The following is a 500,247-nucleotide window of genomic DNA, read 5'->3' on the forward strand; positions in this document are numbered from 1 at the left end:
TAAGAATGCACGTTCCAGTTTTTTCTGTGTTTTTTGTTTTAAAAAAAAGCTAAGATTTTTTATTAAAAAAATGCAATCCAAAAGCGCTATTTAAAAAAAAAAGCAACGGCGCTGAATGCATCAAGGCGAGCGGGCGGCAAGAAAAAGAGGATCGCCGGCGCTTTTATTCACAGACACCAGATTTTTTTTTTTATTTTTTTTCTTCTTCTTCCCCGGATCATAAAATGTCCATCCCTCCCTCCAAAAGGGAGGGAATCGAAATGCAAAAGGAACCCACCCCCGCAGCAAAGCCCTCCGGCGTGCTGATTCCACAACTAGCAACCCTTCCTTCCTTCCTTCCTTCCCTCCCTCCCTTCCTCCTCCTCCTCCTCCTGCCTCACGCCCCCCCCTCCACAACTCCCCGCCAGCCCGTCTCCCCTCTTCCACCGAGGCGCGACCGACCGCACGCAAGCGCGATCTGGAGCAGCTCCGCCGGCTTCACAGATTCCCCGGGAAGATACGTCACGGACGCCAATGTCCGGGCCGCGGCTTCTGATTGGTGCGAAAAGGCTGGGAGAGGCGGGCTGAAGTCGTTGGCTCTTTGCTAGCTCCACCGGAGTTGTTCCTTTGATGCTTTAAGACAGGGGTCTTCAAACTTGGCCCTTTTATGACTTGTGGACTTCAACTCCCAGAATTCCTCAGCCAGCGTATGCTGGCTGAGGAATTCTGGGAGTTGAAGTCCACAAGTCATAAAAGGGCCAAGTTTTGAAGACCCCTGCTTTAAGAGGTTTTGGCTCTTGGCTTGAAGGTGTAGGTTGGAGCTCCCTCCGTTCCTTCTGCGGTGACCAAGGCTTCTTTGTATTCACACCAGAACCTCACCCTGGTTTGCTGACTAAGCCACACTTGGCGGACATAATAATAATAATAATAATAATAATAATAATAATAATAATAATAATAATAATAATAATAATAATAAAAAAGTTGGAAGGGACCTTGGAGGTCATCTAGTCCAACCCCCTGCTCAGGCAGGAAACCCTATACCATTTCAGGCAAATGGCTGTCCAGTCTCTTCTTAAAAACCTCCAGTGTTGGAGCATTCACCACCTCTGGAGGCAGGTTGTTCCACTGGTTAATTGTTCTCACTGTCAGGAAGTTTCTCCTTAGTTCTAGGTTGCTTCTCTCCTTGACTAGTTTCCATCCGTTGCTTCTTGTCCTGCTTTCAGGTGCTTTGGAGAATAGCTTGACTCCCTCTTCTTTGGGGCAGCCCCTGAGATATTGGAACACTGCTATCATGTCACCCCTCACCCTTCTCTTCATTAAACTACACATACCCAATTCCAGCAACCGTTCCCTATATGTTTTAGCCTCCAGCCCCCTAATCATCTTGGTTGCTCTTCTCTGTACCCTTTCTAGAGTCTCGACATCTTTTTTACATCGTGGTGACCAAAACTGGATGCAGTATTCCAAGTGTGGCCTAAACCAAAGCATTGTAAAGTGGTATTAGTACTTCACTTGATCTTGATTCTATCCCTCTGTTAATGCAGCCTAGCACTGTGTTGGCTTTTTTGGCAGCTGCAGCACACTGCTGGCTCATATTGAAGTGATTGTCTACTAAGACTCCGAGATCCCTCTCACAGTTACTACTATTGAGCAAGGTACCACCTATACTATACCTATGCATTTGATTTTTCCTGCCTAAATGTAGAGCCTTACTTTTTTCACCATTGAATTTCATTTTGTTAGATAGTGCCCAGTGTTCGAGTCTGTCCAGATCCTTCTTTATCTTAAGCCTATCTTCTGGAGTATTGGCTTCTCCCAATACAGATAGTCCTCAACTTACTGCCGTTTGTTTAGTGACCGAGCAAGCTTACAATGGCACTGAGAAATGTGGCTTACGACCGTTTTTCACAGTTATGACTTTTTCAGCATCCCTTGGATCATGTGATCAAAATTCAGATATTTATAACCGTTGCTGTGTCCCAAAGTCATGTGATCACCTTTTGCAACCTCCTAATAAGCAAAGTCAATGGGGAAGCCAGATTCACTTAGCCACCGGGTTATTAATTTATAAACTGCAGTGATTCACTTAACAACCGTGGCAAGAAAGGTCATAACATGGGCCAAAACTCACTTAACAAATTTCACATTTAATAACAGAAGTTTCAGGCTTCATTGTGGTCTTAAGTCGAGGTCTACCTGTATATTCTCCCAAAATATCTCCCTAAAGATATATATCCATGTAGTAGGGCTGTATTAATATTATTATTCTCATATTTCTCATATTCTCATATTCTTACTATCTTCTCCTATTTGGATCTATGATTTATCACTTGTATATTATGTTTAATGTGTGTAACTATGGACTTTTCAACCAGTGGTACGGGTTCCACCTGTGGTACATTGGCACCTGGCAGGTGATACGCAACCATCCTAGAAAAGTGGTAGTGGGGGAGGGGAATGAGCTGAACCGGTGGCAGCACTGCACAAGCCTGAGCAAGAGACGGCTGGAGCTGCAGGGCTGTCAGGGCTCAGTGGAAACGCCAGGATCAGCGCCAGGCTCCAGCTGGAGCTCAGTGCTGATCCTGGTGCTTCTGCTGAGCCCAGAAGAAACGCTGATCAGCTGGAATGTTGCAGCATCTCCAGGGCCTTGTGATTTACATTCAGATGCTTGGCAACTGATTCATATTTATGACAGTCACAGTGTCCCAGGGTCATGGGAAGTGACCAAAACCTGCTGCAACCACCCAGCAGATGGGGAGGGGGGGAATAAAAACCAAACACCCCCCCACCCCACCCCCACTGCCAATCTCAACAGAAATGCTCACAATAATGAAAACCTCGGACAGGAGGAAGAGCGCCGGCGGGCGAGCAGGCAGTTTTCTTGCTCGGCTGTGGCTTGGACGGGCACTTTTTTCAGTGCCATTGTAACTTCGAACAGTCACTAAGCAAACTGTTGTAAGTTGAGGACTACCTGTACTTCATCACTTTTTTCCCTTTTTTTTGGGTCATCAAGTTTTTGACACCTTGCTAGGCAACTGGTGGTACTCGGATGTTGCCATATCCTAAAAGTGGTACAATGGGTGAAAATGTTGAAAAGCCCTGATATATGATATGTATATGACCTATCACTTTGCTGTTTGTATGTACAGAGAGCTTATGCAATAGAGATAAATTCCTTGGCCAATGAAGAATTCCATTCCATTCCATTCCATTCCATTCTATTCTTATTCTATTCTATGCTTATAACATGCCTGTGAACAACAGTTTGCAAGCAGCAAGGGCTGGGTCGCTGCAACACGTTAAGAAAAAATGAACTTGTGAGAATCAACCAATTGTAATAGACAACTGTCAAAAATATATGTATTTATTTATTTATTTATTTATTTAGTTACATTTATATACCGCCCTATTCCCTGAGGACTCAGGGCGGTTTACAGGGAATTAAAAAATCCACCATACAAAAGTTAAAAAACCAAATTAAAAAATATTAAATTAACCCTGTATACTTAAAACCCCAATTAAAAATTTCTCCTCAGCCTGGGCCTGAGAGCTCAAAGAGCCAGGTCTTCAGGCCCCGGCGGAAAGATCGGAGGTCGGGGGCAGTCCTCAGCTCCACCGGCAGCTGGTTCCAGAGGGCAGGCGCTCCCACTGAGAAGGCCCTATCCCTGGGTGTCACCCGCCGGCAATCTCTCACCGGCGGCACCCTGAGCAGACCCTCCCTGTGGGAGCGCACTGGGCGAAGGGCGTTTGATGCCGGCAGCAGGTGTTCCCTCAAATAGCCCGGACCCAGGCCATGTAGGGCTTTATAGGTAATAACCAGCACCTTGAATTTCACCCGGAGGGCAACCGGAAGCCAATGCAGCTCGCGGAGTAGAGGTGTTACATGGGAGTATCGGGAGACCCCCATTACAACTCGCGTGGCCGCATTCTGCACCAGTTGAAGCCTCCGAGTGGTCTTCAAGGGCAGCCCCATGTAGAGAGCATTACAGTAGTCTAAAAGGGAGGTAACAAGCGCATGAGTAATTGTGCGTAGGGCGTCTCGGTCCAGATAGGGACGCAACTGGCGCACCAGGCGAACCTGTGCAAAAGCCCCCCTGGTCACGGCTCCTATGTGATCTTCAAAATTGAGCCGTGAGTCCAGGAGGACGCCCAGGTTGCGAGCCCTATCAACGGGGGGTAACACCTCACCCCCCATCGTTAGAGGTGGAATAAGTTGGTTAACCCGAGATGCCGATATGCACAGCTACTCAGTCTTGGCGGGATTGAGACGAAGCCTGTTTCTCCCCATCCAGACCTGAACCACCTGCTGTGGGGTCCACATGTGCAGTTGTGTAACTGTTAGCCACAATCCTCACAATATGAAGCCAGAAAATACTATTTACAAATCACATGTACATGCTAAAGAGGTCCCAAGCCATGAAGAGCTTTAAAGGGGGCAACCAGTGCCTTGAAATCTGCCCAGAAACACACTGGCAACCAAGACAGCCCCTGAAGCAGTGGTGTTACATATGCCAAATAACCAACACCATTTGCAATCCCTGCAGCTGCATTCTGCATCAGCTAAAGCTTTCGAGTGCTCCTCAAGGGCAGCCCCATGTAAAATCCATCACAGTAGTCTACTTATGCTCTTTTAGAGCGCCATTCCTGAATCATTTGTTATCTAAAGATGCTTCGTTATATAGCTCCAAAAGGTGGTGCTTGATTGGAGTTGGTAGGAATTATATTTCAGGACTTCGGGAGAATGTCAGATAGGATTTAACAGTAGGGTAGAGTAGGGTAGGGTAGAACAGAACAGAACAGAACAGAATAGAACTTTATTGGCCAAGTGTAATTAGACATACAAGAAATTTGTATCTGGTGCAGAAGCTCTCAGTGTACGTACAAAGAGCAAAGTAATAAAAGATACCAATAGGAGAAGGTAGTAGAAAATATGAGAACAATAATAGTAATGCAGCTCTACTAGATGGGTAAATATCCTAAGGCAGGCATGTCAAACTGCCGGCCCGTGGGCTGGATGCATCAAATTGAAACCGCGCCCACCCCATTGCCGGCAATGGGGAAAAAGTCACGATACGTCGCGGGACGTCACTTGATGTCACGAGTTTGACATGCCTGTCCTAAGACATAAGACAGTACTGTGAGAATTAGGAATAATAATAAATAATAATAATAATAATAATAAGAAGAAGAAGAAGAAGAAGAAGAAGAAGAAGAAGAAGAAGAAGAAGAAGAAGAAGAAGAAGAAGAAGAAGAAGAAGAAGAAGAAGTTGGAAGGGACCTTGGAGGTCATCTAGTCCAACCCCCTGCTCAGGCAGGAAACCCTATACCATTTCAGGCAAATGGCTGTCCAGTCTCTTCTTAAAAACCTCCAGTGTTGGAGCATTCACCACCTCTGGAGGCAGGTTGTTCCACTGGTTAATTGTTCTCACTGACAGGAAGTTTCTCCTTAGTTCTAGGTTGCTTCTCTCCTTGATTAGTTTCCATCCGTTGCTTCTTGTCCTGCCATCAGGCGCTTCGGAGAATAGCTTGACTCCCTCTTCTTTGGGGCAGCCCCTGAGATATTGGAACACTGCTATCATGTCACCCCTCACCCTGCTCTGTTCAGCAGAGTAATAGCATGACAGAAAAGTGTCTAGTTGTTTTGGCATGCAATGCCCTTTAGCAGCATCCTGAGAGGAGGAGCTGAAACAGCTTATGTCCAGGAAGTGAGTCCCTGTATATGCAAAACTTGAGGCCAAAGAAATGACAAAAGCCCGTATCTCCTCATATGAATGGGACCACTTCTTTCCACCTCAGTTATCTTTGTGTTGCTTGGAATTATCTGTTACAGGAGGACACCTCAGAAACTATCCGATCTTGGGAAAGCTATGCAGGATTACGCTCAGTTAGTGTTTGGGTGAGAGACTACACTACAGGTAGTCCTTGACTTAATGACAATTGGGACTGGAACTTCTGTCACTAAGTGTTGCGTTTGTTAATTGAGCTACGTCCAATTTTACAACCTTTTTGCTGTGGTTGTTAAACAAATCACATGATCATTAAGAGATTCTGGCTTCTCCCATTGCTCATCAGAAACCAGCTAGGAAGATCACAAATGGCAGTCACGTGAACCTGGGACGATGCAACCATCATAAATACATACAGGTTTCCAACTGCCCAATTTTTGATCACATGACTGTTGTGGGAAGCCAGCCCCGCCCCCCAGAGAAGGAAATATTAAAAGGGCAGAATATGATATTTCCTCAAAGGTTCTTAAAGAGGCAGAAAAGCATGCCCAGTTTTTCTTAATAGCCCTAAGTCTCCCTCCCCCAAGCAGAAACCAGTTCTGTAGAAATGCAGATGTAATAATCCATTCAGGAAGGTTGGTGCCCTTCAGCTAGAAGCTTAGGAAGACAAAGTCACCTAAAATCTACATACCCCACCCAAACTCTTAAGACAGGACATAATAGGATTGACCCACAGATGCCAAAGGGGCACACACAGAGTCAGATCAAAGTACATGACACAGGAAATACAAAGCCTCAAACAGGAACAGGAAACAACCTCAAGAGCCCCAGAGGGTATAAAACCCCACTCCCTACATGTGCTCTCTCTTTTTTTCTTCCAGAACCATCTTTCTGTCTGGCTCTCCTCTTCAATAAACTGCAACCTTCTTTCTAAAGCAATCGCCATGTTGTTTGTTCCCGGCTTGGACTGGATCCTGATGAAGACTTTTCCTTCAACACTGTGGATATGCTGCAACAGTCATAAGTGCGAGGACCAGTCATATGTCAGTTTTTTCCAGTGTCAATGTAACTTCAAATACCAGCAGTCGTTAAACAATTAGTTGTAAGTTGAGGACTATCTGTATGGGAAAAAAAATCCTATGTTCTCCACACAGAAACAGGATATATCAAAAGTCAGGCCCCATGGGCCAATCTTATCTTTTAATTTTCATTTCAAATAAAATGTTACTGGGATGTTACTTATGAATGTTCAAAGGTCATGGATCACAGAAATAAGGAAGTGTTTAGAATAAAATAGCGAGCATTTTAAGTATTACATGTAATTTAAATGATAAATTGTCTGTTACACCCTGCATGTAGAAATATGTCCAGATTTTGTTTGAAATAAAGACAGAATGGCTTCTGCATGTATCTCTTTCCCGTCAATTCTTTTTTCTCAGCCATCTGCTAAGCAGGAGTGGTAAAACCAGACAGACAAATCCAAACCAAAAGGTAAACAAGTGAGAGAAAGCCTTGTTCCTTATTTGATCAAGAAATATATGTGTGTATTATAATTGAAGAATTGAAATTAAAGTTGAAGTCCGCCCATCTTAACGTGGCCATGGTTGAGAAACATGGCTCTAAGAACTGGTTTTATCTTAAGTTTCAGCTTCATTGGCTGAATTTGCATTTACATTTGCATTTACATAACAAAGCAAATTAAACAAATTCCAGTTTAGCCTGGTTACTTCTGCAAACCAAAAAAATGGGTTTGATAGAGCAAACCATGGCTTCAGCATAGCTAATGCTAGCTGTAATGCAACATAATATCTCTGTAGCCCATCATTTATTCGATAAATTTTATCTTCTGGATTTATACACCATACTGATCTACAAATTAATCAGATTTGTTTTCACATAGTATACCGGGCTGAAATGCAATTGGCTGTTTTATCGTTCCATGGTTGATTCAAACAGTCACTACTTAACTTACATCACACAGTTTCTTAAGATCAAATGAGAGGAGAATCCAGGTATGGTGCTTTAAACTTGCATGGAAAAAGTGAGCTAGAAATATTAATTAATTAAGAGATGACACTAGGTTTCCAGCAATTTTTCTTTGAATAAAAATACAGGGTCCTCTGGAAACTCTTGATCTTATGGTATTCTTTGAATAGTCATAAAATGAAGACTTTCCATAGGACTTTACATCTTTTTTTTTTCATTTTAAAGTAACAAAGGATTGAAATTCTATTAATCCCATTGCTGGTATATGTCCCAATTGTATGTGGAATAAATCAGAGATTTTTTTTAAAAAGCATATTATTAAAGACTACAAGTAATCCTCAACTTATGACCACAATTGAACCCCAAATTTCTATTGCTAAGCGACAGAGGTGTTAAGTGAATCTTTGCAGTTCTTAAGTTAGTAATACAGTTGTTAAGTGAATCTGGCTTCTCCATAGACTTTGCTTATCAGAAGGTCCCAAAAGGGGATCACATGACCCTGGGACAATGCAACCATCATAACTATGAGTCAGTTGCCAAGCTTCTGAATTTTGATCATGTGACCCTGGGGATGCTGCAATGGTAAGTATGATAAGCGGTCATAATAGGTCACTTTTTCAGTGCCGTAACTTTGAACAGTCACTACATGAAGTGTCGTACGTTGAGGCCTACCTGTCCTTTACTAAGGCTACTTGAACACAGTTCAAGTTCTATGTTTGCCTCCCATCGTTATGCCTTCCACCTGAAGAAATGTTTCCATAAGCAGATTTCCTGATCCAGAATTTATACTCCTGGGGGGGAAAAATCCCATTAAGAAAAAATTGCCTGATGATGCGAAAGGAAACTGAGGAGTAGCTGAAAGAAATAATTCATGGCAATTAATTAGCCCAGTACAGTACATTTTCCTACTGGAAAATCACCTCCTGCATGGTGTATTTACCTGGGCAAAAATCCCAGTGATATTAACTGAACTTCCTCTTGACTAAACGTGTATGACATCAGGCTAATAATCCTCAGTAACCTCCATGTAGCATAGGTTTCTTTCTTCCCTTTTGAAATAGGTTTACAACCCTTTCATTTTAAATTCTGGATGCTTTATTTATTCATGAAATTTATAGGGCCACCCATACTGGTTCTGGGCAGAATATAAAAATCCAATAAAACAAAATATATATTGAATCGTTACCTAAAACCATTATATAATTATGATTTTTTTAAAAAAAACATCAAACTGTAAAAGCAGAACTAAGCAAGGAAAGACAATAATAGATGGAGAAATGTTAATTATAATGGAGCCACTGCACAAGTTCACCCATTCCCTGGAATCTCCAGACCTCCTCGCGTAATCAAGCCTTAAGGGACCTTCGAAAGCTCAGCATTGATGGCACCACTTGCATCTCTGGGCTTTAATATATTATTAACAATATGTACAAATATTATTTTAATATTAATGTTTTAATATGCAGGCACAGGTAGTCCTCAAACTTTGACCACAACTGAGCCCAAAATTTCCCTTGCTAAGCAAGGCAGTTGCTAAGTGAGGTTTGCTCCATTTTAGGACCTTTTCTGCCACTGTTTTTAAGCAAATCACTGCAGTTATTAAGTGAATCATTCATGTGGTTGTTAAGTCAATCTGGCTTCCTCCATTGACTTGCTTGTCAAAAGCTGTTGGGAAGATTACAAATGGCGATCACATGATCTGGGGACAGTGAAACTATCATAAATACTTGCCAGTTGCCAAGAGCCCAAATTCTGATCACGTGACCTGCAATGGTTGTAAGTGTGAAAACCGGTCATAAGTCACTATTGTTAGTACCATTGTAACTCTGAACAGTCAATAAACAAATGGTTGTAAATTGAGGATTACCTCTAGTCCCTGACTTATGACTGTAATAGAGCATCTGCCCACTACGGTCTTAAGTCTGGATGGTCACAAAGCCATCACCAGCACGGCCAATCCAGTTTTACTAACATTTTTGCAGCTATTGTTAAGCAAATGAGATTGTCTGAAAATGAATGCCATGGTTGTTAAATGAATACTGCAGTTGTTAAATGAACCAATTGTTGGTTAGGGGCTGCTATGCTAGTTTTTGGCAAAACGTCATAAAACGTGGTTACATGATGAAGAGATGCTGCAGATGGCTGTATATGTGAGTTGGTTACTGAGTGTCCAAAATACAGTCATGTTACCGTGGGGCGTGGCTGTCAGAACTTCAGAACTGGATCTGGACAGTTCTGGGAAGGTCCAGTGTAACTTTGAGGTTACAAGGTTGAAAAACACTGTCTTAGGAGTTTTTAGCCTTTGTCCATTAATGGGTGTCACTGTTAGTGAGCTATGTGCTCTGAGTTTGCACGATCCACTTGGCAGCAGTGAAGAAATGCCGTGCAAAGATAAAACTCCAACATTATGTTTATGTGTATACTTTACCTGTTCTTTGCTGTAGGCTCTTAGATGGCACTGATAGCTTCCTAATTCCCACACCTGGACTTGAGCGACATTAGGCAATGAATAAACGAGAAGGCTGATCTCGCTCTGATATGGCTAATCAGAAGCAACAACTCGCTAAATAAATGTGAGCTTCCCTGTCTAACTTATATATGTGCACCCTGGGCTGCACTGATAACATTTTCCACTACTGTAAGACCATTAGTAGCATGCAGCTGTTTATTCTGCATCCCACTGTGCGTTCTCGACCTATAATTGAACTGGATTTCCAACTGAGATTTCTATGCTACTTCGATACACTGGTTTTTCCCAGGAATGACTCCATCTGGACATGTTAGGACGGCCCCTCCCGAAACTTCTCACCCAGCAGGTTTCAAATGGCAACTCACATGGTTGACCAGATTCAATACTTTTGCGAGATGCCATGTTGGGGAAAGTAGACACAGGATTATGACTTCGATCACCACCCAACTGTGGTCTTGGAAGCCCCATGCAAAGATAGAATGACTGTGGGTAAGGGAAGCAAACATGCAGGTGAATAGGAATAGGAAGGGTTCCATGACAAACAGCTAAACACACTGATGGTTTGTTGAAATCCACACCCTTTTCTGAATTCATCTCTGCCCAAGAACAAATTTCTCTCATATCACACCCTTCCGTTATATAACAACCGTTGCGTAATTTAGGAGACTTCTTAAGGAGTGTTTTGCATCTTTCTGGGTTGGCTTTAAACCTGATTTTGATGTGGTTTTCAGGACAGAATCCTATTTCTCTTTCACTTTGCTCCCATTTACAGGTACTCCTTGACTTACAACTACAACGCAACCCGAAATTTCTGCTGCTAAGCAAGACAGTCGGTAGTTTGTTAAGCAAATTTAATAAATAAATAAAAAGACTACCTAAGTGAGTTTTCCCAGATTTTATGACCTTTTTTTGCCACAATTGTTAAATGAATCCCTGCAGTTGTTAAGTGAATCATGCAGCCATTAAGTGAATCTGACTTCCCCATAGACCTTGCTTGTCAGAAGCTGGCTGGGAAAGTTACAAATGGTGATCACATGACTCTGTTATGCTGCAACCATCCTAAACACATGTCGGTTGCCAAGCACCTGAATTTTGATCATGTGGCCATGAGGATGCTGCAACGACATTAAGTGTGAAAACCGGTCTTAAGTCACTTTTTCCAGTGCCGTTGTAACTTTGAATGGTCACTAAACGAATGGTTGTAAATTGAGGACTACCTGTACTGGAGGCTGCAGCAAGACTAGGTTTTCCTTCTTTGAATCACTGGGGATCTGCAGACAACAATATCTGTTTCCTCATCTAAGTCCTGGCTCCTAGGTTCATTCTGTTGTTCCTGTCCTAACTTCAACAGAGTAGAGCAGGGGTCTTCAAACTTGGACCTTTTATGACTGATGGACTTCAACTCCCAGAATTCCTCAGCCAGCGTGCCTGGCTGAGGAATTCTGGGAGTTGAAGTCCATCAGTCATAAAAGGGCCAGGTTTGAAGACCCCTGGAGTAGAAGTTCATCACTCTATTTCTGTTATGTACCAGCCTGCTACCGGCCCTGCAGAAAAGGCAGGGACAACCCCTTTACATACGGCAAGAGGCTGGAACTAAGCCTGCCAAATTTATTAACATAAAACAGAGCAAAACAAGACACGAACCATGAAACAGGAGCTATTCAAGCGGTTGCCTTCAGCAAACCAGCCCTCCCACGCATTCCCCTTTTATACAGTTCAGGGCGTGGCTTCTCTCTGCCTCCTTCCAAGGTGCCCCATTACCTTCCTCTGTTTACTCCTGATTGACTGCCTCCTGCATTGGGCGTCCTTGAACAGGGCCAGCTGTGGGTCATCTTCATCCACGCTGTCAGGCTCACACAGCTGGGTCTCCGTCGTGACCAGGTGGGAGGGGCCTGGCTGAGGGCTCTCATCAGCAAGCTCTCCAACCCCCTCAGCAAGCTCTCCAACCCCCTCAGCAAGCTCTTCAACACCCCCCTCCTCCTCTGAGTCGTCCGACCCAACTGCCGAACCCAGGCTGACCCTGAATCACAACAATTTCTAAAGCTTGTTTTTTTTCTTGAAAACATCAGTCAGAACTGTAACAACTTCCTCATAATCAGCCTCAGTATGTTGCTAAACATACAGTCATTACAGGAAGCATTCAGTTCTCAAATTGCAAACATGGCGGCTTTTATCTTCATAGCTTACAGGGTTTTTAAAAGTAACAGAGGAATAGCAGCCATGCAGCCAGGAAACTTTTGGCGGATTTCAATGCGTTTGTTGACATTTTTACAATTGACCTTCCTTGGTCCAGTTTCCTCTCTTAGAAACTGTTCACGTTCTTTTGGAAACCAGCAAAGAAATGCACACAACCAGGTGTACTGAAAAGTGGTTTGAAGGGAATAGTAGCCATTTATTATATATTCTTTTTATACAGAGGGAGAGTGAGGAGAGTACTGGACTGGTGAGAGCTAAGTGGGTAGGATATGGACACTGGCTTTGCTCTGTGATCAGCTGGAGTGTGGCTTATTGTGTCTTCTATCTGTGTATTTGAGGCTGGAAGAAATCAGAGCAATTACAGATCAGATTTAAACTGCTTTGGAAGGGATTAGTGGGAGGAAACTGAAGGTGCAGAAGTAGCCTTCAACTGCCAACAAAACAATTTTGTATGCCTAAACGAGGAATCAGAGGAAACATTTCAAATTCTTGTAGGTTCTGTGTAATTCGCATATATTTATGGTTGGCCCTTGGCATGCGATATTAAAGTTCCTGATTGACAGAAACCTCTGGCTGCTGTGTTACCTTCTGTTCCGCTGAGATGTTGCAAAGAACACCAAACCTCTGAATGAATTTTGATTTGATTCAATTAAAAATTGTCATATACCCTTAAATAACCTTCCCCATCCTGGTGCTCTTCAAATTTGTAGGTTTCAGCTCTTATAACCAACGCTGAGTTGTCTATAGGGATAATAGGACTCAATCTAATGAATCAGGAAGAGAGCTGATTGGAGAAAACTGTTGTTAAGCAAGACTGCAGATTTGAGATTATCTGTGAGACGTCATTATACTTTCAGTTTTAAGCAGCCTGTCCAATAAGGGTATTCAGGCATATGTTTAGCATACAATTGTATCCTATAATATCTAGATAAAAAAGAAGGGTGTAGTAGATGAAGCAATATTGAAGTCTTCCCACCAATAGACAAGAAGATAGACCCATCCTATACTTTCCTAAAGCTTTCTGGTTTTAGTCTATAATGCTGTAAACCTCCACCACATGAAAATGTCAACCAGATCACAGAGAAGCCTTCTGATGATCGGTCATCTGAAGATCACGTTGCTACAGGCAAGTAGCTTCCTGCAAACATTACTTGTACAACATTCTCAAACCCTCAAGACAGTTTCAGAAGTTATTATCATCAAATTATGACTAGCTCACAGATGCACGCACAAAGCAACTCTGCCTTATAAGAGGAGGGGTATTTGAATAAAACCGTCAGATTCCATGGCAACATCATCTTGCTCTATCTCATAATATCTAAGAGCAGCTTTGTTTGCACAACACATGTTCTCCATGACTGATGTGGTTTCTTAATTAGCCCAGTTGCTTGGATGTGTGCAACATACTGAATCTAGGCAATAGGTAGACTGCGGTGTGTTAAGATATTTAAAAATTTAATAGCTGGAGCAGTGAAGGGTTGGACAATGAATAAGAACACACAGTTATGACTAATTGGTTAAAGTAGGGGTCCTGGAACTGTCCCACAGACTTATCGCCACTAGGTTGCATGAGTGGCCGTCTGGTGCATGAGTCCGCGCACGTGAATGGCCCCATTTCCACACGCGGCCCCACTTGCATGAGCAGTGTCACGAGCATCAGGGGCGTTCACAGCCCCACTCGTATGAGCGTCATCAAGGGAGGCCATGGCCCCACTCGTGCAAGCATTGAGGGCGGTTGCAGCCCTACTCGTGCAAGCATCGTCACGGGTGCTCATGCGTGCACACACACACACACACACACACATGCATCTGCCCTACCCACAATATCATCCCCTCTTTCCCTCCTCCCCCCTGCTCCAGCCCACCAATCTGGAAAGGTTGGGGAACTCTGGGTTAAAGATAGTTGGCCACTGCATGTGGGAATCTGATCTGTAATTAGTTGCTGTGAGAGTAAAGGGGGAGTTTCCTTGTTTCCTGCTTTTTTTCCTGTTTGCTTTGTATGCTCTCTGTAATTTTACCTCATGATGTTCCTCATGTGTTGATTTACTTGACAATGCTCCCATTTGCCAAATATATACATATACATATATACATAAATACATGTGTATGTGTATATGTTTGTGTGTGTGTGTGTGTGTGTGTGTGCATCTGATTTAGATAAAGGCACTTTATAGTAGTGTTTTCTGAATAACATCACCTTGTGGTATGCAACTGGAAATGTTTAGCGACTCACCTGGCAGATGAACAAAATATCATACCAGGGGAAAAATGTAGTGTATAATAAACCAGGTTGCTTAGAGCTGATGAAACATTGAACATCATAAATCATGATCAGGTGACCTCAGGACACCCATAAAATGCAGGCCAGTGATCAAGCACCCAAATTGTGATCACATGACCATGGGAGAGAAGAGGGCTGTCAGAATTTCAAAACCAGGTCGTAAATAGTTCTGGAGATATCTGACCTATCTTTGAATGATCACTGAGTGTCCCGTCATAAATCAAGGAGTACCTGTATTGCCAGTGATGAAGAATGCTGGGAGCTTAACAATTCCTGGAGAGGTATAGGGAAATATCTTAGTATTTCAGGTTGACAAAACTCTTTGTCACTTTGCTGCTACAAACTAAAATTACTAATGTACTGCTGTGGAAATGGACGATTTATCATTCTACCATCATCCTTCTCTCTATTTCCAGCATTCAGTTTCTGAGTGTTGCTGCATTTGTGGCCTAAATATGTCACTCAAATATGAGAGGGAAGTTAGGGGCACAAGGTTTTGCTGAAGTGTATACTCCACTGCCAGAAATTGTTAGGAAAAAGGAAACACGTTGAGAGAGGGACTTGTCAGAAAACATTTAGATGAGAATCAAGTACGCTCAGTGGAAGGTGAAAATGTTGGAAAGAGGGAATGAAATAGCTGGAATCTGGGACAGCTGTAAAGTCATATCCTTCTGTTTTGGGAAACTTCCATGAAAAAGTAGGCACGTAACCCCTCGCTTCATCCACAAAATGTTACAGGGGTTCTGATTTTTTATTTATAAATCTTTTCCTCTTGCTGCTATTCCTTCAATTGGTCATGTGATCAAAATTTGGAAGCTTGGCAACTGGCCTGTATTTATGACGGTTGCAGTGTCCCAGGGTCATGTGATTATTTTTAGCAATCTTTTGACATGCAAAGTCAATGGGGAAGTCGGATTCATTTAACAACTGTGTCCCTAACTGAATAACTGCAGTGATTCACATAACAATTGCAGCAAGAAAGGTCGTAAAATGGGTGCAACTCACTTAACTGTCCTGCTTAGCAACAGAAATGTTGGGCTCAGTTGTGGTCGTAAGTTGAGGACTACCTGTTGTTGTTGTTGTTGATTGTGAAGTCATGTCCGACCCATCGCAACCCTATGAACAACGTTCCTCCAGGCCTTCCTGTCCTCTACCATCTTCTGGAGTCCATTTAAGCTCACGCCTACTGCTTCAGTGATTCCATCCAGCCACCTCATTCTCTGTCGTCCCTTTCTTCTCTTGCCCTCAATCTTTCCCAGCATTAGGCTCTTCTCCAGTGAGTCCTTCCTTCTCATTAGCTGGCCAAAGTATTTCAGTTTCAACTTCAGGATCTGGCCTTCTAAAGAGCAGTCAGGGTTGATCTCCTCTAGGACTGACCGGTTTGATCGCCTTGCAGTCCAAGGGACTCGCAGGAGTCTTCTCCAGCACCATAGTTCAAAGGCCTCAATTCTTTGGCGCTCAGCCTTTCTTATGGTCCAGCTTTCACTGCCATACATTGCAACTGGGAAGACCATAGCCTTGACTATACGCACTTTTGTTGGCAGGGTGATGTCTCTGCTTTTTAGTGTGCTGTCTAGATTTGCCATGGCTTTCCTCCCCAGGAGTAAGCGTCTTTTAATTTCTTGGCTGCAGTCCCCATCTGCGGTAATCTTGGAGCACAGGAAAATAAAATCTGTCACTACCTCCATTTCTTCCCCATCTATTTGCCAGGAATTGAGAGGGCTGGATGCCATGATCTTGGTTTTTTGAATGTTAAGTTTCAACCCAACTTTTGCACTCTCCTTCTTCACCCGCAACAAGAAGCTCTTTAGTTCCTCTTCACTTTCTGCCATTAGAGTGGTATCATCTGCGTATCTTAGGTTGTTGATATTTCTCCCGGCAATCTTAATTCCAACTTTTGATTCATCTAGCCCTGCCTTTCTCATGATGTGCTCTGCATATAAGTTAAATAGGCAGGGCGACAGTATACAGCTTTGCCGGACTCCTTTCCCAATTTTGAACCAATCAGTGGTTCCGTGTTGTGGAATTCCTTTTGTTGGATGGTTCTAGACCATATACAAACTTCTGGATTTCTTATTTCCTTTGGTTATTTGATCTGTTGCAAAATTAAGTACAACAAATAAACAGATGAACAATAAAGAAATTAAAGTAGTATTTTCTTGCTGGCTGAGAAGGATGCAGATAGGGATATAATGGTGATAAGCGCAAGGACCGGTCATAAGTCACTTTTTTCAGTGCTGTTGTAACTTTGAACGGTCACTAAACAAAGGGTCATAAGTCAAGGATTACCTGTATAACCTGTAGCCATGAAATCCATTTTTAAATATGCACTGTGTGAAGAGTTCTTTCTTTTGTCAAAATTCTCTTTCTACTCAGTTTTATTAGGTGATCTACCTAAAGTGATCTTCTAATTTTGTAAAGGCCAAAATCCTCTTTGCCCTGCCTGCTCTGTCCTCAGTGTGTGTGTGTGTGTTTGTGTGTGTTTGTGTGCGTGTGCACGTGTGTGTGTTTGTGTATGTGTGTTATGTTTCTAAACTACAAAGCCTCAAACATTGCAACTCGGAAAGATTCGCTAACTCTTGTGGGAACTTTTTGAAGTTTACAATACTTACATTCCACCTTTTGAGATATAAAACCCTCTCCCAGAGCAAAGTCAAATTAAACTGTGAAATTGCAATAAGCAAAGTACCCGCATTGATGACTTTAGTCTCTTCTGTTTGTTCATTGCTGGACCCAACGCTTCCCAACGCTCCCACTGAAACCAAAGGCAGTCTCCTGATATCTGACTTCTAAGAAAGCATCAAGTAGGCTGTTAAGATTTACAGTCCGTTTGGACAGTTAAGAAGCCAAATGCTGCTTTAGCATAAAACAACACTTCTGTATTTTGCTACTTCCATTATCTGTAAATAAACAATGTTAGAGGAACACAGTAAGTCTCCAGTGCTATCTGTTCTTCAATAAACAAACCCCCCCCCCCAAACAGAAGCAACAATCCTAGAAATGTCAGGGGCCATCCTGCAGTCTACTGATCTTCTGCAAGGCTGCAGAAGACCCTCTGGTGAGATTTTCCCTGGCACAGGTGGGACTCATATATTTCAACAGGTTTTGTTTTGCTTTTATTTCCTTTTGGAGTGAGGTTCCTGGGTGGAGACAGGAACAGGAAGACTCTCAGAGACCTTCATTCCCACTTTTAAAATCACCCCAAGCAGAAATCAGAAGAAGAGAGTTGGAAGGGATCTTTGAAGTCTTTTATAGTCCAAATCCCTAGTATAGCAAGAAAAACCTCCAGCGATGGAGTATCCAGAACTTCTGAAGGCAGGCTGGTTAATTGTTCTCACAGCTAGGAAGTTTCTCCTTAGTTCTAGGTTGCTTCTCTCCTGGATTAGTTTCCATCCATTGCTTCATGTCTTGCCTTCTGGTGCTTTGGAAAATAATTTGACCCCCCCTCCTCCTTGTGGAAGCCTCTCAAATACTGGAATACTGGTGTCATGTGCCCCCCTAGTCCTTCTTTTCTCTAGACTGGCCATTCCCAAATCCTGCAGCCATTTTTCATATGTTTTAGCCTCCAGCCCCCTAATCATCTTTGCGGCTCTTTTCTGCAGTCTTTCCAGAGTCTCAACATCTTTTTTATAATAAGGTGACCAAAACTGGATGCAATTTTCTAAGTGTGTTCTTACTAAAGTTTAATAGAGCGGTACTAATACTTCACATGATCTTGATTTATCCCTCTGTGAGTGCAACCTTGCATTTGATTTTTTTTTTTTGGCTGCTGCTGCACACAAAAATTCCAATTGTCCCCATGTAGTCCTCAACTATGGCAGTGAAAGTTGGACCGTAAAAAAGGCTGAGCGCCAAAGAATTGAGGCCTTTGAACTCTGGTGCTGGAGAAGACTCCTGCGAGTCCCTTGGACTGCAAGGTGATCAAACCGGTCAGTCCTAGAGGAGATCAACCCTGACTGCTCTTTAGAAGGCCAGATCCTAAAGCTAAAACTCAAATACTTTGGCCACCTAATGAGAAGGAAGGACGCACTGGAGAAGAGCCTAATGCTGGGAAAGGTTGAGGGCAAGAGAAGAAGGGGATGACGGAGAATGAGGTGGCTGGATGGAGTCACTGAAGCAGTAGGCGTGAGCTTAAATGGACTCCAGAAGATGGTAGAGGACAGGAAGGCCTGGAGGAATGTTGTCCATAGGGTCGCGATGGGTCGGACATGATTTTGCAACCCAACAACAACAAGTCCTCAGCTCTTGGTGGTGCCATCTCAGTTTGTTCTCCTGACTGTAAATCTGAGAACAGCACCAAATATCTTGACTTTGTACAGCTGCTGAGCTGAAGGTAAGTCTTCTGTAAATGACATTCAGCTGAGGTTCCACTTGGTATTTCATCCTTTCTACTGCTCGTAAATGCGAAAACCTAAAAATTGCTTAAGTTTCTGAATAGGCAGCAGCATCTAATATAGCTGAATAAACTAATTTTTTTTCGAGGGAGGAAAAAAAACACCAGTTCCAGTAACATTATATAGATGAATGCATCACTTCCACCATTTTTGACTCTGAAGCTGGGGGTTGGGATTATCCTGGACTTGAGAATTCAAGTTGTTTCCTTTTGTCCATGAGTAACCTTTTTCAGATATGGCCTGAGTGACTTCAGTCATGTGAAACAAAAGTATTTCTCAAGGTTAGGAGCTGCATGTGCAACGTCTTGTGTTTTTGTGCAGTGACAACTTGTGTTTCAATTTTGCAGAGTATTGTATACTATTGTAGATCATTGAGAATGGTAGGATACGAAGGTAGCAAATTGAGCAGGTTTCAAATAAATTTAATTTTGAATGAATCGTGACTTAGCAATGATTCAAGATTCAATTTTGGGGGAATTTTTCAATTGTTCAGCAATGTTTTTAAAGAATTCTACTAGGGAAAAACCTGTACAAAATTACAGGTAGTCGTTGACTTACAACTTTTTCTTTAGTTACCGCTTGAAGTTACAACAGCACTGAAAAAAGTGACTGATGACCATTTTTCATACTTAACGACCATTGCAGCATAATAATCAATAATCACATAATCAAAATTCAGATAGTTGGCAACTGACTCATATTTATGACGCTTGCAGTGTCCTGGGATCATGTGATCACCTTTCGTGACCTTCTGACAAGCAAAGTCAATGGAGAAGCCCGATTCACTTAACAGCTGTGTTACTAACTTAACAACTGCAGTGATTCACTTAACTACTGTGGCAAGAAAACTCCTAAAATGGGGCAAAACTCACTTAACAACTGTCTTGCTTAGCAACAGAAATATTGGGCTCAATCGTGGTTGTAAGTTAAGGACTACCTGTACATATGTTGAAAGCCAGTGGGATATAGTAGTTAAAGTGTTGAATTAGGGACAAATACACCCTATGTTGGTGTTCACCTTTAGCCACAAATGTTCACTGGGTTATATGGGTCTAATCCAGGGGTCTTCAAACTTGGCCCTTTTATGACTTGTGGACTTCAACTCCCAGAATTCCTCAGCCAGGCATGCTGGCTGAGGAATTCTGGGCGTTGAAGTCCACAAGTCATAAAAGGGCCAAGTTTGAAGACCCCTGGTCTAATCTCTCTCTCTCTCTCTCTCTCTCTCTCTCTCTCTCTCTTTCTCTGTCCCCAGGGTTGTTGTAGAGATAAATTTTAGAGATAATAAATGATATATGCTTTCTTGTTTTCACCTGCAGGAAAAGCAGGTTATAAGCCTAGCAAATAAAAATAAATCTAATTAATATGGTCACCCAAAATAATATACAAGAATGCATTATGTTAGAGGCATTTCTTTGGAAAGCATTATTTCAGGAATACATACATACATATGTTGTTGTTAGCTGCGAAGTCGTGTCCAACCCATCGCAACCCCATGGACAACGTTCCTCCAGGCCTTCCTGTCCTCTACCATCTTCTGGAGTCCATTTAAGCTCACGCCTACTGCTTCAGTGACTCCATCCAGCCACCTCATTCTCTGTCGTCCCCTTCTTCTATTGCCCTCAACCTTTTCCAGCATTAGGCTCTTCTCCAGTGCGTCCTTCCTTCTCATTATAATAATAATAAATTAATTAATTAATTAATTAATAATAATAATAATAATAATAATTTTATTTATATACCGCCCTTCTCCCGAAGGACTCAGGGCGGTGAACAGGGCAGACATATAAAAATACAAAAATACAAAAGTTAAAAAGAATTAAACATATGCCCAAGCTAAAAACAGTAAATACATATATTAAAAATGACAATAAAAACCCAACCCATCCCCCATCAGGCCAAGCCAGCTTGTTCAAATAAATGTGTCTGCAGATCGCGACGGAAGGAACGAAGGTCGGGCGCCATCCGGAGCTCAGCCGGCAACCGATTCCATAGCTCCGGGGCGCCCACAGAGAAGGACCGCCCCCTGGGGGCCACCAATCGACATTCTCTGATCAGTGGCACCCTGAGGAGGCCCTCTCTGTGGGAACGCACAGGGCGGAGGGAAGTTGATGCCCGCAGCAGGTGCTCCCTAAGGTACTCCAGACCCATGTCATGTAGGGCCTTAAACACCATTACCAGTACCTTGAATCTCACCCGGAAGACAACTGGTAACCAATGCAGCTCACGGAGCAGAGGTGTAACATGGGAGTATCGGGAGACTCCCAACACAACTCTCGCGGCTGCATTCTGTACCAGTTGGAGCCTCCGAGTGGTCCTCAAGGGCAGCCCCATGTAGAGAGCGTTGCAGTAGTCCAGGCAAGAGGTCACAAGCGCATGAGTGACCGTACATAGGGCATCCCGGTCTAGATAGGGCCGCAATTGGCGGACCAGGCGAACCTGGGCGAAGGCCCCCCTAGTCACGGCCACCATGTGATCTTCCAAAGTAAGCCGTGAATCTAGGAGGATTCCCAAGTTGCGAGCCCTATCTATGGGGGGTAATAGTTCACCCCCCATGGAAAGAGATGGAATATTCTGAATATCCCAGGATGCCGGTATGCACAGCCACTCAGTCTTGTCGGGGTTGAGTTGAAGTCTGTTCCTCCCCATCCAGACCCGAACCGCCTCCAGGCAACAGGACATCACGTCGAGGGCATCACTGGGGTGGTTTGGGGTCGAAATAAAAAGCTGGGTATCATCGGCATACTGATGATACCCAACTCCAAAACCACGAATGATCTCACCCAGCGGTTTCATGTAGATGTTGAACAGGAGAGGCGAGAGGACCGACCCCTGAGAAACTCCACAAACGAGAGACCTCGAGGTCGACCTCTGCCCCCCTGCCAACACCGACTGCGAACGTCCCAGGAGATAGGAGGAGAACCACTGCAAAACTGTGCCTCCCACTTCCAATCCCCTGAGACGCCGCAGCAGGATACCATGGTCGATGGTATTGAACGCCGCTGAGAGGTCTAATAGGACTAGGACAGAGGAATGTCCCCTGTCCCGAGCCCTCCAGAGATCATTCACCAGAGCGACCAATGCCGTCTCCATGCTGTACCCAGGCCTGAAACCCGATTGGTACAGGTCTAGATAATCCGCTTCATCCAGGACCAGAGGGAGCTGATGCGCCACCACACTCTCAACAACCTTCACAAGAAAGCGAAGGTTGGAGACCGGACGAATGTTATTCAACACAGCTGGGTCCAAGGCAGGCTTCTTGAGGAGAGGTCTCACCACCGCCTCTTTCAAGACGGCGGAGAAACTACCCTCACTCAAAGAGGCAGATATAAGCGCCTGGAACCAGCCTCGTGTCCCCTCCCGAGCTGCATAAACCAGCCAGGAAGGGCACGGGTCCAATAAACATGTGGTGGAGCTCAGCCTCCCCATAATCCTGTCCACTTCCTCTGGAGTCACAGAATCAAACTCCTCCCAGGTAATATCGACAAGACCGCCCGCGTCCTGATCGTCAGACTCTGCCCAGTCAGAGTCCAGACCGGTCCGAATCCGAGCAATTTTGTCCGACAGATGTTGACTAAACTCCTCAGCACTACCCTGCAAGGGCTCCTCCCTCACCTCCTGATTAAGGAGGGAGCGGGTCACCCTAAACAGGGCGGCCGGGCGATTATCTGCGGACGCGATAAGGGTAGCGAAGTGATTAGACCTCGCCGCCCTTATCGCAGCGAGATAAGACCTAATGTAGGTGGCCAAAGTATTTGAGTTTCAACTTCAGGATCTGGCCTTCTAAAGAGCAGTCGGGGTTGATCTCCTCTAGGACTGACCGGTTTGATTGCCTTGCAGTCCAAGGGACTCGCAGGACACATACATATATGCATACCTATATATACTGTATATACATTTATATATATTGAATTGTTTGAAAAAGTGTGCATGAAAACCCATCCGCATTTCTAGCAAATCAAAACTGACCATCCAAACTTGACAAATTCACAGACTTGAAAAAAAGGAGAAGAAAAAAAAGGACATGCATGAGAAGCTGACCCAATCTTTAGTGGGTCAAGACAATTGGAACTGATGGGAACACCCTTAGCAGTCCCGACGGAGACGCCACTGAGGATAGCTGGCAGGTTCTCATGTTTTAGTTTAGAAAACAAAATGTACTTGGGAGGAAGCATAATTGAAGGGCTGAGTTAGACGTGGCTAGGCTTGAGAAATTCTGGGAGAGGTACATGAAGAATGATCCTTGTTTGTTTCAGAGAAGCAAACCAAGGCTAGCAATCTGAAATGATGTTTGTCAACCAGCCATTTGTTTACTGTTCAGTCTTCTTCTTCCTTCTCTTAAGCAACCGATATACTGTAACTAGAGGACCATCCATTGTGAATCTGTGCAGGGGGTATGCAAAGTTATGCAGAGACGAAATATAATTTAATTTAAAGATGGGTCTGGATGGATCAATGGTTATTTTAAAAACACAGTAAAAGAAGTCCCAGTGGATTTCACCGTGTAATTATCTCATGCACAATTTTGTCCCCACCAGTATGCTAACAATTCCACAATTGCTTGATTATGTACCATCAGGCTAACCAATTGCCATCATTATCTGAGCACTCTCTGTATACTGCCTACTATGGGAAGCGGTATATAGCTAGGAAGAAGGAAGGAAGGGTTGAATATTCATAAAGGTGCAAGTCGCACAATAGCCCAGGGCTTTTCAATCTTTTCACACATTGTACCACTTTTAGGATATGGCAATATGCGAGTACCACCAGTCGCCTAGCAAGGTGCCAAAAACTTGATGACACCCCCCCCAAAAAAGGAAAAAAGTGATAAAGTACAGGTAGTCCTCGACTTACAACAGTTCGCTTAGTGACTGTTCGAAGTTACAATGGTACTGAAAAAAGTGCCCCCCAAGCCACAACCGAGCAAGACACCTGCCTGCCTGCCTGGCGGCGCTCTTCCTCCTGTCCGAGGTTTTCATCGTTGTGAGCATTTCTGTTGAGGATTGGCGGCGGGGGTGGGGTGGGGTGTGTTTGGTTTTTATTTCCCCTCCCCCGGGTCTGTTGGGTGGTTGCAGCAGGTTTTGGTCACTTCACATGACCCTGGGACACTGTGACTGTCATAAATATTAATCAGTTGCCAAGCATCTGAATGTAAATCACAAGACCCTGAAGATGCTGCAACATTCCAGCTGATCGGCGCTTCTTCAGGGCTCAGCAGAAGCACCAGGATCAGCGCTGAGATCCTGACACTTCCGCCCTGACAGCCCTGCAGCTCCAGCCATCTCTTGCTCAGGCTTGTGCAGTGCTGCTACTGGTTCAGCTCATTGCCCTCCCCCACTACCACTTTTCTAGGATAGTCACGTACCACCTGCCAGGTGCCAATGTACCACAGGTGGTACCCGTACCACTGGTTGAAAAGCCCTGCAATAGGCTACCTAAGAACACAAAGTAAAATATGGTCAGGTAATTCAGCATGTTATAGAAACCCAGATCATCACATCAGTTCATAATTTCCCTTAATTAGGCAGGGTATTTTCTGTTAACCCAGGTGTTACACGTAGGCCACGACTTACAACCATTTGTTTAGTGAATGGCACTGAAAAAAGTGACTTATGACCATTTTTTACACTGACAATCATCGCAGCATCCAAATGGCCGCATGATCAAAATTAAGAGGCTTGGCAATTGGCTCATATTTATGACGGGTGCTGTGTCCCAAGGCCATCGGATCCCCTTTTGGGGCCTTCTGACAAGTAGAGTCAATGGGGAAGCCAGATTCTCTTTGTAACCCTGTTACTACCTTCACAACTGGAGTGATTCACTTAACAAGTGTGCAAGAAAGGTCATAAAATGGGACAAAACTCATTAACAATTGTCTGGCCTAACAACAGAAATATTGGGCCCAATTGTGGCTATAAGTCAAGGACTACCTGTATATTGTCCCAAAATATCTCCCTAAAGATATTTACCCATGTAGTACAGCTGTATTGATATTTCCTCGACTTATATGACCCCAGTACATTGCAATGGCCATAAATGTGAGCCAGTTCCCAAGCATCTGAATTTTGATCATGTGACCATGGGGATGCTGCAATGGTCGTAAGTGTGAAAAATGGTCATAAGTCACTTTTTTCAGTGCCATTGTAATTTTGAACGGTCAATAAGTGAACTGTTGTACGTCAAAGACTACCTGTATACATTCTTCGCTGGAGAAGAAAACAAGAATACAAAACGATGCTTTGTGAAAATAAATATCCAACATGCATCTGGATCCAGTATTACAATATGCAGTTGGGTTTTGGTAGAAAAAAGGCTTTTATAGTTGGAATAAAATGAAGTGTCTGTTATAAGGCAGAGACTGACAAGCAGCAAATGCAACACACACACACACCCGTCTCCTTTTGTAGTAGAGACAGTGATGTAGACAGCTCTGCATAGAAGGGAATCTGGGCTGTGAACCAAACTGGATGGGCAGGAGGTCAAGCTGCAGCCGAAGACAAATATAGCAGTGACTGGATGCTATTATGTACTCCTTTAATTAGTTTTTTTCTGCAGAAGCCAATGTACTAATTTACCACATTCCACAAATAAACGGGAAAGGAAAAGCTGGTCTTTTAATTTTAGACATGAAGAACAAAGTTGAGTTATAGCCCAGCTGTAAATGTGAGTAGCTATTGCAGTTTGGTGGATAACTTCAGTCCTGGGATTCTGGAATGGATAGGTAGGCATATTTTATGACAGCCTTTGGAAGTCCCTCAAATGGGATCTGAATTTCCATTGCTAAGCAAGGTGGTTGTTAAGTGAGTCACCCCTCATTTTACAATCTTTTCTGGAACAGTCGTTAAGTGAAACACTCAGTTGTTATACAAAACCAGCTTTCCTTGTCAGAAGCCAGAAGGGGAAGGTTGCAAACGGCAACACTTCATAAATACATGCTGGTTGCCGAGAGCCCACTTTTGAGCCCAGGGCTTCAGGAATATTGAGAGGGTTGTGGATGCAAAGACTAGTTGTGAGTCACTTTATTCAGTGCCATTGAAACTTTGAATAGTGGCTAAACCAATGGTTGTATGTTGAGAACTACTGGTGTGTGAAGCTCAAATTTTAAGACAAGGTTGCCAGATTTAGGCTGCAAGACCAGCCACGGCCAATAGATGGCAGTGAAGAGATACTCAAGCACTTTGTTTCCATCTAATGGTCATTTAGACTTTTGCAGGTTAGATCTAACAGAATAACAGAGTAACAAAATAACAGATTGAAGGGACCTTGGAGGTCTTTTAATCCAGCCCCCTGCTCAGGCAGGAAACTATACCATTTCAGACAAATTGTTGTCCAATCTCTTCTTTAAAACCTCTAGTGTTGGAGCACCCACAATTTTTCTACTCTTGACAAACAGCATGCCGTTGACTGGAAATTCAGGTGACTAAACAGGAGGATTGTATTTTTTAAAGAAATGGACCTTTTGTCTTCATGTGACAATCATATTTTCCTCATCCAAAGGTTGGTTTGCACCTGGGATGCATTGACTGGCTGTGTTTCTATTTTAATAAGCATTTAGTTTTGAAACATCCATTATTTCAATTTTAATCCTCACGTTTTAAAATGTCAGAATGTTTTAATTTAAAATACTGTTCCAAATTGTCAAATCAAGTGGGGGTTTTTTGTTAAAAAAAATTGGTTCACATACATGGTAAGAATTCTCCTTGTTTCAGACTAAATTTGTCATTTCAATTAATCTTTCCAATTTGAGTTGTTTTGGAGTTTTGATGGAATCATCCTTAAATGAAATATCTCTGTAATCCTAGGACACACACTGTAGTGACTCTTAATGTGATTTAATGTGTTTTATTTTATTTTTAGTTCTATGAAAGTTAGTTCTCACAAAATCAAAAATAAACATCCCGATATGAGGTCAGTACCAAAATAAGGAAAAGAAGGATGACTTCTCATCCTTTAAGTAGAACCAGCAGAAGAAAAAGGCACAAGATGTTTGATTATATAGTAGACCCACAGTTGCTGTCATTCCTCCCTAGATCATAGCAGTCGTTATGAGGCTCTTTCATAACAGCTTCGTGGGTTTCTTTTTATATAAAAATTATACTTATTTGAGCCTCTAAGTCCTAAGAAATATATTCTTGCAGTTGTTTTGTCTGCCAAATTCAGAACATTTCTGGATCAAATCCACTGGGCTTTGCAAACCTTAATTTGTGGCAGTGATCTTCAAAATCAGTCTGTGGGCCATGAATGATCCATGGAGGTTTATGAGCTAGTCAACCATACTGGTAGTCCTTGACTTACAACCATTTGTTTAGTCACAGTTCAAAGTTACAACAGCACTGGAAAAAGTGACTTATGATTGTTTTCACACTTACAACTGTTGCAGCATCCCATGGTCACGTGATCGAAATTTGGATGCTTGGCAACTGGCATGCATTTAATGCAGTGTCCCAGGGTCGTGTGATCAGCTTTTGTGACCTTCTGACAGGCAAAGTCAATTGGGAAGCCAGATTCACTTAACAACCATGTTACTAACAACCACAATGTTTCACTTAACAACTGGGGCAAGAAAAGTCACCCAAGAGGCAAAATTCACTTAACAACTGTCTTGTGTAACAACAGAAATTTTGGGCTTAAATCAGGCTGAGGAATTCTGGTAGTTGAAGTCCACAAGTCATAAAAGGGCCAGGTTTGAAGACCCCTGGCTTAAATAATCAGATATTTTTCTCAAACAATATTCTCAACCAACAACTATCTTGTAATAATGATCTGTTACAAGCTTTTCTTATTATGCCATAGGTTATGGAAAATATTTGAAGGAGTAACAATAGCACTTACATTTATATACCGCTTCACAGTGCTTTACAGCCCTCTCTAAGCGGTTTACAGATGTCAGCATATTGCCCCCTACAATCTGGGTCCTCATGAAGACTTTATTTTATATTTATTTAGTTATTTTATAAATTTTAGTTTTAAAATGCAGCCCAAGTGCTAACCACTGATAATATTAGCTAGTTGGGTAGATAGTGAAATATTTGCAAGAAAGCAACCAAGCTCAGAGCCCACAGTCTCTTTACATTTAAAAGCACAGTCTAAAATAACAACAGCAAAAATTACATCTAGATATTAACACCCGTGCTGGTGTCTTACTCCGTTTTCCAACAGTGTTAAATGAATAAATAAACAGATTTCCACAAATGTCAACGAGTAAAGAAAACAGATCTTCTACGGGGAATCTCCCTGTTCTACGTTTCAGATATCTTCTCTATGTCCATAGCTCTTGAATAGATTTAGAAACTATTTGGTAAACCTGTCCCCAGACTGTTCCCCCTCCCCACTGCCCCCAATGTGACTGCCAACACAGAAGTCAACAGGACGATGAGCAATTAATTCTTCTGCTTTGGAAAATGTGAATTGGAGCCTTGGCAACCTGCGTGCAGAAATGTCTCATTATTTCTCTGGCAAACCTAGGTATTAGCTGGGGGAATACTGTTTTCATTATGACAAGCATTATTTTTTGTTTTAATAACATTCATCCTCAACCCTGTAAATTAAAAAGCTGCTTCCATGCAATATGTTAAGCATCATTATTTATGAGATCTTTGTGACTGTAAAAGCTGAGCCTGTTTGCTCTATACACTGACCCATTAAAAATGGGCTAACTCAGTAACTTATAAATGCAACTTTGCAGTCTTTATTTTATTTTGCTCTTAATCCAGAATATAATGCTCCCTGGGCCCAAGGCATTCTTCAAAGATTACTACTTTAAAGGCTCAGCTAGCTAGTATTTTGTTTTGCAGCTTGCCACCTTTTATAACATAGATTGTAATTTTTTTATGTGAAAAAAAATTTGTCTAAAAGGTGTGGTTAAAAAAATCAAGATGCATCCACGAAGATGTGTTCAAAGCTCCGCCTCTGCTCATAAGTGGGTGGAGTTTTGATCACACTGTCAGACACCCAGAATGCGGTCAGCTGATGTCGGAAATTCGAATCTAGCTCATAAGTATTTTTGAGGATGTCTGTTACAACTTTGAATGGTCAACAAAGTGACTGGTTGTAAGTCGAGGACTATAGGTAGTCCTCGACTTACAACGGTTCATTTAGTGACCTTTCAAAGTTACAATGACAGTGAAAAAAGTGAGGTTATGACTATTTTTCACACTTAACGATTGTTGCAGCACGCCCCGGGTCACATAATCAAAATTCAGACGCTTGGCAACTGACTCATATTTCCGACAGTTACAGTGTTCCGGGGTCATGTGTTCACCTTTTGTGACCTTCTGACAAGCAAAGTCAACTTTGGATTGAAGCTGGATTCACAACACCAGTGTTACTAACTTAACAACTGCAATGATTCACTATACAACTGTGGCAAAAAAAGTCGTAAAATGGGGCAAAACTCAGTTAATGGTCTTGTTTTTCAACAGAAATGTTGGGCTCAATTTTGGTCGTAACTCAAGGACTATCTATATCTGTATAACAGGGAGAGAGAGAAAGAGAGAGAAGTCAGTAGAAAAGGTGTAGGACAGTGATGGTAAACCTTTTAAAGACCGAGTGCCCAAACTGCAACTCAAAACCCTCTTACGTATCGTCAGGTGCTGGGTGGGTGTGGCCCATTGGATGGGCATGGCCCACTGGGTATGTGTGGCTGCGGTGGTAATGGTAGACTGGGTGGGACTAAAAAGTTCAATCAATCAATTCCAACTTTGCGAGATCTTTTTTTTTCCTGCGAGAAGTTGAAATTGATTGATTGATTGAACCTTTTTTTAAAAAGCGAAAAGGTTTTATGAAACCCAGCTGAAGGCCTAGGACTGGGGTGATGGTGCGCGTGCCCACAGAGAGAGCTCTGTGTGCCAACTCTGGCACACGTGCCATAGGTTCCCCACCACGGGTGTACGAGATGACCAGGCTAAGCCCGAGGAAGAGTTCAAACACATCATCAGTCTCAAATCCCTTCACACCCACGAGAGATAAGTCCAGCCCCTCTTGAATTCCATTGAGTCTTATCTGCCGCCAATTTGCTTTGATTGTTAGTAGTTCAGATTCTTTCTTAAGCTTGCAATAAACCTTTATATTCATTTGAACTGCCTGGATTTCCTGATTTCCCGATCTTGACAATAGGCTTTCTGTTCTTTCATGATTTAAATACATCTAACATGATGGCATTTGGGGGTTTCATTTCTTCCTCCAAGTATGGCGTTTGCTATATAGTCCCATCCATTTTTAACTATTGTATTAAAGCCTCTACTACAGACTGTGATTAAATCGTAAGTCACACATCCATCATCCTGTTAGTGCTTTAGTTATATTTGCAACAGTGGCTGGAAATATAACTAAAATCTTTAGTGCACGTAGGGTTTCACGAAGAAAATTTTCATTTTATTCTTTCCTAGCTTCCTCCAGGATGTTACTTCTTATTGCAGGTCAAAAGTATTCAGGTCAGTGATTTGAACTGAACTGAGTGACACAAAGGTTTGGAATATGATCACTTTTGGCAGAAGAATATCGTAATTAAAATGGCAACTGTGGATGAGGAGCGACCGAGGATTAAAAGTGAATATGGCAGATACTCATGTCATGTATAATTCCATTTGCCAATAGAACAGTGCAAAATCTAAGGCATTTTCACATTGCCCATTTAACTTCTGTAGAAATTTTGCAATATTAAACAGCACAAAAATAACAGAATAACAGAGTTGGAAGGGACCTTAGAGGTCTTCTAGTCTAACCTCCCCCTTGGCCTCCTGCTTGAGCCGCGGATTGGATTAGAAGACTTTCAAGGTCCCTTCCACCCTGCTATTCTATGTACTACACCAGGGCTTTTCAACCGTTTCACCCATTGTACCACTTTTAGAATATGGCAACATCCGAGTACCACCAGTCGCCTAGCAAGGTGTCCAAAACTTGATGACCAAAAAAAAAGAGGAAAAAAGTGATGAAGTACAGGTAGTCCTCGACTTACAACAGTTTGCTTAGTGACTGTTCAAAGTTCCAATGGTTCTGAAAAAATGAATCAGTTGCCAAACATCTGAATGTAAATCACAAGACCCTGGAGATGCTGCAATATTCCAGCTGATTGGCGCTTCTTCTGGGCTCAGAAGCACCAGGATCAGCGCCGAGCTCCAGCTGGAGCCTGGCGCTGATCCTGGCGCTTCCACTGAGCCCTGACAGCCCTGCAGCTCCAGCCATCTCTCGCTCAGGCTTGTGCGGTGCTGCCACTGGTTCAGCTCATTCCCCTCCCCCTCTACCACTTTTCTAGGATGGTCGCATACCACCTGCCAGGTGCCAATGTACCACAGGTGGTACCCGTACCACTGGTTGAAAAGCCCTGTGCTACACCACAGTCCCTTGCTTTGCAAAACATGAAGAAAATTAAGGTGAATTCCTAGGAGATGGGAGAGAGACCAAGGCAGGAGTTTCTGACAATGGGAAGCTGTTCACTGTGGAACTTCAAAAAAATCTTTGCAAGGTTTTAATTGGGAAATCTTATGCAAGATCGACACTGTTATGGGGATGGTTCTGATGTCAGTTCAGTTGTGCTGCCATCTCTGAAGAGGGAAAATATCTTCAATTGCACTAAAACCCTTTTTTTAAAATTCATCTTTCTGTTCTTGAATGTTCCCCTATCTTGCTGCTTTTCCCCCATGTATGAATTACTCAGACTCAACGGATTATGGAGTATTTGATGTATAGCATGTTGGAAATTCAGTATTGGATTGCTCATCCTTTTATACAAGGAGGAATTATTTGGTGATTAATAGCAAGTGCTCAACCAAGATATTTTTAGAAGATGCCTCATGACGATCCTGGTGGGTTCATTCTCAGCTAATGATCATGACTTCACCATCAGAAATAAGGTTTGCTTGAGAAATGAGAACTGGACTAGAGCATCTCTCTGCAGTGGGTGGATAATTCACACATATCTGGATTGGAGTTTTGTAATCAAAAGTCAATATACCAATTGCATTAGTTTGGGTACCCAGCTGCAGAGAGAGCATGCAATAAGCCAAACATTAGAGTTCAAGCAGTTTACTATAAAATAGAATGTGTGCTCCATTTAAATGATGCCAGCAAGTGGTCAATCAGTGGTTCCGTGTCCAGTTCTCACTGTTGCTTCTTGGCCCACATATAGGTTTCTCAAGAGACAAATAAGATGGTCTGGTACGCCCATCTCTTTAAGAACTTGCCACAGTTTGTTATGATCCACACAATCAAAGGCTTTAGCATAGTCAATGAAGCAAAAGTAGCTTTCTCCATGATCCAGCGTATGTTGGCAATTTGATCTCTAGTTCCTCTGCCTCTTCGAAATCCTGCCTGTACTTCTGGTAGTTCTCGATCTACATACTGCTGGAGTCTAGCTTGTAGGATTTTAAACATAACTTTACTAGCATGTGAAATGAGTGCAATGGTGCGATAGTTTGAACATTCTTTGGCACTGCCTTTCTTTGGAATTGGAATGTAAACTGATCTTTTCCAATCCTGTGGCCACTGTTGATTTTTCCAAATTTGCTGGCAAATTGAGTGTAGGACTTTTACTGCTATTCCTATAAATGTTCAACATCTTGAATTCCATTGACCTTTATCTGGTGCCTATTTAATAATGAACTTAAGTCTCTTGTTTTCTATCCTGGTGCCTTAACCACTAGATCAAATTGGCTCTAAATTCCTGAACCATGGGGATGGGATGATAGATAGAAGCTATGTGGATTGAGCCCCATAGGCAACCCATGGGTGTATAGAAGCTTCCAGTAAAGCAGGATAAGAAAGCTCCTCCCCCACTAATTTCAAGATCAAGTTTTGACAGATGACTAAACCTATTGCTCTAGCTATCTGTTGAAACTCGCCTCCTTCTGTAGCCTGTGCCCAGCTCACATTAGGGCAAACAATTGATGGATATTTCTCCCACTGGCAGGGAAATAAACCAGTCCTTGCACCTTAAAGTTACCCTGCAGTAAACTGTAACAACAACACTATTCAGTGACCTTGCCAACAAGATAGGGACCCATTAATTAGACTCACCCATATCTTTTGATCTGTTTTATGCTACCACTCAGGCTGGCTTTATGTCTGTCTGGTTGTGCCCTTAGAAAGATATCCATTGTGCTGTTCCTGCTCTGGTTTTTCCATCTCTTCCTCCCCATAACCTGAGGCTTAAGGGAAAGAGAATGGGAAAGAGAGGCTGTAGTGGTCATCTGAATGGAGCTTGGATTAGTAACTACAACAGCAATAGAGCCATTGAAGTCTTTCTTATTCAACTACGCCTTCTTAAGAAATCAGCCCATTGCCTAGGGGGTTATGTATACTGTAGTCCCATTAAGCACATAGATGCATAGTAGGTCTGCCATAAATAGGTTTGCTTTGTTGTTGTTGAGAAGAAGTCGAGGACACAACCATGATGCTAGATTCTGTGCTTTTGTAAAGCTTGGTGGAGGGATTTTTAAAAGCTCCTCTAATATTACAAGATGTTGTAAAATGGGGTATAATTATAGCTTCCCAGAGTTCTCAACCCTTTGCCTCCGGCCAAGGTAATTAATAGAATACAACATTTCCTTGATAACCCCAACAGGATAATATGAAAGCGTCTCTTTTCAGCTTTTGATTTCTACAAGAGAGGCAGTTTAAACAAGGAAGAAAGATCAATTGTCTTTATATTTTATTAGAGTAAATTAGCAAAAGACCCATTTGTGCTCACAAGGAAGATCTAACTACTTAAAAGTGACATCTGTTACAGTCAAGAGAGATACTACTTATTCATAAGGGGTCTAGGAAGTTACAAAAGAGAACAGATTTTAAAGATTAGGTCAGATCTCTATCCCTCCAATATGACCACTATACATCTCTTAAAATGTATGCATAGCTCTTAATATTGTTTGGAAGGCTACATGTTTATTTTTATCTTCTTTTCCATTGGTATTAACTTTTTCTCTCTCTTCTCTTCCTCTATCATCTATCTATCTATCTATCTATCTATCTATCTATCTATCTATCTATCTATCTATCTATCTATCTATCTATCTTAACTTATCTTTCTGTCTGTCTGTCTATCACCTCTAAAACAGCCATCAATGCAGGTAGTCCTTGATTTATGACTATAATTGAGCCTGGAATTATGTCATAACATGCAAGTCATTCAGCAAGTCATCATGTGATTGTGACCAATTTTACAACTTTTTAGCAGCAATTGTTAAGCAAACGTGGCAGCTGTTAAGTGAACCCATTGTCTGCAATGGGTGTTTTGTTTTGTTTTTTGCCAGGAACCATGTTTATCTCTGGTTCTAAATCCTGTCACATGACGGTGGGACACTGCAAATGGTCATAAATGCAGACCATTTGTCAAGCGCCCAAAATATTAGCATGTGGCTGTGTGGGAGGGACACACATCAGAACTTCTAATCTGGATCATAAGTACCTTTTTTGCATCTACCGTAATTTTGATGAATCGTGATTGTGTTTAAAGACACTGTGTGTACTTCTTAGTTGGCTGGATAGTGTGTTGGTTTGCAAACTCCTCTCTGGATTAGGAATGCTAATTTACATTAACCAATAGGAGCACCCTAGGGTAAAACTTGGAAGGGACCACACTTGGAAGGGACCTTGGAGGTCTTCTAGTCCAGAGGTCCCCAACCTTTTGGGCACCAGGGACTGGTTCCATGGAGAGAGATTTTTCTGCGGACCGGACGGGGCATGGTTTTGTGTGCTGACTGCATCCTGCAGATGGGGCCTTTGCTTGTTTGTGCAGACTGGTTGCTGGCATGCCACGGCCCGGTACTGGTCCACGGCCTGGGGGTTGGGGACCCCTGTTCTAGTCCAACCTCCTGCTTAGACAGGAAACCCTTTAGATCAGACATGTCAAACACAAGGCCCGGGGGCCGGATTCGGCCCGCAAAGTGGTTTCATGTGGCCCGCAAAGCCATCCTGGAAACAGTGAGGGAACGGCCCCCACTGCCTTGGCCCTGGCCCAGAGACCCTCCTTCTGCCAGAGACCCCCAGATCTGTCCCACTCCTGCCCAGGCCCCCATAGGCACCCTTGATGAGAACGATGTAGAGCTGGCCATGCCCACCCAGTAGGCCATACGCACTCTAGCCATGCCCACCCAGTAGGCCACGCCCACCCTGGCCATACCCACCCGGCCCCCTGAGGGCAACCGCAATGCTGATGCGGCCCTCAATGAAATTGAGTTTGACACCCCTGCTTTAGATCGTATTCTAAGTCTATTAATCTAAAGGGTTTCCTGCCTAAGCAGTGGGTTGGACTAGTAGACCTCCAAGGCCCCTTCCAACTCTGTTATTCTATATTCTAACCCATGCTTCTAACTGTGCTTGTGGCATCCTAGCCAAAATGAGCCAAAAATGAGCCACTATATCTTCACTATTAGCAGGGAGAGTTGCATGTGGGGAGGACAGGACTAAGGATCAGAGACTGACTGTAGGTAGTCCTTGAGTTTCAACAGATCATTTCGTGACCGTGCAAAGTTACGACGGCACTGAAAACTGATGACCGTTTTTCACACTTATGACCATTGCAGTGTCCCCATGGTCACATGATCAAAATTTAGATGCTTGGCAACTGATTAATATTAATATTGCCATGCCCCAGGGTCATGTGATCCCCTTTTGTGACCTTCTGACAAGCAAAATCAATGGGGAAGCCAGATTCACTTAACAACTCGGTTACTAATTTAACAATTGCAATTATTCACTTAAGCACTGTGGCATGAAAAGTCATAAAATGGGACAAAACTCACTTAACAAATGCCTCACTTGGCAACAGAAATTTGGGGGTCAATTGCAGTCGTAAGTCAAGGACTACGTCTTCTTTATCTTTCTGAAAAGCATGATGAGAAAGGTTGTTTTGATCCACGCTGTGGGTGGTAAAATTCAGTATCTCTTCACCCACCTGATGACCTGAGGAAGACCATAGCCTAAGTTGCAAGCTAGAGTACAAGGAGAGCCAAAAGTTTAAACCAGCAGTAGGCAACCTTGGCTCAGCCATACTGAGGGGAAAGGGAATGTTTTTAAGCTGAGCCATGCTGGCTCAGGAATTCTGGGAGTTGAAGTCTACAAGTCATAAAAGAGCCAAGGTTGCCTACCCCTGGTTTAAACTATGAATGTCTTCACCATGGCATTCATTTTAATGAATGAACAGAACAAATGGGAGTTGTCAAGATGCAACTTGGGGGGGGAGAAACTACATAACATTCTGGATGTCTGAGAACCAGGGGGGAACCAATGTGCGGATGAGCTGAGAGAAGATAGCAAGAGAGAATGGTTCAGTCAAAGCCAAAACTGACCAGGACTGTCCTTATGTTAACCTCAGGCATGGTGGTTGTGACTGAGAACCTAATCTACTCCTTTCAGATTTTCCTGCAAAACATGATATGAACTCCTCAGTTGGCCAAGGGTATGTTGTGTGGAAACAGAAAAGAATGATAATTCATAGTATTCATACGGGTTTAAAGAAAAGATATTGTTGCACCATCTGTTGGGGCCATATCTAAACAAACCACAATATGATGATACAATATGGAAAGCCAACTAAACGAACTACTAACTGCTGGCAGCCAGAGTACTTTATAGACTTTCCTGGCTCTCAAAATGCATGGCAATGAAAATGAAAACTATAAAATGGACCTTTTCCAACCCGAATGACAAGAGAGATCTTGTGATCCTGATTGCGCTATCCAGGGTGCACTACAAAGAGGCAAATTAGCTGCACACCTTTTGAACGACTGCATTAGCAATGCACAACCCTGAACAGGATTCGCACTTCACATGGGGTCTGCTGGGACTCTCCTAAGAATTTCTTGGCGAGGGGATCTTAAACACAGTGTCTCTTTTCTTGGAAGAAATATGGCCCCCGCTTATCCAGAAACTATTTCTAGAGCAGTGTTTTTCAACCATGGTAACCTTAAGATGTGTGGATTTCAATGCATAGCTCACTAGATCTTTTCCTGCCGAATTGCTAGTTTTCCTGGAATTTGCTCACTGCTTGTGATGTGTGACGGGATCTCGTCTCTGTGTCATCCGTCTCCTTGGTTTTGCCTTTTATACAATTTTTCAAATTTTAATTGGTTTTTATATTTCTCCTATTTCTCTTCGTAAGCTGTCCAGAGTTGCCTTGTGAAAGATGGGTGGCATATAAATTAATAAATGAACGAATAAACACTCCCACAATTTTCCAGCTGACTGGGTTCACACATCTTAAAGTTGTCAAGATTGAGAAACATTTTATTGCTCCTTTAGAGACCCTTCTCCAATTCAGTTTAAACAAATGTAACATATTGGTGTACTTTTAACAAAGCATTTTCCAAAGCTGGGCTCAGGGACAAAACCTGCGATTTAACGCAGGATTGTCTGGGAAGATAGGAACTTGTAAGGAGGAAGTGTTCCTGGAAAAATCAAAGAAGAAATGACTGCATAATTATGCTAACTTCTGACGGCTCCCTCTTCACCTAGTTCTTCATGATCCCCAATCATTTCTGATTCAAAATGAGAAAACCTATTGCGTCATTTCCTGCTGTATCCCTGGCTTTCCTGGAATTTGCTCAGTCAGCATAAGAAATTACACAAGATCAGAAATAGATTGGAAAGAGTCCAGGTGTGCCGTTATAAGGCCTAAGCAGATGATTTGATACAGGCAAAAAAAAAAAAACCAACAACAAGTGAATGAATGCTAAACCACAGGAAATACCAGAGAAAGATTTGCCAGAATGATGGGAAAAGCTGTAACGGCTGATCAAGCATAATTGCATTTTTTTAAAAAAGACTCTCTTGAGTAAGCTGGGATCAAAGCCAATGAACCCTAAGCCTCATCCAGAGATTTATTTAGCTCTCAGTCCAAAGATTATTTCCAGTTTAAGCCTTCCACTGTCAAGGCAGAGCACACAACCTGCCAGGATTTGAAAGATGGAATGGAAAATTGGCATGAGGGGATGCCATAACCAGCTATTCATCCCTCACCTTTTCCATAATAGCAATAGCCCTTAGACTTATATGCCAGTTCATAGTGCTTTATAGGCCCTCTCTAAGTGATTTACAGAGTCAGCACATTGCCCCCAACAATCTGAGTCCTCATTTTACCGACCTCAGAATGATGGAAGGCTGAGTCAACCTTGAGCTGCTCAGGATCGAACCTCTAGCAGTCTGCAGAGTTAGCCTGCCAAGACTGCACTCTAACCACTGTGCCACACAACTCTTATAACATCATTTTGCATGTCTATTGGCCCTTTGAGGTATTCCAGATGAGACAGGCAACCAGCAATATTCAATTTATCTTTATTGTAAGGTTACCTTAATGGAATCTTGCCAGACCGAAAGTATTTCTCTCCTTTCCTTTTATGTCTGGAAAAATAGGGAAGGTCCCTTCCGAAGTGTTTCCCACGCCTTCCCTCCTCCTATGGGCTAAAGGTATCCTTTACATGATGGTTGTCCAGCCTGCAGCTTTTTCACCTGTCTCCCAAAGCTATTCCCACATGCTATTATACTATCAGAAGTGTCTACATTATCAGAAGTGTCTTATCAAAAACCTGCAAAACCAGCAATCAAATCTCCAGATATATTTTTTTTATCTGTATTGATGATCCCGTGGTCTGATCTCTTCAGAACTCTTCTTAGATTCTTAAATCGTACCTGTTCTGCCAAATTGTTTCTTTCATGGCTGCGAATCAAGGAGGGACCACCTGGTGTCTTACTTCCATCTCTGTTTTAATAATAAATAAACTTTTATTGTCAAAGTACAACATGTGTACATTGAGATTAGCTGAGCCTCCCCCCCCCTGCTCTCTCCCCCCAACTCTCTCCCATTATGCACACGAAAGGATTAAATCTGGAAAAAGCAAAGACTTTTTGGAACTGTCTGTGCTAACCTCCCATAATAGTGTTTCTAAGGACCCCAGAAAGCCCTATGCCTTTAATTATAGCGATATCTAGGTATAAATAAATAGTCAAGACTGTTGACGCTAAAGCCTCTGCCCTTTTACCTCTTGCCTGTTACTGATGTCTCTTTTCTTCTCTGCCTGTTTTCAGTCCCATTTTTTTTTTGAAGTTGCCATTGTTTAATATCTAAACATTGAGTTATATTTTTTTGCTGGCTGTAACTGAGCGGTGTGTAGCGTCTTTGACAGTACAGTTTTTAGCTGGCCTTAATTGTGGTGTTCCAGCAAGGTCAGACATGATATGTCTGGATAATGTTTTATCAGCTGAGAAACCTTCAGTTTTTGGCTCCATGGCTTTTGTCTGACAGCCAGCTAGCGTAATTCTTCTCCTGCTTCATTCATGTCTTTCACATGCCTGAGTCTCTACAGCTGAAGACTATCAGACATGTGTCTGCTGTTTTTCTGCAGAAAGATCCAGTGGAATTTGGGGTTTCCAAAGGTGTGTTTACATTCCCTTGGTCACCCTTCCCATTTACAGAAGCAATTAGGTGTGTGCAATTCTGTGTGTGCATATCTATCGTGTTAGAAATACTAGAGAATTTAGTAGGAACAGATAAGAGGAAATGTTTGACATAGAATATCAAAGCCAATATTTTTACCGCCTCACATCTTGCAGAAAAATTTTTGTTTACATGACACCAAACTTCACATGCCCTTATGATGATATTTTCAGGCAAAAATGATGCCCAGGGACATGAAGGAATCCACACAACCAGCTTAATAAACAACTGTGCTTTTAATTTGAATAGCTGTATTCCAGTATTTGAGGGGCTGCCACAAAGAAGAGGGGATCAAATTATTCTCCAAAGCACCAGAAGGCAAGAGAAGAAACAATGGTTGGAAACTGACCAAAGAGAGAAGCAACTTGGAATTAAGGAGAAATTTCCTAACAGTGAGGACAATTAACCAGTGGAACAGCTTGCCTCCAGAAATCGTGGGCACCAGTGGAGGTTTTTAAGAAGAGGCTGTACAGTCACTTGTCTGGAATGGTATAGGTTCTCCTGCCTGAGCAGGGGGCTGGACTAGAAGATCTCCAAGGTCCCTTCCAGCTCTATTCTATTCTATTCTATTCTATTCTATTCTATTCTATTCTATTCTATTCTATTCTATTCTATTCTATTCTATTCTATTCTATTCTATTATTATTTTTTTAAAAAGAAAATACAAATGTCTTTCTGTTTTCTGAAGTGTATTGATAGGATATTAATTTACACAAACAGTTCATTATGCAGCTGTCACATAAACCTGGTACTGTGTTATCCTTTTGTGTTAAAAATCACTATTGTGAGGTAGCTATTTTAGGCAAATTGCTTATAAGATTTATTGTCTGCTGCAGTCCCAGGCCTCTTGGTGATCTATATAATTAAACATAAAAATAAAACACCCCCACAGTAAAAAAAATTAAATGCTAAAATCTAAAGAATCTTGTACTGCTAGTCCTCCACTTACAGCCACTCATTTAATGACCGTTCAAAGTTACGATGGCCCTTGCACTTATCACTGTCACAAGGTCCCCATGGTCATGTGATCAAAATTTGGGTGCCTAGCAACCAGCATGTATTTGTGATGGTTGCAGACTCCTGAAGTCACATGATCATCATTTCAAACCTTCCCAGCCAGTTTCTGACAAGCAAAATCAACAGGGGGTGGGGAGAAAACCAGATTTACTTAACAACCATGTGATTCACTTAGCAACCATGATTCGCTTAACAACTGTGGCAAAATAAATAACTACAATTCACATAAAAACCGTCTTGCTTAGCAATGGATGTTCCAGTACCAAATGTGGTTGTAATTCTGGATGCCCTGCCTTAGTAAAGGACTTATGGAACAACTCTGTTTAAAAGCATTTTTTGAAAGTCCCAAACTGTAAGGGTTTAGCACAGGGGTCCTCAAACCTGGCCACTTTAAGACTTGTGGACTTCAACTCCCAGAATTCCCCAGTCAGCCATGGCTGGCTAGGAATTCTGGGAATTGAAGTCCACAAGTCTTAAAGTGGCCATGTTTGAGCACCCCTGGCTTAGGACTTCTGTTCACATGATGCTCCATCTATACACCACAGCATAGGGGTGTCAAATTCGATCACACCACGTGACGTATCGTGACACAGCGTAAATGTTTTTGGTCTTTGTGGAGCCGGGGTGGGCGTGGCCTGTGCATGACAGATCTGGCCTGCGGGCTGCCAGTTTGACACACACTCCCCTGGCATAGATGGAGCACCAATTTCTTGTGAAAATTGGGGGGTTAGCAGCTGTTTCTCCTGCTGATTTAAATGCAGCTAGTTCATGAGAAAGCGCTTTGGAGCAGGAGTGTCCATCCATGTAGTAAAAACAGTCAGAAACAATAGCTGTGATGATGCAATCAAAGCTCCACCTGCTTTTTACGTGACTCAAAACACACATAAAATTTGTCAGACCTTTGATCACACCATCTGTGCTATCTTGACTTTTCTTTACTGTACCCTGCGGACTTTCCAGTTTGGAGGCTGCAAGGAGGTAGAGGAGAATTCTGCAAGAAATCTAGGCTGTCCTTATCAAACCGAAACTTAGTTTGATCACAGATGGCTTTTCACACATTATACGTAGGCCCATGCCGCAGAGGCTCTTTTAAAATGGCTGTGCTGGGGAGAAGTTCATCCAGATGGATGCAACCATTTATTCAAACAGTATTGCAAAAACCTGGGTCTACATAAAGAGCGTTTGCATATTAAGAACGATACATATTTTAATACTCCTTTATGTGATCTATTTTTGAGTGTCATTAGTGCTTTGGTGCAGTGGTGGGATTCAAATATGTGAACAACCGGTTCTCTGTGTGGATGCTGTTTCCGGAAGTCCATTCTGGGCCTGGGCAACAAAAGAATTAGCTACCGGTTCTGCCGAAGTGGTGCGAACTGGCTGAACCCCACCACTGCTTTGGTGGTTTGGGTGGTTGTTGTACATTTTATGAGATTTTTTTTTAATTGGAGTCTTCAAAACACTGGAATACAAAATAATGAGTGCAACAACAACAACAACAACAACAACAACAACAACAACAACAATAATAATAATAATAATAATAATAATAATGAGAAATTAACAAAATATGAAGACCTGCAAACAGAAATAGAACTACTGCAGCAAGAAATGGTAGTATTAAGCACCTCGGATGCAATCCCAAAATAACTGGAGCATCACTTGAACACCATCAACATTGACAAATTCACCATCGGTCAAATTGCAAAAGATGGTTTTACTCAGAACAGTTTACTTTACATCCTGCAAAGATATCTATAACACCATCAAACATCAACATCTACCTATCACAGGTTCTTGTAAAGGACTGGATAGGTGGATAAAAATGCCAAATCCAGTCTGAATATCTGACTGACGGTGTGACAAACAACAATAATAATAATAATAGGCAAAGCATCCTATTTCTCCCCAAGGAAGATTTCTGTAGGCACGTGAGACATCAGTTTATTCTGGGACTCCACCCATATATATGATAGAATTGCCAGTTGCAAAGTTTCAAAATTTATCCTATTACTTTCCTGATGTGACTTAATGACGCTAGAGATTGTCTCTGCTCCAGTGGTTCGAGTCCTAGCACTGCATGGCGGGGTGAGGTCCCATTAATTGCCTCAGCTTCTGCCCACCTAGCAGTTCAAAAGCATACTACATGCGAGTTGATAAATAGGTACCATTTCGGTGGGAAGGCAAGATGGCGCTTCATGTGGACAGTCAGAATCCTCCCAGCGCTGGACCTTCCCAGTTGTGATTCCTGTTTGTGAAGTACGTTCAATGTAGAGAGAGGATCCCAGATGCTGCTGCAGGATGCCATTCATCTTTCTGGTGCAGTTAGCTTGCCCCCATGGCACACCTTTGAAAGCATACGAGCTTGAACCAAACAGGGAAGCCAAACTACTCCTTACTACCAGTGTAGTCTCCTAGCTAATGTAACATCACTATGGGGATGCTGTGACAACTCCAACTACGACAACCCATGGTAAGTGTCTCTCATTCAGCACCATTGTAACTTCAAACATTTACTGAACAAGTGAGGATATCTGTACTTCTTTATTTATCATGTTTTTCTGCTGTTGCTTGTTTTTTAGAGCAACTTGGAAGCTCTGTTGAAGAGTGACAAATAAACCTTTTCAAGCAATGATCACACATTCCGGGGCAAATACATACCAATAAATGTATTTGATTGACTAATTATGTCCATCGAGTCATTGCTGATGCCTAATGACCACATTGATATATTTTCTCCATGATAATCTGTCTCCATATTGGTCTTTCAGGACTTCCAATGGTGGATCCATTGCCCGTGTGTCTGAGCCTCCATCTATCTTGTTACTGGTTGTTCTCTTCTTCTCTTTCCTGCCACCATTCCCAGCATCAGAGACTTCTCCAGAGAGCTGGATCTTCATATAATGTGTCCGTTATGTTGATTTGAGCCTTGAGTGAGAATTCTGAGTTGATTTGTTCAATGATCCATTAGTTTGTTTTCTTGGCTGTCCATGGTATTCTCAATGAGTCACATTCAGTTTTTTTCAACCAGTCTATGCTATCTTGTGTTGGACTACATCTCCCTTTGTTTCAATACAGCTGTGTTTTGGAATAGTAGGAAATATAGTCCAATGTATCTGGAGGGCGTTAATTTGGAACAGGATGTTTGTCTTTTTAATCAACTCACTGTTGACCTTTAATCACCGAGTAGTCTTTAACTACACATTAGAACAGTAAAACTAGTCCCAATCCATCTAGTTTTAACATGCATATACACAGAATGAGTAATAAAGCTGAACTAGCAATGTCTTGATCAGGAATTCTTCAGACAGTTTTGTTCTTTGACCCAAAGACTAGATAAACAGAGCAGATGAGTAATCTGAAAAACTAGGACACCAGAAATCTCTTTGTTTCACAAAGGTGTTCCCTCAGGTACAGTTTTCATGATAGACAATAGTTTAATTCTAGCCCATCTCTAACTGGCAGACAGAAAGTCTGCTAAAAAAAACCAAAAATAGAAAACACCTATGTCATAGCAAACTGGGGACTAGAAGTAAAAGCAGTGGAACAAAACACTTAGGAAACTATTTATTTATTGCATTTGTATCTTGCCTTTCTGTTTATGCAACACTTATTGTAGTTCCAGATTTTCACCTGGCCTTTGATACTTGGATAAAGAGGGTTTTTCCCCTGCTCACACGTTGAATTCTACAACATCTTTCTGATATTTATGCAGTGCTTTTTTTGTAAAAGAAAAAGGTGCCGGAACTCACACATGTCATACAACCCACCTTGCCTACCCTACAAGGTTCCATCCAAAAAAGGTGCCGGAACTCCGTTCTGAGCGTTCTATGAGAAAAAAAGCCCTGTATATATGGATGTGTTTTCATTTATTGTTTTCACAGTTTTTGTTTTTAAAGACACTTTGTAATTTGCCCAGAGAGTTTTTGGTTATTGTGTGGATTAGAAATGATGATGATGATAATGGTGATGATGATGATGACAGCAATTTCAGCAAGACACTGCTTTTGGGGAAGTTGACCTTCTATTGACTTTGCTGATTGCCCCATGATCATTGCTCCTGATACATATTCAACGAGGTAAAAGAAGAGAACTCGTGCTCTTTATTAACTTATCTTGGTTGTAAGATGTCACATGGATACAGTTATTGCTTCTTAATTTACACTGCCTTTTACCTAGATTGTAGTTTTACAATCTGAGATTCCAGATTGTAGGCATTGCAACAGAACAAAAAAGGCAGGGTCTCCCAATGCTATCTTTTTTGTTTATCACCCATCTCATTATTTCTCTAGCTGTACACTCTGGAGCCCCTCCCCCCAAAAAACCCAAGAACATCTCCTCGAAATCTTGATTTTCCTTGAGTAAAAAAACTCTAGAAGCAAAATGGAGCCATTGCAAGGTAGCAACTCACACTAAAGAATGAACCTTTATTGTCAAAGTACAACCATGTATACATTGAGATTGGCTGAGCCTCCCTTCGTGCCCCCACCCCCAACTCACAGTGACAACAAACCCTCCATCTTATTACACCATGTGAACTAATTGCACAACACACCGGCCTTGCAAGTCAATCATGCATAAAGTTTATAAAATTATTTCCTGTTCAGGAGCCTGACAGCCCATGGATAGAAGCTGTTCTTCAGCCTGTTGGTACGGCTGGCTATACTCCTGTATCTCCTACCCGATGGTAGGAGAGTAAAGAGAAACCGACCAGGGTGTGAGTTGTCCCTGAGAATTTTTCTCACTCTTCCAAGGCAGCGAGCCCTGGCGAGGTCATCCAGTGGTGTCAGGGGACAGCCCACCTAAGAGCAATAGAGGCACATCCAATTGAAGAAATAGCAGAAATCTCTATGCAATAGGACTCTATTTTGCTAGGTTCCCCCCCCTCCCAGTTTTGGCCTTATGGTATTCTAAAATAAAAAAAATGAAAAAATGGGGTTAAGTGAGTGCTTTGTTTACCCACATGCTTGTGGAATTCTGGGATTTGAAGTCCATACAATATCTTAAAGTTGCTTTAGAGTCTAGACAAACAGCGATGCCTGTTTTCCTCAGTCACTCCAAAATAAATGTTCTCTGCTAGGGGAACAAAAATAAATAAAAAATATTAGCATTTTTTTTAAAAAAAAATAAAATCCTTAAGACGCATTCTCTAAATGGCCTTGCACGCTCTGTACTCGTTCTTCTCAACAGCATTCCGAACATTTCAGAGTTTAGTTGGAAACCTTGGTGGGTCTTGCCCTCTTGCAAAATTTGTTTTCAATTAGACTGAATGTCTTCAACTCCAAAGACATCTTTTTACTGCCTGTGTTGCTGTTCAGAGCAGAACAGAATAACGGAGTTGGAAGAGACCTTAAAGGTCTTCTAGTCCAACCCCCTGCTCAAGCAGGACACCTTATACCATTCCAGACAAGTGGCTGTCCAGACTCTTCTTAAAAGCCTCCAGTGAGGGCGCTCCCACAACTTCTGACAGCAAGCCGTTCTACTGGTTCTCACCGTCAAGAAATTTCTCCTTAGCTCTAGGTTGCTTTTCTCCTTGATTAGTTTCCATCATTTTTTGTCTTGCCTCCTGGTGCTTTAAAGGTTAGGTTGATCCCATCTTCTTTGTGGCAGCCCTTCAAATATTGGATCTCTGCTATCACGACTTCCCTAGTCCTTCTTTTCATTAGATTAGACAGAAAGTTGTCTAATCACTAGACCAGGGCTTTTCAACCAGTGGTACGGGTACCACCTGTGGTACACTGGCACCTGGCAGGTGGTATGCGACCATCTTAGAAAAGTGGTAGCGGGGGAGGGGAATGAGCTGAACCGCTGACAGCACCGCACAAGCCTAAGCGAGAGATGGCTGGAGCTGCAAGGCTGTCAGGGCTCAGTGGAAGCACCAGAATCAGCACTTCTTTGGGGCTGTCAGGGCTCAGTGGAAGCACCAAGATCAGCGCCAGGCTCCAGCTGGAGCTCAGCACTGATCCCGGTGCTTTTGCTGAGCCCAGAAGAAGCGCCGATCAGCTGGAATGTTGCAGCATCTCCAGGGTCTTGTGATTTCCATTCAGATGCTTGGCAACTGATTCATATTTATGACGGTCACAGTGTTCCAGAGTCATGTGAAGTGACCAAAACCTGCTGCAACTACTCAGCAGACGGGGGGAATAAAAACCAAACACTCCCCCTCACCCCCGCTGCCAATCCTCAACAGAAATGCTCACAACAATGAAAACCTCGGACAGGAAAAAGAGCGCTGCCGGGCGGGCAGGCAGGTGTCTTGCTCGGCTGTGGCTTGGGGGGCACTTTTTTCTGTGCCATTGTAACTTTGAACAGTCACTAAGTAAACAGTTGTAAGTCAAGGACTACCTGTACTTCATCATTTTTCCCCTTTTTTTGGGGTCATCAAGTTTTTGACACCTTGCTAGGCGACTGGTAGTACTCGGATGTTGCCATATCCTAAAAGTGTCACAATGGGTGAAACGGTTGAAAAGCCCTGCACTAGACATTACAGACATTATAGAAAGAGTTTCATGTGTTACATAAATGACAGCTAAGGGATGTGGAAATGTCTCCAGAAGCACTGGCCATGCAGGAAATAGAAAAGTAGGATAGGTCAACTTCTTAGCTATCATTAATACATTAAAATCTTTTGCTATTTGGATATATATAACTGGGTGTTTCCAATGCTTTTGGATGCTTCTTCTTTAAATCCCGGGATAAAAATCAAATTAAATCTAATTCATGCTTAATTCGTGGGCTTTAAGGAAGTATTTGCACACTTGAATATAGGTCTGAGGCTGTGATGCTGTTGAAAAATGTGGCTTGATTCTGCACCAGTTATCTTCAGCTATGAAAGAGGAAAAAAAATCAAATATCAACTATGAGCTGATGCCGCCCATGTAAGTAGGGCATCAGCTCCAGTAATCCCCAGTTATTAGCCTTGGTTGAGAGTTGGTCTAATGCATCTGAAAGGCACCAGAGAGAGGAAAGCTGAAAACAGTGATTTTATAGCGATTTCTTTTCCTCCCCGTGGCCAAGAATAACTGCATTTACATTAGATGCTTGATTTCTAAATTCCTGCAATGCATTGAACCATTAAGGAACCAAATGGACTTGGTTTGTTTATCACACTGCAGGCAAAACTAAGGGAGGCGGAAAAAAAATCTAGCCTTAGGTTGTGTGAAGGCAGCTACTGGGACTTTTAACTGCTCCTGGTCTATGGGATACGCAAACCCAGCCACCACAGAGTTGCGTACGTGTGAGTTAAATTGAGGAAATTATGTGGCGTTAAGAAAAAGCTTCCCTAGGTTCAATCTCCAGGAGTGATTTTTAAATAAAGAACAGAAGGAATCTAATCTAGGAATTCACAGGCTCTTTGTTTTTTTTAGAATATTGTAAGAAAAGCAATGTGGCCATGTCACAAGGTGCATCGTACCTCCTTGAGGTGTGCATGCAACATCACCATGCACATAGAAAAGAAGGGGGGGCTCAGCCTGTTCCCCTCTGCTCCAACAACCCTGGACAATATGAGTTATCATGTCAGGCATTCATGCAATTATCATTAAATCAGCATATCCTGAGGTCTTCAGTCTGCTGGGCAGGCAAACAAATTAGCAAGGAGAGTGAGAGCATGACCATTAGTTCTTCACATTCACATGATCTTACATGAGCTGGAGACCAGTTGTGCCAAAAGAATGCATCTAAATTTTACCCTGTTGGGCAGAACCATGACTTTTCCAGAATTCGAAATCAAACTAGGAGCCTCTGAAATTTATCCAAGGACTACTCTAAAATTAGGATGCTCAGCTTTGTCCTACGCAGCAGGAAACTTATTTGATTCAGAAGACCGAACATCCAAATAGGAGTTTCATTTGGCTCGGATTAGTTTATTTTGTAAAACAGTGGAAGGGGGGGGGTGTCACCATAACACTGCTCACTAAACCCAAAGGCGCTCTCTCTCTCTCTCTCTCTCTCTCTCTCTCTCTCTCTCTCTCTCTCTCTGTGTGTGTGTGTGTGTGTGTGTGTTATGAGAGGAAGACAGAGGCTAGGAAGGTTGAATCATGAGATTAAATGGTCAAAGCTGCCAGATTTCATTTCTCTGGAAGGAAAAGAAGGAAAGGTGTGTTTGTCATGCTAATCTAATACTTAAAAGAAAAGAGGTGGATGGGCCAACCATTAGAAAGACAATGCAGAGTGTGGTTCCAAATTATTTGTCACAATTTTTGCAAATCTCCAGAAAGATCAGCAGCCTTTGTTGGGTGTTGGTGAGCACAGAAGAGCCCTAAATAACCAATAGAAAAAAGAATGAACTGTCAATCACAACTTCTTCATCTAGAACAGGTTATGCAACGAGATTGTGAGGTCTTCCAGACTAGCAATTTATCAACTAACCATTTCCTTGGTGATTAATCCTTAATGTGGACAGGCTTTATATCACTACAGACAGCTGGGTCACATTATAAATGCTAGTCAAAAAACCTGACTTCCTACTTCTGTAGATGTACCAGGTGACTGCATTTAAAGGGCTACATGCATGGTAGAAGTTCTCATTTAGTCAATTCTCTAAAAAAAACCAGGTAACTTTCTCAACCCTGGTAACTTTAAGCTGTGTGGACTTCAATTCCGAGAACTGTCCAACCTCCATGGCGCCTGGGGGAGTTTGGGAGCTGAAGTCCACACGTCTTAAAGTTGCCAAGATTGAAAAAAAAAGGAACCATATTAATCCCCAACAAAAACAACAGCTGGTAATTATTACAGTCCCCTTTATGTAACATTTATTACTTCAAAAATGTTTGTTTATCCAAGGGAAACAGTTGCGCTGCAAATTTTACATAACCAATTTTTTTTTGCTTTCCTTATTCGGAAGTCACAAGGGGTTGTGGATTCATTAAAAACTACCACAGAAATCCACTTTCCTGCTGAGAAAAGAACAGCAAAAGGGTAGGAGTTCAACTAGTGCTGAAGCCTCACATTTACCCAGTTTTGTCTAGAGGGGGGGGGACTATGGACCTTGCTGGCTCAGGAATTCTGGGAGTTGAAGTCCTCAAGTCAAAAAGGGGTCATATTCCCCCACCTTTGCTCTAGAGCAGGGGTAGGCAACCTCGGCTCTTTTATGACTCATGGACTTCAACTCCCAGAATTGCTGACTCAGGAATTCTGGGAATTGAAGTCCATGAGTCATAAAAGAGCCGTGGTTGCCTATCCCTGCTCTAGACAATGCCAATAATCCTTAACTAGAAGCCATCGTCTCAAAACTAAACCCACATATTTGTGTTCTTCCAAGCTGGCGTTCAATACTTGTGTAACCGTACAGATTAACCATTTCCACATGGACTTATTAACCATTTCCACATGGTAGTCCTTGACTTACAACAGCTCATTTAGTGACTGCTCAAAGTTACAGTGGCACTGGAAAAGAGTGACTTATGACCATCTTTCACACTTACAACCATTGCAGTGTCCCATGGTCCCATGGTCAAAATTTGGATGCTTGCCAACTGACTCATATTTATGACGGTTGCATCCCAGGGCCACGTGATCCCCTTTTGCGACTTTCTGTCAACGGGGAAGCCAGATTCACTTAACAATCACGTTACTAACTTAACAACTGCAGTGATTCACTTAACAAGTGTGGCAAACAAGATGGGCAAAACTCAGATAACTGTCTCGGTTAGTAGCAGAAACTTTGGGCTGAAATGTGGTCGTAAATCAAGGACCATCTGTATACCAGTCTCCTGATTTGGAAAAATATCCTGCAAACATCGGCCTGTAGGAATGAGTGATATATCATCCCATCATATAACCCAATTTCTAGGACAACTGAGAACTTTTCTACCGAGATTAAGTTCTTCTAAAAGTTTGCTGCCACAGGCAATCCTGCCTCTTTTCTCTGATAATCCAGGTGGAGCAGTGGGCTAATGCCTCCTTAAGTAACACCAGCTGCCTGCAATTAGTGCAGGTTCGCATCCCACCAGGCTCAAGGTTGACTCAGCCTTCCATCCTTCCGAGGTAGGTAAAATGAGGACCCAGATTGTTGGGGGCAATTAAGCTGACTTTGTAATAATGCCGCTTGGGGTGTGTGTGAAAGCCCTAATAAGCAGGCATATACATAGAATGAAGGCTACTGCTAAGCTTGTAAGCCGACCTGAGTCTTCGGAGAAGGGCGGGATATAAATGGAATTAAAATAAAAATAAAAATAAAATAATTTAGTGGATTGTCTCACTTTGGGAAGCTCAAACCTTCTGCAATCCTAGATGCCATTGCTAACCGACTGCGTGGTTTCTTTTAAGGTAGCCCAGTTCCCAGGCGAAGAGATGGTTATTTATCTAAAGGCTTCTGGGAATGTATACAAGATAAGGGTTTGATTTAGAGGATGTTTTACATCAAAGCCGCTTCTTTTTAACTGGGAAGGCAAATAGGGGCAGGGAGGAAGTATCTATCGGCAAAGAAAACATATATTCAGGCCAAGGTTCACCCTGGGTCACACCTCATCAAAGGATGTGGTGATTCCAAAGGAAAAGACCTGGGGAGCCCTTTTCAATCCCAGAAGACTATCCTGGGTATTTATTTCTTGATTTAAGCATTTTTCGGCCAGATTATTTTCAGAATGGCAAGTATGATGTAGGGCGGTGAAAGTCCTCGGAAAAAGGCGCTTTGCAAGGCAGTGGAGCATGAACAAAGTGTCTCTCCTCAAATCATTAAAGGGCTGCATTTTTTTTCCTTCCAGGAACTAAAGCCAAAAGTGTGAGTGTGAGTTTATCTGCACGTAGATCTTTTCCAGAGCAACTTTCAAAGCTGAAGAGATCCTGGACTGGGGCTCCTGTGTGGTGGGAAGGGGTTGCTAGCCATGGCTATAAACAGTATAGTATAATAAAAAGGAGTTTAAACTCAGATGAGATCCCAGCCAAAAGACAATTACTTTCTTTTTCCTTACTTTTAATGCAAAAGCAGACGAACTAAGCAGGCTGACAAGCCAGCAGACAGTCATGTATGAAATGACTGGAAGGTTCATCTGTACTACCAAATTTGATTTGATTTGATTCATTTAGTATTTCAGTTTATGTGGCTGCCCACCTCAAAGGCATGACTCTGGATGGATCACAACAATGACAAACTATAAAAAAGAGCTGTCTAAAAAAAAAACCCACATTACAACCATACAAAATATTCAGTAGCTGCAGTATTAGAAATCCACACCAGCAATCATCATAGCCACTCTACGGCCCCATCAAATATCCGGATTCCCAAACCCAGTGGCAGAACTGTGTCTCAAAAGTCGAGTCAGGTTGGGGCCTGTCTTATCTTTGGTGGGATGATCTTAAATGTGCCACAGCTGAGTGGCAGGGCGTGTACTCTGCATCCTGGGATTGGCCCATTCCACTCCACTGGAAGAGACCTATTTAAGATCTCATGTGCCAAAGCATTTCAGCTGGAGGTGTCCAGAAGAAGAGCCTTTTCTGCTGTGGCCCCAGCCCTTTGGAATATTCTTCCGCCAGAGAAGAGGTAGGCCGCCCCTCTTGGCTTTCCAGAAGAGCTTTAAAACCTACCTCTGCCAGCTGACTTGGAGCCCCAATAGGGGCACTCTATGCTGGGGGTGGCTGATCAGGTGGAGAGAAGATCTCTACCACATCGCCTGTCCTCTTGGCTTTTAGTCTTGATGTAGCAGATGACCAGACCGAGCCTGAAGGAGGAGTCAAACGTGTCATTAGTCTCAAGTCCCTTTGTGCTACAATAGATCTAGGTCCAGCCCACTTTGAGTTCTGTTGATTCTTATCTATCACCAATTGGTTTGGACTGTTAATAGTTCAGATTCTTGTAGAGACCATTAGCATACAATAAGCCTATATTCATTAGAATTGCCTGGAGTCTTGATTTCCTGCCCTTGAAACTTTATTTAATCTTTCTCAATTATGATCATTTTGTACTACCATACCTTTTTTTTGGGTCTTTTTATCGTTTTGTAAGCTGCCTCGAGTTGCTGCCAACAGTGAGATGGGTGGCATATACATTTAATAAACAAACAAAATTATTGCTGAGTGTCTGGAAGCTTCAGCTGGTGCAAAATGCAGGAATGTGAGCAATTATGTATGCCACTAGAATGACACACTTTGCACCTCTGTTCCGTGAGCTGTGGTGGTTGCCAGTCTGGTTTCAGGTCCAGTTTCAGGTGCTGTTTTTGATCTTTGAAACCCTTCATGACATGAGACTGGGTTACTTGAGGGACCTCCTCTGCCCGATTATATAAACATGACCCACCAGATCCAGCAGAGAGGACATGCTGTGGCTACTATTTATTAGGGAATTACACCTGGTGGGACCCGGAAGCGGGCCTTCTCTGCCATGGCGATCACCTTGTGGAATCTTCACCTCAGGAAGTGAGGTCATCTCCATCCCTTTTAACATTGTGCAAGTCTCTTAGGCTATGCCATCAGACCTGTTATCCCAGGGAAACAAGGAAATCTTGCTATGGCTATCTTACTACAGCTAACATCATCCTCTCTGGCTCATGTGCTCTTTTATAGGTTTTTTTTTAAAAAATAGGTTTTCATAATGACTGTTTTTATATATTTCTTGGTTTTCTTTTTTTTTATTAACTGTTGCACGCTGCCCAAAATCAAATTCTTGTGAGATGGGTGGCCTTACAAATATGACAGATAAATAAATAAATAAAATAGGTGTGCTGCCACTTTGTAAACAAGGAGCTCTCCAGCCATAGTTGGTGAAGAGCAGTGAAGAAATCTACTTAGTGGTCTAGACAAAAAAACGAAGACATCCTGTTCTTTTTTCCTGGAACAGAAGTTGCTCAAGAGAGACAAGAGTGATTAAGGTCTCCAGATAAGAGTGTGTGATCTCACCCTCTTTCAGGTCTCCCACCCTATCATATCTCCTACAGAGGCTCAAGATATAGCTCTGCCAGCCCATACCTAGTTCCTTTCCCCTTCAGATACAACTGTGATGTGGTCTGCGGATCCTTCCTTATTGCTCCATTTCGTTTCGCCTCATTACTTGAGACAAAACCTGTTGCTCCTGGTTGCAACATGAAATGTTATCAAAACAGCAAGGGTTTCCATAAACGTAAGCCCACTCCAGCTGACCTCATGATCTGAATTGTACAATTTCAACTCTAGGCCCCTCCACACAGAGCAGGAAAAGTTTCTGTGTATAATCCCCGAAACGCCACTAATGCCTCCATGTTTCACATTTCATGCTGAGCCCTGCTTTGTTTGAATATGGCTTGTTAAAAACCCACAGACAGGCAACTGGCTGAATTCAATACTTTGAATAAAGGAACGGATATCTGTTTTCAAGTGCTCTCTAACATATGACAAACTTATTAATGCCTTAAAGCAGGGGTGTTCAACCATGGCAATTATAGGACTTGTGGACTCCAGTTCCCAGAATTCCACAGCCAGGATGGCTGGCTGGAGAATTCTGGGAGTTGAAGGCTTCAGGCTTTGAAGTTGCCGAGATTGGACAACCATGCTTTCAAGCAGACATGTCAAACTCGCGACATCACATGACGTTTTGGAGCTTTTCCCCCCATTGCGGGCAATGGGGTGGGCGCGGTTTCATGATGCGACCGGTCCGCAGACTGGCAGTTTGACACCCCTGCTTTAAAGCATCACTTTTGGTTGTTTTTCAGGCAATACACAACCTGGGTACTCAACTCATTTTCAGGAATTGCATGGTAACTGACCAAAACCATTAAGCCACAAAATAACACACTTATGAAATTTGCACGTTTGCAAGTGCCTTGGCTAGTTCTTTAACTGACATGTTGATCTGATCTGTATTGAGCGAATGCCAAGATGTCCATAGGATATGGTCAAAAAAGTCAAAATGGTAGCCCTACTGATGCAATTAAAGCTCCATCCATTTTGATGAGCACTAGATGGAGTTTCGTCCGCACCATTGTGGCCGCCATTTTGAACACCCCCTGTGGTCATCCCTGAGTGAATTTGTAGCCTTTGAATTATGCCCATTAGTAGCTAATTTTTTTTTTAAAAAAGTCATTTTCTCAAATTTTCCTTTTGACACGAAACTGAAGCACCAGATTGCCTTGGCTGCTAAGATACAGAAAACCAAGTGTAAATAAATAGAAGTTGTGTGGTTTGCGATGTCTCTAAGCTAAAGGCAAGAGTTGTGTTTAAGGCATGACACAACTCATGTTTAAAAGTGAATGCGGTGTTTCCTTCCTCTTAAGATGACTCATAGCGATTGCTTCAAGTATGATGAGTTGATTCTACGTAGGGCATTTTTCACACGAGAGCAGTTACCGATGACATCCTCATTTATATTTTGAAGTGGTCCAGTCTCTTAGGGAGACCTTACCACATTATGTTCCTCTTGGCTCTGTTGCTGCTTTCACTCCAGACAGTTTACCTTAGCGCAGTAGTTTCTGGGTCATTTGAGGAATTGGAGGTGAGGGAAGACTTCATCTGAGGAATAAATGGCTTCACTTTGATGAACTTAGTGACAGAAAACGTCACACTCAGTGATACAAATTGGTTTTCCCCAGCTTGATGTCCCTCAACTGTCTTGTACTTCTATTCCTAACACATCAGGAGGGCCACCAAGCTGGGAAAGTCTGATCATCTAGAAATTTAAATTTGTGTTCCCCAACCTATCTGCTCCTCATAGCTTGAAACAATTTCTAGCCAGTGTATTTGAGATTTCATAGATCAGGACTTCTGGTCTTGGTCAAATCCATTCAAAATTTCCATGAAGATGGCTAGCCTAGTCTGCCATTGGCGTAGCGTGGGGGGTGCAGGGGGGGCCGGCCGCACCGGGCACAACATCTGGGGGGGGCGCTCGCACTGAGCTGCTCAGGGAGCCCCAAGGGCTGCACAGAGTTGGCTTGGCTCCGCTCTCGAGCTGCTCTTTCTTGCAAAGCGAAATGAGTCCGGCAGGTGAGATGGGCGGCCACATAAACTGAATAAAATAAATAGAAGCGGCCAACTCTCCGCCCAGGCTCAGGCCAACCGCAAGCACCCCGCAGGCGCCCTGGCAGGTTTGGCCGAGCGAAGACGGACCCGCTGGCCGGCCGGCCTAGCTTCGTGCGCATGCGTGGCTTTATTTAGCGGGGCTCATGTGCGAGCTTGAATGCAGCGGCTCTTGCAGGTCGGAGCCCCGCCCAGCCACCCTCGAGAGGGACCCGGAAGCATCCCGCATGCGCGCGACTCTTCTTGGAAAGTCTATGCCGCTGCGGGGCGCGTCTTTTCAGCAGTGCCGTGACGTCACCGCCCGCCCCTCTATTTCCGCTTCTGGTTGCCTTGCCCCGGGTGCTGACAACCCACGCTACGCCACTGTAGTCTGCTAAGAAAAGATTCAATTACAGAATGATATTTGTACAGCTTCTGACTGTACAGATTTAATTTATGACTCAGTGTCTAGCGCAAACCTGGAAAATGGGTTATTTCATACCCAACTTAAATATACTAACTTTGACTGATCGCTTAATTGGTTCGAGGAGTTGAGTTTAAAACTGATCAGATCTGTTGATGGATTATCCTACTGTTTCTACACAAAATGCACTCTAAAAAAGGATTGTTAGATACATAAACTTGGGTCAAACATTAGCCAACCTGCATTCACACAACCTATTTAACCTGTTCATTTACCTTTTGGGGGGGGGGATTCACACATTACATTAAATCATAAACTAACTACAGATAATCCTTGACTTACAACCACAACTGAGCCTAGCATTTCTTTTGCTAAGTGAGAGACGTGTTAAGTGAATTTTGCTCCATTTTACAACCTTTCATGCCACAACTGTTAACTGAATCACTGCAGTTATTAAGTTAGTAACACGGTTGTTAAGTGAATCTGGCTTCCCCCATTGACTTTGCTTGTCAGAAGGTCACAGAAGGGAATCAAATGATCTCGAGATACTGCAACGGTCGTAATATGAGTCAGTTGCCAAGCATCTGAATTTTGATCATGTGACCATGGGGATGCTCCCCAACAGTCGTAGGTGAGAAAAAACGGTCATAAGTCACTTTTTTCAGTGATATTATATCTTCAAACGGTCACTAAATGAGCTGTTATATCAAGGAATACCTGTAAATGGTTTGGGTTCACATGAAATGCTAAGGCTTCTTTCTCACAATCTAACTCACATTAAGACTAGCCAAGCTTAATACATTGTTCAAATGTGACAAGACGTTTAACTAACCTGGGTAAATTGGTTAAGTTAACAGAGCTAGAAACATCCTTCAGTTACTTTGGTTTTGGCCTGTGAGTGAAGTTAGTCAGTACGATTAATTGAGGTACTTGCCAAAAAAGCAAACCCTAACTTAAGGCAATCCAGGTGAACCTTTGGATACATTTTCTATATTTTCTATGCCTTTGATGACGGCAAGATGGACTAGGAAGAGCAGATGACATCTCTTCTCATCCAAAAAATCCCAAGGCCGTGAAGATCCATCAAAGTATGGCGAGAAGCAGAACTGGAGCAAGCCTGACTGGCAAAGGGTAATCTTCAATTATGTTCCTTTGTGGTTGCTGCAACATATTCTGTAGAAGGCATATTCAGACACATCCTCACAGTTTACAGCAACAAAATCACATAATAAAAAAGTGTGAAACAGACTGCCTCAACAAAAATATGCAAACAATAGTCTAGACATCAGATTAGGTAATTAGCAGCAGATGTAATCTGTTATATCAGTGACACTGAAGCACAATATGAATAATCCACCAGTAAGTGTACACTTGTAATGGCATGCAGAAGGATCAAGATATACAGAATGTCAAAGCAGCCACATTAGGCCCACTTAGTGCATTCTAGATGATGCATTGCTGAGTGGAAAACTAGTAATAAAAGTTCATTTTAAATCAGGAGGGAAAGTCCAAACTCTGAATATTTAGAAATGGAGCTCTGGTTTTGAGTAAATCTTATTGGCATAAAAGCCAACCTTCCTGCGTTTCTGTTTGTTTTTCCACTATCCCTACTCTGGGGTGACAACTGCAGATCAGGTGAGCTGGATAGGCTTAGGAGCGTAAAGTAGTTTAGACACACATTAATACAATTGTTTTAAAGTGGATATATCTGGGTCAATGTATGGAGGCTGAATTTGAGTTTATAATGAATATGCAGGTTTGTTACAGCTTAAGGAACAAATGTAAATCTTTTTTTTCAATCCAGTGCAGTAGCTTAAATTGTATCCAAAAAGCATGGCACTTGATCCCAGATCATCTTGACCTATAGGTAGAAGCAATGAAATAGAAGAGTGACACCTAGTGACAGAACACAGCATTACAGGACGTGCATTAACGGTCGTAAAATAAAGGTGTTTGATGAGAATTAAAAGAGCCTTCAGAAAAGATATTTAACTTCAGGAGCTACATGTTCTTCCAAAAGGCACTATTGAAAGGCATTTTCTCTTGACTCCAGATTTCTATGAAGGCTGGTTGCAAACTCAACTCTGCCCTTAACCCAACCCATTTTTGTAATATAGATCAACAGAATAGCACTGATGTTGTTACCTAGTTTGGGTAATGAAATGTCTGCAAGAAAACAACCAAGCTCAGAAAACACCAAGGACCCTTCATTCATCCCTGAGCTACAAATATTGGAGAACCTCAACCTCAGCTGACTTTAAGATGTATGGATTTCAATTCCCTGAATTCTCATCAGGAATTGAAGTCCATGCATCTTAAAGTCACTGAGGTTGTGAAATACACACTCTCTGTGATTTTCCTCCTCTGATCTTTTGGCAGAGGACAGAGAGAAAGAAAGGGATCTGTCACTGGTTCTATCTGTCTTTCTTTCTTCTTTAACTCAGAACTTGGTGAGATTTGGAACTCATAAAGGTAAAGGTTCCCCCGCACATGCGTGCTAGGGGCCAGTGCTCATCTCCGTTTCAAAGCCGAAGAGCCAGCGCTCGTCCGAGGACATCTCGATGGTCATGTGGCCAGCATGACTAGACACCAAAGGCGCACGGAACGCTGTTACCTTCCCACCGTAGTGGTCCCTATTTTTCTACTTGCATTTTTACGTGCTTTCGAACTGCTAGGTTGGCAGAAGCTGGGACGAGTAACAGGCGCTCACTCTGCTACATGGCACTCGGGATTCGACCCGCCAAACTGCCGACCTTCTGATCGACAAGCTCAGCGTCCTAACCCACTGAGCCACCGCGCCTTTGGAACTCATACAATCCAGTAATTACTAGGACGTTTGCCTGAGTTAACCTATAGTAGTAGCCTTCTATTTATGACAACAACTAGAATCAGAATTTCCATTGCTAAGCAAAGTGGTTGTTAACTGGATTGTGCCCAATTTTATGATTTTTTTTTTGCCATGGTTGTTAAGCAAAACACTGCATTTGTTAAATGAATCATGGTTATTAAGCAAACTGAGCTTCTCCTGTTAACTTTGCTTGTCGGAAATTGGCTGGGAAGATCGCAAATGGTGTTCACGTGTCCCAGGGCACTACAACTGTTGTAAATACATGCCAGTTGCCAAGTGCCCAAAATTTGATCATGTGACCACAGGATTATTGCAAGAGTTATAAGTGCAAGGACCACTTGTAAGTTACTTTTTCTGATGCGTCATAACTTCAAACAGTCATAAACAAATGATTATAAGTCTCCCTCTGGGCAAAAAGAGTTTGGGCGCCCGTGGGGCGCTTGGGGCAGCTTCACCCCTTCCCCCACCTGCCTCACCTTGTGGTGGCAGCATGGCGGGCTACGTGACCTCCTGTTGCGAGTGCCTGCGAGCAGCCACAGAAGTGGGCCAGCAGTGGCGCGGGCCCCTGCTGGATGGGGCTGTCAGTACCACCGCCACAAGACGAGGCAGTTGTCAGGAAAAAATAAGACATCCCCTGAAAGAAAGACCTATTGCCTCTTTTGGAGGAAAAAAAATAAGATGTCTTCTTTTCAGGGAAACACGGTATCATATCACCCCATATGGAGATATAGGAGTATAGCCAGCTGCACCAACAGGCTGAAAAACAGCTTCTATCGGTGGGCTGTTAGGGTTTTGAATGAGAAATAACTTTTGTGAATTTTATGCAGAATTGACTTGGGAGGCCGGTGTGTGGTGTAGTTGGTTCACATGGTGTAGTAAGATGGAGGGTTTGTTGTCACTGTGTGTTGGGGGGTGGGAGCACAAAGGGAGGCTCAGCTAATCTCAATGTACACATAGTTGTACGTTCATTTCATACAGTATATCTACTAGGCTCTTATCCCAGAGAGGAACCAGGTCTACAAAAGCGAGATCCTTCAGTGAGGTCCAGTATTCCTGTATTTGAGGGTTGTTGTTTTTTTTAATGATAGCAGTATTCCAGTACTTGAGGGGCTGCCACATAGAAGGGGGGGTGTGTGAACCTATTTTGCAAAGCACCAGAAAGCAAGACAAGAAACAATGGATGGAAACCAATCAAAGAGAGAAGCAACCTGGAATTAAGGAGAAACTTCGTAACAGTGAAGACAATTAACCAGTGGAACAGCTTGCCTTCAAACGTTGTGGGTGCTTCACCAATGGGGGTTTTAAAGAAGAGACTGGACAGTCTCTGTCTGTCTGAAATGCTTGGGCAGGGGGTTGGACTAGAAGACCTCCAAGATCCCTTCCAGCTCTATTCTGACTGATTGATTGATTGTCCTCAATAGAACGGGAAACTTCTCCACATTCCTTAGGATTCTAACAGGGTTGATTGCCTTTGGGTATGAATCATTTTAATCCATTTCTTATCCCTGACAAGAGGAATGTGTTTATAAAAAATCTAAGCCTAAACAGGAAGCGTTCTGGCTATGAGAAATGGATAAATTCATACAGAACGTGTAGCCTGTTTGTGACAGAGAAATACAAATCAAGAATGATCTTTTGCTCTGTGTCTAGAATCTGGCTGGTTGTCAAGATGGCCATAATGGGAGGCTTCAGGCCTCTGTAACTGGATTCTGATGCCCGTGACTTTCTGCTGGTAGCTTCCAAGCTATTACAAATAGTCCTTGACTTACAACCAGTCACTTAGCAACAAAAGACCCCCAAAAACGTACTTATGATCCACTGTCAAAGTTCCGATGCACCCTCCCCCTCACGGTCACGGGATTATATTTGGAAACTCAGCAACCACTTCGTATTTATTGCCTTTTGCAGCATCCCAGAGTTACATGAGCACCATTTACAATGTCTTTTGCTAAAAACTGACATTTATTTTCGGTTTCCAGCAAAAAAATGTCCATTGCAGACCATTGGTTCGCTTAAGGACCACAGTGTATGCTTAATGACAGCAGCATTCGCTTTACAACTGCTGGTTTTTCTTAATGATTGCCACAGAAAAGTTCATAAAGTCGGGCACAGTCATGTTATGACCAACTTAACGACCTGCACAACTTACCAGTATAACCAGTATAATTTCAGTCTCAATTATAGTCGTAAGATGAGGACTACCAGTAACAAGAAATAATTTGATGTGGCACCTTGATAGTTCTTCAATGGTGGGCTTGGGTCTATTAGCTGGTCTATCATTTTTTCCTGACTTGGCAATAGTTAAATATGTAGATAGATGTTGTGAGGACCTGCAGAGATAAGAACGTTGGAAATAATGGACAGGCCATCAATATTTCTTTGAAAATAATTCTGTTATAACCATCAACGCCTTTCCTCTTCTCTGTCATAGTTATTCCCCATGGCCATAACATTTTTCTTTTTCATTTCTGCATCACATTTCTTGCCTTTTTCCACATCCAGCTTTTACAGCTATTTTTAGAAGTGGTATTTGAGCAGCTCAAGCAGATGGCTACGGAGCTTGACACCTGAATCCAAACTGAGTATCTGCTTTCCAAGAGGTACACGTGAAATCTATAATCTTTGGACTTTGGGAGCCTAAATGAGCGGCATGATCTCCCTAAAACTTCCCCTCATTTCATCAGTGCCCAAACAGATGGTAGGGAATTGACAGCTAAGATGAATCAGACAATGTTTTTATCATTCCCAGATCATTCTTCTCATACTGGAGCCAGTCCAAGTGTCCTGCCCCACAAGAAGTTGGAATGGATCCCTGCACCATTCTAGAATGTCTACTATCTATTCTACTATCTATCAGGCCTGTCTACTATGTCTACTATCTATCAGGCCAAAATTAGAAATGGGGGTGAAATACACTGAAAGGTCAATAAATCAGGGGCAAAGTAGCTCATTTTCCTCTCTTTGAGTTTTCTTTAGACCAGGGGTGAGGAACCATGGCCCTTTCATGACTTATGGACTTCAACTGCCAAAATTCCTGAGCCCACATGGGTGGCTGAGGAATTCTGGGAGTTGTAGTCCTCAAGTCATAAAAGGGCCATGGTTTCCTATCTCTGGTTTAGACTTAGCAAAAAGGCCCAACAGAGGCAGCTGCAAATTAGAATCCAGTTTTAATTTGTAGCCAGCCAACTCTCTGATTGGCGGTTCACAGAATAAATATCTTCAGTCTCAAATATTTTAGGAAAATCAGCCTCATTTGAAATGTTCCAGAAGGACCTAACACAAAGAAATGCTTGGGCCTAAAGGAAAGGCATTCAAAGCTGTTTATGAAACTGTAGTTATATTTATTTATGATCCCACCTTTATTTTTATATAGCACTCAAGGTGGCATACAGACCTAATACTTCTTCCTCTGCCTATTTTCTCCAGAAGAACCCTGTGAGGTAGGTTGGGCTGAAAGAGATTGACCAGCCCACAGTCAGCCAACCGGCTTTCATGCCTAAGGCAGAACTAGAACTCACAGTCTCCTGGTTTCTAGCTTGATATCTTAACCACTAGACCAAACTGGCCCTAGTTTTATCAGATCTATCCATAATATATAATTTAGATACTTCTAAATGTTTAAGAATTTGGTATTAGAAAATTGGGCTAACATACAAAGACTCCTGCGAGTCCCTTGGACTGCAAGGCGATCAAACCGGTCAGTCACTGAAGCAGTAGATGTGAGCCTAAATGGACTCCAGAAGATGGTAGAGGACAGGAAGGCCTGGAGGAATGTTGTCCATAGGGTCGCAACAACAACAACACAAATTTCCGGTAGTTAGAAAAATCACCATCTCCCTCATCCTCCTCACCACAAAATAGGTTGGCTCATTTACTGAAAAAGCTGTCATTGCTATTCAATTTAATTTCCTTTTTGCGACACAATCACTATACAGTAGACACGGTGGAGCGATAGCATAAAGTCTTCCCATTCCTTTCTGCCTTCTGTGGAGTCAGATTTTGAATCCATTTACTCAATATTTTGTTTGCACTAGCTAGCAGCATTCTCCCCAATGGTTTCTTGCAACCTTATTCAACCTAGGCTTGGTTCATGTTGAATTAGGAATAACGGGAGTTCCTTGAAAACCTATCAATATATTTTTGACTTTAGTAACTTAGCTACAATTGGCTTAACAACTTATTGGTATTTTTCAGTTAAACACCACCAATCTCTTCATCCTGAATTCAACCAAGAACAAACATTTGTTGCAATAAGAATGTCTCGTTTTGTGGGCTTCAGTAGACCTATTCCAACTAGCAAAAATGTTCAGATACTGAATTGTTCAAAGGTAGCCACATTTAGAGGGCAGAGTAAGCAGATGCGAAGAATCTCTCCCTCTCTCTCAAACACACACACACACACACACACACACACACACACACACACACACAATCTCTATAGAAATAGACATTCAAGACAGACATTAAAGGTCCTTCATTTTTTTCTGAAGAATAGCATGTTAGGAATAGCCTGTGGGGCAATTCCATATAATATAACCATTTTTTGGAATGCAATTAAATTCTGGCTCTGTCTTTTTATTGGGGTGTACTTTTACAAATTCAAACCAATAGCTCCTTTTGCTCTATGGGTTCCTTATGTAAGGTCCTTTGCTTTGAGATTTGGGTCAGCAGAAGATGCCTTCCCTTCTATGTACAAACCAAACTGTAAACTCTTTGCTTGCAGCGGCACCACCCGCCATTTTCCCTCCATCTTATGCAGGAATACTAGCACCTCTGCATTTATTTATAATATGCATGAGATGTATTTTCTGCTTGATGCGAACGCTCAGCTTAATGTAGCACGAAGAATTAAGAGCAAGCAATAATGCATTTCTGCAACTTCTTTCCAAAATCCCATAATTAAGCTAGAACATATACTGACATGGATATCCCCTTCATCAGAAAAAGATAAAGCTCACAAAAGTATGCCGTAACACAAACCAGTTATCCATGTTTTAGCCTAGCGCGTGGGTTCCTCAAACTCTTGATGCTATGACATCTTAAAATGCAGAGAGTCTTCGAGCTATGACTGCAAGTGGGATTGGGATTCCTGTCACCAAGCGATGCAGTTATAAAGTGTAGCTTCATGTGGTTGCATTGAATAGTGATGGCAATCTAGCCAGTCCTGGTGGTTGTCGTAACTCCAGATGTGTGGGTCGTTAAATGGGACATGGAAGGAGTCCTAGGTAAAGAGTGTGGGAGTGCCACAAAGGGGTGAGGGAAAACCTAGAAGGAGTTAGGGTTAGGGTGTGGGGTGATGTGAACTCCAGAAGACCAGAGAAAAAGAGTCCAGGGTGTGTGTGTGTGTGTGTGTGTGTGTGTGTGGTGTGTGGCTGTGTGAGCACAGGAGGTCAGGCTAAAGATTTGAGCAGACTTCTCCAGCATTGCATGTCAGGGAACGAATAAATCTGTCATTCTGGGAATGACTGCATAGGTGTTCCATTTATATTTCTGCAGATGTTAATGTTCTGGCTAGGGAACACTCAAACAGTAAAGCACAGAACAGGAAGCTGGATCAACCAAACAGCACACAGGGTGCACACCTCTGCACACCATGCAGTTGGGATTTGGAAGATGTGCACGTCGGCCCATCTGCAGCCATCTGCAACCTACTTACTCATCAACCCCTTTGCAGTGAAGGTATGTACAGTACCAAAGGCTACGGACAGTTGCAGTCAATTCTAAATCAGCATTAAGAGGGCACAGTGTGCATGTGTGCAAGTGCAGGAAGGCCAGGAGAAAGAGTGTAGGTAAGTGCAAGTAAAGTGGGGGAAGAAGCTCATGATGTGTGTTGTGTAGTGAGTTCTTTGGAGGCAGGAAGCAAGACGAGAGGTTTCAAACAGGAACATTTCTTTATCGAGGCAAACAGGAACAGAACTGAATCAGAGGCTTCTGCACAGCTACTTATACAATTGGCCACTAAGCGGCGGCCAATAGGTTTAAAGGAACCCATTCCCGCCCCAAATCATCCAATGATCTTCTTGGAGACTGCATGTCTGGCTAGTCAGCGACTCTTACACAGATACCTCAATTGAGCAACCTTAAGCAGCATTCAAGAGACACGTGAAAACAGTTCAAGTAAAATCCCAATACATTACAGTGTGTGTGTGAGTAAAGAAAGGCTGGGGATGGGGAAAGACTTACTTGAGCAACTTATGACCTTTCCTGCTGGCTTCCCCAATGACATTGCTTGTGGGAAATCGGCAGGGAAGCTCACAAATGGCAATGACATAACCATAAGATGCTGCAACCGGTTGTAAGTGTGAGCTGGTTGCCAAGCTCTGGAATTTTGTGCAGATGACCATGGTGATGCTGTGACAGCCATAACTTTGAGAACCAATTGTAAGTCCCTTCATTCAGGACTGTCATAACTTCAATGGTTGTGGTCTCTGAACTAATAGTTGTAACTTGAGGACTACCATGTCCTGAATTTGAGAGGTTGCTACTGATGATGTCGGCGGTGAAGAGTTGCTGAAAGAATTCAACTTTTTTCCAGTTGTGTGGAATTTTCTGCTCTAGTTAATTCTGCTTTCCAGCCTCTGTGTGGAAGTCGTCAGGCCTGCATGTGCCAAGCTGGAGCCCTGCCAAGATTTGGTCCATGATCTGCTTGGACAAGCCAGCTGCCTCTTCTAAGCTCTTGGCAATCATTTCAATTGTCACTGGAGAAATTTCTGTCCGCTTCTTTTTTTGAGCTCTGCTGATTTTGCTTGCCCTCCTCCCTGCCAAATGCTTTATTTTTTTCTCTTTTATTTTCTCCTTATTTTCTTCTCTTTTATTTTCTTCCCCATACTACTAGAGCAACAACTAAGGGACATAGACTACCAATGATCATAGCTCCTAGTCTTGTGGACAGTCAATAGAGGTAGGCCCAACTTATGACCCTCATAGACAGTGGTGGGATTCAGCCAGTTTGCACCGCTTTGGCAGAACTGGTAGCTAATTTTTTGTTGCCCAGGCCCAGAATGGACTTCCAGAAGTGGCATCCACACAGAGAACCAGTTGTTCACATATTGGAATCCCACCACTGCTCATAGAGCCTGCCTTTTACGGTCATAATTCATGGTGATCATAAAGCAGATCACTCACGGGACCGACCAGGTTTTATGACCTTCTTGCGTGGTGGTCTTTAAGCAATCATTAAGCAAATACCACGGTCGTTAAGTGACCCCATTGTTCACTAGGGGTGTTTTTGCAAAAAAAAAACCCAAAAAAACAAAACAGCAACCAAAAACCTAGAAGTAAATGCCAGTTTTTTGCAAAAATGTTGTAAATTGCAGTCACATGACTGTGGAAATGCTGCAAAAGGCTGTAAATGTGGGCTAAGTGCCAAGTGACCAAAATGTGGTCCTACGACCGTGGGAGATTATGGCCATTGGAACTTTGGAAATAATGGTATCTTCTTTTGTGGGGGGGAGGGGTGTCTGTTGTAACTCTGCATGGTTGCTAAGTGACTGATACAGTGACACTTAAAGTAATGCTTCTCAACCTTGACTACCTGAAGATGGACTTCAACTCCCAGAATTCCTCAGCCAGCTTGCTAAAGCAGTCAATTTGTAGGAGAAGAGCAGGCAGAGCTGGGGTCTGGAGTTAAATGTGTCATCAACTTGGAGTCCTTACGTTGCTACAAACAATTCAAGTCCAACTCCCCTTGAATCCGTTGACTATTACCTAGCACCAGTTTAGTGTTAGTTGGCTAGATTCTTGTCTATAGGCTTGAATAAATCTTCTGATCTTTTGCGCCTGACACTATCAGATTGTATCATTGGCCTTTGCAAAGCGGAACAGGAACATAGTCTGACAGGACTCCAGGTTTACCTGTGCCTGCCCCAAAATATTCGAAAAACCTAACATTTCTTACAACCTCCTGGGTTGCGATCCACAGTTTGAGAACTCCTGCTGTGGAGGAGTTTGAGAACTCCCAGCCTGTGGAGTTAGCTAATGGGTCAGTGAGTTGTGCTCATGCAGGGCTGAGCAACTCAGCAAATGCCTCTTGCAGACCTGTCTGTCAATCATTGATCTGCCACTGAAGCTACTTTTTACGCCCATCAATTACACTTGTTGCTTTCTCCTTGTGAGGATTGGAGTTGGTAGTGTGGGAAATCACGAATCCTCAAGACTGATTGGACAGCCTTTTGTCTGAAATGGTATAGGGCAGGGGTTGGCAACCTTGGCTCTTTTATGACTCGTGGACTTCAACTCCCAGAATTCCTGAGCCAGCTGTCCACGAGTCATAAAAGAGCCAAGGTTGCCTACCTCTGGTATAGGGTCCCCTGCTTCAGCAAGGGATTGGACTAGAACAGCCCCCAAAGTCCCTTCCAACTCTGTTATTCTGTTGAAACAACGGGAATTTGAACATTTGTTCGATGAACCTTGTGGTCTGTGCACAGGCGGACAACCAGATTCTTAGCCCGCCAGAAGATTCTTTGCATTAAATAAGGTCGCTGGTGTTTGCAATAAATGATCTTATCTAGTGTCCAGTGAGAGGGCCAAGTTCCAGAGAAAGAATTATTGCTGACACAAGGATTTTTTCCCCCCAGTAACCTCTAACCTTTGAAACTTCCTCCCCATTAACATGCAGTAAGCAATGTCTTCTGTCCCTTTAGAAACGTCCTTTTGGAATTTTTTTTAAGTGATGGAATTCTAAACACATTTACCAGAGCAATGTTTCTCAGGCTCAGCCATTTGAAGACGTGTGGACTTCAATTCCCAGAATTCCCCGGTTCTGGGCACTGGAGTCCACACGTCTTCAAATGGCTGAGCTTGAAAAACACTGCCCTAGGGAACTGGCCCTATGGAATGCAATGAGGGGATTTATTTTATTTTCTTTTTTCTTTTTCTGATAGTTATATGAGAGTTCTTCGAAGAATGCCAGAGCTCTAGGCAAGATTGGGAAGCCGAAATAAGCATCCTGGAAAAAGAAGGAAACGGTAAATAAGCAAAGATCATGGTTGCGTGCAGGAAGACACCAGAACTCAAGGCTAACCTAAAGGCATTTTTACTTTTTTTTAAAATAGCCATAAGATTACACAATAGACTTGCCGTTGTTTTGCTTATTACACTGTTTGGCTGAATTAGTCTGCTGCTCCTGTTGTTAATTTATCGTCAGCTTTGATTGATTTTAATGTCATGTATGAGCTGCACAGGACTATTTCAAGGTAATTTACAGCATGAGGCAAAAAAGCCATTCAAATTCACCCACATATTGCACACATTCTCCTCTTCAAACAAACGTATGGAACATTCCCTCTCAAATCTATTTTCTGAATCTGCCTTTTGTTTTTAGGAAAGATGTTGACTGCAACATTCTGTGACTTTTATTTACACACAAAAAAATGTTATTATATTAAACTGTTTTAACAAAAGAAAAAGGGTATGTATATGCAACAGTTAACCAAACAATGCATCTCAAAATTAATCAGTGTAATCATCACAAGAAAGTAAAAAGGAAAAAATGCCCTGGGAAATTATAAGCAGAGAAAATTTTATCATATGGCTCAAAGGACTTCTTGACCTCATTTTCTTTTTTTAAAAATTCAATTTGACCAACGATATTTCTCAACACTCCATTGGTATATTTTGCTAGAAGACTTCCGAGGTCCCTTCCAACTCTTTTATTCAGTTATCTGTTAATATTATGGAAGGTTAGTGGCTGGGTGTACCTTTTTCCCCCTACCAATGTAGCATGATAATTCATTTAACCAACCTACGTAGTCCCAAACCTGATATTCTTGAAGTTTTGATAAATTCTGAATACTGGAGACAGAGCCAGGAAGAACATATGCAATACGCAGTGATCGATCCAGTCATATGAACAAACCCCAAATACGACAATAAGATGAGTCAAAATCACATGCGTTAATAAGAGGCAACTACAGTACTACAGCCAAAATTAATTGCTCCCAAAGCTTCAGCCATTTAGAGCTGTTTGCACCATCCTGCGGTCAAACGATTGTGCTTTACGAGTTTACAAGGCTGAATTCCAGCATTTACTTCTGGGTAGTAAAGTAAGTATCCCGCGTAGTAAAATCATTGGTTTGCCTAATGATTGTTGCAAAAAAGGTCATTAAATGGGTCGGTCACGTCCCATGGTCAAGGGATCAAAATTCAGGTGCTTAGTATTTATTTATTTATTTATTTATTTATTTATTTATTTATTTATTCATTTATTTATTTATTTATTTATTTTTGGGACTTATATGCCGCCCTATCTCCCGAAGGACTCAGGGCAGCTAACAACAATAAAACACGATAACACAAATGTTAAAAAAGATTAAACTAACAAGCCCCAATGATAAAATGATAAAAATATTCTACTTAAAAATCCCTATCATCAGTCCAGGTCAGCCTGATGGAAGAGAAATGTTTTAAGGCCGTGACGAAAGGACCGGAGATCCCGGGCCATCTGGAGCTCAAGGGGAAGTTGGTTCCACAGGGCCGGCGCTCCCACAGAGAAGGCCCTTCCCTGGGGGTCGCCAGCCAACATTGTCTAGCCAACGGCACCCTGAGGAGGCCCTCCCTGTGTGAGCGCACCGGGCAATTGGAGGTCGATCCTGGCAGCAGACGGTCCTGCAAATATCCCAGGCCTAAGCCATGTAATTAGTAATTAGCATGTACGTATAATGGTTGCTGGGAGCCATGTGATCCGTCATTTGTGTTGATCTTCCCACTTGACTTCTGATAAACAAAGGAATTGGGGAAGCCTGGCTTCTTAACAACCATGTTATTAACTTAACAACCACAAATGATTTGCTTAACAACCATGGCAAAAAAGAAAAGAAAAGAAAGTTAATGTTTAATGTTACCTGTACATTAAAGTAAATGCCTAGTCATAAACCACACAGTTGAAATAGTCAAGTCTACCTTTGTGTGGATTTTGTGCACATTACACAAATTGCCCTCGCCAACATTTGATAATCAAGGTGTGCTATGTTACAATCACTACATGGTGTCAATTCATGCAGAAGTTCAAAAAAAAAGAAGAAATGTCTATACCCTTCCATGTTTCATCCCATATAGATCTATCTGGACCATACGCTCTTTTAATGGAGCTCAAAGGGGGTGAGGTGGGTCGCTAGAAAGGGGGAAATTTTTTTGTTGAGATGGGGTGGTGCTGGAATGGTTTATCAATTGCAGCTCAAATATCTGGTTATTACAGGTAGTCCTCGACTTACAACAGCCCATTTAGTCACCGTTCAAAGTTACAGTGGCACTGAAAAAGGTGACATGACTATTTTTCATACTTATGACGGCTGTAGCATCCCTACAGTCGCATGATCAAAATTTGGATGCTTGACAGCTGGTTCATATTTATGATGGTTAAAGTGTCCCGGGGTTACGTGATCATCACCTTTTGTGACCTTATAATAAGCAAAGTCAATGGAGAAGCCGGATTCACTTAACAACCGTGTTACTAGTGTGGGAAGTCAGCCCTTCCCAGAGAAGGAAATAAGAAAGAGGCAGAAAAGCGTGCCCAGTTTTTTAAATAACCCCAAGTCTCCCTCCCCCAAGCAGAAACCAGCTCTGTAGAAATGCAGATGTAAATAATCCAGGAAGGTTGGAGGCCCCCAGCTAGAAGCTTAGGAAGACAAAGACACCTAAAATCTACATACCCCACCCAAAGTCTAAGACATAATAGGATTAACCCACAGATGCCAAAGGAAAACAGATCAAAATACATGACACAGGAAATACGAAGCCTCAAACAGGAACAGGAAACAACCTCGAGAGCCCCAGAGGGTATAAAAACCCACTCCCTACATGTGCTCTCTCTCTTTTTCTTCCAGAGCCATCTTTCTGTCTGGCTCTCCTCTTCAATAAACTACAACATTCTTCCTAAAGCAGTCACCATGTTGTTTATTCCCAGCTTGGACTGAACCATGATGAAGACTTTTCCTTCAACACTAGCTTAACTACCGCAATGATTCACTTAACAACTTTGGCAAGAGGGGTCGTAAACTGGAACAAAACGCAACAGAAACAGCAACAGAAATTTAGGCCTCAATTGTGATCATAAGTTGAGGACTATCCATATTATTAAAACTCTGTACAACCTGATTCTTTATAAAAGATAGTTGCCTTCCGCTTTCCATTGGGACTTGAAGAGAAGAAATGCTTCCATTTCAATGGATTTCTGTGCTTGTGTGAACTTTCTAATATCAACAGAAGAGAATTTTTGTAACTCAGAGTTGAACTATGGATTGTTGGCACTCTTTGAGCTTGCTTGTCTTCTTGCAGACATTTCATTACCCAACTAGGTCAGCTCATCAGCACTGTTGATGTTACTGGTTGGGTAATGAAATGTCTGCAGGAAAACAACCAAGTTCAGAGAGATTGAGATTTATTAAATTTATATGCCGCCCTTCTCCCCAAGGACTCAGGGCGGCTCACAACAATTAAAAAATTAAAAAACATAAAGTACAAAATTTAAAAAAGAATTAAACAATGGATATAATAAATAAACGACAATTTAACCCAATAAAAGCCAAATTTAAAACCATAGTCAGTCCAGATCCGCTTGTTGGAACATCCATGTCTTCAGGTCACGGCGGAAGGACCGAAGGTCAGGGGCCATCCACAGCTCTGGAGTCAGTTCATTCCAGAGGGTCGGCGCGCCCACAGAGAAGGCACCAAGGACCTCACATTCTAATATATTTGACACAAAAGAAAAAAAAAGTTCAGTTTTTTAAAATAAGGTTTTAACGGTACATTTTCTTCCCAGATTGCATCACTTCCCAGATTGCATCATTTGTATAATACTTTAGGTATATATTGTGTATTTATCAACAATTATGATAAATACATATTTTCCTCCTTACCCTCCAGATCCTTTTTGTAGCATTTCTTAATATTAAGTCATGTTTTGGTTGTGGGTTTTTATACCATTCTTATGTGACTGTCACTTTCCACTTATTTTGGCTCATTGAGCCTATTCAAGTAACAAACAGCAAAGAGCATTTCCATGTTCCACATTCTGGGTACAAAGAGGAAAGACGCACATACACTTTTATCTCCTGCAACATTTGGCTAAAGAATCGTAACAAATTTTACCTATTAACGCCTGGAAAGGAAAAATGTTGTATTTCAATAGGAACACATGAACACTAGATCTCCATCAGTAAGTAGACCTCAGGTGTACAAGAATCAGAAACTGCTAAGTAATTAGCAAGATCAGTTAAAGAAAAACCCTTCTATAGACTGTTGGAAGCAAGAGAGCTTTGGACAGTAGGAAACGAGGAATGGATTTTGATAGAAAAAATGCTTAGGAGTTCTCTGCTCCTTTATATAAAAGAGGTCTCTTATTTATAATTCATGTCCTCTTTTCATTCACCTACAAGCCTATATTATAGTTTGGGCTGCTGGTTCTCGGAGCTGCAATGAAAAATTAAATGAATCAAGCCCAATTGGTAGACTTCAACAGAGAAGCTCAGAAGGCTTGTGCGATCTTTCAGTGCTTAACAACTGTGAAATAATCTACATAGTTGATATCAAAACCTGTTTGGATTGAAGGATTAATAATGCTTGACAAGCCAGGGTTGAAACTGACTTACTGAGACAGCAAATGAAGACAAATAAAACAGGGCTCGGGATGGATACAGGAAATTAAGCTTCACTGTTCAGGCCTCGTGGCTCGTTAATGCAGGCCGTGGATTCGAGGAATTCCATGTTATTTTAATATTTTATCATGAGCCTGAGGTGTCGGAAAGATAGGCTGGGGAAAAAAGAAGCTGGCACAAAAGCTAGTCAGCCTATGGAAATCACTGCCGCCGGCTACAGTGACGCCTGCACGTTTAAACGGTTGCACAAACGCCTCCCTGTTCGAGCTTCCTTCCCTGCAAGATCTACCTAATTAGTGCAACAAAGCAAGGAGTTTATTTACGGGAGACGCTGGCTTCGATTGAACGAGGTCCTCAGTCTGCAGGTTTGTTATACATTGCCTGCTTTACACAGTTCCAAATACAAGTAGTCCTCAATTTACAACAGTTCATTTAGTGACAATTGGAAGTCACAATGGCACTGAAAAAGTGTGTGGGAAATCAGCCCCCCCAGAGAAAGAAATATTCTTGGAAATATTGAAAGGGCAGAATATATTTCCCTAAAGGATTTTAAAAGCAGAAACCAACCCTGCGTCCAAGTCTCTCTGTCCCAAGCAGAAACCAAGTCTGCAGGAATGCAGACGTGATAATCTTGTCAGGAAACTGGGATTAGGAAGAAAGATCAACAACAGCCACAGCCCCAGGGAAGCAGGATATGACTCTTGGGACATAATAGGATTAAACCACCACCATTGAATACCAGAAAAGCACACCCAGATTCAGGTCAGAATACGTGACACAGGAAATAGAAAGCCTCAAACAGGAAAGGGAACAACCTCAAGAGCCCCAGAGGGTATAAAAACCCACTCCCTACATGTGCTCTCTCTCTCTTTTCTTCCAGAGCCATCTTCCTGTCTGGCTCTCCTCTTCAATAAACTGCAATCTTCTTTCTAAAGCAGTCGCCATGTTGTTTGTTCCCGGCTTGGACCGAACCACAATGAAGACTTTTCCTTCAACAAGTGGCTTATGAACGTTTCTTACAGTTACATTTTTTCACAATTACCGCTGCAGTATCCCCATGGTCGCATGATCAAAATTCACACGCTTGGCAACTGACTCATATTTATGACGCTCGCAGTGTCCGGGAGTCACGCGATCCCTTTGCGACCTTCTGACAAGCGAAGTCAACGGGGAAGCCAGATTCCCTCAACAACGGTGTTACTAACTGAACAACTGCAGTGATTCGCTGAACAGCTGCGGCAAGAAAGGCCCTAAAAATAGGGCAAAACTCTCTTAACGAATGTCTCACTTAGCAACAGAAAGGTTGGGCTCAATTGTGGTTGTGAGTCGAGGACTCCCTGTGTGCAGTCCTTCTGCCAGGCACAATCCGTCTGGGTTACACACTTCAACTGGATCAAACGAGACCACTGAGTTTAGAATGCACGTTGTGTTGCTATGTGCTACCCACTCAGATCTTCAAAGGGGATTGAAAAAAAATAGCCAATTACTCAGCCACCTCAGAAGGTAATTTATATATATAAAAAAATCCTTGCACCAGGGTTGATGAAAAGGTCTTCCTTATCTCCAGAAACCTCTGCTGTTGCTAAAGCAAACCCTCTATGCTTTGTAGAAGCTGGTTCCTATGGTGCAATGTTACTATCTGAGAGGCAGATGGAATTATTTATGCTTAGGGTAATCAAGGCTTTTTAACTGACAGGATGACATTTGTAAAATGTACTTAAGTTAAAATGTGCTTCGTTCCTAACAGGAAAGAGCCTTTCTCAGCTAAATCCGTCCTCACCTATTTTTTTGTGGCTCCTGAGATATGTGCAGTGAACAGACCCACCTTCCCACCGATCCTAATTCTACGGTACATACTGAAATTGGTAAGATGAAAGCACCCCGGGGCTGGCAAAGACCGCTTTTGATTTCCTAAGCTTGATCCAGGGCAGGCAGTGTTATTTTTTTTATTATTATTTTTCGCTGGTGCTACATATTGCACATTATTCTTTATCTCCTCTCCTCTCCTCTCTCCCTCCCCCACCCAACCAAAATTGGTTTGCAATAATCTTAGCAACTTCCTTTGCTGGCTGGCTTGAAGCTTTCTGTTCTTTCCCTTTTTGTAATTCTCAGGAGTTTAGTTAAGAGCATATTATGATATAGTTCAGAGAGATCCAGTTCCTAAGGGATTCTGGGAAAGATAAAAGAAAGTTTGCTTTAAAATTGAGGAAACGATAATTGTTCTTTTTTTTTCCCTAAAAGAAAAACAAGTCTGTACTGTACAGGTAGTCCTTGACTTATGACAACAATTGAACCCAAAGTTACTGTTGCTAAATGACAGTTAATGAATGAATGAATGAACCTTTATTGTCAAAATACAACCATGTATACATTGAGATTGGCTGAGCCTCCCTTCATGCCCCCACCACAATTCACAGTGACAACAAACCCACCATCTTGTTACACCATGTGAGCTAATTGCACACAACACACCGGCCTCGCAAGTCAATCATACATAAAGTTATTTCCCGTTCAAGAGCCTGACAGCCCACGGATAGAAGCTGTTCTTCAGCCTGTTGGTACGGCTGGCTATACTTCTGTATCTCCTACCCAATGGTAGGAGAGTAAAGAGGTACCGACCAGGGTGTGAGTCATTCCTGAGGATTTTCCTCACTCTTCCAAGGCAGTGAGTCCTGGCGAGGTCATCCAGTGGTGTCAGGGGACAGCCCACGATGTTTTGTGCTGTGCTCACCACCCTCTGTAATGCTTTCCTATCCGCGGCTGTCAGACCAGCATACCAAACCACAATACAGTGCGAGAGGACGCTCTCTATAGTAGACCGGTAAAAGAAGGTCATTAGCCATTGTTCTACCCTGTTCTTCCGCAAGACCCTGAAGAAGTGAAGTCTCTGATGGGCCTTTCTGGCCACCTGGGTTGTATTGACTTTCCAGGTAAGATCTTCACAGAGGTAGACTTCCAGAAATTTAAAGGAGGAAACTCTTTCTACACAGCCCCCGCCCCGATGTAAAGTGGGTCAGGTGAAAATGGTTATACATTGCTTTTTTCAGTGCTGTTGTAAATTTCAATGGTCTCTAAAAGAATTGTTGCAATTCGAGGACTAGCTGTAGAAGACTTCACTAGACAATCATATATGGGCTATACAAAAATCTAAAAAGCCACTAGACATCAGCAACAAATTAATTCTTTTTCTCTTGTTTATTTTCTGACTTCTAGAGGTCATCCACATCTCCTGAAAACTATGGATTCTGCTTTTGAGTCTTTCCATTTTGGTATCCATCAAAATCAAGTAAATGAAGAAGTGAATTGAGTAGAGTAGAGTAGAGTAGAGTAGAGTAGAGTAGAGTAGAGTAGAGGAGTAGAGTAGAATAGAATAGAATAGAATAGAATAGAATAGAATCAGAGTTGGAAGGGACCTTGGGGGTCTTCTAATGCAGCCCCCTGCTTGAACAGGAGAACCTATACCATTTCAGACAAGTGGCTGTCTAGTATCTTCTTAAAAACCTCCAGTGATGGAGCGCCCACAATTTCTGTAGGCAAGCTGTCCTACTGGTAAATTGTCCTCACTGTCAGGAAGTTTCTCCTTAATTCCAGGTTGCTTCTCTCTTTGATCAGTTTCCAACCATTGTTTCTTGTCCTGCCCTCTGGTGTTTTGGTGAATAACATGACTCCCTCTTCTTTGTGGCAGCTCCTCAAATACTGGAACACTGCTATCATGTCACCCCTATTTCTTCTTTAGACTAGCCAAACGCAATTCTTCATATGTTTTCATCTTAGTTGATGAGGCAATGAGTGATTTCTCTGCCTGATCAATAGAGGCATCAATTTTCTAGGGTCTAAACATTTTATGCAAAAGTAAGACTCACGGTGTTCCCAAAGTAACCTTTAAAATGGAAAATACTCTTTGAAGGCAGGTTCAGCCCCATTTTGACCTAAAGAAGGATTCTTCCTTTTCAACCCTGCAAAATGTGTAGCGTCTGTATTCTCACATCACACTAATTCTTGCACTTGCCCTAATACTGAAACTCTCTGTGGAATTTAATGGGATGTGGAAAGCCTCTGGGACAACAACAGGTGCAAAAGTAGCTTGGATTTGTCCCACGAGGCTGGAAAGAATTAGAAAATGGTCTAAGGCTACCCTTGGCTTCCTGGGTTCTAAGAAGGAAAGGAAAACACAAGGAGAGTTTCAGTAGTTTTGTTATGCAGTTAGTCCTCAACTTACAACAGTTTGTTCAGTGACTGTTCGAAGTTACAACAGCACTGAACAAAGTGACCTATGACTGTTGGCTTAGCCAAGTTGTACCAACTTTATTCTTGGCAGTGGGCTTGGCCTATACCAGGGGTAGGCAACCTCGACTCTTTTATGACTTGTGGACTTCAACTCCCAGAATTCCTGAGTCCTGACTCAGGAATCCTGGGAGTTGGAGTCCCTGAGTCATAAAAGAGCCAAGGTTGCCTACCCTAGGCCTATACAGACCTAAAAGACCAGCTTCAACTCAAATTAGGAATCACACCAGGGAGACTGCATTATTTGCAATAATCAGTACATTTTTACAACTCCCTCCGCAAAGCCCATTTCGATGTCTTTGCAGAAAAGAACGCTTTCCTTGCTATTTAATACCTTCACTGTGGGATGCTGCACCTTCAAATAAACTGCTACAAGCCAAGAATGCAAGAAAGTTCATGCAAGGGTCAACGCAGCTCATCTCTGCTTGAAAAAACCTGGTTATTTATTAATCATATTTAAAGTTTAATGTCACAGACAGCTTCCCTCCTGGGCAGGCCTTATTACGGCTGGATCCTTGTTTTTAAGGCTTTCTGAGGCAGCTCAGGCTCAGGTCGCTTCTAACAGTTCTTCTTGCTGGTGTGTTTTGCAGAACTTTTACTTGAATCTGGGGCAGGAGATCAGGGGTTGTTCTGGAGAGTCTGTGGTATACCTTTACGGAGTGCTACATTGACTGAGAGCCAGCATCACACAGCAGATACAGCAATGTATCTGCTGGTTCTGTTCATCTGTCAAGGGACAATTGGTCTCACGGTAAATGCCACAGCCCACTTCCCTTGTAGACTTCTGCATCTCGCTCATCAATTTTATGGGGAAAAGAGGCTGGGGCAGCCTATAACCTTGCAAGCCCTTTTTTAATTTATTAGAAGCCTTCGTCAGTCTATACAGTGTTTCTCAAACTAGGCAACTTTAACCTGTGGATTTTCAACTCCCAGAATTCCGTGATGATGTTATCCATTCAGTCGTGTCCGACTCTTGGCGATTCTATGGGCCAGGTCTCTCCACATCTCCTGATCTTGCACGACTTCTTTGAGTTGTTCTGGGCTCTGGCTGGTGTGTGTCCAACCACCATGTTCTCTGATGGCCTGCTTTCCTTTTATTGCTAACTCTTCCAAACGTAATTGCTTTCTCCAGTGAAGAATTCCTAAGTCAGCATGAAATGAAGTCCACAGGTCTTAAAGTTAGGGAGATTGAGAGATGCTGATTAGAGCTGGGGGATGAATTGAAACCACAGTTCCCTGTAGATGACCAAGCTAAGCCCAAGGGAGGGGTCACACATGTCATCAGTCATGAGTCCCTTTGTGCCCACAAGAGATCAAAGTCCAGCCCAAGGTGAATTCCTTCTACTCTTACCTACTGCCAATTTCCTTTGGCTGTTAGTAGTTCAGATTCTTGTAGAGAGCTTAAGCGTGCAATAAATCTTTATACCCATTTGAACAGCTTGGATCTCCTATTTCCCCAGTGCTAGACACTCCCTACTTTTAAGCAAATCTTGCCCCTCAATGCAAGAAATTGGCTGCCGACCTTGCGTAACTTTTCATAGCCTGATTCTCTGCCCTCCAAAAATTAGACAGCAACTCCCATTAGACTGCAATTGCCCTCAACCAATAAAGGTCGTCCTTGACTTACAACCGATTACTTAGCAACTATTCAAAGTTGTGATGAATCCAAAAAAGGTACTTAATGACCCAGCTTTGAAGTTCTGACAGATGGAGGGGGGCCCTGCAGTCACTAGAGTGCATTTTGGGCATTCAGCAGCTGGCCCGCATTTATGGTTGTTTGCAATGTCCAAGTCGCATGACTGCAATTTTCAACTATGAGGGCTTCTTGGAACTGAGCTTGGTTGTTTTCTTGCAGATGTTTCAGTTAGGTAACTTAATCAGTACCGCTTTATAAAACCCTAGTAAGACCATACCTGGAATACTGCAGCCAGTTTTGGTCACCATATCACAAAAAAGATGTTGAGAGTTTGGAAAAAAATCAACTAAGATGATCAAAGGCCTGGAGACTAAAACATACAAAAAATGGCTTTGGGGCTTGGGTTTGGCTAGTCTGAAGAAAAGAAGAAATAGGGGAGACATGATAGCAGTGTTCCAGTATCTGAGGGGCTGTCACAAGGCAGAAGGGGTCAGATTGTTCACCAGAGCACCAGAGGGAAGGATGAGAAACAATGGTTGGAAACTGATCAAAGAGAGAAGCAACCTGGAATTAAGGAGAAACTTCCCGACAGTTAGAACAATTATTAACCAGTGGAACAACCTGCCTCCAGAAATTGTGGGCACTCCATCACTGGAGATTTTTAAAAAGAGGCTAGACAGTCACTTGTCTCAAATTGTATATGCTCTCCTGCTTGAGCAGGGGGCTGGACTAGAAAACCTCCAAGGTCCCCTCCAGCTCTATTCTATTCTAAAGTGCTACCTTTTAAATTGGTGTGGCAATGAATTAATACATTAATTGCTCTAATCAGTGAGGGGATTCAAATATGTGAACCACCGGTTCTCTGTGTGGATGCTGCTTCTGGAAGTCCATTCTGGGCCTGGGCAACAAAAAATTAGCTACCGGTTCTGCCAAAGTGGTGCAAACCAGCTGTATCCCACCACCGGCTCTAATTCATCTTTAGACTTCCAGATGAATGAGACTGAGAATCATTTCAGCTGCATGAATATCAGCTGCCTCTCAGCTTGCACAAAAATCCCTTAGTCAGGAGGTGAGGATGACTATCAAGCTTTCCTTAAATGTTCATCTTCCACCATCTGCTGGTTTATTGGGGTTCTGCAGGCCTTCAAATAAGTATATTCCCTTAGTCCACTGTCATATCTGAATCCTGATCAATTGTACTTTTAAAAATGTATCTGTAACAAATATTTTGTTGTTGTTAGCTGTGAAGTCATGTCCGACCCATCACGACCCCATGGACAATGTTCCTCCAGGCCTTCCTCTCCTCTACCATCTTCTGGAGTCCATCTAAGCTCACGCCTACTGCTTCAGTGACTCCATCCAGCCACCTCATTCTCTGTCGTCCCCTTCTTCTCTTGCCCTCAATCTTTCCCAGCATTAGGCTCTTCTCCAGTGAGTCCTTCCTTCTATTAGGTGGCCAAAGTATTTGAGTTTCAACTTCAGGATCTGGCCTTCTAAAGAGCAGTCAGGGTTGATCTCCTCTAGGACTGACTGATTTGATTGCCTTGCAGTCCAAGGTACTCGCAGGAGTCTTATCCAGCACCATAGTTTGTAACAAATATATAAGCATCTATAATAATCTGCTTAGTTGCAGAAAGACAGCTTAAATCTGATGAGTTGAAGTTGTTTGGACACAATATAATGTAACTTTTCTCCAGATTCAACCAGCAGCCCTTTCATTTTGCAACCGTTGTGTTAAGATTGGAGAACCTGTGGCTTGTCTGATGAATAATAATAATACACAACTGATAATTGAGGGACATCGGAAATCACAGGCTAGCAGCAGTGGCATACAATGCATTGAGGGCAACAGATGCTGTTCTGATCCCATGAGATATATATCTGAAATTCCACTTATTTTATTATTAGGTTTAAGGCATGAAAAAAAAGAATGCAGATCATTAACAACATAAACAGAGCAATCAAAGCTAGACATGGGAGGAGAGATAAAAAAAGGCTAGACTGACATGCAAAATAGCACAAGGCATTTAGACCCGTGTAATTGCAGCCTCTCGGTGATATGCCTGAATTCCCATTCAGCCATGGGTGAGGTAGAGGTGGTAATTAATGACATCACAATGAAACTTCACTTTTTGGGTCTGTCTGGTTGTGACATCATACGTATGTAAGGTGTACAGTTTGCATTACAGCACCTGTTTCACCTGACAAAATCTTCAGATTCTGTGGACATGGGTGCCTTAAGTATTTTTTCAAATTTGACAACTTTAAGACGTGTGGAATTCCAGGGAATCCTCAGAGTTAAAATCCCCACATCTTAAATGAGGGGTCCTTGGTGTTCTCTGAGCTTGCTTGTTTTCTTTGAGATGTCTCATTACCGAACGAGATAAAACATCATCAATGCATTTTCGTTACCTAGTCCGGTAATGAAATGTCTGCAAGAAAACAGCAAAGCTCAGAGAGCACCAAGGACCCCTCATTTTAACTCTGAGCTTATTTCTCCTCTGTCAGTAACGCATCTTAAAAGTTGTCAAGTTTGAAAATAAGGACTGAGTGAGTGGTCATTCTACCTCTAGCAGACATTCTGTGCCTTATCTATCCACAAGCCCACCATGTCACTTTAATATATTTTAAGTTTCACTGCTATACAGGCATTCAACACACAGGTAGCTCTCGACATACGTCCACAACTCAGCCCATTTTTTTTTGTTGCTAAGCAAGGCAGCTGTTACTTGAGTTTTGCCCCCCTTGATGACCTTTTATGCCCCAGTTATAAAGTGAATCATTGCCACTGTTAAGTGAAACAAATGTGGCTTCTCCCCTTGACTGCTTGTTGGAAGCTGGCTGGGAAAGTTATAAATGGTGATCATATGGCCCTGGGAAAGAGCAAGTGTTAAAAGTTGACAACGCCAGTTGTCAAGCACCCAAATTCTGATTACATGCCCAAAGGGATACTGCAACGGCCAAATTACAAAAGTCAAACTTATGCAGCCCTAATCTGTAATGGAAGGTAAGAAAACTCACTTCTGCTATTGGTACAGCATATTTGACTGAAGTAATAAGCCAGGTGCTGAATCATCAGGGGGATTGATCAGCAGTTTAGAAAACAGAGATTACAGATTCCCATTTTGCTCTTTTGATGGGCCTGACAATCTGCCTTTTCTCGGCAGACATCAGTTTCGTTTAATTATACTGAGGGCTACAGAAATTGGCACTTTCCAATAAGGCTTGCAATATTAGTGATCTAAAAATAGCCCTCCAAAAAATATTTTATTACATTTATAAAAAGGATTTCCAAAGAACGTAGCAAAGGTCCAAGTAATGAATTTATATTGACCTATTCATTAAATATGCCGCTTTTCAGCAAAGACTGCAGAGTAGCAGATATAATTAGAGATTAAAATGAAAAATAAATGCAGTCAATCGATTACAGAATTGAATAAGCAGGACCAAAAACAGCAAAAGAGGCAGATCAACTACCAGATTAAAATAAGATAATGGGCAGACTAGAATGACCTCATCACTAAATCAATCAACTAAGTTTGCCTGGTGCTGGAAAGTCAGCAAATTTGGGGTTAGGCAGGGTTACCTCAAAATGATATTTCAGATATGGATTGTCAGCTTTAGAACACCTTAGAAAGAATTTCCAATGGTGAAGAAAAAGGCTCAGTTCATATTTCTTTATCATATACCATGATGATTTGACTTACTGCATTCGTGATGGCTTGGTTTTATGCATGGACTAGGCTCATGTAACTGTATAACCAATATAAATTATAATTTCTGGCTTAGCATTATGTGACTATTACCAACACAGGGACTACTAGACTTATTTAAAGACAGTGTTCTTTCGCAAGCTAGGTTTCACGCTGCTCATAATAAAGAGAAGCAACATGTTGAACGGGCCCTGAAAATGTCAGATGGGAAGTAGCTGTTTAATGTGAAGTAAGATACAATGATTATAGCCAGTCTCAGTTGGCAATTTGTATGCCTATTGACTATGTAAGCATCAGTATAGGGTGTTAACTGAAGATTCTGAAATCTGCTGAGGAAGTATTACTTATATCACAGCAGGATTCAGTTTAGTGTGTTCTAATGACATTGAATTACTGCAGATTCTAACAAAATAACAGACCTTGCAGGTCTTCTAATCTAGTTCAACCTCTGCTCAGGCAGGAAACCCTATACCATTTCAGATAAATGGTGATCCAATCTCTTCTTAAAAACTTCCAGTATTGCAGCAGCCACTGGAGGCAAGTCATTCCATAGTTTAATTGTTCTAATTCCTTAGTTCTAGGTTGCTTCTTTCTTTGATTAGTTTCCATCCATTGCTTCTTCTTTTTTTGTATTTGTCCTTTTTGTTTTCCAGTTTGTCAGAGAGATCTTTATGCAACCATGCTGGTTTCTTCTTCAATATCTTGTTTTTCTTTTTCAGTGGTGTTGTTTTAGTCTGGGCTTTTATGATCATAGTTTTCAGAGTTTCCCATGCTTCTTGAGTTGTTTTCCCCTTTAGGATTTTCATCCATGGGATCTTTCCTAGGTTTTTTTTTAATTCCATTTATATCCCACTGGTTGAATTGTTTTCTGTTGCTAGTGTTTGTGTTATATTAAATTCCAGTATGACGTGGTCACTTTCGCCCAAGGTTCTGGCAACTTCAACTCCCTCTATCACTTCTTCTCTATTAGTTAGAATTAAGTCCAGTATGGCTTTACGTCTAGTTCCCTCTTCCACCTTTTGGGTGACAAAGTTTTCGGCTAGGTTGGTCAGGAATCTATTTGATCTCTCGCTCGCTGCAGAGTTTGTCTCCCAGTTGATATCTGAATAGTTGAAGTCTCCCATTACTGCTATGGTATGCTTCCTACATACATTTGTTAACTGGTTGGCAAAGAGTTCATGTATTGCTTCTGATTGGTTGGGTGGTCTGTAATATACACCTATAGTAATGTCATTTTTTTCTCTTTTATATTCTCTTTTAAATATAAAATTTATATTTTATATACATTCTGGACAGACTTTATCTTGGATCACATGCATTTCTGTAGATATGTAGTGTTCTCTTACATATAGTGCAACAACTCCTCCTCTTTTTATAGACCTGATTCTTTTGAACAATTTGTATCTATCCATCAGTCCATTCCATTCATGGGTTTCGTCCCACCAGGTTTCTGTAATGCCAACTATGTCATACCCTCCCTCGTGTACTATTGCTTCTAGTTTGCCCTGTTTGTTCCCCAAGCTTTGAGCATTTGTATATAAGCATTTAAGACTTTTATACCTGTTCGTGGATGTTTCCTGCATCTCCTGATTGTTGTTTGGTTGTTTTTTTTCTCGTCTCTGCCTACCTCGTTGTTTGTTTTCTTGGGATTTATGATTGGTTTTGGGTTCGAGAGATTCTAAAGATTGGTCACACCCCCCCCCCCCAATTTTAGTTTAAAGCCTTCCTGATAAATTGGGCCAGTCTTTTTCTGAGTACATTTTCTCCTATTTTCGTGACGTGCAGCCCATCCCTTGACAAGAGTCTTTCACATAGGAAATGCAGTCCATGATCCAGGAAGCCAAAGTTTTCTTGGCAACACCAACCCTTTAGCCAATGGTTTATTTCTAGAATACTTTTTTCCCCTCAGTGGGTATTGGCCTTTCGTTGGGAGTACGGATGAGAACACTACTTGTGCTTCTAGTTTCTTAACTTTATTGCCTAGTTGTTTGTAATCTCTCACTATTGTACTCAGGTTTTTTGTTGTGTCATTCATCCCAATGTGGAAAGGGTAGTAATCAGTAGGCCTAATTATTTTGTTTAGGTTCTCAGCCAAATCTTTTTTTTGCTCCAGGGAGACAACATACCACTCTGGATTGTATGTATGTCCGGTCTGCAGATGGATGATTCTGTTCTTTTGAGGATAGAATCTCCTACTACCAACACTCACCTTCCTTTTTGGGGGGCTGCAGTCTGGGGTACTTTTCTGTTTATCTCTGGTTTGTTTGTTGATGTGACTTTTTAAGGGATATTTGAAGTGACTTTTTTAGGGATATTTGAGGTTGTTTCTTTGCTAGGCGTCTGCATGTTTTCTTTCGGGAGGTTGTGGATCTGCGTGTTTCCATCTAAGGGGAGACACTGGAGGTTTTTAAGAAGAGACTGGACAGCCATTTGCCTGAAATGGTATAGGGTTTCCTGCCTGAGCAGGGGGTTGGACTAGATCAGTGTTTTTCAACCTTTTTTGGGCAAAGGCACACTTGTTTCATGAAAAAAATCACGAGGCACTCCACCATTAGAAAATGTTAAAAAAATTAACCGTTAATGGTTCCTGAAAATTTTACCGTTAATGGTTCCTGAAACCATAAAAGAAATTAATTCTTCTCACCAGTAATTTTCGAGCACTTCTGGGAGTTGAAGTCCATGAGTCATAAAAGAGCCAAGGTTGCCTACCCCTGCTTGAAGGCCAAGCAGAGGGAAGTTAAGAGAGGTTCCTTTTCGTTATAAACAGAAATACTGTATCTTCCCAAACAGCCCTGAGAACAAGGAAGCCCTAGTTTGCTAGCTAATCATTTAAAAAAAAACAAAAAAAACTAATGTAATCATTTATCATTATTATGGTGGCCTAAAGCTTTATTAGCGCTTGCGGGCGTTCATGTCATCCCGAAGCCCATCCGCCTTTCTCGGCCAGAAAAAAGTCGGCCTGGGGAAACAGAGACCATCTCCCCCTTTCCCCCCCACCCCTTTCTCCCGCCCTTTTCTTCAGCGCTGAATGGGAAAGGAGGTCGATGACGTCTTCCGCCACCAGGGAAGGATTCGAGCAGAGTTCGGAGAAGCCTCGAACGATCCCACCGCCTCGCCCAATCCGTTGCGGCCGTCCTCCAGGGGGTGTTGTGGTAGTGAGCAACGGCGCCCCCTCCCCTTTTCTCCCCGGGAGCTCGAGAGAGAGTTGGGCAGAGAGGAAGGTGGCTGCAAGGCGAGAGACGCAAACAACTTTTTTTTTTTGCTTCCAGCGAGTTGCGGGCACCCGGCCCCGCCGTCCGCGGGACTTGTAACTTGAGCCTGCAAAACTGACTGGAGCGCGGCGCTGCGAGGCGAGAGGGAGCTGAAAGCCGCCTGGGCAGCGGAGAGACCGAACTGAAAAGCCCGCTCGGGGAGGCAACGGCGGCGGCGGGGAATGGGGTGCTTCCTTTCCCCAGGTCCTAGGCTCACCCCAACGCTGGGCAAGCCGGCAATGGGTAGAAGAGAAAGCTCGTGAACCTCCGGCGAACTTTTCCCCTCCAACGTGCAGGGCAGGCGGAGCGGGGCAGGCGGATGGAGGATGCGCTCTGCCCGGCGAGCTAAGAAGGAGGCGGCGGCGAAGGCGGTGGCGAGGGAAGCACCGGGGAGGACGACAATGAAGCAGCTGCAACTGCAACTGCCGGCTTCGCCGCCTCCGAAGCACTACGGTGTGGGCTGTCCGGAGCCCCAGCCTCATGTGGCCCCGGCTTCTTCGGGCGGACATTTTTTAAAAAAATCTTTTGAATTTTTCCCACGGCACACCAGGCAACATCTCGCGGCACACTAGTGTGCCGCGGAACAGTGGTTGAAAAACACTGGACTAGATGACCTCCAAGGTCCCTTCCAACTTCTTCTTCTTCTTATTATTATTATTATTGATTGCTCAGTTTTAGTGGGGCTGTTTCTGGTTGGGTTGGATTGGGCAGAAGGGGTTTGTTAGTTGTATGCTGCTTCTTTCTTTGAGTATTGTGTTTCCTTCTATGTGTGAAATACCTCCATTTGTCTTCCTCCAAGTGTTTATCAGTAGGGTCAAATCCTCTGGGGGTTATTTGTTCATTAATTGGTTCGGTTTGGGTAGAGCTTTCATTTGTACATTGGGGTTTGGCTAGAGTTGCCTCTAAGTCCCTTACTTTTTCCTCCAGTAGTTTACATAGTTTACATCTGATGCATGCATAGTTTGGGTGTTCTTTGGGCATAAGCACATACATGGAACGTGTATTGCATAGCACAGTAGTATCAGTCACCTGTTCCACGAGTTTGTGGTTTGAAAATCCCTCTTTTTGGTTGGCGGATGTGCTTTGCTGTTAGCCTTGTTTCTTCCTTCTCTGTTCTAGGTAATTGTGCCTATTTTTTTCTATCCTTTTTTTCTGCCTGTTTGAGCTTGTGTTTTTTTTTTTGCCTTGTTATTTAGGCATAGATAAAAGTATATGGCAATATGCACTTTGGTTTTAATAGGAAAAAAATTGCAGTTTATACTGAAGTTAAAAGTTAATGTTAGGATAGGGCTATTTAACGAAGGGAAGGGCTGCTTTCTCAACAAGGGATTTGCTTTCTGTTCTCTGCCTAAAAATTCATCCCTATCTTGCCTTTTCTTAATTTGCTCCTTATTTGTCTCTATCCTCTCTGCCTTGCTTTTTTGACTGCCTTCCTGCTCTCAGCCGGTCTTTCTAATTGCCCCCGGTTGCCTCCAGCCATTGCTCCTCTGAGGTCTCTTCTACGTTCAGCTAGTTTTTCTGTGATGAGCTGGTCTAATAGATGGTCTTTCTAAGCTGGGCAGGTTTGCCAGTTGGTATATCTTGCTGTTTTCTAACAATAAGAACTAATAGTTCTCCCAAAGCTCTTTTGAATAGGAGCAATTTGAATTTAATTTCTGTTTATTAGCTCCTTGGGAAATTCAGGCAGGATTTGGATAAGGAGCCTAAAAGTGTTAAAATCATGGAAACTGATACTGCAGTATTAATGCAAATTATTTTATCTGCCAAACACCTTGCGTCCTCATTCTCATGCTTTGCAGGCCAAAAACTACTAACTTTAATTTTTTGGAGTATCATGTGTATATATGAGAACACTTGGAAGAAACTGTATCTAGGATACCTCAAAAATTCCCCATCAGTAAAGACTGGCACCATAATCCATCCTTAACCTGCACCCTGGATTTTCAGATACTTTAATCTCTAGGGTTAACCATAATAAATGCGAAGATTAAAATTCATTTGTGCTAGAATCTATTTGGTTCTCACTCAGCCTCCCCTTGCATTCTCTTAAATGTTTAGTTTAAATACTTCCTAAACTACCCCACTAAAAGTTATTGCAGTCAGTCAAGTCCTCCTTTATGACAGCCTCAGTGATTGGATTTATACTTGACACAATTGAGGGGGAAAAGGGAAAGAAAATATTCAATGTGGATAGACAGAATTTTAAAAAGTAACATTTTTTTTGGACAAACTATATGTTACTATGGGAAACAGGCCAATTTGTCTATGTGGTCACCTGAAGCCTACCTGAACTTCTCTTTAGAATTTTACAAATGTATGTAAATAGCATGCTCCCTGCCCTGGTGGTTATTACTTTTAAGCAAATTTTCTAAACAAAGTGCTTAAAATTGGGGATAATAGGAGGAAAGAGTATTATATATATTCACTGCCTTGAATTATTTATAAAAATAATAGATAAGATTAAAAATAAATAAATAAATAAACCCTGTAAATCGTGATATGTCAACTTGTATCCAATAGGGGGCATCAGTATCCATCCAATAAGCAGAACCAAAATGTTTGCAAAGAATGCAGATTTCTCATTTAAAAATGTTCTGTGCAACCAGAAAACCAAACTGAATGATGTCCCAATTAGAAAAGCTAGGATGATTTAATCTGTAAAAGCAGCTGCACTCCATAGGTTTATATATATTTTGCAGTCAGGACTCCAGTATAAATAGGTAAAACATTCTCGCATCCAGTTTTCTGTTTCAGACAACTAGCTGAAATGCTAACCCAGTGTTTACAATTTCATTTGCCCTTCATGGAAAAAGGCATTTACTGGTATGTAATACCTAAGTAAGAATAAAATAATTTACCAGTAAACAGTAGAAAACAAGCAACCTTTTATTATTTCAAACATATTTAAATTCAGAAGATATCAAATATTTCATAATTATATACAAATGTCCAGGTGAGAATTTCATCTATCTTTAGATGGTGAATCAGTTTATATCTAAGTATGTACCTAAACCCATACAACCAGGTGAATCATGATTCTGTTACTCATGTTTTAACATGCTCGATGAACACGTTTACAGGGGGCCTTTTGCCCAGGTTCGCCTGGTGCGCCAGTTGCGGCCCTATCTGGACCGAGATGCTCTACGCACAGTCACTCATGCGCTTGTGACCTCCCGGTTAGACTACTGCAACGCTCTCTACATGGGGCTGCCCTTGAAGACCACTCGGAGGCTTCAGCTGGTGCAGAATGCGGTCGTGCGAGTTGTGATGGGAGTCTCCGATACTCCCGTGTAACACCTCTTCTCCGCGAGCTGCATTGGCTTCCAGTTGCCCTCAGGGTGAGATTCAAGGTGCTGGTGATGACCTATAAAGCCCTAAATGGCATGGGCCCGGATTATCTTAGGGAGCACCTGCTGCCAGCATCAACTTCCCATCGTCCTATGCGCTCCCATAGGGCCTCCTTAGGGTGCCGCCGGTCAGGGAATGCCGGCGGGTGATCCCCAGAGGGAGGGCATTCTCTGTGGGTGCGCCTGCCCTTTGGAATGATCCCCCGACCTATGCTCATTTTGCCGGGACCTGAAAACCTGGCTTTTCGATCTATCTGGCCTGGACTGAGGGGGTTTTTAGTTTCAAGTTTTTAACATTGTTTTATTGTTGGGCTATTAATTAATTTAATTCTTTTTAATTCTATTTTTTATTTTAATTTTATATTGTCTTTTAAATATTGTCCTGTAAACCGCCCTGAGTCCTTCGGGAATAGGGCGGTATAGAAAACTAAATAAATAAATAAATAAATAAATAAATACTGTGATTAATCCAATACTGCCAGCACTTTCTCCTTAATTCTGTATTAGATGCAGTCTCGTTTTCCTAATTATTTGCTGGCATTTCATAAATTTTTCATGATGTAGATCTCCTACTAATGAAGAAAAACACAACACCAACCCAATCAGATGAGAGTCAATGGCGGGTAAAAGATGTCCCTACCTTTACACACTGAGAATACATTTGGGGGGAAAAATAATGATCATATTTTCCCTGAAGGACAAATATTTCTAGAAGTGGTTCCTTATTAAGTAACATTTCACAATACTAAATTTTCAGAAAATTATGAAAATCTAGCTTTCCCTGTTTTAAGCTTCCTCAAGGTCAAATAACCACAGAAATCTTGCTTAGGGTTATTGCATTCAGACTAATCAACATTTTCCCAGCAGCGTCATTCCTGTACTTCCGACACTGAATGGCTTTCCCAGTCAAAACAGATTTTGAATAACTTGGGAGTTCCGGTGCTGTGGAAATGGGGAACTTTGATTTCTCTACAGCCAAGAAACAATCTAATATATTTAACCAGGAACTTAGAAGAGCTTGTAATTAAATAAAGCTTAATTAGCTGTGGCTAATCATTGAGTGACTTGCGGCCAGTCACATTCTCTCAGTCAAACCTATCTCATGGAATTTCTTGTTTGAAAAAAATTAGTGTGATATGGACACTACCTCAAGCATCTAGAAGAAAGTTATGACACAGATTTAACACTTATATAAACTGAACAAATGCAGAGCTGATATGCTTGACACCCACCCACTAAGAATAAAGGTTGACTTTATAAGGAACCACTTCTGGAAATGGGTTCACATTGATTCTTCAGGGAAAATATAATAATTACTGCCTCTTAATTTTTCCCCCCAATGCATTCTCTCAGCATGTAAAGGTAAGGACATCTTTTGTCTGTCACTGATACTAGTGTGAGTATCTAATGTCCCTCAGTTCAGATTTGATTTTGATCTATACTGCATGAAATTTGAGGCAATGTAAAGAAATGTGGGTATAATTCTTGCAAAAGCCAAACATTTTGAAGTCCTTATTGGTAATCAGAAATCTGAATAAGGAAGAATAATACGGTTATAGTATTTCTCTTTCCTCTCCTTTGGGGTCCTTTTGCAAAGAATTAAGGGAGAAAAGAAGAAAAGTCATCGGACAAGATGAATGAGATTCCCTCCAGTATATGAGGAGTCTGCTTTTACCCATCAACTTCGGAGTCGCTCTCTTCAGCCTTCCGTGGTAGCCTTTTAATGCTAATGATTAGGTCAACACTAAGCAACTGCGCGGCACACTGAAGCACAGAAGCTACTAAGTGGTACTTGCAAGACACTGATTCTAGAAGCTTTTGATCTGGCAGAAGCTGCTGATTACTTTTGAGGGCATTGGTAACTTGAAGACAGAGCCGAGGAAAGGCATTCCTTTTTTGAGTCATGCAGAGTGTTTTTGGAATACTTAGCAATACATCAGCAATTATGGAACAAATGATGGATGTATTTGATGACTGGCATTGTTTTGCGTAGTTAGATAGATAGTAATGTAACAGAATTTCAAAGAGCCCTCCTACTGGCAAAACTGTTCCCGATTCTATGTAAGAGTCAGAATAACTCTGATTACCCCTTTTATCCTTCTCATCATATTTAAGAAGCCTGGCACGATTGACTGTGCCAGCTTGCAGCTGTACATTTTTATCAACTGTATTATAAGCAGGCTGATTATCTTCGAGACGTTCGGTCTCAGTCATTTGCAACCTTTCTTTTTGAAATGTCGGTTTTAAAGAAGTCGTTTGACAGCCAATTAACTCATCATCCTTTTTCTGGAATAATGAGCTCTTAATACCAGGCATCAAATCAACAGAAGGCACGACTATGGTTGAAGAATTGTAACTGGATGAATGGAGTAACTTTTCATCTGCCACAGAAAAAGATGCAGAGTGTTCCTCCATTTTAAGCCCACAAGGTGTAAGGTGCTTGGTGTTGGTTTGAGGTTTTCTCCAATCATTGCGTTCCTGAAATGACAGCTGATGGGGAGATAAATGTTGCTGAGTTTTATTTAGACTATTCAAAAGACAGTGATTTTCCAATTCCGAGTCACAGTTCTGAGACAGATGAACTGCTGTAAACATTTGTTGTAGCATTTTGAATGCTTCACAAAAAGCAGAAGCGTGTTGCTCCGTAACTCCATGTACTGGTCCACAGAGAATCACACAATGAAGCTGGATGGCAGAGGTTTTGGCAAAGCCAATGTGAACAAACCTTTTGGTCCCAAAATGGAAAGGCTGGCAAAATTTTGCTACAGCTGTTTGAGTGATTTCACTGTTAATATCATCCAAAGATGGTTTGAAAGGTGAAATTCCAGTAATCTTGCAAATAAGAGAGATTTCCTCTATTAACAAGCAATCTACAATAGATATGCCATTATTTTTTGCATAGTGATAAACAATAGCATGCTGTTTTACACCTGATAGTATTACTTTGATGTCATTGTCTTGCAAGTGCTGTAGAAGAGTTTCGGTTCTTTTTGTAATCCAGGTTTCTGATGCCTTGAATTGACCTTCTGCTGTTATGACAACTTCTATACCCAACTCAGATACAGAGGAATGAATAGGTTCTGTTATTATTACAATTCTTTTATCACCATCTGCAGGACAGTATACTGCAAATTCTCTGTGAAGTAGTAAGCCATCTAGGATCCTGGAATCCGAAAAAGGAAGGCCTGCCACAGTGGTATGCAGTTCTGCAAAACGTTCATTCACCAAGTATAATGCCTCATTCTGCTTTTTACCAGCTGTAACTTTGAAGTAGAAATCACATGCCAAAGGAGTTAGGAACTTTTGTCTATTAGTTCCTACTTTCCCACAAAAATAAGGTTCTAACATTAACTCCATACTCCGTCTTACATCTGAATCAGAAGCAGAAAAGATTGACCAAAAATGTTTCTTAAGGTCCCATGTCATTATATGGTCCAGGATGTTTGTTTGAATCTTTGCAAGAAACTGGGAAATGTGTTTCAAATTGCAGTATTTTCCTTGTTCTCTTTTATTAAGTTTTTCAAATTGTTGTAGTAAATCAGAGAGCAGAATGATAAATGTTTTAGCGCCATCTCCAAATAAATTGCAGTGTGTAGAAATACATGCTATCATAATTCTGTTGAAACCAAAGAAGAAACCAGTTGTTAACTTACAAAACTTTATTTCAAACATCTGAAATATCTAAAATTCTCCAATTTCAACCCCAAGAGAGTTTTCGACAAGACCCACATATATCTATAAACGATTGTTAAACACAATTATCTTGTTTACATATGAATCTTCATGCTATGATCTCATGCACAAGCTGAAATTAATCTCTTCTAAGCATATCTGTCTTTGAAAAGATTGATTTGTTTGGAACTAGCAAGAGACTAAGCAGAAAAACAGATCTTGGGGAATTGTTGAATAATTAAATGAGAATTTAAATATGAGATTTCATTCAAGATAGCAGGGAGGGATTGGGAAAGCAGGGAATCAAATATTTGGAAATACTTATTAGCATTCCTTGGAAAGCATGATTTCCTTCATTGCTTTAGTTAAGCAACATACGCAGCCCAAAGGGTTTTACCTCTGTTCTGGTAGGAAGAAATGATAGCATCAGTCCCAATACTGTGAAGTCCTCAATCTAACATATAATGCACAAGAGGGATTTTGTCCAGCTTTAACTCATGTTCCAGTTGCAGGCATTTCCAAGTCTTTGAACAGCTTCAAAAATGCTAATGTGGTAAATTAGTTGTTTTTTTTAATTAAATTTCATTTTTGATGTGCGCCATTGTGCCCACAGTAAAAAAAATGACAATAAAGATTATCTTATCTACTATAATACATTAATTTCTGTTATTAATATTTGCATATTACCCAAAGCCCTATGGAATTAAGTGTGCTATATAATTTATATTAAGAAAATAAATAAATAATACTATATACTGGTAGTATGACATTGTGTTAAGAAAATACTTTCTATATTAGCCCAGTTGCTTGACAGTGAGAAAGCATATAAATTTAATAAATAAATAAATTCATACACACATACATTTGGAGTATTTTGCTTTAGTTAAAAAATGATTAAGAAAAAAATAGCAAGTTTTTATAATTTTTGCCTTACGCAAGCCTGAAATTATAGGTAGTAGTTACAGCTCATATTAAGCTTCCTCCATGAGACAAGGTCAAGTTCTGCCTTGTAAGTAGAGATGGTGAAATGACTTTTCTGTCAGCTCAATCTTTGGAGCTGGGTCTTGTGTGACAACCTTGTCCATTCCTGCTTTTGAGCAGGAAAGATTAGTTTGTGTGAAAGCATGTTAGTGCCTTTTACCATATAGTATCAATTTCCATCTTTCCTTGTCTTTGGAGGCAGAATAATGTATGTTAGATCTAAGTATCTCCACAGGAGGGGTAAATATTAAAATTTAATAAAGAATTGTCAAGTCCTTGATGCTCAGAACTTGTTGATTATTCGCAGACTTTTATTGCCCAACTAGATAACATCATGACTGCTGGTGATTCAGCTTTGAACTACATATATTCTCTTCTATTAATATAAAAACAGAAAGGATTTGTTGAAAATATTCTTTTCTCATCAGTGGAAAGCGTTAACCAGGGCTTTTTTTCTCATAGAACGCTCAGAACGGAGTTCCGGCACCTTTTTTGGATGGAACCTTGTAGGGTAAGCAAGGCGGGTTGTATGACATGTGTGAGTTCTGGCACCTTTTTCTTTTACAAAAAAAAAAGCACTGGCGTTAACAAATATGGAATATAAATTAATAAAAGAAATAAATATATTACTAGGTACATTTATTAATCCTATTTTACTACTGTGATTGTATAAGTTTATGGCTTTGTATATATTTTATGATTGGAGCAGCACAGGACCAGTGTAAAAATGAATGAATGATGCTCAAACAAGACACTAAATGTGAACTCCTAGCTCACACAGCATATTGATCGTGATTCACTTAATCAGTTTACTCAGCCCAAATTTCTAGGTTTGCATGGCATAATCTTATTTGAATCTGCTTCATTAACCAGGTTCAATCACATAAAAATAAGTTTCATAAGGAATATAAATATAGTGTACTTTAATATATGCTTGGGTTGTATAATAAAAATGATCCCTGTGTGACTGAAAATGATCAAAGAAGCAGATTCAATCAATAGGCAAACATTTCATTTGCATGGCATGAGATTTAATCTAATCCCAGGTTTGCATCACAGGAGAGGATAAAATATGGTTGGCTCATGGTCCAGAACTCAGCTGAAACTAAAATAACAATACTGCAAAAAATTATTTATCTGGTTTTGGCTTAACTATAATCATTTATAAATCATGATTTGTGATACGAAGTGTAGGGGAAACAAGGGCTTGGCACCTACATGACCTTCAGGTGCTACACATTTCAAAGCAGGATGAGGGAAGAGCAATTTTCCTGCTCCACTTTCAATGCCACCGGGCTTAGTATCCTTCTGTACAATCTCTGATGGTTCAGAATTGGGGACACTGTCTTACAGTTGCTCTTCTCCTCCTTGAAGGTGCAGTTACACTCAAAGGAGGGACTATCTCCTCCCAAATTCAGCTATTGTTTGCTGAGATGGCAAGTCTTGCAAGGAGGGCTTTTTCAGTTGCATGTAGTATGCCGATGCTGGCCATTTTTGGATCGGAAAGCCTTGCTCACAAACTCTCACACGCTAATCATTTCCCAATTGGATAACAATAGTGCGCTCTATATAGAGGTGCCCATGAAGAACATTTGGAGGTAGTAGTGCAGAATGCAGCAGCCCAAGCAGTGAAGGGAGATACCTGGCATCTTCCACTGGTTGAATCATGGCTTCCAGGACCACTCCGATGGTCCTAGGTAGCTCTGGCCTGATCATTTAACCCACCATGGGTATTCTCTGGATCAACTCTCTCCAGGCCCCATCCTTACTCAACTGCCCTTTGATGGAACCTTTTTCTATATTTTTTTCCCCACACTTTCCAACTCCCTTCCTGAAAAAAATCAGATCTTGGTTGATCTCCGAGCTTGGCGATTAGGCTGCAAACGTTGGCCAGGCTCAGAGATCAAAATCAACAGCCTAAACACCTTCACCAAGCTCAAGAGATCTAACTACCAACCCAAGCTACAGTACTAATTTTCAAACACCTCTCAAAATCAGATCTTTCCTAACCCTCCTGAGCTTTGGGAAATCCTACGAAGCCTTTCTGGAGGTTGACATCCTATGCCTGAAGGTGAGGTTCACCACTGCATGGCTTTTGTACTAAATGGCTTTGATCCCGGTTTCGTACTTGTTGATTTTGATATTTTTATGCACGTTTGGGGTTTTATGTTCCCTGTGGGTGTTACAACATTGTATTCTATTTTCGGATGAGACCGTTAGCTTCAGGATTGGACGATCTATCAATGGAACAGGAAAATCAATAATAATAATAATAATAATAATAATAATAATAATAATAATAATAATAATAATAATAATAATAATAATAAAATTACTGCTAAGCTTGTAAGCTGCCCTGAGTCTTCAGAGAAGGGCGGGATATAAAATGGAATTAAAATAAATAAAAAATAAAATAAAAAGCCTCGCTGTCTCTTGTTGCCCTTATACCAGGGGTCTTCAAACTTGACCCTTTTATGACTCGTGGACTTCAACTCCCAGAATTCCTCAGCCAGGCATGCTGGCTGAGGAATTCTGGGAGTTGAAGTCCATGTGTCATAAAAGGGCCGAGTTTGAAGACCCTTGCCTTATATCAGGGGTCTTCAAACTTGGCCCTTTTATGACTTGTGGACTTCAACTCCCAGAATTCCTCAGCCAGTCTGGCTGAGGAATTCTGGGAGTTGAAGTCCACAAGTCATAAAAGGGCCAAGTTTGAAGACCCCTGCCTTATACGATCAGCCAAGCCCCGGGCCAGCCTTTCCGCTCCCCCGCAGGCCGCAAAGCGACCTAGGCCACAAGTTCGACCCGAAAGCGGCTACCTGGCCGTTGGCGAGTCCACATTCAGGGCCTCCAGCACACGCCGTCCGTCTCGGGAAAGCAGGACCTCTCCCGTGGGGCGGGTGAGCAGCACCTGTCCTCCGTGGGGGCCGAGAGACCCGCGGACCACCGCCGCAAGGGCCGCGGCCTCCTGAACCAAGCGGCCCAGCTCCAAGCGCACCGCGGTCGCCATGGAAACCACGCACGGCCGGAGCTGGCCTAGAAACAGAGAACGGCCGATAGTGGCGTCACCACCGTCCGCGCTCGCGATTGGCGGGACATGGAACCGTTCGGCGGAGTTGATTGGTGGAACTTAAAACTCTCCCCCCCCCCCGTTTAATTCGCCTGAGCGACTCTCCTCGTGCGTGAAGCCAGCGACGGTCCTCTTCCCCTTTCTCTGGAATAACGTTGCGGGGGGGGGAAGGTTTTCCTTTACATATTCACAGGAGCCTAGTTTTCGAGAATGGCTTCAGTACACATCTATCCTTCAGAACACTGGTTCTCTTTTCTCTCCACCCCCCTCAGTTCCTCTACAGCAGGGGTCTTCAAACTTGGCCCTTTTATGACTTGTGGACTTCAACTCCCAGAATTCCTCAGCCAGCTTTGCTGGCTGAGGAATTCTGGGAGTTGAAGTCCACAAGTCATAAAAGGGCCAAGTTTGAAGACCCCTGCTCTACAATGATATTGTGGGAAGACATCTTTTTAAGAAATCCCGAAATATCCTCAGCCGGTTCTCAGAGGAGCGTATTCTCACACACACCCCGCTCCTCCCCTGAAGGTCAAAAAGCTCTTCGAGGGACTTCATTCTCCTCACGAGAGGGGATGCCGACCGCGACGCTCCGTTCCTATGACGACGAGCAAATTCCCCGCTCGCGCGCTCGACGTCACATCGCACTAGGCGCCTGTGGAACGGTTAACCCCGCCTCTCTCCCCTTCCGATTGGCCCGAGCTTCATAAGGCCATCTCGGCCTAGCGCCACCGATTGGCCAGCTGGGGCTGAGCCGCCAGGAGCGCGCTGTGCCGGGGGGGGGGGGCTTGGAAAGACGCGAGTCATTAGCATAAACTCCTCCCCCTTCTCATATGGCCTCCGCGCTGCCCCCCCCTCCCTCCTTTCCCGTCGCCTCAGAGCGCTCCTCGCCGGCTTCTCCTCGAGCATCCTCGGCCGCCCGGCGCACCTTCGGCGCGGTGGGAGCCTGAGCGAGCCCCGCGGCTTCCAGGCAAGCGGCGTCGGGTCCTCCCGGAGGAAGACGAGCCCTGAAGGGGACCCAGAGCTTCTCCTCCCGTTTGGGGACGCGGGGAGGGGGGCAACCTCGAGCAACGAACGGAAAGGAAGACGCGAATCGCCTTTTCTGCTTGTCCCGTTTGGCTTTTGGGGCCGAATCGGAAACGAGGCGGGGTGTGTGTGTGTGTGTGTGTGTGTGTGTGTGTGAGAACCCCCCCCCCTCCCCTCATCCCATCTTCTCCCTCAGTCTTCGGCTACAGATGTAGGTATTTTAAAGCAGCGTTTTCCAACCTTAGGAACTTGAAGATGCGTGGACTTCAACTCCCAGAATTCCCCAGCCAGCTATGCTGGCTGGGGAATTCTGGGAGTTGAAGTCCACGCATCTTCAAGTTCCTAAGGTTGGGAAACGCTGTTTTAAAGCCTCTGCCTGGCTGGGTCAAGTGCGGGCTTTTTTTTTAATTTTTATTTATTTTTATTTTAATCCCATTTATATCCCGCCCTTCTCCGAAGACTCAGGGCGGCTTACAATCTAAGAAGCACAAATCAATGTGCTTAGCAATAGCCTTCATTCTATGTATATGCCTGCTTATTAGGGCTTTCACACACACCCCAAGCGGCATTATTACAAAGTCAGCTTAATTGCCCCCAACAATCTGGGTCCTCATTTTACCTACCTCAGAAGGATGGAAGGCTGAGTCAACCTTGAGCCTGGTGGGATGCGAACTTGCACTTTGCTTCCTATCCATTCCTATAAATGCCGGGCTTGCTCATCCACCCCCCCACCCCCTCACACACACACACACTCCCCCCTTCAGCTTTGGACTACCTTTCCATCATCCCCAGCCCTCGTGGTCAGGAACCTGGATGGGACCAGCCCCGGGAGGGGGGGGGAGACTGATGGAATATAAACTGAGGCTTTCCATCTGGGCTAGAGGGCTGGCCTCACCCGGTTTGAATGACAGCTGTTCTTTTGTTTGTTTGTTTGTTTGTTTGTTTGTTTAAATCGAATCTCTGTTTTTGTTTCAGGATCTTGTGAAGCATTTAGAAAGAAGGAAGGGAGAAAAAACAACAACCCCGTCATGATGGACTGCAACACTTTTCTCAGGCTGGCTTGACTGGATGTTTGACTTTCTTAAAACACCCACAGGGACAGGCAGGTTATTTTAGCTGCCACTCTTGGTGAACGAAGGATCAAGCGCCCGAAAATTTATACATAAAGGTGCATCCATTATTTTGACAGAGTATCTGCACTTAGATATTAGGTTTTTTTCTGACCAAAAAGGAATTTTGAATCAAATGTGTGGTACTTTACTGAAGTTTATGGACATAGGCGAAGGCATTTTGAGAAAACGTGGCAGGAGAAGTTTCCAGCTTATATTTATGCTGTGCAATAAACGCCTACAGTGTTCTTGTTAAGCCAAACTAGTGATCCTTGAAAGCTGTGTTTGCTCAAACTATCCTTTGATTTCTGAAATGGTAGAAGAACCTTCTTTATTCTTAAAGCAAGCATGAAAAACTGTATTTGACAGTATTCTTCATAGCCTCTGCTAAAACAAATGTTGGAAACCTGTGCCCTGAAGGGCATATTGTAGTTTTATACAGTACATACTTACACACATTGTTACATATATTGGTTAGATTGTGGCTAGCAATCCCAAGTGGAGTAGGACAAGCTTTGTGTCACAAAGTGGTTTTTTGGGAAATACAGCTCTCCTACAAACGCCTTGAAGTTTCCAGATTGCTTTGACTCTGTGTAAGCTTTCTTATACATGCCTTTTTTATCTTTATAAAATCTTTAAACAATTTTCTACATCTTTGGACATATAAAAGCAGAGCACTCAAAATGTGGACTTTTCTGGGCATTGCTTCCTTTATCTACGTCTACAAAAAATGTGGAGATTTGCTAAGTTATGCCAACAAGGAGGTGCTCATTTCCACGCTGGTGTTTTTTTCTCTTGGCTTGATGCTCTCTTATTGGTACCGATCGTGGGGACCCCAACCGCAGAATAAGCAGCAATCTCATTGTGGAATGTTTTCCAGTTTTCTTGCTGCCTTGCCATTTGTTGGCTTTTTCTGGACTAAATCCCATGCTGATTCTACGGAGAAACTGCAGCCAAAGACTAAAAGGGTATGTTGTTTTATTTGAACAGTTTAAAAGAGAATAGTCTTACAAATTTGTGTTCGAGAAGGCTTCTCATGAATTTTATTGCAAAATTCAAATTGGAAGAACAGATTTTAGATGATTTTACTACTATAGAAGTATTCACTTATATAAAACTTATAAACTTGAAACTTTATGTTGAATTTATAGAATGTGTCTCAGCTATATGATTAGCATTTCAGATTCCAGCCAATTATTTCAGCTTGCTAGGATGAGGGCTACAGTTATAGAGTAACAGGTACATTCTTTTGAAATTTCAGTTATGTACCCAAAGCTGCTACTAGCTTACCTATTTAAATTCACTTGCAAGTAAGTCCCCTTGGTTGAATTTTACCTTGGTGCAAGGGTCCCCAACCCATGAAACCACACCTGCTCCATTCAGCGCAAACACCTCTCCATGGAACCAGTCCCTGGTGTCCAATAGGTTGGGGGCCACTGCCTTAGTGTGTTTTAAATTATCATTCAATATCATGCATTGTATCAATTCATTAAATTATGGTTACATAAACCATGTATGTCTGTGTGTGAACACAGCCAGTATTTGAAACTAAATCTAGCCAAGATTTTTCCCAATGTGATTTTCTCCGAATCAACTAGGATGACAATTCTAGGGGGAAAAATGTTTCTGGGAACTCTAGAACAGGGCTTTTCAACCTTTTCACCCATTGTACCACTTTTAGGATATGGCAGCATCCGAGTACCACCAGTCGCCTAGCAAGGTGTCAAAAACTTGATGACACCCCCCCAAAAAGGAAAAAAGTGATGAAGTACAGGTAGTCCTCGGCTTACAACAGTTTGCTTAGTGACTGTTCGAAGTTACAATAGCACTGAAAAAAGTGCCCCCCAAGCCACAGCTTAGCAAGACACCTGTCTGCTTGCCCGGCAGCACTCTTCCTCCTGTCCGAGGTTTTAATTGTTGTGAGCATTTCTGTTGAGGATTGGCAGAGGGGGTGGGGTGTGTGTTGGTTTTTATTCCCCCCCATCTGCTGGGTGGTTGCAGCAGGTTTTGGTCACTTCACATGACCCTGGGACACTGTGACCATCATAAATATGAATCAGTTGCCAAGCATCTGAATACAAGACCCTGGAGATGCTGCAACATTTCAGCTGATCGGCGCTTTTTCTGAGCTCAGCAGAAGCACCGGGATCAGCGCCGAGCTCCAGCTGATCCTGGCGCTTCCGCCGAGCCGTCTCTCGCTCAGGCTTGTGCGGTGCTGCCACCGGTTCAGCTCATTCCCCTCCCCCGCTACCACTTTTCTAGGATGGTCACGTACCACCTGCCAGGTGCCAATGTACCACAGGTGGTACCCGTACCACTGGTTGAAAAGCCCTGCTCTAGAAGTTGTCCCAACATATCTGAAGGATGGAAGAGACATGTGATTCCCACATTATTTACTTTAACGTAACCTTTCCTCAGTCTCTTGGCTTCTAATTTTCAGTGTACACTGAAATTTAATTATGGATGATGGGAATTGCAAGCTAGCCCAATTGGTTAGTGCTAGAGAAAGAGAAAGTCCCATGTGCAGGTAGTCCTTGACCTATAACCACTCATTTAGTGATGGTTCATAATTTCACCTATATAACTGATGCGGCAGCCCCATGGTCACATGATCGAAGTTTGGGCACTTGGCAACCAGCATGTATTTACGACTGTTTCAGTGTCCTGGGGGGGGGGCGGTGTCATATGATTCCTATTTGCGACCTTCTCATCTGGCTTTTGACAAAGTTAATGGGGAGAAAACCAGATTCACAAATGCTCAATTCACTTAACAGCTGCAGTGATTTGCTTAACAATTGTGCAAGAGTTGTATAATTAGCCAGGACTTAACTTGCCTACCAGTTACCATCCGATCGTAAATTGAGAACTACTTGTACTTTCACAACAGCTCTTAAGTATACCTTTGACCGAAGAATCGGTACACTCCTTCTATCTGGGATGGTCGTCCTCTTCCACCGAGCGCGCAGCTTCGGGAGGGACGCACATGGAGGGGTGAGGGAGGAAGAGGACACCCGCCTAGCCAGCCAGATCAGCCGAATCAACCCTGGCGATCAAGGGGGTGACAGATGTCGCAGCCAGATCGCCCTCACATCCAACAGCTCTAAGTGAAGAAGTCTTGGATAGCAGAGGAGAAAAAAAATACCCCTTTAAAGGCCCACAGGAGCATAGCTAGTCAGGGCTGTCAACCATGATGAATATTCAACTGGCTGTTCTTGTCTATTAATAATAATAATAATAAATAATAAACCTTTATTGTCAAAGTACAACATGTGTACATTGAGATTAGCTGAGCCTCCCCCCCCCCGTGCTCTCTCCCCCCAACACACAGTGACAACAAACCCTCCATCCCACCACACTATGTGAACCCACTACACCACACACCGGCCTCCCAAGTCAATTCTGCATAAGATTATGTCCCATTTAAAAGCCTAACAGCCCACGGATAAAAGCTATTTTTCAGCCTGTTGGTACGGCTGGCTATATTCCTATATCTCCTACCGGATTGTAGGAGAGTAAAGAGATACCGTCCAGGGTGTGAGTCATCCCTGAGAATCTTCCTCACTCTTCCAAGGCAATGAGCCCTGGCGATGTCATCCAGTCGTGTCAGGGAACAGCCCACAATGTCTTGTGCTGTGCTCACTACCCTCTGTAATACTTTCCTATCCGCAGCTGTCAGACCAGCATACCAAACCACAATACCATACGAGAGGACGCTCTCTATAGTAGACCAGTAAAAGAGGGTCATTGGCTGTTGTTCTACCCTGTTCTTCCGCAAGACCCTGAAGAAGTGAAGCCTCTGTTAGGCCTTTCTGGCCACCTGGGTTGTGTTGACTTTCCAGGTCAGATCTTCACAGAGGTAGACTCCCAGAAATTTAAAGGAGGAAACTCTCTCCACACACATTATATGGGTGTAACAGTTACTGCATTAAGAGCAACAAAACCTGTGTTCCTCATGTTTCAGCACCCTTGTAAGTCCATCTGTAACAAGCACATTTTAAAGTAAATTCAGTCAGTAAATTTGTAATTCGTGCACTCTAGCAAAATAACTTTTTATCTGAAGTGCTGAAAACTAAATACAGTATGGCAGGAAGCCATTCTTCATTGCTTTTGAATTTATGAAAAAAGTTGTATTTTTACATGCAATGTATCTATCTATTCTACCACTGGTTGTCCTTGTTGCAGCCACTTGTATTTTGAGTGTGCCAGTACACTGTACGTAGTTCTAATTGGTGAATGGGCAAAAAAATAAATGTTCGCTTTCTAAGTTGTGTTTGGTGAAAGGTACTGGCTAGATGGAACAGTGTCAATACTTGGGAGTAAATGACTTTGCTTGCATATGTGATACATTAACCAGATGTGTCAAATTGATTGGTGCTGTGCTCTTACCATTAGCAGGGAATGGTGCATTGGTATGTTTAAACCTGGTGATCTAGTTTGCTCTGTCTTAGTAAAAAGTTATACAAGTAGACCTTGACCTACAACCATAAGTTCAGTGACTGTTCCATAATGTTTAAAAGTGGGAAGGTCCTGAGAGTGAAATGTTTAAGAAATACTGATTTAGAAAATGTGGAATAAAGCAAAGAGGCTTGAATTTGATTGCTGAGTGTGATAAGTGTTTATATGATGGAAATAAAGTGTGCTTGAAAATGAAGGAAATGCTTAGCAAATGGTTTGATCCTGAGCAGGCAAAAAACAAAAAACAAGGATGTATGATGGTCCCTTGGGCATTTAATATATTTATCAGTTAAGTTTAAGAAAACCTTATGATGTTAGAACTATCCTGGTTGAGAACATGAGGATACATGAATTTTGCTATGTAAATAATGCCATGTTGTTGACTGAGAAGCTGAATGATTTATAGCCCATTTGAGATAGAGTCGGTGATAGATAAGAAGTACAGATTTGAAAATTAATGGCAGATAATTGTGCTTGACAGCAAAAACAGTGAGTCATTGCAAGCTATACACAAATTATAAACAATAGAACAAAACGAAGATCCGTTAGAGAAGTGAAGTTTAGGGAAAAAAACAGGAGGCAGTGTACAATGTTGCTTATGGCTTTGATGGAAGCAAAGGTGGTTTGCAAGATAAAAAGTAGAGGCTTAGTGAATGGCAATGTAAACCAGTTTTAGCTGGAGGTCCTTTTATTATCTTAAGCCTTTACTTCCTTTGACTTACTGTTGCTTATTCCTTGTTCTGTTCCAGCCTACCACCGGCCCTGTTGGAATGTCAGGGACAACCCCTTTTTATAAACAATAGGCTGGAACTAATCCAACGAAATTTATTTGCAAAAGCTAAACGAAAAAGTTCAAACGAAATTTAAAGAAATACAGACCAAGGCTTTATCAGAAGCTCTTCAAACTGTTGCCTTCAGCAACCAGCACCTCCCACACATTCCCCTTTTAAACAGCAGTCTGAAGGCGTGGCTTCTCATTGCCTTCTCCCGAGTTGCCTCATTGCTTTCCTTTGCTCAGTTCTGCTGGATTGCCTCCTGCTCCTAGCGTCCCTGAACAGAGCCAGCTGTGGATTGTCTTCTTTCAGTCTTTCAGGCTCACACAGCTGGGTCTGAGGAGGAACAAGACGGGAGGGGCCTGGCTGAGAGTTCTGCGGTGCATCAGAACCTTCCTCTGACACCAAAGGCTCTCCAAACCCCTCCTCCTCCTCCTCCTCTTCAGAATTGTCTGACTCAGCTGCCGAAACCACAGGCTGACGCTGAATCACAACACTATCCCGCACTTACTGTTGCTTATTCCTTTTCTTCAGTCTGCCCAACATTGCTTATTTGCATGGGAATAGCCCAAGTACTATTTATGTAACTGCATTGGTTTGAGGAAATAGAGTCTCATAGGAAGAAATATTTGCAAGATACACCCGGTAATATGTTAGAATTCTGATGTAACCAGTTTACCTAGACTTTGAAATAGAAATGTCTGACAAAACAGTATTTGGAATTATCTGAAGCAATCTACTAATCTGATGGCAGATATTCGAAACTTGAAGAGACCAGACTATGCTGTTGTACCGGTGTTCTGAAAAATCTTAATTCCTGACCCTTGAATTGTGAGTGTTCAAAATCAGGGACTTCTGGATTTCTCATATTTCATCCTATTTCTTGGCACTCAAATGCCAGAATGGCCTTACATGTGCAGTGATGTGGTCCTGCAAATGCTGCATTTAGATCAGAGGTCCCGAACTCTTGGGTCACCAGGGACTGGTTCTGTGGAGAGAGGTTTTTCCATAGACTGGAGGGGGCATGGTTTTGTGTGCTGCCTGTATCTTGTGGATGGGGCTTTGCTTGTTTGTGCGGACCGGTTGCTGGCATGCTGCGGCCCGGTACCAGTCCATGGACCGGGGTTTGGGGAACCCTGATTTAGATACTTGCCTCTTTTTATCTGATGCAGGTGCATAAGTCCTTAGGTTGTGGGGTAGATACAATGGTTATCCAAATGTGTTGTGTCCAAAATACCCCTCAAATACAGTTGCTAAGTGTGACATAGAATTTAGATTGCTTTAAACTGACTATTACTACAGTTGTCCTGGAAGCACCAAAGCACTTCTGGATTGTGAAAGGATTGAATGGTTGCCTGGGGGATGCCCAGTTGGGGGTTCCTTTCATGTGGTCGTTAAGTTGTTTCGGCAAAGTGGTATCCATCTGTCTACTCATAGTCACTCACTTTCAAACTGCTGGGTTGGCAGGAGCTGGAGCATGATGTCACCCCGTCTCACGACAGCAACCAAGTCTCAGACCCCAGCCCTGCCAATCGCCAGCCGAGCGTCCTAACCATATGAGCCACTGCGCTCCTACCGAGTGTCGCTAAATCTGCTCCATATTGTATGGCAATTGTACCAGCCTAAGTGCCTTTAATTGGCTCCAGGCGGTGATATCTGCCTCCTTAAGTGAAGGTTGTTTCCCCTCCGCATTGAAAGAAGCGGTGGTGAGACCCCTCCTTAAGTAACCTACCTTGGACCCAGCTATATTAAACAACTTTCGTCCGGTCTCCAACCTTCGCTTCCTTGCCAAGGTTGTTGAGAGTGTGGTGGCGCATCAGCTCCCTTCGGTTCTGGAAGAAACTGACTATCTGGACCCGTACCAATCGGGTTTCAGGCCCGGACACAGCACGGAGACGGCATTGGTCGCTCTGGTAAATGATCTCTGGAGAGCTCGGGACAGAGGTTGTTCCTCTGTCCTAGTCCTACTAGATCTCTCAGCGGCTTTCGATACCATCGACCATGGTATCTTGCTGCATTGTCTCAGAGGATTGGGAGTGGGAGGCACGGTTCTTCAGTGGTTCTCCTCCTATCTCATGGGACGTTCGCAGTCGGTATTGACAGGGGGGCAGAGGTCGAGCTCGAGACCTCTGACTTGTGGAGTTCCTCAGGGTTCGGTCCTCTCGCCTCTCCTGTTCAACATCTACATGAAACCGCTGGGAGAGATCATTTGTGGTTTTGGAGTAGGGTATCATCAATACGCTAATGATACCCAGCTTTTTATTTCGACCCCAAACCACCTCAGTGATGCCCTCGATGTGATGTCCCGTTGCCTGGAAGCAGTTCGGGTCTGGATGGGGAAGAACAGGCTTCAACTCAACCCTGACAAGACTGAGTGGCTGTACGTACCGGCATCTCAGGATACTCAGAACATTCCATCTCTTTCTATAGGGGGTAAGTTATTACCCCCCGTAGATAGGGCCCGTAACTTGGGAGTCCTCCTAGACTCACAGCTTTCTTTGGAAGACCACATAATAGCTGTGACTAGGGGAGCCTTTGCCCAGGTTCGCCTGGTGCGCCAATTACGGCCCTATCTGGACCGGGATGCCCTGCGTACAGTCACTCATGCGCTCGTGACCTCTCGTTTAGATTACTGCAATGCTCTATACATGGGGCTGCCCTTGAGGACCACTCGGAGGCTCCAACTGGTACAGAATGCAGCTGCGAGAGTTGCATTGGGAGCCTCCCGATACTCCCATGTTACACCTCTACTCCGTGAGCTGCATTGGCTCCCAGTTATCCTCCGGGTGAGATTCAAGGTGCTTGTAATGGTTTTCAAAGCCCTACATGGCATGGGTCCGGAGTACCTTGGGAATCATCTGCTGCCGGCATCAACTTCCCTCCGCCCGGTACGCTCCCACAGAGAGGGCCTCCTAAGGGTGCTACCGTTCGGAGAATGTCGCTTGGTGGCTCCCAGGGGGAGAGCGTTTTCTGTGGGCGCGCCTGACCTATGGAACCATTTACCGGTTGAGCTCTGGATGGCTCCCGACCTTCACTCCTTCCGACGCGATCTAAAAACACATCTATTTAAGCAATCCGGTCTGGTCTGACGGGTTTAATTTTAATTGTGGTTTTAATTTATCCTCTACATTTGGGCAATAGGGCTTAATTTATTTTCAATTTTCTGTATTTCTGCATTTTGACATTTATGTCACTGTTCACCGCCCTGAGTCCTTAGGGAGAAGGGCGGTATACAAATCAAATCAATCAATCAATAAATAAATAAATACATTTGTCTTCTTTCTGACTTAGGATATAAGAGGTGTCATTCCTTCACCTGACAATAGAACAGAAACGGATTCAGCTTCAACAGCCACTGTTCAATCTGATCCAGAAGTGATTATTGTGGGAGCTGGTGTCCTTGGCTCTGCTCTGGCAGCGGTGCTGGCCCGGGATGGAAGGAAAGTGACGATCCTTGAGCGAGATCTGAAGGAACCTGATAGGATTGTTGGAGAATTCTTACAGCCAGGAGGTTATAACACTCTAAAAGATCTGGGCCTTCAAGGTACATTACCTTTGCTAAAAAACACTTCTTTCATTCACAGATGTGGGAATAATGCTTTAACTGCAAGTTTTTGAAACTCAACTCGACAGCCTGATTGTCAGCTTTTCTATCTCTGCCTTGTATTCTTCTAATTACAGGTAGTCCTCAACTTAATGACCACAATTAAGCCCAAAATGTCTGTTGCTGAGACCTTTATTAAGTGAGTTTTGCCCCATTTTACAACTTTTCTTGCCCTGCACTTGTTAAGTAACATAATTATTAAGTGAATTTGGCTTCCCTCTTGATTTTGCTTGTCAGAAGGTTGCAAAAGTTGACTACATGACCCTGGCACACTGCAACTGTCATAAAATATGAGTCAGTTGCCAAATGTGTGAATTTTGATCACATGACCACGGGAATGCTGCAGCGGTCATAAGTGTGAAAAATGGTCATAAGTCACTTTTTCAGTGTGTTGCCACACTTTGCAATCACTAAACGAACTCTTGTACGTCAAGGACTACCTGTATTATAAAAGCCAGAAAACAAATAATACCAATAAAACTTCTTCTCTGGGTTCTTTGTCCTGTGAACCAAAAACAATTGTACAGCCTAGCTTGCTTGCCTTAAATCAGACATGTCAAACACAAGGCCCGGGGGCCGAATCCGGCCCGCGAAGTGGTTTTGTGTGGCCCGCAAAGCCATCCTGGAAACAGTGAGGGAACGGCCCCCACTGCCTTGGCCCAGAGACCCCCCTCCTGCCAGAGACCCTCAGATCTGTCCCACTCCTGCCCAGGCCCCCATAGGCACCCTTGATGCGAACGATGTAGAGCTGGCCACGCCCACCCAGTAGGCCATACGCACTCTAGCCACGCCCACCCAGTAGGCCACACCCACCCTGGCCACACCCACCCGGCCCCCTAAGGGCAACCTTAATGCTGATGTGGCCCTCAATGAAATTGAGTTTGACACCCCTGCCTTAAATTCATGGCTCAGAATTAACATTGAAAAAAGAAAAAAAATAATAAGATGAAAACCCAAGATAGAGAAATCTTTTGACAGAGGAAAGTTTTTTTAGCTAGAAGGGAAGAAACATGGTTGAAGTTGTGGTTGACATTGGTTGTCGGATATTGCCCTTAGTGCAGATAAGAAAAATGTGTGATTTTTGTACCTGAACAGAGTGAATAGAGTTTTATTCATGTTTTTCCTGCCTCATTCGGGAACATTTACCTATAAATATTTAGATAAACCTTCCCTGACATCTTTTCTATGCTGTTTCCCCATGATATTGTCTTATTCCCTGGGCACCACTGACATAGTTTAAGTGACCTTTAGCTATACAAGTGTTAGAGGAATTTTCCAAAACTGTCCCAAGAAGAACCTCAAATTTGACTTTTCCACCTATTACCCTGAAGGAAAGTTAAGTGCAGTGACTTGAAATAGAGGCAGTAGAGAGACAATTAGGATCAGCAAAGGAAGTACCCCCATACTCAACCAGGTACAGGTAATCCTCGACTTACAATCGGTTGCTTAGTGACCATTCGAAGTTACAATCCACATTTATGACCATTTGCAATGTCCTGCAGTCGTGTGACTGCAAATTATGACTTTTTTTTTTAAACCCAAACTTGACACTTACTTCTCGTTACCAGCAAAAAAAACCCCTCCCATTGCAAACAGTAGGTTTGCTTAATGGCTATGTTGTTCACTGAATGGCCGCTTCATTTGCTTAACATTTGACCACAAAACAAGGTAATAAAATTGAGTGTGGCTATGTGATGACCAGCGTGGGTTATGACTATAATTCCAGGCTCAATTATGGTTGTAAGTTGAGGACTATCTGTATATGCATAGAAGTCTAAATTATATACATTTGCTGAGCTTCTAGGTAAACTGGACATAAACAAATACAGAGAAGAGTAATTAAAATAAAGCACAGCGTTTGGCTAAAATAAGTTGTTAAGTATATAGTAACCTAAATGCTGAAGGCTGAAGGAAACTGCAAGGAGATCAAACCAGTCAATCCTAAACGAAATCAACCCTGACCGTCCTTTGCAAGGACAGAGACTGAAACTCAAATACTTTGGCCGTCACATGAGGACTCCTTGGAAAAGACCCCGATGTTGGGAAAGAGGGAAGGCAAAAGAAGAAGGGGACAGCAGAGGAAGAGATGGTTAGAGAGTGTCATGGATGCAATGAACATAAATTTGGGCAGACTCCAAGAGACAGTGGAGGACAAGGGGGCTTGGCGTGCTATGTTCCACGGGGCTGCAAAGAGTCGGACATGACTTAGCATCAGAACAACCACCACCACAACACGCTGAAACAAAGTTTCCCATTCTTTTTCCCTGGGTTATTCCTGGAGATGATTCCTGCTGTTTGCCAGAGCTGTTATGGACATGGCAAACCCAAACTCGGGAACAGTAACTCCTTTTTCTAGTTCCCTGGAAATTCCCTATTTCCCCTTTAAAAGAACGATGCTTTTTTCTAACTAGAAGTGGAAAAAATTAAAGCCTATGTGGAAAAAAAAGCATTTGACCTTGAACTTCATTCAGACCAGAATCCAAATTGGATTCAAACTCAGTCCTTGTCTCCATTCAGACTGGCTGAGAGGCTGCTGTATATTGGATCCTGGTTTTATATCCTAGGTTGGGCAACTATGGCTATTTAATAATCTTTGGACTTCAACTCCCAGAATTGCTGAGCCAGCCCTGCTGGGCTCAACAATTTAGGGAGTCCACAGTTTGTAAAGTTGTCACAGTTTCCTGCCCCTGGGCTATCCATACCACCAGTCACTGCAGATGTGTGTTTTTAAGATAGCTAGTTCCTCCTCCTGAATCTTCTTCCTTTCTCTATTCATTTGTTTTGTAGATGCTGTGGAAGGTATAGATGCTCATACAATAAATGGCTACATCATTCATAATCTTGAAAGCAAGGCAGAGGTTGAGATTCCTTACCCTTGCACAACAGCTGGGCAAGTACAGAACGGAAAAACATTTAATCATGGACGTTTCATCATGGGTCTCCGAAGGGTAGCCATGTCAGAACCCAAGTAAGCATAAGGCCACGTGCACAGTTTGCCTTCTGAAGATGCATCCATCTATTTTTCATTTTAAATGTGCTTTTCTTTTATTCATTGCATTTGTGAATCAACTCTACATGGTTTGGGGTTAACCAGAACAAGCACTTTAAACATCAGTTGGTTTGTATACGTTCTATCAATTAAGCTCCTAGAAGTTATTTCATAAACTTTGTTTCGCTGTTTGAGTGACTCGTGTTACAAAACAGGTTATTTCTGTTGAAGCCTAATTTGCTAACCTGATAACAAAGAATAATTTCTCTAAATTGAAAGTAAAATAAACCTTTATATCTTGTTTCCTGTAAGTAAACTGTCAGTCCAGAAAATGGACAGGATTTGAAGAGAGACATAGGATTCAGAGTACAGTTGGATTTGTGCATTGCATCTGTCAGAAGCACCTTAAAGCAGCTGTGTCTTTCCCTGGGTTCGTGTGGTTGCCCTCACACCTGCAGTGCATTCCTGGGAAAGATTTAATTTAACATGTTTCAACAGGTGTTATGTAACTGTTCCAGACACTTAGTTCTCCCTGCAAGTAGCAGTCCTAATATCTAGAAAGGTAACCTTGTTAAATATGGTGGAAAGAAAAAGTGATTTATAGAAAAATCTTTAGAGGATAGGGGCTGACATAGGTTGTCAGACTAGGACAGTATTTCTCAAAGTTGGCCATTTTAGTCCTTCGGGAGAAGGGCGGTATACAAATTAAATTAAACAAATAAATACATAAATTTTAAGAGGTACAGATTTCAGTTCCCAAATTTCCCAGCCATCTGGATAAGGAATTCTGGGAACTGAAGACCACACATCTTAAAATTGCCAAAATTTAGAAACGCGGTCTAGAAGAATGGTATGTTTTGTGCACTATAGGAGGACCTGAATGGGGACACATCATCTTGAAAAAGGTCTATTTAGATCAGACCTGGGCATTTTATGGGCCGCAGGCCACATCTGGCCTGTGGGCAGTCCGTATGGCCTGCAGGGGCAGCGGTTGTGGAGGTTGAGCACCAGGGCAGTATTGGAGCGGGAATTGATGCAGCATGAGGGGCGGGGCATCAGCAATGGGGGTGGGCTGGAGGCAACAGCTGTTCCAATTTCTTATTGGCCCCATGGGAAAATTAATTGCCCCCCTCTGATTTAGGTGATTCCTAGAACATACCAACCTGACAGCACATATTCCCTGTCCCCAGATTTTCTTAAAACTATTTTCTTTCACTGTTGACCATTTTAACATCCTCTTCATTTTTCCCCCTACAGAAGTCCTGTTTTCCTTATAACAGCTGTTTTTGTCTAAGATTGAATATAATTGCATGTGTTTTTAATTATAAAATACTTTGTATGAAAATGAAAATCAAATGTGTAGAAAAAGAGGGGTACAGAGAGAATGAATGGATTTTTGTGGTTCACAGATTTCCCTGTTCCTAACCTAGCAAGTGAAACAGAGATGCCCATTTTAGTTACAACTCAATAAAATGTATACCGTGTATGTATTCTTTCAATGTGTTTTTTTTTCCAGTGCAAAATTTATTGAGGGGACAGTGATACAATTGCTTGAAAAAGATGAATGTGTAACTGGAATTGTATACAAAGATAAAGAAACTGGTGATACAAAGGTGAGATTCTCCAGCAGTTCTGGTTATTCCAGTGTTCTAGGATACTATTGTCAGTTTAAAACAAGTTGCAATTCTTTTCAGATAGCTTATTACAGTGATGGTGAATGTATGACACACATGTCAAAGGTGACATGCCAGTGTTTTGGGTGACACGCCAGCATGCACCAGCAGCCAACAATAACAATTCTGAAAGCACATCCAATTTGAGCATGATTTTTAGGCGGCCATGTGAGAATGGGGCACGGTCTTGTGCAGCTTCTGGACTGTGCGGAAGTCCTGTGAGAGGCCTATGTGCTCAAGGAGCTTTCAGACCCTCTGAAAATTGCAGTTGAATGGACTTTTGTGCAGTTTTTGGACGCTGCAGAGACCGCAAAAGAGCATTCTCTGAAGCCACTTCAAGAACATAAGCCTTGGGCGATCCATTTTGAATGGCAGCCATGGTACTAGAGCTGTTCGAGGCCTCGGACTCTACTTCGGGCCCAGGCTTGGCACTGTCGCTGATTACCGCTGTTCAGAGCAGCCTATAAGGGGAGAAGATAGAGTTGTTCTGTTTTCCTTGTGCGTTTGTATGAGACGTGCCAAGAAAGTCAGATTAAGCATTTTCTGAATTTTTGACATGGTGAGCCCAAAACGTTTACCATTATTGGCTTAGTAAAATAATAGAAATATAAACCATATTTTGAATTAGGCTATGGGGTACATAACCTCCAATGGAATCATTGTTAGGGCACAGAGTGTGGATGTCAAGATGTGTGCAAGGCGTAGATTGAGGAATATAAAGATTTATGAGAAAATCACAGGTGAGAAGAATTCAGTTTAGAATGAAACATTCAAAAATTATTCCTTCGTGTCTGCCTCACATGCTTCTTTGCATTTCAGGTTGGCCTGTTAAAACCAGTAAGGTACAAGCAGTCTTCAACTTACGACCTTGCCCCCCCCTTGCAGTCACATGATTATATTTTGGGCATTCAGCAATTAGCCCACATTTATGGCTGTTTGCAGCATCCTGAAGTCAAATGACTGTGATTTATGATGTTTTTTTGGGCAAAAAGCACCCATTGCAAAAAATGGATTTGCTTAATGACTGCCACAATAGCTTGACAACTGGAGAGAGATATATAATGACTATTGCAAAAAAAGCTCATAAAATCAAGTATGGTCACATGTTGACCCACTTAACACCTACCATGACCTGCGACTGTAATTATGGGCTCAATTTTAGTTAAAGTTAAGGACTACCTGTAACAGGAGCAAAATAGTTAAGCCCTTGCTAATTGGACCGTCATTGCTTTTAAACTGCCAGAGGCTGCTGGGAAAATCTACAATACTGTGAGTTAAGAAGGAGGTGGGTGGAGGAACAAAGTAGATGAGCCCTTGCTGATTGGCCCTTCATTGCTTCATCATATAACTAAAAGTCGAAAACAGCGGTGGTACATTCAGGGCAAGTGCATCTGAGATTCCTTTCATCTCAGCATGTCTGGCTTAGCTCAGTGCAACACTTGTTTTGCAGCTGTCGTTTGCAGTACCCTTTTCAAACTGGGAAACTGTCCTATCTGTACACAAATCACTAGTCTACAAGGACAGATTATTTATCTAGGGTCTGTAATCTCTGCTCTTCAGGTAGAAATTAGGTGTCCAGTTCAGCCCTTCTACTCTATTCAGCCTCCACGCTATCAGCTCCCTCTACCACAAAGATTCTGCAGGAGAAGGGCAATGTGGACAGCCGTGGGATCTGGCAGGGTGAGAGCTGTGAACCATAAACACAAAAGCTTTCGCTGTGTCCCTGCATAACAGATACAGTGCCCTTGCAGACCTTAATAGGGACATTAAAGAAACAGGTCAAGGTAGTTGTGATGATAACTCAAATAAACAGGGGACTAAGGTCCGAGATGAAAAACTTCTTTTTGACAGGGAGAAGTGGGAATCAGGTATTACACACCAGTCATGCAAAAGGAGAAAGGTACCCATAAAGAGAATCCACCTTCTAATTGGTGATTCAGTTATAAGGGATGTAAATTTAGGAAAGGATACAGAGGTTTCAAAAGAGGTCAGGTGTCTTCCAGGTGCTACTGCCAGTAGGGACAAGAATCGTATTTTCAAAGTAGTCAAGAATGCCAGCAATGACTGTGATGTGGATGCCTTGGTGGAGCAGTGGGCTAATGCCTCCTTAAGTAACACCAGCTGCCTGCAATTAGTGCAGGTTCGCATCCCACCAGGCTCAAGGTTGACTCAGCCTTCCATCCTTCCGAGGTAGGTAAAATGAGGACCCAGATTGTTGGGGGCAATAAGCTGACTTTGTAATAATGCCGCTTGGGGGGGTGTATGAAAGCCCTAATAAGCAGGCATATACATAGAATAAAGGCTACTGCTAAGCTTGTAAGCCGCCCTGAGTCTTCGGAGAAGGGCGGGATATAAATGGAATTAAAATAAAAAAATAAAAATTGTACATCTTGGCACTAACGATCTGTCCCAGAAGGATGTACTCTCTGTGCAGAATGATTTCCAGAGCTTGGGGCAGGAACTCAGCAGAATAGGCTGTAGGCTCACGTTTTCAGAGCTTTTACCAGTGTATAAGGAGCAAAATGGAAAAGGCCAGCATATAGCAGAATTCAATATGTGGCTAAAGGAGTGGTGTAAAGAAGAAGACTTTGGTTATATTAGTCACGATGTCTGTAGCTGGTCCAATGAAAAAATGTACAAAAGAGACGGTTTGCATCCATCCAAGAAAGGGACTGAGTTACTTGGCAATAAATTCACAGCTTTTCTGAAGGAATATTTAAACTAAACAACGGGGACAGTGAGTTAATTGATACAGAACATCACTGTCCCCGGCAATCTGAGAAAATAGGGGAACTCAGGCACCACACAAGTTATGTAGCAAGTAAACACAGGGTCAGTCATAAAGGATTCAAATGTCTATATACCAATGCACAGAGTATGAACAGTAAGCAGGGTGAACTATAAATTCAGGTAAATGAGGGCAGATATGATACTGTTGCCATTACGGAAACATGGTGGGACGAAACCCACAAATGAAACACACAGCTAGAGGTATTTAAATTATTTAAAAGAAACAGACCAAACAAAAGAGGAGATGGAGTTGCTCTCTATATAAGAAATAACTTTATCTGTACAGAAATAGAGCACAACAATGATGAAAACTGTAAACTTGAATGCATTTGGGTCAATATAAAAGGGGGGGGGGAAGAAATGACATTGCCATAGGTGTATACTATAGGCCACCCAACCAAACAGAGGAAATAGATGAACTTCTTGCTAGTCAGCTAACTAAGGTATGTAGGAAGCACATCACAATAGTAATGGGGGACTTTAATTACCCTGACATCAACTGGGAGACAAACTCTGCACCAAGTGGAAGATCAAACAGATTCCTGACAAACCTAGCAGACAACTTTGTCTCCCAAAAACTAGAGAAGGGAACTAGGGGATTAGCCATATTGGATTTAATTCTCACTAACAGAGATGAAATGATAGAAGGTGTTGAAGCCACAGGAACCTTGCGGGGAAGTGATCATGCAATATTGGAATTCAACATTCTGGAAGCACAAGCAATAGAACACAGTCAAATTAGAGTCTTGGACTTTAAAAGAGCTAATTTCAATAAACTTAGAGAGGGCTTGGGAAGGATTCCATGGATGAGAATTCTAAAGGGGAAAACAACTCAAGAAGCTTGGGAAATTTTGAAAAGTGAGATAATAAAGGCCCAGTCTAGCACAATACCAACAAAGAAGAAAAATAACAGCTCTCAAAAGAAACCAGCATGGCTGCATAAAGAACTCTGATAAATTGAAAGATAAAAAGGACAAGTATAGAAAGTGGAAAGAGGGGCACATAACAAGAAGGGCACATAACTAAGCCAAAATATCAGCAAATAGCCCGTGCCTGCAAAGATGAAGTGAAGAAAGCTAACGCTCAAAATGAACTAAGGCTTGTGACCAAAGTCAAAAATAATAAAAAAAGCTTCTTTCAACATGTAAAAAACAAGAAAAAAGTTAAGGAAATGATTGGTCCGTTAGTGGGGGAAAGTGGCAAGAAGGTGACAAGCAACAGGGAGAAAGCAGAACTATTTAACTTGTTTTTTGCATCTGTCTTTACACAAAGGGAAAAAACAGTCCAACCTATCAAAAACAGTGCCATAAAAAATAGAATAGAAACACAAGATAGGGAAGAAAATGGTAAGTGAGCACCTGTCCAGCCTAGACAAGTTCAAATCACCAGGACCAGACGGATTACACCCCAAGGTTCTCAAGGAACTGGCAGACGTGATCTCAGAACCACTGAACTATATTTTTCAAAGATCCTGGAGCACTGGGGAACTACCAGAGGACTGGAAGAGAGCTGATGTAGTTCCCATCTTCAAAAAAGGAAAAAAAATGGATCCAGGTAATTATAGACCTATCAGCCTGACCTCAATACCTGGGAAGATTCTGGAAAAGATAAACAATGACTCAGCGAGCACCTAGAGGTAAACAAAGTCATTACTAAAAGCCAACATGGGTTTGTCAAAAACAGATCATGCCAGACAAAGCTTATTGCATTCTTTGATCAGGTGACAAAATTAGTGGACCAGAGGAATGCTGTGGATATAATTTACTTGGACTTCAGTAAGGCATTTGATAGAAAAATGTGGGTTAGACAGCATCACCACCAGATGGATTCGTAGCAGACTGACAGGCCGTACTCAGCGTGTGGTCCTCAATGGAACTGCGTCTACATGGAAGGAAGTGTGTAGTGGGGTGCCCCAGGGCTCTGTTCTGGGCCCAGTGCTCTTCAACATCTTCATCAACAATTTGGATGAGGGGATAGATGGGGAACTGATAAATTTGCAGACGACAATAAGCAGGCAGGAATAGCAAATACTCCAGAAGACAGGCTTAAGATACAGGAGGATCTGGACAGACTTGAACACTGGGCGCTATCTAACAAAATGAAATTCAATGGTGAAAAAAGTAAGGTTCTACATTTAGGCAGGAAAAACCAAATGCACAGGTATAGTATAGGTGGTACCTTGCTCAATAGTAGTTACTGTGGTATGGATCTTGGAGTCCTAGTGGAGAAATACTTAAATATGAGCCAGCAGTGTGCTGCAGCTGCCAAAAAAGCCAACACAGTGCTAGGCTGCATTAACAGAGGGATAGAATCAAGATCACGTGAAGTACTAATACCACTATACAATGCCTTGGTAAGGCCACACCTGGAATACTGCATCCAGTTTTGGTCACCACGATGTAAAAAAGATGTTGAGACTCTAGAAAGAGTACAGAGAAGAGCAACAAAGATGATTGGGGGACTGGAGGCTAAAACATATACATGATAGCAGTGTTCCAATACCTCAGGGGCTGCCCCAAAGAACAGGGAGTCCAGCTATTATCCAAAGCGCCCAAAGGCAGGACAAGAAGCAACGGATGGAAACTAGTCAAGGAGAGAAGCAACCTAGAACTAAGGAGAAACTTCCTGACAGTTAGAATAATTAACCAGTGGAACAACCTGCTTCCAGAAGCGGTGAATGCTCCAACACTGGAAGTTTTTAAGAAGAGACTGGACAGCCATTTGTCTGAAATGGTATAGGGTTTCCTGCCTCAGCAGGGGGTTGGACTAGATGATTTCCAAGGTCCCCTCCAACTACTACTACTAGTAATTATAATTCTTATTCTTCTTATATTGTGATAATCATCGTCATTTGCATATTAAAAAGGTGTGGGGTTGCATTATAAGGTTCTGCAGCCATCTTACCAATTTTGATTTTGTTTTGAATTATATTGTCAAACTTTAAATCAACACAAATAATTTAGTCCCTATTTAGTTCATTTATTTGTTTTCCAGGAACTCCATGCACCCTTAACGGTGGTTGCTGATGGTCTGTTTTCCAAGTTTCGAAAAAATCTTATCCCCAGCAAAGTTAAAGTCCCTTCCCATTTTGTAGGATGCATTTTGAAGGTAAGTGGCTCCATAAAACATGAAGGATAGTATTATCAGATTTGGATGCTTGCGGTTATTACCAAAGAATAGCATTTCAGGTGTTATCTCCACCCAGTCAGGCAAATAATTTCTAATAGCATCATAAGTTACTGTTGTTGCCCCGTTGCTTATGCATTTTCTTTAAAGCAGTTTAATCCTGCTCTTCAACCCCAGAGTTTCCCAAACTGGCCTGCAAAGAACCATCTTCAGGCATTAGTTGGAAGGAAACAAATTACAAAGGGGAGAAAACATACAGCTCAGTGAAATGACTTCAATCTGATGATGGTTGTGGTAGAGCCTGTTGGATTTGAATTTTCAGCCTTGTTGAAAGTCTTTGAGCCTTGGGTTATTTGTCAGCTGAAAATTCCTCATTGCAGTCAAGGCATAGAGCAGGAGGGTGCCGGGAATTCTTCTTTAATAATTTTTTTTTCTTTATCTATAAAGAATTCTCCTCAGTTTAAAGCCAATTACGCCGAGCTTGTTTTGGGAAATCCTAGCCCAGTGCTTATCTACCAGATTTCTTCCACTGAAACTCGAGTTCTTGTTGACATTAGAGGTGAAGTGCCAAAACATCTCAAGGAATACATGGTTGAAAAGATTTATCCACAGCTACCAGGTCAGAACCTGTGCATGGGGGTCTTAATATTTTTACTTATGACCACAGTGGGGCCAGGAACTTCCATTGGTTTCTCAGAGCAGTTGAGTGAGTTGCATCCGATATTACAACTTTTTTTGCTCTGGTTGTTAAAAGAAAATCTCTGTGGTCATTAAGTAAATTGCGTGGTTGTCAAGTGAATCCATTGGTTTTGCATGTTGGAAATCCCCTGGGAAGGTTGCATTGATGATCACAGCGACCGTCATGAGTGTGACAGTCACTTGTAAGTCACTTTTTCATTGCCATCGTAACTGAATGTTTGCTAAATGAATGGTCGTATGTTGAGGACTATTTGTATGTCAGTGACTTGGATAGTAATTTAGGCAGTTGTCTTAAAGCGACCTTGGCTACCTTAAACGAGGAAATTTAAGATGTGTGCACCTCGTAAAACTGTCAAGGTTGAGAAAAGTTGTGTTTCAGCTGAAGCACAAAAGTTGACCGTATCAGGTTCTCGAGAGCGCTTGGTTCTGTTAAGTGTATTTTCTACTGGATCTTGGCCCAAGGGCAAATATTTTGGAACTCATCCTCCACATTTGCTTGTTTTTTTTTTAACAGAACACATTCAAGAGCCTTTCCTAATAGCAGTACAGAATGAACGTCTGAGGGTCATGCCGGCGAGCTTTCTACCACCTTGTCCTGTTAATAAAGGAGGTTTGTAAGCCAAGCAGAGGATGCAGAAAACGTCACTGTCTTAACGCAGGGGTGTTCAACCATGGCAAGATTCAAGGTGCTGGTGATGACCTATAAAGCCCTAAATGGCTTGGGTCCGGGATATTTAAGGGAACACCTGCTGCTGGCATCAAGTTCCCTTCGTCCTGTGCACTCCCACATGGAGGGCCTTCTCAGGGTGCCGCCGGTAAAAGACTGCCGGCAGATAACACCCAGGGGGAGGGCCTTCTCAGTGGGTGCGCCTGCCCTTTGGAACCAGCTGCCCGTGGAGCTTAGGACTGCCCCCGACCTTTGGTCATTCCGCCGGGACCTGAAGACCTGGCTCTTTGAGCTTTCCGGCCCAGGCTGAGAGTTTTTAAATGGGGTTTTATATTTGTTCAGGGATTAAATTTAATTATTTTAACTGTTTTTAACTTTTGTATTGTATGGACGTTTTTAAATACTTTGTAAACCGCCCTGAGTCCTATGGGAAAAGGGCGGTATATAAATTCAATAAACTAACTAACTTAACTTTAAGTCATGTGGACTTCAACTTCCAGAATTCCTCAGCCAGCCATGCTGGGAATTCTGGGAGTTGAAGCCCACAGATCCTAAAGGTGCCAAAGTTGGACACCCTCTGGTCTGATGAAAAGCTTAGGAGCATGGAAGAGATTTGTTTTTCCTCTGGCCAGAACAGAATGCTTCTTATTGGTGCCCTTTCAGCCAAGGGGCTCTTTTTAAAGACTTCTAAAATAAGGTGATTACGTACGTTTGAATCACAAGGTCTGAAACTGGAGCCTACAGAATTATTGGCATGTTTCTTTGCACCTTTTGGCCATTACTAATAAGCTTTCCTTTAGCCTTTAGAGCAATTCTGTTTAGAATTAAGTTGGCATCCTCTCTGTGTGTACCACAGTAAATGTCAGAATATATTTAATAGTAAGCTACAAGTTGGCTTTTCTTGATTAAAGATGCTTTAAAGCAGGGCTTTTCAACCTTTTCACCCACTGTACCACTTTTAGGATATGGCAACATCCGAGTACCACCAGTCACCTAGCAAAGTGTCAAAAACTTGTCAAAAAGGAAAAAAAGTGATGAAGCACAGGTAGTCCTCGACTTACAACAGTTCACCTAGTGACTGTTCGAAGTTACAATGGCACTGAAAAAAGTGCCCCCCAAGCCACAGCCGAGCAAGCCTACCTGCCCGGTGGTGCTTTTCCTCCTGTCAGAGGTTTTCATTGTTGTGAGCATTTCTGTTGAGGATTGGCAGTGGGGGTGGGGTGGGTGTTTGGTTTTTATTCCCCCCCCCTCTGCTGGGTGATTGCATCAGATTTTGGTCCTATCACATGACCCTGGGACACTGTGACTGTCATAAATATGAATCAGTTGCCAAGCATCTGAATGTAAATCACAAGAGCCTGGAGATGCTGCAACATTCCACCTGATTGGTGGTGCTTCTGGGCTCAGCAGAAGTACAAGGATCAGTTGGAGCCTGGCACTGATCCTGGTACTTCCACTGATCCCTGACAGCCCCGAAGAAGCACTGATCCTGGTGCTTTCGCTGAGCCCTGACAGCCCTACAGCTCCATCCATCTCTCGCTCAGGCTTGTGCAGTACTGCCACCAGTTCAGCTCATTCCCCTCCCCCGCTACCGCTTTTGTAGGATGGTCACGTACCACCTGCCGGGTGCCAATGTACCACTGGTTGAAAAGCCCTGCTTTAAAGGTAAAGGTTCCCCCGCACATGCATGCTACTCGTTTCCAACTCTAGGGTCCATCTCCATTTCAAAGCCGAAGAGCCAGCGCTTGTCCGAGGACGTCTCTGTGGTCATGTGGCCAGCATGACTTGACGCCAAAGGCGCATGGAATGCTGTTACCTTCCCACCGGAGTGGTCCCTATTTTTCTACTTGCATTTTTACGTGCTTTCGAACTGCTAGGTTGGCAGAAGCTGGGACGAGTAACAGGCCCTCACTCTGTTACGCGGCACTCGGGATTCGATCTGCCAAACTGCTGACCTTCTGATCGACAAGCTCAGTGTCCTAACCCACTGAGCCACTGCGTCCCTTATGAAGATGCTTTACATATGGTAAAGGCAAAGGAGTTCCTACGGATTAGTAGTCCATTAGTTGTTGCCAACTATTGGGGAGCGGGGTGGGGGGCTCATCTCCGTTTCAAGGCCATTGAGAGAACACTGTCTGAAGATATTTTCATGGTGATTTGGCCAGCAAGACATCACGGAGCAATGTTACTTTCCCATTGAGGTGGTACCTATTTATCTACTCACACTTACCTGCTTTTGAACTGCTAGGTAGGCAGGAGTTGAGGCTAGGATGGGAGCTCACTCCGTCGCGTGGAGCTCAGGTCATGAACCTGGACTGCCAGCTTTCCAGCCAACCAGCCCAACGTCTTAACCGCTGAGCCATCACGCTGCTCTTTTTCAGATTCACAGCCATTTACATGAGTTTGATGCAAACTACCACGAATGAGACAGTGTGCAGTATTTGACAACGCTAAGCAATGACGTACTTCGTCATGAATGACCTTGCAGTTCAATTGACATTTGGAGGGTAGCAGACACCCCCTTCTCCCCATTGAGGATAAAACTGAGGCTTGCTTGTAGTTTTATCCTCCAGTCACTAACAATTTGCACGGAAGGCTTTAAACGAGCCTTGTGACCATTTAAATCGCATCCCCCCAAAAGTTCATCTGTGGAGTTTTGATGTTAGGACTCTTTTCCCTTTTAGGAGTCATCCTCCTAGGAGATGCTTACAACATTAGGCATCCTCTGACAGGCGGAGGAATGAGCGTTGCTCTGAATGATATCAAGATCTGGAGACGTTTGCTACAGACCATTCCGGACCTGAATGAAGACTCTGCTCTACTGCAAGTAAGATGCATATATTTTTCTTTCGGAAAGAATTGATGGTCTCTTAAGTTTCTTTTATACAATTTCAAGTACGCGTGCTATTTTATATTTGAAATCTTTTTTATTATCACCTGATTTAATCTGTTGTAAAAATTTTTTTTTTTTTTTTGCAGGCCAAAAAGACCTTCTACTGGACAAGAAAGAAGTCTCATTCCTTTGTTGTGAATGTTCTTGCTCAGGCGCTTTATGAACTGTTCGCTGCAACGGATGGTACGTGCTTGTTCGGAGATGCATTTTCTTTCCAGTCTGGTTCTTCTCCTTCTCTTTAGCACAATTTCTGCTTCATCCTTGCTTCTCTTCCTGTTGTCTCCTTCGTTCTTGATTGTTTTTAGGTTGACAAGCTTGAGAAATATTGGACTTAATGGTTTAGGTTAACTGACTTTCTGCAGATCAGGCTGCTCCTCCCTAATTCCCATCTGATATATGACCCTTGTGACATTTTTCTCCCAAGCTCCTTCCTCCATAGCCAGTCCTCTTTACAGTTAATCAAATAATTATTCACTTCCTGTACACCTACTCATTTTTATGTTGTAAGAAATCTCACTCTATATATCTGTATATATGTCTGTCTGTGTATGTATGTATGTATGTCTATATGTGTATATATCTATGTGTATATGTATGTGTACACATATATATACATACAAAATATACACATACATGTACACACACACACACACACACACACACACACACACAAAGGTAGTCCTCGACGTACGACCACAATCTAGCCCAAACGTTTATGTTGCTGAGACATTTGTTAAGTGAATTTTGCCCCCATTTTATGACATTTCTTGCCACAGTTGTTAAGCGAATCATATTTATGACAGTCATTAAGTGAATCTTACCGATTGACTTTGCTTATCAGAAGGTCACAAAAGGGATCACATGACTTTGGGTCACTGCAACTGTCATAAATATGGGCCAGTGGCCAAGTATGCTGAATTTTTATCACATGACCATGGGGATGCTGCAAAAGTTGTAACTGTGAAAAACAGTCATACGTTACTTTTTTCAGTGCTGTTGTAACTTTGAACAGTCACTAAATGAACTGTTGTAAATCAAGGACTACCTGTATATATAAATTTGATGAATCTTATTTTCTGGTTGATTACTTATCCTGCCCCATTTCTGGCCACAGAATACTAGGCCTCTAGGCCTGGGGCTCAGAACATGGAGGATGACTGCAAAGGGTGCGGGCGGATCCCTGCAGCTCCTGGAAGTGGGGGGACCCGCCGGCCGGGCTGGACCTTGTGATGAAAAAATAAGACATTCCCCGAAAATAAGCCCTAGTGGGTCTTTTGGACCGAAAATAAATATAAGACCCAGGCTTATTTTCGGGGAAACACGGCAGCCCTGATGATATTACCTAGTTAGGGTAATGAAACGCCTGCAAGAAAACAAGCAAGCAAGCAGTGATCCCACAGTTCAACCCTGAGCTACAAATATTCTCCTTCACATGTTACTGACTGCACACTGCAACGTCTCCCCCAAAAGTTGCTGCTGTTGTCGTGATGTCAATTCCATCTGGTAAATATTTTGTCCCCCTACTTTGAGGGTGTGTGTGTGTGTAAGACTTTAAAGGGAACATTAGAGGCAAATATGTGCTGTCGTGCTGCAACTTTTCATTTTCTGATTTGGCCTGGCCTTTCTGCTAAGGTGATGTCATGTTACATTTCTTTTGACAGATTCTCTGCGCAAGTTAAGGAGAGCCTGCTTTCTTTATTTCAAGCTTGGGGGCAGGTGTCTGTCTGGTCCAGTTGGATTACTTTCCATGTAAGTTGGGGTAGTTTCCCCCCACCCCACCCCCAGTGGTGGTTCAAACTTGTTATTGGCAGCAATTGTAGATAGCATAGCCCATGACTTGCCTTAGGAGCCTTTAGAGAGAGGGACACGTGGAGGGAAATGATGATTTCTCTGGCTAGCCCAGGGGTAGGCAACCTTGCTTCTTTTATGACTCATGGACTTCAACTCCTGGCTCAGGAATTCTGGGAGTTGAAGTCCATGAGTCATCAAAGAGCCAAGGTTGCCTACCCCTGGGCTAGACAATTAGGGTAAACAATCCAAGTCATACACCACATTTTATTTAATCATTATTAAGAGAGCGTACGCCCCAGAGACAAATTCCTTCTGCGTCCAATCACATTTGGCCAATAAAGAATATTCTATTTCATATTCTGCTCTATAAAAGAAAATAGTAAAGCGAGAAAGAAGAACTCAGCAGGAAAAAGTAGGATTTCAGGAAGTTGAAGAATGGAAATGACCAAAGTGAGCTTATTGAACAGTCAGAAACTAGTAACTTGTTACACGACTCCTCTATTGAATTATCCTGTATTTTAAAGAAAGTTTATATGGAAAAGCAGAGAAAACTGACACTGTAAAAAGTTACATGGATTCTCAGCTTTCTGTGGAAAAGTTTAAAGGGAGAAAAAAGCAATATTAGTCTGCTAAATATGTTTAGTAATTTAAATATTCTATTTAATTAATATTTAGCTAAACCGACTATTTAAAGTATTCTAGTATCCTGCCATTTGAGTGGATGGTCTTTTCACAGTTTCTAGTATTTTGCTCACAAAATATATGTTCCTCGTGGTTTATTTCTACCAAATCTTTCTTTTACAGTTTGTCTCCAAAGCCCATTGTCCTGATCGGCCACTTCTTCGCCGTGGCCCTCTACGCCACTTACTTTTGTTTCAAATCCGAGTCGTGGATCACCAAACCACGGGCCATTTTCAGCAGCCTCGCAGTGATGTACCGAGCTTGCTCCGTCATAGTCCCGCTTATCTATTCTGAAATGAAATACCTCACCTACTGAATAGAGAGGGGCAAAGAGGCAGGAAGGAGGTGCCCTGTCTCTTATTAAGTCGAAAAGACAACAGCAGCGACAAAGCTGTTGGCCCGAGATCTTGCGGCTGGCGGCGCTTTGAGGTTTATAAGCACATAGATAATCTTGTCAAACAAGGGTATGTTGGAAAAAAAACAAAACGCCAAAACATTTTAATCCAAGGGAGAAGGGAGGTCACAACAGCTACTTCTGAGAGCAAGTGTCTAGCTAGCATAATTAGGGGATGGGGGGTTATTGGCAGATTCCCTTTCCTTGCCCCCTCGGACTTTTGCACCCAGGACTTACAGAAGAAGTTAATGACATTTCTAGAGCCACTGGTCTGAACTACGAGTGTATGTCCAGAGATCACAGCTTAGAAACCTCCCAGACTGCACTTTTTCCCCCCCTAGTCCTACAGAATTTGCTTTTATTTCCTCCCTCCCTGACCAAGCTGCTCTTCTTCTATTTCCTCCTACTTTGGGGGAGGGGGGGGAAGAAGCAGGAGTTTGTTCATCCAATTAATAGGGACTCACCAACAACAGCAATCATAGTTCTCCTGCCAGGATGTGACAAATCTAAAATGGATGGTGTTGGCTTAGGTTGGCACAGTAAACCAAGCATGGCCACAGGTAAAACCCGGCTTATTTAAATGACCTTCCAAACCAAATTCACTTTGTAGAGACAAACGGGAAAAAGTATTCTCCCTAGCCTTGCTTTTTTTTAAAAAAAAAAATGTAAGATTTTATTGATTGATGGAGGAATGCTTGTTGAGCTTCCGCTGTAGCCTGAAATGATACAGCCCAGGGCGTGCCACTTTCAGGGAAGAACTAAGCCAATACTGAGATTTAATATGTAAGGACTGCAAGGAATTTTAGATGCCTTCAGATTGCCGGCTTCATTAGAACGGAAAGGTTAGAGCTAGGGAACCTATGGTCCTCAAGGGGCTGTACTAGAGCTTTCATAAATAAGCGGTGGCTGGGGCTGATGGAGCTTGGAATCACAGCATCTCATTAAGGCAAGGTGGATTGCAGAGGAGGAATTAGTGCAGAGGGAGTAAGATGTCTGCATGGCACTGTCTCCATTCGTTGGATTTCTAGGAGAGTCAAGTATCACGATGAACGGAAAGATTTAGCTACTGGGTATACTGAGATGAACAGGGTATGTGCCTGTGTTCACATACATAAAACACACGTACACACACACACACGTTTGTCTATGTTGCCTTGTACAAATAAGGTTTCTAAGAGATACTTGCAAGAACCCTTTTCAGCTATTATAACAGAGATAGCTAAAATGGCAGTATAGGTGGCACTGCTTTGTTACACTGATAAATGAAACTAAGGAGGTCAGCTCAATGAGTTTTTTTTTAAAAAAGCATTCGCAGCTCTCATGTATATTTCTTCACTGATATTTTCTGGTGTTGAGCTTTTCTGTCAAGTAACATGTAAACATATATTCCATGAATATGCTGTTTTTTTCTTTATGTTCTGGCACATACTCTAGGGATTGTTTCCATTTTCTTATCCGTTCAGTTGTAGAAGGAAGGGGAACACTCTTCTCACAGGTCCAAAAGCAGATTTTCTTTTTTTTGGGGGGGGGGGGGAGAAACTAAGAATCTTGCTTTGTTTTTAAATGGGGGACAGGAATAGGCAGCACCAAGAGAAAAATTGATTCAATTAGAATAAAACAAACTAGTAGCGCTATGGTGGTTATCCAAGTTCTTAATGTATGTTTTTGCTGTTGCATTAAAGTGCGACTTTTAACAGGACTTTTTTTTGGGGAGGAGGGGGTGTGAACATCTGTATTCTTGCTGTTATTATTATAGCCCAGAACTTATAATAAATTCTTGCTTTTCTGATCATTTTTGTCAACTCTTAATTTACATTCTCACATTTTATAAACAGTTGCAAATTAGATGTCTGGAAATGGATATGAGGCAGAAAAACCCTACCTTGATTTTGTGTAATGTAAGATGGGACAGAAAAAGTTGGACAGACTTTTTAAGAATTTGTTATTATGTCTTAATATAATATTTAAAGTAGCATTCCTGGAATCCTTGCAGTGTGTTTCCTGACTTAGCGTACCTTGAAAGCCTATCCAAGTTTCTCATCCTATGCTAAACAAAATTGAGAAGGAGTTACCGTATTTTGATATTTTCTGTGTTGTCCAAGTTTTGAAGCTGGGTAATTATATGGAAGGGGCTACCTCAAATTGTGGATGAGAGAGACAACAAACAGGAATATGATGTATTAGCTAAATTAGAAATTTAATTAGCTAAAGTAAAACACGAGAATTAGCAAGTAAAAAATTGTTGAAATAAATATGCTGATTTATGGTCCAGCCTTACCGTTAAGACATTATTTGAATAGCATGGTCCATTACAAGCATGGCCGGTTTATTTGGCTAAGGGGACAATGTAAGCTTGCTGAGACTAGCAGAAGTATATGACAAGATTAGCCTTGGTGGAGCAGTGGGCTAATGCCTCCTTTAAGTAACACCGGCTGCCTGCAATTAGTGCAGGTTCACATCCCACCAGGCTCAAGGTTGACTCAGCCTTCCATCCTTCCGAGGTAGGTAAAATGAGGACCCAGATTGTTGGGGGCAATAAGCTGACTTTGTAATAATGCCGCTGGGGGGGGGGGGCGAAAGCCCTAATAAGCAGGCATATACATAGAATGAAGGCTATTGCTAAGCACATTGATTTGTGCTTCTTAGATTGTAAGCCGCCCTGAGTCTTTGGAGAAGGGTGGGATATAAATGGGATTAAAAAAAAATTGCTGTGACTTCTGGCATTTAACCAGGTAACAGGAGAAAGATAGCATCAGTCTTAATATCAAATAATTCAGTAAGTCAACAAACCCCAGATCAAAGATTTAGCATGCAAGCTTCATTAACTGTATATTGTATACAATTGTATATTAACATTGCATATGTTATTAACAGAGGGACTGAAGATCACATGAAATATTAGTACTACTTTATAATGCCTTGGTTAAGACCACACGTGGAACGTTGCTTCCAATTTTGGTCTCCACAATATAAAAAAAGATGTCGGGAATGTAGAAAGAATGCAGAGAAGAGCAGCAAAGATGATCAGGGGACTGCAGGCTAAAACATATAAAAAACAGTCGCAAGAATTGGGTGTATTTAATGAAAAAGAGGTCTAGGGATGACATGACAGCAATGTTCCAATGTCTAATGTACTGCCACCAAAGAAGCGGAGGTCAACCTATTTTCCAAAATACCTGAAGGAAGCACCAGAAGCACCAGATGGAAACTAATCAAGGAGAGAAGCAACTTAGAACTAAGGAGAAATTTTCTGACAGAACAATTAATCAGTGGAACGGCTTGCCTTCAGAAATTGTGAATGCTCCAACACTGGAAGTTTTCAAGAAGAGTTGGACAGCCATTTGTCTGGAATGGTATAAGGCAGGGGTGTCAAACTCAATTTCATTGAGGGCCACATCAGCATTGCGGTTACCCTCGGGGCCGGGTGGGTATGGGCGTGGCCTACTGGGTGGGTGTGGCTAGAGTGCGTGTGGCCTACTGGGTGGGCGTGGCCAGCTCTACATCGTTCTCATCAAGGGTGCCTATGGGGGCCTGGGCAGGAGTGGGACAGATCTGAGGGTCTCTGGCAAAAGGAGGGTCTCTGGGCCAGGGCCAAGGCAATGGGGGCCGTTCCCTCACTGTTTCCAGGATGGCTTCGTGGGCCACATGAAACCACTTCGCGGGCTGGATCCGGCCCCCGGGCCTTGTGTTTGACATGTCTGGTATAGGGTCTCCTGCTTGAGCAGAGAGTTGAACTAGAAGACATCCAAGGTCCTTCTAACTCCGTTATTCTGATTCTGATTAACATAAATAATGGTACTACGTAAATAATGCACTGATGAAAAAAAGTCAACATTTACAATCTACTCGTTTCACTGTTAATGTTTTTTAGTTGTGTTACAAAAAATAATAGTTCCATATTTACATGCTGTTCTCTAGGAACAGAAATGATTTTTGTAAAGGAATTGTGTACGTCATAGATTAAGTACAAAATACTGCTTAAATTTAATAATCCATTGGCTATGATACCATGATTTCAGTTATTTTTATAAGAATATTAATGTTCAGTGATTATGCAAACTCATACATTTTTAGACACTTTTTTTCCTTCCTTATCACTTATTGAGGTTTCTTTCTTGTTTCCATTCAGAACCACCAGTTGATATTTCATAGAACTGTCCGAAATTCGTCAAAAATGAAATTAGGCACGTGGGCCTCGACCACCTAAGGAAAGAAAGGGCTTATTATTCCTGTTAAATATTTGTTTCTTTACTTTTTAAATGTTCTTATTAAAGTTAACCGTAGGGTAAAATGCAAATAAAACCAAAAAACCTGAGAAAGTTAAAGAAAAGTGCAGAAAGAGGCAAAAGGAAGAAGAAAAGTACTGATTTTCAAGTTTTTTCAGTGCAGTAAAATATAAAAAAAAGTTCCAACCTCAACCTTTTCCTTTACATTTCCAAAGGTTTCAAACTATTTCTATATTGGAGACTGGCTTTCCGAAGATAAGCACTTAGGGATGATGTGGGAAACTGCAACTGTACAAGAATCATTAAGGCGTAGCCGTTGGTATTTTTGTTAAATCTATACTTAATTGTTTTAGTTTTGGTTAAGCTCACCATTTGCAGATCAAATTTTATTTTCAGAAAAGATGAGCCTTCTTCCTAATTAATGGTAAACTAAGTTATTCAGAGTGTGATGTCCAAGTTCCAAGCAAGCAAGCTTTGCAAAGGAAACTGCTCAATTATTCCTTTATCTTTCTCAGCTGTGGCTGCCTTTTAAAACCAGAACGATTTTCCCAGGACAGGGGTAGGCAACCTTGGCTCTTTTATGACTCGTGGACTTCAACTCCCAGAATTCCTGAGCCAGCTGGCTCAGGAATTCTGGGAGTTGAAGTCCACGAGTCATAAAAGAGCCAAGGTTGCCCACCCCTGTCCTAGGAGAAATGATCATACTAGCTGGGGAATTCTGGAAGTTGCAGTCTACATATCATGAAAGTTGCCAAGGTTGGGAAACACTGCTCTAAAGCATATCTAAGGGTGACCTGAAAAATACAGGCATAAATGCTGGGTTTTTTTTGGTCTGTTCAGTACATTGGACTCATTCTCAAAAAAAAAACAACCCAAAAAAAAAAACCTCTTGTTACTTACCCTTCTTGGTAATTTTGTGTAACGAACATAATCTTCTAAAAAAAGCAGGGCGCCCACAACATCTGCTGGCATTTCCGGGACCTTCTGGCTGTGAAGCACAAAACCACAACATAAGATGGTTTAATTTTGGTATATCTGATGGGCCAGCTAAAAAACACATCAATGTTGTAGGAAACGGTTCTCACCTCCACCTGTGTTCAACTTAATTTGAGGATAATTTAGAATGGAGCCATTCTATGTCACAGAACAACAGATGCCGAAGCTAGCTGAGACTGGCTGATTTCCTTCCCACCTCATTATTTTAAGAGGGATTAAACCTGGTAATTATTTGACAGAGAGACAAATACCAGGCCTTTAAGCTAGACACGAATTAAAAGAAGAGCCGGTGCTACAAGTTCCACGAAGGACAGGATTTAAACGCTGTCAATTTGTGGTTTGACTAATTTTGGCTTAGCACGTCTTGTGAACTCATGCTGCCTGTGATTTGTTAACTAAACTGTGCCTTGAGAATATGTGAACTTAGCCATTGACAAAAATTCAACCTTACGGGGTGGACTGTTGGTGTACAATTCTGTGCCTCTTTGGCCCGTCACATTTCAAATAGGTGAGTTGGAAACGGTTTAGAAAAGGGACAAGGGAGACACCAGTAAACAAACTTTTAATTTTATTGAGGGTGGGGAAACTATGGCCCTCCGAATATTGGTAAGCTACAACTTTCAGAATCCCTAATCATTAGCCAACCTGCATTGTTGCAAACTGTAACTCAGCAACATCCAAAGGCCAGATGTTCTCCACCCTCTACTGAGCAGCTCATGTCTTCTTAACTATAGAGTGTAACTCTCAGCTCAGAAACTCAAAACTTCTTGGACAATGGCTAGCCAGCTGCGATTTGAAGGGGAATCCAGTCCTAAAACCTTTGATTCAGCTGCTGTGTTGCTAAGGCAAGGCAGCGAGGGCTTTGCGAACGAGAAGTTGATACCTGGTGCACTGTTCCATTGTGGAGCGAACAAACTGACCGATCAGAGCCAGAAATTGTTCAGTGTAGCGAGAATGAAACTGCTTCAGCAAGGTCAGGAGCCCCAGTACCAGAGGTGGCCAGTCGATGGAATCAGCTGGCTTCCGACAAACCATCCCTGAAGGAAAACAAAACCCAACCCAATACATTTCCTCATAGTTTAGGGGGTTGCCACATAAGGCACAGCTGGTGGCAGCAATTCAGAACACTATGGACAATCCGTGTTACATGATGGTCCCCATGGCTTGGGAATACGTGGCGAAATGGATGCCCTCTGTAGTATTTCCCTTGGATTATAGTCCATCTTAATATTTGCAATCTGCATCCAAGGAACAATTCATTACTCAAGGACAACCATCCCACAAAAGGAACTTAAAAAACAGAATTTGTACATGAAAGGTTTTCCTTTTCCAGTTGCATCCAATTCTAGGGGTTGGTGCCCATCTCCATTTCTTAGTAGAGGGAGCCAATTACACACACGCGCACGTGCGCACACACACACAAAATATGTACATATATTTATAGATATACACATACCTATACTGATGGGCAAAACAATATATCCATATAACTATAACTATGTATGTATGTATGTATGTATGTATGTATGTATGTATATGGTAAGTTTTTTCCGATACATTATAATTTTTTTTTTTGCTGACAAAGAGTTAAAGAGTTAAATGGGAGACTAGAATAGCTATTTCAAGCTTCTTAGCTCTCATCAGCTAGCCATACCCTTTGTGGGATTTGAACCTAGGCAGCCTGCATACTCTCTCTCTCTCTCTCTGTGTCTGTATAAGTGTGTGTGTGTGTGTGTGTGTACACACACACACACACACACATATATATACACACACACACACATACATACACACACACACACACACACACACACACACACACACACATATATATATATTTGTTTTCTGAGGTTTTCACCGGTGTTTGTATGTGGATCTTTAGTTCTACGTGGGAAAAAAACCGAATAACCAAAGATCCATATAATATATATAAAAATGTGTGTGTGTGTGTACACTATATTGAAATATAATGCAATAACCCAAGTCATATAGTCATGTAATCATTCAAATTATAGAGTTAAATCTAGTTGTCCTTCTTAGGGTTTTGCCCTAAAATTCCAACTATCTTTGACCACTGGTCATCTCACCAGAACTCCTAAGAATTATAGGACAAATTTAGAGCAATTAAATTGTGTGCAATTCTATCTGCAAGGAAATTTGAATGCTGGTAATTTTGATAAAGTGAAAATACTTTTCTAATCACCTATGCTTATAGTTAAAGGATACAGAAAAATTAATACTGTACCTAAGTTTTTACTGTATTGAAGTTTTGGCAACTGGGAAATCAGAAACAGAAAATTCACAATGGGGAAATAGGGCAATCGTTTTGTCGTAATGTAGATCTGGGAAAGAATATTTTGAAGGAAAGAATGTATTAATTTTTTTTTTAAAAATTCAATTATTTTATAATCACCATTTTAGACAGCAAAGCCATGAAATTCATAGTTTTTTTTCTAAAAACAAATCACGCAAAAGAACTGAAGAAAAAGAGATTATGCTATGCTAAATCAACGAAAAGAAAGAACAGAGGGAGAAAAAATAATCTATTGATCAAAAGAAAATAATGCGATAGTTCTACAGTTGAGAAACTAGACCAGGCATGTCAAACTTGCGACATCATGTGACGTCGCGCGACGTATCGGAACTTTTTCCCATTGCCGAAAATGGGATGGGCGCGGTTTCTCCGTGACGCTCCGGCCCGCGGGCTGGCAGTTTGACACCCCTGAACTAGACAGACCATCAAGTTGAGAATCAGAGAACTTTTTCTGAAGATGCTGTTTAATTAAGACACCATCACTAAAGAAGCCCTTTGTACCCACAACTTCTGAAAGTTTGACGGGGCTTTTGAAATAAAAAGCTTGAAAGGATGACAAATACATGGTCTATTTCTGTTTGCACTGCAGGCCCACGGTTTCTACGCCGTAACAAATGATTTTTTCGCATTTGCCTCCCCCCCCTGCAACCCCCCCTTCCAATCTGAGCTCTGCTGCCTCTTTTCCCAAGGAATGAATTCCTTTTCCTGCCGGATTCAGTTTTCCCACTGTTAAAAACAGAACTGAGACCTCTTAGCAAAGATGGTGTCGCATAGGTTAGAGGGCCATGCTGATTAAACAAGCCAGTGATTGGTGCAACAGATTGGGAGGGCACCAAGCATTGTGTTGTGATTCAGCATCAGCCTGTGGTTTCGGCAGCTGAATCAGACAATTCTGAGGAGGAGGAGGAGGAGGAGGAGGAGGAGGGGTTTGGAGAGCCTTTGGTTGCAGATGCATCGCAGAGCTCCCAGCCAGGCCCCTCCTGTCTTGTTCCTCCTCAGACCCAGCTGTGTGAGCCTGAAAGATTAGACGAAGACGATCCACAGCTGACTTTGTTCAAGGACGCTCGAAGCAGGAGGCAGACAAGCAGAAGTGAACAAAGAAAAGCAATGAGGCACCTTGGGAGGAGGCAAAGAGAAGCCACGCCCTGAGACTGTTGTTTAAAAGGGAAATGTGTGGGAGGTGCTGGTTGCTGAAGGCAACCGTTTGCAGAGCTTCTGATATAGTCTCGGTCTGTATTTGTTTTACTCTGTTTTGAACTGTTTCATTTAGTTTTTGCAAATAAATTTGGTTGGCTTAATTCCAGTCTATTGAATATAACAAAGGGGTTGTCCCTGACATTTCTGCAGGGCCGGTTGTAGGCTGTAACAGAACACATTGACAGCTTAATTAAGAAAATGGCCTCACCTTATTGAGTGGATTATGGATGCCAGCAGCCTCCAGGTAAGCAGTAATTTCATACAGGAGGGTGTTATCTTCTTTGGGGCAAGGCAAAGAAGGGTCCTGATAGTGGGCCTCTATATCAGCCAGGATTGCTCTAGGAGGGCAAAAGAACACCAGAGCAGCTTCAGTGAATCTGGCCAAAGGCCAACGCATTTCTCTGTATTCTATGTCCTACAGTAGTTAGAATGGATTTGAGAAGCTCAAACGTTGAGTGGACAGCAATCCCACCGCCCAGTTGCTCCCACCCTCCTATCCTTCCACAAGAGCCTGAAGTTGTGAGTGTTCCATCACTGGAAGTTTTTAAGAAGAAATTGCACAACTAGTCAAGGAGAGAAGCAACCTAGAACTAAGGAGAAACTTCCTGATGGTTAGAACAATTAACCAGTGGAACAACCTATCTCCAGAAGCTGTGAATGCTCCAACACTGGAAGTTTTTAAGAAGAGACTGGACAACCATTTGTCTGAAATGGTATAGGGTTTCCTGCCTGACTAGAAGACCTCCAAGGTCCCTTTCAACTTTATTATTATAAAACTTTCTTCTTTTTCTTCTTCTTCTTAATTATTATTATTATTATTATTATTATTATTACTATTATTATTATTAAAAACTTTTATTCATTAAACATGAAACTCAGTCAACTGAACACTCGAATTGACTGGTACTAATGGTTGACACGGGTTGCTGCCAGCATCCTAGGTATCAACCAGGTATCTCCTTAAAATGTAAGATGTTCCGAGTAGCGCCGTTTTTTGTAGCTTTGCTGGAGTTATTGCAGAAAGCTGCAATTTCTTGATGTATTTTGCAAAGTTTTTGGACATAGTTCCCAGTGCCCCGATGACAATGGGTATCACTGTTACGCGTTTCATCCATAATCGCGCAGTTTCGATGGCCAGGTCGTGGTATTTCATAATTTTTTTCCAGCGATACAGCAATATCAATCAGCTGTATGCTTCGGTTCTCTACAACTGCGATATCTGGCGTGTTGTGTTCCAAATGGCGATCTGTCTGTATTCGGAAGTCCCACAAGATCTTCACCTTCTCATTCTCGACAACTTTTTCCACCCTATGTTCCCACGACTTTTCGGACACAGGCAAGTCGTATTTTTTTACACAATGCCCATTTATTTTTATTATTATTATTAGTCTGAAACATTACAGGGTCTCCTGCTTGAGCCAGGGGTTGGACTAGAAGACCTCCAAAGTCCCGTCCAACTCTGTGATTTTGACCTGGCTCTGCCAGTTGACCTGGGGACTAGATGGGGAACTTCTGGAGGTGGCTGCTAGATTGACGGCAGATTCCATCTCCCCCCCCACCCACCCCGCACCTTTGCTCTCTACCCATCCGTTTGATTATCATATTGATGTATTATTCTCATTGTGTTCCTTCATCATTGTCTATTTTATTTTATTGTTCTATTATTTTACTTGTTCTGTTTATACACTTTTTCATTTCTCGTCATGTTACTATTGGAAGCCGCCTAGAGTAGCCCCACAGTAAGAGAGGAAATAAAGTTAACAAACAGATAGATAAATTCTCCTATTTTCTCCCAACAGCTGGTATTTAAGGATTTGTAGCTTGTAATTCTGGAGCTCAGAAAGGGTCAATGAGATTCTCACTTGATCCCTCACAAACGGGTCTAATTTCTTTCAAAACTGAACTGATGGCCATGGTTACAATTAAGCACCAAATAAAGGATCGGGACCCCTTAGCTTGGGTGAACATATATCTGGAGCAGATTTCAGGAGGATTCCAAAAACTGGACCGACAATTGCTTCCTGCTACCAAGATCCTTGAATGACTAGAGACTAATTTCCCGTTCTTTGTGGTGCAGCCTATTTGTTTCAACCCATGGCTCTACCCAAATTTGCTTTGCTTTCTGAGATGAGAGGAACACCATCCCAATGATACAGGCTAGTCCTCAAAAAGCTTGCAGTCTTACTTGTTAAGGTTCTCCAGGGCAGCTGCTAAATGCTTGGAGTCAAATCTGCAGGAATAGTTAAGTTCATTGCCTATTTGGCGTCTTAAAATTTGCATCTGGCCAACCTAGGGAAGAGATGGTGAGAATTAAGAGATCCCCCAAAATGAAAATGAATGAATAGTACAATTTATTGCTTCCCTTGAGGACCACCCGGAGGCTCCAACTGGTACAGAATGCAGCCGCGAGAGTTGTGTTGGGAGTCTCCCGATACTCCCATGTGAAACCTCTGCTCCGTGAGCTGCATTGGTTGCCAGTTGTCTTCCGGGTGAGATTCAAGGTGCTAGTAATGGTGTTCAAAGCCCTCCATGGCATGGGGCCGGAGTACCTCAGGGAACATCTGCTGCCGGCATCAAGCTTCCTGCGCCCTGTGCGTTCCCACAGAGAGGGCCTCCTCAGGGTGCCACCGGTCAGAGAATGTCGACTGGTGGCCCCCAGGGGGAGATCCTTCTCTGTGGGCGCCCCGGAGCTATGGAACCAGTTACCGGTTGAGCTCCGGACGGCGCCCGATCTGCGCTCCTTTCGCCGCGATCTGAAAACATACTTGTTCGAGCAAGCCGGCATGGCCTGAGGGGGGATTGGTGGGGTTTTTTATCATTTTTACTGGGGTTTTTACTATGTATCAATTGTATTTTAATCGGGCATGTATTTAATTATCTTTTAGTTTTTGTAAATTTCTGTGTTTTATTCTTGCCCTGTACACTGCCCTGAGTCCTCCGGGAGAAGGGCGGTATAGAAATATTAATAAATTAAATTAAATTAAAACATCCTGGTTTTTTTTAATGGACACTGAGGATTACCAGTTAAAAGTTACTATTATAGCCCTAATGGAGGTTTTCCCAAGACATCCTAGATGTATTGATCCTACAACTTCCAGAATCCCATTTATCCAAAAATGTATAATGTAGGAAGGAGTACCTTAAGGCTCTACTTTACGATTCAGAAGACTTGACTAACTTCTAAGAGGATTGCTCCCAAGAAAATAGGCACCTTATCTACTTAAGGAAAGCGTTTGATTCTGACATTAATGAAGCATCAGCTAACCTAGCTGCTTCTTACAACAATCAAAGCTTCATGTTTTACCCTCCTGTTAAAGAACAACATGGCTGTTGCATTTTATTTACGTACATATGCACATCTTTCCAATTTCCTGATCTCACCAAAAGCCTGGGATTTTCTGAAAACCTCCCATCCCAGATTTAACCAGGTCCAACTCTGTTTAGCTTTCTCAACATCACGGACTGTGAGGACATCCACGTTTTCAGAGACTTTTTAGAACATCCTCAGGGTGAGACCCATGTGGATTCTGCTGTAAGGTGCAGTTCCCAAACGTCTCTCACCTAGAGGGCCATCCAGATGTTCCCTATCCCATGACTGATATAGCCAAAGTACCTTCATAATTGTGTCAAGGTAGGCAGCCCAGATCTTCTGTGTTTTGGTAATTGCTGTAGAATAGACTCTATTACAATTAGCTGCAACAGAACATTGGAGAGAAAAATAAGCTTTAGAAGTGCCTCCCCACTCCTCCCTCTATGATTATTATTCCGTTTCCACCACCCTGTAAAAAAAATACTCTGAAGACAGTATTTCTCAACTTGGAAAAGTTTTCAGTTGTGTGGACGTCAACTTCCAGAATTCTCCAGACGGTATTCCAACACAAGCATTGTAAGAGCCATCCATCACTGCCAGACCCCCAGGCACGGTGCAGAGCCATGTCTTTGGGGATTTCCTAAAGGCTGGGAGGATGGGGACCAATCTAGGTTTCAGGAGTTTGGGGGAAATGATATTCCACAAGGAAGGTGCCACAGCAGAAAAGGCTCCCTTTCTGGGTCTCGCCAGATGACACTCTTTCATAGATGGGACCCATAATGTGCCTCGTCTACTGGTCACTAATCCTCAATTTATGACCATTCATTTCATGACAGTTACAATGGCCTTGGAAAAAGTGACTTGTGACCTGTCCTCGATGTTATGATGGTCACACCACCCCTGCGGTCACATGGATCGCAATTTAGGCCCTTGGCAACTGGCTTCCTTTTACAATGGTCACGGGGTCGCCATATGCCACCTTCCCAGCCCGTCAGGTTCAGCCCTGTGATGACTCGTTTTAATTACTGCATTGCTTAGCAACCAAAATTCTGATCCCAGCTGTGGCCATGAGCCAAGGACCGCTCGTATTATTACAGAGGGACAGAAAGAGAGAGAAGGCAATAGCTGGCAAGGCAGTAGATTATTCCCAGGACTTTCATTTTCCCAATTTTATCTTGTGACTGGAACTGGCTTAATACAACAGGGTTCCTAAAAGCCGTTCAAATCCTGGCCGTTTTCTAGCCCAGGACCCTGCTTTAAGGACCTTACTGTCAGAATCCATTTATATCGCATTTCATAAATGTATGGTTAGAATATTGTGCTTATTCTCGGGATTCTGCCATCTCTCCGAGGGGGGGGGGGAGAGGATGGTTATTCAGATTGCAGTAGGCTGTTCTCAAAGACCAGGAAAGCTTTTGATCTGGGGGGAACAGGGGGAGAGAGAGAGAGGTCTGGGTTGCATCTCCATTTGGAACTGAAGAAAGAAAGCAATAACAATAAACACAAGGAGATTTCCCTTTCCCACGAAAGGGCCTGACACCTAAGTCAATGATGTGAGCCTGACCAAATGGATTTGAGGGGAGGGGGTTAAAACGGGAATGCTTTATATAGTATTGAAATGTAACTCAATGTCAGATCCCGTCTCGTATTGCCACAACCGATCTCATCCTAGTAAACTTTTCCTTTTGGACAAACTTGGATCCAGGAGTTCTTATTTCCTAAGATGTGGATTGGAGTGGGTCCTGACACTTACCCACAAGTCCTTTCAGAGGGCTGACACTCTTCATGAGAGACTTCAATGCTTCATGGACCCCTTTATCATGCAGCACTGTTTTCTGAAACATGATGAGGAAATTCTGGAGAGAAAAGAAAAAGTTTCTTTGGGATATTCTGCAGATATTCTGCCACACCTGGAATACTGCATCCAGTTTTGGTCACCATGATGTAAAAAAGATGTCGAGACTCTAGAAAGGGTACAGAGAAGAGCAACAAAGATGATTAGGGGGCTGGAGGCTAAAACATATAGGGAACGGTTGCTGGAATTGGGTATGTGTAGTTTAACGAAGAGAAGGGTGAGGGGTGACACGATAGCAGTGTTCCAATATCTAAGGGGCTGCCACAAAGAAGAGGGAGTCAAGCTAGTCTTCAAAGCACCTGAAAGCAGGACAAGAAGCAACGGATGGAAACTAGTCAAGGAGAGAAGCAACCTGGAACTAAGGAGAAACTTCCTGACGGAACAATTAATCAGTGAAACAACTTGACTCCAGACATTGTGAATGCTCCAACACTGGAAGTTTTTAAGAAGAGATTGGACAACCATTTGCCTGAAATGGTATAAGGTTTCCTGCCTGAGCAGGGGGTTGGACTAGATGACCTCCAAGGTCCCTTCCAACTTCTTCTTCTTCTTCCTCTTCTTCTTCTTCCTCTTCTTCTTCTTCTTCTTATCATCATCATCATCATCATCATCATTATTATTTTTTATTATTATTATTTATTATTATTATTATTATTATTATTACTATTATTATTATTATTATTATTATTATTATTATTATTATTATTATTATTATTATTATTATTATTAAAGCCCATTGAGGTTGCACATACTGTGTTTTGTGTGGCATGAATAACCTAGATAGAATGGAACCCAAGATCTTGTTTGCAGCTGTGTTTTTCAACTATGGAAATATTAAAATGTATGGACTTCAAAAAGAATGCTGGCCAGGGAACTCTGGGAGTTGAAATCCACAGATCTTAACATTGCCAAGGCTGAAAAGATACTGGTTTTAGTGTGTTCTGTGACCAGGTCCAAAGTTGCCGGCTCTGGAGAAAGAAAATTGAGAATGTTGAAAATTGGAATGGCTTGCCTCCAGAAGTTGTGAGTACTCCAACACTGGAGGTTTTTAAGAAGAGTTTGGACAACCATTTGTCTGAAATGGTACAGGGTTTCCTGCCTGAGCAGGTTGGACTAGAAGACCTCTAAGGTCCCTTCCAACTCTGTTATTCTTCTATTTGTTATTCTATCTTTTTTTCTAAGTTACCCTGAGCTTCTGAGAGAAAAGTAGGACATAAATAAGTCCCAATTTAATCCCACTATTAGCTAAGCTGGTTAGAAATTTGGGGATTGTAGTCCATCGTATCTGGAAGTGTCAGTCCTTTGAGGTAGTCCAGATAAGAAGCACAAACGATAAGTACTAAAATTATCTTCATCATAAGGTTACAGTAATAGAATCTTGCAGGTCTGAAAACCTTTCTTCCCTCTTTTATTTTTATTTTCCAAAAAACTAGGGAGAATCCTTTCTGAGACATCCCCCATGTACTTTTCCTCCTTCTATCTACCTGTCGTGTGACCGTTGTCTAGGCTGCAGCCCATCTCCATCCTTAAGGTTTCAGGTAGTCCTCGCTCAACAAAGGTAATTGGGACCAGAATTTCCGTCTCTAAGTGGTATAATCATAAAGCACAATGTCAAGTGACCGTGCTGCTTAGAAATGGCAGTTGCTGGTTATCACTGATGGACATTAAGCAAGTTCATGGGACTTCATGCCAGCTTCCCCGGTGACTTTGCTTGTGGGAAGCTGGCAGGGAAGTTGCAAACACTATCATGTGACTAGACTATGATTGTCAGAAATAAGGACCAACAAGTGCTCAGATTGTGATCATGTGACTGCAGGGGGTGCTGCCATGGCCTTAAGTACGAGCACCGGTCAATGCCATCGTACGTTTGAATGGACACTGAATGAATGGTTAACTGAGGACCACTTGCATTTTCACAACTGATTATAGGAGGCTAACGGAGAGAAAATGGCACACATTTCTTAGTCCAGGCGGACTTGTTTTGTGATAGTCTGGCTGAACTGGAGCTGGGCTGGGGCCTGGTTACCTGCAACTCTTTGACAATCATGAAGCAGAGAAGACGGTCTAATCCGTTGAGACCAAAGGTACCCAGAGTGTTCTGGATCTCGGCAAACAAGCGACTGTTGGAGACTTCCTGGTGAGTTTTCATATCATACCAGGTGTTAAGCTGATCAATATAGCAGGCAGACCTTTTGGGAAACAGGTAAAAAAGGTAAGTAGCCATCACTGAAGGAAGGATCTTATCTGTGAGCAAGCTGGCAAGGGCGAACAATCTTTAAGCAATCAGATATTGAGTAAAGTTGGCCAAACAAGAAACAGGAAGATCTGCGATAATAAAATGTAGATTCATTAAATTATGCAATTTTTCCATACCGAATCAGTTCTGGGCTAAAACCTCTGCTGTTTGGAATGAGATATAGTTACGAGTTTTTGACTAGTTCAGGCAGAAGGGGGAGGGGGAGGGGAAGAAAGGAGGAAGGAGGAGGAGGAAGGGGGAGGGAAAGGAAAAGGAGAAAAAAGAGAGGGGGAGGAGGAGAAAAAGGAGAGGGAAGGATGAGAAGGCAAAGGAAAAAAGGAGGGGGGGAGAAAGAGAGGAAGGAGGAGGAGGAGGAAAGAAAGACTTTTTCCTCTTAAGATACAGACTCTGTAAGAGATGAAGGGGTACGAGTTTTATGAAACTTGTCTGGTTTAGTCTGCTGATCGTTATGTGAAGATGTCAAGAAACAGCCCATTTTCTGCGGGAATATGCAAATTATGTAGTCTGCTTACTTTGGGTCAGTGATTCTCAGAATTTCTCTGCAGAGGCGACCAATAAAAGTAACAGATTCATCTGTAGGTGCAAATTTGGGTATTGGAATATGGGTGGATTGGTAGATGCTTTGCCAGTCTTGAATCTGAAAGACACGCACAGTGAAATCATTCTGAGCTATCTCTGATTATACGTAATTGCATTCCCCCCCCCCAAAAAAAAAACAACCAGGCTGTTTTTCAAGACTACAGTAGCCTAGTGGTGTAAGGAAAACAGCCTAGTTTTAAATACCGGAAAAAACCAAAGAGATCGTTGTCAATTTCAGAAAAGGCGGGCACGGCCACACTTCTCTGTGCATCAATGATTCACCTGTGGAGATGGTTACCAGCATCAAATTCCTGGGTGTGCAGCTAACAAGTAGGCTGGCTTGGCCGCTCAACAGTGAGACACTGGTGAAGTGGGCACAGCAGCGTCTGCACTTTCTGCGTCGCGTGAGAAAAGCTCATCTTCCTTCCCCTGTCCTGACCACTTTCTACAGGGGGACGATCGAGAGCTTCCTGTCATACAGCATCACAGTCTGGTTTGGAAGCATCCCTGCTCCAGACAGGAAGGCGGTGCAGAGAGTGGTGAGGATGTCAGAAAAGATTATTGGCAGTTCCCTCCCTCCCATCCAGGACATGGCATATGAGCGTTGCTTGAGCAGGATCCGTAAGATTGTCTGGGACACGACTCATCCTCTTCACGACCTGTTTTCCTTGTTACCTTTTGGGAGGAGGGGGCTTCGTGGTATCCGAAGCAGAACATCCAGATTCAGTCAGTTTTGTTCCATACAGTATTAACCTTGTGAATTCTAAAGCTTCCTCCTTCCACTATATATTCAAGGTGGACAGTGACTAATATTTATATGATACTTATATGTAAGGGTGTAGGTCTATACATATGTTGCATATAGTATTTAATTTAATTTTAATCCCATTTATATCCCGCCCTTCTCCGAAGACTCAGGGCGGCTTACAATCTAAAGCACAATGTGCTTAGCAATAGCCTTCATTCTATGTATATGCCTGTTTAAATGTGTGTTATGTATGTGTACACTTTGAGAGCAAGCAACTAAATTTCATTTTTAATGTGTGCCATTGTGCCCACAGTAAAAAAAAAGACAATAAAGGTTATCTATTTAGTGTTGTCTATGAGTGGTGTTGGTTTCAAGGCTCTTGATGGCTGCTCTTGGTCTGTCCACATCATCTACCAGTAGTCCTCGACTTATGACTGGTCACTCAGTGACTGTTTGAAGTTTTGACAGGCACCCCTCCACACCAGGCACTTACAACCTGGTTTCAAAGTTTTGTTCTCCCCCCCTCCCCGCCCATAGCCATGTGTGCCATTTTTGACACATTTTCCAGAAACCAGCATTTGTTTACAAATTTAGGCAAAAATAGCCCATAGCAAAAAATGGTGGCCGTGGTGAGTTGGCCGCAATGAGTTGGCTGCGGTGAGTTGTCCCATTCCGAACAACAGATCTGCTTAACAACAATAGCGTTCACTTAACGATTGCAGTGGCTGCCTTACAACCATTGCGTTTGCATTTGGACCGTGTAACTTTAAAACGTAACCTTTGAAGAAGTGAGTGAAACAATTCTAGTGCAATAAATACCGGGGCTGGATTAACCCACCATGCTAAACTTTAGCTTACTCAATCACGATCTACTGACTAAACCACACTCGGCTGGGTTCACACAACACATTTAAGGCGGACTAAATAAGGAAACAATGTCTTAGTGAAATGTGTGAATTCAGTCCCGATAACGTCTTGTGGCAGAATGGTTTTACTCTCTCCTTCTGTCCAGCTTTCTGTGAAGAGGTTTGGGGAGATGTTTTACAGCTAGCAGAGTATTTCCTCAAGTCATTTTTGGAGTTGAAATGGAGGGGGAATTCAGAGGAAGACACGAGGGCTCTGAACAAGCAGCATTAAGAATAAGATAGAAAGCCAGTAACCCCATGGTGGGCTCCTTGGTGCTCCCTGAGCTTGATAGTTTTTTTGCAGACGCTTCATTCCCCATTACCAATTAGGTAACATCAGTACTAGGAGGGCTTGTGGTTTGTTCTCGGCAAGCTACTTTTCCTTCTAGCAATGAAGCGTCTGCAAGAAAACAACCAAGCTCAGAGAGCACCAAGCACCCTGTAGTTGAACCCTGAGCTACAAACATTCTTTTCTCTTGACATCCATACATTCTACAGCTTTTTAATAAGGATGTTTAATACCTTTGTCCTTAAGAAGTTGTTGCATTCCTGCTCCACGTTGTAATTAATAATACGGGATACTTCTTCCTGCCAGATTTTTAATCCACAGATGTTGACGTAGTCCTGGATGTACTCAAAGGAACGGTGGAACCCATCCATTGTGGCTGCCATATCTTTCAGTCTGGGCATCAGCTCGCTGGACTGTGGAAATAGGGAAAAATCAAAAGGACATTCACCATCTTTGCCTTCTTAAATTTATTATTCCTCCATTCAGGGATGTCTACAGAAGGGCAGGTTTAGGAAACTCATGATGGCAGATGCTAAGAAAGGGTTTGGACTGCAAAGTCACAGCTGCCATTTTGATCACTTTAACCCAGGGGCCTTCAGACTTGGCCCTTTTATGACTTGTGGACTTCAACTCCCAGAATTCCTCAGCCAGGTACGCTGGCTGAGGAATTCTGGGAGTTGAAGTCCACAAGTCATAAAAGGGCTAAGTTTGAAGATGCCTGCTTTAACCCCTTTGTGCACATCCCAATAAAGATAGTCCTCAACTTACAACCATTCATTTAGCGGCTCTTCGAAGTTACAATGGCACTGAAGAAAGTTACTTACAAACAGTTGCCACACTTACAACTGTTGTAGCATTGCCACAGTCATGTTATCAAAATTTGAGTACTTGGGCAGCCTGCACGTATTTACCACGGTTGCAGTGTCCCAGGATCACGTGATCACCATTTGCAATCTTCCCAGCCGGCTTCTGACAAGCAAAGTCAATGTGGAAAGCCAAATTCGTTTAACAAATGCATGATTCGCTCAACAACTGCAGTGATTTGATTAACAACCGTGACAAACCAGGTTGTAAATCGGGCATTACTTGCTTAACAACCGCCATGCCTAGCAACAGAAATTTGGTCTCAATTGCGGTTGTAAATTGAGGACTGCTTGTGGATTCCAGAATTTCCTCTTTCCTGGAAACCTTCTCCCTCCCTACCTAGGAGAAACAATTTCACCATTGCAAGATGGAGAGAAGCAAAAGCTTCTCTGCCTCCAAGTTTTTTTTAATATATATTTGCAAACTGGAACACCCCAGTTCCTCCAGATTTTTCAAGAGTTGCCCATACATCTGAAATAGAATTTGAGACTGTGTAATGTGTGAAACCTCTCTTTTCATGAAGCTGTAGGGAGATGACTTGAAGCATTTAATTTCTAAAAGGGGAACGAGGATGAGAATTTTACTGTAACAGTTGGTACTGTTAAGGAATTTGTTGTGCAGAGATCTCCTTGTGCTACCAAAGAGTTGCATAGACTGTACTGAGAGTTAGTACACACAGTATTCCTAGCTGAGTTTGTGTTAGCTAATTGGTGTAAAATGGCACAAGAACTGTTGTCAGGCATCTCCTGGATAACCCGGTTGGATGGTACAAACTATGTTTCCTGGTCCACAAAATGCTGCTTGCTTTTGTGCAAGGAAGGACTATGGACTGTAGTTAATAACCCACCAGATACTACTGCTTGGGATCCAAATAACGAAGAGGATGCAAAGAAGATAGACGACTTTAAACGAAACAATGAGAAAGCTCTTTGCATTATTGGACTAACACTGAATGACCAGCAGTTTGTCCATATTCGTGGTGAGGAGTCTGCTGCTAGGTGTTGGGACGTTTTGCGAAGGCTTTATGTTCGAGACAGTGTGGGTGCACATATACGCCTTACACGTAAGCTGTTTAGGGCTCGTCTGCAGAAGAATGGAGATATGCTGACCCATTTAAACTACATGAAGACAACTTTTCAAGAGCTTCATGAAAAGGAGCTGATTTTTTCAGAGTACTCTTGTGTGACTCTTACCATCCAACCGGGTTATCCAGGAGATGCCTGACAACAGTTCTTGTGCCATTTTACACCAATTAGCTAACACAAACTCAGCTAGGAATACTGTGTGTACTAACTCTCAGTATAGTCCTGGGCCCATAACCAGTGTTAAGGAATTTGTTGTGCAGAGATCTCCTTGTGCTACCAAAGAGTTGCACAGACAAAGAAGGGTACTGAGAGCAGTAAGAGTCACACAGTAAACAAAAGAGTACACTGAGTTGTAAAAGCAAAAAGTAGTTTACTTTTGAGGTGGTGTAAAAACAAAAATGCACGGTCAAAAATAAACAGTCCAGGTCATACACAATAGTAACAGTCCAAGGAGTAATCCAAAATACAAAGTCTTCCTACCACAGTTCAGGTTTCACAGTAACAGAGCAAAAACAGTAATAGTAGAGAGCAGTGAATTCAGAGAAAGAAGCTATGTTACTAGCTCCCTCTTATGGCCATGAGAACACTTACACACCCATTGGCCAATTAACATCTTAAAGACATAACATCATGGTTAATATATTTTCAACCCAACATTGTAGGCTAACACCATATGCCTAACAGGTACGATGACAAAGAGCTAGGCTAAATGAATGTAGGCAATCAGAAAGAAAGAAAAAAAAGGGGGGGGAGACCACCTGGTACCTTAGCTCTGGGGTTGAAGGTGAGCCCTCGGTGTAGGGCAAAAGCCACACGTTTGACCAGCTCCTTCCTAATTCCATCTTCAAGCAACTGCTTTGGGTCAACCTAGAAAACCCGCAGGAGAGAGAAATGATCATGTGCCCATACTTTCTCTTCATGGGCCTTTCTGTTTGTTGGATACGTGTTTCCTACTCTCTATTAGGCTATGGCTGAACTGAACATTTTTTTATCTCGAGGAAGATCAGACAGTCTCCAGGTTTTCTAACTTTTGCAGAACAGAACAAGCCCAAAGGACATCTAGTGCCAGAATACTGAGTGTGTAGGTGCAGAACATCTACACGCTCAGTATTCTGGCACTAGATGTCCTTTGGGCTTGTTTTTCATCCTACTGTGGTGATCGCGGAGGACTAAGGAGACACCCTTGAAGATGATTATGTAGAAGCTATAACCGCAGGGACTAGTCCAGGCAGTCACCAGGAATCAACACTGATTTGAAGAAACATGTTGTTGTTGTTGTTGTTGTTAGTTGCAAAGTCGTGTCCGACCCATCGTGACCCCATGGACAACGTTCCTCCAGGCCTTCCTGTCCTCTACCATCTTCTGGAGTTCATTTAGGCCAGACATGTCAAACACAAGGCCCGGGGGCTGGATCCGGCCCACGAAGTGGTTTCATGTGGCCCACGAAGCCATCCTGGAAATAGTGAGGGAACGGCCCCCACTGCCTTGGCCCTGGCCCAGAGACCCTCCTTCTGCCAGAGACCCTCAGATCTGTCCCACTCCTGCCTGGGCTCCCATAGGCACCCTTGAAGCGAATGATGTAGAGCTGGCCACGCCCACCCAGTAGGCCATACGCACTCTAGCCACACCCACCCAGTAGGCCATGCCCACCCAGGCCATACCCACCCGGCCCCCTGAGGGCAATCGCAATGCTGATGCAGCCTTCAATGAAATTGAGTTTGACACCCCTGATTTAGGCTCACGCAGAAACATACGTGCACATAAACAGCCCTTGAAGAAATGTTGGAAAATGGCCTTCAAAATGCAATTTTTGTTCCTTTGGGTGAAATTACTGTACCGTTCTCACATACTTTTTGGACCTCACTTATTCCAAGATTCATGAAATCTATCTTTGGGAATCAGCAGGTTTCTAGATTTTTCTGTCCACTGCAATGGAAAATGTTACCTTGATGATGCCAACCAATGTTGTTTTCATCATCAGGATGCCTTCCGTGAAAATGGAGATGGCGTGTGTAAGCTTAGCAACCTTTGAGAAGGAAAAGAGAGGTTGGTAATTAGAAGGCAGCTCCAGAGCATTGGGGAGGTGAAAAGAACATCATTGATAGGAAGCTCTTTTCTTCTTTGACCATATGGGACTTCTTTCTCCTTAATTTCATGTTTTAAATGACATGCCCAACTGTCACTTCCTTATGACAAGAGGAACAGAAATAAGCTACGTCCACTTTTTGTGATAAATATTCATTCCTTGTTACATATGATTTACTATCATATGTCAAGTTTCTGACGGATGAGCTCTTCAAAGAACTCTGAGGCATTGTTTACCTTCAAAGTCTTTTTTTACAGGGCTTTTCAACCAGTGGTACGGGTACCACCTGTGGTACATTGGCACCTGGCAGGTGGTACGTGACCATCCTAGAAAAGTCGTAGCGGGGGAGGGGAATGAGCTGAACCAGTGGCAGCACCGCACAAGCCTGAGCGAGAGACAGCTGGAGCTGCAGGGCTGTCAGGGTTCAACAGAAGCGTCAGGATCAGCACTAGGATCCAGCTGGAGCTCAGCGCTGATCCCGGCGGGTCTGCTGATCCCAGAAGAAGTGCCGATCAGCTGGAATGTTGCAGCATCTCCAGGCTCTTGTGATTTACATTCAGATAATTGGCAACTGATTAATATTTATAACGGTCACAATGTCCCAGGGTCATGTGATGTGACCAAAATCTGATGCAACCACCCAGCAGAGGGGGGGAGAATAAAAACCAAACACCCCCCCACCCCACCCCCATTGCCAATCCTCAACAGAAATGCTCACAACAATGAAAACCTCGGACAGGAGGAAGAGCGCTGCCAGGCGGGCAGGCAGGCAGGTGTCTTGCTTGTCTGTGGCTTGGGGGGGCACTTTTTTCAGTGCCATTGTAACTTCGAACAGTCACTAAGCGAACTGTTGTAAGTCGAGGACTACCTGTACTTCCTTTTTTTGGGGTCATTAAGTTTTTGACACCTTGCTAGGCGACTGGTGGACTCGGATGTTGCCATATCTTAAAAGTGGTACAATGGGTGAAAAGGTTGAAAAGCCCTGTTTTATTAGAGCAATATAACATCGGCAATGCTTGGGAGAAGCTGGAATCTGGATTCCCCTCCCCTAAGCACAATAATATTGAAACCCAATTCCCTCCTTTCGTTGCTGTCATAAATCACATTCTCCAATTAGTTTGAAGGGTAAGTTCTTCCTCCTTAGCTTAACCCCACAGTTCTTTCTTATTGCCTCTTATTACACTCAACCTTGCTACTGTTATTATGTCTAATTCCCATGCATTCTTCCTTCCCCCTCCCTTCTTCATCTAACTTTAACTCTAAAAGTGATACACAAGTAGAAATATGAAATAGCTGCTGCTTCATCTTTGGTCAAAGCAAGAACATCCAATGTTAGCAGCATTGACATCATAATCTATAGTGTCTCTATCACCCAGGAATATGACTTCATACCCAATTCCAGAAGTGCACCTAATCTCTCTTTAACACTGTGAACTTTGATGCACCTCATAGCGGGGTCCAAGTTGAGCGTAATCTCGCAGCTTGTCCTTGTCCAAGCGGGTTGGCACCTCAATGATATCGTGAGTCTGCAGTTTTATAATCTTCAGGAGAGAAGTGAACATGCTTTCTGGAATGATCTGTAAAACCTTTTCTCCCAAAATGGAAAAATACAAAATGCAAAAATATTGATTAGTGAGTGAAAAGTAATAGTACCTTTAAGGGTTACAATACCCCTCTAGTTTTTAGCATGGTAGAACAATACCCCTTGAACTCCAACGAAGGGAGACCTGAATTAGCAAAAGTTATTTTTTGTTATCCCCAAGTAAAGCCCTTTTCAACTATTATTTAGGGGAGGGCAGGTTATAAATCCTTTTGTTCAGTGCTGTTATAATTTCAAACGGTTGCTGAACAAACGGTCATTAAGCAAGAACTATTTGTATACCAAACTGACTTTCTAGCCACATAGATAGGTGTGATCTATCCCAACGGGAATAATATGTTGTTTGGCTCAACTCTGTTATTTACAATGTGGTGAATGTGCTTACCACCTACCCTTTCTTTCTTATATTTCCTTTCTCTGCTAAATTCATTTTTTTATCTAGAGATGAACTTTCATTGATTTAAACAGAGAATGTTCTCATTATAAATGTCCTCATGTTTAAGGCTGCATGATTATACACTTACTATTAATCTAATCTAACAAACTCTTAGGTGGTTGTTCAGTTCTTTATTACTGGATTTAGGTAGGAAGATCCAAATCTTGGGTTGGGCAAAGGAGACTATCTTTGGTTCAAAGATCTAGAAAGTTGTTGGCTACAGTGACCAAGAAGTTCAGCTTGAATTGTGATAGTCCACTGCAGCGTTTCTCAAAATCAGCAATTCTTAAGATGTGTGGGCTTTTAATCTCCAGGCATTATGGGAGCTGAAGTTAACACATCTTCAGTTGGTTGAGAAACACCGGTCTATTGTAAAGCTCTTCCAGAGGGGAACTCTTGAAAAACGGCTTTCCCAGTTTGTAACAAGGGAAAAAATTATCTCCAAAAATGATCTTGCTCACCTTTCTTACATAGGATACCAGTTCTCCAGAATAATACTGTGATACACTGAGAAGATCAGGACTGTTTGCTTGATTGATGCGAAGAAGTGGCATGTCAAGAGCTGAAGCCAGCTGGAAGCAAGTGAATAGACACATCAATAAAGTTCCCAGATATACTTTAGATTATAATATGGTTTCTATTGACAGTGGCTTAATGCAAGGAGTGAATCTGGCTACTGTGGCTTGTAAATCATGGTTTGTGGCTTAAGTCTACTGTACGGACTCAGCCAATTATTTAACAAGCTGTGACTAAGCAAACTTTGTCTTTGGTGTGTAAACTGAGCCTCAGATTTCTGAGCCCGAGATTGAAAGTCATTAGAATTACTATGTAAGTGAAATGTATTCTGAGTAAAGTAAATCCTTAATTATTTTTGAAAGGCCTAATACCATTCTGGAAAGAATCCAGAATAAAATGGATCAGTTTTATGGTCTTGGAAATCCAGTTTGTCAACTTGGGACAAAGGATTTCAAGAGAGGCAACAAATAGGTGCCCCCCCCCAAAAAAAAACACCCATAAAGGATTCCCAGTCCGACTTCCCAAAAGCTGGATTGTTGCTAATGAACTAACCAACTCACCTTTAAAAAGGTGGCCCGGAGTTTGGTTACCATAGATGGGCTGACTCTTATACTTTCCTGCATGATAGAGGTGAAACTGGAAAAAGGGTGGTGGAAGATAAATAAAGCCATGATAGAAATAAAATCTGAAATCAATATTTGGGCTAAAACAGACTTGTTCAAGATTTAAATGTAAACATGTTTTAAGATTTAAATGTAACTAACAACAACTAAAGGGACGCAGTGGCTCAGTGGGTTAGGACGCTGAGCTTGTCGATCAGAAGATCGGAAGTTTGGCGGGTCGAATCCCGAGTGCCGCGTAGCAGAGTGAGCGCCTGTTACTCGTCCCAGCTTCTGCCAACCTAGCAGTTTGAAAGCACGTAAAAAAATGCAAGTAGAAAAATAGGGACCACTACGGTGGGAAGGTAACAGCGTTCCGTGCGCCTTTGGCGTTTAGTCATGCCGGCCACATGACCACGGAGATGTCCTCGTACAAGCGCTGGCTCTTCGGCTTTGAAACGGAGATGGAGCACTGGCCCCTAGAGTTGGAAACGACTAGCACGCATGTGCGGGGGAACCTTTACCTTCACCTTTACCAACAACAAAATAGGACCATTCATATAAATGCAGAAACAAATATGAAAAATTGTAAACTAGACCGGTACATGATATGATTCTGCATATATATTATTATACTTCTTATTGTGGTCTTCACTCCCCTTAAAAGTGGTGGGGCGCCTGGTCTCCTGGAAAGTTCTCTGTCCTTCTTTTAAAGCCTTGTTCGTGTGAAGACTGTCAACCAAACAAGGCAGCTACATTTACACTCAAATAGATCTGAACTTCTCCATAGAAAACAAACACCTTATGCGGCAAGCAGGTTTAGAATCCGCTCCCTAAAGTGATCAGAAAACGAAGAGCTAAGATAGGAATGCTACAATTCCTGTAGAGGAATTGTAGCTCTACAGTAGAACACATGCTGTTCATGTAGAATGCACTGCAGGTAAGTCCTCAATTTACGACCAGTTGCTTACAACCCACTTGGGGGGGGGCTACTTAGGACCCAGATTTAACATTTCAATGGTCACCTCCACCCCTGCAGTCACATGACTAAACCTCAGGCGTTTGGCATCCAAGCTGCATTTATAGCTGCTTGCGGTGTCTCACGGTCATTTGATTGCATTTTGCAAGGGTTTTGCTGAATGTATTTCCTGTTTTCAGCAAAACCATCTCATAAACACTGGTTCGCTTTGCAATTGTGGCAACTGCTTTACTAGGAGTGTCTAGACCAGGGGTAGGCAACTTTGGCTCTTTTATGACTCGTGGACTTCAACTCCCAGAATTCTGGGAGTTGAAGTCCACGAGTCATAAGAGAGCCAATGTTGCCTACCCCTGGTCTAGACTTACAACTGTGATGGGCAGGTTCCATTGTGATCATGAGTGGAGGACCATCTGTACTCTTAATCTACGTAGCAGCGTTTTCCACCCCTTAATTGACAAATTAAAAGAATCAAAAGAGGTTCCAACTCTCAAGGTTCATTATTTAGATATGATTGCTTCTACAATAGGACACTGAACATGCTACTTCATTCGGGGAAGCCAGCCTACTCAGCTAATCAGTCCTGGTAAGAAGAATTCAGAATGTCTTTGGAGTCATACCTGTCAATGAGCTGCCAAGCGTAGGAAAGGTCCCCTACTATCTGCATGGTGATTAAAACCTCTTCTTTAATGTTGATGGTTCGGATCATTTGATGCAGAAACTTACGAGAATCTGCGAGAAACTGGCAAACTTGCAGATTGGACTCCAGTTGGTGAAATTCCTGGACCTGCGTTAAACAGCTGAATGAATGCAGCTCATTCACTGGGGAGATTTTCAATCATATTATTCCACCAAGAAAATGAGAAAATGTTTAGACAAGGACTCCTTACCTCTTCCAAAGCTTGAATTAGCTGCACTGTTTTCCTGCCTGCTGCAGTGGAGTCGTTGTAGTTCAGGGACATGATTTGTTTGGAGATTTCTCTAAACCAGGCTTGCAGATTTTCTGTCCAAGCAGGAAAAGGAATAAAAGAGATCAACTTGTTGTGGCAGATCTGACTGTCAACGCCCCTGAAAGCACTTAAACTCTCTGTCTACAAATGTTGTGTTTCCAAATATTGACTAAAATAGGAAAAATACTTAAGAATTAGATGATTGTTTTCTTTCACTGGCAAAAATGCTAATCTTTATGTGCCACTACAATGCAAGACTTAGAAGCCTAACTTGTGTGGGAGGGAACAAACAGAGCCAGGATACTGGCCACTTTTAGCTTTGAGAAAGAAGATGTTATTTCTGCATGTGACTTTGGATTTCCCCCATTCACTTTGCTTGTGAGGCGCCAGCTGCAAAAGTCACAAAGGACCCCAGGATGCTGAAACTGTCATGTCATGTTTCCATCTTACTGTTGGAAATTCTTAATTTAATTGAATATGCACTTGCAATGAAAGGATTCAACTTGCGATATTTCAACAGAAGTTGTTAGAGAACATAGGTCCTAATAGCATGTTTCACATCTACCAAATCAATAATGAACACAGCCCATCATTTCCCTTTATTGATTCGCTGCAGAAATTCAGCCCTCCATTTTTCCCCTCTTAAAAAGAGCCAACAGCAGGAAGACAATGACCACATCTGCTGAAAACTAAGAACCACACACACACACGCACACACACACAAAAGAAACGTTGGCGAAGCCAGACTGGTGGACCTACGGTAAAATAATATCTTTTAATCTTGGTGATCCTATCCTCAAGCCTAAGGGACAGCTAAAATCAGAAGGACATGTCTGCCGTTGGTTTACATATTTACAATTGGAAGAAAGATTTAAATTAGACAAAGAGTTGCGGGTTTGACTTGGTTAAAAATGAATTGGAAATTCATTACTCTTCATGCTAAAAGTTTTTAACAAGATTCCTACTTGTTTTTCTGTTTCAGCCTACCATTTTTCTCCACTCTGGTTAATGGTTTCACGCCTGAAAAGACATCTGCCAATTCAGCCATTCTTTCTGATCCTTCTGTCTTGTAGCTCTCCCACTTCATTTGCTTTTCTGACAACATCTGTTTGAACATCTAGTAGAAAGACAGACATTTCTCAGATTGATTTACTAAATTTAAATGCCACCCATCTTACTATCCAGAGCTACTCTGGGAGGCTATGATTAAAAGACAAGTGGCCCAAACCCAAAGCTGTTAACGATACACTTAAGGGGTCAGTGAATCGTTGCAAATCCTATTCAGATCACTGACCAAAAAGTCAGCTAGCTGAGTTGAATCTATGACTAAAAATATCTGATTAGGAAGAAGAGCTATATGTCAAAATGTTGATCAAATAAAATTATAAGCACTCTATTCGATTAACCATACATTAAAAATAGACATTTCATAAATAAATATATTTTGTTAACTTTGTTTTTAACTATGTTTGTACAGGTAGACCACAACTAACACCAGAACCTAGGATTGTTAAAAGAGTCATGACTAATTTTGCAACTTTTGGCCACGCCTGTTAGGGAAATTGCCCCAGTTGTTAAGTGAATCACACGGTCACTAATGCTTCCCCCATTCACTTTGCTTGTGAGATGCCAGCTGCAAAAGTCACAAATGACTCCAGGATGCTGAAACTGTTATTAACATATGCTGGTTGCCAAGGACCCAAATTTTGTTTCATGTGACTGTGGGGACATTACAACAGTGGTTGGTGCAAGAACCGGTCATAAGTCACTTTATTCAGTGAGGCAGTAACCTTGAACAGCCGCTAAATGGATGGTTGCAAGATGGGGACTACCTCTATAATGGTTTTATTGTTTTATTTGTAAAATGCCCAGAGTCATGCAAATATAACGGGCAGTTTAGAAATGTGATAGACAGACAGACAGACAGACAGACAGACAGAGCATTAATAATACATTTTTCAAAGATTGTCCGAGAAAATAAGAAAGGACCAGGCCATCTTTAAAAAAATATTTTTTTAAATGAAATTCTCCTTCAAGGATTTTAGAGAAAACAAACTCCTGAAGCTGTTTCTCTGGGTTCTTGCAATGAGACATCTATGAGCCCAGGAGAACAATTAACATGACACTCAAAAAAAATAGCCAAATCTGAGTTTTCAGCTGTTATTTTTTTGGGATGACCCATCGCTTCTTGTGAACTGTGACACACACACTCCCTCCCACCTCAGAAATGAGCCCCCAGTTTTTTATTTACCTCTTTCAAAATGAATTCAAACTGGGCTGTATCCAGGAGGAGCTGGAAAAGAACCTTGGGCTTGAATTTGGAGTCAGTGAGAACTTGGTCTTTTATCTGGCGGAGGCGCTTGTTATTTGGATCATAAGCTAGGGAGGGAAGGAAAAAGAGGGCACTTTTTTATAGAGGTAGCAAATTATTTAAAATCATTGTTATAAATGAACTTGTGTTAAGATATTTAATAGCTGGAACGGTAAAGAGTATAATGGGCCAGAACACACAGTTGTGGTTGATTGGTTGGACACTGTGGGCTCCGGCATGAAGCAATCTATGTTATGATTGGTTCATAAAGGCGGAGTTTGCCTGCCCCCCCCGCTCATGATTTAGCTCATGATATAGTGGCGTGCCTATCTTGTCTGCTCTAAATATAGATGTTAAATATATTTATTTATATAAAACTACAAGTTCGTCTGACTCCGTCTGGACACCAACTGAGCAATTCCCTGGCAACTTGAAGCTAGCACCACATTTTTCAGTAGGAGCACCAGTTTCCATTCCCATGAAAAATTCCAAATGGGGTCTGAAGATGATGGCATACACTGATCCTGAATATGGAGACTGCACATGAATTACAAATGGTCCTCCACTTACGACCGCAGTTGAGTCCAGAATTGAGGGGACTTTCAAGAAGGGTGTGCCTCTAAGCTAAGTCATGAAAAGAAAATGTGTCTTGCAAACTTCCCCTTCTCTAGTTGGATCACCCGTCCTTGTTGTGAAACGTCACTTCTTACCCAAGTCTGCAGTATGAAGCATCAGCCAGCGGATCGCCACGTTACAATCTCTTAAGCAGTTCAGCAGTTTTGGGATGTTGTCAAGCACCATCTCTTCTCTTAAACAACCTTCCTTAAGAAATTGTTGCACTTGGCTGTGAACACGCTCAGTGACAGCAGCAGCTCGGCTGGCCTTCAAAGGCAGAAATCAAAGCATTAGCATAGCAGAGGAAGAGCGAAGCCCTAGGGATGAAATGGCCATTTTAAAATTCGTGGGCCTCTAGCAAAGGCTAAACTACATCTTCCGGCACCTTTCACGCTTGGCTAAATTGTCTTAACACACCTGGGAGTTGTAGTTTGTAATACCCAGAGAGCAACAGGTGCACACTCCTGGTATAAGTGATACTAACAAAAACTTATTAACGTTCTTCAAGTTTTCAAACGTAGGAGTTACATGTTACTGTTGCTCCTAAGCAACTTAAACAACAACCCATACTTTACAAAAAGCAAAAAATAAAAAAAATGCACATGTTCAAGATATTCCAATGAATAAGTCACTTTCCAATTTATGAAAAAAAAAACACAAAAAAACTGTCATTCCCCACCTTCCCTGCCAGGATTTGAGAGCAAATCATTATTTCTCTGTTTAATGTTAGTTCTGGCGAAGTTGCTTTGCAAAGTTTCCTTTCTAATCAGCAATCTATTTGTGGTTGGTCTCAAAAAGTAAAACGGGGTCAGATCTGGTTAGTGCTTAAATGGGATATATTAGTACCTGGCAATCTCAACCACAGATGATTGTTCACAGAAATTTAAGGGATTATATGACCGGAACAAAAGGATTTAATTTAATTAATTTCTCTACTTTCATTCCTGCTCTGCCATGTAACGCCATGGTTACATGCACTCTTCAGTAGGATTAATTAGTTTCATTCAGATTTAGTATTTATTTGCCTGGGGAATTGAAACATATCCTAGGACAGGGGTCAGCAACCTGAAACAGTGAAAGAGCCACTCGGAACCGGTTCCCTCACAAAAGGAAAAACTGGGAGCCGCAAAAAATGTGTGGGCATGCACGTACATGCACACATGCGCAGAACAGGGTTTGACTGAAGAGTGGAGCCAAGGCGAGATATGCACCCACCCTGCATATTTGAATTGATTGGTTGAACTTTTTTAGTCCCACTTTTTTTTTTTTGGACTACACATAGCAGAAGACTGGGAGCCGCGGGTTGCAGACCTGTGTCCTAGGAGAAGGAAGTGTCGAACCACTTTTTATCCTGCTACTAAGTAAGCAACAGATTTTCCATGAAGTCACCCATCGCTGAATTGGACTCAGAGGAGAGATTAGCTACCTCTTGTGAATTCTAAACAAGTACATTTGACTCAAGCTTGCTAATGAGTATGCCACAAGGACACAAATGGTTACGTGGGAGTTTCAGAAGTCCATGAGGTGTGGAAAAGTGGGTCCTGACATTCCAGCCGCAGTCAACTACACTGTAGATCTAGGTGTCTATTATTCTTCCTCAGAGTGGCTGAGACCTTCCTTTCCTTCCTCCCATTTTAAAGTCTTTCTGATGTAATTCTAGTCATGGGAAAAGGCCCCCACTTCCCATTTAAATCTGCTATGCTCTCCTTCCTTCCTTCCTTTCCCCGCTTATAATGTGCAAATTAAGCGGTGGCTCAGTGGGTTAGGACGCTGAGCTTGTCGATCAGAAGGTCGGCAGTTTGGCGGGTTGAATCCCGAGTGCCGTGTAAAAGAGTGAGCACCTGTTACTCGTCCCAGCTTCTGCCAACCTAGCAGTTCGAAAGCACGTAAAAATGCAAGTAGAAAAATACGTTGGGAAGGTAACAGCGTTCCGTGCGCCTTTGGCATCTAGTCATGCCGGCCACATGACCACAGAGACGTCCTCGGACCAGCGCTGGCTCTTCGGCTTTGAAACGGAGATGAGCACAGGCCCCTAGAGTCGGAAATGACTAGCACGCATGTGCGGGGGAACCTTTACCTTTACCTTTAATGTGCAAATTCAGGTTGCCAAGGGTAACAAGAGAATAAGACCTTAAGGTAGGAGACCCTTAAAAAGCTCTAGGTTTGGTGAGATCACAAGTTGTTAAGTTTAATGAAAACACTTAAATCAGATTCTAATAGAACTTCACTCATCCTGCTAAGCTCACATTTCCTTACCTGCTCCTTAACATTGGAAAGATCCAGTGTGTAGTTCAGAGCTGTTTTGGCAGCCTTGTATGGCTCCCAGGCGTCTCCCAGATTGACTGATATTCCCATGTAAATGCTAATAACCTGTGAACAGAAGCCAAAATAAAATCCCTGAAAACTCCAGTTGTCCAGGCATTAACGGAGAAAGGAGGCCATCAGCAGGTCACAAAACAGATTTACGCCTGGTTTGCTATGGAGTTGGCTAACCATGGTTCCAGTGTTAGCTATGGTTATGGCTATACATGGCCTTAGAGACAGTTAACTATGGTTATGCATGTAGTTAGCCATGGTTGAAGGTGTCACTAGCTGTGGTTGTGGATGTGATTAGCCCTGGCTGTGGATGTAGTGAGCCATGGTTGTGGAGGCAGTTTAGTGGCATCATTTTAAAACTAGTGGAAAATCAATGCTGGACATGGTTGCAGGGTTAGTTATGGTTATGGATACAACTAGCCATGATTGTGGAGACAGTTGGCCATGGCTGTGGAGTATGTAACCATGGTTATGTAGATGGCTAGCCATGGTTGTGAAGACAGTTATTTGTGTTTATGTGGTCAGTTAGCCACGGTTGTGGAGACAGCTTAGTGCTCTCTGGCAGGTAACATTTTAAGACTAGTAAAGAACAATGCTGCTCCGTCTAACTATAGTGGGAAAACCTAAGTGTGGCCTTACCAAGGCATTGTAAAGTGGTATTAACACTTCATGTGATCTTGATTCTATCCCTCTGTTAATGCAGCCTAGCACTGTGTTGGCTTTTTTTTGGCAGCTGCAGCACACGGCTGGCTCATATTGAAGTGATTGTCTACTAGGACTCCAAGATCCCTCTCACAGTTACTACTATTGAGCAAGGTATCACCTATACTATACCTGTGCATTTGGTTTTTCCTGCCTAAATGTAGAACCTTACTTTTTTCACCATTGAATTTCATTTTGTTAGATAGTACACAATGTTCAAGTCTGTCACGATCCTTCTGTACAGTATCTTAAGCTTATCTTCTGGAATGTTGCCTATTCCTGCAAATTTGATGAGTTCCCCATCTATCCCCTCATACAAATCGTTGACGAAGATGTTGAAGAGCACTGGGCCCAGAACAGAGCCCTGGGGCACCCCACTACACACTTCCTTCCATGTAGATGCAGTTCCATTGAGTACGCTGAGTACGGCCTGTCAGCCAGCTACGAATCCATCTGGTGGTGATGCTGTCTAACCCACATTTTTCTATCTTATGAAGTAGTAGGTTGTGATCTACTTTATCAAATGCCTTACTGAAGTCCAAGTCAATTATATCCACAGCATTCCTCTGGTCCACTAATTTTGTCACCTGATCAAAGAGGCAAATCATTCATTAATAGCAGCACTAACAATATTATACTTACCCAGTTGTCTGGAAAATATTTATCTACTATTTCTCTCATCTTTGCTTGTTGGGTGTGAAGGATGGAGGGATCGAAGTAAAGCGTCACATACAACATGGCTGCCTGTGTCGCCAGAGCTGTACTGCGATGCTCTGGCAGTGGATATGCAGAAACCTGAAAAGGGAACAGAGTAAAAGGGCACCTTATGAGTCTGCTGGCCATTTTTCCTACTTCTCCCCCACTCCCATAGCCTAGTCCATGTTGGGCTAACCTACCTGGTTATAGATATCATCTGACCTCAAGCGGCCAATCACCATGCTGATGAATATTTTGTTGATGGGCACTCTGCTGAAATAACTCTCGGGATAGTTTGCGGGCCTTTTCGCTCCGGGCTGACTTGAATACCCCGTGCTCCGAAGCAGCTTACATATATCATCCATATTGGAGTCAGCAGAGCGAGCAGCACTGGATGGAGCATGACAAGCAAACGTCACCAACGGAGGAACTTATCAAAGTACAAGTGGTACTTGTACTTGTAGCTACTTAAGATCCGAATTTAGCGTTCTGACATCCATTCCCACCCTGCAGTCACATGATTGCATTTTAAGTGCTTGGCAAGCAGCTTACATTTACAGCCATTTGCTGTGCCCACAATTAAAATATTTTTGAAAGAAACTAGCATTTACTTCCATTGTCCATTAATGGCTATGGCATTTGCTTGATGACCACCACAAAAAAGATAATAAAAAAATTGGTCGCACAGTGGGCTTCCGGTGGCAACACCGCGCTGATGGCAGCTTTTTTTGGCTGCCCGTCCTGAGGTTTCGTCAGAACCGCAGAGACAGTGAAAATCAGCTGTCCCGCGGCTTGTAAACCTCCCCCTCGGGAGAAGAATGGGAGGTGAGCTTTCCTCGGGTAGAGGTATCTGGGGGTCGGAGGGTGAGAGCTCCCTCAGAGCCCGAGGTTTTCTCCGAATCCAGGAGGCCTTTGCTCCGAGCTGATGGGGTGAAGCTAGACGCCGCATCCACATCTGCTGATTATAGTGATCTGTGATTGATTTGAAAGCAGACAGAGCTGATCAGGAGGAGTTAAATTTGCAAGTATTTGGAACTTTAACTCGGGGAGTATTAAGGGAAAAGGGAAAAGATGGTGCCGGAATGTTTTTCTTTTGTTTTTTGAAAGAATAAAGCGTGAAGAAGAAGGAGATATATTTTGTAACAAAGTTTGAATAACATATTGGATTTTTGTGTATTTGAGAGTTTTTAAGGTTTTTAAAGATTTTTCTGGGACTTTATTTATCTTGAAGTGCATAGGGAAAGTGAAAGCGATAAGGGAAAGTGAATTTTAACAAGCGGGGAAATGGCTTCAAGATGGAAGGGAATTCCTGTTGTTCCTAAAAGTTCAATTTCCTCTCCTGTAATACAGCCTGCAGTGCAATCTACATCGAAGCCCAAATCTCCTCCACCTTCTCCCCCACCACCTGCATTTACACTTAAGGATTTGCAGGATGCATTGAAGCTTCAAGCTCAACAAACAGCTCAACAAATAAAGGAGGAGATGGCTGATCTTTTTGAGAGTAAAAATAGAGAGATGAGAGAAGACATATTGCTCGCACTCCAAGGGCTGGCCACACACATTGAACGTTTAGATGATCGTGTGGATGAGGTTGTGGAAAACAGTGCAAAATTAGACAGTAGAATTGCCAGAGTTGAGAATAAAATTGATAGAACAGAGGATGAGGTGACTATCTCACAATATAGACATGGAATTTGCCTTGAGAATAAGAGGATTGAAAGAGAACCCACGTGAAGACTTGAAGGAGGAGGTAGCAAAAGATATAGCTCCCGTTTTGGGATGTGATCCTGAGGAATTATCAAGAGAGGTGGATAAAATATTTAGGGTTAACTCTTGGATTGCGAGGCAGAAAAATTTACCTAGAGATGTGGTGATTTATTTTTCTAAGAGGTCACTCCGAAATGCAATTATCCAGGCCTTTTATCAACAGAGATTTCAAATTGCAGGTCAGGATATTATAATTTTAAAAGAAATACCTCCAAAAATTTTGAGAAAGAGAAAAGTTTTGGTTTCCTGTCTGAGGAGCTTAAAAATCGACAGATTCAGTTCAGATGGGAGATACCTATCGGAATGGTGGTGAATTATGCAGGGACACGATATCGACTCAACACGATTTCAAAGGCAAAAGATTTTTATATTCATGTCCTGAAAGCAGGTTCTCCACCATCTCCACGACTTAAGAGAAAAGAAGAAAAGTTGGAAGATAAACAGCAAACTGAAGGTGCAATGTCATTGGTTGCTGGAGAGGCACAGCAGGCTGAGTCTACTGAACAGTTTTTGGTGTTAAAGGATGATCCAAAGGAACAGAGAATGACACGGGCTGCGCATAAACATAAAGAAAAGGAGCAGCTGAAACAGAAGATAGATACTGGTTCTACAATACAAGGTCCTGTTACTACTGAGGCGGTGGGAAGAGCAAGACCGAAGAGACCAACTGAAGATCTTCAGGCATTGTTCTATAGGCTTCAGGTCGCAAAGAATGGCAACAAAGTTCCTGACTTGGAATGTTAATGGCCTGAATTCACCACAAAAAAGAAAGTATTTCATTACCTGAAGCAACATAAAAATGATATTGTTTGCTTAAAAGAAACTCATATTTGTGCGAACGATCAAAGGTATTTGATTGATTCCCAACTGGGATTACATTTTATTGCATCTGCTCCAGATAAAAAGAGTGGAGTGGTTACCTACTCAAGAAAAGACTTACCAGTTAGATTAATTGAGACTTGATATACAAGGAAGATATGTTATTATTGAACTATTGTTACAAGGCAAGAAAGTTCTTATTATTGGATTATATGCACCTAATCAACAGCAAAGAAACTTCTATAAGCTTTTACATGACAAAATAACTCAATTGGATTATAAATCTGTTATTATGATGGGTGACTGGAATGGTGTTTTGGACTCATGTAAGGATAAGAAGGGATCTTTTAAAAATACCCCTAATCATTCTAAACTGCCTAAAGCCTTTTTTGATTTGAAAGATGATTTGGAATTAAGAGATATTTGGCGGGAGCGAAATTTGGAGGAGAGAGATTTTACCTTCTTTTCAGAGAAGCATCAATCGTTTTCCAGAATTGATTTTTTTTAAAATTACTAATGATCTTTTTTCTAGGGTTAAAAAGGTCAAGATTTTTTCCAGAACACTATCGGATCATAGTCCAGTATGGATGGAGTTGTTTAATGAAGATGGGATTAGAAGATCTTGGAGACTGAATGAAAATTTATTTAGATATGATGAGTTCTCGGAGAAATGTAGGGAACATTTGAAAGAATTTTTTGCTTTGAATATGCATAAAGGTACTTCGATTGAAATGGTTTGGGATGCTAGTAAAGCTTATATGAGAGGGGTTTTGATTTATATGCATAATAGACATAGGCGTAAGCAGATGCAAAAACATAAAGAGTTGGAAGAAGAAATTAAGTTGAAAGAGAAAGCTCTTATTTTGAACCCATTAGATAAGAAAGTAAGGGACTCAATAAATTTGCTGAAAGAGCAATTTAATATGTTAATGGCGGATCAGGTTGCAACTAACTTGGGGTATGCGAAACATAATACTTTTTATAATGCAAATAAACCTGGTAGGTGGTTAGCTTATCAATTAAGGAAAAAACAGAAATTATGTACTATAGAGAAAATAGAATATAAGGGTAAAGAGGTTTATCAACAAAATTTGATTAAAAAGGTTTTTTTTAGATTTTTATGCAAATTTATATGCTAGTGAGAATATACAAGCTTTAGACATAGATAAGTATCTACAGGGAGCACATATTCCTACGCTCTCAAATGAGCAACGGGAGGAGATGAATCGATTAATCACTTCTGAGGAAATTATTTCAGTAATTAAACAGTTAAAAGGCTCCTGGTACAGATGGGTTATCAGCAACTTATTATAAATTATTATTTGCAGAGATGGTAGAACCGTTAAAGGAATTATTTAACAATATCCAGGCTGGAGGGGTGGTGCCTCCGTCCTGGAGAAGGACTTTTATATCGCTGATTCCAAAGGAGGAGCAAGATCCCACCCAACCAAAGAATTATAGACCTATATCGCTTTTAAATATAGATTATAAAATTTTTGCAAAAATATTGGCAAACAGATTAATGCAGGTTTTGAAACAAATGATTCATAGTGATTAGTCTGGATTTATAACTGGAAGACATATGAAATATAATGTATGACAAATTGTAAATTTAATAGAGTATTTGGATAAGAACAACCAAGTCCCTGCGGCACTGATATTTTTAGATGCTGAAAAAGCGTTTGATCAATTGAATTGGCAATTTTTATTGAAAGTTGTTGATAAGATGAATTTTGGGGATAAATTTTTGCAATCTATTAAGGCTATATATCAACAACAATCAGCACAAATTATAATTAATGGGGGATTAACAGATGCATTTAAAATTGACAAAGGTACAAGACAGGGATGCCCCCTTTCACCATTGTTGTTTGTTTTAACATTGGAGATTTTATTGATTAAAATTCGTGTAACAACTAAAATAAGGGGAATAACAATAAAGCAGAATGATTATAGGTTAAGAGCATTTGCGGATGACTTGGTTGTTACACTATCTCAACCGACTCAATCGGTTACAGATTTAATGGAAATTATAACTCAATATGGGAAAGTTTCTGGTTTTAAGATAAATAATTATAAGAGTAAAATAGTATCTAAAAACATGACTATGAATGAAAAAGAAGAGTTAGTAAAACTAACGGGTTTTGAAATAGTGAAAAAGGTTAAATATTTGGGAGTATATATTTCAGCTTCAAATGTGAAATTATATAAGAACAACTATGAGATATTATGGCAAAAAGTACAAAAGGAGTTAGATAGTTGAAAAAAATTACAATTATCTCTGTTGGGGAGAATTGCAGCTGTTAAAGTGAATGTTCTACCAAAGTTTCTTTTTTTGTTTTAAATGATACCTATATTGAAAAAGGATGCCAATTTGGATGAGTGGCAGAAGGGTATTAATAAATTTATTTGGGCAGGGAAAAGACCGAGAGTTAAATTTAAGATCTTACAAGATGTACGGGAAAGAGGAGGACTTAAAGTGCCTAATTTGAAATTATATTATGATGCGGTTGTTTTATCAGCGGTTAGTGACTGGCTTAATTTAACAAATGAAAGATTACTTTACCTTGAAGGATGGGACTTACTATATGGGTGGCATGCATATTTAGTTTATGATAAAAAAGTGGATAAGGCATTTATATCTCACATTTTAAGAAGCGCCTTATTGCGCGTATGGAAAAAATATTATTATAAGTTAAATTATAAAATACCAATTTGGGGGATTCCTAGGCATGCGATAGAGGGTGTATCTGTGGGTGGGAGCTTGGGTATGACTTCATATAAGGAATTACTTAGATGGATAGGAAATGGTTGGCAATTAAAATCATTAGGTGAGTTAAAACAAGAAAATATTATACAGTCTTGGTTTCAATATACTCAATTGCAAACGAGGTGGAAGATAGATCAGAAAATTGGTATTACATTAACTGATGAAAATTTGGTAAAACAAATTAAAGATCAAAACCGAGCGCATATAAAGAGAATATATAATGCTTTATTAGAATTGGATTCTGAAACAGAATTAGTTAAAGATTGTATGATAAAGTGGGATCAAAATATTCAAGAACCAATTTCATTGGATATATGGGAGGTAATTTGGGTTAGAATGTGAAATTTACCCAGGCTCAAAATTTAAGAGAAAACTTTTATAAAATGTTTTATAGATGGCATTTGGATCCCAAAAAATTGTCCTGCATGTATCCTAACTTACAGCCCAAATGTTGGAGATGTGGTAGTTTGGATGCTACCTATTATCATATATGGTGGACTTGTAGAAATGTTAAAGCTTTTTGGATTAAAATTTGGTGGAATATTCAAAAGATTTTTAAGAGAAAGATAAAATTTTCTCCACAATTGTTTTTATTGGGTATTGTTATAGATTGTGATACTAAAGAAACAAATTTGATGTTGAATTTGATAACAGCAGCAAGGCTCTTGGTAGGTCAATATTGGAAGAAAGATAGTTTGCCTACTATAGAAGATTGGTCACTTAAGGTGTCAAATTTGGCAGAAATGGCTAAGATTTCTGCTTATTTGAAGGATCATTCACAAGAAAGATACATTTCGGTCTGGAGAAGATGGATAGATTATATTCAGAACAAATATGTATTGTATTGTAACTTTTATAAAACCTTTTAATAATAAAAAAATATTGGTCACACAGTGAGCCATTTTCTAACCGCCACAACTTAAAACCAAAATTGTGTGGTTCTACAATTGTAAGTTGGAGGTTCTACAATTGTAAGTTCTACAACTTACAGTAAAAGGGTAAATTTGCATTACTTTGATTTCATAGGTACTAATTACTTCGCTAGCAATATGAAAACAGTTTTTCTCCCTCTTTCCAGTATATCTTTTTTTTTTTTTTTCAAATTCTCAGTTTGGCTTTGAGCCCTGGTATTTTCTGAATGTTTGTCATGGAAATACTAGCCAGGCCAGATTCTACTTACCTTCCGAGGCCAGAAAAACTGGTTCAATGTTGCAGTGTAGCTCGAGATCAATGAAAAAGTGCTTCTCCACCTCTGGAACTTTTAAGATGAGTTAATTTCAACTCCAGAATTCACCTGCCAGCCATACTAACTGGGCGATTTTGGGAGTTGAAGTTCACACATTTTAATTTTACAAAGTTGAGAAACAATGAATTGGAGAGAGACGTTCCTTTAAAGGCATTGCAAACTATTCTTATTGATGCAATCAAAACAGTGCCTGAGTTTGCATGAAATAATCAACCACAAAATAGCCAATTGAGCATATCCTAAGTCAGAGTTGTAATACCTGTATCGATAATAGGAAACGAGCATTCTCTCTCGGACTTCACCTTCAATTTTCTGATCAATGACAAGGAGCATGACACCATACAAATAAAGGGCTTCACACTGCAGCAAACAAGACAGACACAGAGAGATTCATAATTAAAACTGCAACGATATTAAGTGTAATTTCCTGTTACATCAAAGTTATTTATTACAGTCTTCTCCATCACAGTGTTATTGTGATGTGTTTAATTACAATTCTCTAATTCTTAGGTGAAAGCAGTTTGAGAAGACATTGGGTCAGAAATCAGGAGATTAAAAAAATTAAAATATATACATACAATAAATAAACAATGCTATATGGTTAGATTAAATTTACCAATAGTTGTTTCCCATCCTCATTCAGCAGCACTGTTTCCAGAGTTTGCTGAATGTAAATCCCTTCATTGAGATCATCCAGGTATCTAGAAACAATAAAAATATAAATTAATCTTTTGCAAAATCTCCTGTTCATCCACAAATTTATTCTCTGCATTAATTTAATCGGACTGCCAAACCTTTTGACATAAAATTCTTTCCAAAGTTCCTTTGCGTACAAAAGAATAAAAAGCTGATGCAGTCGAAGAGAAGGAAGACTTGGTAAATAAACAATTCATTACCTGGATGTCATTTATGGCTTTATACTCAAAGGATCTCAATGGATTTTATTACCTTTTAGTTATGCGGCATGTTAAGAATTATTGATCACTATCAAACCGTCCCTTGGACTGCAAGGCGTTCAAACCGGTCAGTCCTAGAGGAGATCAACCCTGACTGCTCTTTAGAAGGCCAGATCTTGAAGCTAAAACTCAAATACTTCTCAAATACTTGAGAAGGAAGGACTCACTGGAGAAGAACCTAATGCTGGGAAAGATTGAGGGCAAGAGAAGATGGGGACGACAGAGAATGAGGTGGCTGGATGGAGTCACTGAAGCAGTAGGCGTGAGCTTAAAGGGACTCCAGAAGATGGTAGAGGACAGGAAGGCCTGGAGGAACGTTGTCCATAGGGTTGCGATGGGTCGGACACGACTTTGCAACTAACAACAACAAACCGTCTTTGGAGATGTTTCTCTTAATCACACTGTTTTAAATCATTCCTTGATATAGTGTCTTTCTCTTTACAGGTAGTCCTCGCTTAACGACCAGTTGCTTAGTGACCATTTGAAGTTACAACAGACCATCTACAAAACCTACTTAAGATACAATTCTGATTTTTGATGGCTGCACACATCCCATGGTCACATGATTGCATTTTGGCAACCAATTAGCTTTATGGTTGATTGGATTGTTCCACAGTAACATAACGATTTGGTTTTTTGCCAGTTTCTGATCTTTTTGACTGACTTCCAATAAAAAACACCCATAGGAATACACTGATTGCTTAATGACTGTTGCGTTTGCTTAAAGACTGCTCTAAAAAAAGCTATAAAGCTCTAAAAAAATTGGTTTCAGTCATGTGGGTGCCTCAATTTATGACCATCATGATATACAACAGAAATTCCAGGCTCCATTAAATTAAGGATTACCTGTGCTAAAGTATATTACAAGTTTAAAAAGACTAACATGTCAAAATTTAATGTCACATTTTTACATCAGTATCTTATTAGGTCTATCTGAACCACATATAATAGGGACATTGAGGAAAATTTTGAAATAGCTTCTGTATACATTCTCATACTTTTCTCCTAGTCTAATTATTTACTTAATTCATGTTTCATATCTGACAAATATATCATGGCTGGTAATCCTGGAAAAATAATCTGAGATAATGCCATCTTCTTTCCTAAATTTTAAAATCTTCTATGTTAAACATTTTTCTCCAAACAAATAAAGTGAATATGAGTGAATTCATATTTACAGATTCTGAGTTTTGTATGTGTGTGTGTGTGTAAATCTGCTGTGTTTCTGTTCTGCTCTGAAAAGATCTGAAATCTAAGCAAGAATGATTTAATGATATTTCACATAACCACAAGCTATTTCCTTGGCTGTAACACATTCTGTTCCAAATCAGTTATGCTATTTCAATTGCATGAATAATTGCTTACCTGTTTAAATCAACAATATATTTATGAACACTTTGGAAAGCCAAATAAAATCTGGTCAAGATTTCTATGTTGTTTTCACGAAATTCATCATCTAAATCTTGCAGTTCAGGTTTGGCTTCTAGCTTCCCTTCACATAATTCGGGCCCCTAAAATGGGGGGGGGGGGAAATCAGGAACAAAATTAGTATGTTTCAGACAGAACATTAAACATCAAGACTTCGTACATTAGTACCTGGCAGAGCTGAAATTAACTTTAAAGAATGATTCAGTACAGCACAATTCTTACTTTGAAGTAGCTGAAATCAAATATGATATCTCCATATTTTTGCTGATCGGCTTTGTCTTTGAGGCGGAACACAGGCGGGACAAACTCCGACAGTCTCAGCAATTCAGCAATGATAGCATTTCCACAAGACACAATCCGAAGAATGGCTTGTCCACAAAGATTATTTTCCGCTAAGAAGTCCAACATGGCGAAGAGGAAGAAGGCGGTATTTTTTCCGTGCAGATCTATATAGTTGTCAAAATTACCTGAAGAAAAATCCTTTGCAATTCTTCCATTAGCATTCCTGAAAAAGGTCATAAAACCACAGAAAGCACATTTTAATATTGTTGCTTTTCGTGCTACAGTTTTATTTTAAACTGAAGGTTGAATTTAAAGATTTATCCAGATTCCGTTTCTCTGGGGTCTTTTTCTGGCTATAAAATGGCTCCATTCCTATGTTGGGTGATGGTATGACACAGTTGGGCAAATTGTCTGCTTAATACAATCATTAATGAATAGAATTATTAAAATGAGATTACTGATGAAGCCAAATAGAACCTTCATGTGCCGGCCTAATATAGCTTGGAGAAACCAAGTGCTACATATTTTATTTTTTAAAAATCCATTACTTCTCTTGTGTGACTAACTTTCACAAAAACCTCCAGCTTTTATGGAAATGAATCTGAGCAGGAAGCTAGAAACATTTTGGCGATGTGCCAAGTTTTTTAAGAATGAAGAGTAGCCACGTAATTTTGAATTTGAAACCATTCTGATTAAAAAAAAACAATTGGATGTCACGGTGAATTGCAACTGTTTTCAACCGGAGAGGAAAACAAATTCCCAATTTCAGTATAAACATTTTAAAAATGAATCAAAACATTTTCTACAAACATCATGATGATGATGATGATGATGATGATGTTGGAAGGGACCTTGGAGGACATCTAGTCCAACCCACTGCTCAGGCAGGAAACCCATATAGCATTTCAGACAAATGGCTGTCCAGTCTCTTCTTAAAAACTTCCAGTGCTGGAGCATTCACCGCTTCTGGAGGCAGGTTGTTCCACTGGTTAATTTGGAGATCATAACACACTTGCAAGGTAGGCCAGATTGACAATGACAACTGAGAGGTGGGAATCTACCACTGGGCCCCCAAACAACTTTGCCCTCCACATTTAATTAATAATGAATATTATTGATTAGGCCCTTTATTAAAGGCCAGAATTATAAGCACTCACATTCTTGTTATAGTTTTTTAGTTGCTTTCAATTGAATTTTAATGCTTTGAATGTAGCTAAATTCTGCTATATTGTCTATATAAAATCATGCAGACTTTGATGATCCATTGACGACCTCACCACTCAACTGTAATATACTATTATGTCTTGTTCCGTTCGTTCTGTTGCATTTTATTTTAATGTTTAAATTTTTAATTCTGGCTTGCGATTGTAATAAAGAAGTGACTGATTAGCGATTGGGCTTTTCAACTGCGTCGATTGCTTGATTTTTGTTAGCTAAGCCCTGCGCGCTGCCCAAATTCCCATGTGTGAGATGGGCAGCTATATAAATTTAATAAATATGTTTTACAAAAGGCATTGAACTGCGCTTTGATATTATTGCGTTATCAATAATGCTAAGAGCCTTGGTGGAGCAGTGGGCTAATGCCTCCTTAAGTAACACCAGCTGCCTGCAATTAGTGCAGGTTCGCATCCCACCAGGCTCAAGGTTGACTCAGCCTTCCATCCTTCCGAGGTAGGTAAAATGAGGACCCAGATTGTTGGGGGCAATTAAGCTGACTTTGTAATAATGCCATTTGGGGTGTGTGAAAGCCCTAATAAGCAGGCATATACATAGAATGAAGGCTACCGCTAAGTTTGTAAAGCCGCCCTGAGTCTTCGGAGAAGGGCGGGATATAAATGGAATTAAAATAAATAAATAAATAAATAAATAAATACTCAATATTTGATCGTGAATGAACAATTGCTCGAGAGTATTTTCCGTGTCGGACTTACTTTCTCCTCGTCGGCTGTCCTCCTGCTGAGAGGAAGAGAAGAGAGATGGATGGAGCCTTCTTTCTCTTTCGCTCCCTTTTTCAGACCGGAGGTAGACCCGCGGATCAGGTCAGGACTCCCGGGGTGCACGCAGCTCGTCGGAATAGGTGCAAACTTGAGTGCAAGTCGAAAAATAGCCGGCAAAGAGGAAAAAAAAAACAGGGCCGGAAACCGAGGCTAGGCTGCAGACTGCCATCAAGGCGAGGGAGGGTCGGGCGAGCTTCCCTTCATCTTGTGTCACATGAGGGTTTGCCCGGTCATGTGAAGAGGCGCCGGCGTATGAGAAGCCTCGCCGCCCTTCCGACTCGTCCCGCCTTCTCTTGCAAGCATCTGAGCGAAGATTCAAAATAAGAGGAAAAGAGAAAATAAAGAGTTCCCCCCCCCACCCAAGGAAACAAGCCCCAGGTAAGGGGGAAAGGGCTGCTTCAAGTCTAATGCTGGTGAAATAACTGCATCGAGGCCCCGCGCTTGACCCGCTTCCTGGATGAACCCGTTTCTTGCATTCACACGACGGGCTGACTTTGCCCAGGACTCGGCTTCCGTGCAAGCCTCGGGAGCTTCGCTGGCTGTATGGATGTAGTCGTGACTCCTTGGGCGTATTGTGCGAACGGAGCCAAGTTTTCTGTGGAAAGAAAGCGGGGAATTCTGGGAGTTGAGGTCCACACAACTGAAAGTTGCCTCGTTTAAAAAACATTGATTTATATCAGGGGTCTTCAAACTTGGCCCTTTTATGACTTGTGGACTTCAACTCCCAGAATTCCTCAGCCAGCAAAGCTGGCTGAGGAATTCTGGGAGTTGAAGTCCACAAGTCATAAAAGGGCCAAGTTTGAAGACCCCTGATTTATATCTTACTTTTCAACAGGTGATTTATATCTTACTTTTCCCTGATGTGTTCAATTGCACTTCGTTGAGTTCTAGCACACTTCAGGTTTCTAAATCATTTTTTTTAATTTTTCGGCAAGTGGTTGTTTTTTTCTTTAGCCACAATCAAGTGCATTAAAAATGTTTTGTTGTTTGCCAAGCAAAGAAAACATAAGCATACTATTTTCCAGTAAGAATAATTCATCATCGTTCAAGAGCTGTATTGGATCAAGCCAGCATTCTGTGTTAAAAGCGAATGAAATGGGCATATATGAGAAACCACCATCTCAGGTGCTGGAGTCTATATCAACGTATTATAACAGCGGACCCGTGGCTAGATTAACTTCTGGTGCTAAAACATATTTGATTTTGGTTTGGCGTGATTGCCAATTAAATCTGGTTTAGCATGATGTGAAATCATGCATTATTGTACATTATTGTGCTTCATTCAACAGGTGGGAAAGGTGGGAAAGAAAAGGTCTCAATTTCAAGCGATCTTGCATACGCTCTAATGCAGCTTCTCAAGAACAGTGTGAAGTGGCTGGTGGTATTATTATTATTATTATTCAAAATTGAGAAGACAGCAACAGACAGTAAGTGCCGCCTATGCAAAGAAGCTGAAGAAACAGTGGACCACCTGGTAAGCTGCTGCAAGAAGATCGCACAGACTGACTACAAGCAGCGGCATGACAAAGTAGCAACAATGGTGCATTGGAAGATCTGTAAGAAATATCAGTTGCCTGTAAGCAAGTACTGGTGGGATCATAAAATAGTGAAAGTCATAGAAAATGATAAAGTTAAACTGCTCTGGGACTTCAGAATTCAAACAGACAAGCACCTGCAACATAACACTTCGGACTTAACAATTGTCGATAAGAAAGACAAAAAAGTCTGGATAGTGGACGTGGCAGTGCCTGGAGACAGCAGAATAGACGAGAAAGAACTGGAGAAGATAACAAAATACAAAGACCTACAAATAGAAATAGAAATAGACTGTGGCAAAGGCAAGCAAGGGTAGTACCAATAGTAATAGGCGCCTTGGGTGCAATCCCAAAACAACTGGAGCACTACTTGAACACCATTGGCATTGACAAATTTGCCATTAGTCAATTGCAAAAGGCGGCCTTACTAGGAACTGCTTCCATCCTGTGACAATATGTATAATACCATCAAACATCCACATCTGCCTATCCCAGGTCCTTGGTAAGGACTTGATAGGTAGACAAAAATGCCAAATCCAGTCTGAACATCTGGCTGACTGGGATTAATAATAATAATAATAATAATAATAATAATAATAATAATAATAATAATAATAATAATGTTGGAAGGGACCTTGGAGATCTTCTAGACCTGCAGGAAACCCTATACCAGTGATGGCGAACCTTTTAGAGACCGAGTGCCCAAACGGCAACCCCAAACTCACTCGTGTCATCGGGTGCCAGGTGGGCGTGGCCCTTTGGGTGGGTGTGGCTGCAGTGGTAATGGCAGATCAATTCCAACTTTGAGAGATCTTTTTTTCCCCCGTGAGTTGAAATTGATTGATTGAACCTTTTTTTTTCTTTCTTGCATACGGTGGTGGAGGCCTAAAGCGAAAAGGTTTTATAAAACCCAGCTGAAGGCCTAGGACTGGGGCGACAGCACGCGTGCCCACAGAGAGGGCTCTGTGTGCCACCTTTGGCACCCGTGCCATAGGTTCGCCACCACGGCCCTATACCATTTCAGACAAATGGTTGTCTAGTCTCTTCTTAAAAACCTCCAGTGTTGGAGCATTCACCGCTTCTGGAGGCAGATTGTTCCACTGGTTAAGTGTTCTAACTGTAAGGAAGTTTCTCCTTAGTTCTAGGTTGCTTCTCTCCTTGATTAGTTTCCATCCTTTGCTTCTTGTCCTGCCTTCAGGTGCTTTGGAGAATGACTTTACTCTCTCTTCTTTGTAGCAACCCCTGAAGATGGTGCTTGCCATCTTCTGAGAGAATTCTGGAGTCTAGCTTAGGGGAATTTCTTAGTGGTGTCCCTCCCAAATATTAATTGGTAGGTACATGAAAATGACCTTAGGGGACCGATGTTGTCTAAGGAATGGTCAGATAAGAGAGAGCATAGCCCACAGTTATATAGTGGGTGCAGCAAGAGGAAACCCTTTATAGTATTTTAGAATATAAAGTAGATGGTGGGAGATTTTGTATTTTCAGACTTGCAAGATTCTCTTAATGTAGCCTTACAATAACTGAATTAGCTTATCTGGCCATTTTCCTGTCTGGTCTACCTAATAACGCATTCATGTCATATTTTACTGAGATATGTGCGTGCAAGATTAATTGACTGCTGCCATCTTGTGAGATTTATTCAGTAAGCAATGGTTGGACCAGGGCTTAGGGAATCATTGCTTAAATACAGAGGTCCTGCTAAATTGCAGTAACATTTGTTTGACTCATTGTTGCTGTAGAAACTAAGCCCTGACTCTTCGCAAACACAGCGTAGTATCTGGTATGTCAGTATTTCCCATAAACTAATTAATGACGTAACTACAGTCAGAATGAACAAGTAAAAAATTAGCTGCAGTTAAAATTACATGGGAGCAATAACATCACGATATGCTTATAGTGACAGTCAAAATGGCACTTGTACTCCTGTATATCTATGGAGATTTTCAGTCATCCAGCTCATGGTTGTCCCAAAGGTGCTTTTTTAAGAGGCAACTGGACTTTTTTGTTTTTCTTTGAAGACATTTCGCTTCTCATCCTATAAAATCCTAAATCTAGAATTGTCCAAGTTAGGGATGGATGCTATTATTATTAAATGTATTTGCCACCCATCTTGTTTCGAAGTGACTGTTCTTAACCTTGTTAAGTGGAGATGCTAAGGTTTGGACTGCTAATTTGGCACAAGGTTTTCAGAAGTTATTTACCTCAGTAAATGCATCTAACAAAGTCAGGTGTGTATTTTTTAGCTGTTGTTTTCTCTAAGGTTGGAAAAATTCTGTTGTGCTAGGAGAGCTTTACACAGCTTTGCGTTGTGTGCCAGTAACACCTGATACTCATGCCTTAATCTCCCCTCCACTCCGATTGGATTACCACAGTGCGATCTACATGGGGCTACCCTTGAAGAGTATCCGGAACTTCAGCTGGTACAAAACGTGAACAATCATGTGTGCTTCCAAAACATGATGAGTTAATACCTCTGCTTCCCAAAACTGCATTAGTTGTCAGTTTGCTTCTGGGTCTAATTCAGGATGTTAATTTTGACCCTTAAAGCCCTTTACGGCTAGGTTGTTTGAGGGACCACCTTGCTCCAGTTTGATCTGCTCATCCTCTCAGATCTGGCAAGAAAGACGAGGACCATCTCTCTCAGGGAACTACACTTGGTGGGCCTGAGGAGGTGGGCCTTCTCCGCTATGGTGCTTCCCTAAGGCTGTTTATAAAGTTCGGTCTTCTTTATATTTAATTTTGGGCCATTTTTTTCTCTTTGCTCCTTAACTTTAGCACTAGAGCTTGCAGATCCTCCTTGGTGGAATTTAAATTTGAAGGTCTGAGGCAAGATGGGCCATTTCTGCCTAATAGTTACTTGGCCAAACCCTTTTTGTGACTTGGTTTGTTTATAATATTCTAAAACACATAGTACATGAAATGCAATGAAGTAGCAAGTTGGGTTTATTTCTGACCTGTTTTTAATCTAGGTTTTGATTGGGAAAACATCAAGAAATCCTGGGACAGAAAGAAAACTGGAAAGTTAAAAACTTGCTGGAAAAAAAAAGAAACTATTTCCATATTATCGCCAACAAAACTATGCAAAGTTTCCCTTTGGCTGTAGTGGTTCAGTCTGAATTGAAAGATTCTTCAGCTATTATACAAAGAGAACTAAAAGTCTTTAGGCTTTAAAAGCTTAAAAGAACACTACAATTTTTAGAACACCCTGTATATATTTTATTTTGTTGTCTGCAGTATTTGGATTACCGGTAATATACAAAGTTGTTTTCTGTGTATAGCTGAGGAATAATTTTCTCTCTCCTTACCTTGTTTAAAGCAAAAGCATGTACATATCTTTTTTGAGAGAAAATCTAGTTTAAAATTCAGTTTACTTTTCTCTGTTTTGAAAACTGCTCATCAAATATCCTTTAGTGGGTTTAAATTCCCATCTTTCATTCTTTGCAAAATATTGTATTCATTATTTTTATTTATTTTCTTCTGCATATTTTATTATTCTGCTAGTCAATGAAAAGGTTTTCATAGCATCTGTGGTTTAGGAGGAGAAAAACACCCCATATTTATTAAAAGCCTTTACACCAACACCATCCACTTAAAATGAAACAAATCTCCAGATCAAAATGAAATAATAGCAGACGTTTGAACGGTGTAGAGAAAATATGTCAGTGGGTAACTGACTTAAAGCCAATGTGATTTGCTCTATATGCCTGCTATACCCAGCTAATATATTAAGTGACTTCTTCTTCTGGTGCCATATCTGTTATTGGAAGTTGGTGATCATGTTGGCGATCCTTTTTTTATCAGCAGCCACACGAAAAAGTGCTGCTGAGTTGTCCAAACCAGTCCCTTAGATTTTGAAGCCATAATGTTATTCTGCCTCGACCTCATTTGCCTTCAATCTTTCCCTGGAGGATTAAATGGTGTGTGCCGTATTTTTCTGGGATTAAGTGACTGCATGTTCAATAAAGTGTATATATTGTGCATGATCCAACCTCAGGTGGAGAAATGTCATCAGGTGTGATATAACAAATGGTGTTATGTCACCAGGCCTGGGCCTCCTGCAGAACTGGAGAGATGGTTCCATTATTGAAGTGGATATATACTCACTTTCTCCGTGCCTGGAGTTTGGACATAATTTTAACAATATTTAATTCTATTTAAATATTATTTAAATAAATATAAATATTTAAATAATTTTATAACCCTGACTTTTTATATATTTATATAATTGCTTTTATATTTCATTGTTTTATTTGATTATTGTACACAACACAGAGTCACTTTCAGTGAGATGGGCAGCCATATAAATTCATTTTATTTTTTTATTTTAATTCCATTTATATCCCGCCCTTCTCCGAAGACTCAGGGCGGCTTTACAAACTTAGCAGTAGTTTGTATATAAATTCAATAAATTAAAAGACGCTTGCTCCTGGGGAGGAAAGCCATGGCAAATCTAGACAGCACACTAAAAAGCAGAGGCATCACCCTGTCAACAAAAGTGCGTATAGTCAAGGCTATGGTCTTCCCAGTTGCAATGTATGGCAGTGAAAGTTGGACCATAAAAAAGGCTGAACGCCAAAGAATTGAGGCCTTTGAACTATGGTGCTGGAAAAGACTCCTGCGAGTCCCTTGGACTGCAAGGCGATCAAACCGGTCAGTCCTAGAGGAGATCAATCCTGGCTGCTCTTTAGAAGGCCAGATCCTGAAGCTAAAACTCAAATACTTTGGCCACCTAATGAGAAGGAAGGACTCACTGGAGAAGAGCCTAATGCTGGGAAAGATTGAGGGCAATAGAAGAAGGGGACGACAGAGAATGAGGTGGCTGGATGGAGTCACTGAAGCAGTAGGCGTGAACTTAAATGGACTCCAGAAGATGGTAGAGGACAGGAAGGCCTGGAGGAACGTTGTCCATAGGGTCACGATGGGTCGGACATGACTTCGCAGCTAACAACAACAATAAATCCAATAAACAAACAAATTAATGTCACATGTATATGCTGTCCCTCCATCTGCCAGATGAACATGCAAACTTTCATTCGGTAGGAGGACATTGAATGCTTGCTTGTTTTTGTGATTTTTGAGTTGATCTAAGAAAAGTTTTGTCCTAAAGATGGACATTGATTGCAGGTTCTTGTTCCTTCAAAATTAGGTTGAAATAGATAAGCCAGTTCATTCCTTTACAGACTCGGAAAATTTATTGGCTGTTACTGTTTTTGAGCTTGTTTTCTGTTTAAACCACATTAAAAAAACCCAATGGGTTAGCTACAGTATATGTCATAGTATAATACAACATGTTAGCATTAACCATTTTTTTTTAGGGAGCTTGATCAGAATGTCTGGGCGTCCATTGATTTCCTTTAGTGGTGTGGACACATGTCTGACTTCTCTGAAATCCTGCAAGACCTACATAAACACTGGCATGGATATAACCACAAACGTGGCCCTTGACCTTGTGGAAAATCACAGTGAGTTCAATTTTGGAATCTATTCTTGCTTGCTTTTTAAAGCTTGTAAAGTGTCTTGGGATCTTGCCACACAGGCTTCAGCCCTGTCGTTCCATGGTGTGATCCAATATAGATATCCTTTTAGGTATTTTAGCTGATTTTATGTCATCTTGAGTTTGGCTATCCTGCAGCATAATAGGGGAGAAAAAATCTGATTTCCAGTAGGAGTCTTGAGGATGGGCTGTTCTCTCTTGCAGCCTTAACTCTTAAGACCTTCATAAGATCCTTGTTCTTTCAATTTATATCCAGCATCTGGGCTCAGAGGATCAGTACACCCTTTCCAGGTGCTAAACTGCTTTTTATGGGTGTGGTTGCAACTGTTGGGGGAGAGCGGTGAGTTACAAATTGTGCGATGGCATCTCCAGAGTGTTCAGTGGCATTTAAATGAAGGCCAAATGCCATCGTTGATAGCCAGGTGGCTTCTTAGATCAATAGCTCAGTTTTGGGGTGCACGTTGCCCAATGAAAGTTCAGAAAGCTTGGAGGGTGGGAAAAACTAAGACCATTGATCTTCTCCTTTTCTGACTATAACAGAAGCAAAAATATTTGTATTATTCCAGGAGATGGCTAAAATTCAACGCTGAGTGCAATTGTTTGCCTTTGTGGGTATGAAGCATACCGTAGCTGGGGAGCCCTTGGGTTTATTTATTCTAATTTATTTTTACAATATTTGTAAAGCACCTTAATCCAAAAGATGATAGGGTATGTACTAAAAAGAGTAGAAGAACATACTACTTTCTGATGGATACAGCACACAGGCTCACTGAAATAAAAGAAAGTTGCAGCCCTGTGTTTTGGAGGTGGGAAGTATGTTTTGGGGCTGCAGGCAAAATACCCATCATTAAACCCACACTCTTCTTAGATCACATGGAAATAGGACTCTAGTAGACTTCCTCTTGAAGTTTAGACCAGATAGGCAGAATTATACTTTTTTTTAAATCCCATTTATATCCCGCCCTTCTCCGAAGACTCAGGGCAGCTTACAATCTAAAGCACAAATCAATACTTGACCTGAAGAAGGCCATGTTAGGGTAAAAATACGTCTTGTGATTCTGCCCATATGTTCAACATCTTGTTCCAAATTCTGGAGATTCCTCTTAGTTTTCATGCATTGGTTCTAGTCCTCTTTTCTGGGCCAATCTCCACCCCTTCTTTTATGTTACTACACTTCAGATTTGTGAAGACTATTTCCAGATCTCCCCAGTTGTCTCTTTTATTGGCTAAACATACCAAACTTTCACTGATCTAACACCAAGATTTAAGATTAATTGTTGTTATTTATTTTTTATAACGCTTGAGAAAACATCATAACACTAAGATTGGTTTAACAATAAATATTCACTGGACACCACAATCCTGCAATATACGTTGGGCTGACAAGAGAATGATTGGCCCAAAGTCATCCTGCAATTTTTATGGTGAAATAGGAAGCTGAACATGGCTCTCTCTTGTCAAGATTCAAGTCCCTAACCAATGCACTCTACTGCCTCTCAAAGCTTTCTCTCTGTTTGGCATCTCCCAGATAGGATCACAGTTCTTTTATTCCCTAGGTGTTATTTGGATTTGTAGTTTAATATCATGTATGAAGAATTGTCCTTTGAACAACTATGGGAAGAGCATACCATGAGATGGCAGCAGAGACTTCATATTGCATAACTCATGAAGTTATTTGTGGTCATACTTCTGCTAAATCTTCTACAGGTCCCTCGTATTGAAAGGCAAGAGGATTGTCTTTAAGACCATGTCTTAAAGAAGGTCTGAATAAAGAACTCCAATATAAGGGTTAACAGATCAAACCGGTCTTTTAAAATAAGTGTAAATCAAGACTCTAGCATGCCTTTTTGTCCTGGGAATGTCACATCTTCTTGCTTGGCATTACCTACTGATTCTCAACTTGTATGCCAGTGGTGACATGAAATGATCGCATGCCAGTGATGAGGAAACAGTGATTCTCTGGATTAACAACTTTTAAGATGTATGGATTTCAATGACCAGAATTCTCCAGAATTCCCCATACATCTTAAGACTGGGAAACACTGCTCTAAATGTTATTGGACTCAACTTCCAGTCAGCCAGTGTAGTCATGAAAATGGGAATTGCAGGACCACAGTTTTCCTCTCATTTACCTTGTGCTATTAAGTCCTTCTTGATATGACTTTCAGTATATCTTTCAAGGTATAAAAGGTATAAAATGGTATAAAAATGCATAATGATATTTTAATTTTTTTGCAGGTTTGCCTGGCAATTTATTTACTGCACATGCTAACTTTTTACAATTTTGCTCAAAGTCACTCATAAAAACAGTTTAGGGGGTCAAGTAAAATAATTATAAATTGTAAGCCCTGGAAGGTAGGCCAGGTCACAAAACTGATCCTGCAGATATTTTGGGAATTGTCCTTTTCCATATCAATACTAGAGAACTGCAGGACAATTAGCAAAGCCATGGAAGATGAAATAATAATAATAATAATAATAATAATAATAATAATAATAATAATGATGATGATGATGATGATGATGATGATGATGATGAAGAAGTTGTTGGAAGGGACCTTGGAGGTCATCTAGTCCAACCCCCTGCTCAGGCAGGAAACCCTATACCAGGAGTCAGCAACCTGAAACAGTGAAAGAGCCACTCGGAACCGGTTCCCTCACAAAAGGAAAAACTGGGAGCCGCAAAAAATGTGTGTGCATGCGCATACATGCGTGCATGTGCAGAACAGGGTTTGACTGAAGAGTGGAGACAAGGTGAGATATGCACCTACCCTGCATATTTGAATTGATTGGTTGAACTTTTTTAGTCCCACTTTTTTGGGGGGGGACTGCACATGGCAGAGGACTGGGAGCCGCAGGAGACAGCTGAAAGAGCCGCATGCGGCTCTGGAGCCACGGGTTGCAGACCTGTGCCCTATACCATTTCAGGCAAATGGCTGGCCAGTCTCTTCTTAAAAACTTCCAGTGTTGGAGCATTCACTGCTTCTGGAGGCAGGTTGTTCCACTGGTTAATTGTTCTAACTGTCAGGAAGTTTCTCCTTAGTTCTAGGTTGCTTCTCTCCTTGACTAGTTTCCATCCGTTGCTTCTTGTCCTGCCTTCAGGTGCTTTGGAGAATAGCTTGACTCCCTCTTCTTTGGGGCAGCCCCTGAGATATTGGAACATTGCTATCATGTCACCCCTCACCCTTCTCTTTGTTAAAGGGTGAGGGGTGACATAATAGCAGTGTTGCAATATAATATATAATATATAATAATATAATAATAGATTCTATGAAGCCTCTCCAAGTTTCTCTGTGTTACCATTTATACTGAACAAGATCAACATGGGGCTATTTTGAGTTTCTTTCTCATGTTTCTGTCAGTCTCTGGACTGTTCAAATTCTTTTATCTTCTCCAAATTAACTCTAAATTCCTTTGTATAAATAGGCCTTTTGTGATACAGAATTGAAATCTACATCAGCCAAGTAATTTGACCATTAATTAGTCCCTAAGAATATGAAAAACTGTCGCTCTCACACAAACATCTATATTTGATGAAGGAACCCCTTTTTAACAACTTCAAATCACCAAGGCCATTTTGTCTACCTGATGTCCTTGAGAGGTTTTGAGATTTCCAATTTCTGCACTTGGTTAGGAGATACGGAAAATGTAGCTCAGCAGATCTGAAAAGGCTCACTGAGGAAAAGCTGCCCAGTTGTTAGCAAAAAAAGAAGCCTGGTTCGTATCAAAAGCAATTAATAATTTGATATGTTGACTACGGTGGGAAGGTAACAGCGTTCCGTGTGCCTTTGGCGTCTAGTCATGCCGGCCACATGACCACGAAGACGTCCTCGGACAAGCGCTGGCTCTTCGGCTTTGAAACGGAGATGAGCACCGGCCCCTAGAATCGGAAACGACTAGCACGCATGTGCGGGGGAACCTTTACCTTTACTATGTTGATTATTAATATAGCCTCATTGTGACAAGCTAGAAACACCAAGCCCCATCAAGCCTTATAAGATGGATCTATCAGAGTCCTGCTAATAGGAGGCTCTGCCTGGAGTCAGGTCCTATTTTTTCTAAGAGGAAAGGAGATAGGAACCAAACAATGTGAGGGCAGATTTTGAAAGTATTTTGGCTATGAATGATCTTGTGCTTCAAGGACACCAATATCAAACATAAATATGCAAGGACAGTCCTTTACTAAGGCAACCAGCTAATACAGAAAGATACATAGGAGCCAGTGAGAACCCGTGGCATGTAGGAGTTGGAGTGGGAAGAGCCAGAAACATTCTCTAAAATCTTCCCTGCCTGTATTAATTTTTTAAAAAAATTCTACTGTTTAACTCTTGAAAGCTAAGTGTTTCTTGGTTTTGAGACTCTAGAAGCAGTGCAGAGAAGAGCAACAAAGATGATTAGGGGCCTGGAGGCTGAAACATAAAGAATGGCTGCAGGAATTGGGTATGTCTATTTTAATTAACTAAAAAGCAGAGACATCACCCTGCCAACAAAAGTGCGTTTAGTCAAGGCTATGGTCTTCCCAGTTGCAATGTATGGCTGTGAAAGTTGGACCATCAGAAAGGCTGAGCGCCAAAGAATTGAGGCCTTTGAACTATGGTGCTGGAGAAGACTCCTGCGAGTCCCTTGGACTGCAAGGCGATCAAACCGGTCAGTCCTAGAGGAGATCAACCCTGACTGCTCTTTAGAAGGCCAGATCCTGAAGTTGAAACTCAAACACTTTGGCCACCTAATGAGAAGGAAGGACTCACTGGAGAAGAGCCTAATGCTGGGAAAGATTGAGAGCAATAGAAGAAGGGGACGACAGAGAATGAGGTGGCTGGATGGAGTCACTGAAGCAGTAGGCGTGAGCCTAAATGGACTCCAGAAGATGGTAGAGGACAGGAAGGCCTGGAGGAACGTTGTCCATGGGGTCGCGATGGGTTGGACACGACTTCGCAGCTAACGACAACAACAACAATTTTAATTAAAGAAGGACTGGAGTGACAGGATAGCAGTGTTCCAATAGCTAAGTGGCTGCCACAAAGAAGAGGGAGTCAACCTATTCTCCAAAGAATCTGAAGACAGGACAAGAAGCAATGGATGGGAACTAATCAAGGAGAAATTTCCTGACAGTGAGAACAATTAATCAGTGAAATGGCTTGCCTCCAAAAGTTGTAGGTGCTCCAACACTGGAGATTTTTAAGAAGAGATTTGATAGTCATTTGTCTGGAATGCCTGCCTGAGCAAGGGTTGGATTAGAAGACCTCCAAGGTCCCTTCCAACTGTTATTCTGTTATTCCTTGGCCATAATGCATTTCCCACCTCATCTTAATGGAAAGATAATCCAAAATCCCTACTGAGTCCATTCTTTTGTTAATCTGTCTAAAGGTTTTAATATCTTGCTTTTTAAAACAGTGGCAAATATCTGAGGGTCACGGAACTCTGTCCTATTGACTACTTGGAAATGCAAAATTATGCCTATTAGGGATTTTGAACATTTTCCCTAGCGCCCCACATAGTTCCTTTTTAAAAAGTGATTTGTTTTTTTTTAAGAGAAGCAACATTTAAAAAATAATCCCAAGAGCAGAGATTTGTGGGGCCGATCCTTCAAGGATGTCTACAAACCATGAGTCAGCTGAATCAGGTTGACCTAAGGAAGGAGTTAAAAATACCGAAAAAACTGGAAAGTTCTCCCTACACATACCGTTTTTGCGGGGGTGGGGGCACACTTCACCAGTCCAATATTGCAGTAATATCTTTATTCTCTGCTTGCCTTGTCATTATTCCTCAGAGAACTTTTGTTATGTTGTTAACCTGATATTGTCTGGAGAAACTGGACAGACTTTACATATCGGGGTTTCCCCTTCTATCAATTTCCTCGTTTGGAAATGTCTCTTGCAAAGGTCAAAGAAAGGGGTTTTCTTTCTCACAATGTTGGAAGTTGCTTCATTTGACTTGATTGTAATTTTAAAAAAAATCAGTTTCCCAACTAACACTTGGGTGGGAAATTGTTATTTTTTTCCCCAAGCACCACCAGGAGACCCATAACCCATAATTCTCTCTTTTAAAAGATGGATTTGCCTCTAGTGTAGCTCCTTGAAAACCACCTGAATTGAATAAAATTGCCATTTCTAGCAGTGCTTGGGATTTTCCATCCAAGGTTTGGATTGAGGAAGGTGAAGGGTTTCAGCTGATTTCACTGAGCACAGTCAGTTTTAGGAGAAAACTAGACAACTCATGACCCTGTGGCTCACCCTTTCAGAGATATTTTTTACCAGATTCTTCACTTTCTTCAGTAATGACTAAAAGTTCTAATATATTGCCTTCACTTGAAAAGTTGCAATACATTCAGAGATGTATCTGCCGTGAAAGTAGCCCATGTTGAACTGTCTGGCACAGTCAAACACCAGTACAGCAAAAGTTTTGTGATGTTATGTCCCAAGACTGTTTCATGAGAATTATTATGTCATAAAAGTTTATAAAAAATGCCCAATTTCAATTCCACAGGAGAAATGGCTCCTGAATTTTGGACACATTCAGTAAGTTAGCCCATTTGAGATCCCTTGGTTCAAAACGTTTTGCCCCATATGCCACTGTTTTGCTCAGTGAAAGGTTATGGGAACAAGAGTTTTAATACAGGTAATTCTCAAGTTACAACCACAGTTGAGCCTAAAATTTCGGTTGCTGTGCAAGATAAGTGTGTTTTGCCTCATTTCACGACCTTTCCTGCCACAGTTGTTAAGTGAATCACTGCAGTTGTTAAGTAACATGGCTGTTAAGTGAATCTGCCTTCCCCATTGACTTTGCTTGTCAGAAAGTTACAAAAGGTGATCACATGACCCCGAGACACTGCAGCTTACATAAAATGCATGCCAGTTGCCAAGCATCTGAATGTTGATCACATGACCATGGGGATGCTGCAATGGGTCCATGCATTAAAATAAACCATATGATGGTACAACAGTAACTTGTTCAACAAATATTGGCTAAGCATAATGCATGAATCTTGACACGAGCTGGGTTGATACATCATATTATAAGTCATACTATTACTTATTTAAGTTTACTTTAGTGTGATATATGTATCGCGCCAATGGGCTATGCAAACAATATTGAGTGGACTGTTGTAAATTAAGCTAACTTGGCATATTCAACCAATCCTGGCTAGAACAAACTTAGTAGTATGATAGTTGAACATAGCCAGTGGTTGGATCCCTAGATCATGTTAAGCAATAATATTGTTTGTTTAGAAACTCAGCCACTATAGCCTTATTAATCATGGTTATTGCTAGTCCATATGATATGCCATATGCTAAATAAAAAATATGGTTAATGACTTACTGAATGATGCAAGACAAGCCAATTCTAGCTTATTTAACAAACGATAGCTAGTTTGTGCACTCGTATAGAGTGTTTAGGCTCATAGTGCAATTTTTTTTTAAAATGGAGACTCATAATAACATGGAATTATAAAATCAGAACTTTGGAAGCGGCTATTCAGGCCATCAAATCCAGGGCAAAAGTTCAAATTAAAGCATTTCTAATTGTTTAGTTGTCTAGCTTGAACTCAAAAAACTGCCATTCCATACTGTGAATTCTGAAATAATGGAGAATGGGTCTGTTCTATGATACCTTCCCAAATTCTCCTCTTCTGAAAGCTAAATACGGCCATTTTATTTTGTCTTTCTCGTAAGGCTTAGCTTCTTGTCTTCTGAGCATCCTTGTCTTCTGTAACCCTATTTGTAATTTCTCAAAATTCTAATAATAATAGTAATAGTAATAATAATAATGATGATGATGATTTAATTTAATTTAATTTAATTTAATAACACTTATATACCGCCCTTCTCCCTGAGGACTCAGGGCGGTTCACAGGGCAGAATAAAATGATGATGATGATGATGATGATGATAGTAGTTGGAAGGGACCTTGAAGGTCATCTGGTCAAACCCCCTGCTCAGGCAGGAAACCCTATACCATTTCAGACAAGTGACTGTCTTAAAGTGTGATTGGACATAGTGCTTGAAATGAGTTACGAAAACCCTGTTTGTTCTTTAATTCCAGTTGGACAATTCATAGTTTAGACTGGAGAATGGTTGATTTAGTCTGTTTTGAAAGAGAACTGGCAGCAGCTGTTAATTCCCACAACACTTTTGTTGAGATTACAAATAGGAATTGAAGAGCTAGCAAGCACTGCTTACTTATTCACAGCGTAAATACAATGGGTAACCTTTTCTTCCTGGTTAATCAGCATATCCTTTGATTTGTCAAAGCTGGCAAGTGTTTATGATTTTCTGTGTTTGCATCATTGCACACTTTTGAACTTGGAAGAACAGGAGTGGCTTACGTCCATAGAAAGCATAACCAAAGAGTTATTATAATACATGTCCCGGTGTCAATTTAAAGTGATGTCAGTAGAAGCTGTGGTCATTAAGAAATATGTAGAAAATAACTGCAGGACGATACAGTAAACGTGTTTTTAAAAAATCTGACAAAAAGACGATAGTTATTAACAGAGAAAATCTTATTGGGAAATTTCCGGTTTATCTTCTAGTTTAGGGTAGCCTATAGCTTATCTTGGCTGATCTCATAATTTTAACAGGGTCACTCACACCTGATTAGCACCATACGATGTAAAAATGATTGATGAATACCAGAGCCATAAACTATGAAAATACACCCAGGAAGAATGCAATGGGACACCAATGGCTTGCTGTGACCTATGAAGTCAACAGAGTCGAGTTCAGCTCAGAGGAACTTCCATAAACGCAATTTGCTGATGTGACATTCTGCAATATTTCATTTTAAATTCCTTCCAAGGTCTTTTCTTGCAGAAAAAAAGCTTGTAAGTTCAAAATCATGGGCTTCTTTTTCCAATGAACGAGCCTCTTCCAAATACAGAACATCAGTGGGTTTTTTTATGGGGATAGTTTGATGGAGGTAGTAGCCCACAAGCATTCTTCTCTTTCTTGAGACCAAGCATATTGGCTGAGTAATATTGGCCAAGGCCCGGGGTAGGCAACCTTGGCTCTATTATGACTCGTGAACTTCAACAACTGGCTCAGGAATTCTGGGAGTTGAAGTCCACGAGTCATAAAAGAGCCAAGGTTGCCTACCCCTGGCCAAGGCTGTAGGCTGCTGGATGATGATGAAGAGACATCAGATCCTGTCACATATGTAGGAGGGGGACTTAAAATTTCCTATTTTTTTATGGTTTTCTGCAGGTGGTTTCCCAGTTTTAAAAAATAATGTTGCAGCTATTTTCCAATTTACTGTACTTCTGCATTTCAGAATAGTTTTAAGTGTTCAAAGGGGTAGCCTCTATAAAGGAATGTAGATCAGATTTGGGGAAGAGGGAAAGAATGAATGAGGAGTGAAAGGAGAAGGGACTGACTGAAAAGATTGCACCCTCCTGTGAAAAGGAGAAAGAAGCATGTCTGCGATTTTGTTTGGGATAAGGTGGGATGAGGAACATCTCTCAATCATAATCATAATCATAATAGTAAAGTTGGAAGGGACCTTGGAGGTCATCTAGTCCAACCCCCTGCTCAGGCAGGAAACCCTTATACCATTTCAGACAAATGGCTGTCCAGTCTCTTATTTATTTATTTATTTATTTGATTTGTATACCGCCCTTCTCCCTAAGGACTCAGGGCAGTGAACAGTGACATAAATGTCAAAATGTACAAATACAGAAAATTGAAAATAAATTAAGCCCTACTGCCCAAATGTAGAAGATAAGTTAAAACCATAATTAAAAAACATAATTAAAATTAAACCCGTCAGTCCCCCTTCTTAAAAACGTCTAGTGTTGGGGCATTCACAGCTTCTGGAGGCAGGTTGTTCCACTGGTTAATTGTTCTAACTGTCAGGAAGATTCTCCTTAGTTCTAGGTTGCTTCTCTCCTTGACTAGTTTCCATCCGTTGCTTCTTGTCCTGCTTTGAGGTGCTTTGGAGAATAGCTTGACTCCCTCTTCTTTGGGGCAGCCCCTGAGATATTGGAACACTGCTATCATGTCACCCCTCACCCTTCTCTTCGTTAAACTAGACAATACCCAATTCTAGCAGCCGTTCCTTATACGTTTTAACACCTGGAGATGTTTTCAAGATTCTGTTAGTCTACCTTTCTACAAGTTGCCAGCCCTACAAGGTAGACTAGATTGGGAAACCAACACCTTAGAACAGAGGTCCCCAACCTTTGGGGCACCGGGGACCAGTTCTGTGGAGAGAGGTTTTTCTGCGGATGTGGTTTTGTGTGCTGCCTGCATCCCATGGATGGGGTTTTCTTTGTGTGGACCAGTTACTAGCATGCCGCGGCTGGGGACCCCTGCCTTAGAAGCCTCTAGCTCAGGGGTGTCAAACTGGTGGCCCACGGGCAGGATGTGTCAAGTGCAGGCCACACCCACCCAGGATGTGTCAAGTGCAGGCCACACCCACCCTCCGCAAAGGTAAAAAAACATCAAGGTATGTCACGTGATGCAATCGAGTTTGACACCCGTGCTCTAGCTGTACTTCACTGAGTTAGGCTGTAGTAATAGAATCTTGCAAGTCTGATTATGCTTTACCTCCCCTTCTTTTTATATCCCAGTGGATCAGGGTGGTATTTGCTGGAGCTGTTTATGAATGTAGGTAGTTCTTAACTTACGACTGGTCACCTAGCAACCTTTCACAGTTACAATGACACCCCCCCCCCCAAAAAAAGGTACTTTTGACCTGGATTTGATGTTCCAAAGGCCACCCTTTGGGATCACATGATCGCACGTGGGGCACTAGGCAGCCTTATCAATAGTACCACGAAGCACAACTTTGCCCTGGGGTAGCCCTTCCAGATGTGTTGGATCTCTTTCCATAACCACCAGCTGGCAAAAGATTGTAGGAGTTGAGGTCCAGCACATCTGGAGAGCATCCACATAGAAAAAAGCTGACAGACCCTTGTAGGAATAAAGTTTCTCATAACTTTCTTTGGATTTATCTTATAAGACTCTCAAATATTACTTTTATTCCAGCCCAGCCCGGCTTCAGTCAGCTTCCCAAATTCAATACGGGATGACTCCTGATTTTACTTGCCTCGAGACAACTTCGCAACTAACAACAACAACAACAACTGCCTTTTTACTACAGGATGGTGCAGTTTGTGTCTTCCAGGATCCAAAACACGGCATGCCTGTTTACTTGTAGCTGCCATCAGTTCCTTACTATTGAGGTCTTTCTGTTTGTACTAACAGAGAACCGATAGGTGAATTAAATTTGATGCTTAATGCAGACTCAAATTCCAGAATGGAATAGATAGATAGCGCAGAATCATAGAAGTACAATGTTCAAAAGGCTTTACCAGTCCATTTGAGGGTAGGGGATGTAGATCAGAGGAGGCTCATAACTCAATGCTAGGACAAACAGTTTGTCTGCAGAAGGTTGTAAGTTTACACGGTGACATCTCTATATTTAAATAACATTTCCTTCATGTCAAATTTGACGCTTGGTAACCTAATAGGGACACTCATTCTTGATACCAATATAGAAATGCTTTACCCTTGCAACTTTTGGGATGGTTTTTCAACACGTCGGTTTACCTTTCAGCTTTTCCTGGTGGCTTCCCATCCAAGAACTGATCAAGTCTGACCCCTTTAAGGTTTTTGAGCTCAACCAAGGTCAGTTAAATTTACCGCATTGCTTTTCCAAGCAAGTGTCTCCAGAGCAATTCAGCAGATGTTTTGAAGATTACTTTAGCAATTCAAACGAAGAAGAAAGCACCAATAAATAAAGAAATAATAAAGTAAGGCACATCCTAAAAACAGCTGAAAGAGCAATTATGTGATGAATTAAAAGGTCCTCTTGCATGATAATTCACACCAATAGGTTTACCGCTGGTTCTATTTCCTTGCTAGGCCCACATTCCTGGAGGCGATTCTTTGTGGTCATCCTGAGCTATAATAGAAAGTCAAAATGGCTGGTTTCCTTCTAATGTGAGGTTGTATTTATGCAGGTTTTAGTTGCCATTTTCTCCTTTTCTAGTGAAGATGATGGAGACATTTCCTTGAATGCATTTGAATTTGAGGATTCTGTTTTCAGGGACCCATCATTTATTGATTGATTTGCAATAGTTGCAAGATGCCCTAAACCAGGGGTGTCAAACTCAATTTCATTGAGGGCCGCATCAGCATTGCAATTGCCCTCAGGGGGCCGGGTGGGTGTGGCCTGGGTGGGCGTGGCCTACTGGGTGGGCATGGCTAAAGTGCGTATGGCCTACTGGGTGGGCGTGGCTAAAGTGCATATGGCCTACTGGGTGGGCGTGGCCAGCTCTACATCGTTCACATCAAGGGTGCCTATGGGGGTCTGGGCAGGAGTGGGACAGATCTGAGGGTCTCTGGCAGAAGGAGGGTCTCTGGGCCAGGGCCAAGGCAGTGGGGGCCGTTCCCTCACTGTTTCCAGGATGGCTTCGCGGGCCACATGAAACTACTTCGTGGGCCGGATCTGGCCCCCGGGCCTTGTGTTTGACATGTCTGCCCTAAACGATGGCCAGCAAACGACACAGTGGAATCGTACTTCTGGAGCAGACCTTGGCGTTTTATACCGGTGGGCCACATCTGGTCTGGGGCTGCACTGTTTGGCCTGTGATGGTGGTGGCAGGGTGGCATCAGCAGCAGTGGCAGAATGTGGTCAGGGACATAGTATTGGCAGGGGATGGGGTATTGATGGTGAGGGGATGGGGTACCAGAGACCCTCAACAGTCCCAATTTATTATGTGGTTTAGTGGCTTAATGACACTGGAGATAGTCTTTGCTCCAGCGGTTCGAGCCCTAGCACTGCATAGCGGGGTGAGCTCCCATCATTTGCTTCAGCTGCTGTCCACCTAACATTTCAAAAGCATATTGTATGTGAGTAGATAAATAGGTACTTCGGTGGAGAGACGAGCTGGTGCTTCATACAGGCGGGCAGGTTGCTGCTGGCTCTGAACATTCCCAGTTGCAATGTTCATTTACAAGATGGCTCTGGTGAAGAGAGGGAGGCTTTGGATCATGCTGCAGGAAGAGCCTTTCTTTCTTTCTTTCTTTCTTTCTTTCTTTCTTTCTTTCTTTCTTTCTTTCTTTCTTTCTTTCTTTCTTTCTCTCTCTCTCTCTCTCTCTCTCTCTCTCTCTCTCTCTCTCTCTCTCTTTCTTTCTTTTTTCTTTCTTTCTTTATCATAATCATAATAGTAAAGTTGGAAGGGACCTTGGAGGTCATCTAGTCCAACCTCCTGCTCAGGCAGGAAACCCTATACCATTTCAGACAAATGGCTGGCCAGTCTCTTCTTAAAAACTTCCAGTGTTGGAGCATTCACTGCTTCTGGAGGCAGGTTGTTTCCATTGGTTAATTGTTCTAACTGTCAGGAAGTTTCTCCTTAGTTCTAGGTTGCTTCTCTCCTTGATTAGTTTCCATCCGTTGCTTCTTGTCCTGCTTTGAGGTGCTTTGGAGAATAGCTTGACTCCCTCTTCTTTGGGGCAGCCCCTGAGATATTGGAACACTGCTATCATGTCACCCCTCGTCCTTCTGTTAGACATACCCAGTTCCAGCATCCGTTCCTTATATGTTTTAACCTCCAGTCCCCTAATCATCTTTCTTTCTTTCTTTCTTTGTTTCTTTGTTTCTTTCTTTCTTTCTTTCTTTCTTTCTTTCTTTCTTTCTTTCTTTCTTTCTTTCTTTCTTTCTTTCTTTCTTCCTTCCTTCCTTCCTTCCTTCCTTCCTTCCTTCCTTCCTTCCTTCCTTCCTTTCTTTCTTTCTTTCTTTCTTTCTTTCTTTCTTTCTTTCTTTCTTTCTTTCTTTCTTCAAAGCTAGCTTGTCCTCCTATGGCGCACCTTGGGAAGCGCACAAGCTTGTACTACAATAGAGCTAGTAAATTGGCAATCAAACTACTACCCTGCGTTAGCATTGTAGTCTCCTGGCTAATGTAACAACACATATAATAAATAATAATAATAATAATAATAATAATAATAATAATAATAATAATAATAATAATAACAACAACAACAACAAAACAACAACAATAATAATAATAATAATAATAATAATAATAATAATAATAATAATAATAATAATAATAATCTGGCTCCCTGGGAACAACAACAACAACAACAACAACAACAACAACAACAATAATAATAATAATAATAATAATAATAATAATAATAATAATGTGGCTCCCTGGGAAAATTAATTGCCGACCTCTGCTCTGGAGGAAGTGTCTTCCAAAGGGGAGCATGATAGTGAAGATTTGCCACCTATCCCCCACTCCCACCCCCAGCCATGTAGTTCTTCCGGTGGGATATTCTCAACATGGTCTCTTTAGGTCCGTGATGGTGAACCTGTGACGCATGTGTCAAAGGTGACATGTCATAACATTTTAGGTGACATACCAGCATTCAGTAACAACTATTCTCAATAGCACACCCTCTTTTTGAGATATTTTCGGAGGCTGTGCGAGAATGGAGTACGCTTTTGCACAACCTCTGGACCCTCTGAAAATGAGTTTGTTGCTTCTGATAAGGAATTTTTGACATGCCAAGCCCAAAATGGTGTGCCATCACTATCTTAGATGGACAGCAAGGTGGTGCCTGAGGCCATTTCTGGCTAAGTCATAAAAAGCCCTCACTTGGAACCGATTCCCTGAGCCCACTTAGAACTGGTATCCCTCTGCAGTGGCAAGCTTTGTTTGTTTAGTTATCCAATTTATGTTAGCTCTCACCAGAAGTGATTCCTGGTGGTTTTGCCGGCAGTCTGGCTGCTGTGTTGTGGACCGGTTGCAGCTTTTGAGTCATCTCTAAAGCAGGGCTTTTCAACCTTTTCACCCATTGTACCACTTTTAAGATATGGCAACTTCTGAGTCCACCAGTCGCCTAGCAAGGTGTCAAAAACTTAATGACCAAAAAAAAGGAAGTACAGGTAGTCCTCGACTTACAACAGTTCGCTTAGTGACTGTTTGAAGTTACAATGGCACTGAAAAAAGTGCTCCCCCAAGCCACAGACGAGCAAGACACCTGCCTGCCTGCCCGTCTGGCGGCGCTCTTCCTCCTGTCTGAGGTTTTCATTGTTGTGAGCATTTCTGTTGAGGATTGGCAGCGGGGGTGGGGTGGGGGTGTGTTTGGTTTTTATTCTCCCCCCCTCTGCTGGGTGGTTGCATCAGATTTTGGTCACATCACATGACCCTGGGACACTGTGACCGTCATAAATATGAATCAGTTGCCAAGCATCTAAAGATACTGCAATCACAAGAGCCTGCAGATGCTGCAACATTCCAGTTGATCGGCACTTCTTCTGGGATCAGCAGACCCGCCGGGATCAGTGCTGAGCTCCAGCTGGATCCTGGCGCTGATCCTGGCACTTTCGCTGAGCCCTGACAGCCCTGCAGCTCCAGCCGTCTCTCGCTAGGGCTTGTGCGGTGCTGCCACCGGTTCAGCTCATTCCCCTCCCCTGCTACCACTTTTCTAGGATGGTCGCGTACCACCTGCCAGGTGCCAATGTACCACAGGTGGTACCCGTACCACTGGTTGAAAAGCCCTGCTCTAAAGTAGCCCATGTTGAGTCTGCTGGAGGAATCCACCTGAGTGGTGACAGAGGCCTGAGGGGTTAGCTTATGCTGCTTGAAAGGAATGAAAGAATGAAGCTGATGGAAGTCAACAGAGTACTCAGGCACTTAATCCTAACCTCATGCTAAAAGTGCCCTTCTTTTTAATTCTGCAATAAGGCGGGGGTGTGGAGTGAAATAATAAAAGGACGGACTTCACTTACTCCCATCAGTTCCAAGGCTTCTCACGGGGTGCAAATTTGACCTTGTTAATTCTAAAACTATTTGTCTGCGACAGTCTGTGGGAGTTGAGTAATGTATTAAAAGAGTATTAATGTATTAAAAGAGGATACTTTATCCAGTCTCATTAGTTTCAAAGCACCTTGGGAGACTTTAATGAAGGATAAGAGAAGAAGCTTTGGAACTACCTTGGTCTAGAGCAGGGGTAAGCAACTTTGGCTCATTTATGACGCATGGCTGGCTCAGGAATTCTGGGAGTTGAAGTCCACGAGTCATAAAAGAGCCAAGGTTGCCTAACCGTGAGCAATCTAGAGGATTCTGGGAGTTGAAGTCCACACATTTTAAAGTTTCCAAGTTTGAAAAAAAACACCCCACTGTTCTAGAGCAGGGGTAGGCAACCTCAGCTCTTTTATGACTCATGGACTTCAACTCTGGGAGTTGAAGTGCGGGGGAACCTTTTACCTTTACCTATGGGAGTACTCATGGTTTTGGATTCTTGTCTAGACTATCTTAAGGGGCAAAGAAGAGGGGAGGGGTGTCAACCTATTTGTTCTGTACCAGCCTGCTACCGGCCCTGCAGAAAAGGCAGGGACAACCCCTTTTACAAGAAGGCAAGAGGCTGGAACTAAGCCTGCCAAATTTATGGACACAAAAGCAAACAGAACAAGACACGAACCATGAAACAGGAGCTATTCAAGTGGTTGCCTTCAGCAAACCAGCCCTCCTACGCATTCCCCTTTTATACAGTTCAGGGCGTGGCTTCTCTCTGCCTCCTTCCGAGGTGCCCCATTGCCTTCCTCTGTTTACTCCTGATTGACTGCCTCCTGCGTCGGGCGTCCTTGAACAGGGCCAGCTGTGGGTCATCTTCATCCACGCTGTCAGGCTCACACAGCTGGGTCTGTGTCGTGACCTGGTGGGAGGGGCCTGGCTGAGGGCTCTCATCAGCAAGCTCTCCAACCGCCTCAGCAACCTCTCCAACACCTCCCTCCTCCTCCTCTGAATCGTCCGACCCAACTGCCGAACCCACAGGCTGACCCTGAATCACAACACTATTCTCCAAAGCACCTGAAGGTAGGACAAGAAGCAACGGATGGAAACCAATCAAGGAGAAAACCAACCTAGAACTAATGAAGAAGAGAAAGATTTTTTTCTGACATTGAGAACAATTAACCAGTGGAACAGCTTGTCTTCAGAAGTTGTTAGGGCTCCATCACTGGACATTTTTAAAAAGAGACTGGACAGCCACTTCTCTGAAACAGTAGGGTTTCCTGCTTGAGCAGAGGGTTGGGACTAGAAGACATCCAAGCTCCCTTCCAACTCTGTTATTTTGTGATCAGTTGGGTTAACTGAATCTTCTTCAACATGTTGGTTTTGCTGTACCCATTCACTATGTCTCAGCAGGTGGCAGCATCTAACTGTCCTTGGCTACTCTTGAAAAAACTAAGCAGGGTTGGTCTTGATTAGAAGTCTCTGGCTATATTAGTAGAAGACTGGCTACGAAATCCTAGGGATGTAGCTAAATTGGGAAATTCGGGGGAAAAAAGGCAAGGGGAACAGAGAATTGAGCTTGAATTAAGAGAAACTTTCCTTTGACATCACCAGGCAGCTTTTGCTTATTCATTTATTTTCCAAATTTCCTTTTTCCTCTTAGTTGGGAAGTCAACTTGATTTCAGCTTTCTCCAGTTTGTTGTCTTTTGAATATTAACTTCAGCTTCTGACACACTAAATTGTAGACACAATTTTTCTGATTAATTTACTGAGACCGTTTTCTTCTGAACTTCCCACTTGGAATGAATTTTCTGGGTTGGGGACAGAGGTAAGCAGTAAGGTGAAAAACTCTGCAAGAAATATAAATGTTGTCATTAATCAGTTGCTAAAAGACACCAATAATCCATTTGTTCAGAAGGTAGCAAGCAGAACGTGCAAAAATTTAAATTTTAGGTTGCTGGTGATACTTTAAAAGCCCTTGGAAATGATAAGGTCTTTTCATCGTAAGGCAAGGAAAGATGTAAGGAAACTGGTTTGCATTTCTCTGGAACAGTTTCAATGTCCACATGCCTAGCATGTTTTGCTAAAGATGGCCATAGTTTCACACATTATCTTGAGAAGTTAATGTTATAATTGGGGAAGCAGCATTCTTTTCAGATGGAAGGTGTTTAAGGGAAGAGGTTTGTAGGTTAGGAGTTTAGTTTTGCAACAACCTGCAGCTGTGGACAAGTTGTGGCACAGACAGTCAAATAGGTCACAGGCTGGAAAGCAAGCAATGGATGGGCCAGGTGTCCAGCAAGACAAATAAGATGACAGGAACATGATAAAGGCCAGATTGGGCAGAGAAGTTGAAGACAGGAAATCTGTTCAAGTCTGATTATGTCTTCAGTGGTTGGTGAAGTTCACTGACAAATCTCACAAACAAGTGGCTCTGGGAGGCATACTGATGGTCCTCAAGGCAATCTAGATCGGTTAGTAGAGCTCTGAGCAGCAGTGAGGCATCTCTGGCCTTCAGGAATTTGCTCAAGTCTCATGTGTCTCTATTAGTTGGTGAAGTTCACTGATGGTCCTCAAGGTAGTCTAGTCATATCAGTAGAGCAGGGGTCTTCAAACTTGGCCCTTTTATGACTTTTGGACTTCAACTCCCAGAATTCCTCAGGCACGCTGGCTGAAGAATTCTGGGAGTTGAAGTCCACAAGTCATAAAAGGGCCAAGTTTGAAGACCCCTGCAGTAGAGCCTTGAACAAGAGTAAGGAATCTCTGGCCTTCTAGAGGTTGACAAAATATAACTTTCAACATTTTTCAGTATTGGTTGTGTTATTTGGGATAACTGTGAGTTATAATTCAAGCCATCCCGAAAGCGACAAATGTCTTTTCATAAGCTTAGCAGATACCCTACTTATTCTGCCTGCATAAGGAGAACGGATGGTTTGGCTTGATGGGACTTTATAGAACTACAATTCAGTGGGACCTGACAATACAGTAGGAAAAATCATTGTGATAAGGTACGGTGCATACTTTGCACTTCAGAAGATTCTAGCCAATGAACAGGTTAACTTAAAAGATTCTGCTTTGTGTTATATTATAATTGTAAACTTCTGGTATAAAAAGGGCACTTCTGCTCGGGGCATATCATCTGAGAATTATTAGTGAAATGTTAAAAAGAATGATAATACACAGAAGAGATAAGGTAAAGGTAAAGGTTCCCCCACACATGTGTGCTAATCATTTCCGACTCTAGGGGCCGGTGCTCATCTCCGTTTCAAAGCCAAAGAGCCAGCGCTTGTCCAAGGACATCTCCGTGGTCATGTGGCCAGCATGACTAGATGCCAAAGGCTCACGGAACGCTGTTACCTTCCCACCGGAGTGGTCCCTATTTTTCTACTTGCATTTTTACGTGCTTTCGAACTGCTAGGTTGGCAGAAGCTGGGACAAATAACAGGTGCTCACTCTGTTATGTAGCACTCGGGATTCGACCCGCCAAACTGCCGACCTTCTGATCGACAAGCTCAGCGTCCTAACCCACTGAGCCACCGCGCCCCATACACAGAAGAGATAGCAAAGCTGTGTTCCTTCTTAGTATATAGAACAGGACACCCAAAACATTTAATATTCTGCTTGAGTGTAAAGTTCTGTCTTGCAAGCATCCAAGCTGTGATAGGTAGGGGTAATAGGAGTTGTCATCCAAGCACATTTGGAGAGCAGCAGGTTGAGAAATAGTGCTGTACTATGGAAAATGGTGTGCACAAAGTGTACATACACATGCTAAAAAATTAGAGGCCTATTTAGTCTCTGTTGAGCATCATTATTAAATTAGCAACAGAGGCACTGTGGGTGGATTGTTGAGCCCGGAAGAATAAAGTGTAAGAGATAATTAGTTAATATCCGTCTTGTCTCAGTTGGGCTCCACCTGTTTGTTAGCTCCTTTTAAAAAACAAAAAGTCTTGAAGTTTCATAACAATTAAGCCATTCTCAGCAAGTCTGAGGGTTTTCAGCTCTCAAATCACTTTCTCTGATGTGAATGCTATTGTTGCAATTCCTTGCGTTATCAATGTTCTGATGTATAGCTCAGTGGAGATTAGTATTGGTTGGAAGTATGATTCATTGGGAGAGGAGGGTGACATGTGTTCGCCAAACAAACTTATGATTCGTGAAATGTGATCCATATCAGTTCTGAAGGAGAGAAGGTCACTGGTCACCTGGATGGTAGTGGGGTTGCTTCCCAAAGGATCATGGGAAAATAACTTCATGAAAGGTAGGTGAGAACCAGGAGGAGACAGGAGTTTGTTCCGGAGACTGATGTCTACAACTTCATCTGGATGCCAGTGAATGACACTTTTCCCAAGTCTGAGAATTGGATATGCTTTGGAGAAAAAGAGTTCTAGCCTTTCACTTATTACATTCTTGTTCTTTTGGCTGTGTGCACAAATTAGGTTAATCATAGTTTGCTTCAAGTGTTATGTCGCATAATGGGTTTGCATGCCTCATTAATCCATAAAATACAGTTTACAAACCACAAAGTCGAATTTTCTGTAACGAGCTAAAACAGATTGGAGAAACATTGCTGTAAAGCATGCAGCCTTCTTGCCGCAAATTGACAATGCCCATATAAATACAAAACAATACAATTGACCAAGTAGGTTTGACAAAAGAAAACTCTTCACTCGACGCATAATTATGGAATTTATGTTTGTACAGTGTTCTCATAGCAGGTTTGCTGAAGATACTTTGATGTCTGAAGCAAAAGACAAGATGACGTCCCTTCTCCATTTTACATACAGAAATGGACAAAGTTGATGTCTTCAACTCTGCCTGTTTCAATCAACTAAGATTCACAGTCCATTTAAGAAGAGAAAAGAGACTTAGGAATTTTTCCAAGATTTGGTTATGCAGTTGTGAAGCTACCTTGGAGAAGACTCTTCTCTGTAGCAGTAGATGAACTTAAGACTCAGGTGTACACTTTTCATCAATGAATGAAGGCGAATGTACTTGTCCCTGGATAATGTTGCAGGATCCAATCTGGGTCAGTCACTGGGACCAGAAATTTTGTCTTCCAAGTTTTCGGACTCATGCTGGAGCCCGTCCTCAGGGAACTTCTCTCCAGCAGAGTTTGTGTGCTCACACTTGGTCTCCAGCAAGAGTCCGAAAGCTCAGAAGACAAAAACCTCTGGTCCCGGTGACCGACTCAGATTGGAACCTGCAACTTTCTACCAAGTAACATGCTTGCTTTGCCCGACATGCTGAACTGTAAACCAACTCTATGGATTGAATTAGCACGTCCTATGTTTAAAAAGGGATGCGGTGGCTCAGTGGATTAGGACACTAAACTTGTCGATCAGAGGGTCGGGAGTTTGGCAGGTCAAATTCCGAGTGCCGCGTAACAGAGTGAGCACCTGTTACTCGTCCCAGCTTCTGCCAACCTAGCAGTTCGAAAGCACGTAAAAATGCAAGTAGAAAAATAGGGACCACTACGGTGGGAAGGTAACAGCCTTCTGTGCGCCTTTGGCGTCTAGTCATGCCGGCCACATGACCACAGAGACATCCTCGGACAAGTGCTGGCTCTTCGGCTTTGAAACGGAGATGAGCACCGGCCCCTGGAGTTGGAAACAACTAGCACGCATGTGCGGGGGAACCTTTACCTTTATGTTTAAAAAGTGATTGACACCTTTGTGGCCCAGCAGCTTGTGAGGACCTAGCCCATCACTTTAAACTGGGTCCAGAAATGTATGTGCAAACAGTTTAAAAGCAATGAGTCCCACCTTACTGTGCAAAAACCTGAATGTTCGTGCTACGTTTTGCATGATTTGCATGCTTCCAAGTTGTTTCTATTAAGTTAGCCCTAGTTAGAAAGAATTGCTACAATCCTGTTTTAGTAAGTGAAACCAGGCTTGTTTAAGATAACTCATCTGAGAATTTGACCTTCCAGGAGGAACATTAGATGAGCAGGCAGTAAGGTAGATTGCTATATTACAGTGTTTCTCAATCTTGCCTGTGAGATGTGTGGACTTTAACTCCCAGAGTGCTGGCTAGGGAATTCTGGGAGCTGAAATCCACACAATTGAAAGTTGCCAAGGCTGAAAAATATTTCTGTTGTTAATATATGAGGCACTGAATCTATGTTTTGCTTGGGATGCTGTAGCTAGTTAAAGCACTGAAGAGTCCTTTACCATCCTGGCTAGGAAGTGGCTTGTTTGTATGATGCTGTTCATGGACTCTACCGAGAAAAGAAATTGCTCAATGGGAAAGGAAGCTAACTCTGGACTTTTGTACCGTTTACATGCCTTTTCCATGAAAAACAATACCAAATTATATGTTGCAATGGAGAAGGGGTTTATTTGGAGGAAAGGTGAGAAGTCAGCTTAAAAGACATGTATTTGGATTTTTAAATAATAGGTTTCTCCTTTCTTGTGGAAAAGATAAATCTTATGATTTGCTTCAGTTCTGTGGGCAAAGCACAGCTTCTGGTTCGTGCTGTTCCAGTTTGGCTAACCCTTTATTATTTTTGTTGGGTTAGAAAATGCTGACTCAGATTTGATTTTATAAGGGATGACATTTAAAAGCATGGGGGCTAATTATAGTTTCAACCGTAGTTCCGCAGGAGAGGGCATTCATATTTCTGTTAAATATTTCTGGAGCAATATGATGAGTCATTAAATACAACTTCTGCACTAAATACCCTGATTGCCTAACGATTAGGTGTTGGTAACTGAAATCACACGCACTCACACCATTCTTTCTCTCTCAAAATCTTTCTTGCATAAAACCAAGGAAATGTTGTTCTGAGTAATACATTAGCTGGGGTTGCCCAAGAATTGTAAAATGGCCTTTGGTTGCACAACATGTAAAAATGCAGTCTGGAAAATGTCTGTTATGCCTATGACAGAAATGTTACTTCTGTAAATACATAGACAAAAATAATAAAGAAAGAGGATAATATTTTTGATAGTGGTGAACAAAATATATGGACGCTGGCAATGAATCAAAAATATTTCATAGCCAGCTGGGGGAAAGCTTGTGTAGTACAATGGGCATAGATACTGAAAGACTCAAAATTCAGAATTAAGTTAGTTTTCTTCTCTTCAGACCATTGTGGATTTTTAACCCATACTCTCTTGTGGGGTTAATATGAAGATAAAGTGGGAATGGTTTTCAAAAATATAGATGGTTTTCTTCCAAGTAATGGCTTAGATTAGTGTAACCTGTTAGGAAACAGATCTTATGATCACCCCCGTACTTCACATACCTCTACAATTCAAATGCAAAAATGTGACTTAAAATTCTCTTTCTTTCTTTAGTTGAAAAAAAAAATTAGTTCAAATAACCAAGACGTTTACATACTCAGTAAAAAATTGTATGCAAGTAATAGTAATATAGATTGAATTCTGTCCTACCCTTGGCTCATATTCAAATGTTGCTACTTTAAAATTAAGAAATCTAATTTTATTTTATTTTTTATTTATTTTTATTTTAATCCCATTTATATCCTGCCCTTCTCCGAAGACTCAGGGCGGCTTACAATCTAAGCACAAATCAAATGTGCTTAGCAATACAAATGTGCTTTTGCATACAAATTGGAAAGAAAGTCTTCGTTCCATTTCTTTTTTTTCCCAATCAGATCAGGAGAAATAGGGGCTCCTGTAATGGTGCTACTATCAACCTTAGTTTGATATAAGAGGCTAAAAAAGAAATGGGAATATATCAAGCCATAAATAATGTTGAGCAGATGGATAATTCGGAGTCAATCATAGCTACCATAGGAAAATAATAATTAGCCAGCCCATCTGTCCTGCATTCTAGTAAAAAGAGGTTCAAGCAGCTTTGAAAGGTCCTGCTTTAATTGATTTACTAATAAATGAGCTTTAAGAGTTTTGGCTTGTTTAGTTTCCGAGATTCTGTGTATTAACTCCTTAGCTTCTTGACAAAAAGCTGAGCTAGAGAAATTCACAGTAAATCTTTCTGGGTCATACTCTGCTGTTAGAGTTTTGATGGTTCACAGAGAGGAAGAGAAAGATTTTAAATCTATACTCATTTGTGAGTTACAGGCTCATTAACTCTTATTTCCTGGAGAGCAGGTTGAAGATAATTTCTATAGGGGCAGATCTTGTCCTCTGATTAACCAACCGAATTGGGAGCAGTATATCTTGGCGCAATTGGGCATTTCCTATTAGTTGAAAACACACTGTTGTTAAGCCTTCTTCAGGCCTACCACAGGCAAACCTATTGTGGTATAAGAATTTAAGAGGAGGCTTTTTTGTCCCATATTTTGTTCCCATAGGGAACAAGATGTCTGTTAGGAAGTCCACAAGTTGGAAACTCATTTGGGCCCCATAGTTACTGAAATCTACAGACTAGTATTTACTGTTAGTTTAATCCTTCATGAATGGTCTAACCCTCTTCTAAAGTCCTTCAATCAACCTCTGGAGATTACAAGTAAATATCCAAATATATAGGCAGTTCATGACTTAACAACCATTTGTTTAGTAACCTTTCAAAGTTACAGAGATTTTAGACCAAATTATGTTATAAGTCAAAGATTTATACTTGGTATTTGGTAGCAACATGGAGGTAGTTATTGTTGCCATCTTATGGGATATACTTTCAACTTTTCAGTCTCTAGCTCATAACTTTTCTCTGGTGGTCCCCCATCTTAGTACTAAACAGGTCTGACTCTCCTTAACTTCCAAGCCCCAAAAAGATGGTTGGTGATATTCATTGGATCTTGTAGTGGTGAGTTCCACAGTTGAACTGTGCCGTCTTTACGGCAGCACTTTTGAGTGCTGATGCTAATGGTATGGAAAGTTGAATTGCCATATTTACATGTACCTTGAAAGAGACAATTGATTTCCATGAAATGCTTAACCATAGTAGGCCATGAATTGCAGTTGTGATCCTGGCACAGCACTAAGGTGATTTAATTAATTAATTTATTTAGGGCTACTAACTTTAATCTTAATGCAGCGAGCCTTTACTTGATGTCTTAGATTACATGAAATGACTCTAAATACAATTTAAAACACAAATACACATTTTAAATTATAAACAGACATTTAGTAGAAGAATTCAGTAGAGCAAGATGGCTTTTGAAACAGAGAATCCATCAACATACAAGTAGTCCTTGACTTACAACTGTTTATTTAGTGACCGTTCAAAGTTACAACAGCTCTGAAAAAAGTGACATTTTTCCCACTTACGACCATTGCCGCATCCCCATGGTCATGTGATTTACTTTCGGATGCTTGACAACTGATTCATATTTCTGAGGGTTGCAATGTCCTCAGGCCATGTGATCACCTTTTATTTTATTTTATTTATTTATTTATTTAATTGGATTTGTATACCGCCCTTTCCCGAAGGACTCAGGGCGGTTTACAGGGTAATTAAAACAAGAAATACAAAAATTAAAAACAATTAAAAAGATTACAACAGTCCCTGAAAAAGTAAAAAAACCCAATTAAAATTAAAATTAAAATTCTCAGCCTGGGCCAGATTGCTCGAAGAGCCAGGTCTTCAGATCCCGGCGGAATGAACGGAGGTCGGGGGCAGTCCTCAGCTCCACGGGCACCTGGTTCCAGAGGGCAGGCGCACCCAGTGAGAAGGCCCTCCCCCTGGGTGTTACCCGCCGGCAATCTTTTACCGCCGGCACCCTGAGAAGACCCTCCCTGTGGGAGCGCACTGGACGAAGGGAACTTGATGCTGGCAGCAGGTGTTCCCTCAGATATCCCGGAACCAAGCCATTTAGGACTTTATAGGTCATTACCAGCACCTTGAATCTCACCCGGAGGGCAACCGGAAGCCAATGCAGCTCGCGGAGTAGAGGTGTTATTTATTTATTTATTTATTTATTTTTATTCCATTTATATCCCGCCCTTCTCCGAAGACTCAGGGCGGCTTACAAGCTTAGCAGTAGCCTTCATTCTATGTATATGCCTGTTACATGGGAGTATCGGGAAACCCCCATCACAACTCGCACGGCTGCATTCTGCACCAGCTGAAGCCTCCAAGTGGTCCTCAAGGGCAGCCCCATGTAGAGAGCGTTGCAGTAGTCTAAATGGTAGGTCATGAGCACATGAGTGACTGTGCGTTGGGCATCTCGGTCCAGGTAGGGTCGCAACTGGCGCACCAGGCGAACCTGGGCAAAAGCCCCCCTGGTCACGGCTCCTATATGGTCTTCAAAATTGAGCCGGGAGTCAAGGAGGACGCCCAAGTTGCGAGCCCTATCAACAGGGGGTAACACCTCACCCCCCCATCATTAAAGGTGGAATGGTCTGGTTAACCCGACCTTCTGACAAGCAAAGTCAATGGGAAAGCCAGATTCACTTAACAACGATGTTATTTAACAACTGCAGCGATTCACTTAACAAATGTGGTAAGAAAAGTCATAAAATGGAGCAAACCTCACTTAAGAAATTTCTTACGTAGCAACATAAACTGGTGGTTGTTTAAAGTCAAGGGCTACCTGTATTTGAAATTCGTGAGGGAGAGAACATGATAATTTCCCTCAAACCATCACTAAATTGATCGCTATCAATGATGGTTAGATCTGGTCTTTAAAAGAAGCCATTCAGTACAGTTTTCTATCCATGTAGCATTTAGGGAAATAGCTTTTATACATTTAAATCAAACTGTGTTGCCCCCTGCCAATTTCTTGCATAAATTTAGTATGTTTTGGTCTCTTTAGTTCTCTCTGACATCTTCAGATCCTAGTCGTGTGAAAGAGTAAATTCTTTTTTTTTTTAATGAAGTAAACTTTTATTTTGCAGATGACCGGAAAGAAATTGACACAATGGAAGAAGTGATGTTGGAATATGCTGTAATGAACAGAGAACTGAGTCATTATGTGCAAGCTGTTGAAGATACAGTAAATCAGGTAAATGTGGCTGATCCTTAGTCCAGCTTTTATAGCTTTCCCATGTCATGGAAGCAAACCGGAGTTTGAAACACTCTAATGATTAACGAATTGTATGAGATCACTTTTCTTCTCTTGACATGTGACAGATAGTGAATTAGGAACTGAGTCACAGAAGCCAGGACTGTATTCATATGTACCTTTTGTCTCTTAGAAGAGTGGCCAGTATCTGCCCTGCCCATGTGAGAACCATTTGTTTTTCAACTGCTTCTTTCAGGGTTTTCTTGTGCCCTGTTTAATTTTAAAGCCGCTATTAGTAGTGACTAAGGAAGATGTGGGAATGCTCTTATTTTTCCTTCCCTGTAACTTGGAATAAAAGGGACCTCCCTTGGAAGTGTATCTAAAGCACTTTAAGTCCGACTTTTGCAATTTTTTTAAAGTCACAGAACCCATTCATTGAAAAACAAAAGTCCTTGAATTCCAGCTTAAGAGCTAAAGCTGTCGTGATGGTAAATTGGCTGACTTTAAATGAAGGTAGGTGGGGTTTGCTCTTAGTCTCTCACAGGCCCCCATCAAATCCTCTAATCTTAATTGTAGGAGTCGGTGGAACACAATTTGGAAAATCTCCTTTCAGTTACTCAGTATGTTATATGAGCTCAGCATTTGTTTCTGTACCAACCCCCTGGATTTTAACAAGTGACATACTTTTGCAAGCTTCCATAAAATTCTGGAACTGTTTCAGGTATTTCATTGGAATTATGAAGTGTTCGAAATTGTGCAAAAAAAGAAAAAAAAAATCCTTGAGGAGGGGAAGGAGAGGTTATGAAAGCTATATAGCTATATATGGAAGATGAGAATTTAAAGAGAAGGAAAAAAATTCTGTAGAATAAAGGGAAAGGTCAGTGACAGTGCTAAGAAACTTTTAAGACACACCAACTCCATCCATTCCCCAACCAGGACCATACTACTGTGAAGGGACTACAATTCACAGCCAGGAACCTAAGGAATTCTGGGAGTTGTAGTCTCAACACATCTACAGGGAACCAAGTTGAGGATGTCTGAACTGTTTAATGACATGCAATTAAAATATGTGGAAAGGAAGGTTAGAGTTAGGGGGAGGAATATTAACAATTCAGAGACTTTTCTGATGAGTTATAGCACCAAATCTGTTAGGGGCTTGGGTTTGGCCAAGAAGTTTGGGTAACCTGACATATTAGCAACCAGGTGGTATAGAAAAAACTGTAGGATTGATTGAAGCCAGAGATCAGAGAGTTGGGTTGGATAGATCAGAAAGCAGTGAGAGGCATGGAGTTGGGTTTGACATGGTGAAAAGAGCTGTAGCATGAAACATGCCAAAACTGTGTCTTCAGATATACTTCTTCAAAGTTTTACTGGCAACTGGATTAGTCCTTTCTTCCAGAGTGTCTTGAAGATTAAGAGATGAATAAATTAAAAACTGGAAGTTTTTAAGAAGACACTGGACAACCATTTGTCTGAAATGGTATAGGGTTTCCTGCTTGAGCAGGAGGTTGGTCTAGACCTCCAAGGTCCTTTCCAACTATTATTGTTATTGTTATTATTATTATATTCATTCATTCATTCATTCATTCATTCATTCATTCATTCATTCATTCATTCAACATGAACTTCAATCAACTGAGCATTCAAATTGACTGGCGCTGATGGTTGACATGGGTTGCTGCCAGCATCCTAGGTATAAACCAGGTACCTCCTTAAAATGTAAGATGTTCCGAGTAGCACAGTTTTTTGTAGCATTGCTGGAGTTAGTGCAGGAAGCTGCAGTTTCTTGATGTATTTTGCAAAGTTTTGGGACATAGTTCCAAGTGCCCTGATGACAATGGGTATCACTGTTGTTGTAGTTGTTGTTGTTATATAAAGGAGCACATTTGTAGCTCAGCCTTGAAAAGATGGGTCCTTGATACTCTCTGTCAGGGACGCGTTGGCTCAGTGGTTTAGGACGCTGAGCTTGTCGATCAGAAGATCGGCAGTTTGGCGGGTCGAATCCCGAGTGCCGCGTAGCAGAGTGAGCGCCTGTTACTCGTCCCAGCTTCTGCCAACCTAGCAGTTCGAAAGCACGTAAAAAATGAAAGTAGAAAAATAGGGACCACTACAGTGGGAAGGTAACAGCGTTCTGTGCGCCTTTGGCGTCTAGTCATGCCGGCCACATGACCACGGAGACGTCCTCGGACAAGCGCTGGCTCTTCGGCTTTGAAACGGAGATGAGCACCGGTCCCTAGAGTTGGCAATGACTAGCACGCATGTGCGGGGGAACCTTTACCTTTACCTGATACTCTCTGAACTTGGTTATTTTCTTGCAGAAGTTTCATTACCCAACTAGGTAACATGCATCAGTGAACTGTATTGACGATGTTGCCTAGTTTGAGTAATGAAACTTTTGCAAGAAAAGTTACCAAGCGTAGAGAGCATCAAGGACCCCTCATGATTAAGTCACTTAGCCTCTGTTCCATTGCACTGACTGAGAGGAAAGATCATGGCATTCTAGTTAAAGATACAGTTGCCACAGATTGAGAAGGCTTTGCTGTTCGGTCAATTTTGGAAGCAAGGCCTTTGTCCTATAACATAAGGGGGAAGTGAAGGCCAAAGGCCCATGGGCTTGTAGAAAAGCAGAACTGGCATTCCTGCTCTTTCATAGCTTTCGGCAAGGGTGTTGGCAGAAAATGCCCTTTCTCCCTTGGTAATAAAAATCCTAGGCAGAACACTTCAGATTGGTGTATTTTACATGGATGGTGATACCCAGGCTGTTTTGATGAAGAACTGACCTTGGATGACCCCGTCAGCACAATTGCTTTACAGGAATCACATTTAGTGGCATTCATCGTGAGCAGCCGCAGTAGCTGTTTTTGGCAGATTGGTGGGTGTTGTGTAAGTAATCATGAGATCACTTGCTGGTTCCCAGAGCTGTGGATTTCTTTCTTTTTCTTTTTTTTCCCTTCCCTCTACCTCAAATAATCCTTCACCCTTGCTACTTATAAAACAATAAAAGGGTCTGTCGAAAATGAAAGATTGGTAGCAAAATGTATAGGTGCGTAGCTGAGAAAGCCAAGTTTTTGTTGACTTAAGCTGTTGTAAGAGCAAAAGGGCAGGTGAACCACACCGACATCCTCATTTGATTGACTCAGCACTCATTGAATAAGAAACAAGCAATTGACTTTGGGAACCCCTTTGTTTAAGCAGAAATGAAAACTCCCTTCTGTGCACCTTTTAACTTACCTGGCAGGTAACCCTAACCTATTACTTCTCTTTTTCAGTGGGCTTAGGTTATTTTTATTCCTCCCTCCCTTTTTCTTCAGATTAGGTAAAGTAGAGGTAAAGGTTCCCCCATACATGCATGCTAGTCGTTTCCAACTCTAGGGGCCTGTGCTCATCTCCGTTTCAAAGCTGAAGAGCCAGCGCTTGTCCGAGGACGTCTCCGTGGTCATGTGGCCAGCATGAGTAGACGCCAAAGGCACACGGAACGCTGTTACCTTCCCACCGTAGTGGTCCCTATTTTTCTATTTGCATTTTTTTACATGCTTTCGAACTGCTAGGTTGGCAGAAGCTGGGACGAGTAACAGGCGCTCACTCTGTTACGCGGCACTGGGGATTTGACCTGCCAAACTGCTGACCTTCTGATCGACAAGCTCAGCATCCTAACCCACTGAGCCACCGTGTCGCTTTTTCTTCAGATTGATCAACATTAAATTAATAAATTTAAGCAATGGGCTTAAGAATATCTTTATTTAGTTTAATTTTTAAAAAGAAGGAATACCGTAGTTTATATTTTATTTAAAACGTCACAAAGTTCAAACAAGCCAAGATTATACAGTAGTCCATTTTGCAGATGGACTACTCTATAATCCGGACTTCTTCAAGGGCGAGCAGTTGTCCGAATTTTCAACCTATCGTGAGAGCACCAGATTGGGGAAGTGTGGGAAATATACAGAGATTTGGACACAGCTCTTACTATTCCGATAACCAGTAGCAAAAATTATTTTCATTTTTTTCTTTGTCATGAGGCAGCATAAAGAGCAGGAATAAGCTCTGGATAGAGGATAGAAGACGGGTAATCCTCGGCTTGTGACTGCAGCTGGGACCAGAATTTTGGTCCTAAGTCGTAACAGTCATAAGTCGAGGAACCCATGTAAGTAGACTAGATTTTACGCCTGTTTTTACAGGTAAATGATATCGCATATGTGAACCCATTTCCCAGATGGGCATTTTTTGCTGGAAAAATGCTGCAAATCAACAAAAAATGTCATAGATTGTGGCCATGTGGCCACAAGATGCCACAACCAGTTGTAAATGTGAACCAGTTGTCACGTGCCCAAAATCACAGTCCTGTAAACACGGAGGGGGGGGGAAGACGCCACAACATTTTATGAAGGCTAGAAGTACTTTATGGGCTATAAAACAACCTTTCCAAGGCTGCTTTCCCCTATTTGTAACTCCAAACAGTTGTTTAATGATAGGTCGTAAGTCAAGGAGTACCTGTCAAACATATGGATTTTTTATGCAGCTGTTAGTTAATCAGAGATCGCTGAGATCTGTATTAAAGATCAAATACTTGAAGAAATCTGATTGTAGCATTTTTTCAAATTAAGATTTTGTTAAGGAAAATCTACTTTCTCTGATAATGACCAATTGGGTATAAGGGTTATAGTGTTCACTGCCCTCCATACAATGTACAGATAGTCTTCAACTTAAGATCACAGTTGAGTCAAAAATTTCTGTTGCTAGGTGAGACAGTTGTTAAGTGAATTTTGCCCCATTTTATGACCTTTCCTGCCATAGTTGTTAAGTGAATCACTGCAGTTGTTAAATTAGTAACATATTTGTTATGTAAATCTGGCTTCCCCACTGACTTTGCTTGTTAGAAGGTCTCAAAAGGTGGATCACAAGACGCCAGGACACTGCAACCGTCATAAATATGAGCCAATGGCCAAGTGTGTGAATTTTGATCACATGATCATGGGGATGCCGCAACAGTCATAAGTGTGAAAAACAGTCATACGTCACTTTTTCCAGTGTCCTAACTTCGAACAGTTACTAAATGAACTGTTGTAAGTCGAGAACTACTGTATTTGCAAGTATATTTTCATACTGCCAACGGAACTCCGGACTGCCCCCGACCTTCGTTCATTTCGCCGGGACCTAAAAACCTGGCTCTTTGAACTATCTGGTCTGGACTGAGGGGTTTAATGTTTTTAAATTGTGATTTTATTTTTTGCGGTTAGACTTAATTTAATTTTAATTTTATATTGTATTGTTTTTAAATTTTGCCTTGTAAACCGCCCTGAGTCCTTTGGGAGTAGGGCGGTATATAAACCGAATTATTATTATTATTATTATTATTATTATTATTATTATTATTATTATTATTATTATTATTATTATTATTAATAATAATAATAATAATAATAATAATAATAATAATAATAATAATAATAATAAATAATACTGTTTCTTTTATCTGTCATGATATCAACCAGTAGATGTAGCAATAGTGATTTTGCCTGGCAGCATGGCTTCCTCCTATGAGTACTAAAATCAAGGCTTTTATTATTTATTTTTTACCACCCTTGAAATGAATTGTGTGTCTTTACGACAACTTGTACTGAAACATCCTAAAATTATAGTAAAGTTACTAAACTAAAAGAAGTCGGCAATAGTTTCATAATGTAATCGATGGGGTACAAAGAGAATTTAGATATACAGGTAGTCCTTGACTTACAACCGTTCATTCAGTGACCGTTCGAAGTTATAATGGTACTGAAAAAAGTGACATGACCGTTTTTCACTTATAATCACTGAGCATCTTCATGGTCATGTGATCAAAATTTGGATGCCTAGTTCATATTGATGACAGTGGCAGTGTCCCAAGGTCATGTGAACACCTTTTACAACCTTCTGACAAGAAAAGTTAATATGGGAAGTCAGATTCATTTAACAATCTTGTTAGTAACTTAACAACTGCAGTGATTCACTTAACAACTGTTGCAAGAAAGATTGTAAAATGGGGCAAAATTCACTTAACTGTCTCGCTTAGCAACAGAAATTTTGGGCTCAATTGTCGTAAGTTGAGGACTACCTGTATTATTCTACAGATAAGAGCAAATGCTTGACTGTGAGGAAGGATTTATATGCATTTGAGTTGCAATAGTACAATTTTGAATAATGTAATATTCAAATTACTGCAGCCCAAAATTCAGTTAAAAGTGAGGCTAACATACACAGTTGTGGTTTTTGACTCTCTGTGTGCATAATGGAAACATGGAAGGTTCCGTCGAAATATAAATTTTAAAAAGAAGTATATATTTTATAAAGAATATACTCAGTGTATTAACAAACAGTATAATTTGTAAAAAGAAGAGACTTGCTATTTACTTTAGAGCAAAAATGTAATGCAATTGAATAACATGTATGTGGTCATAGCAGCACTAAAAGGACAAGACTTTGGAATGCCTGAATGTATGGCAACTTTTTTTGGTTTTTATTTTGCTTTCTATATTCTGATTTTGTTAACCATAAATTTAAATCATAAGCACACTCTCTTTATCCTTTACTGTATTATTTCATTAATATACCGGTACATATTAATGAAAGGAATTACCAATTAGATGTTTGAATGTGGTTAGGAATAGATTGCTAGAAATAGAAGTATTATAACTAGCCAGATAGGATTTATAATCAGAATATCATATCTTGGTATGAAAAGGGAAATAAGAATATGTTAAGAACTTTGAATAAGGGAAGCTTTTGGTTACCTAAACATAACATGTTCTGAAATTATAAATGTTTGAGATATTTTGAACATGGATGGGGAATTAAAATTAAAAAAAGCGAAAATAGGATATAGACTGAATAAATAGATATTGAGTGCAACTGCAATTAAGATATGCCTTGGTTAGAAAAGATATTCTAAACTGATATTATTGACACTGTTAGAAAAATGTAACAAATGTTGATAGGCAATTGTATATTTATTCACAACAATTAGAATTGTATTTGCTTAGTGTGGAAAAATGTGTGTGTGTGTGTGTGCGCGTGTGTGTGTAAGAATTCTGCTTAAAAATTCTGCTTAAAGCTTTTCATTGCCTATTTCCGTTGAGCTGGAATCAATTTTCCATGGAATTATCACTTCAAATGGAGCAATTTGAATAATGCAACCATTTTGTAGGATCCATTAATCACAGTAATCAGGATCTACCTATAATCTGCAACCAACTTTCCCTCTTTGCACATTGGGAATTGCAATCCAAATACCTCCAACAGTGCCAGAGTTTTAGTGTCTTAAAACTGGACACGTTTGAGGTTTTTAGGAAGTTAGAAGATATCTTATTAAAAGGTGCAACAGTTGACCTTCTCTCTCTCTCATTATTGACTAGTTAATTACAAAGTGTGTCCTATCATTTAATTGGAGACGACAATATTCCATGTCTGGGACATGGAAGGGACAAGAAAAGCATGTTGTTAAGAAGTGCTGATGCCTTTTTGATGCTAGCCACACAATTTGCCACCCTGTGGGTGGGGTGTGTGTGTGTGTGTGTGTGAGAGAGAGAGAATATGTAAAAGTATGAGCAATCAAATGATAGGGTGGTGGTATGATGCAAGAGATTGGTTGGCTGCTGAATGGGCAATAGTTTGCGTGGTGTTAGGATTCTTCATGCAAATGTAACTTCTGGTGGGAAATTTGCTAACACTTCCTCAGTGGTCTTTGTTGTATAACACTTGGAACCTGGAAGTTTTGCACAACGTATCCCGATAGGAATCACTGTTGCACGCGGAGGAAGAAGACCAAAAGGGAAGCAAATGAGTGATACAGAGGAACTCATCTTTGAACAATTGACTGCTCATCTGGAATCCCCCCCCTTTTTTTAAAAAAAAAAGATGTTTGGTCATTTAAATCAGAAGTGGGCAACCTTCAACTCAGAGCCACATCGGATCCCTAAATTTTAATTTTTTAATTTAATTTTAATTCCATTTATATCCCGCCCTTCTCCGAAGACTCAGGGCGGCTTACAACCTTAGCAGTAGCCTTCATTCTATGTATATGCCTGCTTATTAGGGCTTTCACAGACCCCCCCACAAGCGGCATTATTACAAAGTCAGCTTAATTGCCCCCAACAATCTGGGTCCTCATTTTACCTACCTCGGAAGGATGGAAGGCTGAGTTAACCTTGAGCCTGGTGGGATGCGAACCTGCAATAATTGCAGGCAGCTGGTGTTACTTAAGGAGGCATTAGCCCACTGCTCCACCAAGGCTCCTAACTGGAGCCTTGGTGGAGCAGTGGGCTAATGCCTCCTTAAGTAACAGGAGTGGGTTAGCAGTGGGCTAAAATCATTTTCTGTGTTCCTAACTGGTTGCTGTTAATTGACAGTACAATCTATTCCTATTTTAAAGTAAAAAAAAATAGCTGGAAACTAAAGTAGACGTAGCACACTTTAAAAAAAACACAAAACCCCATAAACTCCCAAAATGTTTCCCCAAACCCTAGATTTCTCACTCCTGATTTAAATGCCTCAGTATACACGTGTATAATGATTGCAACCCTTTTGGGTCAGTGGACACGGGCTGATTTGGTTTGTGGACGGCCTCCCCCATTAAAGGAAGGATTGCTTGGGTCTCAAAACATTGGTTTATCACAGTGATTTTCAAACTTGGTTCCTGAAAGATGTGGGGAAATTCTGGGAGTTGCAGTCCAAACATCTTCCAGTTGCCAAGTTTGAACAACACTGGTTTATGAGAAGGCAAGCTGGATAGACTTCATCACGTTTTGTCGCTTCTTTGGAATGCAAGGAAAATCTTGGAAGGAAAATTGTATCAGAAGCTATTGTTTCGCTTGGCAGTGTGCTTGGTTTTTTAAAATTTAGTTTAAAATTATGCAAGCTTAAAAAAGAATGGGAAGGGATAGACAAAGACATAAAGAGAGGGGTTTTTTTTAATGAGCACAGGGGGTTTAGAAATGTGAAAACCAAGAAACAAATTAATACCACCGATACAATGTTGGAGATCTCAGGTTTGCCACTAAGTTAAATAGTAGCAGTAAGTGGAATTATGCAGAAAATATTGAAGATTTTCCTGAGATGTTACTGTCTCAAATTCTGGTCTGGTGCTTTTACGGTTGGTTTAATGGCTGTAATAGCCCATGTGCACACCAGCTTTCCCAGTCCTAAGTAATGTAAAGACTTAGAGATGAATTTATTTTAAGATGCATTTTTTCCAGTTTTTTTTTTTGCTTTAACATTTAGTAACCTTGCTTTGCGTCCTTACTCTCATTTTTGAAAATGGGAGAGGGATACAACTGAACTTTCTATTACCGTTTTCTTTTTTTATGCAGGGGAGCAATACAGCTTTTTTTTTTTAAATAATCCTTCAATTCTTCAGTAAATGTGACATGCTGAAAAATCTTTCCAGCTCTGAGGCACTAAAGCTGCTTTCACAAAAAGTTTGGCTCCTTTTGTAAAGTTAAAGCCCTTGCAAGCTTCATTTTCCCAATCTGGTTTACCTACATTTCTGAATTCCTAAAGCTCTGAAAGAGGTAAAATCCCTTCCTGTCCTTATACAGCCTGAGTAGCTGCTCTTATGTATTTTAAGGTGGATGTTGGTGAGGAAGTTCTGCAAACTGAGACTTGCATTCTGAATGTTTCAGCATTTGCCATCTCCATTTGGAAGATGGGATTTTTGTTGTTGTTGTTGTTAGTTGCAAAGTCATGTCGGACCCATCGCGACCCCGTGGACAACGTTCCTCTAGGCCTTCCTGTCCTCTACCATCTTCTGGAGTCCATTTAGGCTCACGCCTATTGCTTCAGTGACTCCATCCAGCCACCTCACTCTCTGTCTTCCCCTTCTTCTCTTGCCCTCAATCTTTCGAAGATGGAATCAGAAATGGTTTAATGGCAGGAGAAGCTATCCTGAGACAATCCAGCTGATATTAAAGAAGAGGTGGCAACTGAATAACCTACCTTATGTAATTGCAAAGATATTCTTAGGAAATCCATAGAGATGCTATTGGAGATAGCAAAGGCTCTCCGAAGCTTCTTATTGTTCTGTACCAGCCTGCTACCGGCCTTGCAGAAAAGGCAACCCCTTTACAGACGGCAAGAGGCTGGAATACGTCTGCCAAATTTATTACAAAAACAAACAAGACACGAACCAAGATACCGGAGCTTTGAAACACTATCTGAGCGGTTGCTTTCAGCAAACCAGCCCTCCCCACACAAGTCCTTTATAAAGAGTTCAGGGCGTGGCTTCTCTCTCCCTCCTTCCGAGAAGCCCCATTGCCTTCCTCTGTTTACTCCTACTTGACTGCCTCCTGCGTCGGGCGTCCTTGAACAGGGCCAGCTGTGGGTCATCTTCATCCACCTGTCAGGCTCACACAGCTGGGTCTCCACCAGGTGGGAGGGGCCTGGCTGGGGGCTCTGCGGAGCCTCAAAGCCATCATCAGCAAGTTCTTCAACACCCCCCTCCTCCCCCTCATCTGAGTCATCCGACCCAACTGCCGAACCCACAGGCTGACCCTGAATCACAACACTTATCTGCTCCTCCAAGTCCTAATTCCCTCATTAGGAAAAGAAAAATGATTAAGAAAGTAATGTCACAGTAGATTCCAGGTAGTCCTTGACTTACAACCCTTTGTTTCGTGACCATTTGAAGTTACAATGGCACCAAAAAAAAGGTGTCTGTGTCTGTTTTTCACAGTTACTGCTGTTGTAGCGTCCCTGTGGCCATGTGATCAAAATTGGGATGTTTGAAAACTTGACTCATATTTATGACAGTTGCAGTGTCCTGGGATCATGTGATCCATCTTTTGCGATCTTCTGACAAGCAAATTCATCGGGGAAGCCAGGTTCAATTAATATCTGTGCTACTGGCTCAACCACTGCAGTGATTCACTTAACAACTTGGGCAAGAAAGGTCGTAAAATAGGACAAAACCTATTTACTGTCTTGCTTAGCCACAAAAATGTTGGGCTCATTTGTGATTGTAAGTCGAGGACTACCTATATGTTTGACAGGTGAGTTGGGCCAGCCTTGCCAAAACTGACTACCCCTGAATTGCTTCTCAGCAGTGTTAGGAGCATTTTATCATGTATTTATAAAAGTTTGATAAAAAGGGAACAATTCTGATAAATTGAGAAAATAGAACCTTACATTACCTTCTGTACAAACATATTTTCTGCAAACCCTTAGCACACTGTTTTGTTGAATGACTAACACATATTAGTGGATTTGTATTCAGTTGTGAGTCACCACTTTGTTTTATTATGACTGAAATCCCTATAGAAATGAAATATTGCAGAGGACTTTAACCTTTTGTTCCAGGGATGTATTTTGACATAGTGGTTCTGTGTCAACAATGCTTCTGTTGTGGGACAAACATTTTAGCTGGTGAAAAAAAAGAACATTTTTGTAATAGTTTACTTTTACTTTTTAATAGAAAAAGATGACCCAAGCCATATGGAATTGTAGGAGACATATTTGTTTTTATATTAGCACTAGCCCTGGAATACAGCCCACTTCTGATAATTTAGTTTCAGACCAGGATTTAGAAAAACATGTAGCTCATTTAGCACACCTACAGATTGACTTTGTATCTTAGAACCATAGCTTTTCCCAGCCAACAGGTGTCTGCTTTTCTTTGGCTATATTAGGAAAACAGCCTCTTAAAAATACTGTTTAAAGTCTTTAAAAACATAGCAAGCAAGGTCCTGGGCTCCATTAAAAAAGAGTTTCTATCCATGACAAAGTTGGGTAAATATGTGATATGTCAAATGTGTGATATTTCATGATAAAAGGCAAGTTATCCATTGAAAGGTATTGGGTAATTCACAACAATAATGAATGGGGTAAACCTATATATATATATATATATATATATATATATATATATATATATATATATATATATATATATATATATATATATATATATATATATATATATACTAGGTAAATATTAGTCAATTCAGTTCTTTTTCATAGTCATTCATTCATTATTCATTCATTCATTCATTCATTCATTCATTCATTCATTCATTCATTCTCTATAGAGAATGTTGCCCCTTGGAATTATGCATTATAACATTGGTTGTGAGTTATGTTAAAGACGTAGTTTGTACCAGATTTCATAGTCCCATCCATGTAGTTTTCTTGGAAATGACAGAGAAGTGGATTTGTTTGAAATTTTCTGATGGCCTTCAATCTAAGAATTAACCAGATCTGAGCATGCTTCGTCTTTTGAGATCAGACTGAGTGGTTAGGTGCTACCGTCCAGTTGGGCATGACATAGGGTGAGCTAGAGAGACAATTTGCTGATGTGGCCAGGTGAGCCAGAGAGTCAGTTTGATGTGGTGGTTAAGGCATCAGCCTAGAAACTGGGTGACTGTGAGTTCTAGTTGTGCTGTAGGCACAAAGCCAACTGGGTAATTTAGGAGGCCTTCCTGTCCTCTACCATCTGCTGGAGTCCATTTAAGCTTACGCCTACTGCTTCAGTGACTCCATCCAGCCACCTCATTCTCTGTCTTCCCACTCTTCTCTTCCCCTCAATCTTTCTCAGCATTAGGCTCTTCTCCAGTGAGTCCTTCCTTCTCATTAGGTGGCCAAAGTATTTGAGTTTTAGCTTCAGGATCTGGCCTTCTAAAGAGCAGTCACGGTTGATCTCCTCTAGGACTGACTGGTTTGATTGCCTTGCAGTCCAAGGGACTCGCAGGAGTCTTCTCCAGCACCATAGTTCAAAGGCCTCAATTCTTTGGCGCTCAGCCTTTTTTATGGTCCAGCTTTCACTGCCGTACATTGCAACTGGGAAGACCATAGCCTTGACTATACGCACTTTTGTTGACAGGGTGATGTCTCTGCTTTTTAGTGTGCTGTCTAGATTTGCCATTGCTTGCCTCCCCAGGAGCAAGCGTCTTTTAATTTCTTGGCTACAGTCCCTATCTGCAATGATCTTGGAGCCCAGGAAAATAAAATCTGTCACTACCTCTATTTCTTCCCCATCTGTTTGCCAGGAATTGAGAGGGCCGGATGCCATGATCTTGGTTTTCTTAATGTTTAGTTTCAACCCAAGTTTTGCACTCTCCTTCTTCACCCGCAACAAGAGGCTCTTTAGTTCTTCTTCACTCTGTGCCATTAGAGTGGTATCATCTGCATATCTTAGGTTGTTGATATTTCTTCCGGCAATCTTAATTCCAACTTTTGATTCCTCTAACCCTACCTTTCTCATGATGTGCTCTGCATATAAGTTAAATAGGCAGGGCGACAGTATACAGCCTTGCCGAATTCCTTTCCCAATTTTGAACCCATCAGTGGTTCCGTGTCCAGTTCTCACTGTTGCTTCTTGGCCCACATATAGGTTTCTCAAGAGACAAATAAGATGGTCTGGTATGCCCATCTCTTTAAGAACTTGCCACAGTTTGTTGTGATCCACACATGATATTCAATGCTATTCTATCTAAATCCAGACTATTTTTGTATAAATCGATTCCAAATACAGGTAATCCTTGACCTACGACCATAATGGACCTTGCCCATTATAGTCATAAGTTGTGATGGTTGTAAAATGGGTCACCTACACCAGGGGACCTTTCCCCATGAAACCAGTCCCTGGTGCCCAAAAGGTTGGGGGTCGGTGATCTACGTGACCAGCCCAATTTTATGATCTTTTCTGCAGCAGTTGTTAAGCAAATGCTGCAGTCAATAAGTGAACCTATTGTTCGCTGTGGGATGTTTTGCCAAAACCCAGAAATAAATGCCATTTTTTAACCAAAGGTTATAAAATGTCGTCATGTGATTGCAGGATGCTGCAAATAGCCATAAGTGTGGGCTGGTTGCTGAGCACCGAAAATGCAGTCACATGACCATGGATGAGAGCGGCTGTTGGAAGTTCGGAAGTTTGGCTTGTAAGTATCCCAGGAGAGGTCCGTCATAACTTGGAACGGTCTGTAAGTGACCAATTGTAAGTCGAGGACTACCAGCACCATGTTTGTATAAAGTATTCTGGAGGCCTTGAGACTCAGGGGATTCAGAAACCCTCTGCAAAGAGTGCTCAGGTCAAGCAAATACTAATTAAACTGAATTTTAAGCTTGAAATTTAAAATTAAATAGTTTATTTTTAATTCATGTATTGAATTTATTTGCTACCAATCTCATTGTTGAGCACGTCTGGACTCGTCTGATTAAACACATGATTATTCCATAAGGATTTAATGATTTTATGCCATCCTAAAAACTACATTTTGTTGGAAATTTTTCAAGGAATTCTTGGTGTCAGGTCCAAGATTTGGAGGTGGACACATGTATTTCTATCCTACATCTATGTAGACTGATACTGCACATCCAAAATTATAGAAACTAATAGGTCACATTGAAGAAGTTGAGGATGCTCTCTACCATGGATATTGCTCATTTTTCCTTTCTCTTCCCTTATTCCCTGGGAATAATTTTTTAATCTGAATTTTCCCAATGCTGAGTTTACCACACATATTGAGAAATTCAAGGGAAGGCTGATATAATGCTATCTGGAGCCATCATGGATTTCAACTTGCATATGTTTTGCAAGAATTATTGCTTAAAGTGTATCACGGATTATACTTATATGGAGAAGATATTTTCTGGAGAAGAAAATAGATAAGAGGATGAATAATAAAGCAATTGACCAAACAAAAAAAAAAAAGGAAAGGAAAGGAAAGGAAAAGTTGGAGAAACATAGCAGAATGCAGGAAAAGAAGATTCTGTGGAATCCTTGATGCTTCCTGAACTTGCAGACATTTTATAACCCAACTAGACAACATCAGTGATAGAATAGAATAGAATAGAATAGAATAGAATAGAATAGAATAGAATAGAATAGAATAGAATAGAATAGAATAGAATAGAATAGAATAGAATAGAGCTGGAAGGGACTTTGGAGGTCTTCTAGTCCAGCCCCCTGCTCAAGAAGGAGAACATATACTATTTCAGACAAGTAACTGTCTAGTCCAGGGGTAGGCAACCTCGGCTCTTTTATGACTCATGGACTTCAACTCCCAGAATTCCTGAGTCAGCTGACTCAGGAATTCTGGGAGTTGAAGTCCATGAGTCATAAAAGAGCCGAGGTTGCCTACCCCTGGTCTAGTCTCTTCTTAAAAGCCTCCAGTGATGGAGCACCCATGATTTCTGAAGGCAAGCTATTTCACTGGTTAATTGTCCTCACTTTCAGGAAGTTTCTCCTTCATTCCAGGTTGCTTCTCTCTTTGGTCAGTTTCCAACCATTGTTTCTTGTCTTGCCCTCTGGTGCTTTGGAGAATGGTTTGATACCCTTTTCTTTGTGGCAGCCCCTCAAATACTGGAATACTGCCATCATGTTGCCCAAACAAATATACGTATATTGTTACCTAGTTGTCAGATCAGTGCCAGGACATGTATGATGTTACTTAGGTAATGAAATGCCTGCAAGCAAAGAACCAAGAGAGCACCAAGGGTTCCACAGTTCAACCCTGAGCTACAGTTATTCTCTTCAATTGATTTGGGGCCTCCTGCATGTGTGTGTGGTGAGTGTTTGTGTGTGTATGATTGTGGTTTTCTAAAATGAATGTGCATGTTTGTATTGACTGAACACAAGCAGCCAAAAGATGTCTGTTGGAATATAAATACACCTGGACCACAAAGAGATAGATGATTGCAGTGAAGTGTTAGGAAATAGATACGAAGAGAGCATTAGTAAGTCAAGCTGAAGACCTTTCTCGCTCAGCATCCTGTTTTCTGGATGCTTCTGGGAACCAGATGCTTCTATGATTTTTGCAAACAGAGCAGTCTATAATAGACGGTCCCAACATTTTTGGGTTCACAGCACCTTTAGTGGCTCAGTAATTTTTTTCACTGGTTCCTAGATCAATACCTAACCCACAGGTCTGCAACCCGCGGCTCCAGAGCCGCATGTGGCTCTTTCAGCCGTCTCCTACGGCTCCCAGTCCTCTGACATGTGCAGTCCAAAAAAAAAAGGGGAACTAAAAAAGTTCAACCAATCAATTCAAATATGCAGGGTAGGAGCATATCTTGCCTTGGCTCCACTCTTCAGTGAAACCCTGTTCTGCACGTGTGCATGTACATGCATGCACACACATTTTTTGCGGCTCCCAGTTTTTCCTTTTGTGAGGGAACCGGTTCCGAGTGGCTCTTTCACTGTTTCAAGTTGCTGACCCCTGACCTAACCGTTCCATTTGTAAAGGTCCAAATTTACTATGACACACCCCCCCCCAGTGCCCCTGTGAGTTCATGTGAAATACAGGTCCATAAGGTATTTCTCTGCCTCTGAGATTAGGGAGTGCATATTGTTACTGTGCCTTGTACTTGGCTTAATCACTTTAGACCACTTAAGCCAATAATTCTCAATTGCTATCTAGTGCCTTTTTGGCATTTTGAAGAAATGGAAAGTCCTGGAGCTTTGAAAAGAAATTCTTCTCATCTCTCATCTCTCCAGCTGGCACTTTTAATTTAATTTCTTTTTCTTCTCCACTTGAAAATATAAAATATTACAGTATAATACTATAGCACAGGAAAAAAATGAAATACATTTATAGATTGATACTATTCAATGTCATTTTTTATGCAAAAAAGGTATGAGAAAAGAGATATATGCAGAAGGAAGGAAGGAAGGAAGGAAGGAAGGAAGGAAGGAAGGAAGAAGGAAAGGATTATATACAGTAATATGGGGCTTTTATAATATAGAGCTACCTTTTCTGGTTGGAGGCTGAGGGCTACATGGAGAACCACAGTGCAAATTGACTAGAAACTTGTTGTGCATATAGATGGAATGTTCAGATTTTCCATGGGTTGGAATTTCATTTCCCTCCCGTCATTTTCTTTTTAAAAAAGTCTACTTAAGACTTTCTGTCATCGTTTTATCCAGGTGGGGTTGGAAAAGGTTGTGGGAGGTTTGAGGCCTCAGATGCCAGTCTTAAATCTTACAGTCTTTTGCTATACTGTATGTTAATGTCGATATTCCCAGACCAGACAATATATTTTGCCTTTTGGCAACAAGCTACATCTCTTAATTAGTTCTGGCTTTTTTAATCTTGAAGTTTGTCTTGTTTGAACAACTTCCTTCAGGGTTTGGGTGAGAATCTTGAAGATGAGAATGTCAAAATCTCACGGAACCTCTGGGTGAAAACATGGAAATCTTGAGTTTCAGTCATTTAACATAATCTTATATATATAGGTCTTATTGGAAGGATAGCTGCAGTAATTGAGTAATGGCGCTTGCATTTTAGGAAGCTCCTGGCTACCTCAAAAGTACATATCAACGCATATGCATGACTCCAGTTTCATACCAAGGAGTATTACTCCTCCCTCTCTGCATATCTGACTTGTAGATAATTATAGAAGAGTCATTAAATCCTTTGTTGATGCCAATCAGCAAGTGGAATTGAAAGCTATACACTTTTTCTTATCTCTATTTTATTCTGTACATTCCCTTCCTGCTTTTGTATACCAGCAGGAATGAGAAACAAATTAATTAAAACAGGAAATACGATTGGGATCTACTGGTAGCTCTTTGAGTGATTCACAGCAGATCAGCAAAGATTTGTCATTCCCAGTTGTAGGACAATGTGATGTTCCCTTTCACCCACCTTAAATTATACTGGCTGATGGGGTGAAGAGTGCGACATAGTGATATGGTCAGATAGATGCAAGTAAGGAGTTCAAGTGACAGATAGAACAGGATTCTTGAAGATGTAATGAATAAAAAGGAAAGAAAAGGAAGAGGGTGGCAGTCAAACTCAATAGAGAGATACCGAACCAACTCTTTAAACTTATGGCTTTCTGCACCTGCAGCAATCTATCCCATAGAAAAATGCAAATGGAGGTAAGCCTTGTTGAATTCATGAGTCCAAAGCAGCTGAACTGAGCTAGCATTACGGTATCCCTGATGTATGAGTGTAATTGAGCCTGAAATATGATCATAAGCCCTTATGATCCTATGTTGAGGCATCCATGTGACTATAAGTATACAAACATTGCAAATTGCAGTCATGTGACCATGTAATGCTGCAATAGGTTATAAAGCTGACCCATCTTACATGCCGTGTGACCTAAGAGGGGAACAACCATTTTATCACCATCGGAGGTGCTTTATGCACTATAAGGCACATGTTCCGTGGTCATCATAACTTTGGATGGTTGTAAAATGACTAGTAGAGGTAGGGGGATGTGATCCATCTTGGGATGCAAGTTAAACTCCTGGCCTCATATCTGGGCAGACACCCAGGTCTTCAAGGACTTAGGAAATGCCAGCAGGGCCAAGCCAAACACATCAGGGGGTATTGACAGAAAAGATCCATTTCCTGGGTTCTGCCAAATGGCCCTGTTTAATGGATGCCAGATCTAGTGGGTTAGGCAAAACTAATTGGAGAAAAGCAACCCTGTTAAGTCACCTGAGCCATACCAAGACCTTGGTTGACTTTGGGCCAATCATTCTGTCGCAGCTCAACCTCTACATAGCAATAGACTTTATATACCACTTTATAGTGCTTTACAGCCCTCTCGGTTTACAGCCCCCAACAATCTGGATCCTCCTTTTACTGACTTTGGAAGGCTGAGTTAACCTTGAGCCAGTCAGAATCGAACTCCTGGCAGTTGCCAGAATTAGCCTGCAATACTGCATTCTAACCACGGCTCTTACATCCCAACTTGTTGATCATGTTTTGATGCTGCTCTGGGAGAAAATCAGGCTGAGAAGTGTAGGACATATATAATCAGAAGATGGAAGCAACATTATTAGAAAGTAGACATACAACTCTGACCCGAAAATGGGGGAAAAAGAAATCTGCAAATTCAACTGTATCCACTTTCAAAACATCACAACATAACAGAGATGAGACCAGCCCTAACCATGATTGTCTTACTGGACCTAGAGATCAGGAAGTGTGATTGATACAATAGTTGTGTTGTCTTTGCATTGATGAGTTTTTCACATATCTTGTGTTTTTAGATTTATATTCAGTTTTTTAAATTATTGTTAGTCACCCGTAGTCATGAACTTGAGATAACTGGCCATATAAAATGAAATAATAAATAAAGTTCTGGCCTCCTCAGGCAGAACTCAGTTGGAAAGTGTTGCTTCCCTGCCCTTCAAGATACTGGTTCTCCATCCTTGGTAGGACTCGTATCTCATATGGCTCTGAAATGGGCGTGGACAATTCCTAAGCCAGCCATGTCTAGTCCACAGGTTGTAAAGCTGCCCAGGTTGCCCACCCCTTCCCTAGAAGGTTCTAATATGGGGAAGGACAGAACTATGTATATTTGAGTGTCTTATTTTTTTTTAATCCCATTTATATCCCGCCCTTCTCCGAAGACTCAGGGCGGCTTACAATCTAAGCACAAATCAATGTGCTTAGCAATAGCCTTCATTCTATGTATATGCCTGCTTATTAGGGCTTTCGGGGGGCCCCAGGTGGCATTATTACAAAGTCAGCTTATTGCCCCCAACAATCTGGGTCCTCATTTTACCTACCTGGGAAGGATGGAAGGCTGAGTCAACCTTGAGCCTGGTGGGATGCGAACCTGCACTAATTGCAGGCAGCTTGTGTTACTTAAGGAGGCATTAGCCCACTGCTCCACCAAGGCTCTTAGGTTTTGGGTTTACTGTTATCACAAGCTGTGAGATTGCAATTATTCCTGCTGTTTTGCTCCTTGCATATTGTTGCAATTTTTGCTGCAGCCCAGTAGATGGTAGAATATTGCCTGGACAACCCCATATATTTACCTGCTGTTATTTGTGGGCCTTTGGCAGGTTAAGTTACAAACATGGAGCAATGCAGAGGAGACATGTTATATCTTTATATAGTCCTATATATCATTTTCTAGATCTCTGTCTGTAAATCCAGATATATGTAGAAGAATCTTTACGATAGAGGGACATTTCACATACTCCATCATTTTTTTCTGCTTTCAAATTACTTTTTTAACCCCTTTACTTACGATTTTTAAGACTCCATGAGCTCATTTTACCGAGTGGCTATTTCCAGCCCTGTGGAAAAAGAGAGTCAAAATAATTTTGCCTGGATTGTGTTTAGTATAAGAGGAGGCTGAGACCAATTGGCAAAGATACTGTTACTAGACCCTAGAACAGTATTTTTCAAACTTGGCAGGTTTAAGATGTGTGGACTTCATCTTCTAGAACAGGGCTTTTCAACCTTTTCACCCACTGTGCCACTTTTAGGATATGGCAACATCCGAATACCGCCAGTCGCCTAGCAAGGTGTCAAACACTTGACCCAAAAAAAGGGAAAAAAGTGATGAAGTACAGGTAGTCCTCGACTTACAACTGTTCGCTTAGTGACTGTTCGAAGTTTAATTTAATTTAATTTAATTTAATAACATTTATATACCGCCCTTCTCCCTGAGGACTCAGGGCGGTTCACAGGGCAGAATAAAATAGCAAATACAAACATTAAAAAAAAGATTAAACAATTGCCCTAGTTAAAAACAATGGAAATACAGCGCTAAAAACCCCAAGAAAAATTAAAAGACCAAAGATAAAACAACCCCAGCAATCCCCATCAGGCTAGGCCAGCTTGTACAAACAGAAATGTCTTAAGATCGCGACGAAAGGAGCGAAGATCGGGCGCCATCCGGAGCTCTACCGGTAGCTGATTCCACAGCTCCGGAGCGCCCACAGAGAAGGCTCTCCCCCTGGGGGCCACCAATCGACATTCTCTGATCGGTGGCACCCTGAGGAGGCCCTCTCTGTGGGAACGCACAGGGCGCAGGGAACTTGATGCCGGCAGCAGATGTTCCCTGAGGTACTCCGGCCCCATGCCATGGAGTGCTTTGAACACCGTTACCAGTACCTTGAATCTCACCCGGAAGACAACTGGCAACCAATGCAGCTCACGGAGCAGAGGTGTAACGTGGGAGTATCGGGAGACTCCCAACACCACTCTCGCGGCTGCATTCTGTACCAGTTGGAGCTTCCGGGTGGTCCTCAAGGGCAGCCCCATGTAGAGAGCGTTGCAGTAGTCCAGACGAGAGGACACGAGCGCATGAGTGACCGTGCATAGATCATCCCGGCTAAGATAGGGCCGCAACTGACGCACCAGGCGAACCTGTGCGAAGGCCCCCCTAGTCACAGCTCCTATATGGTCTTCCAAGGTGAGCCGTGAATCTAGGAGGACCCCCAAGTTGCGAGCCCTATCTACGGGGGGTAACAGTTCACCCCCCATAGCCAGAGGTGGAATGTCCGAATAAACCCGGGATGAAGGTATGCAAAGCCACTCAGTCTTGTCGGGGTTGAGCTGGAGTCTGTTCCTCCCCATCCAGACCCGAACCGCCTCCAGGCAACGGGACATCACGTTGAGGGCATCACTGGGGTGGTTTGGGGTCGAAAAGAAAAGTTGGGTATCATCAGCATACTGATGATACCCAACTCCAAAGCCACGAATGATCTCACCCAGCGGCTTCATGTAGATGTTGAACAGGAGAGGCGAGAGGACCGACCCCTGAGGAACTCCACAAATGAGAGACCTCGCGGTCGACCTCTGCCCCCCTGCCAACACCGACTGCGAACGTCCCAAGAGATAGGAGGAGAACCACTGTAAAACTGTGCCTCCCACTCCTAGTCCCCTGAGACGCCGCAGCAAGATACCATGGTCGATGGTATCGAAAGCCGCCGAGAGGTCTAATAGGACTAGGACAGAGGAATGCCCCCTGTCCCGAGCCCTCCAGAGATCATTCACCAGCGCGACCAATGCCGTCTCCGTGCTGTGCCCGAAGTTACAGTGGCACTGGAAAAAGCGCCCCCCAAGCCACAGCCGAGCAAGACACCTGCCTGTCTGCCCAATGGCGCTCTTCCTCCTGTCCGAGGTTTTCATTGTTGTGAGCATTTCTGTTGAGGATTGGCAACATCAGTGGGGGGGTGGGGTGTTTGGTTTTTATTCTCCCCCCTCTGCTGGGTGGTTGCAGCAGGTTTTGGTCACTTTACATGACCCTGGGACACTGTGACCATCATAAATATGAATCGGTTGCCAAGCATCTGAATGTAAATCACAAGACCCTGGAGATGCTGCAACATTCCAGCTAATCAGCGCTTCTTCTGGGCTCAGAAGCGCCACAATAAGCACCAAGCTCCAGCTGGATCCGGGCGCTGATCCGGGCGCTTCTGCTGAGCCCTGCAGCTCCAGCCATCTCTTGCTCAGGCTTGTGCGGTGCTGACACTAGTTCAGCTCATTCCCCTCCCCCGCTACCACTTTTCTAGGATGGTCGCGTACCACTTGCCAGGTGCCAATGTACCACAGATGGTACCCGTACCACTGTTTGAAAAGCCCTGTGCTAGAATTCTGGCTGGAGGATTCTGAGAGTTGAAGCCCACAGGTCTTAAACTTGTCAGGTTTGAAAAGACATGGTCCTAGAACAATAGAGTTCCAGTAATCCTTGCCTGTCTGTTCCATGACCTGGCCTACCTGAAGGGCTTAGGAATGCAGAGTGTTCATCTACGACTTTCCTCAAGTCACAACTACAATTGGGACTGTAACCTCAGTTGTTGAAAGAAGCAGTCATTAAGCAAGATGTCATGAGATTGCTCAATGACCACAACCTTGGCAGTCCTGGTTGTGGTTGTTAAGTGATGTCACATGTTGCTAAGTGGACAGAATCCCTGGTTAGAAGTGTAGGGTGCCTTGCAGGTAGGGGAGGCCTTGGGAGGCCTGGCACAGGACACATGCGAGTGACTCTCTACTCAGGAATTGAATTCTCCCTGCTGAAATCTAAGCAGGCTTTTCAACCTCTGGGTAGGGAGGTATATCGTGTGTGGCCTACCCAACACTTCTGAGGCATCCTGTGCACCTTACCTCACCACGATGTCTTTGTGCTCAGGGGCTGAAAATCCTGCCTGGATTTCAGCTCTCTCTGATCTCTGGCAGGAGGTGGAAGAGCTCCCTGCGTGCACAGAGCTGAAATCTTTCAGCAGGTAGCTCTTTCACCCAGCCCCCAGAGACAATAGGGAGGCCACTGCAGCTTTGCAATCCTCCCTGCAGGCTTCCCCAGTGACTTTCTGGGGAAGCCAGCTGAGAAGATTTTAAATGGTGATTACATGATTGCAGGACGTGTGACCAACAGGTCATAAGTGCAAACAGGTTGTCAGGCCCCCAGATCATTATCACACATGGCTGCGGAGGGGGGGGGAGGAGTATGTCTGATGTTTTGTGATGGTCCTAAAGTGCTTTGCCAGCCATAAAATCCTCTTTCCTGCAGCCATCATTAATTTGAATCATTGTTACTGTAAATGAGCGGTCATACATCAAGCACTACCTGTACTTTTCTTTTACTATACTTCGCTACTTTTTACTGTTGCTACCAGTCCTCATTCCTCTGATTCCCTTCATTTATTTTTAATCCTCTTGGAGAGAGAACGTAATCTGTATGTATTTTAGGAATGAATAATTTCAGCCTGCTTGAAGCTTGGCCCAGAGGCTGGAACCTATAGAGAAGCTGACTAAGAGTCTTGTCTACCAGCGAAAGTAATTAGGGACTTCCCCCTAAAACACTTTCAGGCAGGAAAATGGTATTTCTGGAGTTCAGGAACAGAAGTTTCCTATTTTGGAAATTCCATTCTAAGTGTTAACTGAGGCAACACAGTCTCAGAGGTCCATGTTGTTGGGAAGAATCTTCCACTCGGCTTGTCTTTTGAAGCAGGCTCACCACACTACGAGAAATGTGGAACAAGCAGAGTGACAGAATCCATTTACCGTATATACTTGAGTATAAGCCGACTCGAGCATAAGCCGAGACCCCCAATTTCACCCCCAAAAACTGGAAAAAGTTGGTGACTCGAGTATAAGCCGATCCGCCGTTCTGCAAGCCTCCGCCGCCGGCGGAGGCTGGATCCGCTCTCTGCAAGCCTCTGCCGCCAGCAGAGGCTCGATCCGCCATTTTGCAAGCCTGAATACACAGGAATACCCTGTGTGGCCACGGCTCTCGGGGAAGCCCTGGCTGTCCGCTTCCTCGCTCCACGCTGCCATTCGGGGCCCGCGCGTTCCCCGGGCAAATCGCGGCGCCCAGCAGGCGAGGAAACACGCCCGCTCCAGTCGCCCCCCCTTCCCTCAGGAGACGCGAAGCAAGTGACCGCCCGGAGCTTACCGAGGACTTGCTTCGGTGCTTCCAGGATTGCGCGCACCTCTCTCAAGCCGCCGCCGTCCGGAGACCTGCCGAAGTTTGGGGAGGTTTGGGGAGGTGCGCGCGCACCTCCCCAAACCTCCCCAAACGTCGGCAGGTCTCCGGACCTCCGGACGGCGGTGGCTTGGGAGAGGTGCGCGCGATCCCGGAAGCACCAAAGCCTCGGCCGCGCACAAGTCCTCGGTAAGTTTTTTTGTTGACTGGAGTATAAGCCGAAGTGGAATTTTTCAGCCCAAAAAGTGGGCTGAAAAATTCGGCTTATACTCAAGTATATACGGTATATCACATTCATAAATGTATGTTTAAAACATTATTCCCCCCCCCCATGGATTCTGCCATCTCCGGAGGAAGGAGGAGCGCATGTGGATTCAGCCTGCCTTAGGTTATTTCAAAGACCAAGGGAAACCTTTTGAACTGGGGGAACAAAAGGGAGGGTTAGGGAAGAAGGCATCTGGCCTGTGTCTCCATTTGAATCTGTCGAGGCAACAACCATAAAGATTCGAAGTTCCCTTTTTCCCACGAAAGGGATGACACGAAGTAAAATGATGGGGGGCTGACCAAATGGGGTTGAGGGAAGGGGGGTTGAACCGGGAACCCTTTATAAAGTTTCAATTTGTAAAACAATACCAAGTCCTGTCTTGTATTTCCACAACCAAGCATGTCCTAGTAAAAATTCCTTTTGGACTAGAACTGACTCCAAGAGTTTTTGTTTTCCTAAGACGTGGATTGGGGTGGGTCCTGACACAGAGCTTCTGAGCAGTACAAGCTGCCTTAAATGATGTCTCATCCTTAAGCAGAACAACCTCTTCAGCTGAATTTGCAACTGGCAGGCATGGAAACTGTAGTGAAAATGACACTTGCTATTTTCATGCATTCCCCAAGTTTCACTGAAGTAAATCTTGCTATTGGTGCCTCTACCTGAGCAATTAAGAGAGGGAGGATATTTACCTGGTGTTAACTGTCTTTGGATCTGTATTTTTAAGGTTGGAAAAAGCATTTCCTTTTTGAAACAGACAAATGAATGTCAGTGCAGATATTCCTCGACTTACAACTGGTTCTTTAGCAACCACTTGAAGTTAGGACAGATCTCAAAAAAAGATACTTTCAACCTGGATTTAAAGTTCAGATAGCTGGGCCTTCCCTGTGGTCCCATGATCGCATTTGGGTCGCTCAGCCTGCATTCACAGTCATTTGCAGCATATCATTGTCATGTGATCATGATTTATAAGGTTTTATATTGGAAACTGGAGTTCACTTACCAACTATGGCATTTGCTTAATAATCTTAGCAAAAAAGGTATAAAATTGGTCATGATCACATGATGAACTTAATGACCCACGTGAGTTACGAACTATACTTATGGCCTCAATTACAGTCAGAAGTCATAAGGACTACTTGTATACATTGTGTATATTTGTGCATGTGAGTGCATCATTGTTTTAAGCACAGTGAGATAGATAAGAGTTGATTTGTTCCTTTCCAGATGAAAATCTATTGAAAACTCACCACTCATTTTCGTCAGTCAGCATTACAATGTGACTTGGATTATTATTATTTTTTTTAAAAAAAGATTGCCTGTAATTTCCTGTATTTGCTTTAAAGAATTATCTCCTCCCTCCTTACAAGTCATCACAGAAAGAGTTCAGTAAAGGTGAAATATTGTAGGGGAAAAATATCTAGCTTGACGATGGGCTATAACTTCACTGCAAACTAGAAAATAAATATGAAACATTGTGTTTACTTGCATTTTCCTTGTATGTGAAATTTCTGGAGTTCACCCATTATAATAAAAGTAAAATATTAATTTTAAATTTTAATTAAACTGATGAAGTCATATGCACTTTTATATGGAAGGAAAATAAAGACGATGATGCATTTATCCAGCCTAAAGGTAAAGGTAAAGGTTCCCCCACACATGCGTGCTAGTTGTTTCCGACTCTAGGGGCCGGTGCTCATCTCCGTTTCAAAGCCGAAGAGCCAGCACTTGTCCAAGGACGTCTGTGGTCATGTGGCCGGCATGACTAGACGCCAAAGGCACACGGAAGGCTGTTACCTTCCCACCGTAGTGGTCCCTATTTTTCTACTTGCATTTTTATGTGCTCTTGAACTGCTAGGTTGGCAGAAGCTGGGACAAGTAACAGTCACTCATTCTGTTACGCAGCACTCGGGATTCGACCCGCCAAACTGCCGACCTTCTGATCGACAAGCTCAGCATCCTAACCCACTGAGCCACCATGTCCCTTTTTTATCCAGCCTAGTGCTTCTCTTAAAACAGAACTGTTTGTACCAAAATATTTAACTGTATTTAAAAGACAGGCTTGTAAAACTATTTCCAATTCACGAAGAATCATTATTAATACATGGGGTACAGATAGTCCTTGATTTACAACCATTTGTTTAGCAGCCATTTGAAGTTACAACAGTGACTTACAACCAGTCCTCACATTTACAACTGTTGCCGCATCCCACACTCATCTAATCAGAATTCAGGTGCTTGGCAACCAGCCTGCATTGATGACAGTTCAGCACCCTGAGATTGTAAGACATGATCACCATGTGTGATCTTCCCAGCCAGCTTCTGACAAGCAAAATCAATGGGGGAAGTTGTATTCACTTAATGACTGCAAGATTCACTTAATGACTTCAGCAATACGCTTTTGCCACAACCATGGCAAAAGAGGTCATAGAATCAGGTGCAACTCACTTAAGAACTGCCTTCCTTAGCTATGGAAATTCTGGTCTCTAATTCAAGTTTAGATTTGTATTTCTTTCTGCAGGTCATCCCAGAACACGGGCTTTAATGGTTAACTGAGCATTCTTCTTGAGCCACTGTTTTTACATTCTTATGGATCTCAGGGCTTGGTAGAAAATTAAACAGATTGTAACTTTTGGTGGAGGAGATCAACCCTGACTGCTCTTTAAAAGGCCAGATCCTGAAGTTGAAACTCAAATACTTTGGCCACCTAATGAGAAGGAAGGACTCACTGGAGAAGAGCCTAATGCTGGGAAAGATTGAGGGCAAGAGAAGAAGGGGACGACAGAGAATGAGGTGGCTGGATGGAGTCACTGAAGCAGTAGGCGTGAGCCTAAATGGACTCCAGAAGATGGTAGAGGACAGGAAGGCCTGGAGGAACGTTGTCCATGGGGCTGCGATGGGTTGGACATGACTTTGCAACTAATAACAACAAACTTTTGGTGGTGTAATAAATCTAAATAAAAAAATATGTATTCTGATTCAGGCTTCTGTGACCTTTTGCTCTCTAATACAAGTTGTCCTCAGCTTACAACCACAATTGAACCTAAAATTTATGTTGCTAAGCGAGATAGTTGTTAGGTGAGTTTTGCCCCATTGTATTGTTAAGTGAATCCCTGAAGTTGTTAAGCTAGTTATTAAGTGAATCTGGCTTCCCCATTGACTTTCCTTGTCAGAAGGTCGCAAAAGGTGATCACATGACCCTGGGACACTACAACCATCATAAATACGAGTCAGTTGCCAAGCACCCAAATTTTGATCACGTGACCATGGGGATGCTGCAATAGTTACAAGTGTGAGAAATGGTCCTAAATCGCCTTTTTCAGTGCCGTTGTAACTTGGAATGGTCACGAAATGAACTGTTGTAAGTCAAGAACAGCCTGTAGTGCAGGAGTACGTGTCCCATAATTCCTGTTGAGAGTAGAATGGCTTTGGGTCAATATATCTAGAAGAGGCCAACTTTATGAAGACTAGGGAGCCTTCTTCCCATTTATTGTACAGGTATTCAGCTTTCACCTAAAGCTGATTGTTGGGCTCAAGTATTTATTTATTTATTTATTTTTATTTATTTATTTATTTATGGGATTTGTATGCCGCCCTATCTCCCAAAGGACTCAGGGCGGCTAACAACGATAAAAACACAAAATACAAACATTAAAAGGTATTACATCAAATTGTCCCATAAATAGCCCAATTAAAAACACAATAAAACAAAATTAAGAAAACCTCCCTTCCATCAGTCCAGGTCGGCCTGTTGAAAAAGCCATGTTTTAAGGTCGCGACGAAAGGAACGGAGATCCGGGGCCATCCGGAGCTCCAAAGGGAGTTGATTCCAAAGGGCAGGTGCCCCCACAGAGAAGGCCCTCCCCCTGGGGGTCGCCAGTCGACATTGTCTGGCCGACGGCACCCTGAACAGGCCCTCCCTGTGTGAGCGCGCAGGGCGATGGGCAGTCGTTCCTGGCAGCAGACGGTCCTGCAAATATCCCAGACCTAAGCCAGTATACTAAAACTAATACTAAATTAGCCTCCAACAACACAGAAAAAGCCCGAGCAGATTGTGTGTGTCTATGTGTTTTTTGACTACACAGCAAGTGAATAAGTTGCAAAGTGCAGCGTTAGGCTTCTTTCCTTTTGAAGAAAAGATAAGAAAGGCCTATTATATATATCAAGGTGATGAGGAGAAGGAGATACGGAAGTAAAGAAATATCTTGGAAAAATCAGGTTGATCTGGTGCTACCTTGAGGTGTAGGATTAGAGTCAGATGAGTCAAGTTTTTTTGTGGGATGAGAAAAGAGACAGATTTGCAGATAGGGAATCCGATGTCTTCTTTAAAGAAAAAAAATTCTTTGAACTGAAAATGTCAGCCTGTTGTATTGCTGAACCCATTTGTTCTAAACTGCCTGTGCAAGTATTATTACTTTCATAATTAGATAGAAGAGTACTTACTAACTTAACAGAACAAAACAGAATAACTCAGTTGGAAGGGACCTTGGAGGTCTTCTAGTTCAACCCTATACCGGTTCAGACAAATCTCCTCGTAAAACCCTCCAGTGTGGAGCATCCACAACTTCTGGAGGCAATTCATTCCGCTGATGAATTGTGACTTTTGAATGGGATGTCGTGGCAACCTCCGCATAAGCTGCTAGCAGGATATGAGAGTGTCTGTTTGAAAGCAAAGATCAAAGAGATGTGAAATAATTCTGCATTGTTAAAAACAGGTGTTTCCTGAGGAATCCCTAAATTTGCATTTTGAGTTTTCTGAAGAATCCCTAAACTCATGACGGATTTGTTTTGTGGATGTTGAAGTGAAGTGCACCTGGTGGATATTTTATTTATTTTATTTTAATTCCATTTATATCCCGCCCTTCTCCGAAGACCCAGGGCGGCTTACAAGCTTAGCAGTAGCCTTCATTCTATGTATATGCCTGCTTATTAGGGCTTTCACACACACCCCAAGCGGCATTATTACAAAGTCAGCTTAACTGCCCCCAACAATCTGGGTCCTCATTTTACCTACCTGGGAAGGATGGAAGGCTGAGTCAACCTTGAGCCTGGTGGGACTCGAACCTGCACTAATTGCAGGCAGCTGGTGTTACTTAAGGAGGCAATATTAAACTGAAGAAGGCTGAGCTAAGCCTTTTAATAATCAACCTGCCTCTTCTCTATCAACATACTCAAGGCTCAGTTGAATATTTTGTGGGGGGAAAAAACTCTTAGCATTTGTTGTTTTCCATCTGGAAAGAAGGGGAAAGAAGGGGAAGATGCCCCACAAAATCTAAGTAACAGTTCATTTAGAGACCGTTCAAAGTTACAATGGCACTGGAAAAAGTGTCTTATGAACTTTTTCACACTTAAGACAGTTACAACCTCTCCACGGTCATGTGATCAAAATTCAGATGCTTGACAACCGACTCATATTTATGACAGTTGCAGTGTACTGGATCACGTGATCACCTTTTGCAAATTTCTGACAAACAAAGTCAGTGGGGGAGCCAGATTCCCCCATGTTATTAATTTTAAAACACAGTGATTCACTTAACAACTGTGTCAAAAAAAGGTTGTAAAATGGGACAAAATTCACTTAACTCTCTTGCTTAGCAACAGAAATTTTGGGCTCGGTTGTCGTAAGTTGAGGAATATATTTCCAAACTCTTCTGATTTATATATGCTGAGGAAGAGCTGGACCAAATGAAATTATAATTAGCACATCTGTTCCTATTCCATCTGCAATTTGTGATTTTTTTATTGCCCATTAAAGGTTTGTTTTGAGAATGGAAATGAGATTTCTGGAAACTAATATGCCATTTAGACAAGTGAAGAGACTTGGCTACTCCAAGAAGAAATTTTGCATGTTCATATCTTAAGACACTCTTAACACTAATAAGGTATTATCATTAGATCTTTAAGACTGCCTCGACATAATAACATGCATATGTTCCGTATGGTGGTTTCTCTTGTTGCAGCCTTTGTCAAATCTCATCAGATCATTGCTGGAAATGGTAGCAAATTAATTAAGATAACTAGAGAAAAGCTCTTATAAAGTATCCCATTGTAAGCATAAGATGCAAGCAAAAGTACCTTGGCAAAGCAACTGTGTTTCTCTTCCAACTAATGTGTACGTTTCAATGGCTAGGGCTGATTGGGGGTGGGTGGGTTGTATGATAGAATTTATAATCCAACACAACTGGAAGGTATTGGGGAAGTCTGTTCTGTCCAGACAGATGTGGGGACTTATGATTGTTTGCTTAGCAAACATTATAACAGACCAACCTTGACAACCTGGATTTGAAGTTCTGATGGTCAGGTCCCATCCACAATCATCTGACCAAACTTTGGGCTACATTTATGGCTGTTGCCGTATTCTGTAGTCATGTGACTTTCAGTTTTGCCAAAAATTGGCACTTCTAGTTTTCAGCAAAACGGTGCCCATAGTGAACCATCAATTCATTTAACAATTGCCTCATTTGCTTAATGTCCATGGTGTCTGCTTTATGGCTGTGGCATTCTTTTCATGATCACCACACAAAAAAGATTGTATTTTTTTTTGTAACATGCCTCTTACAACTTATGGCTATAATGGGAAGGCTCCATTAAGGTCATATATTGTGGAATGTTTGGTTTGTTGTTAAGGGTTAAGACATCTCTGATATTACGTTCATTTTGTAAGGAGGACTAAGGTTCCTACTTTTTAGAATACCACCATTGTAACACTTATTTTGGGGTATGTAAGGTACTCTGAGTTTTGACACGACCTTTTCGCAGCACAAAGTTGAAGTTGATTTGTCATTATATCCTCTTTGAGAGTTAATAAGCTAATAGTAAAACACTACACCTCCCCTTGAGGTATGAAAGGAAGTTTTATTTTATTTTTTAAAAAACTCCAGCAAATTTTAGAGCAATTATTTAATTATGTTTAATTGAAAAGCAGCTTTTCTCCCAATTAACTTTAAACTTGCGCATATCTTTTCCTGGGTCAAGAATTAGCTAATGTAACTTTGGATTTGCTAAGCTTATCTGTAGGTAATAAAGCCCTCAGCTTTGCTTCTGTTTCTTACTACTTGCATAATTATAACTCCAGGTCAGAAATATAATGCAAAATTATTTTCTTCTGCACTTGTATCTATTATAGGCTGAGGACTCTCAGATTCATAGCTGAATTCCTTCACTTATGGTTGCCGTAATACAGCAATTTACATCCTGACTTTCATCTGTGCTTTTTCATCTCTGCTTCCTTGCTATAACTCCAAATAAAATCTATGCAAGGAAAAAAAAGTTATCTCTTGTTAAACAGGACTCTGTTAGGCAAGTACCATCAGAAACAATGCATTTATGGCCTAACCATAAATATTGACATATGAAAACAGGGAAACTGGCAAGAGGCCCCAGGCGTGATTTTCTTGAGAAACTTCCAGTCCAGTCATTCAGAAATTTCAGAGTGTTCCAATAATATCGTCAACTTAGTCTGTTTCTGGTTAAATGTGGCTGTATGGTTAGATAGAAAATAGGGAATAGGAGAAGGTGATCAAGATTCTTCGAACTGTGGAACGGTATTAAGACGTGTCAGTGGTTGTTAACTGAAGTTTCAGCTTCAACTGAAAATAGATGCACAAAAATGTGTGGGGGCACAGAGCACCTGTTGGCAATTCATTAAAGTAGCTGTGTCTGTTTCTAGGAATGTGGGTCCCTGACAGGAGCTTCCGTGTTGCAGTTTGTGAACCTGAGAAATTGGGTTGCTGTTTAATGAATGGCAAATAGGTGCTGGGTTTGTGGTCCATGTGTTTTGAAGAACCTCTTACAGACTAAATCTGAAATATGTCCTGCCCTAATCAATATGGCTGTACAAGAATAGAAGCCGTGTGTTTCTGAATTTCAGTTGCTGTAGAACTGTGATGGCGAACCTATGACATGCGTGCCAGAGGGGGGTGGTCGGAGCCTTCTCTGTGGGCACGTGCGCCTCGCTCTTTGGCTAAGTTTTCGCAGGAAAAAGCCATTTCTCAAGCCCCTTCCTAGCCAAAACAAGCCTCGGGTGTGCGTGCACTGTTTTCAGCTTTGAATTATATCAAATCTGACACCAGAAACAGACTAACAGATGACCTGAGTGCTGCACGTGTTGCTCTCAAACTTACAAAGTATAAGCCAAGGTTAGACAAATTATCAGCTTGCATACAACAGCAAAAATCACATTAATTGTTCAAAAGCATGCCAAATGCAAACTTTCACCTTTCAGTAAAAAGTTGTTTGTATCACTGAAAGCTTTGTTATTGTGTTTTTCTTTTCAGACAAAAGTTGCTAATGTATGAGTTGTTTTTTCTAAACCAAAACTTCAGTATTCAGATTAAATTGCTGTGTTGGCACTTTGCGATAAATAAGTGGGTTTTGGGTTGCAGTTTGGGCACTTGGTCTCTAAAAGGTTCGCCATCACTGCTGTAGAATATGACCAGAGGAATCCCTTTGCCATCATGTCCTACTGCATAGTCTTCTCAATATAATAATAAACCTTTATTGTCAAAGTACAACATGTGTACATTGAGATTAGCTGAGCCTCCCCCCCGTGCTCTCTCCCCCCAACACACAGTGACAACAAACCCTCCATCCCACCACACTATGTGAACCAACTACACCACACACCGGCCTCCCAAGTCAATTCTGCATAAGATTATGTCCCATTTAAAAGCCTAACAGCCCACGGATAAAAGCTATTTTTCAGCCTGTTGGTACGGCTGGCTATATTCCTATATCTCAAAAACACGAAAGAGAATATTTGTAGCTCAGGGGTTGAAGGGAGGGGCCCTTGGTGCTCTCTGAGCTTGGTTGTTCTCTTGCAGATATTTTATTACCCAACCAGGTCACAACATCAGTGTTAGTAGTCTGGTTCAGCTGATGGTTCGGCCTTCTTACTTTCTGGCTAATCCAGGGGTAGGCAACCTCGGCTCTTTTATGATTCATGGACTTCAACTCCCAGAATTCCTGAGTCAGCTGACTCAGGAATTCTGGGAGTTGAAGTCCATGAGTCATAAAAGAGCCGAGGTTGCCTACTCCTGAGCTAGTCCTTGCTGTAGTTTCTAAAGACATTTGGATTTATTTATACATAGAATCTATCATAGCTCTGAACACTCTGCAGGTTTTGAGAAGAACTATTCAAGGCGGTGTCTCTTTGAATGAATGTCACTTCTGACAGAGCGCATGCTGAACTGCTGCTACCCACATTGTAGCTTCCTATCCTGCTTGCTCTGAAGATTACTTTTAGCCTTAACAAGAGAGGACAATATGAGTCATCCAACCAGTTTGCAAAGCATGGAAAAAAGCTGTCTGAGAACAAGAATCTCAGTGGGTGAATGAAATAATAATGAAGCCAGCAAAGGGAAGTATGATAGGAGGAAGTGTTGACTTTGCTATTACCTTATGCATGAAAAAAAGGTAATTGGTTAGTAGACATTGCTGGGTATTTGCATATGTATATATGGCAACTGGCATGGATCATGTGATCACCTTGTGCGACCTTCGGCAGGCAAAGTCAATGGGGAAGCCAGATTCACTTAACGACCGTGTTATAAACAACTGCAGTGATTCACTGAACAACTGGGGCAAGAAAGGTTGTAAAATGGGGCAAAACTCACTTAACAACTGTCTTGCTTAGCAATAAAATTTTTGACTGAATCGTAATTAAGTCAAGGACGACCTGTTCTCAAGACTCTCATGTCAGAGATAGCTGTTTGGTAAGGTGCTGGTACTTACCTTTAAAGCCCTACATGGCTTATGCCCGGGATACTTGCAGGACCGTCTGCTACCGGGGACGACTTCCCATCGCCCAGTGCGCTCACACAGAGAGGGCCTCCTCAGGGTGCCGTCGGCCAGACAATGTTGGCTGGCGACCCCCAGGGGGAGGGCCTTCTATGTGGGAGCGCCAGCCCTGTGGAACCAACTCCCCCTTGAGCTTCGGATGGCCCCGGACCTCCGGTCCTTTCACCGCGACCTCAAAACTTTTCTCTTCCATCAGGCTGACCTGGATTGATGATGGGTTTTTAAATATGTTTTAATTTTTAACTGTAGTTAATTTATTTTGGGGCTGTTATTTAATTCTTTTTTAATTTTTGTATTGTCGTTTTTATTGTTGTAAGCCGCCCTGAGTCCTTCAGGAGATAGGGCGGCATATAAGTCCCATAAATAAATAAATAAATAAATAAATAAAATAAATAAATAAATAAATAATCGGGACTGGTGACAAGGAGCTTGCATGCTGGGAAAAGAATAGACCAAAGCTCATTGGCTGAGAAGCATTTGAAGCACAGGAAGTGGGAGCAGGTTTCTTGCATTTTCTTGTGGAACATTTCTTTGTATGAATGGCTTCCGAATTCTCTGCAAAACAGCAATACAATTACTTCTGCTTGGGAGTGCAGAAATTAGGGAGAGGATGGAGTATGTGCTTTATTGCTCTACCAGACAGGAAGTCCTGCTAATACTCAGTTGCAATTCCTCATTACTTCCTTTCACGCTCACACAACAGCAGTAAAGCCAAAGCCCAGAATACAAATTGCAATTGCTTTATTCACATGACACGCACCTAAGCTTAATATAAAGGTCAGGTTTGCACAGCAAGCCAAGATTATAAGTTCCCTCAATACAGTGAGGTTCCCAAGCTCATTTTATTTCATGTGAATCCAGTCATTGGCTCCTTCTCAGCTAGGGAGTTGACAGTATTGTTTTAATGAGAAAGAAAATGAGTGTGGAGTTAAAGTTCTTAACAAAATATGTAGTATCTCAGCTGCTTATTTTGTATCCTTTTTCTATGTCCCAAGTAAACTATACAGTTAGTCCTTGGGTTATGACTGTTTCTTCAGCAACCATTTAGGTTTTGGTGGTACTGAACAAGCAGCACTTATGATCAGTCCTGTGAGTTCTGGCTATCTCAGCATCCCACAGTCACATGATCGCGAAAAATCAGTGGGGAAGCCAGCCGGAAGTTGGAACTCACAATTTTTATAGGTACAATAAAACTTACAAAAAATATGTTTTACTCCAATTAACGGGTAATATAATTATTTACAATTATTGTGCTATTATCAGTATGTTTTATTTAGAATATTTGTACTTATCAAGATATTAAGAGCCATGGTGGCACAGTGGTTAGAATGCAATACTGCAGGCTAACTCACTGCTCACTCCAGGAGTTCGATTCTGACCAGCTCAAGGTTGACTCAGCCTTCCATCCTTCCAAGGTTGGCAATATAAAGATACAGATTTTTGGGGACAATATGCTGACTCTGTAAACTGTTTAGAGAGGGCCGTAAAGTACTGTGAAGCGATATATAAGTCTGAGTGCTATTGCTATTGCTATATCAGATTGTTCCCTTATGCTCTATCTAGAATAGTTGTAAAAATTGGTACACCTAGATCAGGGGTCAGCAACCTGAAACAGTGAAAGAGCCACTCAGAACTGTTTCCCTCACAAAAAGAAAAACTGGGAGCCGCAAAAAATGTGTGCGCATGCACGTACATGCGCACATGCACAGAACAGGGTTTCACTGAAGAGTGGAGCCAAGGTGAGATATGCACCTACCCTGCATATTTGAATTGATTGGTAGAAATTTTTTAGTCCCAGTTTTTTTTTGGGGGGGCTGCACATTGCAGAGGACTGGGAGCCACAGGAGACGCATGCGGCTCCGGAGCCGCAGGTTGCAGACCTGTGACCTAGATAAAATAGCTACGTTTAAACTTCAAAAGTGTTGTTGTTGTTGTTGTTTTTAGTTGCGAAGTTGTGTCCGACTCATCGCGACCCCATGGACAACGTTCCTCCAGGCCTTCCTGTCCTCTACCACCTTATGGAGTCCCTTTAAGCTGACGCCTACTGCTTCAGTGACTCCATCCAGCCACCTCATTCTCTGTCCTCCCCTTCTTCTCTTGCCCTCAACCTTTCCCAGCATTAGGCTCTTCTCCAGTCTTACATTAAAAGTGTTACATTAAAAAAAATCCTTAATAATTTTTTTTTTATTGAAAAGTTTTAAAATACAGTTTTCCTTTAAAAAACCCCCCTTCCCCCTCCCTATACCCCCCCTACCTCCCCCCAGCCTCCCTCCCTCCCCCCCTCCCTCCACCCCCCCTCCCCCCCCGACTTCCCAGAGCTAAATACAAGGTATATATATATAAAAAGGCAATCATAAACAACCATATACTAACAACTATAAGTTCTAAAATCCATCACTCTCTAGCTTATATAGGATAAAACACACCTTAACAATATTAAATATATATAAAAAACTAGAATAAAAAAAAGAAAGAGAAACGAAAGAAGACTTATTCGAATGCTACATAAAACTTCTTAACCCTATACTTGTTCTGGATAAACTCAATCCATTTTCTCCATTCCATAATATAACGTTCTTGCGAATGATCTTTCAAATAGGCCGAAATCTTCGCCATCTCTGCCAGGTCGGAAAACTTTAAAGTCCACTCTTCTATGGTCGGCAACTCCTCTTTCTTCCAATATTGGCCTATCAAAAGTCTTGCCGCCGTAATTAAGTTCAACATCAGCTTGGTGTCCACAACTGTAGCGTCTGCAATTATTCCCAGCAAAAAAAGTTGCGGACAAAACTTTATCCTCTGTTTAAAAATCTTCTGCATATTCCACCAGATTTTTATCCAAAAAGCCTTAACCTTCTTACATGTCCACCATATGTGAAAATATGTTGCATCCTCATCACCACACCTCCAACATTTAGGCTGATAATTCGGATACATACTTGCAAGCTTTTTAGGATCTAGATGCCATCTATAAAACATTTTGTAAAAGTTCTCTCTTAGATTTTGAGCTTGAGTAAATTTTACGTTTCTCACCCAAATCTTTTCCCACGTGTCCATTGTAATAACTTCCTGGATGTTTTGGGCCCATTTAATCATACAATCCTTAACAAGCTCTGTTTCCGAGTCAATCTCTATCAATGCAAGATATATCCGTTTAATATGTGCTGGTCCCTGATTTCTAATCTGCTTTGTCAAATTTTCATCAGTCATTGTAAATCCATTTTTCTGGTCTTCTTTCCACCTGGCCTGTAATTGAATATATTGAAACCAAGTTTGAACAACCTTCTCTTTCTTTCTACTTGACACAGTGAATGAAAAATTATTAAGGAAAAATCCTTAATAATTTTTCATTCACTGTGTCAAGTAGAAACATTTAAAAATATATTATTAAATCAAAGTCATTATGTAGTTTGCCTTGAGCATTTTTAATAGTGCAAATATTATTATTATTATGTTGTTGCTGTTTCATTTGAGAAACCAATAATTTACCAACTCTTGCTTACTTAATTCAGTGAATATTTAATATCAAACATATAAAGGGAGGTAAGTTCCAATTTTACAACCTAAATATAAATATATGATTCCAGTATGGGTTATTTTGCATAAGTATTATTCAAAATTTCCATAACTTTATTTTCCAGCTTTTAAAAGCCTTTCTTTCTTTTAGGAAGCATATGCTGTAATGGAAACATGAATATATTCCAAACAACCATTAATTTTTCAGTTTGGCTGTTTATTAAAACAAATCTTCAAAGCAATATTTTACCTGTTTTACCTGTTTTATAAAAAGTGGATCTATTAATAACATGGATTTAAGTATCTTAAAAAAATAACATTCTAATAGTATTTGATCATATTGAAAGATGATCAAATAATACAGTAGAACCAATATTACCTTCATTGATCTAGCCAGGATATTAACCATAATTAAATCAGGAGCAAATCTGACGTAGAGATGAGAAGAAAACATACTCTTGCTCTAAAATATTTAAAATTTGTTGTATAACCAGTATGAGTGGGTAGTACTTTCCATATACAAGAGATAAATTAAGCTGGGGCACTGTTAGACGCTCACAAAGGATCTAAAACTTGTTTACAATCTGCAACCAACGATTTCTGTTCAAACTAAAAAGAGATTGAAAACCCCTAAGGACTTGGATGGCCCTTTGTATTTAAAATTACACATCTATAATAAATGAATACAATATGATTAACACTGTTATTTTAAAAATACTTTATAACTTATTTCTTGTCCCGCTACAGATTTTGAAGATATGTTAAACAATTACACAATCTTGCAAATGCTGAATTTCTACTAACACATACTTGACCAACCTATCTTCTAAATATAATATTTTTGTCTTGTGTAAGTATACAAGCATCTTGTACAGTCTGGGAAACTTTTTAACAAACTTAAAAAAAATAGAAAAAAGAAGATAAATTGAATAAGAATTTGAATAGCAAAATACAGTAATATAAGAACTATGTCCCCCAAAGCTTAGATTGGCACATCACCCTAATTAAAAAATGTTAAATAGAAAAAGAATACTACTTATTTATTTTAAATGATCTCTGATCAATAAATTTCCTGCAGCCTCTGGAACAAAACAGTTGCTCATACCAGAATTCAAAGGATAAGCAAAATCTTGCTAGAAAATGAACACCTATTCACTTTTCTTCTGGTCCTTTTTTTTTTTAAAAAAAGTCCATCAATTAACTGAATTGCTTGAACCTTTTTTAAAAAAATGTGGCCCCTGTGAGAAATAAACAAAAGTAAGTCATTTTCAGATTTTATAAATCTAGGGTCAGGGTGAAATTGACAAGAGTTTGCTAATTTCTCCTTTTACTTCAAGCCTAGCAAGAATGATAAAATGATCCATGGTTGAAATACTTAAACTGCAGAAAAGGGTATTTCAGGGAAACAGAAATAATAATTTAAAATTATTATTTTTCTGTCTCCTTTTGAACTGGAAACCCTTTACATGTGAGGCAAACATGATCACCACTAAAGTTCTGGAACATTACTATATCAATAACTGCTGTAGCATTTAGAAATACAAAGTTGTGAAAATGAAGATTTTAGAGCTGCTCATAATGTGTGCAAATGTTTGTGTTTTAATGCTTTAATTTTATAAATAGCATATTCCCCCTCCCCAAAGATCAAGAGTCCTTTAATACCTGCACTCTGAAAGGAAAGTGATTGATTAATTTATTGAATCTACTAATGAGAGGTGATATTAACTACAGTTTAATCTATCCAAAGTTCATGTAGGTAGGGGGTTGGTGTGCAAAAAGGGATTTTTTAAAAACTCAGTTTATGTGTGGAAGAGAAGTTGCTGAAGTCTGCCAGACAGAAGAATCTGAACAGCAGCTATGGGAAGCAGAGCACAGCAATGCGAGATACTTCATTGTGGAACTGAATTTTTCCTTACGTACCATTTTCCTGCTGAATCCCCTGTTTGCTGTGGCTTATTCCTGAAATAGCTACCAAATTCAACTTTAATTTGCTTGCTTCAACTAAACAAATCTCTTACAAATACATTTATTAGTGTAGGAATCTTATAGAAGCATCTAATCCCATACTCTACCTTTAGTGAAGGTCTGTCTATGTGTAAACTGAGTTTTTGGTGGGACTCAAGGGCATTCAGAATGCAATTTGTAGCAGACCGTCTGTTGGTGTAGATTCGTGTTTATTGCCCGAATTTACCTTAAATTACTGTTTCCTCATCTTTTACTTTGCTTCCCTTTTCTCTTTTGCCGGATAGAGACTTCTTCGAAATGGAAGTTTGCATACTCATAGAAATACTTACCATATTATGTAACTTATGTAACATTTCCAACCAACAGCAGAACTTGCATACTGAATTTGGGATAGATTGCCATATTACCCCCCATAGATAGGGCTCGCAACTTGGGTGTCCTCCTAGACTCACAGCTCTCTTTGGAAGATCATATAGGAGCTGTGACTAGGGGGGCCTTCGCCCAGGTTCGCCTGGTGCGCCAGTTGCGGCCCTATCTGGACCGGGATGCCTTGCGCACAGTCACTCATGCACTCATGACCTCCCGTTTGGACTACTGCAATGCTCTCTACATGGGGCTGCCCTTGAAGACTACTCGGAGGCTCCAGCTGGTGCAGAATGCGGCCGCGCAAGTGGTGCTGGGGGTGTCCCGATACTCCAATGTAACACCTCTACTCCGCGAGCTGCATTGGCTTCTGGTTGTCCTCCAGGTAAGATTCAAGGTGCTGGTTATGACCTATATAGCCCTAAATGGGTCCGGGTTACTTACGGGAGCACCTGCGGCCGGCATCAACTTCCCTTCGTCCAGTGCACTCCCACAGAGAGGGCCTCCTTAGGGTGCCGTCGGTCAAAGAGTGTCGACTGGCGGCCCCCAGGGGGAGGGCGTTCTCTGTGGGCACGCCAGACCTTTGGAACCGTTTACCGGTGGAGCTCCGGATGGCTCCTGACCTTTGCTCCTTCCGACGTGACCTAAAAACATATTTATTTGAACAAGCCGGCCTGGTCTGATGGGTTTTGGGGTATTTTAATGTTATTGTATTAATGTATTGAATTGGGCTGTAATATTTAATATTTTTTTAACTTTTATATGTTATATTTTATTGTATTGCCCTGTACACCGCCGTGAGTCCTTCGGGAGAAGGGCGGTATAGAAATTAAATTATTATTATTATCATTATCATCATCATCATCATTATTATTATTATTATTATTATTATTATTATTATTATTATTATTATTGTAGAAACATAATAATTGTCAGCTGAAGCTTCTCAATTTAAATTTTAACACTGTAATCTAACTCCATAGATAAAGTAACCTGTTTTTCAGTTTCTATCCCTGTAGCTGATAGGGAAAATTAAATTACATTTGGTCTAGTGTTGGCTGACCATTAAGATTGTAAGAGCTTAAGGTTGACCCAGCCTTCCATCCAGGTCAGTAAAATGAGGACCCAGGTTGGGTAACTCTTCGAGACAGCTGTAAATTACTATGAAGCGATATATAAATCTAAGTGCTATTGCTATTGGAATACTGTAATATGAAAGTATTTAATCTACATTACCAGTAGTCCTCAAGTTACAATCATTTCAAGGTGGTTGTTGAGTCATGACCAACTTTATGACCATTTTTGCCATGGTTGTTAAGTGAGTTCTTGCAGTTCTTAAGTGACTCATATGATTGTTAAGCAAATCTGCCTTCCCCATTGGCTTTGCTTGTCAGGAGCTGGCTGGTAAGTTCACAGATTGGAGTTACATGACTCCAAGATGCTACAAATGTCATAAATACAGGTGGGTTGCCACATACTCAAATTTTGATCATGTGACCACAGTGATGTTGCAGTGGTAATAAATGTGAGGACAGGTCATAAGTCACTTCTTTTAGTGCTGGTGTAATTTTAAACAATCACTAAGTGAATGGTTGTAAGTCAGTGACTACCTGTAGACTTGAAAGACTGTCTATATTTCTTCCTTTATTTGTTTTTGATCTTAGATCCTTCTGTATATAATACGGTAGCATCATTGATCTGGATGGTACTTTTCAAGTGAAATAATCAAACTGAAACAAAACAAGCACCTTCCCTGGAAAACTGAAAGTGATATTTGGTACCAAATGTAAATGACAACTCAGCCTACATCAGACATGTCAAACACAAGGCCCCGGGGGCCAGATCCGGCCCGCGAAGTGGTTTCATGCGGCCTGTGAAGCCATCCTGGAAACAGTGAGGGAACGGCCCCCACTGCCTTGGCCCTGGCCCAGAGACCCTCCTTCTGCCAGAGACCCTCAGATCTGTCCCACTCCTGCCCAGGCCCCCACAGGCACCCTTGATGCGAACGATGTAGAGCTGGCCACGCCCAACCAGTAGGCCATACACACTCTAGCCACGCCCACCCAGTAGGCCACGCCCACCCAGGCCACACCCACCCAGCCCCCTGAGGGCAACCGCAATGCTGATGTGGCCCTCAATGAAATTGAGTTTGACACCCCTGGCCTACATGAAGTCTGGCGCAAATATAAGGAATATAAGTAGAAAATACATTCATTAGTTATATTTTATATTTTTTTTGATTAGGAAGGTCTTTGAAAGTGTGTAGGGCGGTCAGAGGAAGGACAACACAGTGTTCTCAGTGACGTAAATGTACCGTTGCTTCCTTCCAACACATCAATTCACTCCTTTGCCACTTAAATTAAAGCTTCCAAAATTCTGCTCTAGAAAACTCATTGCTAGGCTTGCTGTCAATTCTGGAGTTCACATCCCAGTTTATCCATCAATGGCAGTGAGTGAAATTCTAAACCTACTTTGCCTGCCAGGGCTTGCTGGCGTTGTCAGGTTAATTACATCCCAGGATTGGTGTGGTTAAATGGCTAGCAAGGTAAGGCATAATTCTTGATGCTTTCAATGAATAAGAGTTGGGGTGCCAAGAGAGAGATGGAAAGCTGCCAAATGGTGTTCTGTGGATATTTGCCATTAACTTAGAAACACCGCCATTATTTACACCATCTTTTATTTATGCCAAGTCTGTGCTAATATATACACATTGGAAACTAGGACTTGGATAATTCATTAGGCAGCGTTGTTGAATATAGATTTTAAGTCTACTACATAGCCCCAAATTTGCATGGCATTGCCATGGCAGGCCCAGAAGTAGTAGAAGTAATTAGTAAGTTAAAGGTTGGCATTAGCAGGAGCTGGAGTCCATTAGAAGGACAATGAATATTTTTGGTTCATGTCCAACTCCATCCAGCCAACCTCTGAGCAGATTCAGATGTTAGCTGAGCTGCAGTAGGATTGTCAAACCACACAACTTTCAGGCCATTCTGATATTTGTTCCTTTTTGTTTTGCTTTTCTCCTTAAACCTACCTTTAAGAATTTGTAATTTATAGGATGAAAACCATACCTGGAAGACATAATTCTCCAGATTTGTATTTTAGTTTTCAGTCCACCTTCAGTGGAAAAAAAATGGGCGAAATACTGCAATATATTGGATTACTTCTATTTATTTAAAAATACACTACATCAAACTAGGTACTTTTTCAGTTTCAGCCTTTGATAACTAGATGTTGATATATTAAGTGACACAATTTTCATTTCAGTTTTGGAGGTATTGACTTTTTTTTTTAACAAGGAACAATGTTTGCCCCTTCAAGGAATGACATGCAACTTCTTGTTGTGTTCCTGACCTCTTTGGAATCATCCTGGTTTCCTTGAGAGATTTCATCCATCCCAAGTTGGTTTTATCTGATATAGTTTTCTTAGTGTAGAAGTGCAGGAAGTAAACATTATGCTTTAGCTGCAACTGCAGAGTCATTTTTGGTAGTAGGATGGGTGGCCTATAAACTAACTAACTAACAATGAAAGAATGAATGAATGAATGAATGAATGAATGAATGAACGAACTTCTGTCAACCAGATCTTGCTTACTTAGCCATTAAGGCTGTGTCTCTTGATGGACTTTCTCAAAAGTTAAACTAACCCTGTAGGCTTTCTGCCATGCCACCATCAAGAGCCTCTTTCTCCCCTCCAATAATGAAGGCTTAGTTTGCATAAGTCGTGTGCCATACATATGGGTCGAGTCCCACAAATGTGACTCATTTGGCATTGTGGGTCCTTAATGCTCACTGAGCTTGGCTGTTTGATTGCAGATGTTTCATTACCAAACTAGGTAACACTATCAGTGTTAGTTAGGGAATGCGGTTCGCTTGCCCTAAAACACACATGTCAAACTCATGATGTCATGTGACGTTGCGCAATGTATCGGAGCTTTTTCTCCATTGCCGGCAATGGGGTGGTTGCGGTTTTGGGATGACACGTCTGGCCTGCAGGCCGGCAGTTTGACACCCCTGCCAGAATAGAATAGAATAGAATAGAATAGAATAGAATAGAATAGAATAGAATAGAATAGAATAGAATAGAATAGAATAGAATAGAATAAATAGAGCTGGAAGGAAACTTGGAGGTCTTCTAGTCCAGCCCCTGCTCAAGCAGGAGAACCTATACCATCTCCTGTCGGTGTCATTTGGCCTTTTCCAGTTGCCTGGGAATCTTGCTCAACCATCCCTTAAGTCATGATCTGAAGCAGTCTAAGCCGGTCTCAGGGTCAGATATTAGCCTTGGGAAAATTGGGACTTCTTTGTAGTTGGAAGTCCAGCCACTCTACTGATTTATTACTGTTTCACATTTCACTTGGTCTTATCCCTTATTTAATTTGGTACACAGAGAAGCCAGCTTTTAATTCTATCAGCAGAAGATTTGAGTGCCTTCTTCTTTTGAAGGCAAGGTTTAGCATTGTCAGCCTGTGCTTGAAACAAGGAGAAGGCATATAAAATAAATAAATAAATGTATTAGCTGGGGGTCACTTCTTTATTTTTCCTTTTTTTTTAAAAAAAATTGGGGGTGGGGGTGGAGAGAGCAGAAAGCTTTCATCCTGCTTTCAGTGAATAGAACATGAGTCATTTCGAAGATTTGCTTCTCAGATGATTCAGAAAGGCCACATGTGACTCAACTTGCAAATTTGCTCTGCTCTCATGATTTCTTTCTCCCATCCCAGTGAATAATGGTTGTCCAAATATAAATAAATTAATGATGGAGGGAGAATTTTTTTTTTATTTTGCCGCGGGCATGAAGGAAATGCTTTCATAATTTTTCTCAAGTCGTTCTGGAGAAGTAGAAGGCCAAGAGAAGAACATCTACTTCCGTGCCCAACCGCAACACAAACATATTTCATTTTGTTGTTGCATTCTAATAACCTCTGTTGTTTTGCATCCTTCTGATTTTTTTAAAAAGCATTATGCAAGAATAGAGTCCCAATTAAATGCCATAATATGAATAAATCATTCGATTTAGGCGCAGACTTTCTTTTCCTATACGGTAGTCCAGTTTTTCTCAACCTTGGCGACTTGAAGATGGGTGGACTTCAATTCCCAGAATTCCCCACCAGCAATTCCCCCCCCCCTCAGGACTACAGTTTGATGGAAACTCTTTCTAAAAACATCAGACCACTCAATATAATGTGGAAATCAGAGAGGATTGACGGAGTAGCAAATTATTTGCTGACCTGAAGAAAAGGGATTACTTATATAATAACAAATAGTGTTCTTTATTATTATTTTAATCATCTTTGTCCTTTACAGAATCTATATGGTAATTAGCAACTATTTTATCTTGTGGAAAAAGGCGACATTCTTCTAATTACTGAGCTGATTGCACAAGATTATGCCTGTAATGGGCTGTTATGTTCTCTTTCATGGGATAACCTCACTTTCCTTCATCTTTCATAAACCATCATATTGAGTCATTTGCTTGATCTTCCACATTTTATTCAAATCCTGGCAGAAGGTATTAGTTCAAAGCCCACCTTATTTTCCCTTGTGTGTCAGTGAGTAGGCCAAGAACATTATTTTGATTCATGGGGCATCTCGTTCTGATTATTTTTCCTGTTGTGGCCAGGATGTTAGTGTGCCCAACTCTACATTAATTTGAGTACAGTTGGCTCTCAACTTATGAACACAATTGTGCCCAACATTTCTGCTGCTAAGCAAGACAGTTAAGTGAGTTTTGCCCCATTTTATGACCTTTCTTGCCATAGTCGTTAAGTGAATCATTGTAGTTGTTAAATAACACAGTTGTTAAGTGAATCTGGCTTCCCCGTTGACTTTGCTTGTCAGAAAGTTGCAAAAGGTGATCACATGACCCTGGGACACTGCAACCATTATATATACATGCCAGTTGCCAAGTGTCTGAATTTTGATTACATGACCACGGAGATGCTGCAATAGTAGTAAAAGTGAAAAATGGTTATAAGTCACTTTTCCCCAGTGTCAGTGTAACTTCGGTTACTAAACAAGTGGTTGTAATTCTAGGACTATCCCTATGTCAGCTTCATCTTGTTTGGTTGAGTGGTCTTTTTGTGGTCCTGTCAACCAGACACCTCCTTCATAGGTTGGAGAAGATGCCATTATACATTGTGGTCTAATATATCTTGGGCCCCTGGATAATAGAAGGACAGAAATGTGCACATGTATGTGCTTGTGTGTCAAAGGATGGAGACAGCAACACAATGCACTGTGTACTCTGCCCCTTTCAGATGTGCGCCATGATATCACAAGACTACAAGAAAGAGAAGGAGCTTGCATTTCAATGGTGCAATGTTGCCTTTGCCAAAACGAAGTGCAAATCTGATCTTGTAGACACTCCCTGAGTCTAAGCTAACCTTCTTTACCATTTAGAAATAACTGAAGTGTTAAAACATCAGGAGTTGAGGTGAATTACATAAGTGGTCCAAGAAAGAGAGTCAGCATTGTTCCAGATAAATGCTCATCCCACGTTTCTCTAGAAGTATATAAATGTGTAATTGTATATGTACTTCTGAACTGTGCAAAAGTTGAATATTCATTCGATCTTGGAATGGGCAAAGAAAAGTTTGTTCTTTTATTACTAGGATCCCATATACATAAATGCATTACTAATAATATTTGGTATTTTAATACCTCTTTTATTTGTTATGCAAGGACCAAGTTATTTCTGGGTTTCGAGGGAGGAATGGTGGATTGAAGATATCTCTGTGAAAGTGGAACTGATGATCCTGGCAAAGACTAAGGAACCAATAGCAATAGCAATAGCACTTAGACTTATATACCGCTCCATAATGCTTTATAGCACTCTCTAAGTGGTTTACAGAGTCAGCATATTACCCCCAGTAATGTGGGTCTTCATTTTACTGACCTTGGAAGGATGGAAACCCGAGTCAACCTTAAGCCAATCAGAACTCCTGGCTGTGTGTACAGTTAGCCTGCAATACTGCATTCTAACCACTGCACAACCACGGCTCCATGACTGAGTGAGTAGACTGGTTGTTGGAACTTCTTCGGATAAGGAGATATCAGGAGATCATCCGCATATGTTCTGAATGGTTGCGCCTCATGAGGAGGCCACAAGACAGTGGGCTCCTGCTGGTGTAAGTGCTGGGAGATGATGGGAATTGCCATCTTCTCTGCAACTGAGGCCAATTGTTTAAAAACACTAAGTTTGCTAATCTCACTTGCTAATACTTTTGGAATTTGATTATTAACTAATTTTAAGTTAGTCAAAACCTTTCCAAGTTTGAAAATGCCAAGTGAGTCTGCTTTCAATCCTGAATGAAAGAAATTTTTAAACATAAACTTAGGAATTTAAAGAATCTGATATAAACAATAAAAAGCTAAGTAAGATTTTTATCTTAGACAGTTATAAGTGGACTAAGGGTCCAGATAAAATTGAAATGTAGAAATTTTTACAATAAGACTTTGAAATTAATCACAAAGAACAAACAGCTTCTCAAGGATTGTGTAACACTATAACACTGAAGATAGCAAAGGAGATATTTGAAGAATGAAGCCACAAATTAGTCACAATATTAACAGTTTCACTCAAGTTGTCTACCTCTATGGATATGCTATGTCCAGATATGGAACAAATTTTGTAGGATCCAATTTGGGTCAGTCACCAGGCCAGAAGTTTAATCTTCCAAGCTTTCAGAGTCGTGCTGGAGCTCATCCTCAGGGAACTTCTCTCAATAGAGTGTGTGCTTTGGACTATTTTGTGTGTGGTATTTAGATTGTGCCTAGTTGTGTGTGGCTTTTTAGCTGTTGATTGGGGTGTTAATGGTCAGATATTAAGTTGTTGGCTATTGTTTCCTTGTGCTGCCAAGCCCGTGCCTCCTAAGTACTTGATAAGCTGGTGGCAAAATCAGCATTCCTGCTGACTGACAAGGGGTCTGTTTACCAGGCTTCAATAATTTCCCTGGCTGTTTTTGTACCTGCTTGTCCAACAATCTTAGTAGCTGCAAAATTGAATGTATGTCCTTGTTCACTGCAGTGCGAGGCTACCAATGAGTTCAGGTCTTCTCATCTGACCGCTCGCTTGTGTTCTTGCAATCTGGTGGTTAGCTTCCTTCCCGTCTGTCCTTCATAGTGACAGGGGCAATCTATGCAGAGGATCTGGTAGAATACATTGCAAGTATCTCTCACTTCCAAGAGATCTTTGCAATGCATAGTTGTCCTCATATACAATGCCCACTTACAGATCTCAGAAGCTGTGTTTTATGGTTTTGATGTATGGCAGGGTGTGTTATGTAGTTGGTCTTGTACCTTGTTTCTTCCTTTCTCTCCACACCATGTTGTACAGACTTCTTGTAACAAATGCTTCTGGGTACCTATTCTGCCTGAATTGTTCACATAGGTACCCGCTCTCCAGTTGTTTATCCATATGGTGTTGCAACAACAACTTGCACCTGAACATCGGCAAGACGAAAGTGATGGTGCTAGACTTCTGGAGGAAAAGGAGGAACCTGCCCCACTTTACATCAGAGGGGACTGTGTGGAGAGAGTTTCCTCCTTTAAATTTCTGGGAGTCTACCTCTGCGAAGATCTTACCTGGAAAGTTAATACAACCCAGGTGGCCAGAAAGGCCCAATAGAGACTTCACTTTCTCAGGGTCTTGTGGAAGAACAGGGTAGAACAACGGCTAATGACCCTCTTTTACCGGTCTACTATAGAGAGCGTCCTCTCGTATGGTATTGTGGTTTGGTATGCTGGTCTGACAGCCGCGGACAGGAAAGTATTACAGAGGGTGGTGAGCGCAGCACAAGACATTGTGGGCTGCCCCCTGACACCACTGGATGACATCGCCAGGGTTCACTGCCTTGGAAGAGTGAGGAAAATTCTCAGGGATGACTCACACCTTGGACGGTACCTCTTTACTCTCCTACCATCCGGTAGGAGATACCGGAGTATAGCCAGCCACACCAACAGGCTGAAAAACAGCTTTTATCCGTGGGCTGTTAGGCTCTTGAACGGGAAATAATTTTATAAACTTTATGCATGATTGACTTGCGAGGCCGGTGTGTTGTGCAATTAGCTCACATGGTGTAACAAGATGGCGGGTTTGTTGTCACTGTAAGTTGGGGGTGGGGGCACAAAGGGAGGCTCAGCCAATCTCAATGTCTACATGGTTGTACTTTGACAATAAAAGGTTCATTCATTCATTCATTCATTGTTTAGCTTGTTGGATTCTACAGTGGGTTCTCAGGCATCATACAAAAAGAGTTGCATTAGAATACTGTAACCTGAGAAATAGCTTAGAATTCTGGATAATTACAAGAGAGCAAGTAGGTACACATGTAAGCTTTTGAGGGAAGCTGCCAGATTTCAGTTGCAGCCTCTTAAGGTAAGAAATAGTACTGCTATGTGCTGTTCTCATTTGGGGGAGCTGCGTTTTCCAAGTTGCAAAGGGAAACATAATGAATCATAGGATTGTATTATGGGAGGTGGACGCTATTAATGGGACAGCAAACCATCTGTTTGAGAGTCAACTGTAAACTTTGTTTGGAAAAAAAAACTCCTTGTGGTATGTATTGAATGTGGGCTGCTTTTCTGAAAGGAATCTGCCTGTTGGAAGGCCAAAACAACTCTCTTGCAACCCCGCAAAAACATGGAAAGTGAAGGAATTCATTCATGGAAACATCATAGGGGGTTGAGGGCACCTCTGTGCTTCTTGACTGAAACCACAAAGCTGGGATGAAAAAGCATCCAGAAGACTGTAGAGGCAGAGCATGCACGGATTAGTCTATTTCTCATCCAAATCACTTTTACTTATTTTTAAAATGCTATAACACTCTTGAAAACAATTTTTTCCTACAGGGGGTGGAGGTAGCTAAGCATTGCAGACTAAAAATAGCAAAATGTAAGAGGGAAACAATGAAAACACTTTCTACATAGCAGCAATAAGATATGATATATGGCACATTTTTTTCAAGAAGCAAAAAAATCTTTTAAAAGGCCTTTTGCACGAGCCAAAGTATAAAGCTGTTTTGTCCTGTATCCACTTGAATTAGTAAACTATTTTTAAAATGTCAATGTGAATTCATGCTTAAATCCACATTTATCTCAAAATCTGTCATTTAATGTCAAAACATGGCTTAAAATTGTGTGTGTTCTACATATTTGTACATACCCACAGGAGAAACAAACCGCATTGTGGGGCTCAGACTGCCGTAAAATCCATTGCACAGCTCTCAATCTTGCTATTTGCTTAGGAATTCAACAACAGTTCAGTTCTTAACAGAATTTACTAATGTGAGTTCCTCAAGCATCTTTAATTTGAAGAGCTTTGCTCTTGAATGATGAGTCTGCAAACAATGAGTTTTATTTTTCAAGAGCCAGATCCAGAAGTTGGACATAGAGAGCAGAATATTAACTCCAGTCAAATTACCCTTCTGCAAAATCTGGGAGGAGCAGCTAAAATCCTGGCCTTATGAGAAATTAAAAGTTCTCTATTGTATCCTTCTGAGGGACGCGGTGGCTCAGTGGGTTAGGATGCTGAGCTTGTCGATCAGAAGGTCGGCAGTTTGGCGGGTTGTGTAACAGAGTGACCGCCTGTTACTCGTCCCAGCTTCTGCTAACCTAGCAGTTCGAAAGCACATAAAAATGCAAGTAGAAAAATAGGGACCACTATGGTGGGAAGGTAACAGCGTTCCGTGCACCTTTGGCATCTAGTCATGCTGGCCACATGACCACGGAGACGTCCTTGGACAAGCGCTGGCTCTTTGGCTTTGAAACGGAGATGAGCACCGGCCCCTAGAGTTGGAAACGACTAGCACACATGTGCGGGGGAACCTTTACCTATTGTATCCTTAAGCTTATTTGTGTTTGGCTGATCTTTTATAGGAAAAGTAAGAGGACCAGGCTATTGTCTATGGAGATCCTCAGTCATTCAGGTCATGATTGTCTCAAAGGTGCTTTTCAAAAGGCAACTGGACTTTCTTGATTTTTTTCTTTGAAAATATTTCGCTTCTCCTCCAAGTAGTTCTTAGGCCCATTACTCTTCAATATCTTCATAAATGATTTAGATGAGGGAATAGAAGGGGAACTTATCAAGTTTGCATATAACACCAAACTGGCAGGAATAGCCAACATCCCAGAAGATAGGCTCAAGATCCAGAAGGATTTTTTAAAAACTTGAACACTGAGCCTTATGTAACAAAATGAAATTCAACAGTGAGAAAAGTAAGGTTTACACTTAGGCAAGAAAAACCAAATGTACAGCTACAGAATTGGTGGAACCTAGCTCAATAGCAGAAACTGCGAGAGGGATTTAGGAGTCCTAATAGACCAAATCTTTTCAACCAGTGGTATGGGTACCACCTGTGGTACATGGGCACCTGGCAGGTGGTACACGACCAGCCTAGAAAAGGAGTAGCACGGGAAGGGAATGAGCTGAACTGATGGCAGCACCGCACAAGCCTGAAACAATTTCGTGACCAGACACAATTTTACTACCCTTTTTACAGTAGTTGTTAAGTAAATCACATGGTCGTATGTCTGAATCAAGCAGTTGTTAAACAAATCATGCAATTATTAGTTCGAATCCATTTTCCCATATAGGCAATTTTTGCCAGAAACCCGCAAAAAAACCATTGCAAATGAACAGTCCTATGACTGTAGGACACTGCAACAGGTCATAAATGTGAGCCAGTTGCCAAACACTTGAAATGCAGACAAGCTATCGCAGGGGGGCAATAGTTTATGATGACCAGAAGTGCTTTATGGGATGTAAAGCTCCCTTTCCAAGGCTAACTCATTAAAAGTCCTGTCGTAAATCAAGGACTACCTATAAAAGCCATCAATATATAATACAGCGGCTCCCAACCTTTTCTATACCCTGCACTCCTAGAACACTTCTGATATATTCCCGCACCCCTTACAAAAATACAAAATAACAGCAACGAATTATGCATATACACTATAATTTTGAAAACCCAAGTTTTCACATCCCCTGAAATATCGTCTCACAACCCCCAGGGGGTGTGAGCACCTTCAGTTGGGAACCCCTGATATGATAGAGTATAGTACATGACAATAAGTGAAGATCAATGAGTATGAATAAATAGAATTTCTCAACATCCAAGGAGGAGGAGGAGGAGACATAGAATGCTTAACAAATGATTTATCTGGGAGTTAGGAAATAATGTGGAATGTACACTTGGTTTAATGTACTTATACATAAATGTGTAAGAAATGCCTGTCTCTGCCATAAATTTATGGTTTCTGCTTCCCTTGTTTTATGGAAGTGAGATTTGGTTATATCAGAAGAAAAATAAAAATAAAAGTTAATTACAAATGAGAATGGAGTGCCTAAGAAGTTTCTGTGGCGAAAACAAGAAGAGATGAAGCCAAGAATATATGAAGGTTAAATGAATGTGGTCAGAATACAACTGTGATTGTTTGTACAAGGATTGCAAAGGAAATATAAGAAGAAGGACAAATAAGTTGAGATTAAGAAGACTGACAAGATAATGGTTGGATGAAGTTGAGTTCCTCAAAAAGATGAAGTATATTTTTGTTTTAAAAAAAACCCAAAACATCTAGTCTGGGAATCCAGTAAGTTGGTATAAAATCTGTAAGGTAATTACATACACAGGTAGTCCTTGACTTAACACCACAATTGGGACTGTCTCAAAACAATGCAGTTGTCAAGGTGTCACCCCCTGATTTTACAATGTTTTTTGGCACGGTTTTTAATCACCATGATTGTTAAGCAAATTGTACATGACTGTCCATTCTCTATTGACTTTGCTTGCTGGAAGCCTTTGGGAAGGTTACAAATGGTGAACACCTAACCCCAGGTTGCTGCAACAGTCATAAGTCCCTTTTGGCAGTGCTGTCATAATTTCGAACAGTTGTTAAATGAATTGTTGTAAGGCAGGGCTGTTAAACTCGCAACGTCGCGTGGCTTTTTCCCCATTGCTGGCAATGGGGTGGGCACGGTTTTGCTATGATACATCCGGCCTGCGGGCCGGCAGTTTGACACCCCTGTTGTAAGACTTGGATTATCTGTAGCTATGGAAACAAATTATGTTTCATGGTTTTAGTAGTTTTATGCTTTTAATGTTTTAATGCTTTTTTTGTTGTTAAGTTTTTTGGTTATTTATTTTACTGTCCTTTTTAAAACTTTGTTCACTGCCTAGGCAGACATGTCAAACTCGCGACGTCACGTGACGTCGCGCGACGTATCGGAATTTTTTCCCTTTGCCGGCAATGGGATGGGCGCGGTTTCTCCGTGACGCTCCGGTCCGCGGGCCGGCAGTTTGACACCCCTGGCCTAGAGTAACATATTGGAATAGGCAGCTATATAAATGTGCCAAATGATAAATAAATATGTACATGGGCATTGTGGAAAGAAAGATGATTGCGAAGAAGAGAAAGATATGGAGAAGTAAAGTAAACAATAAAAATTAATTTAAAGCTGTATTTTATTTTCTTTTTCTAACGTGTATAATTTTTAATTTTTGCACTCATTGTTTACTCCAGATATAGCTAATTCTAGAAAGGGTTGCTGCCACTATGCTGCAAGAGTGCCATTTTAAGAAAGGTATTTATAAATATACAGAGCATATTTAGTAGTATGTAGAGTAATCATAGATAATTTGAAATATGTGTACATCCAATGCCAGTTCAGGCCTCTGTAAATGGGGTCTTTCTGAGAAAGAGATTCTGAGGGAGAAAGAGAGAAAGAGAACAATGGTTGTGCTTTGGTCAAAGAATAATTCAGGATAGCAAAGACAGCTTATATTTCCACCCCATAATGAGGCTGTAAATTGTTATGTGTAACCAAGTGATGAATCATTGCATTGTAAAGCAGCAGGCAGCAGCAATTTTGCAGTAGGTGCAGTACTGAAGTTTGATCACAAATCTTAACTCTGATTGTAGCTATGTCTGTAAAATGTGAATCAGTCATATATACTAACCTAACTTAGCCACCAGAAACATCCTTCTGCCTCTCTTCATTTTTTAGCCTTATAAAATTTGAAGACCATAGCTGCTTTTTCCCCCCCCCCCCGGTTAATTTTTCATCATTTTAGTCCTCTTCTCCCTCAGCCTTGTGCCTTCCAGTTGTGTTGCAACCCTTGCAATTCTGTGAGAATTGTTGAATGTGCAATTCTGCATGCATGCCTTGCAGCAGAAGGTTTCTTAGATACAGTCAACGGTTTGGCTTCCAAATCCTTGGATATCTTTATAAACAGCACACGTGCGCACACTCAACGGAGAGTTTACCACATTCACCAAGAAACATTTTGATCTCCTGTTTAATCTAAACGTTTGGAAGTGTTTCCCAATGCTCAGATTAGCAGCAGATTCAAAGACATTAAATTGAAGTTTCAGACATGTGGCAACAACATCAAATATATTCTTAGAATTGTACTAATGATTCAGCTTTCTGGATACCACAATTCCTCCTTTCCCCTTTCATTACACTCATGACGGTTCTACTGCGGTAAATGCTAACATTTACCGTATATAGATTAAATGTTGTTTTAAATTGTTTAAAAGCTCATGTCTAATATGCCCATGGAAAGAGCAGATGCATTTTCTGGATTGTGAAAAGCTGAGACTTTCTTTGTTCTTTGCTTCCAGGTTGAGGCCAACTGCGTATTTATTTATATCTGTAAAAATTTGTACAGGTAGTCCTCGGTTTACAGCCATAAATTGAACAGCCATTTGAAGCTCTAATGGAACTGGAAAAAAAATACTTACAACTGATCTTCACACTTATGATCATTGCGGCATCAACAGGGTCACATGATCAAAATCTGGGCACTTGACAATTGGCATGCCTTTATAATGGTTGCAGTGTCCCAGGCTCATGGGATCCCTATTTGCCACCTCCCCATCCAGCTTCTGACAAACAAAGATACATTTGCTTAATGATTCACTTAACAACCATGGCAAAAAAAGAGGTCACAAAATCAGGTGCGAGTCACTTAACCACCTTGCTTTGAATGGAAATTCTGATCTTAATTGTGGTCGTTAAGTCGGGGACTGCCTGTATTTAGAATACTGAGCACAAAAACAAAATTATGCAATTTCAGCAGACCCTGTTTTATATGTTTTCTTTTTTGAAGCGCTCTCTTGATTTGCTCCTGATTCAAAGAAGGCATCAAGAGGGTTCAAACGCGCAAGGATTTGGGGCAAAGTTTTGCATTTGTGGAACGGTTAAATGTTGTTCTAGCAACATAGCTAGCAGCCCCTCCTCCCCAACCTTCATTTAAAAGGAAGAGGAAAGCTGAGCACTTTTTAATATCTGTCATTTTTAATATATGCCCTCTTCACCATTTTCTTAACTGAAGAAAATGTTTAGAGGATTAGGGGTGTGTGGGTATGCGTGTGTGTGCCTGATAATAAAGAGACATTTAATTAGGATTTACAATTTGGTATTTGAAAATCGTGCTACTCCATTTTTCTTAAGGCAAGGAAGGCTGGATGTAACCAATGTTCTCTCTTAGATGTCCCGGAGGAAAGGGCCATTTTTATTTTGAAATGCAGATTCTTCTTTGAAACTCTTGCAGAAATTTTCTGAAAAGCCAGAGTGTGGTTGTACGTTTTACCCCCTCTGTTCCCACGGGGTGTTTTCCATATTGCAGCTTCTTGTTGCTGCTCGTTTATCACTGTCAGCTGGCAGGATAGCTTCCTAACCTTTTCCATCTTGAAGAAGAGCTGGCTGCCTTGTTTCAATATTATATCCACCAAGAAGGGGGGAAAAAATACTGGTGAAAAGTAGACTATGAGGAGGAATTTTCTTAAGAGCGTCCTCAGGATTTAGAATGCCTTTTTTTCACCTTATCCTCCCTTGGACTTTTTTTTTTCTTTTTAATTTTGGAGAGCTTGGGTGGAACAAGTTATGCTAGTAAACCCTGGAATGACTAGTGTGCCTAGCTATTGCTCATGATGGGCTGATGTTAGAAAAGCAGTTAAGGATTCATTGGAGGCCATATTACCTTGTCCCTTACAAGAGATTCTTAAATCTGAAATGACCACAGGTGGCAGTTAAGTTTAATTTTTCTTTAGGACATGGCTCTTGATTTCCGATTGGATACAACTCAACGTCCGATAGTGCACTGCGCAGGGGAATACAACAAAATATCCCCCCCCCCCACCGTGAGCGTCCAACAGCATAAATGTTGTGATGTCCCTGTCCCAATGACATGTTAAAAAATTCATATCTTCTGCACGGTAACGTCATGATGCATACGGCGTCATTGTATCTTCTACCAGATGCCTATGGTGCACCCATGGATCATCATTACAATTGGAAGTCTGCGTGAGCTTCTTCTTTGCAGATCATTATTTTCATTTGGGAATGAAATAATGAATAACCTGAAATGTGAACTCTTGGATTTTTATTTTTTTAAAAAAAATGGCCCCTAATATTCTGGCTTCAGTCTTAGGCCTTGTAGAATCATGGTGGCCCAGGAGGTTGGAACATTGGGCAGGAGGCTAGCAAGCCCACATTCGAGATCCGAGAACTGCCATGGGACAGGGTTAAGTTCCCGTCTGTCTCCCGTCCCAGAGACATGAAAGGAACCCCCCACTGGGGCTCCCCAGGGCAATAGTGATGTCAACAGCTAATCTTTTCAACCTGGAAGCTCCTCGGTGCTTCTGACATGAGTGCAGCGGTCTCAGGACTGGGGTTAATATATTAATATAACGTGTTTCTCTGAAAGTAAGACCTACCCCGAAAATAAGCCCTAGCTTGATTTTGGGAGTGGGTGGGCCTAATATAAACCCTACCCTCAGAATACGTTTTGGGGTGAGGCACACACCTAAAAATCAAGCTAGGGTGGGGGTTGACGTGTGGAGCTGCTCCATGCGCCCCGTACCTGTTGACCTTGTAGCCAGGCCTCTCCTCGTTGACCCACTTCTTCTGCAACGTCCCCAGGCCTGCATTTCACCATCAGGCCTTTCCGGAAGGACTGTGCAGCCGAGAACCGAACAGTGGATTGAATCCATAGCTCAGTACTCGGCTGCAGTGGCCTTCCGGAAAGGCCTCTGACTGCAAAATGCAGGCTGGAGCTCCTTTCTCAGCTGCAGAATGAAGCTGCTCTTTTGGTGGCAGGAGAAGTGGGCCGGCTGGGTGGGGCTGTCGGTGCCGGAGGTGCGTGGAAAAGAGCCCCCCCCTCCCAAAAATAAGACCTGGTGCCTCTTTTGGAAGAAAAAAAAGGACCGGGTTTTATTTTCGGGGAAAGACAGTTTTATTGTATCTTGGGGAGAGCTTTTTTGTGTACTTTTTAAGATCATTTTAGTCGGGACTGTCTGCGTGGTCTTATGTCTTATCTGTTTTGAATTTGTACACCGCTCAGAGTCCATTGAAGACGAGAGACTATCATGAATTTGAATGGATGGATGGATGAACGAATGAACAAACGAAGGGTACCTCGAAGACCATATGGTAGATGACATATTCCCACATTTGCATTAAATACAATGAAGAAAGAACCGCCAATTAATTGCCTTCTTGCCAGCCTTTTCTTAGTCTGTCTTGAGCTTGCTGTTTGGAGTAGTCAGAAGTAGAGGGCTTTACATCAGAGAAACTCGCGAGTGGAAAAAAAGAGAGTGTACACTTCGTTAGTAGAAATTATCGTGAGCTGCTAGATCACAGAAGCTAAATATTAGTATGTTAATGCATGTGAAAGCTCTGAGTCAGGGACAGAGAGTATTGATAAACTGGATTGCTACAGAGGTGTTTTTCCAATAGGTATTAGCGAAAGGCTGCTGTTGTTATCATTGCTGCAATTGCTATAAACAATTTTGAGGGGATTAGCCCATTAATTCTCCTGTGCTATGGCCACTCCCTGCTCGCACTGTTGTGTCACTGGCCAAATATTTTAGATACTCTCTGTTCCTCCACCCCCATGACAAAATAGCACGTGAATTTACAGCACGTTAGCCAATCCCAGGGAACTGTTGATCGAGGCATATAATTGTTTCTTCATTGACAGAAGTGCCATGAAGGTTGCCCTTTTTTACCTCACACTAGTACATTTGAAGCAACAGGGCAGTATTTACTCTCAAGGTGTCGGTTGACTTCAAGCGTTTCCTTCAATCTTGACACCTGGGAAGCAGCAGCACACCAACGATGGTGCTCCCTGCTCGCTAAGAGGGGTTGCAGGATTGATGAGTTGAGGTTATCTGATTAACAGTGAATGGAATCAAGATGGCCCCATTAGCCATTAAAAAAAAATTACCTGTTCAGGGTGACATTACTGCAGACCTGACAGAAATAGATCTGAACATCTCACCCATCCTCGTGAACAAAGTCCCCCCCATGATCAACTCTTTAGGAAGCGACCTTGATTTGGAGTCTTCTTGATAACACCTCAGGAATGGCATTTTTGAAGTACAGGTAGTCCTTGACTTACAACAGTTCGTTTAGCGACCTTTCAAAGTTATAACGGCCCCGAAAAAAGTGTCTTACGACCATTTTTTTCTAGTTTTATAGTTACAGTCTTTCCCAGCACCCCCATGATCATGTGATCAAAATTCAGGTGCTTGGCCACTGGTTCATAGTTACGACCGTTGCTGTGTCCCAAGATCACGTGATCCCCTTTTGAGACCTTCTGACCAGCAAAGTCAATGGGGCAACCAGATTCACTTAACAACTGGGTTACTAACATAAAGCAAGGACTGCTTGCATCTGCCAGTCTTTTAACTCCCCAGCTTCAATCTTTTAATATTGATAAAGGTATTGCTGTACAATACTTCATTCATTCCTCTCTGGATTTTGTCTTTCAAACGTTCTTCTTACCATGCAACCACAGATTCGTTCTTCCCTTTCCACCCCTCCACCCCCTCGTAACTTCAGTCTTTTCAGGCTTTCATTCCTGCTTTGATGGTGCTTGTCACTTTTCTTTTCATCACAATTTGGTGCAGTAGGAACCGTCACTGAAAGATTCAACAGATTATGTTAGCTATCATACTGGTTTGGCTGGTTTTTGAAGTTGGGGGAATCCTTTCCACAGCATTACTAAGAAGAGAGGAAAAAATATGAAATGTTAATTACGGATCTCCCCACAACTCTTTGTTGGAAAGAAACCTATCAATTTATCTAGACCCATGGTGGCAAACAGGTGGCACGCAGAGCCCTCTCTGTGGGCACGTGCGCCGTCGCCCCAGTCCTAGGTCTTCAGCTGGGTTTTATAAAACCTTTTTGCTTTAGGCCTCCACCACCGTGTGCAAAAAAAAAAAGGTTCAATCAATCAATTTCAACTTCTTGAGGAAAAAAAAAGATCTCGCAAAGTTGGAATTGATCGATTGAACTTTTTAGTCCCACCCAGTCTGCCGTTACCACCCAGTGGGCCATGCCCACCCAATGGGCCATGCCCACCCAGCACCTGACGATACGTAAGTGAGTTTTGGGTTGCAGTTTGGGCACTCGGTCTCTAAAAGGTTCGCCATCACTGATCTAGACTCTAAATTAGCTCTTTAGAAGTGAGTTCAGCTCTAGCTGAGTCTTCGTTTACACCTGTGACGCCTTCCTAATTTAATATATTCAAAGACCACAAGTTGGTGGGCAAGACAGAGGCATCTTAGTTCTTCGCACAAGTCCTTTATATTTCAGTTATGACAGTGTATTTCCCTGTATTAGCCAGTTCAGATTCTTAGTACAGGTAATCCTTTCTATCACAACTGAGCCCAAAATTTCTATTGCTAAGCGAGACAGTTGTTAAGTGAGTTTTGTCCCATTTGATAACCTTCCTTGCCACAGCTGTTAAGTGAATCACTGCAGTTGTTAAGTTAGGGACACGGTTGTTAAGCGAATCTGGCTTCCCCATTGACTTTGCTTGTCAGAAGGTCGCAAAAAAGGGATCACATGACCCTGGGACACTGCAACCATCATAAATGTAAGTCAGTTGTCAAGCATCCGAATATAAATCATGTGACCACGGGGATGCTGCCATGGTCATAAGTGTGAAAAAGGGTCATCGATCACAAAGGTGCTCACATGACCCCAGGACATTGAAACTGTCCTAAATATGAGCCAGTTGCCAAGCATCCAAATTTTGATCATGTGACCAAGGGTATGCTGCAACGGATGTACCGGTAAGTGTTAAAAATGGTCGTAAGTCACTTTTTTCCGTGCTGTTGTAACTTCATTAAAAGTAACAGTTTTTATTTTTGTAACAGACGCTAAACAAATGGTTGTAAGCCAAGGACTAGCTGTACTGGTTGGGATCTTAGCCAACAAGTAGACCTTCTGTGAAATATTGGAGAAATATCAATATAGTAAGAGAACACCAAACCTAAGGCTTCAAAATCTAAGGGACTGGTTTGGACAAAACTCAGCAGCACTTTTTCGTGTGGCTGCTGATAAAAACAGGATCGCCAACATGATCGCCAACGTCCGATAATGGATACGGCAGAAGAAGAAGAAGAAGAAGAAGAAGAAGAAGAAGAAGAAGAAGAAGAAGAAGAAGAAGAAGAAGAAGAAGAAGAAGAAGAAGAAGAAGAAGAAGAAGAAGAAGAGGAGGAGGAAGAAGAAGAAGAAGAAGGTCAAGAGTTTCAGCCATAAACTCATACGTGGTGGAGTAAAACATCATCTCAGTTACCTAGGACTGAGTTTATTTAGGAGATATGGAATGTACACAGTCACTTGGAAAATCTGTCTATGTGAGGGGTGGAAAGCCCTGGCTTATTGGAGGCACTTTAAAAGGGCATATTTGAAAAAGCAGAAATCAGAAAGGAACTGAGAATAGCCTGTCGCATTTTTTGCAAGTTGCCCTTATTGAAAATTTCTTTCCAATGAATATTTAGTTTTCAATTCAATTAAAAACATTTTCAAAGCAATCCTATATATCCAAGCTAATTTGCAAGCATGTTTATTTTGAATATTGTTGATAAACTTAGCAAGAGCTGTAAATCTTGCAACTTGGAATGAAGGAATGGATTTGCTTGCCTTACAATCATCTGTGTAAGCTAGGCAATCTTGGCTTGTGGGAGAAAGTGAGGAATAAGACTACCACAAAGCACTTGTCCACTTGACTATCAAAGTTTAACATTGGAGAGGTTTATATAGCAGAACTTTGAGCATTAAAACAGGATATTCTTTCTGTCTCTCTGTCTGTCTGTCTATCCAGAGCCATGTACACCCTTGATAAAATAGCATAGAAGAATATCCAGAAGTGAAATCTGAACACTACAAAAGAACTTTTGGTTTTGCGTTTAAGGAATGTGGAATATTTTTCAGTCTTAGCAACTTTAATGTATGGGCTTCAACACCCAGAATTCCCATGCCTGACTAGGGAATTCTGGGAGTTGAAGTCCACATCTCTTAAAGTTACTAAGGTTGAGAACCCTGGTCATGTGGATGTGTCCACAAATTCACCATGAGACCGATTCTCAAAATGAGTGGTGTAAATAATATTCAAAGGTAATTCAGTTAAACATTTGGCCACCACCTACTGAGACTCAGTAAGATTATCATTGTTTCTGTTCCCCAGAGTTTCATTCTTGTGTTGTATTTCTACATATCTATTAACACATTTGCAGCTCAGCTTGTGAAAGAGGTTTAGGTATCTGTAATTTTGCTTGACTTGCTCCCAAACATCTTATCTCTTTGCTTGTCTTTGGCTCCAGTTCATAGGATGCTTGTGCAAGCTGACAGGAGAATGTTTGTTTAAAAGTAACTATATTTGATTTTGGTGTCTTATACCCTCCACACTAGCGGCCCCCCAACCTTTTGGGCACCAGGGACTGGTTCCGTGGAAAAAAGATTGTCATGGTTCCGACAGATGAAACTCTTCAAAAGAACTTTGAGGCATTGTTTACCTTAAAGAATCTTTTATTCGAGAAACAAAGTATTGGTACTATTTAGTCGAAACCCAAAACTAAATTCCCCTCCCCTGGATACAAAGTATCAAAGCACAATTCCCTCCTCCAATAGGTAAAGGTAAAGGTTCCCCCGCACATGCGTGCTAGTCATTTCCAACTCTAGGTGCCGGTGCTCATCTCCGTTTCAAGCCGAAGAGCCAGCATTTGTCTGAGGACGTCTCCGTGGTCATGTGGCTGGCATGACTGGACGCCAAAGGCGCACAGAACGCTGTTACCTTCCCACCGTAGTGATCCCTATTTTTCTACTTGCATTTTTACGTGCTTTCGAACTGCTAGTTTGGCAGAAGCTGGGAAGAGAAACAGGTGCTCACTCTGTTACGCGGCACTCGGGATTCGACCCACCAAGCTGCCGACCTTCTGATCAACAAGCTCAGCATCCTAACCCACTTAGCCACCGCGTCCCTTTTTGGGCATTGGAGAGGAAGCAAATTTCTTGAACTTCAGTTGGTATTTGAGAAAACAATATCCTGCTCCAATAGACCATCATAAATCACATTCCCCAATTAGCTTGAAGCGCGGACTTTCTTCCCAGCTCTCCAGCCCGCCAAAACTCTTATCAACTCTGGGCCCAATCACCTTGGATTCCCACGGCTGAGTTATTATTGTTATGTCTAGCTGGACTCTCATCCACATTCCCCCTCCTGGCGTCAACTCACTCTAGAAGTCATAGAGAAAAATGGCTGCATTTCCATCTGTTGTCAAAGCAAGAACATCTGACGTTAGCAGTGTTGACAGATATTTTTCTGCAGACAAGAGGGGGAGTGATTTTGCATGCTGCCTGTATCCCGCAAATGGGGCTTCTCTTGTTTTCATGGCCCGGTTGCTGGCATGCCGCGGCCCGGTGCCAGTTCATGGACTGGAGGTTGGGGATCCCTGCTCCACACAGAATATGCTGCTGTGACATATGGAAATTCAAAAGCAACAACTTCCCCTGCGTAACTTGAATGAAGTAGGATTGGAGCAATGTTTGCGATGACTCCTTGGGAACATTTGTTGTCATAAAAGAGATTTAGCGAAAGTGCTTGTCATTATTTCAGGAACTATTGGCTGCTACCAGGATATTATTTAAAGGGTGTGTGCAAGAGTGTGTGTGTACATAGTCATACCTAAAAGAATATCTCAGATTGGCACTGTGAAGTGTATGTGAAGGCATTCAGGTATGGGCAGGTGAACTTTCCCAATTTCTCCTGGATTAAATTGTAAGAAATGACATCCTGTTGATGTTAATTGAGAGTGATTGCTTGGTTAAAGAAGTCTCAACTGATTAATTGCAGGGAACGTGTATTTCATTCACACGTGCGCATTAACAGAATAATAATTCAGAAATGGGATCTTCACAGATTCCTCTCTGTGGGGGACAGAGATGCAGGGAAACTCTTGAGTCCTTGGGTAACCCCTATGATGAAATAATATTTTCTGGTTTATGAACAATACTCTAGGATTTAATGTGTCTGATTTAGGAGCTTAGTAATAGTGAATGAGCAACCAGTCTCCCTTTTGGTTACTGTATGTTGGGTCCTGTTGTTGCAACTCCCAAACTACTCAGCCTACATGTTGCCTGGGAAATTGGGAGAGTAACAGTCACAACCAGTTTGAAACATATGAGGCTAAGGAAGGGCACGTATTGCAGAAAAGCTATGTATCTCACTGCTCATTTTAATTTTGTAGGGTACATCCAAATTCATTTTGGATAATGTTCTCTGATCTTTTTAGGTCAATGTTTTTCAAACTTTGCAACTTTATAATGCATGGGCTTCAACGCCCAGAATTCCCTAGTCAACATGCCAAGTTTGAAAAACCATGCTCTGGGTGAAAATTGGGCAGTATTCTCTCCCATGCAACCCCCATGGAACATATATTAGTCTTCACAGCTATTTGCACATTTTTAAACAGTTCCCAAAATAATAGCATTTTTTTCATATTGCAAGATATTCCTGTTAATTAATAGGATCTGAATAGCTGGGACTGATTAGGAAAACTTCTTTGAAGATGTGCTGGATAGCTACATGAAAAGTTTAATCCAATATGTAACTCTGTAAATGAAAAAATAAATTCCGTTCTTGTAATCATAAGGAGGGACGCGGTGGCTCAGTGGGTTAGGATGCTGAGCTTGTTGATCAGAAGGTCAGCAGTTTGGTGGGTTGAAACCCGAGTGCCGCATAACAGAGTGAGCACCTGTTACTTGTCCCAGCTTCTGCCAACCTAGCAGTTCAAAAGCACGTAAAAATGCAAGTAGAAAAATAGGGAGCACTACGGTGGGAAGGTAACAGTGTTCTGTGTGCCTTTGGCGTCTAGTCATGCCGGCCACATGATCACGGAGACGTCCTCGGACAAGCGCTGGCTCTTCGGCTTTGAAACGGAGATGAGCACCGGCCCCTAGAGTCGGAAACGACTAGCACGCATGTGCGGGGGAACCTTTACCTTTACCTAATCGTAAGGAAGACAGGGAATATAGTATCTCCCTTATATAAATCTATGGTTATAATGCGCTTGGAGTTCTAACTATATTTATTTAGATATATTGTATATTATTCTATATTGAGAGCCATTTTGGCCTAGTAGTGAAAGTGCTGGTCTTTACTACTGGAAACTGGGAAACCGGGAGATGGTGAGTTCTAGTCCTTCCCTAGGCATGAAAACTGGCTAGATGACTTTGAGCCAGTCACCAGGAGACTGTGAGTTCTAGTACCACTTTAGGCATGAAAACTGGCTGGCTGTCTTTTGACCATTCACTGTCTCTCAACCCATCCCATTCCACCCCACCCCACAGTTATTCTGTGGAAAATAGGAGAGGAAGAAGCATTTTTTGTTAAATTTATTTGCTGCCTATCTCACTGTGGGGCTACTTGAGGCGGCTATATTATACATGTTCACTGCTTTGAATTAACTTATAAAGTAATAAAGACAGGATAAAAATCTAATCAACAAATAAAATTGTCAAGTCCTTTTAAACTAAGAGGAATTTTCTTCCATCATTTTTAGTGATGGTATGGTAGAGTCTTCTGGTATGGGTAGGCTGAATAACATGTCATATCTCAAAGACTACCTGTTACAATGGTATTTGTACTAGTTGATATTAAATAACAATTTAGGATATCAATATTACAAGCATAAAATTAAATCATTTTATTTTTTGAATTTGAGTAGATTGCTGTAGATTACATCAAAGCATTTGTTGTATAATAAAGAATTTGGTCTGGAGATAGTTACTTAGTATTGAAATTGATATATACCTGATATATTGTTAATAAAAGGGAAAAAATACAAGCTAAACTAATTCAACAAGAATTAAAATAACAAAAAATAATTTTGAAGAAGAAAGAAAAAGGAAAAAGATTATGGGTTACTAACTTTTTCTTTTTTGTACATCTGCTAATTTGCCATATTGTATAAATTTAAGCCACCTTAGAAACCAGCATGTAAATGCTTATTTTTGCAATGTTGTGTAATATATTGTATGTATGGAGATCATTCTTGTTTAAATTTGGTTAAACTATTATGTATATATAAAACATTAGTTTTGCCATTGCTACATATTCCCTAAGTTTTAAGTTCCCAAAGAGATATAAGATACTATTGGAATTGTATCTTGTTTCCAGTGGGGAGTAAAATTTATTCTTGCTGTTATAAGCATATATCACATTAAATTATAATGCTTCTGATAATTTTTTCTGAGATTATTATGCCTACTAAAAAGACTTGTAGTTTCATTTCAAATTTAAATCAATTTTTGACACCTCCACCATATATGACAACGTGTTTTTCTGATTCATGACATTTCCAACATTAATTATCATATGATTTGTCTGTGGTAAATGAATGAATGAACCTTTATTGTCAAAGTACAACCATGTATACATTGAGATTGGCTGAGCCTCCCTTCGTGCCCCCACCACCACAACTCACAGTGACAACAAACCCACCATCTTGTTACACCATGTGAGCTGATTGCACAACACACCGGCCTTGCAAGTCAATCATACATAAAGTTATTTCCCATTCAGGATCCTGACAGCCCACGGATAGAAGCTGTTCTTCAGCCTGTTGGTATGGCTGGCTATACTCCTGTATTTCCTACTCGGTGTGAGTCATCCCTGGTCAGTACCTTACTGATGGCATTGTATACCGTCTGTAGAACATTTTGTAACTTCCTTTAAGCTATAACTTGGCATACATTTTACAGATTTAGTCCGTAATTGCTTGTTCCTTTAATGACTTGGAAGACATCAGATTTTACTAACAAATTGGTTGTCTCTAGCATGAGAACCACCAGTTTCATTCCATAGATTGCTCATCAAACCTCAAAGCAGATATTGTTGAACTGAAAAAAAAGTGTGTGGGGTGTGTGTGTGTGTGTGTAAAGGGCAGTTGTAATAATGAGTAGGCTGGAACTGAGAAGAAAAGACGGTAGTGATTGTGGAATGAAAGCAAGTAAGAGGCATATAAAAATTGTACAAGGTGTAGAAAACATGGATAGTGAAAAGTTTTTCATGTCATCAATATTCAGTGTTAGTACTCAGTCCATCCCCTGAAACTGCAAGGGAGATTCAGAACTGATCAAAAGAAGGAAGTATAGTTAAGTGTTCCTCAGCCTAGTTATCTTCTTAAAACAGTGTTTCTCAATCTTGGCTATTTGAAAGGTGTAGACTTCAACTCACACATCTTCAACCAGCCATGGTTGAGAAACACTATGCTTAGTGTATAGGTCAGTGGTGCTAAACCTATGGCACGTATGCCGGAGGCGGCACTCAGAGCCCTCTCTGTTGGCACACGCGCCACCGCCACCAGCAGCAGGTCCATCAGGCCACCACCACCGCCTGGAGCAGGAGCCCCGCCCAGCACAAAGGAGGCGAAGTGGCCAACTTGCAAGCTCGAATAGAGGTGGTAGAGCAGAGGTCACTAACCATTGTCGATTGGTGGACTGGAAGAAAAGGGAGGGGGAAGCATTTTACATGCGTGCATGCACGCACGGGGCTGCGAGCACGCACACTCTGCAAATGGGGAGGGGCGAGTGCCTGCGTGATACTCACTATCCCTGCCCCGTTCTTCCGTGGTGCAGCGTCTTGTATCTGCACCCCGCAGTGCTGCAGCGGCCGTTTTTGCCCCTTGCAGCACAGTGGACCATTTTTGTGCCCCCGGGTTTTGCATGCCAGAGGCGGCACTCAGAGGCGCCTCCCTGCCCCCCCTGAGGGCACCACAATGCTGATGCAGCCCTGGCACTTTGCGATAAATAAGTGGGGTTTGGTTACTCAGTGTCTAAAAGGTTCACCATCACTGGTATAGGTCAATTAGTGCAGGTTCGAGTCCCACCAGGCTCAAGGTTGACTCAGCTTTCCATCCTTCCATGATAGGTAAAATGAGGACCCAGATTGTTGGGGGCAATTAAGCTGACTTTGTAATAATGCCGCTTGGGGTGTGTGTGAAAGCCCTAATAAGCAGGCATATACATAGAATGAAGGCTACTGCTAAGCTTGTAAGCCGCCCTGAGTCTTCGGAGAAGGGCGGGATATAAATGGGATTAAAATAAAAAAATAAATTCCCAGAATTGCTTATCTATTCTGTCTATTACTGAGAATTCTGGGTGTCGAAATTCAAACATCTGGAAGTTAGTAGGACTGGGAACGACGGGTCTAGTTATACAAGGAGTCCTCGACTGATAACCGCAATTGAGCCCAAAATTTATGTTGCTAACTGAGAAATTTATGAAGTGAGTTTTGCTCCATCTTACGACTTGCCTTGCCACATTTGTTATCTGAATCCCTGGAGTTCAATTAGTAACAGAGTTGTTAAATGAATCTGGTTTCCTCATTGACTTTGCTTGTCAGGAGGTCGCAAAAGACAATCACATGACCCCCAGGACACTACAACCGTCATGAACGTGAGTCAGTTGTCAAGCACCTGAATATAAATCATGTGACCACGGGGAGGCTGCAATGGTCATAGGTGTGAAAAATGGCCATAAGCCACTTTTTCCAGTGCCATTGTAACTTCGAACAATCACTCAATGAACTGTTGTAAGTCGAGGACTACAAACACGGAGGAATTTGTTGCCTTCAGTCTTGGCCACGGCTATCAATTTAGGTAGCTTTAAAAGAAGACTGGGCACATTTTAATTTTGTGCGGTATTCAAAATTTCAAAACATCTACGAACAGAGTAAAGTAGTGATCTGGCAAATCCTAAAGGAAATGTTGATACTTATGGTTGAAGCTTTACAGAGATAGGGGATGCTTGTTCTTGCACATGGTTGCATTCCTTCCTCCGTTAAGTCACTATTGATGCATTTGTAGGGAAAAATGGTAAATGTGAATCAATGTTGCGTTGGCTCTCGCTTTTCTCAAAGTTCCTAGAGTTGTGAGTTCAGTCCATTTGTTTAATTTTTCAAAGAATATTTAATTAGCATGCCTAGTTTCAATATCACTATTTCTGAGAATGCTTCATTTCTAAAGACCTTTCTTCCATTCTCTTTTACTGCTCTGGAAGCTTTAAAAATAAATACATGCTGCAATGTTATGGTACTATTTTGTGGCAGAATTTTTGAGCACATTCGTTTCAAAATTCCCCATTTGAATCGAATCAAGTCATTAATTAAGTCCATCAATCCCATTTTCATGAAAATAGTGGCATGTACTGTAAAGTTGGTGTAATAATTTCCATATTCTTGCAGTTCTGGAATTTAATGTCATTGGAGCAACGTGGATAATCTGGGAATTTTAGAAAATTCACTGCCTTTTTTTCTGATGAGCTCAGACAACTGATATTTGCTTGGGAATAACTGAGTTAAATCTATGTCTTCCTTTATGTTATGTATGTGTGTGTTTTCCTTTTCCAGATAAAACAAGAGAAACCAGAAATTGTCCCAGATATAAGATGTCTAGTCATGGAGAGATTCAGAAACCTGGAAAGCAAGAACTGTGCTGCTGATTTACAGAGAAACGACAAACTTATCGTATTTAAGGAGCAGCTAACGCAGATGAAGGCTCAGTGTAAGTGTGGCTTTATTGCTAAATTCATCATGTTCTATATGGTCTCAGCACCTCGGCGACTTTTGTCTCTTAGTATGAAGCCGTGATAATTATTCATGTGTTAAGAAAATATATATATATATAGCTGCCCAAGTCACGCTGACTCCAGGCAGCTTACAGAAATAAAAATCCCACACACCAAACCGAATACCTCCCCCGATGTTCCTAGCAACAACAATCAAGCAAGCCACTTGATGGGTTTTGTATCACCCTTGGGTCCCTAGGCCCATTGGCAAACACCAAGTCTTAAGGGTCTTTTGAAAGTGTCAAGGTGGGAACCAGTCTTATTCCCACGGGATTGATGTTCCACAGGGAGGAAGCCACCATGGAAAAGGGCCTTCTTCTTGTTCTGCATTAGATGAAACCCCATTGGAGAGTGGGACTCTGCCTCCCTGCTCTAGTGGGTTGGGTCGATGTAACTGAGAAACGATGCCCCTTCAAATAAGCTGGTCCCAAGCTATGTAGGGTTGTTGTTTTTTAATTCCATTTATATCCCGCCCTTCTCCGAAGACTCAGGGCGATTTACAAGCTTAGCAGTAAAAATGCATCCAGCACCTTGAATTGGAACCAGAAGCAAATCGGCAAAAGATGCACAAATCTAAATGTGGGAATGGTCAGTTTTTGGCCTCCCAACCTTCAGCTTTCCCAAACGTTTCTTATCGGCCTCTACGTGAATTACAGTGATGAGCACACTCTCCTGGTTCGCACAGGATGGCATGTGGGAGATTTGGGAAACGCTATGATGGAGCTTTCACATATATCTTTTAGTATCTTGTTTTTGTAATGATCTCATAGGCACCTGAGTAGTTCTCACTACGTATCCAATTATCACTATGTATCCTATTTTTTTTGAGATTGATGGGGTTTATGTAATGTTGTATTTGGTATTCAGAAAAAGGAGGTGAATAAAAAATCAGTGGGAAGTTGCTCAGGGTTTTTTTAGGGAGACGAGGCTGCCTGGCTGGTTCAGAGCATCTCTATCGACCCGGGTCTGAATTCTTTTCCCTACACTAAACTTGCACAAAACCACGCAGGACATCACATTTTGAACTAATTTAAAGTTTCTGGGTACTTTTCAAGGGCAGCCCAGGGCTAGAGAAACCCACTGCTCTGCATCTAAAACAAATAGCAGGTAGATTTTTGCTCAGCCCTCCTATCCCAAATAGCCTCTTGGCTTTCAAAGAGGAGCAAAGGAAAAACAGTATTCCTGTCTAGAATGTTGGGATGAAAAAAACTGAATAGAGCTTTTTGTTGTTGTTGTTGTTCTTTGTGTTCCCATCCATTTTTACCAACTGGTCTTTTGAATTTCTCTTATCAAGTGGGTGAGTGATGATTTCTCTGGATTCTTTCTTGGGAAGGAAAAAAAATCTAATAGTTTCTCAAGGGCAGGATTCCTCCATATTAGTGACCAACTCAAAAAGAACCCCTGGAGTTTCCCCCCCCCCCATCCATTGAATGGGATTGAATCATCCCTCCTTGCCACTGAATTGAAGCGTTGAATTAAATTTAAAGCTCCAGGGACCTGCAAAAAGCCCTGTAGAACAGGGGTGTCAAACTCAATTTCATTGAGGGCCACATCAGCATTGCGGTTGCCCTCAAGGGGCCGAGTGGGTATGGCCTGGGTGGGCGTGGCCTACTGGGTGGGCGTGGCTAGAGTGCGTATGGCCTACTGGGTGGGCATGGCCAGCTCTACATTGTTTGCATCAAGGGTGCCTATGGGGGCCTGGGCAGGAGTGGGACAGATCTGAGGGTCTCTGGCAGAAGGAGGGTCTCTGGGCCAGGGCCAAGGCAGCGGGGGCCATTCCCTCACTGTTTCCAGGATGGCTTCGCGGGCCACATGAAACTACTTCGCGGGCCGGATCTGGCCCCTGGGCCTTGTGTTTGACATGTCTGCTGTAGAGCAACCAAAAGGACTTCACTCCCAAAGACACACAGAGTCTTCTCATTAGTAAATAGGAGTGAGCAAACAACACTCCACGAGATTTTCACCAAAATTATCTTCTTCTTTGAAAGAATTTTAAGAGCAAATTCTCTATCATCAAACTGAATGGAAGCCAGAACGATTATTGTTATACTCTTGTTTCCAATTAATATGTACACTTAAAAAGATCCAACACTTACTTTTTACTTTCCTTTTAATTTACTAGTACCTGTAAATTGTTTTAAAACACAAAAGAGGACAGTGGAGGCGGGGGGGGGGGTGAAAGAAGCCATAATTTTCATTCTACTCACTGGGCTCAAAGGAAGGTGTCCCAAGTATTAAAAAAAAAATATGTATTTTTCTTTAGTTTCATGGTGCTGGTTTTATTTACGTAAGTATGTAAGGAAAATCTTGCTCCATATCCTTTTTTAATATTTGAAGGTGAGTTTTTAAAAATTTTTTATACATATGTTACATTCTTGTTTTGATATGATCTTTTTAAACTGATTAGGTAAGCTGTTTTCATTTTGTCACTCTAACAAAATTGCTCCAATTTCACAATCCAGGCTGTGTTGCAACTCTAAAGAGACCTTTGCTATAATCATGGAACTGTATTGTTAGAAAATGCTTACGGTGTCTGTTCCCAGGTTTACAGCTTGTGTATATAAGCCCTGCAACACTGCAGTATATTAAAATCCCTATCGCCCAATTCAGTCATTTTGGGGCTGCTGTGGGAAAACTGGGATCCTTGGACAGCTTGTTTTCCAAATTTCTTCCAGGCATGCCCGGCCACAGTGCTATTGGGAATAATGCAGGCTGCATTTCCAGTTTGCAGAAGGCAAGGAAGAAACCAAAGGGCCTATTTATGGAAGTAGTTCATATCCAATTGATTTTGAAAAATTAATATGCATTTAATTTTGGTGTTCCACAAGCACTTTTTAAATTGGTATGGGGTCATTTCTTTCAGATTCTTAAAGCTAATTCTTGGCTTATTGTGATCTACCAAAGCTTGGAATGGTGAGGCAATAGTTTGCGTGAAGGAAGTGTCTGGAAACTGCTTCTCTGGAGTTTGTCAAATTCTCAGTGTCAAACTCAATTTCATTGAGGGCCGCATCAGCATTGCGGTTGCCCTCAAGGGGCTGGGTGGGTATGGCCAGGGTGGGCGTGGCCTACTGGGTGGGCATGGCTAGAGTGCATATGGCCTACTGGGTGGGCGTGGCCAGCTCTACATCGTTCGCATCAAGGGTGCCTATGGGGGCCTGGGCAGGAGTGGGACAGATCTGAGGGTCTCTGGCAGAAGGAGGGTCTCTGGGCCAGGGCCAAGGCAGTGGGGGCCGTTCCCTCACTGTTTCCAGGATGGCTTCGCGGGCCACATGAAACCATTTTGCGGGCCGGATCCGCCCCCCGGGCCTTGTGATTGACATGTCTGCTCTAGAGCATGTTTTCATAAAGTAAATATTTGTGGACAGGTAACCTTAGGTAGGCTGATATAGAAAATCTTTCGAAGATTTTTGAAGTAAGGCATCTAAGTTCTTCAGTACTAGGATACTGTGGATTTAAAGGGAAAATAAAGTTTCTCTGGAGTCAACTCCTTTTGATGGCATAGACAAACTCATGGGATTACCTTGGTAAGAATATGGAAGGGTTTGCTATTGCTGTTTTTCAGATGTTGAGATTCTCAGTACAACTGGCTATTTACTGGTTGCCTCCTACTCAACACTAATGGCTGATCCTGCTTAGCATTTTAAGATCAGCCAAGACAGGGCTGCCCTCAGCTTAGTATAATAATTGTATTAAAATACTTAGTTGGGAGAGGAAATGAGCAATTATAAATTACAGACTAGATTTCTGTCTTGGGCAAACAAAAGAAAGAGCTCTTAGCAATATACTTCCTTAGCAAGAGAAGTCTATGCAAAGTCTGCAGGTAAGAAGGCTAATATAGTGTCCAAACTCGGGGGTCCCCAATCCCCGGGCTATGGCCCACTACTAGGCCGTGGCCCATTCAGAACTAGACTGCTTAAGCGGTGAGTGAGCGGCAGGCATGTGTGCTTGCGTGCGAAACTCCATTTCTGTAAGCGGGGGGTGCACACACTTGTACACAGAGCTTCATTGCGCAAATGGAGCTGGACATGGGCCTGCCAGTCACACAGAACCATCTGCTCTCCCCCACCACCGGCCTGCCAAGCTGGAATGGTTGGGCCTGCTGTCCTAATGTACCTTCCGCAAAGGAGAACTCATTTGCTCTCAAAGCTTTGTTTCCGTATCATATAGAATATATTATTAGGAAACTGCAACATACATAACACTGGAGAGTGAGCCACTGTGGTTTGCAGAAGAATTGTTGAGGGACATAATCTTTGTAATTAAGAAGTGGGCAGAATATTTGAAATTTCAATGCCCCACTGTATAAAAAGTATTCCCTCTTCCTAGAGCATCCTGGGAAACATAGTTCTTCGATGGGGAGCGCCATAGAACTCCTACCACCATTTTGAAATTAAGTTCTCAATTAGGTCTATGAAAACCTAGTCCTTAACTAGTGTGCAAGACCTCCATCAATCCCTTATTGATGAGTAACTTGAACTACACTGAAATACATGAACAATCTTGGTGAGTATTTTAGGAGTTGTGTAGGCTGCCCTGGCACGCAGTGCCCTGAAATTTAAGTTCTACCTGGGCAGTTTGACCTTTTATGTCTCCTTTTACATATGAAGTCCATTAACCCCGGTACAATATCGGGAACATAAGAGAGTTTTGGAATAATTTCATTCTCTTTTACTGCAGCCATCTGCCACAGTTCAGATTGTAATGAACTTAATCTATAGTAAGATGGGAATTCTAGGTCTAAGCCAAGTTTATATTTTGAAAAAAGAAGCTGATGTTGGCTAGGAAATAGATCATTTTACTGATACTATATTAGTTTGGCAGTCTTTATTTTCTCACAGCCACAAAGGTTATGCTGCTAAGGTATGCAAAACAATAACCATGCAATTGTAATGGAATGTTTCTGCCTTAGCTTCAGGGGGAATACATGCCAACATGCATATAGATAATTAACACTCACACATACGTACATGTCTAACTCTTAAAACTGTCAAATATTTGCTCAAAAGATTCAGCTTATGGCAACAGCTGTTGTTAAATGCTCATGGAGGAAGAGGTGAAGTGGGAAAATCAGGTGGTGATAAGTCTTCTTCAAGTGGAGCTCGGTGACTTCATGGACATATATATAGTTGAAGACTTCTTGAGAGCCACGCAAAAGTGGTTAGCCACCGCCTTTTAAAGGAATTTTTTTTTAAAAAAAACTTCCCATTCTAGTATAGAGCCTGGATATTTCTTAGTGGTGTCCTGTCCAAGGCACGACTTTGCTTGGCTCCCTCCATCACCCAGAACAAATCAACTTGCTGCTGTCAACTGCTGAGATGGGTATTATAGAAGAGTACTTAAATTCATTATTGAGTCACCTGAATAGACCAGCAAGACTGATGATCATGATGATAACGAACACAGTTGTCACTCATTGTAACAAGACTTAATCTATAAATCAAACAGAGCTTAATCTTTTGATTATTAACTGATTGGTTAAATCTGCATCAATTTGCAAATAACTAAAACAATAGATTTGAGGGAAAAGCCCACACAGTGCTTTTAGACAGCACTTGTACTTGTCAGCCAGCCAGCCACAGTCTTATAAAATGCACACATTTTTTGACTTTGGGATTTAAGGATTACACATAATTTCATTAGAGAAATATTGTTCATTGTTAAATACAGGGTTATGAGTGATTTATAGTTAATAGGTTGTTCTAGGTTCGATTGAACTTAAGAATACTGTATATGAATTGTTTAACAATAATATACAATTATTAGTGTTTAAAAGGTATTGCCAGGGCTTTTTTTCTCATAGAACGCTCAGAACGGAGTTCCGGCACCTTTTTTTGGAAGGAACCTTGTAGGGTAGGCAAGGCGGGTTGCATGACACGTGTGAGTTCCGGCACCTTTTTCTTTTACAAAAAAAGCACTGGGTATTGCTATTATTTAGTTAAACCTAGAGGTTGTTGTTTCTGGACTGGAAAAAGTCAGAGGTCATCTTTTTAAATAATTTGTTGTATGTACCGTACTTTTTTTGGTCACTTATTATCTTTTATCATTTTCTTTTCTTCTTCTTTTTTTTCCTTTTAGAATAGTTTGGGAATGGTCCTCGGTGCTGTCTGGTTGTTTTCTTGCATACGTTTCATGATCAAACTAGGTAACCTCATCACTGCTAGTAAGGATTTGCTCTCAGTTTACATTCTAGTGCAGGGCTCTGCAACCTTGGCACCTTTCATTCTTGTGGACTTCGGTTCCCAGAATTCCTCAGCCAGCTATGCTATGCTATGCTGAGGGATTCTGGGAGCTGAAATCCACAAGTCTTAAAAGGTTTTGCAGACCCCTGTCAGAGTTGATGGGAGTGGGCTTGATGGTTTCTGGGTATAGCTGTTGACTGTTAACTTGTTTGGCCGTTCCTCGATTTGGGGTATTGTTTATTTTTTGACTGCTGGTCTAATGTTAATCTTAATTAATCTCTACTCATCTGGGTGTTGATTGCTGGTGGGGAGGTGTTTTGGTCTCTTTGTTTCCTTTTTGGCTTGTTGATTGTCTCTTCTGCTCAGCATGTAGATGTTGTTTACGTCTGCGTACTGTCTGTTTGATGGCTAATTTGTCAGATACCCATTCTTCCAGGAATTCTCTAGTCTTTTTTTTTTGGTCTAGGGTGGTCAGTTTCCCAGTTGAAAACAAGCTGTTGTGATTCAGGGTCAGCCTGTGGGTTCGGCAGTTGGGTCGGACGACTCAGAAGAGGAGGGGGATGTTGAAGACCTTGCTGATGATAGCTCTCAGGCAGGCCCCTCCCACTTGGTCACCATGGAGACCCAGCTGTGTGAGCCTGACAGTGTGGATGAAGATGACCCACAGCTGGCCCTGTTCAAGGACGCCCGACGCAGGAGGCAGTCAAGTAGGAGTAAACAGAGGAAGGCAATGGGGCTTCTCGGAAGGAGGGAGAGAGAAGCCACGCCCTGAACTCTTTATAAAGGACTTGTGTGGGGAGGGCTGGTTTGCTGAAAGCAACCGCTCAGATAGTGTTTCAAAGCTCCGGTATCTTGGTTCGTGTCTTGTTTGTTTTTGTAATAAATTTGGCAGACGTCATTCCAGCCTCTTGCCGTTTGTAAAGAGGTTGCCTTTTCTGCAAGGCCGGTAGCAGGCTGGTACAGAACACAAGCAAAGTCAGAGAGCACCAAGGACCAAATATTCTCTTCTCTCTTGTCTTTTGCTCTTTTAAAAATTGAATACAGGATTTTTAAAGAAATAATTGAAACGCATGTATTAAGGTTGGAATTTGAGGGCAGTAGACCACTACCCACCTGTGGCCAGCCAAAATGCGCGACTTCCTTGGTCCCGTTTCTATCCATCCTCTATTGAGGGATCTGAGTCCTCCACGCCATTCTCCAGGTGACAAGAGAGGTGAAACATTCTGTTCAATGTTACTTTCTCATCGTTAGAAACGTTTGTTGATTCTCCATGTATCTCCAAGATTCAGTACAGCACCATGAGAGCTCATAAAATTCTCTCATTCTTGGAACTTAGTCTGGCACCTTAAAATGGCTTCTGATTTTTCTGGGCATGGAAGAAGAGTAAGATATTTGATTCGTGCTTTTATTAGAGTAGGTGATATTTTTTTTAACTGGCATTTGTAGACTCACAGCTATAATCCCATACTTGTGTCTAGTCCCATAGTGTCTAGTTCAGGGGTAGGGAACCTTGGCTCTTTTATGACTCGTGGACTTCAACTCCCAGAATTCCTGAGCCAGCTATGCTCAGGAATTGGAGTTGAAGTCCACGAGTCATAAAAGAGCCAAGGTTGCCTACCCCTGGTCTAGTTATTAAACTCAGTTGTATTAGCATCTAAGTAAAGATGCATAATTTTATGGTAGAAAGGATTTTTTTTAATAGCACTGCCTGATTAATTGGAGTACCTTTTCAGTTGATTTTAAAATAGTTTATTCAATTAATTTAGCTGATTTGACTGAAGAGTGAAGCCAGACCGTCCTTATCATTACTGGTGAATTAGTAGACTAGCAGCTAATGTCTTGATGGAGAAATTGAAGAGGGAATTGGATAGAAATCTCTCCTTTAAAACCTGTGGACATCTACTCCCAGAATTCCCCAGTCAGCCCTCCCAGAATTGGTCTTAAAGTTAGCAAGATTGGACACAACTGCTATCAGTTATGCTTAGCCTTTTTGTAATACTTATTGTCCTCAAATGTGCTGTCCCTTGTCAGTTAGTTATTTGGCTGATGGAACATTGTTGTTTATGATTCTAGTTACATTGTGTTCACTGTTTCCCAAGAGTGGTACCAGAGAATTTTTCATTCCATCTCATGGTTTTTAATCAATGAAATCCTGGAGGTGCTATTGTTCCCCATGATTTCCAACCTATTTATGAACCAGCAGGATAAATTGATCTGGAGTAAGAGGGTCAACCTCATCACTCTGCTGAAGATAATAAAGCTTGGGCGCTCCTTTGTTTGCCAACTGATCTTCCGGAAACTGTAAAAATCTTGAACTTTTAAAAGAAACAACAAGGGATTAGATTTGGATAAATAAGTGTGGCTTAGTCTAGAGCAGGGGTGTCGAACTGCCGGCCTACGAGCCAGTTGCATCATACGGAGGCCGCGCCCAACCCAGCACCGGCAATGCAAAAGAAAAAAGAAAAAAAGAAGTCACGATATGTCTTGACATGTCACGTGATGCGGCGGGTTTGACGCCTGTGGTCTAGAGCCGTGGTGGCAAACCTATGGCACGCATCCCACAGGTGGCACGCAGAGCCCTCTCTGTGGGCATGCGCGCCATCGCCCCAGTCCTAGGCCTTCAGCTGGGTTTTATAAAACCTTTTCGCCTCCACCTCCGTGTGCAAAAAAAAAAAGGCTCAATCAATCCATTTCAACTTCTCGTGGGAAAAAAAAGATCTCGCAAAGTTGGAATTGATTGATTGAACTTTTTAGTCCCAACCAGTCTGCTGTTACCACCGCAGCAACGCCTACCCAATGGGCCATACCCACCCGGCACCCGACGATACATAAGTGGGTTTTGGGTTGCAGTTTGGGCACTTGGTCTCTAAAAGGTTTGCCATCACTGGTCCAGAGGTTTAAAATACAACTGATTAACAGGTGTTTGGATCTGGGCTCTTGGGACGAGGTGGTACTTGATTTATGATCAGTGACCTACCAACGGTTTGAAGTTATGATGGATTTCTCAGGTTATTTACTATCAAGATTCAAAGTCCTGGTGGCTCCCTCTCAGTCATGTGATGGAATTTTGGATACTTGGCAACCAGACACTGCAGTTTACGATTTGCAGTGTCCCACAATCACATGACCATAATTTACAATGGGGTTTTTTTGTGTTGTTTTTTTTTTGCCAGAAACCAGCATTTATTTCCAGCAAAAAAATGCCCATTGCAGACATTGGATCTGTTTAACAAAGGCAGCGTTCTCTTTACAACCATGGCCTTTGCTTAACAACTGCTGCAAACAAAAGTCATAAAATCAAGCAAGGTCACATAGTGACCCACTGAACCTCTAGCACAACTAACTGCTGTAATTCCGGGATCAATTATGGTCATAAATTAAGGACTACAGGTAGCCCTCAACTTATTACCACCATTGAGCCCAAAATTTCTGCTGCTGAGACATTTGTTAAGTGAGTTTTGCCTCATTTTAGGACCTTGCTTGCCACCGTTGTTGAGTGAATCATTGCAGTTACGTTAGTAACGTGGTTAAGTGAATCTGGCTTCCCCATTCACTTTGCTTGCCAGGTGGTGGCAAAAAAGGGATCACATGATCCCGGGCCATTGTGAGCATCATAAATATGAGTCAGGGGGATGCCGTAATGGTTGTATGAAAACGGTCATAAATCACTTTTTCCAGTGCCGTTGTAACTTTGAACGGTTGCTAAATGAACCGTTTGAAGTTGAGGACAATCTGTGCTTATGCTAATCTGTGACTGTGTTGAAGATAGATTTGATCTGAGTAGAGACATTGCTAATCATTTGCAGGAAGTGGCTGTGGAGATACTCCTGCAAATTCTTGTACCACGCCAGATACCCTCTTACCGGAAATAGCAGACAGCATGTCACAAATGTCACAAAACAGACAGCCAGCATTCAGAGCATAGGAGGTGATTCTCGGCGCTCTGAGTTGTCTTCCTCATCATGCCCCACCTTTAAACAAAGAAACATAAGCTTGATGCACACACTTGAGAATGGAGGCTAAAACGTATGAAGAACGATTGCTGGAATCGGGTATCTCTAGTTTAATGAAAAGAAGGACTAGGAGAGACATGATGGTAGTATTCCAACATGTGAGGGGCTTCCACCAAGAAAAGGGGAGGGTTTTTTTTTACCAATTCTCCAAAGCACCTGAAGGCAGGACAAGAAACGATGGAAACTAATCAAGGAGAGAAGAAACCTTGAACTCAGGGGGGAAATTTACTGACAGTTAGAATAATTAAATCAGTGGAATAATTTTGCCTCCAGAAGTTGTGAATCCTCCAACACCGGAATTTTTAAAGAAGAGATTGAACAACCATTTGTTTGAAATGGTATAGGGCAGTGATGGCGAAAATTTTAGAGACCTACTGCCCAAGGTAAAAGGTAAAGATTCCCCCGTCCATGCGTGCTAGTCGTTTCCAACTCTAGGGGCCGGTGCTCATCTCTGTTTCAAAGCCGAAGAGCCAGCGCTTGTCCGAGGACATCTCCATGGTCATGTGGCCGGCATGACTAGACACCAAAGACGCACGAAACGCTGTTACCTCCCCACTGTAGTGGTCCCTATTTTTCTACTTGCGTTTTTATGTGCTTTCGAACTGCTAGGTTGGCAGAAGCTGGGACGCGTAACAGCCGCTCAACTCTGTTACGCGGCACTTGGGATTCGACCCGCCAAACTGCCAACCATCTGATCGACAAGCTCAGCGTCCTAATCCACTGAGCCACCGTGTCCCTACTGCCCAAACTGCAACCCAAAACCCTCTTACGTATCATAGGGTGCCGGGTGGGCGTGGCCTATTGGGTGGGTGTGGCCCCATTGGGTGGGTGTGGCTGCGGTGGTCATGGCAGAGTGGGTGGACATGGCCACCTCGATGTTGCTCATGGGGAGGGACGCAAAATCGCCCCGCGGCAATAGATCTGAGCTTTGGAGGCTTGGAAAAGGCCTCTGCCGCCCAGATTGGCCGTGATGGGGCGTGCGGAATCAACTCTGCAGCCTGGACTAGTGCTGGCAGCTGCCTCCACCATCCAGCCCGGATCTGCCCAGCTCTTGCAGCTGCTTCCTGACTCTCAGTGCAGAGAGAAAGAGAGCGAGACCGCAGGCGCATGTGGAGAGGCAGAGGGGAGCAGCCTGGCCCCACCTCCCTCTGTGGCGATGGCGCCCACGGGGACAGCTCTGCATGCCGCCTGTGGCACGCGTGCCATAGGTTCACCACCACAGGTATAGGGTTTCCTGCCTGAGCAGAGGGCTGACTAGAAGATCTCCAAGGTCCCTGTCAACTTTGTTGCTTTTTATAAATTCTGCTGTGCACTACTCAAGAGCTTTTTCTCACCTAGGAATTTACTCAGCACAACACAGGGCACGTTTTGCAATACAAGATTGCTTTGACCAGTCAACTGACCAATATTCAGACTTGCTTCACTGCTCTCACTCTTCCCCAGTCATTCAACACAGCAGTAATTTTTGTTGTTGTTGTTGTTGCTTTTGACTCCCCCAGAAGTTAGAACTTACCACTTGTGGAGAGCAAGGATGCCAACCGTCTGCCCAGCAGTGTTGCAAATTAGTGACTTTATTAACTTTGCAGAGAAGAAAACTTTGGGATCCTTTCAGATTAGTGCTGCCATTGCCTGGGCTTAGCAATTAAGCAACTGCAGCTGATTTTGGTGATATTCAGCAACATTTTTCCCCTCTTCATCAGATTGTTCGGTTCCCATAATTCGTGATTGTATAAGTAATTCTTTTGTGCAACTGAGTTGTGTTACAAAATCATTATATCTTGTGACCAGGCTTGCTTGCACTCATCAGAAATTTTGTCCCTCTTTAGGATTAGTAATGTGCATATGAGGAGGCTGTTGGATGAGTTGCAATTTGTTTATGTATTCCTTGCTGCTTTTAAGAATCATTTCTCTTGGATTTGACTGATGATGACAAGCCTTCAGTTGTTTTAAGAGTTACAGACTTCCATATACCGGCAGCAGCTTATTTCTCCAGCATTAACAGGTGGTATGATAGCCTTACACTGCTATTCATAGCCAAGATCCACTGCTTTGTGTGTGATTGTTAATAATATTACAACCAATTATAAAATGCAACTTGGGTTGTAAAACAACCCTCCTTAGGTAATCTCCTTTCTACATGCCTATTAGGCAACCAATGCTGAGTAGGTTTGATGGGAGTTGGAGTCTCAATATGTCTCCAAGGTGCCGTAATGTACAATTACAAATCAGGAGAAACCTGGCTAAAAAGCAGTAACTGTGAGAGGATCCTTGGAGCGCTAGTGGGCAATCACTTAAATATGAGCCAGCAACGTGTGGCAGTAGTCAAAAAAGCCAATGCAATCCTTGGTTGCACAAACAGAGCAATAGAATCAAGATCATGGGAAGCATTAGTACTGCTTTATAATACCTTAGTAAGACCAATTCTGGAATACTGCATCCAGTTTTGGTCACCTCATTATAAAAAAAGATGATGAGACTTTGGAAAGAGGTGCAGAGAAGAGCAAATAAGATGATTAAGGGCCTGTACACCAAAACAGGGCTTTTCAACCTTTTCACCCATTGTACCACTTTTAGGATATGGCAACATCCAAGTACCACCAGTCGCCTAGCAAGGTGTCAAAAACTTGATGACCCTCCTCCAAAAAAGGAAAAAAGTGATGAAGTACAGATAGTCCTCGACTTACAACTGTTCGCTTAGTGACTGTTTGAAGTTACAATGGCACTGAAAAAAGTGTCCCCCAAGCCACAGCCGAGCAAGACACCTGCCCGCCCGCCCGGCTGGCACTCTTCCTCCTGTCTGAGGTTTTCATTGTGAGCATTTCTGTTGAAGATTGGCAGTGGGGGTGGGGTGGGGGGGTATTTGGTTTTTATTCCCCCCCCCTCTGCTGGGTGCTTGCAGCAGGTTTTGGTCAATTCACATGACTCTGGGACACTGTGACCATCCTAAATATGAATCAGTTGCCAAGCATCTGAATGCAAGTCAGAAGACCCTGGAGATGCTGCGACATTCCAGCTGATCGGCGCTTCTTCTGGGCTCAGCAGAAGCACCAGAATCAGCACTGAGCTCCAGCTGGAGCCTGGTGCTGATCCTGGCACTTCCACTGAGCCCTGACAGCCCTGCAGCTCCAGCCGTCTCTAGCTCAGGCTTGTGTGGTGCTGCCATTCCCCTCCCCCGCTACCATTTTTCTAGGATGGTCATGTACCACCTGCCAGGTGCCAATATACCACAGGTGGTACCCGTACCACTGGTTGAAAAGCCCTGGACTAAAACATATGAAGAATGGTTGCAGGAATTGGATTTGTCTACTTTAGAGAAAAGAAGGACTAGGGGTGACATGATAGCAGCATTCCAATATCTCAGGGGCTGCCACAAAGAAGAGGGAGTCAAGCTATTCTCCAATGCACCTGAAAGCAGGACAAGAAGCAACGGATGGAAACTAGTCAAGGAGAGAAGCAACCTAGAACTAAGGAGAAACTTCCTGACAGTTAGAACAATTAACCAGTGAAAAGGCTTCCCTTTAGAGGCTGTGGGTGCTTCATCACTGGAGGCTTTTTAGAAGAGACTGGGCAGCCACTTGTCTGAAATGGTACAGGGTCTCCTCCTTGAGCAGGGGGTTGGAATAGAAGACCTCCAAGGTCCCCTCCAGCTCTCTTATTCTGTATATTCTGCTGTGTTGGGGGAAATAGATATAAACTACCTGAATCAGGGCAGGATTACACTTCTACCAATGTCAGAGAGGAAATACATAGAATAGTTAGTAGTTCTTTCTCTTGGAAGCTTAAAAGAGATAAAATCCAAAGAAGGATTTTAATATTGAGACTTTTTTTAAAAAAAAAACAGTTTTGACAAATTGACTCTGGGAAATGAAAGTATTTGCAGGGGAAAATGCCAGCAAATGAATGTTAAAAGCATTTTAGAGAAAAGTTTTACTAGAGAAGGAACAGTTCTTGTTAGACAGAAAGTGGCCACCTTATGATTGACAAAGCAACTTCAAATTTCAATGCTGGTGTTCAAGCATATAAATTATGCAATAATTTTAATAGGTTTGTATGATCTATCTAACATCTTACAACAAAGACCGAATTCCAAAACTACGAACCACCAAACCTGAATTTAACTTAGTCTGTTGTGCTGTGTGAATTCAGCCAGCGACTTTCCCTTTGGCCTTGTCCTTTGAGAAGGGACTGTTGCTTATTTAACCACAGGCTTCCAAAACAAAAAACAAAAAACTTCCAATTAAATATATATATTATTTGTCCACTGGAGAGAGAAATGAGGAGGATCAACCTTGGTTGAATCTCCTGGGAATGAGCACCGTCATTTTTACCTTACATCTGCATGGTGATGAAAAGCCGGCGCAAGAGAAAATGTTTACGGTCTTTGACTTTTACAAGTTGTGTCTGGACTCCTAAAGAGAGGTTGTGTAGGAATCCTCTTCCCACAGTCAGAAGAGCAGTAAGTAATAGCAGCTTGATTACTTTATCTCACTCTAGGCTGCAAATAATAATTACAGCAACTTAAGTCTGATGAATAAAAGCCGTGCATTAAAATGCAAAGGAAGAAAGCACTTCTTTAACAGGCAGTCATAATCATGTGTAATTGTTTGGCAATCTAATGTGGCTCTGGTAATCTATCTACATAATTACCTTTCAGGTTTTTCTTTCTCTAATATCCACCCCTACACCCGTGGGATATTACTGAAACAAAGTTACAGTATTTGAAATGATTCCTTTGAACAAGCAGAAATCAAGGGATTTTGGGTAGCTTCTTCCCATCCGTGTTTCAAGAGCCTCAGACCTACATCGCTAAAGCATCGTTAATGTTTGGCAGCTACCAAGCATGATGTGTTTCAAAGCATGGATATGCAAACATGAAGCAGTATTGGCCTGAGTTTCTTGAGCAATCCACCTGAATTAGCTAGGGACCTTTGGGATTGAATCCGATATCTTATTGGCAGAGAGCCCCTTTGGATTTGGAGCAGCTTAGACATGTTGTTCTGTTGGCCATTCTGAAAGTAGCAGATGGCTGAGAGAACATTGTTTGTTTCTATATAAGTGGCCCACAACCTATGACTATAATTGAGCTTGCAATTATAGTTGTAAGTCATTGCAGTTGTAAGTCGAGGCTTCCCATCACCGGACCTGGTTTTTTGGCATTTTTTTGCAACGATCATTAAGCAACACCGTGGTAGTTAAGCAAACACCAGGGTTGTTAAGAGAATGCTGTGGTTGTTAAGCAAATCTCTTTTGCCCAAGGGGTGTTTTTTGGCAGAAATTGAGAGTAAATGCCAGAAACTAGCAAAAAAAATTGCAATCATGTGACTATGGGATGCTACAAATGGTTGTATCACTTGGCAAGTGCCCAAAATGTGATCACATGATGGAGGGATATGCAGATGTCATAACTTCAAAGATGGGTCTAGGTATCTTTGGAGGGATCTATCATACCTTTAAATGATCCCTATGCAACTGGTTGTAAGTTGAGGATTACCTGCACTGTACTTTCTTCAAAATGGTACTTTCTAAATGAGCTAGATTTTAACTTTCATCGCCTCCAGCCATGATGTCATTTTATACTTGGGTGCAACAATATTTTGAAATTATTTTTTTTTTATGGCTAGTGCAGGCTTCTGTGGGTGGTGATGTATACAACATACACACAAACCTTTAAAATAAAGGCATATTGGACAAGAAAATCTGTAGGAATCTTGTGATACAGGATGGATCTTATGAGGTAGATGAGTCTATACTGTTTATGCAAACTTGATGCCGTTCAGATATGTTGAATTTCAACGTTCAGAAATCTTAGCCAGCAGTGGCATTGAAGAACGCCAGTTTGGTGAAGATCAGTTTTCATAAACCTAATTTGTTGCCTAAATCCGAAAGTTTTAAAAAATCTGCAGAACTACTGGTAAATATGTATTCTTAATTGTATTTTCCTCAAAAGAACCTTTATTTCTCAATATATTTTATCCAAAAATATGTACTTTTTTAAAAAGCCAAAAGCTACATTGTAAAATGTGAAGGAATGTGAAATCCCAGTGATATTTGCGTTCCAATCTGAACAGCTGACCAGGATGTCTGATTTGTTAATGTACTTTTGTAGGACTGGGAATGTAAAAAAATAATTTCCCACATAAAAAACAATGCCACGTTTTGGTGGAATTGAAGCGTTTCCAGATCTGATCTGGAACCATCTTTATGGAGAAACTGGTTTGATCACAAACATTGCAGAGTTTTCCTAGGATTGGAGTACTGGCAAATATGGACACTAGCTGAGCCAGCCTTTAGTCTTCATTTCATCAAATGGCCAAAAACAAATAAAAGCTGAAACGGAACTTCATATCCACATCCAGAACTGCAAGTGCGTCCATATAGCAGCGTTCATAAAATAAACTTATTTGTGTTAAATAAAAGCCCAACAATTGCCTCTGTTTAAGATGCTAAGATTGGTTAGATTTAATCAGGTGTGTATATTGTGTGTACATACGGTATGTTTTATTTTATTGTACTCGTAGTCTTTGTCCTGAAGGCAGGACAAAAAACAATGGATGGAAACTAGTCAAGGAGAGAAGCAACCTAGAACTAAGGAGAAATTTCCTGACAGTTAGAACAATTAATCAGTGCAACCGCCTGCCTCCAGAACTTGTGGGTGCTTCATCACTGGAGGTTTTTAAAAAGAAACTGGACAGCCACTTGTCTGAAATTGTATAGGGTCTCCTGCTTGGGCAGGGGCTTGGACTAGAAGACCTCCAGGGTCCCTTCCAGCTCTGTTCTGATTTGAATTGACTATCTGCCCAGCCTATTTTATTATTTCATATTTCAGTGTATTACACAATCCCAGAAGGTAGGTTGATTCAGCAACCTGACTTAAGTATGTTGCACAAATGCAGTCAACATGTGTGCTTGAGAAGGAGCTTCTAATATAGGCAGACTAAAAGGTATTACGGTATTCACAATCTGCACTACAATGATGCTTAGATGGGAGGAGGTTAGTTGGAGCCTTTGAAGTGTTTACCATCTCCCCTATGCACTTCAGGGATTGTCCAAGTAACTACAATAGGCAGGGTTATAGTAAACACTACCATCGATTCGAAATTTCATTCTAAAGCCATGGCAATTTAATTGTCTCTCTTTCAACCTTCAGTAGAATGAAACCCATTATTGCCCTGTTCACCGCCCTGAGTCCTTCGGGAGAAGGGCGGTATACAAATAAAATTATTATTATTATTATTATTATTATTATTATTATTATTATTATTATTATTATTATTATTATTATTATTATTATTATTATTATTATCCTACAGCATTGCATATCCAACTGCTGGATCATTCTCTTGATGTCTCTTATTCTCTTAATAATCAAATTATTAAATTATTAAATATTATTAAATTATTACTTGTCAGTTGATCTACTGTCGGTGGATTTAGCTTTCTCCAGTCTAGTCCCTTCTGATGTATGGTGGCTTCAGCTCCCAAAATTCTTACTCAGCAGAGCTGATCTAAATGAAATTGCGATTTAGAGCTTGCAGGCTCACGTATGTGTTGCTGCTTCTGTTTTTGCCTGCTGGAATTCCTCCATCTCTGTGTCTCGTTTCCACGGCTTCTGTTTATAAAATCTAACCTTGGCATCCAGAATCCTCTTCCTCCTGCTGCTGGCTTCAATTTACAGAATGGCTGGCACTAAATTCACATGAGAGACGCGATAAGCTTTCATTCACAGACGCTGTCTTCACATAATAATAAAGGTTTACACCACAATCGCACGTTTGTAACAGCAGTTTTATGGAAGCCAGTTGATATCTGATAGCCAAAATGGGCAGTGGGTGATCATAGTTCTCTTAATTGCTTCTAATTCCACTTTTGGCTGAGTAATGAATGAATAACTGCTTTCCTTCAATAATAAGGAGAGGAAAGAAGAAAGGAAGTGGCAGATTCCCAAAGGACAGGGAATAACATGTTTCTAACAGGGGTTTAACGTTGGGTTGAAAATTAATGATGCCTTTTTATTTGAATTTATTTGCCATAAAAAGTAGCAACGGCGTGAGTCATAAACCAAGGTACCAGCTTTGGGTTTGCTAATTAAAAATATAAGGGGGTGTTTCTAATGAATTTGGCTTAATCTTCCCAGTTTATTAGTTGCACACAAACATCATAAATGTTGTTGGGGAGCAACCATGGAAACTCTTGTTTTTCCTGCCATTGCTAAATTTACCACGGGTTGAATATTAACATAGTGCCTGGCAATGCTTTCAAAGCAAAAATAGCTTTGGTGTGACTCATGGTGACTCATTTTACTGCTAGGCCTGGGACGATGCCTAGAGTTGACACTGAACAAGTTGGCTGCCTGCATTGCTGCGGATTTTTTCTCTCTCTCCTTTTCTAGGAACTGTGGACACAGCTCATTCTTGCGAATTATCTTGTGCAATACTTTGAATGCAGCAATGTGTTTGTTTTGCTTTCAAAGTCAGATGAATCAGAGGATGGTGAAAGACGTACCCATAAGAAACTTTTCTACTTTTTTTTTTTAAATCTTTCCACAGTTCTAGAAAATTCAGCTTCTCTGAATTTAGCTTTTGGCTTCAGCTGTCAAGAAACAGCATTCCAATATTAAACTTTATGACCCTTTCTCCGTATTATGTAACCTGTTGCTTTTAGAAATGTTCACATCGCTTGGGAAAGGCGTTTTTCAAGAAAAGCTTTATTTTCTTGTTGAACTGTGACCCTTCCTATGACTTTGGGAGGGCGGAAGAGTTGAATCGTCATTCCCACTGTTCTTTTAATTAGATAAATGTAATACAACAGAAGTTAACCAGGCCAAAAAAAAAGGGGGGAAAAGCAATAAAGAGGATGTTTGGGATTCATAGAAAAAAAGAAGAAGCTCATCCAACACATGCCAAATATAAAGGATATCCTTTTTCACTCTCCACATTGCCGATTGTGTGCATGAGAGATGTTAATAGTCTGTATGTGTCAGGCATGAAATACCAGGTCCTAATTTGAGGGTCCAATTAAACTGATTTTTTACTAAAACACCTATGCATAACTAACAGCTCGTGCTTGGAGTTAGGTAAGGTTCAAAGGAATTCAATGGAGGTTGGACTTAGTTTGCTTGTGGCTATGGACGGATTCTAGACTGGTCCCTATTTTAACTCCACCACCAGGTTCTGCCACTCCTCCTATAGTAGGACTGGATTTGATACCTACAGTTCCATTTTCTAGCCCTGGAACACTTACCACAGAAATCTACGACGTTCTGAAGCTTGCAAGCCCACTTTTTCATATGGGTGATCACCCATATTGCTTCTGGTTTCAAAGTATGGAAGGAGTTTGAGAAACAAGCTACATAGACAGTGATAGTCTATGCAGCTAATGATGGAAGATCCACTATTGATCTGCTCCTAGATAATTTCATGACCAAATTTGAAGCATCTGAAATAAGCAACCTGGGCAAAGACTAAGATTAATAGGAGTGGTCAATGCTTTGACGAGCATACAGGAAATCCTTGACTTAGAACCATAATGGAGCCTGTCCATTACGATTGTATGTTGTGACAGTCATAAAGCAAGTTATCACATAACTGGACCTGATTTATGACCTTTGTTGCAGCGGCTGTTAAATGAACCCTTTTGTTTTACATTTTACAACATTTTCAGCAAAAATGTTATAAATTGTGGCCATGGGACACTGCAAGCATCCGTAAATGCGGGGTGGCCTTGTGATCACAGGGTGTGACCATCGGAAGTTTGGAACCGGGTTTTACCTTTTGGGTGGTCAGTCATAAATTTGAATAGACTGAAAGTTGGTTTGAAACATTTTGCTGCTTATCCAAGTAGCTTCTTCAGTCTGAACTGGTTGGTTAGGGGACTCCTTATATGTCCTCCAGCGTGGTTTCATTTCTCACCTAATCTGAATAGGTGAGTAGGCAGAAAGTCGTTAAGTGTTCTTGCTCCTAAATTCCTCTCCTAGGTGGGTCATTAAATGTGATCTCCCTGATGAATGTGTGAAGCGGTCTTGCTCTTCCTGGGGACTGATGCAAGAGCAACATAAAAAATGGGAGACAGATTGTGTCTGAGGCCTCCACCTCTATTGAGGGAAAGATTGTACACCAAAACATAAAAGTAATAATGTAGGGTTGCAATGCAATGCAGTGAGGAATATTCAGAACTCTACATAGGAGAAATCAAGCAGCCTTTACACAAGATGACCCAGCACAGGAGAAGCCATACTACAGGACCAGAATCAGCAGTACATCTTCACTTAAAAGAAAAAGGACACTTTTTTGAGCACCACAACGTTCACATTTTGGACAAGGATGGATTTAGGAGCAACATCCTTAACATCTCTCTGCCCACTGACAGAGGGCTTGAGAGAGGAGTGAAGGAATCCATTTATGCTGAAGTGGAAAATCCTTCATTTAAGAGAGGGGCAGGCCTCAGACACAACCTGTCTCTCATTTTTTTTTATGCTGCTCTTGCATTCAATAAGGGACCCCATCCATCTTGATTTAAGTCTGGAGAGAAGTACCATGTCTTGGAGGTCGGAATAGAAGAGAACATCTGTAACTCAGCGTTGGAACTGTGAGGACCTTGGTGGTCTCTGAGCTGAGTTGTTTGCTTGCAGACGTTACATGGGTGTTTGTGGAGTTACTACCTGTTTATATACAGTAGCTTGCTCTTCTAGTTTGGATAGGGGTGTGGTTTCCTTCTTGGTAGTTTTGTGATTAAGAGCATTGTTTTCTGCCTGATTGTTTGTCTGATGTTGATCCCTGTTTATCTGAGTATTGGCTGTTGAAAGCAATGCCTCCTAATCTTTTTGTTTCCTTCCTAGGTTTTACATTGTCTCTTTTAAAACCTTTTTTCTTTTCTAAATAGCAACTCATGTTAATTAGTGTTGGAGCCTAAGAATTGTCACCAGGGAAGCTCCAGCTCTAGATGGCTATTAAATCCTATTTTGGAAGACATGAGAAAGAGTAGGAACTCGTTGGAAGTTCATTAGGGTCTGGGAAGCAAGTGCAATGAAGATACCTAAAAAAAAAATCTGCAGTATTTATATTTTCATGCTGACATTGACAGAGTAACCCAGTAAGAGGATGGCAGTTCAGACAGATTTTTTTAAGCCCAAGTTTAATATGAAAAATAACTGGAATGAAATGTATCTGGATACGATATCAGTATTACCAAAAAAGCTTGTTGTTATTTTGAGCATTGTTGATACATTTTTCTAATGCGAGTACATTTCTTGCTACTGAGAAGCATAACTTCTATTTTGCCTTTATTATTATTATTTTTTAAAGGTGGGGTAGAAGAAACAAAGCTCCAGCTTGTTTTATGAGCAGGGTCACATTGTTGTTGTTGTTAGTTGCGAAGTCGTGTCCGACCCATCACGACCCTATGGACAATGTTCCTCCAGGCCTTCCTGTCCTCTACCATCTTCTGGAGTCCATTTAAGTTCACACCTACTGCTTTAGTGACTCCATCCAGCCACCTCATTCTCTGTCGTCCCTTTCTTCTCTTGCCCTCAATCTTTCCCAGCATTAGGCTCTTCTCCAGTCAGTCCTTCCTTCTCATTAGGTGGCCAAAGTATTTGAGTTTCAGCTTCGGGATCTGGCCTTCTAAAGAGCAGTCAGGGTTGATCTCCTCTAGGACTGACCGGTTTGATCGCCTTGCAGTCCAAGGGACTCGCAGGAGTCTTCTCCAGCACCATAGTTCAAAGGCCTCAATTCTTTGGCGCTCAGCCTTTCTTATGGTCCAACTTTCACTGCCATACATTGCAACTGGGAAGACCATAGCCTTGACTATACGCACTTTTGTTGACAGGGTGATGTCTCTGCTTTTTAGTGTGCTGTCTAGATTTGCCATGGCTTTCCTCCCCAGGAGCAAGCATCTTTTAATTAAGGGTCACGTTAGGCCCTTTAAATACAAGCTGCTTAAAATACCATATATTGATTATTTTCCACCGGCCTATCCAGTAAGGCAGTGCAAAATCTGTGTTGTGTGTTTACTAAAGAAGAATGTGATTTCCCTGGACTTTAAAAATAAAACAGCTTTATTCACTGTTGATACAGTTTGGATTATAATACAGAGCATTCCTGAATTGTTCTTCTTATCATCTTGCTATTGTTTCATTTCCTTAGATATTTACCCAAATTGAAACTTCTGAATTTGCCTTGAGGTTTTGCTTCAAACTCAAATCCGGATGGGTTTACATTCATTCTTGGAAACATTTCATTTGCCCCATCAAAATGCATCTCCCCCTTCGTCCAGTTCCTAGGACATTTCATCACAGAGAGCCTCCATATTACATTGTGAAATTTCACCTTGCTAATTAAAGTAGTTTCTGTGACTGGCCAATGTTAGGTCAAGTGTCATTATTTCTTAAAATGTTTGTTAGGCAGTTATTCCATAATGCATGTCTTTAGCAATCTTTTCTAAATTTATTATACAACCTTATTAAGTCATCTACTCTTTCAGATTAGATATTCTGAATGCTAGAATGTGTTTATTCATATATGGAAGATATATTGTGGTTTCATAGACACCACCCTGTGTAGGAGGTGAAGTAGCTTCCTGCCGCTGTGGCAAGGGAGACAACTGAAGTGACTTTTGACCAACATTAAGTCACATCAGAAATGGCCAACCCATCCGCTTCATGCTGGCGGACTTTATGCGTGAGAGGCTGTTGCCTAGAATTTTTCTTGCTGATGGTATATTTATCTAATTAGTGGGAGTTCTTTCTCAACAGAGTAAGATTAGTGTCCCAACCAAGAGTGAAGACTCTGTCATAATTATCAAAGTAAAAAAAAAGAACTAACTCATAATAGTCTTCAATAAATCCAGAATTAAAACCAAGACATCTCATGAATAGAGTAGCCACAATCAGGAGACAATAGTGAGTTTCAGGATCATTTTTTTTCAAATGCCATTTTATGAGTTATAATAGCAAAACCGGAATAGGCTTGGGATCTAGACTGGGTTACAATAAACCCATTTGAAAATATTACCCTGTCAGACCTGGGGTTTTTTTTAATTGCCTATGAAGGTCTAGACTATTTATTGGTACTGTTGATTGGAGAAGATGTCATTTCAGTCCAACATCAATTGGAGACTATTAAGATGGGCAACTAAAAATGTTTCATCATTCTCTTAGTAAATATTGAATGCAATTTACCTTTCTTTCTATAAATGCTTATAACGCATTAGGGCAATACAAGGGCCAAATGATGGTTTGTTAGTTGAGAAGAATAAATTGCCAAAACCTGTTTTGTGGTTGTAAAGTAGGCTTTAGTGGCAGAAGTCCAGCACCAATTAGAAGCTCTTGGCTTCTTAATTCAGATGGATATTATCTGGTGCCACCTGATCCAAAACATTCATCCTTTTAGATAGAATGCATGAAAGTCTAATTTGCAATTTTCACTCTCCCAGTAATTACATGGCTATTTCTTACTAGTTTCTGCTATGACATTTAAATTAAATTTAAAAGCCGGGAAAAAAGCCTTTGTCAACAAAGATTGACTCTAGCAATGTTCATAGAGAAGGCAAGAATTTCTGAATTAGTCAGAACCCAGAGTAGATAGGATAATTGATTAATTAATCAATGACACACAACTGCCTAGGGCAGGGATGTCAAACTCAATTTCATTGAGGGCCGCATCAGCATTGCGGTTGCCCTCAAGGGGCCGGGTGGGTGTGGCCAGGGTGGGCGTGGCCTACTGGGTGGGCGTGGCTAGAGTGCATATGGCCTACTGGGTGGGCGTGGCCAGCTCTACATCATTCGCATCAAGGGTGCCTATGGGGGCCTGGGCAGGAGTGGGACAGATCTGAGGGTCTCTGGCAGAAGGAGGGTCTCTGGGCCAGGGCCAAGGCAGTGGGGGCCATTCCATCACTGTTTCCAGGGTGGCTTTGCGGGCCACATGAAACTACTTTGCGGGCCGGATCCGGCCCCCGGGCCTTGTGTTTGACATGTCTGGCCTAGGGTGAAAAATAAAGTCATACATTCAGAAAATGGTGATCCTTGGTGCATATGAGTGTTGGTCTATCTGGTCACACTCTGATTGAGGATAGGCCTATGTGCTTCTTCCTCACCTTGACATTTTACACAAATAATGAAAGCTCCCCGATTTAATGTTGTTCTTTATAGTACCTTGAAGCTACAGAGAAAAAACGGGGGCTAGATTTCACTGATTTCCTGAATCCCAGCAGAGTTGGCTCGAATTAATCCATTTTGACATGAAAAATGAAAATCCCAGTCTGAATGTCTATGCTCCAGAATCCAGGTAAATGGGATGCACCTCCTCAATTAATAACCCTAATTTCTCTGAATTATTCTCATCTCCTTTTGAAACTGGTCACCACAGCATTCTCCTAAATTCTCTCTATATAGCACAACTGCAATTTCCATAATTTAACCATGCAATTTGCAAAGAAGTACACCTTTTAGCCAGCTATGGTTTTTCCCACCACAGTTTCATTTTAGGGTCCTGGGGTCTTGTGCTATGAGAAGGAGAAAAAAAAAAAACAACTGCTCACATTCTGTACTCCTCATATAAAGGTAAAAAGTAAAGGAGTCCCTGCGGTTTATAATCCGCTAGTCATTGCCGATTCTAGATGGATTGCTCATCTCCATTTCAAGACCATTGAACCAGCGCTATCCAAAGACATTTCCACAGTCATGTGGCCAGCATGACATCATAGAACACTGTTAACTTTCCACTGAAGTGGTACCTATTTATCTACTCACATTTGCATGCTTTCAAACTGTTAGGTTGGCAGGAGCTGCGGTGAGGACGGGAGCTCACCCCATCGCGTGGTGCTCGGGTCTCAAACCTGGGCTGCCGGCTTTCCAGCCGACAAATCCAGCTTCTTAACCGCTGAGCCATTGCACCACCCACTCTGCATATAATCATGTAATAAATCTGCATCCTGTGTGCCACTCTCCTTTATTACTTTTCCCCAAGTGCAGTTGTGTTTCTTTCCACTGGGGAGTTGCTCCATTGCACTCAACATGTAAGTGGTATCTTTTATAGGTGTACAGTAACCATTTTGGGATGTGGCAGTCAGAACTGTACCCTAATTACAAATACAGACACATCATCAATGCATATAGGGCATTACATACAGGTAGTTTTTTTTTTTTTCAGAAGGCTGCATACTGGAGAAGGTGAATCAGATTATCCACAATAACCTTTCCTGGTTATTAATTCTAGGTCAGATCCTATCACTCTCTGTGTCAATATTTTTTTTTTACCTGCAAATGGATTGCTTTATAGTTATTATTTAATCATTGAATCACATTTAGCAATTTGCAAACTAGGCAGAAATCCGTGGTTTAAAATCTCTTCACTTTAAGAATGTTTCATTTCTCTACTTGGTTTTAGGCCTGAAGGCTATTCCTTGTGTATTGCCAAAACAAACAAACAAACCCCTTTCTCTTTTAAATGCCAGTTTTTGTTTCCATCGTCTTTTCCTTGAAAAGTGTGTGTGTGTGTGTGTGTGTGTGTGTGTGTGTGTGTGTGTAGAATCAGCCTTTACCTTTTCTCACCCTGAGTAGCAATATAATTGGATATAGGAATAAAGATGACAGAGTAAGCACTAAAATTCAGAAGAATCAATAAAATAAGCTGATAGCCCAAAAAACCAGATGAAGTAATGTTCTCGATAGAAGAGAATATTTGTAGCTCAGGGTTGACCTGTGGGATCCTTGATGCTCTCAGACCTTGGTTGTTGTTTTTTTTTTGCAGACATTTCATTATTCAACTAGATAACAAAATCAGTGCTAGAACTCCACTTCCTTCAAGCACCGATGATGTTACCTAGTTGGGCAATGAAACTTCTGCAACTTCTGCAAGCTCAGCAAAGCATCAAAGACCACAAAAATGATATTAGTATCTGCTTGTTATAGACACAGTCTAACTAATCAAGGAGAGAACCAATCTAGAACTAAGGGGGAAATTTCCTGACACAACAATTATCAGTGGAATGCCTTGCCTTCAGAAGTTGTTGGTGCTCCATTACAGGAGGTTTTTAAGAAGAGATTGGGCAGCCATTTGTCTGAAATGGTATAAGGTTTCCTGCTTGAGCAGGGGGTTGGACTGGATGACCTCCAAGGTCCCTTCCAACTCTTATCATTCTGTTATTCTGTTTAGTGATGGTGGTCTAGAGCAGAGGTCACCAACCTTTGTCGATGGGCGAACTGGAGGAAAAGGGAAGGGGAAGCATTTTACATGCGTGTGTTTGCACACACGGGACCGCGAGCATGGGTGCACTGCAAACCGGGTGGGGCTAGTGCCCGCATGATACTCACTAGCCCTGCCCCATTCTTGCATGGCGCAGTGCCTTGTTTTTCTGCCCTGCGGTGTGGCAGTAGCCGTTTTTGCGCCATGCAGCGCAGTGGTGGCCCATTTTTACACCCCCGCAGTGCGGTGGCACCCAGTTTTTGTGGCACCCCAAGGTGTGCCTGTGGCCTGTTTTTGCACTCTGAGGTGCGGCGGCGACCCGTTTTTGCACCCCGCGGTTGCAGCGCTAGCACAAGTGAGGGGGTGTGCGCGCACACTGGCAGTCTGTCCCACGGCCTGGTGGCCAGTAGGCCACTGTCCACTACCAGGCCATGGCCCACAGGTTGGGGACCCCTGGTCTAGAGGACAGATTTCCTGACGTTGCTGGCAACCGTGGCTGGCATTTTGAAAAGCAAAGTAGTCTGGTTTTCAGCTATTGTTGAAATGGTTGTGAAATCTTTTGAAAATCTAATTCAACTATATCAGATCCTTCTTAACTAGATATCTAGAGTTTTACAGAATTCATTTAACAGTTCCAGGATGTTTTCCAGGTAAAATGTAGCACATATTTTAGTATGTTGCATGTTTTAATTTGCTAATGTTTTAGTTCAATGAGCGTAAGTGATTTCCGTTGTTACTTTAAGCTGTACTGGTGAATTTGCCTTTTTGCATTTACATTTTTCTGAGAAAGAAACCCTAAGTTTCATCAGATGAGGACCCAGATTGTGGGGGGCAATTAAGCTGACTTTGTAATAATGCCGCTTGTGGGGTGTGTGTGAAAGCCCTAATAAGCAGGCATATACATAGAATGAAGGCTACTGCTAAGCTTGTAAGCCGCCCTGAGTCTTCGGAGAAGGGCGGGATATAAATGGAATTAAAAAAAAAAAAGATTCTCCAAGGTGGTCCATGGCATTAAAAGACTAAGAACCTGGTCTAGCCTATTCTGATGATACTCTTGATTGTGTGGATAGCAGAATAAATGATAGCTTTTAGCATCCTACTTTCCCTTAATCAGGTCTTGGGAATCTAAGTCTTGGGGGGGGGGGCAGGATATTTTAAAAATTCTTCCACCCTTATCTGCTATAACTTTCCTCCCTTGAAATGATGTCACAGGTGCCCCAGTAAGGGAAGGAGGGAGAGAAATTTTTATTGAGCTCTCATTCCAGCAAGATCTACTGTATCGAATTGAGTACCCATCTAGTTTCACCTGGTTCATGGCACACTTCAGCCTCTTTTATGGCATCCCACTGTAAAAATCCCATTGGACTCACACGAATAATCCAAAACTCCTCGACAGCATTAGTGTAAGGAAAACCTCATGGACTGTCAGCAAGTTGAGCCTCGTTCTTTCAGTTTATAGTAACATAAATCTAATACGCCAGGGGAGTCAGTTGATCATCGTAATCAACTAGCAGGTAAACAAGTGATTTATTTCCCAATAACATTTTTTTCCCCTCATATGATGGTGACAAACTCCATTGCACAAGAACAGTCATATTCCAAAGTTGCAATCAGGTTCTGGAGTACTTAATTGCACAATTGCTTACTGTGTCATGTCGTAGTACAATGACCTTGGCTATGGGAAGGGACACTGTTTTCCTTCTCCTCAAACTCTGTTTGTCTTCATCTGTGTAGACTAAATACTGATATTCCCCCTGTTTTTAGTCAGGTGAACTCAGTGATTGGCTGACTTGTGTGAAGTTTTTGTATTCACGTATTTATAAATAAATGTCCTTTATCAGACTTGGTAATGGATACGGTACTAGCAGCGTTAGCAATCCATGAGTGTCTGAGGGGGGGCGGGATTATTAAAAACAAATTTCTGTTTTATGGAAAAGTCTTGATAAAAGTTCATTCATGTTTCAAATCCCAGCCTGTGCTGTTTGCATTGCTTTCATATGCTTAAAAGGCAGATTTTTTTCCCCCAGGGATGAATAGATCGACATGCAAGTTCAGTGCTAAATCACCCCTTCATTTAGTCTTAACGCTTAGGGCCAAATGCCCCATTGTGTCAGAAACTCCGATCGATGATCTTGACAGTTTAATTTTTTATTTAACAATAGCTCTGTGACCCTCAGAGTGCTGTTCTGTGTTGTTTTTAATAAACCTCCCAAAGACTCATAGATTGCTAACATTGCTAGTATCCAGCAAGCAGAATTGAGGGGGAAATAGCCCCGTCCAACTCATTGTATGTCGTGTCAATTATCTCAATATAAACTCTTCTCGGCATTGACATAATGCTTCATAGTCATTGAATGTCCTCAAAAGAACAATAGAAATACCCACCTGGTACATAAGATAAACATCAGTTTAGAGTGGATGGTGATCCGATTTAGACATTTCTGTGAGAAATTCCAGATACTCGTTCCAGGATCTCACAATGTACCTTGTAATACGGTCCTTATACAGTACAGGATCTCTCTCAAAGCAAGTTTTAAACATTGGTCTAAGATGCATCTTTATTGCTGATTTCTCATTTTTCTGCGGGTGAGAATGTTAGGTAGGATGAAATGATGAAATGTGGTTTCTGCTGCACCCAGACTTGAGGGAAAAAAGATGGTTTGATTAGGGTTTGAAGAGCTTAACAGTAGACACAGACGGAGATTTTAGGGCTCCATCAAAGAAGAAAATCTCAACGCAACTATGCAAAAAAGGGCAACAGATGCCAAGATTTCACCTAGCATAATCCCTGCTGTTTGGCTTTGCTGGATGGAGTTCGTGAAAACTGGGGTCCAATTCATTGCAAAAAAAAAAAATCACCTTGGTCTACCTTATGTTTCTTCTCCTCACTGCCCTTTCTCCATGGCTAATAATTTTCCAGGAGCACAAGAGTAGGTAACAATCACAATTGCCATCAAGTAATTATGGTGTTCCTGTTTCCTATTTCCTTTTCCAGTGTTCCTTGGCGCTGTAGATTTTGACCTACAATGCTGTGTGCTTTCTACTTTCTACTTTCTCCCAAATTAGGGAGAGTTGAGCTGCCCTTTACTCATGTGTATTAAAAATACATTCATTGAATACATTCATTTATTGATCTTGTTTCTGTACTGCTTTTTCTTCTAAGAGAAAGCCCAGAGTAGTTCACCAAAAGAAATCTTAAAACATTTTTATATGATCAGAGAACTAATCAATAAATATTATTGTTGCTGCTAAATAAAATAATCAACAAAAATACCAATAGTCTAAAAAGGAAATAACTACCCAAACCTTTTAAAATCCATTTGTTAATAAAGCTGTTGGAAAGGCAGTTTGACGGCAGAGCGTTTGGTTCTACAAATAGTGGCCTAAATATCGTTGATGATGAAGAAAAAACAAAGGTGTCAGAGGTGGTTTATCAGGAACAAGTTCCAAGGAGCCATTATATTTCTCTTATTACCTGCTCTAAGCAGGACTTTATAATATTTAAAAACTGCTACCAAACAAATATTTATTTATTTTTTATTTTTTATTTTTATTTTTATTACATTTATATCCCGCCCTTCTCCGAAGACTCAGGGCGGCTTACAAGCTTAGCAGTAGCCTTCATTCTATGTATATGCCTGCTTATTAGGGCTTTCACACACCACCCCCCAAGCGGCATTATTACAAAGTCAGCTTAATTGCCCCCAACAATCTGGGTCCTCATTTTACCTACCTCGGAAGGATGGAAGGCTGAGTCACCCTTGAGCCTGGTGGGACTCGAACCTGCACTAATTGCAGGCAGCTGGTGTTATTTAAGGAGGCATTAGCCCACTGCTCCACCAAGGCTCTATTTTAATCCTATTTATATCCCGCCCTTCTCCGAAGACTCAGGGCAGCTTACAATTTAAGCACAAACCAATGTGCTTAGCAATATAATATAAAATAGATATAAAAAATATATCTATTTTTTTTAAAAAATGCTTCTCATATGGGTGGTCTGTGCCTTCCTTAATCTCAGGTCCTCAACATCTGGGAATATGAGACTTCTGTGCAGTGTCTTAGCTGTTCCCAGCACTGCACTCTTCTGGTGTCATTCAGGCATCAGTTGGAACCACTGTCCCAGCTTAAAAATCACAACCCCGAGTGCCTCTACCACCACCGAGATTACTTTGGTCTTTCCTTTCCATATTTTTTCTAGTTCCTCCTTCAGACCATGGTACTTCTTCATACACCTTCTTCCTGATGCTACTGTCGCTTGGCAATGCTGTGTCTATCACCAACACTTTTTTCTGGTGCTTTTCTACTGCCATAATGGTTGATTGGCCAGTGCCTGCCTAGTCTTCTGGATTTGGAAGTCCCACAGGTTCTTAGCCCTGTTATTCTCCGCAACCTTCTATGGAATCTCCTATTTGTACTTGAGAGGATCTAGCCATACACTGTGCAGATGTTCCTGTACACAATGCCAGATTACTTGATTATTCAGTTATGCTGTTCCTGCTTGCATCTTATACCTTGCCACTATGTGTTGGGCTGTCTCTAAGCCATCTTTGCCTAATCTGCACCCGTTTAGTGTGGTAAACTTCTGCTTCTATGGTTCAAATGCTTAAGTGCCCGTTTTTGTGTTGCTGTGATCAGTGCTGTCATGTAATCCAGCCCTTTTCAGCCATTGGTAGGACTTCCTAATGTCTGCCACCTCAGCTATCTAATGGTACATTCCACGTAGGATCTTTTTTGTCATAGCACTTCCTCTGCTTGATGTTCCTCCCATGTCTTCTGCTGCCTCAGACATTTTTTCAGCAGCTTATCTTTGAGTTCATCTTACTGGATACTCTGGAGTTTGTCCAGAATTCACCAGACTCTACCCACCCTCTTTCTGGCTGGGTGTTGGACTTGGGGTAAAAACCTCCATACATTATAAGGAGCTTCTAGATCTTCACATTAGTAGCTTCCATGCCCTACTTTGGCAGAGTATCTGATGACTGGCAGGGGATATATGTCGATTGCATGGTTCTTGTTCTTCCCATTGAGTTGCTTCTTTTCCTTTAGTGGTACTTGGCTGTTGCTGTCTTCCTTGCCTCCTTGTTGTAGTTCCCATGTGACTGTGGGATACCAGGGTACTTGTGGTGTATCTGTATGGCTGTTAATGTGGCCTGCTGGTAGTTTTACCACTTCCTTCTCTTGACTACCATCTGGCCACATTTCTCCAGTCTGAATGATATCCCAATGTCATTGTAGACCCATGTCAGGTGGAACAACAAGTTGATGTCTTGTTTACTCTTAGCATACAGCTTAGTGTCAGTAGAGGAAATGACTGATAGTACTTACAGATTTGAATTTGTATTCATATCCAGTCGTTGTGAGTATCTGGCTGGGGGGATTGAAGCTGATGCAGAACAGCAGTAGAGACAGTGCATCACCATGGTATATGCTACACTTGATGGCCACTTGTGGGAGCTGTTTTGAGTTTCCTTTGTTGTCTTTCATAGTTCCATAAGTTCTTGAGGAGAGTCCTTAGTGTCCTCATGACTTTGTATCACACCAGGCATTCACAGATCCATGTCCATGGCCCTGAGTCTTGGGCTTTCTTGTAGTCAATTCAGACTGGGCTCAGTTCGGTTTGTCTGGATCTGGAGTCTTGGGTGACTGCTCTGTCTATGAACAACTGATATTTTGAACCTCTGGTGTTGTTCGCAATGCCCTGAGCTGTGCTCGTATATTGGCCTGTACATGAGTCCTGTAGCTTGGTGACTATGATTTCCATGTCGTGGGGAGCCAGGTTATTAGCCAGTAGTTGGCTAGTAGTGCTCTTGTCTTGTGGGGATCTTTCATCAGCAGCACCATCCTTCCTTGTGTTAGCCAGTCTGGGCAGGAACCTGCTAAAAAGCTGGTTCATTTGTGTTGCTAGGCCTTCATGCACTACTGTTGGTTTCTTTAGTCAATAGGTGTGGATCATGTGTTGGCCAGGTGCTGTCCAGCTCTTCATGTTCTTTTTTTTATTGAAAAGTTTTACAGTACATTTTATTTTTAACAAAACAAAACCCCTCCCAACCCCCTCCCCTCTTCCCAACCCTCCCCAACACCTCCCTCCCTCCCCCTCCCCCCTCCCCGACTTCCCAGAGCTAAATACAAGGTATAAAAGTAGAAACAATCATAATCTACCATATGCAAACAACAATAAACTATTAAATCTATCGCACTTTAACTCTTATAAAATGACTACAAGCAATATAAACATCACATCAATACTTATTCAAATGCTAAATGAAATTTTTTAGTCCCATATTTATTCTGGATGTAATCAATTCATTGTTTCCACTCCACAATATATCTCTGTTGCGAATGGTCTTTCAAATACGCTGAGATCTTTGCCATTTCCGCCAGGTTGGAAACTTTTAAAGTCCATTCTTCTATAGTCGGCAGTTCTTCCTTCTTCCAATATTGCCCTACTAAACGTCTTGCTGCCGTAATTAAATTCAACATCAACTTAGTGTCCACAACAGTAGTGTCAGTAATAATACCCAGTAAAAACAATTGCGGACAAAACTTTATCCTTTTCTTAAATATCTTCTGCATGTTCTTCATGTTCTTGACTTGCTGTTGGATGCCTGCTACTGTGATGGCAACTGGCTCCTGTTGTGGGGGATTGTTGTGATCTGCTCAATGCTTTGCACTGGTGTTATGTGCCTTCTCTTTCTCCCATACGTTCTTCCAGTACTGTTTAGTTTCTGCTGTTGGGGACTCTGCTGTTACTATGTTGTTGCATCACAGCTAGGAGTACTCCTTGGATGTTTCTTTAGAGAACAGGACATTTATCTTCTCGGCCTTTGCTTCTCTAGTGCATCACCTTAGCCTGGTAGCCATTGCAGTGAGCCTTTGTTTAGCAGTTTCCAGGGTCCTTGTATTGTTTCAATAATCAAGTCTTACCCTTAAATCTTCACACCCTTTTGTAAGGCCAACTGACTTTTCTTTTCTACTTTTTTCTATGTAAATTTTGGGAAAGTTGAAATATTTGGACATGTAATGAGCGATTTGCTTCCATTGCTTTGTCTAGCTTACTTCAAGAAAATTTCCGGGATAGTGAAACAATCAGGAAAAATAATAATAAATGGAGTGGAACTAAGCTTTACCAGGAGAGAAGTCAGAAGCAGCATTTATTTATTCATTCATTTAATTTTCATGCCGTCCATCTCCCCTACAAGGTGATTCTTGAGGTTTTTTTTTAGCTCTGAAAAATACTCAGGTACCTGAACTGCTATCATAGTGAAAAAGTCAAGATTCTGAGAAGAAGGCATGGAAAAATGGATTCAGTTTTCAGGAAGGCAGATAGTAATGCATCTTAGAAAAAAATACTGACCAGTTTACACTTTGGAAGCAATTGCCCAGTGAAGTGCTGGATTCTTTTTCACTGGACATGAAAGGACATTCATCTTCAGGGGTTCATTTAAATTCCTGTGTTGAGTAAATCCTTGGATTGAGAAGCCCTTTCAATTTTATGGTTCCATTTATTATCATTTCATAACAGCTAAAGGCGCTCTGCTCTTTTGAAGGTAATATTTACTCTGCTTCAGTGGCGTAGCGTGGGTTGTCAGCACCCGGGGCAATTTGCGCCCCCTAACCCGGTGACGTCATGGCACCGCCGAAAAGACGCGCCCCGCAGCGGCATAGACTTTCCAAGAAGAGTCGCGCGCATGCGGGATGCTTCCGGGTCCCTCTCGAGGGCGGCTGGGCGGGGCTCCGACCTGCAAGAGCCGCTGCATTCAAGCTTGCACGTGAGCCCCGCTAAATAAAGCCACGCATGCGCACGAAGCTAGGCCAGCCGGCCGGCGGGTCCGTCTTCGCTCGGCCAAGCCTGCCGGGGCGCCTGCGGGGCGCTTGCGGTTGGCCTGAGCCTGGGCGGAGAGTTGGGCGCTTCTATTTATTTTATTCAGTTTATGTGGCCGCCCATCTCACCTGCCGGACTCGTTTCGCTTTGCAAGAAAGAGCAGCTCGAGAGCGGAGCCAAGCCGACTCTGTGCAGCCCTTGGCGCTCCCTGAGCAGCTCAGTGCAAGTGCGCCCCCCCAGATGTTGCGCCCGGTGTGGCCGGCCCCCCCTGCAGCCCCCACACTATGCCACTGCTCTGCTTCTTAGCATTAAAGCCTCTGGATGTTGACAGTTGCTATGAAAAGTTTGTGCTTCTCCCCCCCCTTTTTTTTTTTGGTCCAATGCACCGCTTTATTTTGAAATCAGGCAAATAATAGGTCTTTCAGAATGCACGGCACAACATTTTGTGTCATTCCAAATGCTCGACAATGTATTATATCCAAAATCAGCATTGAAGTAGATGTTAACTTGTTTTTGGTCTATTGTCTCTTATTATGATGCTAATCCGGTTATTGCCGCACAAACATTTGTTTGCAATTATTTTCAGAATCTGCAGGTAGATTTTTGGCTTCGGTAACGTAGCATATTATACATATCTATGAGTTGATGGGTTGTAGGGAACAATATTGTGGCTTTTTCACAAGCTGGGAACAAAATTCTGGACTTTATAGACCAGCCTTCCCTACCAGGTAAACTCCAGATAGGTTGAATGGCAGATTCCCAAAATTCTTCAAGAATCCAAGAGCACCAATTGGGAGGAATGTGAAATAATCCTTTGATCTTGTCTGCCCTTCTCAGTGTGTACAAATTGTGAGAAAATGTAATTTTTCCCCTTATCTCCTAAATTATTCCAGTATAAATCTAGTGCAAGGTAAGCACAGATTCTCAGCTTCTCCCATATTGTGCAACGGGAATTGCAGCTCCGTCATAACTGATGAAATTATTTTCTCATTCCTTCTCTCATCTAACTTGCCATTCTCAAAAAAAAAAAATCAATTGGCATTGAGTCCGACCAGTTCACTATATCCTATCCACATATATATGGTATGGTTCAGTGAAGATGTTATTTTAGATGCCAGACCTGAGGTGTAACTTCCTCTTAAAACTATTCAGACACCTACTCCCGTTATTATTGCCAGCTTTTTAAAGAGCTGACCGTCAACTCAAATTATGAAACACTTGGAAAACAAGAGCTACCAATGTGATAAAGGGAAACAAGTCCTGGCATTTTGCATATTGTTGTGTTACGTTTGCCATCTAATGAAAGATGGCATTAATTTACTTAATTGTATGGATTTTGATTCATTCTTCAGGAAGCAATACAGTGTGACATGCATACATTGTGGGAGTTGAAGAGATAACTAGTTCTACAGAGGATCTAGATTTGAATAGACAGGGGTGGGAACAAAAGAAGAAATACCGACTATAGGTTGTTGTCGACTTACGACCACAATTGAGCCCAAAATTTATGGTGTTAAGTGAGACATTTGTTAAGTGAATTTTGCCTCATTTTATGACTTTCCTGGCCACAGTTGTTAAGTGAATCACTGCAGTTGATGTTAGTAACACAGTTGTTAAGTGAATCACTTTTCCCCATTGACTTTGGCTTTTCTGAAAGTCGCAAAAGGTGATCCCATGAGCCTGGGACACAGCAGCCGTCATAAGTATGAAGCATCTGAATTTTGATCACATGATCATGAAGCTGCTACAAAGGTTGTAAGTGTGAAAATGGTCATAAGTCACTTTTTCCATTGTCACTGTAATTTTGTAAATGAACTGTTGTAAGTCGACGACTACCTGTATAGAGGGAAATGCCTACGAAAGAAAAATGCTTACACCACGGTTAGCGTCCATATCTTTGAGACAGAGGTAGTGCCAGACAGAGGCTTTAAGCCAGGTATTTGCTGGTGGGTTTGTATCATCATGCATTAAGTTACACTCTTGCACCCAAACTAATATATAGCAATAGTATTTAAAATTGTCTCATATTGCTGTATGTTTAGAGTAGTTTGAGAAGCATGGATGGAGGTGATCCTATGAACATTGTGTGCTTGGATTTTCAAAAAGTTCCTCTTCATCGAAGTCTCTTGAGTAATATTAATGGCTGTAGGATAAAAGAATCTTGCCTTTTATGAATTGCTAATTGGTGAAAAATCTAGACAGCATACTAAAAAGCAGAGACATCACCCTGCCAACAAAAGTGCGTATAGTCAAGGCCATGGTTTTCCCACGTGCAATGTATGGCTGTGAAAGTTGGACCATAAGAAAGGCTGAGCGCCAAAGAATTGAGGCCTTTGAACTATGGTGCTGGTGAAGACTCCTGCGAGTCCCTTGGACTGCAAGGTGTTCAAACCGGTCAGTCCTAGAGGAGATCAACCCTGACTGCTCTTTAGAAGGCCAGATCCTGAAGTTGAAACTCAAATACTTTGGCCACCTAATGAGAAGGAAGGACTCACTGGAGAAGAGCCTAATGCTGGGAAAGGTTGAGGGCAAGAGAAGAAGGGGACAACAGAGAGTGAGGTGGCTGGATGGAGTCACTGAAGCAGTAGGTGAGCTTAAATGGACTCCAGAAGATGGTAGAGACAGGAAGGCCTGGAAGAACGTTGTCCATGGGGTTGTGATGGGTCGGACACGACTTCACAACTAACAACAACAACAACAATTAGTTTAAAAAACAGTAAGTAAAGAATAAACTAGAAATAAGGAGAGATTTCCTGACAGAAAAATTAATCAGTGGAAAGGCTTCCCTCCAGAAGTTGTGGAGGCTTTTGAGAAGAGATTAGACAACCACTTGTCTGAAATGGTATAGGACAGTGGTTCTCAACCTGTGGTTTGCGGTCCTCTGGGGGGCCATGATGTCATCAGAAGGGGTCCATGATGGCTTGAAGAAATGTTATGATTTAAATCTTAAGTTAAGTCTTGGGGTGTCCGTGACCATGATCCATGACCATAAAAGGTATTTAAAGAGGATCCGTGATGAAGAAAAGTTTGAGAATCACTTGTGCAGGGTCTCCTGCTTGAGCAGAGGTTGGACTAGAAAACCTCCAAGATCCTTCCAACTCTGTTATTCTGTCAATAAAAAATAAATAGACAATTTTCTCGTTAGTGGGACGTAGGGAATGAACAATCTGGCTTGCTGGTAAGAGGTTTGCTGCCCAAATTAGCAGAAGAGACTAAATTATTTAGGATGAGAAAAAGCCAATGTTCCTGTAAAACCTCAGAAAGGTCTCTTAAACCTGGATGAATTGTGTTGTATGGCAAATGCAATTCAGTTTTTAAGTACATGTTGCATACTAGGGTCAAAAGAGCACATTCATGTGGTCTGAACTGTAACTAACCAAGAAAATGATCTTGAAATCCCAGAATGGGAGCAGAATGGAGATGTTGACTTAATGTGCAGCAGCTGTAAAATAAGCCAGTCCTTTGCTAGGGGTCATTAGGAATGGTATTCAAAATAAAAACGCTGACGCAATCATGCCCTTATGTCAACCTATGCTCTGTCTGTACCTGGAATAGAGTGTACAGTTCTCACTGACGCTTGCAAAAAAGGATAGAGCCGAGCTAGAAAAACTGCCAAAGTGGCAGTCAAAACGTTTCAGAAGCTTAAACGTCTTCCATGTGAGAAAAAGCTAGAAACTTAGAGGGAAAAAAAATACAACCAAGGAGACACAAGATTGCATGGCATGAGGAAATTAAACAGGGGAAAGCGTTTCTTCCTCTCTGAAAGTACGTGGGCCAGAGCCAATCCTATGAAGCTGATTGAAAAGGGATTTAAAACAGACAAAGAGAATGCACTCCTTCGTATGACATAGTAGAATATTATATAAAATTGTGGTTTACCTTATAACAGGGCACGGCAGGAGGCCCCCCAATTGAATGGCTGGATAAATTTATAGAAGGCAAGCCTATCAAGAGTTATTGTTTCTGAAGACAGGGTGTTCTTTTACAAGCTGAGTCAGCAGGCTTCCAAAGACCAGTTGCCAGGAAGCAACCATAGACGAGGGACAGGTTTCCATTTCCGGCAAGCAAGCCCTCCAGAGGTATCTGGTTGACCATTTTGAGAAACAAAATGTTGGATGAAGATGGCCTTAGTAGTCCAATCCAGCAGGACTGCTCCTGCGTCTTTATGTCTAGCTACCATGTTGGTTTTTCCCTTCAGTTCTGACTTTGGGTCATTCTAAGGCACTGAAGGAAATAAGAATGGCAGTGCTTTGCTCAGGGTTTTTGGAGCGCTGGACCAGATCTTTTGGTTGGGCATTGGTAAAGGTAAAGGTTCCCCTGCACATGCATGCTAGTCGTTTCCGACTCTAGGGGCCGGTGCTCATCTCCGTTTCAAAGCCGAAGAGCCAGCGCTTGTCCGAGGACGTCTCCGTGGTCATGTGGCCGGCATGACTAGACGCCAAAGGCGCACGGAACGCTGTTACCTTCCCACCGTAGTGGTCCCTATTTTTCTACTTGCATTTTTACGTGCTTTCGAACTGCTAGGTTGGCAGAAGCTGGGACGAGTAACAGGCCCTCACTCTGTTACGCGGCACTCGGGATTCGACCCGCCAAACTGCCGACCTTCTGATCAACAAGCTCAGCGTCCTAACCCACTGAGCCACCGTGTCCCTTTTTGGGCATTGGAGAGGAAGCAAATTTCTTGAACTTCAGTTGGTATCTGAGAAAACAATATCCTGCTCAGGACTTGGCCAGAAGGAATATGGTTGACTTTTGGCTTACTTATCAGGTAGATGGAGAGACCCAGGAAACAGACCTCGAAAGACAGAGGAAGTGAACAGCCAGAGGACAGTGTGTGCTTTTTATGTTCAGGAACAGCGTTAGCAAATGGAGAATAATAATAAGATTGTGATTTCAGCTCTTCCCCATCTTGGGACGGAAACCTTCTTCTAGGCATCCTTCTTATACAAGCACTTTGTAGTAGAGTTGTCTTTTTAAAAGAGGCACTTCATTCTGCCGGTGAAAGAAGAGGAAATTTCATTTTTAAGGAGATAACCTGCCCTGTGCACACAAATGTATATAGGGAACTAAAGAAGCTTCTTGGATGAGAAATGAAACATTTTTAAAGGAAAAAAAAACCCCAACCAAGTCCAATTGCCTTTTGGAAAAGCACCTTTGGAACAAATGTGACCTGAATGATGGAGTATTTCAGGGGCGTGTGTCTAATTCATTGAAAGATAGAAAGATACAGGAAGCGGATCTGGTGTAGTTGCGAAAGCTTTTAACTTTAATTGGTGTTCAGTCATAAGACTGCACAGTTACAAATAGCTGCAAATGCATAGAAAGGTTCAAGAAAAAGACTAAAGTGCTAATTATGCTTCCCATAATAGAGACTTTAGTAAATATTATCATGTTGATGATTCAGTTACCAAAATATATTTGCATCAACATCATGACAACTGCAGTCACTTGGTTGTGGAATTCAGTTTATTTCCTTTTCGTAAATAAATATCTATCTCTATCACCTCTTCTATCTGTCTGTCTCTCTAATCAATCTATCATATATTTCCTGACTTCTGTGGACATCCTCAGTGGAGTGTAAGGGGGAAATGATACACACGATGACAATGTCATCGTGCAAATGCCACAACTTACATATCCACATCAGAGTTTGGAGTGCACACAGGTAACAACAGTCTTTTTGCACAGTAGCATCTTCACTTTGAGTCCTCTTTGTTCTCTACAGATGCCATTACTTCCTATGTTCCCTCTTTCCTTTTTAAGGATTCTCAACAGATTTTTTTAAAACAATAAAGGTAAAGGTAAAGGTTCCCCCACACATGTGTGCTAGTCGTTTCCGACTCTAGGGGCCGGTGCTCATCTCCGTTTCAAAGCCGAAGAGCCAGCGCTTGTCCGAGGACGTCTCCGTGGTCATGTGGCCGGCATGACTAGACGCCAAAGGCGCACGGAACGCTGTTACCTTCCCACCGGAGTGGTCCCTATTTTTCTACTTGCATTTTTACGTGCTTTCGAACTGCTAGGTTGGCAGAAGCTGGGACGAGTAACAGGCGCTCACTCTGCTACACGGCACTCGGGATTCGACCCGCCAAACTGCCGACCATCTGATCGACAAGCTCAGCGTCCTAACCCACTGAGCCACCACGTCCCATTTTAAAACAATAACATCATATAATTGTAAAGCAAGAATTAAAAACATAGCAGCAGAAATGATAAACATGCTTGGTGAAGTCCATTAAATCAGATTCCTCTCAAAATGAGTGTGTGTTTTTTAAATAATTTTCATAATAAAAGGTTTTTACCTTGGCTTAAAACTCTATAGAAACATAAAAAGTAGGGGGGAGAAGAAAATATGAAGGAATAAGGGCCAGAGTAAAGGAGTAGGAAAGAAAATGAAAGAGTATTTAAAGAAACAACTTTTGATCTTCTTTGCAGCAATTACAAACATTACATCCTCAGTCTCCCTTCTTCCCATACATAAACCTTTTTAATCAACAAATCCCCAAATCAACAGTTCACTTTTATCCATTCACAGAAAAAAGCCATAAAAGTTTCCAGTCTTTTGTAAAAGTACTTGTTGTTCCCTCTTAATCAAACAAGTTGGTTTAGCCATTTTTACAAACAGCCACCTTCAAAATCCATTCCTCCATTATAGGAGTTTCTGTAATCTTCCATCTTCATGCATATAATAGTCTCACTGCAGTTACCCTATATAAAATCAGTTGTCCGTGAGCCTTTTGTGGTGACTGTCCATACGTTCTAGTAAGTAAACTTCCAGTTTCAGAAAAGTTCCAGTTTCATCTGAATATTATATTTTTAAAATCTCTGCATCAACCTATGTATTTGTATCTAATATATTTTTGCTTTATGATGATGATGATGATAACTTTATTGTCACTTTGAATGTACACCAATCGACATACATCAAAATGAAATTTCATTGCATACAGCTCTCAAAGGGTCACCACCTCCGATATATACTCCTTGTTCGGGGCCCGCTCAAATTTCACATTGTCCATTTTAGTCTCTAGGGAGTGAACGATGGCACACAGGACAGATGGAAATGGGGCTCCATGTGGATTAGCCCTCAAATTCGCTTGTATTCTGACAACCTCGCCTTCTTTCCTTTTTCTGATCCTGACTCTTCCACCCTTTCCTTAAAGAAGCCTTGCTTCTTTTCGCCCCTGGAGCACACTGCTGCCGCCGCCACCAACTCCTCCAAAAGCCTCTCTCTCTTCCTCTGGGCCTGCCGACAGCCTCATCCAGTTCCTTCGCTCCATAAGCTCCAGGTCCTCTCCTCCTCTGCCTCCTCTGGAAACAGCCCTGATTTGCAATAGAATATATCACTGGGCCAGCAGTCAGATCCTGCTGCTGGTAGAACAAATTCAAACAGCGCCAACGACTTTTAACGGTCTCACCAACAGTTCCAAAACAACTAGAAACTCGCCAGGCCAGCAAAGATTGTCGGTCGTATGTTACCTTAGTTCCACCATGTTGCTCAAACACATTAAAATCTTCCTGATCATGTGGCCTATAGCCCTTACTATCCCTCCCCAAACTATTCGCCTTCAAGAGCCAATGCAGCCGCAGCCATTCCAGGCGCCGCCATCTTATCACATCCACTATGCATGATAAAATGTCCCTTCATATTTTTCACATTTCCAGCAGCAATTCTGAGTACTTTTATACATCTTAAACAATTTATTTTGTGTCATATAACAATGGTACATCATTTTCCAAAAGTTCTCTTTTCTCTTATGAATGAATGAATGAATGAATGAACCTTTATTGTCAAAGTACAACCATGTATACATTGAGATTGGCTGAGCCTCCCTTTGTGCCCCCCCATCCCAACTCACAGTGACAACAAACCCGCCATCTTGTTATACTATGTGAGCTGATTGCACAACACACCGGCCTCGCAAGTCAATCATACATAAAGTTATTTCCCGTTCAAGAGCCTGACAGCCCACGGATAGAAGCTGTTCTTCAGCCTGTTGGTACGGCTGGCTCTACTCCTGTATCTCCTACCTGATGGTAGGAGAGTAAAGAAGTACCGACCAGGGTGTGAGTCGTCCCTGAGAATTTTCCTCACTCTTCCAAGGCAGCGAGCCCTGGCGAGGTCATCCAGTGGTGTCAGGGGACAGCCCACGATGTCTTGTGCTGTGCTCACCACCCTCTGTAATACTTTCCCATCTGCAGCGGTCAGACCAGCATACCAAACCACAATACCATACAAGAGGACGCTCTCTATAGTAGACTGGTAAAAGAAGGTCATTAGCCGTTGTTCTACCCTGTTCTTCCTCAAGATCCTGAAGAAGTGGAGTCTCTGATGGGCCTTTCTGGCCACCTGGGTTGTATTGACTTTCCAGGTCAGATCTTCACAGAGGTAGACTTCTAGGAATTTAAAGGAGGAAACTCTTTCCACACAGCCCCCCCCCCCGGGATGTAAAGTGGGACAATATGATCAAATCATCTCCTAATGATACATTTGGATGTTATTTATGTGGTTGTTTGTTTATATCTCACCTTTATTATTTTTTTTACAAATAACTTAATTTCCCCCTCAACAACAACCCTGTGAGGTGAATTAGGCTGAGAGAAAGTGACCAGCCCAAAATCACCCAGTCAGCTTTCATGGCTAAGGTGAGAGTTGAACTCACTGTCTCCCTCTTTGTAGCTTGGTGCCATTTTACCACGCATTATTCAACTTGCTCAAAACGAGTACTTTTACAACACCCTTTTGCCTAATGAATTGCAGGTCAACTCTTGATGAATTGCAAGGAGTTCTGAGGATGTGTGGCAATGATTGTACATTCCTACCACAAGGTACCCTTCCATCTTGCCTGAGTTGGTCACAGTCTCTTCGCAACATGGAATGGGAAGTATTACTCCATGCTTGCAATTAGAAAAAGATGTTAAATTAACTAAAGAAAAGCAAAATCAATACACTATACCTATAACAAGGTTAAAAAAAAACAACCCACTTGTTACGGAAAATGACAGGAGCAGGAAGGGAAATAACCTCAGTTTCTTCACTAAATCAAAAGAAATTGCCTCTATTTCTGTCCTACCTGTTCTTCAAGGATGTGAGGCTGGTCTAAGGATGTGAGGCTGGTCTGTATAACTTTGTTCTGTTTTATTTTATTTTCTCTTCGGTGAAATTGCTTGGACTCTGCGTGTCATTTAACATAACATGCACACATACATCCCCCAAAGGAATCCCAACATTTCCTGGCCTACATGTTCTGCTCTGTATAGTACATTACACTGATTTAATATTTCTGTATTGATAGTCTAGACCAGGGGTAGGCAACCTCGGCTCTTTTATGACTCGTGGACTTCAACTCCCAGAATTCCTGAGTCAGCTGAGTCCACGAGTCATAAAAGAGCCGAGGTTGCCTACCCCTGGTCTAGACTCTAGGAATACTGCTAGAGGCAACAGAAGCTTTCAGCAATTTGTGTTAGCATTTTTGCAAGCAGTGTTTAGAATGTCTTCTGTAGATAATATAATGAATCTTACTTTCCATGATGACTGGCATGGTATGTTGAAGAAAGACTGTCTTTCAATTTAGAGGTAGTCCTTGGCTTAAGGACCATAATTGAGCCCAACATTTCTGTTGCTAAGCAAGACAGTTGTTAAGTGAGTTTTGCCTCATTTAATAACCTTTCTTGCCACAGTGAATTAGTGCAATTAAGTTAGTAACACGGTTGTTAAGTAAATCTGGCTTCCCCATTGACTTGGTTTGTCACAAGGGTGCAAAAGGTGATCACATGAACACCAGGACACTGCAACTGTCATAAATTTATGCCAGTTGCCAAGCGTTTAAATTTGGATCACGTGACCATGGGGATGCTGCAACAGTCACAAGTGTGAAAAACAGTCATAAATCAATTTTTACAGTGTCATTCTAATTTTGGACAGTCACTAATGAATAGTTGTAAGTCAAAGCCAACATTGTTAGGCTGCGTGAACAGAGGGATAGAATCAAGATGACGTGAAGTGTTAATACCACTTTACAAGGCCTTGGTAAGGCCACACTTGGAATACTGCACCCAGTTTTGGTCACCACGGTGTAAAAAAGATGTTGAGACTCTGGAAAGAGTACAGAGAAGAGCAACAAAGATGATTAGAGGTCTGGAGACTAAAACATATGAGGAATGGTTGCTGGAATTGGGTATGTCTAGTTTAATGAAGAGAAGGGCGAGGGGGGACATGATAGCAGTGTTCCAATATCTCAGGGGCTGCCACAAAGAAGAGGGAGGCCTAAGCGCCTGAAGGCAGGACAAGAAGCAACGGATGGAAACTGATCAAGGAGAGAAGCAACCTAGAACTAAGGAGAAACTTCCTGACAGTTAGAACAATTAACCAGTGGAACAAGCTGCCTCCAGATGCTGTGAATGCTCCAACACTGGAGGTTTTTAAGAAGAGAATGGACAGCCATTTGTCTGAAATGGTATAGGGTTTCCTGCCTGAGCAGGGGTTTGGACTAGATGACCTCCAAGGTCCCTTCCAACACCATCATCATCACCATTATTATTATTATTATTATTATTATTATTATTATTATTATTATTATTATTATTATTATTATTATTATTATGGTGATGACCTATAAAGCCCTGAATGGCTTGGGTCCGGGATATCTGAGGGAATACCTGCTCCCTCAGGTATTCCCTCAGATATCCCTCAGGTATTCCCTCAGATATCAAGCTCCCTTCGTCCAGTGCGCTCCCACAGGGAGGGTCTTCTCAGGGTGCCGCCGATAAAAGATTGTCGGCGGATAACACCCAGGGGAAGGGCCTTCTCTGTGGGTGCGCCTGCCCTCTGGAACCAGCTGCCCGTGGAGCTTAGGACTGCCCCCAACCTCCGCACATTTTGCCGGGACCTGAAAGCCTAGCTCTTTGAGCTCTCCGGCCCAGGCTGAGAATTTTTAACTGGGGTTTTTAATTCTAGGGATGATTTAATCTTTTTTAATTTGTTTTTAACTTTTGTATTGGTTGTTTTAAATGCCCTGTAAACCGCCCTGAGTCCTTTGGGAAAGGGCGGTATATAAATTTAATAAAATAAAATAAAATAAATAAATTATTATTAAAGTTTTGACACCTGAGGCTGATTGACTCATGTGGCAGCATTTTGTACTGTAAAGCCAGATTTATCTTTTGCTCTCCCTTTAAGGCTTTCCTCTCTCTCATCCAAAAGGAAAGTTTATAGTCATGGAGCCTAGAATTGAATGTGCTTCCATGGAGACAGGACAAGTCCAGGCATAGAACTGGAAGAGACTTAGACTCATGTGGTCAAGTGAAATCTGCCCAAACATCCTTTGCCTTTGCCATCACAGTTAGTCTCTTGAGTATGTAAACAAGTGGAAAAATGCAGATGAGCCAGGCAGAAGCAATGGAGCCATGTTGGTACCAGATCCTCACAACAGCCAGAAGATTGTTGCTTAAAAGCTCTATTGCTTCAATAGTTCCACCTGTCTCCATTGAAAAGTCCCCTTATTCTTTTAAAAAAGCTGACACTGAACAGACAATTCAAGGAACTATGTATTGCTTCCTTGTTTAATAATTTGCAGAGACTCCAGGTTGGGGATTTTCCAAGAAATGTTTAATTGTAAAGGGTTGCTAGTTTCCAGAATAACCCCATCTGATGTAGAAATGCCAAGGCAAACTGGGATTTTTTCCCCTCTGGGCAACATTAGCTAGATTCATGTGTTGCAGTAAGCCAAGTTTGTTTAACTGTGTCTTTGAATAAATCACTGTTGGTGAGTCTATACAACAAATGAAGCCAGGGCAGATCACAGTACTGTTGAATACAGCTTGGGAATCCAGTATGAATCTTATACGGTCTTCTGGATTGCACACAATGATGGCTACAACACTGCTCTGACAATCATAATTTACAAGAGGATCACAGCTTACAGATTATAATACTGTAAAACTCTTTCAGCTGAAAATTCAGCTGAAAGTAGATGGCCAGGCAACCGTTCTGCCTTTGCTGAGCTATAATTGCCATTTTATTTTGTGATACAGGTAAATCCTTGACTTATGATTGAAATGGAGCTTGACCTATGGTTGGTTGTAAATCATGACAGTCGTAAAGCGGGTCACCTATGTGAACAGTCCCAAATTTATGACCTTTTTTCAAGCAGGTGTTAAACAAACACCATGGTCCCTAAGTGACCACCAGAGTTGTTAAGCTAATGCTGTGGTCCTTAAGTGAACCAATTGTTTGCTATGGATGCGTTTGGGGGAAAAACTGGAGATAAATGTGGTTTGCAAAAACATCATAAAACATGATCCTATGACTATGGGATGCTGCAAATGGCCATAAATGTGGGCCAGTTGCTGGACCCCCAAAATGCATTCACATGACTTGGAGGGGGGCAGCCATCAGAACTTTGGAACTGAGGCATAAATACCCCTAAGGATATCTGTTGTAGATTTGAATGGTCACTAAGCAAACGGTCATAAGTTGAGGACTACATGTATTTCAGTGACCTCTTGATTGAGTTTTGCGGTATCAGTGGTCGACTAGAGCAATCATACAAAGAGGAGGATTGCCCTGAGTTTTAATGACTAAACTAGTATTTGATTAATAGGCCAAAAAGTAGACTTAAGAGAGTACACAGTAGGGGTCAACTTGCATCACAGTGTTGTTTGGACCAACTTCCTCTTCCTACAGATGATGCTGTGAATTATCACTTTAAAAAAAAAGTGATGATTTCAGAAAAAGAGCTTCCATTTCTAGAGCATCACTTCTTGCCATCTTTTTGACCTGGCTGGGAATGATGGTTTTGGGGCCTTGAACTAAATTCTCAATTTTCCACCTCTGCCATTCTCAACTAAGTTTATGCATTTCCTATCGTTAGCTGAGTAGAGGAATAGTAGTAATGGGCGAAGTTGTTAGAGTACAAAGATTGTGTCACATTGTGTATAGAGGCTTGGAATAATTGGAAGATGGCTTCCTTCTCAGAAACTCTTGGTGGATTTAGAACTGAACAAGAAAACAGAAAGTGAAAATGTGATTTTCTGCCCTGCCAATAAAAGTGTACCAATTTAGCTCAAGAAGGAAGTTAGTTACACTTTCATGATAATGTTAGTCATTTATGTTTTTCCCTTTGTCCTTCTCAGGGAGTGAGTACATTTCCTTCCATAATTCTGGCAGGCAGAGGGACATGTATCTCCAAAGCCTTCAGCGCCAAAATGCTGATGAATTTGTTCACCAGCAGCAGGAACCGTTTCTGTGTTGCTGTAGCAAAAACAACCGTTTTGTGAGACCTTAAAAACTACACACCATACATTTGTTAAGCTGAACTGATTTTTTTTTCTCCTCAGAAAGGAAATGTTAAAGGCTTATTTATACAACACAGGACACCTAAAAATAGAAGTGGTCTCTGACAATGTGAATTTGCGAGTGCCACAGACATGAATGTGCAAACATATGAATCATATAAATACATTTGTGGATGTGTTCAGTGTTGATTCTACGGTGGTATTCATTTTTTTCTGTACTGATGTAATTTTGACATTTGGAATGGATGTTACATGCCATGCATCTTCAACAGGGGTGTCAAACTCAATTTCATTGACGGCCGCATCAGCATTGCGGTTGCCCTCAGCGGGCCGGGTAGGTGTGGCCAGGGTGGGCGTGGCCTACTGGGTGGGCGTGGCCTACTGGGTGGGCGTGGCCACAGTGCGTATGGCCTACTGGGTGGGCGTGGCCAGCTCTACATCGTTCGCATCAAGGGTGCCTATGGGGGCCTGGGCAGGAGTGGGACAGATCTGAGGGTCTCTGGCGGAAGGAGGGTCTCTGGGCCAGGGCCAAGGCAGCGGGGGCCGTTCCCTCACTGTTTCCAGGATGGCTTCGCGGGCCACATGAAACCACTTTGCGGGCTGGATCCGGCCCCCGGGCCTTGTGTTTGACATGTCTGATCTTCAACATTGAAAATTAATCGGAGGTTTGAAAAAAAATGTAAATGTTGTTGCCTATCTGCTCAGAAAGTTATTGTTTAGAAATAATCTGGGGTAGATCCTAAACATTTGCATTGGTATTCTGTTTTTGACTTTGAGGCTTAAATTTCACAGTGGTTGTGAAAAAGCCGTGCACCTTGGGTGCATTTGTTGTGCACATTTGTCACTGGTTTACTCCTTTGATGGCTTATAAAAGGTAAAGGTAAAGGTAAAGGTTCCCCCGCACATGCGTGCTAGTCGTTTCCGACTCTAGGGGCCGGTGCTCATCTCTGTTTCAAAGCCGAAGAGCCAGCGCTTGTCCAAGGACGTCTCCGTGGTCATGTGGCCGGCATGACTAGACGCCAAAGGCGCACGGAACGCTGTTACCTTCCCACCGGAGTGGTCCCTATTTTTCTACTTGCATTTTTACGTGCTTTCGAACTGCTAGGTTGGCAGAAGCTGGGACGAGTAACAGGCGCTCACTCTGCTACGCAGCACTCTGGACTCGACCCGCCAAACTGCCGACCTTCTGATCGACAAGCTCAGCGTCCTAACCCACTGAGCCACCGCGTCCCTCTTTTGATGGCTTACAGTTGAATATTTGAACTGACTCGTTTGTGACTAGGAATGTGTCAAGGAGTTGGCAAAGTTCTGTGTCCATTTGTGGCTCCGGGAAAGAAGGATATGTGCAGGAGCTAGGCTTTAATAAGTGAGGAATGCAGGCAAAATATTTTGCTAAAATGCTGAAGCTTTTTTTTCAAATCGAATTTCTCTGGATTGCATGTAAGCAGAGCAAATGTAAGACAAATAACATAATTAAAAACAGTGGCAAAACTTGCATAAGTGAGTGATCTGTGAGTGGGATATCAGCACCATCAAAATATTGTAGATTCTTCCATATCTGCATCATCATCATCATCATCATCATCATCATCGTGGAGGGTATTAGGGTGAAAGCCTTCAGAGATTACGATTGGGATTGCCGTGTTTCTCTGTCAGTTTTTCCTAAGCTAAAGTCATGCGGACATTTTGAATTTCAACTAACATCATCTCAGCACATAACAATTCAGTAGCCTTTAATAACCATCTGCTCTGAATTCACTTGGCCACAAGGTCTAAAGCAAAACTGGAGAGTTCTTGCTAGTAATCCAAAGCATGGCTAGGAGGTCAATTAAGTTTCCAACACGCTGAGGCCTGTTTCTTTCTTCTCTCAGGTTTGGGATTAAAAAAAAGTAAATCATTACAATATTTTGAAAACAGAGGTTGTCTTGAAATAATAGGCCATTTATTTGGATTAAGTGGATCAGTAAAATCCTTGGCGTTCTCTGAGCTTCGTTGCTTGTTTTTAGACATTTCATTACCCAACAAGGTAACATCATCTGTGAGTGTGGGGTTTTCTCGCTGTTTATATACAGTAGTTTATCCTGCCAGTTTTGGTGGGGATAGTTCTTTTATTAGGACATTGTTTTATGCTTGATTATTTGCCTGGTGTTAACCCCTGTTTATCTGGATGTTGGCTGCTAGGAGGATTTTTTTTATTTCCTTTTTAGCTTTTATTGTCTCTTATTGTCCATGTTGTGTAAATATGGCTTATATTATTTGTCTGTTGATGGCTGATTTGTTTGAATGCCAAAATTTCCTAGCATTTTTAAATTTAGCTTAGTCTAGGATGCTTACAGTTTTCCAGTTGAAACTATGATTGAGTTTGTCCATGTGGTATAATAATAATAATAATAATAATAATAATAATAATAATAATAATAATAATAATAATAATAGTAGTAGTAGTAGTAGTAGTAGTAGTAGTAGTAGTAAAGTTGGAAGGGACCTTGAAGGTCATCTAGTCCAACCCCCTGCTCAGGCAGGAAACCCTATACCATTTCAGGCAAATGGCTGGCCAGTCTCTTCTTAAAAACCTCCAGTGTTGGAGCATTCACCGCTTCTGGAGGCAGGTTGTTCCACTGGTTAATTGTTCTAACAGTCAGAAAATTTCTCCTTAGTCCTAGGTTGCTTCTCTCTTTGACTAGTTTCCATCTGTTGCTTCTTGTCCTGCCTTCAGGTGCTTTGGAGAAGAGCTTGACTCCCTCTTCTTTGTGGCAGCCCCTGAGATATTGGAAGACTGCTATCATGAGATTAAGGAGTTTTCATTGTGTCTTTCGGCTACTAGTTCGGTGTTTATGGATGTGTTCTGGTAGTCTTCTGTCTGTTTGTCCCACATAGTGGCTGTTACAGTCCTTACACAGCATGTTGTAGATGACTCCTGTTTTTTTTCTTTTTTGACTACTAGGTCTTTTGGTTTACTTAAGATATTTTGGAACACTTTAGTTGGTTTGTGTGCTACAGTGATGCCATGTGGTTATAATAGTCTGTTGTTTGTTTCTGAGATGTTTGCTGGCTATGCTGGCTCAGGAATTCTGGGAGTTGAAGTCCATGAGTCATAAAAGAGCCGAGGTTGCCTACACCTGGTATAGGGTTTCCTACCTGAGCAGGGAGTTGGGCTAGAAGACTTCCAAGGTCCCCGTTATCTGTTATTCTTGTCATCTACATATCAACTAAAGAACAATTCTGAATGTTCAGGGGGAAGAAGAATATAAAGGCATTCGTATATACTATTTTTAAAGCTTAATAGGCTCCTCATTTGTTAGAAGTACCCAGACTATCTATGAAGAATGCTCTTTAAATTGCTGCATTCCATTCTTTTAACAGGCGAATATACACATTTGGCAAAAAAAAAAAAAATACCCTAGCCAAAACTTTGTCCAATTTAAATGTTGTGGTTTAAACAGAAGTATAAACATCTGCCTAATTCTTTCTTCCCCACAATGAGTGGACTTTTAAACCTGCTTGATTTTGGCCAGTTTATGCTCTTGGACTGAAAGGGCTGCCGTTAGGCTTCCCAAGTGCCTTATCTCAACCCCCTGATACAACTGTGAAACTTTATACTCAAGCTGGTTACTAAATTAATCCCTTTCACCAAATATTCGAAGTTTGAAGCTAGCTCCTAAGCTCCCAAAACTAATCATGGCATGGTGTGTGAATGGCCCACTAAGCCTTGAGATCACACTAAGGATATTAGGCAAACACAAGATGTTCATACTTTGTGTGCATTATTTATTGTATCTTAACGTAGCTTTTTCTAAGGCATGGCCCTCAGATTATCTCACTGAGTGGTGCCAGGTAAAAAATGCCTCTCGCACCCTCTCTTAGCTTTTCCTAAAATCAGGAAAGCGGTAACAACACCCATCTGAAACCTTTCCTCCATATATTTTCTTCTCATCATAAACCTGCCTGTTCACTGCTGTTTCCCTGTTACAAGAAAATGCAATCCTAGGCAGATGGTGGGCTCTGATACAGATGCCCTGATGACTGAAAAAGCGATTCTGACTACTTTCTTACTCAGAGTTTTCCTGCTTCATCTTGGCCTATTTTAATTTGCCCTATTCCACCTCTCTAATCTTCATCAAGGATAGTCAACTTGGTGTCTGAATCAGGCCCCTGCAGCAGTTTTCTTGTCAGCAAATGAAGATGTGATAAAATGTGTATGTACAGTTTCATATGTAAGGCCAAGATAAAAGTTCTTCGAGCTTCAAAGAAACAGAGTCATCCTCATTTTATTGCATTATACAGCAGTGGTTGCTGATGCAGCCTTTAAAATTAAGCAGGAACTACTGGTTATCACAGGGGGAAAATTAAAGGCGAATTCCTTTTTATAATCCTACCAATAAAAGTGGAGAAAGAGAGGTAGGAGAGATTGACTAGCTAGCAGCATCCTTGGCTGATACAATCTGTTGATGTCATTTAAAAAGTTAGTAAATTCAATCATATTGACAGCCAGTGCTGAACAGAGGCATTCTGCTTCTACCATCAGTTTAATGTGAAATTTGGTTTTCATGTGAGCTTGCCTTTCCTTGGTAGTGCTAAAAAAAACATTTGATGATGAGGAATAAAGCTCTTTTTTGGAATTTGGGAGTAATGTTCTGGCTATATCTGTGTGCGTGTATTCTAAAATAATAAATGCAACTGCTAGATGGTGCTTTACCATTTGCAGATGTTCAGAAATCAGTTTGCCCAGCAAAATAGATCTCCAAGGTCTCTTCTTCTGCAACTCCTACTTTACAGATGTTCTGGATTTCAGCTGCATAATGCCTAGTTAGCATGGGCCTGTTGGATGTGGTTTATAGGGGCTAACTTGCAATAAATAATAATTGTACCTTAGAGTGTATAAAAAAAATGGATGTCCATATATTGTTTCTGCCCCTGACATTTAATATTAATTTTTATGAAATATATTTGTAGCCCATTGGAAGACTAATTCCACATCTGCCCTGTTTTAGTATGCTATGAAATCTGGATGACCTCTAGATGGCAGCAAAGAGATATAGAAAAGTGCAGCTCTTTGCTGCCATCTCGTGTTCATCTAGAATTTTGCAGCCCGCTTATGGTTTCAGTCAATTGGATTAAATAACCTTGCATTAGTCTGCCTATATCACAAGTTTCCATACGTTTTGGGGCATTTTCTTTAATTTTTCTTATCTATGATGTATGTATAATTGTTCTGTTTAACTGAATCCACAATTTGGATTTTGTTGCTGGTGCAATGTTTTTTCCCCTTTTATAATTTAGTATAGGGGGTCTCCAACCCCCAGTCCGAGAACTGGTACCAGGCCATGGGATGCCAGCAACCGGGCCGTATAAACAAGCAAAGCCCCATTAATGAGATGTGGGCAGCACAGAAAACCAGGCCCCCTCCAGTCTGCAGAAAAACCTCCCTCCACAGAACTGGTCCCTGGTGCCCAAAAGGTTGGGGACCTCTGGTTTAGTACATAAAAAAAACCCCAACCCATTCATTTCTATGAAATCTGAGAGAAAAAAGTTGCTCAGCCATATCTGACTGTCTAAATGTTCCACAGTAATACTTCTATGGAAATTTTAAAGCCCTAAGTGCCAACTGCACTGCAAACAGAGACCACAGTGGAAGGATTTTGAGGGTTCAGCATTAGGCCAAATCTTATATCACACACATCTGAATGAGCTTCTGTGACAGCGACATGAGCCAGACGTCTTTATGAATGTAATTTAATCAATGAATCCGTTTTAAACGATTGAACTTCATTATGTTTATGAAAGAATTTCAGACTTGCCTCACAACAAAACCTTTATCCTTTGAAAAGTTACATAACGGAGGGATTTACAGATTAGGTGGCTGAGTAGCTTTGCAGATAGGTTTTGCCAAAATATCTGGATTTGGTTAAAAGCTAATCAGGTGAAGCCAAACAACACCAGTCTTTTCAAAGCTGAATTTCCACGTAGCACATTGGAGAATACTTTCCATTTTATATCCTGTGTAGCAACGAGAACAGCCTGGGGTTGTTTTTGTACCATAATTTGGTGAGAGCAGAGGAAAACCATCAAGTATGCTCTCATCTGCAGCAGCCCCAAAACTTCTGTAATTATTCTAAATATCAAATGAGCAACTGCCCTTTTAATGAAAGTACTTGAAAGCAAATGAAATGATGAGATCTAACTATAGGAGCTCCTGATCCTCAGGAGAGGCAGTGAGAGATGCCTGCTGCCCTACTTAATTTAATTTTGTGAAAGAATCTGATGTGAAGGGCTGAAGTAGGTGGGTCATTCCTCTGGTCCAACAGAGCTCTTATGAATATCAGTGGAAGAGAATATGAATATGTCTTAGGAATATGTTTTCTTGTGGCTGGTCTGGACTTCCCTGTATCTGGAATGGCTTTTCTTCACGCACCTGTTTGAAGAAAAGGGTTTATAGCAGGGGGTCTTCAAACTTGGCCCTTTTACGACTTGTGGAGTTCAACTCCCAGAATTCCCCAGCCAGCTTTGGTGGCTGAGGAATTCTGGGAGTTGAACTCCACAAGTCATAAAAGGGCCAAGTTTGAAGACCCCTGGTTTATAGTCTGGTATTTCTCAAATAGCAGCCCTCGTTGCTTTTTCAAAGGGAAGGAATGTGAGTCTTCACTGAGCATAGATCCAAGCAAGTCCCTGATAGTTCTTTAGAAAAAACCTAGTTGGAGATCTCTTTCCTTCTCTTCTCCATCCTCCTCCCCTTATTTGTTAATTTACTATCATTATCAGATGTTAGTATTTGGTTAGAAGGGCTGTTTACCCTTAAAAGGTAAAGGTAAAGGTTCCCCCGCAGATGCGTGCTAGTTGTTTCCAACTCTAGGGGCCGGTGCTCATCTCCGTTTCAAAGCCGAAGAGCCAGTGCTTGTCCGAGGATGTCTCCGTGGTCATGTGGCCGGCATGACTAGACGCCAAAGGCGCACGGAGCACTGTTACCTTCCCACCGGAGTGGTCCCTATTTTTCTACTTGCATTTTTACCTGCTTTCGAACTGCTAGGTTGGCAGAAGCTGGGACGAGTAACAGGCGCTCACTCTGCTACACGGCACTCGGGATTCGACCCGCCAAACTGCCGACCTTCTGACCTTACAAATCCCTAAAGACAAGTGGTCTTATCTGTATTATTATTCATTTGCCTACACTGCTTTTTAAAACATGCCAGTTCTGTCATTGTTGTTTCTTTTAGTACATACCAAGGGCTGACCCAAGTAGGCAAAATTGCAAAAGAAAGAAAAAGAAAAAAACGAGAGAGAGAGAAAAGAACGTGCTTCTCAATCGTTTCTGAACGACAAACCCCAGGAGAAAAACCAATGGGAAGTATATTACCATAGGTCATTTATCCTGCTTGATCAGGAATCACACAACTGTACTAGCTCGTATTGGACAGTGACATATTAACATTTCTGTAGGGTTAGGAATTCATATAATACTTTGGTTCTCTCCAAAAGATCATCTGATCAACAGTTTTAAAACGTTAAGCATTTTCCTTCATGTTGTCTTTGATCCAAACATTAACCTCTTCCAAAATAATCTGAGAAAACTATGCATGGTAGACAGGATAAATTCCAGTGGCTTAATCACAAGGGCCATTTCACCCATAATGACTCATAGCATTTTCTAGACTTCTCTAACCATTATTATGCTGATACAAATGCAGTGAGGATAGGTTTTCCATTGCCTCTGTGATGGCTGGGTGATACTAGAAAATCATATAAATCACTAGTGGCATAGGTTCAGAGATACATATTTTCTGACCAAAGAGACAAGTTGACCGTGGGAGGATGTTTCCCGTCATTTTGCTGATGTATTTTTCATTCTGAATCTGTCGAGAAATACAGGTAGGCCTCAACTTACAACCATTCATTTAGCTCCCATTCAAAGTTACAACGGCACTGAAAAAAGTGGCTTATGACATTTTTCACACTTATAACCATTGCAGCCTTCCCATGTCATGTGGCAACTGGCTCATCTTTATGATGTTTGAGTATCCTGGGGTCATGCGCGACCTTCTGACAAGCACACTCTATGGGGAAGCCAGATTCACAGAGCACAACCATGTGACTAACTTAACAATTGCAGGGATTCACTTAACAACTATGGCAAGAAAGCTCATGAAGTGGGACGAAACGCACAATAACGGTCTTGCCTAGCAACTGAAATGTTGGGCTCAATTATGGTTGTAAGTTGAGGACTACCTCTAGATCCTTTTCCAATTTCATCTAAAAATCACTTGGGTTACATGGATTGATTGGCTCTCATGCCCACCCATCACACTCTATCCCGTTCTAACTGATGCCTCCACTCCTGTTATTGTATACTGATTCTCTCAAATCTTCCCTTCTGTAAGGATTAGTAAAAATGACCTGAGATAGTAATAGCAATAGCACTTAGACTTATTATACCACTTCACAGGGCTTTACAGCGGTTTACAGAGTCAGCATATTATCCCCAACAATCTGGGTCCTCATTTTACCGACCTTGGAAGGACGGCAGGCTGAGTCAACCTTGAGCTGGTGAGAATCGAACTGCTGGCAATGGGTAGAGTTTGCCTGCAATACTGCATTCTAACCACTGCACCACCACAGCTGTAAAGAGTATCAGAGATACCTCTGATACTGTTGAGGAAGGCTCAAAGCTTGAAGGTAAAAGGGAGTCAAGCCTATTATCCAACTTCTGCCTCTGTTGTTTCCAGCGCAGTTTGGAAGAATCCTGGCCAAATCTCTCCACCACTAGGCAGGCAGCTGCCGGTGGAAACATTCCCTGAAGCAGTTGTGGTAGCCAGGAATCACTGGCTCATGAGAGGGCTTCTTTCCTTCCTTCCAGACACGCTCCAATCAGTCATTAGACCCTGGCAGTAGATGAGGTTTCCTGCAGCAGTGCCACAGCTGGGCTCCAGATCTCTGGAGGACTGGCTGTATGGCTTGACGGCTCCACAAATGGATTTGAGGTCCTTTCCTAGGGTGCAGTAGCAGAGAAAGAGAAAGCAATTGATCTACTTCAGTCACATCCCAAACCTTACTTCAAGAACGGTGTCCCGTTTGGAGCACCGTACTTAAAAAGCAGGATTCAAAGACATGGTTTGAACGCTTGGGTTTCCCAGTGTGTTGGAATCTCCAGCTAGACTGGAGGGAGGTGTTAAGAGAGGACCAAGCTTATAGTCCTTGCGCTGCCGAAAGTGGCACAGCATCCTTGAAGCCTTATCTGACCCTTCCCGAGGGAATGTAGTCAGTCTGGCAAGATTCTCGTAACATAGATGACTAACAATAATGCCTGCAATTATTCATGAGTGGTTCTTGTTGCTTGCACCTGACACCTGCCATTTGGGGAGTTATTTCATTTTTTTTAATTTTTATTTTCATTTTCATTTGATGTTTTGTTTTTGTTTTTTTTGCTTTGTGATAAGGTTTTCATGGTTATTATGCTAGTAAGTCTCCCAGGATCACTTTTTTTGTGAGATGGGGCAGCTACAGAAAGGTATTCAATAAATAAAATAGATATATCAGGTGCAAGAATCCAGGAGCCAAGATAGAGTTCAAAAGCACTATAAGTTTATTCCATGCTACTTATACCCGAGAATCTGAGCTACTAATGGTCAAGGTGAATTGGCACCAGTTAAAAGTCAGTGGACTTCAAAACAGGCTGGAGTTGGGTCTCTTTCAGGGATGTAGAGTCTCCAGACTAATGATGCATTTGGCTCTCAGATTCAGCCTGGTCATCTATCAAAAAACTCACCTGCCGATGATGAGGAAACTTAAGTTCCATGAAAACATTTTGAAGGAGCTGGGAACGTTTAGCTTTGAGAAAAGAAGGCAGAGGATGTGTGTATCCAAATATCTGAAAGAATGTCACATAGGAAAGGGTTAAAACTTTTTCTTCTCATTCTTGAGTGCAAGAACGGATGGATGCAAAATACAAGAAGGCATATTCCAAGAAAAAAACATCTTAATAGTAAGAGCAGTTCAATAATAAATTCCAAGGATATGATGGTCTTCCATTCATTAGATGCCTCCAAGCAGAACCAAGATTTTTAAAAAATTCTTGCATTGAGGGGGGCTTGATCTCACTGCCTGTTAAACCCCTTCCCAGCTTTAGGATTCTCAAAGACATGCTGGATTAAACAAGAATGGTCGAACCAAGGATTAAACAAGAGGACAACATCTCTGATATTAGTAGGAAGTTTACAGAATCATATAAACTCATCTCTTATGTAATAATTTCATAAATTAGTCGGTCCCTTTATTGAGTCCATTGCGCACTTCCAAATCGTAGGATAAGAAAGATTGTCCCGATAACTTCACTGTGACAGCTTTTTCTGGTGTTTCCTGCCCTTCCAGAAGACCTTACTAATAATTAGCTTTACTCTTGAATGCTGATTTGAAGGAAATATTGTACAGGATTCTTATAAGGCTATACACATAAGGGCATGCACCCAGACCTGTATTTTAGCTTGGTTTCCACACTTCTAACAAAGGAAATGCCTGTACATTAAGATCATTTGCAATATCTGATATTTGGAACTGTACAAGCATAGCAAGTTTTAAGAGCTTACATTTACTGTATCCTGGTAGAGGAAAAATATAATCATTTATTTATCACGGTTACAGGTTTATTTAAGTTAACAGATGCAGGGCCTAGGAGAGAAATTTGCAAATGGATCTGCAAGAGGAAAATGATGATATGTGGAATATCTGTCTTCTTTTTTCTGCCTAAACATACACCTGCCTATTTTGGGGCTTCGCACCAAGTTCGATCATAAATCTCAGACATTTAGCCCCTTATTCAGGAAATGACATACCTGACATGCAGGTAATATGGCTATGTTAATCTCTTTACTGCCAACCTAGCAGTTCGAAAGCACGTAAAAAATGCAAGTAGAAAAATAGGGACCACTACGGTGGGAAGGTAACAGCGTTCCGTGCACCTTTGGCGTCTAGTCATGCCGGCCACATGACCACGGAGACGTCCTCGGACAAGCGCTGGCTCTTCGGCTTTGAAACGGAGATGAGCACCGGCCCCTAGAGTCGGAAACGACTAGCACGCATGTGCGGGGGAACCTTTACCTTTACCTAATCTCTTTACAGGTCGTCCTTGACTTACAACCATTTTTTAGTGACTTTGAAATTACAACAGTGTTGAAATTACAACAGCACTGACTTATGACCATTTTTCACAGTTGCGACCATTGCAGCATCCCTATGGTCATGGGATAAAAATTTGGATGCTTGGCAACTGACTCCTATTTGTGACGGATACGGTGTCATGTGATCCCCTTTTGTGACCTTCTGACGAGCAAAGCCAATGCAGAAACCAGATTTACTTAACAACCGGGTTACTAAGTTAACAACCGCAGCGAAAATTTTGGCAAGAAAGGCAATTGCAGTGATTCGCTTAACAACTGCGAGGAGAAAGGCCGTAAAATGGGACAAAACTCACTTGACATCTGTCTCACTTAGCAACATAAATGTCGGGCTCAGTTGTGCTCGTAAGTCGAGGACTGCCTACATTGCAATGAAGTCACATGCTCAGAGAAGATTGGTTCATTGCAGTTCTGCATATGGCACAAAGGAGTTAGTTCTGTATATAGAAATGCTTGTGTGTTTGTGTGTAAATATTAAGGCTTTTTTCCTCCTGCCTTTCCAAGTCAACAGATTTTGACTGCTCTTTTGATGCTTTGGCAAGCATCTGATCTTATGTTGATACAGCGATTATCTCTGGTTTGAAAATGGTTGGTTCCTTCTCTACCAAGTTCATTCTTTGCATGTATCCATATAACATTTGAACCTGAATTAGAAAATGATCTTTGTGTGGGAGGGGAGGAATATGTTATATAGAAAATTATACACTGAAATTCAGATTTACATTGCTTAGACCTACGCCATTCATAGTGTCCATCATTCTAAGCCGTTAGCATTACAACTTGGAACATACAAAATAAGACACGAGCATAGAACATGATTTAAGTTTGTGATGCTATGGTCACAATCAGTTTTGAAGGTAGGTCTGGTTCCCTTCTTCTCAACTTCCCGCTCTGCATTTTAATTAATTCCTCATTTTCATCTTTTATTTACTTTCGTTTATTGCCTCGTTCCTGATTTTGTAGCTATTGTGGTGGAACGTTTCACTTGTGTTTACGCTTTAAGCAATTACCTTTTATTGTTTTAATTATTTTGTACGTGTTAAATGTCTGCCTGTAATTGAATTTGTATTCGTTTCTTGGGGGGGGGGAAACCTTGACTCGAAGGGATACCATTTCAGGGGAATGGAAACAAAATCAGCCAGATGCCAAAACCGAATAAGGCCTGAAGGGCCATCAAAAACTGCCTTCACCCACGACTTATTTCCACATAAACTGAAACACAGAATGTCAGTCTCTTTCCTCTCTCCTGTTAAGTATAAACAGCAGGGCAGGAAATTGCATGCTGTCATTTGCCTTTAATTCAAAACCTTCTCTGAAGCTGGCAGGTGTGTGAGTGCTGATGAACCCCACTAGAGCCTCTGCTAAGTCTGTTGGTCCAAGGGGCTAGGAAGAGAGCCTTGGGGCTTGCTAGATCCACCTGGAGTGCTGCGGGATTTAGCAAGGGCTGTGCTGATTGAGGAGATGTTGTTTGCTGGTGGCGCACAACGTTCTAAGGATGTGGTTAAGAAGCATAACAACAAACGGGGTTTCTCTCTGGCTGAAGGGTTAGTGCTGGTGGCTATATGGAAACTCCCAAGCCCCAAGCTACCTATCTTTTGTGAACAGTCAGCAGTTTGGGAGGTCAAGCCCTAACTCTGCTATTGTCAAGAACAGTAGATCTGGGTCTCTTAACGAATATCAGAACTTAATCACAAAGCAGGTCAACTTTAGCCAAATGGCCTTCTACAATATAATGGTCATGTTATAGTCAACTTCTTATATTTGTTGCATCATCCTGATTTATGGAGGAGATAAAGGTGGTTGTGGAAAACACAGTTCAGTAACGATGGCAACAGTTATTTGATCTCACAATAATTAGCTAAGCATTTGGTTGCACAATCCTTTCACAATACCTCCACGGGTTAGTTCATTAAACCAAATTAGCTTTGGCTTGAACTTTCATCATATGTTGTCCTAATCTTGGCTTCCTGTCAAAAGAGCTGGAAAAAAAATCTCTATTTCCACCCCCAATGTTTCTTCTCAAACCGCTCCATGTGGAGGATGCTGTGAATTGGTTTAATATATACAGCTGTGAATATACCAGGTTGAAACTGCAAATTACTGTATCTCCTTTGGGTCTTTAATAGATTTTGATATGCAGTTGTGTCTCATAAATCAAAGGATGCCATTTTTTAAAAAAAAAATTTGGAATCACTCCTATTTCTTTGAGCTTACTGTAACCCTGCATGCTGAAAATAACCACAAGGAAAGATTTGCCTGTTACTTTGCTCAGTAACAGAATCCCAGAATTGGAAGAGGCAATTTAGGTCACCAGTCCAACCAAGGAATCTAATTAAGGCATTCCTCAAGTTGGTTGTCCAATTTCAGCTAGAACATTTCTAGTGAAGAGAAGTTGAATATCTCCATAGATATTTAGGTCCGTTATCAAACTCTTCTTCCTGTTAGAATTCCCCCCCCCCTCCAACAATTGATTTTGATTTTCTTGTCACTATTATTCCATATCCAGAATTCAGGAAGAACCAAAAAGAGACCATCACTTATTTTCCATGACAACCTTATTTCCTCCCAACCTCTCCTAATAAAATTTTCCAATCTCTTGATTTTCTCGATGGCCTTCTCTGAATCTGTTCCAGTTTGTATGGGGTGTGATTGAGGAATGGAAATGGGGTTTAACTAGCATAGAATAAAGTAGAATTATTACACTCCTCACTTTGGGGACTACACTTTTGTTTCTTTAGGTTTATACCACTGAATCCAGAATAACTCATGGCAGCTTAAAAGGTAAAGGTAACAGTTCCCCCGCACATGCGTGCTAGTCGTTTCCGACTCTAGGGGCCGGTGCTCATCTCCGTTTCAAAGCCGAAGAGCCAGCGCTTGTCCGAGGACGTCTCCGTGGTCATGTGGCCGGCATGACTAGACGCCAAAGGCGCACGGAACGTGGTTACCTTCCCACCGTAGTGGTCCCTATTTTTCTACTTGCATTTTTACGTGCTTTCGAACTGCTAGGTTGGCAGAAGCTGGGACGAGTAACAGGCGCTCACTCTGTTATGCGGCACTCGGGATTCGACCCGCCAAACTGCCGACCTTCTGATCAACAAGCTCAGCGTCCTAACCCACTGAGCCACCATGTCCCTCATGGCAGCTTACAGTACAGTTAAATCCAAGATCATAAAGCAAAATAGTCAAAACATTTTTCAAAAGATAAATGAGGAATACAGTAATAAGAAACACAGAATAATAACCGGAATTGAAGGGATCAGTACAAACTTGATAATAGTGATAATAATGGACGGCCTTGTCTTAATAGCCTTACGAAACCTCAGCCTAGAGGCTAAACTTGGCTATTCCAGAAAATGGGGGCAGCCCCAGAAAAGTATTGTTTATATGTTTCCATTTTTTCTCATCTCTCCTATATGGGGAACTCGGAACATCTCCATCCAAGCTGAATTAACAGGATGACCCAGTTCCATAGGGTTAAGTGATCCTGAAGATATCTAGGAACAAAAGCCATGGAGCGCTTGATGGGTCAAAGGAGGGCATATTGAATTGTACCTGGAAGTCAGGGCCTATAAACCTATACCTGAGTGGCTTCCAGCTTGTAGATAGTTGTTTCCTGCACCCCATTGCAGTTTCCAGGTAGCTCTCAGAAGCAAGCCCCAAACAAAGCATATTGCAATAATCTTGTCCGTGGCAGGGGGTGGTGGTGTCTCCAAACTTTAAGACTTGTGGACTACATGGCTGGCTGAGGAATTCTGGGAGTTGAAGTCCAGAAGTCTTTAAATTGCCATATTTGGAGACCCCTGGCCTGTGGCATTGAGGGTATAAATTATCATCACAATCTCCCATTCTAGGTAGGACTGCAATTTGTGTGCCAACTATAGACCTGACGAAACGCAGCCCTGTGAGTGCAGGAAAACTCTTCCTGCTCCTTCAGACTTTAATGAAATCTAAAATTGCCCTCTTTGCAGCTATTTTATGTTTCTGATTCATGTTCACCCTGTGATTAGCTACTATTCCACATAAAATGTCATTTTGGTATTTGTCCGAAAGATGACGAGATTTCAGGAGTACAGGACTGGATTACCTTACAGTAGATCAGGGGTCCCCAACCTTGGCAACTTTAAGACCTGTGGACTTCACCTCCCAGAATTCCTCAGCCAGCATGAGCAAGTGAATCAAAGAGAGAGGGGAAAAAGGCAGCTCAATTCTACTTTTCAGAGCAGTGCAAAAATTCCTTTACCTCTTTCAATATCTCTCTTTTTCCCCTGTTCTTTCTTCACTTTTAGTTAGAACTCTATCAGCTGACTTAGGACTTTGCATATATCTGGGTCACTTTTGGAAATTTTTTATTGGGCATCTGTGTATTTAACGTGACTTACCACTCTCCACTAACTATACTACCCCCCTCCCCCGAGAACAGGAGATGAGACAGCATTGTGTTCATCCCAGACCGTATCTTAGTTGTCATTTGGACGCATTCAGACAGCAAAATGACGCTATTTTCCTGGAGTTTGCTGAAGCAGACAGGCATAAATTCAGCCTAAACTGAATTTGCTTCTGTAAGAACTCTGAGAATTTCAAAGAATATTTCCAGCTGATCTCCTCTGTAGAGAGACGCGGCTGTACAAAAAAATGCCCTTCTTTTCCCTCTTCCTTCTACATTTTACACATCTCACATACAACACTGCCCACAATCAACTATGAAGGAATATGCCAGCCTGACCTGGCACATGATTCACTCTTGTTGTGTTTGAAGAAGTTAAAAAAAAACCAAAACCCAGCAGTTTTGAGCAGCTGAAATCATGGATATTTCTGGATTCCCTCAACACGTGCAGAACGTTTCTCCTCCCTTGCTTGTCCCCAACCTACTCTGCTTTCTAAACTCTATAAAATTAAAACTAAAAAGAACTTTACTGTTTACATCATAAAACAAAGCACCAGCCTCCAGTGTAATTTCCTTTTAAGAACATTCTTTGATTCCATGTAGGCCACCAGAAGTGGCATTAGAAATGCGCTTTGTTTGTAAGTGGGCTTATTTGTCCAGGAAGAAGACAAAGATAAGCTGGGGTTTGATAATAACTAACCTGGCAGCTGCAGAGGATAGAGGTGAATGAACAAGCAGTCATTCCCTCCTCATTTTCTTTGAGTACCTCCAACTATTAGATCTGTTCCTTGGCCACCATGGTTGGAGATGCCCAGGTTAGTCTTGTGCAGACTTTCATTCTCTGGGTAAAAGCATGAGTGTCCAACCTTTTGGCTTGCCTGGGCCTCAATGACCGAAGAGGAATTGTCTTGGGCTGCCTTTAAGTTGAGGTAGTCCTCAACTTACGATCACAACTGAGCCTAAAATTTACCTTGCTAAGTGAGAAATTTATTATGAGAGTTTTGCCCCCATTTTACGACTTTTCTTGCCGCATTTGTTAAGTGAATCACTTCAGTGGTTCAATTACTAACCCGGTTGTTAAGTGGATCTGGTTTCCCCATTGACTTTGCTAGTCAGAAGGTCGCAAAAGGGGATCGCATGACCCGGGGACACTGCAACCGTCATAAATGACAGCCGTCAGTTGTCAAGCATCTGAATGTAAATCATGTGACCATGGGAATGTTGCAACAGTCACAAGTGTGAAAAATGGTCATAGGTCACTTTTTTTTCAGTGCCGTTGTAAGCACATTGATTTGTGCTTAGATTGTAAGCTGCCCTGAGTCTTTGGAGAAGGGCGGGATATAAATGGGATTAAAGAAGAAGAAGAAGAAGAAGTTGGAAGGGACCTTGGAGGTCATCTAGTCCAACCCCCTGCTCAGGCAGGAAACCCTATACCATTTCAGACAAATGGCTGTCCAGTCTCTTCTTAAAAACTTCCAGTGTTGGAGCATTCACCACTTCTGGAGGCAGGTTGTTTGACTGGTTAATTGTTCTAACTGTCAGGAAGTTTCTCCTTAGTTCTAGGTTGCTTCTCTCCTTGACTAGTTTCCATCCGTTGCTTCTTGTCCTGCTTTCAGGTGCTTTGGAGAATAGTTTGACTCCCTCTTCTTTGTGGCAGCCCCTGAGATATTGGAACACTGCTATCATGTCACCCCTCACCCTTCTCTTCGTTAAACTACACATACCCAATTCAAGCAACCGTTCCCTATATGTTTTAGCCTCCAGTCCCCCAATCATCTTTGTTGCTCTTCTCTGTACTCTTTCTAGAGTCTCGACATCTTTTTTACATCGTGGTGACCAAAACTGGATGCAGTATTCCAGGTGTGGCCTTACCAAGGCATTGTATAGTGGTATTAGTACTTCACTTGATCTTGATTCTATCCCTCTGTTAATGCAGCCTAGCACTGTGTTGGCTTTTTTGGCAGCTGCAGCACACTGCTGGCTCATATTTAAGTGATTGTCCACTAGGACTCCAAGATCTCTCTCACAGTTGCTACTATTGAGCAAGGTACCACTTATACTATACTTGTGCATTTGATTTTTCCTGCCTAAATGTAGAACCTTACTTTTTTCACAATTGAATTTCATTTTGTTAGATAGTGCCCAGTGTTCGAGTCTGTCCAGATCCTCCTGTATCTTAAGCCTATCTTCTGGAGTATTGGCTATTCCTGCCAGCTTGGTGTCGTCTGCAAATTTGATGAGTTCCCCATCTATCCCCTCATCCAAATTGTTGATGAAGATGTTGAAGAACACTGGGCCCAGAAGAGAGCCCTGGGGCACCCCACTACACACTTCCTTCCATGTAGATGCAGTTCCATTGAGGACCACACGCTGAGTACGGCCTGTCAGCCAGCTACGAATCCATCTGGTGGTGATGCTATCTAACCCACATTTTTCTATCTTATCAGTAGTAGGTTGTGATCTACTTTATCAAATGTCTTACTGAAGTCCAAGTAAATTATATCTACAGCATTCCTCTGGTCCACTAGTTTTGTCACTTGGTCAAAGAATGTAATAAGGTTTGTCTGGCACGATCTGTTTTTGACAAACCCATGTTGGCTTTTAGTGATGACTTTGTTTGCATCAAGGTGTTCGCTGATTTGTTGTTTGATTATCTTTTCCAGAATCTTCCCAGGTATTGAGTTCATGCTGATAGCTCTGTAGTTTCCTGGATCTATTTTTTTCCCTTTTTTGAAGATGGGAACTACATCAGCTCTCTTCCAGTCCTCTGGTAGTTCCCCAGTGCTCCAGGATCTTTGAAAAATATAGTTCAGTGGTTCTGAGATCACGTCTGCCAGTTCCTTCAGAACCTTGGGGTGTAATCCATCTGGGCCTGGTGATTTGAACTCGTCTAGGCTGGACAGGTGCTCACTTACCATTTTCTTGCCTATCTTAACTTGCGTTTCTATTCTGTTTTTTATGGCACTGGTTTGGGTAGGTTGGACTGTTTTTTCCCTTTGTGTAAAGACAGATGCAAAAAACGAGTTAAATAGTTAAATTCTTAATATTTGGAGTGGGGTCAATGAGTCTTAAAAAATCCAGGTGTTTAAAAGCATTGTTAACAAGTTGGATTTTTTTACCTCATCTTTGTATTTCTATCTGAAATTTATAAGCATATAAGTTTTTTTTATTTTTGACTATGAAGAGCTCATTTCATTTTGTTCTATTTCTTCTTTCAAGCACTGATATACTGTCAGTCCTTTATATAAATTTAGAATTTTCATGACACTAATAAAAATACAGAAATACAAAAACAATAGATGTTCTTGAAACAATTTAGGATTTTTTAAAAAACTGTGTTGATTCAAAATGCTTTCCTAATATATGATTAACTGAATCAAGGTATATTCATTTTCCTGAATTCACTTAATATATTGAAGTAATCATGCAGACTGACACAGTTGGTTAAAATAATTGGCTAATTTGTGGTCTATGTGTTCCATGATCTCAGGTATTTTATTCCTAATTCTCATTTATATAGAAACTAAGTTAATTGTATGAGCAAGGTTTGTAATTACGGTTTTGTTTGGGTGGAATGGGCTATGGTATCTTCTCACATTTGACAATGCTAAGAAGATAAACTATTGTTGAAGTATTATCCACTTTGGAATATAGATTGGAAACTAAATGACACCCCTTGAGTAAAAAAAATGTTATGCTTGGAAAATTGGAAAATTTGAGTAAAATTGCAATAATGACAAGAAGTCATTTTGATTTTCCACAAATTTAAAACAATGTTGTGAGTTGTTTTGTGGTGGAGTACATGACAAAATCAGCACATGAGATTAGTCACAGATATTTAAACTTTCCATGTACAACATTAAGTTTATTTATTTCAAATTACCTTTCTCCAAAGAATTTGTTTATTAAATATACATCCTGTCTTTTGTAATAGGAGCTCAGAGTGACTTACCTAGTGCTCTTTTGCTTCCATTTCCCCCCCACAACAGCCTAGTGAAGTACAGTTGATTTCCAAGCAAGTCAATAATTGAACTCTTTAAAAATTCTCCCAGTTTAGAGCTTACCATAAAAAGCCAAATGCACACAATACAGCAGATATAAAAAAGGTAAACAGAGAACTAGAGAAACGTATATCTTAAAAGTTTTCCTTAAACCTTAAGGTCTTCAGGAGGTCAATACAAAATTGTGGGATATTCTCCTGACAGTGAATTGCAGAGCCAAGGGAGATTCAACAAGAGAGTTTTTCCTTAGCTTCCAGTAGAAACAACCCAGTCCAATCGTCCACAAAGAATATTAATAATTAAAACCAGGGCTTTTTTTCTCATAGAACGCTCAGAACGGAGTTCCGGCACCTTTTTTTGATGGAACCTTGTAGGGTAGGCAAGGCAGGTTGTATGACATGTGTGAGTTCCGGCACCTTTTTCTTTTACAAAAAAAGCACTGATTAAAACACAGAACGTAGAATAATAAGGCTGGAAGGGACTGCCCGTACCTGGAGATCCTATAACATTCCGGACTTTCTTTACTCTTGACGGGATGGATACCTGATGTGATCATAGACAGAATAACAGAATAACGAAACAGAATAACAGCATTGGAAGGGATTTTGGAAATCTTCTGTTCTAACCCACTGTTCAGAGAAATGGCTATCCAAGTCTCTTCTTAAAAAAAACCTCCAGTGATGGAGCACCCACAACTTCTGAAGGCAAGCCAGTCCACTGATTAATTGTTCTCACTGGCGGGAAGTTTCTCCTTAGTTCTAGGAACATCCGGCTTAAAGCAGGCAAGGAGCTACAAATAGGGTAACAAAAGCAAGCAGTTGAAATGGAGGTAGTAGAAAGAGAAGCTGTTGTTGTAGTTGCAAGAGGAATTGAAGATCAGTATTGAAGCCTGGCCCACCTCTTACTACTAGTAATTCATGTGTCCCGGGCACGTTTTGCATTGGTGAGGCTCAACTAGGCATGGAGGCTCTCAATGTACAGTAAATAAGGATTATCTTTTATTTCTGCAGACAGGAAAGGAAAAAGCAGTCAAATACCCCAAGATCTCATCCATAATTTCCATCACATTATATGGAATAAGTTGAACTAAGCAGCTAGTTTTTTCATGTGGTGAATTGTAGTAATTAGTCATCAATTCCAATCACACTTGTTTTATTTATTTATTTTCTCTTTGTCCTGCATTTTCTTCTTGTTTTGAAGTATATCTCTTTGTGTGTTTGTGTTTGAGGCAGGAAAATTTTTCCAGGATTGACTACAGTCAGAGTCAGCAACCCTAGTTGACAAGACATAAAAGCTGAATAAGTACAAGAACACATATTTGCAGGCTGTCTTATCTTCCTTTAGGAAACTTATCTTAAATTGAGGGTTGTCTTCCTGTTACATAAATACAATAACAGGGAATGTTGGGACACACAAGAGGACTCCAAAAGGTGGATTTTATTAAGTGGTCTGTGAACAAAAAAGACAATTTTTCATATAGTTCTAAACCAGACATGTCAAACACAAGGCCCGGGGGCCGGATCCGGTCCGTGAAGTGGTTTCATGTGGCCCGCAAAGCCATCCTGGAAACAGTGAGGGAACGGCCCCCACTGCCTTGGCCCTGGCCCAGAGACCCTCCTTCTGCCAGAGACCCTCAGATCTGTCCCACTCCTGCCCAGGCCCCCATAGGCACCCTTGATGCGAATGATGTAGAGCTGGCCACGCCCACCCAGTAGGCCACATGCACTCTAGCCATGCCCACCCAGTAGGCCACGCCCACCCAGGCCATACCCACCCGGCCCCCTGAGGGCAACCGCAATGCTGATGCGGCCCTCAATGCAATTGAGCTTGACACCCCTGTTCTAAACCATTCAAAGGATGCATTAAATCACTGCTAGCACTTTGAAGAGGAGACAGAAAGAAAAGAGAAGTCAACAACTGACTTTCCATAGCCAGATACCTTCCAGGTATGTCAAACTATGGGCCTCACAGTAGTAAACATGACAAAAAAAACGATACTAGGATTATATTAGTAGCATTGAAAGCATCTTTTTGCCCTTTTCAAGTGGCAGGAAGAGAATAAAAATCACATGAAACTGATACACATGTATCTGTCCACATTTTATGCAGTGAAGACCATCATCCCAACTCATAGTTGGGTGCTGTAACAACTAAAAACAGTGTGCTAATATTTATATGTAAAATCCCCCCTCTCCCTCCTTCCTTTTTCTCGAAAGGAACTACACACTTGGATTATTTTAATTCTGGGGAAAACACATAATTTCCTCTTATTCTGCAGAAGGACTCTGAGAAACACATTTTCTTTCACTTGAAGCTTTTGTGTACAATCAGCAACAATGAAAGCATTCAGTTTGCAACTTCAAATCCCAAATTGGGATGCATATTTGATATCTTGGTAGGTGTTACACAGCTTTTGTAGGAGGGTGGCATGAATATCTCAGCTCCAGACAACGGACCGCATTGTCTTCTCTGTTACATTGGTGTAAAAGAGAACAGCCCATGCAGTGAAAGTGATCTCATAATCAAGGCAATTAAATAACAGTTATTTTGCCCAAACTGACCACAGCATTCCTTATTTTAACAGTCCTTTCACCGAGCCCTTTTCAGAAATTCAGCTCCATCAAACTTTTGCTAAGAGGATAATCCGTTGGACTCGTTGGAATGTGGTAAAAATGCCTAGGGTAAAAGAGATGGGATTCACCCATACAAGATGGCAATGATATTTTTGCTCTATGGCTACTGCTGGCTTGTCTTTTGTCGATTGGCCCAATGCTGCCGTTAAATACAGTTGTGTCCTTGATCACACAACGCATTGTTTTCTTCTGAGTCATTTCAGAGGCTCTTCTCTCTTTCTCTCTCTCTCTCACTGGATCCAAATATGCACTATTTTCTAAAGAGAGAAGAACTTCACCCACTTGTCTGGAGTTGGGCAACATGCCAGACATCCCAAAGGAAGAGCAGGGCCAGAAGATAGCAAGAGCTGACACCACAGTCTGTTTCAGGGCAGGTATCTCGGCAAGTGCCCGTGGTATTGACACCCAGATCCAGTCCTCAACTCATAAGTGGAATGAGATAAAGCTGCAGAGGCTTATTGGATTTGATGGTATTGAGAACAAGTGAAGGCAACTGTAAATTGCTATTTCAAGGAATTCTGGAAAAGAGGTGCCAAAAAGAAATGTGTTGGCTTGCTGGGTTTGGGGCTTAATTTGCTTTTGGTTGCATACACTTTTCTATATTAATACTTTATGTCCTCATGTACATTGCTACCAGAAAACGTGGCGCTTAGCAGCAGATCAATATGGAAAGTAGTGGATAGCTTTATTATCCAAAGCAGCCTCCAAACTGAGTTAGCTTTTAGCCAACTTCATCCTGCCCCCAAAGTTTATCCCTGAATCACCTATGAGTGCATACACTGTCCAACTGTTTGGAGTAGATGCCAAAGTGGGAGGGTGTGTGAAAACATTACCCTTGTTGTTATTGTTATTGATATCCCACTTCAGGGTGGTACGCAAAGCATTCTGTCGATTTTCCATGACATCCAGCTTTTGGTTGGGCTGAGAGAGAATTCACAACCTAAAGCCATCTGGTGTGATGCCATACGTAAGAATGGGTTTTGTCTTAGACCTTCCGAGTCCTAGTCTAACGCCTTAGCCCAGGGGTCCTCAAACTTGGCCCTTTGATGACTTGTGGACTTCAACTCCCAGAATTCCTCAGCCAGCGTGCCTGGCTGAGGAATTCTGGGAGTTGAAGTCCACAAGTCATCAAAGGGCCAAGTTTGAGGACCCCTGCCTTAGCCGCTCTAGGGCACTGACTCTTTGCATGAAAAACAGGCCCTTGTGGTGGTGGTGGTGGTGGTGTACAATAGAGGTCCTAAGCACAGTCATATGGAGAAGCCTCAGTACAAAATATGATTCAATACAGGTAGCCCTTGATTTACGACCACAAGTGAACCCAACATTTCTGTTGCTAAGCGAGACAGATGTTAGGTGAGTTTTGCCCTATTTTAACGACCTTTCTTGCCATGATTGTTAAATGAATCTCTGCAACTGTTAAGTTAGTAACCTGGTTGTTAAGTGAATCTGGCTTCCCCATTGACTTTGCTGGTCAGAAGGTGACAAAGGGGTCACATGATCCCTGGACATGGCAACCATCCTAAATATGAACCAAGCGTCCAAATTTTGATCACGTGACCGTGAGGATGCTACAACAGCTGTAAGTGTGTGAAAAATGGCCATAGGTCAGGTGTCAAAGCTCGTCCTGCAACAAGCAGGGTAGGTGCCGAACACAGGAACGAGAGACTTCTGCTGCAGTCTAGAAGCACTTTATTCTTCAGAGCAATAGCCGCAACGAGAAACAAAGCCAGCGTTGGCTGCTATCTGCACCCAACGCTGTTATATACACATCCGAAAACCCCACCCAAACTCCACCCAAACATGCCTCCGCCCTCCCATTCCCTATAACTTCTCCACCCCTCCCCTACAAGGCCTTTCGCCCGTCGCTCAGGCAGGTAAGGCCCTCCCAACGTGTCGCCACCACCGTGCCCTTTTCCCTCACCCACTCCCCGCTGCACCCACCCCCGAAGCCCCCTGTCACCCAGCCACCCGGACACCATAGGGGGAAGGGACCCATCCTCTATCGGCGTCGCCACACAGTCCCGCGCAGGCATGGCGTCGGAGTCCTCCCAGGCCGCAGAGACGTTGAGGCTCAGGCCTCCACCGGGCAGGCTGCAGGCCGGGGTCCGTTGCTCACCCTTGCCGCCGACCGAGCACAGCAGCCGCGGCGCATTCCGAGGGAGCAGAGGCCGCAGCGCAGGTCCCGGAGCCGTCCGAGCCAGAGAGCCGCGCGCAGACGCGCCGCAGGGCGAGGCCGGCAGCCGCGGCGCGTCTGGAAGCACCGAAAGAGGCGACGCGGGCCCCGGAGCCGGCCGAGCCGGGGAGCCGCGCGTAGTCACGTCGCCAGGCGAGGGCTGCCGCTGCGGCGCATCCGGACGCGCCAGAAGAGAAGGCTCGGGTCCCGGAGCCTTCCTCGCCGGGGAGCCACGTGATGACGCGCCGCCGGGCGCTGGAAACAGCCGCGGCGCGTCCGGAGGCGAAGAGGGGAGCGTTGCGAGCCTCTGAACGCTCCGGACCATGCGGGAACCAGGTGGGGCCGGTGGGAGGGAAGCCGGGTGTGCCGGGGGGGTGGAGGGGCCCCCCTTCGTGTGTCGGGCTGCCGAGGCCCGACATGCTGCCCCCTCTACCAGGGGCCCACCTGGAATGCAAGAAGAGAGAGGTGAGCGATCCGTAACGTGAGCAACTGTCCCCCCCGAGGTCTCCCCCGGCTTCCCCGGATGCTTCCGGTGGAAAGCACGGAGAAGGCGTGGTGCACACACATCCTCTTCCCGTACCCAGGTGGCCTCCTCCATGGGGTACCCCTTCCAGAGCACCAAGTATTGCACCCGCCCCCTACGTTTCCGGGAGTCCAGGATCTCCTGTACCTCATAGTGACTGCCCTGTACAGGTCCCGGGCCACCCTCCCCTGCCGCCGCGGAGGCGGTCGTAGCAGGCTTCAGCAGGCTGCTGTGGAAAACGGGGTGTATCTTTCCAAGTAGAGGAGGTAGCCGGAGTCTGACGGTGACGGGATTGATTACCTGTATAACTCGGAAGGGTCCGAGGTATTTGGGTCCTAGCTTTCTACATGGCACCTGCAGCCGCAGGTATTTTGTAGAGAGGTAGACGAGATCACCTACTTTGGGAGGTGCTAACGGCCGCCTTTTCCTGTCCGCCTGCTCTTTGTATGATTCTGCTGCTCGCTCTAACGCCTTCTTAGCCACCCCCCACACCTCCTCCAACCGGTGCATCCACGCCCCAGGTGTGCAGGATGCTGGGGCCCCCTGATCGCACCCTGCGATAGGAACAAACTCGTAACCGGATACCACTTTAAAGGGGGAGAACCCAGTGCTGCTATGCACTGCGTTGTTGTAGGCAACTTCCGCGAAGGATAACAAGTCCACCCATTCGGACTGTTGGTATGACACATAACAACGCAGGTATCGCTCCACTGCCGCGTTTGCACGTTCCGCGGCTCCATTCGTGCTTGGGTGGTACGCCGAGCTCAGACCCTGTGTTGCTCCAATATAACGTACGAACTCCCTCCAGAACCGAGCCGTGAACTGGACCCCACGGTCGGAGATGATACGCCGTGGCACCCCGTGGAGACGATAGATATGTTGGACGAACAACCAGGCCAACCGACGGGCCGAGGGCAATCCCTTACAGGGGATGAAGTGGGCTTGTTTCGAGAACAAGTCTACTACTGTCCACAACACGTTATATCCCCTGCTTTCCGGTAGCTCAACCACAAAGTCCATTGCAATGTCCTGCCAAGGTCTTACGGGATCTGCCACCTGTTGCAGGAGGCCTGCCGGTTTCTTGGTAGAGGGCTTAGTGGTCGCGCAAATGCGGCACTTCTGCACATAGCTTTCAATGTCCCGTCTCATGGTTGGCCACCAGAACTGGCGGCGGGCCAGATGCAGGGTTTTCACGAACCCGTAATGACCTGCCTGCCTAGCGTCATGGCATTGGTAGAGTGCCTGATGTCGTGCCGCTGCAGGCACATACAACCTGGCCCCGTGCCAAGCTAAACCATCCCGCAACGAGAGTGTGCCGGGGTGCGCCCGCATCCAGTCGTCGGTCGCCAACGCTCCCTTACACGTCCGCAGGAAATCGTCTGTCACGGTGTTGGCCCTGTGCTCCGTCTCCTCCACCGGGCGGGGCGGCGGTACCAGTGCCTGCACTACCTCCTCCTTCCGGCAATCGTACTGCGGTAGCCGAGACAAGGCGTCCGCCAGGAAATTCCTACCCCCAGGCACGTACTTGAGGCGAAACCGGAAGCGTTGGAAGTACTGGGCCCACCGTACGTGTTTCGGGGACAGTCGGCGGGGGGTTTGCAGGGCTTCCAGGTTTTTATGGTCCGTCCAAACCTCGAACTCCTGGCTAGCCCCCTCCAGAAGGTGTCTCCAGGTCCCCAGGGCCCAGCGGACCGCAAAGGCCTCTTTCTCCCAGATAGCCCAGGCCCTCTCCGCGGTCGTTAGCTTCTTGGAGGCGTACGCGCAGGGCCGCAATCCTCCCTTCGCATGCCGTTGCAGAAGAACAGCTCCAACAGCCACGTCGCTTGCATCAGCCTGTACTACGTAGGGCAGGTCAGGGTTCGGGTGTTGCAGAACGGGCTCCCTGGCAAACTGCGCCTTGAGCGCCTCAAAAGCCCGCTGGCATGTAGTGGTCCATGCAAGCTTCTGCCCTGGCCGCGGCGACGTTGCCATCTGTTTAGTTCGCAGTAGGTCCGTGAGCGGCAGGGCGATGGAAGCGAAATGCGGAATAAATTGCCGATAAAAGTTAGCGAAGCCTAGAAAACTCTGCAACTGTTTTCGGGTCCGTGGGGCTTGCCACTGCTGGATAGCCTCCACTTTCCCCGGGTCCATCTCCACCCCGCTGGAGGACACCCGATACCCCAAATAGTCCAGCCGGGGCTTGTGAAACTCACATTTGGAAAGCTTCACATATAGCCGGGCATCCCTCAACTTGGTCAGCACACTCCGCACTAAGGCGACATGCTCCTCCAGCGTGGACGTATATATGAGGATGTCGTCAAGATAGACAAGAACCCCCCGGTACAAATGGTCATGCAGGACTTGGTTAATCAACTGCATGAATACCGCGGGGGCTCCTTGCAGGCCAAACGGCATTACCCTAAACTGGAAGCTCCCCAACGGGCAGTTGAAAGCCGTCTTCCATTCATCACCAGCTTTTATCCGAACGCGGTAGTATGCCTCCCTTAGGTCTAACTTGGTGAACACCCGGCCCGTAGCCAAATGAGCTAAAAGGTCCTTCACCAAAGGGAGGGGGTACAAGTGCTCCACACATACCGCGTTGACCCCCCGGTAATCAACGCACAGTCTTAGGGTCCCGTCTTTCTTCTCTCTGAACAAGACAGGGGCCGCCATCCTAGACCGAGCGGGCTGGATGAACCCCCGCCGCAGGTTCTTGTCTATGTATTGACGGAGCTCCTGCATCTCCCGGGGTGCCATTGCGTACATGCGGGGTTTCGGCAATTTTGCCCCTGGCTCCAGTTCAATAGCGCAGTCCGTGGGGCGGTGGGGTGGCAAGGCGTCACACTCCTTCTCATCAAAAACGTCTGCGAGATCGCTGTACTCCCGTGGTACCTGTGTCTCAAGCCCGGTACCCACCCCTGCGGCCCCCTCTGGTCCACCGATCCCCTCCGGACCCAGGAAGGAATGCTTTTCAGGAGGCTGGGGCCCTGTCCCAAGACGAAGGTGCCGGCATCCCCCCTCCCACCAAACCGTGGGGCCCCACCTGTCCAACCATGTAAGCCCCAAGATGACTGCCTCCGTCATAGACGGCACCACGACAAACCGGAGAGTCTCCCAGTGTGTACCCAATTCCATCCTCACCGGTGCCGTTACATGCGTAATAGGTGCTCCACCCAAAAGAGACCCGTCTACCTGCTGAAAACGGATAGGTTTGGGGAGCCGCTGAAGGGGTATACCAGCCTCCCTTGCCATCACCAGGCTAATTAGGCAGCGTGTGCTGCCTGTATCAATCAGAGCCTTACACTCCCTTCTCTCACCCGTTCGTGGACTTATCAACACCACGGGCAGCACAAAAGGACACACCGGAGCGCTTACCATCGGGTCCTCCTCGTACTCGGGATCCTCAGAGCCGTCGGACGTGTCCGTTCGTCCATCCGCCGGGCCCACTGGACGTATCGGTGTCGATGTTCGGGGTGTGTTGTCAGCCACCTGGTACGCTACGCTGGCTTTCTGTCAAAGCTCGTCCTGCAACAAGCAGGGTAGGTGCCGAACACAGGAACGAGAGACTTCTGCTGCAGTCTAGAAGCACTTTATTCTTCAGAGCAATAGCCGCAACGAGAAACAAAGCCAGCGTTGGCTGCTATCTGCACCCAACGCTGTTATATACACATCCGAAAACCCCACCCAAACTCCACCCAAACATGCCTCCGCCCTCCCATTCCCTATAACTTCTCCACCCCTCCCCTACAAGGCCTTTCGCCCGTCGCTCAGGCAGGTAAGGCCCTCCCAACGTGTCGCCACCACCGTGCCCTTTTCCCTCACCCACTCCCCGCTGCACCCACCCCCGAAGCCCCCTGTCACCCAGCCACCCGGACACCATAGGGGGAAGGGACCCATCCTCTATCGGCGTCGCCACACAGTCCCGCGCAGGCATGGCGTCGGAGTCCTCCCAGGCCGCAGAGACGTTGAGGCTCAGGCCTCCACCGGGCAGGCTGCAGGCCGGGGTCCGTTGCTCACCCTTGCCGCCGACCGAGCACAGCAGCCGCGGCGCATTCCGAGGGAGCAGAGGCCGCAGCGCAGGTCCCGGAGCCGTCCGAGCCGGAGAGCCGCGCGCAGACGCGCCGCAGGGCGAGGCCGGCAGCCGCGGCGCGTCTGGAAGCACCGAAAGAGGCGACGCGGGCCCCGGAGCCGGCCGAGCCGGGGAGCCGCGCGTAGTCACGTCGCCAGGCGAGGGCTGCCGCTGCGGCGCATCCGGACGCGCCAGAAGAGAAGGCTCGGGTCCCGGAGCCTTCCTCGCCGGGGAGCCACGTGATGACGCGCCGCCGGGCGCTGGAAACAGCCGCGGCGCGTCCGGAGGCGAAGAGGGGAGCGTTGCGAGCCTCTGAACGCTCCGGACCATGCGGGAACCAGGTGGGGCCGGTGGGAGGGAAGCCGGGTGTGCCGGGGGGGTGGAGGGGCCCCCCTTCGTGTGTCGGGCTGCCGAGGCCCGACATCAGGTTTTTCAGTGCCATTGCTACTTAAAACAGTCACTTAAATATGAGCCAGCAGTGTGCTGCAGCTGCCAAAAAAGCCAACACAGTGCTAGGCTGCATGAACAGAGGGATAGAATCAAGATGACGTGAAGTGTTAATACCACTTTACAATGCCTTGGTAAGGCCACATTTGGAATACTGCATCCAGTTTTGGTCACCACGATGTGAAAAAGATGTCGAGACTCTAGAAAGAGTACAGAGAAGAGCAACAAAGATGATCGGGGGACTGGAGGCTAAAATATATAGGGAACGATTGCTGGAATTGGGTATGTCTAGTTTAATGAAGAGAAGGATGAGGGGTGACATGATAGCAGAGTTCCAATATCTCAGGGGTTGCTACAGAGAAGAGAGAGTCAAGCTATTCTCCAAAGTGCTTGAAGGCAGGACAAGAAGCAACGGATGGAAACTAGTCAAGGAGAGAAGCAACCTAGAACTAAGGAGAAACTTTCTGACAGTTGGAACAATTAACCAGTGGAACGACTTGCCTCCAGAAGTGGTGAATGCTCCAACACTGGAAGTCTTTAAGAAGAGACTGGACAGCCATTTGTCTGAAACGGTTTAGATGATCAGATGGATTGATGCTATTAATTCACAGTATAAGATTCAAGGTCAGATTATTTCGCTATCGGGGGTTTCCCATAACCCCACGGCTGTTAACTTTAATGAACAGAAAACAGGAAAATGACATGGGATGCGGTGGAATGAAAATGAGAGCATGGGTATCTACAGGGAGCCAAGAGGGAGCAAAGGGCAGGCGATCATGACATAGGTGTATAGACCAGGCATGATGCAAGCGGGTCAGGCGTGGTGATGGAAGGGCTAACTTCCAACCTTTGCTGATGACATTATGTTGTTGTGACATGCATGCCATTTTAATGTTATTGAAGCTTGAGTAAACCCCACTGAATGAGAGTGGGGCTGACTATAGCTTTATGATTCGTGGGGAGAAAAAACTAGAGAAGGAAGAGGAATTGTTGGTTTCTTTTGAAAGCGTGGAAGAAAAACTAATAGTAATTGTAGTGGGGGGAAAAACGTTTGGTCCCCTGCTTCCTTAGGTTGCCCTGGTCATCATTTCTCCAGCTTTTGAACCTTGGATGTTCTTCAGAATCTAATATCTGTTCATTATTTAGCCTCTTTTCTTCTCTTGGATGGCAGAGCTGTAAATGGTATGTCTATAAGAGGGCTGGGCTTTCCAACAGACAACCACAAATGTCTTTTGTGGAAACCACCAGGAAATAATATCTTTGAGGATAATCATCACTTTTTTCTGCCACGGCTTTAGCTTGCCAGGAACACATTTTCCCTTCTACAACTGCTGGACTTTATTGCGGAAGAAAGTATCCCTTTGGAGGCACTGAAAGAGGCTGAGTTGTTACCTGCTGTTTGCTTTGGTCTGGTCAACAAATAACTCCTACAGAGTGCAGGGTACCTTGCCAGCTTCTTTGTATTTTTACATTTACAACCTTGAAAACTGGAAATACCCTTTTAGTTCAGCTCTGTTCTTTAAATCAGAGTAAATTAAATCTCTGGAGACCCCTCCCTCCCTCCCTCCCTCCCTCACTTTCTCCCTCCCTCCCTTTCTCTCTCTCTCTCTCTCTCTCTCTCTCTCTCTCTCTCTCTCTCTCTCTCTCTCTCTCTCTTTCTTTCTTTCTTTCGCAACTCCCATCATCCCTCTGCCAAACCTGTGTTAACAAGTTGATTTATTGACAAGATAGTTTTCACATTGGGATGGAGAGAGGAAAATCTCTCTTGCCATTTACACAATCACCTATCCCATCCTCCTTTTGCTTCTGGTTTTTAAAGGTTATTTTAAAACAGTGAAAAAGAAAGCAGACTTGCTGCAAAGTCTCTAAATCTTCCCTGTTGTTTTTTTTTCTGAGAAAATTTGTGTCTGTGTAGTTCCCCGCCTATCGCCTATCCCCGCCTATCCCTGCCTTTGGCACTTGGAGGCAAAGGCAGGGCTAGCTTTAAAAAATTGCACATTCTTCATTAAATATAGCCGTGGGTGTTCTGAAGCTTTCCCTTAACATGGTAGTTAACTTACAACCAAATGGGCAGTGCAAATGGGTTTGGAACCTTCTTGGGCCTGCTGAAAGGACTGTGTTGTAGACAGGAGATAGATGGTGCATAGGTGTTGTAGACAGGAGATAGATGGTGCATAGGTGTTGTAGAGAGGAGATAGATGGTGCATAGGTGTTGTAGAGAGGAGATAGATGGTGCATAGGTGTTGTAGAGAGGAGATAGATGGTGCATAGGTGTTGTAGACAGGAGATAGATGGTGCATAGGTTTTGTAGACAGGAGATAGATGGTGCATAGGTGTTGTAGAGAGGAGATAGATGGTGCATAGGTGTTGTAGAGAGGAGATAGATGGTGCATAGGTGTTGTAGAGAGGAGATAGATGGTGCATAGGTGTTGTAGACAGGAGATAGATGGTGCATAGGTGTTGTAGAGAGGAGATAGATGGTGCATAGGTGTTGTAGAGAGGAGATAGATGGTGCATAGGTGTTGTAGACAGGAGATAGATGGTGCATAGGTGTTGTAGAGAGGAGATAGATGGTGTATAGGTGTTGTAGACAGGAGATAGATGGATAGATCCTGTTCACAACACAGTCCTTTCAGCAGTCCCAAGACGCTTCCACACCCATTTGCACTCTGATTCAAATGACCCCGAGGGTACAGATGAACCTCCAAGTGGCCTCCATGACTCTCTGATTGCTCACCACTGACCCTCAGAGTGCTAAAGAGCAGATGACTGCAAAGAATTTAAATCCTTCTATTCCCCACCATTCAGCGAGAACCGAAGAGGCCCCTGGGATGAAAAGCGAAATATTTTTCAAGGAAAAAAACCCCAAGAAAGTCCAATTGCCTTTTGAACAGCACCTTTGAGACACCATAAATGAAGGCTGGTTGCAGAGCACCCGAAACATGGTCATGTGACCATGGGAGGGGGAAACCATTGGAATTCCAGAACCAGATGGTAAGTACCTTTCGGGAAGTCTGTTGGAACTTCAGATGGTCACTAACTGATCATACGTTGAAGACTACTATTGATGTTTCTTCACATTTCATCCTACGAGCCATGAAAAGTATACAGAGTGGACGAGCGTGTTTTAGCAGAACCTTTGAATAGAAAGGGCAGCTCTACCTCATTGGATTTCTTCTGTGTATGCAAACCCTCCACACATTGTTGTCATTTGCCTTTGACCCTGCAAACTGGATAACCAAATATGCATTCGGTACAAAAGGACATTTCCTTGGCTAAAGTTTTAGAGCTCTTGAGTATTCAGTATTTGCTATTCAAAGTAGCAGGTGCCTACGACTAGGGATGATATATGTGTTTTGGCTGTTGGACAGACTGTGCCAGCAACAGAAGAGTGGATCACAGAATAACAGAATTGAAAAGGACCTTGGAGGTCTTCTAGTCCAACCCCCTGCTCAAGCAGGAAACCCCATACCATTTCTTCTACAATTCTCCTCTTAAAAACCTCCAGTGTTGGGGCACTCCTGGAGGCAAGTCATTGCACTGATAAATTGTTCTAATGGTCAGGAAATTTCTCCTTAGCTCTAGGTTGCTTCTCTCCTCGATAAGTTTCCATCCGTTGCTTCTTCTCCTGACTTCTGGTGCTTTGGCGAATAAGTTGACCCCAAATCTTCTTGGTGTCAGTCTCTTAGATATTGGGAACACTGCTGTCATGTCACTCCTAGTCCTTCTTTTTATCAAAGTAGACATACTTCTTTTCATTAAACCAGAGTCAAGACATACCCAGTGGTGGAATTCAGCCGGTTCCCACCACTTTGGCAGAACCGGTAGCTATTTTTTTGTTGTTGCCCAGGCCCAGAATGGACTTCTGGAAGCGGCATCCACACAGAGAACCGGTTGCTCAGTTATTTGAACCCCACCACTGGGACATACCCAATTCCTGCAACGGATCCCTTTCTAATGCCTGCCTCTGATCTCCTCAGGTGCATGGACCAGAAATCAAATTTGCCCCTTAAAATGTCTGCAAACAAGTTTAGTGGCAGATGCTTTCAAGGAGCATACTCAAACCAGGCTAAAGCTCCATTTTTCCCCCCTGCTTGCAGTGATGATGATTTGCAGGGATGCAGTTCTAAAAAAAAGTTTCACCCTCAATTATTCTTTAGTCCCAACCTGATAGGGACCAAAGACACCTTTTTGTTCACAAGGGCACGTAAATCCTTACAGGCATTCTCTTAACTACACTTATTGTATATGGTGAATTTTAAATTATATATGCTGGGTCCCATGTAGACTGTTGTGGAGTCCCAGCTGTGCTTTACATACTACCCATTCATCTACATTTCCTTTAAAGAAGAATTGAAGGTGTTTCTCTCCCCCCCCCATATTCGGCATGATCTGCAAAAGATCCTATAACAGGGGTTTCCAACTTGGCAACCTTGCTGCCTGGGGAATTTTGGAAGTTGAAGTCCACAAGTCTTAATGTTACCAAGGTTGGAGAGCCTTGTCCTATAATGTAATTTGGCATAAAATCTTTCAAAAGTTCTGATCCAACCCAAATATACATATTACCAACAAAGCAACATAGCAAGCAAGCAACTGGAAGAATTATTAGCATTTTCCTCATTTTTCCAAGGGATCCTTTATATATGATCCTGACCATAAGGAAGTTAATATCTTTTGAATGACTTCTTTGTGGCTGTAGTGATCGTCAAAGGGTGAATCATGGGATGATAGGCAAGTTTCCCATAGATTTGCAAAGTATGCTAGAGGAAACTACAACAGGGTGGCACAGCCCATGGCACAGTCACTGTCTTAGAATGTTACATAAAGAAAACTCGCATTAAACCATAATTGTGTATATAAGCATAAGGCGTGAACCCAATCACAGTGCCTTTTTATTGCATTGTGAAACCTTATACCGTGGTTTCCCCATACAGGTGTATAGATCATTTAACGAGTTTACCTGTGCCATGCATGAATTATTCTTGGAAAATGTTTAAACCCACAAACATTCCTATGTCAAATGGTTTTGCCTCTATGAGTAAGGAATAGAGAGAAGAAACCAATCCTACGTCTGAAATCTGGCTGTAGACAAGGGAAAAAGAATTCAATATACCTTTGCCAGCATCCTTGTTGATTAATCCTATAAGCTTGTATTTGTTAATCAAATAGCTACAGCATAAACAGACAAGAAACAACTTAAATGTCTTCCAGCTAAACAATTGGAAAGGCATTCTTGTGGTACTATATGAACTGTAACTTAGTAAAATAAGGTAGGTAGGCAGGCAGACAGACAGACACAACAGACAGATGCTTTGATAATGGGATGTTTGGATAGGTAGGTAATCTTGGTAAAGGTAAAGGTTCCCCCGCACAAGTGTGCTAGTCGTTTCCAACTCTAGGGGCCGGTGCTCATCTCCGTTTCAAAGCCGAAGAGCCAGCACTTGTCTGAGGACGACTCCGTGGTCATGTGGCCGGCATGGCCAAAGGCGCATAGAACGCTGTTACCTTCCCACCGTAGTGGTCCCTGTTTTTCTACTTGCATTTTTACGTGCTTTCGAACTGCTAGGTTGGCAGAAGCTGGGACGAGTAACAGGTGCTCACTCTGCTACGCGGCACTCGGGATTTGACCCACCAAACTGCCGACCATCTAATCGACAAGCTCAGTGTCCTAACCCACTGAGCCACCACGTCCCTAGGTAATCTTGGTAGGCAATGTTAAATTGACTTTCAGAGATGTTTGGAAGAGGTTCATCATGGTACTGTGGTATATGTATTTACTTATTTACACAACATTTGTATGCTGCTTATTTTAAAACAGTGTTTCTAGAACTCAGCCACTTTAAACATGGTTGGCCAGGGAACTCTGGGAGTTGAAGTTCACGCATCTTAAAGTGGCCAAGTTTGAGAAACACCATTCTAGAGACCCTCCTACCTCTGAGACATGTTAATTGTTCATGAGACGTGACTGCAGCTCTGAGCACATAGCTTAAAAGTAGAAGATCCACAACTTCACATCATCCTACTCACATCATCCTTCTCTAGCAGAACTAGGCCAGGATGTGGTACAAACTCATTAATTATGTGGATCTGGAGTCTGTCTGTCCTCAGTGCGGTATTTTTGATTGCTGTGTTTTGTGCTGTTTCTGAGGTTACTGTAAAATGCCTAGAGTTGCTTGTTGGGGCAATTACGTTAGAAAGTGGGTGAATGAATGAATGTCAGAGAAATTGACTGTCATCTTCTCTGTCCAAAAATGTGGTGGAGGAATTCTGAAAGACTGTTGGTGCCCAAAGTTGATTTTATTGCACACCACCCAGAGTCCCTTGATGAGGGAGGTGGGTGATTCTTAAATATGATAAATCATAATTATTTGCTTCCAGGTTTTCAAAAAGAGATCGGACAGTCATTTGTCGCAGGGGTAGGCAACCTTGGCTCTTTTATGACTCGTGGACTTCAACTCCCAGAATTCCTGAGCCAGCCATGCTGAGGAGAAAGGGAGAGGTTTCCAAGCTGAGCCATGCTGGCTCAGGAATTCTGGGAGTTGAAGTCCACGAGTCATAAAAGAGCCAATGTTGCCTACCCCTGGCCTAGGCCTAGGCTGCTTTATGACTTGTCGACTTCAACTCCCAGAATTCCTGAGCCAGCCATCCTGAGGGGAAAAAGAGAGGTTTCCAAGGTAATAATGCCGCTTGGGGTGTGTGTAAAAGCCCTAATAAGCAGGCATATACATAGAATGAAGGCTACTGCTAAGCTTGTAAGCCGCCCTGAGTCTTCGGAGAAGGGCGGGATATAAATCAAATTTTTAAAAAAATTCGTAACCATTGAGGAAGTTGTTCCCCATTGTAGTTAAAATTGCTTGTCTCCACAGCAAAACATCATTTACTCAAGCAGAGTTCTTCTTTTCCGGTGAAAGTGCTAAGTTCCAGAGAAAGAATGATTTCAGGAGCTTTAGAGGTAACCCCTGACAGCCCCAATAATTGGCTTAATACTTCATACTGAACTGCAAGTAGCATTAAAGCAGTGTCTTCAATTTTTGTCTTGCTTTCTCTCCCGAGATTCAAAGCTCTGCAAAAACACACTGCTGATGATTAACCTCCACTCCTCTTTCTTCCTTGTGGCCTTAATTCATTTTTTTCCTTATTATTATTTTCAACTCCCCTAACAATCCTTGGAGTGATTAAACATTTTCCATCTCTGGTCCAGTTGTAATGTACTAGGATGGATAGGGACAGAAGGGCAAATGCACTCCCATCAGGTGTCTCCATCCACCTCGTCCTTTTTATGTACATGTGGTCATCCTTTTGCAATACACAAAGCGACGTTCGTTCCATGTCAGAAATTTAGATGTGAAGCTTTCAGCTACAGGTTCCCATAAAACAGAGCCTTGGTGCAGCAGTGGGCTAATGCCTCCTTAAGTAACACCAGCTGCCTGCAATTAGTGCAGGTTCGCATCCCACCAGGCTCAAGGTTGACTCAGCCTTCCATCCTTCCGAGGTAGGTAAAATGAGGACCCAGATTGTTGGGGGCAATTAAGCTGACTTTGTAATAATGCCGCTTGGGGTGTGTGTGTGTGTGAAAGCCCTAATAAGCAGGCGTATACATAGAATGAAGGCTACTGCTAAGCTTGTAAGCCGCCCTGAGTCTTTGGAGAAGGGCGGGATATAAATGGAATTAAAATTAAAAAAAAAATAAAAAATAAAATAGTCAGTCCCTCTAAATCAGGGGTGTCAAACTCAATTTCATTGAGGGCTGCATCAGCATTGTGGTTGCCCTCAGGGGGCTGGCTGGGTGTGGCCTACTGGGTGGGCGTGGCTAGAGTGCGTGTGGACTACTGGGTGGGCGTGGCCAGCTCTACATCGTTCGCATCAAGGGTGCCTATGGGGGCCTGGGCAGGAGTGGGACAGATCTGAGGGTCTCTGGCAGGAGGAGGGTCTCTAGGCCAGGGCCAAGGCAGTGGGGGCCGTTCCCTCACTGTTTCCAGGATGGCTTAGCGGGCCACATGAAACCACTTCGCGGGCCGGATCCGGCCCCCGGGCCTTGTGTTTGACATGTCTGCTCTAAATTGAGATGAAGTGCCTTGCAGTTTTGCTCTCTTCTTCCTTCTAGCATGCTTTCCCTTTTTTTCTTTTCATTTTTAACTACGGTTTTGCAATGCCTAAATAGATAGGGTCACCTGGTCTGTGGAATTCCACTGCTAAAGGAAACTAGCAACTCCCTTCAAGTGAATGCTACTCAGTGTTTTGATTTAGCTGCCTCAGAATTCTTGGTTGGGCTAGAAGAGTTCCAAGGTCCCTTCCAACTAACTCTGTTCTGTATATTTGGAATTGGAAGCAGAGAAAGAAAGCTGGTGTGTGAGAGTAAATGCAGAAGAAATTGGAGTAATATTTGATGAACTATACTAACTTCCAGTCTGACACATGGCTGTATTTGTAATTGAATGGATTTTAGGAGTGCTACTCATGAAGGAGAATATTTGTAGCTCGGGATTGAAATGTTGCTTAGTTTGGGTAATGAAACATCTGCAACAAAACAACCAAGCTCAGAGAGCACCAAGGACCTCTTACTTAAAGGTAAAGGTAAAGGTTCCCCCGCACATACGTGCTAGTCGTTTCCGACTCTAGGGGCCGGTGCTCATCTCCGTTTCATAGCCGAAGAGCCAGCGCTTGTCCGAGGACATCTCTGTGGTCATGTGGCCGGCATGACTAGCATGGAACGCTGTTACCTTCCCACCGTAGTGGTCCCTATTTGTCTACTTGCATTTTTACGTGCTTTTGAACTGCTAGGTTGGCAGAAGCTGGGACGAGTAACAGGCGCTCACTCTGCTACGCAGCACTCGGGATTCGACCCGCCAAACTGCCGACCTTCCGATCGACAAGTTCAGCGTCCCAACCCACTGAGCCACCGTGTCCCTTCACCTCTTACTTAGGAGCGCTTAAAATATAATTTGGTGTCCTCCTATTTGGTACCAAATGGGAATTTAAGGCCAACACATTTAGTAGATGGTAAATCAAGATCTAGTAAAAAACAACAACAAAACATCTTGGTTTTTAGCCTTCATCCTTTTCATGTATATCTGAATTACAACATACATGATTTCCCATTCCTTTTACATCAGCCTTTCCCCACTGAGCACCCTTCAAATGTATCTTCCCAAATTCCAAACCAGCATAGGCTAGCAAAAATGTCTGGGTATTTAAATACAATGTACCTTAAAGGGGCAAGGCTAAAAAGACTGCTGTATGGATATCAGGTAATGGTATCTATAATATAATCATATTCTCCCAACCAGCTTGTAAAGTGGATTAAGCTGACATTGATAGAAGATGGACATTGGAATGACGTTGAAGTTAGAGCAGAAATTTCTTGCCAGCTGCTACAATTAGAGTTGCCCATTAATAGGTGTGTGTGGGTTTCCTGGGTTCCAAGATCACCGCAGACGGGGACTGCATCCAAGAAATTAAAAGATGCTTGCTCCTGTGGAGAAAAGCCGTGGCAAATCTAGACAGCACACTAAAAAGCAGAGACATCACCCTGACAACAAAAGTGCGTATAGTCAAGGCTACGGTCTTCCCAGTTGCAATGTATGGCAGTGAAACTTGGACCATAAGAAAGGCTGAGCGCCAAAGAATTGAGGCCTTTGAACTATGGTGCTGTAGAAGACTCCTGGGAGTCCCTTGGACTGCAAGGCAGTCAAACCGGTAAGTCCTAGAGGAGATCAACCCTGACTGCTCTTTAGAAGGCCAGATCCTGAAGCTAAAACTCCAATACTTTGGCCACCTAATGAGAAGGAAGGACTCACTGGAGAAGAGCCTAATGCTGGGAAATAGATATTTGTCAGGTGCTAATCTATTGCCCTCTACATGCATTGGCCTCACAACCTTGTCGCTTCTTTTTAACCCTTCAGTTTTATAAGGAGATTTCTCCTTCTCCATGGTTTCTAGAATTGCATCAAAACAGAAAAATTGTCTCTGCCATTGGGCAAGATGGTTGACCAGATAGGTTAGATGCAAAATCCTGGCTTTATATAGCTGTTGAGGGGCACAGTACTAATACACGGTACATAAAGCAAACAGGGTTTATTTGGTTTTTGGCTTATCATGTTGTGGGAGCTCAACCATTCTTGCTTGGAATTGGATGTAGAAACGCAACTGTTGTCCATTAACATTTCATATGCAAAGCAACTCTCTGTGTAATGTATGAACTGTATTAGGCCAATTCAAGATGACAAAGTGCTGTTGTGAGAATGGTCCTGTGGAATAGTGATTAAGGGTCAAAGTACTCTTCATCAAGTAAGATGGTGAAAACGTGAACACTTGCACCCTGCTTGCGTTATCTTGAGTTGGCTCATAAAGATATATGGCTAGATGGAGCAGATCATGGTAACTTGCCATTTGGTGACTGGTTATCTCTGCTTCTTTCTTGGTTGGTTCTCTAATTCAAAGAAGCACTTGATAAGTGTTTCTCCCAATCCTGTGATCCAGTTCTGACTTGGTCCCACTTCCAAATCAGAAACTTTCTTGGAATGCTGCAATTCCTCTCTGATTTCTTCCAAAACAGAACCAGGTAACAAATTCTAGCTGCCAAATCTATCCTTGGAAGAATCTCTTTACCCTGAGGACAAGCCCTTTCTTGAGTTACATACAGTGTGTTTCTCAGTAGCGAGTTGTAAAATATTCACACAGCTTGAAGCGTTTTCTCACTTGCTCAGAGCAGCTGGGAAATTAAGAGTCCCCTGAAACATCAAAATGAGGATTTACAAAGACCTTTTATCTTTCTCACTCTCCGTCCCGCAGTAGAGAAAGCTAAGCAGAAAGGAAATCACGTGGAAGATACCTTGTGTTGGCCTAGCTCTCCTTGAACTGAGGAGAGATTGTAGTGTGGTAAATAATCTTTTGCTTTGTCTGCACAAGGTTTTTAATTCAGCCTCTGGTATCTTCCCTTGACAGGATCTCAGGCAGCTGATCTGGGAAAACCCTCCAGCTGAAGTTCTGCATTACTACAGTTAGTCAGATGGGATGTTGCTTTAGGCATGATGGGGCAATTTTCTGTTGTTATGCCATTTTTCCAGGGCTTGCTTATTTCTTATTCCTTCCCCAAGATACTGAGCTTAGTAGCACGGATCTCCTTGTTGCAGCAACATTTGGCAAGGTGACTGGAAAATCTGGAAATTGTGGTTCTAATACACCTGGAAGGTACATGATTTGGAAAGGCTTACTTACTTATCCCCCATGTCTGGTCTTGTGATATATATATTGCCCCTGCATATTGAGCTAGCCTAGATAATAGATCTTGATAGGTTGGGCCAGCACTTGTAAAAGAAATTTTTTCCCCTTCCATTTTCAGACACAGATGGGAGCAAAGGGGGCCCTCATTTTTTTCCTCATTTTTTTTTTAAATTCCCATTTATATCCCGCCCTTCTCCGAAGACTCAGGGTGGCTTACAATCTAAGCACAAATCAATGTGCTTAGCAATAGCCTTCATTCTATGTATATGCCTGCTTATTAGGGCTTTGGGGGGGGGGGGGAAAGCGGCATTATTACAAAGTCAGCTTATTGCCCCCAACAATCTGGGTCCTCATTTTACCTACCTGGGAAGGATGGAAGGCTGAGTCAACCTTGAGCCTGGTGGGATGCGAACCTGCACTAATTGCAGGCAGCTGGTGTTACTTAAGGAGGCATTAGCCCACTGCCCCCTCTCCTACTCCCTGTAAGTATCTGGAAAAGTAAACATCTGGAAACAGAGAGTTTACTTCTGTCCACTCGTCTGCTGTGACAGCTAGGGTCCCTGGAATGCTGTCAAAAAGGGATCCCCTCTTTTTTACTGGGTTGTTGGGTGAACCGGTGTTGGAACCATGAGTAAAATATTCGACTAGACTAGCCTTGTATAGTGTCAGCAGGTTGGCAATTGTGTACCACTATCTTGCAAACTGTGATTATAAGATATTGTGGATTGGCTTTTCCTTGAGGCTGTTGGAGCCTGATTATGAGAATAGTAGGAATGGTTGGAGGATTTATTCTCAGGTGCCAGTTCCTCAAACAACTGTCAGTGATAAAGATCTGCCAACTAATTTAACAATCTGAGCATCGTCGAGAGGGTTTGACTTCAGATAATTATTTTTTCCAGTACTTCTAATGGATTTGTCAATATCGAGAAGAAAACTCTAGTGGTGATAAAGAGTAGTTGCACATATATTTCAGTTTTGAAATGTAACAGCCCTTAAGGCCATATCCTATCCTATTTATTGCTCAATAAGTTTGTCACTTCTTGGTTAAGATTAATCCTATGCATAGAATGGTAGCCCCATTAACCTGCTGGTGATAGGCATCTTAGGATTCTTTCCCAATTAGAATCTGCAAATTCATTACCTGATGTGAAGAAATGTGTAGAGGGCATTGCCAATATAATAACATTGATGACTTGTTCCCAACCCTGAGAAAGTTGAGGTGCTTCAATTGAGTATGCTATTGAGATGAGATGAAGCAGTTGGCTGCAACTTCGTCTCTCTGTTTCAAAGTGTTTGTACAGAGGTGCCATGCAATAGAATTAAGACTTCGGCATTTTTCAACCATGCCATTCCCATCGGAAAACTTTGTGCATTTAGCATGTTATGAAACATTTCTCTTCAGTTAGTAGGTTTGCGCAGTCTCTTTGGTGTGAAGTTTGTCTCAGGGAGGCACCATTCAAGATTGCAAAGCTGAATTAGTTTAATTTTCTTCATGTATGGTTTCTAATGTTCCTTTCTCTTGCTTGTTTTGCATCTTAGCAATCCAGCTGGGCGTTGATTTGAGAAAATTTCATGTCCATTATTCTCATCTTGGGGGGGTCCTTGGTGCTCTATGAGCTTGGCTGTTTTCAAGTGCTGATGATGTTACCTATTTTGGGTCGTGAAACATCTGCAAGAAAACAACCAAGCTCAGAGAGCACCACGGACTCCTCATTTCAATCCTGAGGTACAAATATTCTCCTTTATTGGATTTTCATCTTGGCTCTTCAGCAAAATGCTCAACGTGGTCAAAGATAGTAATACTCACCCAATATAAATGTTTGATTGTTATAACATCCAATGTTTATCTTGGTATTAATTATACAATAAAACTGGAAAAAGGGACACTTCCTGAAACTGAACAGATAATAGCTTCAAAACAGACCATATGGTTATCAGATCATAAGATGAGGGTGATGACTAGCACCTTAAATTATTTTAAAAGCAATTAACAGAATATCCGAGTTGGAAGGGACCTTGGAGGTCTTCTATCCAACCCTCTGCTCAAGCAGGAAACCCTATTCTTCTTTTCCTTAAATCAGACAGATTCATGGATAATAGCCACTAAATGTCTAGTTTTAGGGTTACTATAATTTTGAATAACATGCTGGAGACAAAGAGTGGGAACTGTTGTTACCTTTGTCCCATGCTTGTGAGTTGCTGGGATAATTTCTTCCAGAAGGCTTCTCATATGCAGACACATATGCACAACATTATCTAATCCTTCCACATTATTCATGCATATGGCCTCATAAATTTCATTCATAGGCCCAAGTATTGTGTCATGTTAGACCCTTTAAGGGTGATGTCAGCTAAATACCACAGAATGCATTTATTAGCCATCTACAAAGTCAGTGAGATATCTGAATGAATCTCTTGGGAAGCATCTATTTAAAAAAGTTACATCAACCTTTGGACTGGACTTGGGCTAATGCACAATACATAAGTCAGTCCCTGACTTAATGCAATATACATGTATTTCAGGCTTTCCAGTTGCTTCATTACCTACCTGTGAGTGTAGTGAGATGCAAAGCTTAGTCATTGCAACAGACTTAAGTGGATTGCTCTGCAACGTTTCTTCCCGTTCCACACCACAGAAACACAACTCTTGATCTTTTATTGATTTATTGGGAGTCTTTGCAGATACACTGCTTAATTTCAGTTTGCTCGTGCCAATATAATTCATTGCGGGTTTCTTGTTGTAAAAGTATCCTGCTGCTTGCTATATCTGTAAGATTCTTGGAAATGAAGAAAACACAATGCTCAGCATGTGTCAGCATTGTGGTGTGGAGCTGATGCTTAAGATGAAAATGGAATGAGCCCTGAATTTCATATTGTGTGGGTAGTGTCTTGCTCCAGTTAATTAGTTGTAAGTTGTCTGTTGCTACTCCTCTGGAACGAGTCCCAAGCAGAAGAAAGCAGTGATTTTCTAATGCAGTTGTTGCTTTGATTGGTGCTGAGATGTGAGGGAAATGAGAATATCCCTATAAAAAGGGATAATTAGCCAACTATTCTAAATAGTCCGATGGCATTTTGCTAGCAGGAAATGTAGGCTTGTCCCAAAGTGCCTCTTAGCAGAGCACTTACAGACAAGTCATTCCAGTAGTAGTGGCAGCAGAAAGAGATCCTTTTGGCAAGCCTTCATTTTAATATCCCACCAATATCTCCATTACAAGGGTGGTAACAACAACAACAACAACAACAACAACAACAATAATAATAATAATAATAATAATAATTTATTAAGTTGGGAGGGACCTTGAAGGCCTTCTAGTCCAACCCCCTGCTTAGGCAGGAAGCCCTATACCAGGGGTAGGCAACCTCGGCTCTTTTATGACTCATGGACTTCAACTCCCAGAATTCCTGAGTCAGCTGAGGACTCAGGAATTCTGGGAGTTGAAGTCCATGAGTCATAAAAGAGCCGAGGTTGCCTACCCCTGCCCTATACCATTTCAGACAAATGGCTGTCCAGTCTCCTTAAAAACTTCCAGTGTTGGAGCATTCACAGCTTCTGGAGGCAGGTTGTTCCCCTGATTAATTGTTCTGACTGTCAGGAAATTTCTCCTTAGTTCTAGGTTAATTCTCTCTTTGATTAGTTTCCATCCATTGCTTCTCGTCTTGCCTTCAGGTGCTTAGAAGAATAGGTTGACCGCCTCTTCTTTGTGGCAACCTCTGAGATATTGGAACACTGCTATCATGTCACTCCTAGTCCTTCTCTTCATTAAACTAGACCATACATACAATTAAACACACAGCTTGACAAACTCTTGCCTTGGTTAGGGGCACCAAAGCAAATATCTCTGGGGATCTCTAGTGACACTGGCAGCTGTTTCATAATGCTAGTTGGCAACAGTGGTCTATAAAGAAGAGAGAAGGGGCTTCATATCATATCTGGAGCAAGAGAAAAAAGGATTTTATTAAAAAGAAGGATTAGGGGTGACATGATAGCAGTGTTCCAATATCTAAAGGGCTGCCACAAAGAAGGGGGGGGTCAACCTATTCTCCAAAGTACCCTGAAGGCAGGACAAGAAGGAATGGATGGAAACTTATCAAAGAGAGATCCAACCTAGAATTTTAAGGAGAAATTTCCTGACAGAACAATTAATCAATGGAATGACTTGCCTCTGGATGTTCTGGGTGCTCTATTCATCACTGGAGGTTTTTAAGAAGAGTTTGGACAGCTACCGTATTTATCTGAAATGGTTTATGGCCGTGGTGATGAACCTATGGCACAGGTGCCACAGGTGGCACACAGAGCCCTCTCTGCGGGCATGCACGCTGTCGGCCCAGTCCTAGGCCTTCAGCTGGGTTTTATAAAACCTTTTCGCTTTAGGCCTCCACCGCCATGTGCAAAAAAAAAAAGGTTCAATCAATCAATCAATTTCAACTTCTCGCGGGGGAAAAAAAAGATCTCGCAAAGTTGGAATTGATTGATTGAACTTTTTAGTCCCACCCAGTCTACCGTTACCACTGTAGCCACACCCACCCAATGGGCCACGCCCACCCAATGGGCCACACCCACCCAAAGGGCCATAATCACCCAACGGGCCACGCCCACCTGGCACCCGACGATACGTAAGTGGGTTTTGGGTTGCAGTTTTGGTACTTGGTCTCTAAAAGGTTCGCCATCACTGGTATATGGTCTCCTGTTTGAGCAGGGGCTGGACTAGATGAGAAGACCTCCAAGATCCCTTCCAACTCTGTTATTGTTATAACTGGTTGATAATTGTTTTTTTTTCTTGTTTCTCATCTTCTTGTCTCCTCTTTTTAAAATCGAGTCTGTGCTTAATAGACATGTGAACCGTAATATTTGGACTTCTTATTTTCAATGTATTCCAAAAAGTCACCTGCACGGAAGTTTAGGTAAAAGTCTGGGATGTGCATTGTTTTGGATGAGAAGTTAAAAATGTTTCTTGAGAATCCCACAGGAATTCCTGACTGTTGCTTTTTCCCTGAACAAATCAGGCTTGGTTTAAGAGGTTGCAGATAATTGTTATGTTCACACATCTGTACTGCTCCAAACATCTGTTTTCCTTTCAGATCCAAAATACTGCCTGATCATAAGTGTGTCATTACATTTAAACCAATGTTTCTCAATTTTAAGACGGGTGCGCTCCAATGCTTGCTGAAGCTAAGAAACACTGATTTTGTTAAAAATTTACAATTAAGGCAAACAATTAAGGAATTAAAAATTATTCAGTTAATGGAAACACCAAGCTTTTCTTAAAGAGCTTCTTTTCAGCTTCAGAAATGACATTATCTCACTCTTGCTTTGCTAGATAGTGGTTTGATGAATGTTCTATCACACTCAGGTTAAGGGGTTCTAAATAATAACTGGGAGAATTATTGTAGGATTTGCCAGATAAAGATGTATAAAATGTGCTTGAGACACCAAGCTTGCTTTGTTTCAGAGCAATATTAAACAGCTGGTGTTTTTCCAAAGATGTCATACATTCATAGCAGTAGCCAGATGTCCTCTTGGTTTATAACTAAGAATCTTTGTGTAAACTCAAAGATACTCCAGTAATACATGCAGATGAGATCTGAGGTAATTAAGTGGCTAAGGAAGTGGCCTAAAAAATCTAAAAACTCCCTCAAAATCTGTACATGCCTATTGGGCATGTTATAAAGAAAGCAAGCAGAACTTCTAATAAATAAAATTTCCATAGTTTATGTTGCAGTTGTTAAATTAGTAACACAATTGTTAAGTGAATCTGGCTTCCCCATTGACTTTGCTTGTCAGAAGGTCGCAAAAGGGGATCACATGGGCCCCTGGGACACTGCGACTGTCATTAATTAAGAGCCAGTTGTCAAGCAGCTGAATATAAATCACATGACCATGGGGATGCCACAACAGTCGTCATAAGTCACTTTTTTTCCAGTGCTGTTGTAACTGAACAGTCACTAAATGAACTTTTGTAAGTCGAGGACCACCAGTATTATAAATGTATCTGTTTTTGAAGGAATGCTGAAACGGTGGTCTTTATCCGCACATGCTGACGATGCAGCACTTTTTAATTATATAAAACAGGGGTGTCAAACTCAATTTCACTGAGGGCCGCATCAGCACTGTGGTTGCCCTCAAGGGGCCGGGTGGGTGTGGCCTGGGTGGGCGTGGCCTACTGAGTGGGCGTGGCTAGAGTGCGTATGGCCTACTGGGTGGGCATGGCCAGCTCTACATCATTCGCATCAAGGGTGCCTATGGGGGCCTGGGCAGGAGTGGGACAGATCTGAGGGTCTCTGGCGGAAGGAGGGTCTCTGGGCCAGGGCCAAGGCAGTGGGGGCCTTTCCCTCACTGTTTCCAGGATGGCTTCACCGGCCGCATGAAACCACTTCGCGGGCCGGATCTGGCCCCCGGTGCCTTGTGTTTGACATGTCTGATATAAAAGGAGTTATGGTTTCTCACATTGTATAGATCAAACACTGTATCAGGATGATGGAAAACCCCAGCTGAAATTTCTGGATTCTCATATTGTGCTTGCTTGCTCACATCTGTGCTATGTAACGGAGTGATGCAATGCTTCTAGAATGGGGCTTCCCATTTTATTCCTGCAAATCAGAACATTTACCGGCAACTTCTTGAGTGTTAAACAGAAATGTTCAGGATTCCCATCCCCCAGCCCCATGTTTTCTGGAAATTATATAGCAGATACTATAAAAAGAAAGCTTCATTATTTTGCCCAGAAAATGAAGACAGTCTGATAGAAATCATTTTCTGAAACCAGCTGTTGAAAATTGGTTGAAGAGTTGACAGTTTACTCAATAAGGATAAGAGAAGGAAGCAGCAGCAGAGTATTAACAGCTATTCAGAAAGAAAATATTCTTAAATATGGTATTTAACAAAGCTATAGGTGTCATCATTATTAACCCTTTAAAGCAAGGTAGTGCCTATAAGAAGTGTAGATTTATTTTCACTTTCTTATCTCTTTCCTAACTTTAAAAAGCTACTTATAAAACTTATTTAACTTGGTATGGATCTTTTTCCTCTGCAAGGACTCAGTCTTGGATTTGGAAAAAAATAAATTAGCATTCCTAGTTTTAGGGTTTGTTAGGGCTGATGTTTTGATGGCTGATTTTCAACTCTGATCAGTAGTGTTGACCCCGTTTATCTGCTTGTTTGTGAATTGTCAACATGCCAAATTGTGTGAACCACCTTATTTATTTGCTTGGCTACCTTTGGAACAATTTGATGTTGTGTCTTCCCTCCAGCAGTGTGTATAGGAGACAGAACGACAAAAGGGGCACTGTGCCACAAGCCATGCCCAAGACAGCACATGCACACACCCCAAAACAATGGAGCCGGTGGCATAATAGTGCAACCCTGCTTTTGTCATTTGGAGGAACACAGCTGAAATGTGCAGTTGACCCATAGCATCTTTCAAAACTCTAGGAAGCTCAGAGTATTAAAAAAATATAGATAATCATTAAAACAATGTATTAAATGTTTACAGTCAACAAAACAGAACCATTATGTGGCCTCTAAATGCATAATATTGGAACTTTGGATCCAGTTCGTTAGTCCCCTTTTGGAAGTAGGTCGTAACTTCAAATGGCCACTAAGTGACTTCTACTTCCTTCCTGAGTTGGCTACTTTCAAGTCAATTATATCTTCCACCTTGCTTGAAAAGCATCTTGAAAGGACGACAACACATAAGGCTCAGCCAATCTCAGTGTATACATGGTTGTACTTTGACACTAAAAGTTCATTCATTCATTCATTCATTCATTCATTCATTCATTCATTCACTCACTCATTCATCTCCCCTTGGATGGATGCTGGTTCAAAGGGATGTGGGGGGGCTATTAGGATAGCCTATTTCCTGCCCACCCCTTTCCTCCTTTGACCTCTTACAAGTTCTCAGCCTGCGTGAATTGGGCGGATGGATCCTACCAGGCCCAGATGGCCCCCAAAGTCATGAGGATCTGAGACATAAAATACTTCGTAAGAGACAACAAGCCACAGAGAAGAGGGGCTCAACTTATTTTCTAAAGCGCCAGAGGGCAGGACAAGAAGCAATGGATGGAAACTAATCACGGAGAGAAGCAACCTAGAATCAAGGAGAAATTTCCTAACCCTGAGAACAATTGAGCAGTAGAACAGCCTGCCTTCAGAAGTTGTGGGTGCTCCATCACTAGAGGCTTTTAAGAAGAGACTGGACAGCCACTTGTCTGGAACGGTTCAACGTCTCCTGCTTGAATGGGGGGTTGGACTAAAAGACCTCCAAGGTTCCTTCCAGATCTGTTCTGATTGATGTTGAATTAAACCTGGATGGCTACTGGTATTCAGTACCGCTCTGATGAGGGATATTTTGCTGTACCAGTATTGACTAGACAGCACAATGATGACTAACTACATCCTGACCAGTTGTAATTTTGGACTTGCCTTCAAGGGCAGCACCATGTAGAATGAGTTACCATAATCTCAGTGCAATATGACAAGGGCATGAGATCCTGTCCTTGAGCCAAAGTTCAGAAAAAAGAAGCAGAGCGCACACAGCATTCTGAATCTGAAAAGGGAAAAGATAGTTACCCAAGACTGGGCGTCTGGGTGTGGCGATCGTCAAGGGAAAATGAATGAGATGAGACAGATAAGAAGTAAATTCGGAAATATATTGAACAGCCCCCTCCAAGCTAAATCTAATCTTTAAGGGCTGGAAATAATCCACAGAGTCTTATGATCAGCCACGTTTTGTCAAAATCAGTAAGCAGATCCAAATCATTTTCTAAAGTCTTGCTTCTTGCTAATGTCAGAATATGAATCACCGGTACGCCAGAGGCTCACTCTTTCAGAATTGCTGAAAGAACACAAGAGATGAAGCTGCTGGCCCCCCACACACCCCCAGCCTCCCACATACCCTGCAGTACACAGAAGTTGTATGTCTCCCCTTTTTAAAAAGGAAAATTGCTCTGTTGCGAGGAATTGGTGTTTCCAGGCAAATACAATAATTGCAAATACTTAATTACTTTAGGGACGCGGTGGCTCAGTGGGTTAGGACACTGAGCTTGTCGATCAGAAGATTGGCAGTTTGGCGGGTCAAATCCTGAGTGCCGCATAGCAGAGTGAGTGCCTGTTACTCGTCCCAGCTTCTGCCAACCTAGCAGTTTGAAAGCACGTAAAAAATGCAAGTAGAAAAATAGGGACCACTACAGTGGGAAGGTAACAGCGTTCCGTGCGCCTTTGGCGTCTAGCCATGCCCGCCACATGACCACGGAGACGTCCTCCGACAAGCGCTGGCTCTTCGGCTTTGAAACGGAGATGAGCACCGGCCCCTAGAGTCAGAAACGACTAGCACGCATGTGCGGTGGAACCTTTACCTTTACCTTTAATTACTTTCCCTCATCCCACACCAGTTGCCCATTTTGTATGCACTGACACTGATAAAAAGTAGCCTGAATTTTTTTGGATAGTTATGGTGTCTCAAAGCTTTTCTGTGGTTTTTCTCAACTTCTTCTCCAGGCATCTAGGTTGCATTAACAGAGGGATAGAATCAAGATCATGTGAAGTACTAGTACTGCTTTGTAAAACCTTATTAAGACCCCACTTGGAATACTGCATCCAGTTTTGGTCACCATATTATCAAAAAGATGTTGAGACTCTGGAAAGACTGCAGAAAAGAGTCCGCAGAGATGATTAGGGGCTGAAGGCTAAAACATACGAAGAACAGTTGCAGGAATTGGGATGTCCAGTCCAGTGAAAAGAAGGACTGGGATGACATGATAAGGGTGTACCAATATTTGAAGGGCTGCCGCAAAGAAGAGGCAGTCAACCTATTTTTAAAAAGCACCAGAAGGCAAGACAAGATACAAAGGATAGAAACCAATCAAGGAGAGGAGCAATCTAAAACTAAGGAGAAATTTCCTAACGGTCAGAATAATTAACCAGTGGAACAGCTTGCCTTCAGAAGGTGTGAGTGCTCCATCACTGGAGGCTTTTAAGAAGAGACTGGGTAGCCATTTATCTGGAATGGTATAAGGTCACCTGTTCGAGCAGGGGGTTGGACTAGATAGAAGATCTCCTAAGTCCCTTTCAACTCTTAATCTGTTATTCTGAAATGTGAGCACCTTGGGACTATGTCCATTGGAATGACAAATTCAGACCATGGAAAGATAGGCATGAAAGGCCAAGTATTTTCCTTGGTTGTATGTTTTCAAAGACTAGTTGTTGCCAACTTGCAGATGCTTCAAAGAGTATCCTAAGTTGCCAGAAAGATGGGTGTAAATTACTCTGGGACAACTTCCAACTTGCCACCATTGGATCTTGAAAAGCCATCTCCTCCTATTTTCATCATATTCTGATTGCTTAGTTATTTGAGAATAATATTAGTTCACACTTTTCATTACTGAGATGATTTCATTGACAAGGAAGTCATTGTCAATGTAAATATTCGGCATTATTCTTAAAAGTGAACTAGGTGTTCCTTTATTCATGAGTACATGGATCAGGAAGCCAAAAGTTGAATCAGCTTAGTGATGCAGTAAAAAAAAGACAGCTGTTCTGCCTTTTGGGACAATTGCAAAGCATGGGCCAGTCAGAACAGGGATACTGACTCCCATATTAGAAAAAAAGTCTATAATCTGTAAAGTGGTGCTTCATAAATGATTAATCTTCTCTCTGGAGCTGGGATAATTTGTGAGATAAAGACAGAGAAATGTGATTGATAACACCTGTTTCTTTTTTAAAAAAAATTGGGCTTCTATTATAGTATTCATCATAGTTTCCAATATGTTTCTAATATGTCTATTTTTAAAACACTGTTTTGGAGGGGTTGATGTGAAGAAAAGAACATTTTAAAAATTCCAGGGAATTTCTTAATAGTTCTTTGGGAGGGTTTTTGCACAGCTGCACAGATGACTGACCAACAATTGTTTAGCAACCATTAGGAGTTACAATGGTTTGAGATAGGGTGCATTTATGGTACATAAAGCACTTCCGGTGCTCCACCTCCCTCAAGTCATATGACCACATTTCAAGCGTTTGGCAACCGGCTGACGTTTATGTCCTGTGCTCACATGACCCAGGATTTGCAACTTTATTGCCAGCAAAAAATGGTCATTTGGGAGAGCTGGTTTGCACTTACAACCACATGATTCACTTAATGACTGCCATAAAAACAGTTATAAAATTGGATCCAGTCACTCTGAGTGCCTTGATTTTTGAATGCAATTCCAGTCCCAGTCATAAGTGAAGGACATATGATTGTTCTTTAAAGATAAGAGTATACTTAATGTCTTGAGTTAATATCTTTAGGGTTCATCTAAGCTAGTTGTCCTCCAAAGATCTAAGACTTAGCACCTTTAGTTCCTACCAAACATAGCTTTTGACCATGTTGGCTGGACTTTGTGTAAATTAAAGTTCATTACACTTGTAGTGCATCAGGTTGGGGAACACTGATTCAAATAACCCCAGTTTATTATTTTGTTGTAATTCCATACTTTATTGTATTGGTGGATTACAATTTAATTTTTGTTTTTGAGCAGTTGCATTAACTACTAAGGAAACTGAAGGACCCAAAGCTTTCGGTGAGATCTTAAAGAATCTTTAGATGGGAGAAAAATGAATAACAAGTCCATAATTATCTAGAGTATACAGAAATGTTTCTTGGGAGCAAATATCTGCAGCAAAGCTGAGCTTTGTTTACTAAAATGAATACATATGAGCATTGAGCATGCAAACTTGAAGCACACCTGAAACATTTTATTAAAACTCTCCCATGAACTGTTGGAGAGGTGGAGTTTTAGCAAAGAAAGGGAACAAAGAGAAAAACCAATAAGTCCAACCTCCAATCAAAGCATCCATAACAGGACCGTCAAGCTCTCCCTACTTAAAATATTTCCCAATATTTTATTTGGAATCAGACTCGTTTTATGAACTGGAAAACCAGTATAGGAGACTTAAAAATCTTCAAAAAGAAATCAACATCTATTGATTGTAGTGATTTCAGGGCTCATAAATATGTACTAACAATAGACTGATATCGTTTTATGTTTTATATATATAGTATTTTTTTATCATATAGGGGGGAAAGTTTGTAATTACCTGTAGTCCTGTTATTTAAGGGGAGGAGAATTCATTTTATATATCTATATCTATATATCTATATATACATACACATACATACATATATATATATATACACACACACACACACACATATATATATACACATATATATATACACACACATATATACATATACATATATATATATATATATATATATATATATATATATATATATACATATATATACATAAATATATATACACATATATATACATATATATACATATATATATACATATACACATACATACATACATACATACATACATACATACACTTTTCTTTTGTGGTACCTATGGGTTGTTTTTTATATCAGATGGTTGTTTTCTCTCTCTTTTCCTTTGCTTTGTATTTCAACTTTGGAAATAAAAACAAAAAAAAGAAGAATATGCACTAACAAAGCAAGGGAGATGGAATTCTAGATTTTGACCTAGGTAAACAGAAGAGAAGGCTAACATAATCGCCACCTCATTAGATGAGTTCCATAAATTGTATGGGATTCTAACCACTCTATAATTACCGCACATCCGATTTGCAACAGAACAATAATTATAGGCCCTGCTCAAAGCGAGGCAACTTATAAAACTGAATGAAAAGTCTGATTCATCTCGCAAGGCAACCTACCCACTCACTAAAGCGCAGAGATTTCGTCGCATTATAGTTCTCCCCCTCCCCCTTTCCAATATCTAAGGAAGGGGAAACTCCTGACGCCTGTCTGAACGTGGACCGTTTGTAACATTTCAATCCAAGTTGTAAAATAGCATTTTGATTATAAGGTTTCGCCCACCTGAAAGGCAATTTCCAAAGTACTAATGACTCTGAGCAATTTTCCCCAATCATCTTGTGAAATTCCCCTCTTGTTGCGCAACTCTGTCTCTTCTTGGCTGCAGATAAATCAAACTAATTTCTGTAAAACTGTAAGTTGGCCTGCTTTAGCAATTGACTATTGGTGACGAATCGTTAGGCCCTTCTTTTTTCTTCTTCTTCTTCTCAGAAATGGATCTGAGTTCTTTGAGTCTTTTGGCGAATTACAGTAGTTGATATGAGTCCGCCCTTGACTGGGGCCCTCCATATGGACAGCACTGTAATTCCAGTTAGCCCCCTGGATTAATCTCTGCAGTGGTCAGAGAAGCTAAGGACAAACCAAGTTGGAAAAGATTGGAGCATGTTAGAGGTGTCAGCGGTGATTTTTATCATTTTTATAGGCAGTAGAATTGGTTGAGAGCCAGTTTGGCATAGTGGTTAAAGCACCAGATTAGAGGTCAGGAGACAGTGAGTTCTAGTTCTGTCTTGGGGGTGAAGCTAGTTGGCTGACTTTGGACTGTCCATTCTCTCACTCCTAGGAAGAAGGCAGTGGTAGAATCTCTTCTAAAAATATTGCCAAGAAAACTGCAGGTACAGGTAGTCCTTGAACCCAGAATTTATGTTGCCGAGTGAGACAAGTGAGTGAGTTTTGCCTCATTTTATAACCTTTCCTGACACAGTTGTGAAGTGAATCTTTGCAGCTATTAAGTTAGTAACATGGTTGTTAAGTGAATCTGGCTTCCCCATTGACTTTGCTTGTCGGAAGATCAGGAAAGGTGATTGCATGACTCCAGGACACTGCAAGCGTCATAGATACGAACCAGGTACCAAAGCATCCAGATTTTGATCACGTGACCACGGGGATGCTGCAGTGGTCATAAGTGTGAAAAACTGTTGTTGTTGTTGTTGTTAGTTGCGAAGTCGTGTCCGACCCATCACGACCCTATGGACAACGTTCCTCCAGGCCTTCCTGTCCTCCACCATCTTCTGGAGTCCATCTAAACTCACGCCTACTGCTTCAGTGACTCCATCCAGCCACCTCACTCTCTGTCTTCCCCTTCTTCTCTTGCCCTCAATCTTTCCCAGCATTAGACTCTTCTCCAGTGAGTCCTTCCTTCTCATTAGGTGGCCAAAGCATTTGAGTTTTAGCTTCAGGATCTGGCCTTCTAAAGAGCAGTCAGGGTTGATCTCCTCTAGGACTGACCGGTTTGATCGCCTTGCAGTCCAAGGGACTCGCAGGAGTCTTCTCCAGCACCAGAGTTCAAAGGCCTCAATTCTTTGGCGCTCAGCCTTTCTTATGGTCCAGCTTTCACTGCCATACATTGCAACTGGGAAGACCATAGCCTTGACTATATGCACTTTTGTTGACAGGGTGATGTCTCTGCTTTTTAGTGTGCTGTCTAGATTTGCCATGACTTTCCTCCCAAGGAGCAAGCGTCTTTTAATTTCTTGGCTACAGTCCCTATCTGCAATGATCTTGGAGCCCAGGAAAATAAAATCTGTCACTACCTCTATTTCTTCCCCATCTGTTTGCCAGGAATTGAGAAGGCCGGATGCCATGATCTTGGTTTTCTTAATGTTTAGTTTCAACCCAAGTTTTGCACTCTCCTTCTTCACCCGCAACAAGAGGCTCTTTAGTTCTTCTTCACTTTCTGCCATTAGAGTGGTATCATCTGCATATCTTAGGTTGTTGATGTTTCTTCCGGCAATCTTAATTCCAACTTTTGATTCATCTAGACCTGTCTTTCTCATGATGTGCTCCGCATATAAGTTAAATAGGCAAGGTGACAGTATACAGCCTTGCCGGACTCCTTTCCCAATTTTGAACCAATCAGTGGTTCCGTGTCCAGTTCTCACTGTTGCTTCTTGGCCTGCATATAGATTTCTCAAGAGACAAATAAGATGGTCTGGTATGCCCATCTCTTTAAGGACTTGCCAGAATTTGTTATGATCCACACAATCAAAGGCTTTAGCATAGTCAATGAAGCAGAAGTAGATGTCTTTCTGGAACTCTCTAGCTTTCTCCATGATCCAGCGTATAGGTCACTTTTTTCAGTGCCATTGTAACTTCAAATGGTCATTCAAATGAACTGTTGTAAGTCGAGGATTCCCGGTACTAATCCAGGCAGTCCCCGGCAGTCAATACTAATTTGAAAGTGTACACACACAAGAACTTTGTGGCAGATTGAATTGTTTTTCTGTGGAAAGTGCTACCTTTAAATCCTCTTCTCCATTTACAGAACAATTCAAGGCAAGCAGAAAAATAGCACGGCAGATTAGTTTGGAATCCTGTTGTGCTATATATTGAGAAAGCATTTGAATCCCACTTTTTACCCTTAGAAATCCACTACATGTCCTATGAGAGAATGTCAAATCCTTTGACAATTGCCAGAATCCCAGTTCCATGGAAAACTCCACTGCTGATGTTCCCCTTCCTATCTCCTGTTATGGCTGCTGTGGTGTTTTCCGCCTTGTGCTCTGAGCTATGCCAATGAACACGAATTGTCTTTGTTTTAAAAAGTGAGGCTACTAGATTTGGGCTGCAAAAATTGAGACAACCATTAGATGGCAACAAACAGCAATGGATTTTTAAAAATCTTTTTTGCTACCATCTAGTGGTCATCCAGAGCAGTCTAGATCTGAATACGGAATGCAGAATAACAGAGTTGGGAGGGACCTTGGAGATCAAGCAGGAGATCCTATACAATTCCAAGCAGGAGATCCATACCACTCCAGTCAAATGACTGTCCAGTCTCTTCTTAAAAACGTCCAGTGATAGAGCATCTACAACGTTTGAAGGCAACACAGTGTTTCTGACTAGCAATGCCCTTAGTCTTGATTTTAACCCCCATCTCAACCTGGTGCTCCTTTGAGTGCTGCCTCCATTTCTATGTAACCCTGCCCTGTTCACTGGCAAAACAGTTGAGTGGCTTAGCATCAAGGGATTTTCAAATCCAACCTTTTGCTCAAGGTAAAAATGCAAATTAAAAGCCTTCCTGACAGCTTCCATCTGTCCTGAAAAATATCCAGAGAAGGGGAACCTAAATATGTCTAGAACTTCCACTGTACATAGTCAGTTTCTTCCATCATACTGGCTACGTCCCTTTTGTCAGTTAAATGTTCCTTATAAACCTATAGAGTCAAGGAAAGCTGAATGTTTTCTGCCCACCAAAGAACGTTGCCAGCAAGGCTAGCCAGGGATTTCTAGAGAGTTCTTTATTGGTAGAGTTTGTCTTAAGGGACATAACAATAACAACAATAACAATAACAGTAATAATAATAATAGAGTTGGAAGGGACCTTGGAGGTCTTCTAGTCCAGCCCCCTGCTCAGGTAGCAGGGGGCTGGACTATACCATTTCAGACAAACGGTTGTCCAGTCTCTTCTTAAAAACTTCCAGTGTTGGAGCTTTCACAGCTTCTGGAGGCAAGTTGCTCCACTGATTAATTGTTCTGTCAGGAAATTCCTCCTTAGTTCCAGGTTGCTTCAAGGAGAGACGTAATCTAGAACTAAGGAGAAATTTCCTGACAGTTAGAACATTGTGTTTGGTCTAACATTCCCTTCAGGATTCTACTGTCTTTTCAAACTATTTGTCTAGGTCTGCGCATAGCAATTATGGTCCTGCATGATTCATTCACTAGGAAATTTCCGTTGTCTTTACAGTTTATTTTTACATGGCTTTGGTGTATATCCAGCTTTATAAAGCCAAAGAATGATGAGGATGCACAGATTCCAGGCAGCCAATGTCTGTAAATGCATAATATGGTGGAAAAGATAAATGAAACTTCATTGCAACATGAGCAGTACTTGACTTACAGCCATGACTGAGCCCAAAATTTCTGTTGCTAAGCAAGGCAGTTGTTAAATGAGGTTTGCCCCATTTTATGGGACAGCTGTTAAGTGAATTAACTGCGGTTGTTAAATTAGTAACACGGTTGTTAAGTGTATCTCTCTCCCCCATTGACTTTTGCTTGTTAGAAGGTCATAAACGGTGATCATAGGACCCGGGACACTGCAACCGTCATAAATATGAACCACTTGCCAAACATCTGAATTTTGACCATAGGGATGCTGCAATGGTGTGAACAACGGCCAGACGTCACTTTTTTTTCAATGCCGTTGTAACTTTGAACAGTCACTAAAGAAATGGTAGTAAGTCAAGGAGTACCTGTACTACTTATGGTGCTCAAACCTATCGGAATCTTAGTTAGAAACTCCTCTGAAGGGCTTTTAGGAAAAACCTGGCACTAAGCCAATAATCTCTGAGGCAGGCAAGACCACCATCTTCGGACCCCAGTCTCCTTGTGTCCCAGCGTGATAGGAAGAGCCAGCTCTTTATAGCCTTCTGGAAGGGGAAGGGGTTTCTGCCAGATCTCATGGGGAAAGTTGTTCCGCAGGGCAGGGTCTGCTGTGGAAATGGCACGTGTCCTAGGTCCCACTTCGTCCTATCTGGTGGAATGGTCAGATGCCTTCAAGGAGAGAGGCCCGTTTCTTGAGATAGGCTCAAAATCTCCTAGATGACCAAGCCAGACCAATGCTTTACTCACCTCAATACGACATGCACAGCCACCGTCCAACCCAGAGCAGATCTGAATGTTTTTATCAAGTCACATTTCTGGAATAATAATAATAATAATAATAATAATAATAATAATAATAATAATAATAATAATAATAATAATAATAAGAAGAAGAAGAAGAAGAAGAAGAAGAAGAAGAAGAAGAAGAAGAAGAAGAAGTTGGAAGGGACCTTGGAGGTCATCTAGTCCAACCCCCCTGCTCAGGCAGGAAACCCTATACCATTTCAGGCAAATGGCTGTCCAGTCTCTTCTTAAAAACTTCCAGTGTTGGAGCATTCACCACCTCTGGAGGCAGGTTGTTCCACTGGTTAATTGTTCTAACTGTCAGGAAGTTTCTTCTTAGTTCTAGGTTGTTTCTCTCCTTGACTAATTTCCATCCGTTGCTTCTTGTCCTGCCTTCAGGTGCTTTATAGAATAGCTTGGCTCCCTCTTCTTTGTGGCAGCCCCAGAGATATTGGAACATTGCTATCATGTCACCCCTCGCCCTTCTGTTCATTAAACTACACATACCCAATTCCAGCAACCGTTCCCTATATGTTTTAGCCTCCAGTCCCCCAATCATCTTTGTTGCTCTTCTCTGTACTCTTTCTAGAGTCTCAACCTCTTTTTTACATCGTGGTGACCAAAACTGGATGCAGTATTCCAGGTGTGGCCTTACCAAAGCATTGTAAAGTGGTATTAGTACTTCACTTGATCTTGATTCTATCCCTCTGTTAATGCAGCCTAGCACTGTGTTGGCTTTTTTGGCAGCTGCAGCACACTGCTGGCTCATATTGAAGTGATTGTCTACTAAGACTCCGAGATCCCTCTCACAGTTACTACTATTGAGCAAGGTACCACCTATACTATACTTGTGCATTTGATTTTTCCTGCCTAAATGTAGAACCTTACTTTTTTCACCATTGAATTTCATTTTGTTAGATAGATAACCTTTATTGTCTTTGGGTGTTTTTTTTTACTGTGGGAACCTTGGCACACATTAAAAATGAAATGTTGTTGCTTGCTCTCAAAAGTGTAGACATACATAACAGACATTTAAACATTCTGTATGCACCATATGTATAAACCTGCACCCTTACATATAAGCAACGTATAAATATTCATCACTGTCCATCTTGAGTACATAGCGGAAGGAGGAAGCTTTAGAGTTCACAAGGTTGATACTGTACGGAACAAAACTGGCTGAATCTGGATGTTCTGCTTCGGATACCACGAAGCCCCCTCCTCCCAAAAGGTAACAAGGAAAACGGGTCGTGAAGAAGATGTGTAGCGTCCCAGACAATCTTGCTGTTCTGTACCAGCCTGCTAATGGCCCTGCAGAAAAGGCAACCCCTTTATAAACGGCAAGAGGCTGGAATGACGTCTGCCAAATTTATTACTACAAAAAACAAACAAGACACGTACCGAGATACAGGAGCTTTGAAACACTATCTGAGCGGTTGCTTTCAGCAAACCAGCCCTCCCCAAACATTCCCTTTATAAAGAATTCAGGGCGTGGCCTCTCTCTGCCTCCTTCCGAGAAGCCCCACAGCCTTCCTCTGTTTACTCCTACTTGACTGTCTCCTGCGTCGGGCGTCCTTGAACAGGGCCAGCTGTGGGTCATCTTCATCCACACTGTCAGGCTCACACAGCTGGGTCTCCATGGTGACCAAGTGGGAGGGGCCTGCCTGAGGGCTATCATCAGCAAGATCTTCAACCCCCTCAGCAAGGTCTTCAACACCCCCCTCCTCCTCTGATTCATCCGACCCAACTGCCGAACCCACAGGCTGACCCTGAATCACAACACTTGCGGACCCTGCTCAGGCAGTGCTTATATGCCTGTGTTAGCGAACCTATGGCACTCGTGCCACAGGTGGCACGCAGAGCCCTCTCTGTGGGCACATGCGCCATCCCCAGTCCTAGCCCATCAGCTGGGTTTTATAAAACCTTTTCGCTTTAGGCCTCCGCCACCGTGTTCAAAAAAAAATCCAAAAGGTTAATCAATCAATCAATTTCAACTTCTCGCTGGAATTGGTTGTTTGAACTTTTTAGTCCCACCCAATCTGCCGTTACCCCCGCAGCCACACCCAATCAATGGGCCAAGCCCACCCAATTGGCCACGCCCATCTGGCACCTGACTATACATAAGTGGGTTTTGGGTTGCAGTTTGGGCACTCGAGTCTCTAAAAGGTTCGCCGTCACTGTTATATGCTATGTATAATCGGCAGATTTTTTTCCCCAACCCTCTTTTTTTAAGAGAGATCATCCTAAACAGGGTTATCAGACAGGAATCTGCAGAGGCAATAATAGCAGAAAAATAAATAAATTGAAGCTGGTGGCTATGTGGAGAAGCTGAAGATTCTTATGGCCAATATCTATGGAGATTCTCAGTCATCCAGGTCATGATTGTCCCAAAGGTGTTTTGTTTTGTTTTTTTAAAGGCAACTGGACTTTGTTTTTCCTTGAAATGAACCAAAGAAGCTTCTTGGACGAGAAGCGAAACGTCTTCAAGGGAAAAAAAAGTCCAGTTGCCTTTTTAAAAAGCACCTTTGGGATTCTTATGGCAACTTAAACAGCGGTGCATCTGACAAAATGGACAGCCATCCACAAAAGCAGTCAGAAATTCATTTTTAAGGTGCCACAAATCTTGGCTTAATTGTCTCTCTGGAACGATTTGGCTATAGCACCTTACAGGCCTGCCTGGTTAGAAGTTACAACCTTATCCTTGCAAAAAAAAAAAAAAAAAGGTTCCTGCTGTTCCTCTGATTCAGCGCTAAGCCCAATCGCGGAATTGCCAATTGCAATCTCAACATAGCATCCCTCTCGGCCTCCGACCAAAGTGGAAAATGAGCCAAGGACGTTAATGGGACTAGGAGAGATGGCAACGTCTTACAAAGCCTTTGTAGCAAGATTCCCAGGGAATTGAAAGGGTTGCATCACATAGATTAAAGATGGCCCCATCAATGTTAATTATCAGAACGGACAAGGAATGGGTGTGGTGGCATTTTCTTGCTTACTCAAACCATAGTTTCTTTCCTAGGGAAAAAGTGGGCAGGGAGATCTGCAACCCCCCACTTTGTCAGTATTTCTCTGCAGATTTCAGGAGATGGGGGAGTAATTTAAGGATTAGAGAATCTACTTTTTTTTTTTTTTAGTAGAATCCCAAGTTTCAGATTTGGAGTCAGGTGATGCTTCAGCCATGCTCATAAAATTAAAAAGCAAAGCGATAGGTCAGTACTGGAAGAAAGAGGAACTGCCGACCATAGAAGAGTGGACTTTAAAGGTTTCCGACCTGGTTGAAATGGCGAAGATTTCGGCCTATTTGAAAGATTATTTGCAAGAACGCTATATGGTGGAAGGGAGAAAATGGATTGAGTTTATCCAGAATAAGTATAGGGTTAAGAAGTTTCATGTAGTATTTGAATAAGTCTTCTTTCTTTTTTTCTTTTTCTATCTTAGTTTTTTTATATATATTTAATATTACTAAGGTTTGTTTTATCCTATATAAGCTAGAGAGTGATAGATTTTAGAGTTTATGGTTGTTAGTATATGGTTGTTTATGATTGTTTTTTTTATATATATACCTTGTATTTAGCTCTGGGAAGTTGGGGGGGAGGGGGGGAGGGGGGAGAGGAAGGGGGGGAGGGAGAAGGGAGGGGGAGGGGGGATTTTTAAGGGAAAAATTGTATGTTAAAACTTTTCAATTAAAAAAAAAAAAGCAAAGCGGTGTTTTAGACGTAAAGCCAAGTTCTTAGAACAGTTGTGATAACAGTTCTTGAGAATATATACATGGAGTCCTGGACTAATAACCACAATGCAATCTGCTCATTATGGTCATAACTTGTTACAGTTGTAAAGCAGGTCATCATGCGAACGGATCCAATTTTATAACCTTTTTTGTTTTTTGCAGTAGTCATTAAACCAACGCAATGGTTGTAAACACTGCAGTTGTTAAGCAAACCCGTTGTTCATCCTGGGGTGTTTTTGCCAAAAACTGGAAGCAAGCACTGATTTTGTAAAATACTCTGTAACTTGTGGTTTCACAATTGTGGGATGCTACAAACAGCCATAAATACGGGACAGTTGCTATGTGCCCCAAATACCTATATGTGACTGTTGAACGGTAGCCATCAAAACTTTGGAAGCAGGTTGGAGAATCCATTGTAACTCTAAACGATTGTAAGTCAAGGACTATCTGTACTGTATTTCAGAATTCAAAGCACTTTTCTGTGTCAGGCGCAAGAAATCAGGAAGCAGTGCTGTTCAAATGAGTACAAGTTCATTCCATGCTAGCTTTCTACAAGAATCTGAACTGTTAAAGGACAAGGCAAATTGGTGGTAAATAAGAGTCAATGGAATTAAGGAGGGCTGGACTTAGGTCTCTTGTGGGGGCAAAGGGACTCAAGACTAACGATGTGTTTGATTCCTGCCTTGGGCTCAGCCTGGTCATCTCCTACATACTATACATTAGCCTTCCCCACCTTGATCTTTCCAGGCGTGTTAGATGACTCTCAAAATTCTCAGCAGCTCCCACAATTCTCTGAAAGGCACTCCACATCTGGAAGGCACAATGGCCATGCTATGTGGGAATTATTGGGAGATTTCATCCGGGGAGTACCAGCTCACACATGAGGTATGTGAACTCAATATATCTCTTGTGGCCATCTTGCCAGATGGAAGAAGATTGTTGGTTCCAAAGATTCTTAAAAGAAGTGTGATTTAGCGGGGTCATGACCTAAGACTCCCCCTTCATTGTTGATAGTTTCTTCAATAAGATTTTAGGCAGAGGCACAATTCTGCAGTAATCTCCTCATCACTGCAATTCTTTGCTTACCAATTCTGAATCCATCTTTTCATCACCACTCCAAGCGTTAAGCACTCTTTTGTAAAATAATGTTGTTTCAGCCAGCTATTTATGTGCTTATTTCTTGATTGATGAAGTACATTGCTCACTGGAGGGAATGTGGGAGAGTTTCCCCATTGGTTCAAAATGTAAATTTATGCTTACATTGTGCCCTAAAAAATATGTTCCTAACACCTCTAAGTAGAACTGGAGCAACTCTTTGCCTTAAAGGACTAAGACCCAAGATAACTAAGAACACAGCCAGATTGTAGGACCACAAAAAGAGATTACTGACAGAGAAACAAGACAGATTGGATTCTAAGGCTGATTTTGGGGCTAACAAGCATGTCAATTCAACCTTCATAATGTAGATGCCACCCTTAGGTATTATTGCACTACCATATCAGCCACCCTTCTCTCTTCTAGAGATGCTACTTTGATCACTAACATCATTTCAACTTGGTTCCTTAATGTGATGCTCTTGAGAGGTTAGGATTGTTAGGACCCAGGCTGGCTAAGGATTTTGAAAGAGGCATATCTGACACATTGTGGTGCTAGGCTGACAAACCAGCGGCATTGTGAGACTTCTTTCCATCCTATCCAATGTGGTATGGATATTATAAATGATGAACAATCCACTTCCTACTTCCAATTATTTACTGTGAGTTGCTTCTTACATAATGCCACTGCAATGCTTAGTCAGGCAACTTGCAGCTGTAAGAAGCATTATCTCATATTAGAGCGGGCTAATGAGTTCTGTGGAACCCGCTCTGAATACAGCAACTCATTAGTTTCAGATGTGAAACACGAAACATATAGTGTAAGTCTAAAACTGGCTGAGACTCCAACTTTTATTCCTCAGAACAGATGGAAAAAATGACGGACCCTTTCATGTATAAGATACTCCTTGACTCTGTGAGTTTCATCACCCACCTGGAATCCATTGTCCAATCTTCCACCAATCAAGTGTTGCTCAATCCATCTAGCTAAAAGAAAGCAGTATTTTTCTTAAAATCAGCCCCTTTAATCAGTTATTGGTTTATATCCCATCTTTATTATATATTTCTTTTACTAATTCAAGGGACGCGGTGGCTCAGTGGGTTAGGACGCTGAGCTTGTCGATCAGATGGTCGGCAGTTTGGCGGGTTGAATCCCAGAGTGAGCGCCTGTTACGCGTCCCAGCTTCTGCCAACCCAGCAGTTCGAAAGCACGTAAAAATGCAAGTAAAAAAATAGGGACCACTGCGGTGGGAAGGTAACAGCGTTCCGTGCGCCTTTGGCGTCTAGTCATGCCGGCCACATGACCACAGAGATGTCCTCGGACAAGTGCTGGCTCTTCGGCTTTGAAACGGAGATGAGCACCGGCCCCTAGAGTCGGAAACGACTAGCACGCATGTGCGGGGCAACCTTTACCTTTACCTTTTACTAATAACTCAAGGCAGCGAACAAATCCAATAGACCTTCCTCCTCCTATTTTCCTTGCAACAACAACCTTGTGAGGTGAGTTGGGCTGAGAAAGAGTGACTGGCCCAAGGTCATTCAGCTGGCTTTCATGCCTAAGGTGGGACTAGAACTGACAGTCCCCTGAAGATTGGTCCAAAGTCACTCCATACATCACTTCCATCAGTGGATGTTGCTATCTTGAGATAAAAGAGACATCCCTAGAGACTTTGGTAGTATCTTATAGAGCAGGGGTCCCCAACCTTGGCAACTTTAAGACTTGTAGACTTCAACTCTCAGAATTCCCCAGTCAGCCATGCTATCCCAAACTTACTCAGTCACCCATCTGATTTTTATGGCTAAGGTAGGATTAGAACTCACTGTCTCCCACTTTCTGATCTGGTGCCTAAAGACCAAACTGGCTGTAGTCTTTTAGTCTAAGCAAGTGAGTTTTCCTACCATTTTGCCTGCCTGCCTGCTTTCCACCATATTGGCTTTTCTGCGATGTTGCTGCTTGAATGTGATGAAGCCGTTCTCCATGAATTTATCCAGTCCTCCTTAAAGCCATCCAAAGTAGTACCACTGCCACTTCTTGGGACCATGAATTTCATAAATTTGATTTGATTTGATTTGATTAAATTTATATGCCGCCCTTCTCCCTGAGGACTCAGGGCGGCTCACAACCATAAAAATTAAAAAAAAAACATAAAGTAAATTTTTTTAAAAAAAGAATTAAACAATAGATGCAATAAATACAAGACAATTTAACCCAGTAAAAAGCCTAATTAAAAACCATAATCAGTCCAGGCCCGCTTGTTGGAACAACCAGGTCTTCAGGTCATGGCGGAAGGACCGAAGGTCAGGGGCCATCCGCAGCTCCGGAGGCAGTTTATTCCAGAGGGTCGGTGCGCCCACAGAGAAAGCTCTCCCCCTGGGGGTCGCCAGCCGGCATTGCCTGGCCGACGGCACCCTGAGGAGGCCGACTCTGTGGGAGCAAACCGGGCGATGGGAGGTTGACAATGGCAGCAGGTGGTCTCGCAAGTACCCTGGGCCTAAGCCATGTAGGGCTTTAAAGGTTATTACCAGCACCTTGAATCACACCCGGAGGGCAACCGGAAGCCAATGCAGATCACGCAGGAGTGGTGTAACATGGGAGTACCGAGATACTCCTATAAGCACCCGTGCAGCCGCATTTTGCACCAGGTTAACCCTAATTAACCGGTTCTCACCTGGAACATCCTTCCCCAGGCATAATAGGGTAAAGTCACCTTTTGTTTCTTTCTGGGAGAAGGACACGAGAATTCCTGCATTGATTCTTGACTTGGGAAAGGTCTTTCCTTAGCAGTTTTGCCTAGGAAACAGCTCAGGAAATGTCTGAAGGAGAATAAAAGAATTGCATTCCATACTTCGCTTCCATAAGTGGATGTCCCTATCTTGGGATTAAAGAGAGGCCCTTAGAGACTGTCCTCTGGAGAGTTTGTCACTTTGGCCCACCAGTGTCTTTACTTTCTGAGGAAACTGAGGAAGGCACAGCTTCCACCACACATCCTCACAATCATCTACAGAGGGACTATCGAGAGCACCCTGAGCAGTTGCATTACTGCCTGGTTTGGAAACTGCACCGTTTCGGATCGCAAAACCCTACAGCGAATAGTGAGGATGGCAGAGAAGATCATCGAGATTGCTCTTCCCTCCGTCATGGATGTTTACATCACACGTTGCATCCGTAAAGCCAGAAACATTGTGGCTGATTACACCACCACCCACCTCATACACACTCTTCACTCTTTTGCCATCTGGAAGGAGGTACAAGAGCATTTGGGCTCGGACATCCAGATTGTGTAACAGTTTCTTCCTACAAGCCATTAGAATTCTCAACACGAAGAAACTGGAAGTATAAATATTTGTATTTGTAGTTTTTAAAAGTTTTTAGTTTAGAGTTATGTGTAGTTTGTTGTTCTGTTCTTTTATTATTATTATTTGTGTCGTCTGATGTAGCACCTTGGTTCTGGGGAAACGTCGTTTTGTTTCACTGTGTACTGTACTGTATATTGTTGAAATGACAATAAAGTCTACTACTACTACTACTACTACTACTACTACTACTACTACAATTAAAAACCACCTTGCCCAGCACTGAAAGAAAACAGGCTATGCTGTTCCTTGACCAGATGCTCCAAACTTTCCCAGTTGGGTCACTAAAGACAGCAATGATATGGTCAGCAGAGCCATAGGTTTGCATCTATAGAAACGTATGGCTCTGCTGACCATATCTATAGATGCAAACTTGACAAGGAAGAACCTTCAGGCACGTACTTGAACAGTGCTTCCCAGCTTGAAGTGCTGGCTGGAGAATTTGGGGAGTTGAAATCCACCCCTTTTTAAGTGGCCAAGGCTGAGAAACACCGTACTAAAGAAAGGTGATTGGGCTTTTTAAAAAGTACACTAAAGGTTTCAGTAGCTGTTTTTTATTTCTATTTTCCTGCTGAATTGTTGAATTACTAACCATCTTGCCTGCCTGCCTGCCTGCCTTTTTACCAACAGTCTATACTGTACTTCTCCTGTCCTAAAGCCATGGTGGCACAGTGGTTAAAATGCAGTATTGCAGGCTAACTCAGCTCACTGCCAGGAGTTTGATCCTCACCAGCTCAAGGTTGACTCAGCCTTCCATCCTTCTGAGGTTGGTAAAATGAGGACCCATATTGTTGGGGGCAAATATGCTGACTCTGTAAACCGCTTAGAGAGGATTGTAAAAGCACTATGAAGTGGTATATAAGTCTAAGTGCTATTGCTATTCTTTTCTGGATTTTCACCTATTGTCTTCTTTTACTATCTCTCAGTTCCTTAGACTGCAAACCCCCTCTTCTTTGGTCCCTTATTTCTCAGTAAAATATCTGCTCCATGCTCTTTTGGTTTCCTGAGATCTCGCTACCACTTTCTACCAAGAAAACATCTCTCTTCCACCACCACCATCCCCGACATTCTAAGCACAACATCAAATTTACTCAGTCTCATTTCCATGAGTCTACGTACTTCACTCATGAAAATTTGCACGTATGGTCTGTGTTTGAACTCTACACACTTAAATACCAAATGTTTGCACAACTTTGGGAGTCTTGGTACTTGCTTTAAGCAGATCAAGCTCAAACACCCATAAAATGCTGTGACTAGGCATCATAAGCCATATACAGGGAGTGCAGAATTATTAGGCAAGTTGTATTTTTGAGGATTAATTTTATTATTGAACAACAACCATGTTCTCAATGAACCCAAAAAACTCATTAATATCAAAGCTGAATATTTTTGGAAGTAGTTTTTAGTTTGTTTTTAGTTATAGCTATTTTAGGGGGATATCTGTGTGTGCAGGTGACTATTACTGTGCATAATTATTAGGCAACTTAACAAAAAACAAATATATACCCATTTCAATTATTTATTTTTACCAGTGAAACCAATATAACATCTCAACATTCACAAATATACATTTCTGACATTCAAAAACATAACAAAAACAAATCAGTGACCAATATAGCCACCTTTCTTTGCAAGGACACTCAAAAGCCTGCCATCCATGGATTCTGTCAGTGTTTTGATCTGTTCACCATCAACATTGTGTGCAGCAGCAACCACAGCCTCCCAGACACTGTTCAGAGAGGTGTACTGTTTTCCCTCCTTGTAAATCTCACATTTGATGATGGACCACAGGTTCTCAATGGGGTTCAGATCAGGTGAACAAGGAGGCCATGTCATTAGATTTCCTGCTTTTATACCCTTTCTTGCCAGCCACGCTGTGGAGTACTTGGACGCGTGTGATGGAGCATTGTCCTGCATGAAAATCATGTTTTTCTTGAAGGATGCAGACTTCTTCCTGTACCACTGCTTGAAGAAGGTGTCTTCCAGAAACTGGCAGTAGGACTGGGAGTTGAGCTTGACTCCATCCTCAACCCGAAAAGGCCCCACAAGCTCATCTTTGATGATACCAGCCCAAACCAGTACTCCACCTCCACCTTGCTGGCGTCTGAGTCGGACTGGAGCTCTCTGCCCTTTACCAATCCAGCCACGGGCCCATCCATCTGGCCCATCAAGACTCACTCTCATTTCATCAGTCCATAAAACCTTAGAAAAATCAGTCTTGAGATATTTCTTGGCCCAGTCTTGACGTTTCAGCTTGTGTGTCTTGTTCAGTGGTGGTCGTCTTTCAGCCTTTCTTACCTTGGCCATGTCTCTGAGTATTGCACACCTTGTGCTTTTGGGCACTCCAGTGATGTTGCAGCTCTGAAATATGGCCAAACTGGTGGCAAGTAGCATCTTGGCAGCTGCACGCTTGACTTTTCTCAGTTCATGGGCAGTTATTTTGCGCCTTGGTTTCTCCACACGCTTCTTGCGACCCTGTTGACTATTTTGAATGAAACGCTTGATTGTTCGATGATCACGCTTCAGAAGCTTTGCAATTTTAAGAGTGCTGCATCCCTCTGCAAGATATCTCACTATTTTTGACTTTTCTGAGCCTGTCAAGTCCTTCTTTTGACCCATTTTGCCAAAGGAAAGGAAGTTGCCTAATAATTATGCACACCTGATACAGGGTGTTGATGTCATTAGACCACACCCCTTCTCATTACAGAGATGCACATCACCTAATATGCTTAATTGGTAGTAGGCTTTCGAGCCTATACAGCTTGGAGTAAGACAACATGCATAAAGAGGATGATGTGGTCAAAATACTCATTTGCCTAATAATTCTGCACTCCCTGTATTAACCAAATCAGAGCATTCTTGAGGGTCATCGGAAAGTCTTTCTTTTTATATCCTGGTTTCTTTTTGATGAGCTATCCAACCATTATCCTGGAAGGGGCAAAATTTAGCAGGCTGCACTTATTTGTTTGGCTTTCTAGCTACTGCTGGGAATTCCGCCCACCTCTTCTGTAAAGCTGGAATGCTTTACAATCCAATGCGATCAAGGCCTGGTCAGAGTATCAGTACACTGTATATTTATATGACACAATAAAATAATTGTGCAAAGTTATCATGGGTAGGATGTTGAAAGCTGATGAGAATTCAGGTGGAATCTTTGCATGACTGCCTCATGTGGTGTGTATAATTGCAGTCAATCAGAATATTTACAATAGGCAGTGAAGAACCTCATTCCCCAGACTGAACTTTCCACCCTAGGCTGACACTGATTTTTTAAGTCTAAAGGCACTTAAGAACAACTAGAGGACTAAGGGCGACAGGAGAGCAGTCTTCTTATATTTGAGGGGCTGCCACAAAGAAGAGGGGGGTCTTCCCCAAGGCGCCATTTTTTAAAACTGGAAATAGCATCTGTCCAGTTCTGTTTTCTACTTATCGGGGTTTGTGTTTCACTTAAGGATAGAGACGATTCTGAGTAACAGCCAGATTTTCTCTCTCTGTATATATAGCTCAGTTTAACAGCGCTGTTTGGAAGATTGGAGAGTTGGCATAGCATTGCAAATCGTTTTAGCACAGAAGCCCCAACTGACGGGTTTTCTTTGAAGGTCAGTCTTTGAAAAGGGTACGTGTACTTTTGAAATAGCAATAGACTCGTATACCACTCTGTTGTGTTTTTTTACATTCCTCTCTAAGCGGTTTACAGAGTCAGCCTCTTGCCCCCAACAATCCGGGTCCTCATTTTACTGACCTCAGAAGGATGGACGGCTGAGTCAATCTTGAGCCGTTCAGGATTGAAATCCTTCTTCTCAGATAGCATGAAGGGATGGCTGCATTTCTGTGTCATAACTCTGGAGCACTTCTCCAGATGTTTCCTCCACCCCTTTGCCGATGTTGAACTGCTTCGACATCGGAGAGGAAAAAGTGTTTTCATTGGAGCAAGTAAAGCTTTTGCCTTAATTCCTGATCAATCTGGGCAAGCAAGCTCCTTATTTTAAAAACTATCTGCACTACATAAACCATGGCCTGAATTTGGTAATCCTGGAACGCGTCATCCCAGCTAATAACACCTCTCAGGGAATGCCACTGACTTGCAGATGACTCTGATTTCGTTTCTTCACCTGTTGGGTGTGGAGGAATGGGAAAGAGTGAGCACACATGAGGGTAACACAACATTTTTGCCAGGAGGAAGTTTTTCACTGAAAAAAGCCTCTTGTGTTTACAAAGTCGTGTCATCGTGACTCAAAGCTTTTACTGCAGAACCACCCTTTCCATCTTTTTTAACAATGATTTCTCTTCTTTCTCATCGTGTGCAGTTTTGCTCTGAGAATCTTTCATCAGCTCTTCAACCTTCTTTTCTGCATGGTGGAGTGGTAGATCTCTGGATGAAAGAGTCTTTTTTCCAAGCCATTAATTCAGCAGAAAGCTAACCGGCGAGATTTTATTTTATTTTATTTTATTTTATTTTATTTTATTTTATTTTATTTATTTTATTTTATTTTATTTTATTATTTTATTTTATTTTATTTTATTTTATTTTATTTTATTTTATTTTATTTTATTTTATTTTATTTTATTATTTTATTTTATTTTATTTTATTTAATACATCTGCATGGCAAACACCTCTAGCGTGTTCTACCCATTTAATCTGCCTCATTTTTCTCCAATTCCAGGCTCAGCAGCTGAAAGGCAAAAGCAATTTGAAGGCACAGGGGGATATATTTATACTGTTCCATGCTGTTAACTCCTGTTTTGGCTTTACAGGATGGTTGCATTTGTGAACAATTTAGCTAAAATGTGAAAAGGTGCAGCTGGCTTATTATTGACTGGTGCGATGGACCAAGAAATTGGCAGAACCGCATTCTATCATAACTTGTCAAATTCAACAAACTGTTATGCTAGCTACTACTGCTTTATGGAGAAGATATATATGTATTATGGGCCTCTGGAGCTCTCATGATACAAATTTGGCTGTCAAAATGTATTGCAGCATAGTCTTTGTTTACCTATGGATTTAGCCTTCCATGATTTACTAGCAAGCATACCTTTTTTCTTGAATGGCCAGATGGCCAACCATTGTGTTCTAGGGGTCATTTCAAGTGAAGCCACTTAGTTTATTATGTCTATTGTCTGCCCATCTGGAAAAACCCAAGAAGAGAAAATCCCTAAACAAACCTAGGAGAAACTACAGAATCTTTGTCTATTTCCCCCCCCCCCCCAAACCAGGAGTAGTCTTCTAGTTTACAGGCAAGTTATCTGTAGAACAGAGAATGTATTTGTTGCTCAGCTATGGGATTCTATGGTCACATTGTGCATGTGTGACCACTGTTGACCTGATCCGTACATAATGCTCAGTAGAAATGGGTAGCCTTATCAATTCAGGCTGATTGTCAGCCAGCTGAATTTTGACCTCATGACCCTGGGCATGCTGCAAGGATTGGTTGCAAGTGGCTTTTCTCAGTGTTCACTTTTTCCATTGTAACTTCAAACCGTCTCTAAATAAATGGTTGTGAGTGAAGGACTACCTGCATGACGTTTAGCATTATGTGTAAATCAGGTTTCTGAATCCATTGCACCTGGTTTGCATGAGAGTATTCTGGCTCTTATGGCGGTATTTTTTACACCGAAGATGCTGGCGGGAGGTTTGCCTGAACAGACAAGTTATCAAGAGGAATTTTTTTAGATGGAAATACGATTTGTTGTTGTTAGCTGCCAAGTCGTGTCTGACCCATCGCGACCCCATGGACAACGTTCCTCCAGGCCTTCCTGTCCTCTACCATCTTCTGGAGTCCATTTAAGCTCATGAAATAAGCTCATGAAAACCCCATGGACAGTACCAAAAGGCAAAATGATATGACGCTGGAAGATGAGCCCCTCAGGTCAAAAGGCATCCAGTATGCTACTGGGGAAGAGCAGAGGGCTAATACTAGTAGCGCCAGAAAGAATGAAGCAACTGGGCCAAAGCCGAAAGGACGCTCAGCGGTGTAAAGGTCAGCGTGGTTGTCTTTATACCATAACTTAGGAGTCTTTGTATGCTTGGCTTCCACTGACCCTCTTAGGATTTTTACATTCCTTCTAGCACAGTGTTTCTCAGTCTTGGCAACTTTAAGATGCACGGACTTCAAGTACCACTATTCCCCAGCAAGGCATGTCTTAAAAATTGGTATGGTTGAGAAATACTGTTCTAGGATGCCCAACAACTATATGCCTAATATTAGCAACAATGGTGCCAATCAGAAGCAGCCTCTTGCTATAGTTCAAGGGGTCTCCAACCCCCGGGCTGTGGCCCACTACTGGGCCTTGAGCCCTTCAGAACTAGGCGGTGGAATTGACAGGAGAATGTGCACGTGCGGGCATCCCCTCTTGTGTAAACAGTGGGCGAGCGCGTGTACGCGTGCTCCATTTGCACAAGCGATAGGTGTGCATGCCTGCTGCTCATGCAAACAGAGCTGTGCTCGCACGCTTGCCTGACGTGCGCATGGACCCATCCCCACTCTGCCCACCTCCCCACCCCCATCCACAAAGCCAAAAAAGTTGGGGAACTCTGCTATAATTGGATTCTCAGCAATACCCACCTCCAGGGCTGTTTATCAAAAATGGTGAGATATGGTCAAAAACATTTCAAGGATCCCCATCTTCCATAGCTCTAAAAACTCATAAAAATAGTGTTATGCACACGAGTGAGAAAGAGAGAGAGAAAAAGAGAGAGAAACAGAAAGAAATCATTATTTGACTATGAAGACATTTTTTTTTGCTCTAATGACATATCTGAATATAAAAAAGGGTCACGCTGAAAAGATCAGAAGGAATGCTGTTCGAAAACATCATAAAAAGCAGCCACTTTTCCACGAATTTGCCCATTTGTTGTCTAAGATAAGGTCTTGTGCAATGGGCCAATATAGTAATAAACCACCTTGCAAGAGATGATGCTAAAATGCTGCAATATCCATTTCTGCTGGAGTTAAATATTAGTTTTTGAAGTAAAACCTTGACCTATAACATAAATGTGAAAATCAAATAATGTAACAACATCTTTTAAGTTCAGGAAGGAATCCCTGGATGCTTCTAAGTTTGTTTAACCTCTCTGTGACTTTTGTTCCTCAAGCTGTGCACAGTCATATACATAACCATCACAGTGCCTTTACTTGAGAGGTGACATATTTGAAATGAATTTAACTGCAGCTGACTAAAACATTAGAATCAAGGACCTAGCCAAATGTGTGAGAAATGATTGGTTTGTGAGGCTTTGCATTCCAATAATTATCAGTTTGCAATCAGTATAATAGACTTGATGTGATGGAACTTTAATTTGCCATGGGATTAGCTTCAATAAAGCTTGGAAGTTCATGATCTCAGAGCACCCATCTGCTTATCTGAGGAAATGTCAGGCCTGACACATACAGGTAATCACAATTTAGATCAGGGATCTCCAACCTTGGCAACTTTGAAGACTTGTGGGCTTCAATTCCCAGAATTCTCCAACCAGTTGAAGTCCAGAAGTCTTAAAGTTGCCAACGTTGGAGAGCCCTGCTTTAGATCTTGTGTTTGTCTCCGAGCAGGTGAACTGGAGATGGCAAGATTTTTCATCACTCCATTGTCAAGATCAGATTGTGTTCTGATTTAGTTCGCACTGGTAGCCACCCATTCATGTCTCTGCACAGTAGAGGAACCTCTTCAGTTCATCTGCCCCAAATGGGATGGGGAACTCATCAAATTTGCAGACAACACCAAGCTGGCAGGAATAGCCAATACTCCAGAAGACAGGCTTAAGATACAGGAGGATCTGGACAGACTTGAACATTGGGTGCTATCTAATAAAATGAAATTCAATGGTGAAAAAAGTAAGGCTCTACATTTAAGCAACAAAACCAAATGCACAGGTATAGTATAGGTGGTACCTTGCTCAATAGTAGTAACTGTGAGAGGGATCTCGGAGTCCTAGTGGACGATCACTTAAATATGAGCAAGCAGTGTGCTGCAGCTGCCAAAAAAGCCAACACAGTGCTAGGCTAGAGACAGAATCAAGATCACGTGAAGTGTTAATATCACTTTACAATGCCTTGGTAAGGCTACACTTGGAATACTGCATCCAGTTTTGGTCAGTACAATGTAAAAAAGATGTTGAGACTCTAGAAAGGGTACAGAGAAGAGCAACAAAGATGGTTAGGGAGCTGGAGGCTAAAACATATAAGGAACGGTTGCTGGAATTGGGTATTGTCTAGTTTAATGAAGAGAAGGACGAGGGGTGACATGATAGCAGTGTTCCAATATCTCAGGGGCTGCCCCAAAGAAGAGGAAGTCAAGCTATTCTCCAAAGCACCTCAAAGCAGGACAAGAAGCAACGGATGGAAACTAACCAAAGAGAGAAGCAATCTAGAACTAAGGAGAAACTTCCTGACAGGGAGAACAATTATTCAGTGGAACAATCTGCCTCCAGAAGCTGTGAATGCTCCAACACTGGAAGTTTTTAAGAAGATACTGGACAGCCATTTGTCTTAAATGGTGTAGGTCACAGGTCTGCAACCCGTGGCTCCGGAACCGCATGCGGCTCTTTCAGCCGTCTCCTGCGGCTCCCAGTCCTCTGCCATGTGCAGTCCAAAAAAAAAAAGTGGGACTAAAAAAGTTCAACCAATCAATTCGAATATGCAGGGTAGGTGCATATCTCGCCTTGGCTCCACTCTTCAGTCAAACCCTGTTCTGCGCATGCGCGCATGTACGCACATGTGCACACATTTTTTTGCAGCTCCCAGTTTTTCCTTTTGTGAGGGAACCTTCCAAGGTCCCTTCCATCATCATCATCATTAATTATTATTATTATTATTATTATTATTATTATTATTATTATTATTATTATTATTATTATTATTATTATTATTATTATTATTATTATTATTATCCTGATGGACCCAACAGCTGCAATGGTTCCATTCCTTCTTCAGTGGGTGATTTCAGTCAGTGACAATGGAGTAGGAGAGATTAGCCAGATGGCCCCTGATATGCAAGGTGCTGTAGAGGTCAGTTTCCTTCCTTCTTCTTTTTCACATCTAAATGAAACTGCTGGCTGTTTTGGGATCATCAGTATGAGTGATGATATTCAATTGTTTGTCACTTCTTCAGGCTGTAAGAGAGACGCTATTAATGCCTTCCCCAATGCTTGGAGGCTGTAAGGGTTGGATGGAGACAATAGGCTGAAGATGTAAACGGAGTTGTTATTTGTCCATTGGGTTTCTCTGTTGTTGACAGGGTTGATGCTTGATGGGCAGGCACTATCCATGAAGTAGTATATCCTCACCTCACAGTTGTAGAAAGCCTTGGAAGATGTCCTACTTGGCTGGAGAAATGCACTCCTTTTATTTGCTACAAATGCCCGTCGTTTGAACAAGGGTCCTTTCCCTTAGTTTAAATTTAACAGGAAAATAAGATTGCTACAGAATTCAAAACAAAAAAGATTTGCTTCCTTTTATATCCATGTAGAAGGGATGGGAAAATAGAGAGCTTTTCTTTTTCCTGCTTTTTTTTTTATCACCCAGGTGTTAGTTTTAGACTCCTTCTGAGAGAACAGCGGTGCACTTGGCAGTTTTAAGTGGTCCACTTCGTATTCAGCTTCTATGGTTTGGCACAGCAATTGCAGAAAACACAGTAATATTAAGGATGTTCCCAAAGTGGCAAATGGGTGGTGTACATTTTTCTAGATTTTGCAGGTAGCTTTGGGAAGCTTCAGGTTTGGTTTTTGAGGAGAGTTGGAATTTTTTCCATTTTCCACTAGAAAGCGATTTCACTAATTTTCAGCAATTTGACACCAAATATAAGGACCACAATGTTAAGTACTTCAGTGGTTGGTTAGTTGGTTTTTTAAAAGATTGATTTATCAGATATGTGAATTAAAGATAGATAGATAGATAGATAGATAGATAGATAGATAGATAGATAGATAGATAGATGGATGGATGGATGGATGGATGGATGGATGGATGGATGGATGGATGGATGGATGGATGGATAGATAGATAGATAGATAACATCATCCACATCTGCCTATCCCAGGACCTTGGGAAGGACTCAATAGGCAGACGAAAATGCCAAATTCAGTCTGAACACCTGGCTGACTGTGCAACAAACCATAATAAATATAAATATAATTACTCCCCACCCCATCCAGAAGTAAGCACCCCCCAACAATGATTTTCTATCTAGGAAATAACAACACCCACTCATCTCACTTAAAAATGAATAGAATGATAGCTTTGGTCTAGTTTTGGCACTGTTGTGTCTTGTAATTATACTAAAATAACTGAATGTTGTTTCAGGTTGCATTATGCAACACACATTTCAACTGCTTGATATTCTTTGATTGCTATATATTTCCATTTTTATCCCAGAACATCTGTTCTGGCATAATTTACTGAAAAGTGTGTGTTCCACCAGTTTATTCTTATCAGCCGGTCTGAGAATTAAGGCTTGAGAAGGAAAATTGCGACAGGCATTGGAAAAAAACAACACACGAATGCATCTATTTAAATGTAATGCAGAAAGTCTGGTTTTCATTCCCATTGTATTTATTAAGGCTATAACCTTCCCCAGTCCAAGGCACAGCGAAAATAGCTTTATTCTAAATCAGACATGTCAAACACAAGGCCCGGGGGCCGGATCCGGCCCGCGAAGTGGTTTCATGCGGCCCGCGAAGCCATCCTGGAAACAGTGAGGGAACGGCCCCCACTGCCTTGGCCCTGGCCCAGAGACCCTCCTTCTGCCAGAGACCCCCAGATCTGTCCCACTCCTGCCCAGGCCCCCATAGGCACCCTTGATGCGAACGATGTAGAGCTGGCCACGCCCACCCAGTAGGCCATACGCACTCTAGCCATGCCCACCCAGTAGGCCACACCCACCCTGGCCATACCCACCCGGCCCCCTGAGGGCAACTGCAATGCTGATGCAGCCCTCAATGAAATTGAGTTTGACACCCCTGTTCTAAATGCTCTATGCCAGGCATGTCAAACTTGTGATGTCACATGACGTCGCACGAGGTATCGGAGCTTTTTCCCCATTTGCCGGCAATGGGGTGGGCGCGGTTTCGTCACGATGCATCCGGCCCGCGGGCCGGCAATTTGACACCCCTGCAGTCTATGCTGTTTCTAGGGCTACCAGATGTGAGCTGCAGAACTCCAAGCCGTCATTAGAGCAGCAGAAAGTTTGCTGTCTCTCTTTGTTGTCATCTAGTGGTTCTCCAGTTTTTTGCAAACCACATCCTGTAGTTTTGTCTTTCTATTAGTTAGAATAAAAACAGCTCCTTCCATTTCTGGAAGATCTATACTTGGAGATTCTTTGTGGTGAATCTCTAGTGAAAGATGATTCCAAAGTCAATGCCAAAGAAGAATATCTCTGCATGTTTTTTGGAATCTGATTTGGTTGTAAATGTTGTCCTTAAGCAAGAATCTGTACACTGAAAAAAGGCAAGTACGTCTGACGCAAGACTCATTTTGCCTTTTTGTACTGTAATGTATGAAGCAAAGATGAAGCTATTTCATATAGGGTGAAAGTTGTTTTTGCTGCTGCTATAGCTCATGAGTCTCGTACTGTTCTTGATGGGAAACATTCAAAAGTTATGCATGATCTCTGCATGCTCCAGCTCTCTGTTATCTTATGAGCAAGGATGATGTAGGAGATGACTAGGCTGAGCTTGACGGAGGGGTCAAGTGTGTTATCAGTCTCAAATCCCTTCACACCCACAAGTGGTCTACATCCAGCCATCCCTGAATTCCGTTGACTCTTATCTACTGCTAATTTGCCTTGACCATTAGTAGTTCAGATTCTTGTAAGAGAGCTAACATGTGTAAAGCTGTACTCATTCGAACAACCCTGGCTCCTGGTTTCTTGCACCTAACAGGTGAATTTGAATGAATGCATGTGATTACATGTGATTTAAAAAGGTAATTCAGGATGCTTATTGGAAATGGTAAGGCTGAGAAGCTACAAACCAAAAGGTCAGGGATGTTGCAGAGCACTAGTTTCACGCATGAACAGGTATATACCTAAATTTAAACTTAATGGCTGTTGGAGTTCCATTTGATTTTGCAGTGCTTAATGGTGAGTTCGGCCATCCCTTTAGGACAGTCATAAAAAGATTGGAACATCTACTTCTTTATTCAAGTACCATCTTTATGTCTGAATGGTGCAAGCTATGCAGATTGAAGAGGATAACTATTGCTAAAGAATGTATGGAGAAATCTTTAGATTAGGAGAAGACACAGGGATTGAGACATAAATTCTGAGGTTTGGGGGCAGTGGAATAATCTACAGCAGACCTGGGCATTTCACAGCCCCTAGGCCACATCCAGCCCTTTGGCTGTCCCTGTCTGGCCCACGTGAGGTCAATCAGAAATTAGAAATCGAATGTAAATAAGTGTACACCATGTATACAATAGAAGTGTGTTACTTTTTATTTTGAAGGTAACTGTTTTTTCCAATGTACATACATTATGTACATGTGCACCTATTGGTTTGGGCCTTTACTACAGTCACAGTTTCTCAGGTGGCCCCCTGGGAAAATTAATTGCCCACCCTTGATTTATAGTAATCTGAAAAATTATGTAGGAAAAGTAAGTGAAATGTACTCATGGTCCTAGTTAGCTTCATGGAACAATGACAGAGAAGTTTGGGGAGTTGGGATTGAAAAATAAAACACAATTAGTTAGAACAAAAAATCTGTAGCCCTTTTGTAGCATACTGGTAGAACAAAAGTCCATGATAGTATTAACTAGGATCTGGTAAGCTTTTTAGGTCCCACACCCCATTGTGTGATTGTGTGCTATGGTCTGGTTGCTAATAAATAAAATAAATATCTCCTAAAGTTTTGAGCATGCATGAAATTTGTTAAGATTTTGTCCCACGCATGAGTTCGTGCATGGAATCTCAAAGATTTGGGCCATTTATTTATTTAGAAAATCAGTTTTGAGATTTGCAGGCATGGCCAGGAAAAAAAAGACACTTTGGATATAGGGGACCATGTTTCCAATTTCTGTTCTGAACTAGCCTGAGATCCAAATCAAAATCCTTCATGTGTTAGTTAATGCCACGCATCTAGCAACCATTTGGAAAATCCATTTCGGTTGAGAAGCTTTTTGTTGAAATCTTGCCAAGGTTGGACTGGAGCATTGATCCGATGGAAAGTCTCAGAGTCTCATTTCCCAATAACTGTAGCGGCTGTAGCTTTCAAAACCCAGAGTCTTGCGAAGGCCATTTGCTTAAATCAAATTGCTTACACTAAGCTGCCACTGCTTTAACACAGATGTTGAAAGAGCCATGCTGATCTTCCATCCTTGGGACACTGACCTCTGACTGAACTACTCTGAATAATCACCTATGAGGCCATTCACTCTGACGAGCAGCTTACTACTTTGGGAGGGGTGCTGATAAATCCATCTTTCCTCAGAGTTTTTCTGCCTTGTGAAATCTTCCTTCGTGGAGGGGTGTGGTCTCTGGGACAGAGTGTGTGTTCAGATTTCACTCTTTTATCGGTGTGTCGTCCAGATAGGTGATTCACTTCTGCAAGCCCAAATATTGGTGCACTGTCCCAAATAGCTTCTGTCCTCTTCAGATGGACTAAAGAACAAGTGTCTCGCTATCTCAGTAAACCTTGGCAAAAAAAAAAAGGTATCTGGAACTCAAAATTTTAAACAGGGCTGCTTTGCTCACCCCTCTATCTAAGAAAAGGAGAAAAAAAATGTTAAAATTGAATTCCAAGTATCTTTTCTCAGTCTTAGACAATGAAACAATTGAAGGAGCCGGTTCACTTACTACATTTAATCCATAATGTACCTGTTTGATTTTATTTTGTTTGGTCTTTTCTGGTTTATCAAATCCATTTTTTATTATGGTCCAAGACCAGCATAAGGAGGGCGGAGTCTAGTTGATCATCATGTGAGTGATAGACCATGATTCATGGCTTACTATGAGTTGTATGTTTTAAGTTCTTCAAGAAGCCATGTTGAAGAATGATCAGATTCCCATTCAAGCTTTTGCAGATTGGAGTATCCTTCACGAGATGTATTTTCTGCCCAATGAAAGTCCCAAAGGTACTTTTTTCAAAAGGCAACTGGACTTTTTGTGTTTTTTGCTTTTGTCCACTTGTCTTTTGAAAAGTGGGACAAACACAACCTGGATGACTGAGAATCTCCCTAGATGTTTGCCCAGTGAAAAAAAAAGGGGGTTCAAATCTACAAGATTGTGGGCACAGTATTGTAATGGAAGTTCAGTCTCTTTTGCAATGCCCCATGGCTGTTAAAGAAAATTGTGTGTGTGTGTGTGTGTGTGTGTGTGTATAGTCACAAAATTCAGTCTCTTTTGCAATGCCCCATGGCTGTTAAAGAAAATTGTGTGTGTGTGTGTGTGTGTGTGTGTGTATAGTCACAAAATTCAGTCTCTTTTGCAATGCCCCATGGCTGTTAAAGAAAATGTGTGTGTGTGTGTGTGTGTGTGTGTATATATATATATATATATATATATATATATATATATATATATATATGTGTGTGTGTGTGTGTGTGTGTGTGTGTGTGTGTGTGTGTGTGTGTGTGTGTTTAAGTATTTGTCAAGGCTTTTTGAGTGGACCTTGCTAATTAACTCTTTCATTCCTGTTTTGGCCCGACTCAGGGCTTATCCACAGGACATAGTCAACTTATGACAGCTCATTATTTGTGCAAATTATTCAAATTGCTAATAAAGAATTTGGGAGGCTAAGATGATCATTTCGAACTCTTTATGTTCTCATCAGTTAGTCATACCCTTTATCTGAGATTCGAACCTGGGCTGATTATATATCAGCCTGATATATAATCAGCCCAGGTTCGAATCTCAGATAAAGGGTATGACTAACTGATGAGAACATAAAGAGTTCAAAATGATCATCTTAGCCTCCCAAATTCTTTATTAGCAATTTGAATAATTTGCATATATATATATATATATATATATATATATATATATATAGTCACAAAATTCTGTCTTTTTGCTGCTTGCAGTCTGAAAAAACTGTTCCTTTTGGAAAGGCAGTTAGCTGAGCAATAAAACTCACTGGTCCTGTTTCAAGTTCAACCTTGGAACAAACAAAAATGTCTCTGTGTAAATGCACATAGATACCTGCTACACACACAGCCGCCCCCGAAGTAACCGTACTAGTACTATTTGAACTTCAGACGTCCTCTGGAAGGCCCAAAATAGAAATAAATACAAGACTCGTCATTACTAGAGGTGAGTTTTGAAAAGCTTGTGCAGAGGCAGTTCAAGCCGAATTGAATGGACACACGGCATGGTGTTCTTTCTAGATGAAAGGAAGTACAATTTGGCCCTTGCCATTGAAAGCCAGTGGGTGGTGGCACCTGCTGTGTCTCAGAACACCACACTGGAGAAGAGGAGACCAGGCGGGTAGAAGATTTTGTTTACCAATTGCCCACAGAAAACAGCTTCAAAAGGCTTGATTCTTATCAACCCAGAAAGCATAGTGTGTTCCATGTGCCCTGATACCATAAAAATAAGAATGGGGAGGATACGCTAGTTGCATCAAAGGATTCAGGGCTGATGGCTTGTACCTAGGTATATATTATCTGTTTATCTTGCATATTTAATGATAGGAATAAAAGGAATAATCCTGTGACGACACCTGCCTATCTGTCTGTCTTCCCAGCCCCCACTCTCTGCCTTCTGTTCAATTTCCACACATTTAAATACCGCTAAATGTGGGAAGTCAATTTAGCTGCTTTGGCAGACCACCACACATAGATGATATCCTCAGTGAACACGGCGTCGTACCAGGTTAAGAATATCTAATATCTAATTGCCATGTTTTTTGACAGTGCAGTCAAAAATTAATGTTCTAATTGAAGGACCTGCTTTTTGTAAATTAGCTTCTAAAAGCGAAGTCCAGCAAATCAAAGTTATAAGCTCATCCAAAGAAATAACAGGCAGGTTCACCTACTCCTCAACGGTACCATGGTTAGTTGTCCATGGAGCAAGAAGGCGGATATACGAATCATTCAGGCAAGGAGGAATTTGGCTGTTCACAATCCTAGAGATTAGAAGCTTTGTGTGGTGTGCACATCAATGCAGTCACAAGGGACGATCTGTACTTTAAATCACTTCTGTGCACTCCCAAGTCAGTTTGACCCAGGTGAACAGCATTGTTCAAGCAGCATAGTTAATTTGAGAGCAGATATAAAGTTATTGGAAATAGTATGAGGCGGTAATACAGTACATATACTTCCATAGAAGTTACAAATAAAAAATGCTTCTTGAATGCAGGAATCAACAACAGGGGATCTTTAGAAGTTGATGGAGTGGAGTTCCCAACAACTCTTAACAATTGGTTGTACGACGCACTCGGAGGGACACTGACTTACATTTTATCCTCTCTGGGTGTTCTCTAAGTGAATTCTGGTTTTATCTAAGCCAACTGCAGTGCAGAGGAAAAGGGCCTTTTAGTCTATCTTTTTATGTTTATATCTCTCCTACTCTTTTTGTGCTTATTTATGTAAGCTGTCCAGTCTCTTCTTAAAAACCTCCAGTGTTGGAGCACTCACAGCTTCTGGAGGCAGGTTGTTCCACTGGTTAATTGTTCTAACCACCAGGAAATTTCTCCTTAGTTCTAGGTTGCTTCTCTCTTCAGTTAGTTTCCATCCGTTGCTTTTTGTCCTGCCTTCAGGCACTTTGGAGAATAGCTTGACTCCTTCTTCTTTGGGGCTGCCCCTGAGATATTGGAACACTGCTATCATGTCACCCTTCATCCTTCTCTTCATTAAACTAGACATACCCAATTCCTGCAACCATTCTTTGTATGTTTTAGCCTCCAGTCCCCTAATCATCTTTGTTGCTGATGTCACTCTTTTGATAGGTGAAAATGCAAAGGGTCTGGGAAACTGTGATAATGAAAGTCAAGGAGCATGGAGAAAAATGGGACTAAGATAAAAAATAAAAACCAAACTAATGACAGCCGGTACAAATAACAACAGCAGCAGCAGCAGCAGCAATAATAATAATAATAATAATAATAATAATAATAATAATAATAATAATAATAATAATAATAATAATAATAATAACAACAACAACAACAACAACAACAACAATAACAATAATAATAATAATAATATAAACATTGGAAGGGACCTTGGCGGTCATCTAGTCCAACCCTGCTCAGGCAGGAAACCCTATACCATTTCAGACAAATGGTCCTTCTGAAAAGCATTTCTATACTTACATCAACTTCTAGATCTAAAAAAGTTGGAATGGCTTCTGAAGGAAGGAGATGGCTATAGAATTGTATTAAAGTCTTGTTTTTTTTATATCATACATGAATGTTTTTTATTATATAAATAAAAAATGTGCCTTCAAATCAATCTTGACTCTTGGTGACTGCCTGGCCAAAACCCTGTTACTATTTTTCCGTTATTAAGGTTTTATCTTCTTGTGAGCCCCATGGGTTCCTTTTGGATTAGGGCAGGTTTTGTAAATACTGTCAGTTCAGTTAATAATATCCAATATCCCTCTAATTTTTTTAAAATGATAATATAGGTAGTCCTTGACTTACAACCACAACGGAGCTCAAAAATTCCATCCATAACCAAGAAAGTTCTTAAGTGAGTTTTGCCTGAGTTTACAACCTTTCTTGCCACACTTGTTAAGTGTGTCACTGCAGCTGTTAAATTACTAACATGGTTGTTAAGTGAATCTGGCTTCCCCATTGACTTCGCAACCATCCTAAATACATGCCAGTTGGCAAATGTCCGAATTTTGATCACGTGAGCACTGAGATGTTGCAATGGTCACGCGAAATGCAGCCATAGGTCACTTTTTTCAGTTCCGTTGTAACTTCAAACAGTCGCTTAATGAATGATTGTAAGTCAAGGAGTATCTGTATTTAAATAAATGGTTTTAAGTCAAGGAGTATTTCTTTTTGTTGGTTGTAAGTCTAGGAGTACCTGTATTTAAACAAATGTTTTTAAGTCGAGTAGTTGTTTTTGTTGGTTGTAAGTCAAGGAGTAAAGGTAAAGGTTCCCCCGCACATGCGTGCTAGTCGTTTCCGACTCATAGGGGCCGGTGCTCATCTCCGTTTCAAAGCCGAAGAGCCAGCGCTTGTCCGAGCACGTCTCCGTGGTCATGTGGCCGGCATGACTAGACGTCATAGGCGCACGGAACGCTGTTACCTTCCCACCGGAGCAGTCCCTATTTTTCTACTTGCATTTTTACGTGCTTTTGAACTGCTAGGTTGGCAGAAGCTGGGACGAGTAACAGGCGCTCACTCTGTTACGCGGCACTCGGGATTCGACCCACCAAACTGCCAATCTTCTGATTGACAAGCTCAGCGTCCTAACCCACTGAGCCACCGCGTCCCAAGTCAAGGAGTACCTGTATTTAAACAAATGGTTTTAAGTCAAATATTTCTTTTTGTTGGTTGTAAGTCAAGGAGTACCTGTATTTAAACAAATGGTTTTAAGTCGAATATTTCTTTTTGTTGGTTGTAAGTCAAGGAGTACCTGTATTTAAAAAATGGTTTTAAGTCGAATATTTCTTTTTGTTGGTTGTAAGTCTAGAAGTGCCTGTATTTAAACAAATGGTTTTGAGTCAACTATTTCTTTTTGTTGGTTGTAAGTCAAGGAGTACCTGTATTTAAAGAAATGGTTTTAAGGCAATATTTCTTTTTGTTGGTTGTAAGTCAAGGAGTACCTGTATTTAAAGAAATGGTTTTAAGTCGAGTAGTTCTTTTTGTTGGTTGTAACTCAAGGAGTACCTGTATTTACACAAATGGTTTTAAGTGAAGGAGTATTTCTTTTTGTTGGTTGTAATTTCTTTTTGATTATACCCAAGCCCATGTTTTTCAAGGCACTGATGTTAGACTACTGATAACAGACTTGAAAAGACAGTCCCAAGTACCAAGCCTCAATCCTAGTGTAAAGCAAATAACTAATAATAACTGATAATGTGACCTTGAGGAATAGAAATAGAGTGAATTGAGAGCTTCTAAAAGTGTACTTCCTTAAAGCCCTACATGAAAAGACCTATTAAAGGGTTGCTTTAAATTGCTATTGAATGAAGAACTCATTTGATTTCTTAGCAGACAGAAAGATCTATAAAGATAAGGGCTTGATTAGCGCAGTTAATGAATCCCACAAAATGGCCTTATTGTTCAAATTCTGACTATTAAAAATGAACTTGCTGTAGAAAACACAGTAACTGGCTCCAGCTCAATGGAAATAGGCAATGAAAATGTTTAAACATTAATTTTATAGGCATATTCATAAAATATTATGGTAAAGAATAAAAAAGAATATAACGTAAATTTATGGGAGGCTGAGGCATTCCAACATCTTGCCCTATTTCAGTGACCTCGTTACCTTCCAATTCTATCACATTTTTACTCTAAAGTAATAAATAATGGGCTTTTCTAAACCTCTGATGGACTCGTCCCTTTCTCCATTTTACACACGAAGAGGTGTAAAGGTGGAACGACAACTTTTCTTGTTTACACAATTTAAGCACTTCAGCTCATGCTTGGATTCAAACGGTTCCAGCTTCCATATCCAGTTGGCCTGATTTATGCTTGAAGGGCTGGAGAAAGCAGCTGCTTTGAAAAAAAAGCCATTGGCTATCCAGGCAAATAATATTAATTCAGTTGTGCGGGACTATATTTCCCATCATCCATTGCCCATCACATGTTTGAAGGGCGCCAGGTTGGAAAAGCCTTCGTTGTATGGTCAATAAAGCAGGTTCTTGTATGTTTATGAAGATGATGCTCCAAGTCTGATGGCTTAAGATACTACACAGAGTAAAACTGGTTGGGGGCTACTTGGAGAAGGTCTGTCACTTAAGAGTCTCTCGGTGGGACAATATTGGAAGAAGGATAGTTTGCTTACTATAGAAGAATGGGTGTTTAAAGTTTCGAATCTTGCAGAAATGTCTAAGATTTCTGCTTACTTGAAAGATCATTCACAGGAAAGATATATTTCAGTTTGGAGGAGATGGATAGATTATATTCAGAATAAATATGGGACTAAAAAGTTCCATTTAGCTGATGAGTAGATTTTAGAGGGATATTGTTATCTTAGTGTTAGTACTTTGTATGTATTTATGTTAAAGGGGAGTTAAAGCACATTATGAATTTGGTTAATTGTATATTATGGATAATTCTTATTTAGAATATGATTATTATAACCATACCGTATTTTCCGGCGTATAAGATGACTGGGCGTATAAGACGACCCCCTACATTTCCTGTTAAATTATAGGGTTTGGGCTATACTTGCCGTATAAGACTACCCCTCTTCCAACGCACACTAAATAAAAATTAAAAAACATCAGATTTGATTTTAATATGGTAATTTTAATTCAAATGCTTATGACATGCAGGTGCTTAGTAGGAAAACTGTCACTTATAAACATAAGGCTGTTTGTCATCAAACATGTAAACATAAAACAGTGCAAGTGGAAATAATAATAATAATAATAAGAAGAAGAAGAAGAAGAAGAAGAAGAAGAAGAAGAAGAAGAAGAAGAAGAAGAAGAAGAAGAAGAAGAAGAAGAAGAAGAAGTTGGAGGGGACCTTGGAGGTCATCTAGTCCAACCCCCTGCTAAGGCAGGAAACCCTATAAACCCTGTAAAAAATCACAGACTGCAGCTTCTTCTCCAATTGGTCCCGCTTTCCCTGCGCAGACTAAATGGGAAATCCACTCCAGGTTTTCCAGCCAGCCCTGTCCCTAAATTTTCAGCACCCGGCGTATAAGACGACCCCTGACTTTTGAGAAGATTTTCATGGGTTAAAAAGTAATCCTGTATTTAGCTCTGGGAAGTGGGGTGGTTTGGGTTGGGGGGGATTTGGGGATATATTATAAAATCTTGTTTCTGTAAAACTCTTTAATTAAAAAAAAGAGTCTCTCGGTGAATAATGCAGCGAGCTGCTTTGTACCTCTCCGTTTTTTTTTGTGAAACAGAACTGCCCCCAAGGCAGCGTTTCTCAGTCTTAGCCGCTTTCAGATGTATGGTCTTCAACTCCCAGAATCCCCCAGCCTTCCTTTGATATCGCTGCTGAGAAGGGAAAAAAAAGGTCTTCATGGACCTGCCTAACTTTAAAGCCTTGATTAGCTCTTAAACCAGTCCCAGATTTAGTTTCACGCAGAACTTTCTTTCTCCTGAAGCTACTCAATTCTCCCTTTTCCTAAGACATAGTTTCTCAGCCTTGGCAACTTTTGAGATGAGTGGACTTCATCTCCCAGAATTACCCCAGCCAGCATGCGCACTCAGAGTTTCCTAGTTCGCTGGTTAATTTTTGAAGGCTTTGTTTTGTATTATTTCATTTATTTATTTATTTATTTTCTCGACCTTCTCCCAAGGAGCTCAGACTAGAATAACAGGTTTTACCCTTTCTTTCCCCTAACACCAGCATTCTCTAGCTTGTTACTTTCCGTTGTGCTGGGACTTAACAACTCCAGCATGGCTGTACTGGCTTGGAATTTGGAGGGTACCCAGATGGCCGAACCGTGCTTTGATCCTCGCTGTGGGAAAGGCCAGGCTGAAGGCTCTTGTGCTGAACTTTTATTCAGTAAGCCAGAGTTGGCTAGCTTCTCCTTATTGAGCTTAGTCAAAAAACCACCACTTTTGATCTGGGTGAGAAATGTAAAATTTACGCAAGCCCAAAATCTAAGAGAGATTTTTTTATAAAATGTTTTATAGGTGGCATTTAGATCCCAAAAAGCTAGCAAGTATGTATCCGAACTACCAGCCTAAATGTTGGAGGTGTGGTGGCGAAGATGCAACGTATTTTCACATATGGTGGACCTGTAAAAAGGTTAAAGCTTTTTGGATCAAAATTTGGTGGAATATGCAGAAGATATTTAAGAAAAGGATAAAGTTTTGTCCGCAATTGTTTTTACTGGGTATCATTACTGACACTACTGTTGTGGACATTAAGTTGATGTTGAACTTAATTACGGCAACAAGACTTTTAGTAGGGCAATATTGGAAGAAGGAAGAACTGCCGACTATAGAGGAATGGACTTTAAAAGTTTCTAACCTGGTGGAAATGGCAAAGATCTCGGCATATTTGAAAGACCATTCACAACAACGATATATCCTGGAGTGGAAAAAAATGGATTGATTACATCCAGAATAAATATGGGACTAAAAAGTTTCATTTAGCATTTGAATAAGTACCGATGTGATATTTATATTGCTTGTAGTCATTTCATAAGAGCTAAAGTGTGATAGACCTAATAGTTTATTGTTGTTAGCATATGGTAGTTTATGATTGTTTTTTACTTTTATACCTTGTATTTAGCTCTGGGAAGTCGGGGAGGGTAGGGGGGGAGGGTTGGGCTGGGCTGGGCTGGGAAGCGGGGCTGGGGGTGGGGAGGGGTTGTTTTGTTAAAGATAAAATGTATCGAAAAACTTTTCAATAAAAAAAAACCCACCACTTTTCAATCACCGCGCCCGGATGGATTCACAAGACAGACTGAGCCGAAACCAAACAACCCATATATGACGGTCCAACATGATCTGTGAAGGTTCAGGGCATGTGAACTCAAATTATCCTGCTTTTTTGCTTTCATAGGAAAAGAAGTAGAATCGCTTGGATGTTGGCATCCTGAGCACGTTATATCTTGGATTCTCTTTGAGCGTGACAGGTTGTCCTCGACTTACAACCATTCAGTTAGTGACCGTTCAAAGTTACAACAGCACTGAAAAAAGTGACTGAGGACCATTTTCAAAGTTATAGCCTTTACACAGTGGTGAGATTCAACTATGTGAACAACCCGTTCTCTGTGTGGATGCCGCTTCCGGAAGTCCATTCTGGGCCTGGGCAACAAAAAATTAGCTACCGGTTCTGCCGAAGTGGTACGAACCAGCTGAATCCCACCACTGCCTTTACAGCATCCGCATGATCACGAGATCAAAACTCAGATGCTTGGCAACTGGTTCATATTTATGACGGTTGCTGTGTCCCAAGATCATGTGATCACCTTTTGCGATCTTCGGACAAGCAAAGTCAATGGGGAAACCAGATTTGCTTAACAACCATGTTACTAACTTTACAACTGCAGTGATTCACTTAACAATGTGGCCAAAAAAAATCGTAAGCTGGGACTAAACAACTGTCTCACTTAGAAATTTTGGGCTTACTTGAGGTCGTAAGTCAAGGACTACCTGTATTGGCTGTTTGAATGCAATCTTTGCGCAAACTTAGGTAGCCTAGCCAGCCTTCAGCTGTCTGTTTCTGAAATATTTTGGTCTGGTGGCTTAAAAAAAAAAGTAGAGAAACAGATTTTATTTGGCACAAAAGGAGAGAAGACGAACGATATTACGTAACAGCCATGATGCTCTTCCATTCTATTTCACCAGCTAAATTCATCTCCCCACATACATGCATCCCACTCCTGCTGAGAAACAAAGTTGTATTCTGCAGACCCCATTTTTTGTTTGTTTTTCTGCCTTGACAGATGGAAGGAGTTAAGCTGGCGCAACAACGCATGGCACTACATAGAAATAGCTTGATTCATCAACAGCATGAATCATCCCAAGTTTTCAACCCCCGTTATAAGACCAAAATTAATCTGGGAAGGTTGACAGTGAAACTATGATCTGGGTAGCGATACTGGAGTTGGGTTTTGCCAGCCTTAATTCAAAACTCTCTCATATAAGTCCATCTATCCTGAGTGTTGGGAATACATTAAGAATATAAAAAGTATTTCTCTCTTTCTCACTTTCAGTTCACGAAAACATCTCTGCTGGATTGCTGTACATAGAGATATGTAATATGTTATAGATCACTAGCCTACGCTCTATACAGTATTATTTTTTTTACTGAAGTTTGTTATAGTGTGAAATACAAATAGAAACAAAGATCATATATACTGTATTGTTAATGGTGTATTAATAAGCTCAAACTTCAGGGCAAGGTGCACAAAACATCAGCTTATATGGAAAATGCTCTGTTGACATTCCACAGTCATGAAACACATGTGGGATATCTGTCCATCTACCCTTATTAGCAGTAGCAATAAAGTTGGGTAGGAATATGTTGTACTTTTGAAAGCCAAGCTAGAAAAATAGATGATAATACCAACCAGTTATTATGGTAATGGAACAGAAAGTTTCTCTCTCTTTATCTCTCTCCCTCCCTGCCTTGCCTCCCTCTCTTTCTTTCTTTCTTTCTTTCTTTCTTTCCTTCTTTCTTTCTTTCTTTCTTTCTTTCTTTCTTCCTTCCTTCCTTCCTTCCTTCCTTCCTTCCTTTTTCTTTCTTTTTCTTTCTTTCTTTCTCTTTCTCTCTCCTTCCTTCCTTCCACCCCCTCTCTCTCTTATTCTATCCAAGTACAGATAGTCCTCGATTTACAACCACAATCGAGCTCAAATTTTCTTTTGTTAAGCAAGGCAGTTCTGGCTGGATCCCAAGTGAGCTTTCTCCCATTTGATGACCTTTTTTGCCCCTGTTGTTAAGTGAATCACTGTAGTCATTAAGTGAGTCATGCAGTCATTAGGTGAATCCCTTATTGACTTTGCTCATCGGAAGCCGGCTGAGAAGGTTATAAATGGTGATCACAAGACCCCGAGACAGTGCAACCATCAAAAGTCCATGACAGTTGCCAAGAGCCCAAATTTTGATCATGTGACCATGGGGGTGCTGCAGTGGCTGCAAGCTTGAAAACCAGTCATAAGTAAGTCACTTTTTTTCCTTGCTGCTGTAACTTTGAAATGGTAACTTAACAAATGGTTGTAAGTCAAGGACTACCTTTAGTGGACCCGAGAAAAACAGCCTTAATGGTGACACGTAGCCAAAGCAGGAGAAGACTTCTATTTGTCTATTGCTGCCCAGAATGGAATTATAAAGTCATGTTTACGTGTAGTTGAACTCGTAGAGGTTATGGATATGCCCACCTAATATTCCCAACAACAATATTGGAGGGCTTTACCAATGAGTTCTTTAAGGAGAAGGGGGATGATCTAGTCTACAGAATTGGGAGCTCCTTGTGGTCTCCAGTCCAGTACTAATCACATCCGACCAATGAGAGGTTTTTTTAAAGCATCTATCTATCTATCTATCTATCTGTCTGTCTGTCTGTCTGTCTGTCTATCTATCTATCTATCTATCTATCTATCTATCTATCTATCTATCTATCTATCTATCTATCCATCCACATTTCAGAACTGTTCATCTCTCTCAAAGAGGGAGATTTGCATCCATAGTTAAGTGCGTTATTCTCATGTACGCTGTCACTTGTGGAAATGGATGGCTGTAGAAATCAAATAAATACATCATGACCGAAACAGATGCATCAGAAGGGATTGAATGACATTTCTCTGTTCTCTCGTGCTACAGTTGGGATCCAGCCAGACGCAGAAGGAGGACCAGCCCTTGAACAAGTCGATGAGGATGTTGCAGTGACGCAAAGTCAGAGGAAATTCATTTGCCCTATCACACAGGTAAGTCATGCATGTAGGTAGCAGAGAGGAAATGATGATGGTTACCAATAGAAGAGAATATTTGTGGCTCAAGGTTGATCTGTGGGGTCCTTGATGTTCCCTGAGCTTGGTAGTTTTCTTGTAGACATTTCATTACCTAAGTAGGTACTACTATCAGTGCTAGAAGAGAGTGAGGTTTAGTCTCCCCACTCTCTTCTTGCACTGATGATGTTACCTAGCTGGTTGATGAAATGTCTGCAAGAAAATAACCAAGCTCAGAGAGCACCAAGGACCCCACAATGCTAGCTAGAGAAGACAAAGCAGAACCACAATTGCATTCTGCTCACGTTGTGCAACATGTAATCATATGCTGGAGGTTACATGCATGTACAGCATGTCTGTTGCTATATTTGGTGCTTATCAATAGTTTTGGCTCAAGCCTGCAATGAAATAGTTAAAGAGGAGTGTTACTTTTTCTGTATCAAAAGTGTGAAATGGTTGCAAACTGATTTTCTTCTGCAACAATTCCACCAGTTTGTGCAACATAATTTGGACACAAAAACTGGTGTGGTTGAAAACTAAAAGGATACAGTGCCTAAGACAATTGAACACAGAAGATTTCGGTCTGGTGTGATTCCCCTTCTTCGCTTGTTTTCTGCCTTATTTATTTCATAAATATATTTCTGGTGGTTCACTAATGGTGCACCAGTTGCGGCCCTATCTAGACCGGGATGCCTTACGTACGGTCACTCATGCGCTCGTGACCTCTCGTCTTGACTACTGCAACACTCTCTACATGGGGCTACCCTTGAAGACCACTCGGAGGCTCCAACTGGTACAGAATGCAGCCGCGAGAGTTGTGTTGGGAGTTTCCCGACACTCCCATGTCACACCTTTGCTCCGCGAGCTGCATTGGCTTCCAGTTGTCTTCCGGGTGAGGTTCAAGGTGTTAGTAATGACCTACAAAGCCCTACATGGCATGGGTCCGGAATACCTTGGGGAGCACCTGCAGCCGGCGTCAACTTCCCTCTGCCCAGTACGCTCCCACAGAGAGGGCCTCCTCAGGGTGCCACCGGTCAAAGAATGCCGACTGGTGGCCCCCAGGAGGAGGGCGTTCTCTGTGGGCACACCGGATTTATGGAACCATCTTCCGGTTGAGCTGCGGATGGCACCCGACCTTCGCTCCTTCCGGCGCAATCTTAAAACCCACCTTTTTGAACAAGCTGGCCTGGCCTGATGGGATGGGGTCGGGTTTTATAAATTGGTCTTAACTTTTAATCTGTACTAATTTATTACGGGCATTGCTGTTTAATCACTTTTAATAATTTTTAATTTTTGTATCTTGTTTTTATTATGTATTGCCCTGTTCACCGCCCTGAGTCCTTCGGGAGAAGGGCGGTATACAAATTAAATTAATAAATAATAAATAAAATAAATATTTTGCAAGACAAATGTGAACCTACTCGTCTTATGCACTCTTGAACATATTCTATTTTTTAAGAATGTAAAAAAAAGATGCCTTGTTAGTTTTGGACTCAGGTTCTGCCATCCTTGCAGGAATCCTACTCTTTTTTTTAAGTATTTACCTTTTATTTTCCTTCTCTTCCTTCTCTTCTTTCAAACCTTGATTCAGCAATCCTTTTATTTGTCCTACCCTCCCTTTGGGCAAATATCTGTCTATATCTCCATGTATGATAGAAAATCAATTGCAAATTACTTCATGTGCTGGCAGCATTATATCATAGTAATAATTATAAATAACAGTAGTCATAGTGTCAATTAATGGGGTTTAATTTGTGGAGCTGCAACAATAATACAGAAGCCACTGGCAGACAATCCTGAGTTGTTGAACAATCACTTGTGCTGCCCAATATCTTTATTGCAGGAAGAAATGAAGAAACCAGTTAGGAATAAAATCTGCGGCCACACCTATGAGGAAGAAGCCATCTTGGAACACATCCGGCGCAGACAACAACGTAATAAGAAAGTCAAGTAAGTAGTCCTCAGCTTTGATGGAAAGTGGAGGCGGGGGGGGGAAGGGGAGAGAAGAGAGAGAAAACCTTATTCAACTTGCAGAGGTAAAATGCAGATTGTGTAACTTCACAAAATTCTGGCTTGGAAGCATGCCCAAGACCAGATGTGTATTTTACCATCTCATAATAAGTTATAGGTAGTTTTCACCATTACATTTTTCCTCATAAAAAATATTGTGCAGAGTGGCAACTGAAGGATGCTGTCAACGCTGCTAACATCGGATGTTCTTGCTTTGACAACGTATGGAGATGCAGCCCTTTCCTTTCTCATCCTTTACTCTTAGAATTAAGAGTTAGAATTAGAAGATATGGGTGGGGGGGAGGAGGAGGAGGAATGAGCATGGGAGTTTAGTTAGACATAACAATACTGTTACTAGTGTGAGAACCAAGGTTTTTGAAATAAGAGATGGTAAGAATTGGCGGGCTGGAGAACTGGAGGGGAAGCCTGCATTTCCAACTAATTGGAGAATGTGATTTATGACTGTTAATTAGAGGAGGGAATTGTGCTTTGATGCTATGTGCTCAGGGGAGGGAGACTCAGTTTTTGGCTTCAGTTGTGTTAGTGCCGATGCTATGCTACTCAAATAAAGATTCTTTAAGGTAAACAATGCCTCGAAGTTCTTTGAAGAGTTTCATCTGTCGGAACCATGACAGATGCATTTGATAACACCTCCGTAACATGTAGGTCGCTGTCATGGAGTATAGGTAATCCTCGGCTTACAACAGTTTGTTTAGCTACAACGGCACTGAAAAAAGTGACTTATAACTGCTTTTCACACTTACAACCGTTGTAGCAGCTCCGTGGTCACATGATCAAAATCCAGCTGTTTGACAACTGACTCACTGATGACGTTTGCCTAATGTCATGTGATCACTTTTTGCTATCTTCTAACAAGCAAAGTCATTGGGGAAGCCAGATTACTAACTTGACAACTGCAGTGATTTGCTTAACAACTGTGGCAAGAACGATCTTAAAATGCGGCAAAGCTCACATAACAACTGCCTCACCTCGCAAGAGAAATAGCAATAGCACTTAAGACTTATATGCCACTTCATAGTGCTTTTCAGCCCTCTCTAAGCGGTTTATAGGGTCAGTATATTGCCCCCCCCAAAAAAACTGGGGTCCTCATTTTACCGACCTCGGAAGGATGGCAGGCGGAGTTAACCTTGAGCCAGCAGTGAAGAAAGTCAGCCCGCAATACTGCATTCTAACCACGGCACCACCATGGCTCTTATTTTGGGTATAATTGTGTTTGTAAGTCGAGAGTTCCTGTGTCTCCTAGTTTGGGTACCAGGGGCCGGTACCGTGGAGAAAGGTTTTTCCATGGACCGGAGAGTACGCGGTTTTGTGTGCTGCCTGCATCCCACGGATGGCGCTTTGCTTGTTTGTGTGGACTGGTTGATGGCATCCCACGGACCGGTACCGGTCCACGGACCTGGGGTTGGGGACCCCTGTCCTAGTGCTTTTAATAGGCTCTACTCCAGCCCTAACAGATGTGCTGGATTGGTTATTAGGTGCCGTCACGTTGCCTCCTAGCAACCACACCGGTAGACCTCCTTCAGGGTAATCTGTCTCCAAGCTAATTTTCAAGTCTTCCAACGCCGTGCCCATCGCCACTCTAACCGAATCCGTCCTGCTCTTTGCCCTCTTCTCTTTCCTTCCTCCCCTCTTTTCCAGAAATTGTCTTCGCAGGTTGCGTCCAAAATAGCCTAATTGGAGCTTGGTTGTTTGGGCCTTCAGTGAGAACTCTGAATTGCATCTCTTAAATTATCCCTAGCTACCAGAGTTGCTAATAGGAACTGTCATCTGACGTAACTAGAGGAAGTAGAATGGAAAAAAAGCAGCTTTCTTATGCGCTTACCTGTCTTGGATGTCTGATAACAGTAGTATAAATAATCAAATGCTAATTACTGTATGTTAGTTGGAGAAAGAAACCGCTCTTTGAAGTATTAGTCCTGGGGATGTATTGTTAGCCATAAAGCAAACCAATTTGGAACAGGAATGAGGAATTTAGCGCAAAAGCATGCCATGTTTTTTTTTCCTAATTTTGCTTTCCATCCCAAAGTATGGATTCCCTTATCTTAAATGGCAGCTAAGGCAAGTGACAATATTATTTGGTACCTGGGAAGCTTACGGTTGTCGCCATTCCTTCCTTCACCCACCTGCCTGTCCGTGGCAGGTGCAGCAGCGTGTAATTTCTCTCTCAAGGTGTAATTAACACCAGGTACAATATTAAAGATGAGTCAAGCAAGGATCCAGATGAAATATTTGTACTAGAGAGTTATAACAGGCTGTGTTCTGACTAGTTTGCTGGATTGCCTTTGGCAACCTAAGAGCATAAAAGGAGCTCTCCGGGATCAAACCATTGGCCTGTCTTGTCCAGCCTTCTAGTGTCAATTTATAGATTAACCAGAAGCTTCCGAGAAGTCTTCCTTCACTGTGGTTCCCCAGCAATTGGTTCCTGAGCCATGCTACCCCATGATCAGGAAGTAGCAAACAACCATCTTTTTGAATTTGCGTTTGCACGGTCCTTTTTTGTTTTACATTATTTGAATTGAGGGCCAGTCTAGTAAATGGCAATAAAAAGCTGAAATATAAGAAAGAACCGTTCTTGCTGAGCTGGCTTCTGTTGTATCTAAATTTCTAGGGGGAAAAAATAACATTTAACAATATCCAAGCTGAATATTTAGATCCTGTAAGCAGCAGGAAAACTTATCAGCACTGACCTTGTTTTTAATTTCTTCTCAACAGACTCCAGACCTTATCCCACACTCTACCAGAACACTCTTTATCTCCTTCAATTGATTCCTTTCACAATTCTTAATTTCAGAACCCACAAGAGCATCTGAGCTATTGTCTGAATTCACAGAGGACGTTGTCTGGTTGCTTAGTCCATAGTTGGCTGGGTTCATACATTGCTCCGTGTCATAACCAGGGTCTACAAAACATGCAGCAAGATTCAACAGAGATGGTCAGTCAAAACTAGATGATGATCTAAATGCAATATGTCATCTCAGCCCCATCAAGAGTGGCCAATACTTTTTACTCCCTTGGAGTTCTCTTGTACCATTTTGTTGTTTGAGGTCCACTGAACATGTGTCAGTAAAGAAATAGCTAGTTTTTCAGATTTCCAGTAACCTGGAAAGTAATGTGTGGGCGTCATCAGGTGAATTCATGATTATGGGTGTTCTGCTGCAGCAACCTTGGGCAACCTTCAGTGTTTCTCAAACTGGGCAATTTTAAGATGTATGGACTTCAACTTGGATTGTGGATTTAGACCAGAGTCTTAAAGTAATGTCATCTCAGCACTTGGCACTATTCTGTGTTTGGGATTAATGGATTCCATTTTTAGGCAGCTCAATAAATAGACGATTACACTTTGGAATGGAGAATCTTCCAAATTTCTTTCTTACCATAGATCAGTGTTTCTGAACCTTAGCAATTTTAAGAAGAGTGGACTTCAACTCCCAGAATTCCCCAGCCAATTGTGCTGGCTGGAGGATTCTGGGAATTGGTCCAGACATCTTAAAGTTACCAAGTTTGTGAAACATTGCTCTAGATCAGGGGTCTTCAAACTTGGCCCTTTTATGACTCGTGGACTTCAGCTCCCAGAATTCCTCAGCCAGGCACGCTGGCTGAGGAATTCTGGGAGTTGAAGTCCACGAGTCATAAAAGGGCCAAGTTTGAAAACCCCTGCTCTAGATAAAGAATTGGCAAACCATCCTTTCCCATTATGAAGCTGGTTTCCTAGATAACTCTCAGCAAAGTTTAAACACATGCTTGTGGATAGATTCAATACGAAATGTTGCCAGTGGTATATTTTCTGTGGGTTAAATCTTTGTGTTTAAACCAGTGGTTCCTTTCAGGTCCTCCTTGGGTGACCCGCTCCCAACAAATTGCTGTACGCTGCCCAGACTCACCGTGTGTGTGATGGATGCTATAAAAAAAAATGTGATGAATAAAATAAATAAATAAAACGTCCCCCTCCCTGTTGCTTCTTACGGGAGCCGAGAATAATTGCTGAGCAACAGAAGTACCAGCCCGCCTGTGTCATACAGCTCTCCTTTTTGACTGGAGGCTTTCTAGGCAATTTAACAGAATTAATTAATCTGGGCAAAAAACATGTGCCAGATAAATAATAATTATCTTCACCTCTTTGTAGATTGGGAGAAACAAACCCCAAACTGTGAGACTCTGTGGTTTGCCCAAGGCAAATGCACCACGCTGGAGACACAGCAGCGGAGAAAAGCCTTTGTCAGTCTGGGGCAAACGCCTTCCCAGACGGGAAATCTGGAGCTGCTTGCGGAGAGAAAGGCCTCAAGAGTGGCTGTGGCTGAGTCCGTCTCTCCGCTCCTGGGCCCCTGTGCTGCAGAGGTTGCGAATTGGGCCCAGGTTTTAAAACAGGTTCTGTCAAAAGGGCTTACAGCAATCATATCTGAAGCAGAAGCAGTTTGAAAATGGGCAGGGAACGTCTAGCAGAGGGCATTCATAGCCACTTTTTATGGGGAAGGAGAGAAAGATCCTTGCACCCTTGCACTTTTATTTATTTATTTTTATTTTATTTTAATTCTATTTATATCCCGCCCTTCTCCGAAGACTCAGGGCGGCTTACAAGCTTAGCAGTAGCCTTCATTCTATGTATATGCCTGCTTATTAGGGCTTTCACACACACCCCCAAGCGGCATTATTACAAAGTCAGCTTAATTGCCCCCAACAATCTGGGTCCTCATTTTACCTACCTGGGAAGGATGGAAGGCTGAGTCAACCTTGAGCCTGGTGGGACTCTAACCTGCACTGATTGCAGGCAGCTGGTGTTACTTAAGGAGGCATTAGCCCACTGCTCCACCAAGGCTAATGACGGATTTTGCAGCAATTGATTTAACAGAAAATAACAGAGTTGGAAGAGACCTTGGGAGGTCTTCTAGTCCAACCCCCTGCTCAGTCAGGAAACCCTATACCAGCGATGGTGAACCTTTTAGAGACCGAGGGCCCAAACGGCAACCCAAAACCCACTTATGTATCATTGGGTGCCCGGTGGCTGTGGCCCATTGGGTGGGCATGGCCCATTAGGTGGGCATGGCCCATTGGGTGGGCGTGGCTGCATTGGTAACAGCAGACTGGGTGGGACTAAAAAGTTCAATCAATCAATTCCAACTTTGCAAGATCTTTTTTTCCCATGCGAGAAGTTGAAATTGATTGATTGATTGATTGATTGAACCTTTTTTTTTTTGCACACAGTGGTGGAGGCCTGGGTTTTTTTTAAATAAAACCCAGCTGAAGGCCTAGGACTGGGGTGACGGCGCACATGCTCACAAAGAGGCTGTGGTTGTCCAATCTCTTCTTAAAAACTTCCAATGATGGGGCATCCACAACTTCTAGAGGCAAGTTGTTCCACAAGTTGTTCTGTCAGGAAATTTCCCCTTAGTTCTCGGTTGCTTCTCTCCTCGATTAAGTTCCATCCATTGCGTCTTGTCCTGCCTTCAGGTGCCTTGGAGAAGAGGTTGACACCCTCTTCTTTGTGTCAGCTCCTTAGATATTGGAACAGTGCTATCGTGTCACCTATAGTCCTTCTCTTCGTTAAACTAGGCATACCCAGTTCCTGCAACTATTCTTCATATGTTTTAGCCTTCAGTGTCCTAATCATCTTTGTTGCTCTTCTCAGCACTCTTTCTAGAATCTCCTTTTTTTTTATATCGTGGTGATCAAAGCTGGATGCAGCATTCCAAGTTTTGTGAGCTTCTTGAGCGGGCTATATACAACCCTTATTATTGTTGTTATCGTCTCTTCCTCCTTCCGTTTGACATGTCCTTCCACCATTTCAAGAGAGATCTGACTTGAAATGCAACTTCCAGCCCATCACTCTTCTGCCTCTTCTGTTGAGAAATGGGGAGAAAGCAAAATACAGCTAATCCTTCAGTTGCCACCACTTGTTCCGCCAACCGCTCAAAGTGCAGTGGCGCTGAGTAAGGGAACTGAACAACTGGTACAGAAGTTGGGGGATGCCGTCACAGCATCCCCGCAGTCAGGCGATCATGATCTAGGTACCCATGCGCCCAGCCTGTGATTGGACAGTGCAGTGAGCTACAGTCATGTGATCGCAAACTTCCATGCCAGCTTTTCACAAGTAAAGTCAATGTAAGATGCTCCTTTTGTTCTCCTGAGGAGCCCCACAGACTAAAAGACCTCAGGGATCTTGTACTCTGTAGTACCTCTTCTGCCTGCCTGTTCAGGCCTACTCATAGTACTCCTCTGCCTACCAATTTTCTGCCCTCCGCTCTCACCTTACCCGGCACTTTTACCTTTCCCCCCCCTAACAGCCTGTCCAATTCTGGGATTATGTTGGCAACCAGGATTGCCATTGGTAAGTGATGCAATCACGTAACATCATGTCTGTGTCTGTCCTTTCTATTGCTCTCTCTCATCTATCTATCTATGGCTCAGTGGGTTAGAACGCTGAGCTTGTCGATCAGAAGGTCAGCAGTTTGGCGGGTCGAATCCCGAGTGCCGCGTAACAGAGTGAGCGCCTGTTACTCGTCCCAGCTTCTGCCAACCTAGCAGTTCGAAAGCACGTAAAAAATGCAAGTAGAAATATAGGGACCACTCCGGTGGGAAGGTAACAGCGCTCCGTGCGCCTTTGGCGTCTAGTCATGCCGGCCACATAACCACGGAGACGTCCTCGGACAAGCGCTGGCTCTTTGGCTTTGAAACGGAGATGAACACCGGCCCCTAGAGTTGGAAACGACTAGCACACATGTGTGGGGGAACCTTTACCTCTATCTATCTATCTATCTATCTATCTATCTATCTATCTATCTATCTATCTATCTATCTATCTATCATCTTTAAGATATGCCTTCCAGTTAATTACACTGATGAAAAAGCAAGCCGGAAGGGGCTGGATCTTGGAGCAAATATCTCTGAAAACCTGTGAGGATCCCCGTCCTGATGAAAACTCCTGGCCTTGGCTATGTTGTTAGAGGTTTCTCTCCACCTCCGTAAAGGATTTTAAGATTCTGATAAAAAACAAAACCAATTCCCCTAGCCTTCAAATGGGAGTGCCTTTATATACGGGTGGTCCTCGACTTAAAACAGTTTTTAGTGACCGTTCAAAGTTACAACGGCACTGAAAAAAGTGACTTATGACTATTTTTCACACTTATGACCTAGCGCAGGGGTAGGCAACCTTGGCTTTTTTATGACTCGTGGACTTCAGTTCCCAGAATTCCTGAGCCAGCATGGCTCAGCTTGGAAACCTCTCCCTTTTCCCTCAGCATGGCTGGCTCAGGAATTCTGGGAGTTGAAGTCCACGAGTCATAAAGCGGCCTAGGCCTAGGCCAGGGGTAGGCAACCTTGGCTCTTTTATGACTGGTGGACTTCAACTCCCAGAATTCCTGAGCCAGCATGGCTCAGCTTGGAAACCTCTCCCTTTTCCCTCAGCGTAGCTGGCTCAGGAATTCTGGGAGTTGAAGTCCACGAGTCATAAAAGAGCCATGGTTGCCTATCCCTGACCTAGAGCACACAACTGCAATACACTGTGGTTATGTGTGTATATCTTTCAAACTTTTTTAAAGACAGGGAACAGGATAGCATTAGATAAGAATCATGGAGATGAGAGGTTTGGGAACATTTTAGAAATGAGAAGGAAGAGCCAACAATAGCTATAGGAATCCAACTTTGTTTTTGGCAACAGTAGGAAAACTTATCGTGAAAACTCTTTTTTGCCATCCCAGGTATTATCTTAAGGGCTGAAAGCATTACTTCATGTTTTTGAAACCCATTTAAGCTTGCAAATGCCACATATTGCATCATATCAGATTCCTGAGAGATGGTTACAGAAATGAAGAAATTGCTAGTTTAAACATAGCTGTCTGTATTCAGTGATCAGAGTTGGTGTATTCCTGAATTTTGTTTTATTTTTTGGGAGGGGGGACCCTCTATCTTTCATAGGCCTATGGAGATTCTCAGTCATCCAGTCCCTATTTGTCCCAAAGGTGTTTGTTTTTTTCAAAAGGCAACTGGACTCTGCTTTTCCTTGAAGGTGTTTCCCTTCTCATCCAAGAAGCTTCTTCAGTTCTGACTGAATGGCGGAGGATGGAAAGATTTCTATTCCTTGCAGTCAACTGGTTGCTAGCACTCTCTCTGAGAGTCGTTGAGGCCACTTGGAGGTTTAGCGGTGCCCTCAAGGTCACAGGAATACTGCAAAGGGTTGTGGAGCCTTCTTCTATTTTTCAAACTATTTGGCTTTCTGTAGTGTTTCTCTGAGGGACGCAGTGGCTTAGTGGGTTAGGACGCTGAGCTTGTTGATCAGAAGGTCGGCAGTTTGGCGGGTCGAATCCCGAGTGCCGCGTAACAGAGTGAGCGCCTGTTACTTGTCCCAGCTTCTGCCAACCTAGCAGTTCGAAAGCACGTAAAAAATGCAAGTAGAGAAATAGGGACCACTCCGGTGGGAAGGTAACAGCGTTCCGTGCGCCTTTGGCATCTAGTCATGCCGGCCACATGACCACAGAGATGTTCTCGGACAAGCGCTGGCTCTTCGGCTTTGAAACGGAGATGAGCACCGGCCCCTAGAGTCGGAAACGACTAGCACGCATGTGCGGGGGAACCTTTACCTTTACCTTAGTGTTTCTCTGTCACCCAAGGAAGCTGTCTTTTCACCTGTCTTCTCCCTTGTCTCTTCAAACCTCTCACAGGATAAGAATCTAGAAGTTCTCATCTGCACAGTTCTTTGAAGGTATCAAACAATATGCAGACTCTACAGTCTATAATGCTATTTATTCATTATTACCCCCACAGGCAAATTGTGTCTCACTTAAGATTGATCTACAAGGAGAAATGTTCCTAATTCTCAGAAACTCATTCCTCCCAAGGCTATCCATTCTCACCTGTTTATATAATTACCTTCAGCATTCTCACTCCCCAAGCAGAGCCGATTCACCTACCACAGAAGGTTAGCATTAAATCTTAGAAAAATCCCTTCCAAAATTCAGCATATGGCTTGTTGTTTTCTTTGCGTGTATTCATTCTTCCCGGCTTTTTTTTAAAAATGCCCCTTCAAACTGAACTACATTTATATAAAATTAAGTAAATAGGGAAGGATGTCAGCCAAGACGTTATCTTAATTTGTGTTGTGTTTTTTTTGTGAGTGCAATATGTGCCAAAACACTTCAAAGAATACACCAACTCTGAACATGGAGCTGAGATCATAACCTGCAAGGCAGATTCAGTTTTACCTTACAGAACTCTTGAATTTTACACATTCAGATCATTCTCACTGTAATCCAAAGCACTATAATCAATGTGCATTCTGCACCAAATTGGATGATTCATTACCTAGTTGCATATATTTATAAACTGCTTTTATGGACATACTTTCTTGAAAATAAGATACCAGGCAACTGTATATAGGTAGTCCTCAAGTTATGACCCACAACTGAGCTCAAGATTTATGTTGCTAAGTGAAACATTTGTTAAGTGAGTTTTGACCCATTTTATGACCTTTCTTGCAACAATTGTTAAGTGAATCACTACAGTTGTTAAGTTAGTAACATGGTTGTTAAGTGACTCTGGCTCCCCCATTGACTTTGCTTGTCAGAAGGCTGTAAAAGTTAATCACATGACCCCAGGACGCTGCAACCGTCATAAATATGAACCAGTTGCTAAGCATCTGAATTTTGGTCATGTGACCATGGGAATGTTGCAATGGGGGTAAGTGTGAAAAACAGTCATATGTCACATTTGTCAGTGCCGTTGTAACTTTGCATGGTCATTAAATGAACTGTTGTAAATCAAGGACTACCTGTATAAAGGCACTACAATTGCAGGCTAGGGGAATTGGTTTTGTTTTTATCAGAATCTTAAGATCCTTTGCGGAAGTGGAGAGAAACACATCACAGAAGAAAAAACAACAACCTAGGAACATACCCAAGGCGAGGAGTTTTCATCGGGACTGGGGTCCTCACAGGTTCTCGAGATATTTGCTCCAAGATCCAGCCCAGTGGTTCAAATACCTGAACAACCAGTTCTCTTATTGGATGCAGGCCTGGGCCTCCGAGGCCTAGAACGGACTTCCGGAAGTGGCATCCACTCACTTCTGGCGGGCCATTCTAGGCCTGGGAAGCCTCCTTCAGACCTCTGAGCCTAGACTGGACTTCCAGAACCACTATGCATTAAGCCGGTTCTCTGAACTCAGCAAAATTTAGCTACCGGTTCTACCGAACCGGTGCAAACTGCTTGAATCCCACCACTGATCCAGCCCCCTTCCAGCTTGCTTTTTCACCCATATACCGAACTGGAGGGGATATTTTTTTTAACTGTTACGATTTTTAGACACCTGGAAATCAGAAATTCTTGCTTACCTGTTCCTGCTCACCTGAAGTTAATGAAGACAACATAACGGGGAAAGAAGAGAGATGACATAGAAGTCAAGTTTCTACAGTCTAATACAGGCATGTCAAACTTGCGACATCACGTGACATCGCATGACGTATCGCGACCTTTTCCCCCATTACCGGCAATGGAGTGGGTGCGGTTTTAGTATGATGCATCCGGCCCGCGGGCCAGCCGTTTGACATGCCTGGTCTAGTACCTTCCTATTTGCCAAACTACAACTCCCATTAATCACTGGGCAGTGCAGACTTTTGACCATGAAACATAGGAGTCACAGTTCAAACGTCTGAGGGAGATTCTGCCTTTTGCACCTGAACCCAAGGTAACCAAAGAGAGGCTTTGAAGAGTCAAAGGAAGGGAAGGTGCAGCTCTATTGAAAGGCTGTTTCGGAACTGAGCCACCATAGCCAATGTGTGCTCTCTGCTCAATTATTAAACCAATACAATATCCAAAACAGATCTCGGCATGTGGGTAAGATGAATGAAAGTAGCCCTTTGCCTTGTGTCCATTGCTAACGTCAGGTATTTCCATTGGCAGGCAGGCATTAACTAAAATGGAGCTAATTTTAAAGCTAATGTCTTGTTTCTAGGTTTGAAAGGTGGATAAAATAACACTTCCGCTGAGGATTGTTTTCCCACCGAGGAAGCTAATCAGAAACGCCCCATTGGACTTCAAGTGAGAAATTCTGTTTTGCTCATTTGAATGTGATTTTAACTCAGATTCTTTCTCCTTCTTTTTACAGCTGCCCCCAAGTTGGCTGCAACAACAAGGAAGTCAGGAAAGCAGACCTGGTGTTTGATGAAATTCTTAAAAGAACGATTGACATTTGGAATAAACAGAGCCAGTCAACACAGTAGAGAGAACCCCTTGGCCCCAGCAACAAAGATTCAACAAAGAGTTCGGAGTTTCTAATTTTCAGCTGGTTGTATAAGAGATTGTTGCTACAAGTGCTTCAATAGCGGGCAAAGTTGAAGGTCTGACCTGTTGCTAAAAGCATTTTCTTGGAAGCTGCCAAATGTAAAATGCCTTGCTTTGTTTTACCTTTGTGTGTGTGTGTGTTAAAAAAAACCCCAGTATTCAGCTCCTGCGTTTTGTAAATAAAAACTATGAAGGCCATCTTCAGCCCCTTCATTTGGCAAGGAGGAGGGACTGCAGGATTTCCTCTGAGGTTCATCTTACAAAGTGTACTGTAAATCTTAAACCATCATCTTCTGGTAGATGCTTTTTCCCATTTGGCAAGCAGCGTCATTTGAATTTTTGGATATGTGATGGTAACGTATCACTTTCTCTCAGTCCAACCCACCTCACGGAGCTGTTTATTGAAGGGCAACTAGAAGGAAGGATTATTAGGTATGTTCGCTGCCTTGAGTTACTTATAAAGTAAGAAAGGATAAAGGTAGTTTTCCCCAGCCGACTTAAGTCCAACTCTAGGAAACGGTGCTCATCTCCGTTTCTTAGCCAAGGGAGCCAGCCTTATCCGAAGACATTTCCGTGATCATGTGGCCAGCATGACTATACCCTGAGGCACACGGAACGCTGTTACCTTCCCACCGAAGTGGTACCTATTTATCTACTAGCGTTTGCATGCTTTCGAACTGCTAGGTGGGCAGGAGCTGCAGCAAAGGACAAGAGCTCACCCCATTGCACGGCGCTCGGGTCTCAAACCTGGGCTGTCAGGTTTCCAGCTGACAAGCTCAGCATCTTTAACCACTGAGCCATCGCATTTTCCCCCCCTCCCCACCAAAGCAATAAAGGCAGGATACAAATCTAATAAGTAAAATAAATATATTGATTTAGATGCAGTAAATTGGATTCATGCTACTGAGCTAAGTCCTATGAGGTGATTCCTAAAACACCACGGCTGTATTTACATAGTGGCCCTAAGCTTAAACTAACCATATTATGACTTAGTATGATGCATGAAGTAAGGAATGCATTGCCACCACCTGAGTGGAGGTAGAAGGGTGTTAACAGGTAGTGAAAAGGGGAAATTTAGCGAAGGAATGTTAGTAGCATTAAGGCAAATAAATACTTGATGCATTCTTCCAAGAACAGAGCAGCTAAATCTCCCACTCTGGTTTCTCATTCTGATAAACCTTATGAGATAGCCACAGCTGGGAGGAAGTTGTTCAAGGAAGCTGGCTATGGCAATACATGTCTACCTAGGAACAAGCTTTCAGGAGCCACTACTCTAAACATCTAGCCTGTCAAGAGATCAAGCTGGAGCCTCGACCCAAGTGGACTTGTCCTCTCCTGTACAATGACTTACATAGAAGTAGATTCATAGGCTTGCAACCTTAGTTAGCTTTATGAGTCTGCAGAGACACACATTCTTCCCGCTATGGTAGAAGAATTCATCAGCAATGGACACGCTGGTTGGATCAAGATTTCCAACCTATTCCAGTTTGTTTGGGTAAAAGGTGAAGAAAGTAGTGAGAATAGAAATGAGAACGTTTAATAGTACAACTTCTTCTGATGCTTGAAAAATGTGAGGTTAAGAATCAAGGAGATGAGATTGAGAGAAATGAAGGCTGACTTGTTTCTGATTGCTTCTGTGTAAGACGTGGGTTCCTCCAAAGGATTACTATTGAATACAGAGTTATGGGCCAGCTTTCTGAGTAGCATAAACATTATTTCAGGTGGGGGGAATGTGTATGTATATACACTGTATGTGTGTGTGCTTCTCAGAGTGTGCCTGGACAAATCCCTGCAATTTTCTTGGAAAAGTTTTTCAGAAGTGGTTTTCTATTGCCTCATTTCTAGGACTGAGAAAAGCGACTGGCCCTAGGTTACACGGCTGGCTTTGCACCTAAGGTGGAACTAGAATTCACAGTTTCCTAGTTTCTAGCCTGAAGCCTTAACCACCAGACCAGACTGGCTGCTCTCAAAGCACAGATATGGTAGACCGAGATCTTTACACAAGGTCTGAAGAATTTAGTCAGCCTTTCTATAGAGTAGTGATGTTGCTGACCACAAGAATCTTTTGAAATCCACCCATAGTAAGAGAAGAGGAAATAGTGGCCTTAAAGTTTGAAGGTGACCTATTCTTCTTTCTGAAATTCTCCAGTTGATCTTGGAAACAAGTTAGAATTAGGGATTGTATCCTTGTTTCAGTGATTGTTTCAATAGAGCTAAGCTCTGTGTGTAATATACTCACACAAAACATATTCAAATGGGAGGAGGGGAAAATTTTGGGCCATATCTGGCTAGTTATCTTATACGGGGAATGTAATTACCGCGCTGGCTTTCCGTGAATAATTTACAATGTTAAGAACAGAGTAATATTCTTTTCACACAAGCAGGACTGAGTTATGTGGATCTATACTTAAATTGATATAAGGCAACTATCTCTAAAGACAATGTGTCTACATTTGAACAACTCGCTCATCCAGATCATTTATAGTTTGTGGCTGCATTATCTAAGCTTGATTAATTTTCACATTAGTTAGGTTTTTTGTGTCTTACTCTGTTTTGCAAACCATCGGGTGGCTCAAAATGTAGTATGTTGTGTGAACTGAGGGGTGTGTCTAGGTTTGCACATCACACAAAGGCACAAGACATGGTTTGATTTTGATTTAGCATGTTGTATGAATTCAGACAAATCAGCCATCAACAGGTACATCAAGATTAACAATTTCTACATACCATTCAAAGAGGGACAATCAAAAAGGTAAAAATGAAACCAAAAAACCAAACACCAGCAGTCCACACCAACATAAGCAAAGATTAACACCAAGATTAATACTAGACCAACAATCAACAACCAACCCTAACCAACAGCCTAATCAAGGAACCATGAAGACCCACCAACACTGACAGGGCAAGCCAACTGTATATAAACAGCAAGCAAATTCCATTCCCTCTAGCTCTGATGATGTTACCTAGTTGGATAATGAAATGTCTGCAAGAAAACAACCAAGCTCAGAGAATTCATGCCTCTGTATGAATTCTGTCATTGCTGTTTGCAAACCTTGGGTTATAGCTTAGGGTTTTAATCAAATCTTGCTAATTCCAGCTGATTTAGTTAATCATGGATGAACAAGTCATGATTTGGTCATGATATTGTGAACTGGATCATCACCAAGGAAAAAAAGCATCAGGGATATAGGAAAAAAATTCAAGTAATTCTTTATCATACATCATAATGAAGGCTACTGCTAAGCTTGTAAGCCGCCCTGAGTCTTCGGAGAAGGGCGGGATATAAATGGAATTAAAATAAATAAATAAAATAAAAAATAAAAAAGTAACAACAACAGATGAGCTAGTTTTAGGAAATGAAGCAGAGAAAGAAATTGAAGTTGGGTTTAGCTCCACTTCTTCCACTTTGAACTTCTTCTAGAAGCATTTTTCTTGGTTCTCTTGAACATAACAAGAACACAAGTCCTTCGGGAGAAGGGCGGTATACAAATTTAATAAATACTAAATACTAAATGGGAAGGCTGCTGGAAGAATGCCAGCAAAAGCATTGCATTTAAGAGAAGACAACCAAGGCTACTTCATCAGTGACCTGGACACTGGACAGAAACTATTGCCACATAATTATCTTACCTTTCCTTCATCCTTGCTTTCGGTTAAACAACATCTGAAAAAGTTATGAAACCTGAAGCAAGAAGCCAAGGCCAGTGGGTGGGGGAATTCAAGCTATTTTGTGTTCTCACAAATGAAGGCAACTATACGTATCCCAGGATAATATTGTAGCTGGGTCGGTTACTGTACTAGAGGTTTAGTCTTCTGAATTTTTGGACTCATGCTGGAGCCCATCTTCAGGGAACTTCTCTGTAGCCTACAGAGAAGTTCCCTGGAGATGGACTCCAGCACAAGTCCAAAAGCTCGGAAAACCTCTGGTACCAGTGACTGACCCAAATTGGATCCAGCAACATTTTGCATTGTGTTGCGAATTTAGTTGCACAAGAATTCAAAAAAAGTTTGACTTCCAATTATATGCTCTTGGAGATGCTTCGTTCCTCGTGATTGCTACTGAAACTCTTGAACATCACTTAAGACTTCGATCCAGCCACCTATCCAGGTCCTATGCTAGAAGCTGCAAACATGTGGCTGTTGAGTAGTTGCAGGTAGTCCTTGACTTATGACTGTAATGGAGCCCAGAATTTCTGGCATAAGTCATGATGGTTGTAAGTCGAAGCCCTCACATGACTGGATATGATTTTATGACTTTTTCTGTGATGGTTGTTAAGTGAATGCTACAGTTGTTAAACAAATCAGAGTATTCCTATTAGCATTTTTGGGTCAAAAAAGGCCAGAAAGTGGTAAAAAATAGTCATAAATCACAGTCATGTGATCGCAGAACGCTGCAACCAGCCATAAAAGTGAGCTGAAATGCGTTTATGTGACCACAGGGGTGTTTGCAGGCATTGTAGCTCTGGAATTAGGTCTTAAATAGCTTTTGGGGAATCTGTTGTAACTTTGAATGGTTGCTAAGTGATTGGTCAGAAGTCAAGGACTACCTATATTACACTTAAACTCCCATATCTCGCAGAAATCAGTCAATGATCATAAGTGAAGTTACTTTAATAGTAAAATCAAACTCCCATTATTTGGTGTTTGCAACCACTGGTATAATTTCCAGGGCTGTAAAAGAATATTTTAGGAATTAGAAATTGCTGACCTTCATCTTAATTGGGTCTCTAAAATGAAAGAAATTAAAATTGTGCCTTGGAGAATCCATGTAGTTCTCCCATTTTACTACCTAGGATTCAAAACATTGTTCAAATAAGCAGAGTGGTCCTCAGCTTGTGGCCACAATTGAGTCCAACCTTTCCGTGGCTAAGCAAGGCAATTGATAAATGAGTTTTGCCTCATTTTACGACGTTGCGAGCATGATTAAGTGAACCCCTGCAGTTGGTAAGTGAAACATGCAGTTATTAAGTGAATTTGTCAGAGCATGCAGTCTTATTGTGCTGAGATAACCCAGGAGTAAACATAGTAAACAGCAGTCTATATTAAATGGTGGTTTATCTTACACTATCTACAATATCATACACCAGGAACAATATACATAAACATGTTAATACAGCAGGTGCCAGCACATAGCAGTTACAGCAGGAAAACGAAAAAGAGAGAACACATCTGTGGAGCCTTCCTTCTATACAAAGGCTCTTAAAGAGACACAGACCCAGCTGGCTCTTAAAGGGACATAGACCCTGCTGAGTCATTCCCAACATTACATCATACATCTTACTCAGCAGATTAGCTTTTAAATCATTACCTTGACAGAAGCCAACTTCCCCACAATGACTTTGCTTGTTGGAAGCTGGCTGGGAAGGTTACAAATGGTGACATGACCCCACGACAGTGCAACTATCCAAATTTTGATCACGTGACTTTGGGGATGCTGTGAAAACCAGTCATAAGTCGCTTTTTTCAGTGCCATTGTAACTTTGAATGGTTACTAAGTGAATGGTTGTAAGTAGAGGACTACCTATAATAGAATTGCTTAAGGACACATTTGAGTGATGCGGTCGGGGGCTCTATTCCCTCAAATAAGCAGATGTAGGAGAAAAAGAGGTTGGCCACAGACAAAAAGTACATTTTCTTTAAATGAACTTAAATACCATTCATAAAATTACTCCGTACTTCTTTAATAAATGTTCCATTTAGCTATATTTCAAAATGTATATTTCAAAATTATACTTTGGCAGCAATTGGAGATTGTACTGATGATTGTGGCCCCCTGGTTAGGTCCGCACGACATGCTAAGCCAACCACAACTTGGCTTAGTGAAAGCCCAGTTGTGCTGGTTCCCTGGTTATTACTTCTGTTGATTCCAGCTTCTAGTCCTCATAAAACTGAAAATCTAAAAAGAGGTGGAAAACATGTCTGCAAATTGAGGTTTTGAATGGAAAGATTTCCCCATAAAACCCGAGGTGTTCCTGACAGATGAATAAGATTTGCCTGGATAAGAAAAAAAAAGGCATCAAAAATAGACTGACTCAAGTGTTTTCGTATGTGTGATCCAAGTACTGAGGGAGGGAGGGAGGGAGGGGAAAAAAATCAAGGTTGAATGGGAATGTGAAACGTTTGACTCTCTGATTTGCAAATTTCCTGTAGCAAAAACAAAGCAAGCTTTCAGGCTGTTTTAGATCTGAAAGCAACGAAGTCAGGAGACGGGTTTTCATGAGACCTTGGCTGAGGCCCTCTGCTATGCTGGCACAAATCTCTCTCTTTTTTCCCATTACTGTAGACATAATGAATGCCCTACAGCCTCTAGAACAGAGGTGCCTCCCTTAATTCTCCACCGGAGCAGTCCTGTTCCCTCTGGATACTGCAGCCACTTCCTGTCACTGGACACTCATGCTTCAGCCCACAGGAGGGGGTGGGGAAATGCAACATGCTGGTTGCTAAACCCCCTAATTTTGATCATGCAATTGTTTGGATGCTGTGATGAACGTAAGTGCGAGGACCATTGATCAGTCCCTTTTTTTCAGTGCCATTGTAACTTCGAATAGTCACTAAATGAGTGGTTGTATGTCGAGAGGACTGTAGTCACATAGCAGCAGCTTGCTAGCCACACTGATCTGATTGTCTAGTTCAGGGATCTTCAAACGTGGCACTTTTATGACTTGTCGACTTCAACTCCCTGAGGAATTCTGGGAGTTGAAGTCCACAAGTCATAAAAGGGCCAAGTTTGAAGACCCCTGGTCTAGTTTCTAACATAACCCCTCTTCCTCTAGTCCTCTCTCTACACACACACACACACACAAACAGGCAAGCAGTTCACATTTCCCAATAAAGAAAAATTTAACCTGCAACAATGGGATCTATGCAAGAGACATTAGTAGAAGCAAAACATGAATTTTGAAACTGATGTATTGCTTTTCAACATGCAGGGGGTGGAGGGGATTCAAATTACTTTTAAAAATTGGTTTTTGGGTTTTTTTTTGAACAAATACTTTGGACAGGTGCTGAAGCCATTTCTTCAAAATGCCTCCGGTGCTTACGCAGAACTGTGGGGTAGAATCAATCTCGAAAAACAAAGATGATACTGTCTGCTTTCTAATTAATTCTTTTGAAGTTATTTTGGTATAGTAGGAGTCACAAGCATCATACAGTCATCTCGGGACTAGCCGCAGAAGCATTCCCTGTTGGAAGAAGGTGGCTTTTTCGGAAATTGTCACTAGTCTACACCCTGCTCATTTGCCCTATCGTTTAAGCACCCTGGGGAAAATGCCAGCAATGGTTTAAAACAGCTGGAACACCCAAGCAGCTTTGTATCATCAGCAGTACATCTGTAATATGCTGGTGGAAATACATTCATACTCCTGAAAAATCCCATATCAGAGGTAACTATTTCTGTAGCTGGGGAAAGCTACCATTACCCTATTATTATTTTTACCACCCTCCCCTTAACAGTCTAAATTTTTTCTTGGGAGAAATGGTCAGTAAAAACACATTTTTCCCACCACATCATAATATTGCAATTGTGACACATGCAAGAAAACATCTTCATACACACACACACACCATTCCCAGCATTTCATGTCCAACGCTCCAAAAACTTCTAATGACTCTCATTGAAGTCATTGCTGGAGTTAAGCCCTGTTTTTAAAGCACAAAAGAACAACAACATCCATCATAAAACTTGAAACAAATGACAGAATGATCTCTGAGGGGGTCTACTTTCTTTTCTACTCTCTTTTTCCTTCATCTTTCCTCCCTCCCTCCACCTTCCCTTCCCTTCCCTTCCCTTCGTTCTCTTCCCTCCCTCCAGCCTATCCTTTCCTTCCTCCCTCCCTCCCTCCCTTCCTTCCTTCCTTCCTTCCTTCCTTCCTTCCTTCCTTCCTTCCTTATCCCTCTCCATCTCTTTCCACACACACACACACACACACACAGAGAGAGAGAGAGAGAGAGAGAGAATTCTTCCCACCGTGAGTCATCCTACTAGTTGCAATGAAGCAACTTGTCGCTCTCATCAGCGGAAACCAAAATACATTCTGTAGTAGCTCACTCCTACTTCCAGTGAAGTTTGTGAAATGATTCTTGACTGTGAAAAAAATTACAGGAGAACTGGGATTTTCTGTAAAACATGTCGTCGAAAGAATGAGCTGCTGAAAGTTGAAAAACTCATATGCCGTTTCCTTGGCTGCTCCCCCGTACCAGGCCTCATCAGATCATACATGTGATTGAATCTCGACATTTATGGATGCTGACTCAAGACGGGGTGCTGCGTTTCCTATTCCCCCCCCCCCAACCCTGGTGCATAAGCGTTCCCTAATGTGCAGAACTGACACTTCAGGATATTCTCAGTCAATCTTTTGCCTCTTAATACCTTTCAAATGCTCAAACTTTCCATCAATCAGAGGTTTCTATGAGTTATACTCTCGGCTCTTGGAGTGGGCGGTGGCATACCGAGTTAGGTGTGAATGCCTCAGACTGCTAGCGTAATACAGATTGCTCTGCAGATAATCCTTGACTTACAACCATTTCTTTAGTGACTGTTTGAAGTTACAACAGCCCTGAAAGAAGTGACTTATGTCCGTTTTTCACACTTATGACTGTTGCAGCCTCCCCAAGGTCATGTGATCAAATTCAGGCGCAAGCATTTACGACTGCCGCACTGTCCCAGGATCATTTCATCAACATTTGCAATCTTCCCGGCTGACTAGATGTGCTTGATAACTTCATCCTTCTCTTAACAACTGCAGTGATTCACTTAACAACTGTGTCCCAAAAACTTGTAAAAGGGCCACAATTCACTTAACTGCCTTGCTTAACAATGGAAATTTTGGGTTCAATCATCATAACTCAAGGACTACCCGTAGTGCAGAAGAACCCAAGAAAAGCATTCAATATTTCATTCCCACACTGGCCAATCAGATGACTCTCAAGAAATCCACATGCTGACCATAAGCCTGGTTGGACTCCCTGTGTGTGTATCCCACTAACTAGCATTCATGCACATAGCATGTTGGAATACTGAAGTTCCATCTAGTTGTCAAGATGATTAAGATGGTCACCTTATAACCCTTGGAGAACTTTTTCTAAGATTGTTCCTCAAATGTCTATGGAGATTCTCAGTCATCCAAGTCATGGTTGTCCCAAAGATGCTTTTTCAGAAGACAACTGGACTTTCTTCAGTTTTTTTCCCCTTGAAGATGTTTCACTTCTCATTCAAGAAGCTTCTTGAAAAAGCATCATTGGGACTGTTCCTCAAAGGAGTTCCACCTCAAAGAGGGACATCTAACCTCAACCCTCCACATTGAACAAATGTTCCAATGGAAACATTTGCTGTCTTTTATTTCTTCACTACAGTGTTTCCCAATCTTGGCAAGTCTAAGAGGAGTGGACCTCAACTCCCAGAATGCCTCAGCCTGATGAGGAATTCTGGGAGTTGAAGTCTACCCATCTTAAGGTTGAGAAAAACCGCTCTAGTACCACAGAAAGGAGAACGAATGTGAGTGCTTAGAATAAGGTGGGCAACTCATTTTCCCAAGGTGCCACATGAGAAACTGGGATTGTTGTGGAGGGCCAAACCAACAGGATAAACACAATACTGTGTAGGTACATAGGTACATGCACAGATACCAGCATATACTTAAATTGAAAAAAAAAGTAGCATTCACCTTCAAAATAAAAGCAATACAGTTGTATTACCTTAAAAAATATTACCATCCTGGCCACAAACAAATCCAGAAACACTGCATCCCGAGCATAGCGTAAGCCAGGAACAGGCTGAGTACATTTTGACTTGAGGACCATTTGTGACCCCGCTTGAAATCTTCAATCTGTTCCTTTTTTTGTTCCAAATTGGCTGGTGGCTCACACACTCCATGCCATTTGTCTTTGACTCCATAATAATCCTGATGATAGCCTTTATACGAAATTATACGTTTAATGCTGTTGGGAAGGGAAATTGGCAGAGCACATTCAATGGACAATGCTCATCCCAGGCCCAAAATGTCACCTTCCCTTTTCTCATTCAAGCCCAACATTTTTGCCATGCTAGTAAGTGAGTGGTGTTATATAAATATCTGCCTCACTTCTGGCTGGGATCCAAAAACTATTATACTGAAGAATGCATAAGTGTCTAGTGCAGTGTTTCTCAACCGTGGCAACTTGAAGATGTGTGGACTTCAACTCCCAGAATTCCCTAGCCAGCACAGTCTGCTTCCTGTCTAACAAGAAGCACTGACGCCTTGGTTTGCTGGCACCCTCCAGGCCAAGGACAGGGCATATGGCTGACTTGGGTGCCTTTTCCCCCCCTCCTAATGCATCATTAAAAAGGTAAAGTTTCCCCCGCACATGCGCGCTAGTCGTTTCTGACTCTAGGGGCCGGTGTTCATCTCCGTTTCAAAGCCGAAGAGCCAGCGCTTGCCCGAGAACGTCTCCATGGTCATGTGGCCGGCATGACTAGATGCCAAAGGGGCACGGAACGCTGTTACCTTCCCACCATAGTGGTCCCTATTTTTCTACTTGCATTTTTATGTGCTTTCGAACTGCTAGGTTGGCAGAAGCTGGGACGAGTAACAGGCACTCACTCTGTTATGCGGCACTCGGGATTCGACCCGCCAAACTGCCGACCTTCTGATCGACAAGCTCAGCGTCCTAACCCACTGAGCCACCGCGTCCCTTCTAATGCATCATTACTGCTATAAAAATACTAATAGAAGTTGTGGAATACTCATTGGGTGGTTGTGAGGTCAAGGAAGATAAACCTTCAGCGCTGTAACAAAGAGCAGCCATAAAATAATGCCCCAAATGTGACACAATCTGCCTACCTCTCAGATCAGCAAAACCGGCTGAACAAACAGACAACAATTATATAATGGAGAAGATGCCTCTTCCATTAAGCCAGCAACTGTTTTCTGGGATGGTTCATCTATTCTTGAGAGCACAGCTTGTTCAGGGACAGGGCATAGTATGGCTTCTTTGGAGGATTTATCTAAAAAAATTGGTATATATCAAGTAGAGTGTGGGAAGTGGGTCACCTAAAACCAAATAAAACTTCAAAGGTATGGTAGGGGTGACTTGGCTATTGTATTGCACATCCATTTTTTGAATGTGAACAGACCTCCAGAAACATAGACACAACGTTTTAAACTTTACATCTATAGAAATCAGACATTAAGCCATCATTTCCTTAATTCTGGTTTCCTAAACAAAGTGTGAGAGCCAGTTTGGCGTAATGGTTAAGATATCAAGCTAGATGCTAGAAACTCGGAGACCGTGACTTCTAGGCTTGCCTTAGGCGTAAAGCCAGATAGGTGATATTGGGCCAGTCATTCTTTCTCAGCCCTAGAAAGGAGGCAATGACAAAATCCAAGAAAACTTATTCTGACAGTCTCCAAGAATTGGACACAATTCAACAGAAGAAATAACAAAACCAAAGCATAACTGACTAGCTTCATGCATCACATTCAGCTACGAACTGGGGTTTGCAAACTGCAATCTGCAGGTCCACAAAACCCACTAATTCCAAACCATATAGATTCTATTGGTGTTGTTTGAACCACACTGAATGTGCTGCAGGCAAATAGCTGGATCTGTTAATAAGCATTCTCCTACGTCAGTCTTCTCCAACTTGATGTCCTATAAAAAGTATTGACACCTCGACTCCCAGAATTTTTTATCATCTCTATCCCATCTGTCTTACTCCTGTTGACAATATCCGTGTGAGTAATTTTACACAGAATATTAGCTGCCTTGCAGATCAGCCACTGGTTCATCAGAATAAGAGTTTGTGGTTTAAGTTGGTTCAGTTATGAATTTCCCTGCCCGATTGTCACAGGTTGAAATACGTGTGTTTTTAAAAATTTGCCTATTCTGCAAATATGTCTATTTTGCTTCGTAAATAAGCACTTCCTTGAGAACCTCATCTCTTGAGAACCTCACCTCCGGCTGACCAAACTGAAACTTGTGCAACACACTACAAAAGCAATCTTGTTTCTTCATCTTGAACCCCTATTGGAGGTGCCATAAATTACAAACAACTTTAGGTGAGTTGAAAAGTCTGTAAACATCCACAGCAAGAGAGAGATATTTTGTGAATCGATTTGCAAGTTTTTATAGCAACGTTTAGCGTCCATTTTGAGAGGTCTTGTCATTTCCTGATTTCTGTACACCTGCTAGATTTGTAACATACAGTGTACTACTAGCTGAAAGCAAGTAGGAATCAGGTGATCTACCATGGTTTTCCATCATTCAGGGTTGGAACGTTACATGTAGCTTGGTGGAAAACCTATCCGGTACCAAGCAGTGCAGGTCACCCCTTCACTCATTCTGAATTCCTTCCTTTTGAGCTTGGTCATCAAGCATTTCCCACAAGCTTGTGTTGGGTAAGAAGTTAGTTATTAAATTCAACCTAAGGATTCCTCAGAAGAGATGCTAACTTTGGCAAGCTTGCTAAACCATCATCTCTTCCGCTGTGAGCTGAGAAAGCGTGAAGAGAAGCCACTTACGCAATGTTCTCAGTGAGTGTGCATGGTTTACACACACCATTAGACCAAATAAGTAGACATGGCAAAAAAGCCATATATGTTACATGCTTGTTAACTATTTAGATTACCTTGCTAGGCCCCAAACATGGGACAAATCTTTATTTCCTGTTTCAGCCTAACCGAAGGCCATCGACAGGCAGTAGTCCCAACAGTGACAGCTCATATTTGTGTAAATTTTAGATTGCTAACAAAGAATTAAAGGGAGACTGATATGCATTTCAAACTTATTTGTTTTCATCAGTCAGCCATACCCTTCTGAGATTCGAACCTGGGCTGATTGCACATTAGGCAGTTGTTTTAACCTCTAGGCCACAAGCTCTATCTCACTTTGTTAGCTGAGAAGCAAGGGAGATATGTGTTAAATGCTTGTTAACTATTTAGATTACCTTGCTAGGCCCCAAACATGGGACAAATCTTTATTTCCTGTTTCAGCCTAACCGAAGGCCATCGACAGGCAGTAGTCCCAACAGTGACAGCTCATATTTGTGTAAATTTTAGATTGCTAACAAAGAATTAAAGGGAGACTGATATGCATTTCAAACTTATTTGTTTTCATCAGTCAGCCATACCCTTCTGAGATTCGAACCTGGGCTGATTGCACATTAGGCAGTTGTTTTAACCTCTAGGCCACAAGCTCTATCTCACTTTGTTAGCTGAGAAGCAAGGGAGATATGTGTTAAATGCTTGTTAACTATTTAGATTACCTTGCTAGGCCCCAAACATGGGACAAATCTTTATTTCCTGTTTCAGCCTAACCGAAGGCCATCGACAGGCAGTAGTCCCAACAGTGACAGCTCATATTTGTGTAAATTTTAGATTGCTAACAAAGAATTAAAGGGAGACTGATATGCATTTCAAACTTATTTGTTTTCATCAGTCAGTCATACCCTTCTGAGATTCGAACCTGGGCTGATTGCACATTAGGCAGTTGTTTTAACCTCTAGGCCACAAGCTCTATCTCACTTTGTTAGCTGAGAAGCAAGGGAGATATGTGTTAAATGCTTGTTAACTATTTAGATTACCTTGCTAGGCCCCAAACATGGGACAAATCTTTATTTCCTGTTTCAGCCTAACTGAAGGCCATCGACAGGCAGTAGTCCCAACAGTGACAGCTCATATTTGTGTAAATTTTAGATTGCTAACAAAGAATTAAAGGGAGACTGATATGCATTTCAAACTTATTTGTTTTCATCAGTCAGCCATACCCTTCTGAGATTCGAACCTGGGCTGATTATATATATATACACATACACACATACATACATACATATATGTCCTTGGGCTAGGCTGAAACAGGAAATAAGATTTGTCCCATGTCTGGGACTAAGCAAGTGTATTCTGAATGCTTAACTAACATTTAACAGGAGGTCAACCTGTTCTCCAAAGCACCTAAAGGCAGGATAGGAAATAATGGATGGAAGATCATTAAAGAGAAATCCAACATAAAACTAAGGAGAAATTTCCTGACAGTGAGAACAATTAATCAGTGGAACAAAAGTTGCCTCCAGAAGCGGTGTGCTCCATCTCTGGAGGTTTTCAAGAAGAGATTGGACAGCCATTCGTCCAGATTGGTACAGGGTGTTCATGCTGCTTCAGGAATTCTGGGAGTTGAAATCCACAAGCCATAAAGGGTCCATAGTACCCCAATTCTGTTTTAGAGGGCTGTCCTTTCAATTTTTATTTTATACTGCATAATAGGAGTATCTTGTAGAATATGGTAAAGAAATTTAAGATGGCAGCCATGGCAATACGATCGAAGCTCCATCCTTTTCTTAGGTCCATTGCACAGGTGACACAAGTTAAAAAAAAACAACAACAACACATCCTGCACCAAACCCTGCTACATCATTTAGGAAGAGTTGGCGTCTTGTTCATTTTGTCCTCCTATTGAGGTTTTTCCTTGCTTTATTCCAGGTTATAAAAAAAATCTGCTTCCATCGTGCCGACGCTAGTGGCATTCACTTTTGAACAGCTCAAGTGTGACACATTGAAACAGCTGAGGAAGCTTTTATTGAAAGTGTGACTTGTTGGCTGTCGTGCTCCACTGCTCAGGTTGCTCAGCGAGCGACACGCTGGATGCCGTGCTGAGCTGGTGTTCATTTCAAGGAAGGCTGCAAGGAACGGTTTCTAGCAAGGCATTCTTACGGGAAGTCCTTGGCTTACAGCCATTCATTTTGCGACCGTTCAAAGTTACAGCAGCACTGGAAAAGTGACTTACGTCAGGATCCTGCACTCAGAACCATCTTGGCCATGTGATCAGAATTCAGGTGCTTTGGCGGCAGGCAGGTATTTATGATAATTGCAGCATCCTGGAGTTCCACGATTATTCCAGTTGTGATCTTCCCAGCTGGCTTCCAACGAGCAAAGTCGATGGGGAAAGGTGGATTTTGCTTAACGGCCGTGTGATTCACTTAACATCCGCAGTGATTTGTTTAACCACCACGGCGAAAACAATCATGACATCTGGTAGGACTAACAACAACCACCTGGCTTAGCAATGGAAATTCTGCCCCCAATTGTGGCCACGAGTTGAGGACCACCCACACATTGGCTACTAAATGGGTGAAATGAAAACATAGTCTTTTAGATCAGGGGTCTGGGGATCCGTGGGGTCTGGGGTACCGGCCGTGGTCCGGTACCGGGCCGTGGCATGCCAACAACCAGTCCGCACAAACAAGCAAAGCTCCATCTGCGGGATGCAGGCAGCACACAAAACCACGCCCCCTCTGGTCTGTGGAAATTACCTTTCTCCACGGAACTAGTCCCTGGTGCCCAAAAGACTGGGAACCTCCACTTTAGATTGCCTTTCAACATTTCTTGGGGACCACCTGCTGCCGGCGTCAACTTCCCTCCGCCCTGTGCGTTCCCACAGAGAGGGCCTCCTCAGGGTGCCTCCAGTCAGAGAATGTCGGCTGGTGGCCCCCAGGGGGAGGGCCTTCTCTGTGGGCGCTCCGGCTTTATGGAACCAACTGCCGGTTGAGCTCCGGATGGCACTGGACCTTCGCTCCTTCCGGCGTGGTCTGAAGGCCCATTTATTTGAACAAGCTGGCCTGGCCTGATGGGGGACGTTAGGGTTTTTAATGGGTTTTTTATACTGTTACTGTTTTTATCTGGGCAATTGTTTAATTCTCTTTTAATTTTTGTATTTTCTATTTATATATGCCCTGTTCACCACCCTGAGTCCTTCGGGAGAAGGGCGGTATACAAATTTAATAAAATACTAAATACTAAAATACTAAATTTCTCTAACCTCTGTAGGTTTCAACCACATGAACCTGCAGATGGCCCCATTTCCAGAGAAACATGAGCAAAACCCAAGAGCCTTTTCCAGGTTTGGTGAAGTGGCTGAGAGGCCACCATTTCTAGCCCTCTCTGAAACATGAAAGGCAACTGGGTGACTCCGGGACAGTCCCTTTGTCTCAGCCAAACCTACCTCACAGGATTGTTGTGGTGGGAAACAAGAGACAGGAGCAGGCAGTAGGCATATTCCATCGTGAGTTGACCAAAAATAGAAGGGGGACAAAAATCAATTAAATATGCAGTAGGTCAGGGGTAGGCAACCTCGGCTCTTTTATGACTCATGGACTTCAACTCCCAGAATTCCTGAGTCAGCATAGCTGACTCAGGAATTCTGGGAGTTGAAGTCCATGAGTCATAAAAGAGCCGAGGTTGCCTACCCCTGCAGTAGGTAGTACTTGACTTACGACCTTGTAACTGAGCCCGGCATTATGGCCATAGGTTAAGTGGACCCACTGTACACAAAAGGCACTTTCTGACCAAAAACTGGAATGAGACACTGATGCTGCAAATGGTCATAAATGCTGGCCAATTGCCAAGCACCCAAAATACAATCATGTAACCATGGTGTGTGTGTGTGTGTGTAGTTCGTGAGAACTTTGAAACCAGTTCATAAATAGAAGACTTCCTGATCTGGAGTGGTGGTGTCTGTTGTAACTTCAACTGGTTGTAAATCGATGATTACCTTAAGCTAAGGTAATTAAGGATTACCTTAACTAATACACGCCCTCCCAGAAAGCAGCATCTCAGGGAATCCAAACCCAGCATCCAAACCCCTGCGGTTCCAAAAGGGGGTCTCACCTGCGCTCCTTCCTGCTGTTTTGAACCCGGGAATTCAGATTCGTCCTTGAAATTCCTGGCAGAGTGTCTCCCTCCACAATCCCTTTAGTTCCCAGCAGATTACCCCCCGCCCCCACCCCAGCTGGAGACAGGAAGTGCTACCAACTCCCGATCTGCCTTGGGATGCCTCTTTGCCACTCTGCCAGGTCAAGGAAAAAAACACATGCAGGCAATTCTCTGGGGTACCAGCAGGTCTGGGCGAAGCAAACCAAACCCCTTTTAGATTTGAGGTCCTATAAGGTTTCCCTTATAGCAGACATGTCAAACACAAGGCCCGGGGGCCGGATCCGGCCCGCGAAGTGGTTTCATGCGGCCTCCGAAGCCATCCTGGAAACAGTGAGGGAACGGCCCCCACTGCCTTAGCCCTGGCCCAGAGACCCTCCTTCTGCCAGAGACCCTCAGATCTGTCCCACTCCTGCCCAGACCCCCATAGGCACCCTTGATGTGAACGATGTAGAGCTGGCCACGCCCACCCAGTAGGCCATATGCACTTTAGCCATGCCCACCCAGTAGGCCACGCCCACCCAGGCCACACCCACCCGGCCCCTCGAGGGCAACCGCAATGCTGATGCGGCCCTCAGTGAAATTGAGTTTAACACCCCTGCCTTATAGGGATGCAGTAGCTCAGTGGGTTAGGATGCTGAGCTTGTCGATCAGAAGGTCGGCAGTTTGGCGGGTCGAATCCTGAGTGCTGCGTAACAGAGTGAGCGCCTGTTACTCGTCCCAGCTTCTGCCAACCTAGCAGTTCGAAAGCACGTAAAAACGCAAGTAGAAAAATAGGGACCACTCCGGTGGGAAGGTAACAGCGTTCCGTGCGCCTTTGGCATCTAGTCATGCCGGCCACATGACCACAGAGACGTCCTCAGACAAGCGCTGGCTCTTCGGTTCTGAAACGGAGATGAGCACCAGCTCCCCCAGACCTGCTGGTACCCCTAGAGTCAGAAACAACTAGCATGCATGTGCGGGGGAACCTTTACCTTTAAGGTTTCCCAAAGAGGAAGGAAGGAAAGAAAACCAGACTGGGGATGCGGCTGTGTGGATTTGGAACTGGGGAACGAGGATGAGCTACACCGGTTTATAACAACTCGCCACGACCAACTCGCCACGGCCATCTCACTGCAGCCAACTTGCGTTACTTGTCTATGGAGATTCAGGTCATGGTTGTCCCAAAGGTGCTTTCCCGCCCCCCCTCCCCCCAGGAGGCAACTGACTTTCTTGTTTTTCTTTGAAGAGCTTTTGCTTCTCATCCAAGAAACTGCTTCAACTGGGAATAGATGGTGGGGTCCTTCCATTCCCCACCAATCTATTCAGAGCTGAAGAAGCTTCTTGGGTGAGAAGCGAAAGGTCTTCAAAGAAAAACAAGCAAATCCAGTTGCCTCCTGGGGCAGAAAAAAAAGCACCTTTGGGTCAAGAGTTACACTAATACCCAGTGCTTTTTTTGTAAAAGAAAAAGGTGCCGGAACTCACACATGTCATACAACCCGCCTTGCCTACCCTACAAGGTTTCATCCAAAAAAGGTGCCGGAACTCCGTTCTGAGCGTTCTATGAGAAAAAAAGCCCTGCTAATACCGAAGAAATAGTCAAACAGAATCCTTAAAGAAAGTATGCCAAAAGAGGGACAAAATAAAACGTGAACGACAATTTTTTTTATTTTATTTTTTTAAAAATATCTTTTCAATTATTTTCAATCATTGCATGGCTAAATTGTCCCACGGCGAGAATTGACCGCAGCGAATCGACCGTGGCGAGTTGACTGAGCCCACTCCCGAGCCGCATTTCCAACATCTCGCCCTGGAGAAAACCGGGGCGCATCGATGGGTTTGGGCAGTGCTTTTTTTTTTTTTGTAAAAGAAAAAGGTGCGCCTTGCCTACCCTACAAGGTTTCATCCAAATAAGGTGCTGGAACTCCGTTCTGAGCATTCTATGAGAAAAAAAAGCCATTATTATTATTATTATTATTATTATTATTATTATTATTATTATTATTATTATTATTATTATTATTATTATATTATTATTATTATTATTATTATTATTATTATTATTATTATTATTATTATTATTATTATTATTATTATCAGAGCTTTTTTTGTAAAAGAAAAAGGTGCCGGAACTCACACATGTCATACAACCCGCCTTGCCTACCCTACAAGGTTTCATCCAAAAAAGGTGCCGGAACTCCGTTCTGAGCATTCTATGAGAAAAAAAAGCCCTGGGTTTGGGGCTGCCCACTGGGACCTACACACACAAACACACCCGCTTTGGCTCCTCACACTCGTCCGCGCTTCGCCGGCGTCTCTCGCAAGCGCCGCGCCGCGCCGCGCCGCGCCGCGCCGCACCGCACCGCACCGCTCGCCCGCGGAAGCTCCGGCAGGCAGAGAGGCGAGCGCGCGCCCTGGCTGGCTGACTGGCTGGCTGGCTCGCTCCCGCGCCTTCTGAATGGGGGCCGAAGCCTCCAATGAGCCGGCGGGCTGGCACTCCCGCAGCCCCGCCCACTTCCCTTTGCGTCACGGGGCACTTCGCTGCGCTCCCGGGAGTTTAGCAGAAGCGCCGGCAGATGGTGAAGGTGGCTGCGCGCGGCTTGCAGCTGCTCTCGAGCCAGGAGGGGATGCGCGCCAGCCCGGACGGCATTGCACAACGTTGCTCGCTCGCCTGCGAGGCTGCTCACCTTTAAGGCGGAGGGGAGGAGAGCGGCGGCGGCGGCGGCGAGTGAATCCACCGGGAGAAAAGGCACAGCCCGCTCGGGTCCTTCTTCAGTCGCTTCCCCGTCCCGCGCGGCGCCGTCCGGCTAATTTCGCGCAGGAGCTCGAGGTCCTCCTGCCAGCTCGCCGCCTTCCAGCTCCATGAGCCGCCAGCTGGAACCCCGCAGCCCCGCCGCCCTTCTGCACTCGCCGGCGGCCGCTCCCCGCTGCCGGAGCGCCCCTTCCAAGCGCCTGCTTTTGCACGACGCCGCCGAGGAAGCTCCGGCCGCCGCCAAGTGCGCCCGCCTGGCCGTCGATTACAGCAGCGCGGCTCCTCAGGATTGTCTCAGCGCGCCGGGCTCGCCTTGCGCTTCCGCTCCGCCGGCTCCGGGAGGAGAGGGCTCGCCTTCCAGCTCCCAGGGCCCCAGCCTAATCGCCGGCTACCTTTTGTTGCCCTTGCTCGACCGGGAGCACGTTTCCAGGGCGCTCGACATCAACACCGGCCGGGAGCTGCGTTGCAAGGTAAGCGGGAGGCCAGCCCGGCGCGATCTGGGAGCCGATCCAGCTTTCAGGGCTTGGAATTGCGGGCGGGGGTCGACCTTCCTCCGGGGGGAGGAGGAGGAGGAGGAGGAGGACAAAAAGCGCGGCGCTTCTTCGTCCTGAATGGGATTTTCACGAACCGCCTGGAATATCCGGCCTTTCAAGGGCAGCCGGATCGGATGGTTCTGCACCACAAAGCGAAGATCAGACTTGCAAAAAAAAAAAAAAAGCGCCGCGTTTCTTTAGGACGAGCAATGTGTTGCATCGGATGGGTCTGAGCGTGGTTTTTTTTTTTTTTGGCGTCGTGGGGGGGGGGCAGGGGTGCTTGTGTGTGAACGGAGAAACCTGAACGTGAGAAGGGTCCGAAAACTTAGCGTCCGAACGCCACGGGCTCTTTCTGCCCTTTGATTGAAAGGGAGTTGGGGGGTGGGGGGTGGGGGAAACCCCAGATCCCTGGATCGCCTTTGGGGGTTTCTTCCGAGGAAACCCTACTATTTCTGAAAGCGGAGAAGACATCGATTTGTGCCTGGATCGGGACACAAAAAAGGAGCCCAGGAAAGAAAAAAGAAAGAAAAAAATGAGAAATACCTGCAAAACGCGATGCATTGCTTAATTTCGTTGGCGCCCGATTCGGCTGCGCTGCAGTTGCAAGCGCAGACTTCACCCAAAAAATGTTTTCCGCGATATTTGGGGGGGGGTGTGTGGGATGCACGAAGAAGCGAATCCCTGCAGAAGCGGGTCCCGGGTATATATATATGTGTGTGTGTATGTATGTATGTCTCTCTCGTGTGTGTATTTTTAACTGCATCGGGAAAGGTCCTGGGAGTAACTAAGGGTTAAGTTTCCTCCGTCATCCTCTTGTTTTCCGCTCCCCTCCTGCAGCCTAGTACGCAAGCAGGAATTGACTGCCACTATCAGCAGAGAGCTTTCCAAGTTTTCCATGAGGTGTCCTCAGCTCTTTAAATAAAACGCGCACTGTGCCTCCCTCGGCTTCTCCCTTTGCGCAGAGAGGAGGCCGACGCTGCAGCCGTGAATTTTCCTGCTGCCACCTGCCGGCTGCCTCTCCTGGCAATCCCGGCCCTCCGCTTGCTCTTCTGCACAGAACCAACCATTGGAAAGAAATGGGGCTGCTCCAGATTTAAAAAGTGCACGGTGGAGCTCCGGGAATGGCAGGAAGAGGGAGCGTTAAAATAATATTTAAAAAGGGCAACCTGCTGCCAAATAATTGACTCCCTCTAGAGCAGGAGTTCTTCCATTCCCAGAATCCTCAGCCAGCACGCTTAACTTAAGATATGTGGACTGGCTGGGGAATTCTGGGAGTCCACAAGTCTTTTAAAGTTGCCAAGTTTGGAAATCCCCGCTGTAGAGCAGTGTGTTTCCCCGACTTTGACAACTTAAGATATGTGGACTTCAACTCCCAGAAGTTGAACTTTGCAAGTTATCAAAGTTAAGCATGCTTGCTGGGGCATTCTGGGAGTTGAAGTCCACACATCTTAAAAAGTTGCTAAGGCTGGGAAACACCGCTGTAAAGAGTCTTTTGATCATTGACCCCCTACTTGTAACCTTCTGCTTTTCTCCTGCTTTTAGAAATAGCCTAAAGGTAGTTAAACCCCATTTGAAGTTGCATGCTGCTCCTTAAAATATAGTTACTAGCAAGCGTGCCTCTGGTTAATCTCCTTAGGTTGCCAGACGGACTTCCCTGATACCCCTTACAATCTACATTGTAACACAGTGCAGATAATAGAGAAAGGAGAAGAAAAGTAACATTAAGTAGGTGGGTAGAATTTGTTTGTTTGTTTTTAACTTGGAGTCAGAGTCTGGGGCTAATGCAGTCGAGCCACGTGTTGTTGCTAGCTGTCCCTACGTTCCCATCCATTGGGCTTGTGAATCCTTTAGAGGATTGTCTGTTCTGGCTTGCAAACCCTTTTTTTAGCAATGACCTGTGGTGAGAATTGCTCTTTTCCAAGTCAGGAAAATAGTCTCATTCCCTTGGAAGTATTTATTTTTAACCTCGTCTGGGCTTGCAAGGAGGCTGGTGTAGCCTAGCATGATTTTAGCCTTATGGAGGACTAAGTTCTGACAGGGAAGATGGCCCTGAAAGTAGCCAGGAAGAAGAGGCTGTGTGTGTGATTGTTTGGAGACCCTTTGCAATATATTTTCTCTCTAAGGGAGTGTGTGCCAAGTTGAAAGAGTCACCATTTCCAGCTTGGCTTAGGATGTGAGTAAGCTCTTTGCAGGTCCCAGAACATGGCTGCAGTCTTGCAAAATATCTGTGAATAAAGTATGAGAGGCTTTAATCCTCTTCTTCCTTGCCTAAATGTTTGCTGTGCTTTGAAATTTCAGTTCGGTTGCCTTTGTTTGACTCACTGCTAGGCAATTGCTTTGATGGCTTTTAATAGCTCTCTATAGGGAGGCGGTGGCTCAGTGGGTTAGGACGCTGAGCTTGTCGGTCGGCAGTTTGGTGGGTCGAATCCCGAGTGCTGCATAACAGAGTGAGTGCCTGTTACTCGTCCCAGCTTCTGCCAACCTAGCAGTTCGAAAGCACGTAAAAAATGCAAGTAGAGAAATAGGGAGCACTACGGTGGGAAGGTAACAGACTTCCGTGTGCCTTTGGCGTCCAGTCATGCCGGCCACATGACCACGGAGACGTCCTCGGACAAGCGCTGGCTCTTCGGCTTTGAAACGGAGATGAGCACCGGCCCCTAGAGTCAGAAACGACTAGCACGCATGTGCAGGGGAACCTTTACCTTTAATAGCTGTCTTTCCTCCCCACACATCTCCCCTTCAGTTTCTCTTCACCTTCTGGAGAAGGGGGGAGGGGCATTATTGTACATACATGCTGATAGGGAATTGCTGGCCAACCTTTACCAAACCTCGGATCCAGGGCGCTCGGATCGTTTTCTTCCTCAAGTGCAAAAAAGCAGGAATTGCAGATAATTAAGTTTCCATATAGCGTAAAAAGATGGCATGTTTAAGTGGTGTCTGGAGAGATGTACCCAAGGCTATACAGTACATCAGAGCTGCTTTGCGAGATTAGATCAGGGTATGATTTATTTGGTCTTGTGTTTTCAGTAGCCTGTTAACTGAATACTCCTTGTTCCTGTTGGGGCACTGAGACTTCCTCTGCTCTCTATGCTAGGTGTTTAATGCCAGAATTTCTGCCAGCAGAGGTTCTCTCTAGCTCAGGAAAAGCCATGTGTACCTCTAGAACAGGGGTCCCCCAACTTTTCTATACCCTGCACCCCTTGAACGCTTCTGATATATCCTCGCAGCCCTTACAAAAATTCAAAACGAATTGTGCACATACCCTATAATTTTGAAATTTCTAAACCCAAGTTTTTGCACACACACCCCTGGAATATCGTCTCGCAACCCCTGTTGGGAACCCCTGCTCTAGAAGATGATATATTCCAAAACCTAGCATCCCAAGACCTCAGGCAAGTCCTGGACGTGATGGATATCATAGTTCAACACTTTGGGAGGTGACCAAATCACCACCCTCTCTTTCAGCTATTGTGATTCCATCATCTTCCCAAAACGGGTTCCCCTTCCTCATCTAAGTATCTTTGCACAGAAATGTAACGCATCTTATTTCAGTTGCATATTCCAGGAAGTGTGTAATTCTTCCAGAGGTTTGACTGCCTTGCCTCTCTTTTTCCGTGCTGCTCTGTTGGGGACCATAGGAGCCTTCTTCAGGGTGGCAGTTTTTTGCTATCTCCTCCTTGATGGGTGATTTTAAGGGAGGGTCCTTATTTACTGATAAGGGTTTAATGATTGTAGATCTTCCAATAGAGGAGAATATTTGTAACTATGTGTTAAACTCATGGGTTCTTGGTGGTCTCTGAGCTTGGTTGTTTTCTTATAGACGTTTTGTTACATTAACTAGGTAACATCATCAGTGCTAGAAGGCAGTGGGGTTTCTAACAAAAATCCTGAGGGTGTTACCTAGTTGGATAATAAAATGTCTGCAAGAAAACAACCAAGCTCGGAGAGCACCAAAGGCCCCATAGCCGCACATATTTTTGATCAGGATCCATTAAGAGAATTTCTCCTGCTGCTTGTATTCTCCAATAAAATCTTATTTAATCTCTCTCTTCCCCCCCTCTTTCTCCCTCCCCACTTTGTTTTATCTCTAGGTCTTCCCTCTCAAACACTACCAGGACAAAATCAGGCCTTACATCCAGTTACCATCACACAGAAACATCACTGGGATTGTGGAGGTCATCCTCGGAGACACAAAGGCGTACGTCTTTTTTGACAAGGACTTTGGTGACATGCATTCCTACGTTAGGAGCTGCAAGCGTCTACCGGAGCAGGAAGCTGCTAGACTCTTCAAACAGATTGTCTCTGCGGTCGCTCACTGCCACCAGTCGGCCATTGTGCTGGGGGACCTCAAACTCAGGAAATTTGTCTTTTCTAATGAAGAAAGGTAAGCTGTCGGGCCTGTCTGATGCTTGGCTTTCAGATCTCTCTCTCCACAGAGGATAGTGAGACACATGTTCTCAATTGCCACTTCTAAAGCTTAACTGAGGGAGGCGGTGGCTCAATGGGTTAGGACGCTGAGCTTGTCGATCAGAAGGTCGGCAGTTTGGCGGGTCGAATCCCGAGTGCCGTGTAACAGAGTGAGCGCCTGTTACTCGTCCCAGCTTCTGCCAACCTAGCAGTTCGAAAGCAGGTAAAAATGCAAGTAGAAAAATAGGGACCACTATGGTGGGAAGGTAACAGCGTTCCGTGCGCCTTTGGTGTCTAGTCATGCCAGCCACATGACCACAGAGACGTCCTCGGACGTCCTCTTCGGCTTTGAAATGGAGATGAGCACCGGCCCCTAGAGTTGGAAACGACTAGCACGCATGTGTGGGGGAACCTTTACCTTTACCTTTAATGCTTAACTATAGCCTTTGGTTTTCTAGTTTAGATTACTAGGCCAGGTTTGGCCCACGCACAGCCAGTTGCTTACCCCTGCTGTTAATCATGTAGCAGTTCTCGGTACCAAATAGACCTCTTTAGAATGAGGAAATGGTAGAGGACAGGAAGGCCTGGAGGAACATTGTCCATAGGGTCGCGATGGGTCGGACACGACTTCGCAACTAACAACAACAACAACAACAACAGAATGAGGAAAAGATGGTGATCCAGTCTGGGGAAACTAGTGCTTTTGTCTTTTCTGTAGGGAATAATATCTGATAATACCTACCATAATGTGCAAACAAGCCACAATGATTCTGATGATGGCCTGTGAAATTATACCCTTAATGCTGTTGGGAAGGGCAGATAGGCACATTCAAGTGACAATCCCAGGCCCAAAATGTGACCTTCCCTTTTCTTATTCAAGCCCAACATTTTTGCCATGCTAGTAAGTGAGTGGTGTTATATAAACATCTGCCTCTCTTCTGGCTGGGATCCAAAAACTATTATACTGAAGAATGCATAAGTGTCTAGTGCAATGTTTCTCAACTGTGGCAACTTGAAGATGTGTGGACTCCCAGAATTCCCTAACCAGCACAGTCTGCTTCCTGTCTTACAAGAAGCACTGACGCCTTGGTTTGCTGGCACCCTCCAGGCTAAGGACAGGGCATAAAACTGACTTGGGTGCCTTTACTCTCCCTCCTAATGCATCCTTACTGCTATAAAACTACTAATAGGAGTTGTGGATTACTCATTGGGTAGTTGTAAGGTCAAGGAAGATAAAGCCTTCAGTCCTGTAACAAAGATCAGCCATAAAATAATGCCCCAAATGTGACACAATCTGCCTACCTCTTAGAGCAGCAGAACAGGGTGAACAAGTAGACAACAATTATATACAGGTAGTCCTTGACCTATGACTAAAATGAAGCTCAGAATTTCTCTTGTATGTTATGAGGGTCGTAAATCGAGACACTCAGATAACTGACCCCAAGCTTCTGACATTTTTGTGGCTGCCATTAAGCGAATGTCATGGTCGTTAAGTGAATTTGTTGTTCCCAGTGTGTGCTTTGTTGCTGGAAATTAGATATAAATTCCGGTTTCCGGCAAAAAAAAAAAAAAGTATATTACAGTCATATGACCATGAGATGTTGCAAACAGCTGTAAATGAAGCTGACTGATTGTGTCACTACAAGGGGAGGCATCAGCATTTTGAATCTGAGTTATAAGTAGCTTTGTGGGGAAGTCTGTCATAACTTGGAACTAAGCCACCAGTCATAAGTCAAAGACGTCCAGTAATGGAGACTTTGCCTCTTCCATTAAGCCAGCAGCTCTGTCTGGTATGATTGATCACTCTTGGGGAATTCTGGGAGTCGAAGTCCACACTGGTCTAGTGAAATGCAGAATTTTTATGTAGGCACAGCACAAATAATTTTTGAAACCTGACATGGTTTCTCTGTTCCTAACCTCCTTGGGCTACTCTTTAGACCTTGAACCTAATGGTGCTGTTTTTTTATTGGACGGCTTTCTTAACCTCTACATTTTCCTTCCTCCACAAATATCACTTAATATTCCTTTCCAGAGAAATCACAAAAGGTTCCTTAGCGAAGCATGTGTCTTTGTTTATTTAAATGGCAGTTCTTTCAACCTCTTAAGGTCATTTTTGTGCTTTTTTTTTAAAAAAAAAATCTATATTCTTATTGGAGCAAATAAATACATGCGCAGGGTGGTGTGCTAACAGAAGCCTGTTTGTCCCAGAGTTGTGAGCTGGCAATTTGGTGCTAGATCCTGCCTTCTCAGCAGGGGCACACGTGACTAGGTTAATCCTTGCCGGATGTTTGAATGTCAAGCTTTTTCACTGAGGTTCATTTGTACACAGCATGCCATGCGTGCTGCAGATCTTTATTTGCCGTATTTGCAAACAAATAAATTCAGTACACAGAACAGGGACAGGATTCTGACTGTTAAGTGGTATAACTTAATTTCGACTAATATACTCCAGCTCCAGTCATGAGGGTGGGGGCTGAGCTGTTTGAAATCCAAAATGCTTCATCTTGATTGAGCTGAATAACCCAATGGTTAATTGGCTTCCATCCAAACACTTTTTTTAAAAAAGAAAAAGAACTAGCATAACTGGACTATGAATGACTTTGTCCCATGCGGTTTGACTTAGATTACAAGGTTAGGTGTGCGGCGGAGTAGACATGAATTAAAGATTGATGTACTTTTAAGTGTCACACATTTAAATGAATTGTATTTGGGCATTGACGGCAAATGAGAATTACATAAAGAACCTGTCATGAATTGAAGGGTTGGGAGAATAGAAGCTGCAGAGAGAGAGAGAGAGAGGTTACAGGCTTAGCCGGGAATGCAAAAACTGGATGCGAGCAGTGGCACAAAGGGAAGGAATGAGTGTGTTTTCTGCAATTGTACAACTAATTTGTGTGCCCTGGTAATCTATTGTTCAATAAAGTCTTGAGACTGGAAGGCCCCAAAACCACCTGGGCTACCTTGAGACTTGAAGGCCTACATGCCACCTTGGTGTGATGCAAAAGGAATAGTGTTGACCAGGGGTAGGCAACCTTAGCTCTTTTATGACTCGCGGACTTCGACTCCCAGAATTCCTGAGCCAGCCATGCTGAGGGGAAAAGGAGAGGTTTCCAAGCTGAGTCATGCTGGCTCAGGACTTCTGGGAGTTGAAGTCCACCAGTCATAAAAGAGCCAAGGTTGCCTACCCCTGGTGTTGACCATTTGGGGTCACGTTTTAATGCAGATAGTCAACTTACGACCACAGTGGAACTGAAATCTTCTGTTGCCAAATGAGGCAGTTGTTAAGTGGGTTTTGCCACAATTTACAACCTTTCTTGTCACAATAGGTAAGTGAATCGCTGCAGTTGTTAGTAAGGTTGCAAAAGCTGATCACATGACCCTGGGACATTGCGAGTATCATAAATATGAGACAGTTGCCAAGCCTCCAAATTTCGATCATGTGACCATGGGGAATGCTGCAACAGTGATAAGTGTGACAAACTCACTTTTCTCAGCGCTGTTGTAACTTTGAATGTCACTCAACAAATGGTCGCAGGTCGATGCCACCTATGATGCACAGCTTGGCACCATCTCCCTCCTACCCCCAGTTTAGGATTGTATTGTATTTTTAGAGAGCTAATCGTGTAGTTTGTGTTAATCACAGTTTGTGGTGTTTTAGTTGTGAGCTGACCCAGTTTACTGGCTGTCTTGGGTGGTCCTTTGGATCTTGGCCCTGAGGGGAAAGTGGAGAGAAAATGTTGTGAAGTTTTAATGGATGTATTTCAGAAGCTTGTTGCACCCTCCGCCACCCAACCTCACAACTGTGCCAACAGTGCCAGGTTACTTTTCTTTGCCCTCCTCCGGAGATAAACGGTAGGACCCTCTTAAGAAAGAGCGCTGAGGGCGGAAGGGAGGAAGGTAAAACTTTTGAGATCATCTCTTTGAAGATAACTGTAGTTGGGTCGTGTGTCGGCAGGCCCAGAATAAGTAGGAAAAAGCAGCCTATTTGAACTTGGTGGGAGTCTTTGCTTTTGGCATCCAAAGCAATTTCACGCATGACTGCTGCAATCCATACATTACTTTGAAGTGATCAAGCATAGTTGCCTGTGAATGCTAGTGATTGTGCAGTTAATTCTCTCTGGATGCGTCCGCATGCTCTAAAGCCTTTGGTGTTTAATTTCAGTGTTTTTGGTTTGCGTGAGGGAGCAGCTGATTATGCTGTGTGCTCCATTAAGAAACTAATTATTCCCAGCCTAATTCTGAATTCTTCAATCTGCTAGGGGTTGCACCTCACTATGGCCTGGAGACTGTGTCTATCTGGTAAATAGCATTTTTTTCCCTCCTAAGGGGAGATTATGTCTTCTTATTGCATTTAATTCCTCTGTCTCTCTCTTAGTCCCAAACCTTTTTGGGTTTTTTTTTTGGGGGGGGGGTTGTTCATGGATCCTGCTGCAGATTAGCACTTCTGAATAGCAGTGGGATAGAACCACTTGTTAAGGAGAGTCTTAAGAGGGGATGCCTATGAAACTGGAATTAGAAACAATGGTTGCTGAATTGATGAAGAGAAGCTTTTGAATTTAGTAAACCATTATATTTGTGGAGATGGATGTGTAAATCTATTTTAGTTTTCTTGGAAGTTGAGGTTGCTGAGTAAGAAAGTTTGAGAGGTGGATTTGGATTATCTCTGCCATTTTTTTTTGAAACATGTAGTCCATCTTTAACATGACAAGTAAGAAAGTAGGAGATCAGATGCGTTGCCCCAAGTTTGGTGTCTATAGGCCAAGAGGAACTACAAATAGTTAGCAATAGCACTTAGACTTATATTGTTGTGATTCAGGGTCAGCCTGTGGGTTCGGCAGTTGGGTCGGACGACTCAGAGGAGGAGGAGCGGGGTGTGGAAGAGCTTGCTGATGATGTCCTTGAGGCTGCGCAGAGCCCTCAGCCGGGCCCCTCCCACCTGGTCACGACGGAGACCCAGCTGTGTGAGCCTGACAGCGTGGATGAAGATGACCCACAGCTGGCCCTGTTCAAGGACGCCCGACGCAGGAGGCAGTCAATCAGGAGTAAACAGAGGAAGGCAATGGGGCACCTCGGAAGGAGGCAGAGAGAGGCCACGCCCTGAACTGTATTTAAGGGGAATGTGTGGGAGGGCTGGTTTGCTGAAGGCAACCGTTTGAATAGTTCCTGTTTCATAGCTCCTGTTTCATGGTTGGTGTCTTGTCTTGCTCTGTTTTATGTTAATAAATTTGGCAGGCTTTATTCCAGCCTCTTGCCGTTTGTAAAGGGGTTGTCCCTGCTTTTGCTGCAGGGCCGGTAGCAGGCTGGTACAGAACATATATACCGCTTCATAGTGCTTTTACAGCCCTCTCTAAGCAGTTTATAGAGTCAGCATATTATCCCCCAACAATCTGGGTCCTCATGTTACCGACCTCGGAAGGATGGCAAGCTGAGTCAACCTTGAGCTGGTCAGGATCGAACTTCTGGCAGTGGGCAGAGTCAGCCTGCTATACTGCATTCTAACCACTGCACCACCGGGATTCATAATTGCTAAGAACATGGAGCAAAAAGCTGACAAAGTGAAAGGAAGGAGCTGCAAGCAATCCGCAGGGCAAACTGCTTTTTCCAAAAGGCAACTGGACTTTCTTGTTTGTTTTTTTTTCTTTGAAAACATTTCCCTTCTCATCCAAGAAGCTTCATTGAAGCCTTCTGGGAAAAGCACCTTTGGGACATGTTTTGTGAAAATCAGGCTGTTCTACTAAATGTCCTGCTTTGACACACGAAGTGACAATTGGGACAAAGGGGATTGCTGAACGAAAGCACTCGCGGTGAGAGGGTGGCTGGGTTTCTGCACCATAGATTCAAGCGTCTGAGCTGTTCTCCTGCTTAGTGTTTTCATTAGGTGACTTCATAACTTTGAGCCGTGGGGTGCTCAAGAAGGGGTGAACAGGCATGTGTGAATCAGTGAGTCAAAGTCAAGGCTGAAAAAGCCTGTAGCAAAACAATGGCCCTTTGGCAACCAGCGGGCCTGGGGACGAGGGCAATCTATCAGAAAGTACACGTTGACCTAAAAAAAACAGCGACTCCTCGCAGGGAAACAGTTGGGTTGGCTGCCTCTGATAAACTGAATCACTTGCTGAAATAGCAGATTGCACTCGGTGGTGCTAATTTAGAAACTTAGTAATTGCACAGGGCTGATGTTGTATGCATCGTGTTTGGTAACCCGGGGGTGGTGGTGGTGTGAAGCAATGTTGGGCAAGAGGTTAGCCTTAGTAAGCACAGGTGTGAAACCTGGGTCCCTCCAGTCAGTTGGCGAGCAGGTAGGACAATCTGACTCATATTTTCCATGTACAGGACAGGCTAGGGGAGGGGTAAGGGAGAAGGAAGGTCACAGCAAGGAGGCTGGCTAGCCAACGCTGTAAGGAAAGTGGCACCCCACCCCACCGAAAGTGGAAAATATTTAATCCACCAATATAAGAACAGCAATGCAAAGTTTGGGGAAGAGAATTCTGCAGAAAAGCTGTGAAAAGCTACAAGGCTCTTCTGCATATGTGTGTGAATTGAGGGGTTGCGGGTGTTGTATAACTGAACTAGAGAGTTACAACCATTTCAGGAACAAAAGGGATGTAGGTTTTGGCTGCAATCCACCAGCAAGTTAAGGCTTGATGTCACCAAGACAAAACTGGCTTTCGTCCAAGATCATTGCCCCGTGAATGTAACTTGCTGTAATGGAGTCTCTCCCGCGTGCGTGTCATTTCCTACACTGCTTTTTCCTTTTGACAACCCATTGAGAATAGTTGTGGGTTGGACACTGGCTCTCTCGTGGCCATGTGCAGAACTTTTGCCGTGATTTTTTTTTAAGGGGAGGCAATTCTAAAGGAAGCAAATGATTGCTAATTTATTCCCTTACCTGCATCACAGATAGCTCTCAACTTATGACTACAATGGAGCCCACAATTTCCATCACTAAACAAGACAGTTGCTAAGTGAGTTTTGACCCATTTTGGGAACTTTCTTGGCACAGTTGTTAACCCTGCAGTTGTTAGGTTATTAACACGGTTTTAATTGAATCTGGCTTTTCCATTGACTTTGCTTGACAAGGTCGCCAAAGGGGATCACATGACCCCGGGACACTGCAGCTGTCATAAATCCATGTCAGTTGCAAAGCATCCAAAATTTTGATCAGGTGACCGTGGGGTCATAAGTGTGGAAAAATGGTCATACTTTACTTTTTTTTCAGTGCCGCTGTAACTTCAAATGGTCACTAAATGAATAGTTTGTAAGTTGAGGGCTACCTGTTTAACATTGTGTCATTGAATTAGAGCAGGGGTGTCAAACTCAATTTCATTGAGGGCCGCATCAGCATTGGGGTTGCCCACAAGGGGCTGGGTGGGTATGGCCAGGGTGGGTGTGGCCTACTGGGTAGGCATGGCTACAGTGGGTGTGGCCTACTGGGTGGGTGTGGCCAGCTCTGCATCGTTCGCATCAAGGGTGCCTATGGGGGCCTGGGCAGGAGTGGGACAGATCTGAGGGTCTCTGGCAGAAGGAGGGTCTCTGGGCCACGGCCGAGGCAGTGGGGGCCGTTCCCTCACTGTTTCCAGGATGGCTTCGTGGGCCGCATGAAACCACTTCGTGGGGCGGATCTGGCCCCCGGGCCTTGTGTTTGACATGTCTGAATTAGAGGAAATGTATTTTTACTCATTGACCCATGATTCCCATTTGCTTAATGTTTCGAAGCCCAGGTGTGTGTGAGTGTGTGTGCTCCTGAGCATGTTGACTGTGTCATTTGATAAACAGTGGCACACTCCTCTAATAAAAGTGCCACTGTCCTTGAGGCGGGCTGATGAACTTAGGTGAACTCCATGGCATGTACCTTACTTTATCACCTTTGCAGATTAACCCTATGTGGAAAATCTGAGCGGTGTTTTGATGTGCGGGTTGCTGTTTCAGAGCAGTGGCTAACATTTGGGCAGGAGAGAAGTGTGGATCTGCCAATCTGTTGCACGTGTCTGTGTGAGCGTGGCGTTTACCTCTCTGCCAGTCTAACTGAGGTGTTGTCCTCTTCTGATCCTCCAGGAGGCAGCTGAGACTCGAAAGCCTGGAAGACACCCATATCATGAAAGGAGAGGATGACGCGTTGTCGGACAAACACGGCTGTCCAGCATACGTCAGTCCAGAAATCTTAAACACGACGGGAACCTATTCCGGGAAATCGGCTGACGTTTGGAGCTTGGGAGTTATGCTTTACACTCTCCTGGTGGGACGGTATCCCTTTCATGACTCGGATCCTACTGCCCTCTTTTCCAAAATCCGGCGTGGACAGTTCTGCATCCCTGACCACATCTCTCCTAAAGCACGGTGCCTCATCCGCAGCCTCCTTAGGCGAGAGCCCTCTGAAAGACTCACCGCTCCGGAAATTTTGCTCCACCCTTGGTTTGACGCCGTTTTGGAATCTGGGTACGCTGACCGGGATGTACGGATCTCTGATCAAGTGGTCCCGGAGCAACTGAAGGAGGACGATGATATGAGCTTTTTCTTTTGCTAGCTCCACCTACTCACTTTTGCCTCGGGGACAAGAGGCGTGGCTCTTGCATTCAGCGTTTTGTGTCCATTTTGTGTCGGTGCACGTGCGTGTCCATCTTGTAAATCCATCGCTTTCCAAAAGCCTTCCTCTGCTCAGGACAATGGAGATCTCAAATGCACTTATCCCACAGGTGGAAGGTCTCTTATCTTCTCCCACGTCCACAAAATCTTCCAGAAAGGTTGCGATCTTGGCTTGCTCAATCTAAGGAGTCTCCCTTCGGGATCGGGGATTGGGGGGGTGGGGCTGCCCTCTGGCACAAGCTTGCTGAACTTTTGAACTAGAATCTGGGCAAACAGCAAGCTAATGTTGAATTTCATTGGGAGAACCAGATTGCTTTATCTGGAATTTGCCATACAGGTAGTCCTCGACTTACAGCCATTGATTTAGCGACTGTTCAAAGTTACAACACAACGGGGGGGAAAAAGTAACATATGACCAGTTCTCCCACTTACGACCGTTGTGGCATCCCCATGATCACGTGGTGAAAATTTGGGCGCTTAACAACCAGCATGTATTTACGATGGCTGCAGCATCCTGGGGGTGACCATCTGTGAGCTTCCCAGCCAGCTTCCAACACGCAAAGTCAATGGGGGAAGCTGGATTGGCTTCACAACTGCAGTGGTTCACCTAACCAACATGGCAAAAAAGATTGAAAAATGGGGCGGTGGCTAACTTAACCAACTGCCTTGCTTAACAATGGGCTCAGCTGTGGTCTTAAGTTGAGGACTGCCTGTATACTTTCTGCAGCCTCTGTCCATTTCCTTCTTTCCTTTGTCTTAATAGAATAGAGCTGTGAGCTCTCTGGGCTTATTCAGATCCACATGGCCTGGCTTTGCTGCCCAGTTTACTGTTACAGCCGTGGTCCACATGCCAGAGGATTCTCCTGTCTCTCTTCCATCATGGAGATGACAGGACCGCCAGCTGGCCTTTGATTACAGAATCTTTTTGCTGGTGATATAAGAGCGAAATGCAGTGGTGGTTCTTATGAAGCCTGGCAGGACAGTGCTGCAATGATGGGTTGGCACATTTATTTTTATTTTTTTAAAAATGGTGTTGAATAAGAGTCCGACAATGATTTCTAACAATTCTTTTTCCTCGTGTGGCTATGGTATCTTTCAGGGCAGAGTCCAGCAGTTGTTTTGTTGGTTTCTTAGACAACAGAAAGTCCAATTTGAATGTTTCAACCTTCCAGGCTACAGGCTGTGTATCCTGATCTTGCGAAACGTGTTGATCTCAGAGGCTGGATTTACAGTTTGAAACCCAACTTGGTTAATCCAGATTTCAGGCTGCTGCTTAGCCTTTCAACAGAGCTGTCATTGGAAGGCTTGGAATGGACAAATCCGGTAGCTAATCTTTGTTATTTTGACCTGCAGAGCCTTGATAATCTAGAATTAAGTGGCCTTGAGTCTGAATACAGAGACCTGGACGGGTTGCGGGTATTTAGGCCTGCTTTGCCACACTTGGAGAGTTTCCACAGATACAATACCTTGCATTGTGCTGTCACTCCCAAAGGTGCCAAACTGTATTTAGCTTCCAGTTGTTTTTACTGAAAGGTCAGAACCATTAAAACGAATATCCCGGGTTTTAGAAAAAAAGACTTTTTCTCCATACATAACAACCTCAGTGGACCTCTTAAAATTGTTTCCATGCCTTCTGAGTGGAGGGGCTCCCAGTGCTGTTCTGGCAGTTACATTCATGAATATCCATAGGACTTTAACCCTTAAAGCAGACAGAAACATGTCCATAGTGTATTATATGTACAGCTTCTCCTTGACCTAGTACATTTAGTGACATTTGAAGTTAACAACTACACTGAAAAAAAGTGATTTATGACTGTTTTTCACACTTAGGACTGTTGCAGCATCCTCATAGTCCAGGGGTGGGCAACCTTGGCTCTTTTATGACTCGTGGACTTCAACTCCCAGAATTCCTCAGCCAGCCATGCTGAGGGGAAAGGGAGATGTTTCCAAGCTGAGCCATGCTGGCTCAGGAATTCTGGGAGTTGAAGTCCACGAGTCATAAAAGAGCCAAGGCTGCCTACCCCTGTCATAGTTGCACGATCAAAATCAAAGACGCTTGGCAACTGACTTGTATATATGACGGTTGCAGTGTCCCGGGATCATGTGATCTCCTTTTGTGGCCTTTGGTCAAGCAAAGTCAGTGGGGAGGCTGGATTCACTTAAGAACCGTGTTACGGACTTAACCACTGCAGTGATTCACTTAACAACTGTGGCAAGAAAGGTTGTAAAACGGGAGCAAAACTCACCAAACAACTGTCTCAGTTAGAAATTTGGGGCTCTCAGTTGTGACCGTAAGACAAGGACTGGCTGTGTTTTATAGAAAAGGTGAAGTCAACTTTCAACTTCTTCCATGACTCAGCAGTCAAACAGATGTGAGCAGGCGTATGACTTGACAAAAATGCACTGTTTATGTTGGTGTCTTAAGTACAAGTGTTAGCCAAGGGAGGATCTATGTATGCTTACCAAGGTGTCGTTCTCGCCCTCTGACATCACCAGCAAAAAGGGCTCCAGGAAACAAAGAGAAAAAAAGACTTCTATCCAACTCTGGTTTTGTCGTTGCCCACCCAAGTATGCTAACCCAAGACCAGGGGTCTCCAAACTTGCCAACGTCAAGACTTGTGGACTTCCCACTCCCAGAATTCCTCAGCCAGCATTCTGGAAGTTGAAGTTCCCAAGTCTTGGAGACCCCTGTCCAAGGCTACATCCAATCCATGCACGCATTGTGAGAATCCAGTCATTGCTGACGCACTTTCAAAGCTTAGTCTTGGCCTTTGGATGCCAAATGTTAGCTGAAGCGGTCGATTTTAAGCATGCTTCTCAAGCAGTCATCTGAAAGGGCCTGTTTCTGGTTTTGCTTGGTTCCCTTGTATTTGTGGAATTGGGTGTTGCTCTCTAAGCAACCTCAACATCCGAATACAAAACACATCAGCCGAGGGTGGGGTGGCCTAACCTGAGAGTTGAAGATAAGCTGTATCGTTGTGTAGACCGAAAGGCAGTGGTGTTTTGGCTTTTTGTACAAATGGGTGATGCAGTACATTGGCTCCCTCTGTTTTCTCCTTGCCCAGTAGCTCAACCAGGAAGCAATACCAAAATGTTTTCCTTTGACTTTGCCAACTGTAATCTATAAAACTCTCCTTCCTTCTGTCTTCTACATTGTTGTTTCTTTCTGGCTGTAAGAGATGGTCCTATTTTAATTTGTGATCCGCAATTAATGCACTTTGCATAAGTATTAGCTTCTGAGTGGGGATAATGAAGACCTTGACATTAGTGACAATTCCTGTTCGTGTAAAACAGGATCTCGTTTCTGAGTTATAGCTCATCCAGATGGGAAAATTGAAAGAAGCTTGTGCTAATTGGAAGAGAGTTGGTTTCTTTTGCTGTCAATAATCACAGTCCGAAATAAGCTGAATCTGTTGTGGGCAGGTTTGTGAGTGTGTCTGCAGAATGCACAAAGAGAGACTTTGATGCGAAAGCACTTAGGTTACCTGTCTGTAGTCGGCTAGGAGTAAGAATCTGCGACTTTCAAGAAGTAAAACTACAACTCCCAGTATGACTGCTGATGAGGCATGCTGGGAATTGTAGTTTAGCTAGATGTGAAAGGCCTTAGATGGTGGATAAGATCGCACTGCAGACTTATGTAGCTTTATCTTTCAAGGTACAATGGGAAATGTAGTTCTGTGAAGCCATTGCAGATAATAAGCAGCATGCAGTGACTGCAGTAGCCACAGTTTCTTATAGAGAGAGCTGAAAAAGTGATAGTGAGGTTTTAAAATCTCATGCGATACTATTTCAAGGCTTTTGCAAAAAATAAAAATAAAAAAATAAAAAGGGCTCCCAAGATTCAGTGGGCTGCATCTTCTGTGTACGTTCCATGCAGTGTTTTGTCACTGAGTTCTATTTTTCTAATTTAACAACTACGGTGTTTGTGCCCTAAACAAACCCGAGTTAGCAAAGAGCAGATTAAATGTGAATTATGGCTGGCAATACTAACTTGATAAATCAAGATAATTAGAGGTGAAAAGTTGTTGACCTTAATTGCACTAAGGCTCTTGTGATTGCTTTAATATATTTGTATCTGTGATACAGGTTTTTTTTAAAAAAAATATCTTTGGACCTGCCTATAAATCTGTATATTTTGGTAGGTGGAAAGTTAATAACACTGTTGAAACTGTGTAAATATGTACATATTTTGAGGATTATCATGATGAAAGTTGTAAAATTCCTGTACAAAAGACTTTAATAAATCTGGTTTCATAACAAACTGTTCGCCTCCCTTGAAGCATTGTGTGATTTCCTCATTTCTTCATTTTTGATCCTGCCACAATCTCGCAACACTTGGCACTTACAATGTCCCAGTGAAAACAAATACGACAGAGTTAAAACAACTTACAACGCAACTAGCAAAATCAAAACTGGAAGGAGGAGAGAAAAACGGCAACAAGAGGTGTAGACGATGCTATTGAAACAACTTCAAAAAAAAGCTCCATTTTTAATAACTTTGTAAAGCAGGGGTGTCAAACTCAATTTCATTGAGGGCCGCATCAGCATTGCGGTTGCCCTCAGGGGGCCGGGTGGGCGTGGCCTACTGGGTGGGTGTGGCCTACTGGGTGGGCGTGGCTAGAGTGTGTATGGCCTACTGGGTGGGCGTGGCTAGAGTGCGTATGGCCTACTGGATGGGCATGGCCAGCTCTACATCGTTCGCTTCAAGGGTGCCTATGGGGGCCTGGGCAGGAGTGGGACAGATCTGAGGGTCTCTGGCAGAAGGAGGGTCTCTGGGCCAGGGCCAAGGCAGTGGGGGCCGTTCCCTCACTGTTTCCAGGATGGCTTCGCGGGCCACATGAAACCACTTTGCGGGCCGCATCCGGCCCCTGGGCCTTGTGTTTGACATGTCTGTTCTAAAGCTTCCAGGAAGGGGCTGGTCTGGTCTCAAGAAGGTCCTATTCCATCAGTGCTGCTCCAAAAAAGCAGCATCTTCTTGTTTGCAGGATCCAATCTGAGTCGGCCACCGGAAGCAGAGGTTTATTCTTCCAAGCTTTTGGATTCCTGCTGGAGCCCATGTGTCATTCTGGAGAGAGAAGTTCCCCAAGGGTAGGGCTCCAACAGGAATCCAAAAGCTTGGGAGAATAAAGAAGAATAAGAATAAACCTCTGATCCCGATGACTGACTGCGATTGGATCCTGCCTTTATTTCTGAGAGACATGGGCAGCCAGTGTTTTGAACAGTTCTAGTTTGAGCCCAGGGGACGCGGTGGCTCAGGGGACGCGGTGGCTCATTGGGTTAGGACACTGAGCTTGTCGATCAGAAGGTCGGCAGTTTGGTGGGTTGAACCCCGAGTGCCGCGTAACAGAGTGAGCACCTGTTACTCGTTCCAGTAACGACTAGCACGCCTGTGCGGGGGAACCTTTACCTTTACCTTTAGTTTGAGCCCACCTCTAGAAAGCTGGACCAACAAGGGGTCCCTCCTTATATGATCTAGCAGGCAGGCCAGGTGGAATTTAGTCAGTCCCGGAGCTACCCCAGAGTTTCATAAGTCGACACAACATAAATTGGATTCTGGTAACCAGAATCCCACAATATAGGTAAAATATGTTCCCATCATTCTGGATTAGTTCTAACTTCCTAAGAGTCTCTAAAAGCAGCCTCATGCAAAGGACATTACAGTAATCTACGTGGGTAGTGATGAAAGCATGAGTTGCGGTCACTAGGACTTCACTAGCACCAATAAAGGACACAGATGGGCAAAACGCCTCCAATCGTGTGGTCCATGATGTTCAAACAAGAACTAGAAATCCAGAAAGGTGTTCCACACCATTTCCCCCAGTTATAAGCCTGTGCCCAGCCATCTAAGGATCAACTAACACCAAGGGAGAACAGACAGAAGTTCCATATTGTTTGGGTTCCATTACAACCTGCTTTCCCCCCCCCCCATCCAGGTCTTCATAGTCTTCAGGATAAATATCACCTCTCTCATTGTTGGGATTTAGATATACAAACAACTGGTTCTATTGTGGATGCCGCTTCCGGAGGTCCATTCTGGCCCTGGGCAACAAAAAATTAGCTCCCGGCTCTCCCTAAGTGGTGCGAACTGGCTGAATCCCACCACTGATCTCTCTCCACAACTTAGAGCAGTGATGTACATCAGCAGCAGTAATTTCTTTTCCCCTCTGCCTAATCTTGTTCCAGTCCTGTTAACCCTATGGTCCTCCTCCCGTTTGTGGTTGTCATACATAAGCTGGAATCCCCCAAGTCACAATACTCAGATTAACAAGAATGATGTGGTGGAATGTGGGCCAGAATTTAAGTTAAGAGTTCTTTCCCAGCGAACAAAGTGACAAAGAAACTTGGAATCTGTGGTATGCAGAAAGAGAGTGTAGGTAGACTCTCCCTTGGAGTTTCGCAGGATTATTTGTAGTAGTAATGCAGTGCTTTAGCCTGGCAAGATTTTTGTCATAGGCGAGTAGCAGTTCAGACACAGTGTGTTGTTCTTGGTTCCTTGGACCAGACACACGATTCATCTTTAGGACCAAGTATATGTGTGTCGTAAGTGTGTCAGCTTGCCTATTCCTGCTCTACTTGGTTAGTTGGTGAGCAGGTGTGTTTACCCAATGCTTTCTTTTCAGTCAGTTTCCTGCTCTTAATAGGACTAAAAGCTAATTACACCAGCCTTCTCAGCTAGAGAATATGCAAGAGGGTTTCCCCCCCCTCTGTAGGTGGATTGTATAGGCAAATTATAGGAAGATTACATCTATTATAATTGATGTCCAGCAAACCCATCGTCATCTGGGATACATCACAACACCTCCAGTCCTTGCTGACAGAGAGCTTAGTCAACGAGTTAAGCAATGGAAGGATTTACTCAGCTGATAGATTTCATTTATGCTGAGATATTGTTTTTCTTAACAGGTCCTTAATGGCCAGTGTTCACCTGCTGAACAAAAACAGGCCTAACCATCCCTTTTCCCCTCTCATTTTCATGCCGGATACAGAATGGCTGGGGCCTACCCATTTTTATAGTCCACCTAATTAGCCCAAATTGTTCCTTCTTGTCCCATTTCTATTTATTCACCTCTTTTTCCTCCTCTGAAGTGAAAAAAGCCACAGTAGTGTGATTAAATTGGGCACCACTGGAGAATGCTTATGAAGGTCTTATTGCCCCAAACTATTTTTCCCCACTCCCTATGCTGCCATAGAAGGGACGCGGTGGCTCAGTGGGTTAGGACGCTGAGCTTGTCGATCAGAAGTTCGGCAGTTTGGCGGGTCGAATTCCGAGTGCCGCGTAACAGAGTGAGCGCCTGTTTTATTTATTTTATTTATTTTATTTTAATTCCATTTATATCCCGCCCTTCTCCGAAGACTCAGGGCGGCTTACAAGCTTAGCAGTAGCCTTCATTCTATGTATATGCCTGCTTATTAGGGCTTTTGCCCCCCCCCCCAAGCGGCATTATTACAAAGTCAGCTTATTGCCCCCAACAATCTGGGTCCTCATTTTACCTACCTGGGAAGGATGGAAGGCTGAGTCAACCTTGAGCCTGGTGGGATGCGAACCTGCACTAATTGCAGGCAGCTGGTGTTACTTAAGGAGGCATTAGCCCACTGCTCCACCAAGGCCTGTTACTCGTCCCAGCTTCTGCCAACCTAGCAGTTCAAAAGCACGTAAAAATGCAAGTAGAAAAATAGGGACCACTACGGTGGGAAGGTAACAGCGTTCCATGCACCTTTGGCGTCTAGTCATGCCGGCCATATGACCACGGAGATGTTCTCGGACAAGCGCTGGTTCTTCGGCTTTGAAACGGAGATGAGCACCGGCCCCTAGAGTTGGAAACAACTAGCACGCATCTGCGGGGGAACCTTTACCTTTACCTTTATGCTGCCATAGAAGGAGTATGAGAAAATCATGGCAGTTGCTGAAATAAAATTCCTGGAGAGGCCCTTTTTGTTGAGACCTCTCTAGGATGACATCTAAATCATAAATGTTGGGAAGGAAAAGTAACTGTGAAGTATAGGTAGTCCTTGACTTACGACCAAAATTTCTATTGCTAAGTGAGACAGTTGTTAAGTGAGTTTTGCCCTATTTTATGATCTCTCTTGCCACAGTTGTTAAGTGAGTCACTGCAGTTGCTAACTTCGTAACACGGTTGTTAAGCGAATCTGGCTTCCCCATTGATCTTGCTTGTCACAAAGGTTGCAAAAAGATGATCACGTGACCCTGGAACACTGCAGCCATCATAAATATTTGCCAGTTCCAAGCATCCAAATTTTGATCACGTGACCACATGGATGCTGCAATGGTCATAAGTGTGAAAAGTGGTCAAAAAGTCAGTTTTTTCAGTGCTGTTGTAACTTCCAATGGTCATTAAATGAATGCTGTAAGTCGAGGACTTGCTGTAAAGGCTTCATCAGGCAGATCAACTGAGGAAAGCAGTGTTGCGTCATTGCCTCTCAAACTCCGGCTTGTTTTTTTTTTTTTTTTGGCATGTGTGTGTAGTAGGATTGTGACATCTCACAAATGTATGATAGGGCTTCTGAGAGGAAGGTGCATCTCACTGTTTCATTATTTGGATGAAAGCCTGTGATCCTACACACACCGTACTGACAAGGTGAGAGGCAAATAGGTAAGTACCATCATAGTAGTTTATCTGCAAATGAGACTGGACATGTTGGGGAGTTTACATCACACAGTTACATCCTTCTCTATCTACCAGGACTAGTATAATAGTATGTGGGCATAATCTTGGGAGATGTGGGGCAGTGGGGGGGGGATATGCTGCCTAGGGAACAATCAGATAAAGGATGGGGGTGCCCACAGCTGCATAATGGGCAGAGAAGGAAACTCAAAAAACGGATCTTCCCTAACTGATCAGGGGTTGTAAAAAAAAAAAACAACTCCTGGGAACTATCAGATTAACAGGGGAGGGGGCAGCGGGTGGGGGGAGAGCCTACAACAGTATCAGGGAAAGAGAAAGACACCCCAGAAGGATCCTCCCCTTAAACGATCAGGCTGTAAAAAGAAACAGTGGGAGGTGTGTACTTTCAGAATTGCAAGACTGACGGCGGCCTTCACAGGTAGACCAGACAACCAGATGAGCTAATTCGACTTGAACGTGAGACGGCATTAACAGAATCTTGCAAGACTGAAAGTACAAATCCGTCACCTCGCCTGATCAGTTAGGGGAGAATCCTTTCTGAATACCTTTCTCTTTCCCTGATGCAGCTGCAGGATTCCCCCTTCCCTCTCCTGTTTATCTGATGGTTCCCCGGGCTGTATCTCTTCCCACGTCTCCCAAGGTCAATCACACATATCATTACATCCAGTTAATCTTGATGTGCACATAGAGTTCATGTATCTAATTGCACATACTTAAAAAGGGAGGAGAACCTCAATTGCATGGTTCCGAGTGTTTTCACACACACACACACACACACACACACACACACACACACACACAAAGATTGGGCACCTCTCTGTGTAACATGGGTTCTTTTCATGATATAGCCCATCCAGTTAGAACTGGCTGAGGAATTCTGGGAGTTGAAGTCCACAAGTCATAAAAGGGCCAAGTTTGAAGACCGCTGAGTCAGAACATCCTCACCCAAATTTAACCAGATGAAAGAATGTTTTCAAAGCCTGCTTTCCCCATTAGTTTGCTGGAATTAGCAGTTGAGAAATATAATTTGTTCAGTGTGGATTCAGACTTAGTCATGGGATGAAAAAGGCCTTGGTTTCTCTGACCTGTGATCTTTGTTGAGGTGCGTGTGGGGGAAAGCATCCCTTTTGGTCCTGTTGGATCTCACTGTGGTACTGGTAGTCCTTGACTTTGGATGGTCATGGAGCCTGCCTATTATGGTCTGGATGGCCGTTGTAAGATGGCCTTACTTAAAGACCCTCCCATACCCTTCTTTCCCTAATGTGACCTTAAATGAATGCTTGGGTTGTTAAGCAGAGCGTGGGGTGCCTCAGGTGTGGAGGAGACCCTTGGATATATCTGTTATACAGTGTTAGGTCTCTTGATCAGCTGAGTGGCTGGGTTGGAGATCCGGAGGGATGGGTGGGTGACATAGGCACAAAGGAGGGTGCTTCAGTGCCCCTGTGGTCAGTTGTATGGGCACAACCATGGGGGCACTACAGCAGTTGTAACTTTGAAATCAGGTCATAAATAGCTCTTAGGAGGATCTGTCATAATGTCAAAGGATCACTAAGCACCTGATCATGAGTCAAGGACTTCTTGCATATTTGATCCTATTGACCATGGTATCTTCCTGGTCTGCCTACGAAGTTTGGGAGTTTGGGGGGCACTTTAGGTCCTCCCTGACTAGGCAACACCACTCAGGGGCAAGAAGAGAGGAGAGGTATGTTTGGTGACTTTTCACTGTTAGGGTCCCATAAAACATCTATATCAGGAGTCCTGAACCCACGGTCTGTGGACCGGTTCTGGGCCATGGCATGCCAGCAACCAGTCTGCACAGAGAAGCAAAGCCCCATCTGTGGGATGCAGGCAGCATACAAAACCACACACTCTCTGGTCCGTGGAAAAACCTCTCTCCACTGAACTGGTCCCTGGTGCCCAAAAGGTTGGGGAACCTCTGATCTATATGAAAATCCTGGGAGAAATAATTTGTCAGTTTGGGATGAAATAAAATAATATTTAAATACAATTGGAAAGTTAATTAATTTTTCCTAGCATGTCTCTGGAGAAGGTAAATGTGTGCAATCAAGTGTGCAATCAAACAACAGAAAGAACACTTTTATGGATACAGATCGTACGCTGTGCAAAGATCACTTGGAGGTGGGAGATGCTTCTCATGCAATCTACCAGATTCCCTGTATGGATCCCTGTATAGGACAGGCAGGGAGGAAGCTAACCACCAGATTGCAAGAACATAAGCGAGTGGTCAGATGAGAAGACCTGAACTCATTGGTAGCCTCATATTGCAGTGAACAAGCACATACATTCAATTTTGCAGCTACTAAGACTGTTGGCTGAGCAGTGATAAAAATAGCCAGGAAAATGACTGAAGCCTGGGAAACAGGCCCCTTGTCAGTTAACAGGAGTGCCGATTTACCACCAGCTTACCAAGTACTCAGGATCTGAGGGCTTGGCAGCATAAGGAAACAACAGCCAATTACTGGCCATCAACTCACCAGATAGGAAGGCACCACATAAACATGACTCACAGAATGGCCCAAAGCACAAATTTTGGTAGAGAGAAGTTCCCTGAAGATTCATGAGTCCAAAAGCTCAGAAGACTAAATCTCTGGTCCCAGTGTCAAAGCAAAAACATCCAATGACCGACCAGATTAGATCTTATCCTGGGACACATTTACCTTCATTCGAGAAAGAATCAATCTAATCTATTCTAATCAATCAATCTATATAGTTAGTTTGCATTTGTATACAATATCAAGGTAACTGTAAGGAAGTTTTACCTTAGGTGCACCCTCATTTGCTATTCTGAGGATGTTACCACACAGGGCAAGCATAGTTTCCATGAACTTGCTAAGTGGATGTCCCACAGCGCCATATCTCAAATTACTTCCCTACAGTTACTTTGATATTGTATACATATGCAAATTACCTATGTAGATTGATTAGATTACCCTCTCAGCTCAGGGCAGACTATATCTTAGATGGAAAAAGTTTCATAACACCATACTAAAACAGCAAGTACCTTGTGATTTTAAATAAATAAATACATGTCCAGCCAAGGAGATTGCAAAACCATTAGAAACATGAGCTTCACTTTTGGTGACCCATGAGAGAACTTTCCTCTTAAAGCCTGGATGCTTTAGTTTTCTGGACTTCCCTTGCTTGCAGCTGCTCATCGTCTTAAGCAGAAGGAAGGGGTTTTGAAGAAAATTTAAGCCAAAGTTATGGTCCTAATAAAACCAATATTTAAGCCTGTTAAATTCTGCATGAGCAAGGCTGCATGGATGAAAGTTATGAATTCTCATCTACCAGATTTCATGATGGCATATATTTCCATTTCAATTTATTGATATCAGGCTGGAAAAACAAGTGATGAATCTGAATTTATGTTGGCTCTGTAGTTGAATGATAAATTCACATAATGAAATTTGGAAAAAAATGTACGATTGGTTAGAGATAAGGAGGAACGCTGAGATGACTATCGATAGATTAGTTGATAACCTAAAGACTTCTTAAAGGTAAAGGTAAAGGTTCCCCCGCACATGCGTGCTAGTCATTTCTGACTCTAGGGGCCGGTGCTCATCTCCGTTTCAAAGCTGAAGAGCCAGCGCTTGTCGGAGGATGTCTCCATGGTCATGTGGCCAGCATGACTAGACACCAAAGGTGCACGGAACACTGTTACCTTACCACCGTAGTGGTCCCTATTTTTCTACTTGCATTTTTATGTGCTTTCGAACTGCTAGGTTGGCAGAAGCTGGGACGAGTAACAGGTGCTCACTCTGTTACGCGGAACTCGGGATTCAACCCGCCAAACTGCTGACCATCTGAGCGACAAGCTCAGTGTCCTAACCCACTGAGCCACCCCATCCCTTTTTAAAGACTTCTTACTAGTGCCTATATCAGGACACAATTGAAAGATATTTAAGTACAACGTAGACAACCGAAAGATGGTTTACCAGAAAATTTACAGATGTTATATGTACATTTTGTCATACTTTGTCCTGTCATAGAATGTATGTTAATTTTCTGTTTTTCTTTTTTGTCACAAAAGGTAATAGCAGTGCTGTAGCCAGGGAAGTTGAATCATGTCCACTTTTGTTTTTAATTGTACATTTAATAAAAAAATTCAATAAAAAATGATGCATTGATATTATTATAACCAAATTGTCATTCCTAGCTGTGTCCATTTCTTCTCTACAGATACTGTAGGATGGCTTGGGAACTATAGATTCTCCAGCAGTAGCAACAACTGGAAGAGCTGTGGATTGAACCCAAGAAATACACATATCAGGACATAAGATAAGCCAAACTACACGTTACACACCATCCCCGGGATAACTGAAACACGATTACCATTTCTGGAGGGAACCTTGGAATTTTTTTCCTGTTTTCACCAAGACTTGAATACAAACCCTGAGCCTGTTGGGGAAAAAAATTAGTCACATAGGAACATGTGGATTGATAATAGACAAGTTCAGGGCAATCTATTTACATCTTCCTCAAGTAATGGATGCATACGTGTGAATCAGTCAACAAGTATTAGATGGCAGAAATTTATCTTTACTTCTCATCTCAATGGATGACTCCAACTTTTGTTCTAGTGCTGTACCAAAATGGCATTTGCCTTTTTCCCGTACCCTTTCTTAAGAAAATGTCACCTGTTCCCAGGATGGTGGTTGTAATTTGGTAATGCATTGGTGGTAGGGCGCTTGAATGAATGTCTTGCTGTTTGAAGCAAAATTATAATTCCAGCATCCATCCAGCATCCTTCCTAGATTTTTCAGACTTTGGTTAAAACTCATGTAAAACCATCATGAGGGAACTCTGTCTAGGACACATTCAGATCAGCTGCAGGGAATCAAAGAAATGTAGAATTGAAACAAAGGGGAAGAAAGCTCCAGCATCTTCCACCACTTCTCCAGAATGAAATGAACTCAAAATGCGTCCTCAAGAAACTTATTAAAGAGAGATCCAACGTAGAATTAAGGAGAAATTTCCTGAGGGTGAGAACAATTAATCAGTGGAATGTCAGAAGTTGTGGGTGCTCCGTCACCGAAGGGTTTCAAGAAGAGACTGGACAGCCAGTGGTGGGATTCAGCCGCTTCACACCACTTCAGCAGAACCGGTAGCTAATTTTTTGTTGACTAGGCCCAGAATGGACTTCTGGAAGTGGCATCCACACAGAGAACCGTTTGTTCACATATTTGAATCCCACCACTGCGGGCGGCCGTTTGTCCAGAATGGTAGAGGGTCTACTGCTTGGGCAGGGAGTCGGACTAGAAGACCTCCAAGGTCCCTTCCAACTATGTTATTCTGTAATTCTGGTATGGAATTCTCAAGCATCCCAAGAATGTGGTAGCAACTGCTTTCTCAAGGGAAAAAGTGGGGAGAAAGGGGAAGACAGATTTTTGGCATTGCTCCATGGATTTCATGACACCAGCAGCCTTGAGTTCAAAGATATCAGCTTAACACGATTACAAAACAGGCAGTAAGTTTAGGGTTTGCCGAACCAGAAAAACATTTGCTCACTGCATGAAATCCAATTATTGCCCTTTAGCTACACAGTTATAATTTTTAAGGAAAAGTGGGGAGAGGGGTTGGAGGTTTTTTTTTCTCAATTGCAAAAATACAAGCCTTTTAAATTTTTTTTTTTGTAACTTGAGTCTTCCTTTTATTTACAGTATTGAGGAACAAAACAAGGCCGATGTGCAGGATTCTGCTTCCATATTTGGCATGGAAGAGCAGGAGTATCAATTACGTTCTATGAAGTGCAAACATTAGCATAACTGCATGAAGCAATCATGTTCCTAACAACTGCAGGCCATCTACAGAAGAGCAAAAATAAATAGAATTCACAGAGCAAGATGTAACACTTCTTCCAGGATGGTGGTGTTGGTGTTGTAGAGACAAGTGCATTCTTTGCATGCCTTGTGTTCTTTGCCCAACCAGGAGGTATTTCTGATGACTGGATTTACTCACAAGCTAACTGTGTGTTTCTTCTCACACTGCAACGGAATAGGTGATAGGATATGGCCCAAGGCTCATTTAATTTAGATGGCCTGGCATTCTTGGTGTAGCTCCACTGAATTGCTGAGTGATTAATTTCCAGGGAGAGAGAACAGATGAACTCAACGGGGAGTTGATCATTCTCCTTAGACAACTTAATTCAAAATCCCTTTTAGACTCCCTTGAATCTGCTTACAATCTTCTACTGAAATCAATGGGTTGACTTTAAAGGGCTGACGTTTTGGATGTCTCCAAGGCAAGTTTGAACCACATATCATTTGGAGACTGTTGGAGTTCTGACATTTAGTGGCGGCAGGAAAACAATTTTTTTTTGAGATGGGTTGCGCTTTAAGCAGCAGTGTTTATATTTGAATCAGTAATGTCCTACACACAATCTCCAAACAACATTTGCGGATGGGCTAAATTTACAGTTATAGGGATAAATTTAGAGGTTGGCAGGCCAAGATTTTGAAGTTTACTTGAAGTCAGGGCACGAACCTGTGTGCTTCTTCAGTTCTAGAACGAGAAATATTTCTTGTCCACCTACTGATGGCCCCCAGGGGGAGGGCGTTCTCTGTGGGCGCGCCAGACCTGTGGAACCGCTTGCCGGTTGAGCTCCGGATAGCCCCCGACCTTCGCTCCTTCCGGCGCGATCTAAAAACTTACTTATTTGAGCAATCCGGCCTGGTTTGATGGGTTTGGGGTTGGGTTTTTAATATGGTTTTAATTATTGTATATATCGGGCATAATTATTTAATTGTTTTTTAACTTTTGTACTTTGTTTTTTAATATTTATTGCCCTGTACACCGCCCTGAGTCCTTCGGGAGAAGGGCGGTATAAAAATTTAATAAATATAAATATAAATACTCTCAGCCTTCCTCATATTTTTCCTTTCGACTTTCAGCTGGTTTCTGAGAATTGTTCTTTTTGTCATTCCTCTTCAAGAGGTCCCTCTCTTTCTGAAGTGCAACATCGGGGTACCAATGCAGGCTTGTGCCATTCCTGTTCAAGTTGCTTAATCAACAAGGACATCAGTTAATAGTCCAATAAGTACTCATGAAATAGCTTTATTCTTGGTATCCCTATGCATGAACATGTAGATAATATGTATTTTTCATTCAGGAAGTTTTTTTGGCCATGCCATGTGGGGAAATTCACTGGAGAAAGCAATTATGTTTGGAAAAATTAACCGTAAAGGAAACCAGGCCATCAAAGAACAGGGTGACTGGACACCATCAAAGCTCACACCAGCCAGAGCATAACAAAACCTCAAAAAGATTGGAAAATGTGGAGAGACCTGGACCATAGAATCGCCAAGAGCTGGAAACAACTGAATGGATAACATCATCATATCATCATCATCATCATCATCATCATCATCATCATCATCTCCCCACCAACTCAGTTTCTTTAAACTGAGGGGACCTCTAGATGGAGATCTCATAGTACACCCAATCATAAGGAATCATTGAGGCATTCTGTCTTTCCGTGGTCATCTATTGTGGACAATAAAAACTGGTGGGGAAGCACAGGACATTTAGAATAAATATGCACAATTTCCATAAATTGCAAAATAGAAGCCTTCTCTGAAAAGCATTGTGCAAGAAATGAAACCTTAGGAAAGCTTTAAGGGGGTTTCTTCACCTATAGCTCAACTCCTGCTAACTTAAATCAACATGCCCATGCAGGATTCGTGCCCATGTTTTGCAAGTAGTTACCGCTGCCATTTTTACAGGATGCTTTATTCACTGCTTCAGTCTGGCCAGCATCTCTGAATTTCCTAGTTCACTGTTTCTCAATCTGAACAACTTTAAGCTGAGTGGACTTCAACCCCCAGAATTCCCCAGCGGCCCACTTCAACTCCCCAGCTGGTAGTTGGAGTCCCCTCAGCTTAAAGTTGCTGAGGATGAGAAATGCTGTCCTAGACTGGCCTTTATTCAAGTGCTAACTAAATCCAATCCTGCATATCAGTATCAGATCGATACTGCACATTAACTGGACAGCCAAAAAACCTTACTTGGTATAAATATCAAATAGGCGCAGAAAACCATTTATTCAAAGCAATTCATAGAAGCAATGCATAGGGCTATAATATCTGAGTTTCAAAACTCTGAATGACCACTAGATGACAGCATATTGTCCCTCTTGGTTGCCATCTAGTGGTCTACAGGATTTTTGCAGCCTGGATCTGATAACCCTGGCAATGCATTTTTGCTGGATTTTAGCTTCCATCTGCAGAGGTCACATAGTCTATCTTTCCATGGAATTCCTTCTCTGCTACTTGCCAACTAAAATGGAAGATCTTAACTGCCAATGATGGATGGCTCCATAACATGGCAGGTCAGGAAAAGAAATCTTCCTGGTCAGTTCTTAAAGACAACATTCCAATTATACAAAGTTATTTTCTAGAGTGGGTTGGCCTCTGGATTACACCTTTCCTATATTTCCTATTAGTTTCCCATCCTTTTTTCTTTCCCTTTTCTTCCCCACCCCCACTCCATAGTTAATCCTCCTTTTGTGCAAGACATTGGATTTATTGCTTTTGTCGTATTAATTTAGACTGCATTCTTTTGTCATATTTAAACGAAGTTCCAATTGATATGTTCATTTTTCTTTCTTTTTTTTCTTTTTCTAAGCACCATAATGAATGATGGGGAGAATTGGGCTATTGTGTGCTTAAACATTTTTAGGAGATAAGGAAAGAAGGAAAGAGAGACTCAAAGGTCTTTTTTTCAAAAAGGCAACTGGACTTTCCTCGTTTTTTCCTAAAAAGATGTTTCACTTCTTATCCAAGAAGCTTCTCGAGTGAGAAGTGAAATGTATTCAAGGAAAAAACAAAGAAAGCCTGGTTGCCTTTTGAAAAAGCACCGTTCCTCTCCATAGACATTTAGGGAAGAAGAGTGGTTAAAATATGAATCCCGTTCCGGAATTTTTGAGTTAGGAATAGATCTGAAAGTTCCAAATTAGAGGGAGAGTTTATAGCCATTTTGAACTTTAGAGAACAAAAACTGGAGAAAAAATGCTATAGATCAGCCCGTTACTAGTTTGAATTTCCATTACAAAAAAGTCTTAATTTCCAAGAAACAACATCTCCAGTCATCTGTTACAACCACCACCAATAATTCTGGCATTTAAGATGATATTCAGCGGCTCTGTGTAATTTTTTTTTTTGGGTCCCATTGCGCAAATTTCAAATTAGGGAAGGATTAAGTAACAACAGTGTGGCTAAACTATTACACATTGCTCCTGGCTATTAGCCAAGGAATTCAGCCTGTAAAAACTGACATTGCTTCATAAGTCAAATATAGCCCTGGTCCCCATGATAAATGATCCTTTTGTAACTCAAAGGAAGCAACCTTGATTTCTCCTCAGCAACGTGGGCTTTTGTTAGGAAACAACATTTCCTAAACCTGGTGCCCTTCAAATATGTGGGTTTCCTTCCCAAATTGTCAGTGGGTGGAAGTCTGGGAAATGTAGGCCAAACATGTAGAGGTGCAGAAGAATTCATAAACCTAGGTCAGGAAGTCATTCGTTTCAATAGACCGATGTGGAGTAAAGTTTCCTCAGAAGCTTTTCTCCTTCCAGAATTTTCTTCACCCTGAGTTTAGCATAATGTATACGTTCTCCCATGGGGCTCTGCCACTTGTCTCCTGGAAATAAGGAGAATTGCTGATGGGTCTCTATGTGCCACGAGTCTAAGGCAATATTTCTCAAATTTGGCAAGCTTAAGATATGTGGACTTCCAATATCTCACGGGCTGCCGCAAAGAAGAGGGGTGATCAACCGCTTCTCCAAAGCACCTGAAGGCAGAACAAGAAGCAATGGATGGAAACTAACCAAGAAGTGAAGCAACCTCTAGAACTAAGGAGAAATTTCCTGACAGTGAGAACAATCAACCAGCGGAACGGCTTGCCTTCAGAATTTGTGGGTGCTCCATCACTGGAGGTTTTTAAGAAGAGACTGGACATCCATTTGTCTGAAATGGTATAGGGTCTCCTGCTTGAGCAAGCAGTTGGACTACAAGACCTCCAAGACCCCTTCCAACTCTGATATTCTGTTATTCTGACTTCAACTCTCAGAATTCTGGGAGTTGAAGTCCACACACCTTAAAGTTGTTAAAGTTGAGAAACGCTGGTCTAAGTAAGAAAGATCTGAAGATTTCCCATGTCCAAAGTGCAGCCATCTACCTAAGGAACGTCCTTAAAAAGAAAAAAGGAATCCATTTATCACAAAGATGGAAGAGTGCCAAATGCTGAGAGGACCTTGCTTTAAGACTTTAAATCCTCACCCACAACATGGGCTAAAATGTTCTCTCCTTCACTCCATGGCTCACAAAGCGTTGATTTTTTCTTCTTCAAACAAGGATACAAACCCATGTTGCCCCTGTTCCAACTGAGAGTAGAGGACATTTCATAAGGGGGAAAATGAAGATCCCCCCACCCACAACATAAACGGCCCATTGAGACACAGCACTGGTCTTATTTTTAGATTAGGGGATCATTCCAAAATGCAATTCTATATGTCTCAAAAAAATGAATCCAAAGATAAGTGATGACAAAGCTTTGAAAACTAAGATGACTCACAGAGAAACTATAAATGTAATCAAGTGTTAAAGCTTTGCTGGTTCTAAGGCATCTTGGTATTACTTCAGGCCTTTACACATCACTTTATGGTGAAAGCATTTTACAGTCAAAAACTAATTAGGAAGGAGAGGATGGAGGGAAAAAAGGCCAGCATATCTTTTAGTCAATTTTAAACTACATAACTTTTGCCTAAGAACCTGTTTGCAAGTAGGGCTTGGCAAGTTGATAGGGGTAAAAGTTATTCTTTTGACTAGTTGCCCTCTTCTGTTGCCAATATAATTTTCTTCAGAAGGACTGCAATCAATAAATCCTGGGTGAAAAAAAATTGCAAAGGAGCAGTTAAAAATGGGGACCAGCCCAAGGTAGAAGCATCTAATGGTGCTTTGCCTTCATGTTGCTACTCAGCTGTTTCCTAAGCAGTGGAAAGGTGTAAGGATTGTGGATTAAACATCTCATACAAAGTGACTCCCCTTCATGGATTACTGCCTTGTCGTGGCGAAGAGGCTTGTGTAATTCAATGAAGTTATGAGCTATGCCGTGCAGGGCCACCCAAGATAGAAAGGTCATAGCAGAGAATTCTGACAAAACGTGATCCACTGGAGAAGGAAATGGCAACCCACTCCAGTATCTTTGCCATGAAAACCCTATGAACAGTACCAAAAGGCAAAACGATATGATGCTGGAAGATGAGCCCCTCAGGTCGGAAGGCGTCCAATATGCTACTGGGGAAGAGCAGAGGGCTAGTACTAGTAGCGCCAGAAAGAATGAAGCGACTGGGCCAAAGCTGAAAGGACGCTCAGCTGTGGATATGTCTGGTGGTGAAAGGAAAGTCCGATGGTGTAAAGGTTTTTTCTCCATAGGAACCTGGAATGTAAGATCCATGAATCAAGGAAAGCTGGACGTGGTCGAACAAGAGATGACAAGACTGAACATCGACATCTTAGGTATCAGCGAACTAAAATGGACAGGAATGGGTGAATTAAATTCAGATGACCATCAGGTATACTACTGCGGGCAAGAATCCCTCAGAAGAAATGGAGTAGCTTTCACAGTCAATAAAAGAGTAGGAAAAGCAATACTGGGATACAATCCTCAAAATGACAGAATGATCTCAGTTCGAATCCAAGGCAAACCATTCAATATCACAGTAGTCCAAGTAAAAACAAGACCAGGAGCTGATTGTGGCTCAGACCATGAGCTTCTCATTGCAAAGTTTAGGCTGAAGAAAGTAGGGAAAAGCACTAGGCCACTCAGGTATAAATTAAATCAGATCCCTGTTGAATATACAGTAGAGGTGACAAATAGATTTAAGGAATTAGATCTGATAAACAGAGTGCCTGAAGAACTATGGACAAAGGTTCTCAACATTGTACAACAGGTAGCAACCAAAACCATCCCAAAGAAAAAGAAACGCAAGAAAGCAAAATGCTGTAACCCCAGCAAAAGCCAAAACTGACCTCCATCAAGTTTGCCAGCTCCAGCTAGAATGTCACTTTGGTTGAGGTGAGGTCCACGTTAGTCTTTGCCCTGGATGAGCCAAGGGACTAAGGCTATGTTTAAAAGACAAAGAAATAAGAATTTGACAAGAAACCAATTAATTAAAAAAATGAATATAATGACTTAATAAATTAAAGGTTACTGTCATGGTTCCTACACTAGTAATGTTTGCATTCTCTCACTTAATGTCCAGGGATAATTCTCTCCCTCCCTCCCTCCATCTCTCTCTCTCTCCTCCTCCTCCTCTCTTTCCCTCTCCTATCAATCTGACTCTTTTTCTCTCCCCCCTCCCCCTCTCTCTCCTCTCTCTCTCTCCCTCCCTCCCTCCCCCTTCTCTCTTTCTCTCCTCCTCTCTCTCCCTCTCCTATCAATCTGACTCTCTCTCTCTCCCTTTCTCTCCCTCTATCAATCTTACTCTTTTTCTCCCCCTCTCTCTTTCTCTCCTCCTCTCTCTCCCTCTCCTATCAAACTGACTCTCTCTCCCTCTCTCTCTCCCCTTTTTCCCCTCTCCTATTTATCTCTCTTTCCCTTTCCCTTTCTCCCCTCTCTCCCTCTCTGTCTTTCATACACACACACAATGTCTGTCTGTCTGTCTGTCTGTCTGTCTGTCTGTCTGTCTGTCTGTCTGTCTGTCTGTCTATCTATCTATCTATCTATCTATCTATCTATCTATCTATCTATCTATCTATCTATCTATTGACTTGAACTTACAGTTTTCCATGTTCTAGCCTGATGCCTTAACCACACAACCCCAAAGAACAGAATCTGTGAGGTGTTGGAGAGCATACCCCCCAAGTTTTTAGAGGCTCCATGTGACCAGATGGGGAGGTGTTCAAATTGTGAATAATAGGGACAGGATGAATATTCTCATTTTGTGGGACTCTAAGAGGATGGCAAGGCTCAGATCAGGAGAGGAGAAATAAATATCTGGCAAAACACAGAAGCCAATGCAGCAATGCAGCATTTCTAAAAGAATAGTGCTTTTTTAGTAACGCCTTTACCAGTATGTGCATTGGGAGATGGCAGGTGCGGGGGTGGGGGTGGGGGGCGGAAGAGGAAATATGTAGAGTTGGGCAATGCTCCGTGCAAAGGTTAAACAAACTCCAAGCTCCTTGCTGGAGACAGGTTGCAACGTGGTGAACAGTCTGAGTGCCCAAACAACCTAGGCGGTCACTTGAGGTAACAGCTTTTTCAACTCTGCCAATAAAGCAAAAACATGGTGCTGATGCAGAGGGGTGTTTCAATGTTCCCTTAACCATAAGGCAGATACCAAGAATCATAATCAGAATGGTTGATAAGAAAGACAAAAAAGTCTGGATAGTGGACGGGGTAGTACCTGGAGACAGCAGAAGAGAAGGAACTGGAGAAGATCACAAAATACAAAGACCTGCAAATAGAAATAGAACGACTGAGGCAAAAGAAAGCAAAAAATGGTACCAATTGTGATAGATGCCTTGAGTGCAAAACATCTGGAGCGTCACTTGAACACCATTGGCATTAATAGCACCATTAGTCAACTGCAAAAGGCAGCTTTACTTGGAAGGGCTTATCTTCTATAACGATGGCTGTAATGCCATCAAACACCAACATCTGCTTCTCCCAGATCCTTGGGAACAACTTGATAAGGGGTTAAAAATGCCAAATCCAGTCTAAACGTCTGGCTGACTGTGCAACCGACCATAATCACCACCACCACAACAGTTCTAATCTTCATGAAGATTTCTTTAAATATTTTGAAAGATCAATTTTCTGAAGTTTGGGAATAAACGTTAAATATTTCAGATCAGTTTCTGAAGCGTGGGAAATAATGGACATCAATAGCTGTTTAATTCAGACTACTGTACATTGATACTGCTATTCACTATGAATGTACTACACACAGCCTTTGCAATGAGTCCAGAATCACTATTGAATTAAAAAGTCCCTGGGAAGGTTTACATCCTGTTTTCTTTTATGGGAAGCTTGGAAGACTATAGAAAGCTGACGAGAAGATGGAACACAACGTTTACAATCATAACAATGGCCACATCTTCACTGAGTACATCACCCTTCACTCCTGCAAATTACACCAAGTGTTTGTTTTCCTTTAAAATAATTTCTGAAACAAATTCTCTTTCATCAACCAAAAGAGGAAAAATGTCTCAGCCAGCTTCTGCCCACTAGTAATCTATTTAAATTCCAGTCTGCTTGGCTGAGGTTCACTCAGGCCTTTGAAAGAAGGGTAATCTTTGCAACTCCAAGACAGTGTTGTGAATGCTAAATTGCTTACTCACTTGCTTAGCTACAATTAGCAGCCATATCAGGGAAGTTTCACGACAGTCAACAGAAACAGGTCTCCAGATGTTTAAACTATCGCTCCCATAGTAGCCAACAAATGATGATGAAGGTGGGCTAATGCCTCCTTAAGTAACACCAGCTGCCTGCAATTAGTGCAGGTTCGCATCCCACCAGGCTCAAGGTTGACTCAGCCTTCCATCCTTCCGAGGTAGGTAAAATGAGGACCCAGATTGTTGGGGGCAATAAGTTGACTTTGTAATAATGCCGCTTGGGGTGTGTGTGAAAGCCCTAATAAGCAGGCATATACATAGAATGAAGGCTACTGCTAAGCTTGTAAGCCGCCCTGAGTCTTCGGAGAAGGGCGGGATATAAATGGAATTAAAATAAAATAAATAAAAAATTGTGGTTGTTGATGATAATAATGATGGTGATGTTATCCATTCAGTCGTGTTCAACTCTTGGCGATTCTATGGGCCAGGTCTCTCCACATCTCCTGATCTTGCACAACTTCTTTGAGTTGTTCTGGGCTCTGGCTGGTGTGAGCTTGGATGGTGTCCAGCCACCATGTTCTCTGATGGCCTACTTTCCTTTTACTGCTAACTCTTCCAAACGTGTTGGAGACAGATGCAGTGCACTGTGATTTAGCTCATGTTTCTCAGCTTTAGCAACTTTAAGATGTGTGGACATCAAATAAAAAAATGATTATGGTCTTTAACCAGCTTTGATGGGGCATCAATTATCAGGGATGCTGGGTATTGAAGTCCAGACATCTCAAAATTGCCAAGGTTGAGAAACACTGATCTAACACATCTGGTAGGTAACAGATTGAGTAATATTGACTGCAAATAAAAAAGGGGCAGGGCTTTGATTACATGATTGTGGCTACCATCTTGATTGGTTGACTACTCACCCCATACCCTTGTCCAGATCAGTAACTGAATGCTGCAGAACTCCATTTGCATAGACTCTTTCATTTAAATGCCTGTATATGCTGTTATGTATGGGGTTTAATAACACTGCAAACAACGGCTCTACCGATACCACCAGGTGGCGCTGGGCCGAAACTGCTGCGGCCGGGAGCAGCGTTTCAGCGGGAAAGCCAGGTTTAAATCTATTGGCTGGAAGTGTACCTGGATTCTCGGCGGGAAAGCCAAGTTTCAATCTATTGGCTGGAAGTGTACCTGGACAGGTACAAATAGGGCACAGGTAACCCCTATTCCCCCAGTACAATCTACCACCTAATAAAGACAGTTACACTGTACTCTGGTGCCTGGCGTCATTCATGCGTTCCAGAACCCACTACACAATATATGCCATGTTTGAGGAAGGGGGAAATACTAACTGGGGAATTCTGGGAGTTGAAGTCCACACATCTTAAAATTGCTAAGGTTGAGAAACACTGCTTATGTTATGTTTATAGGATCTTATAGTAGGCAAAATTTGTTTGATTTAAATTACAAAGAACTGAAACTTTTGCCTTTTCTCTACTATATATTTTAGGTAACCATTTATATACTTTAAAATTCAACTACCATCATTTTAAATTTTTTATTTTTGTTGCTTTCAATACTATTTTTTAAAAGATGTCATCATGTAATTTTCACAGCAGCTGAGAGACATCCTTTGCCCACCTCTAAAGGGCCACAAATATATTTTATTAGATTTGTAGATAATCTTTTCTGCTCATGAATTCAACAGAAGTATTTTCCCCCATTGTTTTTTATGGGGAAAAAAATCCTATTTCCTCTGAATTCTTTGCACAAAAACCCAGTGAGTTAGACTAGGCTAAGAAATAGTAGGTAACAGAATATAGAATATTAGAATAGGAAGGGACCTTGGAGGTCTTCTAGTCCAACCCCCTGCTCAAACAGGAGACCCTATACTATTCCAGACAAGTGGCTGTCCAGTCTCTTCTTAAAGGCCTCCAGTGATGGAGCACCCAGAACTTCTGAAGGAAGCTCTTCTAGTAGTTAATTGTTCTCACTGTTAGGAAGTTTCTCCTTAGTTCTATAGGTTGCTTCTTGGTTAGTTTCCAACCATTGTTTCTTGCTTTGCCTTCTGGTGCTTTGGAAAATAGGCTAACCCCTTCTTCTTTGTGGCAGCCCCTCAAATATTGGAACACTGCTATCATTTCACCCCTGATCCTTCTTTTCACTAGACTAGACTTTTCTCTAGATTCTAGTTAAAAAAGAAAGAAAGACTGACACAGAGAACTATCAAGCATTAAGAAGTCAGACTAGACTTGATTCCAATGCTGCCTGATTATGATCCTAAGGTTTAACCACTATTATATAAATTCCACATTTATGTATTAAAATAGCTTAACCGGTGAATCTTTGAAATCATTTTGAGTTTTCATCATGACTCAGCAACACTTCCATTCCCCACAGATGTCAACAAATGGAAACATCACCGTCATTTTTTAAATATTAAGCACTCAGAACAGCCATTCTTTCCAGTAAAGTGGTGTCACTGTTTGACTCAAAGTGACTTATTGTCTTTCTCAATGGTTTCTGATCTTCCAGTTGTATCTATAGCCCTGTCTTTCTGGTGCTCCTCTGTTCATGAGCTAATCTAGTTCAACTTTGCTTTGGTGGCCAAGGACAACCAATGAAAAACTCTCTGCTGAGTTGGCTTCCAAACAGCAAGTCCTGAATAAGCCATAGAAATAGTATGGGGAGAAGTTGAAAATAAGATCTCAAGGAGAAGAAACGGTGTGGACATTATTGTAAGAAGCTAAGCTTTCTTGCCAGCATGGTGTGGCTCTTATTTCATGGTATTTAGGAGGTGGGGAGCCATCGTGATAAATTACAAGATATTCTGGCATCTTGGATTAAGGAAAACCTTGGTTAGGAAGGTAACCATCAAAAGTGGAGCTACACCTTTCTGGAGAAGAAAGGAATGGGATTGTGTGAAGTTGGGCAATGGGAAGTATCACTTAGGAAATCAGATATTCTGGCTCCTGTTTATCTGTCATTGTGTTGACACTATTCTGACACCTGTATTGAAAAACCCATTTTGGGTGTGGGAGCAGAGGGAGGGGAGGAAGCAGAAGAGCAAGAAACTTGGGGGGAACTGCTAAGTAAAACCACAATGATTTATTATGGACATATTCCATTGATAAAGACACATAATTTTGCCATTTCTTTCCCAAAGCACTTGATACGTGCAAATGGCTAGAGAGCAACCAAATCACTGCTTATCTAGCCAAGTGGTTTGTCTAGAACAGGGGTCTCCAAACTTGGCAACTTTAAGACTTCAACTCCCTAGAATTCCTCAGCCAACCATGCTTAATCCATTGCCAGGGTTGTAGAAATCCAGAGAAACCTTAGAGGGCAGCAAAGAATTTATTTCTATGTCTCTTCACCGCCTTCCAATGGTCAACTGTAATGAAGGTCTACTAGTCAGAAGCCATCTGACTCAGAGCGTTCTTTTGGATCATTTCTGTTTTTGCACATAGTGCAGAATCACGATGATCAAAGCTGATCAAAGCTAAATACAAGTTTTTATTGAGTTAATGTTAAACTACTCCCACACCTTTTGCCAAGAAAACTAGGTGGACGTGCTCAGGTAGTCACCATGAGTCAAGCTTGATTATTTTTTTTGCATCTTCTGCTTTACCCTTCTGCTTTATCTCACCCCTTTGTAGGATCCCATTACAGAAGTTGAAATTAAACGTGACATTTCATTCCTCAGAAGGAACTCATTAGTTCTTCTTGTTCTCTTCTAGCCCACCTCAGACATTGTTTCAGAGCTGGGAGTCCGCCACATGCTTCGTAGCTTGAAAGAGCAATTGGCCTCCAGTTTCTTTTTATGCTTGGGCAACTTTTTTTGCTAGTAAGTTCCAGCTCTTCCTGATGCTCAGCCAGCCTTGGCTGATTTTAACTAAAGCAAAGGAGGATCAGACTTGATTAATGTGTGAATTGCAGAGGATTTATAGCAGGGGTGTCAAACTCAATTTCATTGAGGGCCGCATCAGCATTGCGGTTGCCCTCAAGGGCCAGGTGGGCGTGGCATACTGGGTGGGCGTGGCTAGAGTGCATATGGCCTACTGGGTGGGCGTGGCCAGCTCTAGATCGTTCACATCAAGGGTGCCTATGGGGGCCTGGGCAGGAGTGGGACAGATCTGAGGGTCTCTGGCAGAAGGAGGGTCTCTGGGCCAGGGCCAAGGCAGTGGGGGCCGTTCCCTCACTGTTTCCAGGATGGCTTCGCGGGCCACATGAAACCACTTTGCAGGCCGCATCCGGCCCCCGGGCCTTGTGTTTGACATGTCTGATTTATAGAGTGCCAATTTAGTGTAGTGGTTAAGGCATCAGGCTAGAAAACAGGAGACTTATTCTAGTCCCAACTTAGACACAAAGCAAGCTGGGTTACCTTGGGCCAGTCAATCAATCTCAATCAGAACAGAGCTGGAAGGGACCTTGAAGGGCTTCTAGCCCAACCCCCTATTCAAGCAGGACATCCACCATTCCACACAAGTGGCTGTTGAGTCTCTTCTTAAAAACCGCCAGTGAAAAAGCACCCACAATGTCTGAAGGGCAAGCTGTTCCACTGGTTAATTGTTTCTCCTTAATTCCAGGTTGCTTCTCTCCTTGATTAGTTTCCATCCATTGTTTCTTGTTCTGCTCTCTGGTGCTTTGAAAAATAAGTTGACCTCCTCCTCTTTGTGGCAACCTCTCAAATACTGGAATACGGTTATCATGTCTCCCCCTAGCCATTCTTTTCTCTAGACTGGCCACACCTAGTTCCTGTCACTGACAGTGAGTGACAGTCACTCACTCACTGTCAGCCCTAGGAAGGAGACAAGGGCAAATGATTTCTAAAAATCTTGCCAAGAAAACCTTCGGGACTTGTCCAGGCAGTTGCCAGGAGTCAAAAACTGACTCGAAGGCACATACACACAAAAAGAAGACCACCAGGAAATTCTAGGCCAGATTGGAAAGCAGGGACAAATTCTGGAAGAAGCCAATCTCCAGAGGTGATACTACCCAGAAAACTAACATTAAGTAATCAAAAAGTGATTTAAAAAACAAAACAAGACAATCAAAGCCTGTCTGCAATTTATTGGAGAGTGACCTGGCAATATTCATTCCTTTTGTGTGTAGGGCAAACCAGATCCAGAACTGGGAGTCTCATATTGTGTATCTCCCCAATCTACACAATTAGATTGTTGGGGCTACACAATTCCCACCAACCATATCCGAGTGACTGTTTTCCAGATTGATTCTATTATCCACGCATGTGTTCTTGCAACATTTTGTGTGTTTATATGTGTCCTTACTTCCTGGTTCTTTGTATAGGGAAACAGATGGTAAGCTTGCTCTTACAGTATCAAATGTTTATTTATACCATAATAAAGATGTTTTGCAGCAGATCATTCAGATAGATTCTCCATTTTTTTTTCTTTGCTCCCAGGGTGAAAAGAGGGCTGGCTGTGGAAAATCTGCAATCTTAAGTCTGGGAAGCCAGTTATCCCATGCAGTGTCACCCTTAAGACCAACCAATCCTAAGTATAGGCAGTGTTCGAGTTTTGACAGTAATGGAGTCTGCCCATCATGGTCTTAACTTGTGACAGTTGTAGAATGGGCCGAGTATGTGTCTGACTTGATTTTAGGAGTTTTATTTGTGGTGGCCATTAAACGAACCAATGGCTCATGATGTTGTGGTTTTGGTGAAAACCAGAAGTAAACTCTGTATATTGTAAAATATGATCATGTAATCGGGGGAGGCTGCAAATGCAGCCTTGTTGCCGAGTGCTTTAAATGTGGTCACATGACTGTGTGTGCGGGTGTGACTCTTGAAATTCCGAATCTGGATCATAAGTATTCTCCAGGTAGGCCCACTGGAACTTCAAAGAGTTTCTAAGCAACTGCTCATAACCTGGGGACTACCCAGTGGTGGGATTCAAATATGTGAACAACCGATCTCTATGTGGATGCCACTTCCAGAAGTCCATTCTGGGCCTGGGCAACAAAAAATTAGCTACCGGTTCTGCTGAAGTGGTGCAAACTGGCTGAATCTCACCACTGGGTCTACCTGTATAGGTAGTCCTCAACTTATAACCACAATTAGAATAAAATAGAATAACAGAGTTAGAAGTAATCTTGGAGGTCTTCTAGTCCAATCCTCTGCTTAGGTAGGAAACCCTGTACCATTTCAGATTTTGAGCCCAAAATTTCCATTGCTAAACAAGACAGTTGTTAATTGAGTTTTGTCCCACTTTACCACCTTTCTTGCCACAGTTGTTAAGCGAATCACTGCAGTTGTTAAGTTATTAACATGTTTCTTAGGTGAATCTGGCTTCCCCATTGATTTTGCTTGTCAGAAGGTCGCAAAAGATGATCATGTGACTCCGGGACACTGCAACCATCTTAAATACATGCCAGTTGCCAAGCATCCAAATGTTGATCACAAGACCATGGGGATGTGGCATTGGTCATAAGTGTAAAAAATGGTCTTATGTCACTCTTTTTTAGTGCTGTGATAACTTTGAATGGTCACTAAATGAATGATTGTAAGGCGAAGTCTACTTGTATGCTTTTCTTTCACATCACGCTTGAAAACCTTTAGCTTTGTCCATATTATGAAGAGGGTGTTGTTTAGTTTGTCAATTAATAGTAAAGGTAAAGGTTCCCCGAAGAGCCAGCGCTTGTCCGAGGACGTCTCCATGGTCATGTGGCCAGCATGACTACAGTAGACGCCAAAGGTGCACGGAACGCTGTTACCTTCCCACCGGAGTGGTCCCTATTTTTCTACTTGCATTTTTACGTGCTTTCGAACTGCTACGTTGGCAGAAGCTGGGACGAGTAACAGGCGCTCACTCTGTTATGCGGCACTCGGGATTCGACCCGCCAAACTGCCGACCTTCTGATCGACAAGCTCAGTGTCCTAACCCACTGAGCCACCATGTCCCTTCTGTCAATTAATCCCCCCCAGCAATCTGATTACATATGGTTGAGTTTTAGTTATTCATTTGCCATATTTGTAGATGACCCCATTCAATCAACTCCTTAAATGGGCAAATTAGAAGGTGACACAAGAACACAGTGAGCAACAGCTACACTTAGTTGGTTGCATTGCCCTACCGACCAAAATCTCATTAAAACAAATCAATGTTTGGGACCTTCTGGAATGCAAGAAGGATTGAAGCCAAGTCTACCTCTGAGGTTACCACCTTCTGGCTTATGCTGACCTCATGAGAGCAAGACTATGTTGATTCTCTCCTGAAGTTATGAGCAGATGGGGAAAAATGGTGCTTGGTATGATGAAAATTGGTAGGTAATGTTTGGTAAGAATCTTTGCAATAACCTCTCATGGTGAGCTAGTGCAAAACCCTTCCCTTGCAATACATCCCTACGACTTCGTTTTCATTCAATCATTTTGAAGATTGCTTGTGGGGTGGAATATACTCTGGATTCCCAGGAGGGAGGGGTTGCATTTCAGAGGATAAAGAGGCAGCTGAGCTCAAAAAGTTGGGTGGGTAGAAAGAGAGTTAGCTCCTTCTTCTCCTTAGCTATTCCCACATTTATCTTTAGTTGTGAAAATAGTTGCTTTAATATGGCAAGATTCTGTCTATAGGTGAAGAACAAGAAAGGAAACCATTCTTAAGTAACTCCATGTGTCATTTTTGGTTCTTGGGGCCTGATAGATTGAGATGACACCCTTGAAAACTTTGGAATGCAGAGAAGAGGGGCTACCACAAGCTGTTTGATGCCCACCATCCAACTGACTGCAAGAGATAGCAAGAAATGCAAATGAAGACTTCATTTAATTAGCACACTGCTTCAGTGTGGAGCAGCTAAAATTCCTTTACCCTTTGTTCTCTATAAAGAGGACAGGAAAAAAATACTAGTGCCAATTGCCCATTCTCCATATCCAGAAGCTACTGTAACAAATTTGTTTTTTTGCAAAGATCCCTCATTGTTTCCCCAAGTAGGAAAATCTGCCTACCTGCCAAGCCATCATTTCTCATGTTCTGCCGTCCCATTGAAGAGTGTCAAAAGGGCACAATAATATATCATTCATTTTGCAAATGGGTGCATTTCTTATTTATTAACATCCCATTGACTGCTATCAAAAAAGCACAATAATTCAATATTTTTGCAAATGGGCGATTTTTTGGGGGGGAGGGGCAGTAACATCACTACCACCCTTCTGGGTGCAGCTTTCCTGCTGGTCAGGAAGTGAATTGCAGCCTCTGACTTTGATCTGTAATGAAGTTAGTATGAGTGACAGGCATAGACAGAGAGAGAGAAGGAGAAAGACACAGAACATTTGGATCTATCACACAAATCCTTCCAGATGTTATAATTTCTCTCTCTCGTTCTCAAAACTTTGGAATAGAATAATAAAAATCTGAAAAACTTTACAAAAAGCAAGGTTGAGAAGCAGTTGGTTAAAACAGAAAGTTGGTTATCATGAAACACCCATGAACTCCCGTTTCCCACTTACTATGCTAAGCATTTGACAAATTCCAGATAAATATGAGTGTCCTTACCTATGTAGCAAGAGCACTTAGACTTATATACCGCTTCACAGTGCTTTGCAGCCCTCTATAAGCAGTTTACAGAGTCAGCATATTGCCCCCAACAATCTGGGTCCTCATTTGACCAACCTTGGAAGGATGGAAGGCTGAGTCAACCTTGAGCCAGTCAGGATCGAACTCCTGACAGTGGGCACAATCAGCCTGCAATATGCATTCTAACCACTGTGCCACCACATCTCAGTTCCAACACCAGCCTCTTGAACACACTTCTCTTTTTCCTCTGAACACATTCAAATCATCTTTGTCAATCTTTGTCAATGTTTCTGTTTAACATGCAAATGTACCTGTAGAACATTATATAGGTAGTCCTTGACTTACAACAGTTTGTTTAGCGACCGTTCAAAGCTACAATAGCACTGAAAAAAGGGACTTATGACCTTTTTTCACACTTACGACCATTGCCGCATCCCCATGGTCAAGTGATCAAAATTCAGGTGCTTGGCAACTGACTCATATTCATGATGGTTTTGATGTCCTGGGGTCACGTGATCACCTTCTGACAAGCAATGTCAATGGGGAAACAACATTCATTTAACAACTGTGTTACTAACTCATCAAATGCAGTGATTCACTTATCAAGTGAAGCAAGAAAGGTCATAAAATGGTGCAAAACTCACTTAACAACTGTCTCCCTTAGCAATGGAAATTTGGGGCTTAATTTTGCTCATAAACCAAGCACTGTCTATATACAGAGTAGAGAACACGTGCCCCATTGGTTCAATGTTGCAGAGATATTTCCTTACCTGTCACAGAGCTTCTAATATACTTCTTTCACTGGAAAAGTCGGGATATATTCAAAAATGTACTTCCCTTGAACATAGCCCCTGCTGAAGTGCATAGCACAGCCAAACTTCATCAGCACAGTAAATGTTTTGTGACTTTTTGTATTATATCAGAAATTGATTTATTATCATCTTTATCTCACAAAATGTTTACAACATTGGTCAAATTTCAATTCCACAGCGAGTAATGGGTCCCAGTTTTGGGATGCATTCTGTACCTTTGTCCACTTGAAGTACCTTGGTTCAAAACGTTTTGCCCTAGGGTGCACAGTTTTGCCCGTTAAAGTTTCTCTGCCCAAGAATCAGAGTTTTAGTAGTGTGAAAGTGACACGGGGACCCTCAAAGATTGTCCATTTATGGTAAGATAAGGAAGCTAACATGGAACGTGCAACCAAGCCTCGAATGGGCAAAAGGCAGATGTGGTTTCAAAGATGGTCCTCAAGCTCCTTTGGATGGTTGTCAAAATTTATGTCAGCATTGTTTTTGCTGTATCTAGCAAAGATGAGGGATTTCATGGATTCCGTAATAACTATGGACTTGCCTCTCTCAATTTGTTACAAGACCAACTCATGACACATGGCATTGTCTGGATTTGGACTCTCAGCTGGACTTGAAGTTAGCAAATGCTTAATGTCAGAGATTGTAACACCTGATCTTCTCACCATGAACAGATTTCTGCCTTGTTAAAATTTAACATTTCAGCCTGTAAAAGCCCACACCTATTAAAATATGTCCCTGGATCCAAATGATGGTCTTCTGAAGTGAAAGTTGGAGGGGACTGCACCTGAATACCTAACTATAAAAGAAATCATAAATAGACAATGTTCTGCCTTAACGAATAAATAGATAAATGTTGATTGGGCAATATAAGACAAAGATAAGATAATGAGGAAGCAAGCATAAAAACCCAGTGACAAAGAGAGAGGATATTTGTGAATTAAGCAATCATAGGTAGAGTCATCATGGATGTGAGTAGTCTTCACAAATCACTACAGATAGTCCTCAACTTACAACTACAATTGAGCCCCAAATTTTTGATGCTAAGCAAGACACTTGTTAAGTGAGTTTTACTTTTCCTTCTGTTTCTCAAGGTTATTCTCACATACCGTTATGTTAAACAAGGTTAATTCACTCCGGGAGTTTTGAACTCATACTTTGCAACTATAAACTGAGAACCTGAGCTGGGTCTGTACAATCGTAACAGCTAACATAGAGTTGGTTGGTTTATGGCTTAGGTTAAAATGTGAACATAATGTTCCCTTACTCCAGGGGTCTTCAAACTTGGCCCCTTTATGACTTGTGGACTTCAAGTCCCAGAATTCCTCAGCCAGCGTGCCTGGCTGAAGAATTCTGGGAGTTGAAGTCCACAAGTCATAAAAGGGCCAAGTTTGAAGACCCCTGCCTTACTCTATCAACATAACACGGTCTTAACTTACAACAACTCTTTCCAATCTGAAGACATTAGTATGTATCAGGACTGTAACTTGCAGAAGTTACATAATCCGCAATCCATAATCAGCACAGCTTCTTATTGGTGGTGGAACTCCACATTGCCATCCTAATAAACCTGGCCAGTGCCAGGTTGGGACAATCTAAATTAGGTTTATCATGACCTTTCTAAGGCTTGGGGTGAAAACTGCAGAATTGTTCTCCTTGGAAACCCTGTGAAATTAATGTAACACAACAAACATTACAGAAGGTAGTCAGGTGTAGGCTAGCAGTGTCTGCAGAGAAGGTCAACATCTGCTAGATCAGGGGCTCTTCAAACTTGGCCCTTTCATGACTTGTGGACTTCAACTCCCAGAATTCCTCAGCCAGCATGCCTGGCTGAGGAATTCTGGGAGTTGAAGTCCACAAGTCATGAAAGGGCCAAGTTTGAAGACCCCTGTGCTAGATGGTGGAGCAACATTGTAGCATGCATATAAAAAGGGGATAGGACTTGGATCGCAACACAGATCTATTCAGGTGTCCTTGATGTTTTCTGAGCTTGGTTGTTTTCTCACAGATGTTTCTTTACCCATCAGTGCTAGAAGGGAGTGGGTTTTGCTCTCTGTTTACATATCTACTGGCTTGCTGGTATTAGTAAGAGTGTTCTTAATGATTCCTTCATTAGGCTTTGTTTACAGCTTGTTTATCTGAGTCGGTAGTTCCTTAAATGGTATATTGATGGTAGTATGGATAGTAGATAGCATCTACTATTGTGCAGATTTTGGATGCTGTTGTTTGATCTACTGTATCTCCACTACATTGTCATGTTGGTATGTTCACCTATAATTGAACTCAGTTCTGTTTTACCACCCCTGATTTTAGAAGCTATTCCAATGCTTCTGTAAGTATTAAACTTGTCTTTAACTTTAGATTGGATACATCCAAAGTAGTGAAGATGGTGTCACAACATTTGGAGAAGTATGAACTTTAGAAACTCACCCAAGATCAGGTCTCCACAATACAGAATAACAGAATTGGAAGGGACCCTGGAGGTCATCTAGTCCAACCCTGCTCAGGCAGGAAACCATATACGGTTTCAGACAAATGGCTGTCCATTCTCTTCTTAAAAACTTCCAGTGTTGGGAGCATTCACCACTTCTGGAGGCAGGTTGTTCCACTGGTTGATTGTTCTAACTGTCAGGAAGTTTCTCCTCAGTTCTAGGTTGCTTCTCTCTTTGGTTAGTTTCCATCCATTGCTTCTTGTCCTGCCTTCAGGTGCTTTGGAGAATAGCTTGACTCCCTCTTCTTTGTGGCAGCCCCTGAGATAGTGGAACACTGCTGTCATGTCACCCCTTGTCCTTCTTTTCATTAAACTAGACAATATTCGAGGGCATTTCATAAAGAGCTTTGCATACATCAAATTCCTGAAATGTAGTTTTAGAAAGCCTCTTGGGGATTGTGCAACATGTACTCATCCATCATTCTGGGGGGCTCTTAACTACTAAAGACTAAAAAAGGATTTGAGATTTGCATGAGACCTCCCAGGCTTGCGGTGAAGATGATTAAGTTCAAAAGAGGAGATTTTTTGTTTGATCCTGCCTGAATAACAAATCATCCCTCAAAGTGTCACTGGTATATAATTTACTAGTTGCCTTTGCCACCGTATTTCTCAATAATAGTTCTTTTTTTGATCTCTGATGATGAGTTCCTTGCAGCCCTTTTGAACTGTCCGCTTCGTAGTGGGGTGGGGGAAAGAAAGAAAAAGAAAGAAAGAAAGAAAGAAAGAAAGAAAGAAAGAAAGAAAGAAAGAAAGAAAGAAAGAAAGAAAGAAAGAAAGAAAGAGTAAGTAAGTTGTCCAGTTTTGGCCTACTTTTGAAGACACTGTAATTCTAATCTAATTAATACAGTCAGTGTTGTGTACTAGGTTCGTTGCGCAGGAATGAAAACGAGGCGAGTGAGTTCAGCAAATAACATGGTTTATTGTTTGCAGGATCAGAACAGGAGAACTGGGCTGCAGCTGCAGCAATTTTTAGCCTGGCCCCTAGGCGGCAGCCAATAGGTTTAAAGCAACCTATTGCCGCCTAGGGCAGCCAATAGCGTCACTGGAGACAGGGTGTCTGAGGTGCTGGGAGCCGCTAGCTCCAGCTTACCACGTGGTGTTACACTCAAGCCCAATACATTACAGACAGAAACAAGGAATAGCTGTGGAAAGGAGTCAGGAGTTTGAAGAAGCAACACAGAGAAGATCCTTTGTCTCAGAACATCAGTGGGTAATATGAATTGGGAAAGGAAATATGTGACCCCTATAGATTTTTCTTGAGTGTATGTTGTGTCTTTGAGTCAGTTTTTGACTCTTGATAACTGCTTGGACAAGTCCCTGTACAGGTGGTCCTTGACTTACAACAGTTAGTTTAGTGACCATTCAAAGTTACAATGGCACTGAAAAAAGTGACTTATAATCATTTTTTATACTTATGACCGTTGCAGCATCCCCGTGGTTATGTGATTTACATCACATGTTTGACAACTGGTCCATATTTATGACATTGCAGTGCCCTGGGGTCATTTGATCTCTTCTGCAACTTTCTGACAAACAAAGTCAATGGGGAAGCCAGATTCATTTAACAACTGTGTTACTAACTTAACAAATGCAAACATCTGTGGCAAGAAAGATTGTAAAATGAGAGGAAACTCATTTAACAAATTTCTCACTTAACAGCATCAATTTTGGGCTCAATTGTGGTCATACGTTGAGGACTACTTGTAGTTTTCTTGGCAAGGTTGTTTGGAAGGGGTTTGGCTTTACAATATTCTCCCTAGGGTTCAGAGTATTTATTTATTTATTTGGAAAATGTATAGAGCCGCCACAGTATGACTGGCCCAAGGTCACCTAGCTGTGTTTATTTATTTGGGTTTTTTATTATCAAATTTATATGGCCACTGTTTCACAAGATATGACTGTAGGTGGTATACAATCAAGTGGGTGGTGAACAAATCTAAGTCAGGACTAGAGTTTATGGTCTTCCAACCTCTTGCCTGGTGGCTTAACCATTACACCAAATGGGATCTCTGCTTAATGTAGGCTTATGACATCATTATATTATTGGAAGAATTTTAATGAATGTACTATATATAAATGCAAGGATTCATCATAATCCACCCTAAGCTTGCAAACCGTCCAGTTCTAGATGGACTTTGTATACTTGTGTATGTAAAGTTGTGTCTGCATCAAGAGCCCACTTTTGGCTCTTGTGTAGACTGATCAGAAAGCATGCTGGATCCCATCTTTCATAATTCATGTCCTCCCTGGCAGAATTTAAGCACCTCTTTCTTTTCTAAATGTTTTTGGGCTGTCATTCATGCAGTCCTCTTCCTTGCTATGAGGGCTGATACAAATGGAAATGCAAAGCATCTATAAGGGAACAGACGATCTGCTGAGATGCAGCTATGGGGTTTGTATTCTTTAGAAGGACATTTGAAAATCCTGGTTTATTCCTTAAAAACCACTCTTGGTTTCCACAAGAGATCTTTGGCAAAGCAGAGTGGATTAACCTGCCCACTTATCAGATAAACCAGTCCGTGTTTGGGTTATTTTCATTTTCAAAACATCCTACGTGCAAAACGGTAACGTAATATTTGGCCTCTTGAGCAAGTGGCCGTGTACACAAGTTGCTGTTTACTCAAGATATTTCCATCTCACACAATCAGGATTACCTAATGAAGTTTCCAATGAATGTTGCAAAAACAACCTATCTTGCAACAGGTGTTGCCTTCCGTGGAAACATAGATAGAACAAATGTCAAGTGATAGGAAGGTGAATGGGGAGAAACAATAAACAGTATAGTGGAGATGGGGAGAGCATGGAGGTATTATGAAGCATGGTGAGTAACACGCAGAGGCTCCCTTAATAGAAAATTGAAACAAATACATGAGAAACAACTATGAGAAACAACAAGATAGTTAAGGCAGTGTTTCTCAACCTCGGCAACTATAAGATGGGTGGACTTCAACTCCGAGAATTCTGGGAGTTGAAGTCCACCCATCTTAAAGTGACCAAGGTTGAGAAATTCCGAGTTAAGGCATTAGGCTAGAAGTCAGAAGACTATGAATTCTAGCCCTACCTTAGGCATGAAAGCTGATTGGGTGACTTTGTGCCAATCACCAGGAGTCCATGAGTTCTAGACCAGGGGTGACGTGTCACAATGTATCAGGACTTTTTTTCCATTGCCGGCAATGGGGTGGGCGTGGTTTCGGCATGACGCATCCGGCCTGCGGGTCAACAGTTTGACAACCCTGTTCTAGATCCATCTTAGACATGAAATTTGGCTTGGTGACTTTCTACCAATCACCAGGAGTCCATGAGTTCTAGTCCCACCTTCGATATGAGAGTCACCAGTCACTCACTCTCAGCCCAACCCACTTCACTTGGCTGTTGTTGTGGGGCAAATAGGAAGGGAAAAGAGTATTATGTATGTAGTGGGCTGGCCAAAAGGCTTTGCAAGAGCCTGATCGGAGAGAGATGTGGGAGGCTTGGACAGCTGCGGCTGGTTTGGGTGTAGCAGGCATGGATCGGGTGGAAGGAAAGAAGGGGGAAGGAAAAAGAGTGGGGTGGGGTGGTTGTTGCTGTTGTCGGGGAGAGACCAGGTGAAGAAGAGGAGTTTGGGGTTTTTAGATGATTCCTTTCATCTGAAGTAGAGGGAACGAGAAAGAGAGAGAAAGCTTTATGGCTTTCTTCCGCAGGGGGGATATTCCGAGCCAAGGGAAGAGTGAGAGTGAGAAGAGGTAAAGTTTGCTGGGGTTTTAAATCTTAAGTTTTAACTAAAGAACCAGGGAAGGGCGATTTTGGGACACGGAGACCTGGGGCTACGAGTGATGACAGAACAGAAGGAGAGGCTGGCCGCTACTGTTTTGGAGACCAAAAACGGCCATTGGAACTTTGATTATTATCACCTGTGCAAGCTGTAGACATTTTGGGGAGTTATCCTCAGAGCGCTGACTATCTTCGGTGGTGCTTTCTGCTGCTGCCTGGAGCCGGAGGGTCTTCCCCCCCTTGCCCCCCTTGTCTTTCCAAGTGGCTGCTACAGGCCATTGACTGTTACCGCCATGACTCCCGGGGGTGGGTGGGTTGATGAACATTGTCACACCCTGACTGCCGCAGTTAGGGGTTGGACATTTTTGTTGCTGTGAACTCCGTTGACGACGAGAGCCTGCCACCCCTCCACCCCGCGTGAGCTCCCACTAAAAAGGACATCCCACCAACGACTTGAGAGAGCGGAGGGGGCTAGGAGGGCCTGGGCTTCGGCGGCCTCTGAGGTGCTAACGCTACATGTACATTCACCACCTTGAGTTACTTATAAAGATGGAGTAAAAATCTAATGACTAAATAATTAAGCTAGGGGAATATTGTTGCACAGGCTGTTTCTTTAAGGCCAAGATTTTGAAGGTGCTTTCCTCATTCTCTATCTGGTCTCTCTTTCAACTTATTTATTTATTTTTCATATTTTTGAACCACCCACCTGCCTCAGATTGTGGCTAACACGGAGGTGGGGAAAACATATTTTGGAGGGGGTGCATTTTTCCCCCATGCAATGTAAAAATTTCAACTCATGCCATTTCTTTTCATCCCTTCCCCCCCCAAAAAAACCTTTCATTTGGATTCATCCGTAAAATGTCACATGCACACTGTACAATCAAACATGCCTAAAACAGGTTGGTGGCTACACGATTGCAGACAATGATATTTCAGTGTTTTCTCAGCCACTGTATTACACAAGTGTAATACTGCATCTTCTATGCAGCTCTTCTATGCAATAACCTCCCTTGATCAGGGATAGGCAATCAGTAACCTTCAGATGTTCATGGTGTCAGCTGCCATGAGCACCAATCGACATGATTAATGACTAGGTATTGTGAAGATGTAGTCCTAACCATCTTGTGGGTGCCCTCTTGCTTATCTCTACTTTAGGTGATTATTTATTTCTCCAAGCATTTCTATCCTGTCCTACTTTAACAGAGTAAGAGTGATTTGCAATAGAGCAGAAGTCACTAAGGATAAATTACAAAAGTCACCTCTAGCCAAATTAGTGTAAGAAAAACCTTAGGACAGACTTGTTTTTACTGTCTTGTGAAGGGTGAGCAAGAGGAAGAGTGCCCCATAGATTCAGCATCAAGGTATCCCATATCTTGGGGTCAATTGCCACTGAACAGGATCCTCCAGCACCCCAATTCTTTCATCTCATAAGGGATGATGACTTTCAGCAGCCTCCCTTGGGGTGAATACAGATTGAAGCTCGGTGGATGAGATGGTCCTATAAAATTAACTTCAGCATTTTATATTGGGCCTAGAAGCCTATTTGCAAGCATTGTAACATTGGAAGATTTAATAATGCTGCTAACTCTCTCTTGGTAACCAGGATGCTTCATTTGGGGACAACTGCAGCTTCTCATTTTCAAGGGCAGCCCCATATACTGCATGACCTGTTGCAATAGTTTGTGATGAAGACATGGCACAATTTTTAATGGTTTCCTTCTTGAAGCAAAGCTCCCCTGACTCCATTTTCTACCTGCTGCTTGAACATGAATCTAGGAAGATTCTCCACATGGTGAGCTGCTCCTTCAAGAGGAGTATGCCTTCATCCAGCACTGTCCTTGGAATCAAAATGAAGCCAGGCTGTTCAACTATGAACAACATCTTGGTGGAATTTAATTTAAGCTTATTTTGACCCATCAAGTGCCTTACAACCTTCAAACTCTGGATAAGAATTAGGATTAAGCCCTTCATAACATCTCAGTTCTGAGGTGAAGATGTATCATTGGCAAATCGAAAATCAATCTCCTTTTATTGATTCAAATATGGCTGAATCAACAGAGGGCACCCATTGCCTCCTTCAACACAGGGGGAAGGTGGCAATGCCCTCACTTAAATCTTGAGCTTGGCAGTGGTATTGATTTGACCATGGCAAGGGATAACAATCTTCTCCATCTTCAGATCATATCACCACTCCTCTGATGTCATAGTTATCCTGTGACAAATTGCCTGATAACACCTGGAACAGATCTATGGTCAATATAGGCTATAAAACCAGTGATGGAATTCAAATATGTGAAAAACTGGTTCACTGTGTGGATTGCCGCTTCCGGAAGTCCATTCTGGGCCTGGGCAACAAAAAATTAGCTACCAGTTCTGCTGAAGTGGTATGAACTGGCTGAATCCCACCACTGTATAAAAACCCCGTCCAATGGGAAACCCTATGAAAGTCATGGATATTGAAGTTGTCCAGCCTAGAAGTCCATCACTAGACCAGATTTCACTAAGCTCCAAAAGCTTAGGCAAGGCTCTGTTGATTAGTAGGTTGATCAACACATTAGCAAGAGACTAATTTGCAATCTATTGCACATACAAGCACTTACACCAAGTCTCACATGGACAGTGTTTCTGATTACAGCTAAGGTTGCATGAAAGATCATTACCACATCCTCTCCCTGACTTTAGAATCATGGCTGCAACACCAATGGGACCATGTGAGGGACAGAGGTTAAGAAACTGTAGCTTGCTTAACATGTATAGGTTGTTGTGAGCATTTAATCAAAGACTCCTATTCTATCCTGTTGACCCAATTCTCCATTCCATAGTTCAGTGAAGCTCAAGGTTATATAACTGTAGCATGTAAAGATTGGGGGGTGGTCTTGAAGATCATCTGTATCAAACCCTACCAATGCAAGAAGCAGCCACTACAGGATCCCCAATAGATGGCCATCTTGCTATGTTTGAACTCCTCCAGAAAAAAAAGAAAGAATGTACTACTCCAAGGTCAGTCAGATTTATGGTTGAAGAACTGTTTTAGGAAATGCAGGTCATATTTGAGCTCTGGTAACTCCTGGCACAATG

At 42.3% G+C, this 500,247-nt stretch overlaps 5 protein-coding genes across 8 annotated transcripts; 3 read left to right on the forward strand and 2 right to left on the reverse strand.

Annotated features, from left to right (window-relative positions):
- Positions 1-87,999: 87,999 nt before the first annotated feature.
- BBS10 (Bardet-Biedl syndrome 10) lies at positions 88,000-96,133 on the reverse strand (the record flags this gene model as incomplete). Its single annotated transcript, XM_083361161.1, has 2 exons — positions 88,000-92,089; positions 95,943-96,133. 2 exons carry the CDS (start codon positions 96,131-96,133, stop codon positions 90,145-90,147), a joined length of 2,136 nt encoding a protein of 711 aa, XP_083217287.1. The 3' UTR covers positions 88,000-90,144.
- Positions 96,134-97,060: 927 nt separating this feature from the next.
- Positions 97,061-126,629, forward strand: SQLE (squalene epoxidase). Of its 3 annotated transcripts, none has more exons than XM_083360557.1 (12): positions 97,061-97,157; positions 98,189-99,290; positions 106,842-107,094; positions 109,942-110,122; positions 111,660-111,756; positions 117,601-117,714; positions 118,180-118,351; positions 118,946-119,041; positions 121,783-121,925; positions 122,078-122,174; positions 123,653-123,740; positions 124,587-126,629. In XM_083360557.1, the coding sequence occupies exons 2-12, from the start codon at positions 99,006-99,008 to the stop codon at positions 124,777-124,779; spliced, it is 1,719 nt and encodes a 572-aa protein (XP_083216683.1). In that variant the 5' UTR covers positions 97,061-97,157; positions 98,189-99,005; the 3' UTR covers positions 124,780-126,629. The 3 variants fall into 3 exon arrangements, with proteins under 3 accessions (XP_083216683.1, XP_083216682.1, XP_083216684.1); XM_083360556.1 differs by having other exon boundaries at positions 97,067-97,336; XM_083360558.1 differs by lacking the exon at positions 97,061-97,157 and adding an exon at positions 97,395-97,424.
- Positions 126,630-128,700: 2,071 nt separating this feature from the next.
- WASHC5 (WASH complex subunit 5) lies at positions 128,701-170,748 on the reverse strand. Of its 2 annotated transcripts, XM_083360040.1 has the most exons (29): positions 170,485-170,748; positions 168,494-168,776; positions 168,209-168,354; positions 166,504-166,588; positions 166,147-166,247; positions 159,486-159,675; positions 159,232-159,384; positions 157,828-157,941; positions 155,667-155,838; positions 154,897-155,024; positions 153,633-153,762; positions 152,586-152,698; positions 152,316-152,482; positions 150,681-150,756; positions 150,066-150,176; positions 149,014-149,154; positions 147,428-147,508; positions 146,248-146,349; positions 143,767-143,946; positions 141,525-141,649; positions 140,782-140,944; positions 138,654-138,756; positions 137,204-137,283; positions 135,776-135,879; positions 133,799-133,928; positions 132,325-132,421; positions 130,963-131,116; positions 129,984-130,071; positions 128,701-129,060 (listed from the first exon to the last, which is right to left on the reverse strand). In XM_083360040.1, the coding sequence occupies exons 2-29, from the start codon at positions 168,677-168,679 to the stop codon at positions 129,004-129,006; spliced, it is 3,477 nt and encodes a 1,158-aa protein (XP_083216166.1). In that variant the 5' UTR covers positions 168,680-168,776; positions 170,485-170,748; the 3' UTR covers positions 128,701-129,003. The 2 variants fall into 2 exon arrangements, with proteins under 2 accessions (XP_083216166.1, XP_083216167.1); XM_083360041.1 differs by lacking the exon at positions 157,828-157,941.
- An 81-nt stretch (positions 170,749-170,829) lies between these two features.
- On the forward strand, positions 170,830-425,803 carry NSMCE2 (NSE2 (MMS21) homolog, SMC5-SMC6 complex SUMO ligase). The gene is made up of 7 exons (XM_083360133.1): positions 170,830-170,928; positions 177,404-177,550; positions 204,092-204,198; positions 272,944-273,097; positions 412,248-412,351; positions 414,216-414,322; positions 425,493-425,803. Exons 2-7 carry the CDS (start codon positions 177,418-177,420, stop codon positions 425,605-425,607), a joined length of 720 nt encoding a protein of 239 aa, XP_083216259.1. The 5' UTR covers positions 170,830-170,928; positions 177,404-177,417; the 3' UTR covers positions 425,608-425,803.
- A 19,085-nt stretch (positions 425,804-444,888) lies between these two features.
- On the forward strand, positions 444,889-460,463 carry TRIB1 (tribbles pseudokinase 1). Its single transcript, XM_083360100.1, has 3 exons — positions 444,889-445,545; positions 449,700-449,992; positions 458,068-460,463. Exons 1-3 carry the CDS (start codon positions 445,186-445,188, stop codon positions 458,534-458,536), a joined length of 1,122 nt encoding a protein of 373 aa, XP_083216226.1. The 5' UTR covers positions 444,889-445,185; the 3' UTR covers positions 458,537-460,463.
- Positions 460,464-500,247: the final 39,784 nt, after the last annotated feature.

Source organism: Vipera ursinii (assembly GCF_947247035.1).
Source record: "Vipera ursinii genome assembly, chromosome: 3".
In the NCBI taxonomy this organism is placed as follows: domain Eukaryota; kingdom Metazoa; phylum Chordata; class Lepidosauria; order Squamata; family Viperidae; genus Vipera; species Vipera ursinii.

Excerpts from the sequence above, each read along its gene's own strand:
- SQLE (XM_083360557.1), top strand. The coding sequence starts at position 99,006 with ATGTGGACTTTTCTGGGCATTGCTTCCTTTATCTACGTCTACAAAAAA. Across the intron at positions 119,042-121,782 it reads TTGTCCTGTTAATAAAGGAG|GAGTCATCCTCCTAGGAGAT; the intron begins GTTTGTAAGCCA and ends TTTCCCTTTTAG. Across the intron at positions 121,926-122,077 it reads AAGACTCTGCTCTACTGCAA|GCCAAAAAGACCTTCTACTG; the intron begins GTAAGATGCATA and ends TTTTTTTTGCAG.
- WASHC5 (XM_083360040.1), bottom strand. The coding sequence starts at position 168,679 with ATGTTGGACTTCTTAGCGGAAAATAATCTTTGTGGACAAGCCATTCTT. Across the intron at positions 159,385-159,485 it reads CAGATGATATCTATAACCAG|GTTTCTGCATATCCACTGCC; the intron begins GTAGGTTAGCCC and ends TTCCCTTTTCAG. Across the intron at positions 153,763-154,896 it reads TTGAATTCATTTTGAAAGAG|ATGTTCAAACAGATGTTGTC; the intron begins GTAAATAAAAAA and ends TCTTTCTACTAG.
- NSMCE2 (XM_083360133.1), top strand. The coding sequence starts at position 177,418 with ATGTCTGGGCGTCCATTGATTTCCTTTAGTGGTGTGGACACATGTCTG. Across the intron at positions 177,551-204,091 it reads TGACCTTGTGGAAAATCACA|ATGACCGGAAAGAAATTGAC; the intron begins GTGAGTTCAATT and ends TTTATTTTGCAG. Across the intron at positions 414,323-425,492 it reads CAACGTAATAAGAAAGTCAA|CTGCCCCCAAGTTGGCTGCA; the intron begins GTAAGTAGTCCT and ends TTCTTTTTACAG.
- TRIB1 (XM_083360100.1), top strand. The coding sequence starts at position 445,186 with ATGAGCCGCCAGCTGGAACCCCGCAGCCCCGCCGCCCTTCTGCACTCG. Across the intron at positions 445,546-449,699 it reads GCCGGGAGCTGCGTTGCAAG|GTCTTCCCTCTCAAACACTA; the intron begins GTAAGCGGGAGG and ends TTTTATCTCTAG. Across the intron at positions 449,993-458,067 it reads GTCTTTTCTAATGAAGAAAG|GAGGCAGCTGAGACTCGAAA; the intron begins GTAAGCTGTCGG and ends CTGATCCTCCAG.